The following is a 452845-nucleotide window of genomic DNA, read 5'->3' as shown; positions in this document are numbered from 1 at the left end:
CTGTGGTGCGATCTGAGGCAATTTTCTGACCACTTTAACCAATTTTTGTGAGCAAAAGATCATCTTTTTTAACATTATTTTTGAGTTTGGAGTCATTGAATCAGCTATTCTGAGCTAAAGAATCATTACGTAGGCTACAATTTTTATTCGGGGACGAAAAAGTGGGGGGGGGGAGACAAACGATATGATATCCCACCCCCACTTTAAAAGGTGGGGGTTGGGTCCCCCCCTCCCCCACCATCCCCCACCGATTGACACCCATGGGCACACACCGTGTGAACGTATACTGTTTTCACGCGCATATGGGGCAAAGTACGCAAAACTGATTCTTTTCTTAATATGTTCAACCCTGTGGGGTCTTCGCGCAGGGCGTCATCTGCAATGCGTTTGAATGCTCCTGCCAGTGGTCTCCCCCAACTCTCCTTTTTGCAACCGTTGAGGGAGCACTTGTGCACGGAGTCTATAGAGTGAGCAACTAACATTTAGAAGTTTTTCACTTGTACAATAATATACTGCGGAATCGTAATCATTTTTGTTGTTACGATCTTCAGAAAAATCTAAAACGGGTACTTTCTTTCCAATAAATTTAATTTATCTGCAAAATCTGAACTGCTAAATAAAAGATCAGTTGTGATCATAGATTCATGAGATTCGTTGAGTTATTTCGTCACAAAACTGCAGGTGGCATTTGCTCCGATATCACATGCTAATTTATGGATATTTATTTGCTCCTAATATGCTACAGTCAGCCGAGCCAAAGTCTGCTCGGCCTACATATAGCCAAGCCACTAATGTGTTTAATCTGTATCTTCTCACATTAAGGGGTCAAAGGTCAGACCTCCCACATTATCCGCCCCATATCCGTGCCATCCCACCTGAACTTTAACCAAACCACACCATATGTGCCACAGTTTATCTCAACTGTTTTAGTTATTTATCATCTTGAAGTTGACGATAATGCAGCAGTTTTTCTCCAGTTTGCTGTAAACATCGAAAAAAAACTGAGAAAACACTGGATACCAAAAACTGTGTATCTCTATCAATGTATAACTAGGTTTTGTACCTAAATACACTGCTGAGTGTTCCATTCACGGTGTGTTATCTGTGTAGAACATCTCATGATGTTTATCTTAATGCCTTAATTTCTAAAGCATTTTTGCAGCTGTTTATTTTGTAAGTGTATCTATTTCTCAGCTAAACTGCCAAAAAATTTGATCAACATTTTTTCCTTCAAATTTTTCTATTTGAAATAACAATGAACAATCAGCGTATATGTGAGTGAATACATGTATGTGGTGAATGTTTTGTACGCATAGCAATAATTATTACGATGATAATGATAAAATTTCTTTCGCGATCAATAATTGTTATACTATTATATTTTCTCAGCAATCAGAACAAATTGTTCTCGTTTACCAAATTACGTATAATTAGTGCCTTAATTCAACTGATGAAATGAAATCGAAATCATCTTTTTTTTAAAAGACTTTTCATGAATCGTGTAAATATATGTAAATGATAGTTAATTTATTTATTAATTCATGATCATATGAAGTACATGTATTATTAGAATGTTTTGTGGTTGCAGGGTTTTGTAAAATCAAATTCAGTTGTCTACAAACAAATTTGTAAATTTTTATAGAAACTGTTTTTTTAAGTGAGTAAAGTGAGACTTTTTTTCGGTGATTATCATCTTAATGTGCTTAATTCAGAGTTGTAACGAGTCACTGATTTTTGTGACTCGAGTCGAGTCGAGTCATTTAAAGAAGTGACTCGAGTCGAGTCGAGTCATTTTAAAGAAGTGACTCGAGTCGAGTCGAGTCATTTTAAAGAAGTGAGTCGAGTCATTAGGTCAAAAAGTCGAGTCGAGTCGAGTCAAGTACTTAGCTCGAGTCAATTCGAGTCACGAATATTTGAACACTATATACCAAAATTTATAAAAGGAGGCCATAAGTTTAGCCAGCGTTCGAATCCAAGAATTTTATAAGAAATCGCCCAAAGCCAATTATGAAACAGCAAATTAGAAAATGTGTTTAACAATCTGGTTCTTGGATAGTATTTTGTGCGTTCTAGAACCATGAGGTGGGAGTCTGTGACACGTTGTATATCTGTACATGACTGTTATTCGCAGAGCGAAGTGAGCAAAATTTTGCACCGTAAGTCATTGCAAATACTTTTTGCAAAGTTGTGCTTTTATTTTTGGAACTCGAGGCTTATTAGCATTCGCTCGAGTCGAGTCGAGTCTTCTTATGAGGGACTCAAAGCGAGTTGAGTCATTTGCTCGCAGTGACTCGAGTCGAGTCGAGTCATTTACCTTTAGGGACTCGAGTCGAGTCACCAAAAATTGTGACTCAAGTCGGACTCGAGTCGAGTCATTGACTCGAGTCATTACAACTCTGGTTTAATTGTGACAAAAGCTCAGAATAGACCTTATTCACGGGAAGCCATTTTTGATCGTGTTCCCTGAATCTGTTTTATAAATTGTAAACTGTTGAATGGGATGGTGCCAGACTAATTTTCTGATTGGAGTGCATTGTGGCTTACAACATTAGGGTATGGTTAATCACGTATTTTGAATTATTCATCAGAGCAGATTGGAATTAATTTGTTAATGAACTTTATTACATCGCTTTCATTTTTACTTGCAAGTTCCAAAAATGAAGACTTTATCTCACTTTCAATTTAAAATGGCCGCTTCGTGAATAAAGTCTAATTGAAAATGTTTTTCTCATTATAGATTTGCCCAAAAATGTGCGTTTCTCCAACAAAATGCCCCTCTATGGCCGAGCATTTGCATGCATTTCCCCCCAGACCGTTAGGTCAATATTAAATCATCTTTTTCGTAGTGCACCTAGTGCAAGACACTGCATTGGACGGGTATTAATTATGAAAAGCACATTAGAAGTTCCGTCTTTTAATCGTCTCATGTTTTCGAACAAATATCAAATTGAGTTGTATTTTGGGCAAAGCCTTACATTTGTTATTTATTTTTTTGTTATTACTTGTTTTTATTGTAAAATAGTTATTGCTATTTTTTTTTATTTGGGGGAGGGGTGTTTAGTGAATTTCTCAGTGTGTAATCAATGTTTCAATTTTTTGTTTCAGATAAACAATCTGAAATGAAAATTGACCTTAATTTTGAGATCTATGCAGTAAGCAATAGTAACAATAGCAGTAGTGCCATTTCATTTTCTTAATTGGCAAGTCACGATTCCTAGCTATAAATTGGAAATGATTCAGATGTTTGGCCGCAATATTTTGTCAAGGCTTCTCTGCAGATTATTTGTCTTTCCCATAAATAAAAACTACATAGTAATAATGTACCTGCTTTTTATTGGATATTATGTAATTATTGAAGGTACATGTATTTATTGCGACTTGTTTTGGGCAGGTTCTTTGCGGAGTGTAAGGTAACTTTACTGGAGACAGTATTCGACTTCAAAATGAAATATATTATTTGGCGATCAAACTTTCCTCTTTCTAAAAGGGCAAGCAAATAAGGCCTTAATTGTATCAGGAAATATGGATTCTTTCATCGAGTTGTATAAGTGTTGGCTCCAAAAACCAAATTCGACTCGCATCTTGCTATAAAACCATAAGCAATTTTGAATAAAATTGGTGTATAAAAAACGAGTTAGAAATGAAAGCTCTGGTAATCCTTTTTGAAATTATGGTCTTGTAATTCAACTATTGAATGATGGTCTTGTAATTCAATTATTGAATGTTATTCAATAAACTCAACTTGAAAGTATAAGGTTGTCTGAGCAATCATTAAAAGTGAGCCTTTCCTTGCAATGTTCCCTTGGGAAATCTTTTGTGTCGTAGTACGCACTACGACTTTTTACGCACTGACGATTGGAGCGAACGTATCACGTCATCACCGTAAAAAGGAACTTCACATTTCCACTGAAACCGAGGGTCCAAGTGGTGTCATTAATTTTGTTGGGAGGGTTATCACTACAGAGCCTCGGTTCCGATGCTAATTTGAAATTCGACTGTACAGTGGGTGAGTTCGTTTAGCTCACCCGGTTCGACACGGGTCATCCATGTGCCGTTCGATTAGCTCTGACGTCATTCTCGTGGCTAACCTGGGTCGGTCACCACCCACAGACCCTGCTCGTGGAGCAGAGTCACTGGTGAAAAGTACGTCACGCATGCGTCGTTCATTCCCTAGAAACGGACAAAATGGCGGCCGGACGGCGGAAATCTTAAGTGGACTTCAAAATTGGAAGTATAAACTTTAAAGGTAATCATTTATTGAATTCATCGACTTTTGGAGCTATAATTATTCCAGCCAATCTTTTTTTAGCTTTGCAATTGACTTGAAAAGCAGTAAATCTCAAACTAAAACCCAAATCCGAAACGGGCGTTTTTGTCAGTGACATGGGCCGGCTACGGCTGTTGCTGCGGGCTCGCGTCACGTGAGGATCGTGATGGCTCGCAGTTTAGCGTTCGATTAGGCTGTCGTGGCTAACCCGTCCGCCTTCACCCGTGTCATCCCGGGTGAGCTAAACGAACGAACCCGTTATGTCCCCCAAAAAAGTGTCCGTCTGACTGTTTTTAAAATAACTACAAAACCATGTCGTCAATTTGGAATTTTTTTGATTGTGCAGATACGCCTTGGCCTCAACCCCTATGAGTTTCACTTAATTTTAGTCCCGCATCACTGCACAATTAATTGAGCACAACAACATTTTGGACCAAGTTCCATGCCTTAATCTATTTCAGTGCTGTGTTATGTAAGCTGTGTAAAATCCTGCTGATAGCCAGGCAAATGATTCCAATCCCAACTGCAGCCCTTTTCACAACATGGAAGATTTTACACAGCTTTACACGCAGTACTGAATTTGAATAAGTCAAGGAACTTGGTCACAGTGTCCAAAAATGTTGTGATCAATTGACAATTGTCCAGTGATGCGTGACTGAAATTAAATGAAACCCATAGGGGTTGAGGCCAAGGCTTAGGAATATCTGCACAACTAAACATTTTCAAAATTGACCTCATAATTTTGCAGTTGTTTCAAAAATAGTCAGACGGACACTTTTGGGGGACATACTGTAGATTGTTTCGCAGTGCGGCCATCTTTGATCGTGCGTGATCTTGTTCAACAAGGATGCGCATGTCAAGTAGACCTTGTGCTTCCATGAACTAACAAAACACCCTGCAATCCATCTATATGAAGACACGCTTGGTCTTACACAAGTACCTGATGCCACAGATTGTGAGGGGGACAACAAAGTATATATTATTTTAACACTGATTATATCGGTGTCCAAATTGTAATAATTCAATGGATAGTACAACTTAAGCAAAACGGGGAAGCACCTATTTTAGTTGAACTCTTCAGTTCTTCGCTTTGTCGGAATATATCACGGACAAAATAGATCAAGACCAGAATTAACAAACATATTGCATTTTATTTGTGTACATCTTATATATCAGCACTGTGTATTAATTCTTGCTTTTTGCCACAATACACATTGCAACGTACAAAGTTATTGTATTGTGGCTACTCTTGAAAACATATTTTAATAGGTTTGACCTTAAGAATTAGTAATTCTACCTAGTGAGAGGATAAGCATTTTCTTTTGTTATCACAAAAAAATAGGTATACAAAATTAAACCATGCATACATGTACTTTCGTTTTGAATTTTCAACACGTGCGTTTTTTTACGGTCGATTTTGAAATTTGCAAACATGTAGGTAAAGGGTAGCTAGCCTAAGTTATAATTATATGAATGGTTTTCAAAAGGAAATCGATAAGTTTTGTGCTACTAAGTCAATTCTTGTCATGTAACCAATGTGAAACGTCATGCATTTCAACGCTTTTCTCGATGTTTCATAACATAGGTAAAGATGTACATCTTTTTGTTGACTTGCTGGACTTTATTGAATGAATACCTTTCATTCACAAATTTATATCTATGAATACAACTATTGGAGATTTAATATATTTCAGCCAACATCGTCAAAAATGAGTATACATACAGCTTCATCCTAAATCTACCTGAAACGATCAATGAATTTTAGGTTCTTATGTTAAAAAAAGAAAGGGAAAACAACAACAAAAGTTCGGCAGAAATTCGAGCAAGACGATTGGTTTAGCGATCGCGTGACGTCACGTTGGTCAAACAGCGGATACTCCACATCGTATTTCACTGTGTTAATGTAAAGGTAAACCAACAAGAAAGGAGGGGAAAAAGAACAAACGCTTCCTTTTTTTCAAGAAAAAGCTCAGAACTTGTCTTTGAAAACATTACTAGTCAGAATACACTTCTTAGGAATTAAGTACGTACCAAATTGAATGAAAAAAGGTTGTTCTTTTTTAAAGTATTTTCTTTATATAGAGTAACATATAATATTTGATATCTATTGTGTATGTACATTGGTTGGCGTCGAGAGAATTTGAGAAGTTTGGAAAAATTGATCGACATATGACCATACTTAATTGATATATTTACATTGTATTTTCTAGTACCAAATACCTCTCATAGAGAATCTTGGTCCTATAATTATAGAATTATTTTTCGCGCATTTTGTCGGCAATTTTATTATGAAATATTCTGCCACCATGGCATATTATATCTCATTTTAGTCATAGTTAGCCATCTTGTTTGTACACAATGTATATCGATACAGACGTTAAATCCAATGTGAAGCTATTTTTAAAAAGACCATTGGTCTTTGTGTACAGGGTGAGTAAAAAAAAACCAAAACCAAATTGCAGAACCAATTTTTGAATGAAGTTTTACCTGTAGCACTTTTGAAATCCAGGATATGAAAGCCCAATCAATGAGCTTTATATTAATACAATCAAATCAACAATGTACTTTTCAAGTAACGAAATAATGAGCACAAACACCGTTTTAAAGTTCTGTTCACGGATCACAAAAAAGGTAATTGTTCTTTCAGCAAAAAGAAAACAATTCACATGCATCCCTATGAGAATGAACACTTACTTTTTTTGTGATCCGCGGACAGAACTTTAAAACGGCGTTTGTGTTCCGTTCCGGAACTTGAAAAGCACATGGGTGATTTGAATGATTCTTGTACTAAAAGAAAGCTTATAATGTCTGGGCTTTCATATCCGAGATTTTGAAAGTGCTACAAGCAAAATTTCATTCAAAAATTGTTCCTGCCATTTGGGTTTCGTTTTTTTGCACTCACCCTGTATTTTACTCAGTCCATGCAGTTACAGATGTAGAATATTTTGCACCAGGTGATATGTGACAAATAGTCCAATAGCAGGCCTGTCCAAAAAGTTGTGAAGCGTCACTTTGGTGAAATCCCGCCGACATGTCATATTCGTATTTAGAATCAACGTGATGGTTGCTTGTAATAGTCTGGTACCACTACCAGCTACTGAGTATCAGTACTGATCAAGCTTAATTTACTGGGCACCCAAGTTAACGCGATTTTACAGGTGTGTGTCTGTCATGACTCCCGGGTTATTCATGGCGTGCCTTCGTCGAGAAATGGCATCAGTCAGTTTCCTCCTCGGGCCCAGAGGCAGGCCGAGCTTCATAAAGTCATCATCACTCAGCAGCATGAGCGCCGTGAGATCGATCTCTTCCCCGGTGAACACCGGCAGGTAATCAAGGAGATTGTGCGTCGCAAGGAAGAACTCTAGATCGCTGGTCCCCGGCCGGACATCCTCGTCGTCATCGTCGTCTAGAACGTCTGGATTCCAGTCCAGGCCGTTGGAGTTCTGATCAGTTGACGATTGTTTACGATCCTCCTCGGGCTTGGACACGTGTATTTGGGGGACCTTGGGATCGCTGTTGGTTGTCCTGTAGTCGTGCTCGATGTCCAGGTTGTTGAGTAGGTCTTCCTCCAATGTATCGACTCCATCTCCGGGCTTTCTCGGCGGTAAGCTCTGTATCATAGAACCGGCAAACGCGGGCTGCCAGAAGCTCTGCTCTCTAATGTCGGGCCGCCTGTCCTTGTCCTCGTCACCGCTGTCGTTGTCATTTCCGCCCTCACTAATGCTGGACCTGGAGCCAGCCGTTGATCCGCTGCGGTTGTCCTCGGAGTAGCTGGTACCGGGCATCAGTGACGATTGAGACCGCCCCCTTTTGTTGGCAGCCCCGTTGGAGGATGTGATCTCGGAGAACAGCGCCCCGGTGCTGTGTCTGTGGGAATGCTCATGTGCCCTACCGACCACCGGGCTGGAGCCTACACTCCTGCCTCCAGCTTTCTTCTTGTACAGGCCGCCCTGCTTGGCCGATTCTTTCTTCTCCTCTTTCTTTAGCCACTTGGTGTGCTCGGCCTGCATCTTGCGCAGCTTCTTGACTCGCTTGTCTGCTTCCACCAGGGCCTTCTCCTTCAGCTTCTTGACCTCTTTGGGGCTTTTGGCCGACTGTTCAGCTGCCACCTCGTCCAGGAAAGCCAGGCAGGCTTTGTGGTTGTTCTCGGCAGCCAGGTCCTTGGCCGTGCGGTAGTCGTTGGTCAGGGACCAGACGTTGCAGCCGAAGGACACCAGGAAAGTCACAGTGTTGACGTGGCCGGAGAGGGCGGCGTAGTGGAGTGCCGTGTGGCCCTGGATGTCACACAGGTCTGGGTTGCCTCTGTAGTCAAGAAAAGGGCAGTCGACAAATACGTGTGAGTTGAGAAGAAACTCCTCAACAGTGACTCTAGTCATCATTGATGTGCCCTACAATAAACATCAAGGGGTACTTGTGTTCGAGCGTGTTAACACAAGTATACTCCTAAGCGCACGAACAACAGGGGTACGACCAGCGGGTTAGCACGGGTCAAAAATTGACACTTTTCTGGGTCAATAATTTTTATATGACACTTTGGCCATGGTTTGGCCGGGTTAAAAATGACCAGGGAAATGATCCAGAAATGTATCATTTTGACTCGGGAGACTACCCAGATTCATGCTGAGTATACTCTCGGTCAGACCGGGAAATATACTCTTGCACCGAGAGCCTAATGCGCACGCAACATTTTCCTGCACTAGGGTAGCAAGAGTAACACGCTCGAACGCACCCGGGTTTTTTTTACCTATGACTTTTATAGGGTTACAGTTACATCTCTGGTCTGGATCATTTCCGGGTCATTTTAACCCGGAAACCATGGCCTAAGTGCCATATATTGACCCAGAAAAGTGTCAATCTTGACCCCGAAAAAAAAATGTAATTTTGACCTTGGAACGTACATAATAATTCTGGGTCAAGTCTGAGCAGGGACTGACTTGTGGTTCTACCAAAGATTATATTCCCCGGACTGAGGTAGTGGGATCAAAATGGTGTATCCGCAAACCTCTCTGCAAAGTTCGCTTTATATCAAGTTTCTGAAAATTTCACCTACCCATCAATGTTCGAAGAGTAAACTTCACTTGTTTCATATCACAGCGCATTTTACTGAGGTATAAGTGAGTCTTTTTACATATATCGACATTCAGCGTGATTTGAGCAATGTTGTATCCCCATTGGCGGATGGGGTGGGGGTGGCATGTGGGGGCGGGGAGGGGGAAAACTCGGATAGTACGTTGGTGATTCCAAGGAGCTATACACAATGCTCCATGGTGCTCAGTGGGTTATACTCCGTTCCATGCCTGGAATGTGCCCGGAGCGAGTGCCATAATTCCTTCAATCATTGGACTATAAAAGATTATTTTGGGGAAACCCTGGTTGGCCATAATTATTTCACTGTGTGGGTAGACTCAGTAGACTTCTTATATTGATTTTGAAGAGGATTATTATTAAGCCGTTATCATTATGATGGTTAATATGTCACTTGTCTATGGTGCGAGTTGATATGATAAGGTGGATTTACTTATCTGCTGCATGATGCAATCAAGTCGGCAAATTGTCTTTTAAAATGAAAATAATGAAATATATTTTTGGCGCAACAGCTTCACATGCCCTGCTAAATTAATTAGACAACCCTGGCTCTTTCTATTGACATCAATTTGACGGATTTGTCTAGCGGTGGAGCACAGGCCTCATGATCGTAAGTTTATTGTGGGTTCAAGCCCCGGCGTGGCCAACCGTGTTGTGCCCCTGAGCAAGGCGCTTTACCTCAAGTCCTCTTAACCCAGGTGTAAAATGAGTACTGGCATTAATCAATGCTGGGAAGGTATAACAGACTCGCTGTGGAGGAGGAGTTGCGATCCCCCCATAGCGGCATATGAGTCTGGCCCAATCGTTATAAACGAAAGAGAGATGGGCACTCCGTTCCTGTGAACACAGATTCGTCCCCTTTACTTTTACTTTAACTCAACTAACTACTGAGCACCTCTCGCTCAAAATATCGACTCAGTAATCAGTACAGAAATTCCTTAGCAACACTCTCTTTATGTGGCCCAAAACAGTGGCAATGTGTACGAAATTATGCAATTAGGACAAAATTATTCCGAAATAAGGTGCACTTTAATTATACACGTGTAACTTGCACGTTTTTACAAAAGTGATTTTTTTTCGGTATCGTTTGTCGTAAATTGCATAATTTCGTACACAGTGTCACTGTTTTGGGCCAAATAAACAGTTTGGCTGGATTGCTAAGGAATTTCTGTACTGATTAGTCGTTATGTGAGCGAGATTTGCGCAGTAATTTTTGAGTTGGACAAAAAAGTAATACTAATAGGGGGACTTTTTTTTGGTTGAGTGAAAATCGGCATAGAATCTGAAGATGATGCGGTGTATAGGCCTACCTCACAATGTTATAACACCCCGATCATATCCATATTCTTCAAACCTCCTCTTATTTCGATTTCAGATTCAGACTCTAAATAATAGCTTTATCATATAATGAGGTGTTACAGTGACCCTTACGCTCTGCGACTCAATTTTCTTGGATATCAGGGATGTCAAATACCGTAGCAATACCAAACCAAAGTTTAGAAGTTTCGGTTCGATTATTAAATGCTTACAAAATAGTTTCAGGGGAAAATAAATGAGAAAATAATGACCTTTCCCTATCAGCACAAATCTGGCGAACAGAAACCTAAAAATGCTGGTACATGTAGGTCTCTCTTATCCAGCACTTGACATAATCCTACCGGTAACTATCTTAATCTAACACAGAATTCGCGGGGTTTGTTGACACATGGTGCATGCAATTATTATAGGGATCGATAGGTATAACTTGTTGAACTTCGTTCCCAAGTTCAATAGCTGCCAGTCCGGCTAATAATAAACACAATAGATCATGTGACATCCATACCCGGTAAAAAAAAAATGTTAGTGGATGTTTTACCTTGACATTGTCAACCAGAAGTGCACTGGGTTGACTGTTGATGGAGTTTTAATGACCAAATAAAAATACTTTTAGGCACACCAGCAGATATTCCAAAAGATGGAATTAAAGGATTCTACAAACAACGAAAATCCAGGCGTGCGTATAATGACTTTAGCACCAGGCCGGATTTCGGATCTTGGTTCGTTTCATAATGTGACTAATGACAAGTCTTATTATCTGCGTCAAAAATAATATGTTAGGATTGAAATTTTGAATTTCGCAATATATGCTGGTTGAAATGAAAGCGGCTCATGTGGGAAAAGCCGCAGATTAAATGCGGCTTTTAACTTCAGTACCAAAGATCGCAGATTATGTCAATCAATCTGATAACACTTTGAGAATACGCAACATTTGAAAACTTATCAGACGATAGCACCGATGGCTGGTAATGTTTGATCACCGGAGACCATAGTTGAGAAAAGAACCTGCTGAATTGATAACCGTCATCACTCCACCTCTTGACTAAAACTGGGGCGAAGAAATTGACGGTTTTTTAAGTCCGCTCAATTTCAGGGAAATTATGTGAAATTTAATAAAAAATATGTAAAAGAATAGGAATTTTCCTGAAAATAGCAAACGTTTTGGAAACTGTTCTAGACTAACGTGGAACATCTCGGAAAATCATGTTGTTGACTCACACTGGAACAAGTTTGCTTTGTGACAACCTAAACTCAGTCAACGTCGTTCGCCGGGGAGGGGGGGGGGTAGTCCCTCCTCCATGCAGGACCGGGCCTGATCATAGTCATAACTATAGTGTTCCTCTGAAAAGTGACGATTTTAGCCTATGACGATATCGATTGGACCATTTCATAAAGACTTCTTCAAGTCATAGTCAATGTGACAATGCGCATGGAGCAACGTGCACACCACTAATTGGGATATACAATCATGCGCCCTCAACCGAACTTGCTTCTTTGCCCTCAGTTATGTTACTTCATTGTTATCTGTATATCCGGGTTATAATATAGTCCATCCTCTGATGGCCAATCTTTACAAGATATTCGATAGCCATACTTGCACAAATCGCAATGTGACACACAACTTGACTATATTGAGCTGATAATTATCCTAATATTACCGTACACCTTACTGCAGCAAATATCGCCGCCTCTTTTCTAGCATCTCGACTAGGCCAGGGAACTGGGGGTTGGCCTAACAGGCATGTAGTCGGGGAAGGGCGTGGTCGAAAACCCAACCAAAAAAGCTGTCCAATTAATCCTAATAACTGTCAAATCTCAATGACCGTGTGTCAAAATAATATATTTTTTAAAAAAGTCACTTGCAACAACTTTAAATTGCCCATGCTACTCGTTAGAGTTGACCCATGGTTTCATTTCACCGAATACTTCTCATGTAAAATATGACACCTTTTGGGGTTAAAATGACACTTTTTCCATGGTTTTCCAGTCAAAAGGATCCTTGAAATGATCCAGAGAATCCTCAAATATCTTGGACCTCGAAAAGTCAAAAAGCGGGACGCAGAATTTGACACCAAAATATATCATCGACCCTTTTTCTAAACATACCCGGTTAATTTTTTAGGTTAACGATTATTAAAAAGTGGTTGGATTGCTTCAAATACGTACCCTCTGGACACGAGCAGACGTAACGCATCTGTGTTGCCTTCGTAGGCCGCCCATACCGTGGGCGTACGGCCCGTATCGTCTGGCTTGTTGGCATCGCGTCGAGTCGCGTCTCGCAGTAAATCCAAATGGCCCTCCCGAGCTGCTTCGTGAAAACGATTCATCCTGAAAATTTCTTCCTATTCCGTCCTTAATCCTTTACCTGCAGATCATCTCCCATAAAAACGCAGTACTGAGCTCACAAAGTAAGGGAAAATATGGCGCGAATTTATACTGTTCGGGAATTTTTGTGAGCATGCACTCATTGCCATGCCGTGAGTGCGCATAATACGTCTGTGTCTTTGGGCGGTGAAATAATATCGGGTACTCGAATTATTCATTGTAATTTCGGCGGACTTTGGAACCGGATAATGAACGGATAACAAACATACGGTACACAAAGGTTACGGGCGGTGTAAGGTTAGTGTAATCATAGACGAAATGACACTGACGAATGACTGCAAACTTGGTCTCGCATTGCATGACTTTGTAACTTTATACCGAAGGCGGGAGCCGAGTCGATTCGTACATCGAGTTAACTCGATTGGTCCAAGCATGGAGGAAGGAACACAAACAAGTTTTCATTCTCTTTCAGAAAATGGGTCTAAAAGAACGCGACTTTGGTTCTGAAACAATAACGCTATACTTCGGAAACAGAAGTAATTGATGTATTTGTGTTGAACTGAACTATGTTTGTGCCCCGCACGCCCATATAACCAAATGTGATGTCATGAATAAAGTTACAAACAGCCCCCCCCCCTTCTGATGAATACAGGCCCAGGTAATTTTGCCGATAATGTCTCAGCGAAAACAGGGGTGTTTTTTTGTGGGCGGTGCGCAAGGAAGGGTGGTTTCTGTCTTAAGTCTCGATAAATTACTGAAGCACACAAATGCTTCTAAAGTCTTCATTGTGCATGCATTGATCATTATTTTGGACATTTTTTGCGAATTTTGTTTTCCATTTATGCCACTATAAATATAAATTTGAGCGCCCAATAAATCAGCTTCCAATTATTTGTTCAAATTATTTTACCATTACAAATTTCTAATACACTGGGTTTCAGCAAAATCCGAGCGAGGGGCCAAGACCGGGGGGGGGGAATGGGCTGGGGGGGGGTGGTTAAGCCTTGAACCGGGGGGCGTGTCGCCCTCCGATACTCCCCCTCCCCCCTATTTTGGGTACTGCTTGATATGTCATATACGCGTCACGCCAAAATGAACTACAGACTCCCAACGAACTGAACTATCAAACGTGAACATCAGCATTTTACCTTGATTCACCTGCCTTTGACCATTTGTTAATCGAAACTTAAATGTTTGGAAAAAAAGTTTCTCTGATATGAAGTTCAAATAGCGCCCTCTGCCATTGCCCAAGAGCGTACGTGCATTCGTAATAGTCTGGTCAACGCATCCATTTAACTACCTGGCACAGTGCAAGCGTGCGGCGGTTACAAGTTCTCATAACAACAGTGCGTTGAAGAGTACCGGCGAAAAGTGGAACAAAAATCGGTGTGAAATTTGGTGAGAATTTTCGTGAGAAATCTCTGCTACAACCAGAAAATGTAAGTATGGATATCAAGGTATCAATGCAGGGCATTTGATCAATTGTAAGAATAAGCATTCAATGTGTAAAAAGGAGCCAAAAAGTGTGTATCTTAACTGCAACTTGGTACGAAATTTCCCCACACATCACCCATGCCCAATTTCCGGACATATCAATTCTTAATATCCTCTCAACATGCTCAAGTTCCCATTAGGCCTAGGCCTATTTCTTTTGTTTTGAAACTATTTTATTGACTTCATCTTCAAGCACTTCTCCTTTGCACTAATTTTGAAGATTTTCCGCAGTACCTTGGCATCCATACCGTGGTAATCCTTACTTTTAGGACACCTCTATTTTGTACGAGTTCTGTTCAAAACTGACTTGCAGATGACTGTCCAGTACCAAAGTGACTTTTGCAGGCTAAAGAAGTCTTTTTTCTTCAGACAAACTCATGTTAGTTATAATTTTGAAAGCACTTTCAAAGAAAATGTGACTTTCCTACCTTTTTTTGCAGTTCGCCATCTTGCTTTTTAAATTTATTTTCTGTTTGTCATCGTCGTCTTTAACCCCTCATAAATCAAAACCCTGCCCTCTTTCTACAAAATTAAACCTGCTGAAGACAAGAGGTGTCATTGGCCATATGCCAAATGTTCAAATGTGTCAATAAATATCAGAATGTCACTTTAGAGTGTCATAGTCAGCTGTTTTGGTGAGTCTTTTAACCTTATATAGGAAAGGGGTCCTAAAAGTAAGGATTACCCATACGGTGCGATTCTGTGTGTTAGGCCTAATTCGTCACCGTTTTCACGAACAGCCACATAGGCTAGCCCCACTAGTGTGGCCGTCGGTATGCTGCGCTGAACCTAAGGCCACACACCGTGGTCCGCGCACTACTGAGGACGTTTTCATAAAATTTGCAGGGAATTTCTTACATATGGTTGTATTTTACGATGTCCCATCTATCACTTCTGGGATGCTTAGGTGTAATGATGTTCAATTTTCCGAGATATTCTTGAATCTTTCTGGAGCCCATATGCACTCGTGAAACGTCCGGTGATGGCAGCCATTTTGAATGTGACAAGAGATGACCTCAAGCTGTGACGTCGCGTTTATGCAAATTGCTTGTCGAGCGAGGGCGCGAGTTGCAAATGCGATGGCTGTTTCCTGTGCCGTAGATCCTGAATAGAGATCAGTGCACGTGGCCCCCAGACGATAAATGCATGGTACAGCCACTACAGGAAACAGCCGTCGCATTTGCAACTCGCGCCCTCGCTCGACAAGCAATTTGCATAAACGCGACGTCACAGCTTGAGGTCATCTCTTGTCACATTCAAAATGGCTGCAATCACCGGACGTTTCACGAGTGCATATGGGCTCCAGAAAGATTCAAGAATATCTCGGAAAATTGAACATCCTTACACCTAAGCATCCCAGAAGTGATAGATGGGACATCGTAGAATACAACCATATGTAAGAAATTCCCTGCAAATTTTATGAAAACGTCCTCAGTAGTGTGCGGACCACGGTGTGTGGCCTTAGGTTCAGCGCAGCATACCGACGGCCACACTAGTGGGGCTAACATAGGCATGAATGATAGGCCCCTACTAGTACTATGATATGTTAATTTTAAAGAAAAGAGTTTTCGAAAGAAGTTTCTCATATTTTAAAACTGCAAAAAATACTACTTTGCAACAACTTTGTGCAGCAAGGAAACCATCACACGATTCTACGAGAGCTGAATGTTTACATGAACCCAGTAATAAGACTTAATACAGCAGTTAATTGGTGGAAATTAATTAGTAAAGATATGTGGCTCTTCGTGAAAATGAAAATTCAGGTTTCTGACATATTGGCCCTTTCTGTTCCATAGGCGCGTGACGTGAGTACAAGTCCAATCATCTTACATGAATGTTATTCTTAGTACAGCAGAAAATGCCTAGTAGGCCTGTAAAGGAACAGTGGTTTGCCAGTTACTTTAGGCCAAACAAAAAAAATGGTGTGTTTACGGTAACCCGACCGACCTGGAATTTTTTCGGCCAACTTGCCGACCTCAAACTTTTTATTGCCATTTTGAAGGTTGATAATTGACAAATTTCAAACATTTCAAGTACTTTTAATTATTTGCCACGAACAAAAACCATTTTCCACACTTGAATCTGACCATGATTTTACACAAACATACCTGTGTTAAACGTGCGAAAATCGCGACGATCCCAAAACTTGAATTTTCAAACTACGAAGTACGATTATTTTTGCACAAACGCATCAGGCTACCCTGGCTGGCCGACGGACGGCATGGCTCTCCCCACGTACAAAGGTGCGTACTGCGTATCGACCCGATACGCTGGAATTGCGGTCGGCCCGATACGCCGACAAAAAAATGCCGATCACATTTTTTAGCCCCTGATATGCACAATACAATTATCATACACGCCATTAAAATGCACTCGTTACATACGACATTATTTCATCTTGACATGCAAAATCTTGACCAAAATCCTGTTTTTCCGATGCATGTGTGATCAAAATGCACACGATGACGTGTTCTGTCGACCACCAGCAGCACCCAGCTAACATACATCATGGTACACTGGTTCCCTTCGCCAGTTAACGCAATCAATGCTATGATAAAGGACTGGAACCAGTGACTACTGCCTCTCTCCAGTCCATACTTCGTATCATACAGCATGATGATGTAGTGAGCCGAAGTTGGATCGTAAAAATATTACCAAACAAACATCGCTGGAGAGAGAGAATTTCTGCGAATTAATTCACAGAACGTGATCTTTACTTTCTGTGTATGTGTTTAAAATGACGAGATTGCAAAGCTCGAACTTGTGGCGAAACATCGTAGCGTGTTTCTGCAGTAGTGCAAGATTTTCGGCCACGTGGGCCGTGAGCACAGCGCGATGTTCGGCCAGCCAGGCGGAATGTTGGCGGTGCCAGCGGCCGTGATGCATGTTAAGCATAAAGTGGAATCACCGACCTCAAATATATTTTTAATTAGGTGAGGCAAGTTTTAATCACTTTTGATAGCCAGTCTTGATAATTTTCGTGGCGCAAATGAAAATAATCCAGGCACAAAATAAACATGATTCCTTGCTCTATGATTAGTACGAATGATACTCCATTAATCAGCACCCAAAAAAATTGGCAAAATAATTTTCCGACCTACTGACGCTATTTTGAAAGGCATGTAATCAGAAGCAAAAGTTGTTTTTTTTTCCACCTTAATTTCTTAATTTGAATCTTACATGTAAATGTAGTTCATACTTTTCTAGTTAGGAAACAATGAAACACAGGTTGTGAAATGTTACTTTTTTAAGTTAACAATTTTGATTTTTTTTTCTTTAATTACAAAAATATTAGTGACCTACAAGATCTCCTCTGAATTTCAAGGAAAAATCTTAAGATAAAGACCCCCAGAGTTGCTCTAAAATGCACCAGAGAGCTTCTAAAGTTCAAACATTTTCAGGTGGTTTTATACAATTTTTTGCGAAAGAACACGCATGGGCATGCAGAACTGAAATGAAAAAAAAAATTACAAAATAAAATTATTTCCCTACCTACCTACCTGGATTTTTTTCAGGCCGTTACCGTAAACACACCATTTGTTTTGTTTGGCCTTACTGATTTTTTTGTTCACATATTTAACAGAAAAACAAGCAGCACCATGGGTGACGAGCATGTCAAAGAAGCCCTCGAGAACTACACGACGGCCCCCTTCGACGCCCGCTTCCCAAACACCAACCAGACCAAGAATTGCTGGCAGAATTACTATGACTACCACCGCTGTCTCAAGCTAAAGGGAGAAGACTTTGAGAGCTGCAATTGGTTCAAGAAAGTCTACAAGTCCATGTGTCCATTCGCTTGGGTGAGTGTGCCTCGGATGAATGTTTTTACTACCAACGATTGATTCCGTGAAACAAGGATAACTTACACGGTGTGTAGTACTCACACACATACAAACGTGTGTTCTTCGTCGATCGTGGACGTTCTATTGTCCCTCTTTTGTTTGTACTCTTTTAGGAAGACTCCCATAGGTTTTGTACAGGACCCCAATCATGGACGTATGCTGGGAATCGTGGACGATATTGTTCTCTTTTGTTCTCTGGTATTTTTCGTCCACGGTTTGAAAAGATGAACACGTACAAGTTTGTTGCATGGGTGTGCTATTGTCTGTCGGTTCAGTGCATGACATCTCATAGCTGCAATTGACTGAATGAGAACGTGTTCCAGATGCTGATTTCCGGCACATTTCAAAACTTGACTCGGCAACTTTTGAATTGAAATTGAGATCCTACAATATTGTTTTCTCGTAATATATATAGCATTCACTGAGCTAAAAGTTCATCAAGTTAGTTTTTAAGCACCCTCGAATAGGAAAATTAACGTGTAAAAATAAAAGTCTTAGAGTTTTTAAATTATATATCTTGTAATTAATAGGACTGTTAACTTTTTCACCCAAAAAAAGTGTGTATTCATCAGAATGACGAACTCTGTGATGTTTCAAACATTTCAAGATACATGGACAATTTCTGTATCTTTTCAAAAGAGAAAATTGGCCTACATTAACTTATGGACAAATTCCTTCAGAAATTGTTAAGTATTTGCAACCAGTCAATACTGTAGGGACAGGGAACTAGTCTGCTTGCAGGGTAAATCTGTTGGTGTAGGTGCCCAAAATAAAATACAAATATTTATACATTTTTTCCCTTTCAATCAAGTAGAAAGGTTCGAAATCTCTTGGGAGGAAAGGTGAATTTGTTGAAGATCACAGACAATCCGTCTTTAAATACCAAGTATACATGCTCTTTCAAATCAGTGAAAAAAATTACTCACTTTGTGAAATCTTGGCACATTGTACATTTCAATGAGTTAATTATGGAATTCTTTTTTAAAAAAATGGTCTTATAATTAACTCCCTCTGAGGCATTTTTGCTAGGATGCAACCTCAATCCTGCAAAATCCTCCAACTGCCTCCATGACAAAATTGCATACAGCCTCAATCCTGCAATATCCTCCGTTATTTCTCGAATGTGGTCCTTGGAGGGGTGACCACTGCCTCAATCCTGCAAAATCCTCCAGCAATCACTGTCAGTGTGTTGAGGCAGAGCCAGTCACATCCTGGAGCAGTGTGGAGGATTTCAAGTACTATATAATCTATGGCTGAGCATAAACAACACAAGGTCCGGCCCATGACCTTAACACAGTGCATCCTTCAAAACCAGCCATACGTTTTTTGCAATGTAACTTCAATCAATTCCTCCTATTTGCAAAGAGGACTTTGGAGGATTTGGGAAGGTTAGGGTTAATAAATGGTAATTTCTTTTCAATCCCGTAGGTTGAGAATTGGGATGACCAGCGAGAGAGCGGGACCTGGCCCTCCAAGATTTGATGACGGGTCTGCTGTAGAGCACAGAGGGGGTGTCACCGCTTAGATGCCATCACTTTTAGGGAAATGTATCTTATTTCAGAAGAATTATTGTTTAACAAATATATCCGGGTCCAATTTGATGGCGCCGCTAGGCTGACAATGTTGCTTTTACCAAAATTTTCTGCCCAGACTCCTATCAGCTGGAAACCGGCAGTAAGCAACCTGGTTACATTGTTGTAGTGTTTGGCTTAGCGGCTCCGTCAGATTTTCTGTTGGTGTGCTAAGGATTGAATTGACTTGTGCCGGAATATTTGCATTGCAACTAATGTAAGTTACACGTAGCTGTCATAATGTGAAGCAGATATTTCTGCGTAGTTCTGTGAAGTCTGTGCCCTCAGCCACTGACATCAGTTCCTATTTTTCTCAGAGTTGGTCATAGATCGATCCATTAAGCCACGCCCCATTACGTCTTGACCAATCACAGCCTTGGTCAGACATGCGTGCTCACAAGTCCGACATGCGTGTACATGTACAACATACACCCGAGGACAGACAGACAAAGGGAGACCAACAGATTCTTTGTTGACCTCGAGCATTTTTCTTTTGCTGGAAAACCGTCCTCTATTGTGACTGTGTGTGCTGAATCTGTGGGAAAGTGTTATATTACAGGGACAAAGGGAAACACAAAGCATTGTCCTCGAGAGTAAAGTGAAACATGTCTTTGCAGGTGTGCAGTGTGGCATTGAGGAGACACACATGTTGTTTACTCAAGTGTGCAGTGGGCGGGGCTTAATGAAGCAATCTATTAAGCCCCACCCCATGTCCCCTTGACCAATCACTGCCTTGCTTTAATATCCGACGTGTGTGCACACAAGTCCAACATGTGTGCAGTTTGGCATTCAAGAGGTGTACCTATTGTTTCCTCATGTGTGCAATGGGCGGGGTTTAATGGATCGATCCATTCACGGTTGTAGGGGTGCAGTTCATCCTTGCATTGTATTTAAACACTTGTGTTGGCATTCAAAGCGGAATTTTATCATTAAGTAGTTTAAACAGTTTGTATGATACTAGAAGTGTGAAAATGATGCCAGAATTGACAAGAGAATTTTTTTTTTTTCCAAGGGAATTACTCAATTTGTTTTTCAATTAATTGGTGTGAAAACAAAGATGGCAATGTGTGTCTGTAGGTAGTGAGATTTGAACCATGGACCATCTGAACAAAAGCCAAGGTGTCACCAGCCAGTCATTAGCGTGATTTTATATGGCTTTTTTCCATACCTTTTTGTGCATGTGGACAATTTGGGATTGTGAGCAAGACAAAACCTAAGTCAATCTTACTTCAATTCCTTTACAAATATTACAGAAAAAAAAGGTTTAAAGTGATTCTTAATGAACTACAATTGATATTCATCCTGTAGTGTGGTTCTTTACTTTCACAAACAATCCAGTTAATGTTTGAGAGAATGTTGAAGTTATAGAAATAAAATAATTCCCATTAATTAAGTTCTCTCTCTCATTGTCTCATTTCTTGCCTTTGTCAGAAGAAATCAGTTTTATTGTACCCCTTTTTTTAATGTAATGATCCTGTTCCTCACAGTAAAAAGTTTGAGTAGTATTTACCCCTACAGATTAGTTGATCAGGCCATGAATCTTCACTGATTTTCCATTGTCGTGTCCCCGGCAGAAGTTTGATTAAATAGGTCTTTTGTTTAAAGGGAAGATACAACATTTGCAAACATCAAAAAAAACGAAATGATCAAATTATCAAGACATACCTTACTGGCTTGTTAGGGAATGACAGTCTTATAGAATCCTGTAAAAATCGTGGCTCCTGGTGTGCTGACATTTTCAAGAAAAACTATTTTTCCAGCGCTGGTCAGCCAACCAGCGTTGGAGAAAACTGGCTTATTTTCAGAAACTGCTCCTAATTTTTCATATTTAGTTGTTCCGCATTTTCTTTGCAATTGATTACACACCTGTGAAGAGGTACAAGCCTGCCAGACTGATTCTCGGACCTTACAATTCCCCAAAGTCTACGAATTGCTCTGTTTTCATCATAAGTGGGGCCAGGGAACCAGACTACAAGAACATGACTGGTTTTCTTGGTTTTTCCAACATCTACAAGCCCAAAACGTGAAACAAGTCAGTTTAACAATATTTGCTATAACATTCTAATCCTCTAAATCCATTTATTCTGAACATTGCAGCAAACGCAAATGTTGGACATTCCCTTTAACACCAGCTGTCCTTTCAAGTATAAGGAATTGTGTACAGAGTTAGGTTAGAGCTGGGAGTTTTTCTCACCTTCCATTGGTTTAAATGTCAATCCAGATGTGTTTCACAATACAATGTATATCCTGTCTTTCCTTTTGTTGGTATTACTCCCACACCTGTTATTGAAAGTGGTTTTTTTTAGCATGTTATACAGTGCAGTGGAGTGTGGGAAAGGGAAGTGAGTGCCGAAGTAGAAAGCCAGACGCTTCCATCCAGAAAACGTGAGTGAGCTCCACCAAAAATTCAACTTGATTGGAAAAGACCCAAACCAAAGGCACTTGTGTCACATGTGGAGACGATATCAGGCTTCGATGGAGTATGAACAAATGCACATGATACATGCACATAGTCTCGGTCAAAGTGGGACTGAGAAGTTGCCCAAGCACAGAGGTTTGTTCGTCAGGATAGGCCGGGAGTGGACGGAGCAGAATTGAACCCAAGTCCAAGCACTTCACCCCGAAGAGATTCGTAAGTGTTTACATGAGCATTTATTGAAAGCGTGTAATTATACATTTTTGGAAGAAGCCTGGTAATTTTTGATGGCAAGATTGATTCAATTTTCTGATTAGTTTTTCATGCTTGCCATCTCGTGTACGCTGTTGATACTTCGCATCAACAACGATTGTGAAGTGCAAAACAGGTAATGAGCCTATTTTGTTGATTTTATTCCATTTCAGTTGATTTTTATTTGGATTGCATTTTTCGCGCTGCGCACACATTAAACGCTAGTGACCACTATTAGTAAAGCGCGCCCTCTTTTGAAAGAAAATACGCAAGAGTTGGCAAACGTCTGCGGATAATTCCTAAGTTTCGTGGAAAAATATCCGGTTGTATTAAATTAATTGCTCAACAGTATATTTGTTTCTCAAAATAAAAATCGTTGTTTGAAAACATCACGACCAAATAGTAGACAATTTCAATTCAGGACAACATGTTTTTCTTGAGTTATCAACTCCACAACTCAGGCGCGGTTCTACGGGGTGGGGGAAGGGTGGGTTTAGGGGGTGGGGGTACCACCCCCGGGGGAAACTGTTGAATTTTTCTTGATAATAATAACATACATATCCGCCAGATGGGTAGCTAATTGTGAGAAGGGGGCATCTGTACACTATTAGGTAATATTATATTGTGCACTGTGGGAATTGATCATCCATCTTCCCATAGAGTACGAGGCCCCCCCCCCCCTACTGATTTTCCTATTTTTTTCGCACTGACCACACTCTATTGTTTTGGTTGTATTAAATTTATTGCTAGACATTTTGCTTGTGAAAATAGCAGACAACATTTTAACTCAGGACAATGGTTATTTCTTGAGTTATCATCTCCAGAAGGAGTACATGTATTTTGTTTATTCCATTTAACTAGACTTATATGCGGATTGTATTTTTCGCGCTGACCATGTACACTCTATTGAGGTTGAATTTAATTTATTGTTTGACATTTGCTTTTGGAACTAAGAGGTTTTTTTATTGGATTGAAAGTTTGCCTAGAGGTTGGGCATTACTGGCAACACAAGCCTCTTAAATATGGAGAGAAAACATAGATTAAATTAAAATTAAATTCAATCAGTTAATTGTGACTTATCACCCGAACCGTAAAGTAATTTTGCCATTCCTATGATGACATTCATTCGGAATGTATTTTTCATGTTTAACACATTAAGTTGTTTTTGCTCACATTATTTGTACTGTTTTGTAAATTCCGATAAATTAACTCTGAATATGAATATAACACATCATTGAAAATTACTGGACGAAGTTCCAGTATAATACATTTGGTATTTCACAAATTATTGCTCTAAACAACGAGTGGTTTGTTGTATTGAACGTCAACTCATGATTTGTTCACGGTTAAAACACAAGTTGTTTCGGTCACATTACTTTTGTCGTTGGACGAGTTCTTGTGAAACTGTCTGGCGATTGAGAAAATATTGAGTTAATACATTCAGTAATATTGCCTGAATCATGATAGTCTTCTCTTTAGTATTATTCAATATAGTGCATCCGTGTTGACGCGCGCTGTGTAGGAGTGCACCCCTGCATTAAAATTCAGACGCTAGTGCGAAATGCCCATAGTTCAAATTTCTTTGAAAAATGCTCAGAACTCTCACAGGTATTAAAGATGCACAGAAAAATGATGATCAACATGTCTTTTCGAGATATTCTCACCCAAAGAAGACGACCCCCATTTTCCCCAAAGCGGAGAAGTAACCGAGAAAAAAAGATCCCTCCACAACATGGCAAAATGAAGCGCCACTTTCGAGCCCAATTGCATTCAAAATTCTCAGAATTGAAAGCCCCAATTAAGTCCGGGCCGGAGGTTCATTGCCATATCTCCTCAATTCTTTAATTGTATCGTTCTCAGAACCACTCTCATATAGAAAATATTTTGAGAATATAACTTTTATTCATGAGCCTCGGCGGATGGATTGTGCACCCGTAAAGCCTGGGCACTCCAGTACATTTTGCCAACAGCAATTTCTTCCAAAAGAGGGCGCGCTTCACAATCACTTCTGTGAATGCGGATGATCATGTCCATATCCAACCGAAGTCGGATTTAATTATGCAAAAATAAAACACTCTTTGTGGAGACGATAACTCCAGAAAAACACATTGCATTGAATTGAAATTTCGTCTGACGATTGGTCGTGATATATGACACACGACGAATGAAAATGGATGGGAACCGTTGAAGAAAAATGAAGTATGCTTACAGAAAATACAGCGTATTATTCGCGAAAAATTCAATCCAAACACAAGTCAATTTTAATTGAACAAACATAAAACACTCTTTGTGGACACGATAACTCCAGAAAAACACATTGCATTGTCTTGAAATTTTGTCCAAAGTTTGTTCATGATATATGAAACAAAAACTTAGAAAATTGACGGGAACCGTTGAGTACAAAATGAAATATAATTACAGAAAATGCAGTGTTAGTTCAATCCAAACACGTACATTATTGCATTGAATTGAAATTTCGTTCAATTCGTCGTGATATTTAACACTCACAAAATTAAATTCGACGGGAAACCACGTAGGAAAATCGTAATTTCTACCCCCCAAAAAGCTGTTCAAAAATTACAAAAAAGTGTCATTATATTGAGAGAAGTCTGCTTTCGGTTGAAAATGTCGTTTTTGAGTAATAAAAAACACTCTTGACTCTCATTTGATCGAAACAAAACAGGGGCCCTACAGGCTACACGATCGCCATGATATTAATGAGATATTAGACAATAAAAGTTTACACCGTCAGTTGAAGTTGAGTCTGCATGGAGAGTCCCACATTTTTGGACTTGGTTCAACTAATAAGATTATCTTCTTAATCTGGATCACGATTTGCTGACTTCATTTATGTAATAAAAGTGCCTTTTCTGTGTTCTTGTTTTTAATAGAAATTGATGACGTGAGCAGAGAAGCAGCCAGTGAGGCTGCAGACCCAGTCAGAGGGAAGATGATGTGTGGACAATAACTTCGGCAGGAGGATGCTGCCGAGCTGTGGCGGGTTTGTACGCTCCTTGCAGCTGCTGTGGCATCCAGACTGACTCCTGGAGAAATGCAATCAGCAGGTTAGTGGAGAGAGACGGGGCCCGGATCACAGAGAGGGCATCACCCAGCTATCACAGACACTGAACAGATACGATAAGGAGGAGATCCTAGATTAGCGATCCTGGACTGGACTTGGACTGATCCTGCCTTTAATAAACTTCCTTGCAGTTTAGACTGTTTTGCATGTTCAGTAACCATCTGTGGTATGTGGTTTAGGATATTGACTGAAATCTTGTGCTCTCTGTAATTACGTGAACAAGTTTTGTAATTACAGTAATTGCTTATGGCAGTAAACAGTCATGTCATTGAATGATGCAAGGTTGGGTGTGGGTGCATGGTACCCTTCGATTGAACAAAGCATCAATATCTCACGAGGATATAGAGTCTGAGAAAATTCATAGCAGTGTTGTCTTCATGACCTTTGACATCATGCATTCTCTCCTGCCTATCCTAGGGTCAATTTTGTGCCACTTTATTTCAAGTGACTTGTATTCCAATATTTTCTACAAACCCGATTTCGTAAGACAGAAATGTCTTGAGTTTAATAGGGTTGCTTTAATGCCTAAACAAAATAACTAGCCTTATCAGTTTTTATTTAAAACAACAGTTCAAAAATCGTCAACTTTTGCATTTTTGCCTTTTGCAATTTTTGTTCCATGCAGTACTAATTCCATGTATTCAACAGTTTGGCTCTACATGTGCTGGTATATATATATTTTTTTGGCATGAAGCATGAAGCATTAAACATTTTGAGTTTTCCATTACAAAAAAATAAATATCTTTAGCTTCTTATCAAAGCATCATCCCAATTGTAAAATCAGTGATTAACTCGTTGTTAATTAAATATTTATATAGAATTTTCCAGTCGAAAAGAATTAAAATGACAAATGCTTTGGAACTTTCTTGAAATTGTTGCTTCTTTTAAGATACTATGACCCCCTCCCCAACAAACAAAAACCCAATTACATGTATATTGAAAAGGAATTGAAAATGAAACCTGAAATATGAGGGTTGTTATTTAAGAATATTCAAATTCAACCAAAAATTCAAATACGTTTTAGACGCATTCAAATATTTACTGTGGTTTGGGGGAAGGCAAAAATAAAAAACAACGAGGGTGGGATTCGAACTTGAGTCGCCGGATAGCGAATCCTACGCCGGTCCACAAAAACGCAAACGCATTCAATAGTTTAGGGTGTTCTGCTTAATTATAACTGTAAGACAGGCTTTTTGCGGCTTTTCACGTTGACGCCCATGCACGCTTAGACGTAACACACAGTCTGACCACAGTAATAACTCCTTTGATTTTAGTTGTTGCTGTTTGGGTTGATCCAAATTTGATTGAAAAGGTGTAAAAGGATATAAATTTAACCCAAATCGTGAAATTCTATGAAACAAAACCGGCACAATCCTTGGTTTCTGCACGAAACACACGTGTTCAACGGATGCAGGGAAGCCTAGTTCTTTTGTTAATTTCCTTTGTTGAATCTTGCGTTAACAATAAAATGTTTCCATTGAGGCCAAAGGATTAAACGCCGCGATCTTTTTTCACGCTTGAGTGCATCTGAATGGGGAATATTGAAGCGGAAAATCACGAATTACAGCACTTATACAGCATTTTATCCCACATAATGATACTTTTTGAAGAGGAAATTGCATACTGAAAACAACTATAGTTTCAAAATGCAAAAATTCGCCGTATTTAAAAAGTCGAGGTAAAATTTTTGGAAAAATTTTGCCAAAACTTTCTTTCTTCCAACGTAGGTGGCGCTATATATATATCATTCTCGCACCGTGCGCTAATTTGGTTAGCGCATTAGCTATAGCGTGTGTGTACGGCAGGTGGGAGGGTATTGGTCATGTTGATGGTGGGGTTGGCTTGATTTTGTATACATTAATGATTTTAAATCATAATTTAAACAAATCACTGATTTATATACCTTTTTAAAAATATGTCCCGAAGGGCGAGTCCCAATAAAAATATTTTGCGTGCTTTCCCCCCCCCCCCCCCCCCCGCTCGGCTTACGGGCTGTCAGTACAATCAATTTAAATCTAATTCGTTAATGAAGTAGACCCTATACCTGTTTTGCCACAATAATATGATGTTTTCTATAGGGTGAGACTCCTTTCGAATCCCATTCCCATGCCTGAAAAAAATCCTGCTTCCCCCTAGCTGCCTCTTGCTTCATGCCTTGGCCCTTGGCTAAATTATAAATAAGCCTTTGGACACGGACGGAAGGAATACACGCCTGTTTTGTTCCGCTAAAGTTGATTTATATCTGGATTGCATTTTTCTTGCTGACCTCACTCTATTGTTTAAGTTCTATACCCATTCAACAAGGTCGCCCCTAGCGGAAGTTCCTCTGGGGCGATCAATATCGGTCGCCCCCAGCGGTATACCGCTAGGGGCGACAATAACGGTCGCCCCCAGCCGTACAAGCATTAATATATACCGCTATGGGCGACAATATCGGTCGCCCCCAGCGGTATACCGCAGTAGGGGCGACAATAGTGGTCGCCCCCAGCGGTACGCGCGTTAATATATACCGCTAGAGGCGACAAAATAAAGGGCGCCCCCAGCGGTACAAGCGTTATACCGCTAGGGGCGACAATAGTGGTCGCCCCCAGCCGTACAAGCATTAATATATACCGCTATGGGCGACAATATCGGTCGCCCCCAGCGGTATACCGCTAGGGGCGACAATATAGTGGTCGCCCCCAGCGGTACGCGCGTTAATATATACCGCTAGAGGCGACAAAGGGCGCCCACAGCGGTACAAGCGTTATACCGCTAGGGGCGACAATAGTGGTCGCCTCTAGCGGAATTTTCTGTAGGGGCGACCGTTATTGGTCGCCCCTAGCCCAATTGGCTAAATTATAAATAAGTCTTTGTATACGCGCCTGTTTTGTTCCCTTAAAGTTGACTTCTATTCGGATCGCATTTTCTCGCTGACCTCATGCTATTGTTTTAGTTGAAGACCCATTCAACTTATTCTTAAGTTTTCTTTATAAAATATGCTTGGAAATAAGATCAGGCGGCTAGCACGCACTGAGAAATAAAATCATATATAGCGCCATGGCGCTAACCAACGGCACATGCGAGAATAAAATATATATAGCGCCACTTACGTTGGAAAGAGGAAAGTTTTGGCCAAATTTTTCAAAATTTTTTACCTCGACTTTTTAAATACGGCGATTTTTTGCATTTGGAAACTATAGTTGTTTTCAGTATGCAATTTCCTCTTCAAAAAGTATCATTATGTGGGATAAAACGCTTCCTAAGAGCTGTAATTCGTGATTTTCCGCTTCAATATTCCCCATTCAGAGGCACTCAAGCGTGAAAAAAGATCGCGGCGTTTAATCCTTTGGCCTCAATGGAAACATTTTATTGTTAACGCCAGATTCAACAAAGGAAATTGACAAAGAAAATAGACTCCCTTGCATCCGTTGAACACGCGTGTTTCGTGCTGAAAATAAGATTGTACCAGTTGTAGTTAAGGGAATTTCACGATTTTAGTTCAGTTTACACCCTTTACCCTTTTCCAATCAAATTTCGATCAACTCAAACAGCTTCACCCAAAATCAAACGAGTGATTTACATCGTCAGACTGCGTATTACGTCTAAGCGTGCATGGGCGTCAACCTGAAAAGCCACGATAAGTCTATCTGACAGTTATAATTAAAAGGTGAAACCTAGTAACTGAACGTCCGTATGCTCTAGTGGACCGGCGTAGGACTCCCAATCAGGCGACCCAGGTTCGAATCCCACCCTTGTTTATTTTTGCCTCACAAACATAAATTTACTTCTTTGAAAAATTTAAAGTTGTTCTGAGAATCAAATATATTTAAAATATTAATACTAAAAACAAATAATGTATAGCCTGAGGCCTAATTTATATTATTTTTTTAAAATGTAATTTATTCCTCAATGATTGGATCAAGAAATTGAAAACTAAAGGAGAGGCAAGTTTGGCAAATAACAATAAAACAGTGTTTTCTGCAAAGTATTTAAACTTTTAAATTAAAAGTGTTGTTTAAAACGACGACCAAACAGTAGACAATAACTCAGGACAACAGGCATTTCTTGAGTTATCTCCACAACGAGCAGTGTTTTTTTTTTATTTCATTAAAGTCTCCATCAAACACTCTATTGTTTTGGTTGTATTAAACTTATTGTTTCACATTTGCTGTTGGAAATTAAAAAGCTTGCTTCAAACATAAATAATTAACGGACAACATTTCGGAAAGATTGTTGCAACCTGACGCTGCTTTTTTTTCTTCATATATCATCTCAATGAAGGTCAGTAGTTGCAAAAACGATAAGACATGAATCTGGGACTGAGAACATTTCCAATTTTGTTAGGAAATACTTAGAAAGTTTTCTTGACTCTCCATAGACTTTGTACACAACCGCTGAAGTAGCGTCAGGTTGCAACTTTCTTTGCAATTTACTGGTTCATATTTGTTGTTGGAAATTAAAATGCTTGCTTCAAACATAAGCAATTAACGGACACAATTTCAAGTCAATGAACCATTTTTTCTTAAGCATGTTGATCAGAACAATTTGCCACGATTGAGTGTACTTTGAAGTAGTACAGCACAAGTTCTTGCCATGACATCACAGCTTCATGTTTGTATTTACTTGAGTCTTGAGTATAGGCTAGCCTTTAGTAAACACATAAGTTTAACGAGTGATGAGTGCAATGGTAAGAATAATTCCACGAGGCGACAGATAAAATGTTCCATTGCACGAGGTTAAGCTGGATAGAATAGAATAGAATAGATGAAATAGAATAGAATGGATGAAATTATTCTTTCCACTGCACGACTGTGAATCAGTCATTATTGGTTTATACCATGCCTGAATCAATCCTGGGATCTAATTGGCAATAGTGAGCCTTTAGTAAACGCATAAGTTTAACGAGTGATGAGTGCAATGGTAAGAATAATTTCATAAAGCGACATATTATGAAATGGTCCATTCCACGAGGTGAAGCTGGATGAAATTATTCTTTCCATTGCACGACTGTGAAACAACAATTTTTTGTTTATATCATGCCTGAATAAATCCTGGAATCCGATTGGCAATGGTGAGCCTTTAATAAACAAATAAGTTAACGAGTGATGAGTGCAATGGTAAGAATAATTCCGTGAACGGGTTCCATTCCACATGGCAAAACCGGATGAGGAACAAACGTTGCAACCTGACGCCACTTTTTTCTTCATATATCATCTCAATGAAGGTCATTCATTGCAAAAATGATGATCAGACATGAATCTGGGACTGAGAAATATTTCCAATTTTGTTAGGAAATACTTAGAAAATTTTCTTGACTCTCCATTGACTTTGTACACAATCGCGGAAGTGGCGTCAGGTTGCAACATTTTTTCCATGACTGTGAAACGTAAATTATTTGTTTTATAGTACCGCACCTGAATAAATTCTGGAATCCGATTGGCAATAGTGTGACCGTGCAATGAAACTTTCTTATATACCATGGAAGGGATATATAAAAATTGTGTTTGTGGTGCAGCCAGGCCACAGGTTGGGACATATTATTCAATGCCACATGATCAATGACCCACCAATCAGATAACAGGGATTTATTCAGGCGTTGTATGTTACATACTGCCCCTCAGTTTATATTAAAAGGCCACCTCTTAAATTTACAGTTTACAATGAAAAGAATGTTGTAACCTGACGCTGCTTTTTTTCTTCATAAATCATCTCAATGAAGGTCAGTCATTGCAAAAATGATGATTAAGACAATGAATCTGGGACTGAGAAACATTTTCAATTTTGTTAGGAAATTTCTGGAAAATTTTCTTGACTCTCCATAGACTTTCTACACAACCGCTGAAGTGGCGTCAGGTTGCAACAGTCTTTTCTCTACATGTTTCTCAACACATTTTACATTCATATGTAACACAAGTCGTCAACATTCTACTATTTTGTCTTGAAGTGAATTCCTAATATAGCACACACATAAATACAAATCAAGTTCACAGTACTGGTAGAAACACATTGGTCACTGCATGAGCCACCCAACCTATATCAGTTGTAATTTTGAAAAAAACATACATACATATTTTATAATCAAAGTAACATTCCCATACTCTGATTTCAAACGAGTACTGAGTGTTTGATTTCATACTTGCACTATGGTGCACAATAAATATCTACAATTCCACATTATGTACAAAAGATAGTTTATCAGTGGCGTAACCCCCCCCCCCCCCCTAATTTAAAATCATGAATTGCACTAAAACAATATATATCAGTAGCCTTCAGTGCCCCCCTAGAAGTTTAACCGCTGAATTAATCACAGTTATTTGTACAAGCGTGAACCATAAAACAAAGCGTTTTCACCTTCATTCTGTAGTTAACCATCTGTCTTACATATTTCTGTGTACAGTGCCACAAACACAAATGTGTTTCGGATGTACAATACATAAATATCATTAATCACAAAGCAAACCTTTACCATTTTTGTTCTTTGTGGCTCATAGCACATGGCAAAAACTCCTATCACTTTTCTGTGTGTCCCCTTTGACTTTTATACTTTTAAAGTAAATTTCAGGACCAAACAAACCACATAACACAGGTAGTGACACTTTCGAACCCTCCTGCTGTCTGAATAGTCACAGACAGTCAAAAAATCAATCCTGTTCCCCTGCTATGTCTTTATACACAGGCTGGTCACCAACAGTCCGATCGCATTTCTGATAAGCACTGTTACTAGTCCAATTCCATCAACAGACAAAAGCCGGTAACCAGTAGGCACAGCTGGCTTATCAATCGCCTACCGTCGGACCACTGCTCTATCAAGTTATACAGTCAATCACAAACAGTCAATCCATGTAGCTAGGCAGGGAGCGCTCAACTGTTCAAACCGGACACTCTATCGATTTTGACTGCTGGGGTGGTTTTGTTGAATTTGCCAGCCCTTACTGTATGCCTGGGCTTAGAAATGGTGCAGCAACCACACAGTTAGTTTTTGTGAATTTAGGGTAGTTTCACAAATTCTGGTGTAGAATAGGACTGAAGAGCCCCATCTCTATCGGCTGAAGCATCACCCCTTGGTCCACAGCCTCACTGTCTAGCCTTCCTGTTCTGCTACCTTTTTCGTGTTGCGGACCCACCGCAGCCGTGCACGCTGGTTTTGGGCCGCAAAGCTGCAAAAGAGACCCGGGGATTCCTAATGAATATACTGATTTTTAAAAATGTATATCAGGAACCAACAGCTGTCCGCTTGTCATTTCTTGTACATCACTATTTTGACCAATTTGAAATTTTATTCCGTGGACTTTTTTGTGTATCTTCTACCATTTACAGCCTTTACATCTCCAAGAGGTCACTGAATGAATTGTTGAACTATAAAAACGAACCTTGTGAGTAGGGGATGTTAAGGGTGGCATAGATATCATAATAAAACCCAATGCTGGTCATTAGGGCCCAACAACTTAGTCTGTGTGATGCCTAGTGTGGGAGTTGAACCTAGTACACCTGGGAAGGCAAGAACGTACTCAGTAGCGTATCCAGCTTTTGACGTACAACAAGCTCAAGTGAAGCCCCCAAAACATAATGCGCACTGCAACACATTTTATGTGACGAATGGAGTAGAATTTGAACCTTGTACACATGTGAGGGTTAAAGGAATTCATCACTGTCTATACCTAATCCATGTGACTCGAGAAGGACTCGAACCTAGTACAAGGGGAAAAGTGGAGAAAAGCAACACTGTTGAAATGAAACCTCCCAAATAGTCAACAGGGAAAAAAAAAACAATTTTAATGTGATAACTAGAGTTGGATCTGAACCAAGTACATATGGGAAGGCTATATGAGAACAGTAATCCATATTGGTCAGTGGGCACCAAAAACCTAATCTTTTTGATGACTCGAGAGGGATTCGAACCCAGCACATATGGGAGGGTGAAGCTAGCTCATGTAGTGGACATCCCTACCTGGGTCTGCAGGCCGGTTGGTTGGTTTCTTGGGATTGCTAGAGCTGGCCATCACTGTGTGATCATTGGTCATCTTAACGTCCTGGTCATGGGGACTGTTACTGCATTGGATGAGGGTAGGGGCAAGGGAGGGTGGGGAGGAAAAGGAGAGGGGGGGGTGGGGTTTGATGTGGGGTGGGGTTTGATGGATGGTGGGGTTGGGGTGATGAATGGTGGGGGTGGGGGGGGGTGATGGATGGTGGGGTGGGGTTTGATGGATGGAGGGTGGGGGGTTGATGGGTGGTGGGGTGGGGTTTGATGGATGGTGGGGTTGGATTTTGATGGATGGTGGGGGTTTGTTGGGGGTTTGGTGTATGGTGGGGGTGGGGGTTGGATAGTGGGGGTGGGGTTTGATGGAGGGTGGGGGGTTGATTGATGGTGGGGTGGGGTTTGATGGATGGATGGATGGATGGGGGTTGATGGATGGTGGGGGCGGGGTTTGATGAATGGTGGGGGGTTTAATGGATGGTGGGGGGTTTGATGGATGTTGGGATGGGGTTTGAAGGATGGATGGGGGGGGGTTGATGGATGGTGGGTGGGGTTTGATGGAGATGGTGGGGGATTGATGGATGGTGGGGTGGGGTTCGATGAATGGTAGGGGTGGGGTTTGAGGAATGGTGGGGGGGGGGTTAATGGATGGTGAGGGTTTGATGGATGATGGGGGTGGGGTTTGATGGATAGTGGGGGTGGGGTTTTGACGGATGGTGGGGGTTGTAGATGGTGGGGGTAGTGGATGGTTTCCGGGGGTAGTGGTTGGGGGATGTACCAGTAGATGGGGGGGGGGGATGTCAAGATGGATAGGGAAATCAAAGGTTTCATGGTAAGGGTTGTGCATAAAGGGTGAGCATGGGAAATGAGAAAATGTGTGGCAAAAGCGTGCATGAATAAAATAATGGAAATATGGGAGAAGAGAGAAAAGATGAATAAGGAATTCAAGGAAGGGGAGGGAAGCGAAAAGGTGAAAAAATATCAAATAAATGTGAGATTACATGCAAGAAATGCAGAGCAGACATTTGGAAACAGAATTTTGCCGCTGGAGAAGTGATTCCAGCATCAGTGATTTTCAGTATTTTTATCTTCAATAAAGTATTTTTTTCATGCCTGAAAGAGAACAGGATAGTAAGATGTTGCTTGTTGAGTAACTGACTCATTGACGGACTCAGTTATTGCCACGTTTGAGTCGGGGAGTGCTATTGTATAGGATTACCCCATGTATCATTAATGATTTCCCCATCATACCAATGAACGGGCTAAACTCGGTCCCTTGTGTACACGGATGCTTGAAAAGAATTCCAGGTAACAGCCAAGTTACCACTGGTTTTAAATTTTTCATACTTCACTTACTGAAAGCCCAATCAAAACCTTTTATTCTACAGGGTGGTAAAAAAAAAAGGAAACCCATATTTGACAGTAACTTTCACATACATGTTCTTGTTGAGAATATTTCAAAAATTCAATTCAATGGTATTAAAATATTGATCTTTAAACATAAATGACAAAAAAAAATGATTACAAATGCATATTTTATCTCTGAGATATGGTAGTTTAAACTGTTCGTGTACAAAACCTGTTTGTCCACCGACAGCTTTATTCCATCCGCTCGACTGAGCTCTGGAGCTTGATTTGAAGACAAAAAACACTACACTAGACTTACATGTGGACAACAGTGATTTTGGTAAGTTGTATTCAAATTAGTACAATAACACTCATTCTTGCGATTTTTTAAAGATTTCTTCACCATGTATGGTTTAAGAGCTACATTGTAAAAAAAACGTTCAAATAAGTTAAGTAAGTAGGTTAAAATTCGGGTCAAAAGTGGGTTCCTTCTTTTTGCACCATATCATAAAATAGAACCTGTAACTGCTTTCTTGTGACAAACACTGCAATCTTAACTGAAAGTATAGAATGAAAGTCAACACTACAGACTGTGCCAAATACAGGAAGAATTTTGCCAAGGAATGAGTAGATTGAGATCTTACTGAATGATCGTGTGTCTTTCTTTCTGTCTGAGTTGCTCATTCTCGGTGAAGATGATGGTGTGGTATGGCGTGGGCAGGTCAAGGGTCGGTAGGATGCCTCGGGCGCCTGCCGTCACCTGACCCAGTATGCCATTGTAGACTAGCAGGTCATCAACAAGAAGCTGATTGAGGAGAACGGGAAAAGGAAGGAAGACATTTGTGTGGATATTTTTCATTTGTTTTAATCAAACATCTACAAAACTGGATTAACCTATCTGTTACTCTGCCTTAAAAATATACAACATTTGCAAACATCCAAAAAACAAAACTACCAAATATTATGAAATAGCTTACTTGACTGTAAATGAATAATAGTCTCAAGCATCCTTTGAAATCATGGCACCTGGTGTTGTGTCATTTTTAAGAGGAGTGGAATTTTTTTGTATCAATTTCCAACGATGGTCAGCCGACCATCGTTGGAAACAAAAGTTACTTTTTTCCCCAAATACTGCCCCAAATTGAGTAAGTCCACATTTTGTTTCCAATCGGTTACATATCCGTGAATGGGTGCAAGCCAGCTCGTCTGGCTCCCTGACCTGACAATTCCTGAAGTCTTTAAATTGCTTCATCTGCTTCATCTGACGTAGGATGAGGAAACCAGACGACAAGAATAGCATTTTTTGGCTCTTGGTTTTTCTAGCATTTATGAACACACAACTTTAACCTGGTCAGTGTGACAATATTTGCTATAAAATACTAACCCCCAAATCCATCCATTTATGAAAATTACAGCAAAAGCAAATGTTGTATGTTACCTTTAACTACCAAAAGTCCCCTAAAATTGGTGAACCGTTTTATACCACTTTATATGTTTACAAGTATATGAAATTGTGCTCATAATTTTGTGGGTTTTTCTCTCCAGAAACTCACCCCAAATTCCTTGACGCCTCTCTGTGGTGTCTTGCTGTAGTTCCACACTTTGATCATGGAGACATCCACCGGCTGGTCAAAGATGATGTAAACCCTGTTGATCTGGGTAATTAACAACAGACAGGGAAAATGTTTACATTATTATGAAATGTACCTGTACTCCCTTGTTATGCACCAAGGGAGTATAGTATAGTAGAATTTATAACACCTCACCCACAGATTCTGTGTCTTGATTGGCCGAGAGCGAGTCACATGATACTTTCTATTTTTGCTATCTTTCAGTGCACGACCAAAAGTACTATACCCATAGCAACCAAAGTACTATACCATTAGCAACCAAAATACTATTTCCACGGCGCGGTATTTGTGTGTAAATGCATGCTGGTGTGCGCGTTGCGCGTAGCGCGTATTGTTCCAAAGAGAGCGCGTCGCAGAGTTGGGTTCAAACATTTCGTGAAGGGGTAGTTTGGAAGAGAGAAATACATTTTCCACCAATTTTGTATTGAAATTGAAGTTATTTCAACTGTGTTCAGATTTAGATAATTTAAAATATCATAGCCAAGCAGAATCTGTGGCTGAAGTGTTATAAAACAAATATTGAATGCTTTATCTCACAGTGAAGTAAAACTAGCCTCCCTCGGTGATCCATGGAACATTCTATTTTCCCTCGGCTTTGCCTCGGGAAAATAGAATGTCCATGGATCACCTCGGGAGGCTAGTTTTACCACACCACTCGAAACATTCAATATTTGTATAATAGAGTATACTCCCTTACCATATAAGGTAGTATAGGTGCTAACCACACATGACGACGATGATGTATCATGTCAATATCCCCATTTAGGTGCTAACCACATGTGACTACCATGATGTATCATTGTCAATATCCCCTTTCTTACCACATGAGGGAGTATAGGTGCTAACCACATGTGACTGCCATCTGATGTATCGTTGATACCGTCGATGAGTTTATCTGGAGTCCGAACATCATCTGTCACATCTTCCAAGACGTTGACACTAGAGGGATAAGCAGCCATGTCTGGATGAGAATATTAGTTAAGAAAATCATGTCTTAAGAAATAATTTCAAACTGTGCAAAGAAACAACAATTTTTATCATATGTGATACATATAACAAGTCAGTCAGGATTATTGTTCGATACGTGCCCAATGTTTGAAGTTTTCACTGTTTGGCCTACTCATTAGAACTTGAATGAAAGCACTTTCACTGTAACCAGAAATCAAGCCTCACACATAAAATGAGCAGTGTACGATGTCAGCAGTTGATTACAGACCCACTTGTACATATTCATTAACTGTCTAAGTCAGTGTTGTAAAACCAGGGCTCAGATTCGAGTCCCGTCTCGAGGCCCAATTTCTGTGACTCGGACTCGACTCGAGTCACATCGGCAAAAGACTCGGACTCGGACTCGCCCATCATGACTCGAACTTGAAGGTAATGACTGGTGACTAATGAGTCACATAGTTATTTTATCAAAGCTATTACGTTTGAAAAAAAAATTATTCCGTTGTTTATTTTCTGAAAGTAACATTGAAACAATGCTTAAAGCATTAAGCACATGAACTGTAATAATGCATCACTCTTCCGGTAGTGTTGCAAATAATAATGTTTTTTGGGGGTTTTTTGAGGTAGAACGTTCAAGGATACTTGTTTCTGTTAGCGTTATCTTGTCTCCGTTTGCATCGTAGAACTCCAGGCCATTCAGACCAACGTAGTATGGATCTCCCCAGGTAGAAATCAGCTGCAGCTGGAAAACAACTGAATCAATGACAGTCAAGGAAAACTGTGTGGATATACAGCCAAGACATCTTTCAAAGAAACTTTAATGGATATTTGTTTTTACATTTATGCTGAAGGTTTATCAAAATTTGATAAATACCTTGCCAAGATATTCAGGTTGCACAAAAGTCAGGTTTGGACATTTTTAATGACTGAGAACACAGTAAATAAAGATAGTTCATACGATGTGCAACTCTCTTGGTTTTAGTTTGGATCTGGTTAAGTTCATCAAGTGGCATATATGCAGGATTTTGATGGAGGGCAAACAGACTCTCCGTGCTAGAGGGTAACCACATTTTTTTCCGTTCAGCCGGCTGTCTTGAAATAAAAAAGGGGGGGGGACCATGCCATTTGACTTTTAAAGAATCTGTTCAAAGCAGATGATATTGGTCACCGTTGGACAATATATGGCTCTCTTTGTTGCAGCAAGTGAACAAAGCTGGGAAATACCATGGGTCCACCCTAAATACGCCATTGAAGTTGATCATGTCGAAATGCAGCACATTTGAGTAGTAAACGTTAGCAGCCAGTGATACGAGTCATAACAGTAAGTCTGCGGTTGCAGCGCATGACAAGAAATCTCTTCAGTGAGTGTGTGAGGTTCTGAAAAAGACCAGAGGAAACTCAACAGACGTTATTGCTCTGCCCATTATCAGGAGACTTCTCTTCACGGCCAGAGCCAGAGTCCGAAATGTTGAGTTTCCCCTGGTTCTTTTCAGAACCACACAAACTCACAAAAGAGATTTGTCACACGGTGCTACCGCAAACTTCCTCTTATTGCGAACTTATCATGTAAACCTACAAATCTGAAGTGATATATTGTCACAAAGATGTGAGTTGGTATGCTAGGGGTTTTATAAAGCCATGTAGCTAGTGAAATCACAGGCACGAGCGAATTCTCTCAAAGGATACATCCACATGGCATGTGCATGGGAACATACTCCTGGCTGGGCTCCTCCATTGCAACTAGACTTTGCCTACCAAAGAAATAAAAGACAAACATATGTTGTTAATGTGTTCTTTAAAGGGAACATACAACATCAAAAAACAAAACTACTCAATTATTATGAAATACCTTACTGGACTGTTTGTGAATGATAATCTAAAGCATCCCGTGAAATCATGGCACCTGGTGTGCCATCGTTTTCAAGAAAAGTGGGTTTTTTGTATCAATTTCAACACACCAGCATTGGAAAAAAAATGTTTTTTTTGTTTTCAAATACTGCCCCAATTTAATATATCAAGTTAATCTGCATATTGCTGGCAATCGATTTACACACCTATGAACGGGTCAAGCCGGCTAGTTTGGTTGCCTGACCTTACAATTCCCCAATAAATTGCTCTGTTTCATCTTAAGTGGGGTCAGGGAACCAGAATACAAGAACATGATTGTCTTTCTTGGTTTTGCCAGCATCTACGAACACAAAACTTAAAAAAAAGTCAGTGTAACAATATTTGCTATAGAATATAAACCCTCCAAATCCTTCCATTTCTGAAAATTACAGCTCAAGCAAATGGTGTATATTACCTTTATTATGCATTCATAAATGCCTAAGACAGTCAACCGATTTCCATTGGTCAAGAGCCCATCATGTGGGTGTCTTAAACTTCCGTTTAAAGGTAGGGTAGATCATTCGTCATTTTTGCATTTTTGTTCGTTTGAAGCAGAAAAAGTGCTCAATATCTAAAGACGGGTGCTTAACAACTAACCTGATGAAGTTTTAGCTCAGTGAATGCTGTACATTCCAAGAAAACAATATTCTAGGATCTTGATTTCACTTCAATATTAAAGTTGCCGAGTCATGTTTTGAATTGCGCCCGAAATTAGCATCCCGGACACGTTCTCATTCAGTCGATTGCAGCTACAGGATGTGACGCATTTAACTGACAAATAATAGCAACGTTAACCACGCGCACACGTTTGTCGTGTCAACACTTGTGTGCACCAATTCATGGATTCACCAAAATACAAACCAACGACTATCGTAACTTTCCACAAATGTGTCACTTGATGCATCTTTGGAAATGGCCTTCTTTTATTTTTTTTTTCAGAATCACAGCATGCCAGAAAGAATAATTTCACAGGGAGTTTAGTGCCATTACAATCTTTAAACCAAGTAAGCTTTTCAACAATAATTTGGTCAGTTTTGGATAGCTGCAAATGATCTACTCTACCTTTGAAGATAAAAACAAATGAACAAACATATTTTCCTGTACCTCAGGGCTTCTGGCACCCCCTTTGCGAACATCGCCTGCTGGCTGAGCAGGGGCATGGACTTGTAATCACTGAAGCTGATCTCCTGAGCGAAATCAAAATGGCAGTATCCTGGCCCTTTCCTGATCAGGTAGCCCTCGCTTGGCGAGATCTGTCTAGTGTCCATGTACACGTGCACTATCTTAGCCTGGTGATAAAACAAAACAGGAGGTTCACCAATCAAAAGTGATGATATTTCATTGACTTGCATACAATTTGCATACAATTTGCATAAATTTGCATAAATTTGCATGCATTTCATGTGGCTTCAGACAAGTTCTAACAATAATTGTTGCACCCTGTTCCCCCTTGTAGTTTGTACTACTCACTCCTCTGTAAGTGTCTTCTGGTGTCTTATTGTAGTTCCATATCCTGAGTCCTGATGTCTGCACCTCCCTGCCGAAGTCAATGGTGACGATGTGATCCTCCCCCTCGGTGAATGGAATCAACCACATGTGCTCATCACTGGTGGTTACATTGGCACCATCGATTAATCTAAATGGGGGGAAAAATAAAATTAAAACAGGAACTTATTAAATCTTTCTTCCAACTTTTGACTAATGATTACAAGCTTCATCCTCACCAACAGAAGTAGAAAATAACTACAAAAATTTCAAAGGAAATTTCTTCCAAAATTGAATAAAAAAATCAATACAAAAATGTCATGCCAATTATTAAAACCTTTGTATTCCTAGTTTGACTACATGTAATGATTAAAATGTAATTATAACCAAGTTTTGGCTTAAGTTTCTAAATTTACGTTGCAAATTGGATTCTTTATTAAATAAACGTGCTACAACCTAAAATAAATTGTAAATCTTTTTGCTAACCTCTTTTACCTATATCACATAAACATTTCCAAACCTTTTTATTCTTGACACTTTCCCTCCATGTTTCTGAATAAATTTCTCAATTTGAAAAGGCGGTGCTCAGGTAAAATATACCAATGTCAATTTTTTTAATGATTTATTGACTAACTTGTCCAATGTCCTGTCGTCCCTTCCGTATCCAGGGAGGTGATTCAAGTCTCTGGGCTTAGCATCCACCATTGCCATGGTGACTGGGATAGCTTCCCCCTCTGGATCTAGAATGTCCAAGCCAGTCAACCCCAGGTAGTGGACGTCGCCCCAGGTAGAGGTGAAGTTCAGTTTCATATCTGGAAAATATATGAAGTACCATTAAGGCCAAAAAAAAAAAGTCTCCGGTTTCTGGTATGGAGCATGCCAAAAAAGTGGTGCGGCGACGCGGCTTCTTTTTTTTTTTTACCTGATATTTTTGCTTCAAATATCGGCTGATGACTGCAAATGGTGCCCGACTAAACTTAGCGCAAATATATGGGAGTCCAGAGAGGCCACATAACCCAATCTAAAAACACGTTAAAATTGTGCAGCAGCAGGATTCCAGTCAAACCAGTGAGTTTGGCGGTTTTGAGACATCATCTTTCATTGAAACAATTTTTTTTTCATTTTGCCGACGCGCATGGCTACGGCGACGCGCGCGCATACCAGAAACCGGAGACTTTTTTTTTTGGCCTAAACACCTGCCATGTGAAAGAAAAGGGCAACTTCTGAATTGAAATGAAACCTGAAATCATCACATAACTAAGAACTGATTTTGACGAAATTTACTTCTTCAAGATTTACTTGAGCAAAGAAATGAACTGGTTAAAACTGTTCACTATGAATCACGAATATCTTAAAATGCTTTAGCTCCGGAAAAGATATCTAAAAATGGAAACACTGGGTCAGTGTTTCAACTGTTAAATGTTTGAAACGGCGGCTGATATTATAAATTATAGTGCTCCATTGTTCCAATTTCAGATTTTCCTGCAAATTGCAGACAATCTTGCTTCATCATAATTTGAACCTAGGACCTCTGGAAAACCATTCTGGTGCTCTACCACCAACTGAGCAATCAGGCCCTATGTTGGTCCTTTCCTTGCCTTTGAACTCATGGTTTGGGTTCGATTCCCGCCATGGTCCACAATGGATTGGGTTTTCAGTCCCTACCTGATTCCATGGGTTTTCCCAAGAATTTTCTTCTGGAGTGTTTCTCCCACCTCTAAATACAGGGTGATTAAAAAAAATGAAACCCAAATGTTGGGACCAATGTTTTAGGGAAGTTCTGCATGTAGCATTTTCAAAATGGAGGATAAGAAAGCCCAATTCATAAGCTTTCTTTTAGTACAAGAGTTGTTCAAATCACTCATGTACTTTTCAAGTTACGGAATTTTTTAAACACAACCACCGTTTAAAGGTTCTGCCCACGGATCGCCAAAAAAAATAAGTGTTCTTTCAGCAAAACGACAGGAAATCACATAGGGATGTGTGTGAATTGTTTTCGTTTTGCTGAAAGAACGCGCACCTTTTTTGTGATCCGTGGACAGAACCTTAAAACGGTGGTTGTGTTTAAAATTCTGTAACTTGCAAAGTACATGAGTGATTTGAATGATTCTTGTACTAAAACAAACCTGATGAATTGGGCTTTCATATCCTAGATTTTGAAAGTGCTACATGCAGAACTTCAATCAAACAATAGTCCCGACATTTGGGTTTCGTGTTTTTTTTTTTATTCACCCTGTACTGTAATTTCTCTTTTGTTTTCTCCCTACAGGTTTCTTCAGGCTTGTGAGCTACAGTGCTTTGTGTGATTTGGAGAATACTTGATTTTTATTACCATCAATCAATAAATACTAACGACGACAAAAAAACCCACATCAAAATAACGTACGTTTACAAGTGAATGCCACGTCTTCGTCGCTGCCTGTCCCAGTGACTTGGGCAGTCATATGAGGAGTAGGAGTTTGCGTATCTCCCTCCTCAGCCTCATCTCCGGGGAAAAATCCTGGATGCTGCTGGTAGTCTGCCTGACCCATCCCCGGCTCATCATCGTCAGCCATGATTTCCTTGACGGTCTTCTTGTCTCGGAACATCCGAGCCTGGGTCATCGGCCGCTCCTGGAAGAGAAGAGAGTTTTGGGATGTATTCTATTTCACACTCTAGGATGTTTTCACAACCTATGTCCCATATCAGGGTTAAATCACACAGTGTACAACACGGGCAATTCAGGTATGGGCTACGTGCCAAGTACCCCCTCAACAGGAGAGTTGGGGGAGACCACTTGGAGAGACATTCAAAAGCAAAGTTGAGGACGCCTGAAGTTGGGCCCTGGTCTAAACTTCAATAACAGAAGACACTGCTTGGCAAATTTATTTGCAAAATCAGCTGAGTACCAGTCAATTGTAATAACTGCATGACATGTTGGCTGGTAACCTGTTTTCATGGTTTTTGCTTAGCCAGTATTTGCTATGTTTCTATACTTTCTTAATAGAAGTTGGAAAAAGATTATTTTGGCGTGATTTTCCAATTTTATTTTGAAGTGCACAATGAACCATTTGAAAATGCACCAAAATAAGAAAATAATTTTCTGACAAACTTGTTGTTGGGTATGTGAGTGCAGATGAGAATGGTTGATCAGAATTCTTAAATGTGAACTTGAGATTTTACTGAGTTTTTTTCAAGTTCACCACATTAGGGAACACTCGGCCGATTTTTGTATCCAATTTCCGCACACCACTGTTTGTGGATTTTTTGACTTAACTTCATGAAACTGAAATTGTTCACAATCAACAGCAAGCATTATTATGGTTTAAGTACCAGTATTTACCTGAATGAATCAGAAGTTTTTCAACAAAGGGGTTTGGCAACACTGCATGAGGAAAGTCGAGGGAAACGTTGAAGTGCGCCACGTTAGGTAACTCCACTGTATACACAATCTAATCTGAAAGCACCCACAAGGGGCTCAGAACTGATCATGTTCAATGGAGAACCACTTGGTCAAGGATGAGGTGAACAGCACTGACGTTTTGATTATACCTCTATTACCCAAATAATAATACAATGCTGACCCTAAGATGAACATGATTGGATGAGTTATTGAACGATTCCAAGAAGATTTGACATACCTCTCCTTGGTCAGCCGTCTTGGGTCTCGGCGTCGCGTCTTCATCTTGACTTGAGCTGAACCAATCCTCATCAGCGACATACGCCTCGTCATGTCTCGAGATCAACTCCAGAATGTCCTCGTCTTCCGTGAATAAGATGGTCTGAAGGAAACAGATATCAAAGATTGCATAGAATGTACAAGTAAGAACTAGTTAAAAGAGGCAGATATTGCAGTTTGTTAAACCTGACACATATTTATCAGCCAAACGTAATTATTTCATTTGGTCGAAGTTCCAGCGCATCTTGGAAGTAAAAGTAGCTACCCTGCACACACACTGACAAGTGTCTATTTGCCTGCAATCGAGGACCCATATTGTCCCTCTTTTGTTTGTACTTTTTAGGAAGACCTCTCATATGTTTTGTACACGCTCGCTAAGTTGGGGACCTTATTTAGTGAACGTGCAAAATCTGAGACAAACCAAACTTAGTGTACAAAAACTCCATAGGGTTGTCTAAGGGGCGTGGCTTACTCGCAAACGGCGATAGGTAAATTGGGTAAAGGAGTCCGATTTTCAAAGGAGCCTGATTTTCATATGACACCGGCACGGAACACTTTTTTACTTACGTCACCAAAACTGTCCGTTTCTCCCTCTGTAATACCTGAAGCCCTGCAAAAAAAGAAAGACAATATAAAACCTAAGCACCACTGATGTACTTATTTTGACTTCACGAATATTTGAGTCACATTTTTATACGTCAGTGAAGGGCAAAACCTAATATTGATTTACATCACCCCGACGCAAAATTCCATCTTATGAATAGTTTAATTGCGGTACCCACTGCTAAATGTACATCAGATTTGTACCAGCCAACCGATCCCGCAAGCTCAGTGGTCGAGTGGTAATACATCTGCACTAGAAAGCAGGAGGTCGTGGGTTCGAGTCCCACCTGTGTGATTTTTTCCAACATTCACTCGGGAGGTAACACACTGAGTATACAGTGCTTATACGTCGGTGAAGGGCAAAACCTAATATTGATTTACATCACCCCAACGCAAATTCCATCGCATTTTTGTATTCCCATGGTTGGAGATCTCTGTTCCCTTGATAAGCAACAAGCATTAATTACTTGCCTTTCAATCTCACCCTTGAAGATATACTGGCCATCCAATGAGATGTCAATGTCTCTGGCACCTCGGAAAGAATGGATGCGAGACTTGTTGTAATTCTGTTGCAAAATAAAACGTTATGGTGCAAATTTCAATTTTACAAGCAAACGGAAGCGAGAAGTTACAATAGAAGTTAACGCAAATCCAAAAGAAAACCAAAAACATGCACAAAAGCCCGCCGCACACGAGAGCTACGTGCCGAGCAATAAGTCATTCGAGGCCGTTTGCTCAGCACCTAGCTCACAAAATATCCCTGTGTGCGGTGAATTTTTGGTGAGTTTTCTGCCTCGCGAGGCCGTGTGGCAACTTTGGATTCCTGTTTGATTTTTTGCCACGAAGCGAAAAACTCACTGTGTGCGGTCAACCTGAGCTACGTGCTGAGCTGGAAAGATTAACTAGCCAATGAAAGCACATACTCTGGTCAGGTGATTTTATGATATTGTTTGCAATTTCTTCTAAAGCCTGCTGGTATTTGTCCCCATTTTGAAAATCATGCGACCGACAGACAAGGATAATCTTGACACAACTCAACCAGCTTGTCCTCTAAAATATCATCGCTGACAATACAGTCGATGACACTTTGATGGGGGCCGCCATATTGAAGTCACGTGACCAGAGTGTGTGTTTTCATTGGCTAGTTAATCTTTTACCTCAGCACGTAGCTTGGGTTGCCCGCACACGGTGAGTTTTTCTAAAATCAAACAGGATGGATATTTGCCTCGTGGGCTCATGAGGCAGAAAAGGCAGCAAATATTCACCGCACACGGGGATATTTTGTGAGCTACGTGCTGAGCAAACGGCCTTGAGTGGCTTTTTGCTCAGCACGTAGCTCTCGTGTGCAGCGGGCTAAAGAAAAAGATGCAATTGAACCACTCACATAATATTCACTCCTCAAAATACCACTTGATACCATTCAAAGTACCATTCAAACTATCAACAATATTATGAAATAATTAAGTGCACTGTATACCAATAAAAAATACCTTTCAATATACCATTTAATACATCACGGATAATACCATTTGAAAACATAAACTACCATCTTCATAACAACCAAAATATCAAGCTCACCCATATTCTAACCAGTGCCACTTTGGTCGGGGACTCAAAGACCACATGTATGAAGTGGTTGGCGCCCGGCGTGTAGGGCGCCAGCCACATATGCGTGTCGTCCCTGGTGCGGTTTACGCCGTCGATCAGGTTGGACACCACGCGAGGATCATTACCATAATCGGACAGGATGTTGATGTCAGGCGGGTCAGCTGAAATCTGTGGGGAGGAAACAGAAAACTTAGGCCAAAAAACGGACACCAAAATAAACAAAAGAGATGAATTCATACCTCAATACTTCAATTTAATCATTAAAAGTTGGCAAATCCATTAAAGGGAATATACAACATTTGCAAACATCGAAAAATAAAACTACCAAGTTTTTATGAAATACCTTAATAGGATGTTGGTAAATAACAGTCTAAAGCATCCTTTAAACTTATGGCACCTGGTGTGAAGTCATTTTCAAGAAAATGGTATTTTTGTAAAAATTTCCAGTGGTGGTCGGCCGTAATATTCATCTGTAAATTTATCCATTTTATATTTAGTGGAGTCAGGGAACCAGACTACTTGAACAGTTTTGTTTTTCTTGGTTTTTCCAGCATTTTCGAACACAAAACTTCAAACATGTCAGTGTAACAATATTTGATCTATTATACTAACCCCTCAAATAGTTCTTTTCTGCAAATTACAGCAAAAGCCAATGATGTATATTCCCTTTAAAGTCCTCAAAAACAACGTACATCAAAAAAAAAAAAAATACACACTTTTAAACCCATGATAAACAGTTGACAACAGTTAAGTTAAGCAGTTTTGCAGTAAACAGGCATGCAACTGGGAATCTAGAAAAAAATAAGGAAACTACAAACCACACAAGACTTTGTACAGTGTTTTTCAATTTGGAATGGCATTCATGAGAAGTAAAAAAAAAGCTCAAAATGAGCAGATCCGAAGAAAAGTTGCATGCCTGTATTGAGCTGAACATCAAGGTACACACACTTGATCACAAATTCTCAAATACTTTCTCTGTCTCCATGGAAACATGATGGGAAGATTTATAACAAAACCTCTCTTTTTTTTCTAGACACAAACCTCAACAATGTTGACTGGTTCCCCGTCACTCTTGAATATCTCAATGCCGTTGAGACCAACGTAGTGTTTGTCACCCCAGGTCGTGCGGATGTTGATGGTCAGTCTCTGGCCCATTGGTAACAACGGAATCTCAAACTCATCACTGTAAGCAAAAAAAACCAACATTTGAAACTCATTCAGCGTTGACATATTCTGTGTTGGTATTAAAGGGAATATACATCATTTGCTTTTGCTGTAATTTTCAGAAATGGATGGAATTAGGGGGTTGGAAATATATAGCAAATATAGTTACACTGACTTTTTTGAGGTTTTGGGTTCGAAAATGCTATAAAAACCAAGAAAAACAATCATTTTCCTGTAGTCTGGTTCCCTGACTCCATTTAAGAAGAAACAGAGCAGTTTACATACATTGGGGAATTGGAAGGTCAGGGAACCAGTCTAGCTGGCTTGTACCCGTTCATAGGTGTGTAATCGATTGCAAACAAGTGCGATGGTCAACTGGGGCCAGTATTTGAAAAAAAGCCAGTTTTTTCCAACTTGATACCAAAATACCACTTTTCTTGAAAATGACAGTATACCAGGTGCCATGATTTTACAGGATGCTTTACACTGTCATTCACTAACAGTCCAGCAAGGTATTTCAAAATGATTTGGTAGTTTTATTTTTTGATGTTTGCAAATGTTGTATTTTCCCTTTAACCTTAGCCCATATAATAGACTCCATGTACACTGCAGTGCAACCAATTCCATATAAAACAAATATTGACGCGTTCTGGCAAAATGAGAGGGAACTGGGCACAGGCCGTAGTGGAAAACAATGTAAGAAACTGAATGGGGTTGATTGTTTTTCAGATGGATTGATATTTGTAACCTTTGATATGTCTACTACACATATTTTAAAGAAATAGTTTGAAAACCATAGGATACAAGTGTTTTTAAGGAAAAACAATCGGCAACTTACATATTCACGAATACAAACTTGAAACGTTTAAAGACCTTTTTCTCAGTATTTCACGTTTTTGACATGGTGATAAATGCCAACTATAAATGGCCATAACTTGTCAACGAAATGTCCAATTGAAGTACAACAAACTGTATTGTTTGGAGAATTTTATTCTCTTTTCTAATACCTCACTGCAAACCCTCATTTCGACCTCTGCTCACTTTGTCTCATTTTTGCCAGAACGCCTCACATATATGCCATGGTTCAACAGTTTCACAAAGGCAAGTTTTGGAAATTTCTTTTTTTTATGAAGAGTCAAAATATATATATTTTTCATATACGCGTGGAGAGTACCTGCTATCATCTTTTGCTTCTTCTAGCTGCGCTGACTTCCGTCCAGTCATGTACTCATCGAGTGAATCACCTGAATAAAAACAAACCACTGAATGTATTTTTTGAAACATTCTACCATGTACCATGGCCCAAAAGCACTTTACCAAACTCCTAATGTACTTAACCAAGGTCCAAGTGTACTTTACCACGGTCCCAAAGTAATTTACCAGGGCCCTAAAGTACTTTACCAAGGTCCAAAAGTACTTTACCATGGCCCAAAAGTACTTTACCAAGGTCCAAAGTACTTTATCAAGTTCCCAAAGTACTTTACCAAGGTCCCAAAGTACTTTACCAAGGCCCAAAAGTACTTTACCAAGGTCCAAAGTACTTTACCAAGGTCCCAAAGTACTTTACCATGGCCCAAAAGTACTTTACCAAGGTCCAAAGTACTTTACCAAGGTCCCAAAGTACTTTACCAAGGTCCAAAGTACTTTACCAAGGTCCAAAGTACTTTAACAAGTTCCCAAAGTACTTTACCATGGTCCCAAAATACATAACCATGGTCACAAAGTACTGTACCATGGCCCAAAAGTACTTTACCCGACCCCAACCCGATATTTTGTGACCCGATCTGACCCGAATAAATTTATTTACCCAACTCGATCTGAAAAATGTACCACTTGAAGCAGTCAACACTTGTTTATTTGACTTTTACATTTAATATACCTGCAATGTCAGTGTTGACATTAGCCGAGATGCGTCCCATCTGAGATTTGTTGAAGAGATTGAGTGATGTCCAGGACTCTTCAAGGCTCAACTCTCGATTGGCACGCCACTGGGCCCGCCTCCTGCTGCCAATAGGCTCCTCCCCTAAATCATCGCTGTCTATTGAGATGCCTCGCTGCCTCCATCTTGTGTCCTCATGCTCATCTGCTAACAACCCTTCAAATGTGAAGAGGGAAAACCACAAATATGTGAAAAGTGTGTCATCAATTCTTAAAAAGCAATACAGTGGAACGTCGCTATACCGAACACCGCTATACCAAACATTCGGCTATACCGAACATCGTCCTTGGCTCCCGATTTTTGTGTACAAAACCAACCGAACATTGTTGTTGAAAACCGTCAACAGAAGAGCGACAAGTGGCTATTGTTTCCCCAAGGCATAAAAGGGGAAAGCCACCCATCGATGTAGGTAGTAAGCTCAAAACTGTGTAATTAAATAATTCAATGGTCGGCACGTGTTCGAAGTTGTCTTTCAGTAACTTCAGGGTGAAGGTATGAAGGGCATCATTTATTAAAAAGTGAGCACCGGAGCACCGGCAGCTTAAAATCGCTATACCGAACGATCCTTATTTCGAACCTTTTCTCTGTGGGACCCGCGATGTTCGTTATAGCGGCGTTCCACTGTATTAGTGTAAAATTCTCTTTCTGGGAGGGGGATGAATACAAAGACTCCAACATAACTTACTCATCGATTCATCTTCCCTTTTGACTTCTCCTACAAGGTCACTTTGTGGTTCTGCATCGGTAGCATTTTCATCATCTTCAACACGTAAAGAACAAGGACGAGAAAAAAAAGATTTCCATGAAATTGATAAACTATTTTTAACATATAAACAATGGCTTTTGGTTACATGGTGAACATGAACATCAGGAAAATGCAACGGGGGCCATGGCCCCTCCAAAAATGAGCCCCATTTTTTGTTTTAAGTGACGTTGCAAAAAACCCAGACACTTATGTGGACCCACTTTTTGGGGAAAAATTATTTTTGTTCTGGATCCGTCTTGCTAATACAATGTGGTGAAGTCAAAGGCATGTAAAGGCGCCTTGGGCAGCCGTCATATGACCATGTCTGACCACAAAGCACAGCCAGAGATCAAAAGTGTGGATTTTTTGTGGAGGGAGAAAAGACTAGTATTACTCACTGATATTCCCCAGCCATGGTGGCCTCTTGGCTTTCCTCTTGGACTTGTCGTCACTGTTAGGAAAAAAACAATTCAACAGATATTAATGAAAATTTCAACAAAGAAATTGACTGGGGCAGGGTTTGAACCTGCGATTTCCAGATTACCTTTCCTGCACTCTACCAACTTTGTGATTCATTTGAAAATTTGTAATAAAAAGCTGTGTCCTCTCTGAGTGATCCCCGTTTGCTATTTCCGAGGTCTGTTGCGTGACTTTGGGCGTGATCCCTGGCTGCATGACATTCGGTTTTATGGCTTCTGACTAGCGCCCCTTGAACAAAGACATTGACGTATCGGGGATCTGCCAACATACGGCTGGATAGCTCAGTTGGTAGAGCATCGGAACGTAGTCCGCAGGTCGCAGGTTCAAACCCCACTCCAGTCAATTTCTTTGTTCGACTTTGAATTTTCATTTTTTTTTATAACTCACCTGGCCACTTGTGAATCCTGGAAAATCTGTGCTCAGATTTGTGAACAAGGAACAAAATATTCCTAAAAATAACACTTGATGTCTTTGATCAAGTTTTAGCAGAACCGAACTCAAAAATATCAGCTAAGTAACATGGACTTTCATTTTTTCATTAGCATTATAAGCAGAATTTGTTGAACAATTACAACAATACGTATGCTGAAAGAAAAAAAGTGGAACAATGGCCCAGCAACAAACCATGAGAGAAAACAGCAATGTAAATGAGACAGAAAGTTTTAGAGATGAGGTTATCTGAACAGGATACCTTTTGTCAAGTGAAAAGCAAGCGTTGGAATGTACATGAAGAATAAAACCTTTTTGAAAAACTGCAAAAGAAATGCATTTTAGGCTTACTTTACCATATTATACAATGCTATTAGATTTGTTTCTGAAATGTTTGCCAACAAACCCAGCACAATTCTGAGATATTTTTGGAACTATTTTTGGTATTTTTGTAATTCTTCCGTAGTAGAATTTTCATGCAGAAAAGTTTGGGATTCCAGGCAAAAGCAGCCGTGCATGTTGAAGGGCGGACCAGAAAATGAACAAAAACATGTACAGAAAATGCTTCTGAATGTTACAATCACCAATTGTTGTGCAGAACAATAAACAGGTTATTTTGCAAGCTCTGCAAGATTATTGTCACACTTATGTCTACCACAAGTTAAAGGCATATAGGATCATTGGCTTTTCATGCATGATGTTCACATTCAATAATAGCACCACTCAAAATCCAAAGAAGACGGTTCAAAACCCCAAGCTGTTCATCTCAGTGGATAGTACAGTTTTCAAGGAAACAGTGAAAAACCATGAAAAATCTATCGATTGCAAAATGCTATTTCGTCCACAGAACTCTCTACATGGTCAAGTCAATTGACTGATCATTGGAAATCACCTACATTTCTTGATTTCTTCTTTTAAATGACAGCAAGCCAGACGGAATAATTTCACGGAGTGTGTACGATCTTTAATCCCAATAAGCTTTGTTTTGTTAATAATTCCCTAGGTTACTTTTTGAATGAATGCAAATGATCCTATGTGCCTTTTGTTTGACCCTGAAATTAACAAACTGCATTCATGCTACCATGCCCAGCATTAAGCTTTGCCCCAATTTTGTACCAACGCTATCTTTAGTCTCAAAGGATGAAGGTACCAACAGAACACATCAAAGTTGATTTCATTCATATTTTGGTTTGAAATGTTTCAAAGAGTGAAAAGAGTTGAAACCACAAAATTTATGAGTCTTGGCAAGCCGGTTATTTGTGAGTGCGTGCGCTTTTTTAGTTAGATCTTTCCTTTCCATACAAGAGAGACTTACTCAGTCTGTTTATCAGAGGATGGGCGGAGCCACTTGGGCCTCTCTTTGCTTCTACAAGAGGCGGAGAAAAGAGGACAGATACAGACAAAAGAAAAAGAAAAACTGAGAAAAAGAAGAGAAACTGACAACTAATGCAGGAGGTGGATGTCAAAAGACCAATCCACTAAGCCCCACCTATAAAGTTTCGACCAATCACATGTGGGTCTGGAACATGCAGTGTGGCACTGGAGAAGCACATATATTGTTGCCCAATATGTGTAGTGGGCGGGGTTTAATAGATTGGTCAATTAAACATGTGTAGTGGGCGGGGCTTAATGGATTGGTCTATTAAACATATGTAGTGGGCAGGGCTTAATAGATTGGTCAATTAAACATGTGTAGTGGGCAGGGCTTAATGGATTGGTCTATTAAACATATGTAGTGGGCGGGGCTTAATGGATTGGTCAATTAAACATGTGTAGTGGGCGGGGCTTAATGGATTGGTCTTATTAAACATGTGCAGTGGGCGGGGCTTAATGGACCGGTCTATTACATTGTAAATAGAATTTTTATGTGGAGTTTCAATAGAAGTTTTATGTGGAGCGCCGTGGTCCAGTGGTTACAGCGTTCGACCCATGTACCATGGTACCCGGGTTTGAACCCTGACGGGGAACATGGTGCTTCATTCGGTCATTTGCGTGTACATGCACATGTAAACTGATGAATCTGAAATCTGAATAAAATAGTCCTAAGCTTGTACAAACATATTTTGTAGAAATATTGGACTTTGATCTGCTATTTTCCTGACATACCCTGTTATGCTCTGTAGCTGTTTCATCATGGATGGCTCTTCCAGGCTCTGCTCCACCTCCTCTGACTGGGATTCTTGGCTGTTCTCGTTATCGTCTGGTCTCCCCTTAAGGATCACTGTGGCTCGGCCAGACCTGTGCAACCCACAGCATTCAAAATGTATAAAACTCCTTTATTAAGAGCCAGCCCATCGGGCTTTGGTAAAGATTTGATCGGTCAACAGTGGGCTGTGGAGACTTCCTACTCTCTGAGCATTGTGTCCTTGGGCTAGGCAGTCTACTACAATATGCTTATTCAAACAGTGAATGGATTGCTAATTGAGTTTTCTTTGATATTACAAACAACATCTGTGCCGCTGTGAACATCTCAGAGACTTCAAAAACTTACGCGAGTCTTTCTTTGCCCACTACCTCTTGTGACCGTTGTGTTGGGGATTTTTTGGACACCCTCGGCGTTGCATAGATCTCAAGGCTGTCATCAACGGTTGGAATCTCCAAATTTTCCGTGGAGTATTTCAGAATCGTTGTCTTGCTGCGTGGAAATTCCGGCCTGTTCTCCTCTGCATCATTCCTCTTAATAGACTCTTGTTCAACAGTCCGAGAGACTTGGCGAGCGCCCTCTTGTGACTGGGTCGTAGGAGGAGTCCTTTCCTTTGCAAACAACTCCTTGTCGATTTCTTCGCTGACGCGTTTCGTGTCGTCTCGGCAACCGTTATTGTTCCTATGCAGCGGCTGTTTCGTGTCTCGGCAGACTGGACTCGAAATAGCGGTTGCACTCTTTTGTTTGTCGGAATCCATGTCGAGGGGCTTGACTTGTTGAGGGTCATCAGTCCTTGTTTCACTGAAAACGATGGACGTCATGTAATCAAAGACTTGATTGCCGCAGCCTTTGTCAATCCGCCCCGCCCACACTAGACTGCCATCCATGAATACACTCGCATCCTTCACACCTATGCTTAGCTCCTACACAAAAAAAAGAGCAATTAAACCAAAAAAATGTCATGGCAAATGAAAAATTGACAAACTTTTAAAGGTACAGTGGAACATCGCTATACCGAACACCGCTATACTGAACATTCGGCTATACCAAACATTGTGATTGGCTCCCGATTTTTGTGTACAAAACGTCTCGAACATTGAAGAGCTACAAGTGGCCATTATTTCCCCAAGGAATAGAAGGAGACAGCCACCCATAGCTGTGGGTAGTATGCTAAAAACAACTGTGTAATTACGTAATTCAGTAGTTGGCACATATTCAAAGTCATCTTTCAGTAACTACCAGGGCATGCAGGGTGGAGTTCTAAAGGGCATTTTTTTTTTAAAGTGAGTACCAGAGAACCGGCAGCTTCAAATCGTTATACCAAATGTTCGTTATTACGAACAATTTCTATGGATTCCGCGATGATCGTTAATAGCGGCGTTCCACTGTAATATACTTTTACTTTTGCTGAAAGTTTCACAAATGGATGGATTTGGGGGTTTGTATAGTTTATAGCAAATATTGTTTCATTGACCTCATAAAGTTTTGTGTTAGTAGATGTTGGAAAAACCAAGAAAAAAAAATGATGTTCTTGTAGTCTGGTTCCCTGACCCTACTTGAGACAAAGGAGAGCAACTTATAGACGTCAGGAAAATGTCATGTCAGGGAACTAGAGTAGCTGGCTTGCACTCGTTCAAGGATGTGCAACAGATGGCAAACAAAAAAGTGGACTAACTAAAATTGGTAAATTGGGGGCAGTATTGAAAAAAGTCAGGTTTTTTTCCAACAATGGTTGGCCGACCATCGTTGTGTACCTTCCAGGGGGTTCTTGAAAGCAGTAAATAAAGCGACCAGTCATGGTTTTCTTGTATTAAACTGTCTCGTTCAATTAGAGTCGACTTACTTTCAGGCTCTTGTTGTAATTCCAGACATCGATTCGTGAGATGCCTGTCGTCGCGGTATCGCCGGTGGGGATACTGAACAGCACTTTCAGGCAATCACCACGCTGGTATGCACAGCTCCACATGTTCCTATCCTTTGTTGTCTGAAACCAGGAACACGATGTAAATATATTGAGCAAGGTTGTAATTTTGTTTTAATTTGTTTAGAAAACAATGATTTGCATACCAAATATACTCAACAACCTGAAAATGCGCATTTGCATACTGGGGGTAATCTCATTATGGGGTAAACTCAGCACGGGAAGTATCCCTGAATCTAACCTTGGCTTTCCCATTGATAATGTTCTCCAGCTCCCCCTTGGCATCTCTGCATGCTCCAGTCGTCCTGATCTTGTCAGCGCTCAAGCTGACCCGCTTGCCCGCCAGGTCAAAGAACTGGACATCGGTCAGACCGATCCGGTTCGGATGACCCCAGTTGCTGCTGGCCTCTAGCGTGAACTCATGGGTCGGGGTGGTGGGTGTGGTGGTGGCAGCAGAGGTGGTGGTGGTGACTGGTGAAGAGGGCAGGGCTGGTTGACTCGATCCAGTGGCAGCTGCACTCTGGTGGTCAAATACATTGCAACAGACCATTAGCACGTGTACTAAACACCGCAAAAAAAGAAAGTCCACACTTATTGGAGGGGTCATAATTTTGAATGTGATCGTCTTATGATGACATCATTTATATAGACCTTTGGGGCATTTTGTTTGCTACATTTTGATACCCCGTTGGCTACCAAAGACTGTAAATCGTCCAAGATGGCAACGGTTTATGAAAAATTATGCAGTTTGAAAAGTTGCAAATTTAAAGTTTACGGGAGGAGAAATTGCGCAAACACAGGCCACAGGAAATGGACAGACTTGTATGACTCATGACTTGGCCTTGAGTCCGACTCGAATTCCATTTCCGTGACTCGGACTCGGACTTGAGTCACGATGACGAATGACTTGGACTCAGATTCAACCCTGCAGACTCATACTTGGACTCAGACTCGACCTGCATGACTCAGGAATCGGACTCAGGAGAGGTGACTCGGACTCGATGTTTGCAGACTCGAATACAAGTCTGGAATCTAAATCTTAACACATTAACAAACCTTTGCTCTAGGAGCCAGCATAGGTGTAGTGAACACAGCTGATCTGTCTAGATCATCCTCCGCAGTATGCGGTTTGTTGTCTGTCGCTGTCTGACCACCGTCTTGTCTAGGTGTGTGGCTAGGGGTTGTGTCATCATCCCCTATCCTGGCCGATTCCTCGACTTTCCCCAGTGCTGCCAAAAGCCTTCTTTGTGATCTGCGCACGTGCAATGAGTAATTAGTTTGGCTTTTGGTCTTTGCTTCAATGTCCTCTACATTTGGATTCACATGCCTGCTCTGGTAAAATCATCGAATTCACAGAATGACTTTTCCTATGCACATGGTTGGAAAGCCGGTGATATAAACAATGAACTGGTATACGTTGGACGTCCAAATTATGTATCATTTGCACAAACCAATAATTTGGAGGGATTTAAAAACAATAAGCCAGTTGGGTATTTCAACTGCGCATGTGCACAATGATGTGGGTCATGGGTCATATCAGGTGCACGATGCTTGCGTGTAATTACCAGCAGAATTGGCGTGCGCGTAACATCACATCAGCGATGTTATCCCGAATGACCTCAGGTCATTTAAATACCAAACTGGCTTTGAGAAAACGGCCTTTCAAGAAATTGGTGGCAGTTGAAGTTGATTGTGAACCACTAAATATATAAAAATCACCTTAATAAGATCTTCTTCAGAGGCAAAATGACAGAGGTACAAGAAACAAACATGTAGAGACTCACATGCAGCATTTTTGACCAAAAAAAAAAGGTTAAAAATGCAAAAACAAAATCAAAAACAACTTATTACAACATTAACCCTGACCCTCCTCAATCCTCCAAAATCCTCCTGCTGGTTTGGATAATTTTAGAGGATTGAGGATGAATGGCAAATATTTTTTTGTGGAGATGCTTTTTCTTGGAGGATGCATTACGTCAAGCCAGTAGGCCATATCCTGCATTGGTTATGTTCAGCCATGCATAAATCAGCCCTGTGTTTTTCTCGTATTTCATCCGCACTGCTTCTAAATGCCATTCGCACTGCCTCAAACCATAGCAGTTATTGGCAGAGGATTTTTGGAGGATTGAGGCAGTGGTCACCCTCCACAGACTAAATTCACGAAGTAACGGATGATTTTGGAGGATTGAAGCTGAATCCAATTTTTTCTTGGTGGCAATTGGAGGATTTTGCAGGATTGAGGTTGCATCCTAGCCAGAGGGCCTAGGGGGTTAGGGTTAATAAACCTTGTCCCCAAATGCACAGCTTGACTAAGGTCACTTTTTGCCAGGTTAGGTCAAATATGCGGGGTTAAAGTTCAGCTATCCCTCACCTTGCATCCATATGCTTGACTTTGTCCAGCACAAAGGCCAGCTTGTGTTCATTGAGATTCTGTGAGGACAGCAGATCCTGAGGGGACGTCAGGGCTGAAGCAGGCTCCGTAGCAGCGGCAGGTTGATCCATCGGTGCAACAGAAGCAGAGCGAGGCTGCTCTGTGACTTGAGACGGCCTCGCTGACGACATCTGATGACAAGGATGAAATAAATTATGTGATGAACTGGATACAAAATGTGAAGTTTGGGGTCCAAACATACAACTGTTGAATACTTTTAGACCAGTAAGTTAAAGGGTCCATGCGATGATTGGACCATGCACTTTTTCTGAGGAACACATTTTGTGCAACTTTCTACTCCTCTTAAATGCATGAAAACTGTTTGATTTGGTTAATTTTATTGAAAAGTGCACTTCTTTAAACATGTAAAGTTTTCCATGCTTTTCCAGACAACTGAGGCCGCTGTTGCTGTGATGTCGTTTCAGGAAGACACTGTTTAGTTTAGGGGTTTTCTGTTCAAATTATGAACCCAAACTTTGCTAATTGAAAACGTTTGTGAGAAAGGGTTGCTTTACTCACCCCCCCCCAAAAAAAACAATCAGTCACCGATTTTATGCAACCTGAGTGTAGCGTGTGATGATATGTAGATGATCGGCATCAGTCGCCACTAAAAAACATCAACAGTTGCAAAAGTAGAACAATTTTGAATTCTGCGCCAGGACGGAACATGTTCCCGACAGTCGTGCGTGCATTTGGATCACCTAATCGTATTGTGATTCGTCGTTGTGTCGTGAGTGAGGTGAGCATGGCTGCGATTATTCTGTGTCGAGATGCCGCTTGTTCCATGATACTAGCACGATTTCTCAGTTTTGTGACCTGAGCGTGACTTCCGCCGCGGTGCAAGCAAATACAGTGGAACGTCGCTATAACGTACATCGTGGGATCCACAGAAATTGTTCGTAAGAGCGATCGTTCGGTAGCGATTTTCACACATTAGTGGCGCCCTCTTTTACTCATTGTTATTGTGTAGTTGCATTTACAAACCACGCGCGGAATCACCAAACTTGTCCATAAACATTTTTAATTCCATAGCAGAACTTCACCAAGTAAGCCCTGGTAGTTACTAGAAGACGACTTTGAATGCGTGCGACTATTGAATTATGTAATTACACAGTTTTTAATAATAGCCATTTGTCGCTCTTCTGTTAACATTTCCAACAACAATGTTCGGTACGTTTTGTTCACAAAAATTGGGAGCCATGGCTGGTGTTCGGTATAGCCGAATGTTCGATATAGCAGTGTTCGGTATAGCGACGTTCCACTGTAGCAGGTCAACCTGAGAGCGGCTTAAGGTTCTTCCAAACCTTTGCTGATGCCTGTGGGGGTGCACTCCTCGTCCCACTGGCTCCCTTCTTGCTGGCTGCTGCCTCATTCTCTGCCTTCATGGCCCTCTGGATGGCCGACATGTCATCGGTTGCCTGCCAGTCCTTCTCCGATCGCTTCTTCTGAGACGAGAGGGGTCGGGAAGGGGAGGGGGCTGGAAGAAGGTTCAAGGTTTGAAAAAAAATATCTAAGTGAGCTTTGATCAGAGTTGTGGCTAGAAAGTTTTTAGTGCCGGCTGTTTTCTAGCGAATACAAGCAGGCAAATGACAGTTTCTGATAAAAAAATTTCTAGCAAATAAAACTGGAGGAAAGTGAGACAATCCTTTGCTTCAGTGAATTTTCTTGGACTATTTTGTCTGTCAAAACTTCAAAATCGCCGTGTATGCAGCAACATTTGTGCTGGCCGGCAAGCTTCATTTTCACCCCTGTGCCGGCCAATGATTTGGAATGCCGGCTACTGTCAGCCAGTGCCGGCCAGCATAGCTATAACCCTGGCTTTGATAATGGAAGCACAGAATTATTGGTGGGAGAATGAACATTCATAACTTATGATCAAGGTCAATGGAGGATCTTCTAGACATAGAAGCTCTGGAATAGTATTGGAAATCTTAAAGAGTAATCATTGACAGAAGATGCCAAGAATCATATGCGAGAACAATTTTATTAAGGGGATCATGCCGATGACTTGTGGTATGGAGCATTAAACTCAAGGTCCGTGGATAATTCTGCAGGTTGCGGGTTCGAGTCCAGCCTGGGGTTATTGTGCGTGTGCCCTTGAGCAAGGCACTCTGTCACTCATTGCTTCTCCCCACCCAGGAGTAAATGGGTACCCATCAGGGCAGAGATAGTTACTGTGATTAATTTTAGCTGCTTTCGCTGAAATGGCAGCGTTGAGCTGTATACTCCCCAGGGAGCTGAGATTGCATTTGGAATGTTTCATTGGCCCAATGAGCAGGGTAATAATGATACCGCATTGAGCACCAAAAATGGTGGATACATGCGCTTTATAAAAACACATTTCAAAATTTAACCTGCGACCTCCGGATTGCCGTTCCGATGCTCTACCAACTGAGCTATCCAGCCCTATTTTGGCGGTTCCCATTTTGTCAATGTCTTTGTTTCAAGGGGGCTTGTCAAAACTAACCTGTCCAAAAAAAGTTTAACATTTTCAAAATTGTTGTTTTAAGAATTTCTTTTTACCTGAGGTCGTTCTAAGTTCCCTCAGCTCTGACGATTTTCTGGAATCTTTCTGAGTTGCTGTTAGGCTGGATTTGGGTTGTCTTGTTGCCATGGAAACCTCATCTGCATCTGGTTTCCTCCTATAGTGAATGGAAAACAATATTTTGAAGTCAGTTGATGAAAAGAAGTGTTGCTAATTTCAGAACAGTACAAAGGCGGTACCAATTCATTCTGAATAAGATTCCAAAGAAAGTATCTACATTGCTCCAAGTAGACATAGCGGAACAAGCACAGCCATTTTGAGGTTAAGATTGAACTCCAATCAAAACTAAGCACTTTTTGTTTGGGTTGATATAAATGTATATTAATTTTAAAATCATGTTAGTAAGTGTACATTAATTAAGAATTATGTATGACTTACTTTGCTGACAGCATTTTATGCTGCCTTGGACCTGTTTAAAAAAGAACAAGTTACATTCTTAGCAAAAAAAACCCAAAAAACAAAAACAAAACAGAAATGTCTGCGACCTGCACCCAATTTCATGAAACTCATCATAACTTACGATGCATCGCAGTGCTGCGATGCGTCGTATCCCTACGATGCATCGCAGCTGCGACGCGTCCTGCGATCCATTTCACAAAACATGTCGTAAATGTGACACGTCGTAGGTGTATTTATAGCACAACTCAGTTACTGTTTTATGTGTTTAGTCAGCGTACAGTAAATAGTCGTCTGATATTCAACAAAAAGTCGTCAAATCTCCTCTCGAAATTTTTTAAAACGATAAACAAAATGGCGGATGTGTGATGCAATTTTAAAGGAAAACAAGCCCTCAGTGGACTGTATAGCTACTTTGAAATTTCAACTGCAATATTCCAGGCTAATTCATATTTATTCAATGCAGTTTCTATTTACAACTTTACACACATTGTCTCGGTATTATAGTACCGGTTAAGTATTTTTTTATGGCATAAAACTGGCTGAGAAAAGGACGCTCCCTTTTTTGCGATTACCACTAGACACGTCGTAACTTGCGACGACTTTAAGCCGTTGTCAAGGAGCTTACAACGCGTTCAACACATCGCAAGTCGGGCTGCGATGCGTCGTAGAGCTTCGTGAAATCAGGTGCTGGACTCGTCTGAAGGTATTCTACATGAGGGAATGAGTACTAAGCACTAAAGTAAATTCATAGAATGTTATTATCAGGGCCCAATTTCATAGCTCTGCTAACCAAAGAATTCTTTGCATACGATCACCATTTTACGCAAACGCACAAGCAGAGAAATTTGGTGCTAATCCTGTAAGCACAGAATCTTAGTCATGCAATTTCCACATGTGTACAAGCCAAGAATCCATTCTTACTAACAAAATACGCTAACCATAAGGGCAGAATTTTCTGCTAGAGTAAGCTGGAATTTTCTGCTAGAGTAAGCTGGAATTTTCTGCTAGAGTAAGCTGGGATTTTTGCTATCAGCATGCACAGTAATGAAATAGAGCATATAAGTCTCGCCAGTCCGCATTCAATTTTTCATGTGAAGTTCTTGGTACCAAACACTGACTAGTCTAGTCACAGACTCCCCTGTTTCAATTTACCCAATTGTTATCTCCGTGATTGATTGAATGGAAGTTGAGGTCAACAATTTTTATCTTATAATTGTCATGATTTTGCCACACTTTCAGTATGTTGTAAATTGTAATGCTTTCTTTTCTTTCGAAATGTCCATATATTGCCCTTGACTGGATGGGCCCAGTCAGGACACAAAATACATGCAAAAAATAGGATTTTACACACGTTGTAGATCCTATGGCTCCGTGCACAAGTACCCCATCAACGACAAGGAAAGGAGAGTTGGGGGTGACCTAGACTGGTTCCGGATCCATCCACTGCGTACTTCAAATGATCCATAGTTACTGGGGTCAGGGATTAGTCTGGGAGACCATCGCAAGTTAAATTCGAACGTATTCGCGTGCCGACAACGCCTGAAGCGCATAGACGCTGTGACTTGGCTTTGTGCACATTCAGGATAAAAAAAAACGTACGTACTTCGTGAGTTACAGTGCGCTCATGCGGTGTCCCATCCAATGGGCTCTCAGAAGTGGTAAAAGCGTGCCCTCGTTCGTTGGCGCACGGAGCCCATACATGGTGCCCAGATTCTCATGAAATCTCACAGATTTCTGAGGTCAACTTGCAGACTCTATTGGGCCCAAGTTATGTCTGACCTTTGTTTGGCAATGATGCAAACTCCAGGACAATCATATCCCCTGGCTCCAGTGCCACATCTCGTCTCATCTCCAGACTGTCAGCCATGATGTGCTCTTCAATGTCTTCATCTAATGCATCTTTGATGTCAGTTCTCGCCTCGTCTTCATCTGAGTTCTTATCATCATCTGAAGCTGCAGGACTTCCATCACGCTGATGAAAATACATGTACATTTCAAAAAATCAAAAAAATACATAAATCATATTAACCTGCCATCCTCTGAAATACACTCAACAAGAATTTATTAAAAAATTTACTCAATGTACATGTTCGTAGATAATATTAGTTGCTCACATTAGGGCATCCATATGAATTCCTTAGTACATTAGCAACCAACAACGAACAGGCGAAAATCGTCTCAGGAAATGTTGCAAAACAGTGGGGTTTTTTGGGGTCTTTCCAGCTTCATATCTAAACTTCTACTCAACGTTTGAATTTAGTTCTTTTGCCTAAATACAGAGTATTTTATTCCAAAAAAAATAATGAGAAGCTGAGGAATAAAAAGGGAGCCCTTATAAAGGAGTTTGTACAAATCTGAAATGAATTTTGAGATTCTATGGATTCAAACGATGAGTTTACAAATGCTGAAAGTATGAAATCAAGAAATTGGCTAGGACCAAATATGACATACCTTGTTTGACAGGCTCCATCGTATGTCAGCATTTGCTTCCAAACTACGTCTTAGTGTCTAAAAGAAAACACAAACAGGAAAATACAGTTAAAAAGAAGCAGGGATTTTTTGGCTACAAATCCGTAATTAGCTTTTAACAGTGATACCGGAGTCCAAAATAGCGTACGTATCTACCAACAATTAGGTACTCAAGGCGCTGGAAATTATATATATTATTCAAGTACAATGTACGTACACAGCACATACATTGTAAACTGTTTGAGGGTCATGCCAGGATTATTATGGACTTCACAGAATGCTTACAATGTCATTTGGGTACTTGTGTCCCTAAGCTTGACACTTTGTTTCAATTGCCTTTATTTGTATGAGGTTGTTTTTTTTTAAACAAGGGTCATGTATACTCCTAGAAATTCCAGGAACAATAGGCATGACAATCATATCAGGAGTAACACTAATAATGAAAGTACGTATCATGTTATCGTCAAAGCTCAGGGTCATGATTCCAAGAATTAATGTCCTGATAATCAGGGGTAATAATGATGACGACCGTGTTTACCTTGACATCTTCAATACTCAGGAGGAGGTGCTCGCTTGTGTCTTCGTCTTCATCGTCTTCATCATCTTCTTCATCTGTTACCCTGGCAACGCTCCCTTTCTTGTAGCCTCCTGCATCTATTTCTATGTCGCTGTCGCCATCCGTGGGCCCCTCTAGTATCAACGTCAGGTTCTCTGTAATCTGCGAGGACAGAATTTTTAAAAGTCGTCATTATATTGTCCTGTACGTGCAACACAGTCGTAACTCCTAAAATGGTCTGTACATGAAACGCGAGTTTCAGAGTGTCAAAAGGTTGTATCTCGTAAAACCTGGATGTTCACACAAAGTCAACTGACGTCGAGATACGGTCTTGTTGCATGAAGCGTATTCAATTGAGATACAACTTTGTTGCAGAATGGAGTTACGACCTTGTTGCACTGACGCGACAATAGGTGACGAGATGGTTTGACCACTTTGCACAGCTTCAAGGTGGGGCGGGTGATATATTAAAGGCATGAACACAAACAAATTGTTTACAAATAAAACTCTGGCTAAACTTTGAGTAAGGAAAAAAGGTTATACATTTTACAGTCCGAAAATACTTTGTCAATTCTTTAAAAATTATTTCTCATGGATGGTCCCTTTGCCTGTGTTGATCACAACTTCTTCTGCAACATTCCAGAATATTGAGCAAGCAGTCTATACGACTACAGAGTTTAATTTAACCCACCACAAATACTGCAACTCAGAAATACTCAAGTGTATGGAATCATCTATGAGCTACTTCGTCATGTCAATTTAGGCACACAAACATACAAAATTGAATTCAGAGTTTGAAAATGCAATCCACTTGGGAATGCGAGGCACACCGCTAAAAATTGTTTTGTCTTAAACCAATCTGGTTTAATACAAGTTCCAATTGTACAGGGTGTTTCCAAAAAAGCCGAACCCTCAAAGTGCCTTTTTTTCACAGTTTTTAAAAAAATACATCTCAAATATCTATACATACTTAGAGAGTACAGTCCATGTTTTGAATGATGGAACAAACCTTGTCATAGTCCTCTTGCTCAGGATGCTCCTCGGCAGATGCTTGTGTGTCTTGTTGAGGAGGAGATGCTTGGGTCTGGGGCAGGGAGGCTTTCACACTCTCATACATCTCAAAATCATCTTCATATTCACAATCAGCCTCATCTTCATCTATGGAGGGAAAAAACGGAAATGAAATACTTCGCTGACAAAACTGGTAAAATTAAGTATTAAAAATATATTTGCACAGTACAGGGTGAGTAAAAAAAAATGAAACCCAAATGGCAAGATCAATTTTTGAATGAAGTTCTGCATGTAGCACTTTCAAAATCTAGGATATGAAAGCCCAATTAATGAGCTTTGTTTTAGTACAAGAATCATTCAAATCACTCATGTACTTTTTAAGTTACGGAATTTTTTAACACAAACACCGTTGTACAGTTCTGTCCACGGATCACAAAAAAGGTAAGTGTTCTTTCAGCAAAACGAAAACCATTTACACGCATCCCTATGATAATTGTTTTCGTCGACTCCAATGGGCTGGCGTGCGGTGCCGCCTAAATTTGCATTCCTAGATATATCAGACGTTCGACCGGAGATAGGGCTCCGTGGAGAACAGGTGATACTCAGACTAGCAGACAGACGGACATATTGTGTCAGAGCAGGGGGTGGCCTTCCGCCCCCCCCCCCCCCCCCCCCGGATCTGCGCCTGAGCACTGTATGGTTTTATGGACTCACATGGAATATATACAATGTAATACAATGTGTTAAAGATGACCTATATAACTCTTGGCAGATGTATTCCAAACCAACCTTTGCCCCAGCGAGACCTGACCCTAAGCTTCTCTCCTTTGTTGGTCTTGATGTCAAAGGATTGCTGTGAAGAGGAAAAGAACGAAAACACAGATATAAACTATTTTTAAAAATCCATTGCATACAATATCTGCTGCTGCATAAGTCTGCTTTGTTGAATCTTGACATGTGCTTTTGCTGTAAGTTTCAGAAATGGATGGATTTGGGGGTTAGTATTTTATAGCAAATATTGTAACACAAAACTGTTTTGCATTCATAATTTTTATAGCTGTTTCGGGATTTCAATTATTTTTCGCATTAATTCAGTTTAATTGTCGCTTCTTATCATTTGGCGTTTTAATACGGCGGTTGCCATCTTGAATTTCTGCCCAGCTTCACTCCACACACACTTGGGCGTTCGTAATTGGCCATCCGAGAACAATGTTTGGCGTCACCCGAGAACGGGATTTGCATACGCCCTCTACAGGGTGAGTCCAAAAAAGCGAAACCCAAATGTTGGGACTATTGCTTTAGTGAAGTTTTTTGTAGCATTTTCTAAATCTAGGATACGAAAGCCCAATTCATAGGCTTTCGTTTAGTACAATCATTCAAATCACTCATGTACTTTTCAAGTTACGGAATTTTAAACACAACCATCGTTTTAAAGTTCTGTCCACGGATCCCAAGAAGGTAAGTGTTCTTTCAGCAAAACGAAAACAAATCACATAGAGATGTGTGTGAATTGTTTTTGTTTTGCTGAAAGAACGCATACCTTTTTGTGATCCGTGGACAGAACTTTAAAACGGTAGTTGTGTTTAAAATTCCATAACTTGAAAAGTACATGAGCGATTTGAATGATTCTTGTATGAAAAGAAAGCCTATAAATTGGGCTTTCATATCCTAGATTTTGAAAGTGCTACATGCTTAACTTCATTAAAACAATGGTCCCGACATTTAGGTTTTGCTTTTTTTGACTCACTCTGTATGTTTGGTACTAACCTGTAGCCAATTCCTCCTCTGCACTTTGCTGGGTGCAGTCTTGGCCCTGCTCGTGGCTTCTGCGTCATCTTCCTCCTGGTAACCATGGAGACCGCGGACGGGACGTCGAGGGATATCTGCAACATAGTCAACATTATGGAGTCTTAAGATTAGAACAAAAATAATATTACCGTACCTCATACATATTCATGATCGAGGGCCGAATTCTCACTGGTCCTTTCACCGACCCCTGCCAGCTGCTATTCTTGCTGTTTACCAAGCCAGATTGAGCAATATTCTTCTGGTGAGCTGGACAAGTTTCTCCAAAGATTTTATGCCGAGGTGCGTACATCAACAGGAAAATTTGGCAACTGAATATGTATGAGGTGTAGTAATATGCAAATACAGTGCGGTTCATTTTGGGTGGATAGTCGATATTAGCTCCCCTCGGTATTGGAAGTTGACAAACTAGTTCCCTCGACTTCGTTTCGCCTCAGGAACTAGTTTGTCAACTTCCAATACCTCTGGGAGCTAATATCGACTATCCACTCTCAAACCATGTTATATTTGTATACTATATTCCTCATCCCTTGGCCAATATCCGTGTACAAACACTATAGCCATTGGAGTTTTGGGAGGTAAAATTCATCACAAAAAAATTCCATCTTATGAATAGTTAAATGCGGTACCCGCTTTTATGTATATCAGATTCGAACCAGCCAACCGATCCCGTAAGCTTGGTGGTCAAGTGGTGAGACGTCTGCACTAGAAAGCAGGAGGTCGTGGGTTCGAGTCCCACCCGAGTGATTTTTTTCCCCCAACTTTCACTTGGGAGGTAACACCCACAGTATATACAGTGTTTATACGTCGGTGAAGGGCAAAACCTAATATTGATTTAAGTGATTTGTGGTGATTTTGGTTGAGTCCCAAGTCACACAGGTTGAGTCTGAGTCCGCAGGGTCGAGTCCGAGTCATTCATCATCATGACTCAAGTCTGAGTGCGAGTCACGGAAAATGGGATTTGAGTCGGACTCGAGGCCGAGTCACAAGTCACACAACTCTGGATTTTACATCATCTCTGCAAAATCTAAAAAAAAAATAGAAATCAGTCCAACGTGAACAAACAACTGACCTCCAGCTGTCTTTGGTTTCATTGAGCTGGGCCTCCTGGGTGAGTGCTTGATTGGACCTGTCAGGCCAAGCTTCTGATTGGCCCCATTGACGTACAGGGAGAAACCTTGCTCTTTCTGTTCCAGCTGGATCTGTTTGTCATCCTTGGCTTTCAGTTTCTTCAACACCCTGTGGAACAAGAAGGGCAAACATGAAATTATGACACACCAAATGCTTTTACTGCAACTTGGGAAGGAACGCTGCTGCTTAGAAATTTCAGCAAGAAACCAAATACCTGAAACAAAACACTATTTTACTTGTTTTGTTTAGTTTTTCCTAACGTTCATGCACTTGATTTTTTGTAATTATTTGCTTGTGTGACATGTCCTGGTCAAATAAATAATAATAATCAGTGTTCTAGCCAGGCATCAAATAGCGCTAGCACCCGCTACGCTTTCGGAAATAAGCGCTACGCTTAAATCGCGCCGCTACGCTACCGCTGCGCTATAAATTTTGGTTGCGAAAAAAAATCTGCCGTTTGTTCGTATACAAGCGCAGCGACTTTGAGCATTGCGCACTGGCCGTACGACACAGCGAAAAATAAACAACGATCCCACTGCACGTACCCCGTACGATACCCCTACCATGATGCTGCGCCACACGCATTCGCTATGATAGCAATAAGCACGTGCTGTTTTGTGCTGCGTAGATACAGCGCTCCGTACGGACGTACGTGGACCACACCATTTTGCGCTATCGGGTGTGCTTTCCTAAGGTCAATATTTACAAGCATTTCAACTGTTTTAAAATTATAAATAATACTTTTTATCAAGTCCGAAACATATAACTGTTTGAAAATAAGTCCTTCAACGTCGGAACATAATTTTCGTAAAGGATTTATTCGAGAAACGATGTCGAAAGAAAGGTTAAGCACCCCTACGATATCAATGGATCCGTCCCCAAAGATGGCCGCACGTGAAGAATTCTTCTCGAAGAATGTCGCTGTCGAAAATTTGGATTTTTGACTACACTACTCGTTGCTGATAATAACAGTTCAATAAGTTTGGTAGTAAAAACGGATCTGTTTGTTCTTAGGACAAAACCAATCAGCAAGTATTGCAACAAAACAAGTTTTTTAGCGCTCCACGAATGCGTAGCTTTCTCAAATGCTGAGGGAAATTTGGTCGCGTAGTTCGCCGGCGTAGCCGGTGTGGGCTGGCCCGCGCCGCGCCCGCACGCCGGGCCGCGGCCGGGATAGGAAGCAATTCCCGGTGATTATTTCTCATCGTCATTATCAACAATTATATTTTTTAACATAACAAAAATGAGATTTCTCCTTCACATTGTGTTGTAGCATATTGAAATTGCAATCGCCGACGACTTTTTATGTCTGAGACCTCCATGGTTTTACAATTTCTCTCCCTGCCGATCGGATGGTTTTATTTACAAATTTAAAATCGGAACTACTGCTACTACGGCAGCGCTACACAACACAAGGCTTCTTGAAATATGAAATGTTCATGCGATTTGTTCTCACACTTAATATTGACAAAGTAAATCCCAATTTTTTAAAACATTGAGGAACTACTAAAAATGGTTAAACATCGGAAAGCATCGATCTTGGAACAACTTATACATTGTAAACGTAATCTAAAATTTGAAAACAGAAGAAACTTTACAGGAGCAAGAGTATTAATCATTGAAACAAATAAAACAAAATTTCTTATAATTTTAAACACTTCTGCTAAAAAAAAATCAGGGGAAAGTGGCAGGGAATCGCCTCAGATTGCACCACAGAGCATCTAGAGTCCAAAATTTTCCGGGGCCCTTAAGCGGGCCCCAAACCCCACGCCGTAAGGGCTTCGCGCTCCGCGCTCGCATTAGGCTCGCCGAACCAAAATTACCCCTACGCTATAATTTCACCCTGGCTAGAACACTGATAATAATAATAGTAAGAAATATGTTACAATCCCTAGGAAAAGGAATGGGAAAAATATCAAAATCTGCTTCACAATAAAAAAGACTGATTTGAAATTTTATCTTTTATTAGATACAGGGTGCGTCAAAAGAAAGTGACCTGGATTAATTTTTTTCTTACAAAGCACCCAAATTTGATACACCAATGAAGTATGTCTTAAAAGAGCATGTTCTTCCACTCATTTGAAAAAAAATTACTGAAATTGATCCATGCTGTCAGAAGTTATGCGTGTTTTACTAAAAGAACCTATTTTTTTTATAGCTGTCCATGGAATGCCATTGGAAGCTATTGAGCTGAGTGAGAATTACAGATTACACAAAGACATTCTACTTAGAAATGAGATTTGAATCAGTTGAGTCAAAACTGAAACATTATTTTTACTGTCAGATTTTGTGTCTTGAATGAGGAACAAGTCAACTCTTTTATTCCCTGAAATATTGATGGCGATTTTTTTCCCCGTTTTCTTTTGCAACTTTTGGTTCATTCACGGAGGTGGGAAAACGTCCATGTTTCATTGTATTTAATGGGCATTCATCAGTTCATAGAACAGTAAATGATCAGTGGTGGACAGCTGAATTTTGTGGTATTTTTATTAAATAGATATAATTTTAATAGAGTATGCAAGTTACATGAACTTTTCACAGTTACTAGTCAATAAGATGAACTTTATCCCTATGTTATTTTTATGAAATGCAACGAGCCACATATTTTAAAACTGTTTTTCTAATTCGGTCACTTTCTTTTTGACTCACCCTGTAAAGAGGAAAGTCATTTGAAAATGTGGGGAAAAAAATGTGCTAACGGCTACTGTACACAAAAATATGTGCTCTTGCCTGTTTTTCTTTTGCAGTAAAAGTAGGTATTCATCATATTTGTCTGGTACATCTTCCTTGACAGTGTTAGTCTGAGGAAGGAAAGAAAATGTTTCATTATAGTTCAACAAAAAATTCTGAAACAAACTTGAATAAGACGATGTGCAACATTCCTACATTCTTGGTCCATTTTTAACATTACTGCTTCTTCAATTTAAAACTGCTCTTTCTTTTTTGTATCTATTTGACAATATAGCTACATTAAAACCCTCCCTCTCTGGTTGGCAATTTCAACAAGGCCAGCCTCGCAGTCAAAATAAATCAAGCGACTGTTTTAATTTTAAGAGTTAGTGTTCCCTGCCTTCATAAAGCAGGATTGACTGGCTGTGATTGTTATGAAACCCGATATAGCTCTCTGCTTTGACCGTAGAAGATTGATAAGCCCGCTGTGCCTACCAGTTGCCTGCTTTTGTCTGTTGATGGAATTTGACTAGTCATGGTGCCTAACAGAAATATGATTTGACCGTTGGTGACTAGCCTGTGTAAAAGGCATGGTAGGGGAACAGGAGTGAATTTTTGAGTCGGTGACTGTCCAACATTCTGCATACCTGTCCCTTGGGAAGCTCAATAGGAAACTCTCCTTTCTGCCACTGCTTCCTGTGTCCAGCTAAAAACACAAAGAAGCAACAAAAACAAAAATAACACACCAATGAGCGAATGTTGAATGAAGCAAATTTGAAATAATCTCGAGCTATTTCTGACCACTTCCTTTATATCTTTGAATAGAAGTCAGAGACCAGGACCTATTTGGAATTGGAAGAGGGACAAATTTATGAGCCTTTTAGAGCCAGAGGCTGTGAAAGGCTCATAATGCCTCATAAGTAATGCAATGAAATTTTCATAGTGAAATGTTTTAACCTTCCGTGAGCCGGTCCCGCATTTTTCCGTTCTTGTGCCAGCCAGTGTTCTAGCCTGGGTGAAATTATAGCGTAGGGGTAATTTTGGTTCGGCGAGCCTAATGCGAGCGCGGAGCGCGAAGCCCTTACGGCGTGGGGTTCGGGGCCCGCTTAAGGGCCCCGGAAAATTTTGGACTCTAGATGCTCTGTGGTGCAATCTGAGGCGATTCCCTGCCACTTTCCCCTGATTTTTTTTTAGCAGAAGTGTTTAAAATTATAAGAAATTTTGTTTTATTTGTTTCAATGATTAATACTCTTGCTCCTGTAAAGTTTCTTCTGTTTTCAAATTTTAGATTACGTTTACAATGTATAAGTTGTTCCAAGATCGATGCTTTCCGATGTTTAACCATTTTTAGTAGTTCCTCAATGTTTTAAAAAATTGGGATTTACTTTGTCAATATTAAGTGTGAGAACAAATCGCATGAACATTTCATATTTCAAGAAGCCTTGTGTTGTGTAGCGCTGCCGTAGTAGCAGTAGTTCCGATTTTAAATTTGTAAATAAAACCATCCGATCGGCAGGGAGAGAAATTGTAAAACCATGGAGGTCTCAGACATAAAAAGTCGTCGGCGATTGCAATTTCAATATGCTACAACACAATGTGAAGGAGAAATCTCATTTTTGTTATGTTAAAAAATATAATTGTTGATAATGACGATGAGAAATAATCACCGGGAATTGCTTCCTATCCCGGCCGCGGCCCGGCGTGCGGGCGCGGCGCGGGCCAGCCCACACCGGCTACGCCGGCGAACTACGCGACCAAATTTCCCTCAGCATTTGAGAAAGCTACGCATTCGTGGAGCGCTAAAAAACTTGTTTTGTTGCAATACTTGCTGATTGGTTTTGTCCTAAGAACAAACAGATCCGTTTTTACTACCAAACTTATTGAACTGTTATTATCAGCAACGAGTAGTGTAGTCAAAAATCCAAATTTTCGACAGCGACATTCTTCGAGAAGAATTCTTCACGTGCGGCCATCTTTGGGGACGGATCCATTGATATCGTAGGGGTGCTTAACCTTTCTTTCGACATCGTTTCTCGAATAAATCCTTTACGAAAATTATGTTCCGACGTTGAAGGACTTATTTTCAAACAGTTATATGTTTCGGACTTGATAAAAAGTATTATTTATAATTTTAAAACAGTTGAAATGCTTGTAAATATTGACCTTAGGAAAGCACACCCGATAGCGCAAAATGGTGTGGTCCACGTACGTCCGTACGGAGCGCTGTATCTACGCAGCACAAAACAGCACGTGCTTATTGCTATCATAGCGAATGCGTGTGGCGCAGCATCACGGTAGGGGTATCGTACGGGGTACGTGCAGTGGGATCGTTGTTTATTTTTCGCTGTGTCGTACGGCCAGTGCGCAATGCTCAAAGTCGCTGCGCTTGTATACGAACAAACGGCAGATTTTTTTTCGCAACCAAAATTTATAGCGCAGCGGTAGCGTAGCGGCGCGATTTAAGCGTAGCGCTTATTTCCGAAAGCGTAGCGGGTGCTAGCGCTATTTGATGCCTGGCTAGAACACTGGTGCCAGCACTTGCTCTGCGTATGCTCATTTATAGTGCATTAAAAGTGAAGTACACGTTATAAGAAAATAAATTACCCCATCAAATCGAGCGAACGTACACTCGATGGTTTTAAAGCCCTGGAATTAAGTAAAGTTTGACATTAACTTTAGGTCTGATTCCCATCCCCTGCAAATATGCCGTCACAATGACAATGCAAGCAAGGTACCAGACCAAGATACGTCTTGGTAAAAATTTTCAGTCCCAAAACCATTGGTGATTGTGGAGTTTAGGACCCCATTCCTATAATAAGAGAACAAAAACCCACTTTTAACTTTTTGGACTCATCTACATGTAGGTAAGTAGGTCTAGATGATGATGACATAGGGTGTTTTTTATTACTCAAAAATGACCTTTTCAACCTGAAGCAGACTTCTCTCAATATGATGAAACCTTTTTTGTAATTTTTGAACAGTTTCTTGGGGTAGAAATTGCGATTTTCCTACGCGGTTTGGTTGATACCGTGCGATTCAGTGTGCCTTGCACGTTCACGGTATCACGGTACATCATGTACATCGTGTGGTGATCGCCATCTTTATTTTCATGTTGCATTTTTTTGGTGTCATCGTCATTTTACCCCCAAATTTAGGCTGAAAAATGTAAAACCCTGCCCATATATTTGCATGTTCTTAATGTCTCCAACTAGTTTGGTAGGCTAAATAATTTAAAAGTGGATTTTGGTCCCTTATAGTTATACCATATAGGAACCGGGCCCGAAGACACACATCATCGCCCTATTTTCTACCAAAATACTGTTGAAAATTCAGCATTTAGGTTGCAGATCATTTTTGAAAAAGACTAAACATTCTAAACACGAATGTTAGACAAGTCAACCGTTGAGACAACTCGACTCGGGACAACTCGACCGTTGAGACAGCTCGACTTAATGGGCATGTATACATGGGTGGAGCAGAAAAAGTTGCATAAATCTGTGGCAGGACCGGTCCCGGGCGCAGCACGGGCTTACTCGATGCACAGAGGGTGCTCCGATCTGGTGGCCGTCGCGTCGGGCCGGCGCGCCCCGCCGCCCGCGAGGACTGGGCCCGGCCCGGCACGCGGGCACGTCGACCGGCGCGGCAAGTGGGCTTACAGGCCCGGCACAAACGATGTCACCGTGCACGGTACGGCCACGTTGACCGACCGGGGATGGGATAAGTGGGCGCACAAGCCCGGCAAAAACGATGCCACCGTGCACGGTACGGCCACGTTGACCGGGGATGCGCGCACAGGCCCGGCAAAAACGAACGATGTGCACATACAATCACGCTGCGCTATATCGGCTCTGTTATATGCAACAAAAAAACAAACTCATGTGTCATAACTCCCAAACGGCAATCAGCCGCCGTCAAAATTCCCGGTACCATCACCAAAACTAGGCCCAAAAACATGCGAAGCGACTTGTCTTTCCATTTATCACACATACGGTCAAGTTGTCTTTCCATTTATCACACGTACGGTCGACTTGTCTCAACGGTCGAGTTGTCTCAATGGTCGACTTGTCCCGAGTCGAGTTGTCTCAACGGTCAACTTGTCTGACCCCCCTAAACACTAAAACAGCCTAAAGTGAAAGGTGTCTTAAACTCCACAATCCGCAGTCACTGCGCATGTTCAATGCAGTGCCGGTAGGCATACAAACGGGGGGAAAAACGGAGACCGATTCACAATCAAATGACAAATTGCAATGCCTTTTCAATTTCATTAATCTTAATTAGGTCTATGCAAAGCAGGAGAAGGTGAAGGTCAGGATCGAGGGGCAAGCCAGCAAAACAAATTTAATGCATTTTTTTACTTACGTTCCATGCTTAAATTCAAGGCAATGCAACATTCACTGCAGCTTAAATCGTCTCTGACACAATGTCACCATTGTTAAGTTGCATTATACTGTGTTTTGATGATACCATTCACTCTGAATTTTTGTAAACAAGGTTGAAATTCCGTCGTGAGCGTGAAGAAAAAAAATCGTTTACGATCACCACCATAACTACATCACGTTTGTTTGTTTCCACCAGAGTAAAAAATGTACTCCAATTCGACCCCGACAGGAGTGCGCCACCAATCGTTCAGTGCGCGGACACAACAATGTCTTTCCTAGACTCATTTCCAGTCCCTCTATTGTTCTTCGGAAGGGGTAGGGGGACTAGTCTTTTTGTCTTACCCTCTCTGTAAACTGGCTTCTTTATTTTTCAAATGCTTTTCATATTTGATGATGTTGCATTGATACATATTTTCCCCCTTCTAACTTTGTCCTCGCGCTATGTATCAACGAGATGTTTCAAGAGTAACTAGTTGATTAAAAATATAAATATATTTAAATTTTTGGGGGTATTAAGCTGATTTTGTTGAGGCTGAGATGAGATTTATTCCAGTTGTGCACCCTTATAAATTTTCAAGATCATGTTGCAAAAACAAAATTCACTTTCAAATCGCCGGGGTTTCAATTTTGGACATCTGGAAAGACACAATTACAAAAACAGGTTACCGTTCAGATACAGATGACTGTTTTTTTATTGGAATAATTAAGGCTGAAAAAAAAAACACTCCAACACCAACAAATATGAGCAACTGGCCTATATTATTTACTTTGCTTACCTCTTATATTATAAATCCCAAAATATTCAATATTATTACATGCTAAATTAATACTTTCTAAATTTCATTACATACTAAATGTTGTGGACCTACACCATTAAATTCATTATATTCAACCTTTTACGATGGATTGTACCAATACGAAATAATTCTAAAATAGTTTAAAATTTCTTTAAAAATATTTAGAGCAATAGTATAAACATATATATATATAATATTCATGGTGGAAGTACAGACCCAATATTTTGAACAACACATATACAGAGTACATCAATATTTTTAATTTATAATTAAAAACTTCGTTCAGTGACAGGATTGAATTATAGAAATCCAAGCCGAATTATTAAAAAAAGAAAAAGAAAGAAATATGGCAGTTTTTTTTAAATGTCAGCCGACAAATCTCTGCTTGTCAGTGTTATGGTCCTTGGAATGTATTTGTTTGTAACAAATATTAAATATTGAATATCAGCAGGCTATATTTTGTAGAAAGAGAACAGTTTTTTTTATTTATGAGGAAAATTATACAGGGTAAGATGATGGCACAGCAGCTCTGCTGTGCATGTGACTCGCACATCTCTTATGTGCTAAAAGGGGTTACAAAATTACAAAAGCCTAGTCTAAATACAAAAAAGGCTGCTTGGAGCTGCCCATGTCATTTTAGAAAATTTGACAGTCATTTGCAAATGTCATTTTTTGAACGGAACAAAGGGAGGTATCCTAAACTACTATTTCCAACAAAAAATGTTTACTGAATCAATTTAGCAAACTTGCCTTTAATCTAAATATAAAAGATTGTCAATTGCATTTATAAACAAAAAACATGTAACTTACTCTATTATAAACCTTGGATTAACAATTGTTTACAAAACTACAGTATCCTCAATTGGTACAAATACGTGGCCCATTATAATTGAGCTCATTTTCACATCATTAACAAGGCCATTTCATGTGATCCAATCCAATCAAAAGTACATTATTGTTCACCGATTGGAATTAGTACTTTACGAAGTGCGTCACAAAATGTGACGCTGCAACCTTTTAAAAACTAATGATCCATCCATAATGCCAAAACAAAATGAAATGCAACAATGTTTTTTTTATATAACACATCAAGTCAAACAGAAACGAACCCACTAAAATCTCCTTAAAAAATGACAGGAAAAAAATCAAAGAGAGACATGAATTTCTACGGTTGGTTGGTACTAACGTTGCACAAATCTGATGGTTAAACTGCAAAGAAATGTCACAAACATTTTTTAAGAACTGATTTAACTAAGCTACTTTTGAAGTTCTCTGCATTTTTACAAATCTTCCAACAGTGAATATAAATGGAAACAGTCAGCAATTTCACCCAGATCATATTGGCATTCATGATTAACAATGGAAAAAGCACTGTGCATAATTTGGGTTCAGGTTGCTTGATACAATTAAACTACTGACTGGCTCAAGAGCTGATGAGGCTTTCTCATATTTACAAGAATATATTCTCTCATCATACATTTTTAAAATTAATATAATTATCCAATATAAACATATTTGAAATAAGTGCATATATCTATATATATATATAACAGATTCAAGTTTAACATAAATATTGAATATACCAATAAGTATCATTTAGGATAAAGACAGAGGTACCATATAGATCACACAGCTTTTTCCAACTCATTCTTGTTCACCTTAAAATTAAAACTAAATATACAAATCAGGATTTTAAGTTTGCGACACCAATTCTTGACACAGTACAATTATAGATCACACGACTTTTACAACTCATTCTTGTTAACCTTAAAATTAAAACTTAATATACAAAACAGGATTTTAAGTCAATGACACAAATTCTTGACGCAGTACAATTATTATATCTTGAGAATATAAGACTCCTCTGACTTCGTATGGAACAAAATCTCACGATAGTTTAAGTAAGTACTTCTAGTTGATATACGATTACTTCTATAAGTGAGAACACAGGAAACAAAAAACTGTATTAAACTGTTAACCAACCGGAGTGACCAGGGATTTACAAATTGTCACAAAAAGTCACAGCGCCTTACATTCAATAAAAACAGAATCTTTCCCCAAAGCAAAGCTTGTGCAAGTACGAATACTTAAAAATGGAACATAAAATTGAATTGACATATATATATAAAAACATTTCCATTTAAAAACTTTTCTGGAAGAAAGGTTAGTTCTATTGAAGTCAAGGAATGAAGTACCATAAAGGTATCACACCTGATTTTTGGTACAAAAACGGGGCCGCCGTTTATTTCAAAGAGACAGTGGTCACAGCTATTAGTACGCCGACTTGAAAGGCAAAATTTTTATACTGAAAACAGCATAAAGGACATATCAATGAGCACATAGGCATTAGCACATCCACACCGAAACAGCTGTAATATAGAGGTTTCTGCCTGAAATGACATCGCACTTTTGCTCATGAATATGTAAATTAGCATTAACATATAACCAAAAAGGCCCTAGTCTTCAGTGCTTTCCGTCCGTATCGCGAGAGTCCATGAAGATTGGGCCCATGCGCTATGAATCTTGCTCCTCAGCACAGATTGCGTTGCATTTGTAGCATAGTCTTCAGAATAAACTGTCCTTTTTTTTGGGGGGGGGGGGAGGGGTATTACGCGGAGAAATCAGAAACTATGACAGGTACATTTCATTTTTATAACCTGTGTAATTTTCAAGTTTATAATTTTATAAATTTGGCTTTTAGGTTGCCGTCCTGTCGATGTTTTTGTCCACGCGGTAAGAGTCACGTATCAAGCAAGTATCAAGTGCTGTCTTTAGCCAGTATGTTGTACCGTTTGGATATACATGTATTGATTATTGAGAAATCTGTCATCGACGGACCCTAGTTTGAGTCCCGCCCAACTCTCTCCTTGTGACCAAGCGAGGGAGTACTTGTGCACGGAGTCCATTGGCCATGAAGGCTTCCATTAGACTTCCTCCGTCGACAACGTGACTGCGTGATTGACCTGCCCGGCCTCTCTGACACTGAGCCCTGACAACATCCGCTGAAGGGAAGGATTGGCGTCTGCCTCCTCCTCATCGCTACGCTGCATCTTAGCAAACTGAATAAACACCTGATACAATAAACAAACAAGACACGCACAAAAAATTCAATCAGTGGTCACCTTTAATTCAATTTCCATTTCACTTTTTTTTGTGGGCGGGGGGGGGGGGGGGGGGGGGGGATATGCTAAATCTTTACATCCCTAGTCTTTTATTAAGTACTGGACCAATTCTGCCCAAATCCATCACTGACCCTGCTTCACATAAGGCATTAGGACCAAATCTGCTGAAATCAACCACAAGACCACCACTACTATAGGTGGATTTGGATGGACTTGGTACAGATGGCTTGTCTACCGAAATCCCCAAAATGGGGGAATTGATTCTGATGGGTTTGGGGTTGTTGCTTTAATATTAATTTTGGGGGCTAAGCAGTTTTACTCGCAGCTGAGAAGCTGAATTGCAAAGGACGCAGCTACAACGTGGTCGAGCCGCAGGCATACGCGTTAAACCGCCTTGGGCTGCCGTCATGCGATCCATGTCTGACCACGGAGCACAGCCAGATCGCATGTGTTGATTTTTGTGGAGGGATGAAACCCGGACAGCCCAGGGAAAACCCTCTGGGCACAGGAGAGAATCAACGCACAACTCTACTCACATTTGGTCCGAGCCGGGAATCGAACCCAGCCCACAGTGGTGAGAGTTGCGCACTTTACGCACCAGCCACCAGCAACCCTGTTTTATTCAATTGATCGGCTTAAAGTGACTTTTTGTCTAGGAACCATTTTGGATTCTATAAAATAAGAACAATTATTGTCTGTACCTGTTCTAGAGTGGCCTGGCTGAAGCTGTACTCCTCAATGTGAAGCGTCTCTTTACCTGCAATGAACCAATGGGATTTTTCAAGTGGAAATGTTGTACAAAAACAACATAGATAAATATCCTCTTTTTCATCTTTCTCTATTGAGGAACCGATCTCAATAAAATATCCGGGAAATAGTTTATCAGCAATATGCCCATTGCATCGGGTGTTTATATGTTGCAGGATTCTTAACATCCTCGTCAGAATTTTCCACGAAGAAGTTATCAGCATACTTTACAAATTGATAACTTCATTGTGTGAGCGTATCTCCCAGCAGGCATATAAATGAAGTTGTCTTTCCCCAAACGATCTTCAAGTCAGCTACCACTGAATTGAAAGTTTGTCTGTTTTGCCATGAAAACCAACAAACTTTGGACAAATTTCAAGAGGAGGGGGAGACAGGTCATGCTATCTTCACAACCACACACCATATGACTTTCAACTTTCAGAAATGTAAAGAGCGCCCTCAATATGTCAATATTGAGGGCGCTCAATATAAATTGAATATATCTTCACAACTACACACCATATGACTTTCAAACTTGCAGTAAAACGTAAAGAGCGCCTTCAATATGTCAATATTGAAGGCGCTCAATATATATTTATTCAATATATATATTGAATATATCTTCACAACCACACACCATATGACTTTCAAACTTTCGGAAACGTAAAGAGCGCCCTCAATATGTCTAGAAGTGGTCTTATCTCAAAAATTCAAAATTTCGAGTTACGCTGTTTTGCAATCCCACAGCCGAGTATTTGAACGACCAGGGGTTGATTTCACGAAACTCATTGTAACCTACGAACCTACGATGCATCGTAAAGTTACGATGTGTCTTAGCCCTGCGATCAATCTTAGCTGCAATGCATCTTACAAACCATTTTACCAAAAATTTACCATTTTACCATCGTAACAGCAATGCATGGCAAAACTCTTTTTAGCATATTACGGTGACTGTTTCATGTCTGTGGTATCTGAACAGGAAACAGTCGTCAAGTAACCACCAAAGAATCATTGGATTTCTCTAAAAAAAAAGTTTCAAATTGGAAAACAAAATGGCGGTCGATAATAGTTGATTTGTGGACAAAACAATGCTCGAAACAAACAGTTGTTTGACTGGAATTGTCTGCTTAATTGTCAAGGTAAGTCACATGTATGTAACAGTAATTTACATAGATGATTTAACAAACATTATCACTTATGTTGGTCTTCTTTTTTTCACTTGTCATGCCATAAAACTGGCTTCGAAAAGACACTTCATAAACTTACGACGACCCACAGACACGTCTTAACTTACGGCGTGTTCCATGCCGTTGTCAAGGAACTTACGACGCGTTCAACTCATCGCAAGTTTCGTGAAATGGATTATACGATGCGTCACGAGTTACACGTCACAACTCGAGTTGCGCTTTGTAAAGTCGGATGCGGGTGGGGTAAGGGTTAAAGCTATAGTCCATCATTTGCAGCCATCCGAAAAGTAACTGGCGTAATTATTGTTGAAAAACAAACTTGGTTGAAAGATAGTAAGGGAACTAAACTCCCTGTGAAATTATTCTTTCTGGGAAGCTGTCATTTTGAAGTAATCAACGAAAGAAGGCATTTCCAACGGTGATTCTTAAGAAGCACCGTTGGAAAATTTAAATTAGTAGTTCGTTTTGTTATTCAGCGCAGCGCGCACAAGTATTGGAATGACGCACGCGCGCGCGGTTGTTATAATTCGTCAGATCAGTGCGCGACGTCGTGTATAGCTGCAATTCAAAACAATTCAAAACATGATTCAGTAACTTTTGATTTGAAATTGAGATCTTTGAATGCTGTTTTTCTCGGAATGTACAGCTGAAGCTTAGCTGAAACTTCATCAGGTTAGTTGCTCAGTATCCTTCATTAGATTTTGAACTCTTTTGTTGCTTCAAACGAACAAAATGCACAAATTACAAATGATGGACTGTAGTTTTAATGTCCCTTATCTCCAAAATTAGAGATTATTCACCTTCTTCTAGGGTCGCAAAGACCGTGGACAGCGAGATGGCGGCGTCGCTGGGTACCCTGTAAGCGACCCGCTCCCCGAATGTCTCCGTGACCTCAGCGCTGGGGAACACTTCCTTGATCGTGACGTCCAACGCCGACAGCATATCGTCCAGGAGCTGGGTGGCCCGGCCGCTGGTGTGATCCATGGAGTAGTAGGCTGGTCCCGGGTTCAGCTTGACTTCTAGGACGTAGCCGCCGCCGTACTTGCCCTTCAGATGTTGAGTCGTACCGAGACACCTAAAATGCGATGGTTAATTATTACTAGAGGTGAAACTAGAGGTGTTTAAGACTAATACCGTTATTCATCGTCATCATACCAGACAGTCTAGGGATTTCCATATCCCACACATACGTACTGCTAAAGCTAAAAACTTCATTCATTATCAGGGCCCCAAATTTTGGAACTCATTAAATCAAACTCTTAGAATTGTCAACAGTAGGCCTTTATTTAAGAAGAAGCTAAAGTCTCTGCTTATGGAAAGTTGCAATAATGCTTAATGCTTAATTTTAGTTTTACTTATTATTTGCTGTGAACATATTCTTCTAATAATTTCCCATGTAGGTTCTGATTGTACTTGATTTGTTTTGTCTTGTCCTGTTTGTGTTGGTCCCTTGTATATGTGTGTTTGTGTAACTTAAACTCCATTGTGTAGTTAAGTTAAAGGTACAAATGTATTTAATATATATTTTTTTCTACACATAATGGACTTCTCCACTTGACAAGCTTGCTTTTTGGAGAAGCCCACCGCTTAATCTTATCCTGTTATCTAAATTATTGTTTAAACCGTTTCCCTTCAAAATGATTAAGTGGAAATAAATATGAATATGAATGAATATGAATAACGATACTTTCGTTACGCTACAACATGCATCATGAAACTGAGTTCACAAGACAACAGTGTTGTAGGCAAGGTAGTTGTGATAGGTCAGCGGACATCACAAGTCAATCATAAGTCATCACAAGTCAATCATAAGTCACAAGACGAAAATGGCCTCAATAGGGTACTTTTTTTAATTTGGCAGCAGCCTCACTCACTTCAACTGTCCAGAAACCATGATTCCAACGCGAGAGCACACCGCGTCTGCCTCCTCCATGGAATGCGTCGTCAAGATGGCGCCTCGGTCGTCACGGAAACTCGATATGATAGTGTTCCTGTCAGGACAAAAGAGTGATTTACTAAACACAATTCTTGCTCACAGCTTGTATAAATATCACAAGAACTGCCATTCATTTCACAAGTGAAATCACAAATCAATCATGAAATTTCAACAGAATTTGAGAGTTTGATTGATAATTTGACCTCCAGAAAATGTCTTTGATCGTGATAGAGTACCATCACGGTTGATGGTTCAAATTCTGCTGCAGCTCATTAACTGAAAATCTCTGGGAGATTTAGCTAGAGAGAGAGAGAGAAATTGACTAATTGAGAGAAATGATGTCAGGCTTTGTTTACATGTGCGCTTTTATAGGAAAGCGCTCATGTAAACAAAGCGTGACGTCATAAGGTCTTAGATCTATTGACTAGAAACGGATTTGAATCTGTGACCTCCGGAATGTTGTCTGTTGTACAGGAGGTGCAGGTTCACATCCCGCTAGAGTCAACTTACTGCATATTATTTGCCGATCAGCAAAAGACAGAAATTGAATGGAGTAGGATTTGAACCTCTTACCTCCAGAATGCCATCTTTGGTTCAAAGTTGTGCAATGTTTCCCATGGTACATTTTCAAATTCGGGGTTCCCACAGAAATCTTTAACTGAAATTCCACGACTTATCCACGACTTTCCAAGGATAAAATTAGGGCTTTCCATGTCAAATTCGTACACTGAAATGGCAGCCTATTTAAAACAATACACTGGCCAGTCATCACAATGAGGCAAGGGATGCCTCACTTTAGATTTTGAGGGCTTTTGTTGTTTCAAACGAAAAAAAAAATGCACAAGTTACAAATGATCTACCCGACATTTAAATTCTGATTCGGTCAACTTACCAGACGAATCTCTTGGAGCTAGGATCCATGCCAGTTGAAGGCTCATCCATCAGGACTATCTTGGGCCTTCCCAGCATGCTGAGAGCAAAACACAGCTGCAAAACCAATCCATGCCAAAACAAAAATATTCTAGCTTTATACATTATATAGGTATTACAATTTACAGATTTTACATGGGGAATGTGGCCTAGTAGTTAGGGTTCGTGACTCATGATCAGAGGGTCAGGGTTCAAATCCAGCTGCTGGCCATATGCTGTGTCCTTGGGCAAGCCGCCTCACCCCCACTTGTCTCTCTCCAACCAGAAGTATAAATCTGTACTGGTGTCGGACTCCTATGAAAATCTGACTCCTTTACCCTATTATTGGTTAAACCCTCTCACGTGACCCGTCACTCTCCTAATTATCTTCACTTAGTCATGCAAAATACTACCAATGAGTCCATATTTCATAGTATTAGCTGGGGAGTAACCTGCGATGGACTAGCATCCTGTCCAGGGGGAATAGAAATATACTCAAATCATTTCATGCCAAGGAAACTAGAGACAAACGCCGGCCTGATGGGCGATATTGGCTCATGACAGACTCTTCTTTTGTAATTTTTTTATTAATAAACAGATAGTTACGCTGGTGGTACTCTTTCAGATCAAGACCTTTTTTTTATGAAAACGCTTGTTCAATGATGTCATACAAAATCCAGTTCTATTTGATAACAGAGTCATCAAAGACAAGTGCACTGCCCTCTATAGGTCACGCACAGAGCCATTGGACCTCAGACATACCTTTCTTTTGGTCCCTCCTGAGAGCTTCTGAGACTTCTTATCTGCATGCTCTGAGATCTTCAACGCTGCCATGTAACTATAAACAATACAAACAAGATAACACAGGGCTAATCACTGATTTTGACAATTGTGAGGCGTTCTGGCAAAATGAGATGGAACTGGGCACAGGCCATAGTGAAGCAAAATGCAAAAAATACTACAAGTAAACTTGCGCGATCCCCCTGGCATCCAGCCAGTTTGTATGCATGTACATGTACAGGCAGTTAGTAAGGACAATTTTCAGTGACGGCCTTCATTGTCCACCCGGCAGGTACCAGTTCTCAGTTGAATGGAGAGTTTGGGTGAGACACCGGACTAACATATGTTAGAGTCATCCTGAGCTGAGCTCTCCAGAGACCTCGTAAATATCCATATTGGAAATGATTTGGGACAGTTTTGCAGTGTCAAATAACATATGCTTTGTTCTTACTAATTCTTATTTGTTTGTTAAAAGTCTTTCTTAATTAAACAGTAATTCATTAATACAAACTCTTTTACACTTTGTGAAAACAGTAATAAGCGGAGGCCTTTACTATTTTTCTCATTACTTTGTGCACAGTCTTTTCACTTCGTGACAAATCATAAAATGTTGTGAGAAATTGTTTTTACGCGTCATACGAAAGTATGCGCCTGCCTGATCTTTTTCAACATCGTTCGCGGGCACGCATCCACTCCCATCCCGACGCGTGTGGAACATTGCATGATCCCTCCGGCCCTGCTAACAAGGTGACTTTTGGTCACTTAGTGAAAACAAAAAAACATGAAGTTAAGGATTTTGTCAAACGTTTGAACCTGGTCAAATTGCTCTTTGTGTCAAATGTAAAAAATGGCCGACAAAACTCAAAATTGAAAAATTATCGACTTTTCTAGATATTTGTCACTTCGTGAAAACCCTGACGATATGCATAACCAGATTTCCGGTGAATAGACATTTGTAATCGATTGAACGGAATTTTGGGGAACCAGTTTTACAGAGGCTTGCTCAGGCTTTTATGTAGTCTAGGGGCTAGATGTTGCAGGGTTTGATACGCGATAACCCGCCGCAGTGATAATCAGCCGCTGTGAGAGGGCGCTATCACTATCAACCAATATCGCCCACGGACTTGTCAGTAGCAACATCTAGGGTATCTCCTGAAATCTTCCCCCGAAAAATGGGGGAAACTAGTGCGCATGTGCGACTTCTGCAGGCAAATTACAGTCAATTTTCAGTCGCATTACACAACCAATAGGAATTGGCCTAGACGTTGCTACTGACAAGTCCGTGGGTGATGTTGGTAGGTCGTGATAGCGCCCTCTCGTGGCGGCGGGTTATCGCATATCAAACCATGCAACGTCTAACCCCTAGACTAGTTTTTATGTGCAATTTTGACCCCCCCTTTCCCATTCCAAGAGACACTTACTGATCGGCAATGGCCTTGACATCTTTGGGTTGGATGCCTTTGAGCAGCCCGTACATCTCGATGTGCTCGCGCATGGTGATGTTCTCGTACAGTGGATCGTGTTGGGGACAGAACCCATGCAATGGAAGGCGTCACTCAGGGATGACGTGATGTCATAGCCAGAAATTTGGATCTGGGGTAGATAAAAAAAATGATAAATGCTTAAAACAAAATGTAAAGACACTTTTTTGCTTCAGTAAAAGTAGTATATTTTCTAGAAACCCTAACAATCCCCATCCAGTCAAACTCCAACACCAGGGTTTGTTGGAATCTGTTGGAGTGAGTCCTGTACCAGTAACCTGATTATGCTTGACATGGAGTCAGGCATACCACCAACAATCAGAGTCCAACAGTTTGGGTGCAGAGTTTACCATATCGTGTTTGAAATTGCAGGAGTGAGGAAGGTTCCTAGTAAAGCACTCAAGGGGGTTAGGGTCCAAGTTTTATTCCCCATGCTATATTCGAGTTTGGTAAAATATTTGTGGTCAAATTTCGGGGACTGACCGACCGACCAACACCAAAATGGCTTGCAGAATCTCCTCCAACAGCTTAAAAAATAGTATAATTTGTTAAAGAGCATGGGGATAGCAACTTTAGCAACAACAACAACAACAACAAAATATCAATGAAACAAAAAGCCGACCTGTCCTCTAGTAGCTTTAGTATCAGCTGCGATGACGTTCATGGAAGTGGTTTTACCAGCTCCGTTGGGTCCCAGTAGGCCAAACACTTCCCCTTCGTTCACGCTGAGCGTCAGGTTACGGACGGCCACGTTGATCGGGGAAGCTTTCTCCTTGCTGCAACAACCACCGCTTCTCTTCTGGAACTCCTTGCGGATGCCGGCGGCCGCTACTGCGCATTTCTGAGACAGGGACAAGAAAGGAGAAAAGTTGCAGGAATTTGTCTCAACTTCAAGGTGCACATTCAAAAATTTCAAATTTTAGATCGTTTACTTTACGGTAGGTTCACACATTCCTGAATTAGTTACGAGAATAAACCAAGAATCGAAAAGATTCCTGATTCCATATGTGATGAAACGGCTTACCTCAGGATGTTCACGTTGGGAAAAGATGGTCTGCACTTTCTCCCGCTCAGCTTTGACGTCGCTATCCTCGTCAGGGATGTGGTCGTTGTTTGGAACCACTGATCCTACCTTCCCCTGGCTGCAGAGAGAAAAAAAATGGAAGAAAAAAATTGGATGTGCATTCCAGTCTTTGCGAGGATCCCAGTTAAACCTCACATAACCTTGAACAACCTCTAGATAAACCTCGTTCAACCTCAAGGTAACCCTCGTACAACCTCGAGATAAACCTCGTGGCAAACCTCATACAACCTGCAGGTAAACCTTCTACAACCTCAAGGTAAACCTCGTACAACTCCGAGGTTCCCAGTAAAACCTCACATTAACTCATACAACCTTGGGGTAAACCTTGTACAACCTCGGGGTAAACCTTGTACAACGTCGAGGTAACCTTGCACAACCTGAATGCAAACCTTGTACAACCTTGAAGTAAACTTTGTACAACCTTGAGGTAAAGCTTGTAAAACCTTGAAGTAAACCTTGTACAACCTTGAGATAAACCTCGTACCACCTAAACCTTGACCACCTTTGACTTGTAACACTGTTATAGCCGGGCAATATATTCTGGTATCCCCCTCGAAGCCATCCAATATTATAAAAGGTACTTTAGTACTGACAATTTTTACCTGCAAATAAAAGTGTCTCTCAGGTTACCCCCTGTGGAAAAGATCTCCAAAAATCGCAGCTCAAAGAAAACAAGCACGAGGGCGATCAGCAGCTGTCAAAAAGAAGAAACACAACAAATCATCATCAGGGCAATTTTAAGAACAACATCTGTCTTTCGGAGTAAGTTACGTTCTCACTTTGAACACAATTACCTTTTCTCATTACTGTTTATGTTCATAAACAATATGACAGTCATTAAAGGGACACTGCGTCCTGTAGTCTGGCTCCCTGACTCGACGCTTCAGACGGAATGAAACAATATACAGGCATCGGGGAATTGTCAGGCCAGGGAATCAGACTGGCCAGCTTTCGACTACTCACTGGTTTGTAACCGATTGCAAACAAAATGTGGACCAACTAAATTTGGTCAATGGAGGGCAGTTTTTGAAAGAGAAGTCAGTTTTTTTTTCCAACGACGGTTGGCCATTCCCAGAGAGAAATAAAATTAAAATAAAAAAGACGAAATAAAGGAATCTAATGCCTGATTACTGAAACCTCAAAAAAAACAAAGACGGTTCAAGCCAATTTTGTTGTTTTGTTGTTTTTGTTTTGGCTCGCAATAATGACTTTTACTCACACAGATCAACGACGGCACGACGACCTTGTCAAACGCAAAGTAGTCTCCGAAGGAAAGTTGATCCAATGTCTGCGTAACAAGTGCAACTTGATAGATCTGTTGGAATGGAACAATGCAAACAAAAGATTAGATAGGATACATATCGCTACTTTGTGGTAGGATGTCTTTTTTCCCCCCTGAGCCACATTCCTTTTTTTTATGGAATAAATAAGTGTTTGGCCAGGGCCTGGTAGCTGATAACGTCCCTCGCCTTCAGATCAGACCATTATTGATATCCAGGCCCCCAAGGCGTTTTTAAACATACTCTCTTGCATGTTAAACCAGCCAGGCACATAGTTATTCCCATTCATATATATGACCTGTTCTGTCAAAAGCAGACGCTTCTGGGCAGAGGTTGAAATTGAAAGGCAAAAAAATGCTGTTGGGGATGATTTTTTTACGATTTTCTAATTTCTGCATATTTGTAATCCTGAACATGTCTGAAATATACTATAAAAGTTTGAAACCCTAATTTGAACTCTAAATATAGTATTTTTGGTGATTTGTTTAGGCATATCAGTTAAAGAAATGTTACTTGAAACAGGTCTTAAAATAGACCCCAAACTTTAACTGCCATTTTCTCCGTTTTCTACTTTTCAACACGATAAACTTCAAAATAGCATAACTTTGGCCAGGAATGACTGGTTTCAAAAATTAAACCACCTATTAAAAGGAAAATGTACATATTTCAACAATATGCAAAAATCTCATTTTTTGACCTTATGCCCAGAAAAGTCTGATTTTGAGAGAATAGGTCACATATACCTTTATGTTAAAAAGTCAAAATAAATAACAAATTACAAATTTCCAATGATTTTGCTCATCAAATTTACTTAACGAATTCCTCTCTATAATTTTTACAAGGGAATAAATATGTGCTTGGGAGGTGTTAAACACTATGTTTAAGACTGGTTGGAGTCTGGAATGCTGATAATTACCCTCGACAAACCCATTCATAAATACCTTTTTGGTTAAAAAATCAAAACTGCTGTATAACAGAGTGTCCAGCTCGCGAGTAGGACGTAAACAAATCCTTTATGGAGAAGAAAAGACTAATGATGCACAGATGCAGCTGTGGTGAGTGCGCTGTGAATTTAAGACTATGAAATACTGACTCACTGGTAGCATTGCACATGCCTACGTGAGGGTTGTGAACGTTCAACCAATTAGAAGGTTAAAGGCACCAGATTTCATAGGAGTCCGAATTTCATGTGACACTGGAAAAGTGTTTAAGGCCAGCCAGCCATGTCTTTATAAATCCATTTAAGACCGGCTACGTGACGGGCTCTCGACCAATGGGAATGGTTCAAGGACGTCAATCACTTTTCAAAAGTGGGGGGGGGGGGGGGACTTTCGTTGAACGGAACTAATGCGAGCGCAAAGCCCTTACGGCTTGGGGTTCGGGGAAAAATTTTGGATTCTAGATGCTCTGTGGTGCGATCTGAGGCAATTTCTGACCACTTTAAGGCATTTTTTTAGCAAAAGATCACAATTTAAACATCATTTTTAAGTTTGGAGTAATTGAATCAGCTATTCTGAGCTATAGAATAATATGTGGGCTACATGTTTTTGGAGGGGGGGGGGGGAAAGTGGGGGGGGGGGAGACAAACGATATGATACCCCCCCACTTTAAAAAGTGTGTGTGTGGGGGGGGGGGGGGGGGGGACTTGTCCCCCAGTCCCCCACCGATTGACGCCCATGGAATGGGTAAACTGTCGTAGTATTCATGAATTATTATTATTCTTCTTTTAATACCTTATCGATGTAGTACAGCGTCCCAAAGATGCTGCACGGAGGGAAGAGAATGGTGAAGATCAAATGCAGGGCACCAGCAGGAACAGGGTTACCGGTGAAATCAAGGGCGATGGTGGGAACCGCTAACAAGATGGCAACCTTGAGAGGAAAAAAATATATCAAAATGTCAAGTTTTAAGATTTTAGTCCATGCACACTTGAGAAGCACACACATACTGAAATTTGTATCCTTGTTGAGACATTTCTTTGTTCTCGTGTACAAAAGTTTTCAAGTTTGAAAGCACAGTTTCAAAATGCTCTTATTTTAACCAGAATTAATTTCCTTGGCTGAAATTCAGACTTAATATCCCTTTTCTAAAACTCTACCATTTGCAACGGATCGACATACTTGGAAATTCCTAGTTATTGAGTAAAATCTATATATCTATTTCGTGAAAACCTTGTGGAGACGTATTCATCTACAGAAATTGCCCTGTGGAGACGAAATTGCCCTGTGGAGACGGTTTTCAGAATTATTGATATTTGTAATTGTTGATACGTTTACTACACATGTTTCAAAGAAATAGTATAAAAATTGAGGAATAAAACTGTGCTTAAGGAAAACAAAATGGCATCTTTCATTTTCGCTACTACTAAACTCGGGCCTTTTTCTCAACACTTTTAAACTTTAAACTACCCTAATTTGTCAACGGAATGTTAGGAGAATTTTATTTTCTTTCCTAATATCTGGAAACATTCATTTCGATCCCTGCCCAGTTCTGTCTCATTTTGCCAGAATGCTCCACATACATATATCACTGCTCTCTTTGAGACGCGACGGTTGCGGATGCAACATCGCAAGGTGCAAAAGAAAAAAAGCTCCAGACTTGGATTTGTTATGAAGCAAGTCGCAAAATTGTAAGTTTCAGATTCTGATTTGTTATTTTACTATGGGAATAAATGTGTGCTCCGGAGGTTTTTATCACTCTGTTTAAGACCACTTAGAGTCTGGGTGCTGATAATTACCCGAACCGGAGGCGAGGGTAATTATCAGCACCCAGACTCTAAGCGGTCTTAAACAGAGTGATAAATACCGACCGAGCACATATTTATTCCCATTCATAAATACCTTTTCGGTAAAAAAATATCAAATAATTCGATCATAAAATCCTGATTTTGTTCAACAAGTTCACTTCATGCTTTTTGAAACATCCCTCTAGCAAAATAATGGAAGGTTCAGCTGGCGAGTAAGATGTAAACAACCCTTTTATGGACATTGACGTGCGCGTAGCATGTTCTGCGCAATGTCGCGCAGAACGCACCTGGGGCGTTGCATTTTGAATTTAGAACTATAAAATTCTGACTCGCTGGTAGTGTTGCGCATGCCTACGTGAGGATTGTGAACGTTCAACCAATGAAACGGTAAGAGGCACTGGATTTTCAGGAGTCCACATTTTATTGTGACACTGGAAAAGTGTTTAAGACCAGCTAGCCATGTCTTTATCATCCGTTTAAGACCGCCACGTGACGGGCTCTCGACCAATAGGAATAGCTCAACTGTCTGAGGTATTTATGAATAATACTTGATGACTGAGAATACACATTATTAAACAGAATCTCTTTGTTGTTGGTGGGGCGGGGGGGGGGGGGGCACCCAGCAAACTCACATAGAAGAAGATGAACTGAGCGGTCGACTGACACGTCTTGTAGTCCTCGAAGAGGAAAGCCACACAGTAGGAGAACACGACCAACAGCGGCGAGAAGATGAGCATGAAGACGATGTACATGAAGATGCCACCGCCCGTTGACAGCGAGGATCCGCCGGTGGCCGCGCTGACGGCGAGAATGACGATGACGGAACACACCGAGATGAAGTACATTTGAAAGGTGTCAATCAGTAGATGGGAGCCCCAGTAGTTAGCCGTAGTGACCCCGGACACGCGTAGCTGGGTGCGCACTTTCTCCTGTTTGTGAGGAAAAAACAAACTTGGGTGATGTACAGGGTGAATAAAGAAAAAACGAAACCCAAATGTTGGGGCCATTGTTTTAGTGAAGTTCTGCATGTAGCACTTTAAAAATCTAGGATATGAAAGCCAAATTCATAAGTTTTCTTTAGTACAAGAATCATTCCAATCACTCATGTACTTTTCAAGTTACGGAGCTTTAAACACAACCACTGTTTTAAGGTTCTGTCCAGGGATCAAAAAAAAGTTCAGTGTTCTTTCAGCAAATTGAAAACGAATCACATAGGGTTGTGTGTGAATTGTTTTCATTTTGCTGAAGGAACACACACCTTTTTGTAATCTGTGGACAGAGCTTTAAAACGGTAGTTGTATTTAAAACTCCGTAACTTGAAAAGTACATGAGTGATTTAAATGATTCTTGTACAAAGAGAAAGGTTATGAATTGGGCTTTCATATCCTAGATTTTGAAAGTGCTGCATGCAGGGCCCAATTTCACGGCGCTGCTAAGCACAAACATTTGCTTAGCACAAAAAAAGTCTGGCTTATAAAAGCAGGTTACCATCCAAAACTCCATGTGATTTTCAGGCTAAGCAAACAACAGGTGAATACTAATCACGGGCAATATACATCACGTGGAGTTTTGGCTGGTAACCTGCTTTTATAAGCCAGTCTTTTTTTGTGCTAAGCAAATTTTTGTGTTAAGCAGCGCCGTGAAATTGGCCCCAGAACTTCACTAAAACAATGGTCCTGACATTTACATGTGCGAGTCCTGGTGACAAGTCTGGCTGCAGAGTTTTGTTTATGTTGCAATTTACTATTTTGAGTATCAGTAATTTGAGAACTCTCTCCGGCTTGCATATTACCTGTTTCTCTTTGACGATGTTGGTGGTGTAACCAATGGGCACAAACGAGAACGCCATGGCCAGGAATAAATACAGGAAGAAGCCCGAGTTGAAGCCGTAGCTTGAGGCGCGGGAGGGGAACGGGTGGTTGGCCACCGTCAGGTTCACGAGGGTGTCTGCCGCTACAGCAACCAGCGCTTTGTTGAGGACGTTCAACAGGATGGGCAGGGAATGCTGGGCCGTGTCGTTGTACAGTGCTAGGAAGTCCGCATCACCCTGGAAGTCAATATATACCGATTACTGGTAAGATTCACACGATGTCCCTGGGCATGCTTGATTTCATCAAGCTCTTCAGATTTTCAAAAGTGTTCACACACAAAAAAATTGTCCTCAAACCTTTCATTACAGTGAATAAGTTAATAAAAATGAAACCCATTTTTCTATCTTTTGACAACTATTGTTGGCTAGGACACATCCAAAAGTATTTTATGCAAAAGAATGAAGCGTTAACGCTTAATGGTAAAAAAAAGTAAAGTCTGTCATGAGCACCCATCAGGCCGGCGTTTTTCTCCGGTTTCAATAGCATGAAACAACTGAGAATATTTCTATCCCCCCTGGATGGGATGATAGTCCATCGCAGGTTGCTCCCCAGCTTATGCTGGTACCATTTACACTCCTGGGTGGAGAGAGGCAAGTGGGGGTGAAGTGGCTTGCCCAAGGACGCAACATATGACCAGCAGCTGGATTTGAACCCCTGACCCTCTGATCATGAGTCAGGAACCCTAACCACTAGGCCACACTCCCCACCAACGCTTAATGGACCTACAGTCTTATCTCTGTCTTTATCACTGTCCACCAAATCCATGTTAGACATGGGGTTGAGGTCGGTGGAGGGGCATGCACTGTAGAGAAAATATCGAGGTTTGTGTTTTGACCATAGAGCTATATTAAATTACTAGAGCGCTAACTCGATGTACAAATTAATGCCCGGATGGGCGCATCCATGTTTGTGCACAAACCTATGGAAAGCTCAAAATTTTGTACGGCTTTTGTACGGCTATTTGCATATCTGCGTTTCTATTCCATTCCGGCGCATCATCGAAGCCAATACGCCCGGAACCGAAACGCACAATCAGCAAACGAGCGTTTCATTTTGCTCTACGCAAACAGCGCAACGTGTGCGCGTCCCAGGGCCCTACGCTGCAGATGCTTTTCGCCATGACGTTTTTTGAACCGTCATGACGCGCTGGAGTTGTTCTACTTGCGCGTTGCATGTAGAGTACACTTTTAAAATTCAATCCATCTATTTTGATTATGTTCCACAAACACGCACATGAATTCAACATGTCTGTGCCAAGGACAGCTTCAAAGCGTCTCCGCGCGCAAGAATGAAGAGTTAGCGCTCTATTAATTTAATATAGCTCTATGGTTTTGACTCACATTTGTTTCCAGGCTGTTGACTACTGTAGCCATGCTGTGCGGAGCTACGGCACTCATATTACTCATGTCTGGGATTGAGGTGTATTGCAGGCCCATGCGCTTCAACTGGTCCAATAACAACTGGATATCTGTTGAGGAACATACCGGTACATTTAACCCTTTCCTTACCATGGGCGACTTTTGTCGACAAGAAGAACCCCCCTGCTGGTTCCCATGGGCGACTTTAGTCGACCAGGAAACCACACACAGAACACCCTCAACACAGATATATTTACTACTTTTCAGAAAGGTGACATGTTGATATGTTTGGCCGTCCATACATCAACCATATACCAGCTGTAAGAGTGTTTTCGGATCGTTCTAATGGTGTAGTTTATTCGTAGTGAAAAAATGAGAAAAGTGCTTCAGAAGTATCCACGCACAAATTGAGGTATGGAGTGCCATTTGGTCATGTGGTAAAATGGCTTGCAGTTTGATAAATGGAACCAGATGAACAAACAGGCATAACTTTCTTATATTTACACATATGGACTACATTTTTACATCACATACAAGAGTAAGGTTCAAGGAACAAACTTCACACACAACACCTATGATTTAAATCACTCCTTGGCAGTGAAAATCTGGGCTGAAAAAAGTGAGTTTTGGACTTGTGGTCATTTTGTTCACGCTCTGGTGATTTCCGCATGACTGAGCAAACAATTTGGTTCTGGGGAGAGCCAAGTCAATAAACAATGTGGTAATGAAAAGGTTAAGGCATGTTAGACATCTGGAACACGTACAATTTTTGATAAAGATTCATGGGGTTCACAAAAAGCCATTACTATAATAATAATAATAATAATAATAATTTGGGAGGCTTATCATCCTTACTCGCAGCTGGTATGCTGAATTGCGAAGGACGCGGCTACAACGTGGTCGGGCCGCTGGCACGTAAAGGCGCCTATGGCTGCCGGCCACATCGACCCATATATGACCACGGAGCACAGCCTGAGATCGAAAGTGTTTGATTTTTCCGGAGGGAGGAAAACCAGAGGGCCCAGAGAAAAACCCTCGTGGCACAGGAGAGACCCAACGCACAACTCTACTCACATGTGATCCGCGGCCAGGATTCGAACCGTGGTCACCTTGGTGAGAGGCGAGCGCTTTACGCACAAGCCACCCATGCCACCCACTGAATGACTCTGTAATTCCACATACTCTTTTGACAAAGAGCTGTATAGAGTTGCAACATGAGGGGTGTTGATTTCAGACAACGTTTGGTTCAAGCAAGAGAAGAACTACATGTAATAACAATAATAATAAGTATTACCCGGGATCGGACATTTGGGAGACATCCCCATAGACTTGTGCGCAAAATTCTTCAAACTTAAATGTGCCCTAACCCAATATTCCCTTGTCCTTTTTTCGCGAATTTCGGTATGTTTACTAATTAGACCACGAGCAACAAATATAATCTAATTGCGACGGTAAAATTGTGCCTCTAAAGGGGGGCTGTGACATTAGGGAGACATGAAAATGTCTCCCTAATGACCGATGTCTCCCATCAAGCGAAGAAATTACGATAACGTGTCTCCTTAATGGTACCATTACTTATAAAAATAATAATAAATGGTTCTTATATAAATAATTAAATGTTAAATAGGTTTGTCTTCAGTGCAGTTTTGAACTCATTTTCAGTTCTTGCAGTTTTGATGGGTTGTGGGAGAGAGTTCCAGAGAGTAGCGGATAAGTGTGTGAAGGACCAATGTCCATACGTTTTGGTGTGAATGACAGGAGTCTTTAGCAACAGTGCTGAGCCAGAGCGCAGGGTGCGCGGTGGTTGATAGGGTTGAATCTCGCGAAGGTACGATGGTGACGAGCCGTCGATGCATTTGTACGTTACAAGAAGTGTTTTGAAGATGATGCGCTTATTGACAGGTAACCAGTGGAGATTGTGAAATATTGGGGTTATGTGTCCTCGTGATGGTGAACGCGTAAAAAGTCTGGAGGCAGAAAACATTCAGTCGCGAGATTCTGGGATTATTTCAACGATAGCGCCCCCTAGTGCCAGGTATAGACGGTTCTGATGATGGTTATTGGGAGGGTCCTCACATAGAAATAAAAAAACTTTGGGCGCAAGAGAAAGAAGAAAGTGTCTTTTTGTTTTGTTAACCCTAAAACCTTGAACACTTTTACTAGAAAGCATCCTGAAACCGCCAAACTCCACCAATTTTGTCATGCAAAAAATGTTGGTGTCCTGAGTCAATCAGAATCTACCAATGAGTTCATCAGAATCCACCAATGAAGTACATATACCTTGTACACACCAAATAGCCAAGGAGTTTAACTGTTGAGATCCTGAATCCATCAAAGTCCCCCAACTGCTCAATAGAGCGGTATCCTCAATCCATCAAAATCCTGCAGTACTGCTAGGCTTACTGTCCTGAATCCATCAAAATCCCCAACTTTTTCAATATGGAAGTATCCTGAATCACCCAAAATCCTCCAAACCAGGTGAGTGGATTTTGATGGATTCAGGTACGTTGGGGTTAATATTTAGTTTTATTTTCTCTGACTTACCCCCGCCCGTTGCCACGTTATCCTGGTAGAGCAGTGGGCTGAGGGAGGTCAGGGAAGACGGGGGATCAGACTGCAAGTACATGCCGGGGTCAAGGGTCAGGCTGGTGGGGTCCTGCACCTGGCCCGTGCCAAAATTAATGGTGGTAGCCAGGACGACAGAGAGAGTGATGTAAATGATCGGGAAGACGAGCCGTGTGACGTAGGTCTGCAGGAGATGACAAACAAAAACCAAAAAAAGAGAAACAATAAATTTTGGTGAAATACAGCCGTGTGGTTGTGAAGGGCGATTTTTAAAGGTTACGTAGCACTTTATTTTGAATGAAACTACATGCACACAGACCGTTCACGTTGTCGGGGGCAAAATCTTATCTTCATGCAACTTTCAGGATTTATTTCCCTTATAATATTACAAGCATGTGCTAAAAATTGTTGTGATATGTTCATTACTTTTCGTTGTAATTGGAAAAATAGGCCTAGCTACGAGCATTTTTGAAAGTTGTAACACTGGTGTTTGCAATATCTGTCAATCTTTTCAAGCCTCACAAATATTGAAAAGGTTCCTATCCATTATGGTGTGCAGTAAAAATATGGAGAACAGCCTCGTTCGCAAGTTATTAATTGATAAATATCACCCTTTTTGCCGGCTTCAATTGGTCGATACCGAGACCCACACCGAGTGACGCTAATGAATATGCTAATATGTGCTTCGTCATTGTGTTGCAAAAGCCGAAATCAGTCAACCATAGAGCCTAGGGCGCTACAGGATCCTTGCTGAAAATCGTGCATGTGGGTTTGGTCGGCAAAATATTCTCGTCAAAATTTTCCTAGGATACAGTTCAAGGTGTAACACTAGCATTTGCAACAACAGATTAAGCTGAAATTCGGAATATACTTAGATGATATAAGTGTTCAACTACTCGTGAAATAACAACGTAAATTCCTAGAAATTGATATAAATACATAGATTTGGAGACGTTTTCGAACGATTTCTTCGCGACTTGAAGGTCAGCTTTACCGGTAACCAGTACTGACGTTTCGGCATCGATGACAACGATTTTTTCACGAAGGGATTGCATAAATCTGCATGCTTAGAAATATCACATCTTTATATGCCATGTTAATATGACTTTCCACCTTCTTTGTAGCACTAAAATGGAGAAATTTCAACATTTTAGTTTTTAGGCTATTGAAAATGTCCATATTCATGAGCCAAAACGTGATGTCATTCAAGGCAGAACAGTAGTGTCTCTATAGCTTTGTGTACAACTATATATCAAACTTTTCTTCATTCTTTTCTTCAGAAAAGTACGCCATTCATGACACTATTTAACCCATCACCACTAACTTACCGCAGGATCACGCAACATCTGCTTAAAAAGCAGCGTGCACAGGCCTCGCATCTGGTAACTGTTGGGCTGCAGGGGACCGGTGATGAGGTGCTCCACATTCAGCGACATGGACTCACTGGTATCTCCTGCAGTGTTGTAGTTGGCACCGGCGTTTCCGGTGATTGGGGTGGTGTCTGGAAAGAGGGGAATAAATCAACAGCATGACAATATGGACAATTTCATCTTACTGATGTTACATTCAGAGCCAAATTTAAATTTTTCAAAATACTGCAAGTAAAACTTGCGCAATCCACGTGGTATCCTGGCAGTTTGTATACATGTACAAGCAGTTTACAGCAAGGGCAATTTTCAGTGATCATCCTACCAGCAGGTACCAGTTAGCAGTTGAATGGGGAGTATGGGTGGAATGGGGAGTTTGGGTGAGACACCGGACTAGCATAGTCATTAGTAATACTGAGCTGAGCTCTCCAGAGACCTCATAAATATCCACATTGGAAAGGATTTTTTTAATGTCGGCCTCTCTCCATGAAGCTCCTTTCAAGTTTGGTTGAGACTGATGACTGAACTTGATGGTTTGAGGTCTTTTTGTTTTTTTCATTTTTTCCATACAAAAAATTAGGGTAGGGGCTGTCAGAATAGGGTAGGTAGGGAAACCGGAAGCAGAAATATTTCTTTTTGGCCTAAGGTTCATAAGGTGCTTGTCAGAAGCCAGGCATTTGCAAGTAGTAATACTGAGCTGAGCTCTCCTGAGACCTCATAAATATCAATATTGGAAAGGATTTTTTTAATTTCGCCGAAATTAACACTGAGATTCTGCAAACCTTGCGAACCACTAGGGCATCGCGCAGAAATTAAACTGTTTAAAATTAAAAAAAAAAAAATCATTACACAAACCAAAACGAAAGACAAGACTAATTCTTATTTGTTACTGGTTGCCATGGTAATTACCTGTTGCATTCTGGTCGCCCCCTTCCACTTTGTCCTCTGCCTCCTCGTCGTTCAGTTTCAAGAAGACTTCCTCCAGCGTTGTCATGGAGACTCCGTAAGACTGGATGCCTAGTTGCTTGGCAACTGTTTCACCACTTTCCTTGCTAGTGTTTTCTAATGCTTGAAACAGATCTGTATCAAAATAATTTTGCATCATTCATCCTTCTTTAGTTGGTAATAACTTCCTGCAAATGAATTCGCAACCGTTACAATTCCATCTTGTGAATAGTTATATGCGGTACCCACTGCTATGTACATCAGATTAAAAAAAGGCAACCAAGCCCGTTAGCTCAGTGGTCGAGTGGTAAGACGTCAGCACAAGAAAGCCGGTCGTGGGTTCCAGTCCCACCCGAGTGATTTTTCCAACTTTCACTCGGGAGGTAACACACCGAGTATACAGTGTTTATACGTCGGTGAAGGGCAAAACCTAATTTGGTTTACATCACCCTAACGCAAAATTCCATCTTGTGAAGAGTTCAAATGTGTTCAACTTTTGTAAAGGTTGTGGGGGAGGGGACAAAAAATGAAAGTGGAAACGAAAAGTGTAACATCATGCATCAAAAACACTTCCCCGACAAGCCTGGTAAAGTTGCCGCACAGAGTAGATGATACTATTAACAATCCAGGCTTGGGAATTTTGGCAGTGCTACCCCGAAAAATCTGAGCATACTTCACAAGCACTGCATTCAAGCTAATGCATGCGCAAGAGGTATGCCTCATAGTAAGAATTTCCTGGATAGCGCTGCCAAACTTCCCAATACTGGGAAATGATGCTGTTGAGGAAGATATACCTAAATTGTCAGGGATCGACTGTAAAATAAAAATAAAAATTAATAAATAAATTGTTATGCTTAATTACATAGTGTTTTCTATTGTAATAGATAATCTCAAGGCCATTTACAATTGTTCCCCGAGTTTTACCTGGGAATTTGTTGCTGGCTTGGAGTGGCAGTGTGTAGGCTAGCTCCATGCCGTGACTTCGTGACACCTCACCGTTGGGGATCTGTGCCGTAATCAGCTCAGTGATGTTATCTACATCTACATCTTGCTCTACAACCATTCTAGAACCAAACCCCAAAACAGAGTGATTCAAACCTTTCAAGCACACATTTATTCCCTTATTAATGCTGCTGTGCGTGCTCCTTGCCTGTTGATCTTTTCATGTGATTTTTGTATACCCACCAGCGATGTTTGTCATGATTGACAGTAGCTGGCGGGATTGGGTTAAGCATAAAAAAAGAGTTTAGTAAAGTTCTGCGCTAAGCAGCTACACAGTCAGACCCACACGTTAAAAACTCAACACTGATGTAAGAAGACATCTATTTCTGCGTGGAATGTACCACCAAAAAAGATCACTTTCAGCAAATTCTGCTCACCCGAGATGGTATCCAATACCGAAGCGATTCTTCAAGAAGAGTGAGGATCCATAGCAACGAAGACTGCCCTTTGACATCACAGCTTTCCAATCTGCAAAACACAGAAAAAGTACATCACTGAGTACAACGAAAGTCTGGTACCTAACTTAAGACTAACGTATGAAAATGAAATACCATGAAAGAGTAACCAGACTACTTTAAAAATATCTGTAGACAAAGTAGTTAGCCATGTGCCGTTCGATTAGCTATGACGTCATTCTCAGGCCTCATCCAGGTCAGCAATAACAGACCCTGCTCGTAGAGCAAAGTCACTGGTGGGAATACGTCACACGCATGCATTGTTCATTCAAAGAAACAGACAAATATGGCAGCCGGACAGCGGAAATCTCAAGTGGACACACAAACCAACTTTGTTTGAATTTGATTGAGTTTGTTGCGACTTCATACAGACTATAGTTCTAGCCTAACTTTTTTGAGTTTTGGAATTGACTGAAAAGCAGTAAATCTCAAACTAAGACCCAGTCTAAAACGGGTGTTTTGTCAGTGGCTACGGCCGCGACTACGGACATCATGTGAGGATCGTGATGGCCCACACCTGAGCGTTTGATTAGCCCGGCTGTCGTGGCTAACTCGTCTGCCTTTACCCTAGTCGATCCAGGTGAGCTACTCGAACGCACCCAATACAGCGTATCCCAAAAAAAATGTCCCTCTGATAGACTGCTAAATTAATTCCAAAATCAAGTATTATTCTCAATTTAGTGTTCAGATTAAGAAAGCCCATTTAATTTTGTAACTTCTGTGAACATTTCATTGGTCTCGCTTCATTGGTTTTGAATACACAGTCTATTATGTAACAGCAGTGCTTTTCAGCCCATTCCAAGTTAGCAGGTGGAAGGACGTGCAGCGGGACAATAAAGGTTTACAAGCTGGACATTGAAGAACAAACCATAAGTGGAACACACCCTGTGAAAGCAAACACGACCAGTGGAACTGAACTTTGATTAGTTTTCATTTAAAAAAAATAAATGAACTTGACTTTAGTTACTTAATAACAAAAACAAGAACACAGTTGTTGAAATAAAAGTGAAGTTTGGAATAAGGTATGGTATGTCTGTAGTGTGCATTTCTTTTTATCAAACTTGGAATGGGCCGGAAAGCACTGCTGTTACATAAAAGCCTGTGTATTCAAAACCAATGAAGCGAGACCTTTGAAATTTTCACAGGAACTACAAAATTAAGTGGGCTTTCTAAATATGTAAACTTAATTGAATATAAAACTTGATTTTGGTAATTATTCTGTGGTCGATGAGAGGGACATTTTTTTTGGGACACGCTGTATTATCTCACCCCTCCAACATGCACTATTACACTAGAAGTAATAATTTACAATGAAAAATTAAAACACATAATACACGTTGGAAATAAAATCGCCAAGTCACAATATAAATCCATTCCTTGCTAAGTTTCACTCCCAGGGTCTACTCTTGTCTGGAGATTGAAACAAAACCCTGGGAACGAGGTTATGTAGATGAATGTGACCTCTGACCTGCCAAGATGTCCGCCTCGTCCATGAAGTGTGTGGTGAGCACCATGATCCGTCCCTGGCGCTGGTTTTTCAAGAGATTCCACAGCTGCCGGCGAGAGTACGGGTCCATGCCGCTACTCGGCTCGTCAAGAAACAGAATCTTGAATAGGAAAATGAGCAAAATAGTGACAAACAGTCCACGTGATGAACTGTCACTTTAAAGGATCTTGAAACTTGGTACATGTATAAACATACACTCTTGTTTTACTATACTCCTGAGGACAATGCTTTGTGTTTTCCTTTGTCCCTGTAATATAACACTCTTCCATAGGCTAAGCACACAAACCTACTACAGAGGACCGTTTTGAACAAAAGACCCAACTCCAGAGGCCTGAAAGGATCTGTTGTTCTCCCTTTGTGTGTCTGTCCTCGGGGGTTATGTAGAACAAGTACATTCCATGCAGGTATAACAATGAGAATTTGCTGGTTTCAATGGGCCAGGTTAATAGGGTAATAAATGTGTGCTTGTCTGGTTTCAAACACAATATTTAAGACTGGTTTGGAGTCTGGACGCCGAAGGTCATTATCAGGATACAGACTCCAAACCGGTCTTAAACATGGTGTTTAATACTGGCCAAGCACATATTTATTCCCATTCATAAATGCCTTTTCGGTCAAACAGTCATAACAAGTCAAAATTGTAAATTCCCAACAATTTTAATCAACAAGTTTACGTCATGTTTGTTAAACACCCCTCTAGCTATACTATGGCATGTGCCTCTCACGAGTAGGCGTAAACAACTCCTTAAATGGAGATTGGTGCTCGGGTTGAGCGAACTGCGCGATGTGGCACAGAACACAGCTGTGCCAGTGTAGTGTGAATTTAGGACTATGAAATACGAACTCATTGGTAGTATTGCGCATGCCTAATGAGGATTGTGAACGTTCAACCAATAAAACGGTAAAAGGGACCAGATTTCATCGAGTCAAAATTTCATTTGACACTGGAAAAGTGTTTAGGACCAGCCAGCCGGCGTTTTATCAATCATTTCAGACCGGCCCTGTGATGGGCTCTTGACCAATAGGAATGGGTAAACTGTCTTAAGTATTTATGAATGCTGGTTCATACTTCACGCAAAAGCGAATTCAAAATAAATTTGACATCAAGAAACACTCTCTGCAAAATTCATTGGCCTGGAAATGTGTTAAACTTTTGCAAATTCACAACTTGCCGTAACATCATAAATTCATGTTTGTATTCGTATTGGTGGCGACATCAACACCCTTAAGAGTGCGCGCATGCATTCCGCACGATAGAGCAATACTTCCCTGATCTTAGAAAGCCCAGCGAATTTTCAAAAACTGTGCAATGACAACTCAATGCATTGGTGGTTGTTACGGACCTAGTCATGACATCGCCATGTATGCCACTTTTCGTTTCCCCTTTCAGTTACTCTGCCTCTGTGTTCAAAATAGGGCCCTATTTGCATTTTTAAGGACTGCATTACAGAAATTACATTGCTTTATGGCCCTTTAATGGATTTATTTCATTTACCTTTGGGTCACCGATGAGCGCTAGACCGACGCAGAGTTTGCGTTTTTGCCCTCCGCTGAGATCCTTGGACTTGGTGTTTGCTGACTCTTCCAACATGGTCAATTGCAAGATTTTTGTCACCTGATCAAGACACAATACATTTTTCACTTTTTTTTTGGTTACAGTTATGGGAATGATTCAGTCATGAAGAACGTGGCTAATGACTCGGGAAGACCGCTGGCCTTTGTTGCTAATGTTTGCCAATGTTGGTGGCAATCAGTCGGTTCCATCGGTGCATCCAGGGGGGTGCGGAGGGGGTGCAGTGACAGAAATTGTCTCAAATAAGGCCATTTTTCACTTGCGAGGGCCCTTCCATCCCCCGTGGCACAGCCTCAGCCACCCCCCCCCCCCCATGACTCGGACTCGTCCTCGACCCAATTGACTCGCGACCCAATTGACTCATGACCCAGACTCAGCATTGACCCAATTGACTCAAGATTTTAACTCGGCTTTGACCAAATTGACTCACAACTCGGACTTTTCCTAGACCCAATTACTCACGACCCAGACTCAGCATTGACCCAATTGCCTCAAGATTCTGACTCGGCTTTGACCAAATTGACTCACAACTCAGACTTTTCCTCGACCCAATTGACTCACGACCCAGACTCAGCACTGACCCACTTGATTCAAGATTCTGACTCGGCTTTGACCCCATTGACTTACGTCTCGGACTCGACCTCAACCCAATTGACTCCAGCCCAGACTCAGCCTTGACCCAATTGACTCAAGACTCAAATTTGGCTTCGACCCAGTTGAATCACAACTAGGACTCGTACTCAACCCAAATGAATCGGGACTTGGACTTGTCCTAGACCCAATTGACCCAAGACTCGACTTGGCTTTGAACCAAGTGACTTGGGACACGGACCTGACCCAATTGACTTACAACTCGAACTAGGCCTTGACCCAACTGATTCAACAGACTCAGACTTAGCGTTAAACACACCCGACACACCACCTGGACTCATACTCCAACCCAGTGACTCAAAGACTCAAACTTGACCTAGAACCATGTGACTCCAGGCTTGACTCAAGTGACTCAACTAAAACTCTGAGAGAATGTGCCACTCGTTTCAAAAACAGCAGAAGCTTTCGCGAGGACTCAGGACAATACCCAAACAAAGACCACTCAAGGATTATTACCTCAGCATCTTGAAGCTCGGAATGGACCCCCTGTCACATCTAACAGACCACTTGGACTAAAACTCGAACCAAGTGACTCAAAGACTCAAACTCGACCTAGAACCAAGTGACTCCAGGCTTGACTCAAGTGACTCGACTAAAAATCTGAGAGAATGTGCCACTCGTTTCCAAAACAGCGGAAGCTTTTTGGAGGGCTAGGGACAATACCAAAACAAAGACCACTCAAGGATTATTACCTCAGCATCCAGACGCTCGGGAGGGACCCCCTTCATTCCGGCGTAGACCGTGAGTTGTTCCTTCGCAGACAGCGCCTCGATGATCGTGTTGTCCTGGGGACACACCCCCATCATGGACCGGATCTTCTGCATCTGGATGGGATCCCGGATGCTGTAGCCACAGATGGTGGCCTGGCCGCTGTCGGCCGTTATCAGGCCAGTCAGGGTGTTGATCAGAGTGGTCTTACCGGCCCCGTTGTGGCCCAACAGGCAGGTGATCTGGCCCTCGTAGACGTCCAGGCTCATTCCTGTCAACAACCATGGGACAATAAACATTTAGATACCTTTTTGGAATCAGAAATATTGCAGCGACGTAGCTTTCGATGTCATTACGACATCTTTTTTCAGCGAGGTGAATCAAACCACTCCGGTCATTTTGGATGATCACAAACCAGCAGGTTGTTGAAGATGGCTGGCTGGTCATTTGTAGATGGCTGGCAGGTCATATTCAGCGTCTTTGTTAAGGGATGGCTTTTGTGTTCTGATTTCAATTGCTTCGCTTATCTTCCTTTTCCAGAACTGGTCCTCCCTGGTAATGACCTGGACATTTTCCAAGCTTGAGTGTTGACCATAGGACAATCGAACCAAACTTGAGAGATGTACAGTCTGCGATCTGAGTTGATTCACGAATGGATGACTTGTGATTGACTTGTGATAACTTGTGATCCATCAGAAATACCTTGAGCACAGCACCAGTTTTCAGGTGACCTTTAATCTATCATTTTTCACAACTAAGGGGGTACTCATGCAAAAAGTCTACAGATTGGAGTCCCCTAACATGGCGCAGTTCAACGCTTCCCTCAACTTTCCTCATGCAGTGTTGCCAAACCTCTTTGTCAAAAGCTTCAAATTCATTCAGTTTAATACTGGTACTGGTCAGTGTCATGAAATTTAGTCCGAAATTCACAAACAGTTGCATCTGGAAAATGGGCACAAATTTGGCCGAGTGTTCCCTAACATGGCGGACTTGAACATATCTCGTACTCTCCCACGTCAACATTTACAAATTTTGTTAAAAAGTTGATAAATTCTGATAAATCGTTATTGTCTCCACTCGCATACCCAACTGCAAAGTTGTCAGAAAATTGTTTTCTTATTTTAGGGAGCATTTTAAAAGGGTGCACTGTGCACTTCCAAACAAAATTGAAAAATCACTCCCAAATAGAATTTCTCTGGAACTTTGCAGCTGGTACATAAACTCATGTTTTATTAACAGGAATGTTAACCCTAACCCTGTTAATCCAACAGGATCCAACTATATCATATACCCGATGGAGCCTGTTGGATTGAGCAGTAAACCCCTTGTGTACATTCCTGATGCAAAATGTTGGATTCAGCAGGCAACTGAACCACATTATAATGCCAAGTTGGACTCCGTTGGATTCAGCAGACAACTGAAAATAAGGCACAGTGGATTGAGCAGAAAACTCCGGTTGGACTCTGTTGGATTTAGCAGGGTAGTCCCGAGGAACTACTAGGGGGTTAGGGTTAAATTAAGCAAGGGAATAGAAATAAAAAACCAAATTGCGCCACGTAAGGGGCCATACCACGTTAGGGGCTGCGCCACGTAAGGGCACATCAACAATACATTTTTTGGGGGGGGGGGTTTTAATATTTTTTTTTGGAGGGGGGCCTAATTTTTACCTTTGACAGCGAGAACATCAGGCTTCTTCCTGCCTCCTTTGAACGTCTTAGACAGATTGTGGATCCTGCAACAATACAAAAGTACATTTAACATTTCTTGCAGAGAAAAAAGTGAAAGAAGTACATACAGATCAAAAAATTGTGCATATATCTTCCCTGATTTCTCAAAATGCATAACATCAACTGAGCTGAAATTTCAAAAAAAGTTATGCAACTTCATTTAAGATTTTCACTATTTTGTGTTGCCTCAAACACATAAAAAAATCATAAAGGCAAATAACCCCATGTACCTTTAAATGTTCTTAAAAAAACAAAAGACTCAGATCTTGTCTGAATCAACTCTTTTACAGCTGCCCAAAAGAGAAAGTCTTCGGTTTCTGGTATGGAGCTTGCCCCAAAAGTGGTGCGGCGACGAGGGCTTTTTTTGTTTGCCCCAACTTTTTTTTTCTTCAAATGTTGGCTGATGTTGCAGATGACACTTTGATCCCCTTAAAACTCTCAAAAATATACATCAGTAGGGCCATCAGGCTTGAGAATTCTGCACCCACTTATGATTTTGACGGACGGATTTTGGGAAAGTTTGGATAGTCAAGACAAAAATCACAGAAAACGGTAACGTCAGACCATACAGCGACATCGACATCGTGCATGAGCTGCCAGGCTGGTCATTAGTCTGCTCCCTTACATATTGCACTAATTAAAAAGCATTTACAGGTTTCAGATACACGACCATCGCTCCCTCAGTCTGGCTTCCAGACACACAATTACAAAATTACAAAGCTGTCTGCAAATGGTGCCCGACTAAATTTAGTGCAAAATATATGGGAGCCCAGAGAGGCCACATAAAGCTTATACTCGATCGTAACCCCATCTAAAAACACGTTAAAATGCAGCAGCAGGATTCCAATCAAACCAGTGAGTTTGGCGGTTTTGAGACATCATCTTACATTGAGAAAAAACCTTTGTAATTTTGCCAATGTGCATTGGTATGGCGACGCACGCTATCAGAAACCAGAGACTTAAGATTATGACTCAACTTTGACCCAATTGATTCATGACTCGTCCTCGATCCAACTGACACATGACCCGGACTCAGCCTTGACCCAATTGACTTAAGATTTTGACTCAACTTTGACCCAATTGATTCACGACTCGGACTGGTCCTCAACCCAACTGACACATGACCCGGACTCAGCCTTGACCCCATTGACTTAAGATTATGACTCGGCTTTGACCCAACTGACTCACGACTCGGACTCGTCCTCAACCTAATTGACTCACGAACCAGACTCAGCCTTGACCCAATTGACTCAAGATTATGACTCGGCTTTGACCCATTTGATTCATGACTCGTCCTCGTCTCCAACCCAAATGACTCGTGACTTGGACTTGTCCACTCAACTGACTCACGACAGGACTTTTTATGGACTTATCTACATGAATTCATGAATTTCCTACCTAATGCCAGCCCTGTCCTTCATCTCTTGGTGCACCTTTTCCACATCCGGGAGGTCTTCCACATCCTCGAGATCAAGCAGCCCTTCGACATCAGCCTGACCTCCACTAGAACTGCTGCCCCAGTAAGAAGGCATGCAGCAGAACCATAGCGGCTTACGCTGGCCGTAGGTCCCTGGAAGTCAAATGTCAAACAAACCACACTCTGCCATGAGATATGCTGCCTCCAGATAAAATAGTAGTAAGTAAAGTCTGTCACGAGCCAATGTGGCCCATCAGGCCGGCGTTTATCTCCGGTTTCAGTAGCGTGAAACGACTGAGAATATTCCTATTCCCCCTGGATGGGATCCTAATCCATCGCAGGTTATGCCCCAGTTAATACCGGTGCCCATTTATACTCCTGGGTAGAGAGAGGCAAATGGGGGTGAAGTGGCTTGCCCAAGGCCACACTCCCTCCCCGCAGATAAAATAAATTGTAAACACTCGAGGTCGAGCAGTGGTCATGCTCCGGCCATTCCAAAATGCCGCACTGAAAGTGACAGATATCTAGCAAATTAGCGCTCCCCTCATTCACAAGAGTTTGTAAAGTAATACTTTTTACCCATGAGCCTCATTTTATGTTTAAGATGTCATTTAAGACGTTATTTTACTGTGTTTTGACTTCCCGGACGCGCGGCGGAATCGGCCAATGACGTACTCCAATTTGATCATGGATATTTATGGTGTGAAGTTAAAAAAATATATATTACCTGGTATCACGTTGTCAAAGTAGAAGGCCAAGAGCAGGTATAGCACACAGTCTATGGCCAGCATGGCGACATATGGTGGGAAACCATCCACGACAATGTTATCGAATTGGATGCCAGGCCCTCCCTCATCCAAAAGGATAGCCTGAAGAGGAAAGACGATGCGTACACCATTGTAACATAATCCAGCTCATAATTCAAAATACATTAAAGGTATCAACTAAACACACCTGATCCATAGGGCTAACACAACAGACGTCATATACTTGTCATACACGCAAACTTGAATCCTCGATCCTGATTGGTCAATCTATTATTATTATTATTATTATTATTATTATTTATTCGGCATTAAAAACACAAACAACAAACATTCACATATAGAGAAAACCAAAAACCAAGGAAACAAAAACGAACATGACGAAAGCAAGGGGCATATGCCCGGAATTAAAAAAGTTTACCTAAAAACTGTGGCCCGAAGGCATTCAATTCCAATACCTCTGGCTACACAAAGAATATATATAAATCTATAAAAATGTGTTAACAAAAAAACATATATTAAAAATGGCAGAGGTATAATGTTAAAAAGTTATCGTCCCCTAAAATTAACATCAAAATACCACGCATCAAAATACCAATATTGCAACAACAGGTTATTGCAAGGACCACTCTGCACTGTGCGATCCTGTTTAATATGCTAAGATACTTGTGTTTTCACCAGCATTTGTACGTAGCGAGATAACAGCTGAAAAGTTACCACGGCATGCAATGTGGAATCTTAAAGGTACAGTCCATCATTTGTAATTTGTGCACATTGTTCGATTGAAGCAACAAACGTGCTCAAAATCTAAAGAAGGGTGCTGAACAACTAACCTGATGAAGTTTCAGCTCAGCTTCAGCTGTTTATTTTGAGAAAAACAACATTGGCCTGAATTCAGCATCCGAGACACGTTCTCACTGAGCCAATGTCGCGCAATGTCGCACACTGATACGATGAATTAAAGCAACCGCACACACGTGTCAACGCTTGCGCGCGCTTCGCCAAATAAAAAAACGAACTACTAATGGAAATTTCCAAAGGTGCTTCTTAAGACGCACCGTTGGAAAGGCCTTCTTTCGTTGATTTCTTCAAAATGACAGCATGTCAGAAAGGATAATTTCACAGGGAATTTAGTACCCTTACTATCTTATAACTAAGTATGTTTTTTCAACAATAATTACGTCAGTTACTTTTTGGATAGCTGCTAATGATGGACTGTAGCTTTAACCGTGTATCAAGTCTGCATGAAGATAAAACTTGTTATCCCACTCGCGCTTGCGGAACGCAAACAATGTAGCGCGTCTGCGTTCCATCTGCCACTCTGGGCTTGCGGCAGACGCGTTACATTACTCTCCGTTCCGCTCGCACTCCGGGGACAAGTACACAGACCTGATCAATGGCCAGAGCAAACGCTATTGGCGAGAAAAACGACAGCAGCCACTTGAAGACAGTGTCTATGCCTGAAATCAGACCGAGCGGGATGTAGACCAACGACAGAGCCAGCGTGAACAACGTCCCCAGCGCTCCGGCCACGGTCGCCTTGTTGAAGAAGGGCGTCAGCATGAATGACAGACCAATAACTGGAACAACATTTGGAGAAGAGATTGTGCGTTAGCAGGGCCGGGGTATTGGGAAGTTTTCTTAGTTTTAGGGAAATTAGGACCGAGTTGTCGGGACTTTCCAATGTCCGCAAGGTGTGTACTTGCTCTCCACGATAACTATCGCTCAGCAGGTGTGTTTGCATGTTTGGCATCTCTCTAGGTAGTCCGAGCACGGACTGAAAAGAGCGGATTATTGCGGACGGCCATTAAAAGTTAGCGTCCATCATTTGCAATTTGTGCATTATGTTCGTTTGAAGCAACAAAAGTGCTCAAAATCTAAAGAAGGGTGCTGAACAACTAACCTGATGAAGTTTCAGCTCAGTGAATGCTGTGTACTTTGAGAAAAACAACATTCTAGGATCTCGTTTCAAATCAAAAGTTGCTGAGTCACGTTTTGAATTGGGCCTGAATTCAGCGTCCCAGACACGTTCTCACTGAGCCGATTGCGGCTATGCGATGTTGGGCACTGAACTGACAAATTATAGCAACCAAGCGCATGTATACTAAACAAGTGTCCCCTTAAATGCTCAAGAGAATACATGAAGCCCCTTAGCTAATATTATTTGCCCATTTTTTTTTTAAAATTGGTTACATCATGTACATGTGTTTTCTCTTTAATTTCTTTATACTTACTTGTCATGCCGTAAAGGAACATGATGAGAAATATAATGAGGAAGTTTCCGTTGGAGACGTTCTGAATAGCGTATTTGCTGAGAAGGGTAACCACCAACGCAACCACCACCATGATAACGCAGTAGGTAATGAACCATGCAAGCCTGCAAGGTAAAAGAAATAGAAAAAAAAGATGCACTGTCCATTCTATTTGTCAAGTTTTGACCTGAAAAAAAAAATCTAAATTGCTAATTTTCTAGCAAATATAAGTTATTTACTTTAAAGGGGCACTAGGTCCTGAAATCCCCGAAAATGTTATGTTTTGGATTGTTTACTTAGCCTATTTCAAACATCTGGTTGAAAGGAAACCAACCTAATGTCTTACCGTTCCCGAGAAAAGACAAAAAAAACCGCTTGTTTACATCGGACATGACGGAGTACGAATACATTTTTCGTGTCGTTCTCATGTACGCTGTACACGTTGTGTGTCTCGGGAACAGTGCAAAAAATTGTGGTTTCTTCAACGTCCGCAAAAGGCGAACACTTTACGCGTATGAATGAAATCACAACTAGCATCCAAACAGCTCGAATTTATGGGGTCGCAAAAGTGGACCCTGAAATTCGTTCTCGCATGCATAATACAGGAATAACACAAAAACGCCCAGTTTTGAAAGGATAGTTGTTTGGATGTTTATATCCTACTTTTAAAAGCTTTTTCCGATTATCATCATCTCGTTCAAAGCGCGTTTTGTAGCCCAATTGGGCTGTTCCAGGACCCAGTGTCCCCTTAAATGAGTTTCAAATCAACCTCAAAGGGAAATTGACTAGTTGCATTATAATTTGTTTAAGTTGAACAAAGATATTGACTGGAGGGGGTTCGAACCTGCGACCTTGGGATTGCCATTCCAGCGCTCTAACAACTGAGTTAACAAGCCCTACACTGGAAGTTCCTAGTGTTGTAGTCAAGCACTTTTTTCCCAATAACCGAGTACTGCCGATTACTTAGGTAACCGAGTACGAGTACAAGTACGAGCACCTATACTTCCGAGTGCAAGCACAGGTCTTATGACATTTTTAACAGCAGGAGGGTTAGACACAACATCAGAGTAGGTTTTTTCTCTGTTAAAATCATTTACAATTTCAGTCTCAAAATGAGGCTTAAGTTTCAATGCTTATTGGAAATTCCTTTCTAAGAAGTCAATACGGGCGATTAACAATGCAGTGCGCCACCAAGAGTTTTGCCATGGAGAGTCCATTTTTCAAGTTTACGGTAGTCTAGGGGGTAGACGTTGTTATTGTTTGATACGCGATAACCCGCCGCCGCGAGAGGGCGCTATCACGACCAACCAATATCATCCACAAACCCGTCAGAACAATGTCTAGGCGATTTCCTAAAATCTTCCCCCGGATCAATGGGGGAAAATAGTGCGCATGCGCGACTTCTGCAGGCAATTACTGTCCATTTTCAGTCCCACACATACTACACACAACCAATAGGACTTGGAATAGACGTTGTTTTGACGGGTTCATGGGTGATATTAGTTGGTCAGTTGGTGATAGCGCCCTCTCGCGGCAGCGGGTTATCGCATATCAAACTATAACAACTTCTAGCCCCTAGACTAAGTTTACGGTCGACAAAACATGGCCCATTTGAATGAGTGTCAGTAGACAACTTGTGCTTATTTGTTATGGATTGGGGCATAGCGTTCTACCTCCTTACAAAAACCTGCATATTGATAAAAAGAAAAGAAAAGGGCAAACATATACTCGAATCATACGCTTACGAAACTAATGACCGGAAAAACTAACTATTTCCAATGTCCTGCACTGCGAATTTGTCCACCATTTCCCACAATGCACTGGGAAAAATTAACTCTCCGTGGCAAACTCTTGGTGGCGCACTGCATTGTGAATTGCCCGAATTAAATGCAGAACTGAACTCACCAGAAGGGGCCACTAGACATTCCCATCATCAGCATAGTCTCTTTGATCTTCTTCTCTTTCTCGTAGACGATGGAGGACAGCAGCGTGGCGACAAAAATGGAGTACATCAGCACATAGTAGATGGTGGAGAAGAGGCGAGGGAATGCCGAGGCTTGGACGAAACGATCCTTGGGGAACATCCGGACAGAGACCTCCGGCAGGGGGAGGGACTGATTGGTCTGCATCTGTGACACACATGTAAGGGCAATTATCTAAAGGCCCTGTCAGACTGCCTGCGATCATGCGCTCTCACTGCGTCCTTGAAAAATGGCTGGGGCGCAACAACAACTACTAGATCGCAGCGACAACTACATAGGTCGCCAGATGGGCGCCACAGGTCTTAATAGTCTCCGATGAGCACCAAAGTTTTTGAACATGCTGAAAAACAATTGGAGCACCTCTGCACTCTGGCAGGGCGCCGTAATGACGCATCTGGGGCACTGTGCGAGCGTGAATCGTGCGACATATACGTGGCATTGACACAGACTAGGCGCAAGGCAGTCGGTGTGGTCTCCATGGGAAAGTAACTCGATTTGCGATGAACTTGTAGAACAAATTTGAAACTGGACTGCAGATTGACCGTTTTGTCGTGAGAGCGTGACGCGAGCTACAAGGACGTATCAACAGTGAGCAGAGCGCAGTGACAGCGCAGCAGCAGCGACTAAATCGAGTAGTTGGGCTTGAAAGGGGCACACAGCTAGAGAGCGAATTGAGCGCATCGTAAGTGCAGGATGAGCGCAGGACGAGCCTGGACAAAATAATGGTCTGATGGACAAAATAATGGTCTGATGCAAAATTCATGTGAACCCTAAAACTATGATGAAATACAAATAAAACTTACTGAGGAGACAACATTCTGTAGTACAGTTTGCAGAACTGCGAAGCCAGAAAACAGATATCCGTTGGCAGGACAGTTGTAGTTGACCAGTCCAGGAGGCTCTCCGTAGGATGCACGGCATGAAGCTGTTGGATGAAAATAGCAATCCAAAGAGAGGTCGAGACTTTTCTCAAAGTAAGGAATTCCCTCCGCGCACACATCCCTCACAATGTATGACTTAAAGGAAGCATCCTTCATTTGTAATTTGTGCGTTATGTTCATTTGAAGCATAAAAAGTGCTCAAAATCTAAAGAAGGGTGCTGAACAACTAACCTGAAGAACTTTCAGCTCAGTGAATGCTGTATATTCCTAGAAACCATAATTCTAGGATCTCGATTTCAAATCAAAAGTTGCCGAGTTTTTTTAATTGGGCCTGAATTCAGCATCCGAGACACGTTTTCACCGAGCTGATTGCAGCTACGCGATGTCGTGCACTGTAATGATGCGTCTTTAGACGCATCGTTGGAAAGGCCTTCTTTCATTGATTTCTTCAAAATGACAGTATGCCATAAAGAATACTTTCACAGGGAGTTTAGTTCCTTAGTATCTTTCAACCAAGTATGTTTGTCAACAATAATTGCGTCAGTTACTAGATGTTTGTATTTGGATAGCTGCAAATGATGGACTGTAGCTTGAAGGTAGGCAGGCTTTGCAGATTGGCAAGCCCTTAGACCGCTGAAGTTTGCAGATGGTCTGCAGACTTTGTTTTGAAGCTTCGACCTTACACGTACCTTGTGAAGCAAACCGAGAGTCGCTGCCAGTGGGCGGCATCTGCTCAAACGGCATGCGTATAGCCACCTCGAGGTTCTGCGGGAAATCCGCGCCGAAGACGACACCGATGGTGAACGGAGGCGTCCCCTGCGTCTGGTAAGCAGCCGCCATGCTCGCCTCGTCAGCGAAGGACACAAACTGCGATGGCGCATCATCGCCGAGGGCACTCTTGATCCTGTCCATCACCTCCAGGGTGTCGGTGTTGTTGGGCGTGAACGCCCAGGGCTTGGAGGCGTTCGGCTTAAACATTTGCACGCTGCCGTTGGCGTCCAGCATTGGGTAGTTTTGGAAATTGTTGTAGGGGACGGCTTCGTAGATCCGCGGCTTGTTGGTCAGATTGACGATGGCGATGGTGGCGACGATCAAAATGGGTACGAAAAATTCCTTTGATGGTAGGCGAAGGGGGGAGGAGGAAGTCAAGATTAAATGTTGCTAATGACGTCCCTCATCTGGGATCTGAAGCACATAATCTTTTGGACTTGGCAACAAAATTTTGAACAAGGACAGAAGCAGGACCGAAGCTGCCAACACTAGCGAACATTATGCAAATATTGAATGCTTCGAGTGGTGTAGTAAAACTAGCCTCCCGAGGTGATCCATGGACCATTCTATTTTCCCGAGGTGAAGCCGAGGGAAAATAGAATGGTCCATGGATCACCGAGGGAGGCTAGTTTTACTTCACCACGAGATAAAGCATTCAATATTTGTTTTATAACACTTCACCCACAGATTCTGCTTGATTTTAATATTTTACATTATTTAAATCTGAACACAGTTGAAATAAACTTCAATTTCAATACAAAATTGGTGGAAAATGTATTTCTCTCTTAAAAACTAACCCTTCACGAAATGTTTGAACCCAAGTCTGCGGCGCGCTCTCTTTGGAATAATACGCGCTACGCACAACGCGCACACCAGCAGGCATTTGCACACAAATACCGCGCCGTGGAAATAGTACTTTGGTTGCTAATGTTATAGTACTTTGGTTGCTATGCGCATAATACTTTTGGCCGTGCACAGAAAGATAGCAAAATTAGAAGTAACATGTGACTCGCTCTCAGCCAATCAAGACACAGAATCTGTGGGTGAGGTGTTATAATATGTTACATATCATGCTTCAATCAGGCCTAGGCAAACATACATTCTGTGCAAAGTTGTCCTTTTAGTCAAAATCAATCAAGTGACTGTTTTCAATAGTTAAGAGCTCTCAGCCTACGATACATAAAGCAGAATGACTGGCTATGACTGTTTATGTAACTTGATACAGCTATGCTTTGACTGTCGACTGTAGGTGACTGATAAGCAAGAACATACCCAAACAACTTAAGCACGCCACAACGGTTAAAAAAACGTCACGGCAAAAATCGTCTGCATCGGATACGCGAAAGCGTATGCGTGGTTCGCACAGAGCAAAAGGAAATGCTCATTTACTGATTTTTTTCGGTTTTTTTTTGGTGCATCAGCTTCAAGAACGCACCTCCATAGAATACAAACACATGCTAATAACCGTACAAAAGCCGTACAAAATTTCGAGTTTTCCATAGGTTTGTGCACAAACATGGATGCGCCCAGCAGGCATCACTTTGTACATGTACATGTACATCGAGTCAGCACTTTTGTCTCTATGATTCAACCCCACTTTAAATTTCTTACCTGAAATAACATCTGGCCTGATCGGATCTTAATCAAGAAGTTCCGATAGAGGAGATAATAGGTCTGACGCCAGAATGACGCTGCCATGATGGTACTTTGTATCGGCGACTCTATTTATATGTATCACTTCTGGGGAAAAAAAAAAATAGGACAGAAAATGTCAATCCAGTCATCACCAACTGTCAAAAAAGTCTGTTGCCATTAATTTCATTTTTTTTCCCTTAACATTTTAATCTGGCATGGGAGATGTGACCAACAACTTGATATAATCACTCAGATTTATGGTCAAACGCTTCCAGTACACAGCTGCAGAAAGATTGATGATCAGATTTTTTTAAAGCTATGGTTTCCGTGCAGAAGTACTGCCCCTCAGCGGTTCCAACTGTTAAATGGAACATCCGAATGCATAGCCGACAACGCCCAATGTTCACATGAAGATGCCATAGGCTTGAGCACACTCAGAATAACATTAGTTATGCCTGCACTTTAATTGTGCCATATGCGCAGAAATCAGTGTGTGCATGCATCCAAGAGCTCTCATTAGTAGTACCGTACATGTACATGTACACATACAAAGTCTAGCACAATGTGCACTACCACATGTCATATGTGGGTCATTCCACCGGGTTGGGGAACAATATGTGTGACATATGACCATATTATGAAAAGCATGAATGCCTTGCTAGCAGTTGCTCTACATAATGTCTGTTGTTGGGTGTTTCTGTTTGTGACTACTGCAGAAAGTTTGAAATCATTTCAAAGCATTTTGCCAAAAATATGAGCAAAAAATGTCATTTTGGATGTGACATTGACACCGTGTCAATGTTACGTCCAAATATGACATTTGTACCTTTTTTTATAATTTCTGCGAAACATTACCCAAATTCACTTTGCGTACTTCTTACTATACATGCAACACAATAAGAAAAGCTTTTGTTATGGTAGTCAGGCATCAAATGGAGCAGAAATGATAGCTTGGTTGTGTGGACGTAACATCTACACGGCGTAAAACCCAAATGTCACACTTCCATTGAGTGATTTTTACACCGTTACATCCACACTTGAGGTATTGTTTCTGCTATATTTGAACCCTGACTATACCAAAACAAAAGCTTTTCTTGGTGCTTAGGTGTCCAGTTGTAAATATGCAATGTCAGTTTGGGTAATATTTTACATACGTGTAAAAAATGGCAAAAAAAGAATATTTGGATGTAACATTGACACGGTGTCAATGTTACGTCCGAATTAATACATTTTTGCTCATATTTTGTCAAAGTACTTTCTAATGATTTCAAACTTTCTCAAGTATTGAAACACCCTAAGACACATATTATGTTGAGCAATTGTTTAGAATGCATTGATACTTTTAATAATATACATGTAACCAAATATATGGATGTAACATGCACTGTTTCCCAACCCGGTGGAATGACCCATGTCCAAACAGTCCAATCTAAAGTGTACTTTCCAATGTGATGTTCTCATTCGAGATTAAAAGCAAACAGCTCCATGGTGATACCATACATATGTACTGGTACTAGCACGTTTGCTTATGGTGTTCATGTAAATTGTAGATTTTTCTATTGTTCCTCTTCCCATTTCCTTTGTTTATACCTTAACTTTTTGGCAACAGCTCTCATTGGTTTTGTACACGTATTCCTACCGAGGAGTCCTCAATTTGGTTTGGTTCATCGATAATGTTGCATGTGTGTTTCCTCGATTTTCACCATAAACAAACGCTCCAATGCACACAGTGTGCCAGATTGCATGCAACGATCAACTACGGTACAATTACATACAAAGTACATACAATTTCATGAGTTTAAACATGTACCTGTACTACATGTATTTATTTTGCAGTCATGTATTTATTTTGTAGATTATATTTCTAAGTTTTGCACTTTTCAGCGAGTGCAAGAATCCTAAACATCAATCTGAAAATACAGATTCCAGTTGAGTTTTGTAGTTTACTCTTCAATGATAAAGTTACATGTGGAGTATATCATTTGTCAAAAGTGCTCAAAATCTAAAGAAGGGTACTTAACAACTAGCTGATTAAGATTTAGCTCAGTGAATGCTGTATATTCCGAGAAACCAATATTCTAGGATCTCAATTTCCATTCACACGTTGCTGAGCCATGTTTTGAATTGCGCACCCAAAATCAGCGTCTGCGACACGTTCTCATTCAGCGAATTGCAGCTATACATGTAAAAACAAGGTCACACACTGAACTGACAAATTAAAGCAGTTGCGTGCATGTGTGCATGCATGCTTGCACGCACCCATTCACGGCTTTGCCAAATTAAAAAATGCATCTTTGGACACGACCTTCTTTTACTGCTTTCTTCACAATGACAGCATTCCAGAAAAGAATTCAACAATAATTTCATCAGTCGATTTTTGGATAACTGCAAATAATATACTCTACCTTTAAAAGATGAAGTTGAACTGAAATATGTGTAATAATTACTCCGAGGTGCTGCTGGAATCCACTTTCAGCTAAGAATGTTTTGTTGACCATATTCCGTCCTTTTTATACACAACCAAGACTAGTTGGTCATACTATGGTGGAAAATTCCACTTTCCAGTATCTCTTTCATGGAACGCTGTCATTATAATAGGCACGTGCATTCGTATCATGGGACAAGGATTGTACAAGGACGCACAGTGATGATGAGTCACCATGGTGCATTGTAAGTACTGCACCTACATGTACATGTGGGATATTACATAACAAGTCTTTGTGCTTTATATGTACACGAAGCTAGACTGCAATGTTTACCTACTGGGATTGTCAACATTTACATTTTGTTTGGAATAACTACAGTAATGTAGAATTAATCACTAATAGGGCGGTCAATTTTTGAAATAGTTTTTTTAGTATTTGATTATTCGAAACCGCACCCGACTACAAAACTCGCCGATCAAGTTTTACACACAAACGTTGATCAAAAGTTGCATACAAAGTGCGTCAGTTAAAATTTGCATGCGGCGATGGATATGTTGGGCCACCCTATCTTGACAGCCCCTACCCTAATTTTTTTTTTATGGGAAAAATGGGAGGAAAAAAAACACTCCAAACCATAAATTTCTACCTTTTACCCTTGATTACATGCAGACGCCTCCATATGATCGTACACAAAAAATAACATGTACGTATAAAACTGTCCAGGGACTTTACCCACTTAAGAATGGGACCAATTAAATTGACAAGAAAGTTACAGTTGACAAAAAAAGTGGCATATGACAACAAAAATGCAACTTTACAATTAAAATGACACCACAGTCGTGTGTGCAGGAATATTATATAACTGGTAAAAAGCTATTCTAGTATTTGGTTGCAGATGATCTAATATTCGGGAGAGTCTTCTGATCATATGTTCACCCTACAGAAGTAAGATACTACACTGACAGACTTGTTTATGGGATTCTAGTGCATGCATGGGCGTCAATCTGGGGGGGGGGGGGGGACAGGGGGACATGTCCCCCCCCCCCAACTTTTTGAAGGGTGGGGGACACAATATCAAATGTCCCCCCCCCCAGATTTTTAAACTCGTGCCTCATTTACAGGGCCCATATTACTGTATGTACTACAATGTATCTTTTGCTAAGAAAATATTGGTTAAAGTGGTCAGAAATTGCCTCAGATCGCACTACAGAGCATTTAGAATCTAATTTTTTTCGGGGCACTAAAGCGGGCCCCGAACCCCACGCCTTTAGCTGACAATATAATAGCTTATTCAATGACTTCAACCTCGAAAATGATGTTTAAATCATTATCTTTTGCTCAGAAAATATTGGTTAAAGTGGTCAGAAATTGCCTCAGATCACACCACATGAGCATCTAGAATCCGAATTTTTTCGGGGCCCTTAAGCGGGCCCCGAACCCCACGCTGTAAGGGCTTCGCACTTCACGCTTGCATTATTTCTGATCAAGGTATGTCCCCCCCCCCCCCCCCCCCCCACTTTTGAGAAGCGATTGACGCCCCTGGGTGCATGGTTTAGGAATCAACCAGCCATATGCAGTGTTTTGGTAAAGAATAGGAAGAAATTTGGTAGATAAACAAGTATACGTGTCTTATCTTCAAAACACCCCAAAAATAAACTTGCATGTGATTGATGTTAAACACACTCTTATCAATCATAAATAACAGCTTATCGATCATATTAACGGATAGGGTAGATCATTTGTTATTTGTGATATTTTTTTTCGTTGGAGGCAACAAAAGTGCTCAAAATAAAAGACGGGTGCATAACAACTAGGCCCCTATTATAGTTTTAGCTCTGTGAACGCTGTATATTCTGAGAAAACAATATTCTAGGATCTCAATTTCAATTCAAAAGTAATTGCCCCAAGTCATGTTTTGAATTGCAAGCCCGAAATCAGCGTCCGGAACACATTCTCATTTTAGCCGATTGCAGCTACGCGATGTCACGCTCCGAACCAACTTATCATAGCAATGCCGCGCGTGCGTGTCGTGTCAACGCTTGCACGCAACAGGGCTTCGCCGTATTAAAAACGAGCAACAAACGGAAATTTTCAAAAATGTATCTTTAGACGCATCTTTGTCCATGACCATCTTTTGTTTTCTTCTTCAGAATGACAGCATGCCTAAAAGAATAATTGCACAGGGAGTTTAGTGCCATTACTACCGGTATCTTTAACCCTAACAGAACTCAACCCAATGGAATGTTTTGTTGGAATCTGTCAGGATGGGTACAGCACCCCGAAACTGACAGTCTTTTACATTGGGTTGGCACACCTCCAGAATCAAAGTCAGAAATAAGGTCCCAAACGGTGTTGGAATTTGCCAGGATGGGTACATGTATATGGTTCCTAGTAAATCATGCTAGGGAGTTAGACCAAGTATGCTTTTCAACAATAATTTCATTAGTTACTTTTTGACAAGCTGCAAATGATATACAATGTAGCCTACTAATCTGGTCTTTAAAAATATAAAGTTGAATTGAAATATGTGTAGCTTAGAGATGCTGCTGAAATCCACTTTCAGCTAAAATTGCTTGATGACAATTCCAATCATCCACAGAGGAAGGAACACAAAACCTTTTTTTTATACACAACCGGGACTAATTGGTCATACTCTGGTGGAAAATTTCAGTCCGCCTTTCATGGAATGCTGCCATTGTAACATATTCATATGGGCCAAGGTCAGCAAATGATTCATGTGCATTTCCTAACCATGCCCCAATATGAATATGTTACAATGGCAGCATTCCATGAAAGGGAGACTATAATTTTAGCCAAAATATCAAGTTACAACAAAATCCCTGCCCTTTTTTGTTTTTAGATATTACATAAACAAACAATACATTAACACTCCAAATAAAAGATTGCTTAAATTTCAACTCCTTTTTTTCCCGTAAATTTAAAAGTTGAGACTTCTCAATGAGATACCAAGCGTGAAAATCAACCCAGGTTTAGTCACTGAATAACTTTACAAATTTTAAATTGTTTCTGGCCACTTTTGGTGCTAAAATAGCCGTGTTAACATTGAGGTTTCTGCCGGAAATGACATCGCACATAAACTCATGAATTTGGAAATTTGCATTCAGCATAAAAACCAAAACAGGCACCAAAATACCATTGAAAATGGCAAAACGAAATTGAAAATGAGATTAAATGGGACACAAAGGTGCCTTTTCAAAGATTGCATTAAAAATTTTAAAACACGGGCCCTTTAATGCATTTATCCTCTTTTTTATGAGATGATGAGAAGCAAACTACTTTGTACTTACCCAACAAATAAACAAAAATTCTTTGAAGTACATGTACTTGAAAAATAAATTACTAAGTACCAAGGTTGGGTAACAAGGACAGGAAAATGTCAGTTTTTGGAAATTTACAGATTGGCCCACATGCAAATTTTAAAGATATAGTCCATCGTTTGTAATTTGTGCATTTTGTTCGTTTGAAGCAACAAAAATGCTCAAAATCTAAAGAAGGGTACTGAGCAACTAACCTGATGAAGTTTCAGCTCAGCTTCAGCTGTATATTCCGAGAAAAACAGCATTCTAGGATCTCAATTTCAAATCAAAAGTTGCTGAATCATGTTTTGAATTGTTTTGAGTTGCAGCTATACGCGATGTCGCTCACAGATCCGACGAATTATAGCAACTGCGCACGCCTGTGCGTCGTGCCAATGCTTGCGCGCGCTGCACCGAATTACAAAACAAACTACTAATTTAAATTGTCCTACGGTGCGTCTTAAGACGCACTGTTGGAAAGGCCTTCTTTCGTTGATTACTTCAAAATGATAGCTTGCCAGAAAAATTAATTTCACAGGGAGTTTAGTCCACTTACTGTCTTTCAACCAAGTATGTTTTTCAACAATAATATGCCAGTTACTTTTTCGGATGGCTGCAAATGAGGGACTATAGCTTTAAAATGCCTCCACAAATACCCTCCACATTGTCCTTTTCATATTGAACAATTCACTGTGCCAATTTAATTCAAACTAACATAACAAATTTTGAAGAGTTGTGTCAAAAACTACAACCATGACAATTTCGTGTTACAATGTACCGATAGACAGGCACTATTAATTATATACTCGCAATGTATGTTTACTGAAGTTGGTTCAAAGGTCAAGTGGGATTTCGAGTCCTGCCCTTAAGAACACAATAAGAAAAGGTTTGCTTTTTCCATAAAAAGCTTTTCAGGCTCATCGTGGCAACAACTAGTATTGTGTAAATATCAGGGTGTGGTTGTACTCGATATTTCCACTTTTCAATTTTGCAATTTTAGAACGGTAAAGAAGGGAGAGTTGGGAAAGACCACTTTGAGTGACATTCAAATGCATAATTACCGATGACGCCTGACGCTGACACGCAAAGACGCTCTGGCTTTGTGCACATAAAACAAGTCATGCGTAATTCTTGCTATACATGTCCGATTCCAAACCGGAATGCGAACGCTGTGTGTGCCGACCACGGGGCTCTCGAATGTTGTAAATAAAGCAGTCCTTCTGATTTGAAAATCACAGGCGTGTGGAAAAAGGCATACCTGGATTTTTCTAGGTGTGTGATTTTTCTAGGCGTGTGATTTTGCTAGGCGTGTGATTTTTGTAGGCGTGTGATTTTTCTATTATAAGATGGAATTTTTTTGCGTCGGGGTGATATAAATCAAATTAGGTTTTGCCCTTCACCGACGTTTGAACACTGTATACTCAGTGCGTTACCTCCCGAGTGAAAGTTTGAAAAAATCACTCGGGTGGGACTCGAACCCACGACCTCCTGCTACATCAGATTCGCACCAGCCAACCGATCCCGTTAGCTCGGTGGTCGAGTGGTAAGACATCTGCACTAGAAAGCAGGAGGTCGTGGGTTCGAGTCCCACCCGAGTGATTTTTTCAAACTTTCACTCGGGAGGTAACGCACTGAGTATACAGTGTTCAAACGTCGGTGAAGGGCAAAACCTAATTTGATTTATATCACCCCGACGCAAAATTCCATCTTATAATAGTTTATGCGGTACCCGCTGCTATGTACATCAGATTCGCACCAGCCAACCGATCCCGTTAGCTCGGTGGTCGAGTGGTAAGACATCTGCACTAGAAAGCAGGAGGTCGTGGGTTCGAGTCCCACCCGAGTGATTTTTTCAAACTTTCACTCGGGAGGTAACGCACTGAGTATACAGTGTTCAAACGTCGGTGAAGGGCAAAACCTAATTTGATTTATATCACCCCGACGCAAAATTCCATCTTATAATAGTTTATGCGGTACCCGCTGCTATGTACATCAGATTCGCACCAGCCAACCGATCCCGTTAGCTCGGTGGTCGAGTGGTAAGACATCTGCACTAGAAAGCAGGAGGTCGTGGGTTCGAGTCCCACCCGAGTGATTTTTTCAAACTTTCACTCGGGAGGTAACGCACTGAGTATACAGTGTTCAAACGTCGGTGAAGGGCAAAACCTAATTTGATTTATATCACCCCGACGCAAAATTCCATCTTATAATAGTTTATGCGGTACCCGCTGCTATGTACATCAGATTCGCACCAGCCAACCGATCCCGTTAGCTCGGTGGTCGAGTGGTAAGACATCTGCACTAGAAAGCAGGAGGTCGTGGGTTCGAGTCCCACCCGAGTGATTTTTTCAAACTTTCACTCGGGAGGTAACGCACTGAGTATAGTGTTCAAACGTCGGTGAAGGGCAAAACCTAATTTGATTTTTCTAGGCGCGTGATTTTTCTAGTTGCGTGATTTTTTTGAGGTGTGTGATTCTGTGGTGCAAGCGGCGACTAAACAATCTGGTTTTTTTTTTTTAAATTTCATCTGGTTTATACAGTAAAAGCTATTTTCTCTTCACCGACATTTTTTTCTCACAATTTGTACAATTATTCAAGTATAATTATGCCATAAATGTATGCCGAGGTGTGTGGTGCAGAGGGATTCAGGCGTGCAATTACTCGCACTTTTCGAGAAGCTTTTTGGTGTGTGATGGCGTGGGGGTGCCATGGCACACCTCAAATCAGAAGGACTAAAAAAAAATAAGTGTGCAAAAACTCCATAGGGTTAAGGGGCGTGGCTAACTATCCAACGTTGATAGGTCAATTATTATTAAAGACAAAATGAACCTGGTATTCCGCTCCATTTGCACGGCGCACTGATTTTACGCATGCTTTAAGTCTAACTTCACTGGTCCCCATGTATATGGTGCTCCGATAGACGTATACACAATACACGGTACATGTACCGGATGCACATGTACCCGTACGGTACGGTACGGGCAAAGGTTTACGAATCGGAACGCAGAGAGTTGAATTGGCAAGTCAAAAGAGCTATTTTCTATCTTTTTAATTGAAAAAATGGGAATTTCGATTAATAAAAATTTCAATAAATTAATTTGACCCACCCACCCACATTTTCAAAAAAAAAATTGAAATTTAAAAACATCAAAATTTTTGAATGGCCCCTAAGGGAGTCCACCTGGGCTACATGGAGGTATGCTGGGACTGAGAAACACATGGAAACATTTCCAATTTTGTTTTCCAATACGGATAGATTCCCATATCTGGCCATCACTAATTTTTCCCTTCAGTGACTTATCAGCCATCAGACTAGCTCCACTGAGTGGAGTACTGGAACTTCGGTACCCTCCGTACAACTTACAAGCGCTCCACTGAATCGGCATACTTTGACTATACACATTTATATCACTGACACATGGTATGCATTTTTGTGCATACCCTTGGGGAGAAAAGGCCCCCAAAAACTGGTAAAGAGAATACAAATGAGAAAATGCGCATGCGTGGCTAGCAGACGCACTCATTTTTGCTCTTCTCTCGATGAGCTTTTTAATCCTTTTTAATCCTCGTTTTTTAACATGCATCCACTTTTTTAACCGATCGTCCTTGTTTTTTATTTAGTTTTTGTAGTCTTTGACCGCGTTAGTTCTCTTCTACGTTGGACTTTTAAGTGTTTTTTAGATGTTTTCGTTTGGACTTTAACTTCATGCAACGTGACTGTGTATAGCTGTCTGTGTAAGCTGCAATGGATCTTCGTCACTCAATAGTTGGGATTCTTCTGGGATTCTTACTTCTTGCCAAAACCACGAACTGTTCTACCAGTGAAACCCACAACTACAGCATATCGAATTCTACTAGTGTCAAGTGTGAAACCATCATCTCCCGGGTGAGTTCGTTCCATTTACTCTCAAAGCTTCGCCCATGTGTTCTACAAAATGGCGGACCCTACATGCACATTAGAACTCGTAATCTGAGCCATTCTGTGACAACTGCAATCCTTATCCTGTTGCTGTCTGGGGACATTCAACTGAACCCAGGCCCACGAGCTACAAAAGCACCTAAATACCCCTGCGGGGTGTGTGGGAAAAATGTGAACTCCAACCATAAAGCCATGGAATGTGAAGAATGTGTAACATGGTGCCATATCAAATGTGTCGGTATGAGTGACAATTTATACCATGTACATACGCAGCATAATTCTTATGTTTGGATATGTTTCAAGTGTGGGATGCCAAACTTTACAGACTCATCACTGTTTGTTTCATTTGATGTGTCAAACCCCTTTGATATTCTCAGTGACTTGATTAACACCGTGACTACGAATGGGAGTGGTAACGGTATTGCCCCCGAACATGTACAGGGCATTGGTAGCCCGATACACTCCTCCAGCCCAAAGCAACAAAACTTCAAACCAAACATGCCAAAGAATCACCAAAAACCTGGCCATCGTAATCAACGCAAGAAACTGCTTAAAGTACTGAACATAAATTTTCAAAGCATTTGTAATAAAATACCTCAATTCCAAGCAATGCTAGAAACTGAAGACCCGGATGTAATCGCAGGAACAGAGACTTGGTTGCACGACTCAGTCTACTCCAGCGAATTCCTGCCCTCATCATACCAGATTTTTCGAAATGATCGACAAACCGATACCTCCGGCGGTGGTGTTTTCTTGGCCATTAAATCCAATCTTATGGCTAAAGAAGAACCTGATCTGAACACAAACTGTGAATCTGTATGGGCCAGTATCCACATCAAGGGCAACCCTACCTTATACCTCGGCGCCTTTTATAGACGCCATTTTGGATCTACCGCAACCAACCAGGTCTACTTAAAGGAACTAGATGCTGCTATTTCAAAACTCACCAACAACTGCCAAATTATCTTAGCTGGAGATTTCAACCTCCCTGACGTGGATTGGGAGAAAACTTATTTCACTCCCGGGGGTCGATACCCAGCCCTTAGCAAGCAAATGATCGACATCGCTCAAGATCATAATCTGCATCAGGTTGTGACTAGCCCTACTAGGGAAGATAACATTTTAGATCTGGTCTTCACAAACATTCCCTCACTCGTCCAGAATGTCAACATCCTGCCTGGTATATCCGACCACGATATCGTGTCTGTGGAGATTCTTACTTCTTCCAAAAGAATCAGGCAACCACGTAGGAAGATATTCTTGTTCAAGAAGGGAAACTTTGATAAAATCAAAGAGGACATTAATGAATATGCCGACTCCATCTCCAAAGAAGTTTATTCCGCCCAGTCTACAGACACACTCTGGATGGGATTCAAACACGCACTAACAACTGCAATGGAAAGACACATACCCACTAAGATGACAAGTACCAACAGCAGTCTTCCTTGGTTCAAGCAGTCGCACAAACGCATCATGAGACGTAAGCGTAAAGCCTATGATAAAGCCAGAAGTACGGGTGCTACCTCTGACTGGGAAATCTTCAGACAGCTGCGCCGCCTCTTAGACCGTACTTTAAGAAAATCTCGTAGTGAACATCTGCTGGATTTAGGTGAAAACTTGACATCAAACAACACCAAGCCCTTTTGGAGATACATTAAAAGTCTCAGGCAAAGCTCAACTGGTGTCTCAACACTCAACACTGCTAATGGTATTGCTACAACACCCATTGACAAAGCAAATGCCTTAAACAGTCATTTTCAGTCTATCTTTACTAAGGAAAACTGTGACAACATCCCAAACCTTGACAGTCCGAAGTTTCAACAAATGTCTTCTATTACCATCACAACTGCGGGCATCAAAAAGCTATTGAAAGAGTTAAAACCACAGAAAGCACCAGGCCCTGATGGCATCCTTCCAACGATCCTGAAGGAATGTGCTGACAGTGTTGCTCCACTCCTACAACAAATTTTCCAGAAATCCATTGATACCGGGGAGCTGCCAGACGACTGGCTCAGGGCTAACGTCTCACCTATCTTCAAAAAAGGAAACCGTTCAGATCCATCAAATTACAGGCCAATTTCACTGACATCCATCCCTTGCAAGTTGCTTGAACATATTATCCACTCTAACATCATGTGTCACCTTGATCAGTACAACGTTCTCAACAATGAACAGCATGGGTTCCGCAAAGGCCGATCGTGTGAAACCCAACTCACCCTGACCGTAAACGACCTCGCTAAAATCCTAGATAACCAAGGGCAAGCCGATGTAATCATCATGGATTTCAGCAAAGCGTTTGACCTAGTTCCACATCAGAGATTATTGTCAAAGCTGAAACATGTTGGGATCTCTGGCTCTCTACTCCACTGGATCAACACTTTCCTTACAAAAAGATCTCAACAAGTAGTCTTAGAGGGCAGTTCATCTAGTTCAATAGCTGTGACATCAGGAGTGCCCCAGGGCACTGTGCTTGGACCGCTACTCTTCATCTTGTATCTCAACGACCTTCCGGAAGGAATCTCATCTCAAGTGAGACTTCTGGCAGATGACTGCATATTATACCGTGAAGTTCAAACTCCAGAAGACAACAAGAATGTTACGCCATGCACATGACCCACAAAAGGAAACCTCTTCTGTCATCTTACAAGATAAACGGCAATTCTCTCCAAACAGTCACAAATCACACCTACCTGGGAGTAGAATTAAACAACAAACTGAACTGGGCCGAACACATAAGTAACTCTACTACTAAAGCAAACAAAGTTCTTGGACTGTTGCGCAGGAATCTGTTCAGCTGCTCCACCAAAGTTAAAGAAACTGCATATAAGACCCTGGTCAGACCCAAGTTAGAATATTGCGCCAGCATATGGGATCCATACCATCAGGACCACAAAAATAAACTTGAAGCTGTCCAACGCAGAGCGGCCAGGTTCGTCTGTAAGGACTTCAGGCGCACAAGTAGTGTCTCATCCATGATCACCCACCTCGGATGGAAATCATTGGAGGAACGCAGAATCATATCCAGACTAACCTTGCTCTACAAATCCATTCACCACAAAATCGCAATTGATGTTGATCAGTACCAAGTTGATTCCAAACGGGACAAAATGTCAACTAGAAAATCATCTTCATTATCCTTTGTTCACCCTACATCTAAGAAGGACTGCTACAGATACTCTTTCGTACCAAGAACAACAGCTCAGTGGAACCTACTTCCTCCAGAAGTCAGGGAAGCTACTTCAGTGGAGTCCTTTAAGTCAAGACTCCATGAGATGCAGTTGTCTTCAACACTAAGGGGGCCTACTAACAAAATTGTTTAGGGATGCTGCTAGCCACCACGCGCCTGCAACCGTATATCCCATAGTGGAGTTTGCTTGCAGTACGCTACAGATACAGATACAGAAAACAGTTACATGTACCCCGCACAGATGTACACATTCATGACAATGCCGTAACATCCCAATTGCAGAATACCCCGCCACTCAATCTATCCACCTCGTAGCCGGCTACGGAGTCCCGGTTGATTGCCCTCAATAAACCTTCTAAGCGCTACATGTATGTACTGTGTGTCATGCTCCACTGCACTCCCACTCCGTATCCGCGTAGCTGGCAACAGGCTAGTTCTAGTTGGTTTGGACTTAGTTTGCTGCACTGTCATCATCATTTTACCCCCAAATTTCCAGCTCTCCACTCAGAGCTCTACCATTAGCATGATCATGGGACAGTCATGGTCATAGGACTAATTAATAGGCCTATGTCCTAAAGGGTAGGCCTAATGCGCCTGTCAAATGTCCCCCCCCCCCCCCCCCCCCCCCCCCCCCCCCCCCCCCCCCCCCCCCCCCCCCCGGCCTTACAGCCCCAGGTACGGTCCGATGTCGGGATTTGGTCACGTTTTTCATGCCCCAGGGTGGGGATTTTGGTCACTCAAATTACATTGTTACCATGGCGTACTACATGGAAATGCATAGTGCGCCCCACGTACGTAGGCCTATGTTGGGGCATGGTCGGGATTTCGCCCGAGGGGTGGGGATTTTGTCACTTCAATTTCAAAAGTGACAATCCCCACGTCTTGGGTGGGGCAACCCTACTTCTGAAATCAGAAGGCTTCTCTCCCATGTCTCCGTCAGCTGACGGATGTGACGGAGAGAAGCCTTCTGATTCCAGAAGTAGGCCCCAAGTCTGTAACTTAAAGTAGGGCAGCCCGGCCCCCGGGGGCAATGCCAATGGGGGGGGGGGGATCATAGGCGCATTAGGAAAAGACTCACCAAAACAGCTGACTAAATGACACTCAAAAGTGACATTCTGATATTTCTTGACACCTTTGGAACAGTTGGCAAATGACACCTTTTTGAATATCGGCAGGTTTCATTAAATTTTACAATTTAAAAAAAATTGCCGCACAACTTACAAGGCCTCTCCGTATCGCACGTACCATGGAGCTATAAACACACAGTCATGCATGTCATGGTCATGTGCATGCATCAATTTCATATCCAAAAGAGGGCGCGCTACACAAACACTGGTCACGGAGAAATGAGACAACGTGCCGCGGGTGCACTGAACCAATGCAAGCCCCATTGAAAACAGTGTAAAATCAACAAAGTTCACTAGGGCCAAATAACATGCAAGCCGACATCACTGGGGTTTCTCAAACAAAAATTAAATTATTGTCTTGTACTTCATCTTTTCTTTTCTTTTCAATTTTGGGTAGACTAGCCGATTGCATTTTTAAATATTCACACCAAAACAAAATCACCTCCCGAAAAGTGATAGTTCCCAAGCCTGCATATGTAGCCGTTTTACAAGTGGCATCCTTCCACTTTCTCAGGCAAATAGGACCCATTTTTTAACCGTAATTTTATCAAGCCTGCCCTCAGATGGAAGCCCAAAAACCAGGGAGTTGATCCTTGGCTACATTTACACAATTCCACCGTTTTTAAAGCCAAAAGATTTTGGGAAATTTGAACACGTCACCACTCGTCATGGTTGGGCCTGCCCAACTTAAGTTGGGACAGTTGCTCTAGCTGGGACTACACTGCCGGTGTGACACGGGCTACTGAACTTGGGGCGTGGTTGGGGAGGCATACCCCTCCGACCATGCCGACTGATGAATGTTAATTACTTACGTAATGGGAAGCAATTTCCTTTAAAAGTTCCATTAATAATGTCATCGCTATATTGATTGTATATCGATCCATTACCTGCAGCCTTCGATCCCTCTCCCATAGAAAATCTGGGATCCGCCCTTGCAAAAAGTTGCGATTGACGAGCAAAACATTCACAATCTCCAAACTTTTGACAGTTTAATTCACGAAGTTTATATTTGCAGAATTGCGATACTTCATACCTTGAAATTGATTTTACATAGATATTTCTTCGTAAAATTAAACCATCGTCCTTTCATCATCCGTACACCAAAATGCTTTTAAATTGCATTCCTGTATAATAGGGCCTATTATTTTCGATTTTAACCCCCAAAATTACATTTTCTTTTAAGATGGTATTTCCTTAAATACAAAAGTTTTCCACTCGAACGACAAGACCCCGGCTCCTATGATGTTTAGTTATGGAATAAATCCTGCACAGGTTTCATTTGCACAGGCCAGTAATACTTGCGGATTCTCTTGTGCCTTTACAATAAAAAGCCTGAAACACTACTTAAAAACCCTGAAACTACCCTTACCCCCTTTCAAAAATGTGTTTTCTGGATGTTTCAGCACTTTTAATTTGTCACGTTTTGAAAAAAAACACACCCGAATTCAAGTTTAAACCTGAATAGTGGCACTGATATCTGCTTTACAAACAAAAGCCTTTTTCCCCCAAAAAGTTGCCCAAACAAAAGTAGGCCCACCGTTTTTGTTAACATTATAAACATTAGAAATTTCGTTAAAAGAAAAAATGTTAATCGAATTTTGTTGAATTTGTTGAAAAACAACTACTACAAAAAGCAGCCAAAACTTTACATATGAAAGTAATAAAAAGGTCAATCATTTTTAGAAATCTCAAGCTTTTATTATTATTAATTACGCCTATTTAATTATGCTTATAAATCAAGATTATCAAGCTCGATACGTACACTGGATAAATTCAAATATGGGAATAAGATAATTAATGAAATTAATATTAATAAAATTCTTTCTTTTTTATATTCCATGATCAACTTCTACGCACTCTAAAAAAGCTTTGCTTGAATTATGTCATTACTTGAATATAAAAAGCAATTTGATAAGTTTAATGTAGTAAAGTTACCGCTCTATAAAATGTCTGCGCAAATTCTCAATAAATTGTGCAAATAAAATAAAACTTTGTTTCATTATCTAAAGTTTACATAAATTACAGTTGTCCAATAATATACCAGTATTTCAATTTCAGAGGTATTCAAAGGTCAATACAAATTAGTCAAATATCATTTTAAAGTTGTGGCTGTTTAAAATGTGCGCACATATTCTCAGCAGATAGTTATGCAAATAAAATTAAAACCATGTTCGTGATCTAATGGTTACATAAATAACAGTTGTCCAATTATATTTCAAAGGTATTCAAAGGGCAATATATCACTGATCGTCCAAAACAACGATAGTCAAATAACTGAGAATAAAAAAAATCCCTCACACCCAACTTGAACATAAACAGTTGTTTGAGCAAGAATTTTTTTTTTACATGTTCCAATACATGATTGTGCTTAGCACTACATTTTAAAAGCTTCTAATCTAAAATATATAGAGCATTTTTACTTTTACATTTTCACCAAATCTGTGAATATACATCTAAATTAAAATATATCAAGGAGTATTTAAAAAAAACACTTCAGTTTTCATACTGAATACAAGCGACAAATATAGAACGGCATTAATCAATATTCGTTTGAAACATTTCAAGCACAGTCGCAAAATTATCATAGTGAAACTTGCATGAAATTTTGGGCAATGTGTCCTAAGTTACGAGTCACATAATTAAAGATATAGTCCATCATTTGTTATTTGTGCATTTTGTTCGTTTGAAGCAACAAAAGTGCTCAAAATCTAAAGAAGGGTACTGAACAACTAACCTGATGAAGTTTCAGCTCGGCTTCAGCTGTATATTCTGAGAAAAACAACATTCTAGGATCTCAATTTCAAATCAAAATTTGCCGAATCATGTTTTGAATTGGGCCTGAATTCAGCGTCCGAGACACGTTCTCACTGAGCCGATTGCAGCTACGCGATATCGCGCACTGATCCGACGAATTATAGCAACCGCGCGTGCGTGTGCGTTGTGCCAATGCTTGCGCGCGCTTCGCCGAATAACAAAACGAACTACTTATTTAAATTTCCTATGGTGTGTCTTAAGAAGCACCGTTGGAAAGACCTTCTTTCGTTGATTACTTCAAAAGGACAGCTTGCCAGAAAGAAGAATTAGTCTCCTTACTATCTTTCAACCAAGTATGTTTTTCAACAATAATTACGCCAGTTACTTTTCGGGTAGCTACAAATGATGGACTATAGCTTTAACACAGTGAAACGTTCGTGACATGTTGAGCACTGTGAAATGATGCAGTACATTGTGGCTTCTGTAGAGTTACACGTACATGTACACCAACACAAACCTGAGTTGCAATGAAGAATAATCTTTAATTTCTTTTTTTCTTTGGTGAAAGTTAGAGACTGGCCAAAACATCGTCGAATCTCTCCAAGCAGATGTCGGCGTGGTGTGGCTGGAAGACTAGAGCTGGCCGGAATCGGATCGACTGCTTGCCACTCAGTCCCATGATAACCCCTGTGAATGAAAGACACCCACATTTTTTTGTTTAAAGGGAAAATACAACATTTGCAAACATCAAAAAACGAAATGATCAAATTATAACGAAATATCTTACCGAATTGTTAGGGACTGACAGTCTAAAACATCCTTTAAACTCTTGGCTTCTGGTGTGCTGACATTTTCAAGAAAAACTGTATTTTTCCAACGCGTTGGAGAAAACTGGCTTTTTTCAAAAACTGTTCTTAATTTTTCATATTAATTTTTTTCTGACTTTTGTTTGCAATTGATTACACACCTGTGAAGCGGTACAAGCCTGCTAGACTGATTCTCGGACCTTACAATTCATCTTAAGTGGGGTCAGGGAACCAGACTACAAGAACATGATAGGTTTTCTTGCTTTTATAAGCCCAAAACGTGATACAAGTCAGTTTAACAATATTTTCTATAAATACTAATCCTCCAAATCCATTTATTTCTGAAAATTGAAGCAAAAGCAAATGTTGTACATTCCCTCTAAATAAAGTTGAACAAAGAAACTGACTAGCCGAGCGGGGCTTGAACCTGCGACCTTCGGATTGCCGTGCCAGTGTTCTACCAACTGAGCTATTAAACCCTATTTTCGAAGTTTCCAAATAAGCGAGTTCGGTATTCCAACTGCGCATGTGCACATCAAGATTTGCCGATTTTTCTTTCAGAATAAAAATGTCATCGTATGCATGCAAAGGCATAGCGGGGTACCAGCAAAATTGAAGAGATCATCGTGTTCGGAAGTATAACATTTTGGACAGCAAAGTGTTTTTAGGTCTCTTGCCTCTTGTCCAAACTTTTGTGGGAACGAAAGTTGAATCTCTGTTCGATTGCACGAAAAATTACACAGAATGCAGAATTGGTTACCACGTCCCCATAGCCTTGTGTGCATTATCTTCTGCAGTTATCCCGAAAAACAAATTGTCGAATCTTGCTGTGCACCAGACTATTTTGGAACACTGAACTGGCTTACAGTATTTGCTAGTGTCTTTGTTCAAGGAAACTATAGTCAGAAGCCATAAAGCTGTAAAAAAAAAATTAAGTGGTTTGGGTTCGTGACTCATGATCAGAGGGTCAGGGTTTGAATCCAGCTGCTGGTCATATGTTGTGTCCTTGGGCAAGCAACTTCACCCCCACTTGCCTCTCTCCACCCAGGAGTATAAATGGTTGATAAAAGATGGACCTGGTATTAAGATGCATGATAACGGCCCGTACAGGTGGCAAATACCATGAAAACTTGTCAACAAAGACCCCTGCGCGCGGCGGCTTTCAGATTTGCAGGGCTCTGCTCCCGATCTGGTGTCGAAGTCTGTCAAGCCAGCTAATTATATTTTTGATTATTCATGAGTCTACTTTTTGGTCTGTATTATTTAACTCTGATAAGTGATAACTACATAACCATGTTAACGCCGAGCACAATATCTTTAGCTTTAAAATGCTGTGAAATGTTGCTTTTGTTTAATCGGTTAATGAAAGCCTAATTAAAAACGAAATTTGGGTAAAACGGTGTTCTCAAAATTTGATGTTTATTTCCTGGGTAAATACTTCATCTACGATGACAAAAACTGCACAATACCATCTGTTATATCCTTAAGTATTAATTTTTTTAACAATTTTGGAACAATTCTAACTACATAAGAAGTAGTTTTGCTTACAGTTTTGTGAATATTTCCGTTTTAGATGTCATGCAAAAAACTGACACAATGGCACACCTGGAAAATTCGCGATTACAAGCCAACAGGTATAAATGGCCGTTATGATTATCACGCGTCTAACCAATTAAGGCAAGTCCGCTCAGTGCATTTTGTACTAGAGCTCAGACCAGTTGTTTATCGTTGTGTGTAGGATCTGGTGCTTGATGTGAAGTTGTAGCTTTCTACTAGTTGGTGGTCACAACAATTACATTTTAACCCTGTAGCACCTGGTACTACGTTTTATTTCATCACTGATAAATCAATAAAACCATAGAGTGCTTGGGCGGTTTTGGGCGATACCGAGAGTAACAGGCAGGACGGCTTGGCGGCAGTACAGGGACTAAAGTTTAAGGACTTGAGTGTAAGGCCAAAAAAAAAAGTCTCCGGTTTCTGGTATGGAGCTTGTCCAAAAAGTGGTGCGGCGACGCGGCTTTTTTTTTTTTCTACCTGACTTTTTTGCTTCAAATGTCGGCTGATGACTGCAAATGGTGCCCGACTAAACTTAGTGCAAATATATGGGAGTCCAGAGAGGCCACATAAAGCTTATTCTCGATCATAACCCCATCTAAAAACACGTTAAAATTGTGCAGCAGCAGGATTCCAGTCAAACCAGTGAATTTGGCGGTTTTGAGACATCATATTTCATTGAAAAAAAACTTTTTCATTTTGCTGACGCGCATGGCTATGGCGACGCGCGCGCATACCAGAAACCGGAGACTTTTTTTTTTTGGCCTAAGTAGCCTTTGACTCTAGTCCAGTTTCACTGCCCCTCTCAGAGATGTCACTTTTCTGGTTTTAAGCCGGAATTCCGTTTTGTTTTTAAAATCTCACAAAATTCTAGTTTTTCCGGCCGCCAAAATAAACTGGCAAAAGAGAAGAAAAACTGTAGAAATGCGTTGATTTTGACCTCGTTAGCGCCCTCGAGTTAAGTACAATTAGGCTCACGCACGGCTGGCACAACGTCGCGTTGTTCGTTGAAGTAGACTTAAAAACAAGTCTTTGTTGTTACCGAGCATGCATGCGAAACAGGCGGCCAACATACTTGCACGCAGTATATACCGCGCCTCGCGCGTGCTTCACCGCGTGGGGGCATGTTGTGTGCTCAGCACACGTAGCATTCAGCCTGGAAATCAAGTCTATCGTTTCAGTTATCGGTGGTTTCCGATCGCAGTGGTATATGTGAATACAAAAAACGCCGGGTACCAACCATGTTTTCGTCGTGCGCATCGTGTAGTGCAAAGGTCATGTACACCGACAGTTTTGTGGAATCATGCATGTTTCGTGTCGAATATTACATTGGAAATTCGGGTAGGCAGAATAAATAATAGAAATTATGGAAAAAGTCAAAGTGATTGAACGAACCGACAGCTTAAAGGCCATAGAAGCAAAAATAAAACATAGATGGAACTGGGCTTGGCCACAAGAGAGAGATGACAACAGGGACTTTGTTTTTACAAAAAATAAAGTTCCGGTTTTTTTTCAAGCAGCTGTTCCGTTTTTTTTTTCAAGCAGCTGTTCCGTTTTTTTTTTCAAGCAGCTGTTTCGTTTTTTTTTTCAAGCAGACCCAGTTCCGTTTTTTTCAAGCAGACCTTTTGGCATCTCTGCCCGGCCTCTAAGCCACCCATGCAATATAGGGGATACGGCAACCCACCTTTCTCCCGGACCAGGCTCGCAATCTTGGCTGCAGACTCAGCATCTTTGCCGTCCACTGCAATGTGAGTACCCATGCCCCGGGCTCTGCTCAAGTGCTGTGGGTACCTAGCCTATAAACAATGCAACAGAAAACCGAAAAACAAGCCGGAACTGAAGCTTTAAGGTATATTGGACCATTAACACTTTGTGCATTTTTTTCTGCTTAAAGCAACAAATTACTAAAAAATCCTAAGTAGAATGCCTAACAACAAATCAGACTTGTATTCGAGTCACCAAACATCGAGTCCGAGTCACCTCTCCCGAGTCCGAGTCCTGAGTCATGCAGGTCAAATCTGAGTCCGAATTGGGGATCACAAAGGTTGAATCCAAGTCCGAGTCACCGTTAAAATGGAAAACAATTTGCGGTACTGCTAAAACCTCGCTTTGATTTCCAAACAAATTTCATACATGATACAGACGATAACATGAGATTCACGTCTGGTTGTACCCCAAAATGGCGTTACAACAGCGCCCTCATGTGACACTACTGCAAAGTTGCCTGCCCCCTTGTACAAACCTGTAGGTCTTTGATGCCATCCATCATGTACTGACCGGACTCCCTAGCCTGGCCCACCAGATCCATCTCCTGGATGACCTTAATGATGGCGCCGAGCATCAAGAGTTTAGGGGGGTCACCCATCCATGTGTTGAAGATCCTACTGGGCTGTGGATGGAGTTGGACAACAAGCGTGAATCGGTTAGTGGCTCTGTGCGGGAACAGCTGAGGGCGCTGTTTGGACTATTCGTGAATGCAAGGTATATAATTGACGCATATTATTCCAGCTAATGCAAGTACCCATTTGTACTCCTGGGAGGTGAGAGGCAAGTGGAGGTGAAATAGCCTGCCTAAGGGCACAACATACGGCCAGCGACAGGACTCGAACCACTGACCCTCTGATCATGAGCAGAGATGAAAATGGCCTACAAATAAAAAGAAAAATTGGAAAATGGGCCGAACAAAAATCTGTGTTCGAAATCTGGGCCGCTTGCCCGATGTACATGTACATGTAATAATGTACAATGAACTTAGTGCCCAATTTCCAGACCTTGCCTCTCGTTTTATTTTAGATCAAAACAAAATTTTACGATGTGAAAAATATTCAGTGCTTTGAAGTCTGAATTAAGCCTAGAGTGACTGACTCATCAATAAACAAGTTCACTTCTTTTCTTACTTGAGAAAGTCGAGGAAAAAGTTTAAGCATGGTCCAACTTCAAGACACGTGCAATATTCAATCAAATTCAAACAGCTTCACTAACATACGTGGGAAAAAAAATCAGCATTCTGGTTTTTGTTTACTTCTAAGGAAAGGTCAATGTGTCTTTTATGATCTCTTCACCACACCCAAGATCATCATTGTGATTTTCAAAGTACTGCAATTTGTACAACTAAATCTGAAACCTCCGAAAAATAACGCAACCTTTTGGATTTCACTGCAGTCGAACTCCAGGTGCAACAATGAAGCTCTGTGCGTAGTTTCAGACATGTCCTAGGTTAATGCTTAAACTTATTTCCAGCTGTAAACTACTCCAACCTGGACTTACTTATGTGCGTCTACCATAAAATCTGTGCGCTGATGACTGGTAGAAAGGTTAATGCTTAAACTTATTTCCAGCTGTAAACTACTCCAATCTGAACTTACTTATGTGCGTCTACCATATAATCTGAGCGCTGACGACTGGTAGAAAGGTTAATGCTTAAACTTATTTCCAGCTGTAAACTACTCCAATCCAGGCTTACTTATGTGCGTCTACCATACAATCTGCGCACTGACGACTGGTAGAAAAGACTAAAACTGCACTCGCAATACAGATTTCAACGCCGTTTTCATCATCAAATTCTCTGAAACTTAAATTTACGAATAAGATTTTGCGGGAAAACAATCGTCAGAAGAATCGGAAATAAACTTGAAAAAGTCGGATTTCCGATTAAAATTGGAAAGTTCCATCTCTGGGGCAAACGAGGGGCAAACCCTTACCACTAGGCCACACTCCCGCAACAATGATGACTGACAATCTGTAAACAAAATTTGTGATAATTGACAGTCGGTTTTGGACTCAAGACTCACTCACCGCGTCCACCGCAAATTCATCCTTGAAGTAGTAGCCACCAGACAGCATCTTCTTGCTGAAGGTGACAAAGTCTGGGGGCTCCGGCAGACCCCACGCTTCGTGGGCCCAGAAATGGCCGGAGGTCCCGCAACCAGTCTGAACCTCGTCCAAAACAAGGGCAACGCCGTGCTGCAATTAGAATAGTTAAGAATTTTTTTTAGGGGGGGGGAAACACTAATGATTAAAAAAAACCATGTGTCATCAAATGTATCGTAAGCTTATTGTGCAGCTTCGCAACAAATTCATTGTGTAAGTCCTACGCATGGCGCAAATTATGCACAGTTTCGTGAAATCAGCTGCAGGCTCTTTACGGTTAATACCTCTTTGCATATCGCCTGAAGCTGACGGAAGAAGTCAGCACTGGCAAGATTGTCGCCACCTTCGCCCTGAATGGGCTCCACGATGACTGCTGCCACATCCCGACCCCGAACTTTGTTCTCCTCAATCGATCTGATCACCTGTCAAAAAACACAGCAGGAAATATCAACTAGAGATACCTTGTCTAAATGCAACAGAATATGTACCGAGTTTGAGATCAATCTGATGAAAGGAACTGTACATTTTTGGAAGATTAGATTTTTTTTTTAATTAAAAAAAATTCATAAAAAATCAACCAATGACGTCATGGTGACGTCACTTTGGACTTTGCATAGGGTACCATTTGTAATGGTACAAAGTCCGAAGTGACGTCACAATGACGTCATCGGTTGATTTTTTCTGATTTTTTTTCTGATTTAACCTACCCACCAAGTTGAATGATGATCGGACCTTCCCTTATATGTGTTTAAGACAGACAACCAAAGGACAGACAGATATCCCTTCCACAGACAAACTGACAACCAAAGGACAGACAGATCTCACTACCATTATACCTCTTGGAGACATCTGCTCTCCTCTGCTTTATTCTCCGAGACGAAATCCTCCAGTGGGTAGTTCAGTCGAGGGAAGGGAGCAACCGGCCAACCCAGGGATGGAAAATCCAGACGGAAGATGGGTTTGGAATTGGTCATGGACAGGCAACCTGTGTATCAGGTCATAGGAATATGGCAATGAAAACAAAGCAACCCCAAATACAGGGTGAGTAAAAAAAAAGAAAAAAACCTTTCTTAAAAAAGAAATCAACTTTAAAACGCCAATAAAGTATGACTTCTTATTATTTTTCTACTTATTTTTTTTCAAGCAGATACCTTTATGCATATATACAGGGCACAAAGTAAAAAAAAAAAGACCTTTCTTAAAAAAGAAATCAAATTTGAAACGCCAATGAAGTGTGTCTTAAAAGAGCGTGTTTGTTCCTGGAAAAAGTGAAAAGTGGGCCCAAAAATTTCCCTCCCCAAATTTAATATGAAAAGCAACGGGAGGGGGTGCAAATGCATTGCTTTTGTTGGGTTTTGTGGGTGGTGTACACAATGGCTGCTGTTTTAGCAATGTTACTTTAAAAAAAAAAGGCAAAACTTTTTTAAATATTGTTTTCTCATTAGGTCACTATCTAATTTGACTCGACCTGTACAGTAAAAGGTGCATACTCAACAAGATTTTGACCAAGGTTTGTGTTTTAGTTTGTTTTACTTCGTCAGAGAAAACATTGGGAAAGCACTAGTTGTTCACATTTGTTGTTCACACGGTTAATGTTTAACCTTTCAACAAAATTTTCAACTTTTACGATTTCATGGTAAATGTGTTTTCAAGCATAAATGTGAGCTTCAATTCTCTCAGAAGTGCTCCAGCCGTCAAATTATAAATATAAATACTGGTATAATTACTTATAAATTCATTTATGTAACGATTTTTAGTAGTGGATTCCTTGCGAAAAGCTCAAACACCACAAAGTGATTAATGTTTTAGATTTGCCGCACCACAAAACGATGGATCTTCTATAAACTCTGCGCACCAGTTGTCAGGGGTGTGAGTGACCACTGATACAAATAGCTGAAAACACCTGAAAAAAAGTGTACAAAAGCTGAACTTTGGAAATCTCCTATACTTTTGTACACAGCAAGTGAGCGGGAAAAAAGCTGTAATCCAAAACCAAAAAAGCTGAAATCAGCTTCGAAGCTGAAATTTCACACCCCTGAGTTGCATCACTTAGTGGTATGGCAATTATCCATGATACGTCGATTTGTGGTGCAACCTACGAAATAATACAAACAGGTAATGAATAATTATCAGATAAATTTTAAAAAATGACCTTTATGTGCAAATGCTTTTCAGGTTTTTTAAGTGACAATCAGCCACTTGAACAAATTACAGTAATTTGAGGAATTCCAATTTGGAAACTCAAGATACTAATTTTTCAAAATAAAATTTAATGAAAAATCTGGCGTGGCGATTCACAGAATTTCACGTCGATAGTTATTTTGTCCCCTCTTTTTTGAAACTTACCGAGTGTGCGTCCATGAAAGGAACCATTAAAAGACAGAACAGTGTAGAGTGGGCAGCCTGGTTCCTAAGGAATGGGGAGAAACAAAACAAAACAGAATTAAAAACTACCGACTGAAAGAGGAACATAGTTGACTCCTCCGGCGACCACAATCAGGGCACATCATTGAGGTGGTACTAAGAGTGGTAGTCAAGTCATTTTAAATCAATCGCAAGTCATCACATGTCATCACGAGTCTCAATCACCAAATGTCATCACATGTCATCACATGTCATCAAAAGTCATCACATGCCATCACGAGTCTCACAAGTCACCAAATGTCATCAAATGCCATCACGAGTCATCACAATTCATTACATGAGTCATCACGAGTCACAGGTCATCATGAGTCATCACGAGTCATCATGAGTCACCATAAGTCATCTCGAGTCATCACGAGTCATAACAAGTCATCAGGAGTCATTACATGTCATCATGAGTCATTACGAGTCATAACGAGTCATTACGAGTCATCACGAGCGGTCATGACTCATCACAAGTCATCACGACTCACTGCAAGTCATCACGAGTCATCACAAGTCACTACAAGTCATCACGAGTCATCACTACTCATCACAAGTCATCACGAGTCATCACTACTCATCACAAGTCATCACGAGTCATCACGAGTCATCACTACTCATCACAAGTCATCGCAAGTCATCACAGGTCATTACGAGTCATCAAAGGTCATCACACGTCAATGAAGTATGGAGGATTTCATGACCACTGGGCCTTTACTAAATCACTCTAGACCTGTAATGTTGAAAAAATTGGGCGGGGGGGGGGGGGGGGGGGGGGGGGGGGGAGTCGAGGAACGTCTCTGATCAGTCGAACGGGCAAGCTATTCACGAACCAAGTAGACCGCTATCGAGTGAATGCAGTTACAACAACAGACCCAGTTGTTTTCTTTAGCTTGTGTCACACACACAAAAATGGAACGCATAATTTGTTTTAAGGTCAGTTTCAAATATTTTGGTTTCACATATTCAAACCGAATAGTGGAATCAAACAGACTTTCAAAAGATCCCGATTTGACAACAACCGAGCAAGCTTACACTCATTTTAGCACACATTTATTGAAACCAAAAGAAAAGCAACAGCTTTCTCGGCTTGGATATTTTTACCTTGCCTGTCACACACGAGTCCATCTCTTCCTGTGTTGCTGGCCCTCCTCTTTTCTTACGCTGTTGGCAAAATCGTCCAAATATATTTGTTAACCCTAACTCCTTGGGTATTTTTACTAGAAAGAATCCTGAATCTGCCAAAATCCATCAATTTTGCCATGAAAAAAATGTTGGTGGCCAGTGAGTTCATCAGAATCCACCAGTTAGCCAGGAGTAAATCTGTTGAGATCCTGAATCCATCAAAGTCCCCCAACTGCTCAATATGGAGGTATCCTGAATCTGTCAAAATCCTGCAGTACCGCTAGGCTTCATGTCCTGAATCCATCAAAATCCCCCAACTTCTTCAATATGGAGGCATCCTGATTCCAACGAAATTCTCCAAAACAGGGGTGTGGATTTTGATGGATTCAGGTATGTTAGGGTTAAAGAACAACTCTAAGGAAAACAAATTGTAATTTTCTATTTTTTTAACAAATCAAGCAGACTCTAAACTAACACAGCACACATGGAAAGGCTTCCCAGTATTTTATGAAAACAAATTTCCCTGAGTTTTGCCTGCCATTTTCCTGAGAGATTTCCAAAATTCCGTGAGAAATATTTTCCCTTTAACGAGGTTGCTGGGAAGTCCAGAGGTGCATGCAGCACAGCCAGTTGTTAATTTCTGGAGAAGTGTCTAATATTCACACTGCATAAACAGTAAAACCCCAGCACAGCTGGCTGGGAACCTTGATGCCACAGTTTCAAAGGCACTTTCCTAAGAGACAGTACCGCAATTAAAGAGATTGTCAAAAAAAAAAGCTATTAAAGCACAATTTACAACAAAACTTGGCACCTTCTTACCCGATACGTCAGGAAAGCTTGCTTAATAGCGTTCTCATTTGAACAAGCCCCGCACATCATCGGTTGGACCTTGGTTAAGCCCTTGGGAGCACACTGTTGCAAAACAGATAAAAAATGTCATGCAGGCAATGAAAAACAAGCAGTAACAGTTTGTACCGGTCAGCAAAAGGGAGCCAATGCAGAGACTGCAAAATGGGGGTGAAATGGGTTCTAGAGGTTGTCAGAGTCACAATTCGAGCGGCAGAATTTTGGAGTCTTTGTAGGCGAGCAAGTTGGTTACGGGGTAGCTGATACAACAGAGAATTACACAAATCCAACCGAGATGAAATGAGGGCATTTGCAAGTGTAAAGCTGTTACCGATAACGCTTTCATCAATTCAAGACACCCTGATTCACTCACATTCCGTGCACCTTCCTGCCCTTACTCAAGCTTTCTTTCACTCTCCCTCCCGTAGATTTCCTAGACTTTGGAACGCTTCACCCTCCCACATCAAGGACTCTGCTGTCACTAACTCACTCCCTCACTTTCTAAGAGATTTGAAGCAGTCATTCTTTCCTGATAATTAATCTCGTATGTGCCATTACGATTCTGCTCATGTGTATGGAGGCCACTTTGTACTGTAATGTTGTTGTTTTTTCTACATTTGTTTGTCCTTGTTAAAATATGTGCAGGAACGCATATCTGTGGGAAATTAGTTAAGTTTACTTTTGCTTTCCCCAACCCACATATTTTGTTTGTATAATTTTGTTGTTTATGCCATTTGTTTTTGATGTCTTGTATCTGTTTATGGCTCCCATCCTTTCATTGTTTTTTTCCGTATTGTAAGTTTGTTCTGTTGTCTTGTCCTATTTATTTTGATTTTTATGTTTTTGTGTTTTCCTTTTCATTTCACTTCGTGATTTCAGTTGTTTGGGTCAAATAAATAATAATAATATTTATAACAATAATTCACTTGGATCATTCTACTTTCTACATATTGTTTTTTCAGCGCTGAGTCGATACATGTAGATGCAAATATACAAAAGTCAAGCATAAGTCAAATCATAAATCAAATCACTTGTATAAATTTGCAAAGTGCAGTCTTATTTTTGTTCCAAGATGGCAATTCCATTCAGTGAGCGAATAGGTCCAGTACCTTAAGCAAAATGGTAAACTTACAATTCTAGCATACAACTTTAGATTGGCCGACTTACCTGCATGAAAGCCTGGTCCAGCATGTCAGGAAATGTTTCCCCTGGAAAGACTCCGAGCGCAGGCCTATTCACCATGGCATGCTGTAAATTGAACAAAGGTGAAAGTCAAGACTCAATACAACTTGTATTCATTTCCCTGGGTGGAAAACTATAATTTTAAACAGCAACAAAAAGAGGCGGAACCACTACTGATGCAATTCAAACAGTGCTCCAAAATAGTATCCTCCTTTTGTTTGATCAGTCACAGGCAGTCCAATATTCATCCTGCCATGACTTTTAGGCACGCTCATCACCAACAGTCAGATCATATTTCTATAGGCACAGTGACTAGTCAAATTCAGTCAACAGACAAAAGCAGGTAGCTGGTAGTCACAGCTGGCTTATCAATCTCCTACAGTCAAAGCATAGCTGTATCAAGTTACATCACAATCATGGCCAGTCAAACATGCTTTATGTGAGAAGGGAGCACTCAACTGTTTCAAACAGTCACTACATGTATTTCACTGCTGGGTGGGCTTTGTTGAATTTGTCAGCCAGAGAGGGAGGGTGAATTAAAGCCAGAGTCCATCATTTGCAGCTATCCAAAAAATAACTGGCGTTTTTATTGTTGAAAAACATACTTGGTTGAAAGATAATAAGGGGACTAAACTCCCTGTGAAATTATTCTTTCTGGCAAGCTGTGATTTTGAAGAAATCAACGAAAGAAGGCCTTTCCAACAGTGCGTCTTAAGAAGCACCATTGGAAATTTCCGTTAGTAGTTTGTTTTTTTCAATAGGCGAAGTGTAAGGAAGCGTTGACACGACACACACGCGCGCGCGGTTGCTATAATTCGTCGGATCAGTGCACGACATCGCATAGCTGCAATCGGCTCAGTGAGAACGTGTCTCGCGCGCTGAATTCAGGCCCAATTCAAAACATGATTTGGCAACTTTTGATTTGAAATCAAGATCCTAGAATGATGTTTTTCTCGAAATATACAGCTGAAGCTGAGCTGAAACTTCATCAGGTTAGCTGTTCAAACGAACAAAATGCACCAATTACAAATGATGGACTATATCTTTAATCAATCTTCACAGTTTTCAGCTCTGGCACAGAGCTTCTACAAGTCATTTCGGTGTCGATTAGTTGGTTCCATCCATTAGTCCCCCCAAAAAATTGACCAAAAACGAACCCCCTAAGGGACCCACAAAACTGTCAGTACCAAATTGTAATTGTCCCAAAAAACAAACAAAATTCATGAATAGTTGACAATCACTGTTTGTGGCAATTTGTAAATTTGTTTATGAAAATTGTTGGAATGGAAGCACGATAATGTGGTCATGTTACAGTAACGTGAAGGAAGTTAGGGGGCTTCTAAACACCTATCACTAAGGCAAAAAAAAAAAGTCTCCGGTTTCTGGTATGCGCGCGCGTCGCCGTAGCCATGCGCGTCGGCAAAATGAAAAAGTTTTTTTTCAATGAAAGATGATGTCTCAAAACCGCCCAACTTACTGATTTGACTGGAATCCTGCTGCTGCACAATTTTAACATGTTTTTAGATGGGTTTATGATCGAGAATAAGCTTTATGTGGCCTCTCTGGTCTCCCATAATATTTGCACTAAGTTTAGTCGGGCACCATTTGCAGTCATCAGCCGACATTTGAATAAAAAAAAACAGGTACCACTTTTTGGGCAAGCTCCGTACCAGAAACCGGAGACTTTTTTGGGGGGGGCCTAATCCATTACCCCTGTTTCTGGACCTGTGTCAGTTTATGGGGCCCCAGGGTCAATACACATGAGGAGAGAGTTGCATTATGAAGGTCACTATTATTTTGCATTGTGACTTTCCAAGCCAGCCTGCGGGCACGGTTTCATTTTCATAGATTTCCGTGCACAACTTTCAGGCCAGACAGCCATGGAGCTTTTTGTGCGCTCGCACTTGTTTTCAGGGGGGAAGTACGTCACACTCACCAAATTATCTGAGCTTTTCAGGACATCAATCACGGCTGGATGGTTGTATCCTACAAAAAAAGCATCAATAGGAATATGATTTACAAATAACTAGAGTGTGAGACATTAAAGGGAAGATACAACATTTGCAAACATCACAAAACGAAATGATCAAATTATCACGAAATACCTTACTGGATTGTTAGGGAATGACAGTCTAAAACATCCTGTAAAATCGTGGCTCCTGGTGTGCTGTCATTTCAAGAAAAATGGTATTTTTCCAATGCTGGTTGGCTGACCAGCGCTGGAGAAAACTGTTTGTTTTTTTTCAAAAACTTCTCCTATTTTTTCATAATTAGTTATTCCGCGTTTTCTTTGCAATTGATTACACACCTGTGAAGGGGTACAAGCCTGCTAGACTGATTCTCTGACCATACCATTCCCCAAAGTCTATAAATTGCTCCGTTTCATCTTAAGTGGGGTCAAGGAACCAGACTACAAGAACATGATTGGTTCTCTTGGTTTTTCCAGCATCTACAAGCCCAAAACGTGAAACAAATCATTTTAACAATATTTGTTATGACATACTAATCCTCCAAATCCATTTATTTCAGAAAATTGCAGCAAAAGCAAATGTTATACATTCCCTTTCAATGCCAAATGTAATGTTGAGGCAATGCATGCTGCACAAGGTTGGGCCAGATGGGGGTGGATTGTTGCATGATGGCGACCATCCTGGCCCAAAATCTACCTGCTAAAGGACATGCCATCCAAAAACTAGCTAAACGCATATAGGATCGTTTAGATTTATCCCAAAAGTAAACTACCAAATTATTATCAAAAAGCTTGCTTGCATTAAAAAGAATTTACTGGTACTATAAACACCCAATGAAATTATTCTGTCTGGCCTGCTGTCATTGAGAAGAAATCCAGAAATGTAGGGGACTATCAATGATGTAGTCAATTGACTTTTTTATGGAAATACAGAGTACTATGGATGACATCGTGTTTATGATCAAGCGGTTGTGCATGCTTTTCCTCTGTTTTCGCGAAAAAAATGCAGTATCCACTGAGCTGAAACTTCATCACGTTAGGTTTTGAACATTCGTCTTTGGATTTTGGGTGGTGTTATTATTGGAAACGAACAAAATGCACGACAAGCAAATGAACCTATATTTGTATATGTGACCTGCTCCACCAAAAAGGGTATTTAGTTGCGCTGAGCATCACTGTGTAATGGCCCGCTCAATATTGAGAGGGTGAACATTTTGTCAAAATGTAATTTTCTTTTTTTGTCACGAATGACATCTTTAATATCTACAGTTTCAGGTTTCATTCACAGAAATGTTGATTTTGATGAACAAAATGGGAAAAAAACAACCATTTTGTGTGCATCGTTCTGTTGTTCTACAACAGAGCCAGCTTTTTCACAGCCCATTTTCTCAGTTGTGTAATTTGAACTCCGAGGAAGTAATTAATATGTAAATACATCATATCTCCAGAACTTTAGGGACTTTTTTTGGTAAAAGTGCTGTGAGCTTCACTGGCTGAAAAAGTTAGGCTATTAATAATGACTGGATGATGGAAAAACTTGCTTTACCAATAGGAATGGAGGATATCTGCATGAATAGATCCAACAGTCGGTTCCCGTCCACGTCTACCAGGTAATTCCCAAGACTTGCTTTGAAATCCACAAAATACTGGACAGTGCCGGAATTCTACAACACAAAATTCGAAAAACTAAGCATCAGCTTTGCATGTAATTTGTGACAATAATTTGAGTCCGGATACCGAATTTCATTTCTTCATTCCTCTTGCAAGTCTTGTGTAATATGGAAAGATAATATACAACATTTGCATGCATCAAAATCAAAACTACCAAATTATCATGTCAGTGCTTATTACTTGACTGTAAGTGAATAAAAGTCTCAAGCATCCTGTGAAATCATGGCACCTGCTGTGCTGCCATTTTCAACTTGAAGAAAAGTGAAAAGTTTGCATCAATTTCCACAATATATCACATTAAAATAACAAAATTCCATGACTTTCCGATGACTTCCATGATAGCATTACATTCCAGCATTTTCCAGGATTTTTCATGAATGTGAGGACCCTGAGGTCTCACTTGGTCAAAGGAAAACATAAATAATTGTGATCCTAAGCAAAACGTTCTTTCAGGCATGGTCATTATTCTTGCTACTTAAAAACATGAACTAGAAAGAACTCAAAGAGCGCACACCTCCGCCAAGGCTAAACAAAATCTAATTGATTTGTACTTGTACATGTACCAAAGACCACCCCTTATGCCTATGTTGGTCTACCTTTCCACTCCCCCATTGTATAAAATTGTCTAGTCCATTGACCTGTGTGGTTAGTGGGTGATAAGGCATACAGGGTCACCGGGTCAGTGCCACACACACATAGCTGGTCACACAGAGTGATCTGGTGACAGTTTTCCACATGATCAGTGAAAAATCCTTTAAAAAAATCCAGCATCTAGACCCAGATCCAGGTCACTTCCAAAATCTAACCATTTTGTACATGTTCCAAGGACCAACCCTTAAAAAATTTCATGAAAATGCGTCCAGAACTTTTGGAGTTATCCTGTTCACAGACAAACACACTAACCAACCAACCAACCAACACACAAACCAACACTGGTGAAAACATAACCTCCTTGGTGGAGTAATACATTTGTGGCCAAGTCCCATAAAAAAAACCTTTTCAAGAAACGGTCCTTAAGTAAATCTGCAAATTGCATTTACAATGCACTCAGAGAGCACTCATCATTCATTCAGGATGATCCAGCCACGAAATCGCTTCCTAATCCACTTAGTGGTCATCTATTGCTGGGATTCTATTGATTTTTGATGGCTTTTTCTCTCTCTAGTATTGCCAGGCAAGCTGGCATGCAGCGCCAATCTGGATAAGGTCTGTATCAAAGGACTCACACGCACAGGTGAATCTCCGCTCAGTCTTAATTTATTACAACTGGGAAATGCATTTTTAAGCTCGGGCAGGACCTTCTACATGTCACCTGGTGGTCGATCGTTCGGTCAGTCGTTCGGTTGGTCAGTCTGTCTGTCTATCTGTCTGTCCTTGAAAATTGACCAAAATCATTTGACAAAAAAATGGACCAAAAGCCAGCCGTCATCAGTAAATGCACTCTTGAGGAGCGTCTATTTTGCAAGTCTTTCCCCGGAAAATTGACCAAAAACGAGCCACCTAAGTTTCCCATAAAACATAATTGTTTTGTTATTTCTAAATTGATATAATTTTTGTATTGCGCCCATGAGCGTCATTTATGGCTGATACTGGCGCAGTATAAATTGCCGTTATTATTATTATTATTATAACTACCTATTTTAATTTCAAGAAAAAAGCAAACAAAAGAAATGAAATACTTGACAATTTGTTTATGAAAATTTTGTAAATGGAGGCAAGATAATGTGCAGTAATGTTATAGTCACATGGTATAGCGCGTTATACTTATTGGTAACTTAGGGGACTTATTTTGGTAAATTTTCAGGACGTGATTTTTGCGTGGGACGGCGGCCCGGGCTTGTACGCACAATCATTTCATGCAAGACTTTCATGAAAGGAGGCCAGAGCTTATTGTGCACTCGCACTTGTTTCCTTATTTTCTCATTCTCTGTGAACATTTTGTAAACTCCCATGGCCGACACAGTCAGTCAATTCCCACTAAACCTAGTTTGATATATTTCTTTATTAATTCATATTTTTTTCTAACATCTCACTTACATTTGTTATAATTGTAAAGCACTTCGAGATCGTTGATACGATGGAAAGCGCTATAGAAGCATTACAATTTATTTATTGTATTTTTACATTTGTTTGTTTTATATACTGTTAACTGTGACCATTATTTTAGTGATTCGTCTTTGTTTTATATTATCAATATGGCAAATATTGTTCCAATTCATCTTAGAGTTTTTGAAAATCCAATCATTTCATTGTAATATTTATACAAATGGGAGAGTCTGACAAATTATATTAGCATTTACCTTTGTGATGGAATCCAACTTTGCTATTAGTTCCTAGGAAAGGTAAAGAAGAGAAGGAAAATATTGTTACTGTACCAAAACACTATTAGCACTCACGTTTTATTACATATACTGTACATATTGAGGAATGTCACGGGACGTCACAGGTCAGTAGTCACCCACACGCCCACCATATTGGACGTCTACAGTTGCAGACCACTGATCTCTATATAAAGACTGGATAGCTAATAAAGAGCTGCACAATGAATGAATTTGACGCCATATTGGTGAGACCGGCTGGTGATCTGCAAAGGACAAGTTGCCGTTTTTATAGACAGCATGATTTCTTTTGTAACGTCGCGGTTCACTTGACTTATATTTTGACCACCACCACTGACCAAGGTTAACTACAGTTTTTCTAACGTCGTGGTTAACAAAATGCCACTTTTTCGGCGTTTTGAAATAATAATCACTACGGACATGTAACATCATAATATGTGTACATGATCAAAATGCGCGTCAACTGTTGATACAACGAGCGCGTATTTACGCGTAGAACGTTCGTATTATACGCGGCCATCTTCGTGAGACCGGGGGCGAATTGGTCAATATGCAAAGTCTACTGTGTGAATGTTGTATGCATATCCGCTATCCAGTCTTTATATAGAGATCAGTGTTGCAGACTAGTAAATAAACTGCCATAGATCCCAGTGATAAATACGCCAACTTCCAAACTTCTGACAAATGCTTACAACTCTCCAAGGTGTATGAGACCCATACCGTACATTATCAAATTAAAGCCTATTTCATCATTTTTCAGTTTCTGTTCAATCTATAGGGGGTTAGCCAATAAGTTTTGGAGACAAATTGGATATTGACCGTGACAAATACCGCAGAACACGCAGGTTATGCATTATGCAAAGTACATTTACTGTATGATCGATCGAGCATGCTAGATGTCCAAAATGGCGAATCTTGCTCCATTCACGTGATGATCCATTCACGCGCGTATCATTTTTACTTCCCGGAGGCGTGGCGGAATCAGCCAATGAAGCGCTCCAATGTGTTAATGAATATTTATGAGGTACCGTAAGTAGTAACAAGAAATACAACGTTGACAACAATAATATTTCCATTTTGAGTGTTAAAGATAGAGTAGATCATTTGCAGCTATCCGAAAAGCAACCGACGAAATTATTGTTGAAAAGCTTACTTGGTTTAAAGATGTAATGGCACTAAACTCCTTGTGAAATTATTCTTTCAAGCATGCTGTCATTTTGAAGAAAACAATAAAAGAAGGCAATTTCCATAGATGCGTAAAGTGACGCATTTTTGGAAATTTCCGTTAGGTGCGCGCAAGCGTTGACTCGACACAAACGTGCATGCAGTTGCAATTATTCGTCGGTTCTGTGTGTGACATTGTGAGCTAATTATTGTCTGAATGAGTACGTGTCCCGGATGCTGATTTCGGGCGCAACTAAAAACATGACTCTGCAACTTTTGAACTGAAATCAAGATCCTAGAATATTGTTTTCTTGGAATATACAGCAATGTTCACTGAGCTAAAACTTCATCAGGTTAGTTGTAAGCAAGTGTCTTTAGATTTTAAGCACTTTTGTTGCTTCAAACGACAAATGATCTACCCTACCAGTTTAATTGACGGAACATTACCTGAGATCTTGGCCCTGGAATGGGGGTCTTGACTGAGGGTCCATCGTACTCATTTGGAACAAGTTTTTGGACGGCAGCATTCGCCGAAGTCACACTCAATCCTAGAGTAAACACACAAAAACTGATTTAATTTCTAGTATAAAAATTCTGTGATTATCGAACGTAAATATATTGACAATAATTAAGGTAGGTTTAATTCACTTTTTGCGGCCATTTTTTGAATAGCTTTTGTAGTGCAATGAAAATAGTTCAGGCTAAAACTTCACATATATAATTGAATACCCCATTCAATCAGCATAAAAAAAATTGGCAAAAAGAACAAACTTTCCGACCGACCTTATTTGTGAAAGGCATGTAATCGGAAGCAGAAGTATTTTTTGTTTGGCCTCACCTTTCAGTCATTTAAAAAAAGTCCCTTACCAAAACAAAAATTGCAGCTTCTCTTTTACAATAAAACTCCTTTTGCACTTAACACAGCCTCTGAGTGTATATGTATGGCAGGCAATCTTTCACGCTGAAACAACTATTTTTTTGTATGATACTTGCAGTTAGTTCCCATATGTAGGTTATTATTTTTTTTTGAGGCATCTCAACATTACCTCTGCACACACTGCCGTGAAAGCATCCTGTCCAACTTGACGGATAAATTCTACTCAAGCTCAGTCTCTGTATCCAAGCCATGACATAAGGTGACCTTTGACCTGTAGAGTTCAATTTGGAAAAAAAAAATTAATTTAAAAATAACTAAAACTAATTTTCGTAAGGCAAAATACTCTGTCTTCAAACAATAGAAAACACAATGGAAACCTATGAGAACTAATATATTATTAGCTGTAGCTTTACGACCATCGCCAGCACCGAAACCCCAGAGAGAGCACATCAGCTAAATATCACATGAGCTTTGCACACTGTACGGTATCTAGCGTGTCCAGTGACCATATCAGTATACCGCCTTACACCATCTGTCAAATTCCAGGGGATTACTACCGGTATATACTAATTTCCAAACGATTATCGTTTGGCACAACAACTGCGTATTGTGATGACATGCAGTTTAATTAGCATTTTCTATTATGGTCTTAGTAAGTCTGTGAATGCGTGGTAATCGTGCCAAATAAATTGCCCATTTAATACACGTAACTATAAATATTTGAATTTTGAGCTTCCGCATGTTAAATTGTGTATGATAGTGCACAACACATGCCTCATATCTGAGGCAAGTTTGTGAGAAAAAGATTTCGAGTTTGGAGTCATTGAATCAGCTATTCTGAGATATATGGAATCATTATGTTGGCTGCAATTTTCATTTGGGGACGAAAAAGTGTGGGAGGGGGGGACAAACGATATGATATCCACCCACTTTAAAAAGTGGGGGGAGGGGGGGGAACTTGACCCCCCCTCCCATCCCCCACTGATTGACGCCCATGAACACAATTATGTACACTAGCGGCAGAACCGGGGGGGGGGGGGGGGGGGGGGAAACAGGGGAGTCCATTGGGCCCCCTCCCCCCCCACTTTTTCCACTGGGGCCATGGCCCCCCTCCCCCACTATTGGTGGGTCCCACAATCCGGTTTGTTATAGTAAAAATGGCTATACACACACGCATCACCGATTACTAGCGGCCACTGGATTAACACTCAAGGTGTGTTAAATTCCTGTTCCAATTGTTTGAATGCTACTTAATGGTGAGTGGGCGTGTTTTAAACTGAACTGACGTCACACTAACGAATCGGGTAGCAGACTCTAGGAAAAGGGCACCCCCTATTAATGAATGAGTATTATGAAAACACGCATCGCTTTTTGATATAAAAACAAAACATGACGTTCGTGATGAACAATGTGCCTAAATTGCTTCACCAGCGTTTACTACTCACATTTGGGGTCAACATGTAAATTGAGGTCAAAGTAACTTTGTGACTCCACCCAGCTGCTAGTGACTTTAAAGACATGTATAACTCTCTTTTTGTCTATATTATACCCCAACTACAGCATCGGTCCCACCAATACTTGGTCACAACAACAGTTACTTAGTAAGACCCCAACAATAAGTTGGGAGTGCTCAACTGAAGTTAGGACCATACCAACTACATGTATACAGTGCTACAGTTGGACATTAACATTGATGTTTAGGAGTATTGGGTTCTAGCCGCACAGAGTCCATAGTGTACATGTACATGTACATGTAGTTGAGGACAATGCTCCTATTGGACTCAAATAAACTGATGACCTGTTGAATAGTACCAACATTGAGAGGGCAAGGTTCTGAACTTTTAGATAAATTATTTGTAAATTAATAACCAAGACAATGTACATTGCGCAAGATATGGCACAAACCATTTTTAATGCACTCGACTTGTGCAATGAACTGCAATCATAGATAGGCTGCAGTTAGAAATCGGGTACATAATATGCACATGAAAGGCAGATTACGTTTCTACCAAAATACTAAGTACAAAATATAAATTAGAGATATAATGATAAATGTAAAATAAGATTGTTTGAGTTTCAAACTCATTCCACATGTACGGTAGTACAAGAAAATCTGTTTAATAGGAATCTCCATAGTAAAATCGCCTTTTGCTACAAAATATGTTTGAGACTACATATTGTACCATTTGGGCCGGTTGGCCTTGTATCTGGGCAGATTGTGCCATTGTGGGACCTTTTGTTCTGGAAGCTTGACCACTTTTTTCCATTGAGTTTTGAGAGTGAGAGTTGCTGTTGTTGTAACAAGTTCTCGGTCATTTGAGAAACAAATAAACAAGCCAGTTTAGAAGCAAATACCAGGTCTGTCGTCTTTCGGGTTGCGCTGTGTGAAAAGCCCAGAAATGGCATGCTACACTGGTGGTAGCAGTGGCATGGTCAAGACAGAGAAATCAGGTACCTGGTAGTTTTCTTTTTGACTACCGGGCCCAATTGGGAATGTGCACTAGAGCGATCTTGGGCAAACAAGTCATTGACTTGTCTCTAAGAGCTATCCAGGATTGCCAACTGTGGCCAGGGAGGACATAGCCGTAGAAGTATTACGCAATTTGATGAACAACTTCAGCACCAGGTATTTGCTGGGAAAGCCAACACCATGGCTCAGGCAGTTACATTGTCTACAGAGATGCAAGAGCTAGGCCAGGCGCAAAAGGGACCTGAGTAGTCGCGGCACAACCACCGTTAATGCAAGGAGATGAAAAGGAACAGGAGAGGCCAACTTCTGATCAAGATAACGCCAACATGGAATGTTTCTGCTGCCATAAACGTGGTCACTCTTGGACAGAGTTCCAAGGGCGCGACTGGTTTAACAATGCCAATGGTGGTAAAGGACAGAGGATTATGGGGGCCGAACAAGCTTCCAGCAACAGGGAACAGCAGGCGCGAAGAGCACAGAAGGCCATTGGGCACACGAAAAGTTCCAGATGAAGAGAAGCAGCAGAGAGGTGATAACATCTCGTCTCGTCTAAGAAGTCGGCTGAAGGGGAACAGGCAATCACCTATAGCAGCCGTACGTTGAGCAAGTCAGAGCACAACTACTGTACCACACGGAAGGAGCTCCTGGCAGTCGTTCATTTCATACACTACTTCAAGCATTATCTGCTTGAAGCATTATCTGCTTGAAGCATTATCTGCTTGAAGCATTATCTGCTAGCGGAGGACACTGCAGGTGCCAAGAGGCTTGGGAGGTCCTAATGGCATCGATGAGCTGGTAAAGGCATGGGATGTTTCCCAAATTGTGCTTGCACAGCAGGAAGACCTGGAGCTGCATAACATCTTGCTTTGGCTGACAATCAAGGGGTCATATGCCAGCCTAGAAGGAAGTCTCGGTGCTGGACAGGGGGACCAAGTTTAGGTTGGCCAAATGAGATACACTTCAGCTGGTTGATGAGCTTTCGAAGGATCAGGTGGGAAGAGGTTGATGGCCATAGTTCTACCTTTAAAGGTTGAGGTTCCACAGAGAAAGATTTGTGGATAAGGACATCTGGACATCTGGAGACCACACGAATAGTTGCCCGGCTTTGGCAGGCACCTGTCTACTGGAGTGGAATAAAAAGTCAAGCTCAGATATGGTGCCGAAATGAAACAAGTGCAGATCGAAGAAGGCTCCTCCCAAACCACTGTGGGTCCCCCTTCAACAGTGACAGGTGGGAACTCCTATGGAGTGGGTTGATATCAGCATTACTGGAATGCCTCTCAGTACCAGATCAGTGAGAGGGCATGTGGAGGGGTGGAGTTTGTGAGTTCCATCGAGGTTGAGGATGAACTGGAAATCTTCGCTAGTGATGAAGAAATGGAATTCATCTGCTCTGCCTCCAGAGGCCCAGGATATCACAAGCCAAGCACAGGGGCCTGCTACCCTTCGGAGTGGCCCCCACCATCAGCCAAACATGATCAACCTAAGAAGTACCCAAGGGCGGATCCAGGGGGGGGGGGGGGGCAAATGGGGCCATGCCCCCCCCCCCAAAAAAAACCCGAAACCAAGTTGTTGTTTTTTATGCGACATCGCAATTAAGGCAGGCAATGAGTACACCACCATCTTTTCCTCAAAAAAACATTGGTTAAAGTGGTCAGAAATTGCCTCAGATTGCACCACAGAGCATCTAGAATCCAAAAAAAATTTTGACCCACTTTTTTGGGGGACCAAAATTTTTTTTGGCCCCCCCAAAAAATTGTGTTCTGGATACGCCCTTGGAAGTACCCACCATGCATGTGACAGGGTCTGCTACCCTTCAGAGCGGCCCAAACCACCAACCCAACACAATCAACCTAAAAGGTGTCTATTTAGAGATGGCGCCCGCTATGCTTCAGAGCGGCTCAAAACCCCAAAGTAGTGAGATCGTTGAGATTAGCATCTGGCCAATGAGGGAAGCTGTTGCCATTTGGAGCAACCTCTACAACCGTCAAGACAAGGACACCAGCTATCAGTCTTGTCCCTAGGCCAGAGGTGCTGCCACAGCATCCCCCTGGGGACCCAATTGATGTTACTGGGCGGGTCCCATTGGTCGTCACGCAGTGTGCATCATCCGGGCTGAGTATCTGCCAGGTACTGTGCCACAGAAATGGTCGAGCCGCTTTGTGAGCACTTGAGGGTGAGTGGGGATAAGAACACATCCCCGTGTCCGTCGATGAGCATGGGCACTAGCTGGTGCATGCACGAGTCACCCAAACCTACCAAATGCCAGGAACACTACTGTCCGCATAAATCACAGCCGACCTCATGCACAGTCTTTGGTGGATCCCTCTGTGGCTGGGCAAGCATCGCAAGATACTCCAAGAACGTAACCCAGCTGGTGCATGCACGAGTCACCCAAACCTACCAAATGCCAGGAACACTACTGTCCGCATAAATCACAGCCGACCTCATGCACAGTCTTTGGTGGATCCCTCTGTGGCTGGGCAAGCATCGCAAGATACTCCAAGAACGTAACCCATGGGTTTTGAGAGGAACTGTTCCTGTTTAAATTTCGTTTTCCTTGTTTACCCCTCAGGGTTGGGTCCTGCACCTACAACCTGGTAGCATTCGCGGCTTACTTGGAGACAAATAAGGGTCATTGGAGAGGGCTGTGTAATGTTTGGGCCTTTTATACCTGGGGAGCTGCCCCTTTCCAGCCGACTGAGGAACCCGTTTCCAGGAGCATCTTTTGTTCTAGATTTGAGACCGCGGTTGTTTTTGTTTGTGGTTGACTTTTGAGAGAGTTACCGGTACTGTTGCTGCTTTTTGGGTGCTACAGTGACTAAAGGGTTTTTACAAATAGATTTTTTCAGATGCTGCCGACATGTTCAGGTAAATGTCGTTAGATTTTAATGTATCATTAAATAGATTTCGAGCAAAACACTTAAAACCAAGTATTCTTACTGGATATTAATTCTCAACTAAAATCTTACAGAAATTCGCTTCTGGCCTCTGGACACCTAATGTAAACAACTTTCATTTGTGAAGCAATAACTGAAATAAAAATAATAATGGTTACAAGATTGAGCTCAGAAAAGCTCAAGAGCTACCGTAGCATCATGACTTTGGACATTATTATCCCCGTCATCCAGCATGGACCATGTACTAGTATTAGAGTCTTAGTTTTGGACTAAGCAGTTCAGAAAGAACTACAAGTACATTAACCCATTAATTTAACACCTGTAGTACATTGTATTACATTGTGTTTGTTCACAGAAGAATCAATGAAACTAAGGCCAAAAAAAAAAAGTCTCCGGTTTCTGGTATGCGCACGCGTCGCCGTAGCCATGCGCTTTGGCAAAATGAAAAAGTTTTTTTTTCAATGAAAGATGATGTCTCAAAACCGCCAAACTCACTGGTTTGACTGAAATCCTGCTGCTGCACAATTTTAACGTGTTTTTAGATTGGGTTATGGTCGAGAATAAGCTTTATGTGGCCTCTCTGGACTCGCATATATTTGCACTAAGTTTAGTCGGGCACCATTTGCAGTCATCAGCCGACATTTGAAGCAAAAAAATCAGGTAAAAAAAAAAAAAAAAAAAGAGCCGCGTCGCCGCACCACTTTTTGGGCAAGCTCCATACCAGAAACCAGAGACTTTTTTTTTTGGCCTAATGAGTGCTCGGACAGTTTCGGGCGCTAAAGTAATTAAAGGGAATATACAACATTTGCTTTTGCTGCAATTTTCAGAAATAAATGGATTTGGAGGATTAGTAGGCCTATGTTATAAAATATTGTTAAACTGACTTGTTTCATGTTTTGGGCTTGTAGATGCTGGAAAAACCAAGAAAACCTATCATGTTCTTGTAGTCTGATTCCCTGACCCCACTTAAGATGAAACGAAGTAATTAATACACTTTCGAGAATTGTAAGGTCAGAGAATCAGTCTAGCAGGCTTGTACCCCTTCACAGGTGTGTGATCAAAATTAGGAAAGTCAGAATAACTAAATATGAAAAATTAAGAACAGTTTTTGAAAAAATACCAGTTTTCTCCAACGCTGGTCGGCCGACCAGCGTTGGAAAAATACAGTTTTTCTTGAAAATGTCAGCCCACCAGGAGCCACGATTTTAAAGGATGCTTTAGACTGTCAGTCCCTAACAATTCAGTAAAGTATTTCGTGGTAATTTGATCATTTCGTTTTTTTGATGTTTGCAAATGTTGTATTTGCCCTTTAATGAGCAGGGCAGTTTCGGGCCCTACATGTAGAGTAGGCCTACTAAAGGGTTAATAAGTAGAGCTCTAGTGCATTCTTCTTTGGTCAACCTAAACATCATTAACATAAAGTTAACCCAGTCCCTCTAAATGCTTTAAAGGAAAGAGAAAAAAGAATGCAGCACAATAAATGACAAGTCACTCAGTTGACATGGTTGAATAAAAAACACTGACACTGACAGAAGAAAATTGGTTTGAAATCAAGATTTAAAAAAAATGTAATAAAGAAAAAAATCTTCAAACAGGGAGAATTGAAACATGAAGGGATGGGCCAACTTAAATACATCATGATTACATACATGGCTTTCCTCCATGGCTAAAAAAACCCCAAATTTATAGAGGGGGATGCATGTGCATTTTGATGCATTAGCCGCATTCCGGAAAAAAATGTTGCAACCCAAAGCCACTTTTTTCTTCATATTATCTCAATGAAGGTCATTCATTGCAAAAATGATGCTAGACATGAATCTGGGACTGAGAAACATTTCCAATTTTTTTAGGAAAATTTTCTTGACTCTCCATAGCCTTTGTACACAAGTGGTGTCAGGTTGCAACATTTTTTTCCCAGGAAGGAACACTTTCATTCAATTCAATTCTATTCAATTTACTTTATTTTCCACATTAAAAAAAATGACAATCAGAGTTAAATGTATACAAAATATGTGGATGGGGATCCCTAAGAAGCAAGGCACCAGAAGCAATGCTTGTCGAGTAGACATGCAAGTACAGTCGTTTGACCGGTTCCGCAATCGCAAATCGTCTGAAGCGTCTTGTGGCGAAAAAACGCGCTTTCACAGGAAGATACCTATCTATAAATATGCGCAAATTACTCACCTACTTCATGATATGAATAGTTTTCTGCGATCGTTTGAAAGAGAAATTTGCCAGGACATTTTGTAGAGGTCGGTGCTTTGACCGGTTCCGCAAATGTTTTCCGGTTTCGCAAACGGCGCCCTCTGCGAGACTAGACTGAAAATATTCCTTGTTTACTGGCCAAATCTAGATCGTTTTTGCCCCCAAACCAGCCAAGAAAAGATGTGGATTATATTTCCCTGTGCATGAGCCAAGGTCTGCACATTATAATGCGTCCAAATTTACAAAATGTAACTCCATGAAAATGTTATGGTTCGTTGGATTTTTTTTACGTTATAATTATTTGACTTGCTTCAATCCAATTAAATGACTTTCTTGCTTTTTGTGCATTCTGTCCATCATCTTGCAATCACTAATATTTTGCTTTTTTGTTGTCTTATTTTTATTTAGACACACTCTGACGTTGGATAGAACCAGACACAAACCTTGTACCGAATTGCTCCAGTTGGTTGTTTTTTTCTCACATAAGCACAGACCAGCTATTTATGAATTTGAATTAATATTTTCTCCAGGATCATTTTTAATTCCTATGACACTTAAGGAAGTTACTGCATGGCTGGATGAATTGGAACTGAATCATTGTCTGCAGGGGAGCACTGTTTATTAATATTATTTGTTTATTTAATTATTATTATTTATTTACTTTTGTTTATTCCCTCCTCTTTTTTTTTCATTTTACTTTTTTTTTGTGGAGGGGGGGAGTGTTTCAATTTGTTCAGGGTAAAAACACAATATGCTTAATTTTGTGTGCACGAACATCCAGTAGGGGGAACCTGGGGGCCGGGAGGGGAGGGGGGGGGGGCAGGCCTCAGCAGGCCAGATACATCATGACAGGCCACATACATGTACATATTGTTTCACATTCAAATTAAATTTCACAAACAAATTAAAACAAATTGTTAAAAATGTCATAAATCCTATGGCTGTTTCATAGCAATGGCAATTTCTAATTATAATATTCAGTTACTCCTCATACGTTGTTGCACATATTAACTATGTACATGTATCATGCTTGGGCAAACCTCATCTACTGTTCGGTGATGCTCTTAAAAGAAAATGTCAACACATTCATCACGTATATCCCGATAACCCTTTCAATATATTGACATTTGATACCTGCATGTGTAAATGTAATACAAAACTAAAGCACTCAAGAAGCTACCCCTTTTAAATCCAAAAATATACCTGTCATATAAATAAATGGTGATGAATCACAGAAATAGAGATGTTCTGTGGGTTTTTCATGCAAAGTAGCATAGTTTTCAAACACCTCACTTCTCTTTCACATGTACTGGTTAATAAAAATGTATGTAACGCCTTTAAATTTATTGCCTTTATGACACCTGCATGTCTGTTTAATTGTTATACACAAATAATTTAAGCACTCCAGAAGCTAGCACTATACAAAAAAAAACTTGTCACATAAATAAATTAATTCAAAGAAATGGTGATGAAGACACACAGCTACATGTACTTTCACTATAATATTCAACTTCTTCTTGACCTTCACAGGTAAAACTGAAAAAGATGTGCTGATGGCCTCTTATGGCCTATCAGGAGGCTGGCGTAATCTTCTTCTTTGTCTTTGGCATTGTCTGTATGAAAAAGAAATTTTATATAAAACGTTTAGTTTATGACCAATTGAGACAAAAATGCGAAATGGTTTATAGTATTTGACAAATTTTGTGCTCCAAGAAAACAATCAAAATTTGTGTCTCTGTACTGACGAGAGACTGGTCTTCATTATGAAATATTAGTGGACCTATTTTTCTTTTTGTTTAAAAGGGTAAAGAGTAAGGTTAGAACCCACCGAAAAAGGATAATTTTAAATTTACTAAATTACTGGAAATGTCCTTTGGGTTAGAAACATATTATTATGCACTATTCTTAATTGGTCCCCACAAACCTCACCTCCTAGCCTGGGCTGACTCATGCACCCTGGATGTGGAGAGTTGTAACTCTAAAATGAATTCAAACCCCTGAGGCACAACCGCTTCAACATCAAGTATGGGGTGAATTTTTTTAGAGCAAAGGAAAAGCGTTTAGTGGGAAGTATTAAGAAAGATTTTTGTATTTTAAATTTTGAAGTCCAAATTTTTTTTATCCAAAACCTACAGTGCTGTCCGGAAGCTGGACAGAAACAAAATCATTTTGTTTCAATTTAGTTTTCAATTTTTTGCACTGAACACCCAGAAATGATCATCAAATTTGACATTTTTAAACAAGGATTAATAGAAATTCTCAATTTCTTTGTAAGTTGTAAAAAAAAGAAGATTTATGCCAAAATAAATAAAGTGCACCGCGCTAGGGGGCCGTCATCAACAATACTTGTCCATAGCAGCACCGGTTAATACAGTCACACCATGGCCAGTGTATTGTATAGGCAGTATGAATGCGTTTGCGGAACCGGCCAAACGACCAGCAGTTACTCTGGTGGGTATAGAAAAAAAAATTCAAAGACTTCAAATCTAATATTTGTATGGTGGAATAATGAATAATTTCCGAACAAGTTGCATCAATCGCCATGATTTAATTCCCCTGAACAATCGTGTAGCAGGCCGACAAACATGAAATCACGCTTCCGTGCGCGTTCCATTTCGGCAGTTCGTTAACGGCAAGTGACGGTCGTAGGGGATTTATTTTTAAATGTAAGTGAGTATCCTAAAACTAAAACTATTTTTGAAAAGTAGATTGAATAACCTTTCCATCAGTACCAAAGTTTAAGTCCTTGGCGTTTTCGTCTTCCTGAAAACGAGAGCTAGTTTTTCGAAATTGCGGAACTGGTCAAATTGCGGAACCGGTCAATTGACTGTACTTGATCCCCAGTTTATTAAATACAATCATACAAAAATATATGAGTTACACACACAAACAACACATAACACCAGACATAACACCAGACATGAATATGACTATGAATACTCTATAAATACTCACGCTTTTAACTGATGAAAAGGGCAGCAGCATTAAGTCCAAGGACTCGCTACGATGGCTTCAGGCTCCACACTGCGAAATAACAGCGGGCAGTCACGGAGCGGCTCACGGGCTCTTTCTCGACAACCGCCGTTCCTGCTTCGAATAGCTCAGGCTCTGCAGGCTGAAATCACCGTCGAGCTTTAATCCGTAGTTTGGACTGCACTGGGCTTGGCTCTGTGGCTCAACACTCCCCTACCAAAAACAAGTGTTCCTGTGGGAACTTGGGACTCTGAAAGGGATCTTTTGACCCGATGTACTTACGATTGTTTACATAAAATTACTTCGGGCATCCAGGGCCACCTGCGAAATTTGAGTAGTTGATCGACTGTACTGCAGCTAGCATGTGCAGCGCCCTCAATAGATTGAAAGGCTACAACTATTTCTACTTGTAGGGTGTGGCTTGCTGGATGTCGGGGGGGGGGGGGGGGGGGGCGTGGTTGACGTTCAAATATAGCACAAATTTAAGGAATAAGGATTATCATATTCATTTTGTACTTTTTTGTATGAATAAGGAGGATACTTCATACTTCAAACAAGTTAACAAACTAATTTAACAAGTAATGCACACTGTATTCAAATTATATGTTCTCTGATTTTATTTTCAGTTTTTTTTTCTCAACCTGAAAAAAACACTAATGAAATTTGGAAAATACTGATGTACACAACTAAATGATGTTTATATTCTTAAGATCATTCACGAGAAAAAAAAACACTGATATTGTCCAATAAATATAGAATAGGAATTACTTTGACATCAAGAGCAAACAGAAAACAAGTGCTTACATTAAAAATACCAAAAAAAATTGTTTGTATCCAAATAAATAATGAACTATTTATGGGCAAGTATGTATGCATGAGTATTGTATTGAATTTCGGGGAGATCCTTCTGATCAAAATCAAAACTAAACAAGTCAGGTGTGTTTACAAACACAAATGCCCCGCAACCGTGACTGTTCCCATGACATAACACCACTCTTTTAACATCAACTTACATGTACCTTGGTCACATGGAACATTCATTGACAGCATTAGTGTCTTCTGTAGGTTTTATATGAATTAATCCCTAATCCCTATAATCTCAGAATAAATACAAGATTTCTATTGTTTTAGCCACTGTGAACTTGACCCTTGACCTTTTGGCCCCAAATTCAATAGGCTTCTTAGGATTACCAAGAACAATCCACAAACCAAATTTGAAGTTCATATGTTAAGTATTTCTCAAGTTATCGCGCTGACAAGATTTCTATTGTTTTAGCCACTGTGAACTTGACACTTGACCTTTTGACCCCAAATGCAATAGGCTTCTTAGGATTGCCAAGAACAATCCACAAACCAAATTTGAAGTTCACATGTAAAGTATTTCTCAAGTTATCGCGCTGACAAGATTTCTATTGTTTTAGCCACTGTGAACTTGACCTTTGGCCTTTTGGCCCCAAATGCAAAAGGCTTCTTAGGATTGCCAAAAACAATCCACAAACCAAATTTGAAGTTCACATGTAAAGTATTTCTCAAGTTATCGCGCTGACAAGATTTCTATTGTTTTAGCCACTGTGAACTTGACCTTTGGCCTTTTGGCCCCAAATGTGAAAGGCTTCTTAGGATTGCCAAAAACAATCCACAAACCAAATTTGAAGTTCACATGTAAAGTATTTCTCCAGTTATCGCGCTGACAAGATTTCTATTGTTTTAGCCACTGTGAACTTGACCTTTGGCCTTTTGGCTCCAAATGCGAAAGGCTTCTTAGGATTATCAAGAACAATCCACAAACCAAATTTGAAGTTCATATGTCAAGTATTTCTCAAGTTATCGCGCTGACAAGATTTGTCCGGACACACACACCCACACACCCACCCACCCACACACACACCCACACACCCACCCACCCACCCACCCACGGAAGGACAAGGCGGAAACAGTATGCCCCTTCGGCTTCGCCGCGGGGCATAAAAACCCTAAACATGTGAGATGCCTCTTCTTTCTTTTAAAATATGACATCTGTTTGACTGAAACTGTAACTTTATTTTTACCGGTGCTTGAATGTCAACCTTTAACAACAGTGATTGGGACCAGGGTCCCTTTCATGTTTTAAAAAAAGTACTGTCTGTCTTTTTTTCAACACGGGAAAATGTTTGATCAATTTTTCAATTTGTAGGTCCAGTTTAATAATGTACTGTTCATGTTTTGTTTTTTCAATATCTTTTGTTTTAAACCCCCTTCAAAATGTTTGAACTGCAATATTTCTAGCAATACAAGAGTTACTCACTTTCGAATAAGACAGTTCAAAAATAATAAAGTAATACGTGGGTCAATTTTTGTTTTCATCTGATATCTAAATCAAAAGAGAAAACAACTTTTTATTTCTAGAAAAGTAGAAATCATTGTTATGGAGAAGATTAGGGACAATTTCACGGAACTTGCAGAGCACAGATATTTGCTAAGTGGCAAAAATGATATGATTGCAACATCACAAGCTACGAGAGATGAACAGTTATGCAATGCACATTGTTCGTAACTGGTTGCAGCTGATTCGTGCTAAACACAAAAAAATGCTTAGCACATTTTCTTAGCTGTTCCACGAAATTGTGCCTAAGTCATCTGTCTACTCCACCGACAGTACATGTACACAGTAATATTTATGTCAAGACTGTTATCAAAAGAAAGCTTGATACGAGAAACAAGAATCACAATCTTACAATTTTCTCAATAAATATATCGTACCTCTGTCAATCTACATACATAATTACAAGAAAATATTGACCCTTTGCTTAGAGCGCCCTCACTGAGGTTAGGCCCGCGTCCCACTCGCGCAAATGTTCTTTCTTTCTGTATATCAAAAGGAAAATCATTTGCCAACAATCATGGCAATGTTTGTGTAAGTGCTTTTTTTTTTTTTTTTTAAATTCAGTGCCAATGCAAGTACCGAGTGTCTACGCATGCGTATCACTGGGGAACGCGGATCTGCAAACAGCGAGGGCGCTCTATGCACAGGGTCTATTTATTTACAATTCGAAGCGAATGAGTAATCAAAGTCTATAATTACATTTGTAATATCTGGGAAAAAAATATATTAGAGAGTAAATCAGAGCTTGAATGTACATCAATTGACAAGTATATGCAAATAAATAGAATCAGGTAAAGTGATAGACCTTTGATTTTCTTTTTACAATTTTGAAAATTGCTAACTTTTTGCAACAAACTCTTTGTTGATGATAAAGATACAAAGCAGCACAGCAGCTAGTGAAGCTACATATATTTTGTACATGGTAGACCTCTGCCACAACTTTTATGATCCCAGGAGATTCCTTTTCAAAAGCAATTCAGAGCATTTAGAAGCATCTTCAGAAATTATTCTTCATAAAAGAAAAAGGCTGGGGGTTAAAAACTGGAATTATCAAATATCTTTCTTGACATTTTTGCCTCTTTACGAATAAATTAACCCTCCTATGCAAACATGAACTCTGTGCAAAGTTGTCCTCTCAGTCAAAATTAGTCAAGCGTCTGTTTTTAACGGTTGAATGGTGCCTGCCTATATAAAGCAGGATTGACTGGCTGTGACTGTTTATGTAACTTGATACAGCTATGTTTTGACTGTAGGTGATTGATGTGACAGCTGTGCCTACACCAGTTGCCTGCTTTTGTCTGTTGAATGAATTTAACTAGTCACAGTGCTTGCTTGAAATATGATCCGACTGTTGGTAACTAGTCTGTGTATAAAGGCATGGCAGGGGAAGAGGATTGATTTTTTGACTGTCTGTGACTGTTCAGACAGCAGGAGGGTTAATATAGGAAAAAGAGGATACCTCAAAGGATACACAATAGGCCTAAAAATGAAAGCAGCGTTCTCTTTGCATAATAAACAGTGGTTTCCTTTTTGTACGATTTCAAAGCGTTTCTTGCTCTGTTTCATGGTTCTTCAAACTTAAACGGATTGAATTCCAAACCACAAAACAGCTGCTACGGTTACTTTCAAGCTATAGTATAAATGCTTTGGTATGATCTTGGCCAATAGATCTCTCTCACAGGACGCCATCTTCGTAGGAAAATTACAACTGCGTGTTCAACCCCATCAGGTGCATTTGCACAATGTTCTAAACACTCGTGCATGTCGCTCAAAATTTCTTCGAAACGCGCGTCACGAAAATATGACACCCAAATTGCCCATGTGGCAATCCGTAGGAAGTGACGTCATTTGAGAGAGACCTATTATATAAGTTTACATTTTTGTACAGCTTTTGTGAACTTTGGTCAACATAAATATACGAAATCACAATATTTGCAGAATGAAATGACCAGAATGACCCTACGCATGGCAAAATCATATAGAGGGAGGGTTTACTGTGTTCAAAAATACATAAATAAATAAATAAAACAAAACTTTTTCAAAAATCTCAAGAAAAAGAAAAAAAACGGAACAAAAAAACAGAAAAAAAAATCTCATAAAGCATCTAATAATGTTCTGTTTTTCAGCTGATAAACAATATCAAATCGGGACACTGGGTATTCCTTCGTCTTTTTTGCAGAAGTATTTTCTTTGTTTTTGTTTTATTTTTGGAGGGGGCTTTCCTCTTCATCTGCTATTGGTGGAGTAATAACTCACTGTACTTCCTATTTCATGTAATGTACACTGCCGACAGCTCGTTAGAGTCAAAATACAATTTTTTGAATTGGTTCTGTGTTGTAAACTCATTTATCCAATGCAGCAGAAATGCCACTAATGTACAAATGATTGGTCCAATGTAATTATACTTGCTACCAACTGTGGACAACATTGCAACAACAAAAAAATCAACGTAATTCACTAGAACACTCATTCATGTAATATAAAAGAACACAATGCCTACAATTTAATATACAGTTTACTTTAGTACTCAACATAAATGCATCTGATACGCGTATTAAAGTTTGAACTTTGTCCAAATTTATCACAAATTGCTGTCTAATTTGGGCGTTGGCTACCTGCCATACATATATATTTGATCTTTGCTTTGCGCAAAACAAATACGAGAGTTGTACAAAATATGAACATTGTATGAATATATGAATACTACTGAACTAGAAACATCACTAGACTGAAATCCAAATTTGTACACAAGCACTGCACTGGTAGGAACATGCCAACAGAAAAAAATCTGACATTTAGGATTGATTTCAGGCGGAACGAATAAACAAATTATAAGAAGAAAGAGTCCATCAAACAACACAATTACAGCTGCAGAGCCATTATGCAAAACCGGCAAATATGTAAATAACACAAGAAGCAAGTATTTGGCTGGACAGATTTCAGCAGAGAAAGTCTCAGACTTATAGTGTCGATGAATTACCACAGGACAGTGTTGTACTAGCTACACTTTCTTTTCCAATATCCCAAGTATTCTGTAATACCAGGTTGTATACATGTACACATTGGCTGTATGCCAAACAAAAACCTATCCTTTTCAATTCTATTATAAGATGGTGGTCGAGTGGTAAGACACTTGCACTAGAAAACAGGAGGTTGTGGGTTCGAGTCCCACCCGAGTGATTTTTTCCAACTTTCACTCGGGAGGTAACACACTGAGTATACAGCGTTTGAACGTCGGTGAAGGGCAAAACCTAATTTGATTTAAATCACCCCGACTCAAAATTCCATCTGATAATAGTTTATGCGGTACCCGCTGCTATGTACATCAGATAAGAACCAGCCAACCGAACTTGTTAGCTCGGTGGTCGAGTGGTAAGACACTTGCACTAGAAAGCAAGAGGTCGTGGGTTCAAGTCCCACCCGAGTGATTTTTTTCAAACTTTTACTCGGGAGGTAACACACTGAGTATTCAGTGTTTAAACGTCGGTGAAGGGCAAAACCTAATTTCATTTCAATTCTGATACTGTAATATTAGCCCGGGTATGAACTCTTGATCCATACATTGGGGGGAAAAATGTGGAAACAAAATTTCAAAACTTATCAGAATGAAATTGCTGGAACTTGCTATATATGCATTACGCACTTTTCACATCATAACAACGACAACTTTGTAATTCTGAAAAGTTCTAGACAACTTACCGCCAAAAAACATTCAAACTTTACAGTGACCTACGTGCACAAACATGTAACTGGAAAATGGAAAAGAATGGTTAAGTACATGTACACGTTTATGTATTTGGTTTCTCTTAACTCTCTGCATGTATGTTGAAACCTATTCGCTTGTGTTGCATCAAAATCAGTATCGGTAAAGTTCTCCACAACGTACGACAAAAGATTAGAGTCTCAACAATGACTTGCAATAAAGGCACATAGGATCATTTGCTTTTTCTGCATTTTTCTTCTTCGTTTGAAGCAACAAAATTGCTCAAAATCTTAAGAAGGGTGCATACCAACCAACTTGTTGAAGTTTCAGCTCAGTGGATACTATACCTTTTGAGAAAACAGAGAACATATATGCTCAATTTGCAGGGTCTCATAGGCTATAAACTGGATTCCATTGCTAACGCAAGTAAAAAAAAACCTGTGCCCTATGACAGATTTCCTTACTAACCACCTTAATGATTGTTTTCTTCAAAACCATACCATTTTAGGCAGAATAATTTCACAGGGTATTTAGTACTAGTCCTATCTTCACTTTGAGCAATGATTTCCCTGTTTGGTTGTTAGGTACGCTTTCGGGAAATTGCAAATGTTCCTATGTGCCTTTACAGAATGGATACCTTTTTTTAAATTTTTTTTAGGATCTCCGCACATTTTCCGAGACTAACACATTCCGTTGTGATGTATCAACAACTAGCCTCGTCACGCAGCCACGTTTTTCAGCAAAACATTCCACAACTATATACTGACATCAAAGATAAACATCTGCATCACAAGTGAACAGAAAAGTAGGGACGAATGTTGGTTTTTCAGGACTCTCCTAGCGTGTTTCGGAGATGCCGGGACTAACACATCCCATTGGGACGTATCAACATCTAGCCTCGACACGCAGTCACGTTTCTCAGCAAAGTTCTCCACAACTATATACTGACATCAAAGATAAACATCTGCATCACAAGTAAACAGAAAAAAAAAACCGAATGTTGTTTTTTTCCGGGACTCTCCTAGCGTGTTTCAGAGGTGCTGGGACAGACGCATCCCACTGCGTCGTACCACCAACTAGCCTCAACTCGCAGCCACGTTTTCCAGCTAAGTTCTCCACAACTTACTGACACAAAATATAAACATCTGCATCACTAGAAAACAGAAAAGAAAGGATGAAGGTTGATTTTTCAGTACTCTCCGACTTCCGAGTACTTTTTGGAGATGCTTGGGCTGGAACATCCCACTGCGTCGTACCACTAACTGGCCTCGTCGCGCAGCCACGTTTTGGCCTCCGCTACCTCCTTGGTCACCACGAGCAACAGCTCGCATCCTTTGCGTCTCAGCTCCGCCTCGAGGAAACCCCGTAGCTTTGAGGAGTCCCCGATCTTGGCGGGCTTGCTCAGTTTGGAGTCCAGGTTGTAGTAGGTGCCCTCGATCTGCCGGACGGCGATCCAGTGTTTGCGGCGGAGGGGAACGCTGACGAAGCCCAGCTGCATGGGTGAGGGAATGTTGACGATGAAGCCGATCAGAACTTCCAATCGGAGCGCCTCCAGACACCTGGTCAATATAGAACCAATGAAAAAACGATACTGAAACCAGACTGATAGGGTTTATATATACCAAAATGCTCACTCCCCTCAACTTGAATAATGATCTGATACACCGTGCCCTCTGGAGACGTGCACACAATAGGGAACAAAAGATTGTATACGTCTCCACAGGGCAATTTCTATAGATGAATACGTCTCCACAAGGTTTTCACGAAATAGATATATGGATTTTACTCAAAAAATAGGTATTTCCAAGGTGGGTTGATCTGTCGCAAATGGAAGAGTTTTTGTAAAAGGGATATTAAGTTCGAATTTCAGCCAAGGAAATTAATTCTGGTTAAAATAAGAGCATTTTCAAACTTCACTTTTAAACTCGAAAACTCGAAAACTACACGAGAACAAAGGAGAACAATTTGTATCTACAAGGATACAAATTTCAGTATGTGTGAACGTGTCATGTGTGTGTGAGCAGTGATAGCTTCTTTTCGTTCACTGGATAAATCTTTATGCAAGGAGTCGGTCTTGGTACTGTCAAGTAGCCTCTTTGAGGCAAATGCTCATTTCACACCGTAATGCACACCACTTTTATTTCACCACATACAAATGTATTTCACTTCTTTCATTGGTCAATGTTGCAACGCGCCAGGAGTGTAAAAATAGCGATCTTATGAATGAAGCAATGTATGCCTCATAAATATTCATGAGCAAGAGCTAAATTCTCACTGGTCCATTCACCATCACGTGTCAACTGCTAGTTTTGCTGTTTACCAAGCTGTTTACACGAGGATTCGTAGTGGGATTCACGCACAGGGTAAATACATGTACGTATGAATAGTAGACTAGCGTTTGCTAATCTACTAGGCATGTACTTTATGAAGCAATCATGGAACTAGCGTACAAGGGTAGTGCGCACGTGGGAACATCATCATACCTAGTACCACATGAAAAGATGGGCACAAACAGCAAAATTTTGTCAAGATAACTTATGTATACAACTTTTGACTACCTCCCTCAGCTTTGCGTCAGGAGGTGGTCAAATCAGCCAACACCTCATGACCAGTCATGTTTTACTGCTTCCCCTCAACCCTGCTGTACAGCACGTCCCAAAATACTCGCAAATTTTTTTTGCAAGGCTCTAGCGTCGGCACGGAAACACGTACCGCCATTATATGTAAACCATTCTAGTAAACCAGGCGAGTATTGATTTGATATTTAAAAGAGTTTTAAAATTATTCTTGTTCAAATAAAGGCATGTCGAAAACAAACTCAACTGGTTTCAAGGAAAATCGATGATGCGGTACATCAGATACAAACGCGAGTCACACTCTGAGCCTGCTTTTTGAGTAGGTACACACTTGCAGGTGAATTTCAAATTTGAACTTAAAACGAAGAACAGTGTTGTGAATTCATTTAAGGTGTAGTCTACGTGGACCGAACAGAATAGGAAACACAGAAAGTAAAAGGCAACAAGATCGTCACATCATGAACATGATGAACCATTTCCACATCTATAGAAAAAATTCGCATGATTGATTTTCCGTGAAATCCATTGAGTTTGTTTTTTGACCTGCCTTTATTTGAAAACGAATCATTTCAAAACCCTTTTGAAAATCAAACCAATACTTACAAGGGATAAAGTTAAGATTCCAACCTTTAAAAATGATATAAAAATAATGGCGGTACGTGTTTCTGCACCAACACTTGAGCCTCGCAAAAAAAAATGTTGCAGGTATTTTGGGACGCACTGTACATTTGTACACCAACATTTACCTTCGTTTATCCCACCACACAGCCTCGCAGTCCTTGTGCTGCAGAGCGGCCATGATGACGTTGACGTCGTAATTGCCCAATCCCAGCATGCTCTTGTGCGGATTCAAGACCGTACCGGGGGAGAGACTGCAAGAAATGAAATAATGGAACAATATTTACCTCCTTGACCCCGGATTCGAAAATCCCTAAACCTAAAGAAAACCTTTCTTGAGCAAGAGGACGCCTTATCTTTAGGACAAACTATATTAACCCTAACTCCCTAGAATGATTTACTAAGAACCTTCCTCATCCTTTCAAATCCCAACACCATATGGTAAAATGTGCACATGAACAGTTGGACTCTGTTTATTTGTGGTATGCCTAATCCAACCCAAAGCACAGTCAGTTTACTAGTGCAGTACTCATCCTAACAGATTCCGACAAACCATGGTGTTGGAGTTTGGCTGGTTGGGGATCGTTAGGGTTAATTGAGTTTGGGACACTCAGAAGTACATGTAACTCCAAGTAAGCTTTAACCCCAAACCACCCCCAACCCTTCAAAAATCCAACTGCATGTTTTGTTGGAATCTGTTGGAGTGAGTACTGCACTAGTCAAGTGATTACGCTTTACATGGGGTCAGGCATACCACCATAATCAGAGTCCAACAGTTTGGGTGTAGAGCTTGCCATATGGTGTTGGATTTTGCAAGAGGAAGGTTCCTAGTAAATCATTCAATGGGTTACTTTGGGGATAAACGCAACTGATCCTAAATGCCTTTTAAAAAGTTTTAAGGCAGGCAGTCACTGACAAATGCGGTAAAACAACCCATGGGGGTACGTGTTAACATTTTGCACACAAGAGTGAAGCCAAGGGATTGATATGTGAAGCCTACACAGTATTGAGAGTTCCAAAGTTTCGGACTAAACCAAGACGAAGGCCTCCATGGCTTACTTTTGACACAACTCATCCAGGACTTGCTTGCTGAAGGCCTGGCTGTCCTGAAACACGTTATTGAGGGCGTGTAAGGCGCACAACTCCCACTTCTGACGTTCATGGTACACCGACATGATGGGCAGGATATCTCACAGGCCCCTGCTGCCTATTAGCATGAGAAGGGGGCTGTGTTGCCAAATGGGGCAGCTAATCTTGTAGTAAGCAAAAGACAAATCTGGGGGAAAAACTTTTAAAACAAAGAAATAAAAAGGCAACAAGGGTTACTTAAGCAGTATAAGCACCAATCATACGAAATCGGCCTACATCGAAGTTTTGGGGATTGTGGAGTTCAGGACCCTGTTCCTATAAAGCCAGCCTCAGGTCGACCCGCGATTTTCTTGCGCCACGACGGAACTGTCGGCATCAAGCACAACAATTACGCTCAGGTCACAAAAGAGAGAAATCGTGTGACGGTCGCGGAACACGTCAAAGAAGTTGAAATTTTTCTATTCTTGCGACTGGTGATTTCTTTGAGCGCCAAAAAATCGGCGACTGACTTGTTTCCGACAGTCGTAGCTCAGGTGCAGCTTGATCCTGTAAAGCCAAGTCAGTCACCGACTGATCTGTGCCCTCCCAAGGTCGACCTGAGGCTGGCTTAAGAGAACGAAAATCCATTTGTAACTTTGTGGACTCGCGTAAGTAGATGGCGATAATGTTACACCCCAACTGCGGCATTGGCCTAACTATACCTGGGCTGGCTCCAATCGTAGTTGGGGCTGGTTCCAACTGCGACGGAGTAGGGAAATCCCAAAATTAAACCTGCTGATATTCAAGAAGGTATAATTACCAACTGTTCAGATGTGCCAAGAAATATTGGCGATCGTGAAGTGTAGGGCCCGGTCCCTATAAGGGAACAAAATCCACTTTAGAGTTATTGGACCTACCAAACTAGTTGGCGACATTCTCAATAAACAGGTATTTCATAGATAGAGGGCAGGGTTTTGATCTTCGCAGTGGCTATTGTTACGGCAGCCGTAACGCATTTCCCATTTTCTATCGTTACGGTAGACTGCAACCTGGCAACTTTTATAAAAAAACATGACAAGAAAATATAAAATTAGAAGGAAAAAAGTGAATTTGAACTTTATGAAATTCGGACTTTATTTCCCTTTTAAAAAAAATCCTCCAAAGCCTCAGGTTAGAAAAGGAAAAAAATTCGAGTGCAAAACTGAGATTCGAACCCGCAACCTCGCGGTGCGAAATCCTACCCTCTATCGGCTGAGCTGGCGCACTGCTCGATAAAACGTGTGGAAACAAATAATTATATACCTGCGTGCGTATCAAAAAAATATCGTAGAGGGCGCTAAACAACGAGTGCCGTAACGATAGCCACTTCGTTTGATCTTTTGAGGGACATTTGGGGGTAAAATGACGATGACAGCACGGCGAAAACACGCGACCCGAAAATAAAGATGGCGATCACCGCGCGATGCACCGTGAGCACGCACGGCGCGCTGTATCGCAAGGCACCAACCGTGCAGGAAAATCGTGATTTCTACCCCAAGAATCTGTTCAAAATTGCAAAACGGGTGTCATTAGAATTGAAAAAAGTCTGCTTTTGATTGTAAAAGTGATTTTTGAGCAATAAAAAAAATGTTTTACTCTAATTTGATCAAAATAAAACAGGGGCCCTACACTACTTCACGATCGCCGAAATGTCAGAATGTCACTTTTGAGTGTCATTTATTCAGTTGTTTTGGCGAGTCTTTTAGTTTTACCTTATATAGGAACGGGGTCCTATTAAAGATAAGGATTACCAATGGTTCTTGAGTCTGACGTGCTGAATGGCAACACATACACGACATAGCAACCGATGAAATGAAAAAAAAAAATGAAATTGTTTTCAATCGGTCATTTCTTTTTCATGATTTTGTCGGTTGACTCCGCCCCGATCTATTGCTTATTTCCGACTTTACTAGCGCCAAACCATGATAAAAGCATTTTACAAAAGACGACCAGATAGCAGAAAAACCTACCGCGTTCAGCTGCAACCTTTGAGAATGAGAAATTGTCCCCAATTTTCTTTTTTATATCAATGACGGAATGAAATGGAAGTGGAACCGAAACTTGCTGGTGGCCATCTTTGCCCTCCTGTCTAAATTAGAACGCTGAGGGCGCTGTTATTTGTTATGATTTGCACGTCGCAGCGGCGTGGGCGTGTCGCATATTATGTCTGTGGTCGCAGGGCGCCTCGTAAAGGGCGTGTCTGTGTGTAAAGATATCGGGAGGGGACCCGAGTGAAATTACATTAGCCAAAAGTAACTGTTCATGCCAAAAAATCAACAGTCTAAAAGTCCTGCTTTTTTTTCTTTTACTGAATCCTTAAACTTTAAGTGAAACCCTCACAATTAGATTGGTTCCCGGTCCATCATTGTCCTAGGGACTTCGAATGTAGGGTGCTAGTCTACCTCAGAACTTGAGATGACTGTGGGTGCATCCCTGCAATAAAACACTAGCGCTACATGCCAATACTTCAAAATTCTTTTAAAAATACTCAGAACTCTCACAGGTATTCAAGCTGCGCTGGAAAAACGATGATCAACATGTCATCTTTCATTTTCTTTTCATTTTTTTTAGTGGGTTGACCATTGACTTTTCGAGGAATTCTCACTCAAAGACGATGACCCCTATTTTCCCCAAAGCGGAAAATTAGCCATCTTCAAAAACGATCCCTCCACAACATGGCAAAATAGTGCCACTTTCGAGCCCAATTGCATCCAAAAATGCTCAAATTGGAAGCCCCAAATCCGGGCCAGAGGTTCATTGCCATATCTCTTCTCTTCCTCAAATTTGTCGCTCTCGGAACTCTCTAATATAGAATATTTTGAGGCATTCATGAGCTCGGCGGATGGGTTTAAGCCTATTTACCGCTTTGCACCCTTGTATTGCCTGTTTTCACTTATTTTAAAACACGCAGACAGTACATCTAAATAGACACACTTATCTTACAAAAGTCATACCTTACAGATATGTACTGTTCTTGTTTTTCAACAATTACTTCCTAGCGAAATTTGAATTTGTGTGTTTTATTGTAAGTGTTCAAAAATACTGTTTATCCCTCGTTCCCACCACCCTATCCCTGGGTTATTGGGGGGGGGGGGGGGGCGAAATTCTCACACCCTTCCCAGTCACTAAATAAAACACACTACCGCCCTCTATTGAGAGAGGGCGTGCTTCAATAGCTCTGCTGAACACTCACAATTTCAAGTTGGATTCAAAATCAAGTGGCATCCCAAATTTGGGATGCAAGCCTTCAACTTTGCACTCAGATTTTCACTATAAAAAGGACAAACAGATGTCATTCATGTTCAATTACAGGCCCTACTTCTTTTGTGGTACTTTATTATGATGATTCACACACAGACTATAGTTGACTTAACGCCATAGACTAACAGTCAACATCATTGTCCGAGAGTGCGGGGAAACGAGTTCTGATAAAAAGGTCAACAAAAAAGTTCAAAGTTTTTCACAGTGTTATGACAACCTAGAGATCCGTGCTGATTGGAACTCTCCATAATAAAAACCATACCGCCCCACACATCCTAGCCCCCCTTCAAATAATACCCCAACATACAAATAGGCACTTAGCTTGCCCTTGGAAAATATTTGCTTAAATCTATTTTCTTTTGCCCGACCCTTTTCCACATTCTTTGCACGGCAGCAACTTTATCTCTTATACAAATTCTCACCAGTCCCCCCAGGTGAAAGACGATTGCGTCCCGTGGTGCTTTTGTGACGGGCCCCGCTTAATGCGCCGTGCCCGACAACAGCTGATTGCGCCGATTCAATGGGAATATTATTTTCAGATATTCTGAACTTTGAGCCGGGCGCTTTATTATTGTTGTGTAGGGCTGAAAGATGCAACATTATTCCCAGCTGTACCATATCGTTGAATGGTAGTTAGTATACTCTTGTGTGCTATCTGAGACCAGGAGTCAATCACACTGGAGATTAGCCTCTGTCGGTTCGCACGCTGGGTAAACCTAAACTCTCAACCACTAACGAGGACAACTTTATAGATTTTTTTCACGCCAGGAGTTGACAACGAACGACATAATCACCTTTAATTTGCTGGAACGACTGGTCGTGACGCAGTGCATGCAGTGATCTATTTGCCATTGCGCTGTATAGAAACTTACAAGAGAATATTACTCCTGAGGAATTTGTATACCTGAACAGTCTTCCTTACAAAACAGCCATGACAAACCAAGCTGGGTAAGTAATTTTCCTACACTTAAAAATAGATCTTACTTTCTTCTTTCTTTGACTATTTTTCCAATCAAAATCAGAAAATGTCCTGTAACAGATCTTCAGGTATAAATATCATAAGTCATAACCTTTAAAGTGTCTTCTGGAGAGAATTTAAAGATAACATAAAACGGATAACTAAGGTTGAAAATGAAGTCTTTTTGTTGTCTCTGTATACTGGTAATCGATTATTGGGATCACTAATCAAAAATGTCGACTGCTGTTCAATGATTCCACGCATAAAATAATAGAATCACCATAAAAGAAGCACCACAGAACTGTTATAGAACCGTTCACAGTCGATAGTCATGGACTTCAATTCATTACTAGTGTTTAAAAATGTGTTGCATTATTATTTGTCGAAAGGTGTTGTTTCTCTGAAAATGCAAACACTTCTGATTGTGGTCTGAGAAGAATTGACATATCTTTAATTAACCTATCGGGGTAACGTACACGATTCCGTAGGGTTGTCTTACGGGCGTGGCTAACTCGCAAACGGCGATATACGTTAATTTTGCCTCTTGACAATTTATTTGTAAACAACATTGTAAAAGGATTATATTAAAGGAATCAAAATAGACTATGTAACATAGCTTCTTTTCTATTCATGAGTGAATCCAAGAATCATGACCAATACATTTTTTTGGCAAACATTTTGCAAAAATCCACGAGAATTGTGCAAAAACACGTGTTTGTTATGACAGAATAATAACTGAATGGAGGTGACAACTTCGTAAAATAAAAATGTCCTTTTTAAAAAAAAATTCCCGGCAATATTGGGTTGCCTAACTGCGTACACGATTAAACTACGAGCTGTTGAGATTGTTCGAGTTTCATTTATACAGGTTATAGGCCTGATACATTTATTCCATGGTTCGTTCAAGGCCTTGACCCTGAATTGATCATGCCTAACCATTGCGGAAAATATCTTCCCTATATTTAATATTTGATCCGTGAGACGATGAGGAAGCATATTACAGGCCTAATTAAGCATGCACGTCACGCCGCAAACTGTCGTGCTTGCCAACTGGAAAACCATTTCTAAGCCTACGTTCATTGTCCAAAAGCCATACCCCGCAGGCAACTGCGCGCAGGGGCAGGCATTATTCTGTTGAGAACTTTTTTGGCTAGTAGTGGTGCTGGAAGTTTGTAAGTCACCTTACGTGTTAAAAAAAAATGACCTAGAAAAACAAGTTGCGTACTAGTTTGCATGTTGTTCAATTTGCTTGAACTTGGTCACCTATCATGCATGCACACTACTATAATTCGGACAACATCATTTTGAATATAATACAATGAAAGTTGAATACACGTAAGTTATCAGCAATGAAATGAAAGTTAATTCTAAATAAATGTAACAATCTACTCTGATGAATAATTAGGAAAATGTGATTAAGCATATCCTAATGTTTTAAGCCACATTATAAAAACAAACATTGAAAGCGAGGCGTGCATAAAATAGTCTGGCACCATCCCATTCAACAGCTTACAATGTATAAAATAGACTCAGGGAACACGATCAAGCTTCCTCGTGGTTAAGGTTATTATTGATTCTGACGTATTCGGCAATATCTGATTACACGTTTCTTAACAATCTCATTTTTGGATGTGGGTCATTGAAAAAAAAAAGTTCTTGCGAAAGTGACAAGGTTAAACCGCAAATTCCAGGCATAGCATATTTTCTATTAAACTAACCATGGATCACTATTTGGAGGTATCCGCCTATTTGGAGGTATCCGTCACAATAGTCTTCAACGGTATTGGAGAACGACAAAGCGAACAGTTGCGAATAATTCATGACGAATGTGTCTGCTTATTTACGCTCCATGTTTTGAACGTCTGTATTACAGGAAATCCGCATGATGACTTACATTATTACATAGAAAAATGTCGACGAGTCATGTTCGTTCACATATCTGACGCAGAAGCATATTGCCTATACGTATTAAGCTATGTCGAATTATGAGGAAAAAACGTTCAATTGCTGACTGGCGTCGCATACGATGCTTGCAAAACAAGTGGCAATTCCGCGGCCGGGAATCATGGCCCAACAATCTAAACAAGTGCGAGTGCAAAATAAGCTCTGGCGAAAAGTGCGACGCCGATGGCACATATGAAACACCATACTTTGTGTCCGTTTTGAGGACCTTTCCTCCTTCTGGAGGTCCAACCACTCCACAAAATGGCGTCCACCTTGTCCGACCAGGAAGATGTTGTACAGCGCCTGTGCGAGTGCACGATAAGCTCTGGCCGTGTTGCAAGGAGTCATGCAAGAAAGTCTTGCATGAAATCGATCAAAATGATAGTTATCATGCCCCTAAGCTGGTAGAAATAGGTAGTGGCCATAATGGTACTCCTAGGAGGATACAAAAAAGTGCGAGTGTACAATAAGCTCTGGCCGTGTTGCAAGAAGTCTTGCATGACAGTCTCGCATGAAATCGATCAAAATGATTTCTGCCAGAGCTGATTAATAAGACGCCGAAAAATGCAACGCGCATGGCACATATGGAACACCATACTTTTGGTCAATTTTCCGGGGACAGACAGACTGACCGACCGACCAACCACCAAGTGACGTGGTAGAAGCTCCTACCAGAACTGAATAAGAGCAAGTGAAGCCTCGTTTTCGAAAAGATGCATGTGAGACTTGAATCAAGACTAGTACTCCTGCGGCTCAATTTCAGAGGGCCACATTTTTTTTAAAGAACTTAAAGCCAGCGTGCATATATTATCATTATTTCATGGTTATGGCACATTGCAAATAAAATCGCCTCAAAAATGCAAGAGGCAAAATGAACGACTTTCGCATAGGCCGTGGCAAGTTCACGGACCAATTCCTGTAGTTTCCAAAGTTTTTTTTTCTTCCTTAATTGAAATTCAGGATTTGCCACTAAGTTGCTAAACCAGCCTCGCAAATGATCATTGTACTCTCACCTGCGCAAATGCATCGAGTCGGAAAAGAATTCAAACTCAATCAATCACTGCCAGCCACCAGTCAGCCAGCCATCCATCATTAATTGTATTCAAGCAACGAGTGAATTCCATAAGTCTCCATTGTTGAGGATGGGCTTTTGTTTGCCAAGTTCGGGTGCATTATGGAGAATCCCTGCACGTATTGCTCGTAACTCACGGGACTCAACTTTTAATCACTGTTTACTCTGAACGCATCCTGGAAACGGTGAAAATCAACAAGTGTATATAATTATACTGTGGACGAAATTTTAAGGTTTGTCTTTCTGTACAGACGTGGCAACTTTTTAAATGAACGAGCTCGATCGGATCAGGGAAGCCCACGAGTTCGTGTTCATGCATGAGTCACGTGATTGTGCCATGTAATTTTCTGGAAGGAGTAGTGTTTTAAGTTGAAAAAAAAATTCAGCTTTTTGACCCTCAGTGACCCCATGATGACCTTGGTCATGTGACTAGCTGGGGCCGGGCTACTGATGCTTTTGACAAAGTTCGGTTAAAATCCGTCAAAATTATGTAGGAGCAATAGACAAGGTCAATTTTTGTTACTAACTAACAGAGAGGCATGATGATTTGCCGTAGCTACAAATACAACTCGTAAATATCAAACAGCAGATTTGAAGAATACGACTGTATTTTACTTGACCCCCCCCCCCCCCCATTTCTCAAATGTACCAAGTCCATTTCAAAGAAATTCTAAAACACAGATACCTATAGCTTTTACAAGTACATGTATCTATACAATTTGCCTCAAAACACGATCACGAAAACCAACTGGCTCATTTTACATAGGGTCTAATGCACCACAGATGCTGGATTTTCCAAAATGGCGGAAGGATTCTTCCATTCAGTTCTCGACTCTTTTGCTGATACTTTTGTGTCCAAAGGAAAAAACGAACATGATACTATATGAACTTGCATACATAGCCTAAAAGTAAATATTAAGACCAAATGTATATTGCAAATAATATATTGCAAGGTTGCCGGGCAGAGAAACTAGCTTTATTAACACTAAATCACAATGTCTCCAGCCATGAGCTGTATTTTGATATTACACATCAAGAGTAAATAGACCATACAGTTACTTTTCAACGAGTTCTTCAACGCAATGTTATTCCAACGCACACATACTACGTGTATGTTATGGTTGGAAGGATGGATCAAATCATGAGCAATGGTTCGGATATTTTGGCAAGGGAACTCCCTCAGTATAGACAGACTTCAAAAATATTGATAACAATGTTCCTCTGTACATTTTTTTCTCTCAATCACAACCACACAGACATGTATTTCCTTTAGGTGTACGTGTCAAAAGGGTTTTTGAGGGCTTCGCTTTCCTCACAGTCGATTTACCGAACTGAAAAGAAGGGCAATGGGTAGCAAAGAGCTCTGAAAGACCCCCGTGCGAGTCTCTACCGGTACCACTGATCCAGACGGATTTGTATCGGGGTCCCGTCTTCGCTTCCCACGATCTGCCACATCGCTCGGTGCCAAGGTTGCTCGGGCAGGCGGCTTCTTTGTGGAAATTTGTTTTCACCTTGTCGTTCTAGGAAAAAAAAATGTTTCCCTGCGTTCAATTTAACGGTAAACGCTATGTGCGTATGTCCTTTGAGTATACAAAAAGCTCCATTTCACGGACTCTGCACACATAAAGGGTATGAGAAGTGAATTTTTTTTAGAAACATTTTTTGTGTGCAACTTTCTGTTCCTCTTAATCGCATGCAAACATTTGACATCCCTTTTTGGGGTTGATTTTATTGAAAAGTGCACTTCTGTCAACATTTAAAAAAATGTCCATGCTTTTCCGGACAACTGAGGGCGCTGTTGCTGTGATGTCATTTCAGGAAGACACTGTTCAGTTTAGAGGTAGTCTGTTCAAATTGTGTACCCAAGAAACTGTAGACAGCAAAATATCTAAAACTCTGGAAGCTTTTAGGTGCTGAAATAGCTGCAGCATTGAGGATTCTGCCTGAAATGACACTTGTGCTCATGAGTATGGAAAATCGCATTACAATAAAAACTAAAAAGGCACCAATATACCCTTGAAAATGGCAAAACGAAAAGTCAAAACGTTGTGCCAATTACAAAAAAATCTTTAACTAATTTAATTTCAAACTGAAACATGTTGCAAACTAGGGGAAACTGGGGAAACAAACTAAATAAGTTTTCCATTCCCCCTTCAAACCTCCTTTAAAACCTTTTTGACCTCATTTTCAAAGATTCAGAAACGAGTGTTGAATGAGTCAACAAAGATCAAGTATTCGACAAGATTTACTTTGACAAGTTGTTGTTTCAAATTAAACGAATAAATTCGGTCAATCTCGATCAAATTCCGATTTCGTTTTTGCACGTAGGCGCTTTTTTTTTTTATAGTGTTATCAATAACGCATCCATCATCACCAACTCGCCTCGGCTTGTTTGATTTTTTTGTTCGAGTCAATAAATTGTCGGTGACAACACGTACTGACACAAACTGCATTGTCACTGTCGATGACCCCAGATTCGCAGATGAAAGAAAAAAAAGGGAGAAAATACAAGACAATTATAGTACCGGCCAGCAGCGCCAAAAACCCCCAATCGTTTCTGTAGATTCATTGTGCCAGTAAAAATGGGTGTTCGGATCAACAAGGACACGATGTAATTCAGTGTTGTTCATTATAGCAAGCCGCACATGTAGAGGAACTTATGAACAAATTACCAAAGAATGTGTTCCGAAAGATCCTGTCCTTCCTTGTTCTGATCTTGGCAGCCAGATTTCTAAAAACACCGTTTTTCTTTGAGTGACTGTTTTAACTAATACACCAAGTGATAGAGTTGCCATTTAATGATTAAAATTACCAGTTAATTTTTTTTTTTCACTCTTCAGTCTAGGACATAGGCTATGAGATGTTTGTAAGGTCGTGTTACATTGTAACTTGTACAGGACATAATAAATATCCTTGCCAGTTCTTTCCTGGAAACCGATGAGTTTTCCTTGAATCGAGTTTAGATTTACCAACTCACGTGTTTTGAAACGGCTTTAACTTTGATCGCGCGCATATTGGTGCGATGGGTATAATTTTAGCACAGTTATCGAACACGTGTCAATGACCTCAAACTATAACCTTGAATCAAGACTCAATTTTCTTTTCGACCAAACTTTGTCTACTACATTCTCACTACCCCCCCCCCCCCCCCCCCCCCCCCCCCCCCCCAAAAAAAAGAGACCCACGAGAATTCCAAAAAATAACTTTCGGTCACATTCCTCGTAAATTATTCAGCGCCACAATCTAAAGAAATCCCAGCTGACCTCCTTTGTCAGAATGAATTTTCAGCCAAATTACCCACCTCTCACCTGCACCATAAACTGTGCCCATCGAAACACGTACAGTAATCAGATTACAGGTTAACTATAGAATAGGTTTACTTATATTGTATTCATACGCCAAGAGGAAAAGTAGTCCAGTAACAAAAGCATCCAAGAAGTATCAGATGTGTAATTCTTTAATGTTCTCTGAAATGCTCTGGTACAGAAACCTTTCATTAAACACGAACAAAATCTGTACGTCACTTAAGCTATTTGTTTTTCATACTAACGATCATTCACAATTGTTTGCTGATTTTAAGATTCTCTTTCTGTGTTTTTTTGTTATAGTCAAAAGGACGAGAGCTTCTTCAAGCAGCTGTGGGCCAATTTCACAAATATCCTTCCGTTTTCAAGTGAGTCGATCTTGTTTTTAAATTTCTGGCAGAACAAAAATCTGGCCTGTCCTACGCCAGACCTTGTGTTGTTCGAAGACATTGTACCCCCGAATTGTTTTATTCGTTGTAAACGTTTTGGACAACATGATCGAAGGTTTTTGTTAACCTTTACCGTAGAATGTATCCTTCCTCAACCCAAACACTTAAACATCTTTTCCATTTTAATTTGTCCACACATTCAACAATATGTTACCACATTTAAGCCATTCAATACACCCAGTGCAGAGCTGGAACTGAGAAAACCGTTTGTTGAAAGTTGGCAACACGTGACCACAATGTCCAATTTTGTAAACAGATGTCACGTGGTCTGTAGTTGTAATCTCAAAGGTGGCCATCTTTGTCTGATCTCGCGACTGCGTTGAGTTCGATTATAGTCGCCATATCACCGCATCCTTGGCACCAACCTACATCGGTCATGTATGTGGATGTCCGAAACGGATCTTCGAATCTGTTATCTTGATGATCGCCTTTACGTAATTTTATTGTTGAAAAGTTTTGATTATCATTACAATGTATTATTATTATTACATTACTTTACCCTGCAGGGTATGCCCAAACAGTTTAAAACTGGTTTCCATTGGGGCACTGCACTTCAAATGATTACACACACATGTACAAATACAAAACAAATGGTTTAAAGAAACCGTTATTATATTTAAAGCCCCATTTAGGACCATTTGCAAAAGTAGGCCTACCTATGGTGAAAGTACCTGTGATGGGGATATTGTAGTGAAGTACTAATTCATCACAGAAACCTTCCTCAAAGTGAAGATATAGGACGAGTATTACATACCATGTGAAATTATTCTGCCTGAAATGTTTCGTTTGAAACTTTGAAGGTGGTTCAAATTAGACAGAAATCCAGTTACACGACCCAAAAAAGTATGCATACTCTGTATAGTATCCACTGAGATGAAACTTAACGGGTTAGAATTTGATCAATTTTGTTGCTTCAAACAAAAAGAATGCACACAAAGGAAATGATATATATAAATATACCTTCAATATTTATGCATGATGGGTGGTGCCTTGAAAGCGCAAGCATGCAGTCAAAAAGACGCCATCTTTCAGCGACGCGAGATTAACATTGCTATAAAGTTCTCAGGGGGACGATTTCAGCGTTACGGCATGTTTCGGGCCGTCGTGGTCCCCAAGAAATCGCCCCAGAGGTTAATCATGCCATCAGCGCTCATCAGTTTGGAGGGGGAGATTTCAGTTTGGCCAGGATCGTTCATGGTTGCCGCAGAAAGGAGGGTCTAGAGCTTCAGATGTCTTTTACTATAACAGAGTCGCGGTTTGCATTTTGGAAGGTAACGGTTGTTCTTGCAGCCAAGGAATCAGTTCTGGGATTGATCCACGACATTATTATTATTATTATTATTTATTCGGCCAACAAATGAACAAAAGTACAATGACAAAGCAAATATAAATCAGAAAGTAAACAAAAAATAGAAATTGAAAAGTAAGAACAGACGAGACTAAAGACTGATGCGAGTAGGAATGGGTTGGAGGGGGAAGGAGGGAAGGAAGGGAGGGTGGACAGTTTGACAGGGGAGAGGAGATAGAGGGACGGAAAACAAAAACAATATAACATTTCAAACCGGCCAGGGTAAACAAAAGTGTACTTAAACACTGTAGCCCTAAGGCCTGCCTACCCATGCTCGAAATGTCTACACAGAAAATAAATAAATGACGGGTCTCATGCAGTCATGGCCTTGATGAAACAATTTGAACACCGACAATCAAACTATACTTTCACTAAATTACCCGAAGACCTGATAATCTCCTGATGTATTCAGGTTTTTCCACGTCCAAAAGAAATACTCCACAAATGGTAGTGCAAAATAGACCTGAAACATAATGACGTCACGCTTGTTTACATGTGCACCTTCTTATGGGAGCTTTGGTGGTTCTTGTCCAAACCTGGCTCCCATAGGAAAGCGCACGACGTGTAAACAAAGCGTGACGTCAATAATGATTCAGAGTTATTATTCCTTCGGTTGAAAACCCAATAATTTGTTAACCCTTTCCAGAATTTTAAAACACTCTGTGTGCTAATACACCGGTCTTACGAAACAGGAAAAGAGGACTTGTCATGCCTAGTTCCGGGGGGGGGGGGGGGGACCAGGCGGCGGGATCATTCCACTCTTAAACTTTCTCGAACTGCAGTTTCTCAAAGGCAGGCGCTAACGGTAAACATACGTAGCCATCTTAAACATGAACCCTGTAACCGAGCAATGGGTGACAACTGACAAACCGTGACGTCAGGGGTACCCGCCTATACGGGTGACCTATGCGTATCTTTGTAGCTAGCTCGTTCCTCCTTACATACCTAAACAAAACTTAAAAATGCCCTTCAAGCACAAGCCATACTGCGAATGTATCCCTCAAACACATTTTTGGCTTGATAACAACAATTGTGATACCAAAACAGGAGGACTTCTCACCAAAAAAGGGGGAATTTAAAATAATGACAACATTAATACAACGAGGCAGCATGCCAGATGTGTACCAGGGCCATAATTATCGACCGCTCTCCCCTTTGGCATGATCCCGACTCCGACTCATTCATTCCGATTCCTCCGTCAAGTTCGCTTCCTTTTCCGCCTTCGCGCCGTCATGTTTAGGGCATTCGTGTGTTTTAGCAGTTAACCCGAAACAAAGGAAGCGATTTGTCTTCCCGGAGGAGCCGATGACAGGCGTCTTTTCGTGTAAATATACCAAGTCGATCTCGCCGCACGCAGCAGGGGAGCAAAGCCTCCGAGTTTGCTCCAACTCGTAAACTTTTCTCGGCTTTTTTTTTTTTTTTTTTAAATACAAACCAGCGTCTACAATGTTTATAATATTTGACCCTTGGGCTGCCTCAGTACACACAGGCCCTTTACTCCTTTTTCCAGGACGGTTAATGGTTGGATAAATTTTGTAGGCAAGATTGTATTCGTTGCGCCACTGCGTGGTTTGTCTTCAAGTTGTAGGCCGAAATCAGCACCACGCTGCTCGGAATCTGACCCACAAAATTGCGAAATAGCATCGGAATTCTTAGCTGTATTACTCCGCTGACGCAGCCGAAACTTGGGTCGGAGTTGCTGAGGGGTTGGAAGTTGAGGAAAAGGGCTTGGGGGTCTACTGACCATAATTCGCCTGGAGTGGGTACCGGGAAGACGGGACGTGAAGGAACGGCGATGGGGCTGTGTACGCCTTGCTTTCCTGCGCGGGGCAAGCAGATCGCACCAGGTAAATATCCACACTCTTTCTGTACTCGTCAAACAACAGGTGTGCACTGCGGATCTCAAAACAAAAATACTAAACAGAAAATAAAACCGTGGTTTAATTTACATTTCAACGTGCATATATAGCCAACCTGTAGACCTCACCTGTGCCGATAGTTCAGCAAACTCGCGGCCTCAAAGTAGGAGTTCATCACATTTTCGTAGGAGGAGGAAATGTGATCCTCTCGGGAACATAATACGAAGAGTTGAGAACATCGCGTAAATCTCGCATGAAATTTTGCCTGACTACTTGGCCCGGGATAAATTTACTCAGAGTAACGCGCATGCGTGAATTCGGCATGAATACCATGCAGAAGGGTGGGTTTGAGGACGCATGCGGAGTTGGTTCGAGGGGCATCCAAGCACGGTGGTAATTCCAGCACAAGTCACACGAACCCAACTCTATACGGGACTTGATCAGGACACCTCGAAGTCATAAAGCTTGTAAACTTACACGGTCCAATTCAGATCCAATTAGCAGCGGTGGGCGCAACCTAATCTCGTCAACTCACCCAGAACGACCCGTTGAGGGCGCATAAAGTACTCAAAACCTCACCATATGTGGCTTAAGTTTGTTATACCATATACGAACTACAAATTGTCAGAAAGGTTTTCAGGTATTTCGACAGGCTTGAAATTCCTTTGGATCTGTGGGGTCCTACGATCCATTTTTAATGGATTGAGTTTTGATCTAAATAAATCATACGTGCGCCTTTGACAAGTGGTCACGGTGTAGTCAATATGCTTCGAGTGTTGTCCAATCAGATGCCGTTTGTTTTGTGAATATTCATGTTGTGAAATGTTGGCTGATCTGTTGTATTGAATAATTGCATATCAATATCTGATGATGTATTGTGTCACACACTGCGAATAACTGCATTAGGATCGATTAAAAAATAATGATTAGGCCTAATCTTTAATTTAACACTGGATGTATATGTCGGCGCGTATTTAGTCGTCATCTGGCATGTCGGAGTTCTGCAAATCGAAAAACAAACGAGAAACTCAACGTTGAAATGAAATGTTCCAGTTATATACAAATACTATACACATTTCTACCATATTTCGATAATTCCAGTTAGATGCAAAATACTGTACACATTTATCCAATGGCGTCTCGACATTTAAACTTATCTGTCATTGGTCAAAATACAACAGACGGCGCAGGGACGTCACAAAGTTATACTCTTTCAGCACATCAACACGGCTGAATCTCAAGCGCTGCACGATCGGTCATGCACTCTTCTAGAGGGGAAAAAAAGAATGGAAAATCTGGTTCGGATTAAGAAAAGATGTTTACTTAATCCCAAGGCATTGAAGTGAAATCAAAGATTACCTCCCGATGTTTTTATAGGGCAGTCCGTGGGAGGACCCCTTTTCGATGGGCGTGGCCCAGAAAAAAAGGCAAACAGCAGAGACATCTTTCAAATCGTTCTCATGAAACATTGAAACATCGCGTGGAAAGCGACTCCGTGCCAACTGGCCACCACGTGTACAGCTGGAGAAACAAAACTGCAGTATTACAAACATCCCCAAGCTCATCACGTGGAGAGCAAGAAGCATTGAAACCTCTTTTATATTTTGCACGAAAAAAACAAATTGTGACATTTTACAGCTGCCTTCTTCTTTTTGATAGCAACCAGATTTTATTTGTAGTCTGCAGTCACTCCAGAGTATCAGATATCGTAAATATGATGTCGGTGGGGTCCGGGGTTCGTTTTGGTTGAAATTGGACTTTGTTAGGACCACCACAGCCCTTAGGGGAAAAACTACCACATATCTTTCTCTCCCAAAAAAAATATAGTGCATGCCCTTAAGTCAGGAATTTTGACTTAATACTACAGGCCAGACGGTGTCATATTTTTTTCCCTTTTTGCCCTGCCAGCGTCGTCACGCGCATTTGCATTGATGCGTTTTCTTTCAACGTCACCATCCCCATCCATCAAGTGTTAAAGCAAGAGCAGAACAACGCAATTATCAGACCGAATCTGGAATTTCACGTTGGAATTCGACAACGGCAACTGTGGATTTCTTACTTTTCGTTTTTATTTTTTTTTCTGGGGACCGTCCGACCAATCAGGGTTCTCGATTCCGTCCCCGATCAATCCAGGACGACAGAGGTATATAAATTGCGCTCGTCACTTCATCCTTTAGTAGTCGTCGATTTCTTTTTATAGACACAGGACACACGGGGAGTTTTTATACGCGCACAATACCCATCGCATTAAAAAAAAATCACCGGGCGCCAATTGCCAGAGGGACGGGGGATCGCGAGCCTTTCAACGGTACAGGAGTCGGAGGACAGTGAGTTGGTCCGTAACACACCAGAAACCATGGAAATACAGCGAGGAGTAGAACGGAACTCCAACGGGGATATATTGATTATCGACGGTGCGAGTTTGGCCGACAAATCCCGCCAACACCTGTGTGAGTTTGCTATCACAGTCCACTTAATCTAGATCACTTATTATTCCAGCTATCGATCGCATTTAATTCATCCACTGCTCAGTGAAATCGATTTGCATATTCTTCTTGTGTAATTTCTATAATTTAATTAATCGATCCGGCAAAAAATCTATTATGATTATAAGTATCTGACATGTATGTTGACACCTTTACACATACTAGCCCGGTTCAGGCATCTGCACTGGCAGACGTGTAATATTATAAACGTATGAATCATCTGAAATCAGCCGTACATCACTTTTGACTGAAAATGGCAATTTCGCGCTTGACATTTAATCGGTTTCAACCTCTCTCAATCCTCAATAACTTTAGATGTAAAGACGCGTCTTTCATTGCCAGATTTGTATGTAGTCCGACCGGCTGATTGTCTGCACGCAATACCAACAGACGAAGACGAATCCCTTGCATGCAGGCTCCTTAATGAATGACGTTCAAATACATATGCCGAACTCCATTACCGAGAGCTGGAGGTGGACTCTATAGAGGAATTATTGTTTGAACTGACTGATAACCATTTATAAACGCATGTTTCGGCAAATCTGCCGAAACAGCTCTTGATTTCGTTAAGATTTGTTTTTCTTTCTTTTTTTAGCTGTTTCGACAGGACATTTTTTTAAGACCTTTATCTTAAGAACTATAGGTCCGATTTGGTTGCAACTTGATATATACCTAACCTGTGATATGTTGAAGTGACGTCTTCGTTTCGTCATCACGTCACAGAGTCATTTCAAACAGCCGAAACAGCTGGCGTTTGTCCGCAAACACATTTCTAGTTTGTGATTTAATTCTCGTAAAGCGAGAATTAATCAAAAAATCTTACAGCAAATAGCTACTTCAAAAAAGGTACATGCTAACCCTGTTTCCTTGCACCACCTTTCCCTCTGCCAACAAAAATAATACTGACGCTGCATTTGAAATTTGAATTGAAACTCCTTAGAAAAATGGAAATTGTATATCAAATACCCAATATGTATGATTTGCCCCGCGTATGAAAGAAATTTCAAGTGCTTTCAATTTTTTGGCCAGAAACTTTTATCAATGCCAGAACTGCGCTCCAGCGTGAAAGGTAAAAAAAGAGAAGATAATGCGGGGGTCCTATAGCCCTATGGTCTAGCAAGCCCCACTTTCTGTATAAATGCAATGGTGTGATATTTGTCCATCCTGTACGTACGTGGTGGTCACGTTGTACGTCCTTTTATTGACGGAATGCCTACGTGCTAAAAATGCGGATGGATGCATAGGATGATAGGCTAGTAGTATAATGGTTGACCATTGTCATCACTTTGTTTGCCTTACAAGGACGAACGTTTAACCCAACTTACACACGATGCATTCCTCGAAAACCGTCAAAAAGGAACTTCTATAGAACACGTCGTGTGGGCCTATTGCATGTACTCAGAATATTGTATTGCTTTAGAGGTAAATGCTTTCGTGTGTAATTCCAGAGACTGAACAATACTTTGGAATTGGTGTGTATTGCTTTTCCTGTTGTAAGCTTACAAGCGTTGTATTTCTACCTTTTTTGTCTGACCATTATATATCTGCAGTGCTGATATTTTATCAATGACATCCTTGTATCGATATAATCTCTCTTTTTTTTGGTTTTTAAAGGGATATAATTCCTGGAATACGCCCAATTGGGCTACTCGTTTTAAACGAAATGATATTAATGGAAAGAGCATTTAAAAGTAGAATAAAACGTCCACACAACCATCCTTAAAAACTGGACATGTTTGTGTTATTCTTGCGAGAATCTTACGAATTTCGGGGGTCACAATTTTGTTCCGAAAAAATCGAGCTGTTCAGTGCTAGTTGTGATTCCAGCCGCACAGGGACCGCCTTCTGCGGACGTGTAAGAAACAAAATGTGTGTATTGGTGCCGTGTGTAATTTATGTGACACACACACAACGTGTAGGCCCATCGTACATTGAATGAAAACGACAAGAAAAACGTATGCCTACTGCGTCCGATGTATACAACCGTCCCCCCGTCTTTTCCCGGGAACGGTAAGACATTAGGTTAGTTTCATTTCAACTGGACCCTCAAAATAGTATAAGTAGACACTCCGAAACATGACATTTTCGGGGATTTCAGCCCGTAATGCCCCTTTAACTGTCATTGCTTTCCTATATTTTCATCTCGGTGTGATTTATATTTTTTAATTACACAGTAATCGATCGTTGAGTCCATGAGGTTTTAATCTTTATATTTTTTACACAGACAGTCAATAGGGAGGTTTCGCAAGCGAACGGATACGCTTACACTTGCGTTTAGCTATCCGTATCCGTTTTTTACTTACGTGTAGCGAGCGAGATATGCGTGTCGTCTGCACGTTTAGCGGCTAGTGAGTAGCGTATGACGTCATACGTGCAGACGACACGCATATCTCGCTCGCTACACGTAAGTGAAAAACGGATACGGATAGCTAAACGTATTTGTACGCGTATCCGTTCGCTTGCGAAACCTCCCTATTATGTATCTGCCGCGAAGGTTAAATACGTGTGAAATGCAGCTGTATTACTATCCATAGATCGCACGCGTGCATTTTGGTATGCCAAATAGCAGATATATAAAATGTCAAGCCTTAATTATCATTTAGTAGTACAATGCAGTTACATCTGGTGGATTAGTATCAAGCTTGGCACAGCACTCATCAGACGATATTCGATTCCTGCATCATCTTGCGAGTCAATAGCTATGTGTGCCTACGTAAGTTCAGGAGGAGACACAGGTAACATTTTCATCTGCCATTCGATAGTGCCCTTGAAGATGATCCCGTTGACTTTTTACTGGCCCAGTTGGGTGCTGAGGGTTAATGTCGCTCGTGCAGTGACGGCAGACTTGTTGGGTTCAGGGCCAGGGAGCATTTTTTTTGTGGTTTGATATCTCGCAACTGAATGTCAGGACCTATATTTTCAGTCGACAAAGCCCCCACCTGGTGTGTCTCGTGGCGGGTCCTTGTTTAAAGTTCGAAAACCGGTCAACACACATCACGCAAGGTAACACGCTGACTCAGTGGTCATAACAATGTTTTCCCCTCTCAAGAGTCAAGATCATATTTATGTACTTGTTTCAAGAGCCAAGGGTCAAGATCATATTTATATTATTAGACATACATAAATTAGGACCTATATTCAGTTTTGGTGGAAGCTCCCGCATGTTGAAAAAAAACCACTGCGTGACATATGCGATTTGATCGTGTAATAATCTCCAGGCTGGGTTTCTCTTTGGTCAATAAATGAAAGCCGGAAGACGGGCGCGGTCGTTCGTCGAGAAACGTTTCTGATATGCGCCTTTGGAAATCGTATTACTGTCAAGGACTACACGCAACATACGTGTGCATTGTGACCAGTATAGGTCCAATTGCTACTTTTGTTTGTAATTCAATTAAAAACGAGGCAGGACGTTCTTTTACCATAAATTATTGACTAACAGCCACAGCAAATGTTCCTTTCTCTTAGCGTAAGCCTAACAAGAGAGTCGTTCCAAAGCCAAGGATCTCACTGATATCATGTTTCTGTGCTGATTTATAAAACCAATGGCGATAGCTTTTTCGTTCTGTTTAATACTGCAACACGCGATGGGCAAACGAGGTCTCGCGTGGGTCATCATACACTTGATTCCTTTTGAAATCAAATAAACAATACGCGCTTATTATCGTGTGAATGTGTCACAGACCTGTAGAAGTTTAAACTCCTGATACTTGTTTCTAAATAATGCAGTGTCTAAACTCATTGTAGTACATGTATGAACTCTGTAGAGTAACAGACACTTTTTCAACAGGTCACTTGTACATTTTGTAGCTTTCTTTAGCTGTTCCGAGGTTGTGTCATATACGAAAGTTACGCGCTCGCAGCTTCAACCGAACCAAAAGCTATATGACGTCAATTTGGAATTGTCAATTTGTTGAAGCTCCTCTCTCTGTTGTTCGAGCGTGGAAATTGGTCAATCCTCATGTTTTTCCTCCCACTATCAGTGCCCGCGCTCAAGTGTCCATTTCCCGGATGTATCGCCAGAAACATTGTTTTCCGTATTGGAAACCTCGCGCTCTGGCGACGCGTGTTAGGTGCGTTCGCCTCGCGATGACACCCACGCGCGCGCGATGGGCACTTAGTTTCACACTGCACTGTACCCAGAATGCAAACAAAGCTCCGTTTGACAACACTTATCCTTCTTCCACTAGTGTGTGGGTCGAGAGCTTTGACCGCCTGACGTCTTATTACGCTTCAAACAGGACATCTTTTCGGTATTTGCAAGGTCGATGACAACCTCCTCTCTCCCTGGTTGAGGTCATATTAACAAGCCAAAGCCGTTTGTTATATCATCGTGTTAATTTACCGTGCGTCTTTCGTCGTGATTACTGGTGAAAACGTCAAGGGGCTCATTCAGTTCGTGACGTCAGTTCCGTATGGTTGTCTGATTTTTCCTACGTATATCATAAGTTTGCCGCGGTGATAGGCCTACACTTACACCCGCTTCTCATCAACAATTTTACGAGGATTACTACTATGAACAAACAGTATTTGAGAGCAAAACAAACGTGTCGTCAATTCAAACAACACCTCAATCTATTAATTTTCATTCTAGCGTAGCCAAGCAGGTCTAGGCCTATCTGTTTTGATGCAAACATAAACTGATTATTATGCTTCAAAGACTTTCGATATCGACAAATCTAAACACCCAGATGAACATCATAATGAAGCCGAGAGTCTAAGAGACAAAATGCTCCTTTTTCCAGACGTCATGTTTTGGGTACAGACACAGGGGAGACAATTTATCAACGGAGCAATCTCATAGTCGACCATGCTACAACACAAATTGCGCACACCCCATAACAGAAAAAAACCCAGTCAGATCCAAATTTGTGCCGCTTTTTATCCGAATCGACATCACATAGACGATTACATACACGAGCCTCCTCGCCAGGATTCATGAGGTCTCCCCCCCCTTGAAATTAAGACCCCTTGGAACATTGGCCTACCAGTAGATCATTAGTGGGAGAGACAGAAAAAGGGGTAAAGAGGAGGGTAAAAAAAAGGAGAAAAACACCGCGGGCTCCGTTTCATATCTCGGCGATTTACTGCCTTGGTCGCTGTATACAGCAGTGATTGCAGAGTTCTGTATAGGTTACGGGTTATCCTGCAATTTCTCGCGTGGCTTTATGTATGGGAAGATTCAGGGAAGATTGTGATGCCAGGAGCGATGGGGCATCATGGATGGAAACTTTAAAGGTGAAATTAACCTTCATTGAAACTCTTCCATACGTCCTCGCCAATCTCGGAAATCGTCCATTTCGTAAAGTGAAAATAATGTGAAATGCCAAACGTAAATCGTTGTAATTCAGTGCCGCTTATTTGATAAACGGTTCTGCGCTCACCTAATCAAGAGAGCTCCCCAGAGAGACGTAAAAATAGAGTAAAATGTGTTTAGCGACATTAGCTTGCTAGAAAATGTAGCTGGTGAGCAAACCTGACTTGACAGTTCCATTAACAATGCAAACTCATGTTCAGTCGATCACATGTATTAGTTTCCTTCCTTACTGTAGGTTACATTTCTGGTGTCATTATAGACCATGTAGCCTATAATATTTGTTTTCAAAATGATATGCTGTGGTATCGTGCTGCCATCTTTCAGCAAATGCTTCTCTTCTGTACTGCTTGTGTATCTCTCGAAATATGACTGGCTTAAAATGTCGGCTTAAAATGTTGTTTAATGTGGCCAAATAGCATGCAAAAGATGCTTTAATGAAGTCTGAAACGCCATAGCGTACACCATTATGTGGATGTCGTTTGGGAGAAAAACAATTCGCGGCCCGGCGGACATCAGGGCACATGGTCTATACATTGTATACGTTTTTGTGTTTGGTAGGCTTATACCTCATAGTTTCTGCAAAGCCCAATAACCTTTCAACTTGAAGTTTTATAAAATTCGTGAGCTGTATCCTGTCTGCGAGGTACGTACCTCGTGATTTCAAACCGGCATCAGTGTCTTTCTGTTAGCCTCTTGCTACACCAAATTGTACCTTCTTCCACTGTTTTGATTGCTTTTCATCATTTTTTTTGCAGGAAAAAAAACAGTGTGAAATGCATTCAGGGATTTCAACGGTAATATTTCACGAAATCCCAAGTGCAATTTATCTTGATTTTGTTGATCTCGAGGGACAACGCCCCAAAACAGTTTCCAAACGAACTGGGTGTTAGATTACGAAACCTTTTTTTTCTTCCAAAAAGAACCCCAACAGTTTGCTCCCGTTTATGGTGCAGCTCGCTCTTTTTTAATTTCCCAGAAAGCTCGGTCTACGATCTCGAGTCATCATTTCTGTAATAATAATAATAACAACCGAGGAACCCTGGAATTGTCAGGACCTATGCGCCAGCACTACCAAGGCAGTGGCCGCGCATACGAAGAAAATCGTTAAAAAACCGAGCGCAGTGGATCCATAATATTGGGCCCCAAATCCCTAATCGTCCGTTCACCCAGAAATGTCGTATTATGCGCTTTTTTTTCCTTCTCTTTCTTCTACCATCATGCAGTATCGGTAATGTTTGTACAAGTTTCTCTTTGGGAGATGATTTTTCCCTTTCTCATCAGTTCTCACATGCGAAGGAATGGTTAGAGGAAGCAGACCAATTTCAAAAGTAGACGAGCGTGATTGAAAAAGGGCTTTCCCTTTTTTTTTAAAGGTTATGTAAAATGTCTTTGATTGAATGTTGAGGTCGTTCACTGCACGTACAAATTTCATATCTCCGATGAGATGCACAATCACAAGAACAAAGTTTATCGATTTTCGAATCACCTTGCTGGAGTAAAGAAAATATTCTTCTTTTAACTCTAATGTCCCTCTTTTGGTAAATGAATACTACGAAGCGAAGGACTTCTGTTTATCGCAAGGATGCTTCAGAGTTAAGTGTGACTATTTCAGTCAAAAACTCATTATTTTCTGTCAGTGAAGTTGTAATTGACAACATGGTGTTGGAAATAACACAACCATGTAACTGCTTAAATACCTGCGTTCTCATTTAGATCGATCAATAGGAATATTGTAGTTCACTGACCACCTGTCTATTTCGGTTTAAGCCTAACGCCGCCATCTTGGTCGTGTTCCTTGAAGCCGTGCAGCAGTCACCAGTGACCAAACAATATTGGGCAAAGGCACCAAGTTGGTTTGTATGTTGCGTGCTTGTTATAAGGAACGTTTTTGGAGTCAAGTGCTGTGCTTAATTTGGCTTTCGACGGAAGGCCAGACACTGGTGACGTCTACGGGATGCAAAACCACAAATCTCAATTTGATTGATGCAGTTAACTTGGTACCAGCTGTGAAGAGTTCCCGAAACTGAAACACAAACCACAAATTGATGTATATGGCGACAATACACTCAGGGAAAAACCAACAATTTAGACCAACCGCAAAATTTCAAGATACACATGGGGTACATATTAACTGCCGTGTTTTGAGGCGTCTTTCTCGGTATCAGTCGAAATTTAATGCGAAAGCTACGTTTGGACTTTAAAGGGCGTTACGGCCTTAAATCCTCGATATTTTTTATGTTTTGGATTGTTTATTATCCAATTTCAAAGGTCTGGTTGAAAGGAAACTAACCTATAGAAAAGACGAGAAAACCCAGTTGTTTACATCGGACGCGGCGGACATTTTGTGGCATTCGCATACGTATTTCAAACCGTGTCCATTCAATGTTCGGTACTTGTGTGTGTGACTCATAATACACACAGCACCAATACACAAAGTAGTTTCTCGTACGTCCGCAGAATGCGATGCACTGTGGCAGGGATTCACAACTAGCACTCAACAGCTCGATTTTTGAGAGTCAAAATACGTTCACGCATGGTTCTCGCAAGAATAACACAAAACGCCCAGTTTTTAGACGCCCTTTCCAATTAACATAATTTCGTTTAAAACGCGTTTTGTAGTTCAATTGGGGGCATTCCAGGACGTAATGTCCCAGTAAGGATGTAAAAATTCCTCTAAATAACTTCATGGAAAACCAAATGGTTGCCAAGATTTTGGAATTTCAAATGCCAACATCATCGAATCTCTTAACTCGATATCAACTGCAACCGGAAAAGCCTGTGTTTTTGTTCTGATTTTTTTTTAGGTTGTTGTTTCTCTTCTTCGTATTCTTCTATACCAAATTAAATAGACTTTGACCACGTTTCATTAAACATTTTTTTCGTGCGACGATTGCGTCATTAATGATTGTTTCATTTTTTTCGGGGGCAGGGTGAGTCGTTTTAGAAATATTTCAACAAACATGCATATGTTTGCACTTTAGTTGAATTTAAAAAAAAACACCTAGACCCAGGCTTACCCAGCTATACGATGAGCCCCAGAACGGTTCAAGCTTTTCCCCAGAAAAACCAGGGCAGCCGATTCTCGCAGTGCTTGTCTGTTATTATTAGAAATCGCTCCGTTTCGAGTCGATAGGTCGCACCGTAAAAACGGATGTTGCCTACGGCTATCGGCACGGGGATCCACCCCGCTCAAACGCTTGTTTTATTGCGAGATTATGCTTGTATATTATTGCCTGCTATCGCGCAACGCGGAACTATACGGGCACCTTTTTTTCCCCCGTGCGAGTCAAGTTATCGAACTACTCGCGCGCGCGCCGTGATTTCTGACAATTTGTCGGCACAGGATAAAACCCTGGTGAGGTATACCCTGGGTGTGGGTAAGCAACGGGATACATTTAATTAACCCGGAGGATATTGCAATGAAGACTCCAACGCTGACCTGGATGGTACCTCGATCTCATAATAATACCAAATCACGATATAAGTTAACATCAGATTTCGTGGTGTTGTGTACTAATCCTGTTATGTTATTTGAAAAAAGAAGTACAATTAGAGTTATGATAGCCAGCTTTCTAACTGAAACGTTTTGTAGGCCCTGCACAAGTTTTTGTTTTCAGATATAGCTAGTAGTAGTACTTCTTTCATTAACACTCCCTACTGAGTTTTACTAAGAACAGTACCAAGTCCGCCAAAATCCATCACTGACCCTGCTTCACATAATGCTAAGAACCAAATCTGCCGAAATCCACCACAAAGAAAGACCACCACTGCTATAGGTGGATTTTGATGGACTTGGTATGCTTGCATGCCAAAATCTCCCAAATGGAAGATGGGTTTTGACGGTGTTGGGAAGGCTAGGGTAAAGACGTCATATCTTTAGAACGAACCCTGCGCAGACACTGGTCATTGAAATCGTTAAGGTGGTGGTTTCTCATGTGTTAAGTTTTTTGGATTCGTTTCTCAATCCGGTTGAAGGCCTACATCAAATTTGGCAAGAGATGAAGAGGACAAACCTTGTTTTCCGTGAAAAAATTATAATTTGAAATTTGTGACTTCGTTTATTTTGTCATTTTGAAGCAACAATATTGTTGTTATATCCAAAATGGCGGCTCTACAGTCAACGATTCACACTCTGAAATAAATATATATAGGCCTATTCTAATACTGACAACTGACTCTTTAGTTCTTGCTACGAAGTGAGAAGATGCCACAGAGAACATCACACCAATCTTTTTTTATCTCGGACTAGATACCCGTTCTATTCACCGCAGACTTTTCGGTCAATTATTCGACTTCAAACTAATACTTTGACAGTTTTTGTTGCTGCACCCAATAGGTCCCGAATGCCAAATAAAGTTAGATTTTTTCCAAGTCTGACTGCAGTTTTAAAAGTTCTATCCTGGTTCTGTGGTCTGTTCAAATCCTGATATACACCGTGCGAAAACAAAATTCATTGTAAACAATCTGTATTACATCCTGTAAAACAAAAAAAAACCCTGGTTTGATTTCTTAGTCTGCGAATTTTAACGACACCAAAGGGAAATGTCAAGAGCTGACATTCGGGTTTTTATGTTCGGTGTCGCGACCATTTTGCCCAGTGCAACCAAGATCCTGTCGACTCGCAGGCCCCAACGGATCTTGTGTATCCCATAAATGAAACGTGCTAAGTGCGGCATAATAATGCTGCCGTTTTCTTTGTGATTGTTGTCCATTGTGCACTACATGCAAGTTCCAACTCTGTAGCCGAGGGACATACAACTTGAAGTCAAGGTTAATATACGGCTAAACTTCTTACGATTCGCGGTTGAAATGCAATATTGTCATCGGATACTTCATATAGACTACGCCATATTTTTACTGACATACCATGTTACACGGAAGACATGGGTGGAATGTTTCGGCAAGTGGTCCCTTTTCTTGATTAAAGTTCCTTGGTATGTAAATTTATTGTGCTGCATGTACATTTCGACCGCATACGCGACTATTGACAACCACTTTAGTTTTTGTCAGTCTTGCAAATCAAATCCACCACTAGATTATAGATATGGCTTTGACAGTCACATTGGTCAAACCCAGCTGTTTCCCCTACCAAACAAAAGGAAAAATAAAAGCAAACAAACGAAGTGACAAGTGAACATTTATGATATACAAATGACAATAATGTTGTCAATTAAAATCCAAAACTGTCAGTTCCCCGCGAGAACAGTTTATCCGAAACACCGGCCCGTATTATGTTCACTCGTTTATGTCCGCCAATTTTAGGCATTTTTCGAAGAAGAATCGCTATAGTTTGAAACTGGCCCTCTTTTATTGTGTAGCTTCAATTTGACGACTGATTTCGTAAAACGATGATGAGTTGAAATTCAATATTTGGCGCCCTCAGGTGACAACGATGTGCCAGACGAGGCAACAGGGCTGACGAAAGAACAGAAGGACCAGATCAAGAAATCATGGGATGTCGTCTGCACCATCAAGACCAAGTTCGGAGTGGAACTGTTTGCAAAGTGAGTATTTAATTCCGCAATTTCAATTACGCCCAATGCAGCCTATATAACTCGCTCGTCTCCCAGAGCCCTATCAAAGGGCGCCCCCTACCGCTGACCCCTTTCACCAGTTTCGTAAATCGCAAAGCATTGTGGGTAGTTCAGTTGTCATAAACAGTGCACGCCCTTTTTCACTACCGTTGTCATATGAAAATCGGACTCGTATGAAAATCGGACTCTTTTCCCCTTTTATTGGTTAAACCCTCTCACGTAACCGGTCCCTCTCCTAATTATCTATGCATGAGCATGCGCAATACCACCAATGAGTCCGTATTTCATAAAACCTAAATTCATGCTACACCGTAACTGAACTGAAGATGCACACAAAAATAACTGCAGCGGTGCAGCCACCCTACGTGAATGCGTGACAACTCGGACCGGGATGGACACCACCGTCGACGTATTAAATATAGGCTACACAGGCTTGAGTCTTAGTTTGACAACTTGAACTTGAAGCATCGTACTAAGCAGTACTGACATGGCCCCGTCATTAAAACAGCACCGTGTGTAACAACAAATCAACCATCACTCATCAGATTTGGACACAGTCTCTCTCTTTTGACATGCGGCCATTTTTTTTTGGTTCCCGCCGTATTGATCGATAGGCTCGCCGCCCCCTTTTTCCGGTTCAACTAATAGCCTATTGTTATTTTAGGCTCCACGTAGACATAAATAACAGGAACTTGCATTTACGTACGTACGCCCAATTGCCGGAATTGCGATTTCGTACTGATATCAAAATTCGAGCCTTAATTGCTGTCAGTCAATGCCAACAATGTGGCGCGCAGCGCGAGCGATTTTTAAAACCACATGCGTGCAATAATTCTGGCCCATGATGTCTTGGAGTCCCCGCGTTCCTGCGACCCACTTTGCGTCAACTCGAATATCGGACGGTGGTCAATTTCTGACGATCAAAAGCTTCAAACTGTCGTCTGCCTATAACCTTAAAAAACAAATTGGCATGGCGCACTACACAAATTGGCAAGCTTCCGATGTGCAAGACTTGATTCGAGTCGCTATGGTCAGTGATAGATTATAGTTACGACCATGTCTTACACAATGAATCAACACTAATTCGACGTCCTTGCCCTATAAATAAAGAAAATCAGACACCCAGCTGGTTCGCCCGCTAAATTTATCAGCAGGAAATAGCTAGAGTGTCTTTTGATTTCTCTCTACTTCGGTGTCCCATAGAGCACATTCAACTCAAATTTGGAAAGGTATACTTTTTAGTAACTCATTTCAACCTATCACAATCTACGATGAAAGAACCATTTAAAACAGAAACGAACCATTTAAACAACATCCCAACCCTAACTTCCCTAAGCCCAACCCTAGCCTTAACCTAATGCTGCCTTCAACACAGAAATTGTTTTCATCGACCCTTTATGTGCACTGCAGGCGTATGTCATGTATTGCAGTTTTGGTCGTATGCCCTGTGTTAATACGAAGAGACCAATATGAGCCGAATAATGTTCCTTATAGACATTTCTATCGCAGACACGTTTTGCCAACCACGGGTTGCCAAACTGTGGAAGGTCCAACTGCAAAAATGAAGAAGAGTTATTATTGATTACATTGTTGAAACTTACAAAATTATCAACAAACGCTACAAATAATTCCTAAACATGCCTTTTTATGTACATGAGGGTGTTATGAGGACTTTTATTGGGAAAATATGAAGCCAACCACGGCTTTTATGCGCTTGCGCGGCAGCCCAAATAAAATGGCGCTCAATGTTTCCAAACAATATGTATAGTATTACGAGTTATAGTTCTGCTGAAAACCTGCCAAAGACGGTATAGATACTGAGTGGCATTTTTCGATGGTAACCTCTTTCTGCCCAGCATATGTTTTCCGTGCTTAGCAATTTTTGTGCCAGTACCAGCATGAACTTGAACTATGCAGTTCCGCAACGTACACAAATCTTTGCGCGCATCTGATGTGCAGTTGTACGCAAGCGGTGTGCTAATATAATACTACGACTGACTTTGCATACTTGTGTCCACCTAATCAATTTACGGGCTTGTACACATGCCCCGAGGCTAGTAGCCAGCAAGTCAGAATGGACAAAAACTTTACCCAACAAAAGAATTGTTGCACTTTTCCTTTTTACTTCAGGGACACTGCTGGTCTGCAGGAGGCCTTATTGCAAAGGCAAAAAAAAAAGGACATGCCTTCCTGTACCCCCTGTGGGAACGCAAACATTTCTGTTGAAAATAATTGCCAATTTAGAGTTGATGGTGGAGCAGCCTGATCAACAGGGCTATTCTTGACGGCAAGTGGCAAAGGCATCACACACACATCCTGAAAAATCATCACGAATCCAAGTCTGTCTTGAAAATAGATTCTCCACATCGTATGTTCATTTTGGTTCCTTCTTCCTTTGCCCGCCCATTTTCAATCTCGTTCATTGTACGATATTTTCTCCAACTCAACATAACCGTCCTTTTATTATGGTGTCCTCGGGGAGAAATCAGGGGCTGGAATGATCTGTGGTGGGGAAATAGATCATCTAGGGACACTTGTGGGAGTCGGAATTTCATTAAGTTTATACGAAGGACAAAATATTTCAAATTTCTTGGAGCTTTCGAGACTGCGAGTCGAGACACGAGAAAGAATTGGATTTACTTAAGCACAGGATGCTTGAGAAAGAGCATCTCTGATAAAGTGCTCCTGCGGATTGATCTGAAATGTAAAATCACAAATATTCAAGGGCCTGATGTATCGATCAGGGAAAGACTGTTGCTTTGAGAACGATGTTGGCCCTCGAATTTATGCGAAAGAATAGATTGACTTGAACACTGGTTTCAAGTCGAAATGTCGTCAGGGCACAGAGGACCTTCTATGATTTCACCGACTTTAACTTAAATTTTCCTGAGATTTTATTAATGAGGAGTAGGCCTAAAGGGAAAGTGAAGAGACTCATTTTTGTCATGTGACATCCGAGCCCTGCACAATTGTCTTTGCTTTAAGCACGGTCATGCCCTATATAAGATTGCTTACCAAAATTTCTTTTGGCCATACTGCTAATTTAGAAAAGACCAGACTAAAATAAAATAAACTTCAAGATAATGAGATACAAACAATGATAATGAAATAGAAAAAAAACCCTTGTCGGTACCCAACTCCGGAAAGTCTATACTCGTACTATGTACAACAAAATGTAATACGACGCCCTTTGTGTATGTATATAATTATCATAGAGCACGCTGAGATGACCCGTTGAATTTTGGGTGTGACCCCCTCCCCCAAGTTTCAGGTAACGGAACGGGCCTGCTGATTTTTTTTTTTTTCAACTGACAGGTTTTTCGAAAGGCACCCAGCCGCTCAGCAGCACTTTGCCCAGCTCAAAGACATGACGGACTTGGAGGTCCTCAAGAAGAGCTCCAAGATGCGCGCCCACGGCTACCGGGTGGTGTCCGCCTTTTGCTCCCTGGTCGAGAACCTAGACACGCCTGATATCTTCATTGAGCTCCTCACGAACACGGGCTACTCACACAGCCTCCGGACTGTGCCTCACCACTTCTTCGAGGTGGGTTTATATCAAACTTGTAGAAGCAAGTTCGGGCAAGGACTATGGCTAACCACAGTTCGACTGACTTCACTCGAACGCAGGACGGTTGAACTACTCTAGTCGACTATTTGAAACCGGACTGCGAGGTTGGTTGCAACTTGCATCGCTGGTTACCAATAGCCGCGCGCATTCATAACGTACAGCAGGGAGCCAGGACCCAGAAGTTTTGTGATGATAGTTTGACCAGCGTTTGACTTGAGACGTTCACACGATCTAATTAGTGCGCAGGCGCAAGTTATACGTCACAAATCAACTACAAGTCGACTAATGGTCCTTGCCCGAACTTGCTTTCCAGCTATATACACGCAATATTTTTAACGCGCCCTCAAGAGATAAATTGTGCATATTCTAGGAAAGGTCAGAATCGCACGCCGATTTTTCTCGAATGTACTAATTTGGCGAACAAATTACAGGCCATTTTCAGGGGCACCGTACCTGAGCGCGACTCGCGCGAGCCCGGTACTACCTCAGAAAATGGTTGTCGCCGAATATTGGTCTATACCGTATACATCGCCCTATCAACTGGAGCCAGTGTCCGTTTATCACAATATTTTGTAATACTGGCTATCTCTTCGTGAAGGAAACGCAATCGTTGCAAAGCAAGTTGTGGGTAGCTCATTTCCTTGGGCGCATGATCGTCTTCACGGTCAAACTATGATATTGTGTACAATACAGCTCATCAACGATGGAAGGGACAATATTAAGCTCTATACCATCGTCCATTGCGTTTCTGAAGATTCTGTTCAAGGGTAATTCCAGTATATGGTTCGGCCTTTAGTCCAGGCTGCAGTGGGCCGTTACTGGGTATACCCATGGAGCTATAGCTCCATGGGTATACCAACATATAAGGGGGAGACGCGGGGCAACCATCGCAACTTCTGCCAAAGGCATGTTGCTATCTATCCAGTGCTGGCTTGCTATATGAGTGCTGTTTCTGATAGACTTTAGAAGTTTAGAGAAAGAACCTTCACATGATTTCTCGGGAGAAGGGTCTGGAACCAGACCCCCCGTAAGCCGTTTTTTGGAATCCGATGTGGCCACTGTACGTAACGTTATTTTTTGGAGAAAATGTGATCATGTAGTCTGTAAATGTGTATAGGTTAATAATAGGTTACATTCTGTCATATTGAAAAGACATCACACCCTGCCAAAAAAAGTGCATCGTGTGGCCATGAACTAATAATTGGATTCGCCGCCCACTTTTTTTAAGAGGTGACTGGTTTCAAAGTGGCTGGTTTTCACTGAACACTATTCGCAACGGTGTAGGCTACTCTCTTCACTTGACGTATCCCAACAAAGCCAAAGGCTCAACCAAACTCTCCTCTTCGGAATATTTAAGAAAATGTTCACTATTCTCAATTGATACAAACAATGAATTGATGAGAATCTTGACACGAAAGCAATGGACTCCACGACAAGGAACTGTCACACTGATAGAGGTGACGTTCGTCTCATCATGACGTCATCACTTCCATAGTTACAGTCTCCTGGAGTGGTACCCATGAAGCACATAGCTGCTTGAATTTCGTTGTTTTATGGCTATTTTTCTGGGCAGAATTACCCGCTAAATGACAATTCATATAAAAAATCAAGCAGCCTTTCTGTTGAGACAACCCGCACGTCAATTGTGACTACATCGTAAAAGTGGATTGACCACGACGTCTTAAAACATGCGAATGGACGACTCGGTGTGGGCGCGTGTGCAGTCGTCGCGACTGGCCTTGAAATCAGTGGTACTTGAATGATTTTTTGTGGCGTCTGTTCAAACCCATCTAAATTGCTTTTCCCCTTATTTTTTTATTCCTTGATCTTTTATCATACCGCTGCGCTGGCAATGGCGTTACGCATGTGTGTTTTTGCAATTTGTATAATGATCAAAGATCGTAAAAGAGCCTGAGTTCCCCCCCCCCTTTTTTATTATGGTGCTACAGTAAATCTTTACTACGTTATAGACCACTGACCACTATAGGCCTATACTGACTGGATATCATGCACAGAATCGCAGTTTTTTCAGAGCAGTTTTTATGTAGCGTTTAAATGGGTGAATTGCTATTTAAGTACGCTGCTTTATAACATTTATTTATACTCAACAGTACACTTATTTATTATTTTTTTTACTATAGTTGTAATGGATTTTGAAACGCTAACAAATCCCTCAATAGCGACGTGACTTTCTTTTCAAAATGAAAAAAAGAATGTGCATTATGCGTGCTTTCAAAGCTCTTCAGGGTCAGAAATCACCCCAAAGATCTTAAATTAAATTACGCGGCAAATAAAGCGTAATTTCCATGAGATGAAACACTTCATTCCAGTCCATTTCGTCGGGCGATATTTCCCTAAACTCTATATAGACGGGACTTTACATACGTGCGTGCAGAAACAGAAACTACAGGCCTACAGGCCCGCGGCTGGAATCAACGGCCGCGGTGTTTCCACCTCGATGCAGTATCAACGTGATGTGCCCACAGCACCGAATTAACGGACCAGTGAAATTGTACAAGAGGGATATTATGATGACGGCTTGCAGAGAGCTAGGCCCAGGCTGAGTGTAGCCCAGTAGAAATAGATCGCTAACCCGCTGTGTTCGGCCGATTGGTACATGGTTCAAGGGCCATCGCGCCGCGTCAAAACCACTTGTGTTTGCGTTAAAGTTTAGCAACAAGTGGCAGAATCGTTTATGGTGTCCGTTATTATCCATACAGATAGATTAAAGGGAATTACGTCCCGGAATGCGCCAAGTTGGGCAACAAAACGCGTTTTAAACGAAATGATGTTAACTGGAACGAGCCTTTCAAAGTAGGATATAAACCTCCACACAACCATCCTTTAAAAACCCAATACCAGTCCAATCAACCCATATAAGTTATAAATAGAAAACAATATGTTCCACAGCAAGCCAGACGGAGTAGTGTCACCCTGTTTAGTACCAGTACCATCTTTGATCCAAGTATTCTTGATAATCCGGTATGTTAATTTGGGAGTAAATGCAAATGACTATTTTGAGTGGCATGACCAAGTTTCGAAGAAAGCGCTGCACCCCGAAGTGACAAGCAATTTGAAAACTCCCTGCTCTCGGACTTAATATATGTCTTGGTAATAAAACAACTTCAGGCAGAAAACTGTAATTTATAGTATAATAATAGACGGCAAAATAAGTTCATACAGCCCAAGGGATGGAGATACAAATTAGCGATAAACATGGGATTATCCGATGACCGCCCGAACTTACTCAAAGAATTAAGTACTTTGACTAGGAACCAGACTTCGTACGACACCGAGAATGGCATTTTTTTGCTCCGTACACAAAGACCCTTCTCTATACGCAATGCAAAAGATGGCTGGTACGAAGGAAGTCATGCACTCAAACAAGTGCATGTTTCTCTTCTGTTTTGGAGGTATATAGGCCTACTGGGAACCAGCTCATCTCACTTAGCTTTGAAGGTACGCATGCGCATTGTAGTAAATCTCGTGTGTATATTTAAAGCGCATTATAGCGCCGTATAGAGTTTGCGAACGGGGTAATTATTTTCTGAGTTTTAACGTTTGAGCCCTCACCAACATCGTTGCTGCACTCAATATATATAAACTGAATGTAGAGTTTTTAGAATGTCGAGAAAATATTGGACAAAGATGGAAATGTTTGTACATTTTCTAAGGTCTAATTCTATCACTTACCCTCGCAATAAGTAAGGGGAAAGAAGGACAGGGAACAATGGAAAGATACGAAAAAAAAATCCTTCATGATAAAATACGACAGAAATGAAAAATCCCACTTCATACATTAAACAGCCGTGTACTCATATAGCAATCATCGAACACTTTGCCAGCTGACGGTATTTTTCCGGCGGGGTGTTTGGATAAGAAGGATGGGTAAAGCCTTACCCTCCGGTTACAAATTGGACCGGCAAAATAATGTCTTTGGATTTGGGAGGGACCCCTGCACACCCCCTCCGGAATTCAAAACATTCGCTTAGACAGATTACACAAGAACTATAGCCCTTGACAAATTATTATAGGCTTACAAATCTGCTGCACTTTCAATTAAAAATTAAAGGTGCTTTTTAAGGGCAGATTGTGGTTAAAAAGAAAATCCAATAAAACCCAAACGTTATTTTACGTATACGGCTATAGTCTTCTCGAAATCACACGACTGAGGTGCATGGTCATGGACAAGTTTGTAAAAGATGCCAAACTTTACATTGAGAGCTCCATACTTCATGTCAATATGTGCATTTTTATGTCTCCGTAACAAGCTCAATCTGATCTCGGAAGCTGCGGGCAAAAGTATTCGTGTTCATGCATCATGAGTCACGTAATTGTGCCATGTTACTTCTGGAAGTAGTGTTTAGAGTTTAAAAAAAAAAATCAGGTTTTTGAACCCATGATGACCTTTGACCCCAGTTCTGGTCATGTGACATGTTGGGGCTGGGCTATTGATACTTTTGAAAAAGTTTGGTTGAATTCGATCAAAATTATGTAGGAGCAATAGACAATGTCAACGTTTGTTACTAACTAACAACACTTGATACTAACTAACGGAGAGAGATGATGATTTCTAAAAAAAAAAAAGGGTTGTAAAACTAAGTTCGGGACTCGGGGTTAAAGACCACTTTTCAGAATATGCGTGCATTTTTGTAGTTCGGGATGTTCGGAATTGTTCGGAATTGGAATGTTGCGTGCTAAAAATGCATTTAGCGGATTACTAGTCTATACGAGGCGGCGGTGTTGTGATCTTTAATTCAATCGAGGACCATTTATTTCAATTCACCGATAATGATATATCGATCAGTGGTGTATTAAAAAAAGAATTCCTGTCACAGACAAAACATGATTTAGCGTGGACTAGTTCTGCCAAGACGTATGCACTGTGCCCCCATTTTACACAAAGAAATAACACAGTTGCTGTTTTGGAGACACCTTGGACCCTTGTCGGCAATATAAATTTTCGATCGAATGCCTGCAGGCAAAATATTTTAACAGAATTCAGGCTCTAAAACAAGGGCCAGAGTTAAATTGAACAGTGTAACATTATAGTTCACGCCAATTTAGATTAGAAAGTAAATTTACCAATAACAGTTGACCTGTTTATCCCATTTTGTGAGAGAGTATAGTAGTTGACTGTACTATACATGTATTCGAGTTATTTTTTAAATTTTGTTTCACACGAGTATTTCTTTCATTTTATGTCGGAAAAAGTGTCAATACAGCCTTTTATGTGACCCATTTTAACACTGGCTTTTGAAGATAATCTATTTTTTAGGCCCACAGGCTCCAGAAATTCCTTTCCATTGACAACATTCAACAACTGCGTTACAGATTAGTCAAAACATCCATCACAAGGCTGATTTATCACCTGTCCCAAACCCATCCGAAAAGTAGGCCAAAACGGCGAATCAGCCCAAGTATAGACCAATCAACAAACGCTGGGGAAAAAAGGCCAATCAGTCCGCCAATCACGCAATCAACCACACAGCAAGATGGCCGACCTATTTACACAAACTAGCTAACCAGTCCCCCTGGTCCGAATCAGTAACTTGGTCGAGCAGCGAAGCCACCTGCAAAGCGAATTGAACGGAGACTACGCGCCGATCAGAGACAAAGCTACGAGATTTCGGCTAGCCTTGATTGCAAGGCTGTGTGTTGTGCTGTATCAGCATGCGGGCATCGCTGGTCACGCGTTTGCGTTGTTTGCGCAGAGCAAAATTGGCGCTCATTTACTGATTGTGCTTTCGCTTTTCGATAACGCAACTGCATAGAATCAAACGCAGATATGCAAGTAAAGCCGTGCAAAAGCCGTAAAAGAAAAAGAAGTTTTCCATAGGTTTGTGCACAAACATGGATGCGTCCAGTATAGCAGGCATCACATTGTACATCGAGTCAGCGCTCTAGTAATTAAAACATGTAGCTCAATGGCCGGGATTTGCATGGAGGCAGTGCGTGTGCGCGTACAATATTACACTGTGTAAGCACAGTATACATTTTTTGTACACTGCGGGCCTTGCACGTGTAACGGATCGGGGTTTCGGCCGGCGGCCAAATCAAGGTGGTCTTTAGGTCTTGTGTCCGAAAGCTACCGAAGTAGCTGACAGCTAGCCAGCAATTCAACTGACCAAAACTTAAAAAACTGTATCACTGTGCGTTTGTTTTTACTAATCAAGGGGGAATTAAAGCTAAACATCGTGCGTGTTTAATCAACTCCGCAAATGGTGAAGGAAAGAAACCACTCCGCCAAGCACGTAAGGCTTATGGGAATCCTAAAGACCATGTGACTTTTTTTAAAATATAAAACTGGATGTTGCGGTCACGTGATGCCGATTTTCAGCAAACGGTTCTCTTCTGCAATGCTGCCGGCATGACGTCACAGGGTACGTGGTCTATCTTTAAAGGTTCTGACGGTCATCCCCTACAGGTTCCTATATAGGATCCCATACCGATTGGCCTTTACCAAGTAGGACCACCCGTACGATCCTATATGATGTGACGACAAACCTATAGAACACTTTTTAGGATTCCTGAAAGACTATTTTGTAAACAGCCATCAAACGGTCCTACCATGCTACCTCGCCTACCAGCCTTGGCCATACTGCAGAAACACTGTTCATTGCTCTACGAAGCACCCAACCAAGAACGCAGGAAGCTGAACAGGACAGACACTCAGACTTCAAACAGACGGACAGCCTATAATCAACCCCTCAGGCCCTTCACACCTCCAGTAAATAGCCACCTACCACCTAGGAAGACAGTCATGGTCATTACCCATGCACCCTGACCCGACTTGATCCCCAAGTCTTTGGTATTGTTTGGAGTTGAACTACAATAACACGCCGCGCATTAAGTGGGACTACCCAAGGCTTTACTCGTGGCGTAAGAATAAATTCCACGCCACACACCTGTCAAAGTGTAGACTTCCACAGGTGTCGATGTTCTCTACGGGAGGGGGACTCAAAATTCCAACTGATATTCTGTTTGTCGGTCATTATAGTTTGTGCTTAATGTGCTAGTCGTCTTTGTACCTGCCGTATAGTCTTTTGTAAAATCTCTTCTGGTCCTAGTCACTTTATGCACAAAGCAAGGAAGACCCGCAACAATGTATCACCTACAAACCTCGATGTTTGTTTAAAGGTCGGCCTGATTGGGTTGTCTGTGTATAGAGCAAAGTAAGGTTAATTATGGCACCAATACTAGTGCAAGTTTCACATTTTGTTCCTCGGTTCTATAACGTCCATCCTCGTGTTTGTTTGGCTAGTTGTTGATTTTAAACTATCCATGCTTGAGGGAATTGTCAGGGCAGCCAGAAGCGGGGACGTCCAAGACGAATCTGGATGGACATCAAAGAATGGACTGGACGGATGACAGAGGACCTCGTATAAGACCCGCGGAAAATCGAGCTGGTTGGAGACATAATGGTCATTCGATTGTGCTGGATCGCTCCCATGGCCGCTTGGCTCCGGGCCGGGACTCCTGAGAAGTGCATGCCAATTATATTCTTTGTTCACGGTGTCCCGCCGATACAACCTTGCAATCCAGACTTTAGATAATTATTATCAAATGAGCTAAGTTTTTTTTCAGTCAGAACAATACTAAGCATGAAGCTGGGCCAAAAGAGCACAACATTCTATTCAATTATTGATTCAGACTAGCTATTCACTGGAAGTCTGTCAAACATCTGGTCTACACCATGGGCGGATTTAGTCCATTGGCGTTATTAGGTAATCCTATACGACAGCACTGCCCAGCATAATAGGTATACGAAGAGGAAACCAGGATTGACCGTCTGGTAGTAGCAAAAATCTCACTACATTTTTTTCTCTCAAAAAGTTATACATTGTCAACGCTTGAATTGTATGTATTACTTGTCTAAAACGTCCAGTATCAAGTAAAAAACAAACCGCAGACACTGACGTTTCTGAGTAACGAGCACGCGGGGTGCCAATTTTATCACATTCTTTCCCGAGTTAGCCCAAAATATTTGCCGTGTGGGCCAATAATAACTGCTCTCCCGCCGATATCCGGACTAAAAAAAAATCAAATAGCAATAGCGATCCGCCGAGTGGCAAGGTGCTTCAGGTTGAGTCAAATTCTACCACCTAGCTCCCCAAATTAGAGCAGGATTTTGTTTGAAAAAGAAATCCGGAACACATCGGTTTAACAGAGGATCTAATGGGTTCCCACGGCTTTTGCCTGGCCTCGATATTATTTTTTTCGGTAAGAAGATATTTTTAGGTATTAACTGGGTAACATTTTCTTGAGGAGTGCTTTTGTGAGTTCCCCGCAGAGGGGATCATAAAGTGGCGTGTCTGGAGCGGTACAGGACGAACAGAACAACCTGCTGGGGCTCGCAGATTTGTGCTTTCTATTTGTTTTTTATTCATTTATTTGATGTCGGTAGCGAGCAGAGCGTGACAAGCACATTAATCTACTGTAACCTTGTTATTTATGGTTGCTATAGTAACGTCACATTCACCTGTTGATTCTACAGTTCGTTTCTATTTTTAGCCGCTTGCGCGTTTTAGAGAATACCGTATCGATTGGACACGAATTGGTGTTCAGTACGATGCATACTCGGACACTTGACTACGTGTACAATTATGCCTGTATTAATATTAGTGGCGTACTGTGGGTGGAGGGGGTCGGGAATGCCTTTTGAAAACCATCCATTACCCCAGCACATTTTCTTTGCCAACCCCTCCACGTGCTTAGATTTGAAAATGACCATTTCACTGTTAAACAAAAACAAACTAGAAAGCACTCAGAGAGCGCACACCTCCGCCAAGGCTAAACAATTTCCCGCCATTACATACAGCACCAATGTGGTTTCTAGAACAAATCTTGAAACTTAAACATTTTACATGTATATGCCTGTACTGGTCTACCTTTCCTCTCCCCATTGTATAAAATGGTCTAGTCCATTGACCTGTGTGGTTAGATTAGGTGTGTGATAAGGCATACAGAGTCACCTGGTCAGTGTCACACAGGGTGAAAGTTTTCCATATGATTAAAGAAAATTTCTTTAAATTCTGCATTTAGACTCTAATCCGGATCACTTCCAAAATCTAATCGATTTTAATTGTACTAAGGACCACCCCTAAAAAAAATCATGAAAATCCATTCATATTGAGTTATCCTTTTCACAGACAAACCAACGCCGATGACTGGCGGAGGTAAAAAAACAACACCACACACACCCCCACACCCAGACAAATGTGTGTGCCCCCTCCAGAAAACAAGGTCCCTCCCCCTGCAAATCGGACTCTAGCGGGCACGTCATTGATAAATATGTACTCGTTGATTACGTTACAACATATGTACACCATGTACATGTACATGTAGTTCGCGCAAATATCAGTACAAAATGAACAAAATGATGAGTAGGAATTCCCTGATTTTTTTCCCGAGGGTTCGAGAAATACTTATGTATTCTTAATGGGTTTGAGAACAAGTACGAGTACTTTGTTATGAACAGGTATGGACTAAAACAAAACGTATTTGACTGTTAAGTTCACCTAATGACTTTGCTATGTAGTTAAGGTGGGCGCAGACATCCGGGAAGTTTTTACATTGGCTTATCTAGCTCCCTGACCTATGTTCTTGAAACTCAATGGTTCTTGAATCTGGAGTGCTGAATGGTAAACACATAGCAACCGATGAAAATTAGTGTGCAAATGAATAGATGTTTCCATCGGATGTCGTCACCCGCCCCTATCTATAGTGCACATTGGGGCCGAATGACAGACTGCTACAGATTATATCTAACATAAATTATCGTAAGTAAATCTACCAGCAGTATAAAGCTTTGTCTTTTTCTTTGTTTTTTTGTTGTTGCTTATATAGGACCTTGGACCGGTGTTTCTGGACGTGATGACCGAACAACTTGGGGACAAGTTTACGCCAAAGGCCAAAGAGGCCTGGGGTTTGGCCTACACCTTCATGTGCAAGGTCATCTTGGGCGCCATGGACGAATGCGAGGGCCAGGGCGCGAAATGATGCCCACGCGAGATCTCGTTTTTGAACAGACGTGATTCAAGTCGTTAGTCGGTACGGGAATTGGGTTTATAGCACGACAGTAACATGGAATTGCATGAGCTCCATGATGAAAGGTGATAATACACAAAATGTACCAGTTCTAAGCGCCGTTTTATACCTCACCTGATCACGAATGCGACTAGAAATTTTGACATCACCAAGTGAGGCGTTCATCTACAGAGGACAAAATATACTTTACCATTACACTTTTCACAGCGGTTTGCCTCGCATTCTTAAATCGCGTTGAGCAGAAACCGGGCTTAAAACCTGTACAACTTAGACGATAGAACTGGCAGGAAAGTACTTAATTCAACCACTAAGGACTTGAATCACGTCCAGATATTCCCGGATTAATTCTTATCAGTAATTCTGTGGGCGCCCTACCCATCACTAATATGCAATTCGCAAACTTTGGGATATACTGGTTTCCCGTGGAAACGAAATCAAGACTTAGGGCCTATGATATAGCGAGACTTTTCGGTTTACTAGACTAGTATGTTAACATATTCTACGGAAGCCTGACGGTACCACTGGGCAGGGTGAATATTTTAAGATGGTAAGTATATGTGGCGGCAGCCAGACAGTAATTGGGTGGCCGCCAGATTTGCCCAGATAACGCAAAAAATGAACATGTATATTCAGCTCAATGCTCAATCTGTATCCTGGAGGTATCATCCGGCTTCGGTACAATAGTCTGCATACTACACCTTTTATGAAAATTAATTTAATACCGTTGTATTTGTATTGGAAAATATCGGTGGATCAAAGTAATGAATTATATCAATTCTCCGATGGGGAAAATTGATAGAGTTTTTAAAAAAGGAATTCTTTATCATCAAAGGAACTTTAAAGAGAAAAGAAATAGATGAGTGATTAGCAATATAAAAGTTTCAACAATGGTATACAATGAAAACCAAATTGGCCTACCCCATTGGAAATCCTGTATCTACATGTCATGCATACAATGGAAATTGGTTCCTTGAGCTAACCTACGTCTTCACGACGGTACTTTAATCTAAGCCATGTCTTATTGGTAACTGTAAATTGGGAACATCATTCCGGCTTTTTTGATGGGTTTTAAAAAATCGTTCCCGCTCATTAGCACAATTTCATGAAATCTGGCGAAGTGGCATGGTTGACAAGTTAGTTCCAGATGTGGGAATGTGACAAATACAGTTTCTCTGTCATAGTAAAACATAGAAGGTATACAACATAACCTCAAACTTTGGTACGGGTACGTGTCAGGTACACACAGGTAAAGTTGACGAAATTCTGGTTAAATGAGGGAAACATCAAACTCCACGTTTGTCTAAACAAAATGACAAACATTAATGACTGCACTTGTCTGCATGTTCATCCTTGATACCGACAGAGGGCGCTTTGCTATAGCGACGAAAAGCATGGAGTACCCAAGCCAATTCTCAAAACAAAAAGCACTTTTTATACGGCGATTTCACTGAAATCTATGTAGATGATAGAGTTGTTTTGTAATGGTAAAACTTATATAATCACTTTGATAACGTGTGGATTTACAAAAATAATATGGATAACTAATGCGGTGTAGTCTGTAATTTGCTATTTTGTTTATACGCAATCATAACTATTCCAAGTTGGCGACTGTACTCGTTTGTAGATACACAGTAGTAATGATATTTAGGCACGTCAGTGGAGTTGATGTCGTAGAGGAGGGTATATTGTGTTATATTTGATTTAATATCCAATACAAGCGAATTTTATCAAACACTAGTATCTGTGTTAGTTGTAAATAAAATATAAATCTAATGGGGATTTGGGGATCCATGAGTCTTTTCCAAAACGTTATTTTCTATTCGTATATTCGTTATCAATTCCAGCTTTTAAAGCTTCATTGTAAATAAAGCAGTAGGCTTGTACTAATTTTCCTGGAAATAATAATGAAATGCACGGTTTACTTATATATAGGCCTATGTCGAAAATAGTCAGTTTTTTTTCAATATAAGTGTCCAACCAACTTGATATTAGTTTGGTGCAATCCAACGACCGGTCTAATATTTGTTTCAAGGCTCTTAAAATCAAAAATAAGTTGTTATAACTTATAACCCTAAACATACCTCTGTTATGTATTTATAAATGACAGTTTTTGTAACAAAAACAAAATTGTGAGAAGACGACGCAAAAAAAGCGTCCAGTAAACCAGTCATACAGAAAATATCAAACTATATAATTCCCCGATTTTTGTTTTAAAAAATTGATTGGGTAGCCGGTGACATATAAAATCTCTTTCGGATCAACAAACATATCGTCTTTTTCTTATAGTTTTGGGTTTGGGTTAAAATTTTCATTTTTTAAATTTTGTAAACTGGTTGTGTGCATATTATTTTTAAAAGTAGTTACCTTTTTAGAGAGTCATTTTCTTTGGCTCTGAGCTCGTATTGATAGCCAGTGTTGTAGTAGAGCCTTCTTTTCCGAGTTCAACAAATCCACCGATTTCTGAATAAGGTTATCTATCAAGAATAGGCCTGAGACCTAATGACGTCACGCTTTGTTTACATGTGCGCTTTTCTATGTGGTTGACGGTCCCTACTTCGTCTGGCGCCCCGACTTCGCTCCCATAGGAAAGCGCATATGTAAACAATGCGATTACGTCATTAGGTCTTAGGTTTATTCAACCTCATTACTAAAGCTGTGCTGACTGAGTAGGAGACGAGTGTTTGGACTCACAACTAAGAAATGTGCAAAACGCTCGCCAAAAGGACTCGGATTCAAGCCCCAGATACTCGGGCAAAACTACCTTTTGGGGTGAAATTCCTATTACTATACCAAAACTATAAATTCATAAGCAAGAGCTAAATTCTTTACTGGTCCATTGGCAATTACCACTTGCTATTTACCAAAGGCACACGCGAGGATTCGCGTGCAGGGTAAATACTCATCCGCAGCCGACTACTACGCATGCGCTTTACTAAGAAATCGTAGAACTATCCCAACATATATACAGCAAGGTTTTTGTTTTACCACGATATACTGATAAGTATTACTCGACGAAATGTTGGTGAATTTATGTGAGGCTTATATTAAAACCAATGTAACATGGTTTGGTTTGGTGGATATTCAAAACTATCCAACCTCCAACCATGTTAAATTTGTACATTAGCTCCTCTCGGTACATTATATTTCAGTGCATTTGCCGATCTCAGCAAAGAACCTGACTACAGCACTGTTACATATAGCATTAAGTTCCGTAAAAACCTCAAGAATACTACAATATAATTATGTAAATTATAGAAAACTAGATATAAAGGTTATTTTATTGTGCCTAGTGGCTGTATATTAAATCTCGGTATGGGGTTGGTGGAGGGGTTTCGTTAAAGTCAAAACATGTCATTAAAATTGTATGTGGTTTCGATACTGTTATACCATTCAAGTAGGAAATAAAGTATGGAGTATAATATCCATTATCGATAAGCTACAACGAATGGCCTATGACCTCTTAGTACTTATTTTGCAAGATAAGCATTGTCTATGGGCCCATTATAAACTTGGGTATGTCACGGGTATCGCAAGGAAGAAAAAGGATCATTAGGCTAGCGCCTATACGTCATTACAGAAAATTTGCAAAGTCCGTGTACATGTCTCAAGTCTGAGCATCTACGGATACAACCCAGTAAATCGGGCTGTTTGGGTGCTAAACGTAGTTCTGATTCTGGTCACACATGTTCCTTTGGAAGCGCAACATTTGAAACGCGCGTTGCGCGTTTCGTAAAAATACACACACGTGTACCTACCAGAACTGTCTTGACATCATGGGACATAGAAGTTGGGGGCAACTCTTCGTCCATAGAAGGAACATTATTTAAGGCTGGAATGCGTATGCGAATGCCACAAAATATTCGCCACGTCAGATGTGAACAACCGGTTTTCCCCCATCTTTTCTCAGGAGCAATGGACATTAGGTTAGTTTCCTTTCAACCAGACCTTTGGAATAGGATAATCTAAAACATGAAAGATTTCAGGACGAGCCCCTTTAACGCGTCACTTACATATTTGATAGAGGGCGCTGTAGCACAAGGTAACAAACAAAAGCACTGCACCTCCAAAATGGCTGCCATTAACAATCGGGCTATTTTAAAGAAGACACAGCATCCACTTGTCCTAGATCGTATTGCAAGCTAAAGTATACACTGAAAGATTATAAAATAAGGACGTTCCTAGGTACATGTAATCACTTCACAGACCTGTTTTTTTTTTAGAACATTTGGAGGAAAACGAGCTCCATTTAACCACCTTTTGTGGAAATGTTCACTTAAAACAAGAGGGGAATTTCGCACAGAATATTGAGAATAAAAATATTTGACACTGATAAACCAGTCAAAATGACAATAATACCCTTCCTTCTAACCAGAAATGTCCGTTTATTGAACACAAATCATTTGTGCTGAGGAGGCCAATTTTAGTATTATATACATGTATGAACATTGAACAATGAAAGCAGAAAGTTTACTCTGCAATTTATTTTAAGGTAAGGGAGGTCATTATAAAAACACAAAAATGCAGGGGCATAACAATAGTACAATACAGATTACACATGCTTTAAAGGTCAAAACAGTTTCCATGACTACCAAAATAAAAGAGGAATTAAATGAAATCACAAAATTCTTTCAGATTATCTGCAAAATGTAAGCGATTAAGGCAATAAGAATGAGTAGTACATGTATCAGAAGAGACAAGTGTACATTAAATTTAACAACATATAAGCTGGAATGAGATACACATACTTCCATCACATTAATGATTTTGTTTTTGGCCATTGTGAAGTTATGGGGCCCTCTTTCGTTTTAGTGAAGTTATGGGCCCTCTTTCAGTTTAGTGAAGTTATGGGGCCCTCTTTCGTTTTAGTCCCAGGTATGTTTTTTTCATTCCAAAATGACTTCTGTAACCTTACACAATCTTCATTTACCTCTTATGACCATATTCATATTATTTGAACAGTAAAAAGAATGTGACTTTCTGTCCCATTTTCCAGTTGATGTCATGCAAATCAATGCTTTTGCCATAGGAATGGGGCCAGTAACTTTGTCATAGGAATGGGGCCAGTAACTTTACAAGTGCCGTTTTTTCTTCCATTTTGTCCACATTTATACAGAAATCTAGATTACTGTTGTTCAGATTTTAATGGCAAGACCTCACCATGCTATTCAAAAAGACTCCTATGCCTGATAATCCATTACAGAGAAGGTGCACAACCTTCCATTTGAAATTTCTCATCAAATTTTCACCACTTTGTGCACAGCCGAGTAGTAACTCCATTTACGTTCTGATATCAAGGGAAGGCTAAAAAACGGTAACAGAAACCAAACAAACTGGTACATCTCAAAGGTTTAATTAAGTCAGTGATATTTTTAATGGAAGGAATTACCACATCACAAGATACAAACATTAAAATGGAACAAGTAAAGGCTTTTGCCACTTATTTTTTACAATTCATCTATTTTTTGTTGGGGGAGGGGGCTTTATTGTGTTTTTTTTAGAGGAATCTAAAAGGCTGTCATTTACAAATAGAGCAACAAAACTGTTTTACACTAACCAGAATGCGAATATTCAGAGCTCAACTTTAAAAAAGAAAGAAATATTGACCATTAATTTTTTTTATTTACATCTGTATTATTTTTTTGAATAAGAAAAAAAGAGGTTGCCCTTCTTGCTAGCTAGGATTGGAAAAGAATGTTCAGTGAACCGAAAATCAAATGTATGTATAGAAAATTAGGAGCCGAAAATAGGAAATGTCAAGCCCAATTCAATTTTGCATGAGGTAGGATTGGAGAATGACTAGGAGTTAACTTCACACAAATACTATTAAACTCCTGTTTTTTTTGTCTATGCAGCAGAGCCTTTATTGAAAGCTTCTCTGTACCGCAATGAACATTTTTGATCAGAAGTTCAAATAAAAATTGGCTCCCGACTTTACAGACGAGAACAAGACATGTGAGAATATTAATTTCTTTCAAGGGCTATCACCTCTTTCTCCCTCTTCCATTAAGGTGTTGTCTTTAGGCGGAGGGCTATCCACTCCGTTTTGAGAAACAGCTTCGGGGCTTTCCACTGCTGGTTGGGGAACATCCTCGGCTCCTGGACTCTTGTCTTGAGCCGATTCCTCTTCGTTGGTCGGTTCTGGTGGTGCTGGCGAGGACTCGGCCTTTTCCGACTTGGAGTGCGACTTTCTCTCACGGGAATCAGACCGGGAACGTCGGCTGCGCCTTTCCTCATCTCTGTCCCGCGACGAGCGTCGGCGGTCGCGGGATCGAGAGCGAGATTTGCGACGATGGTCACGAGAACGGGAGCGTGAGCGAGAACGGCGGCGGCGTTCCCGAGAGCGTGATCTGCGACGGCGGTCCCGGGAGCGAGATCCGCGACGACGGTCTCGGTCGCGAGAGCTGCGGCGTCTGTCTCGGGAGCGTGATCGTGACCTTAGTGACAAAAGCAAAAAAGTGAAGAAACTGAGTGACCGTTTGCATTTGTCCGCGATGGAATTACATAAGAAGTCAACATCGACCGAGTGCAAAACTATGTGTGCAGCGATCAAAAGACAAACTACATTTGTGCACCTTCTCTGTTGTGCGCCCATTTACACTCAAAGAAGCTACAGGGTTGCACACATTTAGATGAAAATTTATCACGCCCATTACCCACTGTATTGCATGTAAAAAACCCCAGAAGCTAACATGTAAAGTATCCCTTTTTGGCTGTTGCAAGAAATGAAAACAGCGCCATCTACAGTTTCTACACAGATTCTTTAACCATTCTGTTGATTACTGTTTCAACCTTCGACTTTTAATTGTGCAATTTGCCAACCACATCAGACAATTTGTGTTCTCACAACTGTTCAACTTCGCTCGTTCCCCTCACTGAACCTTAAGTCACTGGAGCACCCGAAACTGTCCGATCCTCGTCCGATTGATTCTTCGGTGAATAAACACAATGTAGTACAGGTGCTAATGGGTTTACTCCCATTACATACAAAATCAGTTGGACCTAGCCAAACTGTTTGTCATATCAGAATTTTGAATAATTTTACCGTTGGAATCAAGGATTTATGTTCGCTACACCCAGAATTCAGCTGTAACCCACTTTGTATATAAGCAAGAGTTAACTGTAATTGAACTAAGTGCCATCACTCACCTGCGACGGCGTTCTCTGGATCGTGACCTGGAGCGTTTCCTTGAGCGAGACCGTGAGCGTCGTCTGGTTGATCGGGAACCGGAACGTGAACGAGACCTCCTCCTGTCAAGAGGCAACAAGATACAAGAAATGAAATTATGTAAGGCAAATCAAAAGTTGTTGATAAAAGTCCCCTATCACCGACGCAGCTTTGCTGCACTTGCCAGGGACTGTCTGCACATTTTGGACATAATCTGAATCCAGCCCTTGACCAAGTCCGCACGGTTTAAACAAAACTTGAAAATTCAACTCTCTGGCTTTGTACAAAGCCAAACAAGGGAATCTTGGGGGGGGGGGGAGGAGAGGAATACAGATGAATGAACTGTTTTTGTTTCTGACCTGCGTTCCCTACGTTCCTTCTCTCGCTCCTTCTCTCTGTCCAGACGTTCCTGTTCCTGGGCCTTCCTCCGTTCGGCTCGCTCAGCTTCGTAGGCTTCCTTCTTCTCAGCAACTCGGGTCTGGTTTTGGCAAGATAACAAAAGATGAAAGATCATACATGCTGCTGGTATGCTTTTTGGAGGATTATCAGTTTAAAAAGTCTTTACTTGGACACAAATTACACAAAAACATGCATTTCAGACGACCTCTTCTATCGTTTGCATTCGAGGAAGGGTATCGACAGATTCCGCAATCCTTTGAACTGATCATCCCCAAATAACTTGTAGGACTTATGATTTACTTGTGACTTGACTTGTGAATAAGGTTGTGATTTGCTTGGAATGGAATTGTGATGGTCTCAACGACAACACTGGTACCCCTCGTGATTATGCATGAGGAATGGGGAAAAAACTCACTCTCAAGTCCTGCAGTTTTTCTCGGATCTCGATGAAGCCCAGGTGGAGTTTGCCGCCGAAGTGATCGGCCAGTCTGCGATCGTTGTCCTGCAGTCCCAGGTAGGCCGAGCAGACCTCGCAGACCCGCAGCTTCTGCTGCTGATAGGTGGATGCCGGCATTGAGTTCTTGTACTCCTCCTGTGGGCCGAATGAAAACAGAGTTGAAATGACTGGTTGCCCTTTGGGCAGGGCACGTGCAGATAAAAAAGAGGGTGGGGGAAGGAGAAACCAAAGTGCTCTCTACAATTTTCTGCTTTCAAATGTTAAGCCATATGCACCGTTTTTTATTTCCAATTCATTCACCTTCCTTAAACCCTCAGCCTCATAAAAAAATGTTTTTGTGGGGCCCACACTTGACACTAGGAGGGGTTGTTCATAATGGAATCCTGTAGCAATACTTATGTACATGTGTACGTACGCGTGCCTTTCTGCCGTAACTGTCAGGTTTTTATAACAAGCTTAAATAATAAATTCAATTTATGGGCGGCTTGGAAGTTACATATCTTTTTTCAATTTTTTTTCACAATTATAAGAAGTTTCTTGTTCCGCACCAAAATCAAGATGGAGGGGGGGGGGGGGGGAGAGAGTACTGATCCCACAATTCAATGCAACATGACACAATAAATGTTAAAATTAATGTTTTTTTCCCCACTTGCATTGTAACATCAAGTTTCCCATGTCTGCTAGTACACATAAGATGTCAATCAACAAAATCAGCCTCACCTCTGCCTCAAACTTTTTCTTCTTGATTTCTTCCACCTCGGCCATGATCTTCATAGACTCCTCCACGTCTCCCTTCTCTCCCATGGCTTCGGCATCAGCCAGCTTCTTGCCAATCTCCTCGGCCAGGAGATGGACGCGATTTGCCTGCCAAGACATTAGGATCAAGATGGGAGGGGAAAAAAGTGTTAAAAAGAGGGCACAAGTAGGCAGTGTGATCCAGGCGACTGTGGAATAATCTCAAGCCACTGGCTTAGCACTGAGTGTAAATGTCAGTCCCCTTCACCTTTTAACGTTATAAAATGTTATCTCGTAAATGCCCAGTTTAAACTTCTTCAAAATGCTTCATTTCGTTTTGTCCTGAGGAGGTATAAAGAGTATTTAACAATTGTTTTTTTGTCCAATTTTAACCCTCTGTGGTGACACTTGCTGCTGTTGAGTAAGTTGTATTAATTTTATTAGAAGCAGCAGCTATTTATTTTGTATTTTCATAAACAAAGTATCAACTGACATTTGCGATCAGTACCGCGCTCAGTGCCCTTACAACGCATGTTACTTTTCAGTCGCCCGGACCATTCACTACAAATTATTAACACACACTGGTTTACATTTTCTTGGGGGACACTATCAAATTGACTTCTCCCGACCTTGCATATATTGTCTCATTACTGAGTTAAACATTTTTTTCTTGTTAAAAGCACGGACAACCTGTGTTTTAAAAAAAAAAAAATTTAAATTCTATTCCAAATCCAGACTAGAAATTCACAGAAGATTTATGATGTCAACTGTATCCTTTTGTGACCTTTATCGCACAAAGCTGCCCAGGAAATTGTTGCATCAAGAAAATTTTTCCATCAAAATTTCTGCCAACTTTCCTGATGTTTTTTGTTTTCCCTGCTATGGTGGACCCAATACACGGGGCTGTTCGATTCGGGCATTTGAAATTCAACACTTCAACATAAACAAATTTCAGCTCAGCAACTTTGCTTCAACTTTTAATAGTCACTATAGCTACTGCGAAACTAGGCAAGACCAGTTCGAGAGCAATGCTCTTCACATGAGACCACAGGGTGATAGTTAATACAATATAGTCACACAACATCATCATTCATCATCAGGACAACAATTATTTGGTGTTTGTTTTGTTTGGGTTTTTGACTTACAAACTCCTCTTATAAATCCCTCCAATTTAACCCAATCGGCTGCTTAGCAAGAGGGCTGTTGGCATGGGGTTGCATCTGTCCAAGGAGAGAATGATGGCAATATTGAGAGTCATGTACGGGAGGCGAAGACAAAAAAAAGGGTGGGTGGGTTTTTGGTGTGAACGATGGCACTGCTCCACTACTTCTGTTCTCTTCATACGTTAGTCTGGTTCCCTGTCCCCATTGTCCTTCGGACTTCAAATATGGGGACAGGTAGCTAGCAGTGAATCCTGAATACATTACGAGGCTTTTCTCCTAATGTACGCAAATTATATGCATGACATGCATAGGTCCGAAACCCGCCTCCTGATATGAATTCAAAATCACAAGGGCAATGTTTGCGCGCAACCAGCCTATTGCAAAATGGTAACAGGTCACACGAATGTGCAATTTCCGAGTTGATGAGCTTCCATTTTTGCTGGATTCGAAAGTGTCTCTGGCAAATATCAATAACGAGAGGGGCATCATTGTTCAGCATTTAAAACCTCTTCAGTTGAAATGCTTGAAAGTTGCCTTCATGGCCACACTGGCAATTTTGCGTACTTTTTGTGGTAAATACAAGAGTCAATTTTATTTTAAACCATGTGTTCAAATTTCGTCCATGCGCAAAACTGAATAGTGATTCAAAAATAAACAATCATGCTGTTCGTGCGCAGAGGTCATCAAATCAATGGATTTAAATGGGAGCTAGCTACCGGTCCCCATATTTTTAAGGGGGGCCGGGAAACAGTCTACGTGTAGGCATTAAAAAATCGCACATAAATGGATTTGGTTTTAAGCTGACAGGACTCTCAATAGAAACAAGGTACATAGTGTATGAAAAAATGCAATGAATACATTTTGTCGTTAGCTACTTTCTGATTGACTCTCTGTAAACTGCAACAACACAAAACCAGGAACATGTGGCTTTTTCGTGCACATTATTCGTAGCTATTATTTTTTTTATTCAGAAAGCACTTATCACGATGTGAAGTCATTGTTTTGACAAAAACATGATAAAAAGTGCTTGCACTCACAGACATTTGTTTTGGGGCAAGAGAATCATTTGTCTTTTTTTTTTAACTGGGTTACAATTTCTTGATGAGAATATTGCCAAAATAGTTTGTTTTAAAAACTAGACTTGCAATTCTACAAACATGAACATAGAGTAAGTACCTTGGAATTCACTTCTTGGCTGAGAGACTCTTGGGTCTCGGCCAGTCGTTTCTTGGCAATCTCTGTGCGGTGATCACACTCAGCAATGAAGACACTCAACTGCTGCATAGCCTAAAAACAAACGTCGGCAATTATAAAGGAAAAACATGTTGGAATGGGAGATGTGCATTTTTAAACTGTACATACTGTATATCTAGTAGTTCCCCAGGACTACCCTGCTAAATCCAACACAGTCCGACGGTTACTCATATGAGTTTCCTGCTCAATCCAACACAGTCCCACACAACCAAAGTTGCCAAGTTGTTGGGTACCTGAACATGTAAAAAGATTGGTGTCCTCAATCCAACAGAATCCAACTGCGCCTTATTTTCTGTTTGCTGCTGGATCCAACAGAGTCCAACTTGGTGTTATTTACCGGTACCCAACAGAATCTGAATCTAATTTTTTTCAGTTGCCTGCTGAATCCAACAAGAAGTTAACTGCTCAATCCAACAGGACCCAACAAAACAGTAAAATAGTTGGATCTTGTTGGATTGAGCAGGGTTAGGGTGGACTTTTTTGTTGCTTAAATACAGAGAGTCTTTTAGCTCCTTGCAATAAAAAAAAACCCCAACAAAACAAGCTAATATCCACTGTGCGTCCACGTAAAACCATTGGCGGAAAAGTCAGAATACCATCAACTAAAGTCACTCCACTTGAAACTGCAACAAGCTTGAGTTTGAAAGACCAAAAAGATTCTCAGATGCCATTTTTACTCCTATATGGCTACCATGAGTAGTAGGCACACATCACCCACGACTGTTTCTGCAACAAGCTCATAAGGGGAACTTAAATCAAAACAAGCGTCAAAACAAAAAAGCTACTTACATCCACATCATAGCCGTATTCCCTATTTTGGGAGGCGCTTTCATAGTCAGCACGCAGCGCTGGGTCGTGAACCTTGTTGCAAGCACCCAGGTCCATTCTCTGTACAATAAAGAAAGAAAAAATGAAAATAATCAGTGAAGCTGTTGCTGTCTAATATGATGATAATATACGTAGCTGAGCTGTCAATCTTGTAAGGCTATTCACTTGTCACTAGAAACTACACAACTAGATATATATTCAATGGTCTTGTACTTAAAGGGGAGACTTCACAAAAATGCTGATAAACAGTTGACGATGATTAGCAAATTTTGGAAGAGATATCAAAATAGTTAGTCATTGCAAAATTTTGATAGCACTCTCGTTCATCTCAGTGGCTCACTGCAATCTAAAGATGAGGAAATAATCGATGGAACTTTAACCCTAACCCCCTAGCCCTGCGTCTGAAAATGCGTTCAGCCTCAATCCGCCAAAATCCTCCTCTTCTTCAAACACCATTCAGCCTCAATCCTCCAAAATCAACCGATACTGAAAGTCCATGTGCCCTCAATCCTCCACAATCCTCCAAATTGTAAGTTGTATTTAGCCTCAATCCTCCAAAAATCCTCCAAAACCGCCGTAGGACCTTGGAGGATGGAGGACGGTTAGTGTTAATCCCATGTAACTGCTTTAGGGCACGTGTGGTCTAGCGGTGGAGCACAGGATTCGTGATCGAGAGGTTGTGGGTTCAAGCCCCACCGTGGCCATGCGTGTTGTGCCCTTGAGTAAGGCCAGGAATGTGATTGGACAAAAATGAAAAATCCACGAACTTCGGTTGACATGTAATATACACGTACATGTACATGTACATGTATTATTGTACATGTACTTGTATAGATGTACATGTATACATATGCATGCACGTATGTCCATATATAGGCCTAGGGCATGTACATTTTATGTACTGTAATTTCTGTAATGTTAGCAAATTTTGTCGCTTCAGTAAAGAAAACAAATGGGGGAAAAATTAAGAAAAAACGTCTGGTCATTAAATAATATAATCCATGTGATTGATTCATAAAGGCTTTTTCTGTGTGTGATGTTATTACTTTTGCATGTTGCAGAGAGAAACGATTCACACAAAACAATATGAACGGTGCTGAAAAAGTTTAATCTTACTTTAATTTAAACTCCAGTCCCAGGCTTCCAAAACATTTTTGAAATTTTGTGTTGGTGGTGGCTATTTTTCAAAGCACTACTGCAGCTCAAACTGATTTCCATCCACAGTGACACTTTATTACCAGTTCTTCCAGCCATACTCTTGAATTCCTTGACAAAATCGCGGCAATATTGACACCAATGTGTTTGCGAATTGCTAGCACACGATCGTCACTGCACAGTACATGCACAATAACCCCACACATCCACACGCGATACAAACACGAGGTGCTGCAAACCCATTGAAAATTATTTGTAGTCTGGTCCTCAAGTACTCCACTGCGCATACTGCATTAATGTCTATTAGGTTCTTGACCGCACTGCATTAGACTTGTCAGCAGTCCATCCATTATCGTAAATTAGAGCCTATATTTCGCCAGAAGTTTTTGGGCGATATTATTACGGAAACAGAAAACGTTAAAAATCCGGAATCCGCACAAAAAATCCGCAGACGTTAGATTAAAAATCCGGAAAAATCCGGAAAAATCACACCCCTGAAGGCACTTTACCTCAATTACTCCTCTCAACCCAGGTGTTAAATGGGTACCGGCATTGTTCAATGCTAAGAAGGTAACAGACTCGCTGTGGCGATCCCCCCACAGCAGCATACGAGTCTGGCCCAATCGCTAATGAAAGAGAGATGGGCACTCCGTTCCTGTGAACACAGGTTCGTCCCCTTTACCCTTTACCTTTACTGCTCCCAATAGTTTTAGGTTGACATGCATGAATCATTCCTGAAACTATTAAATGAGCCAAAAAACCCACAAACACAAACAAACAAACACATCAACATACCGTGCCTTCCAGGATATCATGAGGGCAAGCGTTGAGCAGGAACGCACGGCAGACCCGTGGACTCTCAAAGCTGACATGGTTGATGGCTTCCTCCTCACCTGTCACACACAAAACAAAAACACCATAGGAATGACACAGGGATCCAGACCTAGGCTTTTGAACGCAAACTGTGTAGGCGCATAAACAGAAATTGTCTCCTGACAAATAACTATGCACATTTTTTCGAGGTCTCAGATTTTTGAGTAAAAGACTGGAGTAAATTCTAGTTTCCACATAATATGCTCGTTATGAATTATTTCAATTCATCTTTGATTTTATAGGGTTTCAACTTTCCAACATTTTAAAACGTTGACAGTATTTGATATCTACATTTTCAGATATTTTTCAAATGAGTTGAACTCATCTCAAAACTCCAAAGAACTGATAGATAACATTCAGTGATCCTATCAAAGATACTCAAATTGTCGTTTCAGCTTGTAGGAAAGCTGTTCAAATAATTGGTTAATAACATGTAGATGTTGCAAAGAAGCTACAGTCTAGCTGACGATGTTGTCACAACTCACAACAGAGCACTCTCCGTAATCCATGATTACATTGTACAATGAAAATATTGTTTAATACACACGGAAAGTGTAGGAAAAGCAGTGGATTTTCTGGCTAATCTCTCTGGACGGATAACGCTACAAGCTGTCCTTTGGCAGACCTGACGCACGGAAGATGACGCTTTTTTAGCCACCTGGCATAATAAATTCACAAGGTTAAAGAACGTAGAGAGCAGCGCAATGCACACGGTAAGCTTACCCTCTTACCAGTGCTTTGTCTTTCTGCTTTATTTGATAATGTACTCCTAAGTTCTCACAATATTCTACAGCAAATGACTTCCCAATTTAAATTACAATACGTTTCCAATTATTAAATTCTGTGAATCTCAATTTTAAAGTGTGTATCGAATTACACCAATTTTATAGAAAACAAATAAATTCCACTGCATAATTTACCCAATTTGTATAAAAAGTTATTTTGTTATGAATGTGTTTAATTTATTTACGCACTTTACGAAAACATATTTGCTGGTCTATGACACTTGACTAAGTACTACATAAAATGAAAATTTACTTGTTCCAAAAGGGTTTCCTTCATGTAAACAGCATGTATTTCTTCAAGTTGAAGTTGTGCCATTAAACTTATTCAGCTTTCAAGTTTTTTTAGGGAAAAGAATAATTAGCACTAGAATTGAAATACCAAAGGTAACTACGTGTAGCTCAGACCTGGAAGACTTAACAATTACTCTAAAAAAGCACCAAAAAAACTGAACATTTGACTTGTTTGAAAAAGCACTTTGGAAGTATATCATTTTTTTTAATACCCTTTACTCTAAATCCCTAGACCAAGTAAAATAAATGACATTAAAATTTGAGGGTTCAGGACTGTTAGGGTTAAGCTTTAATTTTATATCAAGTTTTTTTTTATTGGCTTTATTGTGTCAATTGCCTTAGGTGGGGGAAGGTGATTTAATGAGGCTGACTAAATTTTATTCACTAGGTATGTATGTACACTATACATCATGAAGACTAAAAAGGAAGATTTCAACTTACCAATGTCCAAAGAACAAAGTATTTTCAGCCAGTAAGAACCAAAATTAACACATTCAGTTAAAATTTCTTCAATTTCATAATTTAAGATAATTCACTAGTTTAATTTTTTTTTCAAAAATACATGCATGTAACATATTAATCACTGAGATTAATTAGACTAGTAATATGTATTAAAAAAAATATTGATACATGTTCAACGTTGAAGTATTATTCAGATTTCATCCAAAAGTCGGTAACAAATCACTGTTTTGGAGTTGAGGTTACATGTAACTCCTCAACCTAAACGAGAACACATTTTAATATAACGAACAACTCACGGCAACTGCTTGTCGTAATAGAAGACACTTTCTTTTGATGCTGTCAAACATTGTGATCCTACAACAGACGGGCCAAAGAAAGCTGTAAATAAAAGGGTTTAGCTCCATTTTGTTGTCCTACTTATTTACAGTGTACTCTATTCTATCTAGAACAGTAAAATGCTATCAAAATCATGCAGTTTTGCTTGCTTTGTCTCAAAACATTTTTTTTTTCCATCGGCCCTAAATACCAGAAAGGCAGTTTCCACATATAAACTGCATGACTTTTCACATTCATTGCCGTGACATTTTGACGGAGCCATTTTTTGCAATTTTTACGTTGATGATCAAAATAAATCAGCTTGCTAAGCAGGACTGCAAAAAGCGCAAAAAAAAAATCTCATGAATTTTCAAATTCTATCTGGAAAGAGAGAATGCACACTGATGCAAATGTTGATTTTTATAAACAAATTTCTTCTGCACTTTTATAATCAATGGCCAAGCCTTACTGCTGCCTTTTAATCAGTAATTGGGCACGAATTCGCAAATGGGTTTTCTACATGGCCCAACTTAGAATTGAACAGAAGAAGAGAAACGTTGAAACTACGGAATGTTGGCATGGTTGGGTCACAAATAAAACAATGAATTTATCCTTCTTCCTACAATCTTACCATTCCTGGTTGTTCCCATAAGCTCGTCGAGCATTTTACGCATCTGCTCCTGGGCAGACATGTTTATTTTGGTTCCGGTAAACTATCAAATATTTTGAGTAAAATTCTGTTTTACGGAGAAAAAAAACACCACACCACCACCTTTACGCAGTTAGCTTGATCTCGTGACGTCATGGAAAATATCAAGGGTACACACGCCTAGATAAATCTTGTGCAAAATGTTGCTCGTCACTTTTTTGATTTATTGATTGGAAACAATTAAAATATAAATCATATTTAGTATAAATTGCATTATCGAAACATTTTTGGTGATATTTAATCATACATAATCTGTTTTCCTTCCTCCATGCACAGATGTTTCTGCATGAGTAGCTCCAGCTCCGCGCAGAATAGCGTGGTTGGCTGCCTTGTTCCTAATGTTACCATTATAATGAACAACGTAGTAAATTTGCTGTACGAAGTGGTGCCAGTCTTTATCGGGGAACCACTCCCAGAAAAAAACTTTATCGTCGTCACGGGGAACTTTTAAGTTTTATTGACCTCACCGGTCCCCAACGCTTTTAAACTTTTTCAAAATAAGATGCGCTCTTAGATCGAGAATCGAGTGATTGCTTGTTAGTACGAACCTTAAAAAAGGGGGGAAAGACAGGCTTGTTTTAAGTTCGATCCTTTTTATATTCAAAAAGCAAGCCTTTTAGACGGACAGACAATCTCGCACCCATGACAATCGGGCAGTACGCTACCATTCGACACTATACAATTAAGAACGCGTAGAAATGAAGTAGACTCCGGGAACAAGGCTGGTCCTCGACAGACGTCTCTAGCTCTCAAATCCGGAAGTCCATGCTCAGTATACACTGGCACGTGAACAAGTAAACGCAATTCGCAACTAATCAACACGATCAAAAGAAAACTCAGAAAAATGATTACCACTAACCGATTCACCCAAGTTACTTTTTATGAAAACCTTCAATGTTGAGCCTGCTTTTGTCATCAATCGGGCGAGAAAGAAGAGAAAGATCGGCGGACGAAAGTTTCAATAAATCGTGTCACAACACGTACACACGACGTACCACAGCCACACGCCAATGACATCCTAGTCACATCCACACAAATTTACAATGCTTTAACGCTTGCGGCGTAGCACTCACTAGCAGTGCACGTAAACTATTGGAAATTCCTTGTTGCAAGCGAGAAGTTGAACGTTATCTGTTCCGATCCTATGGGAGCAATGGGTTCCTTTTTTAATGGTAAGTAAAAAGTTTAAGCCAAGGTCTATCAATTATGAACTTTTAAATAGGCCCCAACTACCAAACATGCCAAATGTTGCTGTTGCACTACTCATGCTACTCGTCATCAGTCATGTCAGTCAGGTAGTGCGCAATTTGATCAAATGATCACTGGATCAGTTTCTAATTCTACCTCATAAATGCGAATCTGTTTTGTTTTTTCATGTAGCCTGGTTTTCATTTTGGAAATACCCCATAAATGACATTCCAATCCTTTTAATTTCTTTCTCATTGTCATGATTGTCTGAGAACTTACTTAGTGAAGTACCGGTATATATATGGATGGGTACTCGAGTCCATAATCTGGAACCGGTTCCTGACAATCAGATATCAGTGGTCGGGTACTCGGGTACTGTTTCAATGTACAGCCCTACACCAGTTGTGTACAAAATCTATGGAGAGTCAAGAAGTCAAGAAGTTTTTTTTAACATAACAAAATTGGAAATGTTTCTCAGTCCCAGATTCGTGTTTTTTCAACATTTTTGCAACAACTGACCTTTATTGAGATTATATATGACGAAAACGTGGAGTCAAGTTGCAACATTCTTTCCAAATATATACATTCAAAATGTGTGAAATCTTTTGCAGTGTCATGTTTTTAACAATTTACATTTTCCTGTAATTTATGTCAGGTGGATCCCGAAAAAAACCGCGCTATGAGCGTCTTCCACTTGATACCTTCTTTCCATCGGGCTCGACCATAACAAGAACGCATGAGCACCACGATGATCTTGATGAAGACAACCTTTTGTTTGACTTGGACAACCAGGGTAGCCAGAATGGCCGTCTATTGCCGGCCAAGAATGGATATGACTCGGAGGAGGAAATCGAGTTCTACAAGGACACTCGCAGGTCTCGGGACCGGAGGAATAGTCCACCTTCCTCATGCTGCTGCCTTGTCTGTCTGCTCGTTGTGCTTGTCGTTGTTGCGCTGCTCTTTTGTGCTCTGTACTTGATAAGACCTAGGGCACAAAACACAGTGGGACTGGGATGGACATCTTCCACTTATGAATATGGTATGATGTACTTTAGTGTATTTTCATTGGTTGGCTGTACATCAATATTCATGGGACTAAGATCACTTGATCAGTATCCAAAATTGACTGAAGCAGGTGATTGCGCAGGCGACTCATACCTCGTAGCAGGTGACTTGCCTGCGAAGTGGGCGACTCGCAGTGTAGCCGCAGTGGCGTAGCCAGGTTTTTTATAGTGGGGGGCACCAGCATGTTACGAGGGGGCAAAAAGGGCAGACCCAACAACTTTTTTTGGGGGGGGGGGAGCTTGGAGCTCTTTGGACGCTAGAGGGCGCTCTTTTTTCCTTAGTAATTTATTCAGATTTTATAAAGCCATAGGGTTAAGGGAAGTAAAAAACAGTCATCTATAGTGCTCTTCCAATTAATTACTCAAAAATATACTAAATAGACACTTCCTTGGCAAGCAGCAAATTTCAGGGTTTTTTTGGGGGTGGGAACCTGGGAGAGCACTGGGAATTTGTGTAGCCGATGTGCCCGCTAGGCGAGGCCTCGTCATATGTAATTTGTAAACCAAAATTTACTCAAACTTTCTAAGAGTCGTGTCGGGAAAACTTGTCTGTCTTTCAAAAATGTAAAAAAAAAATTATTGGAAATGATCATCAAGTCCTGATCAATTTCTCGACTTTTGCCCTCTAGCCACAGAGACTGCAATGCGTCTCTACGACGTCAACCAAGATGGCATCGAGGATGTTATTCTTGGGGCAGCCGTCACATCCTCATTAAAGGACATAGAGAGCGAAATCGAATTCTGCAGAAAACATGGTGAGTCACTTTGAGTGCAATTCAGGTTTTGCATTGAAATGTTTTAGTTCACTCCAGTGGCAATTATAATGGTACTTGCTTTGATAATTACTTTAAAGAAAGATAACGTGCACAAATAAAAAAAATGAAAAAATGACTCATTTCTTTCTTGTCAAATATCAAGTCAGGAGATTCCAAAATTTAACTTATTTTTATCCAGATATGAAGTATCCATGTGCGGGACTGATCATGGCATTAGATGGACGCAATGGCACCAGACTATGGACTATATATACCGAAGTGGAAGTATTTGCCATTCAGTGTGGGAAACTAGACATCAATCAAGATGGCCATATGGACTGTGTAGCGGCCGGACGTATGGCCACACTGCATGGTATTGATCCAATTAAAGGTAAGTGTGAAGGACTATGCTGAAACTTCTTACGTCGTATGTTGCGATTCAAACATGCCTTTGAGTAGATGTGTGATTCCGCAAGAGAATGATTACTAGCCTTTCATCTTTTTTTTCCTCCATTTAAAACCAAAATAACAGGTGTGATTCTGTGGTCAGCCGATCCCAGCGTGACCAATCCTCATTTCAACTTCTACCAAGGTCAAGTTGTACCCGATATGGATCAAGATGGCGTCCAAGATTTTGTGGTGACTCACGGTGGCGACACCAGGTTCTCCGAAAAGGTTTGCCTTCCTTGGTTTCCACCGCACCTGATTGCAGTCTATGGCCAAAATGTGCTTTGAGGCTATGTGCTTAGGAAGAGTACAGGGCCCAATCAACTAGAGCTTGGGCCAATTTCTTGGCACTACTTAACACAGGCATGCAACTGGAAATTTAGAAGGAAAAAACGAGGAAACTCCAAATCACACAAGACTTTTTACAGTAATTTTCAATTTGTAATGGCATTAATGAGAAGGGAAAAAACGAGGAAATCAGTGGATCCAATGAAAAGTTGCATGCCTGTTAACAGGGTTAGCAGAAAAGTTGTGCTTACTATAGCAGAAAATTCTGCCAACTTAAATCATCAGTTCACAGCGTAGGTGTGCCAACGGTTGCATGTGCACATTTATAACAGTGATTATTAGCAAAGCTTTTATTCTCTTGACCAACCACAGCGCGGCTTTCAACAAGATTTGTTTTTCTCTCATGCCGTCCAATGAAAGCCGCACTATAGTTGGTCAAGAGAAATACACAGCCCTAAGGCACTGCAGACTCTGCTGACAGTCAATTTTGAAGCCTACTGTTAATATTCTTCAGGAATTGGATAGGCCAGCAGGAAGGCTGCTCCTCCTGTCGGGCAAGACTGGACGAAGCCTGGGCAGATATCTGTCCTTACCTGATGAGCATGAGACCTACTCAGCTATAACACTCTACACAAGGCACAACGGAGCTGTCTACTTGCTGTTTGGATCAGGGGGTGAAACTATTGCAGGTACATCATCCCCCTAATAGATTAAGCCCCGCCCCTCGATAATTTGACCAAGCACAGGCATGAATTTACAACCACCACCTGTCTGCCAAACTTCCTACATTTCCCTCTGGCATGTGTCTCTTGAATAAAATTTGAGAGGGGCACTCCTTAAGCTTTACAGTGGAGTGTCAAACTTGCGAGTAAGATGTAAGCAACTACTTTTACGGAGATTGGCGCGATGTCGCTTAGGTGTGAATTTAGGACTATGAAATATTGAACCACTGGTAGTATTGTGCATGCCTATATGAAGATTGTGAATGTTTAACCAATAAAACGATAAAAAGCACTGGATTTCATAGGAGTCCAAATTTCATGTGACACTGGAAAAAGTGTTTAAGACCAGCTAGCCATGTCTTTATCATGTGTTTAAGATCGGCCATGTGACAGGCTCTCGACCAATATGAAAGGATAAACTGTCTTAGGTATTTATGAATACCAGGTAAAAATTGTTGAAAATATGATTTCTATACAGGTTCACTATGGACCATCTCCCTGCGAGACTTGTACTGCTACGTGATGTCAATAACAACGTGCAGTGCCAACAGTCTGTCCCACGTGACTCACTTGCAAAGTAAGGGATATGAAGAGAGTTGGGGAACGCCTGTACAGACTCTATCAAGCGGTGTCAATGAGATTATCAGGTATGAAGGCCAGCTGGATTTCAGAAGGAAAAGCTGTGTAGTTTCCCAGAGTTCATTTATAAATGAGTTCTTCACAAGTCAATTACAAGTCAGGCCAACAGTAGCGGAGGACAGACAATGACAAAAGGGATGCCTTGGTTACGGTTCATTTTGAATAGCTTATGACTTGAGATCAGATGACTTGTGATGGACTTATGATTACTTGTGAATGACTTTTATTTCTGAGAGATTCCTTGCTGCTAATTTTCAGGTTTGCAGCATTGCTCGCGTTGGTAGCATCATCACATGCGGCAAGATCCTCTTCTAACACTCCCTGTGTATTGGTTTCATGACTTCTGACAAGTGCTCCGAGAAAAAAAAGATGTTGACAGTTTTGGATATTGTCAAAGTAGGGTGGATACGTGTAGCTCAGTTGGTAGAATGCCATGGTTATGGTGTTCGACTCGTTCCTGATGGCCGCGTTGGTGCACAAACCCTGCCAGGAACATGGTGTTCAATCGCAAGTTATATTGCACAGCTGTGCAATAAATTTGTTGTGCAAGCCCTACGCATGGCATAACTTACGCACTGTTTTGTGAAATTGGCTGCTGGGCAATGTCTAAATCTTGTGTCTAGAACTGTTGTCTAGGTCTTCAACGTTTACAACTACATGGGAATATGCCGACAACAGAAGTAGCTATAGCTATGAAATGGTGTTTGTGTTTAAAAGTCCATAACTTTAAAAGTACATGAGCGATATAAACGATTCTTTTACTAAAATAAAGCTTGTTAATTGGGCTTTTACATCCTATATTTTGAACGCGCTACGTGCAGAAATTTTTATAAAAATAGGGGGCGCCATTTTGGTTTCCTTTTTTTGGGCTCACCCTGTACAAGTGGGCTGGGGCCTAATAGATCTGTCTACTTTCACCACCAAGAGAGCAGTTTCTGCATGGAATCTAAATCAAGAAGCATTTTGCTTCCTGGCAGGAGTGATTCCAGCAAGGGTGTGACTGTTCCCACGGAGCTGGTAGACATGAACAACGACGGCATAGATGACCTGGTCGTGTTTATGTACAACAGCACCATCACAGTGCTGAACGGGCTCAACCTGGAGGTCATCTGGTCAACCGGCAGCCGGTTTGTCGAGTTTGAGACCTACAGGTGGGTTCAGTGGCTTTCAGAATAACATGAGTATAGTCCCTCAGTTTCCCTGTTCCAAAGATAGCTCAGTACCGGTATATTATACAAATATTGACTGCCTCGAGTGGTGTGTTAACCCCATGGGCCCGGGAAGCGGTCATGGCCGTGGCCGCTAATCCTCATTGGAATGCAGTTGCCAGCTGTGGTATGCCGTGGCACACGGCTAGTGGGTAGTTCCACAGCTGCTGCTTTTGTGCAGTCCCGCTACCACACAAAGGCTGTGCAGTCATGCGGGCCACTTGCTCTATGTGTGGAGGAATGTCCCCATTATAACCCGTGCTTAAGGGGTTAAACTAGCCTCCTGAGGTGGTCCACGGAGTGTTCTGTTTTCCTGAGGCATAGTCCAGGGAAATCGAATGCTCACTGAATCACCGAGGGAGGCTAGTTTCTGATTCCCACAGATTCTGCTCGATTTTAAATGATAGCTAATTAATTCAAGCAAAATTCACTTAAAATATATGTGAAATTAGTTGACAATTAACCTACACTTTCCCAAACTACACCTTCATGAAATGTTTGAACCCAACTCTGTAGTGCACGGGAACAATATGCACAATGCGCACACTATTATGCACACATTCTCTTGTTTTACTATACTCATGAGGACAATGCTTTGTGTTTCCCTTTGTCCCTGTAATGTAACACTTTTCCATAGACTAAGCACACAAACCTACTACAGAGGACCGCTTTGAGCAAAAGACCCAACTCCCGAGGACTGAAAGGATCTGTTGTTCTCCCTTTATGTGTCTGTCCTCGGGGTTATGTAGAACAAGTGCACATGTGCACAAACAGACCTACATGTATTGTTGCTACGTTGGTTTCTATGCTTATAGCTGTATAGTATATTTTCAGACAGGCAGCCGTTGTATAGTCTTTTTGGCTGAAAACAGCAAGATAGTAAAACTAACGAAAGCTATGTGACTTGCTCTCGGGCAAGCAAGATATACAGAATCTGTGCTTGAAGTGTTATAAATGACACACTTCTTCACACCCAACATGCAGGATATTCCACAGTGCCGCAGGACCCAATTTCAAGGACCTGCTTAAAGCCCGGTTCATACTTCACGCGAAAGCATGTGCGAAGCGAAATTCATGTCGTCAACAATGGTGGACGCACTTCGAATGTATTGTTGACGCCACGAATTTCGCTTCGCTTTCGTTTTCCCGTGAAGTATGAACCGGGCTTAAAATAGGAAATATACATGAATGTGCTAAATAGAAATTAGCAGAGACTCGGTCACAAGCTTTATACATTGAATGACTTTTTAGCGGGTAGCCTGCTTTTTGCCACACAAATATTGTCTGTGCTTAGCAAATATATGTGCTCGGCAGCACCATGGAATTGGCATGGGATCTGTGCCCAAGGAATGTTGAAGCTGAAGGCCAAAGGTTAAGTGGGGTTTTCTTCTTTATTTTTAGTTTTACACTGCATACTTGTTGCATGCATGTTTTACAATGTGGTGTAGCTGTGCATATCCAGCGATGGCTCTTGTGTCCATGAGTAAGACATTTTACCACAATTGTTTGTAAGTAATGACTTATATTGTTGTAATTTTCAGCTTTCAACGTGACCATGATGACAATGTCGAGTGTCAACACATTTGTCCCAGTCAGTATTTTAATATATTGCCCCATTTGTTAAATTCATTCATTGTGTTTTCTACAGCAATCCTGCACCAGGCTATTTCAATGACGACGACACCGTTGATCTCATGGTGCGATTGAGCAAGGGGACATGGCCCGAGTTCAAGTCTACCTACGTAAGCCTTCCAACAAAATTCCAACTTTGCGTCAAGAGTTTCTTTAAAACAATTTGAAAAGTAGGATGTAGACTAATCCAGGCATGTTATCAATTCTGTCATGGAGGCCCCTTTCAGTGACGACAGCATTGTGCTAGCTATTGTTCAGGTGATTTGTCATGAGGCAACAGCTTTGCGCAAAAGCTTGCCAAGTGGGCCTGTACAGTGTTCACGTGCCCGAAATCATCTATAATGGCAAGTATCTCCAGTTTCTGAGGTTTTTAATTTTCATTCATTCCTAGGTCTACATCCTGGATGGCAGAAATGGAGAGATTCTCTGGTACCTCAAAACCCCCAGCATCGGCCCCGTCATGTCCTCACCCCTCACCCTCCAGTCCTATGGTCGGAAAGATGCCTTCATATTCTGGGCACAGGGGCTCAGCGGCGAGATCACGGGAGAAGAGTTGGAGCCCCCAGGGCACGAGATGGGACCCGAGATGGGATCCGAGGTGGGACCCGATATGGGACCCAATATGGGATCCGAGATGGGACCCGAGGGGCGTGTGGATTCATCGGTTCCCCCAGGACGTCCACGTAGACACGGGGAAATGGGCCCAGAGCAACCGTGTCTGTTGAGCACGGACGTCTTCCATGCCGATCTGCTATTGGTAGACAGGGATCTAGCTCTGAAGCCTCTACGATTGGCGTCTATTGAGGCTTACAAGTATAACTACTGTAAGTGGTCTACTAATTATCACAGTGTTATGTATTCTTATCAGTCAATGTGTATATGTTCTTCACACAAAGACTAACTGCCTAAATAGCATACTGAGATATAGAGTTAGAGAATGGCAACATGTTTTGGCCCATAGTTATGACCTACATATTTTTAGCACTGTTCATCCAGGGCTTTCAAAGAGCTTGTGAGAAAAAATTCTCAAGCTTGCTTGGGTGGGCCCCAAACCGAGGACCTCCTGCTTACAAAGTGCAGACATCTTAACCATCCACCCACTCTATTCTATGATTTTTACTTATTACCACTTTCCAAAAGTTCACCAAAGTTGTCAAGCTCACCAAGCAGTAACTTTCCGTTCTTTTCCAGCTCTCACTGAAGAAGACAGACTCCTCTTGAAAGAAAAATTGCATGATGACCAAGATCTTGGCGCCATGGAAACAGTACCACCTGACACCCATGTGACTCCTCCCAGCAAATTGGCTCCTCTGCCTACCAAAGCAATGGTGACCGAGGAAGATCTAGCAAGACACGATTTACACCGTCACATGACTACCTCTGCTAATGCTGTTACAACTCCAGAGGACGTAGATCCTGTAACTGAGGCTGTGGTATTGCCAGAGGGGCTGGAGCCAACAACTATTGCTGCTACAATTCCAGAGGAAATAGGGCCAAGTACTGAGGCTGGTACGTTGCCAGAGGGGCTCGAGTCCACAATTAAAGCTCTTACAAGTCCAGAGGGGCAGGAGTCACGGGCCGCGATGAGTACATCTGAAATTATTGAAGAAACAACTCTGAGACGAGAAGCAATTCAGACTTCTAGTGTGAGTGAAGTTGTTCAGTTTAATACCCCATCTACAACTAGTTTAGTGAACGACATTGAAACTTCAAGTGTGCATTCAACCAATGAAATTTTCAGTACAGGTTCTGACAATATTACACCCATGAGTACAAATAGTGAAACAACAACAAAAACATTAGAAACAACAGTCAGTGGGGTATCTACGACTTCTGAAACAACCGGCACTCCAAGAGAAGAAATTACAACAGTGAGTATGCCAGAAACTACAACACCACTTGATCTCTCAACAAACTTGCTTGAAGTGACAACAGAGGGCTCACAGACTGCTACAGAAACTGCTACATCACCAGATGTCAATGCATCAGCTTCGACTCTTGGATTGGAAACATCAAGTCTGGAAGCAACAGCTGCAAGTGAACTTGCTACACAAAGCACACAGCTCCCCACAACAGAATTTGAAGACTATCCGCAACAAAGTACATCGGAATCAGAGACTGGGACACTCTCTCTAGATGACACTACTCCACCAATGGAAATCAACAGTGGTCCACAGGCTGTCAACTCCAGTAGTCCACAGGCTGTCAACTCCAGTAGTCCACAGGCTGTCAACTCCAGTAGTCCACAGGCTGTCAACTCCAGTAGTCCACAGGCTGTCAACTCCAGTAGTCCACAGGCTGTCAACTCCAGTAGTCCACAGGCTGTCAACTCCAGTATTCCACTGGCTGTCAACTCAACTCATACCAGTAGTTCAAATAACAAGTCTGACACCGATACAAATAAACCCACTTCGTTACCTGTAAGCCAGGGCACAAACCATAGTTCTGAGGAATCGCACATAGAGACAAAAGAGGAAATCACAAATAACAATCAAAGTACAACACATCTGGCCGAGCTTTTCACAGAGCTAGGTATGGTCGCAGACCAAGAAACGTCAACACCACAAAAGCCAGAGACTCCGTCGAAGCCTGCATTGCAGAAACAAGGAGGTACGTCAACAGCATCAGGGCCAGAAGGGGGCAAGTTGCTACGTAGGAGGAGAGAGATTCCTGAAAGTGACTTGTGCTTAGTCTACCAACCCAGTCTGTTTGGAACAGGTAAGAAAGCAAACATCATACGCAAAGCAAGTTCAGGTGAGGACAATTAGTCGACTAGTGGTTAATTATAGCAACCTGCGACTGCCTCTTGTTAGATGACACTCAGTACGTCATTGTGAAAATTCTTGATTCTGGCTCCCTGTTGTGCATTATGATATGCGCAGCTATTATGCAGTTGTACCTAGGGTGTGGTGTTAAGTAGTCGACGAGCGCAGCTCAACAATCCTGCGTCCGAGTGCAGTTTATAGAACTATTGTTGACCATGGTCTTTGCCTGAACTTGCTCATGCATGTAGTTGTCCTACATTTGTACAAACTTTCAGGACAGCAAGCTACCCAAACAAAGCTGCTGCATGTATCTTGATATACCAGTGTTATCCAATCCAGGTACAGGGTGACCGAACACTCACAGGGCTCCTTGGTAATGGGGGAAGCACTGTGCCAGCTGTTGTTCAGAGGAACATTCTTGGGCAGTTATTTTGAACAGTGCCGGCACAGTGCCTCCATCACAAGGCACCACCATACATGTAGATAGGGGGTACATGTATCACAGTAACTGTTGGAGAACTGTGTCAGACACTGCTCTGAGAAAAAAGTCTTGGGCATTCATTTTGAATAGAACCAACACAACTGCTTTCACGATTACCGAGGTACTTCATGAGCGCACAGTGATCCTGCCCTGGGATTGGTCGATTACCTTAGAACTTCATACTGTCTGTCCTGTAATTGGCCATTCCATTTTTTAAGTCCGGCAAAAATAGGAACAAGCCAATCTCTTGATTTCTGGTGATAATGCCAAGGATTCCTATTGGGTTGGAAGTTACATCAAGACATCTGTGACAATAGAATAAATAAATTCTGGTTTAGGTTTTTAGCAGAGATATTTCAAGGAAAAGCTTCAGAAATATTCTAGGGAAGCCTGTAGAATTAATATCCCAGGGACACTATATACACTCTTCAGGGAAATGTTCGAAAAGTTCAAGGATAATCTTACAGATTTTCCAGGGAAATTCTCAAAAAACGTTCTAGAGATATACACAAAAATATTTTCAGGAAGCCTTTAGAAATACTTTCGAAAATATTCAAAGGAAACGCTCAGAAATATTAAAGGCAAACCTTGAGAGATTCCTGGAAAATATTCAGAGGTATTTCAGATATACAAGAAAACTACCTGAAGGTCTCGAGAAGAATCTTAGGAGAATCCCGGAAACTTACGAAGGGACTGAAACCTCAATCCAAATGGTTGCCTTCATGGGATTCGCAAATTATCCAAGTTGGAAGTAGAGTTGTAATGACGCGAGCCAATGACTTGACTCGAGTCCGACTCGAGTCCGACTCGAGTCACTTCCTTAAAATGACTGAACTCGACTCGAGTCACAAATACAGTGACTCGTTACAACTCTGGTGGGAAGGAAACTAAAACATTTTCTCCAACTATTAATTAAACTAAAAGTGTCTTTTTTGTTGCCAGGTATCATTGGTGACTTGGACAATGACGGCAACCTGGATTACGTTTACGTCGAGACTCAAATGGCCCAACTGACTGACGAGGATTCCCACTACCTCACCACCAAGCTGAGGCTGAGAGTCCACAGGCTGGTCCTGAAGAGCGCCATCATGAGGCGGAATTGGGTCAGGTTGGAGGACGACCAAGTCATGCTGAGCGAAGGAGTCAGTAGGGAGGAGGTAGATGTGGAAGAATTGGAGGAGCATTTTCGGTTTCTGCCGGCGGACAAGCAGAGCTGGACTTCCTACATGGGGAAAAACGGGGATGAAAAGTTTAGGAAGAATAACAGGTGATCTAGGTTAATATTGAGCAAAGAGCGTAGTAGGTTTAGTCCAAGACTGGTTTTTGAGTTTGTTCCCAAATGCAGCTGCTCCTTGACAAGTGCCGCAGTACTACCAACAAGAGGAATCAAGCTACATACCGGTAATATCACACGTGTGAAGTATGCTCAGAATTTTGCGGGTCCCAGTGCCAAACTTCCCAAGACTACATTTGATTCATCTTCTTGATAGCATCCGCTACTGCTGTGGTGTCTTGATCATGCTCGCTAGGGATTGGGACCAGCTGCATTTGGGGAAAAAAAGGAGCATTGATTTTTTTATGGAGATGCGCTATATAAATCCTAAACTTATTATCATTATTATTTTTAACAACAAAATCCAGTCGTGAGCCAAGACTAAGGGTAATTTTACACTGAATGTACTTATGTGTGGGGGATGGAGAAATGCTAGACCAAAGGTTGGTTCATAATCGGTATGAAAGCGAACGCGAACTTGCGACGTCTGGGGAAGTTTTCGTGCAGTGAATTCGCAAAAGTTGAACACATTTCAATTCAATGTATTTTGCAGCGAATGCTTCTTGACGTCAAATTTTGCATCGCATTCGCATGGAGTATGAACTGGCCTTTTTCTATGAACTTTTCAGTATTTTCTAGTTGTGTTCTTCCTTCTTTTCGGCTGCCCCCATCTTCAGTTGAAATTAGTGATAGAGATTGCCAAACTGTGGTTTATAAACCCTTTGTACAGTGCGCTTTCTCAAGAGGGCAATTTTTGTATGTAAATTCAGTGACAAGAAAGTATAATCTGTCTACTCATGCGTAACAAAGAAATGCCTCAGATATGTGTCTATACTATAAAAAAAGTGCCATTTATTCAGAACGGTAAAAATATCTTAACTTGTTTTTAAGACTGAGCTGTTAGAAATACAATGTATTCTGAGTTGAATATAGATGTTCTTCCATTCTATATCAGGAGAAACTGCTATAATATTGCCAAAAAACTATGCATGCCTATAAAATGTAATTAACTTTTCAAAGCAGGCTTTTTTCCTGTGTTACTTTGTCAGGCTTTTTTTACACTATAAAAGTTTATTTTTCAATTAAAAATATACAACCCTTTTTTAAAGCATTTTTATTACGCTTTTTGACAACGTACTTTTTATTACGCTTTTTGACACCGTACTGTGTATTTTGTAACCTTGTTTGTCACTCTAGCATGGAAATAGTTAGGATAGCAGGGTATTAGAAGACAACAAACGAGATAATATTTAAAGGTAGAGTTGATCATTTGCAGCTATCCAAAAGTAACTGACAAAACTTTATTGTTGAGAAGCTTACTTGGTGTAAAGATAGTAATGGCATTAAACTCCCTGTGAAATTATTCTTTCTGGTATGCTGTCATTTTTAAAGAACAAAACAAGGTCACCTTCATTTCCAAAGATGCGTCAAGTAACGCATTTAATAAAATTTCCGTTAGTAGTCAGACGCCGATTTCGGGCTCAATTCAAATCATGACTCGGCAAATTTTGAATTGAAACCGAGATGCTAGAATATTGTTTTCTTTGAAATAAACAGCATTCTCAGAGCTAAAACTTTTATCAGGTTAGTTGTTAAGCACCCATCTTTAGCCTTTGAGCACTTTTGTTGCTTCAAACGAAAAAAATGCAGAAATGAAAAATGATCTATCCTACCTTTAGCATGGCCTGGAGTGCGCCCTAGACAGTAGACTGGAAACCTAACCTCATTGAACAACTCAGTTTTTGTTGTAGTTTTTATAATCTCTTTTTAATATAAAAATATTCTCATCTGAGGGCGAGTAGATGTTTTTTGTAATTTGTTTTTTATGGTGCTATTTTTATTTGCCTCTCAGATGAAGTAAGCTCAGTTACACCTTTTTCCCGCTGTGCACTTGATATGCTCCATAATAATATGATTTTGTACATTTTGACAAGTCAGTATTAGGCCAAAAAAATAAATAAGTCGGTCTCTGGTCAGCGCGCGCGTCGATTTTAAGCATGCGCGTCGATTTTTTTTCCCTCCAAAATGTTCCGCGGTAGCTCCAAAAGCGCCCTCTATTTCCGCCCCTCCTCAAATTTTTTTTACCAAAGAGCACAAAGGAATGGGAAATTGCACCAAGGCAAATGATCGAAAGCACCAAGGCAAATTATGGAGGACACCAATGTACATGAGGACACCAAAAAAGGCAAAATACTACCCACCTTGTCTGTACAATCCAAGCTTGAAGAAAAAAAAAAAAAGGCAAAAAAAAAAAAAAAAAGCCGCGTGGCCGCGTCAATTCCGGAACTTTGGTCTGACCAGAGACCAAATATTTTTTTTTTTGGCCTTAAAGGCAGTTAATGTGTGCAGTTTTCCATACACCTTTCAGTGCATCTGAATATGCAATATTATGCAGTTTTTAATACAAAAATGGCATGGAGTGTGTTGACTCATTGGACTTTGACAGAAGAAAGGCAGAGTTTTGCTAGTCTGAGCATGGTTTCTTCCTCCATGGTCCGAGGATCAGGCATTCACATGTGCAGAGCCACACTAAAAATGTCTGATATATCCTAGCATGCAAATGTTATGTGACCATGTGAACATTTCGATCAGAAAGGTGGACTATAAGCTGCCGATTGGTCAATTTGGCTGCCATGCTGTTATAGTACAACAGGTTAAGCAAGACCCTATAGAAGGCCCTCGCTGAATGGTCAGAATCTTGACAGGTTTTGCTTTGCATAATTAATCGCTGAATCTGGGCGAATATCATAGATGCTCGTCTGCAAGCCACTACATGCATTCCATAGACTTGGGTTGTACAGTCGACTCTCATTAGTACAAACTCTGTTAATACAAGATTCTGGTTATAACAACATAGCCTTGGTCCCGACTGTGCATTTATGTGCACAATGAATGGGACTGATGTTCCTCTTAATACAAAATTCTGATATACATGTAACAAACAATTTTGGCTAGGTCCGAACAAGTTTGTATTAATGAGACTCGACTGTACTTGATAGCCGGTCAAAAAGGCTGGTTCCTGATCCCTCAATAGTATCTGATTTAACCCTTGGCTGTTGGAGGTTATTCTGAATTTGTGTATGGGGGGATTACCTTGGAGACAAATGCACTTTACCCTCCAAATTCCTCTGAAGTTAGTTTAACCCTTACCCCTTGAGCACTTTTAATAGAAAGTATCCTGAATCCGCCAAAATCCACCAATTTTGTCATGCAAAAAAAATGTTTGTGTCCCGAGTCCATCACAATCCACCATTGTAGTACATGTACATATACCTCGTACATGTATGCACCATGATATAGCCAAGGAGTTTAACTGTCAAGATCCTGAATCCATCAAAATCCTGCAGTACCGCTAGTCTTACTGTACTGAATCCATCAAAATCCCCCCAAACTTTTTCAATATGGAGGTATCCTGAATCTACCGAAATCCTCCAAAACAGGGGTGTGGATTTTGATGGATTCAGGCACGTTAGGGTTAAAGCAATGACAAAATCCCTTGCATTGAACTGTAAATAACTCCAGTGCCCAAGGCAGTAGTGCCTCCTCCCCTACCATACCCATGAAACTTGTCCAAAATGTTGAACAATTCAAACTCCTCTAATGTCAGCCCAGGCCATTTGCGGTTGGAATTGTAAACAAAAACATGAATTTGTGGATTGAAGTGCATGTAATCCCTTGCTCCTTTGGGTTTCAAGCTCAATTAAAAAAAACCCACCCAATACCAATCGCTTAAAAGTCATTTAAGAACCAGCCATTAAGAGTCACACATTATATTAATCATATTTTGGATTTTACCATAAATTTACTTCGTTGACTTGCCTTTGTATTTTTGTAATGCCATGTACCTTTTTGAATAGTTAAACCAGTAAAAATAAACTAACTGAAATTTATTCACAACTCTGTGAACAATTTCACTTTTTGTTTATATGTTTTAGCCTTTCACTCTTAACATGTAAACAGACAAAAAAAAATAAAATAGAACATAATGTACATTGTTTTACACATATTTTTATTTGCGTTCTTGTAACTGCACAAATTTATGTTAAAGTGGACACAGACTATAACTTACTGTTGTACTGTAGAAAACAGAAATATGCTTTTTTGTAAAAGAATTTGTTAATACGAAACTTTAAACTTGCACTGATCAAGCCAGAAGGTTGTAAATTGTATAGAATTTCTTTTACTTTTCTCATTAATCTCCAAAACGTACTTACTGTGTGCTGTAAATTTTTTAACGAGTTGCATGATCACTGCACATTATGCATAGCAACCTTTTTATATCGGGTGTTTTCTACCCCAAATTTGGCCATCAACTTAAAAAATAGTCGTGCTGTACTTAAAATCATGTTTCAAATTGTTACCATACTATTAAGTTTTTGTAATCTTTTTTTTTCGCAATTTTTTTTTTTTAATTCAATAACCAACTTATTGATGCCATGGTAAACGGATTGTTAGATGCCAGAAGGGTAATTGTTCCGAAACAAATTCATGTTGATAAAAGTGATTTAAAAGATATTGAAAGAAATAAAACGAAAGAAAACGAAATAATTTGCTCCTTGTCATTTGTGAAGGTTGACGTGTCCACCGTCAAGAGAGTGTTTCTTAGTTGTTGGATCTACATACAAAACAAAATAAAACAGAACAAAAAGGAAAAAGAAAAGCTAACGTAAAACCCACATCATAAAAATTGAGGCTATTTTCATCAGAACATTTCCAGGGAAAGAACTTCACGAAGTTTTTATTTGCTTGTATCAGAGAACATTCCATTCATCGAGTCGGGCAGATGTGCCGCGACTCTAACATAAGAGGTGTCTAGGGTATATCATCACTTACAAGCAAACCAGCGTTAGATGACAGTGTTTTACAAGAAAAATCGTCGAGTATTACTGGTAGTGATAATGGTATGGAAACGAAAAATCCATTTCAGCCGTTTGCATGGAGACTCGACTTATTTCGTACATATGTATGTATCATGAAAGTACACAAATCCAGTGGCGCCAGACTAAATGCCTGTGGAGAAGGATGCTACATAACACACATAAATAGGCAAGCCCTGTGATTCTGGTATCGGAACAGTGTACGTCACAAGTGACAGTCAGTCAAGGAGTCAGCGAGCTAGTCAGTCAGGTTACAAGGATACTCTGCTGACTCGCTGAGAACGGCAAAATATTTTACCTGAAAATCTTACCTGAAAATTTGTATTGGGTGAATTTCTCCAGCAAACTGAAAATAATCAAAGAGATATAAAGTTAACTCCATGTAGCACCAATTTTTGATACATTTTGTTCATTATCTCAAAAAAGTGTGATCATTTAAAATTTGTTTTTAGAATTTTCTTCATTGCAGTCAACTGATATTATAAATTAAAGTGTCAATTGAGTATTCAAAACTTGCACCTTTCAGAAATCGAATTGGTAACCACTGTGGGTTTTCCACCAAAAAACTTAGAATCAAAGGCAAATTTTTTTAAGACAAGTGACATGGTGTTTGCTTACATCAGAATATATCTTATTCATTGAGAACTAGTCACAAGACTAGGACCCTTACATAAGAGGTGTCATATGGGCATATCATCACACAAGCAAACTTTTCAATGAAAGTTTTCCCAAAGTTAAGAGAAATTGAATTCCTACATGACCATGTCACTACTACTGCATCAGAGAATGATGCAAACCAGGGACATGCATACCAACACTGACCTTTGACCTTCATAATCCAATATCCACAGGTGAAATGGTTGAAATTGGCAGTTTCACGTATTTGCAAGATCCTGGTGCAAGGGCCGTGGTTCGCATTCATTCTGTGAACTACATATTTATGGAGGGAAAAGGGAAATTGTATAAGTTACAGAGTCATTTTTCTTATAAAGACAAACAGCATACAAGAAGGCAATGACCGAGCAATTTGAATATTTTTTTAGCCAGAATGTAAGATGAGTTTGAAATGCAGTTAACATTATTTGTTAATACAGTTCTGAAGAAATTTTTGCTTGCATCAGCGTTGGTGGAAGTCTTGATCACTGAATCACATGTGGTGTAAAAAACTTCTGTCATCATTTGCAAGCTGTGTTAAGCAACATCAAAAGTCGCCTCAAGTTTGGAGGAAAACCAACCCATAAAGAATGTGCACAATAACAAAAAAGTCCACGACATACCACATTCAGACAGCAGTATTCAATTGGAGAACAGATCAGGAGATGACTTGGACCCATTTGCACTATTACAGGCTCTTCTTCTCTGCAATTACAACAAAAAAATATGATTCACATTTTCAGTTTGGACAATTTCATGTCATCTCGAAGATGAATTCCATTGCCACTGAGATAAATCTGATTGAGTCTCAGATATGAATTCATACAATCACCATTAAGGTATTTGTCTGAACTGGATAACCTTTCTAATAGCATCACAGACTCAATCAGGTATTACAGATATTTTCAACCAAAAACTCCTCAATCCTCCAAAATCCTCCACATGGTTTTGGAAGATCGAGTATCAATGACAAAAAAAGCGTCAGTTCATTTTGGAGGATGCACTGTGTCGAGTTCGTAGGCTGTAACCAGCGTTATGTTCAGCCATGCATAATTGAGTCCTGCATTTTTGCTTGATATCATTGGCACTGCTTTGGAATGTCATCGGCACTGCCTCAACCCATTACAGTGATGTTTGAGAGGGTTTTGAAGGATTGAGGCAATGGTCACCCCTCCACTGAACAAATTCAAGAGATAACGGATGATTTTGGAGGATTGAGGCTGAATCAAATGTTTACATGGTGGCAATTCCGGGATTTTGCAGGATTGAGGATGGTTCTTATAGCCAAAAAGGTCCAGGGAGTTAGGGTTAATCCAAGTAAACCACAACGTGAATCAATATCAAATTCAACCCAAACATTATTTATACTATATATGAAGCCACCTTAAAAAAAATTTTTTTATAAATCTTCAATTCTTACCATTTGAAAGACATAAGGTCTATCTTTTTACAGCTAGGTCCATCATTGTCACAGCTGATCAACACTGGCTAAATATCCCTGCTAAATAAAGAGAGAAAAAGTCACTTAATTTTAAGAAAACATTCAGTTACTTTGGCACAACGCATGAATTAGTTTCACAGCTGTTGTCTCAGTGGTGTCCTGTTTTCTACACTGGAATGCACACAATCCTTTAGGATCATGCACCCCTGGCAGAAATTGGTAACGTCTGGTGAATCGTCATCGACAACAGCAGCAAAAAGTGAGGTGAAAACTAGCCCTACTCAATCCTCCAAAATCCTCCAGGCAGTTTTGGATCAACAAAAATGTTATTTTGTAGCATAAATAAGGCAGAAATCTTTCTTGGCAAACACGTTTGTACATGGAGGTGTTAACGTGAGTTTACAAATATATAACACGCTGATTCAATTTCATTGATACCTTTCAAAATAAGATGCTTTCTTCACGTACATGTATGTGGTAACAGCTTCTGACTTGGTTTCTGCCAAAAAAAAAAGACATTGATTTTTACATTAGACAACGGATACTTACATGAAATTTCACGGAAATTAAAATGTGGCAATTGTTTGGCTATTGTCTCGGTGGTGTCCTGTTGTCTACATCAGAATGCACTATCGATGAGGATAAAGCATCCTATTGCAGAGATTGGTAACGTCTAGTGATTCGTCATCGACAACAGCCTGAAGAAAATCTCATATACTACGACTTTATCATTCATTTTTTTAAAAATTCTTTAAATTAAAGATATCACAGAATGACCAAAACCACAAATTGAATAATTCAATAAACTGATAATTAGTCTCCCCTATACAATTTACTACTTATCGAGACAAAAAAAAATACAAACTTTACTGACCTGTACAACAGAAACGCATCTTCACTGAAGTTTATGAACTGCAACATCTTGATCATTTGAAGTGTTCAACCGCAGTCAAGTAAATCACAGCAGGTGACAGTGGACAGTGCTAGCCTGTGCGGCATTCTCGTTTTTCTAAAAAGCATGCACACAAAACAAAAGATGCAAACTAAATTCCAATTCAAGACATGCTATGCATGTTCTTCAAAATGTTACATTATTTTCCAAGCGAGTTTGTTAAAACTTGTATGGTTTATTTTCAATGAAAAAAAAAAAAATTAGAGAACAAATAGTATGTTAAGTTGTCAGCAACCCTCTGAGAAAGGTTTTTTAGGTTGAGTTGCATTTGCGAACATGTATACATATCTGCCTTGCAAGTAGACAGGTTCCTTATCCTTACATTATCAACCCTGCGCCATCTGAATTATTGTCGGGCTGAAAATAATTCGGGCCATTTTTAGCTTCAACGTCTCACTGAAAAGTGAATAATTTCTGTATTGCTAGCAACACAGCAATTAAAAGTATCTTTTCCAGTTGAAAACACAAAATAGCAACGACATTACATTTGTGATAGTCAAATCTTCACATTATCACAAAACAAACAGGAAAAAATAAAGGAAATTATAGTGAGCCTTCTCAGACAAATGCCTCGCACTTTTCATCACAAGTACCGGCCCACAGCTGCAACCAGGCAACATGCATCAATCCAACATAAAACATGCCAGACTGTAGTTGCCACGGAAACGGGAGGGGCCAATCAGCCTCGTCATCGTCACATCACCGAAGGCAATTATTCTCCAACCCCTCAAAACAAAGTACTACAGAATACTATGAGGGTTGTGCGCACTTATGTGAATCGTCATCAACCACAGCCTCCATATTAATCAAATAAATCCAAAATTGTAACATGAAGTGCAGAGAAACTGTAATGAAACGACCTTGAATTACAAAATTAAATACGTTTCAAAATTCATAATATTTGTTCAGATGTTTGTTTATGATGTACGCAACAATCTTGAATTTTTTTTGTGGTGGCCACCTTTAAAGTTATATGATTTTTTAAACCCAGATCCCAAAATATAAACTCGTACTGACCTGTACAATAGAAATAAATCTTCGCTAAAGATTATGCACCGTGATTTCTTGATCATTTGAAGCTTTCAACCGCAGTCAAGCAATTCACAGCAAATGACAGTGGACAGTGCTAGACTTTGTGCCATTCTTCCTTTTCTAAAAAGCAGGCATACAAAACAAAAGATGAAGAAAAACATAATTAAAGTCAAAATATGTAAAGAAATTATGCTATATTAAATGTGTGCCATTTTTTTGCTTCAATGTTTCACTGAAAAGTGACCAACTTCTGTATTGCTAGAAACAGCAATTAAAAAAAAATCTTTTCAGAAAATAGCAACAAAAGTACATCATTGAAACTCAAATGTTACATCCTTGACGTTATCACAAAATAAAAGTGGGGAAAAAATTATAGTGAGCCTTCTCAGACAAATGCCTCGCACTTTTCATCACAAGTACCGGCCCACAACTGCAACCAGGCAACATGCATCAATCCAACATAAAACATGCCAGACTGTAGTTGCCACGGAAACAGGAGGGGCCAATCAGCCTCGTCATCGTCACATCACCGAAGGCAATTATTCTACAACTACTAAATAAAAACTCCATTATCCACTGATTATCAAACAATACCTTTAAATTGCTCCTTCTGCTGTTCAACTCGGGAGAAAACTGAAAAAAAAATAAAAAATTTGTGTCATCTGATGAAACCATCTCCAATACTTCAGCAGTTTAAATTGTGCATAAATGTTACAAATAATGTCCAGCCAATTCTTTGTCTCAGCAGTATAGTGTCCGCAACACCACCACTATTCTGGGAAGTGTTTTAGGGCCTATCAACTTTTATTGGTCACTGTTAGACATCATTGACAAAATGTACTGGCATAGACAACTTGTAAAAAAGGGCAAGTCCAAGAATCAAGCTCACTATATGTCCCATACGTAACAAAAGTTAAACACTTTTAAGATATTTATGGACTTCAGTGTTTTTGATGCTCCTGTTGGGCATCTGCAAGGAGAATACTAACAAGAGTTTGTATGTTATTTAGTCTTTGCGATGATTACGTAATTAAAGAAAAGATGGGGTTACGTATGTGACAAGAAGGGGGCCTTTCCTTGGATTTACCCCAAAATAAATATTAATTAGCTGCAACAAGTAAGAAAAAAAGGTGAAATTTAACACTGCAGAACACTTGTCACCTGTAAAAAGAACTGTAAAAAGAAAAAGAGGGGGGAAAAAGCTGATCTAGTGGAATACTGAGAGTAATTGCAGAATACCCCGCAACTCGAAAATAACCACCCAAAAATCAATGGTTACCCAATCGAAGGAGCTACATGTAGGCCTAGAGAAAAAGTTTCAAAAGTGTCCCCCCCCCCCCCCCCCCCCGGAGTAGCTACCTGGATACGGAGTGAGGGTGAGTCAAATAGAACAAAAAGAGGGCTCAATTTTCTTCCAAAGCGATTACACCAGTAACAGCGTAAATTGAGTGGACACCATCGGAAAAAGGCTTCAAGTCAAAATTTTCAGGATTGGCTATGCCGAAACTGAGTGGGAGCGAGTCAGATAGGGGGAAGGGGGGGAGGGGGGGGGGGGAGGAAGGTGCTATTTTTCTTTTAAAAAACTCGAACGGAATCACTTACTACAGCGTTAACTGAATGGGGAGGATGAATAAAAAGTCTCAGTCCAATGTGTTTCACCCGGAGTGGCCATGTGGATACGGAGTTTGATTGGTCTTGAGAAGTTGAGTGCAATGAAGCATGACCCACGAGGTTTATCAGTTAATATTAAATATAAGTTATAGGCCTAACTCATGAACTTACGTTGCACTGAAGAACAAGTTCACTTTTTTTACGGGGAAAAAAACATCAAAATGTGTCTAATTAAACTAGTAAAAGGAAAAGTTTTCACAGTTTTTTTTCAAAGGCAGGACGAATTGGAGAAAAAAAATCGGAGATGTGCAACATTCCTGACATTATTTCTAGCTCTTCATAAAAATTAAAAGCAAGAAGGAATGCAGGCCTAGCATTGCCTAATAATGCCAGTAACCCTAGCCACTTCATGAGTGTTCAAAGTGTATGGGGAGTTGACAATATTCACAGTATTTTTAAGAGTGTACATGATATTGGCGCCCTGCCTTGGCAGCTGGCAGCACGTGCTCGTGAGCGCGCCCAGCGGCGAATGGGATGTCAGACAAGTCGACCGTTGAGACAACTCGACTCTGGACAAGTCGAACGTTGAGACAAGTCGACCGTTGAGACAAGTCGCCCGTTGAGACAACTCGACTCGGGACAACTCGACCGTTGAGACAGCTCGACTTAACGGAAATGTATACACGTGGAGCGGGAAAAAGTTGCGATCCCGGACGCGGCGCGGGCATACTTGATGCACAGAGGGCGTTCCAATCCGGTGGCCGTCGCGTCGGGCCGGCGCGCCCCGCCAGCGAGGACCGGACACGGCCCGGCACGCGGGCACGTCGACCGGGGCGGCAAGTGGGCGCACAGGCCCGGCATAAACGATGTCACCGTGCACGGTACGGCCGACGCTGACCGACCGGGGATAAGTGCGCGCACAGGCCCGGCTGCGCTATATCGGCTCTGTTATCATGGTTATATCCAACAACAAAAACAACTCATGTGTCATCACTCCCAAACGGCGATCAGCCGCCGTCAAAATCCCCGCGACTATCCCCAAAACTAGCAACAAAAACATGCGAGGCGACTTGTCTTAACGGTAGACTTGTCTCAACGGTCGACTTGTCTTTCCATTTATCGCACATACGGTCGAGTTGTCTCAACGGTCGAGTTGTCTCAACGGTCGACTTGTCCCGAGTCGAGTTGTCTCAACGGTCGACTTGTCTGACCCCCGGCGAATGCATGCAGCCACCGCATGGCCAGGCCAACAACGATGAAGCCACACAATCACCAACAAAAATTGTAGTTTTTTCCTCTTTTGTGATAATGACCGAGTTTCACACTCCGGTCAAATTGTTCTTATACATTTGATCAACAATCAAAATTATGTATTGGTGATGAAAAACTCCAGGTACTACGTGAAAATTACGGTAAAAAGCTAGTCACTTTTCGACGTGTCTCACCTCGAGTATGGCAAAATAGCAAAAGACCAAATAATGCGCACGGCATTAAACTATTACTTAACAAGACTGGTTCCCGCCATCAATTTGAAGGAGTTCATCGTTGTTGGAGAGACCGGAACCAGTTTGCAGCCGGTACACGTGGTTAACTTAAAAGATTGTTCACAAGAGGGCGCTATAACACTTCACTGGTCCTAAAAGTTTTTGACAAACGGCACAGAAAAAATTATAAAACCACACTTCACTTTTTACAGCCATAACAAAAACGAAAATTTTAACTCATTTTTGTTTTACAGCATCTCACAAAAAACTGTTTTTGTTAAAATAATATTTGTTGGTTATAAGTTGCCCTCCCCCATGCCTTCCAACACATTTCGATTTCTCTTCCTGAAAATATAATTTCAAGTTGAATGTTCTACGTTAAAAAATAAGTCAATTAAAAAATTCCCCTATTTTTGGCATCTGCGAACCTCTGCAACAATTACATTTGAGTTGTTTTTGCACATGTATCACAAAAAAGGACAAACAGATGTACCAGAATAATTCAAGCTTTGGAAATTAATTATTGGTATATTTGGCCACAACATACCACTGGGGGATTTTTTCCTTATGTCATTCAAAGGTTAATGACTTGAATGTTTTAAGTATATTTTTAGAGTAAAACTAAAAAAAAGCACTGAAATCTCAAATTTAAAAATAAATTTACACGTAAAAAATTAATTGTCTTATACAATAGAGTAAGTCCAATTCAACCAGTTAACTCAACAACGGTCATTCATCATTCAATACACTAAATTCAACAGAAAGAAATCGAGAACTTGAATTGAATGTAAAGACACTGGGAATAAAAGTGCTCGGTTAAGTCATGTGGACACCAATAAATGATACTTTTAAATGATCCAATTTTATTTGGCAAAACTTAGTTCCTTCCCTCAATTTCAACTTATTCAGTCCCTGGCCTCTTCTAATCATGGTTTTATGTGCAGCTCTGCAATGGACTCCTTTGCCTAAGCAACTGAAAATGTTACCCTTTAATGGAACTTGTGTAGAGAAGTCCCTCCTATTGTTGAACAATAAAGTATCTACTTATATTTAAATATGGTTTGAAGTTGGGGTTATGTTTGAAGTTTGGTTTTATTCAACTCAACTTCACAGCAGCATTTCGACAATGATGAACATCTGATCCTTTAAATTTTCATTAAAAGTCCATTTCTCCGTGAAAAGATCTTTAAGAGATGTTTCACAGACATTTACATGGGGCTTACATGTATATAGGACTAATCCTGTAAGGGTATTTTCACGGTTTTATAATGACCCTGGCCACTGAGGATTATCATTAGTTATACATAACGGTACACTTGGTAAACAAAGGACTTTTTAAAGGTGTTTTCAAGGACTCCTAATCTGGCTTAATATGTTGAAAAATCCGTGAAAATTTATTTAACTGTAATTTCAGGGGAAAATGGCTCTTTAACGAATTTGATATTTGGGGTGTTATGAATATGAGGGAGGGCCATCTAAAACCCAATGGGGGTTTTGTAGCAATGACTCTAAAGGTGGCTACCAACCATAGAGTGGAAATATTTGTCAACTAAATTTCCAAAGTAAACCAAGGGCGATTTGAGCGAATAAATCAGAAGAATTTGTGAAGAGGTTTAGAAATTGGGAAACATTGGCAAAATATTGATGCAAAGCAGTTCTGACTCTACTATTGGCATTTACCAAAAGTTTCTTTTAGAATAACTACAAACACAAGTGACACTGAAGGACTAACACAGACAAGGACACTGAACATCGATAACAAACTGTAGATTTGTTTAGACTAATCTGCCAAAAACAGCTGACTTTATCAAATTATAATTTGATACTGAAGTAAGGGGCAGCTCTGGAGACAGCATGTATAGACCTCAATAAAAAGAAACAGAAACATTTGGAGACACGACGATCGCCTTAAATATTGGCCAAATGTAACTTGCCCAAGGACACAACATGCAGACACAGGCAGAATTATTCAAATCCCAGGCCATGAGACATTTCAGACCATCTACCGCTACATGTATAGGGGTTCTGTGTATGCAGACTTGTTACCTTGAAGTATTCAAGACCCAGAGACACAGACACAATGAGCATCCCTCATAAGCTGATTATCAGCCAATAGGATTCCAGATCCTTCTCATATCCTCCTCTCCGGTCATTTAAATACCATCAGTGAGTGCTGTAAGAGGATGGCACACTGGGTGTTTGAAAACAGCTCCTCCGTGCCCCAAGGTATTAACGGTCCAAGCTCCCCCCAATCAATACTTTCCTTTCAAGTAGGGATATTTGTACTGGAGCCCCAATCATTGTCCATCTGGGAGCTTGCGAAACAAACTGCTCATCAAAAATTAATTGCAAGTTAAACAAGCACCGCAACTCTGCGCAGGGGTGTGTTGGCAGATGATGGTGTTTCTTGAGATGGGCAAAATTTTTTGTTTAGAATTTCAATTTGAAGCCATTTTGGAGTGTGAGGACTTCTTGCTGTAAGGCTTGAAAGGATGACTTGTGGTTATTCTCTACGTCTTAGAGGTTTCATTGTGTGAAGATGACCTGCTGACAAACAGCTACCGGTTGAAGCAGTTAAGAAGAATAGGACGTCGCTCCCTTTGTCTGATAATGGTATAACCCAGAAGGGCTCGCAGTTACTATACCACTTCAAAATTAAAATACTTTGCTTTCTGTAACCGCCGCTCTGAAGATTTTCTGAGGGTTTTTGGAATATTTTGCTGATCTTGGAAGGAAAATACTCTTTCTGGAGGGTAGAATCCAGTTAAGGTAAGTGTTATATAGATTCTGTGCATTCTTGGAAGTAAATTCTGTTTTTAAAACAGTTTCCAAATTAGAGTTCAGAACTGGTTATAGGTGGAGAGGTTGTAAAGAAAATCAATAATTTGGCATCATTTAAATTTAAGCATCTCAACAGTGGGACCTGGATGGTGATGTGGCTATGGGTCTTAACCAGTTTGATGAAAGATATTTCTTTGAACTTCAAAATGTTCATGGAACTATGGTATTCTTTTTGCAGATGTGTCCTTGACAGTCCAAGCACTCTGGAGAGAGATATTTAACTGGATTACTCTTTGTTTAATTATTTGAAATTAAAAAGTGCTTCATCTTCAAAGTGGCAAACTGAAGACTGATTTTTCTGTGGAGACAGAGAGACAACACAGAAAGACAACAACAAAAATGGCAACCGAATCTCTCAACACAAGCTACGCCAGCACCTGCAACTGCAACCACACGGATATGAGAGTGCTGGTAGCTAACAACCACCATCCAGTCTCCAACCACGCCAGCTTAAACCAAATCAGCATCGGCAACGTCAGCAACAGCACCAGCTCCTCGCAGATGATAAAGCGGCGCACCCGACTTGTCGAGAAGGACGGCACCTGCAACATCCAGTATGAGAACATGTCTAAGAGCCGCTGGTGCAAGATCATCAAAGACATATTCACTAGTACTGTCGACATGCCGTGGCGATATAACATCCTCATGGTTATCGTGGGTTTCCTGGCGAGCTGGCTTCTGTTTGCTGTTCTCTATTATGGACTCGCCATCGCCCGAGGTGACTTTGACCATCTGGATGACCCAGAGTGGAAGCCTTGCTTTAGAAACTTTCAAAACTTTAAGTCGGCACTGTTGTACAGCATCGAGGCACAGACCACTATCGGGTTTGGATTTAGAAGCCCGACCGAACAATGCGGGGAAGTACTCTTCTTCCTGATTGTGCACACTCTCTGGGCAAACTTTATTGAGGCATTTATTCTAGGAAGCTTCATTGCCAAAGTCTCCAGACCCAAAGCCAGGGCCAAGACACTCCAATTCAGCCACTATGCCTGCATGACGAAACTCGACGGTAAAATGTGCTTCACCTTCCGAGTTGGGGACCTGCGGCAAAAATCCCACATTGTTGAGGGTCACATGAGACTTCAGATGGTGCGTCATTATGTGACGAAAGAGGGTAATGTGATCCCCTTCAAATTCCTGGACTTAAATATCGGCCATGAATTTGGTGCAGATCGCCTCTTCCTGGTGTGGCCACTTCAGATTGTCCATGTCGTTGATGAAAAAAGTCCTCTGTACAGCATCTCCCGGGATCATCTTCGGCACATGGATTTTGAAATCATCGCCATCTTGGAAGGCATCGTGGAAGCCACGGGCACAACAACCCAGGCTAGAACCTCTTATCTCCCGGACGAAATCATGTGGGGCTTCCAGTTTGAGAACATGGTGGAGGTGAGAGACGACTGTCACTTTGTGGATATGAAGCGGTTCCACATGATGAGGGAATCGGAGGACTTCTCGAGATGTAGCGCCAAGGAGGTTGATGAGATGAGAGAGGCAGAGGATAGGGAGGTGGACAGAGATAGCGTCTGGACATCAAGGAGGAACAGCGGAATAATCAGGAGGTCCTCGCCCATCCTTAGGGACGCGGAAAATGTGGAGTCTCGAATCTGATGATGAAGCAGGATAGTCACGGTAATTAGTCAATTTCTTGTCTCATATTTAATCTCACTAACAATTTTAACTTCTTCTAACAAGTTCGTTGTATAGTCACCATGAAAATATTAAAGTCAGGAAAAATCAATGCACCATGAAAAAAGCGAATAAAAAAGCCAGGTTATGTCACCAATATGGTTTACCTCATAGGCTGTAGTACAGCATGAAACTCTAAATAAAATAAGTTGGGAGATTTCCTGACAGTCATCTGATTTCCAATCTATTTGGCTTCTTTAGCAACCCTGGCCTTTTATTCTGGTAGAAGTTTTGCCATGTTTGGCACTTTAATTGTATGTTCAACAGACTATACTGTTGAAGTGCAGTTTTTCTGTGAAGTTTTTAAGACCATTAACAGTTACTGTGCAGTTAGGACAGTTCTGTCCATAACATGAAGATGGAGCAATGTTTTGTCTTGAATTGTTGACCCTTTGGTCAAAACCCTTTGTTTTTACCCAGTCACATATAAGATGGGAAAAAAATATGTGAACGGTTTCATTTTTTTCCCACAAAATTTTAGAAACCCATAAACATTCACACTTCAAGTATTCAAAACAAACTGAGAATAATTGCCTTTTTTAATCATGTTCACTCATTCTCATTAAATTAAAGATTTAATTAGAAAGATACTAACAAATAGCAGGCGATTAACCTGCAGATTTACATATTCATGTCATGAGTCAACGATTACCTCAATTAAGATCGACCGGTATCAGATGAAGCATTAAATGATGCTGCGTGCATGTACGCCTTCTTGATTAAGGGAAGTAGGGGTACAGCAAATTAATTGGAATTAAATTGCTGTCAGCTTCTTCATTGCTAATAGGTGAAACCAGTTCCAACGGTTAGGCTTGAGGATTAAAACAAGAAACTAATCACACATTTCCAATTATACCAGTTGCATGCAGGGGCGTAATAAGGATTAAACTTCTAGGGGGGCACCTGGACGTGCACAATTCTGTCAAGGGGAAACTGAAGACAAATATCTTATTATTTTTGTTCAGTTCAAAATTTCAAATTTGGGGTGGGGCAGGGGAGGCACACGAACATCCGCTGGGGGAGGGGTTAATTATGCCACAGGATGCTTGTAGGGTTCTTATCAAGAAAGGGAATCCAATTAAAGATGTTTCAGTTGAGCTGGTGAGTGAGCAACACCTAATATTCTTTTTTTTTCAAAAAAAAAAGTTTTAAATCTACCGTATCTTTGCCAGTACAATTACGGATGCTTGGTATTCAGAATAAAAAAAAAAAATTCAATTCTAATATTTCTTTTATCAATTATGTGTACTTTTTCACATTTTGAAATATAGAATCCTTGACCTGCCAATTCAATCAAGACACCGAAAATATGGCCTTTTAATCTTAAAATTATATATTCAGGTCACTCAAGTACTTTTAGCAGCTTTTTGCTTCTCTCTCGACACCCTCAACTGGGAAAATATACTGACAAATGTCACCTCTAAGGAGAATATGGCCATAATTTGTGTCTGAAAGTACAGATATTAGTTTATCTCCCAAATGTGGTTTCATTTCTACAAACCTTGCAGTTGCCTAATTTGGAAAAGCCCAGGTGTAATGCTCAATCTGATTGGACAGGCCACAACAGCACTGCCATAGTCAGGAACGAACCACTGTGTTTGGATCCTGGGCTATAAACTAAGCCTAACGTCAAGTGACTGCTTTCCAGGAGTAAGTCCACACAAATCTATCAGGAATACAAAAGACTAGCTGTTACACTGTACAGTCACTTATTAGGGGGAGGGGGAGGGAGATGTTCAATGGATTTTGTGCTTTTGAAGGACTGGATACTCCAAAAGTCTTGGAAGTGTTCAGAGGAAAATCAATGAATTACAAAAAAATCATGTTTGGTCAGATTCAGAAACCTACTTAGTTTGCTTGGTTCCAGAAACACTTCACTGTGAATGAACAACTTCTACAACGTTTTTAGACTTAGAAGTGTCATTATTTAACAAGAAAGTTCTCTTAGAATGAAAAATACCTAGAGACAATTTATTGTAGAAAGGAAGGCACAGGGTGTCAAGTAATGTCCAGGTATGGAACTCTTTCCCTGTGGTTGAAGGAGAGGAATATAATTTCAAGAGGAAAGTCCAAATTTGCAACAGGGGAGTAAAAATTGTCCCTCATTTTTTTTTTTAAGGAGGATGACACCAACAGTTTGGTCCAATTGGTAGTCGTGACTGCATAAAGCTCTAAAATGACAATGCCAGGTCAGCTGATGTTTTCAATAAAAATGATTCACATTCATCACAGCATTACAAATATCACCTGGACGTGATACTTTAATAGGGTCTTCCTGAAACCTTCAGAGTGGCTTAGTTTTGAGACACGTGGATTAATTCTGCTAGTCCCTGTCATTGGTGGGAAAACATGTAGATTTGTAATGGAAGGGGACCAAAGAGAGGGGGGGGGGGGGGAGTAAAGTATAAGTTAGATGTAATGAATGTATTTGTGGAGTTGAAATTCTCAATAGGAGATACAGACATATCAGTATATGTAGATTCACTACAGGAGGAAAACGGAGAGTGATCTTCATTTCCTTCCAAACAGCAAGAGGGCCTGGGAACATGATGTATTTCTACTAAAGATTATCTTTGGATAGATTACACAAAAATAGGTCTACAGTCACAAAACATCTTTTCTTGTTTCTACATTTATCTTCTCTGTAATTTTCAAAAGGTAGAATGAGGGACCAGACTATTTAAAGTGAGAAATCACTGTAATTTAAGAATCAATACAGTTGAAAATCGTGTGAAAACGTAATCAATTCGATTGAATGAATTTCACTCCAAATCATCTTTTCCTATTTTCAGTCCGATAGAGTAAGTTTTCACCAAAAACAGAGTGAAATTCACTGTTTAGAAATGACAGAGGTAATAAAACCTGACTTGTATTTTCAGTAAAAACCACAGTGAAACTTCACTTGTGAGTCATACATTTCACTTCACTTTTGCTTTCCTGCAAAGTTAAAAAAAAAAACCAAAAAATAAAATAAAAAATAAACCACCAAAACAGAGTGAAATTCACTGTTTAGAAATGACAGAGGTAATAAAACCCGACTTGTGTTTTCAGTAAAAACCACAGTGAAACCTCACTTGTAAGTCATAAATTTCACTTCACTTTTGCTTTCCTGCAAAGTAAAAAAAAAAAACCGAAAAACAAAAACAAAAACAACAAACCCCCCCCCCAAAAAAACCCCACCAAAAATGTACATGTAGCTGTTTTGGTGTAGTATGACAAAACCATGCACAAAATGTGATTATGTCCAAATATAATCTACTTAAATAGTTAATACTAGATCCCATTTTTTAAACTAGAACTCAACAACTGTAAATTATACATGTATTGTGTATGCACATGTCTTATTTTTTTCAGAAAAGTGTTTAACCATGACTTGTCAAGTAGCTGAATGGGAAGAAAAATTTACTTGTGAAAATGCCCACCGATTAAAATAAAATTATGGGGGAAGTGGGGGTGGGGGCATGGGCGTCGCGAGGGGGGGGCAAAATGTCCCTGCCCCCCTCTAAAACGATAAATCGAGAATGTGTTGAGAAGTACAAACATTTTTTGGCAAAAATTTTTTTTGCCCCCCTCTAGAAAAAATCCTGGCGACGCCCATGGGTGGGGGGGGGGGGAATGGAGTCAAGATCATTGTGTCTGGCAAAGTTTCTTCAATGGCACTGTTCCTGTGCACATGTTCTTTTTAATTGGTCTAGACCTCAGATTTCCTTGCCATGTAACCCTTTCAGTAATCATGTTATGACTGGGACTTTTTTTGTCCGGGATGGTTGTCGGAGCAGAGGAAACATTGAATTTGGTCAACAACTTTGTGGTTTTACGCAGATATTTTGCGTCTTGTGGGGATTTTTTTTTTGGGGGGGGGGGAGAGGTGGGACAATATGAGGTCATCAGGGGAGGGAAGAGGTAAATTGGGGAGGGGTTAATGGCCTACAACATGAGCCACAGAGGGCTTCAAAATTACTCATTGTAATTATATTTGCTGATGTCCCTGTTGCACAGAATCAAGCTTTTTGCTTCACTTTTAAGACTTGTCCCTTCACAGGAACTGATTTATCGTCAGCAGGTTGCCACAGCACCCCTTCCCCTTGCAGACGGAACTAGCTCATTTGCATACATAATTGGCTTGACTCATGACCAGGTGACGCAGATTTCCAGTGTTGAAACCTCGTCCTTATTATTATTTTTTTTTTTGCAGTTTTTTTTCTTCAAATAAGTTGACAAGGAAGTACACAGTCACATTTAATTTGAAGACATGTCAAGTGTATGTCACCCTTTCAAAACTGGCCTTTAACGGTTCAAAATGACAAGTCATGAATTGGGGGATTTCAAGACGGCACATTTTTAACATCATCTCCGCTTAATTGTTGGGAACCACTATGTAACTCGTGCAATCTGGGCCTCCTGTAAATCTGTGCTTGCGTAACTTTTGGTCACTACTGTATGTTTTTAAGGATGTCCCCTTAACGTTAACGGTGTCAACTTACTAATGAATAAACCCACTTCTCCTCGAGCTTTTTTCCTCAATTTGGTTTTAAAACAAATGGATACCTTGACAAGACTGCAAGAAGCCCACAATTGCCTTGTTCGATACTTGCAGAAGAATGCACAAGTGGACACCACGTAACTTAGGTTAACTGTCCAAAAATACCATTATAATCTGCTTTGCAGTTAAAAACATTTTGCCTCTTATCTTTTCAATGTTGTTTTCCACTTTGTTATTTCCCCCAACAATTGAAGAGAAAAATAACAGCATGCAGCTTTCATCTTGCTTCAGATCTGTAATGTCCCACTTTCGGTTGCCAGTATTGTGTCCTTACGGTTGATGGGTGTGTATATATAGTTGCAGGATTCATCATTTTCAGAGCCAAAGCTGCCATTAAATGGCGTTTGAAATCCAAATTTTGTTTCATACAAGGAAAATAATGTGCCATTTGGTATTAAAAAGAACACTGAAAACTTCCTGGCAAAGTGGGTGAGGGTTTAAACATTCCGATCTTCCACTTGTGTACTTGTTTGAGACGGTGCCTAGAATAAAACTGACTGACATACATTACAAATGTAACGTTAGTTCTCTGCAACACTACCAAATACAGAACGCGTAAATTTAAAGCCATCTTTGCAATGTTGTACTTTTGTCGTTCCGTACGTTCACTGGCCCTGCTTATAAAAACAGCCATTACACATTGTAGCTTCTTACAGAAAGTATATTTTGAAAGGACCCTTATGCAACTGAATGAATTATTAATGATGAAGCCGTTAGACCGTCCATTGTGCATTTTGAATAGTTCTGGAGGTGTGTTCATTGGCCAATCAATAACGTAGTAAATTTACAAGTGGCTGAGTGTCAGGAAGTATGCATAATTTGTACCGTATACCTACATACCGGGTGGGCAATTAGTGAAACTGCCAATGTTGATGACAGGAATTTTACCAACTTGTTTCAGCTCATCATGACACAAGACTATAGACAAGCCTAGTAAAGCTGGGGGGGGGGGGGGGGGGGGGGGGGGGGGGTGGTCCGGGTCCCATACCAATTTGGTGTAAGGCGTCTATAGGTAGTCATCCGAGTCAATTTTTTTTTGCAAAAGTGAGGTTTACAGGGCCCATGCAATGTAATTTGTTTAATGCAATCCTTGGAAAGGTACTTTCTGTCAAATTTAACCCTATCTTCAATTTTTGTTTGGCCATTTGTAAGGGTATTTTGGTGCCTTTTTGGTTTTTATGCAATGCAAATTTCCATATTCATGAGCAAAACTGTGATTTCATTTCAGGCAGAAACCTCAATGTAACAGGTGTTTCAGCACCAAAAGTTGCCAGAATTTTGGATATTTCGCTGTCGAACACTTTCTCTTTTGGGGTGATTCGTTGTGTCAGTACATGGTAGTAAGCCAATGAGCAAACTTTTCTCACAAATATTTTCCATAAGCAAATTTGGGGTTCACTATTTCAACGGGAAACCCCTTAACTGAACATTGTCTTCCGGAAACAACATCACAGTGGCAGTGCCCTCAGTTTTCCGGAAAAGCATGGACAATTTTAAATGTTCAAAGAAGTGCACTTTTCAATAAAATTAATCAAAAAGGGATGTCAAATAGTTTTCATGCATTAAAGAGGAGTAGAAAGTTACACAAAATATGTTCCCAAGAAAAATTCACTTCTTCGACCTTTCAACCAAGCCCAATTCACAGTCAATGAGTCTGAGCATAGAGACAGAATTGTAGGCTGGTCTACAGGTACCAGAATTTGTTACAAACCATACATATTTTGGAATTTGGACTTACAAACAAAAGAAAGTGCTCAGTACATATATCTCACAAACCCAGAAGTCAATAACAACAAAATAAAACTGACACATGAATGTAGATTCGGAATCAAGGACCAATAACAACCAAACAATTGTGTTGTGAACAAATTATCATCAACTGTACAAGATTAGAAACCCTTACATGTACCAATAGTCGTAAGTTTTTTCAAGTATACCTGTTCCAAATTTTGTTTTGCTACAAGCATTTCCAAAGCTTGATAGTTTTCTTTTTTTTTTGCAAGTGGCACTATGGCCCTGTGTATTCGTGTGCATGCATGAACTCTATGGCCCAAAGCATCTGATCAAAACTTCTCGTTTTGTTGCAAATCCCATTACTTTCTGGTCCACTTCCGCGAGCAGGCTCTGACAGTGCAGAAACGAAACTTCTCACAAATTTTGTTTGGGTGCAAAACTCCAAAACAAGGTTTCAGAAAATGCCCTGAAGTGAAAAATCAGTTCAGTGAAAAGGTCTGCTTTTGTTGGCTGGTCGGTTGTTAAAGTGAGCTTCTTTACTCTGCTTTGATAAAGAAAAAAAAGACTGACCGGACCATTCTTGTGAGTTCTAAAGGTTCTTATAATGAGCCCTTTACACTTGATTGGGCTTGTTAACAGGTTGACACAGGCATTTTGAACACAGTGCCCTGTCACAGTGTTAAATAGAACCTCATCAACAAATAACTGTTAACAGTTAGGTACATGTATTTATATGTACATGTACTTGCAGTGGGATATTTAAAAGGGTTGTAGGACTACACACTTTTTAGGAGGTAAAAGATGGACAACTAAAAGAAAACATATAAAATATCTCAAGCTTTGTTTTATAAAATACTGAATATAGTCAAATTGGAGTTGTAAGCAATGAATCAATGCATTTAATTTTCTTACACTTACACAAATTTACATGTGTGTCAGTTTTCCAGTAATGTACAAGATGAATGTATAGAATGACTCTCATATCATTAACAGTTTTAAGATGTATCTATAAAGAAAATCAGTATAGTACTGCTGCCATAAACCACTCTATAAGACAACATGTATACCATTTTATGAGTAATAAAATGAGGAGTTAAATTCCTAAAATAAACCCCCTAGTTAAAGTAAACTACAGGCAGCTGAAATAAGATTGTTTTTAAGTTTTTGATTGTCTTGTGCAGAAACATCACAAGACACAATCTCTAAAATTTGGTTTTCTGAAACAGACCACAATTTTTGTGGATTGAGACCACCATTTTTTGTGGATTGGGACCAAATCAAATGAACAATACATGTACTTATTTTTAAGCATTAGATACAGTTGAGTTATGTGGCCATCGAAAGACAAAAGTAGCTTAGATCAGAAACAGAATGAAATAAGTTTAAAATGTGGAATTAGAGCTGTCCCACTTGAAATGCTGATGGTGAATCATCATGATAAAAAAATAGTTTTGAAAATCCATCCAGTAAACTTTACAGTCCTAACGACACGTCCAGTGTGAGAAATTTGTCCAGTTTTGTTCTGTTTATAAATCTGTTGAACTCCCTACCCAATACCTATCACAATTCAAAACAAAGGTCGACAGATAACTTTTGTCACTTAAACATTTTTCATTCTTTATTGTCCTTTCTACATTTTGCAGCATACACCGTAAGCTTCAGTAACTCTTGGCCTTGTAATTTGGGGATATACCCATTAAAGAAAATTGTGAGCAAAGTACAGTAAGATTTTGTGTTTATTCAAAAATAGTTTTAATCCATGAATCGTAAAAAATCAGATTACAATTTTGTATAAGCACATGGATGTATGTATACATGTACACTTGTATGTTTACAAAACAAATGCCATCTCTGTATCCTACACGTACATGTAAGCCTGACTATGACAACTTGACAACTTCTGCATCTTTCAAAAGTTTTGTATTGATTAGCTTCGTGGGCGGCTTATTCAACATCCATTGATGGATTAAACCCCCCCCCCCCCCTCCCCAAACAAAGGGCAGTGCATCAGCTCAAACATTTGGGACATCTGCAGTGTCATCACTTTTGGCTTCCTGCCAAAAGTCTACAGGGACTGATAATAGTGTGAGGATTAGGATGGGGCCAAAACAATTCAACTTTCTCAGCAGATAGACAGTAATATGCTGAGCACATATTTATGCTTACCGGCGAAGCATTATGGGCACTATAGGCATGATGCTTAACAGCTGCTTTGAAACTCTTTCTTTGCTTAAAATATCTAAATGTTTCTCTGCTTGGGGAACAAGACAAGAGCAATCAGCTCCAAGTCAAAAAACGTTAATCTCAAAATCAACAATTTGAAGGATGTTCAAACTTTGTGGGGTCAGACAAGAATTGAAGGTGCAAAGGGAACATGTCACACGTTACTAGGCTGGTTTAAAAAATAGAAAGGGTTGGGCGCTTGTGTTGTGAAAATAAAACTCTTCTCCTCAACAATCTGTTGCCGGGGAGAGAGAATTCACCTCTTCTCAGGAACAAGAACAAAAAACCTTAGTTTTTCTAATAAAGGGTGAATATCAACCACTCTTACCAAAGCAACCCCCCGCCCCCCCAAAAAATGCATGTCCCTATATTTGAACTGCCATTTTCCAAGCTTATAAAAAAAAACAGTCAATGACATCTTTAGCAGACAAGTAATTGTTCATCTTGTCAATTTGTTTTTATTGTTCTTTCAGACTTTTCATCAAATCCAGCACCAAGGAACCATGAAGAAAGACTATGACATCACTGGAGAGAACAAGAAGAACTTTTTTTTTTGAAAAACTGCCTTAGTTGTAAAAACTGCCATGAAGGACAAAAAATGTAAAAAGTATCGCTGTTTATTAAAGCCAAATAATTGTAATTGTAAATACATGTACTATTTATAAAAGGAAGGTTGTACGTTGAAACTTACAGCGCCTTACACATGTGCAGCTGTAGCATAAGGATGTAAACTTTATAATTAATTGTAATGTAGTTTTATCTGAGTGTTTTCCCCATGTCTCACTGAAATACTAAAATGTTTTTGGGACGGGCAAAATATGACTTTATTTTGCATTGACTCGGAGCAAGAAAACACTGTGGGTGGTGGTTGCTGTGTGTGTCTAGATATAGATTAGATCTTTCCAGTTTGAACTCAGTTTGTTATACACCATTATGAGAACTATTTCAATGTTTCAATTTCATGTTTCCTCAGAAATCTTTAATGACACGTACGTCACTTAACTCAAAATGCACGATAGAGCTGAGAAAAAGCATGTTTTTGTAAAATTTATTATCCACATCCAAAAGTACAAAAAACTGTCAATTGCACGACTGGGTGCCAATGTAGAAGATGTGAGTACATACAAGTTTTTGTTGTATAAATTGAAATGTCTTCGGAAATCAGGGTGATTTGTGATGGAAATTAAAGTTTAGAAGGATTTTAGTTTTACAGGTATTGCGGCATGCCCTTACAAAAACAAAAATATCGTCGCATCAGTGCAACTAGGTTGTAACTCCATTCTGCAACAAAGTCGTATCTCGCGCAAATGCGCTCTGTGCAACAAGGTCGTGTCTCGACGTCCATTGACTTTGTGTGCACATCCGGGTTATTTTAAGTGAGATACGACATTTTGACATTCTGAAACTCGCTTTTTGAGAAAAGCTGACAGCTTATTATAATTAGCAAAACAAAATAAGTATGCTAAGCTGTAAAAAATACAGCTCACCCCAAAAACAAAACTGCAACAGTGAACTGTGAAATTGATGAGTGAGGAATTTTTTTTATCACTCTAGAAATCCGGTTAAGCAGCTTTTGTAATTTTAAAAGTTTCATTTGATTACCAACGTTATGTTTACAAATTGAATAATCGTAATTCACAATTTATTTCACATTTATCGATTTCAATTGAATTTTTTTAACAACTACTGATGAATTTTAAATAAGCAAACAAGCCAATGAACATGACATTGTACTCCTTTACAAAAAAAAGGGAGTAGTGGGGCCGTTGCTGTCAATGGCACCTTTTATGCAATTACGATGTACGTGTACATGTACATGTGCTGTTTGAAGTACTTTAGATCTAATTACAGATTCTTCTTCTTGTATGATAGAAAGTGTACAGGTATTTTTACATGTATGATTACAGGAAATATGTAGCAATAAATACGTCATTTTTGGAGTGCTGCATGACTGAGTCTTGTCTTCTGATTATTGGTTTGGACGAGTTAACAGAATTTTCTTCGTAATTGCAAACTATGTGACAATTTTATAGATATTTTTAATGTGCAAAAATTCCAGTTGCTTTCCTGCTATCGATTAGACCTTAAAAAGGACTATCACACATATTAACCAAGTACATTATATTTTCAACCAAACAATTCTTCCACTTTCTCTCAAGAACATGTACCCTTCAGCAGATTCAACAGTCTTTGTAAAAAAAACTCTCGAAGAAGTACATACATGTACATATTTCTCCTAACAATTTTACCTTTAGAAATAACCCCAGTTCAACCCCTGGTTGGGGGAGGGGGGGGGGGATATACATTATAGGGTATTGCCCTTCGTCGAATAAGAACTGTATCTAAAGAGCTGTCCAGAAGCACAAGCTCTATCGAGTGGAAGTTGAACCTTCCGACTTACTAGTGCAGACGCAAACTATAGTTTGAGTCTAATTTCATGTAGCAGCAGATACCACAAACAATTACTTTCCAAAGTTATATTTGTTGGGGGGGGGGGGTTGACCTGGAAACACTGTACACTTGGTGCTCACAAGAACAAATTGCAAGCTTCTCAGTGGGACTTGAACCTACGACCTCTTGCTTTATACTTGCGCTTACTCGACCACTGAGCTGGGCCCGGGGAGGGGGAGGCTGGCTGGTTTGGATCTGATACTACCAAAAAGTTCTGATGGAAGATATCAGGTGAAGGGAAAACATCATCCATGGATGGCTATCTATGTCGTGCCAACAATTCACAGGAAGTTCAAACAATATTGGAACTGATTTGATATGATGCCCTCAACAGACTCGCAGGAGTGTAACTTTTGATTGGATGTGTTCAGTTCACTGGACAGTCATTCTACTGTTGGGGAATTAACAGCACCGGATTTTGTCGATTTTGGAAAATTAAGTACCACGTACATTGCGAATATCAGTTGCCAGACCTCTCCGGCACAGGAAACAGAATCTTAATGTTAACCTTCTAGCAGGGTTGGATTTGTATATAAAGTTCATCAGTTAATCACTTTTGGCAAAGCAAAAAGAGAGATACCGTTTAATTCAGGAAGCTAGGTATAACGAGGCGATTTATTTCTCAATGTCACACTAATTGTGAAGGGCAGGATTTGTGGGATGTAGCCAGACTTGCGAATGTATTAAGCCCAAATCTAAATCACTTCCGACAAGCAATTGTGAAGTTATAAAGAAAGCAAATTTGAAGACTTGCTGCAGAGCATATACCGGTATTTATTTTTTATCTCAAATCAAAACAGATTGAGCCACATTGTCATGTTGTATTGCTTGGGGCAGTTCTCACCATTTTGTGAACACATACATTTTTAAAAGTTTATTAAGTGCTCTTCAATAAATTCAATTTGCATGTTATATTGAATTTTAACAAATGTGTGGGCCAATTGAAAAAGGCTTTCCATTTGGGTTGACTGTTGTCCTGCCGTAAAATTGCATTTTCGCAAGTGTCATAAACGTCAATCTGTTGCTTTTCCATGCAGCCTGACATTCAAAACCTTCTCTTTCAATGTTTGAGAATTTATTAATTACTATGTAAAGTCAGTTCCATAATCTGGAACCGGTTCCTGACGTCAGCAGTCGGGTACTCGGGTACCCCGGTACCCGGTTCTGATGCACAGCCCTAGGAAGCTGCAACATAGGGCTGGATAGCTCAGTTGGTAGAGCACCGGAACGACAATGCTCGAGGTCGCAGGTTCGAACCCCACTCCACAGTCAATCTTTGTTTACTTTTTAAAGATATATTGCACAGTTTCCTTTTGTGGAATATTTGAACGAAAACAAATCCATCCACGAATAGTTATAATAATAACTTACACCTTGGCCCAATTTCATAGAGCTGCTTAAGCAAAAAATTTGCTTAAGCACGAAAAAACATTGCTTAGTAAAATTAGGTTACCGGCCAAAACTCCATGTGATGTACATTGCTTGTGACTGGTATTTAGCTGTTGTTTAATTAGCATTGGAGTTTTGGCCAGTAACCTGATTTTATTAAGCAAGACGTTTTTGTGCTTAAGCAAATTTTCTGCTTAAGCAGCTCTATGAAATTGGCCCAAGCTTGTAATGAGCTCGCTGTACACTTGTATCTTGCTGTATATTGACACACCGGACCTTTATGAAAAATTTGTACAGCAACTCCCGAGAATTAAATGTTGGGGTTGGGTTTCTTTAAAAGGTACCTGGGTAGGTTTTTTTTTTCAATCGGGTACCCTATTCCCTTCCTAAATACACACCCCTTTACAGTGGTCCCACATGGATTTTTTCGCTTCATGACTTCTTTAAAAGTGAACTAACTTTTGTATTGCTAGAGAAATAGAAAACTAAAAACCAAAATCTATTTTTTGGGTTGTAACTCAAAAATAGCAAAGGAACTGAGCCAAATTGAGTAAATTGGACTCCAATAGAAATGGAGTCCAAACTCAGTCAAAAAGAATTATAACTCATTCTGCGGCTATTCACTTTAATTTGGACTCCTGCTTGAACTTTGGATGCAGAGGAAACCAAACGACCCAAAACAACCTCACAATGTGGGGTACGAGACGAAAGGAAAATAATCAGCCAGCAAGACACAGCAAAGGTTAAGCACAGTGATGAGAGAAAGAAGTGAGCAAGGACTGTTTTTTATGGTAAACTTGTTGTGTGGAGAAATGGTTTAAAGGGAGTATACAACAGTTGCAAAAAATCACAAAACAAAACTACCAAATTATCATGAAATACCTTACTCGACTGTTAGTGGACAATAGTCTCAACCATCATGTGAAATCATGGTGTGCTGTTATTTCCAAGTAAAGTGTATTTCTTTTTTTATTTCCAACGATGGTCGGACTATCATTGTTGGAAAAAAAATGGCTTTTTGGTACTGCCCCTAATTTACCAAATTTAGTTAGTTGACATTTTGTTTGCAATCAATACACAACCGTGAAACGGTGCAAGCCAGCTACTCTGGGTTTTTTTACCCGACAATTCCCCGACGTCTATAAATTGCCCTGTTAAATGTCTGAAGTACGGGCAGGGAAGCGGACTGCAAAAATAGCATTCTTTCTTGCTTTTTTCCCCAGCATCTATAAACACAAATCTTTAAACAGGTTGGTGTATACAATATTTGCTATAAAATGCTGTATCCCCAATCCATCCATTTCTGAAAAATACAGCAAAAGCAAATGTTGTAAGTTGTCCCCAAATTTACGGCATGTTTAATACAAATGTAAAAGTTTGACATGTTGAAAACAGACAAGACAACTTGCAGGCCAAGTTTAAAAGTTGGCCACGTTGTAGTCCATAGTATATGTCCAAAATTGTAAATCCTCCAGTCTCCAGTCAAGTTTCTTTGTGGTGTACGTGCAAAAGTATTGAAAAACTCTAGTTAAATTACTTGTTGAGTTCAGCGATCAGAAAAAGGAAATATAATGTCTTCCTGATAAAGTTCACAGCAGAAAGTTGAAGCTGATGGGACTTACATGTAACACGTATTTCTCCGTAACAAAAAAAAATCTCAGGAAACAGGCCTTAAATATCATTTGTTTCTTTTTGTGGAACTGTTCAACTGTTTACCGCTTTCTCTTTTGGAGCCAGTATCTCATCAGATCAAGGCTTGGATGTTTGGCATGACGTACATGAACGTACATTAGCAAATACATGCTTTCAGTTTCAGAACAATTACACTTAATAGGAAAACATGGGATTGGGGTGATAGTATGGATTTCCCCTGTACGTGATTGAATTTTTTTTTTTTGAAGTCCCACTTTTACCTTTTTGGGGGAAAGTGTGGTATTTAGGCATAATGTTATCATAAATATTCATTTTTGTTTACCATACTGATGAAGTAAAGCAATCATTCTACAGATCTGATTTCAATTTGACTTTCTTAGGTGAAATGTCCCTACGATGTACACACTTGTGGCTAACTTTGTTGGGACATTGTTTTTTTTTCAGAGCCACGAAAACATCTAAAGAGGTAATAAAAAACTTTTAAAAACCAACCAAAAAACAAAACAAACAAAAAAACATAGCAAATCTTTTAAATGGCAAGTTATTGGAAATAACTACCCACCGCCATCCATCTGCGTTTTGGTGTATATCATTTTCATGCTTTTAGACAAATCAATTTCACAAAAATAAAAAATCAGAGATCCAAACAATTTCTTCCTTTTTTACAGCAAATTCCCTGCCAAGGTCACAAGTATGCAGGAGAACTGGGACACTTATATTTTTGCTAAACTCACACCTTTAAAGCTGTACCTGTACAGTTTTGTTTGCCAGGAGCCAATAAATGAAGTACTTCCCTTTACGCTGAAAACCACTTGCGCACGTATTTGGCAATGGCACTAACCTGTCAGATCACACACGATAGTGTACACGTTTTTTTTCCTTTGTGGTTTGAGTAAGCAGATGATCAACAACTTCAGCGGTGTCTGTTGTTCAGCTTAAGGTCAGCTAAAACTGGTAAGTAATAGGAAGTAGGGACATCAATGGAAATCTGTTCTGAAGGATAACTGTTGAATACTTTGACAGTTTAATTGTCTGCTGATGCTAATTTAAAATCTGATATCCTTGCAAATAAGCTTTGTGCTATTCTTGCTTTTTTTCCCACAATGTTCTTCATTGTTGTATGTCTCAGCCCATTGTTCATTTAAAGCAACATTAAAAAAAAAAATTGTTGATGAACAAATCCTATATAACATTTAATAGCAAATTTTACAAAGAATTCCTCAGGGCCAACTTTGTTGTTCTTATCCCACAAACTTCAAAGCAAGAAATCCTAACTTAATAATTATGTAATTATAAATGAATGAATCTAAATCTAAGCTAAAAACTTGTCAGGAAGTTTTGAAGTCTGCACGCCTTGTAACCTCCAACCATGGAGTGTGACCTTCCCCTTGACCCCAATTATAGAGTGGGTTTCCACACTTGGTGCTGTTTGAATGAAGAAAACAGATGGGCCGTAAAAAAAAGCTTGGGTTTCACAAAGCATACAGCACTGTGCATGGTTATCCATGCGGTTAGAGGGACTCAAGTTTGCTTGAGCGCTTACAATACAAGTGCCATAAATTTACCTTTTCCCAACAACAATATGTGCAGAAGTTCATATAAACTGGAGTGAGAAGACAATTCTCGGGGAATAAAATGTGGACTTTGTGGTGATTTCTCATTGATGTTTGTTCTTTCAGAGTTTAGAGAAAACTCTTGGAGTTGGAACAACCTGTTGATTGTTGGTAACACAACTGGATGGGAACAATGATCTCGCCGACGACAACCAAGAAGTGTCACGAGTGTGAGGTGACACGGTTTTCTCAGCCAGCTGGGTCGGGGCCGATGAGACCATGTCTGAGTTGCTCGGTGTCTGTAGACATGGAGGAGGGTTACCGTGATAATTTGGCGCTACCTTGGTCCCAGAGTTTCAGTGGCCCAACCAAGACCAAGAACAAGCCGGAATGCCTGATGCGCCAAAAGTCCCTCCAGAAAATCATCCACCAGGTGAACATGTTTAAGAAAAGGAAACTGAAGCGGCTTGTGGACAAACACGGCACCTGTAATGTTGTGCAGAACACTAAGGCGTCTTACACCATTAATTTCATCAACGACCTGTTCACGACCATCGTTGACTTACGATGGCGGATGTTGCTCCTGTTTTTCAGTCTGGCTTATCTTGTCGGCTGGGCGGGATTCAGCGGTCTTTGGTACTGTCTAGCCTGGTTGCATGGCGACTTAGGATATCTCAGCCACGATGACGTGGAGTTCGTGCCTTGCGTGGCCAACGTGGACAGCTATGTTGGCGCATTCTTGTTTTCCATTGAGACGCAGACGACCATTGGTTACGGTTACCGTTCCGTCACCGAGGAATGCTGGCTGGGACCTACCTTGGTCGTCATCCAGTCAGTTTTCAGTGCGTTGGTCGACGCCATCCTCGTCGGTTGCATATTCGTCAAAATCGCCCGTCCTAAAAAGCGCGCAGCTACCATCAAGTTCAGCCACAATGCTGTGATCGCCAAGAGAGACGGCAAACTCTGCCTCATGTTCCGCGTCGCCGATATACGGAACAGTCACCTCTTTGGCACGGTGATTCGTGCCAAACTGGTTCGACCGCGCATCACCCAGGAGGAGGAATGCATCCCTCTTCAGAGTTATCCCATAGACGTTGGCGCGTCAACAGGCGAGGATAACCTCCTTCTAGTCTGGCCTCTCATCATTTGTCACGTCATAGACGAAAAGAGCCCCATGTACAAGTACTCTTACTACGACCTGTTGGAGAACTCGTTTGAAATCGTCATCTGTCTTGAGGGCATCGTGGAGCAGACTGGGCTACTCACTCAGGTGCGAAGCTCCTACCTCCCGTCAGAGATCAAGTGGGGCCATCGATTCAGCAGCCACGTTGTGTCCATGGCGGACACAGATGACAAGCTTAGCGTGGACTACTCGAAGTTCAACGCCACCTATCCCGTGAGCGACACACCAAAATGCAGTGCGTATGAGCTTGACGTAATGAAGAAAACTGGGAAGTCCTTTCAGCCAATGATGGCGAACGGAAATGCCGGTGGGAGGCAGAGGAGGAACGACAAAGGTAACACCGGAGTATCCGAGGAAAGAGGGTTTTACCAAGAGCCATCTGATGATGATGAAGAAGGGGAGAAATACACAGACAAGGAGGAGGAACATTCACCGATGCACAATGAAGAAACGATGAGATTTGTGTATGTCAATGAAATAGCATCACCTATTACTACACCAACGATAGCAGGAGTGAATAGCTGGGACTTCATGGAATCTAATATCTGATGTGGTTTCCATGGTAAATATTCTCTACGCAAATATATGCTTGTATTTTTAGGGGGGGGGGGCTGTACATAAATCCTTGTCTATTTGGTCTGCATATATCATTTAATCCACAGAGAATCTATGCAACTTTGACCCTTTTCATCCAATTGGAGACAGGGTCCATTCTAATTTTAAGGAAATACTAACTGTTATTTTTATACAATCTCCACAGCAAACTATGCAACCTTTTAATACATTTAACTAGCATGAGAATGAATTTCAATGAAAAAAAAAGAAACTTGTGCAAAGACAGGAAAAAAGATGTGAAATCAGGCAAAAAAACAAAACAAAACAGGCTCAAAACAAATAATAACGCAAAACTTTGGGCAACCAAAAAAACCCCAGGAATTCCTGTTTAACCAGGAAGATTCTCATGCCTGATTTAAGAGTTACATGAAACTCAAAACTCAGTGCCCTAAAAACCAAATATTTTTGTCAAAACAAGAAATTTAGTTCAAAACAAATCTGTATTGGAAACCCTACTTTATGAGCTTTATGGCAAGAAGTCTACCAAACTTTGCAAAAAAAAAACTAGTTTCAGAATTCAGATCTACATGTAAATAGAACTTTTAGAACTTTGTATGATCTAAACATTTGATATTCTTTTCTTTTAATTAATGAATAGCATTCCATTGATGACATTTTTGTGCAATGAGATAAAAAAACAGTAAACTTTTTTTTAAAGTTCCCTAAATCAAATCTTGTATTTACAAACACGGATTACTAGCCAATGTATATATAGTTTCTGTAAATTGTTTTGAAAAGTCCATTGAATCTGTGCACAAACTAGGCCCACAGTACTGCAAAAAGTGAGCAAAAGTCTTCTCTAACAATAATCACTATACATGGTATCTCAAAAAAAAACTGTAGCAGACAAACAACTTTTTTTTTTGCTGAGGAAACTAATTTGTTTATTTGTTTTTTTCTGGTAAAAAAAAAATTACCATGAGATGTAAGACTGTAGACATGATAGAGTACTTCTTCACCATTGACAGGACTTTTGTTCTGTGTGATTTGGACCTCTTGTTGGAAAGTTACGGCAAAGCTTGTAAAGACTGTCAAAATCTGTTTAGGCCACTTTCTTCACCCTCTTGGTATGTGAATGCCTTTCAACAGATACCAAGCGGCCGAACTTGGAATTCAAGTCCTTTCATTTAATTAGCTGTATCTCTGGACTGGAGTGTCAAAATGAGATTGGATAAAGACAATCATGTAGAGTATTTACTACTCCTTCAGACTCTGTAGATAAGTTTTGCAAAAAGAGAGTGCTAGTATTTCTTAATATTTGTGACCTGCTCCACAAAAAAGGGTTGAGTAAATATACATGCATGGTTGGAAAGCCCACAACGTAAGCTTTCAGTTTGGTATATAATAGAGTTCCATAGCCCCTCCCGTTCTGGAGATAGGAAGTATTTGCGTATTTTTATTAATTACTTCCTTGGAGTTCGAATGACACAACTGAGGAAACAGGCTTCGAAGTAGCTGGCTCTGCTGTAGATTTGGGCACGATGCACTCAAAATGGTTGTTTTATTCCCAATTTATTCATCAAAATCAACATTTCTGTGAATGAACCCTGAAACTTTAGGTAATAAAGACGTCATTTTTGACAAAAAAATAAAATCACATTTTGACGAAATTTTCACCCTCTCAACGTTGAGCGGGCCATTACACGGTAAAGCACAACGCGACTTGATACCCGTTTTTGTGAAGCAGGTCACATTGATGGATTGTCTCACTGACTGCTACATTTTTTTTGGAGACACCCTGTAGATGTCCATGCAAATACAGTTGAAACTTGATTGGAGCACAGAGGTGCGCACAGTTTGTCATGACTGCTCTCATTATTAGGCTACACAGCGCCATCTATAGTCCCTGCACGGAGTCCATTGGAAGCAGGTCTTTGATAACAATCGACCTTACACAAAGCGACTCCAAACAGTTATAAATTTTTGTATCACAAATGTGAGGCATTCTGGAAAAATGAGACGGAACTGGGCACATGCTGTAGTAGAGAAAAATGGGGGAAAAAATAGAATAAGAAATGTAGAATGAAAGTGTTTTTTTTTAATGAAAACCAGTTGCCATCTGTCGTTCTCACGAAGACAAAAATCGAAACTTTATAGGCCTTTACTAGTTTTCTTAGTTTTTTACTTTTTTTTACTTGTTAATAAATGTGAGCTTTACACAGCCATAACTTGTCAACGGAATGTACGACTGAAGTGCAACAAAAAGCACTGTAGAGATAGTGTTATTTTCTTTCCTTATACCTACACACCCTCATGTTGTCCTTTGCCCAGTTCTGTCTCTCTCTCTGAACGCCTCACAAAATATGATTTTATACATCAGAAGCCAAACCTAAAGTATTTATTAGTGTAAATTTTAGCCTATTTTATTCTGTAAAAAAATTATGCTTTCCATAAAAAACGACAGCATTCCACACAAAAAATTAATGACATCTATGCAAATGGTGATCCTTATTAAAACAAAAGGCTCACTTACTGAGGTATATTTCTGCATGAAATGTAATGTAAATAATATTTATAAACATGTTTCAGCTGATTAACTGTTTTCCTTTTTTTTTTACTGAAATGGTACACATTCATTAATTTCATTATAAGGACTAGTTTAAGCATCTGCTTGCTTCAGTTTATGCTATTTTTTCACTTCAAGGAAGACAAATTATGTTAATAAGAATGCAGAAATCTGCGCTGTTTTATGAAACCAAATTGGTTCAAATAAATGAATTTAATGATTCAAATGATGCCAAATGAAAATATTCCGCAGTCGTTTTTTTATTGTTACTTGAAAAATCAATTTACGTTCACTTAGGATTGCTTGAACATTTTGAAATTGAAAGCAAAACAGAATTTTTTGTGGTAAGGATGAACATCACTAAAAAGAAAACTTTCATTGCTTACGAAAGTCATGAAATGAACTTTTGCTTTCGCTTTTGTATAAAGTATAGATTAGCTATAATGATGACAGTAATAAGTTATTTGTTTTATAATGTACATGTACAATAACTTTTGCTGAAATGCTTATTGCTTTGCAAAACTAAAGATTCTGTTATAAACATTATCCACAATAAACCAGATGTGCCTGTTACAGTGTATTTATGGGCAGTTGTTAACTTTGTTTCATTATTGATCACATATCATTTATGCTCAGGGTGTTGCTGCTAAAAGTACAAGTATGTCAAAAGTCAAATTAGATCCTTTTAAAGCTACAATCAATCATCTGCACCTATCCAAAAAGTAACTGACGTAATAACTGTTGATAAGCATACTTGGTTTTAAGATAGTAATGGGACTAAACTCCCTGTGAAATTATTCTTTCTAGCAAGCTGTCGTTTTGAAGAAAACAATGAAACAATTTTGTTGTTATTGTGCTAATGCGAGTTTCCATATTCATGAGCAAAAGTGTGATGTCATTTAAGGCAGAAACCTCTATGTTAACATTTAATTCAGCACCGAAAGTTGCCAGAATTTTGGATATTTTGCTATCGTGAATTTTCATTTCTTTGGTGATTTGTTGTAGTGTCAGTACATGGCAGTAAGCCAATGAGCAAACTTTTCTCAAAAATGGTTTCAATGAGCCTATTTTCAGGTTCACAATTTGAACAGAAACTCCCGGAACTGAACAGTCTCTTCCTGAAATGACATCACAGCAACAGCGCCCTCAGTTGTCCAGAAAAGCATGGACAATTTTAAATGTTTAAAGAATTGCACTTTTCAATCAAATTAACCAAAAAGGGATGTCAAATAGTTTTCATACATTCAAGAGGAGTACAAAGTTGCACAAAGTCTATTCCTAAGAAAAATTCACTTCATGTACAATAATACCCTTTAATCCACCCCCCCCCCCCCAGATAGCGGTCACACGTACTTTTTCCTCCATGATGTAACCAAATGGAATAGAAACCAAACCTAGAAAATGTGGTCAAGAGATCATGGCAAGGTTGTATTGGGTGTAGATTTGCAAACTTTCCAGGAACTTTTGAACCTGGTAAATTCCCACCAGGAAATTGACAAATTTGGTGGAACTTTCTTTGGTGAAAAAACAAAAATAAAATTTTGACAGTAAGGAGTAATGCATGCACTTAACAAATGCCAATTAATGCCAAGTTCATGCTGCGAATTACGAAATATGCAAATGCGCATGCATTGGCAAACTTTTACCCAACAGCTTAAGGAAAGATTTCCATATACGAAGTTCACTAATTTTCCTCTGTATTGACTAACAAGCCCCCAGATAGCAATTTCATGTCATCAAAGTCAATTTGAGCAGTGAGAAAATACAAGCATTTTCTTAGAAAACACTTAGAATTTTTCAGTCCAATCTCATAGGGTTTGTACACAGCGTGTTGAGTGAACTTCGTATATAGAAATCTTTCCCAGCTTAATTCCTTCCATTTTTCAATGCTATTTCAACTGACAAAAAAAAACACTGTATTCAATGCTCAAAGGTAAGAAATTGAAAACCCAATTAATGATTGAAACAGTTGAGAAGGGGATTTACATATAAACATGTAAATTTTACAAAACAGTGCATGGGAATGGATAATTGTATATTCATTACGTTAATACCAACATGGCAAATTGAGATTATGATATAAATTTATACTTGCAATACACATCAAAATGTCCAGTGTACCTGGGAGCAGATTAATGCTCACAGGAGCTGATACAAATGTAAATGCTCACATCACTTCAAGATAAAAACCTATCAAATGTATACCTTGTGTACATATACATGTGATATCGTATCTTTTGAATCAATAAATTATCCAATATGCCTTCACACGGCTGCCAACAAAACATACAAAAGCTCTTTCATAATAAAGTTGAGAAAGAAATGAAGAAAGAAATGCTGCAAACCACTGATCCGATTGACCTAAAGGGCACGACGTTTCAACCCTACCAGGATCTGTCTCAAAGGCACAGACAAAGGCACTGAACTTTCACTGAACACTACTGGTACCGGTAGTACTGACTATTCTCAAAAACTTTCTATGGGAATTTTTTCCAAATATTCTAGGAAATAACCCTTTCCATTGCAACCCTAGTAATAGGAAGTGGTTGAGTATCCGTGGAGTATTTTTGCTTTGGTAAATGTGATTCAAAGTTGGAAAGGTTTGAAAGTGCTGGGGTGGTGCAAATATATTGGGGGGGGGGGGGGGGAGACAGTGGTGTAGCCAAGGCTGGGGTGGGGGGGGGGGGGGGGGGGGCTGGGGGGCTTGTGCCCCCACACAAATTCCCAGTGGCCCCCCCCCCCCAGGTGCACCCACCCAAAAAAACACCAACAATCTTTTTTGTTGTTGATTTATTAAAAGGAAGAGGAATCTTAAACAATTTTTGACTTCCCTTAAAACCGTACAGCTTTATGAAGTGAGAATCAATTGATAAGAAAAAAGAGCGTCCTCTAGCGTCAAAAGAGGTCCAGGGCACCCCCCCCCCCTTTCTAATGTGTACCACTTGTGGTGGCTTGGCAATTTTGGTGAAATATATTTTTCGGGTGAGCCCTTGGTGCCCCCTTACAACATGCTGGTGCCCCCTCACAACATGCTGGTGCCGTGCCCCCCTCCCAAAAAAAAACCCCAACCAACCCTGAAAACATCCTGGCTAGGCCACTGGACAGGGGTGGGGGGGGGGGGGGGTGGGGTGGAGGGTTAAATTGTTACCGATAGATGGGGATTTTGGAGAAGCTGGGTTGGCATTTGAGTGTGAAATCAGACATGGGGCAGCAGAGTTTTGAGAGTCCAGTAAAGTATAGATTCTACAACTTGGGAGAGGGTTTGAAAAAAACCACTTTGGGCAGTTATTGCAACTGGAGTGTGGAGGTCCAGGGATTTGGCTGCAGTGAGGAAAGATTGGGTATTGGAGTTATTTACACACCTGTTTCTTATGTATTGGGCGAGGACATGGTTGGATTGCAGAGTGGGCGGGATAGGAATTGGGAGAAGGGAGAGTAAAATTAGAGGTGGGTGATTGAGATAAGATTGGGATGAGTTGAAGTTTGGAGTGTGGGAGAGGTTTATAGGTTTCAGTGTTTTGTGCGGGATGGAGATCAAGGGTGGGAGGGGGAATTGGAGGGTTGAAGGTGCCAAGTATGAAAAAGTTGAAACCAAACTGTAAAAGATTACAAAATTCCCTGTAGTTTGTAATTTTTGGCTTATTATACTTAAAAAACATCACTACATCTCCCTTTATACACAACTTAAAGTGCACGTATCCACCAGCATTGGTGCTCAAGGCGCAAAATAAAAAATACCCTTCTCATTGGGCCAATGAAACATTCCAAAAAACATGCTCAGTTCCCTGGGGAGTATGGGCTCCTTGCGCCAACAAAAGAGGGCGCCCTTTTACCTAGCAACAACGTCCCATGGGCGGTACATTTAGCTGGTTGACCGCACCGTTCCTTGTGTGTGACGCACATACACCAGGGGATTTGTACTACCAGTATGTACACGCAGAGGTACTATGTACACGCAGTGGTACAGCCGCGCGTCGCGGCAAAATTGCAGTCAGGCAAGATGGCGTCGGTCTGTCACCCCCAACTGTACTTTCTTTGCCCATGAGGGGGTACTTGTGAATGAAGCGGATACAGCAGGATTCTGCCCTTTTTTGGCACAAAGCAGCTAAAATCAACCACAATAACCATCTCTGCCCTCACGGGTATCCATCTACTCCTGGGTGGAGTCAGGAAGCAATGAGTGACAAAGTGCCTTGCCCAAGGGCACACGCACCATAGCCGCAGGCTGGACTCGAACCCACAACCTGCAGAATTACCTGCAGACCACGAATTCAATGCTTCAATGCTCCAGACTATGAGGCCACGACACTCCATTTACACTTTTCTGAAAGCAAAATGTAGCTGGGAAAAATGCCGGTAAACTGAAGCGGTGCTCCCCCCCCCCCAATAATTCTGACCTTATGCCTTCCTTCAACACAAGAAACTTGTGTTTTGTAACACTCTTAAAGGAAAGCCCCAACTAGGAGCATCGAGTTTCTTAGGTTAGTCATTCACTTATGTTTCCACAAAAGGGAACCTCTGCTATATTTGAACTCTTGCCCCATGTACACGTGGAGACAACGATGATCCCTAAAATAGTCTGGCATCCCTCCCTCATCCTGTCTATTCCCAGACTCCCCGTGGCTTCCTATCGAAGGTGACAGTGATCCTGGATTGACCAATCAGAGAACATGACCTTCTGAAAGATTATTAAATATACATGTATCAGCAATCCAATATTTCCGGCTGCTTCGCCAAAAATAAAGTTTTGTTCGCACAAATAACACAACTGGAAAAGTACTATCATGTTATCCTGATTATTTACTTTAAAAAAAAATGGAATGGAAAGCAAATTGTGATTTTTTATTGGCCATTTTTATGGGAAATGATGCACCCTAGTAGGACAGGAGTATTGGCATACATGTCAGTGGCATAGCCAAATTAGAAAAGGGGGATGATCATGGAACTCTTGATGCTAGAGGGCGCTCTTTTTTTCTTACCAAATTAACATTTTATAAAAACCGTAGGGTCAATGAAGGGGATTAGAATAGAGTAAAAAAGTCAACTTCACTCATCTTCTGTTCCATTACTCAAAAAATTACTTTAAAAATTACTTTCTGTGTGTGTGTGGGGGGGGGGGGGGGCACCTAGTGGCACTGGGGGGGGGGGGGCTGGAGGAGTTTTTCTTACCAAATTAACATTTTATAAAAACCGTAGGGTCAAGGCATGAAGGGGATTAGAATTGAGTAAAAAAGTCAACTTCACTCATCTTCTGTTCCATTACTCAAAAAATTACTTTAAAAATTACTTTTTGTGTGTGTGTGTGGGGGGGGGGGGGGCACCTAGTGGCACTGGGGGGGGGGGCTGGAGGAGGACACGATATATATGCTACCATGCAACACAGTTAAAATGTGAAAAACCGAAGAAGAAAAAATTCCAGTTCGAAGTGCCTGAGGGAAAAAAGCAAGCCGAAAGTACATGTAACTTGTTTGGGTCAAGAAAACTTTTACAACTTTTTCAAAAAGCTGTAAATATACCCAAACAACAATTTCTTTTCCAGCTGTGGCCTCAAAAGAAATCTTGTCTAAAACCCTAGGGGAAGGAGGGGGAGGGGGGTAAGGAGGGGCTTCACAAGGGGTGACTATGACACACTAGTCTGTATAAGGTCACCCAGTGGTCCAGGGTTATTATACCCATTACATCACCCAGGGTCAGCAGATAACACTATAAATACCGGGATCTGAGGGTGACGGTTTTTCAGTGCCACTCGCCTGCATGGAGTGATTGTCTACTTCCTTCAAGCACGCAGCAGGTGCTTTTTTTTGGCAAAAGCACCGAGATCATATTTTTGGGGCATGACTGGACAAAAGCAGTGTACTACTTGACCTGGTGCGGCGTTGAACTGGTGAAATTTCATGGCAGATACTTAGTTTTTATTATACTTTGGTATATATACCGCGGGAGTCCTGTGAAGCTATTGTAAAAGTAAGTTCTGCATGTTGGTTTTCACTTAACTTGATTTTTTTTCCTATTAATTCACTGGTGCAAGCTTATAAATAGCCTTAATAAAACTACCGGTATATAAAAACAAGTACTATATACTTCACAATAAACTCAGGCCCAGTTTGGGAATGTCTCACTCATATGCGAAATAGACTTGCATGTGTTTCGATCGACACAAAGCCGGTCTTCCCAAAACTTTCGGTAAGAGTGCATTTTATATGTACAGCTGATGATGATGCGGCATTTGGTCAATTTTTGGTCAAATATTTTTGGTCAATTTCGGGGACAGATAGATGGACCAACCGACTGAGACCACCAAGTGACATGTAGAAGCTCCTGCCAGAGCTTAAAAAGAGGTATGACTGAATGGAACAGTCCTATAGTACTAGTGGGCTATAAAAAAATTGTTAAAGTTCATGAGCGCATGCAGTTATAGTACTGCCAGACACAAGTTTTCCTGGTACAATAGGCCTAGGGGAAGAGTTGTTTTGACAGGAAAAGTACTGGTAATTCTCAATGATCAGGAAGTGAATGCGGATGCCCACGTTGTGACATCTGCAGATAGTGAACAATTGACATTTGGGGCCAGTCAGATAAATTAATACCTGATATTTCAGTGAATGGCAACTTGACCTAGTGTAGGCCTACAGGCTGTACTCATAAAAAAAATAGGTATGATTGAAAACGCAGTCAAACAGGTGGTAAGTGTACACACGCACAAGTATATCGCCAAAGGTAGGCCTAGTAGAAAAAATGAGTTGTTTGTCAGATTGTACAAAAGTATTAAAGCCAAAAACTGGCATTTTGTAGTTTCAATATCAATGAAGTTAGATTGGAAAGTTACAGTCATTGAAGTCCCTTTGTAAGGGCAAAACTTGTTCTTCTTATAACTCACTAAAATGTGAATTTAAAGAAGCAGTATTCTTTGAAAATTATGTGAAGTATGATGGTCCAGCTGTGTTGATTGAAACCCAGTGTTGTGGTCGAGTACTTTTTTTCCGAGTATCGAGTACTGCCGAGTACTGCCGAGTACTTAGGTTGCCGAGTTTGAGAATGAGTACCTCTGAGTACAATTACAGTTCGCCAATCAACCATTTTGAACTATCGAGTACAATTTTGACATGTCGAATACGAGTACTTTGCTGCCTGAGTATGACAGTCATTTCGAGTACGAGTACTTTGACATTCGAGTACGAGTACGAGTACTCTCAAAAGGCACTCGAGTAGTACTCGAATATGGGTACAGAGTACGAGTACTACAGCACTGTTGAAACCAAGAGAAACCCTTAACCAGCTGGTTTAAAACTATACATCAGTTGTCATTTGTTCCTTTTTTCAGGAACAAAAGTGCTCACAATCTAATTAAGGGTGCTAAACAACTAACCCGAGAAACTTTTAGTTCAGTGATTGTTGAGAAAACAATAGACTGGGATCTCTTGAATTCATATTTAGAAGTTGCCGAGTTATGTTTTGAATTGTGCCCAAAATCAACATCCGGGACACGTTCTCATTCAGCCAATTTCCGCTACGCGATATCACGCGCGGAACTGAGAAAATAATAGCAACCGCGCGCGCGAGTGCGTTGTGTCAATGCTTGCGCGCACCCATTCATGGATAATTTGTCAAATTAAAAACGGAAATTTCCAAAAGTGCGTCTTTAGACGCATCTTTGGAAATGACCTTTTGTTATTGTTTTCTTGAAAATCACAGCATGCCAGAAAAAAATAATTTTACAGGGAGTTTAGTGCCATTTATCTTTAAACCAAGTACATGTACGATGCTTTTGAACAAAAATTTTGTCAGTTACTTTTTGGATAGTGCAAATGAAACTGTAGTTGCTCTGTGGATTGCTTTAATTGTCTGAAGCAAAACCTTTTCCTATTAAACTCTATTGATGGTAAAACTTAGGATCCACTTGCTGAGATTCACAAACTTTCAGGAAGTTGATAACACAATGTCCTTTTTACTGTTGAATAATAACATACCAAACTTGGTCCGTGTCAGATTTTTTGGCACATGTTGTTTTTGTTTTTGCTTTTAGGCAGAATGCTCAGAGTCAAAAGGATTATTAAAACAGTGAACTCTGTCTAAACTTTGATAAGAAAATGATAACAATATATTGCTTATCAGGAGAACTGGGTTGGTGATTGTAGTACCTGTGTGTGCACACATCAAAAGCTAACAGTGTCAGTGTCACACACCTATACCATCAACTCTGTGGTTATTAGTAACTATGAACTTTGGACAGTGATTAATTCAGTGAGAAACTTTAAACTATCTACCACCTGTACCTTTAGGGTATTGTGAAGAGGTACTTTGAAACTTGCATTTTATAAGCTTTCAAACTGAAACCAGCAAAGTGAACTTTGTTTTATTAATTGATGTTTGTCTTCTCATTGTCTGTAGGCGGAAAAAGTAACCCTTGGAACCGGTCGTTTGATCGATTGGAATCGGCACGATGATTTCATCGACAGAAGAGAAGAAGTGTCGGGAGTGTGAGGTGATACGATTTTCACGGCCGCCAGGGCAGGGGCCCATCAGACCATGCCTGAGCTGTTCAGTGTCGGAGGATTTGGAGGAGAGTGACCATACCATCCCGGCGCTTCCCTGGTCCGAGAGTTTCAGCGACGTCACCAAGAATGACGGGGCGCCCCGCCACCACCTCCAGCGACGCAGGTCGGTCCAGAAGATCATCCACCAGGCTAACATGAGAAAGAAAATGAAGCTGAAGCGACTTGTGAACAAGGACGGCGCCTGCAACGTCATCCACAACACCAAGGCCACGTATAAACTCGACTTTCTCACGGACATCTTCACGACGCTTATTGACCTGCGATGGCGTCTGATGCTCCTGTTCTTCGGCCTGGCGTATCTGAGTGGCTGGGCGGGATTCAGCGGTCTTTGGTACTGCCTAGCCTGGTGGCACCAAGACCTGGGATATCTCAGCCGGAATGACACCAGCTTTGAACCCTGTGTGGCAAATGTCGATAGCTTCATCGGAGCATTTCTGTTTTCGGTTGAGACGCAAACAACCATTGGTTATGGCTTTCGCTCTGTCACTGAGCAGTGTTGGATCGGGGTCTCCTTAGTCGTCATCCAATCAGTCTTTAGTGCGCTGGTCGACGCCATTCTCGTGGGGTGCGTATTCGCTAAAATTGCACGTCCTAAAAAGCGTGCCGCCACTATCAAGTTCAGCCGAAATGCTGTGATAGCTGAACGCAATGGCAAACTGTGCTTCATGTTTCGGATTGGCGACATCAGGAGCAGCCATCTTTTCGATGCCAGGACTCGAGCTCAGTTGATCAGACCAAAGATCACCCAGGAAGAGGAATGCATCCCGCTGTACAGTCATCCAATGGATGTTGGGGCATCAACGGGTGAGGATAATCTCCTTCTAGTCTGGCCCCTCATCATCTGTCACGTGATCGACGAGAAGAGTCCCATGTACAAATACTCCTACATCGATTTGTTGGAGAACTCCTTCGAAATCGTGGTCTATCTTGAGGGTGTTGTGGAGCAGACTGGACTGCTCACGCAGGCCCGCACGTCTTACCTTCCCTCAGAGATCAAGTGGGGTCATCGGTTCAGCAGCCATATTGTGTCCATGGCCGACACGGATGATAACCTCAGCATTGATTACACACAGTTCAATGCCACCTATCCAGTGGCCGACACGCCACGGAGCAGCGCGTACGAGCTCGACTTCATGAAGAAAACGGGGAAATCCCTCAAGCCTACGCTGACCAACGGAAGACTGAGGAGCCACAGGAGTCTTCCGAATAACCTAGGAGGACTGGGGATGAGGAAAAGCAGCAAGGAGCTACGATTCGCTGAGAAGATGGAGGAGAAATTTCACTACATCAAGGAGGATGACAATCCCCCTGACTACAACGGCATAACTGCGACTTGTGTCGACGAAACTGAATCCCCTCCAAGTACACCGACGATCACTGGAGTAACGAGGTGGGAGTCAATGGAATCAGATGTCTGATACATGTATGCTACCATGGTAACTGCTCACCTTCAAAATAACACTTGGGCCTATGCATTGGTGGAGGGAAGTATATATAAAGGCTTTATTCACGAGTCGGCCATATTAAATTGAAATCTTCACTTTTGGAACTTGCGAATAGAGATGAAAGTTGGGAAATAAAGCGAATTACAAATTAATCTCAGTCTGCTCTGATGAATAATTAAAAAGGTTGTGATTAAATTTATGCTTAATGTTTTAAGCCACACGAAAAAAAAGCCTGAAAGTGAGGCTTGGAAAGCAGAAATAGACTGGCACCATCCCATTCAACAGTTTACAAGGCAACATATACGTGATTTTGTCGCAACGACTATGTCGCGCGGCAACGCCGCACACGCGCGTGTGAGTGAACAAATGTACGTGATAATGTTGCACGATTTTTGAAATTTGCAAGATAAGTCGCACGACTTTGTTGCGTAAATGTAAATGCGCTCATTGATTTGTTCGAATGTATAAAAACTCGAGACATTATCGGGCGTCAAAATCGCGTATTTGTAAATAAAATTCAGGGAACACTATCAAAAATGGCTTTCTCGTTGATAAGGCCAAAAAAAAAAGTCTCCGGTTTCTGGTATGGAGCTTGCCCAAAAAGTGGTGCGGCGACGCGGCTTTTTTTTTTTTTTAACCTGATTTTTTTGCTTCAAATGTCGGCTGATGACTGCAAATGGCGCCCGACTAAACTTAGTGCAAATATATGGGAGTCCAGAGAGGCCACATCTAGCTTATTCTCGACCATAACCCAATCTAAAAACACGTTAAAATTGTGCAGCAGCAGGATTCCAGTCAAACCAGTGAGTTTGGCGTTTTTGAAACATCATCTTTCATTGAAAAAAACCTTTTTTAATTTGCCGACGCGCATGGCTGCGGCGACGCGCGCGCGCATACCAGAAACCGGAGACTTTTTTTTTTTGGCCTAAGGTCTATGAAACTAAAAAACAGTAAAGTTACATTCTGAACATGTGTATTCAGGGAATTATGCTAATTCACTTGAATGGTTGCATAAAAATGAGTACAGATGATTACTTTAAGGAACCCTTTCAGAAGACAAGATGAGTATTTACAAATTTGTCTTTTTACAAGTTAACAACTCTTCAAACATGCAAACCAAATAAAAAACTGAGCTGAGCTCTGGCATACTTTATTATTTATTTTTGGCTCACATTAAGCCACACAGAAGAAACTCTTTTTGGACAGGAGTGACAGGTTTCACTTTGAACGCCTGAGGCTGGATGTATTGAATATTTTAATTAAGTTTTGAACAAATTGTGAATAATCAGAATGCATGTGCAGAGACGTGGAACTACCGGTATGCTTGTAAGGAGTTCTGGTTGCATGTTTCAAGTCAATTCAGGTTTTACCATTCTAGTATTGGGGGCAGTGAGTTAGGCAGAAACTGGACTGAATGGACAGACATTTTTCTGTTTTTTAATTTTTTATGAATTAAGATCGACAAACTTGATTACCCCGGGCAAGGGCGGATCCAGGGGGGGGGGGGTGTCAACGTGGGCCAAACAAGAAAAAAAAAACACCATTTTTTGTTGTTGTGATGTCGCAGTAAAGGCAGGCACTGCATACACCACCATATTTTCCTCAAAACAATTTGGTTTTAAAAGTGGTCAGAAATTGCCTCAGATTGCACTACAGAGCATCTAAAATCCAACAATTTTTTGGGGCCCTTGAGCAGGCCCCGAACCGACCCCGTAATTTTTGGGACCCACTTTTTGGGGGACCAACATTTTTTGGCCATCCCCCCCAAAAAATTGTGTTCTGGATCCGCCCTTGACCCTGGGTACATAATGTGTCAGAGGTAAGAATATTAATAGAATGAATTACAGTATTCTACAAAAAGTCTTTCAGCTCCAAACTTGTTACATAACATGTATATTGTGCTGATACCAGTTACATGTGCCAACAGATGTTTGTCTAATGACATCAACTACATGTCACAAAGATTTTCCTTAATTTTTTTGTTTACTTTTAATGAAGGTGAAACAGAATTTGGAATTTTTATAAATAGGACATGAACGTGTTTGAGATGCAGGATCATTAGCTATGCAATATTTAGCAGTTCAAGCACATAAATTACTCACAAATGTATCTGTGGCTTTCACTGATTTTATTTAGAATATATTTTTGAAAACACTTTTCTTAGGCCAAAGGACTCACTGTGTAACTCTGACAATATATAAACAAGATTTGTTGTTCTTCCACAAAGTTTCACAATTTGATTTCATTTTTTTAAAGTTTAACTGCTAAACTATAGTTGGTAGAGGGAAAGGTGGCATGGTACTCCAAATACAAGAAAAAAATACTAATCAATAATTAGATAAAAACAAATTTACATTAAACAGATAAATATAATCAACCACCCCACACCTATTAATAAATACGTGCACCAACATTATAAAATCTAACTTCATTAATATGGAAAGAGAAAACTTATTGGTAGAGATATCAAGGAACATTTAAATGCACTCTGTAAGCTGAAACAGGTAAGCAAATATTTTGAAGCAATTCCAAAAATTAACACTTTCTTTGGCTGGAAATAAGAACTGCTTCTCCACTTTCATGTTTTTGTGATTTTGTATAATGCCCAAAAGGTTCTTTTTTTGCTGAAACGTTGGGATGCAATGCTCAAAACAATGCAAAGACGATAATAAAAGATTGCATCACTTGCTTCAGGGATATTGAATTTTGATGTTAATCGTGTTAATACGACATTAGAATTAATGAATTGTATGTCTTTCAACCAAATCGGAATGTATTCACAAAAATGTCTGATTTTTACAGCCACATATGCAGAGTCAACTCCCCAGCCCCCTTTTCATTGCTATGAAATGATGTCCAATTTCAGCTTAAATTTATTGCCCAGATTGATTGCATTCCTATCATTTTCGTTGTCTTTTATGCATATTTTTCCCAAGAGGAAATTTACGATCGTGTTTAGGCAAAACACCTGTGCTTGTGGAGAAGTACACGTTTTTAGCCTTTTCGATGTGTGCATTGTTGCTCCTCTAAGCACTTCCAAGTTAACCTGGGATCTAGAAACATCTTTTTATGGTATTTTACGTACTTTATGCAGAGGCTGAAACAGTTCTATGCTGAATTTGAAAATGGCCGAGGATCACAGGGAAGTAACATGTAGTACAACGACAAAAAACAGTGGAATTGAAATATTCCATTAACTTAATCAGTTAATTTGAAAACAGTATGCAAATAAAATGTGTCTTTCTGCTGAACCCAAATTAAGGGTCAGCATAGGCCAAGTTCGCTCAAGGACTATAGTTGACCAATGGTTAACTAACGTTTGCCCGAACTCTGTCTAGTCGACGGTGGTTGACTACGCTAGTCGACTATTTGGAACCAGCCTACTGGGGTTGGTTGCTTCGCTGGTAACCAATAGCCGCGCGCATTCATAACGCTAGCAGAGGGCCAGGATCCAGAAGTTTTGCGATGACATTTTGACCAGCGTTTGACTAGAGACGTTCGCACGTTGCTATCAGTGCGCAGGTGTAAGGTACGTCACAAATCAACCACTAGTCGACTAATGGTCCTTGCCCAAACTTGGCCATAACTGTCCTCTGATTAAGTTTATGACTGAATAACTAACTAACAGACTGACTGACGTAGGCAAGCCTTCTTGTTTTTTAAACAAACCAAAAATGTGCCTTTTCTAAGAGACAAAACTTCTAGATGACTTAATTTTCAAAAAACCACAATCAGTGAAAGACTTCTATTGTACAGAAAATATTTGAAAAATAGTATTATAAATACGGCAGGATCCAGAATAAACCAGAGAGAAAAACGCAAGTTGCATGTATTTTGTATTTTTATCTTATCATTGTTGTTTGTTAAAACTTATTCTAAAGTTGTTTTTTTTTCCCCCTGGCTAGACTCCAGTAGCTGTCTCCTTTGAGATTTGTTGGCTTACAAATCTACATGTACATATATATGTATTCCAAAGAAAATTTGAGCCAGACCATAAAATGAAACTACAAACCATAAAATTAATAAAACCAGACAATAGTTGCTCGAGTAAGATCAAGGACAAGGTTAGAACTGACGTGTATAGAATAATTTTTCAAAAAGTCCATGAAAATGTATACAAAGGAATGAAATTAAATTCCTGAACCTGTCAAAAAGGATTGCTAAGCAAACACCATACAAATTATACATAAAGGTAAAGCAAGCATGCATTAAACCTTATGAATACAATTTACAACTTGTTATAAAAAAGCGAAATTGAGTACTGTGGACCAATAACCACCCACTGTGTATTACAAGGTGAGGACTCAAATCTTGCGCACATAAAACCTTATAAATACACATGTAAAACTCACAACTTGTTACAAAAAAGGGGAAAATTCAGTGCTGTATACCAACAACCACCCATTGTGTATAACAAGGTGAAAGCTGAAATCTTGCACACTGAACTACTGAGAAAAATCTGACCGTCCAGATTATTTGGGAGGTGTTCTTTTGGGGGTTTTTTGGGCATGAAAAGGAACATGTTTTCTGGAAGTTAACTGAATTTTGTCCCACTTGTTATGTTTACTATAAATGTACAGTGTATTAAAATGAACTGCAAGATTCAACAAGTAAACATTCATTATGTATGCATACAATCAGAAACAGAGACCAAGCAATTACATCTATCAGTTGTTTTTATTGTTAAATTACAAAAGTGAATCTATGTAGGCCTATGTGGAAATATATCAGTCACCATGAATTTAGTAACAAAGAAACCAAATTTATTTATAGCTTTCAGAAGCTTACCTCAGCCTGAACTTTATGCTTCCCCTCCGAAACAGGAGATCCAGTTTCCCCTGATGACCTGCTTAATTAGGACTCACATTTTGCATGTCATCTCCTCCCCTTAAAGGCGTACAGTACAGAATCATTTGCATACATGTACCCCAAAACTAAGTTACTGAATTATTCTCAAAAGCCTTACTTGGATTAAAGATCGTACTGGTGGTAAACACGCCGTGAATTTATTTTGTCTGGCTTGCTTTCAAAAAACAAATCAAGAAATGTAGGTGATTTCCAACAATATGTCAACAGAGTTTTGGAAATGCAGAGTGCTAGAAGACGAAGTCTTGGTATTTTCTCGAAAATTGTAGTACACTATATCCATGGAGCTGAGCAAATTTTGTTAACTTCTAGAGCATGCATGCAATGACACATCGATAGCCCCATCCATCCAGGGGTTGGTGCAATATCCCTAAATGTTGCGGCCTGGGAATTTTGAACTGCTCACTGACAAACTGTGACTCAAATTTCCCACTCTGCGACAGCCCTAAAAAAAAGGGGTAAAAATCCAGGTCTTCCATTATACAGTCATGTACCCTCGATAAACTCAGTTTAGCTTTTAGCTCAAATACTCTTACATTTTATACGAAAGCAATACTGGACAGTACTATCGAGTCAGTATTTTTTGCCCTAAATTCTTTCTGAAATGTCAGTTTGAATATTTTTTGTTGCGTTAAGTTAGATTTTGAAAACCTCTTTGAACCACTTGCGCGTGATGTGGACATAATTGTGGCAAAACAGGAAACGATGTTTTTTGACTGTAAAATAATGTTAAAGTTTATAACTTTGAGAAAACTAAAAAGGGGAAATCTTTTCAAAAGGTACCGGGTACCTCTTTTTTAGAAATAAGTTTTCCCACAAAATGGCATATTCCACTTGTGTCCTTGTGGGCTGTATCAGACTTATAATACAACCAAAGCCCAAATACACTGAAAAGAATTGCAAATTTGCAAGGTAGAAAAAAGCTCTTTCCACCCCTTCAAGGCTTCTAGGATTAAGCCAAATTCCTGCATTTTGTACAAAGAACACTATTGCATAGCGCTTTATACCAAAGGTCTCAAAGTGATTCAAAATTACCGGTATCAGGCCAAAATTACCGGTATCAGCGCATTCTGATCTCTACCCTCACAGGTACCCATTTATACTCCTAGGCCGAGAGAGGCAATAGTGAGTAAAGTGTCTTGCCCAAGAACACAAGCCCCTTGTTCCCCATCAGGGGACACATATGAGTCGAACACCGTAGCCATTAGACCACAGCGCTACATTGCATCACAACAATAACTAGCCCTTGATAGCCATCGATGCGGACAGATTGGTTTTGTTTGTGAACAAAACTGCAACTCATAGGCAGCAGCTCGTGTTGGGGAAAATAGTCGAATGTCTTTAAAGGTAATATACAACATTTGCAAACATCAAGAAACAAAACTACCAAATTATCATGAAATACCTTGCTTGACCGTAATCTCAAGCAACCTGTGAAATCATGGCATCTGTTTTTTTTTATGAAGGAAGGTGGTTACTCTGACCTGAGGTTAAATTTGAGGTCCGCATTTTCAAGAAAAGTGGAAGTTTTGTATCAATTTCCAATGATGGTCGGCTGACTTTTTTTCAACTACTGCCACCAATTTACTAAGTTAAGTTAGTCCACATTTTGTTTGCAATCGGTTACACATCCGTGAATGGGTGCAAGCGAGGTAGTCTGATTCCCTGACCTGACGATCCCCGATGTCTATAAACTGCTCCCGGATTCGTCTGAAGTAGAGTCAGGGAATCAGACTACAAGAACGGCTTTTTTCCCCTTGACTTTTTGAACACAAAACTTGAAACAGGTCAGTGTTTAAAACCACCTTCCTCCATGAAAAAAGTAAACCCCAAATCCATCCATTTGTAAAAGTACAGCAGAGCAGAATATCACGAATACTCGATTATCAACCAGTTAACGGGAAAACACATTTTTTGATTGAAATATTCGACAAATTAATGTAAGCAGTCTCAAGAGGTGATGAAAAATGTTCTCTAATTTGATCGAAAGCCACTTTCCCGCACGATTTGACAGCTGCCATAAGAGAAATTAATCTTTAAAATTGGTCGAATTATATATCAGCCATCATGGGCCGCGATCTGGGGGAGGGGGATAATTTTTGGGCGGGGGACGCCAATGACGTGTCCCCCCCCCCCCTTGTGAGATATTTCTGGATTTTTGGGGAACTTCAACACTGAATGATTGAGGAAAGGGAAGGGTTGTCCACAAAACGAAGTAATTCTTTACTGATTGACAAAAAAAAAACAGTTCTAACCAAAACCTGATATCTTTTTGCCCTTCACCGACAAATTTAAAAACCATGTCGATGAAGGGCAATAAACCCAATATCCAAACTTAAAATCTCCCTAAAACAAAATTTCTATAAAAGCAAATAATTAAGGATATAGATTGTTTTGATGAAAACACCTGTGTTCCTCTTAAAAGCAATCTTGGAAGACTTTTTGGGGTGAAAAAAAAAATTGAAAATTGAGAAATGTATGATAAAAAAAAATTGAAAAATTGAAAAACTTGAAACTTATACAAAGTGCGGTGTACCCTGTGTCTTAAGTTAATATTTTGCGGTTACAAGATGTTATATTTAGCTGGGGGGGGGGGGGGGGGGAGGGGGGAAGGGGGGCTTGGAAAGTCAAAAGGAAGTCAAGTCCCCGTGAGAATGTCTAAGCGATGACAAATTTAACCCCAGGAACAGCCTTATCAATGCCAGACAATCCTGAATTGGTAATTTATTTCTAGAGAAAGAAAGTTCTGCACAAAGAATTATATTTCTGGCAAACAATTTTTGGTTCGACCAAGTCTGACGTCAATTGGAGCAGTGCAGACTACAACAGTGACTTTCAAATTTAAGGGTCATCAGCTTGCAAATCATGGCACAATTTGTTTTAGTGAGTTTCAGACCCTAAAAGTGTGTCCGCAAAAAGTTGTTCACTTTCCCAACATTCTCTCTGAGTGATGAAGAAAATTTAATGTTCCAAAGATTCATCAAAATGAAAAATGGTACCTGGATTTTTTGTCCAGTTGTTGGTTGATCTGAATCCTTAACTCTGGCTGGGTCGACCCTCTTCACATGAAGCAAAAGTGAGTCAGCAAAAACTTGTTCACTTTCTCAACATTCTCTCTGATTGACAAAAAAATGTTTCAAAGATTCATGAAGATGAACAATGGAAAACTGGATTTTTGGTCCAGTTTTGGTTGATTTGAATCCTAAACTCTGGTTGGGTCAACCCTTTTCACATGAAGCAAAAGTGAGTCAGCAAAAACTTGTTCACTTTCTTGACATCCTCTCTGAGTAATTAAAACAATTATGTTTCAAATATTCATAAAAATGAAAAAAAAAAGGTACCTGGATTTTATCCAGTCTTTTGTCGATTTGAATCCTTAACTCTGGTTGTGTCGACCCGTTTCACATGCAGTAAGTGAGTTAGCAAAAAGTTGTTCACTTTCTTGAAATTCTCTCTAGAGTGATGAACAAATTTACGTCAAATATTCACAACATTTAAAAATGGTACCTGATTTGTTTGTCCAGTCTTTGGTCAATTTGAATCCAATTTTACTCTGATTGGGTTGACCCTGAAGTATAGGTGGCATCCTCTACACTTGGGATATGGAAAGTTCTTTCAGATCCAGTTGTGACTACCCCGACATTCAACTCTAGGGTAAAATGTACAAGAGAAAATCAGATTATATTTGACTTGAGAGAAATCTTTACGTTATGCAAAGCTAATTTTCCTGATTTTGATATTCTTTTTCTCAAAACCTCTCAAATCTTGGATATGAGGTGAGCTTGCCTATAAACCTTTGGAGTGGTGAGGGTGACCATAAAGCAATCTGTTGAGTGTTAAAAAATGATAAAAGAGCAGAACTCTGAAAAGGTTTTGAAAATCCATATGGACTGAGAAATGAAGAAAATTAATGGAAAATATAATATGGACACTGGTTTCACAGGTTGTTGGCATTGTCAAGCCCTGCCTTCATCTACTAGGTAACTAAAACTCCAACGAATGAAACAATGAAGAAAACTTTTGTATAATGTACAATTCCAAGTTTACTGGCAGATTAGGTTCAAGCAGGAATGTAGATACGGTACTTGTATCTATAGGCTTACCAAGAACTAGTTTCTTTTTTTCAACTTCCTGGCTTAACTTTTCCTAACTTCAAGCAGGGGTGTGAGTGACACCCAGGAGTGTGGGTGGGTGTGAGCTGAAAAACAGCTGGAAAAGTGTAAAAAAAAAAGCTGAATTTTGGAAATCTCCTATACTTTTGTACACAGCAAGCGAGGGAAAAAGCTGAAAAAAGCTGAAATCCAAATAAAAAAAGCTAAAATCAGCTTTAAAGCTGAGATTTCACACCCTTATTAAAGGTTATCTGTACAACATTCGATTTTTTCTTCAATTTTCAGAAATGGATGGATTGGGGGGATAGTACTTTTTATAATACTGTTAAAAATAACACTGCAGTTTTGTGCTCCTAGTCGTATGTAGATGCTAAAAAAAAACCAAGAAAAAATACTGTTCTTGTAGCCTGGTTTCCTGACCCTACTTCAGACGAAATGGAGCAGTTTATAGACATGGGGTAAATTGGGGGCAGTATTTGAAAAAAAAGTCAAAACAAGTTTTTCCAGCAATGGTTGGCCGACCATCGTTGGAAATTGATACAAAAATTCCATTTCCTTGAAAATCACACACAGTGCCATGATTTCACATGCCATTATTCACTTACTGTCAAGTAAGGTACCGGGTATTTCATAAACATTTGGTAGTTTTGTTTTTTGATGTTTGCAAATGTTGTATATTACCTTTAACTCTTACATCTGCCTTAATATAAACATTCCAATTTAGCTATGGTACATGATTGAACAGATATACTGTCTTTTTCTTTATCTTAAATTTTCCAAAAATGTCTTCACTCTACCCAATAAAAATCAGGTTCAGTATGTATTACAAAATGCAGTCAAATTCCAGAATATAGATTGATCAGGAAGATATACCCACATGGTCCCATAATCTCGCCAGGTACAAGGTACAAAAAGCTGATCGCCTGACTGCAAGTGTGTCAAATGGGTAAGTGGGTTTTATTTGCACATGTTATGGTCCAAATTGCCACCGTTCCCAGAACAAACACTTCTGAAGGGGTCACTGAAAATTAAAGTGTTTCTCTGAGGCAATAAAGGCCCGACTAGATCAGTGATGTTTGAATTCTTTGCCAATAAAAATGCTTGACACAGTAGCTGTGTTGACAGTTTTTACAAGGTCCTGGAATGCAAAAAGGGGGAGAATTGGGGTAATGAAGTTGCAAGGCTGGAGCAAATGGGGAGGAGTGGAGGGCTACTGAAAACTTTGAGTAATTTGCAGGAAAAGTTGGAGCCTTTGCTCTATAACAAGCTAAAGGGCAGATCTTGAAAGGTTACTGTGGGAGGGGGGGGGGCTGGGTGGGGGAGGGGGTGTTTGGGGAGGGGGGAGCACTGAGAAGGGCTCTCTCAATTGAAAATTTGCCTTATTTGAGAAAATTGTGGTCACAGCCGGCGTAGACAGGCCCGTGGCGCCTCCTCCACACACCCCAAGGATACACCACAGTTTTTTTACACAAAATGTTATCGAAACCATGCTGATTTTATTGGTAATCTTAGTAAAGTTCATCAAAAGTTATAATCACAAGCAGGCCCGTAGGAAGCTCCAAATCACAAGAAATGAACACAAGCAAGGATTGATGAAAGTGAAATATGCCTTTGGCAGAGTTTGTGTGGACGGTTTATCACTGAATGACCTGCAATTGATTTGTGCTTGACTTGTGAGGACTCTACTTCAATCTGCAATATTCTAGTTGAGTTTAAACAAAACCAGATGAAAAAAACAAACACTTTAGAGTATCTTTGATTAACAGAAACTTTATTTTAGAAGTTTTGAGCACTGAACTGAGAAGGCTTGGGGGGGGGGGGGTTGTAAACCTCTTCGAAACTCAGATCAATCAGATCCGCGTGTGTACCTGCAAATTGTCACAGATTAATAGATTAGTCACTGGCACTAAGTCATGATGACCTAACCTACAAAGATCAAAAGATATCCAAGGTACGTGATGCACATCCTCAATCATGTCAATGAATCACCGTGTGCATGTTAAACAAAGGCTCTTCATTGAATGCACCTTCCCACCGCAGCTGATCTCTCTAATAATTGGGTGGAAGGTCACTTGTAGTATTTGATCTTCAAAATCAGCAGTCTACCATAAATAATTGGCCACTGATCGATTACCATCTAACAAGTCCAGTATTCAGAGCTTTGGACCACTGAGAATCTTTTTACCACTCGGGACGCACGATGACAGTGCGCCCTCAGGGGTAGGAATGTAAAACATATTGTACGATTCGTTCGTTCCCCCCCCCCCCCCCCCCCCCCCCCGCCCTGCAAACAGGGCGCTGGTAAGGGCTGATGAGCTTTACGGAATCTTGTGAAGGAAGTACAGATTGACCTTCGCATGCAGCTAGCGCGCGCTACGCACGATGGGCACCGGAAGCTAGTTTAATATAGCTCTATGGTTCTACGTTACAGGTCACGCAAATCTATCCGATGAGAGCTCAAATGACGTCAGCCCTGACCAGCGTCCGGTTTGCAGGGCGGGGGGTACATTACCAGCGAAATTATAAGATTTTAGGCATTGCATGGTGGAGTATCAGTATCGTTTCGGTTTGCGGAAACACCATGTGGTATTAATAACTACTGCAGAGTAGATATTGAGCGAGCAGGGCATCCACTCCAACACAACGCCCAAAGACAACCAATCAGAATCCACCAACACAAGCACTCCCAATCCTAGCACAGCCTACTTAAGGAGCAGCATCTCCAACTCTTCTCAGTCTCCTGACGCTGACTAGAGCAGGCTAGTCGAAACATTGAGACAGAGACAAGTTCTTTTAGAACTAAGCAGGACCGTTCTTATCAGAACTAAAACTACTTACTGAAAGTTCAGAACTAAATCTACTAAGCAGTAGTTATCACCACACGGTGTTACCACACAGAAATGATACCGGTACTAAAACACTATTGTTATTGAAGGACACTTGAACGCCTTATAAATATCCAATTTACCCTAGTCTTGGTCATCCAAGACTGGAGTTGGTTTATTTTCTCCTAATTCGCTGGTCCCTGACAGACAGTGTCAAGCCTCCTCGGTGGTGAAAGGTGCTACCATCGATGAATCAAATCATGTCTTAGTTGGGAACTCTAGCATGAGGTAGTGATAAGGTACATGTAGGTTCCAAATCTCTCTGGTCAAAGTTTCCTAGATTTGATTCATCTTTTTGATAGCGCCCTTTACCACCACAGTGGTTTGAACTGGCTACATTATAGTAAAAACAAATTCCAGTCTTGAACTAAGAATAGTCTTCTGAAGTACAAGTTCGATTGGGTTGGAACTTGGTATGTACATAAAGGTGAAAAAAAAAATAAAATAAAGGTGAAAATTGAAGTGAATTTTAAGTCATGATGATGTCATCACCAGTTGCTTTCCTATTGTGCAAAATCAACTTACAAAAATATGGACGTGAGCTCATTTAGTTGAAAATGACTCAAAAATTAATGTGAACCACACATTTGGCATTCAGATTAAATCACAATTTTAAAACAGTTCTTAGCTCAGACAACTGGTTCGATATATGCACAGCAGTTTCAGTCAAAACACATTTTCACCGTAGTATTGGACAGGACAGCTACTAAACTGGTTAAGACATGCCACAAGAGGGCTCTGTTCACTTTCACCAGCACCACACAGTCAGCTACTCTTGAAACAAGGTTTTTCAATTAATATGCCTGATGAGATGTATCATACAGCAGCACCCTCCTTACATTTCTTTACCGAACTCTTTGTTTAATTTTTATCGCACAAAATGCAGAAGATTAAAGCCAGGCTTTGCTGCCAGACAGTTTTTGCAGCCTTGCAAGAGGTCAAAACTTTTAAAAGGTTAATCCATGGATCCTGAACATTTTCAGTGGAGGAGGGAATATTATATAGGCCTACTTAACATAGAAATGGTTCAAATATGATCAGACATTTTGCTTTTTCCTTGTTTTAGCATAGAAGTTAAGATGCCCAAATGTAACAAGAAATACCAAAACTATTTAGAGACACACACTAGGGAAAAACCATTCAGGCATGGCAGCTCCTAAAGATCATAAACTTCAAAAGAAGGTTAGAATAGAAGACGATGATTTGATATATCATCTAAATGATCTACAGACCTACATTTTCATAACATCACAATAACTTTATCTTTACTGTTCTGTCTGTGTGACGCACTTCATTTTCCTTCACTAATTATCTGTTAAAAGTTTTTGTTAGACAACCTCATCAAGTCACTGTCAATTGGCTCTCCCATAGCATGACTAAAAAACCCTATTTTGCAAAAACATACTAACATAGCACAATTTTAGCAGACTTGCATTATAACACATAGGCTTATCCCATAGGCGAAAAGAAAACCCTTTAAAATAGCACAAATTCCTGAAAATAATTTACTATATATTGCACCATCGAAATCCTACCTACCAAGCACCGCAACAGCACAGCAAGTTCAAGAAGTTCTAAGGCCTAAGAGACGATCTAGCTAGCTAGCTCGGTCCTACTAAAGCGCGTCAACAAGCGTCAACAAGCGTCAACAAGTCTTAGTAATCGTTAAGTGCGCGTCAACAAATTTTGTATAGCCCTTTGAACAATAAAAACAGCTTTATATGGTAGAAAAAGCAATAATGAACATCTTCTGCATATCAATTAAAGTTAAAATTATTTTAAAACTTGGTTTTCTTAACGCGAAATGTACGACGAATTTGTCGATAAAAGTTGGCCGCCATCTTGTTTATGTGTAGCTAGCCGTACTACGCATGCGTGAAGTGTAAAGAGCCATACTACGCATGCGCGAAGTCTACAGCGCCATCCAAACAAGATGGCGGCCTACTTTTATCGACAAATTCTTCGTACATTTCGCGTTAAAAAAACCAAGTTTTAAAATAATTTTAACTTTAATTGATATGCAGAAGATGTTCATTATTGCTTTTTCTACCATATAAAGCTGTTTTTATTGTTCAAAGGCCTATACAAAATTTGTTGACGCGCACTTAACGACTACTAAAACTTGTTGACGCTTGTTGACGCTTGTTGACGCGCTTTAGTAGGACCCAGCTAGCTAGCTACGCGGCCCGAAGTTACAGTCAATGACCGGTGATGTTGAAAGGCGCCCTCCAGTGGTAAACCACGAAGGCGCGCGCTTAGCGTGTCTTGTTTTCGTTTTTTTAAAAGTAAACAAGTAAACAATAATGCTTTGTATAAAAACACAGAAGGAAATTGCGCATTGTTTGCCTTCCTTCCGTATGCGAAAAATGGCGTTTTTCCTTTTTGTTTTGCGTCACCTTTTTGTTTAAAATATATATTAACGAACCCCTTTCTCAATTAACCGTTAAGCAAAACAGAAAACAAATTATAAATCCCATTGCCCTTTACGAAAGAACAATTGGAAAACGAATAACGATTCCCACTTCCCTACTGGACAGCACAATGGAAAACGAGTAACGATTCCCACTTCCATTATCGACAAGAAAACGGATAACGAATAGTGATTCCCACTTCCTAATCGATAAGAAATTGGGAAATGGGATTTCGTGGTGCATGACGGGAAGCGAGGAATCAATTTCGTTTTCAGGGTGTCGAGCAGTACGCTCCCAGAACTATCCTTACCCGTAAGCTCTCGGAGTTGAAAATATAGTAAGCCCTGGGGAAGAGGTCTGGAAGGCGTACTTTTCCCTTCGCCGTTGAGGGGGTACTTTTGCATCACCGTTAAAATTCATCGGAATAGCCGGAACACGTGTGCATAGCACGGCACGGTCGCCAGGGCGCGAGTGTTGGTGGTAGCGGCCTCTAAGGGTCTAGTTTATCAGTTTTGCAAATGACGGGCAGAGAGCAGTGGCGTCACCAGACTTTTCAGTCTGGGGGGGCACAGGGGGGGCACCAGCATTTGATGGGGGGGGGGGGGGGGGGGGCACTTAGGTGGATACGGATCGCCGTCCTGGGGGAGGGGTCTAAGGGGAGGGGGTATCCCCTCCCCTTTGGAAAATTTTCGCATACGGAGGATGGGCTAGATGCAAAATGGTGCCACATTTGATGCTAAATTCGATCTGAAGATATCTCCAGAAATTGCTATTTTTGAGGTAATGATTTTAACAACGCGCAGAATTTTGCAGAGGATAGGGGGGCACCAGCATTTGATGGGGGGGGGGGGGCACTCGGGGGGGCACTAGGTTTTCCAGGGGGGGCACGTGCCCCCCCCCCCCCCCCCTGGCCCCCCCTTGGCGACGCCACTGGCAGAGAGCGGTCGATTTTGGATATTAAAATACGTTGCTTGGAATTTTTTTATCAATTTTGAAGTGAACCGACGATAGCTCGTGGATACCCGTGCCATTCATTTTGCTGTAGTGCACCACTGTTTAAACCCAGCAGGCTATAGGCTAGGCAGGCCAATTATGAATTAGGTAGGTAGGCTGCGCAACAATTGTGGACTCCGTTGTGTACACGCAATGGAGTCCAGAGTATGAATCTCTCCTGCCATAGCGAAAAAAAAGTTACATATTCCTTGTGTCCAGAATTGTGCATGCGCTGGGTTTAGAAAAGACAAATATGTCCGCGGTCTGCGTGTTTACCAAAAGTAAACTGCAAATCTTTAGACATTTAAAAATGACTACATATTGTTGATGTTCCCTAACGTGGCGCGGCCCCTAACGTGGCGCACTTTGATTTTTCGCCTGTAACGCCTAGCTAGAGCAAAAGTTTTAACTGAAATTTCACAGAAAGTGAAATTTCATCAAGTTCTTGACACTCCCGTTCATAAATCGCGAGTGAATCTGCCCGTTACAAAGTTAGAAGAAAAATGAATTTTGGCGTGATTTTCCGATTTTATTTTGAAGTGCAAAGTGAACCCTTTTAAAGTGCCCCGACATGCCCGAAAAATAAGAAAAACAATTTCTGACAAACTTCTGGTTGAGTATTTAAGTAGAAATAATAATGGTTTATCAGAATCTATCAACTTTACAGGAATTCTAAAAAGTCAATTTGGAATTTTCCGAGATTTATTCAAGTGCGCCACGTTGGGGAACACTCCGCCAATTTGTGCCCAATTTCCGGACGCCACTGTTTCTGAATTTCAGATTAAATTTCATGAAACCGAAATTGTTCTCAGAGGTTAAATAGCAAGCATTAATAAGGCCGAAGTACCAGTAATTCACTGCATGAATTTGAGGTTTGTCACCAAAGAGGTTTGGCAACACTACACGAGGAAAGTCGGGTAAACGTCGAAGTGCGCCACGTTAGGGAACACCACCATTATATGGACCGTTCACTTTTTAGTAGAGTTGAGTTCAAGTTCCGTTTATGCGTGGCAATGGCATCATAATGATGACACTGTTAACAAGTAAACTCCTGTTGTCAGTTGTTTTAGCTGTTGCAAAATACAAATCATAGTGCAAAAAGACCTATATCATACATTTCGATTGATTAGGTTACATTAGTGTGATCAAATAAATGTATTTTCATGCTAAAACATATCAGCTGTCAATGTCATAACCAAAGATCCTGATCTTTGGTCATAACGTTAAACGGTAAACATAACTTCGACTTTGAAACATCAATTAATACATTGAAGAGGGGTGTCCCGTTAATATGCTTCCGGGGTGGGGTGACAAAAAGAAAAGTCAATTGCGCAGACTTTAAAAAAAAAAATCTTAAGACATCAAGGTCTCTTCTATAATTATAGAATAAAAATCAGTTCAATTTAGTTGTCTCTATAAAACGTTAATATTATGGGGTTCCCTTTTGTAAAAAGATATACATGTATTTTCGTATTGTGACTTTCTATGCTCGCAGTCTCAAGAGTTCGAATATTGGCAGATTTTTACAGTTTCCGATTTGTAAATTTGATGATGACAATTTCAACCTTGAATGTATTATTCCAAAAAAGCAAAATGTCAACTTAAAGGTGTCACTGATTTATAAAAACAAAAATGCAGGTTCGTCATAGGCCCAAAGTTGAATTTCACTGCTTGATCAATTCAAAGGCCAGCGTCGTCCCTCTGAATTAAGAAAAGGGAAAGGAACCCTTAAAAATAATGGATCAATCCGAGGTCCAGTCACTGGACACACAAAGCGCGCCACCAGTGCGGCATTTGATAACAATGGAAAAATACCGGGTTCCACGTGCATCATTCACTACTTTATACACACATCGTCGTACTCGTATTCGTAGATCGTACGTGCAAGATATTGGCGCGGGATCTTAGTAGTATCGGAACCAACGTACTTGGTCTTCCGCCTCAAAAGGGTCATTTTGCTTCAGGGAACCAGAATATTGGAGAGTGATTTAAGTGGTGAGTATGAGAAGGGTTTGTTGTAGACGATGAGCAGTCTATCTTTCTCAGATCGTCTGTCGAATGGAAAGAAATCGACTTTGGAAATGCCGGGAATTCTTGACTTGAGTCGACATCGTCATTGACTTTTGTGCATGATAGTACATGTACGTAGTACTAGTGTAGGCCTAGGCCATGACATAGTTTGTACACAAAGTGTACGTCTATGTATATGTAGGTCAAAGTTTAAACTGAGTAAAGGTGTACTGCCGCAGTAGGGCCTACTGCTGTACAAACACAAATAGACAAGTTTAATCTCGAGAATGTTGACCTGCTACCTCGTTTGTTTTGAACATGTATGTTTGCCCTAGTGTCGTGACATAACACTTCGAAATTTTTTTCCGTCGCCCACCCACGACCACATTATAAATGATTAGGCCTGGACGAGTAGCCTAGTCAAATTTTTCTTGTCGAATACTTGCAAAGAATTTACCAACGAGTAGTTGAGTACTTGCGAGCAGTCACTTGAATTCCCATAATTTCATAAAAGCAGAAATATGACATACAGGGGTAGGCCTATACCTTACGTAACGTTAGTATTATGGGAAGTAACTACAATTTACAAATTACAATACAAGCTTCCAAGTCACACAACATTCTTCAGCACTGAGCTTGGCCCCACTATTTTGGCCTCGGTATTGCTGCGCTGCACCTCTGGCATGTCTGGCCACAAGCCAGGTTCTCCAAACTACTGAGGAGATTTTCATCTTTTTGGAGGCCATATGCACACGCTGTCTGTTGAAAATTTTTATTGCAAAGACGCCTAATCAATTCGGGGGAAAGAAGCTGAGACATCATAAAATATAACTGCATTGCTGAGGCCACACTAGTGGGGCTGCACTGAGCTATCCTTACTGTGCGACGTTTTGAGTCGTTTACAAAATTATGAATGGAATCATTGGAGAAAGGTGTTTTGAGGGATAGATTTCCAATTCCTCTTGCCGGTTTTGGATGATTTTAGAGGATTGAGGATGAATGGCAATTGGCAAAGATGTATTGCTTGTTTTTGTGGAGGATGCATTACATCAAGCCAGTAGGCATCCTGCATTGGTTATGTTCAGCCATGCATAAATCAGCCCCGTGTTTTTCTCGTATTTCATCCGCGCTGCTTCTTAACGCCATTCGCACTGCCTCAAAACCGTAGCAGTTATTGGCAGAGGATTTTTGGAGGATTGAGGCAGTGGTCACCCTCCACAGACTAAATTCAAGAAAAAATGGATGATTTTGGAGGATTGAGGCTGAATCCATTTTTCTCTAAGTGGCAATTCGAGGATTTTGCAGGATTGGGGTTGTATCCTAGCCAGAGTCTAGGGGGTTAAATTATTCATGTAGCAGTCACAATCATTTTGTTGGATTTATTCACAGCAGGGGGCCTGGCCATAGAAACTTTTTTTATGGCTGCAAATTTGTGCAAAATAAAACTTATCACGATCTTTGTCTGCCTTATATGATCTTGGATGTGGAACACTAGTCCAGTGGTGGTTCAGTGCTTTCTGTAAATGAACTACACTGAATGAACTAGACAGTGGCCACGGTCTAGTGATTATCTGCCTGGTGAATGTCTTACCTTAGGTTTCCATGTATTAGTGTAACAATAAACAAGATTTGTTTTGACTCACTGGTCCGTTGCCTAGCTTCAATCTTGAAAGACCATTGTCAATTCCATGTTGGGGGGGGGGGGGTGTTCTCAGCACTTACAATGTATGGATTACAATATGATTAAAATTCAGGACAAACCTGTTTTTTTTTAGACAAATGAGACTGTTTGAGATTTTTGGATATTCTCACATTTTATGATGTCCTCTACATGATTACCAAACTTTGAGATACAAAATTGCAGCGTTCGTTAATTACGCTAATATGTACGACACCCTCAGTTTTTCGTTTTAGTGAAGTGATGAATCTCTCTTTGTCACTTGATTTTACACGTGTGCTATACATGTGTTTCTGTAGTCTCTTAAACTGATGAAGTGACAAATCTGCATTATCAAATAAACATACATTTCACATACGCATGCATGCTGTGTAGTGTGTATTTTATATACCGGTAAATGTACATTCTGTGTGATGAAGACCATGAAGTACAATTTTCATTTTGAGGAATATCTTTAGTAATTAATGTCTCCTAGTTAATATGATTTTATGAAAACAGAGAAATTTGTTTGCTGTTGTGTTAAACTAGTTTAATACCGGTATATATTGGAGGAGAAATGTATTACGAAAATGCAACCTGCAAAATTGACCAACTTCAAATGCGGTTTTCTCAAAACTCGGTTTTGAGAAAACCGTGTGCAGATTCATCACTTACTCAAAATTTGTCAAAATGGTGACAATGTACAAATTGCAGAGTTGTCAAAAATTTGGTGTTGAATTTTACATATGTATGTTTAAGTGCTCTGTGTGAAAGTGTCCTGGGTTTTTTGTTGTACAATGCAGGTCAAGGCTTTCCATCTGATATTTCAAAAAGCATTGTCCTTTGAAGTGGAATGAAAGGTAATTCCATTGAACAATGCCACAGTTGTATCCTGCTGCGTTCGTTCGGTGACCACAGATTTGGGATTAAACATACCCTAATGTTTTAAGCCACATTTGGAGAAAAAAAATTGAAAGTGAGGCTTGGAATGCATAATAGTCTGGCACCATCCCGTTCAACAGATTACATTTTATAAAACACATTCAGGGAACAAGATCAATAATGGCTTCTGCGGTCTTTGCAAGTCGCCAACTTCTGAGGGTTAAGCTTGCGTGAACTAAAACCTTTTGTTAGTTTTGCTGGCGTAACAAAAATATTTGTTTAAGAAATAGTTTGTTTGGTAACTGCGACCCTTATATCTTTTGTCCTGATTTTTGAGGGGTGAGAAAAGAGAATCAATTTTGGCAAAACCGTTCCATTCACTTTATTTATCAATGCTTCCTTTCTATCGTGTTTGAGCTGTCAAGTAGCGTTAATGGGGATGTCACAGGAGAAGACTGATTATAGGATTCTGGTATCGATACTGGCTTGGTGTTAATCCCTTCTTTTGTGTTTCTCAGAGTTTTGTGGATCCCCCACTTTGTATGTCGTGAAAAGTCTTGTCTCTTTCTTTGGTCACGTTGAATTGAATTATTGATGAAGGCTTAAGGCTTGCGAGATAGGATAGGATGGGAAAGAAATCATTCCAAGAGTCATCGTGGACTTTTCGAGTTGACACCCTTGGATGTTTTTCCCAGAAAAAATTAATCGATAAAGTCACAATTGAAGTCTTTTTGATACACTGTATCTCTCCAAAAGCTTGATTGACAATCACATTCAAACTTTATTTTTCTCTTTGGACATGTTTGTTATTACAAAATTTCGTTAGGGATGTACATGTAGTTTCATATGTAAAACAAGTTAAATATTTAACCAACTAGTACATGTACGCCTCCCAAGTTTCAAATTTTTTTTAAAATCCAAGTAAGGTATATACTATACATTATGAGTCTATGTTTTCATTTACGTTCAAGTGTGGGTTTGTATAATGTATTCTTTCTCAAATGTATTTTGCACTTCTAACATCTGCTCAAAATCCTTTAAATCCAACAGATCAAGTCAGTGGATTTGCAGTTAGTCTCATCAAAGGATAGTGTTCTCCTGTGACTCTAAACTGCCTGATTAGAGGGACATTTGTCAGATTTTGTGTTGGCAAGCCAAATTGCAGACCAATTCCTTTGGGATATGAGCTTGGGGTTGAAGATTGAAAGCCAGGAAGATGCAGCAGAGTAACGAAGAGCGTCTGAACATGCTGGAAGACAAAAATGAGACCATTGAAGAACGGCGAGGCAGCAACATCAGCGACTCGTCGGAGAGCGCCTACAGCAGCAACGGCATCGCTCCAAACCTACCCAACCACCATGAGCGGAAGGAGTCGGTGCGGTCCTACCGGCTGCGTCGCAAGCTGCGACGACGCAAGCAGATGCAGCGCTTGGTTAGCAAGGACGGCGTCTGCAATGTCGAACACACCCACGTAAAGAACTTGGGCGCGCGCTTGTTCGCCGACATGTTCACCACCTTGATTGACCTGCGGTGGCGCTACAACCTGAGCGTCTTCACATTGGCGTACGTGCTCAGTTGGTTCCTCTTTGGCATCGTGTGGGTAATAATCGCTGCAGCCCACGGGGATCTTTACTATCAGAGTCATAACGTCACAGACCCAGAATGGCAACCCTGCGTAGAAAACGTTGATTCCTTCACAGCCTCCTTTCTGTTTTCAGTGGAAACGCAAACGACTATTGGTTATGGTGGCAGGAGTGTGACTGAAGCCTGCCCTCACGCAATACTCGTCGTCGTCATTCAGTCCGTCGTAAGTTGTTTGATAGACGCTGTGATGATCGGCTGCATATTTGCGAAGATCGCTCGCCCGAAGAAGCGGGCTGCCACGCTCAAATTCAGTAAAAACGCCGTGATTGCTCAGCGCGATGGACGATTCTGCTTTATGTTTCGCGTGGGCGACATTCGCAACTCCCACCTCTTTGAAGCCCACTTACGGGCATACCTCATCAAACCGCGGGTCACTGCTGAAGGGGAAATCATTCCACTGCACAGTTTCAACATGGATTTAGAGTTCGACACAGGAGAGGACAGGATATTTCTAGTATGGCCCCTTATAATATGCCACGAAATCAACCAAGACAGTCCATTGTACGAATACACTGCGAAGGGGCTGGACAACGCAGACTTCGAGATTGTCGTCATCTTAGAAGGCATCGTCGAGCAGACAGGTCTAACCACGCAGGCCCGGACCTCCTACCTCCCCTCGGAGATAATGTGGGGCCACCGCTTCGCCAGCTCTGTGGTCTTTCTGAAGAGCGAGAACGACAAACAGTACGACATTAACTACTCCAAGTTTGACCAGATCTACCCGGTGCCTGAGACGCCGCGCTTCAGCGCAAAAGACAACGACGCGATGGAGAGACGAGCAGCCTCCCTCTCGGAACCTGCTAGTGACCCGCTAGAGTCCCTCCGGGACTACATACTGAAAGTCATGCGAGAAGCGCGAATTGATGAGGTGGAGAAAGAACAGGATGCGGACATCCGAAACCGGATATACAACAAGAGAGTGGAGGCCCTGACGTCGCGGGACAAGACGCGATTTAAGAGTCGCAGCAGCGAACACCTGTCGGTCAACCGGGCCAAGAACGCTTTTCCTCTTGTAACGGCCAAGAGCGAGTCCATTGATAGGATGGTGCTCAACCCCGATGACACTTCTTACCATCGGAGCACCGGCCGGAATTCCAGCGACGGAAACGTCAGTCCGATCTCCAGAGAGTCTCATGTATGACACACAAGGTGAGTCAGAGATTGATACAATCCCGGTATTTGTTAAATAAATTACGAATGTCATAAAAAATGAATTCTCTTCTTGTTTATAAATGAACTCTTACAATGTAGGTTTTTCATTGACAAATTGTACAGGAACATTTAAAACCTTTAAAATGTACAGGAACATTTAAAATCTTTTTTAAAAATTGACTGTAAAAAAATCATTGAAATGCGTAGTATTCAAATATCAATGATTGTCTGAATCAAGATTTTCAAGAGCCTAAATAGAAGGAACAGGTATTCAGTAAGCATTGTTGGGGGGGGGGGGGGGATTTTATTAACCCTCCTATGCAAACATATATTCTGAGCAAAGTTGTCCTTTCAGTCAAAATCAATCAAGTGACTGTTTTCAACATGAAGCAAGATTGACTGGCTGTGACTTTTTATGTAACTTGATACAGCTTTGCTTTGACCGTAGGTGATTGATAAGCCAGTTGTGCCTACTGACTGAATTTGACTAGTCATAGTGCTTGCTTGAAATTTGATCTGAATGTTGGTGACTGGCCTATGTAAAAGGCATGGCAGGGGAAGAAGATTGATTTGTTTTGACTTCTTGTGACTGTTCAGACAGCCGGAGGGTTAATTTGTATTCAAACTGGAATTTTTTATGCGTTAACCAGTTTTCTGCTTTATTTGCTTAAGATCAGTAATATAAGTGCAAATGTATTGGTTTTCCCGTTTTGCCAGGAGGCACAATTAGCATGCACGTCCTTAGTTAACAAATTATTCACAAAATGTGAAGTAACGCATACGTACATGTACATGAACGTGTACATATGCTCAGGCCTCTGGCAAAATATCTTAGTAATGTTTAAATGTTCTTCAGTGTAATTTCACTTTCAGATGTAATAAAACCATCCTTTTTTCAAGACGTCTTGAAACCATAAATATTTTTCTTATACTTGTCATCTTGTTTTACGCACTGACGTTATTTCCTGTTCATTGCGAGGTTTTCACTTTCATTAAAAAAAAAATCATAATTATATAATTCATGCTGAATGTTAGAAGTCCAAAAACTGCATTTTAAATGACAGCAATTTGCAGTAAATTAAGCCCCCCAAAAGTGCAACTTTTTGACAAATAGTAACGTGCGTTCGATTAGCTCACCGGGGGCGACATGGGGTAGCCCCGTGTATTTTAATAGCTCTGATGTCATTTTCGGGGCTCACACGGTTCAGCCAACACAGACCGGACCCTGCTCGAGGAGCAGAGTCAGTGGTGGAAATTATGCGTCACATGAACACATTGTTCATTCAAAGAAATGGACAGATAATGCGGCCGGACAGCGGGAAAGATAATAAAAAATATTTGAAGTCTAAACATACATTGTAGATATTGATGTCATTGTAACTTTAGAGACTATACTTCCAGCCTGTTGTTGTAACTTTCTACGTTTGACAGAACAGCAGCGTTTTGTAAATGGCTACTGCCACAGCTACGAACGTCACATGAGGATCATGATGGCCTGCGTTTGAGCGTTTGATTAGCAGGGCTGTCATGGCTAACCTGTCTGCATTTACCCGAGTCGACCGGGTTGAGCTAATCAAACGCGCCCTTTGATTCTGACATACAAGAACTTGTATGATAAGGAAGTTCTCCTGGATAAGGAAATGACCGTGATAAACAAGTTACATTAAATCGGTCCCAGTCCTAACATCCGTCATATATTTTTGCAGTACACTGGCACGTACCCATGTATGTATTCAAGACTGGATAAAGCCCAGCCAGTATTGATCTACTAAGTGTTTCCATTCTGGCTAATTTTGACATGCCATCGTGTTAATTGCAATGTGCCATTGATTAATTGCTCAGGAAGTGTTTTAGTCAAAGTGCTTTGGCGTTGCACGCTGTACATTGTAGTTAAAAATTCCAATAAATGCACAGCACCGTACATGAATCAATCCTTAGTGTACAAGTACGTAAACATGCCTGTCATGCAGAATTTTAATCTGTCTAAATTACAAAATGTATGTATGCATATTGTCCAATTTTCCTCAGTGCAGTAAAAAATAATACGAATAAGAAAACATTTACATGTAGAAAGGTCTAAAATATAGAGAAACCACTCATTTCGGAGGTGATGAATTGAAAATAAATGGCCAAAACAAATGTACCTCCTTTTTATAGCTCCATGCTCAGACTGAAAAGCCAGTATTTACGATCAATCCTTTTCTGACAATTTATTTACCATTACTGTTAACAGTGATTGATAATTACTCTAAATAACCTGGCTCATCCCATTATTGAGATTGACGGAAACCATTAGCTTTTAAATAAAAAATAAACACCCGTTCTGCTTATGTTCTACTAGATTTTAATTGATTTCCTGTTTAGTGCCTGCATGGGTGCTTTAGCCTTTAGGCACCCTATTTTACGCCCACTCCCCTTAAAGGGGCACTAGGTCCTGAAATCCCTGAAAATTTTATGTTTTGGATTGTTTACTTAGCCTATTTCAAACATCTGGTTGAAAGGAAACCAACCTAATGTCTTACTGTTCCTGAGAAAAGACGAAAAAAACCTGCTTGTTTACATCGGACATGACGGAGTACGAATACGTTTTCGTGTCGTTCTCAGTGTACGATATACACGTTGTGTATCTCAGGAACAGCGGTGACCAATCACCAATGCATAAAAAAAATAGTTTCTTCAACGTCCGCAAAAGACGAACACTTTGCGAATGAAATCACAACTAGCAGCCAAACAGCTCGAATTTATGGGGTCGCAAAAGTGGATCCCGAAATTCGTTCTCGCACGTTTAATACAGGAATAACACAAAAACGCCCAGTTTTGAAAGGATAGTTGTGTGGATGTTTATATCCTACTTTAAATGTTATTTCCGATTAACATCATCTCGTTCAAAGCGCGTTTTGTAGCCCAATTGGGCTGTTCCAGGACCTAGTGTTCCTTTAAAACCAAAAGAAGTGACCAACATATGGGGGCACATTTGTTCACTGTGTATTTACAGCTTCTCTGGTTTTATGTTCTTATTGGAATCCTGTCAGTATTCCTTGAATTGTTTATAAGTTAGGCTTGTTTTGCAAAAGCCAATTTGTTTTCCCCTGTCCATTTGTGAGCGTCACTTCATCCATCTTTCTGTTTAATCCACCCACACTGTTCAGTGTTGAAGGTTAAGTGTTCAGTGTTAAATGTTTACGGCTAGTTCTGCACCAAAAGTCGCCAGGATTTTGGATAACTTTGCTGGCATACCGGTAGATTTTCTTTTCTTTAATAAGTTGTTGTTGTGACAGGGCAGTAAGCTAGTGGGCAAATTTTCTCACACAAATGCTTTTAATGAGCAAATTTTTCGCACACAAATGCTTTTAATGAGCAAATTCTTGGGTTCACAATTTAATGGAAAAACCTTAAACTGAACTTTGTCTTGAAATGACATCACAGCAACAGTGCCCTCATGTCTGGAAAAACATGGAAAACTTTAAATGTCTAAAGAAGTGCACTTTTCAATCAAATTAACCAAAAAGGGATGTCAACTAGCTTTCATACATTTAATAGGAGTAGAAAGTTGCACACAATAAAATTCCAAAGAAAAATTCATTGCTTGGTCCCTTAAAGGTTGCAAGGTGTACTATGTAGAGTCAGCATCTGAAATTGAACATGGTCTCATTTTAGGGCATGAACTTGCTACATTATGGATGAGCAATACGTCTTGACTCATTTTAGCTTGTCAACTCCACAGGTTGCAGATTGTGCTGTTGCCTCACCGGTTTTTCAGTTTAATAAAAAAAGTGCACAATGACTCAGTGATATAGTTTCACGCATTATGTACACATCCACTCTGTGTTGATTCTATTTTATTGTTGAAAAATCTTTGAGACCAAAAGTGACTCACATGGGATTTTGCAGTTTCAGGGAAATTGAAATTCCTATTAAATTAAACAAAAACCAAATAAAACCAATATTATAAAATAAAAAAAGTCATTCAAAGAAAACAATTTATCGCGTCAGTGCAACAAGGTCGTAACTCGATTCTGCAACAAAGTCGAATCTGGTGCCAATACACTCCGTGCAACAAGGGCATATCACTACGTCCATTGACTTTGTGTGTACATATGTTGTGCATTCAGGTTATTTTAAGCGAGATACAACCTTTTGACATTGAAATCTTCTGTTTTCACCCGCCATTTTAGGAGATACGACCTTGTTGCATGGACTCAACTTGTTTTGCCCAAAACCACATGAAAAGGTGAACCAGGTACATGTACCGGTATACTGTCTTTTGAGCAAATAATAAAAATATGACAATATCACAAAAAACTTTTTGAAAACAGGTGATACTTGGTGAAAAGTAAAACTGATATTAAGAATGTTTAATTGGGCTGTTAATCAAAGCGAGATATCAAACATATTTCAGATGACACTTAAATCCTCTCTGGCTAGGTCTAATTCAACACACCTACATGTAGTATCCCAGCGCCAGCAGTCAATATCAATCAAGTGACTGTTTTTAACAGTTAAGAGCTCTCTAGTCCTAGCCTACATGAATTAAAGCAGGAGTGACTGGTTATGTAACTTGATACAGCTTTGCCTTGACAGAAGGTGATTGATAAGCCAGCTAGTTACTTTCTTAAATTGTCTGTTGATGGAATTTGACTTGTCACAGTGCTTGCTGGAATATGATCTGACTGATGGTGAATAGCCTGTGCAAAAAGGCATGGCAGAGGAAGCAGATTGATTTTTTGACTGTCTGTGACTGTTCGGACAGCAGGAGGGTTCACTTTGATTTGGTAATTTGAAAAGTACAATGCACCCTGGCACAGCCTAGGAAGAGTACATTTTTGGGTCAAATTTTGGGTTCATGCAATATTTATACATTTAAAATTTAAATATGAGATCGATTTGTAATTAAAATGCATACAACATGTATGTGCACTACATGTAGTTTAATTGATTTAAACGTGTTCTGATTTAATTAGAATACATTTACCAGATGAGCACAATTTATGTGAGGGTAGTAAGTGAACATGTGCGTCCCATTTTTCACGCATGCCCCGATGCCCATACATGTCTGTAGAGCTTGAATCAGCCAAAAGAGACGTGCAACGTAATTTAATTTATGGGGCCATTCACAGTAAAACATTACTCATTCCGATGAGCAATTTCACCAAAATAAGTCTGTGAAAGTGATGAAACCTGAATGTTCCGCAAGATGACTTTGTCGTCTCTGAATCAGCTATGACGTGCATGGTTTGATCTGTTTGTATGTGCAGTGTGCATACATGTGCAACACATCCTTGTTTTTCTTGCGCTGATTTTATGTATCGCTGCCATTAATCTTATTCAACTGGATGTTTATGACTGGAAGAAATATTCTGGATATGGAATGCCTGCTTGTCCAAAAAATATATCACGCTGTGTAAATCATGTACACAAACTCCGGACAAATTTCTTTGAAATAAGCACAGACAGCTTTAGGGTATCAGTTATGTACATTTAGGTCTGCAATGATTAGCAGTTGTTTCCCTGCAATAATACAGATTTAGTTTCATTTACTTAAACAAAATTGTGAAATGAAAGGCTTCCTTTTAGAAAGTACAATGTGCATGTCATAGACCATGTGTACATTTACGTTGTATTTTGTCTGAAAATACCTGAATTCTTGGGGTGTGGGAGGGGGGCGGGGGTTGGGGTTGGGGAAGGGCTTGTTTGCGGGGGGGGGGGGGGGGGGAGCAACCTTTAACTTAGATGTAAAATGACACTGTCATATCTGGTCAAGATTTCCTGTGGAAAATTCTAATCACAAAAATAAATCAGCTATGTTATACATGTAAATCAGAATCATAACCATAACCATCTGCCAAATAGAAATAGTGTTTGTGGGCCTATTCTTGGCTATTTTTTTCTCATTAAGTAAATATTTTTCTGCTTTTGGATTTCCGTAAAATATATGCTGCTCTGGCCACTGTCTATGCAACAATCCAAACCAGTACTTTAAAGTCTGTGTAAACGTACAGGTATGTCTTCCATCTACTTTTGCTGAAGTTGAATATAACCCATCTTTAATTCTCATTCGTGGGCAGTGTGTGCCATCCTCACAGCAAATATTAGCCGTCTGTGTTAACAATGCGCAATTCTCATCTCGCTGTGTGCACAGTGGATTAAAAAATGTTGGGGGAGGGATGTGAGCGTTGACCATAGGCCTGAAAATGGGCCTACCGAGAGGCAAATAATTCCTTGGCACTATTCCCAAGACTGACTAGTTTGGTCTGGGTGCCAACAAAGGGGGTTCTTTTTATTGACCTGCAGGATTATAGGGCACTAGGTGACTGTGATACATTTAACATTATAAGCTACAGCCAACTTGCAGGGAATTGAACAGTCTTAAGGTTAAGCCCCTCTGAGAAGTGTTGGTTAAAGCATGGATGCCTTCCTCCGTGGTTTAAGTACACGTGTGTACATGTACATGTATGTGAAGGTTGTGTATGAATTACTCTGCAACCTTTAATTAGACACGTTTCGGTGTTGAAAGTGGCCGTCTGTTCTCACAATGGATTGATCATGGACTAGAATTTGTGAGGATTGATACGAATCGTGACTTTGCTGTTGTTGAGATCTTGACATTTACATTTAAGCATTTCCTCACTTTTATCCCTTCTTGTATCAGATCAAGAAGTTTTATTTTTAAAACAAATTACTGGAAAAATGGGGTTACGTGTAACTTGTATTTCTACCGACATTGAAGTAACTGCAGTTTTCGGATTTTGTAGAATAGAAAATATTCCCTGTTGAAAAATGAAAAACAAACAAAAGCAGGCTGTTGGTTTGATTTGCTGTCCTCTGGGCAAACAGCTTTTCCAAAATCTGTCAACAAGTGAATTTCAGCACGATAGGATTTGCATGTTTAGGATTCTACTTAGCTATTCCGGTGTTTACCAATGTTCTTTGTGATGTATGGACTTTATGGTGTACCAATTGGTAGTGCACTGTACAGCTGGGGAACAAGCTGGAACCATGGAGGAAGTCTATTCTTTCTTTATGCTGGAACTTTGCCAATATGTTTCTTTTGTTTTTTTAACCTTATAGCACGCACATTGATTTTGCCAGAAAATTAGTTTAATTCAGCATTTTTGTGTTTCCAACTAAAGTTTCAGTCTGATAAAAATTACACTCGTCCCCATTTTCAAATTACTGAAAATAGTTTTACTATTTTATAGCAACTTGTGTTACTCACATTTTACAGTATTGCTTATTTCTGTCCATAATAATCCTGGTTCCATAGTATGCACATGTACATTGTACATGTATTCCTTCACATGTGTCATGATGTTCATACATGTATCTGTGTACGTACGTACAAAGTACATGTGAGTCATCTTTTGTGGCTTGCTAGTGAATACTGTCAACCATACTACTTCAGCTAACTCTTTTTTTATCATGAAAAAAAGTAAAACTGCTGCAAACTGCTTACTGACTGGATGGACCTGAAATATATAAATCTTAAAATTAATGTGGCCTGACGTTGCGAACTTAGCAAGTTCCTCTTCAGAGGCTAAAACAGAAATGACAGAGATACATACATTAACATGGGGGTGCACACAAACATGCAGGGCTGAAAGAAGAAACACAAAAGGAGGATTAGGAGGAAAAGGTGTGGAAAGATGCAGGGGAGGGTGGATGAGAGAACAAAGAAACAAAGGGAGATGGCAAACCACAAGGGGTCTGGTGTAAACAGGGGAGGGACCAGAAAGGGGAAGGATCAAAGGTCACAGGGAGTGGGAACGGACAAAAGAGTGTGAGAGTGAAGGGATGATGCGGGGGGGGGGGGGGGGGGGGGGGACAGTATAGAGGTGGAAAGGGATGAAAGATGGTGGGAGATGTGTTAACACAAACAAGGAAGACCAGATGGATTATCTGTAACAGAGGACAATGGAGGAAGAAAAGGATTAATCATTTCCAAGTTGGATGTTGAGACCATGTGGTTGAATAGTTCGAAGACGATTCATCCACACCTTCTCTCTGCTGAGGCGAACTGACTCTTTGCGATGGCCAAGAGATTCAATGCCCTGCAAAATCATATCAGAAATGGAGTGGTTAGGCAGGTTGAAGTGATGACCAACAGGGGTGTCTAGTTTCTTGGTGTTGACCGTTGACCGATGGGCATAGAAACGCTTCTTGAGCGTATTCTTAGTCTCACCTACATACTGCACTCCACAGACCCTGCAAGAAATGAGATATATGACATTAGAGGTGTTACAAGTGATGTTACCAATGGTTCTGTGGGTAGTGACAGAAGAGTGGCCAGAAAAGGAGTCAGACTCCTGGATATGAATCTGGCAGACAACACATCTGGAACTGCACTTGAAAGTACCATGCTGGGTGGGAGGGGATGCATCTAAGGATGGGACTTCAGCTCGAACAATCAAGTCCCGTAGATTTCGAGGACGCCTGTAAGCCAATGTGGGGCCGTTGGGGATGGCGCGGGCAAGGCGATCTGAAGTATGGAGGATATGATGATTGTCATTAGTGATTTTGCGGAGGGGAGGGAGATTGGGGTGAAACGTGGTAACCAAGGGAATCATGGGTTTGGCCATGGCATCAGGGGCCTTTCCCGTGAGAGCTTGATTTCTGGGGATAGATTTAGCTCTGGCAATGGCACGATGAACTTGGCGAGAGCTGTGACCCCTGGCCACCAAGTTGTTCTTCAGTATCTGTGTATGGCGGGAGAAATCGGAATCATTAGAACAAATTCTTCTGAGTCTGAGTGCCTGGCTAAACGCTATGCCAGTTTTGCAGTGCCTGGGGTGACAGCTGGAGGAGTGGAGGTACTGGTGGGTGTCTGTGGGTTTGGAATACAGGTCAGTGGTTAGTGAGTTGCCTTGCTTGCGGACGGTGACATCCAGAAAGTGGGTTTGGTGAGCCGAGAACTCCGATGTGAATTTGATGGTTCTGTGGAAGGAATTGATGTGGTTAGTGAAGGTCAAGAGACTGTCCTCATCACTGGTCCAGATGAAGAAAACATCATCAATATATCTCCACCAGATCCAAGGGCGACATGGGGCCGAGGCAAGAATGCGTTCTTCGAGGTCGCCCATGAAGAGGCAAGCCATCGACGGGGCCATGCGAGTGCCCATTGCAGTGCCGTGTACCTGTAGATAGTGTTCACCAAGGAAGGAAAAATTGTTCTTCGTTAGTATAAGTCTCATGAGGGTGCCAACATCACTGATGGGAGGAGTCGTGTGTCCTGCCTTGGCCAGAGCCAAGGAGCAAGCACGAACTCCCTCCTCATGTGGGATGTTGGTGTACAGAGATGAGACGTCGAAAGTCCCAATGATGGCTGTGCTGGGAATCTGGTCCTTGATTCCTTCAAGCTTGCGTAGGAAGTCTGGGGTGTCGTGAATGTATGACGAAATCTGTGGGACAAGGGGTTTGAGAAAACTGTCAATGAACAGGGAGATGCGTTCCGTGGGTGAGCCATTACCGGAGATGATGGGTCTACCGGGGTTGCCAGCCTTGTGAATCTTGGGTAGCAGGTAAAATCTGGCAGTCCTACAATCACAGGGAGAAAGAAATTTGTGAGCTTTCTTCGACAACTGGTCACGTGATCGCAAATCGTCAAGTACCTGTTGTATATCTTGACAGAAAGTGCCTGTGGGGTCAGAGTCAAGGCGGGTATAGTTAGTGCGATTATCCAACTGGCGGTGGGCCTCATCAATGTACTGCTGACGATCCATGATGACCACAGCTGAACCTTTATCTGCTGGCTTGATGATGATGTCGGTGCGAGAGCGCAAGGAGTTGAGAGCCAGGCGCTCCTCTCTGGGGAGATTATCATGAGTCCTGTGGGGGAAGTTGTCCGGGTTAGTGACTTGGGAATTGATAACTTGAACGTATGTCTCTATGGCTGGCACACGATTCTTGGGGGGTACCCATGAACTCTTGACTCGAAAAGGCTCTGGCTCACACGGTTCACTGTCCAGGAAAAACTCACGCAGGCGGATTCTACGGTAGTATTCCGTGAGATCTTTTTTTATCACTAAAGAATAAAAAGAGGACTTTACAATGTACCCTTCAAATGTACTGTTTGTATAAAGTTTGATTGATTGTTGGTATACAAAGTACATGTACATGTATGTAAATAAATATGTAGCACAGTGAAACCACAGTATCGAGCTCCATATGAAAAATCTTCATCACATCCCGAACAGCTTCTTTGAAATTCACCCAAATTCTTCCACAAGTTGCATCTTCCCATCACACCCGTTCTTCCTTTTGTCAGATTTAGTGCCACACAAGCAGGTCATTTCCCTCCTAAAGTAACCAAACAACCTTTCTCCAAAAGTTAGAATTCTTCCAGTCGATAAAACAGGTCCTTGATCCCTGCTAGGAAAACACAAAAAACCTTTGCTCCCTAGAAAATTGTAAAACTTTAATCTGAAATGGAGAGGGCACAAAGTGGACGCCCACATTGTGAAGGCATTGTTGGGAATCCATTGAGGTGTATGGTCTGTGGGCACTCCAGGGAGGTACTACTAAAGTGCTTTGTGTTACTCCCTATTGTAGATCTTTTACGTTTATTTACTGCTATTGATGTTTGGTCATCCCCCATTAATTTGCATGGTTGAATAGTGTTTGTTGTGGGTCATTTAGTTTGTTTGCTGTTTTTGAATTTATGGCTGTGGGCTGATAGTTTATTCAAGAGGGAGGGGAAGGCCATTTGTACATTTTAACTTTTTAAATTTGTTCACGTTTGTACACCCATGCATGTAGGTGCATGCGTACACACTTTATGTGTGTACTAAAGTTGTACATTCACACACCTTATCAACAATGTGTAGGCTTCAGTACTAGTGAATAAAAACCAAAAATATTCTGCATACATGTAGGTAAACTTTAACCACTTCGCACTAGGATTATTTTTGCCGAAAATTTTTATTTTTGCAAAAAGGCAAAATTTTCCAGCCAATGTCTGACATACAGTCAACAAACGCCACAATTTGCAAGATCAACGGCCAATTCAAGATCCACACACAGTCTGCAAAAGGTACGAGGAATAAACGTGTTTAGACGTCACCAGGATGCAATCTTGATGTCTTTACCCATCAGCCAGGCCTGTGTATAAAAACAACCAGTGCATGTTATCACTTCCTCCTGGGTGAACTTGTTAATTTGTGGTTACTTAGTTTATTGATCCATGTGAAGCCTCCTCCCTTGAAAAAAATCAAACTCTAATTGTGAGAGGCAAAAATGCACTTTGCATACATTTTGTAAATGTGTATTCAGCATTGTTAATTTATTTTTTATTAAATTACATAATATAGTAAAATTGTACTCATGGAATATTTATTTCCCAAGCTTCTCATTTTTTTTTTTTTTAAAGATACAATGTAACTATGATTTGGTTAGTTAATGGATGGCTTTGAGGCCTTGAATAACAACAAAGTTTTTATCTTATTTCTCAAATATAACCCATTAGTCTATACCATGGCAAACTGCTCTGCCTGCTTCTCCTTGTGCCCCCCTTCCCCCTCTCCATGGTTTTATGGATTCATCAGGAAATGAATACAATGTAATACAGTTACAGTGTAACAAAATATTATGGACCAAAGCTCCCAGTTACATTGTACATCATACACTTGTATGCACCACAAATTATATCCTTTGACAAAACTCTGTGACATCATTGGTCCCTGAAGTTTGCCCATGGACTTCACTAGAAAAACAACCGTCATTGCGTGGTTCAATTAGAAATGATTCTTCCAGCAGCATCGTGTGCGGTATAGATTATCGTGAGAAGACACGATGGCATTACAGTCAAGAGAAACTGAATGATGATGATAAATGAGTGCCGTAATGCGTTTTGAAGCCTCCCTCGGTAGACCTGGTTGGAATCAGGGCATCCATTCATCTGCGTCTGTTCCCAGTCCTAGCCCTAGTGAGAGGAAATTTTCCCGACTGTCGTCATGAAAGGGGGGATGAGATTGTCTCCATGCACAGTCAAAACAATCAAAAACTTTCAGACGAGATAAAGTTTGTTAACTACTTTTTATGCATCAATTTGGGAGACAAAAGGGAGACAATTTGTATCTCGTCAGAAGGTTTTCTGGCAAATATGAATAAGAAGTGTATTCTTCATATTTTGTCATATTTTTATGTACTGAATTAAAAATATTCAATGGCATCACACCTTGTTGTGTGTTGTTTAGACCATTGCTCTATGTTTAGACTGACCGAGTTACCATTTGCACGGAATACGTAAATTTGAAAAATGTACGTACATCAGTGTTATCATCATCTTCCTGTACTGTGCAGAAACCTTCGCTGGAGTATAGGCCTACTCGCACATTAATACTTTGTATTCGAGTCCCTGCAAGTCCATCACGTGCACAAAGTCCATCACAAGTTTTTCAGTCACAAGTCAAGTCACTGTAGGCCTGTAGCTATTCACATGAACTGTTACAGAAGCATTACTTTGTCATTGTTCATCCAGTTACTTGTGACTGGACTTACATGAAAGGACATGACTGGACTTGTGGAAGGACTTGTGGAAGGACTTGTGACTGGACTTGTGAAAGGACTTGTGATGGACTCGAATAGAACACTGCTTAACAGAGACATACATGGACATTTGTACAATTATGTATGTAATTACTGAACCAAGTTACCGGGCATACCATGCTGTAGCACATGTTGATAATTTTATTCAACATGCTGAAATGCACGTACACCTCCAATTAAGTAATGCATGGAGATATGTGCATGAGCATGGTAACATAAGTTTGTTTTCTAAGCAATGCCTGTATTAAGTGTTAAGTTGAAAGCCTTTGGATGACTGGTTTTGGTAGGTGTTCAAATTCTGAAAAAGTTACCAACTGCAGCAGTAGTTTTGTACTGGCAAATCATGGCATACATGAAATGCTACATCATAAGCGAACATTATAAGGACAACGCTGGGCATGATATTGGGATAACATGTAACACGTATGATGTAATACAGTAAATCACATAATACTGAAGCATGCCGTGTGCTCAATTATCCCTTGCAGAGCTCTATTCCCCAGTCCAGCTGCACTCTGCAAGTCCTATCAGATTCATTTTCACATCCAACTTATCCAAGTCATGGGATACTCCCTGCCGACAACAAAATGTCGCGCAGTCATTAAATTAAACTGCGTGAGCGTCTCACAGTTGAGTGAGTCGGCGTCAAATAAAGCCATGGCGTGCTTTTTTTTAATGACACCTTGCACCCTTAAAGTGCATCTGAAATATCTATTTCCTGTAAATTGTACCTGTTATTAAAGAAACGGCAGAAATGATTATTGAGAGATGAAAATATTCGCGTCTAGATAGCAAATGTAAAGTGCATTGAGACCACATTCTAGAGAGAGTATTTGTTACCAATACGTTTGGATGTAGAAGGATTCTTTTGTGGAAAATACTAGCCAGTTTTCAGAAGCCTTAATTTTTCAAAGTATTCTTCCAATGTTTCTCGAGTGGAATGAATTATTAAAAAAAAGGAAATAACATTAAGTAATCTTCAGATTCTTGCGCAGAACAAAAAAATACATATCGGGTTTGCCAAGGCGGTGGAAACATCAAAGTCTAGTTTTAACAGTTTTGATAAATGATGACATTTATTTCTACTTGTAGCTAAGGGTTCGCTTAATGATATTTGTTCAGTTCATGTATCCAGAATCCATTAGAATTCCTAAGTCTCCGGTTTATTCTTCGATTTGTAACGCAAAGCTTGCCCGGTACCTCGGTACATTGAACGGTTAACAAGAGATGCAAGTTGGCATGTGTGTAGACATCTACTTTAAATGCAGAACAGCAGAGCGTACTTCAGTCTAGACTAAGTTTGTCGGGCATGCATGTTATTATCTTAGTAACCGCTTGGTATTTTAATGATACAAAGTGCAATTTTTAAAGTTTCACGTTGCACGGTTCTACACTACAGTACGTTTACATGCACGCACACATCCGCTGCTTCCGTTACGTTAAATGGAGCATGGTGCGTAAAAAAGCACAACGTAAACAGGTCTGATGATCACTTTGAAAAAAAAAAAACTCTCCTTGTTTTTGCGTAAGATGTTTTGCTGGCATTCTAATCAAGAACATTACTGTGGAATAGTTGTGGTGCTCCCCAACTCAAGAATTTGTCTAGTCCACTTTTCCCTTTAAGCTTTCCTTATATGGTCTCGGAATACAAAGCAGAACTTGCACAGTTGTTGTGTTTTTCTTTGTTTTAAAAATTCTTCAAGTATTTTGGAGATTCTTAAAGGGAATATACAACATTTGCAAACATTGAAAAATAAAACTACCAAGTTGTTACAAAATACCATATTAGGATGTTGGTAAATGACAGTCTAAAGCATCCTGTAAAATTATGGCACCTGGTGTCAAGTAATTTTCAAGAAAATTGTATTTTGGTATACATTTCCAACGGTGGTCGGCCGACCACCGTTGGAAAAACCTAACTATTTTTCAACTACTGCTCCACATTTATAATTTTTTTCAGTCCAAATTTTGTTTGCTATTACATGTTCATGAACGGGTACAGGCCAGCTAGACTGGTTCCCTTACCTTACAATTTTCCGACAACTATAAATTGATCCATTTTATCTTTAGTGGAGTCAGGGAACCAGACTACTTAAACAATTTTTGTTTTTCTTGGTTTTTGAAGCATTTTCGAAACACAAAATTTCAAACGTCAGTTAAACAATATTTGATCTATTAACCCCTCAAATTGTTCATTTCTGAAAATTACAGCAAAAGCCAATGATGTACATTCCCTTTTAAGTACACGGAATACTCAGAATGTCAACTTTACTTGGACTCTGTGCACTGAACGGTAGAGGCGCTTTGTAGCACTTTTGAAAACTCCAGTGGGAGGCACACACTGCGTGCATGAACTTGTGTGCGCATACAGCACAAAGCAGGCACCATAGATTGTATAGCGCGGAGTAACTTATGTATTAAAAAAATGTATTTAAAATAGATAAAAATATGTGATGTGTGTATCGCATGTCATTGGATATTTTTACTTCCTAACCCCTAGTACTCCAGACAAAACATCGATGCGCAACAGGGACAAAACAACTAGTGGTTCATCCTCTAACCCAATTACTGTCCAGCACGATTGGGATTCCTGCATTCTGTTTTGATAAGGTTTAGCAAAGCTTCAGGGGAAGTGTATTTCAAGACGAAGCATCTGATATACATGTAGCCTCTGCGTGAGGGTTCTGTCATGAAGAATATTTGTTGATCAAATAATCTTTTTGAGAGGATGAACAAACAAACGTTTGCGAGGGGGCCGAAAGGTGATTGACAGAGGTCTCATCAGAGGGCAGTTTGGATTGTTGGGTGTCTGACCTTGGTGTGAAAGACAAGTCATTTCCGACAGATTTAAAGCGAGATAAGGAACAAATCCTCCTGAAATTGGCTCCTAAATTAACCTTTACTTCCTAGGCACTTTTGTGAGAATGTAACCTCAATCCTGCAAAATCCTTCAACTGCCTCCATGTAAAAATAGCATACAGCCTCAATCCTGAAAAATCCTCTGTTATTTCTTGAAAGTGATCCCTGAAAGTTGAAGTTACTACTGCCTCATTCCTGCAAAATCCTCCAGCAATCACTGTCAATATGTTGAGGCAGTGGTGCCTTTTCTATCCTCCTTTAAATTGCTTGTGTTTTAATTGCTAACACTCAGCGTCTGCAGATTTAATTTGCGTTGGAGTAGAACAACACGTCACGCGCGTCCTTGGATTAACTAATTTACATGCTTACAGACTGATAGATTTTCTAGGCTGTGCTATCTTTGTCCACTAATGGGGACTTTGGAATCCTAATGAAGTACTGTAATGTTAAGGTACTCGGTACACAGATTTGTATACATGTATGTAGGATAGAAAAGATTTGCTGGTTGTTTTTTGTCCCTTACGAACTGTTCCTACATGTAGTTGAGCTTTGCTGAGAAAATACATGTAAGGCCAAAAAAAAAAATAAGTCGGTCTCTGGTCAGCGCCCGCGTCGATTTTAATCATGCGCGTCAATCTTCTTTTTTTTCAAAATGTTCCGCGGTAGCTCCAACAGCGCCCTCTATTGCCGCACCTCCTCAAAAATTGTTTACCAAAGAGCACCAAGGAATGGGAAATTGCGCCAAGGCAAATGATCGAGAGCACCAAGGCAAATTATGGAGGACACCAATGTACATGAGGACACCAAAAAAGCTAAATAGTACCCCACCTTGTCTGTACAATCCAAGCTTGAAGAAAAAAAAAAGGAAAAAAAAAAGCCGCATCGCCACGTCAATTCCGGAACTTTGGTCTGACCACAGACCGAATATTTTTTTTTTTTGGCCTAAGCTTGCTTATATATAGTTCACAATTTCCTGCTCTACATAAAATCAGCCCCATTTATTTTCACATTACACCTTCCGTAACTTCAGGAAATGTTAAAAAGGGAATACGATAAAAACAGAGATGACAAGCTACAATGTACACCAAATACATGCACATACTGTATGTACTGGTATCTCAACATCTAAATTTAAAGTGTTCTCACTTGTATTTGTAGTTAAAAATTAAATTTGCACATAACAACCGGGGATCATTTTTACTTGGCACTTTAAATTGGCAATTATCTCAGTGAAAGTGAAAGTGAATGCAGTTAAGCAAAGCAGAGACTTTGGAAACCAGGCAGGAACGCATGTACTTCAGTGTTTCCCCTGCCCATTCAAATGTGAGGCGGCCCATTTCGCTACTTTCAGTGACCACCTCGCTCAATTTTTACCAATGTCACCACCTCGCTGTGAAGAATCATACAAATTTCATTTTGTGTAATTTATGAGTGTTTTCCTTGACCTGTAATTTATCAAGAACTCACAATTTGGATGTGTAGATCGCACATTTTTGTGAGCGCTGCATTCCTTTCAGTTTGCAGACTGTGTAAATTCTGTCTCAATCATCAAGTTGAATTTTTACCACCTCGTTCAGTTCATTAGCCAAGGGAAACAAGTATGCGCACACGTACTGACAATGTACTTTCAGTGTAATTTGAATCCCTTGGTAATACTGTTTGAATCTTCCCCTAAAAATACGTTTTGAAACTTCCCCCATTATTTTGCATCAGTTATATTGAAGACAATTGTAACATGTACATGTAAGAATAACTTCCAGGTACAATGTATATTTGAACTTCTTGATCCTCAATATTACCAGCATTATAAGCTGAGTGCATTGTACGCGGTGACAAACTCGCCTGCTGAAGGCCTCTATTTCCTTATGGATGAAAGGACCAGGGACAACAGTCCATTAAATGTCGGGGGTCTTATTACCCCTGCTGGTGGTCTCGTAAGTCGCTGTCGCGTGCCAGGATCAGGAGCATAGTACACAGCAAGGTGCCGCTCCAGTGAAACGCGATCTCGAGTTTGCGCAAAATTGCTTAATGTGCACACTTGCAACCTTTTTTCCTTCTCTAAAATTGATGCCATCTAGTCAGCTTGTTGCAGATATCTGCTAATGGACAGTTCAAATGATAATCACCCCCCCCCTCCGCCACATTATTTTGAAGCGCTCGTTGAAAGGACTCCTCCAAGCAAAGACGGATGCAGATTCTCCGAAATGTCTGTTCTGTGTATTTTAGCTTTTGAAATGTATAAATTTGTATCATTAGATAATGGATATCAACTAAGGTAGGCTATATGTACAAATACATATTTATGTGGATACTGAGATTTATTTGGCAAACTGGCCATTGCTTCAGATTTATTAACCCCCCCCCCAAGAAAAACCCTGAAAAATCATTTGGGTAATGCAGTATAGTGTATAAATTATGTGGGTAATGTGGTTGGTTTGAAGCTGGATAAGGCACTGATTTTAATTAAATATTTCCCACTTTTCACAACGTTTAATTCTGTTTGCAAGATTTCAGTGTGTATTTTAGGAGGAAATAAAACAATTGCTGAAGGCCACAAAATCACTGTAGTACTTTGTATCAACAGCTACAGTTTATGTAAATACATTGTAATAACTGAAAGCTATAACTTGATACATTGTATATTTTAAAAACTTGAATTGATAGATCACTATCACAATTCATGTATACCTGTAGCTTCAGTAACTTCTTTTTTGCAATATGAAATTGTAAAATTTTTCGATCAGCATTGATGGCAATTAGCAACGAAAACGGGAGATAGCAGCCCCCACCCTGGTGGGATCAGCCCCACCCAGGGGATGAGTACATGTACGGTAGCTGAGAGATTCATGGGTACATTCATATTGCAAGTAAAAATTTCTTTAGCAAAGAGGCTTACAATTAAATTCATAAATGAACAGATAGCAGGAAATGCACTTGGTTTCCGAGGAAATTCTCGCCCTACCCCCATCATTTCCCCACCCCGCACATACCTTCCCACCCGCCTACCAAAGATCATCTGAGATCATTGGCATTGACATATATACTTGTATTGAGTGTGACATATGAATCAACTCCTAAAGAATGCTAGGTCAGTGTCTTATGAATGGCCGTATGACGTCAAACCGTTTCGCAGAGTCTGGCAAAAGGACATTTCACCGCCCTCCCCCAGCCTTACTACTGGGCTTAGGATGGGTCAAATACTCTCCTCAGAATCACAGGGCAAGATCAAGGTGAATGAACACTTTGATTGACTTTGTAATTGAGGTTTAAAATGAAAAACGATACGCCAATTCATGTGTGGAAATCCTACCCAAGCACTGCCTGGGGCAGGGTCAGTGGATTCATTTCAGTGTTGTCTTAATTCCGAGATCCATGTTAGCTTCAGGCATATGTACTTCTCAATTGGAAGGGCATAAGTTGTTTGTAGGGGGATGGAGGAGATTTTATTTTCTCTCTAAGTTCTGATCTACCCCCAAAATATTCTCCTCTCTTTTTGCATTGATTTATGGGTATTATTAAGGTGACTTTGCAATTGTATGGATTGTTTTTTGACGATGACTGAAGGAGCCTTAGCAAATTAAAAGATTGGCTATTTTTAGCTCCGGAAAGCAGCTCTAGAAATCATCGTGTTTCTCCGTCGGTTAGTAACAAATGTCAGCAAATGCTTTTTTTGGCAATCACTACCGACCAGCTACCAATAAATTGCAGTCATGGCAAATTGGGTCACAAGGTCCATTTCGCGTTGGGGCTGGCACTGTACTGCACACACAAATTGGGTGTTCCACATGCTATAAAACACTCCATGTACCAACTGACGTTCAACAAAATAATCCTTTTCAATTGACATTCACGACCATGTGAGAAGTTGTGCATTATAAGAACAGACTTTTACATCATGTACATGACTTATAGGCTACAGCAGGTCTACAGTTTGGCCGCAGCTTCCGAGATCTTTTCAAGCTTGTTTGAACAGCATAAACCTGGTTCATGTACTTCACACATGTATGTATATGAAAAAAATAGGTGAAAACTTGTGACGTCAACAGCAGATATTTTATGCTGCGAGCCTGCGACTGTCCCTTGAATCTATACGGGATTTTTCACCACAAATATTTCATGACATCACACTCACCAGTTTCATTTACATTCAACTGAAATATGTACACGAATCAAGCTTTCATGCATGCAGTAACATTTACAATGTATGTAAACATGTCATCTGGTGCGTAGAAGAAGGTATTTGGGGCAAAAACAAAAAATGGGTCAGACAGTCAAATTCAGATTTTTGGGTAATCGATAGAGCATTGAAATATCTTTCATTTGAGATACATTTTGTCTCAAGTGCTTTGTCATTCTGACATAATTAACAGTATGAAAAAGACGGAAGAAGTTTTTAAAAAAAATTGTCCCCAGCAAAAGGATGTTAGCGTGTAATTCTAATGTAACGAAATATGTATAAAGTGCGCTAATGTCCCACTTGGCACACGACAATACAAGTTGAACGTAGTGTTGAGGTACATGTACCTGCAAATGTAAGACACAAATACATGTATGTACATTGTGCACAAACTGAAATGTACAAGAACTCAAAAACCCTTATCAGATCTTTAAACAAGTAAATAAAGATATCCACCAAATTGTGTTTGCTCATAGTTTCTCTTTAATCTTGCTGTCATTATCTCTTTATCTCTTTTCCTAGTAAACCAGACTTTTTGTTGTGAATCCATTTGATCAACGAACATTTAAAAGCCCAGTTTGCTTTTGGAAGGGGGGGGGGGCCACAATGAACATGCCTGTTTTCATCATATTGGAGTCTACGGGGTTGAATATTACCAAAAAAAATATCGATAAAATTAACAATTCTTTGTAGTCTACATTTTTACATTTTCAGCTATTAATGTTGACCGACTTGGTACGTCTCACTGCCTCGGTAGTATTTTCCTTCCATTTACATGTACAAGTACTTGCCTCTGGGCAATTCGGTTCACTCCACATGTCTATTACACATTACGCTGTTCCAAATGAACTTTGTTTTTTTCCAGCTGCTACCAATACCTGTAGGTGTATAATAGTACATGTTTAATGAGGAATTAAAGTTTCATTACAGGTGGGATGCTGTTGTTTTCTGCAAGCCGTACATGTACATTTTTAGCCGTAAAACAAATTGAGCCTTTGTTACAACTGATAATGTAGTAACCAACGGATAATGTATCACCAACCGATAATGTCACACAAATTGACCGATACTGTATCACTAACCGATAATGTAACAGAAATTGACCAAAAGTGTAGCAAATGTTACTGCACTATCAACAATCCACTGATAGTGTAGTACATTTTTACTACACTATTGGTCAATTTTTGTTACATTATCGGTTAGTGATACAGTATCGGTCAATTTGTGTGACATTATCGGTTGGTGATACATTATCCGTTGGTTACTACATTATCAGTTGTAACAGCCTTGATGTGAGTTGAAATTTGAACCTGTTCTCAATTCATCATCATATCATCTAGAACTTTGGAGTCTGGACCCTGCTGAGGACTTATAAAGCCATTATGTCAGACCAACGTGTGGTTGTGTCAAACTCAAAGGTGAATTGAGCACGCATTTGTGCAGTAATACCCAGGCCTGATGTTTTGTGAGCCGTTTATATATTTATTTGGATTCAACCATTCTGCAATCCAAAAACGTCCTGTCCAACTCCCACGTGTTTATGTAACATACCTAGTGTGGACATTGCTTTGTTTTCATGTATTAAAGCAAAACCTGTGGAAAAAAAAATCATTTTACTCACACACTGTGAAACTCTTTCAACACAATTTTTTTTTCTATGATTCCCTTGAGTGTTTCTCTTCATTTTAAGACGGATAAACCGCACCCCAAAATGTCTCTAAACCTGTTTTCCAGAGAGGGGGAAACCTTGTGTGGACATGGGCAAGTCCACACAAAGTATCTGAAAACTGGTTTATGTGGACATCTTGTGCTCGGAAGTCCACACAGTGTATGTAATGCTTGTACTCTCTGTCATATCCATCTCATCCACTTCCTTCAAAATCAAGCAATCACTTGAAGCCCTTGCTCAGTTTGCTCCCTATCCAATTTCCTACAATACCTAGAATCCTCCGACCATTTATTCCCCAACAGGTCTAAAAAACAAGAGGTCGCGTTCCCCATCATCTTTCTAATAATTCCCAGCTCCATGTATGGTACCTGCATCCTCCTCTTTCCCAATTCACTTTGTCCAATTCTTAACCCCATGATGTTGCCCTTCGAGTGCCCTTGCTTAATTAAATCCTGTCCTCTCTCAATCCCCACCAGAATGATTAAAGTCCCGTGCCCGAGGTTTAGCCAGTCACAATCATTCCCGATGACCAATTAGTTTTGTGTGCCTCCTGATAAGAATCAATTTGATTATAACGGACTACAATGTATATGTATGATAATGCACACACTGATAATTAAGGCAGTGGCTCCGTCCTCACAATGTTTTATTCAATTGGTCCCAACCCTCACGTTGTAATTAAAAGATAGGCAAAAGCAATGATATTTAATTGGATTGTAGAGTAGATGCACATATTAGTATTACCCTGATGCTTTGAAGTTTTCAACTTTCCAAGGGCATAAAGTCCCATGTACTGTAGGTCCCTTGGCGCTACAAGTACCTTCATTAGCCTTGCAAAAAGTCGTCAATCTTCCTGTCTAATTTTGAACAATTAGGAAGGTTTGGGCTCAAAGATACATTTTAATATCACTGCATTATTTACTTTGGCCCTAAGTTTCCCAAATCCTTCAAAATCCTCTTTGGAAAGTAGAGGATTTTGCAGGATTGAGGCTAAAATGTGTGGCTGATTTTGGAGGATACACTGTGCCAAGGTTTTGGGCCGGACCTTGTGTTGTTTACATGTATGCTCAGCCGTGCATAAATTGAGGCCTGGATTATACCTGAAATCCTCCGCACTGCTCCAGGATTTCACTGGCTCTGCCTATTGACAGTGACTGCTGGAGGATTTTGCAGGATTGAGGCAGTGGTCACCCCTCCAAGGACCACATTCAAGAAATAACGGATGATTTTGGATGATTGAGGCTGATGCAATTTTTACCCGGAGGCAGTTAGAGGATTTTGCAGGATTGAGGTTGCATCCTAGCAAAAATGCCTAGTTAAGGTTTTACGTGTACATGAGTTGTTTATTCTTTTTATGTTTAAAAAAAAAATCAGATAATTTGTTTGAATTTGAGGAGCTTGCAGCTGCTGTATGTACCGGTACATATGTGTAATTATAGCCTTTTGGGAAGTGATTGCAGTGCAGTTTAATTTTAGAGCGATTACGCCCCTCAAATTTATTCTTAATTAGAATTTGGTTGGCACAGGTCTACACTGCGGACAGCTTGCAAGGAGCGTCTTTAAAGTCTAAAATTTGTTTATTGCCTACAAGTACGGTACAACCCCTACCTTGTACAAACAAGTACATCACATAGAGTGCGTGCATGCATTCATGAGCTTTTTTTCAAGTGAGGTTTACAAGTGCTTTGAGTTTGATGAATGTATTTTCCCATTCGAGAATTGTCTTGTGTCAAATGATCTTAGTCTGCCACTGGGCAATTCCTGTCTGAGAGGCATCATGGTCACGGAGCAACCTGATCCGACTTGTGTATGTAACGGTACTGTATGCTGAGCAAAGCTGATGGCATTGATCAAGATGAAGTTAGAAAAAGTCAAGTACGTAGGGATTTGGGGGGTTTACTCCTCGGAAAAACCGTCTTCAAGTTATATCCCAGTTACCATGGCAACATCTGTGCTCTTCATCCCTGCATTACAGTGCATGGCCTTCATTTGTACATCGTGAATCCAATAAAGGGCCCAATCAATGTATTTTTTGCAATCCTTGAAATTGCATCTTAGTGTCCCATTCAACCATATTTTCAATTTTCTTTTTGATCTTTTCAAGGATATTTTGGTTCCTTTTGTGTAGTTATGCTAATGTGAATTTTGACAATCATGAGCAAACGTGTGATGTCATTTTAGGCAGAAACCTCAATGTTACAGTTATTTCAGCACCAAGGGTTGCCAATTTTTTTTGGATATTTTCCTGTTGTAAAATTTCTTTTCTTTGGTGATTCGTTGTTGTGTCAGTACCGGTACATACATGTATGTACATGTAGCAGTAAGCCAATGAGCAAACTTTTCTCACAAATGCTTTCAGTGAACATATTTTGGGTTCACAACTTGAACAGAAAACACCTAAACTGAACAGTGTCCTTCTGAAATGACATCAAAGCAATGGTGTCCTCTGTTGTCCGGATATGCATGGATATGTTTTAATGTTTAAAGAAGTGCACTTTGCAATAAACTTTACCAAAAAGAAATGTCAAATAGTGTTCATACATTTGAGAGGAGTAGAAAGTTGCACAAAATATGTTCCTAAGAAATCTCGTGGACCCTTTAAGAATTTTAATGATTATAAGTACCAAAATGAAACTGCAATTTTTCAAATGATCAACCTACATGTACAGCATTCGTGCTAGGCCCCTTTAGCAATTTTTGGTACTATTTTACCAAGGGCCGTAAGGCGCAACTGGAGAAGCTGATAAATTAGTAGTAATTTCCCTAGAGATGGAAATAGATAATGCTCCGTGGTAACCAGAGGCCTAGGCTGTATTTTGGTGGATGTTTAACACGAATTAGTAAAAGAAAACCACCAAAAATTGCATTAGACAGATTATGAAACTGTTTTGCAGCCGACTGAAGTGAAGAACCGGAAAGAATTTCTTGGGCAGGCGAGGTCATGGTCCACTGCCAGGTTCTTGAGATCCTTTTAATGGATGGGATTTAGTATGAGGTCAAGCTTGTAACAGAGGATGTTGCGCATCCCGTAGGTACTGCAGATACATGTACATCCGAGTGTGCTACCTAGACATTTGTTGAAGTGCTCTTTAGGATGTCCTTGGAGATAGAAAAGAGTGAAATTGCGCATTAATCCTTAGAGTAAATTCTAGTTGTGATTGAAATACATAATGTACGTACATTGAACATGTAGTAAAGCTACAATCTCGAAAGGGTATCAAAGAACTTAATGTACATCACAATGTAAATATTGTAATTTAAGCAGGCCAACTTAAATTTGACTGTGTGAGACATCTATGATGAATACACAGAACACTGGGTTTTTTTTCTCTGTTTTCCCGTAAAGAAAAAAATAACAAATTGATGCCGACACAATACTCTGTGTATCTCATGTTTAACAAGAGCAGCATTTTGACATTAGCGGCAAAACATCTGAAGTGTTTGCTTGTCCCGTACTAGGCACCGAAGTGGGTCACACAAGGCCCGTAAAGATCCAGAAGAGGGGCAAGGGTGTGTCGAAACAAACACTGAGACAAAAGGAACACTCCCTTGGCCTGGCCATTTGAGTGCTCTGCAAATAACTTTACTGGACAACAGATGGCCCGCAAACAAAAATAGAACGACTCTGAATAAAAGAAAGATGTGGAGGGTTTCAAGGCCTCTGAGAGGTTGTATAAATCCATGTGTGGTTTTATCAAATTACATGGGAATTGGTAAAAAGATTTACATGCATAGTGCACTTATTACAGGCATGAGATTTCTCAGACTTTTGTATGAAACAGACTTTTTGAAGATCAGAGAAAGACATCAAAATAGAAAGAAATGCCTCTTTCAGACCGTTCATCTAATTTTCAGACCATTTTAAAATTGACAGTCTTATCCCTATGATTATGCAACTGACAGCAACTTCTTGTGAAATAAACCAACGTACATGTAAGTACATTTTTTGTAAAAATAAGAGCCTTGGTCCCCAATGTCTTTGGGTTGCAGAAATGCAGGACCGATGCATGACAGAAAATGGCAGTCAAGTACCCTCACCTTTTTGTAAAATGTACAATGTACATGGTTTGGCAAGAGGGCCACTTTTTTTGCACGGTGTTTCTTTTTATTGACAGATGAGTCTAAGTTGACAAAAGAAAGTTGATATTTAAACAATTTCTTTTCTTTTTCTTTTTTGACCTTGTTTCCCATTCAGGTTCAGGGCAAGTTGATTAACAGTCGGCTGTTGCCAATTTGGAGGAGGCCGACATTCTTCATAGCACCAGTATTCTCACGGGACGCCATGTCTGCTCATCCAGCCGAGTTCAGGGACCTGAGATAGCGATTCAAGGCATGGCCAGTAGGTTAGCATTGACGACATCCGAAAGACCTGTAAAATATGCTACAACTGTGCAGACGGATCGTGCCGCCTGACTGTTCTCGTAAATTTATAAATCTTCAAGGGAGTTAACATGAGTTAATTAAGATCTACGTAGAGTATGCACAGGAATCCAAGTTTCAAATCTTCTACTATTATAATAATGTTGAAGTAAAAAGCTAGTAAATGAATATGACCTTGCTGTGGTCAAAATGTGAAGCCACTTGGGCATTATTTTTTGGAATAAATCTTTTTTTTAAACAAGTTTATACCAACCCTAATATTTTCCAGTCATGTCTAAGACTGGAAAACAGAAAACATACGGTACAGATACAGGACATGCAGAAGATGTCCGTGGACCTTTGAACCAATGTGATGGTCAGCAACATGTGCCTGTGCATTCTGCTTGTTTGCATGTCAAAAATCAACTGCATGTCCTCTGTACATGTTTGAGATCCAAAATTGAGATTAACCTACTTCTAGTAAGAATGACTTCTATGATGCACTGTTCCACTTCTCATCTTTACACGTATCATAGGTCATCTTCTATGGAACTGCTAAGCATTTTTATGAGCACCAGCAGTTTTTGTCTTAGCCAAAAACTGGATACCAACCAAAGTGCCCTGGGATGTGAATTGTTTCTGTTGATTTGTAAGCGTTTAAAGTTACTGAGCAATATATTTCACATGTACATGTACATGAATTTGGGTCCAGGTACGGTGCTGCGTACCTTCGAAAGGGTAACACCAGAAGTACAACTGAAGTTTTGAATAAACGAACACATACATGTAAGTCGTGCAAAGTCATAAAAACCTACAGCAAAGTTTGGACATGCAGTCCGACAAAATGTTGACACATTTACACCTATGAAAAATGTTTGAATTTATAAACTCACAAAATTGTGGTAGAATGATAATGTATGCACATGATAGGATCCTGAAGAAAATTGACCCGGTTCCATTGTAATTCCTTTGCTATTATTACACACTTTTTTAGAAGGAAACATTCAATGTATCTCATTATTTTGGACAGTTATTTGGTAATTGTTTTATAACTTTGAAAGAGATAATGTCAAAGTGAAATGTCACCAATACAATCTCATTGATAATCTAATCACAGTTTCTAGTTCGGCAGTAATTAGTAGTATTGTCAATTTCTTTTTAAATTTAAACACGGATGTCATTCTCTTCGAAAAACCTTTCAATTATGTTCTGACAGCTGATGTCCAGGTGTGCATACATTCTTATTTTCAATTTATTTCAACAATAACGGCATTAATTATGGTGATGTAATTCTAGACCAAAACCACCCACACACATTAGCCTTACAATAGAAAGCATGCATAGCCACCATATTAACCTATGTCAAACGTAAACTGACCTAAAAGTTTAACCGCCACCTGATTTTTTTTTAATCTCGCTAAAACCGTGATAAGTTTAACCGTCTGTTGTCGGTTTACCACTTCCTGCATTTTCTAAATTGGTACCCCCAAATGCCTCTGAAATCCTATTAGCATGTACATGTATACAATACACGTTTACAACACAAAGTGTGTGGGAGAACTTGAGTCCATAAAGAAGGGATAAGTTGTGCTTGCAATACTTTTCCCGCTTTTTTATATGGCCTTTTGGCTTTTGTAACAAAAGAATATGATGATTGAAAAGAGCTTCAAGTATATTACTTAGGGAGAAATATTGTTCATAAAAATGAGGACTTAAATTCTGTTTTGTTTGATGTGTACTTTCTCACTTTGCAATTCAAATGTTCAAGGATATCATCCAACATGGGAGGTGCGAGCACTGGCTCTTTAAAATTTCAAGTGATTTTTACACAGTCCAACTTCCTGTAAACATCCATTGTGCGGCATTCCCTCCATCTCTTTAATGGGCCCCAGAAATAGACTAATGCAACTTGCAAGCAATTTGCAAGTCAGTCCATGCGGGCCAGAATCCATTCAGTTAAAGTTGATGCGTGAAGCTTGTGTGTATGTGTTGGAAAATGCCTAGAAGACATCAGCGCAAAACGGACGCAAAGCTAGTGATGCATTAAATACTTCATTGAACAGTGTCTAATTGATTCAGTTATCAAACTCTCCAAGGGTTGTCATTTTGATGCCTGTGGTGGTGAATTTTCACAACAGTTTTTGCCATTTGTTTTAAATTTAATGGGGGAAAAAGTTAGAATCCTAAGCTTTTCCATGCTTGCTGTCTTGACTCAGATTTAAGACACAAAGAAAAGTCTTCATGGAGACCATTTAAGCAGTCTAGCTTTAATGTCAATAATTGTATTTTAAAACAAACAAGCAAAATATCCTGAATGCAAAATGAAAATAAGTGGATGTGCACCAGTAGTGCATTAACTTTCATTAGTAGAAGGTTTTTCTTGTTGTTACCTTTAAGATTATTGTTATCATTAATCTTTAACCATTAGACAGCAATAAATGAAATCGGGTTTCGATGTGAAGACTTCCAGATTTTGAAGGGGAAAAATGCTTGAAAAATTAATGTACAAATGCACTTTCTTTTCTCCAGAGATGTTTGTACACGACTACCAAATTTAGGCACGCTTCCATGATTTTGTTTTTCTTGTGGGGCTTGGCTCATTTTTTTTTATGAATACATCTAACACATGTAGCACATTTTGAGCAACAGCTGATGTGAAATATTGTTGTCTATTCCAAGATAACAGAGTGAGGGGTTCAGGGAGGGGGCTGCTTTGATCCTGTCCCCTTCCTGAACCCGCATAACCATTTCCCCGTCTGTTCACAAACTGAAATTGGTCTGAAGAATCCTGAGCGTCATCAGACTATAAACCTATAAATATCTCAAACAAATTCCCTTCAGGCCTTCGCAGCTTGTCAGATTTTGAAATACCAATAAGTCATACTGTGAGTCGTACACACACGCACACAAACGTGTGTTCACCGTCGATCGTGGACGTCCTATTGTCCCTCTTTTGTTTGTACTCCAACTTTTTATGAAGACTCCCATAGGTTTTGTACATGACCCCAATCGCGGACGTATGCTGGGAATCGTGGACGATATTGTTCTCTGGTATTTTTCGTCCACGGTTTGAAAAGATGAACACGTACACAGATTCTTGTTCCATAGTTGTGGGGACTACACACGAGCTGTCCCATGGTGCTATGGGGACTGAAGACGCTGTGGGGACAGCGGTATAAATTCCCCACAACTCTGTCCTAATTAATTACCCTAACAATAAAGAACTTCCCCATGACGTGGTGACGGCCCGCCCACACACACACGCGCGCGATGCACGTGTCGGATGCAAAGTTTAGGATGGCGTCCTGTGCACCTGGGGCATGAAATGTCGCACACATTGCTGATGGATTTGTAGCGTAAACGCGGCAATTCTCACACATGGTTTCAGAGTTGCACCCGTGGGAGCTGACCATCTGTTAAATCCTGTTGTTGTACACGTACTTGTATAAGGAGGATAGCGTCAGCTGTAACAGCGAAAGCAGCTGACTATTATATTTGCTTAATGGCAAAATCTAGTCACTTGTAATTGATGTCAATAAATCGGTTTCAATTATCCAGCTTGACTACCCTGAATGAGTGGCTTTCAATGATTGCCCCAATTTGCTGAAAGTTTTAACACATAAATTCAAAAGCGCAGCTGGTGGATCAATTGATGGCAATTACATGTTTGGCTGACGATCAATTGGATTTGATCTTATAAATCAATATTCCTGTTAGTCAAGGTGCGCATGTTTGATTTGTTCTGGGAAGTACATAATAAATAATAATTAACATGTAATTTGGACCTGAAAATACTGATCATTGTTCCAAAAAACACAAGCTAATATCATTGCAGTTGCAACCTGGACACATGCCACATGCAAGTTTATATCATGAAAAAGCATTAATGCTAGTTCACATTTCCTTTTGGGTGGCAACCATGATTTTAATTTTGTGGTAATTTTTTTTTTTTGATTGAGTTTTCAGTTAGCAGAAAAAGGAAAGGCTTTCTCCAATTATCTTGAACAGTTTCAATTTTCTCAATCGACTGAGTCACCATCCGACACAGAGTCTTAATGAAAAGTTTGCTAATAAGAAAGAGCAGGAAATTTGTTGGAAAGAAAATGCCGTCTGGGTTCACATAAAAATGTCATAATTTAAAAAACATCAACAGCTGTTATTTTCTGTTGCCTTCATTGCATAAGTTTGAATACAATTGTTGCCTCCTTATCTCACACTCCTTAATTTATTGATGTTGTTATTGTTGACAAAAATTGGTCGATACATTACCATCTGAAACGTGTTCTCAGAGTGGTCACCATGTTTTCATTTGTGACTGTCCGGGGAAAAATACCTCAATTCCCTGTCGGCATTCGATCATTATATCTCCTCCAACAATAGCAAAGATTTTACTCAGGTGTCCATTTGTCCTTGATATTTTATTTCCTATTGTTGCCCATTATTTGCTCTTCATGTTCTCTAGAACTCCATAAAGCTAAAAACCCTGTGTAAAGACTTCGGCAAACACGAACATCTAAGTGACACAGAGGTATTGGGTACTTCAAATATCTTTGAATTGGATGATGCTTTTGGGAGGCTATTCAGATGAAAGGATGTTGGGGAATTAAAGGATTAATCAGTTTCACGAAGGAGTATCTTTATTGATTGGTCTTGTTACATGCTGGTGTGTTTCTGTTACACATTTGTGTTCTATTTTCTACCTGGAGAGCAGGGTTTGAACGTGCAACCTACGAATTACCGTTCCAGCGCACTCTACCAAATTAGCTAGCCATCTCTATGCTTATTACACATTTGAAAGTGTTCGATTGCACTAACTTACTTTACTACTTACGTATACATAATTCACATTAAGAGTGATCACCCGAAGTGCCTCCTATTTTTCCACTTTATTGATCATGGATTTGGTTTTTATGTTTGGTTTGTGCTTTGTTTTCAGGAGATGGGGGGGGGGCATTCATTTGCCATCAGTTATAATTTATAAGAATAATTATTCATTTCTAAAGCGCAGGTTCCATAAAATATGTTCAAATGCACTGTGCTCTACAATTCTTAAAATTTCTAAAAACACTAACAGATCAATTCATTCAAATAATACAAGGTTCACTTCTGTAATGTATTTTTGTAAATAAAAGAAAATACAGGGGGAAAATCAGTTGTATTTATGTCATTAGGTTTTTGTCCAAATTTGGGATTTGAAAATGCCCCTTCTAGATAATAAATGATTTCTCATCAATGTTTTCACAAATCTGGCATCTTAGCATCAGAACCCAATTTGTAAGGCAAGAATTGGCAGTTTCCTTGAGAGATAACATTGGATTTACTGTTCAAGACACTACACATGTAGTTGGATCAAAGATAGAGAACTGGTACCAAAAAACTTAAGTAACATTCCATCTTATGCTGTCAGTGTACAAATGTAGAACAAATTTGAATGTCTAGCCAGGGATAGCATGGCTCTGCAAAGGTGAAGCCAAGGCTTAGCTCACAGTGGATGGGCTGTACAACTTAAAGGATAAGTTTTTGAAAAATTTCATTATCAGTTTTATGCGCACATTTTAATTCCAGGCTTTTGGGACAGCAAACATAATTATCTCTAACAAGAGAAAAACCATTCAACTTTGTGTTTAGCCATACAAGGGGAATCAATTTTTAACCAAGTTTCTTTAGAAATCAGAAGAAATCCCTTTAATAAAAATCTTCATAATCTGATCGAATCACCATGCTTGTGTTGCCATATTTCCACATGTACCACAGACACTGTCACTGCCACTATCAATGTTAATTAAGAAGCTCGGTGGACGCTTGGGTGATCATTTGCAGCGTCGATGTTGAATGCATTTGAAAAAGGCAAAGAAGGTTTGATTAAAAGCTGTCCAGAATGCTCTCACCCCATTTGTGATGGTCATGAACATGGTATTTAAGGCTTAGTGCCTGTCTCGCCTGATTGTTATTTTAAGATGTCATCATGTGTTAGACATTAAAAAGCATGTTGATGATTTGAAAGGCTACGGACAATTCCTCAAAGCCATGACAATACAGGGTTAAGTTGTGAAATGTTTCAGGATTATTCTCACAATCGTTGTTTTGTCTGTGGGCAAACCTTTATTCTTGCATGCTTCTTGCGGAGTTCATACTACATCCATCTGCACACATTTAGCTGTAACTAAGGGTGATGATTTGAATCAATACATAGGCCATGTTGCTGGGATGTACAGTAGTATCCAATTGAAAACCTGGCATTACTTTTTTAATGAATTGCGCTCATTTGCTGACATTATTGGAACTGCTGTCAAACGTAACCAAGCATTTCTAACATGAAACAGTTTTTTCCCTTCATTATTAAAGAAACAAATATGTCACAAGCAATGCCCTTTGATACCAATAAAGTCCAAGAGACTCAATTTAATAAAGAGGCGGCTGTTCAAATTCAGGATCCTCCAGAAATAGAACTGATGGCTTTTTTTTCTCACTAACAAATCTGGTCAAAGGTTCCTGTAATGGATGGAGTTTGGCAGGTTGAAATTGTGGACGTTATTATAAATGGTTTGATTTGTTCCCGTAAACACTCTTTGCAGTGGTAGTTTATCAATATTCTTACTGGGCAGTTCTAGTTTTGGAAAATGTATTTGTAGGACAGTTTAATAGGACAGTTGTAAACAGTTTTCAGGGAGTTGGGGGTGGACACCAGTTTTAAAATTGTCCTGTGTATTGGGTTTTGTATGAAACTAGACATCGTTTGTAATAAATTATTATAACAAAGTCAGAGAACTGGGCCAAGCAGAACAAACTGAAAAACCAGATGTTGATACCAGATGACAGTATACATGTACCTGATAACATGTAGTTTTGCATAATTACTCTCAACTCTATTTAATTACAGCATTGTACATGTTTGTATCTGGTGAACAGTCCCGCAAGAAAAACAGTCATCTCTCCTGAAAATCTGGCTTTTCCCATCATGAAATCCGATCTGGCCTTCTTTCAGGCTTTGTCGACTAAGTCTGTGTCTGAATTACTTTAGCTAGAGCTGATAGTAAGTGCATTTTGCTATTGAAATGGCCACATCCACTTCCCATTGCTATATGACTTCTGGCCACATCCAAGTAATTTGGATGCGGCAGGAATGCATCAGTGATGTAAATGTTTGTAAAGGAGAACAAACATTCGGAGGCTTGTCGAGGCAAAGTCTTCGGAAATGGAGCAAGCAAATCTCGTTCCTCCCAAATTTGTTTCAACCAGCTTGGTGATGAGTCTGTGAAATCTATGCAGCTGACTTTCAAAGTCGTGCAGCACTGCATGCCTAAGCCGACTAGGACAAGTCTAGGTTTTGCTGCTGATATTTTTGTATTCATGTATAGTTATTATTTTTGTATTAAATGATTTCTTCCTTTTCTGTGCCCTTCCAATCCTATAGTTAATGTCTTGTATTGTGATTAGTTCTTTAGCTTAAATTGTCTCTTGTTAATTTCTTTATGATATTTATTCTTTAGTTCTATTTAAAAAATTGGTTGATTTTTTTTTCTCGTCCTGATGTTTGTCAGTGTAGAGTTCAAGCCTTTTTTCCCCATTTCTTTGTTTAATTTTATTTAATGTGACAGACATTTAGTAGTAGTCTGTCACATTTGTTTTTACTTTGAACTTTATTTAAAGTGATGTATAGGAAATACCAAATAAATGTTCACACCGAAAAGCAGGAAATGTATGTGATATTTCCTCATGTAGCTCTGACAAGACGTAAGTACATTTCCTTGTCCGTGTATCGATTATTTCCTTAAGTACTATTGTAACTGTAAAATGTAAGAGATTACATGTACATGTACACCCCATAAGAAAAGTAGGTCTTGTGTGACAGGAAAAGAAGTCTTCTAAACAAATATTTGTGAGTTCAGTTATTAGCGTTTTCCTTACAGTACTGTCATAACTGAGATTGCTCTTTTATCTGATTACACCCTGCATATTACGGGCAAGGCTTAAAATTATGAATACACAAAACAACGGCCTGCTTATTCTGTAGTGCTAGGGTAAATTGTACTTTCCCTCTCTTGTTTATACAACGTATATAACATTAAAATAACAGTTAAAGGAGTTCAAGCCTTAGGGTTGTTTTCTTGCAGGAAACAATTTGAATGCTTTGGTAAACCATGCCTTAAAATTTCCAGTATTAATACTTATTATGGTTTCTTTCTTTTTAATCGTGTTGATGTAAGAAAAACAACAATGCATTTGCACATTCAATGGAGTGTCATGAAACACTACTGTTTTTCATGATAAGTGCTATAACTAATAAGGATGCTGTACTGTAGCCTCTGCAAATTTGCCTTTCAGAGTCCTTGTTATGAACATGCCTGAAAATTGCAATAAAAGAATAAAATCAAAATGTGAAACAGTGAATTTCCAACTATCAGGTGCTCAACATTTTCCATTCACGTTAAAGGGAATATACAACATTTGCAAACATCGAAAAATAAAACTACCAAGTTTTTACGAAATACCTTCCTAGGATGTTGGTAAATGACAGTCTCAAGCATCTTGTAAAATTATGGCACCTGGTGTGAAGGCATTTTCAAGAAAATGGTATTTTTTGTTCACATTTCCAACGGTGGTCGGCCGACCGGCATTGGAAAAACCTAACTATTTTTCAACTACTGCTCCAAATTTACCATTTTTTTAGTCCAAATTTTGTTTGCTATTGGTTACATGTTCATGAACGGGTGCAGGCCAGCTAGACTGGTTCCCATGCCTTACAATTTTCCATCATCTATAAATTGATCCATTTTATCTTTTGTGGAGTCAGGGAACCAGACTACATGAACATTTTTGTTTGTCTTGGTTTTTCCAACCTTTTCGAACACAAAACTTAAAAAAATGTCAGTGAAACAATATTTGATCAATTATACTAACCCCTCAAATAGTTCATTTCTGAAAATTACAGCAAAAGCCAATGATGTACATTCCCTTTAAGTCTAGGTCTGATAAGACCTCCATCGCCAACAATGCTGTAAGGGCAACTGGGAAAATGCCATGATAATTTGTCCCCTGAAACATGGTAATGACACCTCTGGGGGTGACGATGTAGCAAATTAAATTGGCAAAGCACACAAATCATCACCAAAGTATCATGCAATAAGTATAACTCATAAGTGGTTGTTGTAGCTGATTTTTGCTCAACAAATACATTTTCTGGGCATATATTTTCTGCTTAACAGCTTTATTGAATTAGCCCAGGATCTTAGATTTCCCATGATGAGTGCATTTTTTTCTCTCAAAAAGTGTGTGATTAAAAAAAGGGACGACATTTGCAGTACTGATGTTCATTGTTTTGTTTGCTGTTGTTAATAAGAAGCCTTTATGTGGATGCTTAAAGATAACATTACTGTTACCATGTAAATAATGGATTGAAAGCCTACAGTGGACATGGATGATCTCAACGAGTTTATTTAATGTAAATAGTGATATAATTCATATATTGTTATTTTCCAGTAATAAATTGATGGTGGCCATTTTTGTCCACCGTTGATCAGTTTTCAATAAAGAATTTGAGAATTGAAATGGATTGTTTTTTATTTCCTTGGTTATCAAGTTCCTATGATTTTTTGAACTGGTTTCCATAATTTGAACTGGTACCATCTTATGACTTGTTTCAGTGTGGTACCCGCTGCGATATCTGATTCGAATGTCTGCACTAGTAAGCAGGAGGTTGTGGGTTCAAGTTCGACCAATTTTTTTCTCCATACAATCACCAGATTTTTCATCCAATCACTTGGGGCAACACTGAGTATACAGTGTTTATAAAGTATGTCGGTGAAGGGCAAAGCCCGGATTGAATTCAACAAGAATTGGTAGGAGATGCAGTTGCTAGGGATGGACCCTGCAGCAGTTTGACTTCTGCCTGGAAATGTATCCCGCTTGGGGACCCTGCCTGCAATTCATTAGGATAGATCCTGCCAGGGGTGGATCATGTCTTGGGTTGGATCCTGCCTACAATGGACCATTCCAGGGTGTGGCTCATGCCTTCGGATTGACTCTTCCCAGGGTGTGACAAAAAAGCAAAACTTGACATGGATCCTGCTTGGGTTTGGCACCTAGCTGGGGATGGCTCCTACCTGGTAATGGATCATGCCTGGAGATGGCTTATGCTTTCAGATGGCTTCTTCCTAGGGAATGATAAATAGCTTGTCATGGATCCTGCCTGGGAATTGATTCTGTCTGAGAGTGAATCCTGCCTGGGGTTGGACCCTGCCTGCTGATGGCCCTGGAGGATCCTCCGATCCTTGGGAATGGATCTTGCGTGATATATATGGCTTCTGCCTGGGATGCGTTTCAATTGGAATAGACCCTTTCTGGGGATGGATCCTGCCGTGCCTAGTAGTGATTCCTGCCTTGCATGGATCCTACCTTGGATGAATCCTTCCTGGGGATGGATCGATCGATCCTGCCTAGGGGTGGATCCTGCCTGGGGATGGATCCTGTGTGAAGATGGCTCCTGCCTAATGGACCCTGCCTGAAGATGGATCATCTTGGTGATGAACCTTGCCTGGTAATTTAGCCTGGGATGCGTTATCATTGGGATAGATAAGTGCCTGTGGATGAATCATTCTTGGGATTTTGCCTGTCTATGGATAGGCCATGCCTGAGGTTGAATCCCAATAAGGATTGATGGATCCTACCTGGTATTATTGGGATAGATCCTGCAAGAGGTGGATCATACCTTGCTTTAGACAGTGCCTGGGGTGGAACCTGACCAGGAATGGATCCTGCATGCCTAGGGATGGATCCTACCTGGGGATGGATCCTACCTTGGGGAGGTCCTACCTGGGGACAGATCCTGCCTTGGGATGGATTCTGCCTTGTGATGGACCATGCATGGGAATGGATCCTGCCAGGTGATGGATCCTGTATTAGGAGTGATCCTACCTTGGGATGCATGGACCCTGTGTGAGGATGGGTACTGCCTGGGCCTGCTCTGCCCCGAGATTGTGGGATGGACCATGACTGGAATGGATGCTGCCTGGGGATCGATCCTACCTGGGATGGATCAATCCTGGGGAGTAATCTTGCCTGGGGATGGATCCTGCCTGGGGATCGATGTATCCTGTGTTGGAATTGCTCTTGCCTGACGGACCCTTCTCGGTGATGGACCTAGAGGTGCATTATCAGTTAGATAGACACTGACTACGGATGGTTCATGCCTAGGGATGGGCCCTGCCCGAGGATGGATCCTCATGGGATCGATCAATCCTAGCTGTGATTTCATTTGGATGGGATGGATCCTGCCAGGGGGCGTATCAGATGCCTTGATCTGATACCTGGGAAACCCTGCCTGGGGTGGATCCTGCTGGGCCATGGGTCCTACCTTGAATGGAGTCTTTCTGGGTATAGATCTTGCATTGGAATGATTGGGATAAATTTGTTGGGATGGTCAACCCTAGAGGTACTGATGACACAAACACACATACCTCTAGGGGCGACCAGCGATCATTATTGCTGGTGGTACGCTTGTTTTACGTCATCATCTAAGTACCCGATGGGCAGCCATTACTGCTCTACCATATACTGGTGGCCTCTAGAAGTAGTATGCAATTTTGTTTTTAATTTATAACTGGCCGACAGAACCTCCTTCAGAGGCAGCCTTTTTTTTTCAATCTGCCTCTGCACTTCACTTGGTTGATTTGTTACGATGAGATTAGAACTGACTCAAAAAAAAAGTGACACTGACAATAAACATAATTAAATACAATTGAATTCAATTTAATACTGCGTTCCATCAGATTTTATCAAATGTCAAACATCTACGTAATAAATACAATATAATACAACTGATAAATATCAAATACATGTATTGGCAATAAATTAAGCTATGTAAGCCCATAGAAATATGTAAAAGTACTCTTTGTTGCTTTTGACCGTCAATGCTTTTAAAAGGGCAAAAATGTAATTTGTTGCTTTTAATGCTTGGAATTTCCCTTGTACATTAACCCCATACCACTATATCGATAAAAAAGTCACCTAAATGGGTTCCTTCCTCCTCCATTTCAAATAAGTTCTTGAAATGGAGGAACCAGAACATTAGTTCTTGCCATTGTGCAAAATCACACCTTAGTATCAGCAAACTTCAACATGTTCCTGCACAGCCTTCTGTTGTTAGCACCATCTAGTGTATGCACAGAGTACATGCATAACAATGGTTAGCTTAAAATAATACGAAACTGTACAATCTTAACGGTCAGAGTAGCAAATCCATCAATACAACCTCACATTTGCTTAATTGCACTCTATAAAATGAACATGGAGTTGCACAACAACAGGGTTATTACCGCAAGAAGCCACATACTGAAGATGAAGATTTTTTGTCTATTTACATCTTTAATACCAGCATAATACACTCACAAAAATGTGCATTTTTAACACTTAATACATACATGTCATTTTAATCCCGCGCTCTGTGAGAAAAATATCCCAAAACCTGCTTGGAGAGTATAGATTTTGATTTGATTTTAAATGGGATTTCAAAATTAAAAGAAAAGAGTTGAAAGATATCAAGATGACATGAGCAATATTATTGCATTTGGATATTACTGAAATGCCATAGTATCACATAAAGATATAGAAGTCAAATACATGCACTATATCTTTTTTTGTATCCTTTCCTTGGTTGTGGTTTTAGTATTTTTGTTTGTTTCATACTTATTTGTGCCTTTTGTGTCTGATTGAATCTTGATATTCAAACCAACTCCACACTCTGCGACTGACCAATGTTTTCCCAAGTGGAATAAAAGTTACCAAATTTCCTATTTTTAATAGTGAATAATATCATCACTCAGTACTGCTGAGCATATTTCATTACTTCAGGCCTTTGGTCTTCTGCAACGTTAATTAATGCCTCATTCACCCCCACCCCTTGAAAATAATTTGGATTTCGACACTCCAATCACCTCCTATACAGAATAGAATCTATACATAGAGCCCTATAGAATAATAAATACAACATTATCAGTGCCACAGTTTTGTGTGTTTATACAAGCGTTGAACATCTGTACATACAATAAATAAAATTCTTCGCACGACATCTTCAAGATAATTTCAATAATAATCAGCATTGACAAGAAATAACTGAAATTTGAATGTTGTTTTTACTATCTGCAGGGCTTGGAACCATGCCACTAACCTTGGCCAGATTGTACCGACATTTAATTATTTCACTTTGGGTATAATTGTACCACAAGTAATTAGTTCAAACTGGAAACAAGCTAATTGAACCATATATGTTGACTGAGTGAGGGTGCTTCAAAAAGGCCCATCCGGGGTTAAAACAGAAGGAATGTACTTTAAAGAAGTAAATTCACACAAAGCGTCTAATACTTCAGTTCATAAATAACAGTTTTAAAATATGGATTGTACTCTTTGTGGGTTCAATATTAACATGCACTACTGAGAAAGTGTTTCACCTGGTAGCATGCACTGGAAACAAGTCAAATATCTACATGTGCGTTTTCCTTTTTTGGGGGTTGGTTAACGGTGCTTACTGATGTTCATACAAAAACTTCTGACATTTGTTGGTCCATGTGGGAACATTTGTCCAGTGGGTCATTCTATAAATATAGGGTCCAGAGTGTGACAATGTTCCTGTCCATGCTACCTTTTAACTTTGTGATTTGCCATTGAAGTATACAATTACGAATTACTTCGAATGATTTTCTTGGGTAGGTATAGTGTGCTATTCATACTTACTCTTAACTGTATTAACGAGTGCATCAAAATGATAAAATCACAGATGTCAGATGTAACAGGCACTAGGGAAGAAAGTGGACTCCACTTTTTTTTTTTTAGAATGATCCAAATGACAATGAATGAAGCTTTTGTCTATTTTCGAGTAAACTAGAATTTCAAAATGTACTTTTTACATAATTATGGAGGCAGATAGAGCTTTTACCTTCCAAAAGCCTGACGGTTAGTTGCAAAAAGGGAATGGCCTCATTAACATGCTTTAAGTAGCTTGTGTTGAATGGAACTTCATGAATGCTGTGACAATCAGCCAATATGGGCGATTCACAATAGTGCACCTCCAAGAGTTTGCAACGCGTTGGCCAATCACAATGCGAGAAATCAGTCGAACTTTTCCAAACGCGCACTATTGTGAATCGCCCGTATTAGCCATGAAGTTATAGCCAAGTGTACAGAGTCTGTTACCTTCATTGCTTTCTAGGCCATTTTGTTTCGAATTACACTTGTAAACATTTTTAACCCAAACCAAAGAAATGAAAGTAAAAAGCATCATATCTATTACAATCATTCTACAAATATGTCCTATTGAATCTCCTTTTTGCTGGTACGTTTCTACTATAGGTCCCCCCTAAAAAAAAATGATGCACTGTATAAAACTAAAACCAGTAATACTCTGTAGTTGCCAAGCTAGCTGTTTGTACAACCCAAAAGATATGTTTAAAAAAAACCTGACCACGAATGTTGCACATTGTTCGGTTGGTTGACTGTGGAGTGTTTTCAGTAATTAAACCCTGATTCTACTTCACGTTTCTCCAAAGTCACTTGTACTTTTTCCGTCATTTCAGCGCAACTACGTCATGCATGCGTCTAAAGCATTAATCATCTCTTATTCACACACAATGTCATGTAAAATTGTGGCTTGATACATCATCCTGCTGTCCTGCGTAGCAATGTTTCCAAGCAACTGACCACAGATATGGCACGCTCTCTCAGTCAAGCCTTTTTTTCTTTACGCAAGGATGGTGAACTCATCATGTTTATGATTACCACATGCACTAATCAGCAATATCCGTTCTACACGGCTGGATGTTTCTCAGTTCTATGAAAGGTCCTCACGCAATCATTGGTGGAAAGGATCATTATTAAGAAATGTGTTTACCAAATGTAGCAATTCAGAAAATGAAGCCAAAAATACAAGACCTAAGGCAAGCCTAGCAAGGGAACGTCTCAAAAGTCGGAAAGTTCTCGTTCCGTATGGAACGTTCCTTTCAGAAACACTGGGACAGGCTGTTCCTGAGTTAGCAAGCACGCGCATAGACCAATGTTCCCACGCAGGAACACCTGGCATGCCAGGGCTGTTCCCAGTGGGAACAACGCATGTTCCCAATTGGAACAGGCGATGTTCCCCTGAGGAACGTTCCAAGCATTCCGACTTTTTGAGACGTTCCCTAAAGTTGGTCGCATGCAGAGTGCACAAAAATCTATTTCATTGATTCAGAATGACTATTTACTGTGAGTCCTTTCATGCATCTGGTCTACACAAAGGGCCAGATTTGGCCCATTCATTGGCGTTACAGGGTAATCCTATACAATAGCACTGCCTGGCTCACAACTTTAGGCGTGCCCTTTGGGACCAGCAAAAATTGCCAAAAGTTACAGACGTTGGTTCTGAATTTATATATTTTTTTCAGTTTCAAAATCTGTTGGCAAAGTTCAATCAGGAATCTAAGGTCTACTTGGACTATTTGTTTGAAAAAGAAATGTACCGGTACTATTGCCAATTTGTTCTTTTAAAGATTGTACTTTCCTGGAAATACTGCTTCCATGAACAAAGGACTCTGACAAAAAGTTCTATCAGAAACATATAATCAGCACCATGAACTGGACATTCCCCAAAATTTACCCAGAAAAAAGTACCGATAGATAGAAAAACAGACAGCTTGGTTTGTTATCTCCTAATTCTGCACTAGAATAAATATCGTACCCAGATAACAAAAGTGATTGCTTTGGGATGAGTGTTTGCTGCCACTTCAATGAAGTCTTGATTGCAAACAGTACTTAAGTCACATAATCATTCTTTTGAAATACAATGTATTGATGGTTAAAGTTTTCCAAATTGCCTGTAAGTCGCATTTTGCAAGGGAAACACACGATATGGCCTGTACACGTACGAGGTCCCCCAACAGTGGAGAAACCATTGTGCAGGATATTGTACAGAGCAACTGCCCCGTGATGGATTATCTGGACAATAGCTAGCACAATGCATTCGCCATTAAAGGGGGCCTTCAAGACAGAGTTGACAGCGTACCCGAATTGGTCCATATGGATTCTCCAGATTTTTTTTTTGGGGGGGGGGGGGATATCTCCATCTGGAGTGAACTAATTAAGATAATTGGATTTTGGACTTAAGCACTTCTCCCCTAAATGGCAGGACTTGGTACTTTAATGACCAAAACCCAACCAATCTGAAAGCCATCCTTGTGCAAATGAGCCAACATTGATTTTTCATACTGTTTGCTTGGAGGTAAAGGGTAAGATAAGAAAACAGGCATGCAACTTTTCCTCGGATCAGCTGATTTCCTCTTTTTTTTACTTCCCATGTGTGCCATTGAAAATAGAAAAACACTGTACAAAGTCTTGGAAAGATTTGAATTTCCTCTTTTTTTGTGACTTCCCAGTTGCATGCCTGAGAAAACTAGAGGCAAGCTGGTCACACAACACCTCCAAGTGTTTTCATTGGCCAATCAAGGAGTTAAGTACTTCTTGTGCTAAACACCAGTAGATATTACAATGGTAGCGCATCTGTGAAAAACGTAAGTGCTTTCTGCATGCTCATTCAACTCATTCCACTTATTAACGCCATTAATCATTTCTCATAGTTATGTGATTCAAGTACTTTCTGTACTTGGGTCTTTAATCTATTTCAAGTTTGCCATTTAAATAAAAATATCCATTGAGATAAATATTCAAATAAATATATTACTTATAAACTTTTAGATATTACAATTGATTTTGGCCAATTTTGAATTAACATTTGAGAAAACTAGACACTAAAAGTAGAAATAATGTAACCGTAAAACATTTTTTATATTTATATGAGGTGTTCTGATAAAATGAGACGGAACTGGGCACATTAAGTACATGCTGTTGTGGAGAAAAATGCAAATAGGAATGGGGGGGGTGATTTTTTTTATTTTCAGATTTATTGATATTTGCAATCCTTGATATGTCTACTACATATATTTAAAAGAAATAGTATAGAAAAGGTGGAATAAAATATTTTAAAGAATTAGTAAAAAAATCGTAAAATATAAAAGTGTTTTCAAGAAAAAAACAATTTGTATCTTTCTTGTTCACGACTTCAAACCATTCGAAACTTTAAACGGCCTTTTTTTCTCATTGTTTTACTTTTTTGACATGTTGATAAAAGCGAACTCTCAACAGCCATAACTTGTCAATGGTATGTCCGATTGAAGTGCAATAATCAGTATTGTAAGGAGAATTTGATTTGCTTTCCTAATACCTGCAAACCCTCATTTCGGCTTCTGCCCAGTTCTGTCTCATTTTGCCGCAACGCCTTACACATGAGGTATTTTCTGAACATTTCTGTTGATGTATAGCCTAGGTCCCAGTACCTGTGTCAGCTTTTCTAGCCTGGCTACCGTTTTCTGTATCTCTCGGTTCATCTGTTGTCGCCATCTCATTTTCCACGGCTGGTTTAGTCACCAGTTCTTCAGCTTCTTCCCTCAGGGCCTCTGCTCTCTCTGCAAGCTCCATCTAAACGGAAAGAAATGTTGTGAAAGGTTCTTTCATCACTACGAAGTTTCACCCATGTTCAGGCTATCATTAATGTTGAAGCTAGTTTGGGTGTTCCGTCATGCGTGCACATATCAAGATTTGGTGATTTTGACATTAGGATTCATGTATACACAAGTCTATGGGGCGATAGTATCCAAACTTTTTTCATGAGTGCCCCCTTTTTAATGTCACGCGAATGTCTTTAATTCTACCACCACGAAGAGCGCCACCTTGTCCGATAGTGTCCGCTTGGAAGGGCGCCCCAATAGAAAGATGCTTCCAGCCCCAATTTCAAATTCAAAATTGAAAGGTCTCCTTACTACATTTTTTTCATAGTGGTTTTCAAAAAACAAAAAAAAACGGCAAATATGTACCTTTGCAGCAGCTACGATCTGCTGGGCGACTTTCTTGGGCAGATGTTCCACCTCTTGAACCAGCTGCGTGGGGTCAGCGTGGGCTAAGTGACGAAGGGTCTTATAACCAGCTCGGACCAGTTGCTTAGCTCTACCCTGATAGCAAGAACATGTTTATTCCATCTTTTGTTATTGTATCTGTTGTGGCTTTAAAATATAGGTGTTTTGATTTATGAATTCAATGCTGTATTGGCTGTTCAAAGAGATTGACTCAGGCGGAATTTGAACTGGTGACCCTCAGAACATAGAGTCTTGTTGTCAGGAATAAAAAAGATAAAACTTGTGGTCTCGGCTCATGTACAATTGACGTAATTAGCATTTTCAGTAATCTTGTGCAATGTGACCCATCAACATTCATGTGCAGGGCCAGATTCAATGAAATTAAATATGAACTTTTTTGCCCCTGACCTGTTTGACTCCTGGGACTTCCAGCAATGACACCAGGTCAGCGGTCGCGCAGTATGTCAGGTCGTACACCACCTTGGTGAGTAGCTGTTGGTAGGCCCAGAATTCTGGTAGATCCTAAGACAAAAAAAAAGAAGAAAATACAAAAACCTAGCATATGAGTAACTTAAACTAAAAGGAGGCCCATAAATACAGATTGGCTTGTGATATATCCAAAGGGTGTATTGTATCGATCCCTGCTTAAGCCTACCGAAATCTAAAACCAAAAGTTCAATTCATTTTGACATTAATCGGCAATAATTTTTTTTTTTGGGGGGGGGCAAGGCTTGAACTTCTCGCAAGTGTAAAACTGTCCGATACGGGCGATTCCCAATACAGTACACCACCAAGAGGCTGCCCCGGAGAGTCAATTTTTCAAGTTTATGGTCGACAAAAACATGGCCGACTTGCTGCGATTCAAACAAAATGTCAGTAAAGAACTTGAGGAAATTTTTGATAGATCGGAGCATATAGCATTCTGTCGCCTCCCCCCAAAAAACAATCTTGATTTAAAGAAAAGAAGGAAAGAAGATACTTGAATCATACGCTTATGAGACCTCTGATCAGACAAACTTAAAATTTTTAAGTGTCCTGCGCCTTGTGAATGTGTCTACCGTCTCCCACAATGCACTGCAAAACATAGACTCTCCGTGGCAACCTCTATGTGGCGCACTGTATTAGGAATCGCCTGTAATGTTAGACCATGGTTTTCAATCTCTAGGAAATGCAACAATAGTTTTCACAAACCTCACAGAAGCGCTGGACGCTCGACCCAAAACTGGCAGCAGAGGTGAAAAGATTCTGAACGAATCCTCTGGGGACCTCAAACTTGGCAGCCACGTCCCAGACCCCGGTCTGGTTCAAGATCATCCACAGCATCAGGGTCAGGTAGAACCGACGCACTCGAAAATCCGTTTCTGCACTGGGCTGATGTCATAAAACAAAAAGTCAGTTGAGTTTATTATTCCCAAGGACCAGTTGTCTGCATTTAACTCATTTGCACTTGCACCACAGAGTGCTTGGGCAGTTTCAGGCATTACTGCAAGGGAGAAACAGGCAGGGCAGTTTCAGCTAATGACTTCATGCGTACGCTTGGTTACGCTAGTTGTATGTAAGTGTTACTTTGAACTACAGAGCCGGCCAATGGGCACTACCTGTGATCTACGGTTCTTTTCATGACAGATTCCGTGAGCTGCACTTTGATGTTTTTTCCCGTGTTTTTCCAGCATCACTGGACACAAAATATGGAACAGTTCAGAGGAACAATGTCTGCTAAAAACAGCCCTTAAATTATTCTGTTGCATGAACTTATGACCAATGCAAATTATCTTATATACTTTCAATTCGAACTACTCCATTTCCAACTGCAGAACTTTGTTTGTCTTGATTTTGATCCCCACCTCCACATGTGGTCTATTTTTTCAACTGGTTTGAAAGCTTAAAAAAAAAATAATAAATTTGTGTTTCGCAAATCTTGAAATTTTGGAAAACTTACAATTAATAAAGAAGCCTTGGGTTTGTTTGAATGAAATCTTGTAGCATTATCAACTCGATATGGCAAAAAGACCATGTATGCACAAAAGCATAAAGTCCTTCATGTAAAGGTGCTCTCAGATCTAGGTTTCCTAGAAGAACTAACTGTATGTACATTTAAACAACTGGAAATAAGTCCACATGCGCACCTTGTAGACAAGAATAAAGTGCTGCGTAGGTGCTCTGAACTCGTTTTATTTCAATATTAGACTCATCTCAAGACTTACTTTGTGGGTTTTCCTGCCCGCCACTTTGAAGTTGAGGTACTTGTCTGTAACGCCCACCAGCTCGGCTATTCTCAAATCACCATCACTCAACTTGGAGTACTAGAATGAATTAGAATCAGGGTGAAAAACAAAACAAAAATGTGAGGATTACAATCACTGTCTTAGAAATTGTACAATGTCACTGACTTAAAGGTTTTAGAATGCTTTGTAATATTTTTTTGGGTACAATTGCTTATAAGTTTGGGAATGGTCCTGCTAGGATTAAACTTTCAGGACCCTTTTTGTTTATTTCAGGTCAATGTTGTCAGTAATTAATCTGCAGCAGTTTAATTCATTTTTCAACAATACAATTAAGTAGTGTTTATATTTTACTTTATACAAAATCGGAAAAAAATTACAATTATTTTCCCTGTTCATCTGGCTATGAGATCAATTGTATCCACCAGTTCTACTTTTCAGTTACCCATTGACATATATTGCACACTCCAGGGTGGAAACAATTGTAAAGTGTCTTGCCCAAGGACATGATACCATGATCTCTATCACGGTTCAAACCCACAAATCAATGAACATGAGTTGAACATCGTAACCATTGGACCATTGCGCTCTACGTACCAGCCTGTCGTATACGACCCAGTTTGGGTTGCTATGGGAGACCAGGTCGTAGGGCGTAACCAGGTACAGAAGATGTAGCGAGTTGGCCAGGACCAGTCCTTCGTCGCAAGCCTGCTTCAGGTCATTGTAGATGGAGGCACACAGGTCGATGTCAATGGAACCTGGGCGGTGATAGGATTTGATTTAAAGTATGGCCCGTTTCTCAACTGGAAAACTGAAAACTCTTTAAATTTACGGTTAAAGCCATGTTTGAAACAGGCACTGTAGTCAAAGAAAAGATAAAATTCACCAGAATATTGTTCTTTTGCTTTTACCAATGCAGAGCCAGTAATGACTAAATTTGTATTTGCTAATGTCAGGCCATGTCTGAAACAGGCACTGTTTTGTACGGCTTTATCCACTGTTGCATTTTAATGACAAAAAACGAAGCCATAATAGTTAAGTTCCAAAATTCAGACAGTGCCTTTTACTGACCTTTGAATGCGGCTTGGCCGTGTTTTGTGACTGACAACTCAGACTCGGATGCATCATTTGAAGATACTTCACACCTTTTCTCGTTGATCAGATTCATTTCCAGGAGTTTTCCAAGGCCCTCTTCTGTCAAGGCATTGACGTTGTTTCCTAAGCACATGGCCTGAACGCCAAACAGTGTCCTGTTCATGAAACTAAGGACTGCCTTACGACGTGGCGTGAGCTGTCAAAAGTGAATTGGTGAGAGCACTTTTAGAGCAATCCAAAGATGTAACAGAGAGTGCATTCGAGTCTTAACATTTGTCTGTGAAACAATGTTGAAGTACTCAAAGTACATTTTGGCACAATTTTAAGTCCTTGTAGTATACGTTGTGTACTCATTAAATGTGAATTTTTTCCCATTCCTAATTTCAAAACCAACTTGACTTGGGGCTGGATGTCTTGTGATGGACTTGTGAGGACTTGTGATGGACTTGAATACAATACTATTCATTTTGCAGGAATTGAAAGTGGTTTCTGCGTCAACACAACAATGGGAGCCTTGTTGCTCACTGAGTGGTGACAAGATATCGAACAACAGTAATAATATTGTTGTAAGTGTTTAAATTAATTACCTTGTTTACAAGTATGTATGATTTACCTTGAGTGCAATCAGTGTCAGGATAAGGCTTCTGATGCCTTTGCTGTCGTCGTGTGTCAGACTGCTGTAGCAGGCTTCAATGGGTCGGCTCAGCAATTCTGTAATCTGAATTAATATAATGAATTATGTCATAATATGTTCTGCCAATTTGTGTGTTTCCGGGGAAAAACAGTTGGTTAAGGGGGCGGGGCATTTGTGGTGCATTTAGTTTGTTAATGACATATACATAATAATACGGCAGATAGGTGATGGGATTGTTCATTTGATGATAAAAACATGGAATGTGGCACACAGTCAGAGTGTATAATGAGAAAGATACTTGGCTATTGGGCCATCGCAGATTTGTCCTTTGAAAAAAATATAGGTAGAATAACAAGCAATGGCAGCCATTTTGAACATTTTGAAAATTGCTTGTTATTCTAAGTTTTTCAAAGGAGAATACTGCCCCTTCTGCCAAACCAACCATATGCTTGAAATTGTCTTGGAAAAAAACAAGAGGATAGGATTAAAGAAAAAACACTGTGTACCTCCTTTCTCTCTTTAGGTTTGATGATGAGGATACTCTCCCCTGATGAATCGATGCCTGCCCTGCCTGCTCGGCCAACCATCTGCTTGTATCGGGTGCTAGTAAGCAGATCCTGGGCGATGTAGGGACATCTTAAGATTACCCTGGACACAAAGAGAAGAAATTCCTTGTATTAGTCATCCAATGCGTTGCCAGCAAAGCCTCAGCATATAGGAGAACAAAGATAGCCCTGCATATGTCCTTAGTCATGCCAGACATTTCAATTCAACCTTGTATAACACTAGGAACCAGTTCGTACTGAAGCAAATATGAATGCGAATATGAATTTGTGAAGCCACAGCAAGTATTCGCATAGGAATTTGAACAAGTTGAACAAATTTTGAAAAATGGCATAATTGGCCACAAAGATTGTGTAACATCAAATTCACTTTGAAGTTTGAGCCTGATTAAGTGTAAACAGAGATAGCATGGTTACAGTACACACTGGTACATTTGGTTCACGGAACTTCAAGGGTGTATTGCATGAAGACTCGTCTCATTTTGAATGTGCACAAACCTATAGGGGTACTTGCACGAAACAACGCATTAGTGGTAGCCTTGTTGCGTGAGCAGGGACTTCATTGTGTTATATCTCTGGAAAGTACGTATATTACAAAAGGGATTGTATACGCCGCGCTCTACAATCCTTCAAAATGTCAACAAGGCTATCACGAATGGGCAGAAGCGTGAGTGTCGGGCCCCATTGGCAAATGTCTTCAAGACTCCCTCCCAGTGGTCCCCTCCAACTCTCTTTGTACACTAATTCCATTTTGCACGGAGTCCACAGTCAAAATCATCTTGTCACTATTACCTCTTGGCCGGCAAATTAACCCCAGCAGCCAGCGTGGACGTACACGTCAACAGACACAGCGTGCCCTCTGAGTACGCATCCTCTATCAGCTTACGTTCATCCATGGTCAGTCCGCTGTGGTGGTAGGCCAGGCCGTATGGGATGGTCCGCTTGAGCGTCGGGCAGAGGTGGTTGTCGCATTCCCGTCGCAGGGACAGGAGGAGGACGTGCTTTTCTTTGTGCTTGTGATGCATCAGTTTCTTGGCCTCGTTCCTGCAAAGAGTGCGGCATGTGATCATGTGATAGCAACAAGTTGTCAGGCTGCATAGCACAGAAATTCGGTAACTACAGAAAATATTAACTAAAACAGGTTTTCATCTGATACAGAATACAATTCTTTGCCACTGTATATTGAGTATATGAGGCGTTCTGGCAAAATGAGGCAGAGGTCGAAATGAAGGTTTGAGTGTTTTAGGAAAGAGAATAAAATTTTCCTTACACTACTGTTTGTTGCACTCCGATCCGGGATGCCGTTGACAAGTAATGGCTGTTTAATTAAAGTTCGCATTATCCAACATGTCAAAAAGTAAAATACTGACAAAAAGGTTCGAGTTTAAGTTCGAGTTAAATTGCATTTTACTGTGGGAGCCAGGTTGGCGTAGCGGTACTTTCCTCGCCTTCCACCACTGTAACCCAGGCTCAAATCCTGTCTAGGCCGACATGTATGGCCTAGAATCCTTGGTTGCATTAGACCAGAAATAAATAATAACAATAGCAATAATAAATCTAGCTTTAAAATTGTTATTGAGCCAAAAAAAGAAGAAGAAAAAACAAAAGAACAGACGCCTCAGAGTTTTTACACGGGTAGAAGTGCAAGATCTTAGTACAAATCTAGGCAATCTAACGCTGTATAGTGATGTGTGCCATTCTTACCTGGGCATGTGTTTGCAGATGAATTCGGCCACGTTCTGGCAGCTTTTTTTGGTGGCACAGAAGACGAGACAGGAGTGAACCGGGATGACCTCAAGCGCTAGACCCACCAGATGATCAGGATCGTTCTGGCGCATGGACCGCGTGTACTGTAAACACAGAATATGATGAACAAAGAAATTGACTGGAGCGGGGTTTGAACCTGCGACGTCCGGAACACCGTTCCAGTGCTCTACCAACTGAGCTATCCAGCCCTATGTTGGCAGTTCCCCATTTTGTAAACTGGTTACAAACTATGAGTATGCATATATCAACATTACACAATCGGAAGTAAGGGTTCATGAGTTTGTTTCTGCACTCAATAGGTCCCCTAGTGAACAATAGAGGACAATAGGGTCCCCAATTTGGATTCGTGTACAAAACATATGAGAGGTCTTCCCAAAAAGTTAAAGGAACAAACAAAAGAGGGACAATAGGGGGTCCCCGATTGCAGGCAAATACACACTTGCATGGGTTTGCGTCACGCCCAAGTAGGTCAGTGAAGTTTTTCTCACTAATCATGAGAATGCATCAAACACATAGTGCTTATTATATTACACTGGGAATAGGAAAAACTTGTTATCAACTGACCAATGTTTATATCAACCAATGCAAAACTTAATTAGATACAATCTATGTGTGTACATTGTTGCTTTGATAAAAGTGACTGTGAAATGATGTTACATGTTTCAATTTGATGTTACATGGAAAAAAGAAAGTCCTTTTGACATGGATTTGGGAATAATCTTTCTGAAATATATTCTTGATTAACATCCTTAACAAAGAGAATAAACAGACTCTCAATGACAAAAAGTAGCAAAATGCATAAACCAATTATTCCTTCATCTGCATATTCAAATTCTTAATCATGATTGTAAGAGAGGAAAAGATTAAGTTTGTTTCATTGTTTGGTCTTTCCAGACAGAAAACCTCCAAGCTCTATACTCATGTTCTCAAGTGACTCACAGGGAAAGTAAGTATTCTTGAATGAATGAACCTGTCATCTGGGCAGAGAGCTGATTGGTTGACCTCAAAGATGTTATCCTCAATCTTGATGTACTCCTTCAGCTCCACCTGGACAGAGGAACATAATGATCAATGCAGTGAAACTACATGACAAATCACGTCTTGATTTAAAGGTAGAGTAGATTATTTGCAGCTATCCGAAAAGCAACTTACAAAATTATTGTTGAAAAGCTTACTTGGTGTAAAGATAGTAATGGTAATAAACTCCATGTGAAATTATTCTTTCTGGCATGCTGTCATTTTGAAGAAAACAATAAAAGACGGCCATTTCAAAAATACGTCAAGTGACGCATTTTTGGAAATTTCCATTAGTAGTTGGTTTGTAATTCGGCGAATCCATGAATGCGTGCTATTATTCGTTGGTTCAGTGCGTGACATCGCACAGCTGCAATTGGCTGAATGAGAATGTGTCCCGGATGCTGATTTCGGGCGCAATTCAAATCATGACTCTGCAACATTTGAATTGAAACCGTGATCCTAGATTATTGTTTTCTCAGAATATAAAGCATTCACTGAGCTGAAACTTCATAATTTTAGTTCAGCACCCTTCTTTAGATTTTGAGCCCTTTTGTTGCTTCAAACAAAAAGAATACACAAATGACAAATCTACCCTACCTTTAATTAAGGTTTAGACCAAATTGGACTTGTTGACGTGTTTGACTCATGTGCGAAAGTGCATGGGTTCGAACCCTGCCAGGAACATGGTGTTTGTGCCCTTGGGCAAGACACTTAACTACAATTGCCTCTCTCCACCCAGGAGTATAAATGGGTACCTGTGAGGGTAGAGGACCGATTGAGCGCTGATATCGGCTGCCGCGTGGTCCCACGGCCTGATGAACGGGGTAATAATTGTAAAGCGCTTTGAGATCGTTGATACGATGGAAAGCGCTGTATAAGCACAATTATTATTATTTATTATTTGTTCAACTTGTGAGGGACTTACAGGCCTGAAGTCGCTGCAGTAGACCTCGGCCCTCATGAACTCACACAGGTCCTGGATGTTACTCAGCGTTGCACTCATCCCAACGATGTGAGCAGAGTTGAGGTAGAGGAGTTTGGCGATGCAGGCCTCTAGGCTGGCCCCGCGCCGCCCTCCATCTCCTAACATGTGAAGCTGTGAAATTGTTAAAACACTGCATCAATATCTCAATCAGATTTGCCAGTGTGTCACTATCTAAATATTCTGCATGCCCAAAGACAAGCACTGCATTCTGTGTGTAAGCATTCATCAGAATAGGCTTGGGTGGTTAGGAAATAAAGTTATGCATCAGGTCAGGTTGACCAGGCAAAACCAACCCAAAACATTTTAGATATAACTGAATCCGAACCGAAACTGACGGGAATTTTCAAACTATTTCATGTTTTTCTTCAGTTATTTAAGGTTTTTCAAAAGATGGCTTAACCAAACGGACCTGACCCGAAAATTGCAAACACAAAACCGAAACCGACCTGATCCAACTAAAATGATGGAAAAACAGACCCGACCCGAACTGAACTCTGATTTGGGTTGTTTTTTTTGTTACCTTACAATACCAAATGATGTTTGCTAAAATACCAAAACTTACAAAGACAAACTCGGTATGGAATTCCAAAACTGCAAAATTCCCTCGAAAATGTGGTCAGATGTGCGCAATTTAACCATTTTAAAAGACCAAAAAAAACCCCCCAAAAACGGAAACTATTCAGTAAGATCTGCAATATATAGCATTGAGAGCCTAAATATGACTCACCTCATCCACGACGACTAGTCCCAGACTCTCGACCCTACCCTCCAGTATCAGACTGTTGACCAGACTATGTGCCTTTTCAATCGTTGCGATGTACAGCGTCTTCTTCTTACGGTGTTTGCGCGGTGGAATGGCACCTTTACTTCCTGCATATTCCTCCACTAGGAACCCAAGCTCAACAGCGAATATTGACAGCGAAGCAACCTACATTGACAAGATTTGAAGTACATCTTCAAAGTTTTTGCCAATTTGGGTCCCAAACAGGATGCAGATCTTGCGTTACATTAATTTGAGAAATATGAGGGGCAGAAATGTAATCACGTCAAATGAAGTCACATCAAAAGTCAGCTCACAAGTAAAAGGGATGAACAATGAAAAAAAAAAGGACACCACTCAAATTCCAAAGAACAATGTTCAAATCAACCCTGTTGAAGTTTCAGCTCAGTATAAATTACACATTTTCGAGAAAACAGTGAAAAACCATGATTTTGTCAGGCACTCTTTAATTTCCCAAAAATCAGTCAATTGACTGTTCGTTGGAAATCACCTATATTTGTTGATTTCTTCTGAATGACAGCAAACCAGACGGAATAATTTCACGATGTGTTTAGTACCAGTACGATGCTTAATCTAAGTAAGCGTTTTGATAATAATTGGGTAGGTTACTTTTTGGAAAGATGCAAATGATCCTATGTGCCTTTTAACACATCTGAGCGATGCAGTAGAGGAGTACGTACATGCTACACATGACTCAGTCTGAAAGCACCCACGAGCAAGGGACTCATAACAGATCGTGTTCAGTGAGGAACCACTTGCCGTGGATTATTGATAGCTAGGGGTACAGATGAATGAACAAAGTCTCAATGCATCGCACCTTCTCCTGTACAATGGAGACAAATGGCAGTATGAGCAGGCAATCCTTCTTGTTGCATAGCAACTGCCTCATGATGAGTATCTCGGCAACCAGGGTCTTGCCTCCGCTGGTAGGCAGGGAGTAGATGAGGTTGCGACCCTCCTGGATTGCCGGAAGAGTCAGGCAAGAATGCTGCCAATCTAAACAAAACGAGAAGGAAATTCAATTTTTATAGATGAATATTGCCCAGACACAAGGCCTAAGCCCTTTTAAATTGCGTTCCCTGTGCTACTTTCGAGTTTCATCCCGAAAAATAGATTCCTTCTCTAAATTGCTATTTTTCTAGCAATTAACAAGTTATTCACTTTTGAATGAGACATCGACTGAAGAAAAGTCGGCCCATGTACAGTTATCGAATTATACTTCACAATTTCAAATTATTGGCTGCCAGACTATAATTACATTCCTGCAGGGTAGGCTGGTTCCTGCCCCAAAATCAGTATCAGACCGGGAGTCAGTCTGCTCGCAAAGAAGATCTGTTTTTACCCAAAACAAAAAACCCTTATTTTAAGGGTTGAAAAACCCGAATTTGGGGAGTCGGGTTGGCGTAGGGAGTCAGGTTGGCGTAGCGGCACTTTCCTCGCCTTCCACCGCTGTGACCCGGGTTCGAATCCCGCCTGGGCAAATATGTTGATTGGGTTTTCAGTCTGGGCTTTTCATCCCCCTTAAAACTGTACTTTCTATTCATTGTCTTCTCTCCACAGGTTTCTTCAGGTTTGCGAGCTACAGTGCCTAGGGCGCTTTTGAGGAATCCTTGGTTTCATTACCAAATATGATTAATAATAATAATAATATCAGAAAAAAAGTTGATTTGATTCCTCAAGATTTGACTGATGTTTATTTTCCCCGACAAGTATGCTAGCTTTCTGAGACTAGCTAGCATAATTCAATTATTCAATAACCAACATATCTTGCCAAAATCTCACCATACAGTTTATCTATTCCCCTATGAGTCTTGAGCAGCTCTGCCACTTTACTGGGTAGACCGTAAAAAGGCCCAATGTCGTTGTCTTTGATTGCAGCAGATTCTCCGAGCATTTCCGTCAAGGCCTCTTGCACTTTGGCCTGACGTAACTCCGAGTGGCGCGTTTGCTGCGGCGTGGCCACTCGCGCGTTGTTCTGTAGTCTCTGACGCAGCCTGCTCGCGGATGAAACAACCTTGGGGGTTGTCAGTTCACAGCGAGGTATATCGGTTGAGGTTTTGAGTTCAACATCCCTGGAAATGTGTTGCTGATTGGTCGACGTCACTGGATTCTGATCACTGGATGACTTCTCAATTTTGGACGACTGTGGTTGAGAAATCAGAGATTTCTTCTCTGCAGTCTCGATTTGAGAGTCTGATCTCGACTTTGGAAGACTTTCTGAATTCTGACCTGGCATATTTCTGGTCCTGTCATCCAATTGGCTGAACCACTGCTCTTGTTTAGGAGTCACGGAATTTGGTTCTGTTGGTTTGGTCTCATCTCTAAGCGGAACCTGTTGCCCATACCCACAACCGTTCGTCAGCACTCGATTACTTGTGACACTGCATTTTCTAGAGCTTGTTTCTTGTGAGATTCCCTGATGAGCTTGAGACCGCGGCGATAATTTTCCCTCGTTTGTCGGGCAATCGCCAATTTTTGCTTGGGAGGATGAGTCAAACCTGTGTAAGGTGCCAAAAAAACCAAATAAGATATTAATAGTTTGTGACACATTTTGTTGATAATTGATAATGTAACCTTTGATGAACATTGCGGATAAAATAATAAAGTGGACGTTGTAACATTTGGAGTACAGCAAACACCTCATAACTTGGTGCTGAAATTTTGTTCTAACTTCAGAACAAGACGTGTTGTTTAATTTTGTTGGTACCCGCTGTGCTTTTGCATGCATACGGTGAATCGTTTTATCCAGGAAGCAAACTCGTCAAATCTTGATTTTGCGCACACACAGCTGAAATACCGAACTAGCTTATTAAAGAAACATCATGGTACTACAAACCATTTCCCCTTGTATAGCACACTGTGGTCGTTGCCAGACAAACTCGCTTTGGTGACTTCAACAACTTTCGGTTTCTGGGACTCTGCGATGATCTGTTCCACGTCGAGTTTGTCGTAGAACGAATCTTCGCCGTCCCAATCCCCGAACGAGTTGTTTTGTGAGTTGCCTGTGGCATGTTGCGTCGCATGCAGCTTCACGGACGAGATTCGCTTGTGATTTCTGTGGCTGGAGGCTTGCGGGGTCGGTGGTAGTGGACTGGAACTGAGTGACGCGTCCCCTTTCTCCTCCTGGAAAATCAAATGAAAGGACAGATTATCACATCAGAATGACTTGAGTCAAGTCATTCTTGGGCAGTGACTCAAGTCAAGTCCAGTCATTAGGATTACAAGGTCGAGTTGAGTCACACTAAGTTCCATTCTTGCTCGAGTCAATTAGTGTCACTGACACTTTTGCACTAACTCAAGTATCAGAAACTGAGACTGTGTGAAGTTTCACTGTTAAAAAGTAAAATTGGTTCAGGGATAATTTCAGTAACGATAGTATGAGGTAGGAACAAATGGTTAATCAAATATTTGCATGCGCCTAATTGCTGCTACTTGATAACCCTACTTGATATGAAATTGAAGCTTGTTATTTGCATTGATGAGCCTTTGACTCTGGTCAAGTCAATTTACCAATATAACAGTTTTTTTTGGGCAGCAAGACCTGAAAAGTCAAATTTTCCTTGAAGGAGCAATATTTTGATCACAAGGAATACGAATAGATTAGACACAACAACCACATACATGTACCTCCTCTAACGAATTGGAGATGTGACTGCCTGTGTGTTTTGCCGACCGTGAGTTTTGAGAGTCAAGTTCAGCGACCAATCTCCAGTCTTCCTCATCATTGTCACCATCTGGCCACACCAAGGGACTGCTTAGCCCCTGGATGCTCCTTGGCGCTCCCCCATGACTAACGCAACCCTCACTGGCAAGCTTGGTGTCTTCCTGATTGTCACGGTGCGTGCTTTGAGATTTAAACAAAGGCCTCTTATGCTGGATGGATCCAATTTCTTCACGACAGCTTAACTTTGTAGGCGTCTTAGCAATGTTAAAATTATAAATTGTACTTGTTGCACCGGGCTGATTAGTTCTGCTTTTCCCCTCCAACTGATCAGACAGAAACACCCCCTCAACACGCAATGGTTGTTTCTCTGCTGACAGTGTGCTGCATAATGAATCAGTTGGATTGTGGACTGTACCACTATTGCACAAGGTGTACGTTTGACAGGATTTTTGGGAGTTTTCTCTTTCTGCGCTCTTGGGTTTCTTTGTGGCAGTTGTTATACTTCTTGCACTGGTGTTGGTCAGGCTTCGCTTTCTGGTTGCTACTCTCCGCTGCGGTCCGGCAGTTGGTTTGTCAACACTGGACATTGTAATCTGCATCCTGTAATGTAATAAAAGTCAAATTAATTACACAATCAAAAGTTTCAAAACTGCGGCATTAGTTACTTTTAGAACTGCTCTTTTCTTTTTTTTCAGAAGTTCGACTAATGGGCATGCATGCATCAACCAAATGGTTCTCAGACTTTACTTCCCCAAACTGAGATCCAGGAATCACAACGAAAACTTAAGTCTGGCCTTCAACAGCTGCTTTGATGAGTTCAATACGTCATAAGAATGGGTTTTCATTCCCTTTAAGAGACATTGGGTAACAAATTTGACGTGAAAGTGATGAAAGCATATGAAATTAAGGGCCTTATTAATAGTGATATCAAATTTAACTTTTATTCACTCACTTCAACTTTGTTATAGGTCTATCGTTAAATTGTCGAGTGCAATCTGGACGCTTTCGCAAGTTTATTGTCCTCCCTCTTCATATTTCTATGAATGGATCTCAATGAAAGGGAAATGAGCTCAGGAGGGAGTACAATAATCTTGTGCAAGATTCCAAATTGCACTCGACAAAAACACGGTTTTTACAAATACATTTGACTAGACCTGTGTACTGGGAAACATGGCGTGTAAACACGCCACGTTCACAGGTCTCTCATTTGACTTGTTTACAAAAACGATAAAAAAAGTAAGCATCAAGCCTCAAGGACTAACATCAATGACAACGTCAATCTGGATCTGGATCAATACTGCAAGCAAACTCCATGGGATGAGTTGCAATGCAGGTGAATTTTGTTTAGGGTAAAACTTTGATTGCCACCCCCCCCCCCCCCCCGAAAAAAAAACACCAAAACAAATGATTTTATATAATAGCTAGGGCCAATCAACATGATCAAATGCACACGCATGAGACAATTATGGACGACAAACAACTCACAACTCTGAAATACAGCCAGCTCAGCAAAACAGTCGATCAAACAAATTGAAAACATCCCAAAAACCTGCAAGATGGACAATCTGACACTGAACCTAGGGCCTATTTAAATTTTGTGCACAAAATTAATGTGTAGCAGATGGTGTCTCTGGGTTTCAGACACGATTCCCTATAGATTGTAAAGGCAAGTTAGTATGGCGCCCAGTTGTAATCGGATTAAGTATGGTTCCCTACTCATCGGCACAACAACTGGACGTGGTTTTAGAACGGAACCTGGTTTTTTTTCAAGTTGTCAACAAAAATTCGCGAAGATGGCTGCTTGGCAAGTGATCTGCAAAGAAGTCGCCAATTTGCGAGAGCTAATGGCAAGAAATGGACGGTTTTCAGCGGCGATCGGTTGCCTGACATTGCTCACCGTTGTCTTTTATAAGTGAGTGGTATTTCATTCCATTCATCGGATGTTTTATTCCGCAGAAATCATTGAGATTTTAACAGAGTCGGTGGTCTAAGAAAAAGTTCTTCGGTCGGTCAGTTTAAAAAGGGCTGTCTGAAGGGGGCGGGGCTGAAATTGTTAGAATGGGCAGTGGGCTTCAAACACATAATTAATCCGCGATGTTTCACACGATTTGTAAGGTCTGAACGTGCCTCATGACTCATGATGGGGAAAAAGACTTTAAAATGCCTGTGATTGTGAACATTGTCACATGACATGCATGAGGCAAATCGATCATATTCACATTGGTTTCCGCCCTAGTCCCTTCATGATTGGTCAGAATTTATATGGGCGGGAACCAGTTCATGCATACCCTGGTTCCCGACTCCACTACTGTCGTTCAGAATGGACTTGTATACATATCATACAAGCGGGAACCAGTTTATATAATTTCCCAATGTGTCATTGTTGTCTATTTGTTCATTGATATACATGTTTTATTTTAATTTCTTGGTTCTCACCCTCAGCCACCTGTCCATCCTCGCCATACCATGGTTCTTCCTGGGCGGCATGGCCTCGTTCTACATCCTCTTCAGTCGCATCTCGGTCCTTCCCAACCTTCTGATCATGTACGAGAGAAAGAAGCCACTCACAGCCAGAGAGCAACCATTGGCCCACATCTGCACTGTGTGTGGCGACTCGGATTGCATGAGGCACAAGTATGCAACTACTAACGTGAACTTGATGTTATGATAGAATGTTTGACAGTGTTGTATTACTCGCACTCGGTACTACTTTTTGAGAATAGAGCCTGAAAGTAAAAGGTCACGTAGTTCAGCTTCCGGCGGCCCGCCTATGGGCATTTTACATTGGGTTGCCTTTTCTCTTACTATAATTTTTGGCAGAATGTCTAACTGTAATCACCCCATGAAAGATTGATGTTTGAATTTCATCTTGTCATTTTCATCAAAAAATTGATGAAAAATCACTTAGAGATCGGTAAAAACGAATTTCATTTACAATGTTTCACAGCCGGCCTTTTTTCCTTCCTAGGTCTCCTTGTTCGTTAATGGTTGTTTCACATCGCATACTTGCAAAAAAAGCCTTTGGTAATTGATTTAAATGGTGAAGTCTTGATAAGAACAATTTAAATGATTATTTTTTGTTCTTTAACAGGTCAGATCTTACATTGAACAAAGTACAACCCTGGAATGACATCTATATACCAGAACGAGTGGATGTGGCCCTGTCAGAGGTAGGATTCTGCTTGTATAGGTTCTGTGCACTAACAGTTAAAGAGTGTTGTTTATACTACAGTGCCTTTACCTATTTTTATCTCAAGAGGACTGTCTGTATCGAAATACATGCATTGGAAATATAGTAGAAATACATGTATTGGAAATATAGTGGAAATACATGTATTGGAAATATAGTGGAAATACATGTTGCATAATAAATTTCCATCTCCATTTTTCTTGATTTCATTTGCAGCTTTTCGAGCTGATTTTTAGAGATTATGTCTACAGCTGGTACACGTAAGTGATTAAATTTTTCTGTCTATTTTGTTTTTATTACTTAATTTTTTCCCCCCAATTCTCACAAGTGTTTCATCTACTTGGTTCATTCCAGGAACCACTTCAATATGTGACCTTCAAGTTTCACATTTCCTGCCATTTACTCCTGTTAAAACCATAAATGGGGTACAGGAATTAACATGTGAGGTGGTTTGGGGTAGTAAAGAGTGTTTTTGGCAACCGCCAACATAGGGCTGGATAGCTCAGTTGGTAGAGCACTGGAACAACAATCCTGAGGTCGCAGGTTCAAACCTAGTCTGAGTATGATCACCCACTGTCCAACGAAGCCCTCTCTTTCTCCAGTCCAATGTCTAATATATCTAAGCATGCAAATTTATGCGACCCCCGCGCACCAGCCATTCGGAGTCGACTTTACCAACTGAGATGTCGTTTCAATCGGAAATGTGGACTAAGCTGTTGATTGGCCAATTTGGATGCCATGTTTTTGTAATACAACAACAGGCATAGAGATCTAATAAAACCTAGACACAACATTGGCCCTCAAAACTATTAACAAAATGCTGCGCTTATAGAATATGAACACTCATCGTGAGCGTGATGTAAACGCGCAAGAGGGCATTCATATTGCACGCGTTTTTAAAAAATATTATGTGATGATCATTCGAAGCCACAGGACGTTCGCGTATTGCCTAACATATCGTTACAGGCTGCGTGACGCAGCCTATTTTTGCGAACACAATTCACAACATAAAAGCATAACAGATGTTGTGTCTAGTTTTCATTAGATGTCCATGACAACGGGTTACCGAAGACCCAATATAGAAGGTGCCTGCTGAATGGTCAGAATCTCGAGGTCAAGATGCAGTCTCGTTTTACATAATTAATCGCCGAATCTGCTCACATTTCATAGACCCTTGCTGTACAAGAGGAAATTCCATAGACTAGTTCAAACCCTGTTCCAGTTAATTTCTTTGTTTCAACTTTAAAATTATCATATAATGCACGTAGTCAGTCCCCCTTGTGGTTGTAAGGCCTTCTTTATCCCAGAAGACAATTCCTGTGATTTTTCACTGAAATCCCTCTGCCCACCGTATCATTCTCGGCAGTCCCCTGATCAGCAAGGAGGAAGAGTTTGTTAATGAGCTCCGGGTCACCCTTCGTCACCTGGTCGCCGTGGTACTACGCCGTGTCAGAGATGTGGACCTGCCGACGTTTATACTCGACAAACTCGTCAAGGCCGCCTTGTGTCATCTAGATGTCTTGCTCAGAGCAAAGCAAAAAGGTATTGAGATCTTGAAAGTCATCTGCAAGTGAAAATTTGACATTATTGCGTTTTACCCTTCATCAACATAATTTTGTAACCACTATATACTCAGGTTTGTCTGAGGGCTTGAAAGAGGGTGAAAAATTCACAAACTCACTCGGGTGGGACTCGAACCCACGACCTCCTGCTTACTAGTGCAGACATCTTACAGTGTGTATACAATGTTTAATGAGATTACGTCAATTAAGGGCAAAACCGAACTTAAATTTATGTTTCCCTGAGGTAAAATTTTGATTGGTTTTATTAGATTTCGTAGGCTGTTCTCAATGTTGATGGAGTCTAATTGATTCAGCAAACTCAACTTTTCCAATTATTGGAATTTGTTAGATTTACAAATCTTTACTCCTTGCTGTTTGATTCTGTTGGTTTCAGCAGTTTTCACACATTGCTGTTTTTCGATTCTGTCAGATTTAATTGGCGACACTTTTTGATTTCATTGGAATCTGTTGGATTTAGTAGGCTTTATATTTTTTTGTTACTGGATTCTGTTGGATTCAGCAGTCGCACTCTGTACTAGTCTCGGTTTCTTTTAGCCGGCTCCAAGAAAAACATTCAGGGAATTAGATGTAAAGAATGTAATCGTCATTGAGAAAAAATCCAATTATTTCGTTGTTTTGTACTTCCCCAGCCAAATGGGGAGAGGACTTTCAGGAGCTTGTGTTCAAGACCTACGGTAATCATCTACACTGTGCTGTCAGGAATCGCAAAGCGGAGCTGGAGTACCTCAGACATCTATGTGAAATGCTGTTCCCATTGTTGATTCCCAGGAATTCACACGACAATAAGTAAGTGCGAAGTCACAAAGGGTCTGGCTAATGGATAACACAAACAGATGAAAATATGATAATAACCTTTGAAAAATGTAATTTTAATAGTGAAGTTTTACATCATGCATAGCCACTTTTGTTGGATTTTTTTTCAGGGCCACCCAAACATTTGTGCGAGAAGTGGCAAGTGGGTCTATCTTCTTACTAGGGATGGACGTTGTGGCTGATCCAGTAAGTAAACACTTCTATTATACAACTATTCAATGTGAGGTGGTATATGAATGTTTTATGGGGCAGGAAAGCAGTGCCATATTAATTTAGAATTTGTGTTGTTGTTATATACTGGAAATATGCATTCTTGGTATTCTTGGTAAACTGCAACAACTTTGTTCTGTGAAAAAAATAGAAGTGTTTTAAAATACGGTGTGTCTGATATATTACATATTCATTGTGTGTCGGCCATTTTGAAAACATTTAAGAAGACCGTTGGTCTTTGTCGCTCGTGTCCGCTAAAGTTGGTGGCAAACAGTCGGTCCCATTTGCACTTGGAAGTAAGTGTAAGTTGTAAGTGGAAGACACCCCAGATGTGTCCTGTATTGTCTTTCATGCGTAGTCTGTGCAGCTAAATACATGGATTTCTTTTGGGTGAAATTCTGACTTTCTGTTATATTTTTCTTGCAGGATATTGTGAACAAGCTTCTCATGATATTCTTTGATGAAGAACCAGTAAGTTTTAACATGCACTGAGAATACGAACAGTGTGAAATTTGATTATTTCAACGTTAATTTTTCTTACTGTTATTTTCAATTAATTTTTTTAAACAATACCTCTATGCTACCACAGAGGTATTTCTGTGCTTTATTGAACGACTGTATTGTATGTGTACAACACAAATTAAGTAACAAAAACCACAAAATACAGTTCTTTTTTTAACATTTTGTTTCATTTTCCTGTGCAGTTCCCACCGGCAACAGATCCTCCATCTGAGAAAGTGGTTCTGTTGGAATCCTTCAGTAACATCCATCCCGTCAACAAGTCTAGCGTAAGTCTTGATATCTCTCATCGGGCCCAAGAACAGTGGTTGTGTTGCCCTCGCATGAAAAATATCAGTAGTGTTGGTCGGTCAACCGTTTCTTTTCTGTTTTTGGTGGGTATACATAGTTCACATCATAGCCTCTGGCCTCATGGTTAAGGGCACTGAATTCGTGGTCTGTGGGTAAAGCTGCAGGTTTTGGGTTCGAGTCCAGCCCAGGGTCATGGTGTGTGTGCCCTTAGGCAAGGCCCTTTGTCACTCATTGCCTCTCTCCACCCAGGAGTAGATGGGTACCTGTGAGGGCAGAGATGGTTATCGTGATTGAATTAGCTTCCTTGTGCCTAACAGGCTGCATCGAGCTGTATACTCCCCAGGGAGCTGAGTTGGTATTTGGAATGTTTAATTGGCCCAGTGATCAGGGGTAATAATAACATAAAGTACTTTGATCGTAGTTAAAAGCGCTATTATAAGAACCTGTTATTATTATTTGTTACCAGTTCCCCTCTACCAACATACACAAAACGTTTAGGCTACATGTACTGCACATGCCAACTATGTGTGCAAAAACTGTGCATGCATAAACATGCAAGTGATACAATGTACAGCGCATGTACATGCAGTATATCACACCACTAGCCCTGGTGGACTCCCTTTCCTCCCTACGTTACGGAGGGAGTCCTGGGTAAACAGTGCTCACAACCGAACGGAAACATTTCTGACCAATAATTTCAATATTTTTACCTTGTTGGAGAAGCTAATTTTTACGTCGTAGTATTCTATGTGTCCTTATCTGTTGGGCGGCTGGGTTCAGGAATTCCTTATGCGATGCTGACTGACGTCAATCAGGAAAATAAACTCGAAAGCAGCGTTAAACTTGTACGTGTTTTTAGTCTCTTTTCATCAGTTTCTCACCGCCGAGTCTATTCTAGTCGTACATCATGTACGTCTGTGCAGCGTGTAGTCTGGTTCCCTAGACCGGACAATTATTCTCGACGCTCATATCACATCTGGTCCGGGGGACAGACTATGCCGCATGAATATGCAGTGCGCACGCGAGATTTGCTTAGTAACCACCCTCATACGCACGCGCACTTACTTGAAGGCGCGGTCGCTAATCCAATGACCGAGCGTGTTTTCGCGCCAGTTACCAGAAACACGTTTCGGCTTTGGTCATTGGTTGAGCGTTTTCGTGACATCGGTTGGCTGGAGTGACGTCACGGTTCCAACCAAAACTAAACAAATGAGGGCGCTAGCGTGCGTGCGCGCTTTCGGATCGTACGCACGTACATTTGTACATATCATGTACATTGTACATGACGTACGACTCTGGGAATAAACTGATGAATAGAGACTACAAACACGTACAAGTTTAACATTGCTTTGGAGTTTATTTTCCTGATTAACGTCAGTCAGCATCGCATATGGAATTCCTGAACCCAGTGGCCTAATAGATAAGGATACATAGAGTATGTAGGCGTGAAATAAGCTTCTATAACGAGGTAAAACATAACAAAACTCTGGTAAAAATGTTGGGTGGTTTCATGTAGAGAATTGTCGTCCTGGACGTTAGTCGTATTGCAATGAAGACTTCGTCCAACCTGGGCTAATCACACCACATTCCCCAAGCCTCAGCCTCAGTTACACAAACACAATATGGCAACTTCAAACTGTACTACCATTTAGGTATGCACGTTTTGTGACAAAATGCAAAATTGTGGCATTACAGAGAAACAGGAATGGTAAGATTAAATTTGATTTATTTTTTTTTCCAGTGAAAAAATAATACATCCGTTGGGAGATTTCCAGATTTTTTGATCAGTTGGATGAATGATGATGTTTTAGGAATAAAGTTTTTCAAGTTTTGAGATTTGTCATTTTTATTTTTATCTGTATATAGGCTCTGCAGTATGAGATGTCTGAGATCTTGGGGGACCACTCTCTCCTCTTCCCATTCCTTCAGTACATGAAACGAGACGGGGCTCTAAACATCTTACAGTTCTGCCTGACAGTGGGTACGTGACTGGGCTCCATGACACTGAGTTGCTAAGCAGATTTATGTTCTCAACAAAATTAAGTAGGGAACCAGTTACAAAGTAATATATCACATGAGATTTTGGCTGGTAACCTTTATTATTTATTAAAGATAATGTTTTCTGTAGGGAATAACTGGGCCCAATTTCTTGGCCCTGCTTACAGTTTACGAAAAATCCCTGCTTACTATAGCGGAAAATTCTGTGCTTATAGTAAGCGCATTTCATGGGTTAGGGAGGAATTTTGGCTTCTGCGCATGCATACATCCCGTAACTAAAGGATTTGGTCTTTACTGGGTTAGCACAAAATTGTTCTGCTAGTGTGGTTAGCACAAAGTTGTGATTGTAAGCGCGGAATGCTGTGGTTAGCAGCGCCGTGGAATTGGGTCCTGGTCTTGAAGTTGAAGGGTGCGTTCGAGTAGCTCACCCAGATCGACTCGGGTATTAAAGGCAGATCGATTCAAATGCACACTGCTTCCTTTTTAGACCAACCCTGAATATTGATCTTTTTACCCCACCACTTCATCTTTTCTTTAAGTTGCACACAAACAAACATCATCGTCATCCCTCTCAATCGCTACCTGCAAAAAAAAAAAAAATGCTTTTTGAAAGACAATATGATAATTTACATTAATGTTTGTCCTTTGGCAGAGGATTTTAACAGACGCAGCCTGGTGCCGGACATGACCGACGAACAGAAGCAGTCCCTGCACGGGGAAGCCCAGGATCTACACCTGCTGTATTTTGCCCCCGGTGCCGTGGACAAGATCAAGTTTGACGAGGACATTGAGGCAGAGATGCAAGAAAGTAAGGCTGTGGCTATCACTATGGCTATTGCTATGGCTATTCCTAGCAATGTAGTTATGACAGAAAGAGAGCAATGCTGTGGCTATCGCTATGGCTATTAATGTGGCTATTCACAGCAGTGTAGTAATGACAAAAAGAGAGCAATGCTGTGGCTATTGCTATGGCTATTCACAGCAGTGTAGATATGACAGAAACAGAGTAAGGCTGTGGCTATTATTGTGGCTATTCACAGCAGTGTAGTATTGACAAAAAAGAGAGTAAGGCTGTGGTTATTACTATGGCTATTCCCATTGGTGCTGTAATGGCAAGAACTGAAGCCGTAGCACAAAGTGCCCAATTCCGTTGTAGGAGAACATAAATGTTTCACAATAAAGAAAACCTGTCTTTGCTTTTGGTGTGAATATTGATATTTACAAGGCATCATGCAGAGTTTACAAATATAAGAAACCATGTGCTCCATCAATTTCGAAGAAAAATTCTTCGCGATATATGACCATATTTTTCCTCATCAGTACTATTAATATTATTTTTGTTGTATTTTAGTTGTTAATGGACCGTACGAAGGCGTAACAAGACTCAGGACCTCATCAACTTTGTTCAGGTAAAGTTCTCAACATTTGTGAGGCGTTCTGGCAAAATGAGACAGAACTGGGCAGAGGTCGAGATGAAGGTTTGCTGGTATTGGGAAAGAATAAACTTCTCCTTACAATACTGTTTGTTGCACTTCAATCGGACATTCCGTTAACAAGTTATGGCCGTTTAAATTTGCATCTATCGACATGTCAAAAAAGTCGAATACTGAGAAAAAAGGCTTTTAAAGTTTTGAGTTTTGTTGTGAAAATGAAAGATGCCAACTGTTTTCCTTAAAACCACTTTTATTTCACGATGTTTATTCTAGCAAAAGGCCTTTAAAGTTTCGAGTTTTGTTGTGAAAATGAAAGATGCCAACTGTTTTTCCTTTAAACCACTTTTATTTCATATTGTTTGTTCTACTTCTGTATAATATGTGTAGAAGACATATCAAAGATAACAAAGTATCAATAAATCTGAAATCACCAACATTCAGTTTTGTTTGGTAAATTTCTCCACTGTGGCCTTTGCCCAGTTCCGTCTCATTTTGCCAAAACACCTCACATTGTGAGATTTTAACTAACAGTATGAAACACGATAGAGTTCAACATACAAGTCGTTGGTTATTGGTTTGATTATTATTCTTCTTTTTTTTGGACAGAGCCTACGAGCATGCCTACAAGTTGATGGAGAATGTCTTCTGTCCACTTTTTCACCACAGCGATGAGGTAATTTGCTGGAATTTCTAATAACAAAACCAAGAATTCTTCAAAACGACTCACGGCACTGTAGCTCGCAAACCCAACACACGCACATTACATTTGTCAAGGATTTGTAATACAAACATGCTGTTGCTTGTATTATTATTAGCACCGTACTACATCGCCTTACAATGTAAATATTTTCTGAAGAATCTATAAAAAACATACAGTTTGGGGCAGCACAGGGAGTAAAAGGCAAAACGGTTTGGGGGCACTTTTTGGACTACAGAGTGTGTCAAAAAAAACCAAAACCCAAATGTCTAGACCATTGTTTTAGTGAAGTTCTGCATGTAGCACTTTCAAAATCTAGGATATGAAAGCTCAATTCATAAGCTTTCTTTTAGTACAAGAATCATTCAAATCACTCATGTACTTTTCAAGTTACGGAGTTTTTAACACATCCGCCGTTTTAAGGTTCTGTCCATGGATCACAAAAAGTTCAGTGTTCTTTCAGCAAAACGAAAACGTTACTTTTTGTCCACATTACTTTTTGATTATAATTTTTAAGTTTTAAATTTTTTGTTGTATAATTGTCTTCAAATCTTGTCGAGTATTGCCAAGATGGGAAAGCTACAGCGTATATATAAGAACAGTTATAATAACAACCGAAAATATTAGCCTTAAGGAGACATTCCCATAGACTTGCGCACACATTTTTTTCCCGACCTTCCTGACCCCTAACCCCAATTTTCCTCTATCCTATCCCCACAAATGTTGGTATTTTTACCAACTGGACCACGAACAATCGGTCTAGCCTGTTTGCGACCGTAAAATTTTGCCTCTGGTGTCTCCCAAATGGTACTATTTACGATAGTATTCTCATTACCATTATTTTAATTATATTGATAATCGTTTCTAAATTTTGCTCAGTATTTCACCCTGATGTGCGGCAAAAGACGGCAAGTCCTTCCCAAGCAGGCGACAAGGTAAGCATACCATGCAGTTTAATAATGCGTCAGCAAAGGTATTAAAAAGGAAGTCAATAGTTAGTTGAAATACTTTACTTTCGTATTATTATGGTAAATTCAATTCAATTTGTCCATTTTTACACCATGACTACATTCTCCATGGATAAATTCACCGTCAGTTTCATGTGATAAACACATTTTTTGCACTTACGCACTTTTAAGGTATTGTATTAGAACATACTACGTTTGGACCCTATGTTCAAGAGTTTAAAACCGACTTGATGCTTAGCACATACCTCATGGTGCAAGGGAGTTTTGTTCAGTAAAAGCTTTTTGTTCCTTTTCTGGTGTCATGAACAAACACACAGGTAGCCTTGTTCAGGGCATTCGACGATAGCGTACGATGATCTATTATCGGCCGCTAAAATAAACAGTAGCCACACGCTTTGCTCCCACACATTCTGTACGAAGCGTGAACAGCCACCTCACGCGGTTAGGCTACAATATGCAAATCAGTTGGTGCTGAACGAACGCCTTGGAACAACCCCTCACCTTGCTTATGATTTTCTTGATTTTATCACTGGATTACCAGCAACCGCTATCGATCATCAGACCCTTTTGCCGAACGCCTTGTCACTTAGGCTGATATTTTAACTACAATATATGACATATTAGTCTAGGTTAAAACATTAAAGCGAGTGTGGTTCATACACATGTAAATGGGAGTTGGAAATTAAAGTGGGGGTCACAAATCATTTCCAGCAAACAACGTTGTTGAAATATTTCCAAGACATCCCAAGTTTGTTTTTGATTTTTTTTTTGGCCGAGTGAACTAAATTTTCTTAAATTTGCAGCCGCACCATGTGCCTGGGCTGATAACATTGGGCCCAAAAATGTCCTCTTTGATCACTTGAAATGATATCAAATTACGTACAGAGCTATCTAAAGCCGGCCTCAGGTCGGCCCACGATTTGCTTGTGCCACGACGGAACAATTGGCATCAAGCAGAAAAGTAATGCTCAGGTCACAAAACTGAGAAATCTTGTGATTCTCGTGGAACAGGCAGCATCTCAACACAAAATAATCACAACCATCCTCATGTCACCCACGACGCGACGACGATTCCACTTCATAAACAGTCATGTGACTTCTTTAACAATAGCATGTTGATACAATCAAATGTCATCCACGGCCACACCAGCTGTTTATTCAGCCATTTACGCCACACATGATTGACTACACGACTGCGATTGATTCCCGCCTGTCGGGACATGTCGCAGAAGTTGAAATTCTTCTACTGTTGCGACTGTTGATTTTTTTAAAGCGCCGACTGATACCTCAGTTACACTCAGGTTGCAAAAAATGGGCAACTGGTTTGTTCCCGACGGTCATAGCTCAGGCACAGCTTCATACTGAAAAGTCAGTCGCCAACTGTTTTGTGTCACCGCATTGTCGACTTGAGGGTACATTTACCCTTTGGAAATTCATGAAAACAATTGTGGCTTTACCTTCAAATGCATGTGTGAATACTCTATCAATGATTTTTTTTTTTGGATAAAGCCAGTTACATAATAGTCATTTACATCCCAGATACAACATTTTATGCATATTTATTGGGATCAATGTTGAAGACGGTTAGCTCCTTGCATTATGGCCGTTACGGTTTGTTTCACCTCTGTGGTAATTAAGGATGTGACTTTGCGTTTAATGGTCAGAAAAAACAATAGTGTGACGCCACAGGAGTTTGTTTGTTGGTTTGAAATCTGGCTTGGTTTTTCAGTCTCGGACCTAGTTAAATGTACAGTTTGGTTTCTCTTTTGAAGTTGAACTACTAAGTGTTAAGATTGCTTCCTAATTGGTACTTGGTGCATGTTTGGGAGGTACATTTTCTGGAGTGCCAGTCATGATGAGGATTATTTCATTGGGTAAGTTTAAGCGGATCTCACAACTTTCACATCATCAGAATCTTCGACTCAAGACATTTGGAGCTCAGAGTGCTTGTGAAGCATTCTTCACGGCATTCTTCACTTGAATCTGCATGCTTTGAAAATTGCACGGAGCCACGGACGTCGTAATGCATTTACAATTTTCGCTGCTGTGGTTCGCATGCTGTCTCAAGAAACATTTCAATGGGAGTGGCCACTGTACACAAACATACCAGGGTTTTATGGTGAAGTTGGAATTAATACTCTAACCCTGCTTTGACTTTGTATGATTTGTTTTCTGCGAACCCTTGCTTTTTTAACGCTACTTACTCACTGAGAAGCCCTGATCAGGAGCTTCCATCTCCTGTCCCGCCTCCTGTGCTGATCCCTCAGCCTGCCACGCCTCCTCCACAGCGGGCTGTCAACTCAATCAAGTAGGCCACGCCCACTTTTCTTTGTTCAACATGAATATTAAAATCTGGGATCGGACGAATTCATAGGTGCATGTGTGTGTATGGATTGTATAGACTAACCAATGGAAAAGATTTACTTTACTCCCTATGCATATTCATGAACTCTGCCTGACACGCCTCCCCTACAGTGGGCTGTCAACTCAGACAAGTAGGCCACGCCCACTGTTTGTAATGCGACAAAACCTGGAATTGGTAGGATGTGTAGATGTGCATGCTTGCATACAGTATGGTGCAGACAAAACTAGGATGAATATTCATTAAAAAAAATTAATCAACATATGCATGAATATTCAGAGGCAGCCATCAAGAAATGAGAATGTGTCTTATTATGGTTATTGTTAAAGCAAAATAAATATATTGTGATAGTTGTTGTTGAGTCATTGTAAAAAATACTTTTCATAGTTGAAGAAATAATTACTGCAATCTCCAGATTGTTTTGCATGGCACTTTTATGTACCTGTGTTGTTGATTGCAAGGTTGTATTTGTGTATGACATGACTCGTCCCTTTCCTTGCCTACAGATCTTTTGTACTGTGTACAACATTGGTAAACCCTTGTCTGTGTGTCATTGGTTGACTAATGTTTTGGGAACGATTATTGGTGTTAATAGCGGTAATCTATAACTTGTTCCGTTTCGTTTGAAGTAGAGTCAGGGAACCAGGCTACAAGAGCAGCAGTTTGTTCTTGTTTTTTTCCCAGCATCTATGAACACAAAACTTTAATTAGTTTAAACAGGTCAGGGTTACAATATTTGCTATAAGATACTAACCCCCAAATCCATCCATTTCTGAAAATTACAACAAAAGCAAAGGTTGTGTATTACTTTTAACATGTTTGTGATTGTGTGTTTTTGTGGTCACTATAGTGTCTTGGATGTTGTAGATTTTTGTCATGCACTGTTTATGAAGTACATAAGTGCCAGAAAGGGATAGTCCGCAATCACCCCCCCCCCCTCTTTTGTGTAAACATCAATTCCTGAGTTTTTGTTTAAGCCTTAATTTTTCTGATAATTGGCATAACATGTCCTCAAAGTTGTCTGTGTGAAATTTTACTCTGGCCATACGTGTACCGATCATTTATTCAGGGTGTATCAAAAAAATAAAAGTTGATCCAAAAATAATGGCTTAGTATGTGAAGCTGATGAACTTGACCTCTGTCAGAGTGGCTTCATCTTAAAGGGTAGTTTGTCAGCTTTAATTCCTTTGATACCGTATTTGCATCTTTGTAATATTCAAAAATCTAAAGTGCATGGAATTAATGTATGTATTTGGTATTGTTGTAGATAGGGTTATCATTGTAGAACTGGAAGAGTGCATTTTTGAGACTATTTTCTGTAAATGTCTTTTTATATGACTTACAATAATAGAATATCATGAAAATTGTCGTGTTGTATAGATTGTATTCAGTTATCGTGAATTTGCATTGCTCATTTTATATGCATGTGTACATGTTGGCATATTTCTGCAGGGGTTTGGGGAATATAGCACTAAAAATATTGAAAAAAACACAGATTTTAAAATTTTTCTCAGTTAATAATGACATGTTCTCCTGATTGCTCAGAATTTTGTGTAATTTTTTATTAAAATTTTGGTTAAAAATACGGTCTTTAAAACTTAACCATCATTTCAACCCATATTTTTTTTCTGTTAAAACCGCTGCCTGGAAAGTATTAAGAATTTATTGCCAGATAATCAAACTGGTACTGCTAGATATCATTCAGTTCAGGGGAGCATTCTTTTTCAAGTCCTCAGAATCAGCTTTAACTGAGTTTGAAAATCTGTTTGAAGTCTTAATTTGTACCTGAAATGAAAACGGGGTTTGACTGTTTTTTTTTCATTTTTCAATGTTTTCATTTCTAAAGGGTTGTCACCAAACGTTCTAGTGATCCCATTGCAGCTATGCACAGACTGGGCAGCAGGATCAAAGGAGTGTTCCGCAGCTCAAATGGTAAATGACAAAGGTTCAGTGACAAATGTGGATCGATGTAAATGTCAAACTGACTATCCCTTAATCCTCCTGGTATCTGAACAGTCACAGACAGTCAAAAAATCAATCTCCTCCCCTGCCATGCCTTTTACAGAGGCTAGTCACCAACACGGTCAGATCATATTTCAAGCAGGCACTGTGACTAGTCAAATTCAGTCAACAGACAAAAGCAGGCAAGTGGTAGGCACAGCTGGCTTATCAATCTCCTACAGTCACAGCATAGCTGTGTTAAGTTACATAAACAGTCACAGCCAGTCGATCCTGCTTATGTAGGTTATTAACTGCAAAAAACAGTCACTTGATTGATGTTATCTGAAAGGACAACTTTGCACTGAATATAACTGATAGTTTGTAATACCTCACAAAATAAGTTTCAAAAGTTTTAATTTAACTTTAATAATAATAATAATACTGAACATTTATATAGCGCTCTAACTGTCATAGAAAGTACCACAGCGCTTTACACAAAAATTGACGAAAATCCAAAAAAACAAACAAACAAACAAACAAAACACACCAGAAAACAGAACAAGAAATAAACCACATTCAAACTTTCAGTTATAGTTTGTTTTTCCATCATATTTAAACGTTTTTTGAAAATATAAATAAATCTATTACAACGTCTTTCTTTAACCAAGCACTCATTTGTGAGATAGTAGGTGCATGTGACTAATTTTATTTAAAAAACTCGCTGAATTTATCAACTCTAATAGTGTTCCTTATTTTCTTCTTTTTGAAGCCGACAGTGACACTGCCAGTATGTCTTCGTTGGACATCGCTGAATCAGAATCCAGCCAACCCCCAGTAAGTCAATCCACAACCGACTTGGAATACATAAAAAACAAAGATGAGGATACATTTTTGATTTATCTTTTAAATGTCTGTGAAATGTCTGTGATATGAATGTTTTGAAGTGTACTTTGAAAAGGAGCATGCGCATAACACACTTAATGATTTGGGCACAAAACAAAATCACCCAAGAAAATAGGCCCCAAAATGACCAATACAGTGATATGTTGCTTCAGTCAGGATTAAATGTTTTGGCTATATCTAAAAAAAATGGTCCTCGATATCTATTAACATTAATACGTGCATCCCCTGTCCCCCCCCCAAAAAAACCCCCATCTGAATGAACCCTACTTGAACCCCATTATATATATACAAAAAAAAATGACTGTTTATAGGAGACAACACTGTTTAAAACTGGATACTTGAAATAGACATTATTGCAAACACTTTTACATTTTTTGAGGTATGAAACAAAGGAAGTCAATTCACCTTTGAACTTTGACCTTTCTCAAACAGTCTGACACAGAACTCCTCTCCGATGAGGAGGAGGCTGGTATGAAGTCGCCGATCCACGACATGAGCGCGTGGAGGGTCAGCATCCCACGAATAGATGCCAGGCTGGACGGCACCAAGGATTACTGTGTGTACGTCATCGACGTGCAGCGGATTGACGTCAAGGAAGGGGGAGGCGAGGAAACATCCTGGGAAGTGGAAAGGTGAGTGTGATAGAACTGTAGGGGGCGCTGTTTGTGACCTACGATCCAGAGCCAAGCTGGAGCATTTTGACGAAGTGTGCTTATACCATTGTGCTTACTAGTAATTGAATGCTGCATGTTAAATTAAAAGGTCCATGAAATGAATTTTCTTATGAACACAGTTTGTGCAACTTTGAACTCCTCTTCAATGTTTGAAAACAAATGGGCCTTATTCACGAGTCGGCCATATTGGATTGAGAGTGAGGTTAAAATCTTGATTTTTGAAGCTTGTGTAGAGAAATGAAACCAAGTTAATTTCTAATTAATTCCAGTCTAGCTGCTTCAATGAATAATTTAAAATTTGTAATTAAACATTCCCTAATGTTTAAAGCCAGATTAAAAAAAATAAATTGTGCCTGCATTAATAGTCTGGCGCCATCCCATTCAACAGTTAACAGTTAATGAAATGCATTCAGGAAACTAGACAAAAATGGTCACCTCTTGAATAAGGCCCATTAACATGTCCCTTTTTGGTTTGTTTTATAGACAAGCTAGTGCACTTCTTTAAACATTTAAAAACGTCCACATAACCATCTTTTAAAAGCTGGGCGTTTTCTGTGTTATTCTTGCGAGAATTTCGACTCTCAAAAATCAGACTGATAGGTGCTAGTCGTGAATCCTGCCGCACATGTTCCACTCGTGCATCGCATTTTGCGGATGTGCGAGAAGCAACATTTGTGTATTGGTGCTGTGTGTGTTATGTGACACACACACAACGTGTGCCGTACATTGAATGGACACGGCTGGAAATGTGCATGCGTATGCCACAAAATGTCCGCCGTGTCCGATGTAAACAACTGGGTTTTGTCATCTTATCTCGGGAACTGCAAGACGTTAGGTTCGTTTCCTTTCAACCAGACCTGTAGAATAAGTAAACAATCTAAAAGATAAATTTTTTTTGGGATTTCAGGCCGTAATCTCCCTTTAAGACTGACGAGAATCAAGTGAGGGTATGTTGTTCTCTAGTCTTAGTATATTTGTGCAGTGTTGCGCATGCCGATCTCAAATGGTAGCACAACAGTGCACAACTGATTTCCAAAACAATAAGCGTGAAAGCTTCCAAGGTAAAATTTGTATGCATTCTGTTGGACACTGTGGCCTACTTACCTTTTACAGCACTGAATTGTTCTCATTTATTGTTTTTTTTTTTTCAGGCGCTACCACGAGTTTCATGTCTTGGAGGCCAAACTCAAAGAATTCCATGGTAAAAGACTTCTTTACACATAGAAGTACTTCCAACCGTTCTCCACTTATCCTCTTCGGGTTTAGTAGATGCTGATCAGTGGCCTAAATCTGTGCCGACGAGTATGGGGGATGACCAAAATCCAAAAATTGCCCTGCCAAGGAAATTCGAAGGGGGGGGGGGGTTCTCAGTCTCAAGTCAAGTCATAAGCTATTCAAATGAATTGCAGCGAAGTCATTCCTTTGTGAATCGACTTGTGATTTACTTGTGCTAGTACTTGTAATGATTATATGATGGACTGGTACCGTATTATGATGGACTGGACTACATCACACATACTGGAATTTGTATCCTTGTTGAGTCATTTCTTTCTTGTGTACTAAAGTTTTTGAGTTTCAAAGTGTAGTTTCAAAATGCTCATATTTTAACCAGGATTAATTCCCTGGTCTGAAATTCGGACTTAATATCCCTTACATAAAATACTTCAATTTGCGACGATCAACACACCTTGGAAATTCCTAGTTTTTGAGTAAAATTCATATATCTATTTTGTGATAACCTTGTGGAGATGTATTCACCTGTAGAAATTGCCCTGTGGAGACGTATTCAATCTTTTGTTACCTATTGTGCACATGTCTCCAGAGAGTACCATGTAACGGATCACTGGGACTCGCAGAGGAATTTATGCATGTTTGACCATCACAAATACTAAAATACTTTCGGTTCTGGCAGTAGTGATTATTCGTCTGTTGAATTAATAAAATCATCAGGTATATTCGAAGATGCCCAGTTGCCCCAGCGAAGACCCCTGCACCCGTTTGCCTCAATCTCCCTGGATTTCATGGAGAAGAGAAAAGACAGCTGCGAGAAATTCCTCCAGGTGAGAATCCAGGGTCTCTACCAACTGCTTTTGTGGATCCTGAGCACTCGTACCTGTGACAAGCTACTCGAGTTGCTCGAGTCTTGTGACAGTTACTCACTGTGACACCAGTTTCACTATCAGACATTTTGTGAGCACCAACGAAGATCTTAGACTCCAGTGCTGTGATGGAGAATTTACAAAGCAGCTGGTTTTAAAAAAATTGTAGAATGAACAGTTTCTTCAGATGCTTTATAAGTTGTAACCCCCATGCAAACATGCATTCTGTGCAAAGTTGTCCTTTCAATCGAAATCAATCAAGTGACTGTTTTAACAATTAAGGACTCCCAGCCTAAATAAAGCAGGATTTACTGGCTGTTACTGTATGTGTAACCCGCTAGAGCTATGCTTTGACTGAAGGCGATTGATAAGACAGCTGTGCCTACCAGTGGTTTGCTTTTGTCTGTTGACTGAATTTGACTAGTCAAAGTGCTTGAAATATGATTTGACTGTTGGTGACGTGCCTGTGTAAAAGCATGGCAGGGGAAGAGGATTTTTTTTTACTGTCTGTGACTGTTTAGACAGCAGGAGGGTTAAAGCCTACAAGACAGTTTCTTTGCATTCTTTCTGATCCTAGGCTATCACTAGCATTTTTTGTTTGTTTGAGTAACTCGAGCAGATTGATGTGGTGTGATAAATGATGAGGCACACATTGTTATTGCAAAATCATCTGGCAACTTGGCGCATTTGTGAGGGCATGTTTATTTTGGTATTTGAAGAAAACATAAGTGGTTTCTAGGAACTGATGAAAAACAAAACCTGTAATAGGTCTCTCTCAAAGGCGGCCATCTCTGTAGGAGAACTGCAACTGTGTATTTTACGCAATCAAGCACACATTGAGCAGTGTTGAAAATGATTCAAACACGCGCACTTGTTGCTCGAAATGTGTTCGAAATACGATGCGCGTGGCTGGTCTGTAGGAAATGACGTCATTTGAGAGAGACCTATTTTAGGCCCAAGCTTGACTGGTATAATGTTTCAGCCCAGATGCTCTGAACTTTCACCCATCATCGCAATCTTTGTCTGTTTCATGCCTGCAGACACTCTTGACTAAACCCAACTTACGAAGCAGCCAGCTTCTCTACAGCTTCCTGACCAAGAGTGAAGAGTTTGTCAACAAGTTCTTGGGAGATGTCAACCTTGGTATGATAAGGACTACCAATATAGGAATAAATGTACAATGGATTCAGTAAAGTACAAAAACTGCAGTCTTTCCTATGCAAATTGTTGTCCCATACAATTTTTGTTCTTATTGCATTTCTACAGGGAAGTTGGTCAGAACGATGTCTTACAGAGTTATCAAAGAGGTAAGAACATTATTGCTCTATCTTTTTCATCCTTTGCAATGTATTACATCTTTCCAATCTTTAATAGATACAAATTTGTTGTATGATAATTTTCAGAACAAAGTTATTTTTGACACCGCTTCAGTTATTATTTTTTTAATAATATAATAATAATAAAATACCGAAGTCTTATATAGTGCACGTATCTACCAACAATTAGGTACTTAAGGCGCTGGAAATTATGTCTATTATTAAAGACAGGTAAATGAAGTACATGAGAAATATGACACCCATTATGTAGCACCTTTATAAGGGTTTACAAGGTGCTGCAGCGCATATTGCAGCCACTGCCAGAAACACAGGGGCAAACTCCTTCTCAATGGCGATAAGTGTTACTGGGTTCTGTAACGTATATATACAACACACGGGACCTACGGCTTTACGTCCCATTTGAAGGTCAGGATTCAAACCCATGTACCACGGCACACGAGTTGAACACAGTAACCATTGGACCACAGCACCCCACAATGGGATGGTTTTTTTTTTTACAGATTTGCTTCTGCATTAAGTTCATTTTAGAATTTTTTTTTGTAGCGAGGGCAGCATCTGGATCCATTCCTGCAGTCATTCATTGCCTCCGTCGAGGCACCAAAACCAAAGGCAGGGTAAGAAGATTCGAATCCTGTTCCCTCCCTCTTTGTAACATTTTGAAAACAAGTAGCATTTCCCATATGTTTCCAGCAGAACTGGACTTTCCTGAGTCAGTGTGCATGATGCTTGGCACGAGTTTCTGGACTTTTTGTAAACGCTGTATACTCATTGTTGTCCGAAGGCATGTGAGAAAAAAATTCACAAGCTTACTCGGGGGGACTCACACCCACGACCTCCTGCTTACTAGTGCAGACATCTTACCATCAACCACTGAGCTTGCCGGGGTTGGCTAGCTGGTTCGAGTCTGATGTAGTCTTCGTCCAAGACTGGAGTTGGTTTTTATTCCCCTTATGCATGCAGCAGGTCCGTGACAAGCGAAGTCGCTATCAACAAGATGAATAAAATCCAGTCTTGGCAATATTGGCAGCGCTACCCAGGAAATTCCAAGCATACTTCATGCGCGGTATATTCAAGCTAAGGCATGAGGTATGCTCAAATGTTCCTGGGTAGCACTGCCAATATTACCAAGAACTGGTTTGGTTGAAATTGTTGATAGAGGCACGGCAACTTAAAACCGCGTTTGTCGTGGGACTAACTGCAAAATATGGGAATAAAAATGCAGTCTTGGATCAAGACTAAGTCTGATGTAGCAGTAAGTACCGCAACCAAACTTTTTATGAGATGGAATTTGTGTCGGGGAGATGTAAATTTTATATACTGGGTTTGTGCCCTTCGCTGACGTATTTTATAAACAATGTGTACTCAGTTCTTTTTAGGCTTGTTATTTTACATGCTTAATAAATAAATAAAATAAATTAATGCTAAGACCATCTTGTAATACAACCCCATACATGCACATGATGAGGTGCATGTATGCATGTCCAAGATTGAATAGTATTGATGGAGTTGCGGTGTTTTATGCATAAAAAACTCATCAGTGTTGAACTTTTTTTTCTCAGAAAAATGGAAGAAGCAGTTGACCCAGCCAAGCACCTTGCTGAAAAGGTTGGATTTCCCTATTTTTTTTATATAAATAAAACTTTATTTGGTTTGTAATGTTTTATGTTTGTACATTTCAATTTTTATGTGTTTTACCAGTATAAAATATAAAATATATTACCAAAATATTTTAGTCTTGTTTTTTTTGGTTTCATCATACCAACCCATAGAACATCTATTGCCCCCAGCTACCCAGCCTGTTACTCCCTGCACCGCCCCAAACCTGTACCGCCCCAAACCTGTACCGCCCCAAACCTGTACCGCCCCAAACCTGTACCGCCCCAAACCTGTACCGCCCCAAACCTGTACCGCCCCAAACCTGTAAGCATCATTATACATTTTAGAAAAACAGTTGTGAAGAATGCCGTCACTCTATCATTCTTGACTGTTTCTGATCACAGCTGGACAGTCCCATATTTGGTGATAATGCCGGTCTGCCATTGATACGAGAAACGCTCAAAGAACCCGGCCCGGATCCCTCGGCAGACTACCTACAACTCAACGGGATATTCGACTACATTCTCTACCTTGGTGAGTCGTTGTCAGCAAAGAATCAACTTGATTTGAGACAAATTTGAGCCAGTTTTCGGGCGAGGATCATCGGTCAGCACGTGGTTGTTTTGCGCCCATGCATTAACCCTAACTCCCTAGATATTTTTTGAATATGGTCTGTGGAGGGGTGACAACTGCCTGAATCCTGCAAAATCCTGCGGCAGTGCACAGCCAGTATGTTGAGGCTTGGCCAGTGACATCCTGGAGCAGTACGGAGGATTTCAAGCATAATCCAGGCCTATATTTATACAGATTTACATGTACATAAATATTGAATAGTTGTAGTTGAGCCCTCACAATTCATGCCACGTCGGTTACATGTAAGCACAAGCCAATGACATGGCAATCACAAATCATCCACTTTCAGGTTAATTAACAAGCAATTCAAATATGGGAAGCATTCTGGCAAAATGAGACGGAACTGCAGTGGGCACAGGCTGAAGTGGAGAAATATGGGAGGGGGGGGGAGGAACTGGTGTGATTTCTTTCGATTTTCAGATTTATTGATATGTTTACTACACAGACTTTTAAGAAAATAGTATAAAAATTGTGGAACAAAAGTGTTTTTAAGGAAAAACAATTACTGTTTGTTACTTCCTCAGCCACTGCCGTATTCAACGTCGCTCCATGGATGCACCAGGGGCTGATAGTCTTCCAGAAACTCTTCAAGAACTCACTGGAGACATTCCTTGACAGGTATCTCAGACTATGCACTCACTGCCCGAACAGTACATGGCACTTTGTGATCGCTTTAGAAATTTCCAGTGGGAGGAACACACCGAATGCACATACTGTTTCACGCATGTATTGCACAAAGTACACACGAACTCGTTTTACGCTGAATGTACACAACCTAGGGCATCAGACATCATTGGCAATACGTTTGAACGTTCCTCCTAGTCTTCCCAAATTGTCTCTTTTAATAACCGTTAAAGGGTTGCTTTGTGAATGAAGTCCATAACTAAGCTAAATCTACATGTACATGTACATCAGGGCTGTCTCAAATACATGTATACTGAATATTTCGATTACCAGGGATTACATCTTTAATTTTTGTTTATTTCAGCTATCTGGCCAAGAAACTGGAGATTGTGCAGTCTGAGGAACAAGTGGAAGACATCATTCATAATCTGAGAGGTAGCTGGCACCATTTAACATTTCTAGGATTGGATTGAATTTGGCGGCCTCTAATCGTTTTTAGAAACAATTATTAATTCAGGCAGTTAGTCCATAAGTAAACTGAAACATAAAGTGGTATTGTAGAAAACATCCCTGTTCACATAAGGTACCAAACATAAAAGAATTTGGAAGCCTTGTTAATGAACGTCATTGACGTGTTACATTCGCATGTTGCCATTAGTGTGCAGGAATATCCAAAAATAGTGAAAACAAATTATCACAAATCAACCACTCATCAGTTAATAATCCTCGAACGAACTTGCATATAAAGTGTGTTGTAAAGAAAGATAAACGTTTTGTCTCGTTTGAATCCAGATGTTCTTTTCTTTGATGATGAGCCTCCAAGAACAGATGCCCAGAAGCAGCAGCGCAAGGAGGAAACCTTCCAGCAGATGCTCGACTTCTTCCCCAGTATGTCTCTCTTTACCCCTTCTTTTAACTCCCCTACTTCTAAACTCACTTCACAAATACCTAAGACAGTTTGCCCATTCCTATTGGTCGAGAGCCATGGGTGGTTATGAAATGGTTGATAAAACACCAGCTGGCTGGTTTTAATCATTTTTCCGATGTCACCTGAAATTTGGACTCCTATGAAATCTGGTCCCTTTTACCCTTAATGGGCCGTATTCACGAGTTGGTAATTTTTGTCGAGTTCCCTGAACGTATTTCATAAATTGTTAACCGTTGAACGGGATGGCGCCAGACTATTTATGAAGGCACAATGCAGCCTTATTTTACTGTCATTTTATTTTTTTTAAAATATGGCTTTAAACATTAGGGAATGTTTAATTACAAATTTTAAATTATTCATTGAAGCAGACTGGAATTTATTATAAATTAAGTTGCTCTCATTCGTCTTTGCAAGTTCCAAAATTTAAGATTTTACTTAACTTTCAATTCAATATGGCTGACTCGTGAATAAGGCCCATTGGTTGAACATTCCCAATCTTCACTTAAACATGCGCAATACTACCAATGAGTCCGTATTTCATAGAGTTGAAATTCCCACAACTCCGGCTCTGCCACGTTCTGCGCCATACCGTGCAGTACGTGCCACGCGGGCCAATCTCCATATAAGCAGATTTTTTAGTACTACTCGCGAGAGGCACATACCATAACATAGCTTGAGGGGTGTCTAAAAACACATGAATTAAATTGTTAAACAAAATTGTTTGAAATTTATAAGTTTTGACTTAATTGGCTTTTTTACCCAACGGTATTTATGAATGGGAATAAATATGTGCTTGGCCAGTATTAAACAAGTACATGTACGTTTAAAAGCAGCTTGGGGCCTGGTCACTGATAATATGTCCCTCGCCTTCAGCTGAGGCCATTATCCACATTCAGGCCCCAAGCCGGTGATAAACGTACTTGTTTAAAACTGGCCAAGTACATATTAAGGCCAAAAAAAATAGTTGTGCTTCCAATTACATGGCATTCGAAAATAGGGTAGGTAAGTAGTGAATTTTTTTTTTTTGGCCAATTTTTTTTGTGTATGATCATATGGAGGCGTCTGCGTGCAGTCAAGGGTAAAAGGTGAAAATTGATGGTTTGGGGTGTTTTTTTCTCATTTTTCCCATAAAAGAATTAGGGTGGGGGCTCTCAGAATAGGGTAGGTAGGGAAACCAGAAGCAGAACTATTATTTTTTTTGGCCTTATTCCGTTATTAAAAATGGAAAGAATGTTGCAACCTTACGCCACTGTTTTCCTCATACATCATCTCAATGAAGGTCAGTCATTGCAAAAATGTTGAAAAGACATGAATCTGCGACAGAGAAATTTTTCTAATTTTGTCAGGAAATTTAATTCTTGACTTGATTTGAAATTTTCTGTACTCTCCATAGACTTTGTACACAACTGCTGAGGTGGCGTCTGGACACTACATTCTTTCCTCAAAAACTATTAATTGGTATGGCAGCCAGAAAGTCTAGGGTTCACGTCCTGTTTTTGTTCAAGTAGTCACTCGTATTTTTCTCTTCATTTACATAGAGCAACTGCATCAGGTGATTGGGGAGGACAAGTTTTGCGCCGGTCTGCGATTCGTCTTTGACGGCTTGCAGTATCCCAAACTCAACAAACAGGTCAGTGATTTTTCTTGTCATGCTATTTTTATCAAAGTGATTTCAGACTCCTGTTTCTACACAAAAGTAATTATTAATGGCAAAGTGCATCACATGCAGGATGAAATCATTTTTTCCCCCTGTTAATTTGAATTGTTTCAGCTTGCCTATACATTGCTCGACATAGTACTTTTGGAGGCTTTTCCTGAACTTGCCGTTGTAAGTATATTTGCAGATATGATTACAAATTAATATTCAACTACATGTACAATGGCTATTTTGAGAATATTTATCTAATGGCAAAAACTTGGCTTGCTGCTAAGACAATTTTCTGCTAACACAGCCTTGACCGTAAGCATAAGCACTAGAAAAAAGCACACTTACCTCAGAGGAAAAATTTGCTTAACTTAGTGACGTAACACTAGAAATCTCCATGCGCATGTGACCGTTAGCACATCAACGCCGTGAAATAGTGCGTAAGATTACCAAATTTTTCTGCTATGCTAAGCACAACTTTTCTGCAAACCGTTAAGCAGCTGGGCCCTGGTCACCGATAACAGCCCTTACCTTAGGCTCGGACCATTATCTGCAGCCAGGTTTTAAAAACCACACAAAACTGCTACAGCACACTCTTACCGCCTTCTTTAAACAAAACATTAAATACGATTTGTACCTGTGGTTTCTATTTGTATTCAAATGAAAAGGAAAAGAAGACGACAAAATTATAAACAGAAAATCACTATCCCATTGTGACTTAACAAAATGTTTGCATTTCGCCTTTCAGAATGTGAAGGACCCATCAGCAGAGGTGTAAGCCGTACGTCATTGAAGTCTTCAAGGGTTCTGTAACTTTGTTCTGTAAATATGTACCGATATGATCATGATATAACTGATAACTAGCAATTTTTCAATAACAGGTGAGAGCAGGTCCTATTAGTTGTTTGACAGCATGAAAAAAATAGCTCTAACTTTCGTAGAAAGATAATACGCCAATACAAATAATGACATTAGTAATGTGAATTAATGTTTCGGGTGGCGTGGTTGGCTTGTGCATAAAGCGCTCGCCTCTCACCACTGTGGCCCTGGTTCGAATCCCATCCACGGACCATTCTTGCCATATGCGAGTACAGTTCTCACCTGTGCCACGAGGGTTTTTCTACAGGCCCTCCGGTTTTCCTCCCTCCGGAAAAATCAAATACTTTTGATCTCTGGCTGTGCTCCGTGGTCATATATGGGTTGATGTGGCTGGCTGCAAAAAGTGAGCGGCTCAACTACATCTACTTTGTGGTCGCGCCCTTCGCAATTCAGCTTCTCATCTGCCAGTATGGATGATTAGAGCGCCCCCCTCCCCAATTATTATTAACTTGAAGTAAATTGTGAAAACCAAATACAGAGATGCGTAAGAAAAACTATTTATCAGTCAAATTCTGTCAATTTCAGTGAAATTTATTATGCATTCCTGATGTACAGTGTACAAAATTAGGGCACATCATTTATGTCAATCTGTTGTATATTTCATACAAATTGTACAACAAAATTGTGGCTGAATTTTTTGTTTATGATTTGAAATTTTTTTTTTTAAATTTATAAGAATACAGAATTGTTAAAAAATAACAATATGACGAATATAACATTAAATTATGCTATTTACTGATCAACGAAATCTAATACCAAAAAAGAATTATGTTGTTGAATTAGTAAAATTTTGTAATGAGAGATGTTTTTTATTTCAGAGTTGTCAAGTTACCCGAAAAAGAATTGTGTTCTTTCAGGATTGGATATTACTCGAGTACTCGCGAGTAGTTTATGCTACTCATTCTACTCATGGTTTTTCATCGACTTGAGTACTCGTCCTGGCGCGAGTAGAAGCAGCTACTCGCGAGTGGCAATTTAGGGTCGAGGGTTCACGGCTTAATACATCCCCTGCAAACAGGGAATCACTCCCTCCACCTCTCTCTCCCTAGGATTCCATTTGTCAAAAAAAAAAAAAAATTCAAAAAATTCAAGCAAATGACTCAAAGCGTTGCACAGTAAGGATATTTCAGTGCTGAAGAATGTGATGTGACTTGCACGCTATTTGCTTGTAATTTACTTCCCATCATACTAACGTGTATGTCATTTTTCTGCTTTTATGGGAATTCAGTTAACTACTTGGGAGTATTCGACTACTTGTGAATATTCGACTACTCGCGAGTAATTTCTTTGCGAGTATTGAGTAGAAAAATCGAATACTTGCCCAGGCCTGTGCGAGATAACCACTTAAGAGATGTTTGCACAGTAACAACCAGAAAACCAGAAGGCCTATTTATTAGTATTGCTAAAATAATTATGTATTGTGTAATGTCCGATTTTTACTTTAAAAGAAACGGCACAGGACATATTGGCTCATTCTTTTTTTCTTGAAGTTTTTGGTTTGTGACAAATTGAACCATTCCAAGGAAGAACTTATGTAATTTGTTCACCAGTACATTAGAAAACAACTGTACATTTTAGGTGAAAGAACATTTTGATACTGTGCAATAAAACAACCACCTATAACGATTTAACTTCAAAACACGTGCAGTATGTCTGTAGTGTGATTTTGAGGAACACCTTTTTCTTACATAAATTATTTTAACTATTATGCTTTCAACATATTAACCGACCTTAAAATCATTTGCACTCATAAAAACAAACCAGTTACTCAAAAAGTGGGGAAAATTCTTATTGTAACAATATAAAATGTACATCGCATGAATTTTTCTTAAAGTCACAATCTCCCTACTAAAATATACATTTCAACCCATGCTGGTTGTCATATTTCTAAAATTTTAACACTTTAAATTTATGTAAGTTCTGAAAATGTATACAAATCTGGACTCTAGGATTCTATAGTACCAAAACAATCAAATTCAGATCTAGGATTTGGTTGATTTCGGACAGCTAGGCTTAATTAGAAGCTAAATGTAAATGTAACTTAATTCTTCTTAAAATATGTTATAATTTAATACTTCCCATATGTATGCAGTGCAACAAAACTCAGGAATTTATTTAACACATCCCTAAATTATTCATGTATGTATGTCTAATACTAATTCACAATCCTTATCAAAAATACATACCATAATTCTTAGAAAATTATTGATGCATACCATACTGGCCAACAACAACTTAAATCATTGCAAAGTAAAATTTAAACTTTGTATTTAAAGCACAATAATAATCATGGATAGTCTTTTTTTTTCTCTTCAATACGATCATCAAAGTGCAAATATACTTTGTGGAGATTGTAATGCATGATTCATGACAGGTAAACATGTAAACATGAAAACATGAACCCAGTTTTAAAGAGTTGTACATTAAATTTAGTTCCGCAAGTTATCCATTACTTGTGAATAATCTCGTAACACTTTCGATTAGCAAGAACCTTGTTGGATGTACATGTTCCAAACCCTGACGTCTAAACGCAGGTTATCTCAAAGCTTATAAATCCAGTATCGGTGTACACTCCTTGCTAGATAGAGAGTTAACATCTGGGTTAAGTGTCTTGCCTAAGGACACAATGCATGGCAAGCAGCAGGATTTGAACCCTGCAATTTTTTTTAGGTCAATTTGCATGCTCCACTGCGTACACATGTCTCTCATCACATCAATTACTTGTGCAAGTTAATAATATTAAACCATGGAAGCACACTTACCACCACCTCTGTCCAATCACATCCTCCTTTAACCCACTAGCAACTGTATACATTGTATAACATTGTATACATTGTATAACATTTTATAACATTGTATTTATTTCCTGAATAAATCCATAGCTGATAACCATACAGTGCTAGGGTGTTTGGGGGCAATAGAGAGGCTACAAAGGAGTTAATCACCCATATCGGGCATTGGAAGCTTGCTGACGGTCTCCTTGAATTCCTTCTGTATCTTCTTGAGGGTGTCTTGCCCGCTGGGTTGGAGCAGCTCGATGGCCGTCATGGCTAGCGCTTTGGCCTGGATCAACGTCGGGGCCTGAGCCTCGGGGGCACCTTGAGCGGGAGCAAGTGAATGTTTTGCCAATAAATGACAGTGTTGTGGTTGAGTCCATCACAAGTCCGGGTCAATATATTGCAAGTTCTTCAACAAGTCCAGCCACAAGAAGGGATGAACATCCACCAAGGACTGCATTTGTCAAAGTTTAGTTGAAGTGTTTGGACTTGACTTGGGACTGCAGGACTTGTGATGGACTTTGTTGTTAAACCAATAAAAGAAACATTGTTTCATGGATAGGTGGCAATGATTAGTAATTTGCAGCCTGGACGGTTAATAATTACAATTTCACAACAGGAAAGAGGTCAGGAATTGTTCCCCACTAAATACGCTGTAATCAAAGTCGTGTAAATTTGCTGTACCATCATTGTTCTAATTCTTGTTCATTTGTTCTTCCCTTGTTATTTGTTTGAGGAGATACCTGACCTGACTTCTTTTTTTGGCAACGTGAAGCTTACAAGAAACTATGGATGGATAAAATGATCAAATGCAAGCAGTTTGGTGCAACAGCATGATGAGTGGAAGTGAAATGCATGCATGAAAGTAGGACAGGTGTTGGAGTGAAGCAATGGTATGAGTTTGCCGCCAAATTTCTCTCTACGCATAGGCTTTTTGTTCAGTCAGTCCCCATGCATCCCAATACACTGTCAAAGTCATGACATCACCCAGGTCAACTCGGCCCCACTATGGTCACCAGATCACGTGCACTGCATTGGCCCACGTGAAAACGCTCGATGTTTTGCTGAGGCAGCTGTAAACCCACGGTGTATATTTGGCTTGAAACTCCTTCAGGAAGCGAAACAAGTGTACAACAGTTCTCGATAGTGTGAGGACAGCTCTGCTGTAAAGCACTCCTCCATTTTCAGGTACTTAGTGGTGACAATTTTCTATACATTCAGCATGTAAAATTGGTGTCGGTGATCGTGTGTGTTTAACCTACGTGGAATGCGTCGCCAAGGAATGCGCGTGAACTGTTGTCCAGCAGGATTAAGTAAGCTTGACCTTGGAAGGGAAGTGACGTCACGCTTCGGCAGCGCATACTACAGACCTGCTACTGATGCAAATGGTCTTGTGTGGATAGCCGCGTCTCCCGAGCCCGGGGTAAATTTGGGTTGGATACTGGGAACAACGTAGGACACGTTGCCCATGTCCGTGGAGCCCCCTCGTCTCAAAGCCTCGTCATGGCTAAACTCAACACCCATCCCCTGTGCGTGTGCTTCATACATGATGGACAATCCGTCATTGGTGATTAGGTTGGCGTATGATATGCCCGATGCATCAATTTCCACCTGACAGAAGGAAGGAATGAGATCAGGGCCCAATTTGGTGGTTCTGGTTACCGTCAACAAAGAATCTGTGCAAGCCATACCAGAAAATTTGGAGTAACTACAGTAACCAATTAGTGCATTTGACAGATTAGTAAGGAATTTTCACTTCTGCACAAGTGTACATCCTGTAAGAATTCTTTGCAAACTGAGAAAGCGCACATTTTCTTTGCTAGCATTGTAAGCACAGAACAATGATTTTTTGAGTGAAGAATTCTGTGCTGCTTGTCCCACTGAAATTGGGCCAAGATTTTCGGTTCTTGGTTTCTGAGATGTTTGTCGCTCATCAGGCACAATTCTGCACAGGCAAATCCCCAAAAATTCTGGATTATACCGAACTTTAGTCCAGGCATTTTCTCCCCATGGATTATGAATTGAATGCTTTTCACAAAATAAAGTGATTCTTCTTATCAAAGTTTGCCTGTTTCTGCTTTCGCCATTGCTGACAATGGCTTTTCACAGTGTTTTCCCAGAAGAATACCTGGAATTTGTGAGAAAAAAAATGAACCACTCACAAATAGTGAATTGGTTTTACATACAGACATCACCAAAAGAGTTTATTTGCTGAGAGTAGCTGCAATATGGCACCCTCTTCAAAACCAAAATGCTTGGTCCTTCCTTTATATTGGAATTTGATTGTGTTGGGCAAGAGTCATGCATATTCATGACCTAAGCAAACCCAATCACCAATTCACAACCCGAAAAAAAGTTAATGGAAATGCACTAATTGTTTGTACAACTCATCAAAGCTCCAGCATCAGTAGAAACGCCATATTTCAGATTAGACAACCTGCATCCCCAGGTCATCAAGCTGAAGACACATAATTGTTATGTTACTTTGAAGTACCTGCGAAGGCTACAAATTCACGAGAGTGGATGCTGGCACTATCTGTAATTTGGAATAATGGGTGAATTCCTGGTACGTATTGCTGAAATCTGTTGATGCAAAGTTCAAATCATGTTCGCTCCAGTGAACGGCGAAGTCCCTAGTATAATTCTCATAGATGTCCATCAGGAGGCTGGTGGTAATCACAGTTGCATATGAGCCGTAAGTCCACATCTCTATCTGATATTTAAACACCGTGAGCCGGTGAATAGAGATGCATGTCATGAACTAACACAAACCCAAGCTAATGTTCTGATTTCAGGCTAAACCATTTACAGCAATGACAGGTCGATAGGATGGGGAATCTGACTGATCAGAGTCCCATGCATAAAGAGTTTATTGCAAGCCGATGATAAGCAGGGTGGAATTTGAAGTTTCTGCTTGAAGAAACAGCTCTATTTTTAATCGGGCAAGTTTGGAGAGCCCTATATTTCCTCCGCCCAGGAGGCTGTGTTTTCATCGGCGTTGGTTTGTTTGTTGGTTGGTTCGTTTGTCTGTTGACAAGATAACTCAAAAAGTTATGGACTATACATGCATCTGAGCGAATGCAACCAAACAATCACAACCTAAGACTGCTCAAAGGGCCCAGAACCATACTGCAGTCCATTCAAGTTGAACCATGATCTTAAGTGTTTTTTTTACAATTACAATGAGAATGACAAGAACATTTATTTTGCGACGTAATTTCAGTGTACCTGCAGTGGCCATGAATTCACGAGCGTGGATGTTGGCACCGCCTGTAATTCGGAACAATGGGTGTATGCCTGGTACCATGTAAGACGTATTGCCGAAATCTGTCGAACCAAAGATCAAATCATGCTTGCTCCAGTGAACAGCAAGTTCCCTAGCATACTTCTCATAGATGTCCACCAGGAGGCTGTTGGTAATCACATTGGCATTCGAGCCCCAAGTCCACATCTCTACCTGATATTGAGACACAGATGTGAGCTGATGAGTAATACAATCCTCAACAGATTAGAGTCAGTCCAGCAAGGTTAACTGCCCATCAAATAATCTTTGAAAAAAAACTTAAACGGGGCTGGTTCGTCACTTATCTTGCTGCTTGTGTTCAGCCACATTCGCTCAAGAGGGAGCAATATTTTGTGTTGCTGTACAACTCACCACACAGACGTAGGCCTAACTCTATTAACGTTATTTTTCTTTCTACATGATCTAGCTGCACGGGTTTATTCTCATATCACCTAAAATTTTGTCTGTGCCTGGACTTTGAAGGCTGTCAATGGCTGAAGATCTCTGAGTACCCTAGATAGGTGGCAGTGCAGTAAGCAGCAAATCTTTCAGTACGGCACATCTTGCAGACCTGCTTGTGAAGTTGATTACAATTCTGGTATCAACACAAAGGCGTTTGTGATCAAGAAAAGCCCAATACACTGGCACAATACTCGCACATATCATTACCCCAATCAACTGTGTCATCTGCCTTCTGAACATTGCGATCAATCCTTCTCCAAAAGTTGTCTGCAGAATTGTGGACAGCCTCCTGAGGATCTCCAAATATTATACTGTGATCATCCGAATGCTGGATATACATGTACGCAGTGCCGACTATTAAGTGCTGCTAACAGTCCTACATATTGCTCTCTGTATCAAATGCTGGATCCAGGAGATGCAGCTATCCACAAGATATCTTTCACAGCTATTTTGCAGGTCTATAGGATGGGGAGACTGACTAAACCGAAGTCCATGCGTAAAGAGTTTATTGTACGCCAAGGATAAGATGTGTCGAATTTGATGTTTTTTGCTTCAAGAAGCAGCTCAATTTTGAATGGTGGCACTTTCAACAGCTCTTTATTTTGTGGAATTCCCCATATAAAATTCCTAATTTCTAACTACATGATCTAGCTACATAGGTTGATTCTCAAACCACCTAAAAATGCATATGTGCCTGACTGCAAAGGCTGTCAGTGGCTGAAGTACCCAAGGTAGCTAGTGCAGTCAACAGTGCCTTCACGCACATCTTCATATGAACAGGCAGTGGATTTCTGGTTTCCAAACATTTGAAGTTGTAGGACTCTTTACCCAGAATCTTCCTGCAAGCTGCATGAAGTTTGATGGGTTGATTGATTGCTTGGCTGTTTGTTTGCTTGTTTGTTTAGTGGTTTTTTTTTTTTTTACAGGGAATCATGAAAGGAATATGAATATTCATGCATCCGAGCAAAAGCAACAAACAAATGACAAACCCAGGAGTACCGACCAAAAAAAGAAGTCTATTTTGCTTGCATAATGTTACTACTACTAAAATGTTAAGTATCAGAACCTCAACACGAACATTTTGTTAAATAATTTCATTATACCTGCAGTGGCTGTAAATTCTTGTGAGTGGTTGTTGGCACTGTCTGTTATACAGTACATTGGGTGTATGCCTGGTACCACGTAAGACGTGTCACCAAAATCTGTTGACCCCGCGCTCATTCCATGGCGGCCGTCCCACTCAAAACCAAGGCCACTTGCATACTTCTCATAGATGGCTACTAGGATGCCGTTGGTAATGACATTGGCATACGAAACCGGTTTCCTCATCTCTACCTGATTATTTCAAACCCAAAGTATCAAATCAATAATTGATTATAGTGACACTTCTGTGTGCTAACACATTCATTATCAAACAAAGTAGATCAATTAATAACCCTCCTATGCAAACATACATTCTGTGCCAAGTTGTCCTTTCACTTTTCAGTCAAAATCAATCAAGAGCTCCCAACCAACATAAAAGCAGGATTGACTGGCTGTGACTGTTTATGTAACTTGATGCAGCTATGCTTTGACTGTAGGTGATTGATAAGCCAGCTGTGCCTACCACTTCTCTGCTTTTGTCTGTTGAATGAATTTGACTAGTCACAGTGCTTGCTGAAAATAATATGATCTCCCTGTTGGTGGCTAGCATGTGTAAAAGTATCCCTGCGTTCCCTAAATGGGACCAAAGAATAAGTACTGTCTACAATGTACACTACTCCCTCCATCAGAACGTGTTCATGTACCTGTTGAAGTTATGATTAAAAAGTTGATCAACTGTGACATCTGTGACCAAAAAGGCCACAAACACATAATGATCTCTTTTTGTACATGGTTCCCGCCAACCGCGTGCCCCGTGGGTACGATCTTGCAGCGCCATGTTGTTTCCCATCATGCCTTGCGCGATCGTAACCCCTGGAATTGTGTAATTTAAATATACCAAAATACGGTATATTATAATTAGGGCTGCAGTTTATCTGTTTTAAGTGCCGACGCCATCTTTAAAATGTTAAAAGTTGTGATTTTGAAGAATCAATCCTTTCAAACACAGTGGACGTTGTGTTAATTAGCAAAGATTTGTATTAAATGTACGTACCCCTTTCGTGCCTTTACAACCACAGATACAGGGTTTTTTTTAGCGAAAAACGCGAAAAATCATAATTTTTTTTTCGTACGTGACGTTACGTGCAAAGCTAAGCACGCGAGCGCGAGCGCATTATGGGCGCAGCCGGCGTGCAATCTTCGAAATGCCCGCGCAGTACGCTGTGAATAGCCATTCAGCGTCATTTACGTCATCATCACAGCCAGGGGTTAGTGTAAGGAACGAGCACGCGCCCCTGGAGTCGAGGCTGGGTTCCCGCCTTCAAGGTGGTTGAAGCACCGGTTGCCATTCAAGACTCAAGATCCACTTAGCTTGAAGTAACTATGTCTAGAATCAAGACAAGGCAATGTAAGAAGCTGTGGGATGTCCGCGCTCACCCATGGGGTAGAGTAGCTTTTGAAAACTTTTCTCTTTATGTTTACTGGCTAAAACATGTTATAAAAGACCATGATATTAAGGGACTATTAACTGCTACTCACAGTCCTAAATTACTACGGTCAGTATCCAACCTACATGTGAATAAGCTGTGGACAGATGCAGCAATTAATAGGATTTCAGCTGTGGCAGTTCTATAGTATGAGAGGATTTACTGAAAAGCCCATGCGTACAGAGTTCACATTGAAAGCCAATCTGAACTTCGCCAAATTTTGGGTCTCTGCTTATATTAGACAGAATCTGAAAGTTTTAGACTGCGCCATTTTGGATTGCTCCATTAACTTGAGGATAGAAATGCACACTCATCACATTTACAGTAACCAAAAAATCTTCAACTACATGCAGCTCCTCCTGCAAGCAGATCGAGTGAAGTTTGCTTGTTTTTTGAGAGTCGTGAATATTCGAGAACCTGAGTAAATGCAGCAAACAAAACACAAACTCAAGACTACAAGCAAAATCAAAACAAAACAAAGTAAAACAAAAACAATTTAAAACAAACAAGCAAAGAAATAGACAAAGGGGCTGCATTCTGTTCAGTTTGGGTGATGTTTTGAGTACACGCAATAAAAATGTAAAGTGCGAGAAGTTCATCAAGACCGTCAGTGTACCTGCATCAGTGGTGAATTCCCTTGAGTGGTTATTTGCACTGTCTGTCATATGGTACATTGGGTGTATGCCTGGTACCACGTAAGACACATTGCCGAAATCGGTCGACCCGGCACCGAATCCAGGCTCGTCTTTCCACTGCACACCGAGCTCCGCGACATACTTTTCATATGTGGCGACCAGAATGGTACTGGTAATCAAATTGGCGTATGAGGATGAAGTCTTCATCTCGACCTAAAGTTTGAACCCAAAATGCGTTGAAAGGAGTGACTCTAGAGTGTGCTAATACATTGGTTTATGAACAATCTGAGTCTAGACTGAGGTTCAGCAACATCCCCTTGCATCACCTCATGTGGCACTGTCTTGAACCGACTGCCCAAAGATCTCTGAGTAGCTAGATGTTTGTTACTTCTTCCATCCCAGCAATAACTTTTATACATACAATTTGAAGTCGACTTCCCTTCTAGCATAACCTCTAGCCTCTTAGAAATCTTCAAAATCTTCCCTGGCACTGAACTAGTGCATCTCCCTGCTACCATCTTAAAGGCGTTTACAGCTAAAGCAAATTAGAGGCCTGCTGAAGGCCTCTGATAACTCAAGTAGCTCAATCACTTCAAATCTTGTCATCTCATTCTTGAAATGGATAAGCTACATTAACATCGCCTCAAAAAATATCTGAGTAAAAACTGGGCAATTATCTGTCCAAAAGCGCTCAAACATTAAAGACCATTCTTCAGGTCTTTATGGCTGAGTTCTTTGCCTTGACCAACGAGAACACCAAGTCCATTGATGGGACCTACACAAAGATGCTGTCCACAGTCAAGAACATCTCCTGGCAGGATCAAATAAGCCCAACACTTTCTTGTATTGTACCCCCCCCCCCATATCTAGCATTAGCAGAAAACCTCTGTTGGTCATATCCTCCGTCACAACAAGCCAGCTGTAGGATTCTCCTGCTCTGGAAGAGGCTTGACCACACATCATCCTCAAGACAATCATTGAAGCCAAGACAGGAGAATCTTTCTAATGTTGTGCTGGGCAGGGAACGGTCGGTGAAGCTCATCAGGTCATCATGCCTTTGTGAATGAACAATGATGACAAAGGTTTCTCTTGGACGATCTCTAAGATCTCCAAAATTGCAATCATCACACAGATTTTTTGTTTACAAGTAAGTACAGCACGAAGTACACACAACTTAAAAATTTTATTCTGAATATGTACTATTATGGGCTCAGTGCGCCAACAAAAGAAGGCACACTTTTTCCACTTCTGAGAGCCCCTTGGACGGGACTCCGGGTGTGCGCACCGTAATTAGCGCGCTAAGTACGCACAACTTTTTCATCCTGAATGTTCACAAAGCCAAGCCACAGTGTCTTCACGCATGAGCGTCATTGGCGTGCGAATAGGTTCGAATCATTTAGAATTTAACTTGCGATGGTCACCCAGACAAATCCCTGACCCCAATAACTTTGGATCATTCGAAATACACAGTGGATGGATCGGGAACCACTTCTAGGTCACCCCCAACTCTCCTTTTCTGGCCGTTCATGGGGTGCTTGTGCACGGAGCCCATAGCGTCTTTGCATGAACGTCAGGCATTATCAGCAATCCATTCGAATATCTCTCCCACTGGTCTCCCCAACTCTCCCTTTCTTTCCATTGAGGGGGTACTTGTGCACAGAGCCAATAACACCTGGTCGCTGACACAAGACAGGCTATATCTCCTGCTTGTAGTGGAGCAAGTACCAGTGACTGCAGAGTCCTCATTTTTCCTGCATTGCAATCAAAGTTAACCTGGGAATGTAATTTTTCTTCACACTTTTTCTCTTTCGAGGGAATTCCCATTTATTTCACAAAAAGGAAAAAGAATTTCCCAGAGTGGGAAAATATTTCTCCCCCCCCCCATAAATAGTTCGCCCCCCCCCCCCCCCCACTGGAAATTTGGCATCCGGAGAAAAGCACAGCCATATGGGTTACCATGATTAGCTGGAAGAACATAAAGTTATTTTTCCTGCGATTTGTGCGTATTTTTCACCAAAACCATTTCTTTTCGCGAGTGGCTGTTGATTTTAACGTCCATGGAAAGCGAATATCAGTAGTATTGTCTAACATTAACCATGATATAGGTTTTGAACAGTGCCCCCATTGGGAAGATGGTGTCCCTTATAATGATCCAATTTCCCATTCCCATTCACAGTGTTAACTTTCAATTGCAATGTACTGTATCTATTCCAGGGGCAGAGCTGATTTTCACCTTGTCTTTCAAATACTAATGCAACAAATTTCTTTTTAGTTAAAAACCGAGTACATGTGCTACCTCTGTGCATTAACAATGTAGTTGGTAGGCATGCGATGCTCAAGGCACACAAGTAATGTGACCAATTGTGTACGAACCCGATATGACATACCAATGTCTACACCTCCAATACCAAGATAAGATTACTGGAAAAGAGATTATGACCAAACCCTACTTCCCGTTCTTTTACCTGCAGCTGCTTTGAATTCCAATAAAGTGAGCGGGGTACTGTTCTCAACCGAGTACATTGGAGAGATACTCGGCACGGCCCGAGACGTGTCCCCAAAATCTGTGGCCAGCAGCGTCTTGATCTGTTGGCCGTTCTTGGGCTCGATCCCAAGTTCCGTGGCATACTTCTCATAGAGAGTGGCCACAACGTCATTGGTCAGGAGCTTGGAATGCATGGCTTCAACTTCAACATTAACCTCCAAGTGAGCAATGCAGCAAAGCGACAGGGAAGTAGGAACGATTTTGGAGATTGATTATATCAAAGCATGAACAGCTGGCTTAACCGACTACGTAATGATAGGCTTACTTGTTTCAAGAAAATGAACCGGCAGATATATTTGTGGCTAAAAACATGTACTACATTTCATCCTAAATAACTCTGTTTATTACTAATGGAATTAAAACAAAATTTCAGATCATGTAAACAAGGCATGACAAAATCTATGGAGCGACTTTCATCAGCTTTGTGGAAGAGGGTGAGATTTAAATGCTGTACGAAAAAAAATCTCACTTTCAGAATGTCGTTACAGCTCTGGAGATGACGGCGGAAGGCACGTGCTGCAGCCGAAAGCTTCTGAAGGAATTATGCAGGATCATCCCTGATGTCGTTGCACACCTCCTTGATCGTGTGTTGCGCCAAATGATCGAGGTGTGCAATGACATCAGGGGTGATCCTGCATTCCTTCAGAAGCTTTCGACTGCAGCAAACGCCTTCCACCACCAACTCCAGCACTGCATCGACATTGGAGGACACCAAGTCGAAAGTGGCAGATTCTGAAAGTGACTATATTTTTAATTGAAGTGTTTAAATCACACCCTCTTGCGCATAGCTGATGAAACTCGCTCTATAAAATTTGTCATGCCTTGTTAACATGTTCTTAAATTTTGGTTTATTTCCATTGGTGAACAACAGAGTAGTTTAGTATCAAAAGTAGGATGTTTTTTGTATGACACATAGTACGAGGTGGCAGAGCCTTCAGTGTGTTTACCAAAAACCCTTCACACGGAAATTGTCCTTGAGCAGGATATTTTACTACAACTGTTTGATTTCATGACAAATGTCACTGTAATGACAGCATTGGTTGTGGAGCAATTAATATTGGATGTTAACCAAGCTTGAATATGAATGACGGAAACGTTTCAATTTTGGAAACTACCTGAAGATTCAGTAAATTTTCTAGAATGGTTAGCTGCATCGGTGGGAATACGGTAAGAAGGATGGATCCCGGGCAGTACGTAGGAAACGTTCCCAAAGTCTGTGGATCCACAGGGCTTGGACAACACAGAGGGATCGATGGGAAAGTCTACCGCTATTTCGTGAACGTATTTCTCGTACAGTGAACCAAGAGCATTGTTTTGGTTGATGTTAGCATATCCATCGTGAAATTTAACATCCACCTAAAATGAGTGACACAATTTAGGACGCATGATTAACAACTTCAGTGACAATTCTAAAAAATAAAGTCAGTTTAGAAGGCCACTTTCTGGTCTCCACAAAATGGAAGATTTGTCTGTAATCAGAAAATGTTATGGTCAGAAGTGTCATAAATTGTTTCCCTGGTGTCTACTCTGAAATGAAATTCAATCAATTTAAAGTTTAAAAAATGTTTGAAATATATAAATGTAACATATAAAAGAATACAATGTTTAAAATTTTTTTTTTTGTAAAAAAAATTGTTGCATAACTAGTTGCATCACACAAATGCTGTAGTTTGGACCGTTATTGTTGTCAAAATTTGGCACTAACCTTGCATTCGGTTGCTATGGCAGCACCCTCAGCGCAAGCCTCAACTTTCTTCTTCAGCACGGCGAGCTCGTTTTCGTCGACGGCACGCAGGTAGTAGGTCAACTCTGCCTCCTCGGGAATGATGTTGGGAGCAGCGCCCCCATTGGTGAAAATCCCTACGACAAAAGAAAATCGTTTGAGCAGGTTCGATAGAGGACCAACGGTAATCTAAGGGTTGGTTTGTGATGCAATTTACGTTTGCGCACAAATAGCAAAGTTAAACATTCACTGTGTGTAATGTACACACACCAAATGTGGAGGGTTGCGATCCAAAGGTAAAGGCGTCGGATTCATGAGTGTGATGATACACGGGTTCAAACCCGGACTAGGAACACAGCGCTTATGTTCTTGGGCAAGACACTTCACTACAATTGCCTCTCTCCACCCATAAAATGGGTACCTGATGGGGGAAGCTGATCTTGATCTGCCGCAGAAAAGTGGCATTACCCGATGAACAGGGCATATAATTCTAGCTTTTCCACACTTTGGTACGAAGTGCTTTAAATAAGAAACCATTTTTTTTGTACCGTGAACTCTGCACGCTGGTTTCATCTGCTGCCTCATGTTGGAGATGGACTGGTAGCACGTGACCGCCGCGTCCAGCGCATTGTTGCCATCCCAGGGAGCTGCTGCAGCATGGGAAGCCTTGCCTTGGAACTTGATAACCAGACTGCCAACAAAATCCAATTGTCAAATCTGAAATTGCAACTCTGGAAATCGTCGTAAACAATGGGTGCATTCGAGTAGCTCACCCAGATCGCTCTACCACGGGCCATCACGATCCATACGTGACGCCCATAGCAATGGCTGTCATTACTGTAGAGGTTTAGTCAAGTGTATTCTTGTGGACCAAAGCATTTGCTGTAAGTTTAAGAAATGGAGGGATATATGGGAGCCAGTAATTTGTAGCAGACAGCGTTCTGCCCCCCCCCCCCCAAAAAAATCTAATGATCATTTGGCTTTATCATTGGAAATTGATAAAGGATTCCTCATTTTTGAAAATGACAAGCACATAAGGCTCTACCATTTCAAAGGATGCTTGATAATTTTGCAATCTTACAACCACTGTACAACTTAATACAACTGTTACTGCAAAATAATTTGTCAATTCATTTTTGAGTTTTTGGCAAATTTTGTGCTCAGCCATTTAATGTATAGTGGAATCCGGCGACCAGAAATGAAAGCTTTTACTGCGGTGGTGTCACGCTCAGGCGCATGCTGCATGCTTTCTTAAAGGCGAGGCGCACATGCATTTTGGTAATTCCTATTGGTCGAAGGAGCCTGGAGTGCGTGTGTACTACCTGAACGCAACTCGTGCAAGCCTTGCGCCACCACAGAAAATGGCTGCCGCTAGATTTGTCTTTAGGTCACTCATAAACAAGTTATTCAAAAGTCTTACGCTGTCATTGACAGAGCAATAGGGCGTGGCACGTTGTATCTGTAAGGATGAGCCATCATGGCTACAGCAATGCCAACAAAGGCATTGGCCTTGATGAGACGTTTCTTGCCGCCGCCTCCCTCTTCACCTGGTGTCCCTAGTACCGTCACCTAGAACAAATAAAAAAGATACAGAAGAATCAAGTATTATCTTGAAGTCATTGCACTTTAATAATAATAATACTAATGGGTATTTATAGAGCACACATATGCACCATTATTGGTGTTCAAGGCGCTACATCATTATTACCCTGCTCATTGGGCAAATGAAACATTCCCAAATACCATCTTAGCTGCCTGGGGAGTATACAGCTCGATGCAGCCATTTTGGCGCAAAACAGCTTAAATCAATACCAATATCAATAACCATATCTGCCCTCACAGGTACCCATTTACTCCTGGATGGGGAGAAGCAGTGAGTGACAAAGTGCCTTGCCTAAGGGCACAGGCACCGTAGCCGCAGGCTGGACTCGAACCCACAACCTGAAGAATTACCTGCAGACCACAAATTCAATGCTTTCACTGATCAATGTGGTCCACGTAAACTGAGCACCTTGATTTAAAAACATAAGCCCGAACCGTCTTTTGCCTAATTGGTCTGATTTAGCACTGCCTAATTCAAGGGCCGAGGGGGGCTTTTACATATTTGAGATTCCTTCATGGTATTCTGTGAAGCTTTTGTACATGCATTACTTTACATAGTTGCATTGTAATTTTTTTTATTACTGCACTGAAGAGGAAGTAACATGCAAGTTGCCGACCTTTCCGTATTTATTTCCGCTAGCCTCCAATGCAGCCTTTATGCCGATCCCGGCGGCCACGCCACACTCTGCGATCAGATTATGCCCACAGGCATGGCCAATCTCTGGTAGGGCGTCGTACTCGCAGATCACACAAATGTTGGGGCCAGCGTTGTCGGAACCAAAAGTTGCCCTGTTAAAACAAAACCAATGAAAATGTCCTTGAATGCAGTACATTTGAAGCTTAATTGGCCTTGCTTTGCAGTGTGAAGTTTGGAACTTGGCTGTTATTGACCAATCAACAATTTTCCAAACATTTATCAAAAAATAGAAAGAAGATATTTCAGCTTTTATTAAGACCCTTTACCACTGAGGATTTAAAAAGCTTATTTATCTTGCCTGTTGCAGGGGTCTGCAATGATGAAAAAGGTACAAACAAATTTGAGCACCAGCATATTGAAAGAGTACAATGGATTAATAAAGGCGTTTATGGTCAAACATACATTAAATAGGATGACTTTACATAATTCTGCTATGCGTAACAACTTCTTAGATGGGCTTAACAGTGGTGAAGCAAGACATTTTTTTGGGGGGGGGGGGGCAGGGTTTACCAAATCTTTTCCCCACAAATTCAATTTGCCAGACAGCCATGCTGATGATTTAACTTGCATCTGCATATTGAGTGCAAGCCGACCAAGATGCGTGGCTCCTCCCCCTTCTCCCCCAGCCCCGCCCACCTGTGAGCAGATTGTATCAAAATGGACACAGCACGCCAACCTGAAAGCCGTATCCAGCACAAAGTGACGTTCCACGTTGAATCCTTCCTTCTCCAGGTAATCCGTCAGCACCTCGTGGGCGTGGTGCTCGTTGAAATTCAGCTCTGGGTGGGACCAGATCTCCTGGCTTATGGTGTTCAGCTCGCCGGCCGAGGCGTCAATCTTGGACTTGGCTACCTTCATGAAGTCAGCCATGGTCAATGGATCCTGGGGTGGAGCCCCGTCTACAGATCGCCTCAAAAGCCTGCTGCTTGCGCAGAATAAATATGATAAAAAAGGTGTAGTTTTTCCGTTGCTTTTTGGTTATAAAGAAATAATTGCAAATTTCATCTATATAATTTACAAACATGTACTCCCTCGCACTTTACGGCTGGCTGGCAAATAGCAACGGAATTAGAATTAAAATAAAACATTGTAATCTTGCAAAATTCCAAATTTGTCTTTCTTTTATTGTCTTAATTAAATCATTTTTAATTCAGATTATGAGGATTGTTTTTCAAGGGCGAGGCATACATGTAGTGTAAGACTAGTAAGAGCAATGTAGCAATGGCATTAAAATGTTCACATTACGACGATCTTCTCATTGTACAATAATTATTTATCAATCTTCAAATTCCACAAATGTTCAATTTTCTTTAAAGGGAAGATACAACATTTGCAAACATCACAAAATGAAATGATCAAATTTTCACAAAATACCTTACTGGATTGTTAGGGAATAACAGTCTAAAAAGGATCCTGTAAAATCGTGGCTCCTGGTGTGCTGACATTTTCAAACAAAAATTGTATTTTTCCAACGCTGGTCAGCTGACCAGCATTGGAGAAAACTGGATTTTTTTTTCTCAATTTTTTTCCTAATTAGTTTTTCCGGATGTTCTTTGCAACTGATTACAAACCTGTGAAGAAGTACTACTAGCCTGCTAGACTGATTTTCTGACCTTACAATTCCCCAAAGTAAAAAATTGCTCTACAATTTGACTACAATAACATGATTGGTTTTCTTGTTTTTTTCAGCATCTAATTCAAGCCCAAAACGTGAAACAAGTCATTTTAACAATATTTGCTATAACTACTGATCCTCCAAATCCATTTATTTCTGAAAATTGCAGCAAATGTTGTACATTCCCTTTAATCTAGAACTAAGGTCATGAATTTATTGTGCATGAACATGATGAACCATATCCCCCCCAACTAAAAAGGTCAATCCTCATCAATTGGTTTCATCCCATTCTTGGGGGGGGGGGGGGGGAGAGAGAAATCTGAGTGATTTTAGGCCTAAAACTTTTGACCCGCCCCCAATCTGCCAATTAATGTATTTTTGTCCCACCTTTGACCCCGCCCACTTATGACTGTTGATAATCCTTTGGCTTCCCATAGAAATGCAATGAACATAGAACGATCGCAACACACACAATACGACCACACACAATGCAGCAAAAGCAAATGTTGTACATTCCCTTTAATCTAGAACTAGAACTAAGGTCATGAATTTATTGTGCGTGTACATGAACCATATCCACCCCCTCCCCCCCCCCCCCCCCCCCAACTAAAAAGGTCAATCCTCATCAACCGGTTCCATCCCATTTTTTTTGGGGGGGGGAGAGAAATCTGAGTGATTTAGGCCTAAAACTTTTTGACCCGCCCCCAAATCTGCCAATTAATGTATGTTTATCCCACCTTTGACCCCGCCCACTTATGTATGTTAATAATCCTTTGGCTTCCCATGAGAAATGCAATGAACATAGACCGATCGCAACACACACAATACGACACACACACAAAACAGATTAGTGAAAGTTCAACCGTTCATCAAATCACAAGTACCGACGACGGATCGGTAGCGGGCGTTTTTTGACTGTCGGGGACGGCCGGGCCGGGGATCTAGCGCGCAGAGCGGGCGGGGCCAAGCACAAAATTCGGTCACCAACACGGCAACAAGGAACCAGAACTCAGACAAAAGGTAACATTTTTAACAATCATTCACACGATCATCAAATAATAATGTTGACTTAACAATACTATATAACAATGTTGTTCTTACCAAAGGAAGACTGGCAAAGCAAAACGTTTTAAAGCTCAGGAATAACGAAGAAAAATCCACCTAAATTTTGATTCTTGGGTGCCAAGTTGGTAAAATTTTTAACAGTGGGTAATGCGACGGGTGTCCTGAAGTCGCATGTGAAACAGTGTGCACAATTAAGTGAGAGCAACCCAACATCAAACACAGGGTACCAGCCTAGAAACTGTTTCGTGAACTTCAACTTCAAGGGCACTCCAAACTTCCACTTTAGTTTGACTAGTTTGAGGAAAACTTAATAAAAAATTAAAACAGCTTGTTTCAGTTTCAGTGGTGGTAAGTACAACGTGATAACTAACGGTGAAAGACAATGTGTAGAAAGCAGTTTTATTACTATGATACTGTTCCTTACTCTGTGTGTGTGTGATTCAGTGCACGTGTTTCTAATGTACATGTATATGGCCGGACTACATACACTGTACAGTGCAGCATTCCTCCTGCAGCAGTACTCCCAGGGTCCTAATAATAATAAAATAATCTAGGCCTATTTTTGGAAGACAATATTTAGGTATTCGTAAAGACTAAAAGAGTGTAGTATCCTGATGCCACTTCTGTGGTTGTGTACAAAGTCTATGGAGAGTTTTGTGCATTTTCAAAGTATTTCTTAACACAAATTTGGAAATAATTCTCAGTCCCAGATGCAAGCGTTAAATTTATACCTGCGTCCATTATGGTGACTCGAAAATACATTGTGGCAGTGTGGTCAAGCCACGATTGGGTGTTACTATATACCGGAAAATACCGGAAAACACCGGAATTTTTTTTCCAGTATTAATTGAGATTTGTTTGTGTTTTCCGGGAATTAGTGTGTTTTGCGGTATTTATAATCTAGTGTGTTTTCTGGTATTTAGTGTGTTTTCAGGTGTTTTTTGGTAGTTAGTGTTTTTTGGTGTTTTCCGGTATTTAGCATGTTTTCTGGTATTTAGTGTATTTTCTGGTAATTTTCTGGTGTTTTCCAGTAGTTTTCCAGTGTTTTCCGGTAGTTTTCCGGTGTTTTCCGGTATTTTCCGGTGTTTTCCGGTAATTAGTAACACCGCCTTGATAAGCAAGCAGTGGATCATATTGAGTGCACAGATAATGCATGTTGCCTTTTTGTTGATGAATAATGATAGAACAAGATGTTGGAGGTGGAAAATGGTATTAATAACAAAAGAATTAAAACATTTAATATGATGGAATTGGAAGGCACTAATCTGGGAGAGACAGAGTAAACAATCGATTTGGGTATAGGGCCTATAGCAATGGATTTCAAATTGTTGAGCTTAAAATTATTTTGGAAGATTGTTGTATGAACAGACAGAGAGTACATTTTATTTGTAGTGTTTTTTTTTATTGGCATTTTTATTGAGAGAATAGTTTTGCTTCCGGTTACTCATGGGTTACCCTACATGTAGCCTACCTACCCTATTTTGACAGCCCCTACCCTAGCCAAATTTTCTTTTGGGAAAAATGAGGAAAAAACCTGCAAATCATCAATCACTACCTTTTGCCCTTGACTACACGCAGACACCTCCTAATGATGACATTCCACTACCATTACCAACTGTTAAACTGTTTATTTGGATAGAGGATTCATACAAATTTGTTGAAACATTTTGCTACAGGCGTACCTTACAATTTTAAACCCCTCACACATGCACCCCACCCACAAGTTCATTGCAACAATTGTGTTCAAGAATTGAGCAATTAAGAATAGACTGTATAGACCATTAAGCCACGCCCCTTGACAAAATGCCCAGTTGGACTGTTAACATCAATAGGGAAATCTTTAGAAATAAAAAAAGGTAGACAATTATTTCATTGATCAGAAAATTTTGCTGTAACCAGTCTCCCCTTACTAACAAAAGTAGAGCTATACATGTAATATTGTTGGATACTATACCCTAGGTTCATTTTGCCCATGCATGCCGTAGAGAATACCAGGGGTTAATTTTTGTTGTGTTTCCATCTTGAACGCATATCTCCATGGTATAAAATTGAGTGTACTTAACTGCTCATGGGCATCAGTTATATAAACACGTCAATTATGTAAATCACAATGCAGTTTTTACACCAGACTAACCTCCATCGACTTGCCACCGGAGCAGCTGTTGGTGCCTCAGTTTTCGCCATCCTTACTACTTCCTCTTACTAATGCCAGGTATACGACTACAAGTAGTCTTGTCTGCTATTAGAATCTGTCGCAACACATCAAATGGAAGTTTCCTGATTATGTGCCAGGTTTTATTTCCCAGGTTTTTTTTTTTTTTAAACAAGGGTTTGGCTGATGTATTCTCAGCTTTCCAAACTGCAGGTAGGCGTCCTAAGCGCTGTATTACATATCTGCCAGCAGTTTTGTATGTAAATGTACCATTGGCAAGTGTAACTCTATGTGTGTGAGTCTGTATACAGTGGTCCTAAAAATTAATGATGCCGAACCACTATTTCTAGTGCCTGGAAATAATTTAGTTCAACAGATGTCAGTGGAATTATTATCAGACTGTCTGCTTTGCTGCAGGTAAAGTGAGTCTGCAGTTTGTAATGTAGGAAAGGCCTTGTTAAAGGGAAAATACAACATTTGCAAACTATCAAAAAATAAAACTACCAAATCATTTTGAAATACCTTGCTGGACTGTTAGTGAATGACAGTGTAAAGCATCCTGTAAAATCACGGCACCTGGTATACTGTCATTTTCAAGAAAAGTGGTATTTTTGTATCAATTTCCAACGCTGGTCGGCCGACCAGCGTTGGAAAAACTGGCTTTTTTTCAAATACTGGCCCCAATTGACCATCGCACTTGTTTGCAATCGATTACACACCTATGAACGGGTACAAGCCAGTTAGACTGGTTCCCTGACCTTACAATCGCCCAATGTATGTTAACTGCTCTGTTTCTTCTAATATGGAGTCAGGGAGCCAGACTACAGGAAAATGATTGTTTTTCTTGGTTTTTATAGCATTTTCGAACCCAAAACCTCAAAAAAGTCAGTGTAACTATATTTGCTATATATTTCCAACCCCCCAATTCCATCCATTTCTGAAAATTACAGCAAAAGCAAATGATGTATATTCCCTTTAAGGATAATTTCATTAATCATTAAAAAGTGGGAATTTGCCACTATTTGATTGCATCGATCTTTCCGGATTATACTGCGAATTTCTTGAACATTGAAAGCTTTCATGCCATTTGCCGTATGTTTCCTCAGATTCCACCGCTTACAAAAAAAAAGTGAAAAAAAGAAATTTGTAGACCAAACGCTATAAGCCTCCTACTACTTTAAACGGTCACAGACAGTCAAAATTTCCATCAACTTTGCCTGCTATACTTTTAACACAGGCTAGTCACCAACAGTCAGATCATATGTCCAGCAAGCACTGTAACCAGTCAAACTCAGTCAACAGACCATGAACAGACAAAGCAGGCAAGTTGTGGGCACTGCTGGCTTATCAATCACCCACAGTCAATGCAAAGCTGTATCAAGTTACATAAACAGTCACAGCCAGTCAAGTGCTTTATGTAGGCTGTGAATTCTTAACTGTTGAAAACATCACTTGATTGATTTTGACTGAAAGGACAACTTGACGCACAATGTATGTTTGCATCAGAGGGTTACTTAATAAGCTCCAAGGTACCAGTATTCCATTGCTCAGTAAGAAGAAATTTAGCTTTTATTAATGGCATGTATATCCATTTTTTTGTTTCCAAATGTGCATAAGCCGCTTTTGATTCTGAACATTGAGTTAACTAATAATCCAAAACAAACGGATGTTTCATTCATTTTAATGCCGGCTCGCTGAATTCACTATTTTTTTTAAAAATAAATGAGAGATGTGTTGTATTAAGTATTGGCCTTGTGGGATCTCTCTCACAGATCTGTACCAGGATATTTATATTTATAATTTGAGTGTTTGCAGAAAATAATCTTTGGTATTGCAATGTATCCAATCAGTGTTTTGCAAGGACTTTGTGCAGGAATTAACTGTTGTCTATAACTACATGATATTGAATTGTGGATACATTGCATGCAATTGCACACTGTAAAAGTACTAGTGAGGCCCCTTACTGTCCCCTTTTTGTTCCTAGACTTGAACTTTTTTTAATGTTTCTGGAATTTTTTTTTTTTTTGGGTACAAAATTACATGTACTGAGGACTTGGATTCAGGTCCTTGGGGAGATTACGTGTCGTTATTGTTATCTCTGGTTTAACCAGTTTGTTCCAATCAAGTCCTCTACCGTAAAAATAGAAAAACCCTAATAGTGGTTCATGCATGTGTATGTGTTCTACATAACCCCCGAGGACCGACACAAAGGGAGACAACAAATTCGTCCAGTCCTCGGGCGTCCGGTCTTTTTTGTTGGAATTGGTCCTCTGTAGTAAGTTTGTGTGCTTAAAGTCTATGGGAAAGTGTTGTATATTACAGGGACAAAGGGAAAACACAAAGCATTGTCCTCGATAGTATAGTAAAACAAGAGCATGTATGACACCGACAGTGTGTGTGCAAGACCAATTTTCAGATGAAATGCGCAGATCTACAAAGTCTGATTTGTTTTAACAAATGACATCAACAATTGATTTCAGTTTGACATTGACTGTTAATAACATATATGTGCCCTGAAAAATTTGTTCCTTACTACTGAAATGTCTATGGAGTATGTATCAGCTTAAGTTCTAGATGGAGCACGCATAAAAAATGTGATCACACAGTGGTGAAGTGTGTACTTGTAAATGTCCTCGAATAACAACAATTGCTTTGCATTTTTATTGCTGCTACTTGTCCTTATAGCAAGTATGCACAGTTTAATCTTGTATGGTTTATGTGAACTACATGTGAATTTAGAAATAATAGTTACCTTTCAGAGTCTGATTTTGTTAAGCATGACGTAGCTTTCAGACTCTGAAAGGTAACTATTATTTCTATATCAATATGACAGAGTCCTATATCAGTATCCATGCTGCTACATGTGAATTTCTTTTCATTCTAAGTGTATGTGTACTTCAATTTTTTCAGATCAAAAGGATGCCTGATATTCCGATGCCACTGTGAAAATGGCTGCCATTTTGAAACAGTGTCGGCTGTTGCACATTGGTCAGTTTCGCCAAAGCATACGCCAACTGCACCTCAACTCAAGAAAACTTGTTTGGGCATCCAACAAGACACTTAGGAACTATACGCCATGCTGTACCAGGACATCACATCCGTTAAAAGTAGCTGTGACACAGTACCAGCCAGTGAGAACATTCCTGTCTGCACTGTCAGCCACTGGTTTCAATGATTACGAACTTGGTAGGCGTCAGTTTCAGCTGGACGTTCCTGAGCACTTCAACTTTGCCAGTGATGTTCTGGACGAGTGGGCGCAAAAAGAACAGGTGCAGATTTAAATGCAAGTGTAATACATGTAATTATGTTCCTGACATTAGAAACTTGCAACTTGTCTGCTTTGAATGATCAGATTGGATTGATCAATAGATAAACTGGTTGATAAATTCATTGGGTCAATCAAACTGGTTAATTTCACTTAACTTACTGGTTAGTCAGTTGCATCATCAAGCCATTAACCCTCCTATGCAAACATACATGATAATTGCTTTAACCCTAACCCCCTAGGCCCTTGTTGCTTACAACCATCCTCAATCTTCCAAAATCCTCCAAAATTTTTCAACTCCGCCTAAATTTTTCAAAATTGTCAGACAGTCCTGCCTCAAAATGCATTCATCCTCAATCCTCCAAAATTCTCTTGTGCTTCATTCACCATTCATCCTCAATCCTCCAAAATCCTCATGTGCTTCAATCACCATTCATCCTCAATCCTCCAGAATCCTCATTTGATTCAATCACCATTCATCTTCAATCCTCTAGAATCCTCCAAAACCGCCAGGAGGATTTTGGAGGAGTGAGGTGGGTTAGGGTTAAGGTTTGATTATGAGTTTCATGAACAATTGATTTGTGTCTTCTTTTCTACAGGCAGGCACAAGGGGCTCCAAGACCCCTGCCCTATGGTGGATTGACGACCATGGAAGTGAGATCAAGTGGAGTTTTACGGATCTCCAGGACAAATCAAAGAAGTAAGGAAAAAGTGTAAAAGTCGGAGGGCTGACTTTTCAGTCCTAGCTTTGTCCAAAGGCCTTTTAGAAAAATCCTGCTGGGACTGAAATGTTGCATGCTCTTACTTTTAAAGATTTATACATTTCAGGGTAGGTCAATCACTGAGCAGTTTGCAGCAGCTTTTCATTTCTCAAGTTAGAGAAAGAGGAATAAATTAAATCTGGTTCTTTTCCATCAGTGCTAAATGTGATGGTTTGAACTATAAAGCTGCATTCTTTGAGAATACTACCCATTTGCAGAGTTTGAAGCATTGCCTATGTTGCTAGCATCATGACATTGAGTGTGACCCCTGGCTATACAGACACATAAAGGTTTATGGCGCCTGACTGGCGCGCCTTGAATGTCGGCAAACTTGAGCCCCAACATCGGCGTCGATATCAGAATGGTCAATAATCGATATATCGGAAATCCAGTATCCAGAATATTCGATATATATCGATTATTCCATGTAAAAGTTAAAGACTATAAAGATGACACTTTGATTTGAAAAAAATCAAATTCTTAAGTCCCAATTTTTCATGGCTTTCTCTGGAGCATATTGCTCAAACTTTATAAAAAAATCTCAGCACTGACCGTTTGTCCCAAAAGGGCGGTTTCTTTTGTGGTTTTACATTGGGGAGACCGCGAATTCCAGCGAACGCAGAGCACAAAGCAACGTCGCTTCGCATTTCATGATGTTTTTATCTCGAGTCACAAGCACAAGTTGCCGCCGAGTTTTATTTTATAGCAAACGTTAAAACACAAAGTAAAAGCACAAATGGGAGATTTATTTTGACGATAGTCTGACGCATTTTCAATATTTTCGATATCGTTCCTCAATATCGAAAATTTTGATATTTTGATTTGATTGAAAAAATTGCTATCGGCTTTATCGATATCACAATAATATCGAATAATCTAGTAATATCGATATATCGACGGTGCTTAGCGGGATAGCTTTTGGTTTGATTTCATTTATTTCCACACATCATAATTATAATAATGAGCAATTATAAACGGAATAAACAATAAACGTGATGATTGGTGAAGGCTAGCAGAAAGCCAAAGCTTGTACTTGGCCAAATCCCGTAAGTAAACAATTAAAGTTTAAATTTAAACCTAAAGAAAAATAACTAAATTTAAATAAGTAGACTTAAATAACTGAATTATTATGAAAATAATAGTGATTAATATTCTAAAGATTAAACATTAGGGTGGTTTTACTAAGTGTTACTACTTTTATTGATAGCATAGTACATGAAGTGGTTGATGTGAAACTGATATTTGCAGATTGTTTCCCATTTCATTCAGAGTTTGTTTTATAACCAAATATTTAACAGAAAAAAAAACAATTGGAGAGGAGAAGGCATTACAATTACTTTTGGACCAACTTTACTGATTTTCTAACAGCTTGTACATAACGGAACGTTGGTTCAACACTAAACTTTAAATTTGGTTTTAAACTTTTGCAGTATTGTTGACAGAATAATTTCTTTGAAAAGTCCGTCATAGCGTATCACCAACTTGTGGAAATTAAGTCTGAGTAAAAACACTTGAATAAAATTTGTTTACTATGATAATGTAATTTATAGAGTGGCCAACATACTTACCAACGATTGTGGCTTATCGAGGGATGAGTCTGTGACGGTCATACTGCACAGAATTCCCGAATGGTGGCTTGTCAACATTGCCTGCTTACGCACAGGTAAGAAAACACACAGGCTAAAAACAAGCCCCGAAAAACTGTTTCTATGTATGATAGTTTTAATGCTCTTAAAACTTGGGGAGTCAGGTTGGTGCAGGGACTTCTAGCCTTGGTCAAGGCGCTAGTTGTTTTTTATCCGGCCGTAGCGCGGTATTAATGCATGCAGTCATAATGTCTATGCGCTATGCATGCAGTACATTTACAGTGCATAAAAAATACAGCGCGAACAGCGATCTCACACGGGCACTATTGTTATGCAAATCAGTTGGACCCAATATAGCGCCTTGGTTCAATCGTCCACGTGAGGTTTTGGGGGTGGTGCTCATTATGTTAATAGCCTTAGCTGACCTTAAATGTCGTTTTCTTATTGGTCGATCGTTGCGGGGAAACTTGCTTAGTAAAACGTGGCACTGTACATAATCCATACACGTAGTACACGTACACGTACATGTGTCTCTGCACACGGCACCAATGCACAAAAACTGTGGTTCCTGTTACGTCCGCAAAAGGCGAATAGCTAGCTGCAAACAATTTGATGACGCCTGGATTTACCAAGGTGTGATTTCACTCCGTATATTAGCCCCGCCTACACTTATCTGTATTCGCGTACGAGGTTGTGCGCTAGAAATCCAGCGCAAAATAAAGAAAAACATAAGCTTTTGCCGACGATTGAACCAAGGCGCGATATCGGGTCCAACTAATTTGCATAGAAATGGTGACCGCATGAGGTCGCTGTTTGCGCTGTATTTTTAATGCACTGCATAATGCATGGCCCTAGCGAGGATATCGTTTACGCGCCACGGCCGGGATGAATAACATTTAGCGCCTTGACCAAGGCTAAGGGACTTCCAACTTTGTGACCTGGGTTCACATCCAACAAAGGCTGACAAGTGGATTATTGGGTTTTAGTCCCTGTCTGATGCCTGAAGTGGTTTACCCTTGGGTGGGTTGGGGGAGGGGTGGGTTAGGGGAGGGGGGTGCCATTCTACACACAGGGTTTTAGGCTTGTACTACACAGTTGCATTGGGTCCCCAGCCACACTTCCATATGGTATCTGTCATAAGATGGGTCCTATATTGGAGAAACATGTCAATCAAGCTTGTGCACTATTCCAGTTGACAAGGCTGATTGATCATGCATGCCCCTGCAGCAAGGCCCGCTAGACTATGGGATATATGGTTCTTGTCAGAGGAGCTGGTGTTTGGCTAGAATTGTCAGGGTCAATAGTGCAACCCGGGCTAAATGACCAAAACATGTAGGATAATAAACGTCTGTACCGATGACGTCACACACTGCTTATTTGCATTACGTGAAACTCCCATTTGCCAAAACCCCTGAACTGTACCTACCGATTTCACTGTGACTCTTATCAGCTGTTATCAGTAAAGTAATTATAAGATAAACACCGACCCTGGCACCCACTTCCCCAGGGCCAGTGACCATGAGCTGTGGTAATTGCCCTATCAATTACGGCATGCACATCTGGTAGCCGGGACTACTTGCAGTGTGTGTGCCTTGAAGAGCATGGCTGAAGTCGGACTGTTTCTTATTTGATATCTCGAGATATATTTGATCGATTTTTATGATTCAAAGTTGCTCACATAATAACTTTTGACACTTTTCCAAATACTTCACATTATAAACAAGAACCTAGTAGACTTTGGTAGATATTTTTTGTCAGTAAGCTCACAGGCAGAGGTACCATACACCACCTGTTTACGGCTCGTTAACTCTTGATCAGATAAGAGAGATCGCGTTGAAAGCTGCTGAATCTGAAATCGGTAGGTACGACCCGAGTTTGTCATAGGCAAACTCGGGTCTAGCTCAAATGGGAGATTCACGTAATGGTGTGCTTTCTTATGGGAGCCTGGTGGGGACGGTGGTTTTGTGGCCACATAGAAAAGCGCACAAGTAAACAAAGTGTGTCAGTACAGAGGCTTATTAAAAAATAAAGCAAAATGAACTGTACTTTGCAGTCCCATTTGAATCCAAATTTTAAAAGAGGTACTTTATATTTAGACGAACTTTGTATTTTGTACTCAGGCAAACGCCATGTATTGTGTTTCCTTTGTGTCCAGGTACCATACTAATCCCAGGTACTACACAGTTAACAGCACGGGACATCAGGTACCGTCTACAAAGCTCGGAAACCGCTTGTATCATCACAGATGAGCACACTGCTCCTCTTGTAGATGAGGTAAAAAACACATTTCCTACGCTATTTAGTATAAGAGAAGGCAATGTGTAGGCAACCTATCTTTACTTCGAGCAACGTTTTTCTCCTTAAATCAGTAGGTACATTTGTGGGTAATTATAAATGTTCCTAACCTTGGTGTTTTTTTCCCCTCTTTTTGCATACAGTACATATCTGAGTGCCCCAGTGTGAAATCTAAACTGCTCATAAGCAGCAGTGGTGAATCTAGACCAGGATGGCTGGATTATCACGAACTGTACGAAAAAGCCGACAGTCAACACAAGGTGTGTTATTCGCAATTGGTCCCTTGTACCATTTAAAAAGCATGCTACACTGTGTTGCCAAACATTCCAAGGGCGGATCCAGGGGGGGGCCAAAGGGGGCCATGGCCCCCCCCAAAACGAAACCAATTTTTTTTTTTTTTTTAATGTGACATCGCAATAAAGGCAGGCAATGAGTACACCACCATCTTTTCCTCAAAAAAAATTGGTTAAAGTGGTCAGAAATTGCCTCAGATCGCACCACAGAGCATCTAGAATCCAAAAAAATTTCGGGGCCCTCGCGGCCCCCAAACCCCACGCCGTCATTTTTTAGACCCACTTTTTTGGGGGACCTAAATTTTTTTTGGCCCCCCCAAAATTGTGTTCTGGATCCGCCCTTGAAACATTCAGATACTTATTTCGCCTTTGGGACAGCCAAAGTGGAGTGTCATGGCCTGGCGGTCAAGAGCACCGGACTCATGCTCTGGTGTTTCAGAGGCAACAGTGGCATGGGTTCGAGCCTGGGTCTGAACACTTGTGCCCTTAAGCAAGGTACTTCAGATGGGATGTAAAGCCGTATGTCCCGTGTGTTGTGCAATGCAATGCACGTAAAAGAACCCAGTAACACTTATCGCTAAGAGAAGGGGTTTGCCCCGGTGCTTCTGGCCTCCTGTTAAAACTCCCATGCGGAGTATTTAGGAGAAGAGCCAACCAAGAACCGAGAACCAAGAACAGCCCAGTTTTCCGCAGTTCTTTTCTCTTAATTAACAAAAAGTTGTTTTCATTTCACCAAAGTGTCTTGGTTTCTCAAATATGTAAGATGGTCCTTTGTAATTCAATGAATGATTTTATATTCTGGTTAAAAATAAAGTTTCAAGCCTTGAAATGTATTGGTTTTACTTTCAGTGTGTCAAGACTCGAAGTGATGAGTCAATGACAATGTTCTTCACCAGTGGAACTACTGGCAAGGCGAAGCTGGCTGTACACACACATGCTAGCTATGGTCTCGGTCACTTCATCACAGGAAAGTAAGTCAGAATATTGCATGCTTTCGTCAAATGTAATCCTGGTTTACTGCAACATTATGTCAGTAAAAGTACCGTGATAAGGGCAATTGTATTTTTGATACTGTCCTCATCCGAGCATTTTAACAAATTTCACTGGTTCCCGCTCAGTCAAGAGCTTAGAAACTCACAGTTGTCAACCAGTCAACAGAGCGTAGCATGCGGTACCGTCGCACGCACATGCAGCAGGGTATACACGCACTGTTGTTAACAACCACAAATGTAAATTGCGTGAAAATTGCTTAAGTATCAAGCGAAGAATTATTCGTAGAAATTTGAGAAATATAGACAGTGTCATGAAATTTTTGGCGGATCAAGTCAGCCTGATATAAATAATATATGACAGGATTTATTCAGGCATTTCATATTGCACTCGCTATAACATTATTGCACTTATCTTCGACTCATGCAATATTGTTGTAGCTCGTGAAATATGTTCTTGTATCCCTCTCAATGCCATCCAATATTATGTAAAGCTTTGTGCATGTGCTTTTAGGGTCAGCTGAATGTGAAAGGAATATTGACAATTCAAATATACACGTAGTTGCTTTTGGCAGTACAATCCTGCTAATCGGCGCTCACCATTATATACACTGTATGTCTGTGCACTTTCTGCGTGACTTACTCGTTACTTCCGGGATTGTGTTGTCCATTTTCTGGCTAATAAAGCTTTCCAAGATGGTTACACCAAAATGGCTGTGGGTCTCATGGTAAACCAAAGTAGCGAAAAAGTAGCTTTACATACAAACAGCCCAATCCAAACTTACCCTTTAATCTCTTAATATCTCTCAGATACTGGTTGGATCTGACTCCAACTGACATCCATTGGAATATGTCCGACACCGGCTGGGCCAAGTCAGCCTACAGTAACTTCTTTGGTCCGTGGGCCCAGGGGGCGTGTGTCTTCATAAGCTACACGGCGAGGTTTGATCCTGTCCACACACTGGAGGTATAGGCAATAATAATGATGATTGTGTACTTACAGGCCCTGTTCCTATTAAAGAACAAAAATCCACTTTAAGGTTATTGGATTTACCAAACTAGTTTACAGCAACATTTAAGACCAACAGGAGAGTCGCGGGTAAAGGGCAGTGTTTTGATTTTTAGAGGGACATTTTAGGGTATATTGACGATGAAGACTACAAAACGCAACGCGAAAATAAAGATGGCGAATCACCACGACACACACGTGATTGTGCAAAACTGCATTGATTCGCATGGCATCAGCTATAAAATGGGCAAGAACCAATTTGATGGAATTTAGTTAATAAAAAATGCTAAGCAGACAAGTTGCATGGTAGTCTCCATCAAATTAGATCAAACATTTTTATGCGGTAACCAGTTTTTACTAAGCAAAACTTCCATTTTCTTTTCTTTTAAAAAACAAATTGTCATATTGTTACTGTAAAAGTAACTTGTTACTTTATAATTTCTGTAACCAATGTTTCTTTTTACACGGTGTGATTGTCTAATTTTAGTTTTTTGGTCAAAATATTAACGAGCTGAGGAAGTTTTAACAAGAAAATGAATTGCGAATCTCCCAGTAAATATCGGCTATTATTGCAAAGGTTGAAAAACAAATTAAGTTGTTTGCACATTTATTCTGATTGAAGATCAAGATTTTCATAGTGAGGATCTGAATTTTATTGATGTTTCAGTGATAATTTCCTACCCTTGTTTTTAATACAGCTGCTTCATAAGTACCCAGTCAGCACGCTCTGCGCTCCTCCCACAGCATACCGCATGATGGTGCTTGAAGATCTGAGCAAGTATAACCTCAAGTCAATCCGGCATACCGTCAGCGCTGGGGAACCCCTGGTGAGATCAATAATAGATCAATAAGTGAGAGGTTTGCGGTAACACCATGTGGAAATATCTCTTTTGTGAGTACGTGTGGTTCAGAAGAGAACCTGTTGGATTAACTTGACGTTTCAGACAGTATGCTCTGTTCGTCATCAGGAGAAACTGCTGATGACGAACAGAGCATACTGTTTGAAACGTTGAGTTAATCCAACAGGTTCTCTTCAGAACCACACATGCTCACAAAAGAGATATTTCCACATGGTGTTACCGCAAACCTCTCACTTATAGAAACACATGTTGACACTTGTTTTGTAGCATTTTCTTCCTTTCTCTTGTTTGCCATTAACTTATTTGCATTATTATCACTGGACCCACTGGTTACAGGTGGACTGGTTGCAATTGGGTAACGAACAAAGGCTATCAGGGATGGCTGAGCTATATGCTTTAAAGCTGATTTCAGCTTTTTTTGTTTTGGATTTCAGCTTTTTTTCAACCTTTTCCCTCACTTGCTGTGTACAAAAGTATAGAAGATTTCAAAATTTCAGCTTGTTTACACTTTTTTTTAGCTGTTTTCAGCTATTTTTATCAGTGGTCACTCACACCCCTGTATGTGTTTCACGAAATGACTCACCGTTTACCCAAGTATAGCTTTTGGATTACTTTAGCCCTGGCGAGAAGCCTCAAGGCTTTGATGCCCTTCTTTTTTTTCTTCTTTTTCGTGAGCAGAACCCAGAAGTGATGGAATCTTGGAAAGCAGGCACAGGCTCCATGATCCATGAGGGATATGGACAGACAGAAACAGTTAAGTCAGAACATTGAAGCTTTTTAAAATGTTAACTTGTGTGTAAAGCCGGCCCCAGGTCGACCCACGAAAATTGCCCAAGGACGGAACTGTCGGCATCAAAGTCACAAAACTGAGAAATCGTGTGATTGTCGGGGAACACGTCGCAGAAGTTGAAATTGTTCTACTCTTGTGACTATATCGTCGCAGTTTCACTCAGGTCGCACAAGATCGGCGACTGAGTTGTTCCCGACGGTCGTAGCTCAAACACAGCTTGATTCTGAAAAGTCAATCGTCGACTGATCTGTGTCGTGGCAAGTTCGACCTGAGGCCGGCTTTCATGCTCAGACTTCACCCCATTCATAATTCTACATCCATATAAGGTTACTGCGACAAGATCCATTCATTCAGAGAAATGTCTATCCCTCTTATTAGCTGACTACCCTTGAAAATGCCCCTGCGTTGCAGGGCAGAGTTGCTCTCAAGTCAATCACAAATCATATCACAGGTCAGACACAAGTTAAGTCACAGGCTACAGCGAATTGATGTCAATAGCTTTGTGGCCTAACTTACAAGGACATTTTCTCAAACTCTGCATCTGTACTGCTGGGATGGTTTCAGTCAAGGAAGAAAGCTTCGTACAGTCCACCTCCTTCATGCAGAAATTTAAGGTCAGTCCACAACATTCAACAAATTGGTATCCTTTGTTTTACAGGTGCTACTGACAGGCATGTTCAGGTGTCTGGAGCCAAGATCAGGGTCCATGGGTAAGGCAGCCCCTGGGTTTGATATCAGTATTGTGGATGAAGACGGCAACGAACTCCCTCACGGACAGGAGGGGGACATTGGGGTGAGAGTCAAGCCCCACCGTCCCGTTGGACTCTTCTCTCATTATGTGGTGAGTTGATGACCTGGTAGTTTGATATTACTCATAGAACTGTGTGACAAGGTCTCTAGGAACACAAGTTCAGGTAGTAATACATAATTCACCTAAAATGTTTATTTCTAGATCTCATCTCAAAGTTTATTACAAGTAACAGTTGATAACATGTTATTAATGTGTGTTTTGAGTGGGGGAGTGTGATCTGATACACTGTGCCCTCTGGAGACATGCACAAAATAGGGAACAAAAGATTGTATACGTCTCCTCAGGGCAATTTCTATAGATGAATACGTCTCCACAAGGTTTTCACGAAATAGATATATGGATTTTACTCAAAAACTAGGAATTTCCAAGGTATGTTGATCCGTCGCAAATGGAAGAGTTTTAGAAAAGGAATATTATGTCCAAATTTCAGCCAAGGAAATTAATTCTGGTTAAAATAAGAGCATTTTGAAACTACAATTTCAAACTCGAATACTTTACTTCATGAGAACAAAGAAATGTCGCCACAAGGATACAAATTCCAGTATGGGTGGCCCAGTGTTTAGGGTTTGTGACCCATGATGAGAGGGTCAGGGGTTCGAATCTGGCTGATGGCCACATGTTGTGGCCTTGGGCAAGCCACTTCATCCCCACTTGCCTCTCACCCCGGAGTATAAATGGGTACCGGCATTAGCTGGGGAGTAACCTGCGATGGACTAGCATCCTGTACAGGGGGAATAGAAATATTCTCATCAGTCGTTTCATACCACTGAAACCAGGGATAAACCCCTGCCTGATGGGCCACATTGGCTTGTGACAGACTTTACCTTACTTTTTTTTTTTTGAGCAGTAACACATAATATAACCCCCAATGTTATGCCATGCCAGAATGATCCAGAGAGGACAGCCAGGGCATACCGTGGGGATTTCTACCTCACAGGAGACCGAGCAGTCGCGGACGATGACGGTTACCTGTGGTTTGTTGGACGCGGTGATGACATCATCAACACATCAGGGTATGATGCTATTAAATATTCCTCGATTCTGCAGATTGCTAAGTGCAACGGGTCTGTGGTTTCATTTGACTTTCATGTGATAGCTCTGGTGATTTCTTAAATTTGTTTTTATCGCAAAGTAATTTCATTATAAATTGCATGTGTTGATAAGGTACCGGATTGGTCCATTTGAGGTAGAGAGCGCCCTCATTGAGCACCCGGCAGTAGCGGAATCGGCAGTTGTCTCTTCACCGGACCCAAAGAGGGGAGAGGTGATTTGTTTTATCAACATGTATACTTATTTTTAAAACACGAGTAACAGAAGTCAAGCAGTACTCACCGGGTAGCTGTGGCCAAGTTTTCAGTGGGGGCATTTGAGTAGCTCACCGGGATCGACTCGATTAAAGACAGATGGATAAGCCACGTGATCATCACGCGATGTCCATGGCCGCGGCCATAACTACTGACAAAATGCCGTTTCGTGTTGGGTATTTGAGATTAACTGCTTTTCAGTCAATTTAATAATTCAAAAAAGTTGGTCTAGAATTATAGCCTGTAAAGTCGCAATGAACTAAATAATTAATCACCTTTAGACTTCAAACAAATTTGATTTTTGGGTCCACTAATTGTAAGACATTTCCGCTGCCCGGCCGCCACATTTGTCCGTTTCTAGGGATGAACAACGCATGTGTGTAACGTATTTCCACCACTGACTCTGCTCCACGAGCAGGGTCTGTGGTGGGTGAGCCCAGAGAAAGATGTCAGAGCTAATCGTGTCGGGTGAGCTAAACAAACACACCAAGTGTATACACCTTCATCGGGGCAGTTATGGCTAGTGAAGTACCAATTAGCCTTGCTTTACTCGCCATTTCTGTTTTAACTCTCAATCCTAATTATCTGATATGCAGGTTGTCAAGGCCTTCATTGTACTGACTGCAGACTACAAGTCTGAAGACAAAGAGCAGCTGACGCAGGAAATACAGAACCACGTGAAGAGCATCACGGCGCCTTATAAATACCCTCGCAAGGTATTCTGGTCAGACCAACAAAGTTGTATGATTTAAGTCCTGAACTCTGGAGTCCATATCAAGTCCTAATTGCTGTAAAATCACGTTGGTATTAGAATCGGACTTAGACTCCGGCAGTCAGGATTTAGACTTCAAACTGAGGACTTGTGTATTGCGAGTCGCGTTTCTTTAGGCCAACTCCAGTTTCTGGTATGGAGCTTGCCCAAAAAGTGGTGCGGCGACGCGGCTTTTTTGTTTATTTTTACCTGTTTTTTTGCTTCAAATGTCGGCTGATGACTGCAAATGGTGCCCGACTAAACTTAGTGCAAATATTATGGGAGACCAGAGAGGCCACATAAAGCTTATTCTCGATCATAACCCCATCTAAAAACACGTTAAAATTGTGCAGCAGCAGGATTCCAGTCAAACCAGTGAGTTTGGCGGTTTTGAGACATCATCTTTCATTGAAAAAAAAACTTTTTCATTTTGCCGACGCGCATGGCTACGGCGACGCGCGCGCATACCAGAAACCGGAGACTTTTTTTTTTGGCCTTACCAAGAATTTCTTTTGTATTAAATTTCTAATGTTAATTTTCCATTCGCTGAGAAACAAAGAAAGTTCAGTTTATTGTGCAATATGATTTAGCACTGGTTCTGCCCTTCACTGTATACTCAGTGTTTATACGGAGTATACAGTGTTTATACGTCAGTGAAGGGCAAAACCTAATATTGAATTTACACCACCCCGATGCAAATTTCTGAATCAGATTGTGTTATTCCTCTTTCTTGTCCACTCAGATTGAATTCATGGAGTCTCTTCCCAAGACAGTAAGCGGTAAAATCCGACGGGTGGAACTCCGGAACCAGGAATGGAATCAAAAAGTTGGATGAATTGCTGGATTGCACTGATTATTCGCTCTTCACTAATTGCCTTCCTCAACTGTATTCATTTAAAATATATATATTTTTAATTTTCTGACTGGGGATAGATAGTGATAAAGGTTCTAAATCAATCATTTTCCAGCTCTATGGTAGCTTTTTTTTTTAATAAATAAATTTTTAATCACAAATATATTCAGCTTTCAAGTGAATCATGTAGTTGTAGTATTATCGTGAAATTTGATTTACACATGTATTCTTGCTTACAAATCATGTACCAGAAATTGAAATTTTTTTTTTAATCTTCTTTTCTGTACAAATCTTTCAATTAAGACCATATTAAAAGACACTTAATTTCCATATACCTTTGTAAACACAACTGAAAAAATAAAGGTTATAAAAATGATAGACACCCATGGTAATAGTCATTTCCTATCTGTTCATGCAATATACCTTTTTTTCAGTTAAATATTTTAGGTGGAGGTATATTTAACTACAATCAGCACTTTTCAGTATCGGCTTTCCTGGCTATTTGAAAAGATTTTTTGTTCAAATACACCAACTCCAACATTCAATTTTGTCCACGAAAAATTTCACATTTAGTCATTAACCATTAAATTTTAAAGTTTGATCATCCTCTTTAGTCACTGGGTCGAGAATATTCGTCATTACAGATCAAATTCCTCTAAGCTGTTGTCAAATGGCATCATTCTGAGATCGAATTTATAAATCAGTTAGACGAATTTGATTTCTGAATAACAAGGTTTGGCGTACACGAGACGAAATGGAATACTCTGGGACAAAAATGTGTGCCCGTTGTTTCAATTTGCTTGAATTGAATTTGAAATTGTCCGCCAAAAGATAAAATTAAACATTGGAAGTGCACTAAATCGATGTTGCTGGACGAATTTGAATATACAGTGTAGAAACAGTGAATATGAATGATAAATGTTTTAAAGTAGCCGGGAAAATGTATATTAACTTTTCAAATTTCCACATCAGCACTTTTTTTTTTTAATACTTTTTTAAATTGCGTAATTTCTGTATTGATCTGAAGATTAAACAATGTTATTTTTAATGTACAGTCAAATTTTGTAACATGCAAAGAAACCTTGATTTTTAGTAAATTTTTACTGATGCTTTTACATCAGGATGATTCCAGCCTGAAATGTTCGTAATGTTTTGATCATAATTTTTTATACTGCTTAAATTTATTCTAATCATTTTGGGATATTAAATAAAGATGCCACAATATGCATCTTATTTTAAATAAGAATCAATTATGGGAAGCTTTGTTTGTTAAAAGATATAGTCCATCATTTGTAATTTGTGCATTTTGTTCGTTTGAAGCAACAAAAGTGTTCAAAATCTAATGAAGGATACTGAACAACTAACCTGATGAAGTTTCAGCTCAGCTTCAGCTGTATATTCCGAGAAAAAACAGCATTCTAGGATCTCAATTTCAAATCATAAGTTACTGAATCATGTTTTGAATTGTTTTGAATTGCAGCTATACGCGACGTCGCGCACTGATCCAACGAATTATAGCAAGCGCGCATACGTGTGCGTCGTGCCAATGCTTGCGCGCGCTTCGCCGAATAACAAAGCGAACTACTAATTTAAATTTTCCTACGGTGCGTCTTAAGACGCACCGTTGGGCAGGTCTTCTTTCGTTGATTACTTCAAAATGACAGCTTCCCAGAAAGAATAATTTCACAGGGAGTTTAGTTACCTTACTATCTTTCAACCAAGTTTGTTTTTCATAATTACGCCTGTTACTTTTCGGATGGCTGCAAATGATGGACTACATAGCTTTAAAAGAAACGTACACACACATGGACATCAATGGACAAGAATTATGACAATTTTATTATGGTTAAAAAAATCTTATTTCAGGCAATGTGACTTGTGGCTGAGACAATCTGCCAGTTGACAGATCCTGATGACCTATTGAGATCTGTGAAAAACCAACGCTCCTCACCTATGTATTGTTTCCCCATACTTTTTTGTTCTTTGCACTGATATACTATGGGATGGTTCAAAATAAAGGATATTCACCTTTGACAGCAGTTTTCACCTAATTATTTGAAACATATTAAATTATTTTAAACTTTTGATTAGAAGCAATTAAAGTACTGGCCTTTCTGCATAAGTGAGTGTGATGGCCTAGCGGTTAAGAACACCAGACTCGCGTTCTGGTGTTTCAGAGGCAACAGTGACGTGGGTTCGAGCCCGCCGGCGGACACTTGTGCTCTTATGTAAGGCACTTAACCATTATTGCTTCGTCCTTCGGATGGGACGTTAAGCCGTAGGTCCCGTGTGTTGTATAAATGCACGTAAAAGAACCCAGTAAACACTTATCGCTAAGAGAAGGGGTTTGCCCCGGTGTTTCTAGCCTCCTGTATAAACTCCCACGTGGAGTATTTAGGAGAAGAACCAACCAAGAAGAACCATAAGTGACGAAAAACTTGTTGCTATTGCATGTTTTGTCCCTGAGCTATGGTAGTTTGAGTCATGTGCGAAACCTGTATGTCCATGTAGGTATACATTCCATCTGATTGACCAAGCTCAGCTACCAGAGCTTGATTTGAAGACAAAATATTAGCATGCTGCAAACAAGGATTGTTGGTTCTACTTTTTCTTTATTGATATGTAATGTTATGAAACATGAACTTAAGCCTAAAACTCCTTGGTTAGATGAATAATCGGACAGCCTCAATAAAAGTTACCTGGTCAAAACTTTCAAGGTTTCTAAATTTTGTGAACTACAAAAACACCCAATTTAATACATACAATAACATGTGGACAAGACTGATTTTGGTGACTTGTATTCAAATTAGCATACTGAGCTTTTTTCATGCATGCATGGTCAAAGGGCTATACTTTACTACCATGTGAAGAAACAATTGAAATAAGTCAACTAAGTAAGTGAAAATTGCTGTCAGAAGTGGATATCCTTTTTTTTTAACCACCCTGTACATGTAGGAGTCTATTTTGTTGTTGGGGGAATCCAAATTTCACATTACGATGAGATAGTTAGTGACCTATGGTATTGTGACTTGAGACTTGTGTTATGCATCAGCTGTCGTTTCCTTTGCATGCATCCTCTTGTGTTTCAGAATCTCCGATGATGTGAGGGAGAACTCCTCATTGCAGGTGGGACACTGATACTGCCGCGTCAGTGTTGCCATGCCACTGCTGTTGCCATGGTTACTCAGGGTCTTCTCTGCAGCAACTTGTGCTTCGTCTTTGGCACCTAAAAGTGACAAAAGATCAAATCAATTTTTTAAAATGTGTGAAAGTCAATATTTCTATAAGGTTTTAATTTTTGTCAGTTGACGTGAAGCTCATTCCTCTTGTTGTATAATTTCATTTTTCCTTTTAAGAAACCTACAAGCAATGGCCGCCTGTTTGACAATTTCTGGTGATAAAAAGCAATTTTCAAACCTTTCAAAATGGCTGCCTTTGCTTGTTATTCTACCTTTATATTTTCAAAGGACAAAGTTGTGATGGCGCTTTAGCCAAACATCTTTCTCATGGCATACTCTGTGTGCCAAATTCTATACCTGTATCACCATCTGCGAGTAAAGCAGTATTTCCTCACCTTGAGAGTGTTGCAGGCATTCTGCCTCGTGCTGAAGTTTCTCGAGAGTCGTGATGATCAAGGTCTCGGTGCAATGGGGACAAGTCCAGTGACGACGGACGACTGAGCTGTACTCACCCAGAGGATCGCTGGCAACGTTGTATAAACTACAAATAACGAGTAACACATTTCTGATTATTTCAACTTTTAATCTGAAGGTGCTTTCCCTTGAAACCTTAATACGCAATCCTTCAAAATCCTTGTCCAACCCTCCAAATGTATTTTTAAGCATTTGGGAGGGTCAAAATTACCCTCCTTGTACTACTTTAGGGTTTCACCCAAAAAATGAGTTTTTAAATTGCTGTTTTCCTAGCAATACAAAAGTTATTCGCTTTTGAGTGAGACATCAAATTATAAATTTGGCCATGTTTAGTTAAAGAATAATCTAAATTGTTGAGTTATTTCCGGCCCCACAATAGTTTAGGTGGATTTTTTTTTGTGCTGAGAAGCTCAATAGCTACCAAAATAAAAGCCTTTTTTAGAGGAATGTAGATGTCCAAAATAGGAAAAGAACTACATGTAGTTCTTTGTAAAAATAAACACATTTTATTTTTAAAAAGTCATTTCGAGAAAAAAAAATAAATTTACTTTGTTAGAAAGAGAATAATTGGAGGAGCAATTTTAAAGACCATCAAAGTAAAATTTGAATGATAACCTACCAGCCGTATGTCAGGTAGTCATTGACCTGTGTTCCTCCTTTTGTTGGATGGGGTCTACCGTCCTTGCTCTGAGATGTGAAGAAGGCATCTTGGCTTCCTTGCCCTGAAGTTAAAAAATAACATGAATTAAAGAATGAAAATCTGGCTAAAATTGTACAACACAGACCATCATAAAAGTCGTCATTTGTTCAAGAAAAACACATTGACACACTTCAGCAAAGCAGACCTAAAACACAATCATCTTGCTCCATGCACCTTCCAAAAGTTTTAACTTTTACCATTTTTACTGAATCTGCAATTTCTTGAGAAGTATCCACTGAGCTGAAACTTCAACAGGAATAGCTTTGTGGAACCATCCTTAAGAATTCAATTTTGTTGCTCAAATGGCTTGTCGTTCCGTGTTGCATTATACACATGTAGTGATTACTTTCTCTGCATTTTGCTTTTTGGTTGGCGTTATGTGTTGCATGTTACCTTTTTTTTTTTTATTTTGTTGCCAATTTTCCCGTGTTACATTGGATTTATTTTACTTTTAGCACTTTAAGGTGCATGTGGTGTTTATTAATAATTGATATTTTAAATGCTTTTGATTTTGCATTTTTATTTTAGTTTTTAATTGTTTTCTTTTGGCAAATTAACTTGCATTTGCAGTTTTGTTTGCTTCCATGTTTTAGTTCTTATCACTGTAGCACTTTAAGGACTTTTATATTTTCATTTTAAGTAGTTTCATTGCCTGTGTTTTATAGTTTTTATTGTGAGGCACTTTGAGGTATGTTACATAAAGCGCCATACAAATGCCTTTATTATAATCATTATTATTAATATTTTTTAAAATGGCACAGACATACCTTTAATGTACATATTCCAAACCAGCACTCACCTTTGTTTGGGCCAATGTACAGGTTTTGTAGTTCAGTGGAGCCCAGCTTGCGCATGGTGTACTCGACATGGCAGTCCAGGAACTCGGCCAACTTGCTGGACAATAGTCTCTCCTGGTGAAGGACCCTCAGGTTGCTGGCATCGGTGATGTCATCTTGACGAGACCGGTTGGTATCTTGGGTGAAAGATGACGAAAAACTTAAGAAAGAATCGTAATGACTTTCTAAATATTGCTTCCAATGTAGTCTGTAGACCTCATGCTTGGCGGCCATCTTAGAAACCATTGCTTTTTTACCACTAGATGGTATGGAGTAACATTTCTGAGCATATATTATGTATATTTTAACTGGATTAAAACTAAATTTTCAAATGAACCACAAAGGGACAATGACTAGTTTCTTTTAGATATATCAACTAATTGGGAACTGCGAACATACATGACATAGGACAGGATAGCATAGTAGAGCACCAGAATAGCAATCCGGAGGTCGCAGGTTCAAATCCCGCTCCAATCAATTTCTTTGTTCAACTTTTCAAAATGAATTAAAATGAAGATCCTCCAAAGTCCTATTACAACACACACAGTTTTGTTACAAAGACTATGTCGCATAGCAATGTCGCATACGCGTTTGTGTTTGCACAAATGCATGATATGTCGTGTGATTTTTTCCGTCCATCTTTTGCAACCAAATCAGTTCAGGCACAGGTTCTGGGTGAAATACGTATGTGACGTTTTGTGTCATACGATAAAATCACTTGGAATTTAATTGAAAAAAAAAAAAATAGCACGAAAAGTCGCAAGTGTAAGCACGCTCATTGATTTGTGCATATTTATATAAACAGGACACATTGTCGTGCGACAAAGTAAGTCACGTGTGTGTAAAAAAGGCCTTAATTTGGTCATAACATACAAGTTCTGTTGTTTTCAAATTCTTCTGCAGTATAATAACACAGGCAATTGGGAATTCACGAAAATGATATTAAAAATTCCAAGCTGTTATTTTTGGTACAGTGGTCTTTAATTTATAAAGCCTCTCGTCATTTTTTCCCGACAATTTTCTGTACCTTGTAGTCTCATTTCCAATAGTTGGAGCCAGGCAGCTCTCAGCTGAATCACCCCTGACATTACATGCTCTGCCGTGTCGGCATCATCGATGGTGAACTCAATCCACTCATCAACTACGATTCTGAGACAAACAAAATCCACTAGTTATGTTTTTTTTTGCTGAAATAATCAATAGAACACAGGAAACATATACTATTCCAAAGGGTGGCACAGAGAATGATGTTGTGTTTGTCCTATACGCCATGAGGTCATGTGGCATAACATTGCACACAGGCGTACTACATTTGTTGGTTTTCTATGAGCACGATTGGGATAGATTAATCTTCATGCAAACTTGATGCACAGTAAAGATGCAGCACATACGCTGTCGTGTTTTTATTCCCAGCAGTCAGCCAGTTACATGTACTAGAACAGGCGCATCTAAGAATGCAGGGCAATACATGCCGTGCAATATACACTGTGCAATATGGGTTATCACACTGTTCTTGCCATGGATTTAACAATCTGGATCAAGGATTCAACTTTGCTTTAAGACAATAAAATAAATACCAAAAGAGATGATCTCAAAAACCAAACTGATAATACACAAAAATTATAGGCTACACTTCTTAAATTTCGGGTAATTTTTAATTTGAGCATGAAACAAATCAGTCTGCTGAGCCTCCCCCCCCCAAAAAAAACACAAATACTAGATCTACCTTGTGCATGCTTGGTTGGTGTCCAGACAGTTTGCATACAGCAGGACAGTTTGTAAAGCTGGTACCCTCATAGTGTTGACAAGGTATGGCTTGTTTGTCTCCAGCAATGATCTGATAGGCAAAAAATAACAACAACTCACCAATTGGTCAAGTCCGCAATACTGGTAAAAGTTTTGTCAGTATTTCAAGTACCAAATGTGCAGAGTACATTTAAAGTATTTTTCCTTTTTGACATACACATTTAAAAAAAAAGTTGCTGGCAGAGAGATGTACCAGCTGACAGATTCAGCTACGCGCAGCGTGCATATTGTTCTAAACGTGCGCATGTTGCTCGAAATTTCTTTGCAGTACAGTGTGGCACAGCCAATGCGCGTCAGAACATGCTGACATGCGTGACGATCTGTAGGCAGTGACGTCATTTGAGATAGACCTAACAGGAGGGTTAATTTATGGAACTTTTCAGCAAAGCATGGATGTAGGGCTTGAACCCGTTAGCACCTGAACTACGTTGCATTGCATTGTATTTGTACCATGAAGAATTAATAAAACCACAGAGAGCTGAGCGGTTTTGGGCGGTAAAGGGACAAACGCCAATTCCAAATCACTATTTATTTTGAAATGTTTATCTTTCTTTCCCACAACCAGCATGCTTCAGAGCAGACTTACACATAGGCAATCAGCTGGTGCCTGCTGCTTCTCACCCCTCTGGAACTGGAATTGCCAGCTTCGTCCTTCTCCTCTGGTGGCTCAAGAGCAGACGGATTGTTGGCAAACACACCGGTAGGATGGAGTAGTACAAACCCTTTGGCCTGCAGACAACAAGAACACATTGATATTTACTTAGCCTTGGTCAAGGCGTTCGGCGGTAGTGTCCGATAATCGATGGTTGGCCGCTTACATACACAGCAGCCGTGCGCTATGTACTCACACAAACGTATGTACCTCTATGAAGTGCGAATAGCGACCTCACGCAACTAGGTGACAGGATGCAAGTCAGGTGGTGCTGAATGAACGCATTGGAACATTCATGGGCTTTGGCTTAACTTTTTTTTTACGTTGTGGCGAATAAAGATGCGGTTATTATTCAGTGCGTGGTCATGGAGGCTCATTTTTTACATGGACATAGAGCTGAATAGTGTAGGTACATTCTCCAAAAAGTTTGAAGTCGGCAGACCAAATATAACTGGGAATAAATCCAGCAAAGAAAATAACGTAAAATTGCCTGAAAAAGATTGGCCATCGCTATGGTTGTTCCAAGGTGTTCATTCAGCCCCACCTGATTTGCATAGCGTACGTAGCCTAGCCGCATGAAGTCGTATTCGCGCTTTGCACATTTCGTGTGATGTGGTGCATTGTTCTTGGCCAAGCATTAATCACCGCACTCTATCGTCGAATACCTCGAGTCCTCGACCAAGGCTACTATTTACTGTGTGCCTAATACTTCATTGATTAAACAAGCTTGTGTGAACAAATCTTGATTCATTTCTCGAATCGCTGATATTTACAAACCGCAAATGGCATTTTGTTCATACTTTGGTATGGAATACTTGGTCGCACTCTCTGCGATAGCTATTGCAATCATCGGCGATAGCTAGCTGTGGGTAGAGTCCACTGCACAGAATCACCTTCAGGAGATTCAGCTCCTGTAGTGTGAAGCTGCGATTCAGGCTTGCTGTGGTCTGTATAAATCAATGAAATATCAGAAATGTATAAGGCAGGGGCAGATCATTCCATGACCCTGCGAAGTACACAATTTTGTTGACTGAAACTTTCTCTATTTCTTGGAGACTACAAACGGTATAAGCAAAGCCAGTGGCACACCTACATCAGAGGCAAACATTTGCTTAAATGTGAAGCGTTCTGGCAAAACAAGAACTGGGCAGAGATCGAAATGAGGGTTTGTGGGTACTAGGAAAGATAATACAATTCTGCCTACATTATTGTTTGTTGCACTTCAATCATACATTCTGTTGACAAGTTATGGTTGTCTAAAGTTTGCATTTATCAACATGTCAAAAAAGTGACATACATGTACTGAGAAGGCCATTAAAATTTCAAGCTTTTCAGGTCTCGTAACTGGATTCCATTTGCTAAAGCACGTAAAACAAGGGCGCCTGTGAACACACTTGTTTAAATCGCCTTCATTTATTGCTTTCTTCCAAACAATACCATTTCAGGCGAAATAATTTTACAGGGTTTTTGGTACCATCCCTATCTTCAATATGGGAAAGAATTTTCTTATTAATTGGCAGGTCACTTTCCGAGTTTTTACCAATGTTCCTTCATGTATTCGCCTTAAGGTTTGAGGGAGAATTTATTCTTTAGGTTATATGCTAGTGTACATGTATTACTTACACCCAAAGGACAGACAGATGAAGGGAGAACAACAGATTCTTTGTTGTCCTCCAGCATTCATATTTTGTTAAAAATGGTCCTCGATCGTGAGTGTGCGCAGTTTAGTCTATGGGAGAGTGTTATATTGTAGGGACAACGGGAAACACAAAGCCTTGTCCTCGAGAGTATAGTAAAGCACGATTATGTGCGTTATCTGTGTTTTACCTGTAGGCGGTTGAGGTTGTGGGTCAGTTTGAACTCCAGGCTCTTCAGGTCACTTCCTGGCTGCTCTTCCTCCTCATCACTTGCATCCAAGTCCTGAATTCAAGAAAATGAGGCAAAGAGTCAAATGTAAGTAATCTTAACTCATCCACAAGTTTTGGAAGAAACCCAAAAGGACATCCAGTTTTGCAACGAACATCAGAGGGTTCTTTGTAGATTCTTAATTTTTGCATTGCATTCAAGACAAAATTGCATTGCATTCAAGACAAAATTTGGAACTGGTAAGTGAAACGAAATCATGTGCAGACAAGAGAGGGCGATGTTTGACCATTTTCAAGTGCCTAGTAGACGGGACACACAACGTTCGGTACTGGTTGGAGGACATAATTGCAGCAGAGGTACGCACAACTACTTTTGTGCACAAAGCCATAGCATCTTTGCGTGAGTGCTAGGCGTCGTTTTCATTGCGTTCGAATGTCTCTCTCGGTGGTCTCCCCCAACTCTGCCTTGGTAACCGGAGTGGTTACCAGTGACCAGAGCCCATAAGCAGACCATCATTATTACTTATCGCCATGGTAAATAATAAGCAAACAATACACAGGATTTGAAGTTAAAGAAAATCAACTTTTCCGAAATCAAAAATGCCTACACAAGTCCGCATGCAAAATTTATAATACTGGGTATTTTTCCTGGGTAACTTATTTCAGTAACCCTGTGAAGTCAGTGTTGTCCGAGGGTTCACGAGAAACAAATATCATACCTTAAAAACTTATACCTCACCTCTTGGCCCAAGCGGAGATATTTACGTTTCTTGGGCCCACTGTGTTCTTTTTTCTTGAGATCCCTCAACTTCTTTTTTTCCAAGTTCCTTTTGTATCTCTCAGCACTGCTGTACCGTCTATCTGACGGGTCACTTAGTCTCTCCACAAGATTATGGTCCTTTGGAGAAGACATAAGACATGATTTAAAATCATCTCAAAACATGATTTTGATATCACATTTTGCCTCTAAATTTCACATAAATATAATAACAAAAAGCATTTGTAAGGCACACAGTATCTGAAAACAATAGTCATTCAAAGGTGCGGGTCTGTGAAAAGTCAATGTGTTTGAAAGTGTAGGTCATTATGTGTGAGAGAGAAACTGATTGCAGAGGTGGGTTTTGAGATGGGGTGTGAAAAGAGATTGTATTGCCCTTAACTCGTCTGGCAAGGAGTTCCAGATAAGTGATGCAAAGCTGGAAAAAGCACGGTTTCCATAGATTGCCAAACGAGTCTTCAGGACAAACAGTATATTGAATGACGACCTCAGACCTGGTCTCAGTTGACGATGTTGTAACATTCCTTTAAGATAAAGTGGGGCTAAGCCATGAAGAGCTTTGAATGTCATCAGGAGAACTTTGTATACATGTATGCGGTACTGGATTGGTAACCAGTGAAGTTTGGGCACGATGGGTGTTATGTGGCAAGATGATTTCCTCCCGGAAAAAGTGTGAGCACCAGCGTTCTGGACATGCTTCTTGATGATTACAGTATCTTTTGAGAGAAGAAAAACATGTGCTTTGAAGGTGCCATAAAATTGGTCCCGTGGGTTTCAAAATGGAACAGTTGAAAACTTGTGTTACCCTGAGGAGATCCTCAAACTGACGTTTGAGCTTGGACATTTCGTAGAAGCGTTGCTCCTCTAGGCCTCGCCTCTTGCACCACTTGCGTGATGGTTGACCTTTGGCCTTGACCTGAGATAGGTCAAAGTTCAGAATGGTTAATGACCGTGTGCATGTCAAGTGTGAAGTACATTTAATTTCATAATATATCACTGTAATTTTTTTAAGTTAGAAATGAGCTGAAAGTTACCACCCAAAAAATTGTTCATTCTATTTGCGAACACCTAACAATTGAGAAAATAATTTGTTATAACAAACAGACCGACCTGAATCCACTCGTCAAAAGTATTCAGCAACGTAAAGGGATCACCATGGTCAGACTCTAGGGGGCGCCGTGCTGTCTGTAGAACAGAGTGGGGAAAAATTATAATTGTAACATGTGAGTTTGGTTAATCTTAGACTAAATAATATCAGAAGAGAAGAGATTTTATCCAGCGAAAATAGGATAAAATTCTAGTAGAAATCAGTTGAAAAGCAAGCACAATGACATTTGTTACTTTTTTGATGAACTATTAAGCAATAGTCAATTAACCTATCGCAGTTTGCGAGTTGGCTATGCCCCTTAGACAACCTTATGGAATTTGTGTACGCTACGTTTTGTTTGTCTCAGATGTTGCACGTTCCACGTCTATTTGTATATCATGTTATATTGGACAATACTTCACAAGCTGCGTTGACGCCATTCTACAGCGATAGGTTAATTGTGCTTAGCAAAATTGCGTATTGAAAGATAGCCACAAAATTCAGATAATGTACAGTAACAGCATAAAGTTTTAGAATGAAAAAGTTTCAGAAATTGAAATTCTGATTAAATGTACCATTGCTTCTGAGTCCCTGTGCGCTCGGCTTGTGAACGGAGACTGAACGCTCAGAGCTGCTGCTATACACAACACTGGCTCAATCATCTGAAAACAAAATTAACAATGGAAAGATGAAATCATCATTATTTACGGAGATCCTTTCCACTGTATGAACTCAATGCACTACTATGTCCTTTTATCTGTCATGTCTGTAGATTTGCAAGTGTGAAAATTACTTTAAGACAAAAAAGGTACTAGGGCAACTCCATGACATTATAAACCTCCATGACGAAACTAAAATCCAAACACCACAAATAAAACAAGTATATAATGCGCCTCAAATGTTTCCCCGGTAGACAAGGATGCGATGTGTAATACCTTGAAGACGGTTGCCATGATGAGCATCTTGCCGATGACGACATCGACGGGCAGATCGGCCAGGAGTCGGCCAATGGGAGTCAAGGTTTCTTCCTTGGTCAAGGCTCCTTGCTCCTTAAGAAACAGGATGGAACTCTCGATGCTTGTTGCCGGGGGAGGCTCAATGAAGGGAAATCTGGAATAGACGGAATAGAAAGGAGAATTAAATCTTGGAACTCAAATCCAGGAAACACTCTCAATTTCTAAGTTACACTTGGTTGTCCGGGAATAGGCAAATCTGGGAAAATGCTGTTAGTACTGACTTATTTGAAGAAACCAAATCTTCAAATTGCATATGCCTAAATTTTAAGCGTGCTGCATAACTAATATTTGCCTGAAGACAGGCCAATGTTTTGACCAATCACAGCTGTTATTTATGTCCGACATGAAGGTACGATTGTTGGACATATGTGCACTTGCTTATGACACACCTGTTTGGAACATGCAGTAATGCACTGGAGAGGCACACATGTTTTTGCCAACATGCACAGTTAGCAGGGCCATATAACGAATGGATCAGAATCTTCCCCCTCCCCTGTCCTCAAAATTCAATCAACTTACTTTCTAGCATCATGGAGTCCCAGTGCCATCATCTGCAGAATCAGCGAGTCCAGCGGAACTCGGTGGATCTCAGGAGTAGAGTATTCCTGGAAATCATTGTACTGAGACTCCTCATAGAGACGAAAGCAAACACCGGGCCCAGTACGTCCTGAGAAAAAAACACATTGCATTTACATTTTGTTGTTAAAGACAGTCTCATCAATTTTTTTTTTCACCTGCATAATTCGGCTTACATCTTCGTATACAGTGGAATGTCGCTATACCAAACACCGCTACATGGATCATTAGGCTTTACCGAACATCGTCCTTGTCCCCCGATTTTTGGTGTACAAAACGTTTCTGTTGAAATGATGTCAACATAAGACCAACAAATAACTTGTGAATGACTTATGAAAGTATGGTGACTTGTGACCATCTCAATAAGGACTAGTACAATTCTTCTTTCACACTGTTCCGTACTGGCTTTACCGATACAGAACTTCTGGGCCTATTCTTCCTATAAACTGCTTTTTCTTAACACTGTCAGGTACTCCTACAAAGCAAGAATCCCTTGTCAGTCTATCCTACCTGCTCTTCCTTTCCGCTGTTCGGCGCTGGCTCTGCTGATCCAAAACTCTTGCAGTTGTTGCATCTTGGCTTCTGCATTGTAGCTCATCTCCTTCACCTGCATGGTGACCAATCAGATTTCACCATTTCATTCAAGTTTGGGTCAAGTCGGTTTTCGTTTTTGATTTTGCACAACACTAATCAATAACAACCAACAGGCATGTCATAAACCTACAAAACAAACTTTCCCAAGGAGTAGTTTTTTGTGAACGACACTTACTTTACCCGAGTCGGTGATGAACCGAATTCCGTCAATAGTCACTGACGTTTCTGCGATGTTGGTTGACACGATGCATTTTCTAACACCTTCAGGGGCTATGTCAAACACCTGTAAGTTGCAAGCATAAATCAAAAATGGATAATATTACAAAACGAGTGGCAAAACTGGGTTTCAACTTTCAGGGGGAGCATTTTTTTGGGGGGGGGGGGGGCAGGGATGGGTGGCGATATTTTGCTGATTGTTTTTTTGATTAGCAATGTGAGGAATTAACTCATTAGCTGTTTTTAGCTTTGGTGGGCACATTTGGCTGGTGCTATTTGGTTTACCAAAAATTTTGGTACATTACGCAAGATTTAAGAAAAACCATACAGTGCCCTCCTATGGGCTCCGTGCGCAAGTACCCCCTCAACGGTAAGAAAGGGAGAGTTAGGGGAGACAACTGGGAGACGCATTGCTCACGACACCTGACGCTCACACAAAGACACTATGGCTTTGTGCACATTCAGAAGAAAACAAGTCGTGCATACTTTGCACGAACCAGTCCACGGTGCTCTTGCGAAAGTGGTAAAAAACGCCCTCTCTTGTTTGCGCACAGAGCCCATTGTATCTTGAGCTTACTTTATCCTGTTCAGCGACAGACAACGTGCTGTGCAGGGCCAGCACGATCCACCGTTGCGTCTTTGCGGCATAGAGTTTTGCCGCCTCTGTCACGCTGGATATCTCGGACATACCGCTCAGGAAAATGAGCAGGTCCCCTCTCTCCGTAGCTGGGTACTTCATGTCAATCTGCTGCATAATGCGCAAGTAGGGGCGGGGATCCAGTTTCTCCGACTTGGAGCTTTGCTCCTGTATAGCAAAACATACCAATCAGGAAATAATTATCCACACCCGCGGAAGGCACTTTTTAATAATTAAATGTAAATTTCTTACTTTACTTCTTTCACCTAACAATTTTTTAGGGCTGTCCAGATTATATTGAATATTCAAATAATCGATCATCAATCGAATATTTGAATAGCATTTGCTCGTTCATTTATTCGAAAGATAAAAAACTACGCATGCGATGTACATACACGACCGAGATGTTAATACAATCATAACATTGGTGCGCTTTATTGTCAGATGCCACATTTTGTTGACAGCAACTTTGTTTGTCGACGGCGATTCATATCCTTTAGCAGGTTAGAGCCATTAACAGTTATAAAATACTTATTGCAAAACACTCCTGAGCCTGGCCCATGACATAGGTTGCCCCGTGCAAATTTTAACCGACGCGCTCTGCGTAAAATTTTTGACAGGTTGCTGCAAGCAAATGCAACTGGTAAGTGTAAACTTAACCGCCGAGTTTCAAATATTTGGTTGAACGCAGTTTCAAAAAATCAAATACTAAATTATTTGAAATCGGACTGTCCTATGTGTGTTCAATTTCAATGTTTCATGTTGGTACATTTTTTTGGCATCTGCAAAACTCTTAGAATATCCCTTCTTTTTTGTTTTGCTTTTATGCTTACAAAAACATCCTTCTAGATAATTACCAAGCCGCAGCTAATTCAACTTTTGTAAGCTAATCATTCCTTAAAACTAAACGTTGGTACATTTTTTGGTGAGATGCCTCATTTAAAAGTAACTAATTTTTGTATATTAGCTAATAAAAAGCTATCAAAACATACAACGTATTTCTAGGGTTGAAAGTAAAAAGAAAAAGGACAACATTAAATTGGGATATTTCACCTCTATACTTATGGGAACATATTCCAGTTTGATGGGGAACAGTCGCCCAGGAACCTTTAAAAGAAAACCAGAAAAAAAACAAGGACAAAATGAAATAGCATGCAGAGTTATTCCCTTCATTGGCAAATGACAATAAAAAAGATGCTTGCCAACAATGTTGTCGTCGGAACCTTTTTGTCAGAATAAATATGGCAGTGAAGGGCAAACCATTTTGGCCACTGGCTGGGAGGGGCCTGTTCCTGCTACTGGTTCCTTATTAAGGGTAATTATATTCGGTCGAATACAATTTGCCTTTTTGTTTTTCGCTAATTAAGTTTATTTTGCCGGCTTCTTCTTCACTGTATTTTGCCTGTTTGTATAATTTGCAGCTTTGCTAATTTCTTTGTAGTTTACTTTTCTTTGCCTTAATGCTTTGGAGTTCTTGCATGAAGTCTTAAGTTGCCATCTAACATGAAATGCTTGTTGTTACACAATGACCTGTTGATTGATTTGGGAGAATTAATAAAATTTTGTTAATTATATCTTGGTCTCTCTTTGCCTTTGCTTTAAAAGTTTCCCGTTTTTCATTACTTATTTCTTTCTGCCGTGCATTCGCCGCACGTAACACAGTATACATGTATAACCCACAAGACAAGTTGTACAGAATCAAGGAAGCTTCTTGCCTGGATGACGGGCGCCTTGTCAAAGTAGCCGGAGAAGAGTCCGATATTGATTGTGGCCGACATCAGGACCAGCTTGAGGTCCTCTCGCTGCTCCAAGAGGCAGCGGAGAACCCCCAGGAGGAAATCGCCGTGGAGATGACGCTCGTGCACCTCATCCAAGATGATGACGTTGTACTGCTGGAGGGTGGGGTCCAAGCTCAGCTGACGAAGGAGTAGTCCTTTGGAAGAAAGTCGAAAGATAAACCCATTAGCACATGTATTACATTGTTTTCAAATAAGGGAATAAACATGTGCTTGGCCGGTTTTAAACACTCTTTTTAAGACTGGTTTGTAGTCTGGATGCTTCGGCTCGGGTCATTATCAGCATCCAGACTCCAAACCAATCTTAAATAAAGTGTTTAATACCAGCCAAGCACATACTTATTCCCATTCACATATACCTTTTCGGTTAAAAAATCAAACCTTTTCAGTCCAAAAATCAAAACAAGTATTAATGAATTGAAATTATTCCCTGAGGAATCGATAAAACCACACCGAACTGGGTTGGTTTTGGAAAACAGAGGAAGTAACAGACAGGGTGGTTCGGGGCAGCACAGGCATTAATGAGTTAAGGTCCATGATTGGAATCGATGAAAAACTTATGAAGGCTATGGATGTTGTAAATGACTTCCCCTCACTTGGTTACAAAGAGAGAGAGTTTATAGAAGGGACTCGCACAAATTCTAGTCAAGACAAACAAAACATGATTACTGTAAAGAAGCTTGCTTATGGACACGAACAAAAGGATTGTGTGCTAGTGTGTATTATCAATAGTGATGTTAACTAGCAAATTATTTTCAATTTACCCTCAGTGAGGAACAGAATCTTGGTAGATGAACTCTTGCTGGCCTCAAACCTGATCTGGTAGCCCACCTCCATGCCATACTCATGTAGCGTTTCATAGCCGACCCGTTTGGCAAGGGATATGCAAGCTATACGGCGAGGCTGGGTGCAGGCTATGCCGTCAAAGCCAGCCTTCATCAAGTATTGTGGCACCTGAGATTCAAGAAGAAAAATTATCGTTTTGTTCAAGTTTTCGAGCTGCAGTAAATAGGTACACAACCTTTTTGGTTCATAGATCATTGTGTCCGTTACGTGCTTACATTTAAATTGAGTGAAAACTGCTTATTGAAATATATGCCAAACATTGTCTGGAGCCAAAGAAAGATACAAAATTAAACTTAAAAAACTCTTGCACAGGAAAGCGGGATAAAAACAAAGAAAATAGGTTCTAAATTTAAGATACACCATTAATGTGATTACAATGTCTGATAGAGGATAACATAGCAAAATCTGACATTATAAACTAGTTCTTCAAAATTGGGGGCTTCAGTTGAATACCATTTTAACCCTCCCTCTCTGGCTGGCAATTTCAACAAGGCCAGCCCAGCAGTCACAATAATCAAGTGACTGTTTTTAACTCATGAGTGCTCCCTGCCTTCATAAAGCAGGATTGACTGGCTGTGATCACTATGAAACCTGACGCTTTGACTGTAGGAGATTGATAAGCCAGCTGTACCTAGCAGTCACTCAGCTTTTGTCTGTTGATGGAATTTGACTAGTCACAGTGCCTTTTGAAATATGATCTGACTGTTGGTGACTAGTCTGTGTATAAAGGCATGGCAGGGGAAGAGGATTGAATTTTTGACTGTCTGTAAACTGTTCAGATAGCAGGTTTCCAAAACAGCCTTGTTTTGTCAAGGGACATCACATGTATATTGTGGGGCTGCAAACCTGTGTGGATTTTCCGCAGCCAGTGTCCCCAGCCACGATGACCACCTGGTTGGCCCTGGTTGCCTGTACGATCATGTCCTGGTAGCGAGCTATGGGCAGGTTGGCTCGGTCGTGAAGTAGCTTGCTCAGCTTGGCAAACTGTGATAAGAAGTGCAAAGACATAAGGTTTAGTCAGCTCAACAGGAGAAACTCATTTGGTGTCAATAACTTATTTAGTGTCTGCAAGTAATGGCTCAGGGCAGAAACAATAGAGGGCAGCATGACAAGAGCCCAGTTGTGGTCATAGAGCTGTATAATACAGCTCTATGGTTGTGGTACATCAAAGTCAATTCTGACGCATGAATGACAAGGACAATGTTCTGCATAACGACTTACTTCAAACTGACTGTGCACAAATCTGTTGCATAAAACCTGCATCTTGTGTGTTTTGTCACCCAGTGAAGCACACAAATAAATGAGATGAATATTCAACAATTGAGGCTGTGTGTGTGCACATAGTACATACAGTAGAGCGTTCTCTACAAAATGACAAAGTGCATTATAATTATTTCAAAAGTTAAACAAAGAAATTGACTGGAGCAAGGTTCAAACCTGCGACAGTCCATTTATTTGTTCAACTTTTGATTCTTAAATGTAAGAAGTTCACAACCTGGTTTTGCAGTTTTATTGGTTTCAGGAGTGTCCATGTAAGGTTTGGCTGTTATTTCCTAAAATAGAGTTTGATATGAAATCAGTTTGCTAGATTGTGTTGGATTTCTAACAAATACGGCGAGGGATTAAGGGTTAAAGAAACAGTCTTTTAACCAAAAGTAGGTGGACAAATTCAGTTTTATGAGCCAATATTCACCTGCTGCTTTTGAGAGAAGTCAACATAATACAACAGCACCTTGCTGAATTCCTTGATGCGTTCAGTGGTTAACTCATCTTCATCATCTGTTGAAAACAAGTAAAAAAAAAATTTAAAAAAAAGGAACTGTAAAAAGAAAGATCTGGTAAAATATTAGTTTCCTGTGCTGGAAAAGCTTAGTACTTAATTGTTGGTGACACTCTGTTTTGAGCAGGGTTCGAACCCATGACATGAGAACAATTGCAGCAAGTCTTTCAAGAGAGTTGTGGCTAAGGATGACTTGCTGTACGTTGGCCTAAGTTATACTGAACAACAATAAGTGATCATATTTCAGCCGATTCTCGGATCTCGCATTTTAAAGCCTTTGGCATTACCTTTCTTGCTGGTCAACCACTTTGATCGTCTTTCTGCTTCTTCCACTCCTCTCAACTTCAGTGTCATATTGATTCGCTGTCTCTTGTCATATTTCAGCGGCAGTCCGAGAACAGCAGATTTGACAGATTTTTCCTTGTCTTCGACATCATTCTTGTCTGAAAAACAAAACAATGCAATTAAAAAAAACCCAAAGAGTTCTTCACTGGCTGATTGTTTTTTTCACAAATCACCGTTTTTGCTTTTCAGTG

The 452845-nt window shown here is 40.4% G+C and overlaps 17 protein-coding genes, 3 long non-coding RNA genes and 1 pseudogene across 40 annotated transcripts in view; 10 read left to right on the top strand and 11 right to left on the bottom strand.

Moving 5' to 3' along the window:
• Window positions 1–7126: 7126 nt before the first annotated feature.
• LOC119735132 (Usher syndrome type-1G protein homolog) lies at window positions 7127–13172 on the bottom strand. Its single transcript, XM_038208830.1, has 2 exons — window positions 12836–13172; window positions 7127–8569 (listed from the first exon to the last, which is right to left on the bottom strand). Exons 1-2 carry the CDS (start codon window positions 12994–12996, stop codon window positions 7420–7422), a joined length of 1311 nt encoding a protein of 436 aa, XP_038064758.1. The 5' UTR covers window positions 12997–13172; the 3' UTR covers window positions 7127–7419.
• Window positions 13173–14322: 1150 nt separating this feature from the next.
• On the top strand, window positions 14323–21294 carry LOC119735930 (cytochrome c oxidase subunit 6B1-like). The gene is made up of 3 exons (XM_038209884.1): window positions 14323–14433; window positions 18072–18288; window positions 19759–21294. Exons 2-3 carry the CDS (start codon window positions 18088–18090, stop codon window positions 19810–19812), a joined length of 255 nt encoding a protein of 84 aa, XP_038065812.1. The 5' UTR covers window positions 14323–14433; window positions 18072–18087; the 3' UTR covers window positions 19813–21294.
• Window positions 21295–22174: 880 nt separating this feature from the next.
• On the top strand, window positions 22175–26515 carry LOC119735480. Its single transcript, XR_005272182.1, has 2 exons — window positions 22175–22533; window positions 25461–26515. It is a non-coding gene; the product is annotated as an uncharacterized LOC119735480 (long non-coding RNA).
• A 6161-nt stretch (window positions 26516–32676) lies between these two features.
• Window positions 32677–75176, bottom strand: LOC119735777 (katanin-interacting protein-like). Its single transcript, XM_038209700.1, has 40 exons — window positions 74974–75176; window positions 71262–71320; window positions 70675–70745; window positions 67886–68052; window positions 66775–66890; window positions 65797–65860; window positions 65006–65154; window positions 63979–64158; window positions 63423–63479; window positions 62751–62943; window positions 60951–60981; window positions 60551–60669; window positions 59332–59504; window positions 57968–58158; window positions 56653–56848; window positions 55838–56116; window positions 55519–55659; window positions 54024–54598; window positions 53639–53770; window positions 52848–52898; window positions 51022–51074; window positions 50564–50638; window positions 49819–50034; window positions 49114–49183; window positions 47817–47958; window positions 46746–46943; window positions 45639–45733; window positions 45132–45174; window positions 44527–44667; window positions 43293–43518; window positions 41541–41718; window positions 40892–41057; window positions 40526–40710; window positions 39221–39285; window positions 38177–38287; window positions 37408–37547; window positions 36509–36610; window positions 35600–35760; window positions 33582–33682; window positions 32677–32790 (listed from the first exon to the last, which is right to left on the bottom strand). Exons 1-40 carry the CDS (start codon window positions 74978–74980, stop codon window positions 32732–32734), a joined length of 5478 nt encoding a protein of 1825 aa, XP_038065628.1. The 5' UTR covers window positions 74981–75176; the 3' UTR covers window positions 32677–32731.
• A 557-nt stretch (window positions 75177–75733) lies between these two features.
• On the bottom strand, window positions 75734–119114 carry LOC119735530 (annotated as a pseudogene).
• A 14620-nt stretch (window positions 119115–133734) lies between these two features.
• LOC119736006 (4-aminobutyrate aminotransferase, mitochondrial-like) lies at window positions 133735–163926 on the bottom strand. The gene is made up of 16 exons (XM_038209990.1): window positions 163563–163926; window positions 153202–153303; window positions 152603–152703; window positions 150953–150985; window positions 148528–148645; window positions 146949–146998; window positions 144998–145078; window positions 143804–143896; window positions 142964–143023; window positions 141800–141863; window positions 140290–140438; window positions 139738–139875; window positions 139379–139546; window positions 137826–137972; window positions 137268–137379; window positions 133735–133910 (listed from the first exon to the last, which is right to left on the bottom strand). The coding sequence occupies exons 2-16, from the start codon at window positions 153281–153283 to the stop codon at window positions 133792–133794; spliced, it is 1515 nt and encodes a 504-aa protein (XP_038065918.1). The 5' UTR covers window positions 153284–153303; window positions 163563–163926; the 3' UTR covers window positions 133735–133791.
• A 5695-nt stretch (window positions 163927–169621) lies between these two features.
• Window positions 169622–176060, bottom strand: LOC119735840 (josephin-2-like). The gene is made up of 4 exons (XM_038209778.1): window positions 175917–176060; window positions 173899–174127; window positions 172968–173093; window positions 169622–171204 (listed from the first exon to the last, which is right to left on the bottom strand). Exons 2-4 carry the CDS (start codon window positions 174012–174014, stop codon window positions 170904–170906), a joined length of 543 nt encoding a protein of 180 aa, XP_038065706.1. The 5' UTR covers window positions 174015–174127; window positions 175917–176060; the 3' UTR covers window positions 169622–170903.
• A 1579-nt stretch (window positions 176061–177639) lies between these two features.
• On the top strand, window positions 177640–218540 carry LOC119736059 (cytoglobin-1-like). Of its 3 annotated transcripts, XM_038210068.1 has the most exons (5): window positions 177640–178155; window positions 184790–184854; window positions 201326–201446; window positions 204792–205020; window positions 214894–218540. In XM_038210068.1, the coding sequence occupies exons 1-5, from the start codon at window positions 178139–178141 to the stop codon at window positions 215044–215046; spliced, it is 585 nt and encodes a 194-aa protein (XP_038065996.1). In that variant the 5' UTR covers window positions 177640–178138; the 3' UTR covers window positions 215047–218540. The 3 variants fall into 3 exon arrangements, with proteins under 3 accessions (XP_038065996.1, XP_038065997.1, XP_038065995.1); XM_038210069.1 differs by lacking the exons at window positions 177640–178155; window positions 184790–184854 and adding an exon at window positions 187963–188130; XM_038210067.1 differs by lacking the exons at window positions 177640–178155; window positions 184790–184854 and adding an exon at window positions 190115–190592.
• Window positions 218541–219447: 907 nt separating this feature from the next.
• Window positions 219448–231766, bottom strand: LOC119735669 (putative RNA-binding protein Luc7-like 1). 3 transcript variants are annotated; one of them, XM_038209478.1, is made up of 10 exons: window positions 231608–231758; window positions 230958–231039; window positions 229046–229143; window positions 227057–227155; window positions 226190–226300; window positions 223836–223979; window positions 223074–223250; window positions 222619–222737; window positions 222241–222342; window positions 219448–221528 (listed from the first exon to the last, which is right to left on the bottom strand). In XM_038209478.1, the coding sequence occupies exons 4-10, from the start codon at window positions 227150–227152 to the stop codon at window positions 221066–221068; spliced, it is 1212 nt and encodes a 403-aa protein (XP_038065406.1). In that variant the 5' UTR covers window positions 227153–227155; window positions 229046–229143; window positions 230958–231039; window positions 231608–231758; the 3' UTR covers window positions 219448–221065. The 3 variants fall into 3 exon arrangements, with proteins under 3 accessions (XP_038065406.1, XP_038065405.1, XP_038065404.1); XM_038209477.1 differs by having other exon boundaries at window positions 230958–231015; XM_038209476.1 differs by lacking the exon at window positions 230958–231039 and having other exon boundaries at window positions 231608–231766.
• Window positions 231767–232234: 468 nt separating this feature from the next.
• On the top strand, window positions 232235–244421 carry LOC119735668. The gene is made up of 12 exons (XM_038209474.1): window positions 232235–232857; window positions 233529–233912; window positions 234567–234692; window positions 234892–235083; window positions 235225–235367; window positions 235942–236116; window positions 236628–236796; window positions 237766–237939; window positions 239645–239738; window positions 240020–240452; window positions 240820–242346; window positions 243817–244421. The coding sequence occupies exons 1-12, from the start codon at window positions 232830–232832 to the stop codon at window positions 244143–244145; spliced, it is 3774 nt and encodes a 1257-aa protein (XP_038065402.1). The 5' UTR covers window positions 232235–232829; the 3' UTR covers window positions 244146–244421.
• Window positions 244422–248135: 3714 nt separating this feature from the next.
• LOC119735671 lies at window positions 248136–256304 on the bottom strand. Of its 4 annotated transcripts, none has more exons than XR_005272203.1 (10): window positions 256217–256304; window positions 253698–253736; window positions 253089–253223; window positions 251994–252128; window positions 251558–251618; window positions 251099–251179; window positions 250302–250383; window positions 249847–249954; window positions 249336–249370; window positions 248136–248762 (listed from the first exon to the last, which is right to left on the bottom strand). It is a non-coding gene; the product is annotated as an uncharacterized LOC119735671 (long non-coding RNA). The 4 variants fall into 4 exon arrangements; XR_005272202.1 differs by having other exon boundaries at window positions 256160–256222; XR_005272204.1 differs by lacking the exon at window positions 251558–251618 and having other exon boundaries at window positions 256160–256221.
• A 1116-nt stretch (window positions 256305–257420) lies between these two features.
• On the top strand, window positions 257421–270268 carry LOC119735670 (G protein-activated inward rectifier potassium channel 3-like). Of its 2 annotated transcripts, XR_005272201.1 has the most exons (4): window positions 257421–258967; window positions 259218–260671; window positions 262237–262378; window positions 269702–270268. XR_005272201.1 is itself a non-coding variant. In XM_038209479.1 (3 exons), the coding sequence occupies exon 2, from the start codon at window positions 259379–259381 to the stop codon at window positions 260648–260650; it is 1272 nt and encodes a 423-aa protein (XP_038065407.1). In that variant the 5' UTR covers window positions 257421–258967; window positions 259218–259378; the 3' UTR covers window positions 260651–260671; window positions 269702–270268. The 2 variants fall into 2 exon arrangements, 1 of the variants encoding a protein (XP_038065407.1); XM_038209479.1 differs by lacking the exon at window positions 262237–262378.
• Window positions 270269–276053: 5785 nt separating this feature from the next.
• On the bottom strand, window positions 276054–304048 carry LOC119735937. Of its 4 annotated transcripts, none has more exons than XR_005272235.1 (4): window positions 303981–304048; window positions 298952–299093; window positions 298444–298560; window positions 276054–276146 (listed from the first exon to the last, which is right to left on the bottom strand). It is a non-coding gene; the product is annotated as an uncharacterized LOC119735937 (long non-coding RNA). The 4 variants fall into 4 exon arrangements; XR_005272234.1 differs by lacking the exon at window positions 276054–276146 and adding an exon at window positions 295237–295889; XR_005272236.1 differs by lacking the exon at window positions 276054–276146 and adding an exon at window positions 295237–295889 and having other exon boundaries at window positions 303977–304042.
• On the top strand, window positions 276220–278167 carry LOC119735935 (G protein-activated inward rectifier potassium channel 3-like). The gene has a single exon (XM_038209892.1). It carries the CDS (start codon window positions 276459–276461, stop codon window positions 278004–278006), a length of 1548 nt encoding a protein of 515 aa, XP_038065820.1. The 5' UTR covers window positions 276220–276458; the 3' UTR covers window positions 278007–278167.
• Window positions 288758–291115, top strand: LOC119735936 (G protein-activated inward rectifier potassium channel 3-like). Its single transcript, XM_038209893.1, has 2 exons — window positions 288758–288871; window positions 288967–291115. The coding sequence occupies exon 2, from the start codon at window positions 289019–289021 to the stop codon at window positions 290549–290551; it is 1533 nt and encodes a 510-aa protein (XP_038065821.1). The 5' UTR covers window positions 288758–288871; window positions 288967–289018; the 3' UTR covers window positions 290552–291115.
• A 3587-nt stretch (window positions 304049–307635) lies between the features above and the next one.
• LOC119735458 (ATP-sensitive inward rectifier potassium channel 12-like) lies at window positions 307636–343422 on the top strand. 2 transcript variants are annotated; one of them, XM_038209161.1, is made up of 4 exons: window positions 307636–307840; window positions 310316–310372; window positions 311445–313187; window positions 338631–343422. In XM_038209161.1, the coding sequence occupies exon 3, from the start codon at window positions 311611–311613 to the stop codon at window positions 313177–313179; it is 1569 nt and encodes a 522-aa protein (XP_038065089.1). In that variant the 5' UTR covers window positions 307636–307840; window positions 310316–310372; window positions 311445–311610; the 3' UTR covers window positions 313180–313187; window positions 338631–343422. The 2 variants fall into 2 exon arrangements, with proteins under 2 accessions (XP_038065089.1, XP_038065088.1); XM_038209160.1 differs by lacking the exon at window positions 310316–310372 and having other exon boundaries at window positions 307637–307840.
• Window positions 343423–355849: 12427 nt separating this feature from the next.
• LOC119736312 (helicase POLQ-like) lies at window positions 355850–371089 on the bottom strand. Its single transcript, XM_038210358.1, has 19 exons — window positions 370941–371089; window positions 369413–370055; window positions 368628–368914; window positions 367574–368289; window positions 366609–366787; window positions 365738–365938; window positions 364951–365121; window positions 363948–364055; window positions 362946–363091; window positions 362034–362285; window positions 361185–361326; window positions 360658–360762; window positions 360021–360240; window positions 359547–359707; window positions 358932–359030; window positions 357919–358098; window positions 357136–357249; window positions 356689–356823; window positions 355850–356293 (listed from the first exon to the last, which is right to left on the bottom strand). Exons 2-19 carry the CDS (start codon window positions 370052–370054, stop codon window positions 356138–356140), a joined length of 4014 nt encoding a protein of 1337 aa, XP_038066286.1. The 5' UTR covers window position 370055; window positions 370941–371089; the 3' UTR covers window positions 355850–356137.
• Window positions 371090–371214: 125 nt separating this feature from the next.
• LOC119736308 (sorting nexin-14-like) lies at window positions 371215–397202 on the top strand. Its single transcript, XM_038210350.1, has 30 exons — window positions 371215–371367; window positions 371898–372089; window positions 372547–372625; window positions 372862–372905; window positions 374012–374187; window positions 374858–375014; window positions 375152–375227; window positions 375678–375722; window positions 375956–376039; window positions 377928–378042; window positions 378712–378867; window positions 379411–379468; window positions 380099–380165; window positions 381069–381124; window positions 385366–385451; window positions 386230–386294; window positions 386796–386995; window positions 388189–388238; window positions 388988–389097; window positions 390177–390279; window positions 390403–390443; window positions 391017–391087; window positions 392033–392078; window positions 392474–392603; window positions 393227–393320; window positions 393691–393761; window positions 394119–394214; window positions 395793–395884; window positions 396026–396082; window positions 396648–397202. Exons 1-30 carry the CDS (start codon window positions 371249–371251, stop codon window positions 396675–396677), a joined length of 2766 nt encoding a protein of 921 aa, XP_038066278.1. The 5' UTR covers window positions 371215–371248; the 3' UTR covers window positions 396678–397202.
• An 89-nt stretch (window positions 397203–397291) lies between these two features.
• Window positions 397292–418158, bottom strand: LOC119736310 (peptidase M20 domain-containing protein 2-like). Of its 5 annotated transcripts, none has more exons than XM_038210356.1 (8): window positions 417887–418158; window positions 413749–413994; window positions 412993–413164; window positions 412194–412342; window positions 411322–411464; window positions 410756–410910; window positions 402784–403012; window positions 397292–399876 (listed from the first exon to the last, which is right to left on the bottom strand). In XM_038210356.1, the coding sequence occupies exons 1-8, from the start codon at window positions 417934–417936 to the stop codon at window positions 399716–399718; spliced, it is 1305 nt and encodes a 434-aa protein (XP_038066284.1). In that variant the 5' UTR covers window positions 417937–418158; the 3' UTR covers window positions 397292–399715. The 5 variants fall into 5 exon arrangements, with proteins under 5 accessions (XP_038066284.1, XP_038066281.1, XP_038066282.1 ...); XM_038210353.1 differs by lacking the exon at window positions 402784–403012 and adding an exon at window positions 400926–401166 and having other exon boundaries at window positions 417887–418157; XM_038210354.1 differs by lacking the exon at window positions 402784–403012 and adding an exon at window positions 408971–409205 and having other exon boundaries at window positions 417887–418156.
• LOC119736309 (acyl-coenzyme A synthetase ACSM3, mitochondrial-like) lies at window positions 415507–434717 on the top strand. 3 transcript variants are annotated; one of them, XM_038210351.1, is made up of 15 exons: window positions 415517–415707; window positions 420815–421173; window positions 421769–421869; window positions 423481–423593; window positions 425672–425790; window positions 425955–426071; window positions 426954–427075; window positions 427904–428060; window positions 428801–428929; window positions 429641–429715; window positions 430411–430593; window positions 431449–431576; window positions 431728–431827; window positions 432464–432583; window positions 433361–434717. In XM_038210351.1, the coding sequence occupies exons 2-15, from the start codon at window positions 420853–420855 to the stop codon at window positions 433451–433453; spliced, it is 1878 nt and encodes a 625-aa protein (XP_038066279.1). In that variant the 5' UTR covers window positions 415517–415707; window positions 420815–420852; the 3' UTR covers window positions 433454–434717. The 3 variants fall into 3 exon arrangements, 2 of the variants coding, with proteins under 2 accessions (XP_038066279.1, XP_038066280.1); XM_038210352.1 differs by lacking the exon at window positions 415517–415707 and adding an exon at window positions 415974–416100; XR_005272308.1 differs by lacking the exon at window positions 431728–431827 and having other exon boundaries at window positions 415507–415707.
• Window positions 434718–436504: 1787 nt separating this feature from the next.
• Window positions 436505–452845, bottom strand: part of LOC119735914 (probable ATP-dependent RNA helicase DHX34) — an 18618-nt gene continuing 2277 nt past the window's right edge. For all 3 annotated transcript variants that reach the window (XM_038209863.1, XM_038209864.1, XM_038209862.1), the window contains exons 4-27: window positions 452597–452752; window positions 452223–452308; window positions 451376–451513; window positions 450448–450637; window positions 449603–449820; window positions 448941–448994; window positions 447828–448055; window positions 447210–447317; window positions 446951–447047; window positions 446384–446531; window positions 445784–445958; window positions 445424–445510; window positions 444872–444946; window positions 444567–444677; window positions 443723–443881; window positions 442946–443038; window positions 441919–442065; window positions 441053–441195; window positions 440387–440497; window positions 439688–439809; window positions 438624–438797; window positions 437744–437846; window positions 437046–437191; window positions 436505–436697 (exon numbers count right to left, since the gene is read on the bottom strand). In XM_038209863.1, coding sequence (XP_038065791.1) covers window positions 436513–436697; window positions 437046–437191; window positions 437744–437846; window positions 438624–438797; window positions 439688–439809; window positions 440387–440497; window positions 441053–441195; window positions 441919–442065; window positions 442946–443038; window positions 443723–443881; window positions 444567–444677; window positions 444872–444946; window positions 445424–445510; window positions 445784–445958; window positions 446384–446531; window positions 446951–447047; window positions 447210–447317; window positions 447828–448055; window positions 448941–448994; window positions 449603–449820; window positions 450448–450637; window positions 451376–451513; window positions 452223–452308; window positions 452597–452752 — 3254 coding nt within the window. In that variant the 3' untranslated portion in view covers window positions 436505–436512. The remainder of the gene's footprint in view (window positions 436698–437045; window positions 437192–437743; window positions 437847–438623; window positions 438798–439687; window positions 439810–440386; window positions 440498–441052; window positions 441196–441918; window positions 442066–442945; window positions 443039–443722; window positions 443882–444566; window positions 444678–444871; window positions 444947–445423; window positions 445511–445783; window positions 445959–446383; window positions 446532–446950; window positions 447048–447209; window positions 447318–447827; window positions 448056–448940; window positions 448995–449602; window positions 449821–450447; window positions 450638–451375; window positions 451514–452222; window positions 452309–452596; window positions 452753–452845) is intronic.

Source organism: Patiria miniata, unplaced genomic scaffold, assembly GCF_015706575.1.
Source record: "Patiria miniata isolate m_02_andy unplaced genomic scaffold, ASM1570657v1 HiC_scaffold_29, whole genome shotgun sequence".
Classification (NCBI taxonomy): domain Eukaryota; kingdom Metazoa; phylum Echinodermata; class Asteroidea; order Valvatida; family Asterinidae; genus Patiria; species Patiria miniata.
Note: the sequence above shows the minus strand (reverse complement) of the source record. Positions and strands in the feature narration are given on the sequence as shown.

Bases quoted from the DNA above. Each gene is read 5' to 3' on its own strand.
- LOC119735132 (XM_038208830.1), bottom strand. From the start codon at position 12,996: ATGAATCGTTTTCACGAAGCAGCTCGGGAGGGCCATTTGGATTTACTG. The intron at 8,570-12,835 runs GTACGTATTTGA...TCTTGACTACAG, and splicing joins CGTCTGCTCGTGTCCAGAGG to AGGCAACCCAGACCTGTGTG.
- LOC119735930 (XM_038209884.1), top strand. From the start codon at position 18,088: ATGGGTGACGAGCATGTCAAAGAAGCCCTCGAGAACTACACGACGGCC. The intron at 18,289-19,758 runs GTGAGTGTGCCT...TCAATCCCGTAG, and splicing joins CCATGTGTCCATTCGCTTGG to GTTGAGAATTGGGATGACCA.
- LOC119735777 (XM_038209700.1), bottom strand. The intron at 50,639-51,021 runs GTGAGTAATACT...TACGTGTTGAAG, and splicing joins ACCATGGCTGGGGAATATCA to ATGATGAAAATGCTACCGAT. The intron at 46,944-47,816 runs GTTTGTGTCTAG...TCCTCCCCACAG, and splicing joins AACCAGTCAACATTGTTGAG to ATTTCAGCTGACCCGCCTGA.
- LOC119736006 (XM_038209990.1), bottom strand. From the start codon at position 153,283: ATGGCTTGGATACAGAGACTGAGCTTGAGTAGAATTTATCCGTCAAGT. The intron at 148,646-150,952 runs GTAAATGCTAAT...TTTGTGTTGTAG, and splicing joins AGTTGGATTCCATCACAAAG to AATTCCGGCACTGTCCAGTA. The intron at 143,897-144,997 runs GTAAGTCGGCCA...GTTTTGCAACAG, and splicing joins TGGACCAGGCTTTCATGCAG to TGTGCTCCCAAGGGCTTAAC.
- LOC119735840 (XM_038209778.1), bottom strand. From the start codon at position 174,014: ATGTCGGTGTACCATGAACGTCAGAAGTGGGAGTTGTGCGCCTTACAC. The intron at 173,094-173,898 runs GTAAGCCATGGA...CATTTCTTGCAG, and splicing joins CTGGATGAGTTGTGTCAAAA to TCTCTCCCCCGGTACGGTCT. The intron at 171,205-172,967 runs GTAAATGTTGGT...TATATTGACCAG, and splicing joins GTGTGGTGGGATAAACGAAG to GTGTCTGGAGGCGCTCCGAT.
- LOC119736059 (XM_038210067.1), top strand. From the start codon at position 190,499: ATGGAAATACAGCGAGGAGTAGAACGGAACTCCAACGGGGATATATTG. The intron at 190,593-201,325 runs GTGAGTTTGCTA...TGGCGCCCTCAG, and splicing joins CAAATCCCGCCAACACCTGT to GTGACAACGATGTGCCAGAC. The intron at 205,021-214,893 runs GTGGGTTTATAT...TTGCTTATATAG, and splicing joins TGCCTCACCACTTCTTCGAG to GACCTTGGACCGGTGTTTCT.
- LOC119735669 (XM_038209476.1), bottom strand. From the start codon at position 231,668: ATGTCTGCCCAGGAGCAGATGCGTAAAATGCTCGACGAGCTTATGGGA. The intron at 227,156-229,045 runs GTATGTTGATGT...TTTATTGTACAG, and splicing joins ATGATATCCTGGAAGGCACG to AGAATGGACCTGGGTGCTTG. The intron at 222,343-222,618 runs GTCAGAAACAAA...GCCTCTTGACAG, and splicing joins AAGGAACGTAGGGAACGCAG to GAGGAGGTCTCGTTCACGTT.
- LOC119735668 (XM_038209474.1), top strand. From the start codon at position 232,830: ATGGGAGCAATGGGTTCCTTTTTTAATG. The intron at 235,084-235,224 runs GTAAGTGTGAAG...CCAAAATAACAG, and splicing joins TGGTATTGATCCAATTAAAG to GTGTGATTCTGTGGTCAGCC. The intron at 236,117-236,627 runs GTACATCATCCC...ATTTCTATACAG, and splicing joins AGGGGGTGAAACTATTGCAG to GTTCACTATGGACCATCTCC.
- LOC119735670 (XM_038209479.1), top strand. From the start codon at position 259,379: ATGGCAACCGAATCTCTCAACACAAGCTACGCCAGCACCTGCAACTGC.
- LOC119735935 (XM_038209892.1), top strand. From the start codon at position 276,459: ATGGGAACAATGATCTCGCCGACGACAACCAAGAAGTGTCACGAGTGT.
- LOC119735936 (XM_038209893.1), top strand. From the start codon at position 289,019: ATGATTTCATCGACAGAAGAGAAGAAGTGTCGGGAGTGTGAGGTGATA.
- LOC119735458 (XM_038209161.1), top strand. From the start codon at position 311,611: ATGCAGCAGAGTAACGAAGAGCGTCTGAACATGCTGGAAGACAAAAAT.
- LOC119736312 (XM_038210358.1), bottom strand. From the start codon at position 370,054: ATGCAGATTACAATGTCCAGTGTTGACAAACCAACTGCCGGACCGCAG. The intron at 365,122-365,737 runs GTGAGTCATATT...ACAATTTCACAG, and splicing joins GACTAGTCGTCGTGGATGAG to CTTCACATGTTAGGAGATGG. The intron at 358,099-358,931 runs GTAAGTCTTGAG...TTATGACATCAG, and splicing joins CGGGCAGGAAAACCCACAAA to CCCAGTGCAGAAACGGATTT.
- LOC119736308 (XM_038210350.1), top strand. From the start codon at position 371,249: ATGGCTGCTTGGCAAGTGATCTGCAAAGAAGTCGCCAATTTGCGAGAG. The intron at 374,188-374,857 runs GTATTGAGATCT...GTACTTCCCCAG, and splicing joins GCTCAGAGCAAAGCAAAAAG to CCAAATGGGGAGAGGACTTT. The intron at 394,215-395,792 runs GTATGTCTCTCT...TCATTTACATAG, and splicing joins GATGCTCGACTTCTTCCCCA to AGCAACTGCATCAGGTGATT.
- LOC119736310 (XM_038210353.1), bottom strand. From the start codon at position 417,936: ATGGCGAAAACTGAGGCACCAACAGCTGCTCCGGTGGCAAGTCGATGG. The intron at 413,165-413,748 runs GTTGGCGTGCTG...TTGTTTTAACAG, and splicing joins GTGCTGGATACGGCTTTCAG to GGCAACTTTTGGTTCCGACA. The intron at 399,877-400,925 runs GTCTGTAGTATG...CTCCCGCTCAAG, and splicing joins ACCATTTGCATCAGTAGCAG to GTGCCCCCGAGGCTCAGGCC.
- LOC119736309 (XM_038210351.1), top strand. From the start codon at position 420,853: ATGGCTGCCATTTTGAAACAGTGTCGGCTGTTGCACATTGGTCAGTTT. The intron at 426,072-426,953 runs GTGTGTTATTCG...TTTTACTTTCAG, and splicing joins AAGCCGACAGTCAACACAAG to TGTGTCAAGACTCGAAGTGA. The intron at 431,828-432,463 runs GTGATTTGTTTT...TCTGATATGCAG, and splicing joins CGGACCCAAAGAGGGGAGAG to GTTGTCAAGGCCTTCATTGT.